Below are 576,716 nucleotides of genomic sequence, written 5' to 3'. Positions count from 1 at the left end.
TTTTGGCAATTTTTGTAGATTCTTCCACAGCTCAAATATTCTGTTTGCTTCTAATATTATATGCATTCTCAGATACACATTGGGATCTCAATGGGCCTAATTTCCTGTTGTGCCAATTCGAAAATATACTGTTTACCAACTAATAAATATGTTTCAATAATTTTCCTGCCTACTTTTGGCTGTGTAGGAGGGAAATGAAGCTAAAGAGTCTATGACCTGTGCTCTTATAGTAGACAACTGAATATTTATGTGTTTATAATGGATACATGTTCAAGGTTCAGCATTGCTATCTGTACCTATTATTACTGTTGTGTTATCATCATTATTATTTTGCACTGAAGTAGAGATCCCCTTAAAGATCAAAGTCCCTTTGTATTAGAGTCTGCGTGAAGAAAACGAGAGGCCCTGCTCCTGTGCTAATCACCTCTGCTCACACTTCAGCCTCACAAGAATTTTACATATGAAGTAGCCTCTGAACGCACAGTGTTGGACATCAGGGATGGAAAATACATATCACCTGAGCTAGCTCTGTCATACTGTTCACCCAGGTTTTTTTTGAGAATATGGCTATGGCTACATCTTTTTGTATGCATGGCTACATCTGTTTTTGTATAATTTGACTCGTTTACACACTCTTGATTGCTCTACTGATGGTTCTTTTATGACTTGGACATTTTGTCTAACATATTCTTGTACAACATTGAGATTTCATCTCTGTAAAGTCTCAGTATTATGTGAGTTGATTGACATCAGTGATTTTCTGGAGAGGGTTCTCTGCAGTTCAGGACAAGGGATGTGATTGTTTGATTGGTGCTGACGGTTTAGAGCTATATGGATATGGAGCGTTTTCATAACATATGGTGCACTGCAATGAACTGGTGCTTCACTATTCTTCTGAAGAACCTGGTCTCTTGTGATGCTAGCCAGTTTTGGTGCATAAATACAACAAATGTAATTTTTCTTGCAGAGAAGCAATATTTGGTTCTAATTAAACATGGACCCTCTAGATAATTCCTCTCTTACTGTTATTTGAAACCCAATATACTTCCTTCACAGGAAGGTGACATCCATTGTGCAATAAAAGACCGTTGCTTACTGGAAAGGCCACTTAGATAAAGCTGCGGCATACGTTGGAGAACTGTTAGCTCAGGATAGAAACGTGTTTATGACTGAGGTGTCAAGAATAAATGCTGAGTTGCACTGCCTGTTCATGAGTTTTACTGCCTCATATTTTTCTCGATCTTTAGTGTTATAAAGAATGGGAAAAATTACAATGCATTGGTTATAAAACCCCACATATGTATAATACAGGCAGGATCTTGCATTGTGGCTGGATAACGTACTCTGTCAGACTGGTGAAACTGATGTGAATAACACATAAGATTTTTGCTCACCTTCAATGACGCTGACAAAACTGTTGCAATATCTTAACTGAACCTTCGTTCTCGATGTGCTCTTGACTCCACAGCCTACAGTGGGAGAACTGTGCTCATGGCAGCCACAGTTAGAAGAGACAGCTGTTTTTCCAGCTGCGATGTTGCAATTGTCATTTAGATGCCAAAGCAGAAAAAGTTGTTTTTTTAAAACAACAATGGTAGCAAAAACTGTCCTTCTAACAAATGTATGGTATTATTCCTCAATTCGTTTTTAAGACATTATGTTTCTCTTCCTACTTAACAGTATACAGAAGGAAACAATAAAACTTGCATCACAGATCTGAAGAGTAGTTTTCGGGCTGTGCCCTCATGCTGGTCTAGAGGAAAATAAGGAGCAGGAGGCTAAGCCAAGAACATGTGTGGAGACTGGCACCATGAAAATACTCCAAATTCCTGGTCCCATCCCTGCTGCTTTTTGTATGCCCATTCTAGGCAATGTGACAATGTGTTTGCTTACTGGTTATATCACCACTGGAGACAGACTGTCCTCTGGGGCTCCTCCAATAGGAGGATGATTTGTTGGTTTAGCAATCATTAACTCATCCCTATTTTTTTTTTTAACACAAATTAAAGTCGGCAGTAGAGTAGGCTCATGCTGCTCAGTGGCAGCTCCTTGGCAGCTCCTTTATGCTCTCTGGTTAAGTCCCCTATGCCAACCAACACATGGACTTCAGCAATTGTTTGGAGAGCTTCAGCTGGTTTGTAATCAGACATATCTTCCCAGAGCTGTACTGGCAGGTAACCGAAAGACCTCTCAGAAAACCTCTAGGGTTTTGACTCAAACCACTAATGCATATATTAGCTAAGTTATTTACAACTGGAAGTAAGCTGCTGGACACCACGTATGCGTTTATCTAATCACCTAGTAAAACAAGAATTTGAGGTTACCGATCAGTTAGAACCAGAGCATTTAGGTACATGCAAATAGTTTCAGTTTAGGATGAGGTCAGTAGTTTCTGCTGATTTCTGGGGCATCGATGGGAAGGTATCTGTAACATTCAAAAGGCTGCTGACAACATCCATCAAAACCTATTATGTGACACTTTATTTGCTTGGAGATCTGCTGTATTAAGATGCCATGTGGTTGGAATCAGATAATTTTAATTGTTATCATATGTAATTGTCAGCCACATAATCGTATCTGACCAGTCTTTAGCAGTGTTTGTTTTTCAGACTTCTTTCCTGAGGCCTGAGCTCTTTGTGGATTACTTCAGTGGTCTTTTTAATATCAAAAGAAAACCTTAAGTTTTCAGAGACCGGACATTGCAGTGATCCTACATCTAAACAATAGAGCGTCTGATGTTAAACCAACATTGTAATCTGACTTTCCCAAAAATTTCAGAGCTTATTATAAAATGCTATTTAGCTGTAAAAGCAGCTCTGGAACCTTTTGTTCTGACCATGCAAAAGCAAGTAGAGAGATTCTGCTTTTAGTCACATTGTTTTGAATGGATTTACTCTCTGGTTTTGCTAATGTAACTGGCTCAGCCAGTTTCCGGGAGATATAATATGCTAGAAAAGGGAAGAGGGGGGAGGATGCTAACAGTTATTAATTATTGTTATTTGGTAGAAGCAGAAAGTACCTGAAGATATATTGTGGTTCTCATTATTTGAAAAATAACACAGAAGCACACTTTAGTGCCACCATGTAGTTCAAAGCGTATGTGGTGTCAGTGTTTTCATATTAGTCTATTAATATTTGCTAAACTAACATGAGCTCCATCTCGTCACTGTATTTTACCTCAGGTTTGTATCTCACAAATAAGGGCTGTTCTTTCCAGCAACTTGTAGGGTTGCAAGACAAGTTGTATTGTAGACTTCATTACGCTTTCTAAATGTTTGATAAACTTTTTCTTTCATAATATCCCTTAAGGTAAGATTAAACGATGATAATCCACCTCCTTAGAAGACGGTTAATAAGCAATTGTCTTAACAAGGCATACCACAGGCAGATGAGGAAATGTTTGCTCTGGTAAATTTGCATACATTCATACTCATAGAATATGATCAATTTGTTTGCTTGTATTTCTTTACACTATCTCCAGTTATTCTTCTGTTAAACAAAAACCTCTGGTTTTGGCTAAAGCATGTCTTCCTCTTGGCCTTGAGAGATCGTAAAATGTATCTCATATATCCCTGGAAAGTTTTTTTCCAACAGATAAGCATTGTTATTGCTAAAAAGGCACCTTACCTTACTTTCAGTCTGTCTAGCTTAAGTTTCTAGCCCATGGGTCTCCTGCTAGATGGAGGAGCTTGGTATTTCCCCCTCTGCGAATTATTTATGTGTACAGCTCACCTCTTCCCATCTTCTTTCTGATAAACTAATCAGATGGAAATCTTTAGGTTTTTGGTTTTTTTTATTTTTACTGCAAGGAATTCTCCTTTGAATAATTTTGTGGATTTTTCCTGTACCATTCTCAATTTCTGTTTGACTGCCTGGTCTTCATCATTGTATACCGTCCTGCCAAACCCATGTCATTTGCAGATTGCATTTAGGGATATGTTTACATGACCATTGGTGAAACTGCTAAAGAATATTCGGCCTCGTACAGAACCCAAGGGAACATTTGGAACATTCATTCAATCTGAAATCCCAGCTGATGCCTAGTTTTTGAGATCCGCCAGCCAGTTTTTAATCCATTTGATATGTGCTTTATTTCTATTGCACAATGCTAAAATCATAATAGCATGTCACTTGCTGTGGATATTAATTTAACCCTTCCTTTCTCCTTGTTCCTTCTGTACTACTGCAGTGGCTGAGTGCTTTCCGCGTAGAATAAACACCATTAAAGAAGTCCCCTTGAAGACATTTCACAGTATACCTGGCACATTCCCTACATCGGGATTTAACAGCAAATAGTTTATTTGACTATTGTGCACATTTTGTTACTGGTTGAATACCTGCTTGATTAAGCTGATATCAATAGAGGATCTGATGCTGTAAATGCTTAACTGCATACGTTAATTGTGAGCTACCTTCCAGTCTTCACTTTGATTTGAACAAAATATTATAGTATACATCCAGAAAGTATAAAAAGAAAAGCCGTTAATGACACACACAAACAAAGACAATATTACGTTTGAAATTGTGGCTCCGAATTTCAAAGCGTGATGAGTTTAGTGTCTCATGCTAAAAGCTGATCCATTGTAAGTGCTAAAACCAGCATAGGTACTATTGAAATCGGGAACCTGTGTTGTTGGTGTTCTTGAAGTTACATAATTGAAGTAACCAATTTAACTATAACGCAATGACAGGGAAATTAGCTTCTACAGGCTTTGACTATTCAGTATGTTTAATGTACCTAGAGCCCCAAAATACACGTATTTATTACCAAGCCCTGTGGATAAACAGAAGTAAATCGGGCCTGAGAAAACCTGCTGATAACAGTATTCTGTACTTGGCATTCAAATAAGTTGTTTCAGTGCAACTACCGTAGAGTATTGTACCTAGTCTGAAAGATATTAAATACAAGACTAAGTTAGCAATGCTGAAAAACTCGGTCCTGTAGCTATTATATATTAATACTAACAGTATGTATAACACAAATATGCCTAAATGCAGCCTAATTTATATGTAATTAATATAATAGTGTTAGGTAAGTGCAAAAGGAGTTGAGAGGAGTTAAATGTTCACACGGCAAAGGTCTGTGTATCTTCATGACCTTGCTGAAGCTATTACAGGTTTTCTGACTTCCCCATTCTGCAGAGACAGCGAGGAATCATTATCGTGTCTCTGAGTGCAAGACTTCTGCATTTGCATCAGATTTGACTTGCAGGGCACGGAGAGGGGGGTTGTTTTGGTTTTGGGTTTTTTTACATGTGTGTCTCCGGCAGCTCCTCTCTGGTTACTCACCTGAAGAAGACACTTAGGTACGGGACTTTGTCAAAAAATAACGTGGTAAATTAGGACAAAGTCTAGGAAAAATGGTGGTTTAACCTAGAAGGAATTTCAGTTGTGGACGAAAATATTCACTCCGTCCAATAACAGACCCTTTTTTGACTGCAGCCACCTTAAAAGTGGACACAAGGCAGATCAAACGACTCCTGAACTCTGGAGGGTATTGATGGTCTTCAGCTTTGAAAATAAGCAGGGATATTGTTGCAGTAACTTGGGATATTGACTACAAATCCGATGATGTCTCCATCATTTTCTTTTAGATCACTAGTATGGAAGGGTATTCATAAGAAATAAATGTTTCCACCTCCCTCAAATAGTAATAAAAAAAATCCAGCAAAATAAGCCAGCAGTTGGCTAAATTCAGCATTCACATACATGTGCCATTTCCCATTTGTAATCAATGGGAAACTTCTGTATACACCCCAGGGCAAAAGCTGGCTCATCATATGTAACACTTTAACATTAATTTAGGATGATTAATGATCAAGTCAGTAGCTGTGTAATATTTGTGAATTCTATTCTACCACTGCTTAACTTTATATTATTTTTAAATTTACAGCTGCCATGGAAAATGACCAGAAATCTACAATCTGAGAAAACCCATTCATCATCTTCAGGCAGTCTTCCAATCTGTTAACTTTAGCTGCTACTAATAAGTGTCTCAGTCCAGGAAAAGCAATTATTACGATGTTTCACAGAATAGCTTCCAGATAGCATATGATGTAAATGGCTCTTGGCAACATTTTTTCTAAGGAAGAAGCCTTTTTTTCTTCAGTAAGCAACTTTACCAGTGCCAATGTGATAAAAACAGAGGTAAAGAGGCAGAACTGTTGGAAAAGAGGATTGACCGTAGCTACTGTGCCCATTTACACCTTCCAAAGACTTGGATCACTATGGTTTGTAAAGCCGTTGTTAGGGATTTTATCAGTGTGCAGAGTCTTTGAGTAAGGATGAGAGTTACTACATGTGATTGGGATGTAGTCAGTAACTTGCTACATCACGTAGGGCCAAATCAGGCGTCCTGTTTTGACTGCAGGTCCACTTCCAGAAAACGATATTTCATCTACTGTCTAACGTACATAATCTGCAATACAAACCAAGCCCAAACTCAGTGCATTAGCATCCCTATTTCGTTTCTTGCTATTTTGAGGCCCTTAATAAAAATGCAGCATCATTGCAGGCTGCTGCCTCGATGTGCGTGTACCCGATCGGTACACTTGCACGTGACAGTCACTTGCATTATTTTTTTTTTCAGTGCTATGTCTCTGCCGCCTGCGCACACGCTGCAGTGGCAGAGGGAGCTGCCACTGGTGAGCATTGCTGTGAAGGTGTTCACTGGCCTGGAGAGACGGAGGCTTCCCCAAGGTAATAACGAAGCATTGTTAGGTAACGTAGGTGGATATCCTGCAGATGTAGACAGGCAAGCAGAGGAAATCAACTAAGCTCCAAATACAGAGAGCTTAATTTTAGAGAAGGGGAAACTAAACGTGGAGAGCATCACAGGAGCAGTATATGGTTTATCTAGGACCACCTTCACCTAGGTCTGCCTTCATTGCAATATGATTTCTATAATTGAGGGACTGTCGAGGGATTGAGAAGGAAAAATTGATAACTCCTTTATGACAGCAAGCGTACATTGGCAAAGCTCTACTTTAGGACCTTAGAGTCAATGTGTTTAGGATCAGCCGGATAATCATATGGTGGCATCTTGCCAAGCCTCTCAGATTAGTTTTTATTGAAAGTTCCTCGCTACTAGTTCCTGGCTGTTCTTCATCTAACGTCTATAAGCAGATGTTAGCTCATGAGTAACTGTGGAATCAATTCAGTCTGCCCCTGCTAGACTCCTTGATCTTTATGGCTGTTGTTAGCAGATGACATTCAGCATGCTTCCAGGCACCCATCTACCTCATCAGACTGGACGACTTGTCTTTTCAATTCCACTTTTGTAGCATATTATAGATCATCTTGGCGAGTTTGGATTTCTGATTGCAGACTTGCTTTCTGAACCTTGAAGAATTTGACACTAAGAGGAAAGCATGGTCTGGATTTCTTCTGAAAATTTCAGATTAATGAGCTAGATCTTTCTGCATAACATGTAATCCAAACCTAGATACCCATTTACTTTGCAAGCAAAATTTTCATCTTGGATACCATCGTTAAGTTGTTTGCTAGGAGAAATGAGCTGAATGGGACCGTGGTATACACTTATAATCTTTGTTTGGCAATTGGTTCTTGATTAAGGAGATACATATATTGGGAGGTTAGAAACTGTAATTTGCCTGGCTTAAAAGAAGATGTTCAGTATATGAAGATATTTGCTTTAAATCATCAAAGCTGTTTTGTCCAGCAGACGTGCACACACACACACACATATGTATTCTTAAAATATGTGTAGGCATTCGTCCTAATATACATGCATTCCCTATATATATTATTTGCATATGATTTGTACACCATTATTCTTTATAAATATGTAAAATTCCTTCTTATATATACTTCCATATACATATACACATGAGCCTCCTCGATATGTCCTCTTGCCTTTAGTTGTTGAAGACTGACGGATGCCAGCAAACAATCTGGTTTTGACATCTAATAAGAGGGTAAGATACATTGCTGAAAGGTCAGCAGTTGGGATTTGGGAGTTCTTGGCCCCCCGGACACCCTGAAAATAAGTGCTTGGAAAGGCTGATCTTGCCATAAGGCTTTTGAGCTGATCAGTTTGGCTATAGGAAGGTCAGTATTCTTCACACAAATCATAGGCAGCTTAAAATATTCATCAACTTAGTTATGTGTCCTTTGTTCTCCTGGGCAGTAGTTCTACTGTAGTGAGATGGAAGGTGTTAAAAGTAGTTATTTTCCCTGGGACCGGGGGAATGAGAGCTTCTGCCTTACCAATTTTTTTTTTTTTTTGCTTCATGTGAACTGTTTTTGAGCATTAGTAATGAAATGTATTAAAATGTGATGATGAAATTGTGAGCAGAAAAATATTTAATGGTACCTGCTTGATTCCTGACAGCGTTACTCTGTCTGTAGTGACGAGAAAGGTGAAAACAAAAATGACATTTCCTATTTGGCAGATGCTCTGTAGCACTAAAAGAAGTCCAATAGTCAGCCAATTTCAAGGCTAGAAATTATTATAGGTCTAGTGAACTGAAAAAGTGCTACTTCTTAATGCGTATTATAGCAGAACATTCTTTTAATTAAATATGTAAATTCAGATGTGTATGAGCAACAAATATCAATTTTAAAGTCATGCTTTGCCATTAGTTTGACACCAGAAATCATCACTGCTTTCCTAGAGACATCCATTCGCAGTGAGAGTGACTCTGGTCTTTCTGGTATCACTACGTTATGTTATTTTACGGCAATGTGCTCAGCCTGTAAAGCACATACCGTTAACAAATATTTTTTTTATCCAGATATTAATTTTCTGGTATAAGACAATCTTGTTCCCTAAATCTTTTCAGACCTATCACTCAGTTTATGTGCACAACAGATCTTTGACAGTTCTCTATCTCTTCCTCCAGCAAAAAGTCAGAGGGAAAAAAAAAAGAGTTCTTATGTCAAAGGATTTGAAAATTACTCTGGTCTAGATGGCACAAAAACACAAGTATAACAGTACATATTTAAAAAAATAAAAATCACTAGATATAGAATACAACATTCCGCACACACCAGATTGTATTCAAATTCATACGAGCCTTTTGTCTGAGTCATTTTCCCTCCTAAGAGGTGTGAGAAAATGGGTGACATTTTTTCAGTTTTGCACTTTGCAACTTATTGAGGTCCCCAAATTCATCTTTCCTTACACTGTTCCTTTGTACTCACGGGGTTTCTCAGAAGAGATGTGTGAATGAAAATAGATCTGAATTCTGCATTGCTGTTGGGGCTTGGATCAAAGCGGATTGGCAGCCATAGAAGGATCTCACCAAAGGCTTCCATGGCTTCTAGTCACATCATTAATGAAGACCTTTTGAACATTTTGGTCTTCTACCTTCCACATGAAGAGAAATAATGATCTTGCCTTTGAAAAAGGATTTGAAATTGCCAGGGATGTACATATTAATCACTGTTATACCTCCTTACAAGCAGTAAGAAATGAAATAGCATTTAACAGAAAGACTGCATTTTATTATATTTGCAACAATGGAACTGGAATATAACCTTTTTATTTAAAAATCAAGCCACAGATTAAGTTTTGATTGCAGTATTTTGTACTGAAAATAAGAATAATGGAAGCAATTAAGTATTCATAGTCCTGCTCTCACACAAACACCTTCCATGGTGAGCCTGTTTATGCAACTGAGTGTGCCATACAATTGTTTTTATTACATTCTTATAAAACAGCCTGTATAAGACACTTTTTTTTTGATTGTTTCTTTGTGTATTGTTGAGCGTGTTTGCATTCTAAAGGATTTTGCCTCATTAAAGCAATTACCATAAACTTGCTGTAGTTTGGTGCTTTTTTTTCTCCCTTCCTTCTCTGAGCACTAGAAATATCCATAAAGAACTCCTGCCCAGCCGGGATGTTCTGTGTCTCCCAAGGCTGGCAGTGGGAAGCTTTGTTCCGAGGACAAAAAAAAAAAACACAGAGATTTTCTTTATCTGGAGCATCAAAACAGCAGTGAGCCTGAGTGGCGAGGGGGGGGAATATGTGGTTGAATTCCGTCTGCTCTGACACCCCCTGCCCTCCCTCTTCTTGATGCAAGCGCGAGAAGAGCGGAGACCTCCAAGTACAAGCTTTGCCATGTGAAGGGAAGAAATAAAGGAAAGGCATATAGGTTTGTTATGGGGCAAGATTTTGATTGATTCTTATACGGGTTTTGTGGTCTTCAAGGGGATGGGGCCATTCTTCGCCTCTGCCCATGATAGTCCTTACCCTCTGCACACATCTAGGATTCACTTAATCAAAGAGAAGGGACTTCCAGTTTCTCCCCATAATACTCCAGGTACCCCTGCTCCGCTGGTGTTGCCCAAACCATGACACATATGCATAACACCTGCCAAGTATTTCAGCAATTTGTTTCCTACTGGTGGGGGGGGATGAAGTGAGAGAACTTCTCTCTAGGGTTGCAACTGGGTGAGCATAGCTACAGGTTGACTGAAAGCATGGTGAAAAAAGAAGGCGGAGCCTATACTGTGGAAAGGCTGGTGAACTAGTCTCTCCAATACTTTTCCATGAATCAACTTGAATGAAAACTTCTTAGAAAAATGAAGACTTGCAGGTGGAGGAACCCACTGAAGATCTACAGATAAAGGTGACAGGGAACACAGATGGCTGGGAGCTTTCTGAAATAATGTCCTCAAATGCTTATTTGTCAAACCTAGAACTTCCAATGGGAAGATGTTCACTTGTTCAATGAGTTTCTGGTCGAAATAAGAGACCTTCGTTTACCGCCTCAGGGCAGACAGAAGTTCCTGGGTAGGATATTCAGATCCAAACCAGCCAATCGCATGTGGGGTTATAGTCTCTGTAAGTTGACCCAGGCATATGAAATTCAGTGCCCTACAGCCTGGGTGCATTCTGGGCTGCTCTCTGCTTCCAAGTGGGAATTTCTCCTGTTGGAAATGCTCCAATTTGCATAGATGATGAGACAGTCATTAGGCAAGAGAGTGAAAGAACGTGAGCAAGTAGACCAGGAATTAGATCACTGTGCTGGGAGGAGCAGACAGAAGCCCAGGTCTCTTCCCAGATTGATGTGACGTTACTTGTACAAAGTGAAACAGCTTCAGCCAGGGAAATGAGCAAAAGCACCGCACCCTCCTCGAGCGTACTGAGCTGATCTTGGACTACGGCAGATTTTATTCGTATTTCTATATAGAAATGGTTTTTACCCAGTTCTCCAACAGCTCCAGTAAGAGTCTGAATCCCTGGCTGTTGACTGCTCTGAGCAGGCCCTATTTGAAAGTCCTTGGTAGCATCCTGATGTAGAACAGCAGCAGGGACCTTCTTGAAACTGTGAGATCTTTCACTCTGCAGGGAAACCATTTTCCCTACCCAGCTCTAATAAGGAACAAGTAGTTGAAAAAGAAAAAAAGATTTTAAGGCCAGGAAAGTATATAGCACTGTAGCACTCAATAAAAGGGCCCTTTATTTTCAGGAATACGCTGAAGTAACGAATATGAGTCTCCTGATATCTATAGAAATGCTAAACAGAGCCGTGGGGAGAAGAATTAGTCAGGGAGAAAGTTCTGCAGTGTGCTCGGGGGCAGCCCTGGGTGAGGAAAACCATGGTTATTACTGCTGTCAAACAACACGCTTGCCATAGCCACAGAGCTTCCTCCCATCGGATTGCAAACCCAGAGAGCTGGAGATGCTAGGGCTTATTCTTCACCTTCGCACAGCCTTTTCAGTCCTTCACTTCTGCATAAAGGACTTTTAAAACAGTTGCCTGACCCTGCTGGCTCTGCTGACCACCAGGGCACTGTGATGAAACACGAGGGACAGGGCCACATAGAAACCTGATGGGCTTTGTTAGGAAGCCAGTAGAGAACCTCCTGTGCTAGAATGTAGGAAAACAAACTTAATCCTGCTTTCCTGTTTCATGCAAGCTCCCATTTAACTGGAATTTTACCATATTACATTCTGTAGTATCACTATGAACAGTAGGCTAACTCTACTTGCAAAGCAGAGAGATGTTCCAGTGGTGACTGCAAAGGGTTACTCCAGAAATCTATAATCTCTCTCCTTTCCTGGTGAGTTGTTGCTCATGCTGTTGGCTCTAATCCCTGGGAGGTGCCGAACACCTACCTTTCAGCATCCGACTCCAAATCTCTATTCTTTAAATAAACCCAAACTGTAAAACTATGAATAATTCTTTTCTTTATGATCATATAACTTCTTAGAGCAAAGAATTCCCCCCAAATGCCCACACCAGTTCTGAATTTGCCTTAATGTTGTTTTTATTGCAGTTACCTTACTTCAGTGCAAGATTGTTCAAAACATCTGCATTGTTATCAGAGCTGCTATGATTTACATGTCAGTAACTGCAAATCTGTCCTACAGCTTTAAAAGTGCTCACATCAGCATTACGTCTCCTTATCTCGACACCATCACACTGCTCTGCTATATCTGACTGTAAAGAAGTGGTTTGTATTTATTTGTTGGTTGTCTCAAAGATTTTGGAAGCTGCCAGTGACTTTCCTAATTCAATAATGCTGCTACTACAGCATTAATCATTCATCATATCCTGAAAGCAAAAGTGGAGTGATTTAAGAACAAAAGGATTTAAAGAAAAATAAACACATGACCCAGTGCGGCTGCTTTGGGGAAAGTAGCAATATATGCATGGCAAAGGCAGTAATGAATAGCATCTGCTTTATCTGTGGAAGAGCAAACAGTTGTAGACATTGATCATTTCTCAAAAAGAGTGGTGTTGACCAAAAACATGGAGGAAAGCCATCCAGAAGCTATTTTGTGCAAATGAAGTGCAGATTTGTGTATATGAGTCGATACCCCATTTGCTGTTTCCTTTCATTAAAACCACAACATTAGCACTGGAAAATGATTATAATGGTTACAGTCAAAGCCACTGTAATGCTCAATTCACAGAGAACTCAGTGAGGGCAGGGGAGGAAAAAAAAATCCTTTAGACCTCAAAAAAGTGTGCTTTCATGTAATGAAGCTCTAGTGGAATAGGCTCAGGTATCTTATCTTTTCATACTCTCACAAGCCTATTGTGAAAGTCATTCATTGCGTCCTCAGGGCCACACAATGACACAATGCGATTTCTCAAAGCACCCTATTACCACCTTGGTTTCCTTGCTGTATTGAGGCCAAATCCCCCCGCTCCTCGCAAGAGAAGCTCCAGTGGGCCAAAGTAATTCATGTGTCTCTTGGCTGGCTTTATCCTGAGGGTTATTTTAACCCCTTGGCTCCTAGAGGCAGAGCTCTGCAAGCCCCCAGCAGCCACACATGCCTGGAGTCTGCCCAGTGCTGACCTTGTCCCATGCCCTTGTCCATGCACAAGCAGATGAGCGTTTGCGTTGTTCAAACTAATACTAGGGGAGATGGCTTTTCTTTACGTCCTGACATACCTCCATGTGTGAAGAAGGGTTTCTGTTCAGGCATAAGTATCTGAAAAATTGCTATTCATTATTCAGTCCTCGTGATGGGATTGATCTGGTGAGATGCTCACAGGAGGAAGGTTGCAGGGTTATGCTGTATCACAGCCTTGGAGAAGATGACTGAGGAGGTCTTCTTTTTTCCCTATTTAATGTTGTCTGGTTGCTCACTTAGGAGTCCTCCTAAGATTAGGCAATCTTTTTCTGTTGAGCCTGGGTTTTTGTCTCAAAACCAGGAGGAAATCCTCCACTGGCCTCAATGGCAAAGGATGAGAGGCCAGGCTCCACCGTGCCTACTGCTGTCCTGTGAAATCCTCCTCAAATTGCCGTTCCAAGTCATCCCTTTCCCTGGAGGTACTCAGGTCCAGATCCCACTTGTCTCTTAAAACCAAGCAAACCTCCTACCCAAGCCAACAGAGTCCTTGTTGTCCTGATCAGCAACCTTAGTACGGTATTCGCTCGCTAATGAGGGACCTTTCTGTCACGCAGACAGAATCACAGAATGGTAGGGGTTGGAAGGTGCCTCTGGAGATCGTCTAGTCCAACCCCCTGCCAGAGCAGGGTCACCTAGAGCAGGTTGCACAGGAACGTGTCCAGGTGGGTTTTGAATGTCTCCAGAGACGGAGACTCCACCACCTCTCTGGGCAGCCTGTGCCAGTGCTCTGCCACCCTCAAAGGAAAGAAGTTGCTTCTCATGTTTAGGTGGAACTCCCTATGTTCAAATTTGTGCCTGTTACCTCTTGTCCTGTCCCTGGGCACCACTGAAAAGAGCCTGGCCCCATCCTCCTGACACCGACCCTTTTTTATAAGCATTGATAAGATCCCCCCTCAGTCATCTTTTTTCCAGACTAAAAAGATCCAAATCCCTCAGCCTTTCTTCATAAGAGAGATGTTCCAATCCCCTAATCATCTTTGTAGCCCTTTGCTGCACCCTCTCCAGCAGTTCCCTGTCCTTCTTGAACCGGGGAGCCCAGAACTGGACACAGTACTCCAGGTGCAGCCTTGCCTTGCTGATACTTTCAAAGCAGTGATGTAAAAAGTCTATTAACTCATTTGTTACTCAGGTTGTCCACCTCTTCCCTCATAAGACGGCTAGAGAGGGAAAAGGGCAAGTGAGATTTCTTGGTGTCGCTTTTAGACCTGAGTTCAGCTGGGCGGATGGCTGGTCCCGAGAGCTGACTCCCCTCTTGCCTCCTGTAGAGCTGCAGCCCCGCGCTGGAGCATAGCTGGGGTTTGGCACACGAATGCTCTACCTCTGCGCTGCTGGGAGAGGCCACTGAAAATATACAATCCCCAGACGGGAGCGATTTAGTGAAATTAAAAACAGACAGGGGGCATTGAAACAAGGAGGTGTCAAATGTTCCCCCTGCCCCACCAAGATTTTGATGTGGCTGCTATGTATACCTGTCTGTCTCCTCTTCGCTGCTGTCTAAGTTTGAAAGTTAAAATGCACAGAAGGAGTGGAATTAGAGCAAAGACACACACACCCTCACAGACACACACATGCGCTTTTAATTGTGTGTTATTACCAGTTAATTTCGGCTTGTCCAAAGGCAGGAAGAAAACAGCCTACAGTGGGGCTTGGGCCTCCAGAGGTATTGTAAAACATAACATCCAAAGGCCGTCCTCGACTCCGTTGCTTCCTCTAGCCCACAAAGAATGTATTAATTCACATTGTTTGATTTTTCCAGATGCTGTTGCTTTCCCACTGTAGTCCTTCTATTTTTTTTGGTTAGAAAATAGACTCCAATGCACGAGTGAATGATAATGGTGCTGCCTCTTAGCAGAGAACAAGCAAGAGGAAAATTAGGAAGTCAAGATAGTTTTTGCGGGCCGAAGTAGCTGAATGTCTCAAACAGAATAAGATTGTTTTATTTGAATATATCAAAAGCTTGAAGGCTTCAAGGGAATCAGAGCGCTGCTTGGGGTCACAGGAATTTAAGGGGAGCTAAGGAAGATTTCTATAAGGTTTTGGAAAGTTATCTATTCTCCGCCTCCTCTTTGCTAGTGGTAGTAATGGTACAGAATGTGAAACAAAGGTGTCACTGAAGCAAGCTGGTAAATTAAAGCAAAAGAATTCCCATACAATATAAACCTACCACTGCCAAGTGATAGAGTAACATCTGCGTTTCCTCATTAATGATGGGAATAGGAAAAATGCTAGGAGATGGAAGACAAAATATTTAAAGCATTAGGACAGTGCTTAGACCACCAGTATTTAAAAATGCAGGGATAATTTGGGATTCAGGAACCAGCGGGAATCTTATCTGCACCCATTAAATTCCTCAAATGGCAAGTCAAAATAAAATAGTAACAGGAATATGTGAACAGATAAGGTTTGTCATAGATTTTTGCGAAATTGTACTTCCCTAATCTCTCTGAATCTTTGCCCATGCCCACAGTGGTGTGGACAGAGGCGAACCAGACATCCATCCTTCTACATTTCCAGTCAGCCTCTAACAAAATACGCACACGAAGCTAAGGAGAAAAAACAAATCATCATGCAAGTTAAGCTGAATATTTCCATCAATCAAAACTGGCTAGAACATAGGAAGCAAAGTACCCTTTATGCCTAGAGAATTAACAATTACTCACATAGGGATCAAATGGCCAGCTTTTGTCAAAGTAAAATGTTTATCATTGAGATGCTGCATTTCCTAGGATCAGTGTCATTACTTATTATACTACTATTACTATATTACTGTTAATGCTGAATTTACTATACAAGTGGGCAGTCTGATGAAAAATAAACGGAGGACCTAGCCTTTCTTTTTCAGTGTGTGAAAAGAGTGTATTGAGAAGCTTCGTGTGGTTACAAACAGACTAATGAGTAATAAAATGACAGCTGAAAGTCAGTGTTGATAAAATATTCCTATATACATATTGAAAGGAAAAAAAAACAAACCCTTTTTCCAAAAAGCCCGAGATTTAAACAGTGATTTAGAGGGGAATCCTAGTTGGCAGTTTATTGAGGATGCTCTCTTTATGCGAAGCTGTGGATTAAAACCCCGGATGGGATTTAATGGGATGGATGAGGAACACGACAGCAGAATGCTCTTACGTAAATCACTACTGCCATTTCCCCCGGCACTGCATAGGTGGGACTGGTTGTTCTGTCTGCAGGAGGAGAGGGGGTTTGGAAATGAGCTCAGAAATGACTCTGACTCATTGGTGCAGAAATTGGAAAGCTGGGATTTGTTTCTCTTTGAAAGGGAGAGAAAAAGAAAGGGACATGATAAAAGTAGAGAAAATCATCAGTGTACCCTCTCGTACACAGCAAAAAGTGGGCACTTGATGAAAATGAAAGGCAGCTGATTCCACAGCACCGGCAGGCAAGTTTCCTGCTCTCTGGGGGCTCACGCTGACTCTGCACCGCTTTGCCAGAGGATACCACGCAGGCCAGGAATTCAGCAAAATCCCAAGCAGCATTAAGCTTTCCTTTGGACAATAAGAATATCTGAAATTACAATGCTTAATGCCAAGAAAAATAACATTAGAGAAAAATATAGGAACTCATACTTCAAGCCGGTCACTCACTGTGTTAGGGGTTACTCCGCAATCGTCATTAGACCATGGCCAGGGCAGGTAATACATCAGGTTGTTGTGAACTCTATCAGATACAGGACAGTGAGCAGATGGGTCAGGAGGCTGTTCCAGAAAAGCAATTCCCATATTATTATCCCACCTGAGCTATAAATATACATTTTTGTAAGGCCATCTGAGAGTAATTGAGTGTCAGTTTTAGCAGCCATGGCTTTCCTCCTGTATTTTGTAATTAATTTTTATTAAGAAGTAAATAACTGGGATTTTCCAAACTGAAGTTTGAGCATGATTTCTATCTGGAGAGCTGCTGATAAATGTATATATTCTTTAATTACTCTCCTCATTTTAAAATCAAATTGGTTCATTAAATGATGGAAAATGGCTCAGGAAAGACAGGCACTGCTTTAAGCCCTCTGCTGCTGTTCTCTAACTTTTTACAACACACAGGATCCGGGATCCAGGCAGATAGGATGCTTGGTATCTTTTATTTTCTTCAAATACTCTGTATTTAAAATACTACTCCAGTGGTTTCTGACAACTGCTTAGGGCAATTTTGCTTAGCCTAGCGGAATGTCCTGGAAACTACTGGCAATGATTTAGCTCCCAAAATTGGAACACATTTAGCAGAGACAGAAAGCCTATGAACAAATAATGGACAAATGCCAGAGTAAATAAATGCGGTTCATGAGCTGTGGTCAGAAATGTCTCTCTTTCAGTATGCAGTGCAAATCTTTTGCCAACATTTACCATAAAGTTATTACACAAAGCAGTTTTTCCTCTCAGTAAGACAAACTCAATGAAAGACTGCTTCTAGTCTAGCAGCCTACCATTAAGGCTGCGATAGCCTGTCATGCCAGGAGGAAACCTGTGTGCAGTGGGCTCCTTTCAAGCTGCGCTTTTCATTTTGTTAGTCGGGCTGCTGTGCAAAAACAAGGGAACAAACAAGAGTTAGAGAGACTCCTCACGGGTCGACACTCCTCCAGGAGACCGTGACGAACCAGAGGGCGAATTGCGGTCCTCTATCTCCCAAACCCAACTCTTGGCCCAGCTGCACAAGTCTGTCTAAAGCACTTTATGGGGCTGTTATTATGGAGGGAGGCGTTGCAGGCACCGCCACCTGGCACCCAGCAGCATCACCTTCCTCTTCTAGCGCCTCGTCAGTGGCTCTAAGAGGCGAAAGGGGCAGATGTACATTGGTGGCACGCTGTTGTTGCTGTTTCTTTCTGAAACCAACTCCTCCACCACATTTTGCAGGATGATTTCAAGCATTTGCGCTGTGAAGTCCCCATATAGTTTTTTGGTGCTTCATTCTGCTCGCTGGTCGCGGGTCTGAGTGGATGGGACTTCTCTCCTGTAGTCTTTGCCATCTTTGGAGGAGGGCACTGATGTCATCTTCACAATTCTGCAGAAGAAACCAAAGAATTTGCAGAGCCTCTCCGTGCTGTCAGGAATCCTGACTCCAAAGCTAAACAGCCAGAGGTGGCTGGTTTTGGCTGTTCTCCCACCAAAAAGGCCTTTCCAGCTACCAACCTCCCATGCAAAAACAGAAGGAAAAGAAGTTTGGAGGAAGGGCTCTGTCATTCTCAGGCAGTTTGGGGTTGAACCAACACCAGGGTAAGATAGATGAGGGAACCAAGATTACATTGTTCCGCTCTGCGTAGTTTTCCGTGTACTAATAGCTGGAAATGCAGAAACAGAGACTAAATAGCACCCTCCGTGTGCTGCCTATTGGTGTCAAGCCTCAGAGTGTATCAGCCCAGGCACAGTGCCACAAGGAGCAATTATCAGTCCCATCCTTTGGCACGTGAATGAGAGAGCATCCAGTTGAAGAAGTGAAATCTGAATTATTGTTTCAAACCTTGCCCCACCTCTCCTCCCGCACATGCAGTTATATAGCCACACAATTTCCCCCTCCAGTCAGTGAAGCACCCGAGTTAAAGCAGAAGAGGAATCCTGATAGAAATAGTTAATAGGAATCTTGTCATTTACAACTCCCTGAAATCCTTAATTAATGTTGTTCTAGCAGTTTCCTGGATTTTCACCACTGACAGGATCCAGGCAAACAATGCTAAATGATATTGGTAATGCCATCCAGAAGCTGAACTGAAGCTGCAGGGTTAGAAACCATCCTACTTTTAAAATTTGCAATATCTCTGTATATGAAACCCTCTAAGCCCGCTCAAGCATTCTCTAACAGGGGCTGAACGGATTTGCTTTACTTTAACCCCATTCCTTTAATGAACACGCATCATTCTGTGCTGTGCCCGGCAGATGTAATAATAGCAATGTCTGGCGAGCTTCTGCAAGGAGCCCTGCAATAAAAGCACCTTCCCCTCCCGCCAAGTTAAAAGAGAACAGGCTGACATGTATTGGAAATGCACGGGCAATATAATGATAGCAAATTGCTTTGAAAAGAAAAAGGTTCCGTGGCGCACATGTCATTTCAATCCCCGGCTACAAGGCAGTGCTTCAGCTCCATCCTTTGTGTCTCCCTCCAGATCTACCCCCTCCCTCACCCCTGCCTTTGGGGAGAGCTCTCCCCGCGCTGTAGATCAAAAGCAGCATCTTCACTACAAAGGCGAAGAGAGACCACAAATCCATACCGCGTCCCCCCCAGACTCAAAAAGGGGCAGCCTTCTTCCCCCCTTCATCGCTCTTTTAAGAGCACATTGGAAAAATTCATTCCTTTTGGTCCCTCCTGATGAATTCCTCTGACTGGGATGTTCCTGCTAGTGCCTGTTTCCCTGCTCAGCCCCATCCGGGCTGTGCCATGAGGCTTTTGTCACAACAATGGTTCTTCTGAGATGGTGACAGAACATCTTCTAACACCCAGGAAAATGGGGCTTAGCCATTATTTCTAGAATATATTTAAGCCCTTTGGGAGGTCGCTATTGAAAAGGCCAGGGATGCTGATTATCATTTTTTATTCTGATGTCTAACAAATATAAAGATGGTCTGATGCATTGAGGAGGAGCTTAGTTTTGAATACGCCGAGTGGGCTGCCACTGTGGGTCCGGAGCTATCAGGCACAGAGGGGGAGATCACGTTATCCCCTCATTTATCCCTCTGGACTCTTTCCTCATCCACCCTCTACTTCCTTGACCCCTGGGCTGTGTTTGTGCAATTCCGAATGCATTTTACAAAGTGCTGTTTTTATTTTTGCTCAAAACTCTTCGGCTCTTTCAGCTGCGTGAAAAAAAAAACCCGATTGCGAAATGGTGTAAATCACACTCATCCACCTTTCTGATGTGTAATGCGGTCAGAGTATCTGGACATTGTCAGGGCATTGTAGCCCATATCCCAGAGTGACTTTGTTATAAGAAAGGAGTTTAATTTTTTCCTCTTTTGTAACCTTGTGAAATTTCCACATTAAAAAGCAATCACATCTTTCAAACCAGCAATGATTGTGTTTGGCATAATGGCTGCAAACCCCCAGTGTGCAGGGCTGAGCTTGTTTTCACTAAAACGAAATCAGCTTTCAAAATAAATGATCTGCAACAACATTATATTCCCCAAATCTTATAATCCTATTAACAGAGTTGATTTTTCTTTTTTTTTTTTTTTCCTTTAATTTTTTTTTCGTTGCCACCAGACTGACAAGATTGGCCCCGTTTCAAGGGGGAGAAACAGAAAGTCAGTTGAGGATGTAGCCAAGACATGCACTGCAAGCCGAGGACCAGCCCTGCCAGGGCCTGTGGTTAGAAGCTCTTAACGACTATTGTAAGCCCTTAAATATAATCATCTGTATTTCACCTCCACCTAATGTACTTCATGTGTAGCATGTTTATCGGCCCGCGCAGCCTTTCGAGAGACTCAACAAACAGCCCTGTTTGCAGGAGCGGGAGGCGAGCGGGTTGCCCCGACTCTCCCGATGAATGAGACTTCTATCAAAAATGACACGGCGGTGCCAATGTGGTGAAGGGAAATGTCTCCAAATTAGCCTGGGCAAAAATCTCTTTGCCAGAAGTGGAAATTACGTGGTAATATCAAAAGGCAACTTTACTTATATATAATTCCAGGTTGCTCTGCAAGTATTTTTTTTGGAAGAAAGTCAGGAGGACTCACTCTTGCGCTGCTTTGGCTGGTCCTGCCCCACGTGCCCTTTCCGCGGAGGGGGCCGGGGCCCCCTCCTCTCCCAGGCACCGTGCACCTTGGAGTCCCTTTGCTGTCTTAAACCTTGACTAAAAAGGTGCAATAATTGGCCCAGGAGGAAGAAATACTCGTGACCATGGTAGGCAGAAGTTTTCTTTTCCTTTCGGGAGCGGGAGGGAACACCCAGAAAGTGCTGAGACCATACAGAAGGAGCACGGCGGGGTCACGATCCCCCTGCAACACCTCTCCCCTGATGGGGAACTGTGTCCCCCCTGCAAACCCCACGGTTCTGATGGGGTGAAAGCTCCCACGGGCACGGCGTGTCAGCGATTTTCCCAGTGTTCGCAATGAAAAGGTGTCAGGCTCCTCCAGCTGCACTCGGGGTGCCCAGCAAAGCCTGGGGAGAAACCCAGGGTGCGCACAGGACCGCCGAGGCTCAGACAACCTCCCCCCCCACGCCAGCCCTCCCAGACACCTTTTACCGCAACGAAACGCTGACTGGGGAATGCAAACACGGCCTTTATTTTTTAACGCTTTCCTTTTATTAGTTCAGCAGGGCAATAGTGGTTTCCGGAGGCTGCACATCAGAAGCGGAGGGGTCCCCGCAGCCGCAGGAAAGTGGGGACCTGCACAGTAGCCTCCTGCCAGAAGCTGCCGGAGCGACAGCCGCTGCCGCCGGCCCGAGCGCCGCTGCTCCCTCCCTTATTTACTAAACGGCTCTGCGACAGCTTTCTATGAAATTTAACACTGTGAAGTAAAAACATTAGATTGTAAAGTAAACAGGCACAGTCCCCTCTGCGAAAACATACCACCTGCTTCTCTCCCCCATGCCTCTCGCTCGTGCTGGCAGCTGAAACGTGTTTTTGACGAACTCTGGGATGAAGAAAACGCTGACATCAGGCCAGACCTGCTACCACTGGAAGCCAGGAGAGATGTGCCGTCGATGGTGCTGGGAACCCCTCAATCGGTATCGCAGTCCCAGTTATTTAAAAAACAGCGCTGACATCCCTGGCGTAATGAGCTTGGCTTAAAAATCAGGAGGTTTTTACCTCTAGGAAACGGGGACTTGATTTTATCTGATTTCTGATTTTTAAGCCTCTAGAAGATTATATGGCTGAGTTTTGCTCTATAACCAAGAAGATTTGAGGCTTCAGAGAATAAACAAAGGAAAGCTGATATTCTGCCAGACCGTTTCTGCCGGGAGCTGGGATTTTGATGGGGCAAACTGTCCCAAGACTTGTGACAAAACCTTCAGGGCCGCAGCATAAGCAGGCCCACAGACTGGTCAAAATGTTCACATCCAGCTGCAATTTTGCAAATATATGAGCTCCTTAGGAATTGCGTGCAAGTTCCTGGCCCTGCAGAAGTAAATGGGATCTGGTATGTAAAATTGCTGTTTGGGCAGGCAATTTCAGGATCAGACTCAAAAATTATTACAGTCTCTTCCACTACTATGATTTTAATAACTGCAGCTAGAGGTGGGAATTTTCCATGCAAATTGCTGTTAGGATGTTATTAGTCTTCAGATAACAAATAAATCTACCTGTTGAGAAGAGGTCCAAACTCCATCTGTTCACTGTATTCATTAAATGCCCCTCAGGTGTAAGCCCAGATACTAAAATTAATGACATGTATTTGCCTACAGTTTCTCCACTGCACTCTGCTTAGGCATGGGTTCCTTTCTGACCAAATATTTTTATTATATATAAAGGCAGGTTCGGCAGACAGCCATGGGCATCTCAACAAATCTGCTCTGGACTTGTCTGCCTTCCACTTACAGACCTCTTGGTGAAATCACAGCGCAGATTTGTTTGGAAATTGCATCTAGATAGTGCCCATTGCATAGTTCTTTTTCTTTTTACAAAATAAATAGTTCAACAGGCTGTCCAGTTTTAAGTATTGAAAGAGTTATAAATTCCAGTAATACGCTTAGGTGTTTACCTAGCGCTGTGTATAAAATAGAGCAGATCCCATTTCTGGCTTCTGCCCTCACCTTCCAGAGCAAACCCCTCATCTTAATGCTGGAGGGGGCAGAGCGAGTGCAGACTGCTGCCTGCAGAATTAAGCATTTGGATAAATATCTTGCTGAACTGGAATCTTTCTGGGAAGGGCTGGATGTGAGCACTGAAGTGCGATGCCGACAGTGGGGTTGTATAATCTTTTTCTTTTCAGAGCTCTTCGCCATCCAAGAGAAATGTTGTAACAACAAACTAATGTAGGCAGGCAATAATTTGGGAAGAAATCTAGGTGAGATTTGCAGAGGAGCAAGGGAGATTGGGATGCAAAAGTCTCACTTTTCGTTTAGGATTGGGTAAACTCAGATTCTTAAGCAGGTATGTTAATGTCAGTTTATGTGCTAGTTCCTAACTATCAAGATTTTACCATAAACAATTGTAGAAAAAAGTACTGGAATAATTATGAAAAATACACTGACATTTTCCTTTTAAGAAATTTCAGCTTTTTTTTTTTTTTTCCTGAAGAAACAGTTTTCTAAGGCAATTTACTCAGACAATAATAGAAGTGTATTTATGTAGCTGAAAAGATTAGTAACTCTCTTGAGAGAAAACAACAGATTCCATCTACCCATCGGGGAACTACCGCAACTCGTGGCTGCAGAGCGAGAGAATGAGATCTGCGCAAGCTCGTGCCAAGAAGAGCCGCCTCGTGCCCCGGCTCACCGGACTGTCTTTTACTGGCAGCCCTTCTGCAAACCTTGACCGCTGTCGCCTATAAGCTAGAAGCCTAACGGCTGGTGTTTCCACTGCAGAAGTGTTCAGTCAGCATAGCATAAACTTATAAAGTGCTCTCCAAACAGGCGGAGGGCTCGATGAAGTTTCCTCTCCAGTTGTTCCAAAGCCCCGGCCAAAAATCTCAGTGGGATTTCCCGGAGGAATTGCAGATCAAGCGCAGTAGAGCTGCAGCCAAGTGCCAAGGCTGGAGGTTTGTGTATTTGCCGCTCCCTTCCCTGGGCTCCTGGGACAGACCCCGCTTGCCGTGGGTCAGCTGAGACTGTCACCAGCCCTGCTCAGCCACTCTCACCTTAGCCTTCACACGGATCTCCTTGCCACACTGTTCTCTGTTTGCTCTCTCACTCCAGCGTTACCATCTTTCATCATTTGAAAGTGATCCTCTAAAGGGTATTTTTTAAGGCTCAGTGCCTACAGCCACTTAATTACATGATAATCTCAGCTTTTGTTTGAAAAGAAATGTGCTAGGCCCTCATGATGGCAGGGAGAAGGTTGTACATTTGAACCTTTGGGGCTTGTAGAAGGCAAATAAAAATACCTAGTGCATATACATTTAATGTCATGGTTTGGGGGTGGAAGACTATCAAGATTGACTTGGTTGTAAACCAAGCTAAGGAGGCTTTTTTAGCGTAGTTCCAACAGGACTGACTGTTCTTCTCTTGGCCCTTGTTTATTTCTGGAGCATGATGTGCTTGTGGCTTGGCAAATAAGTTTCTCTGGACCATTGTAATACTTTATTGGTGCATATACAACTATTGGGACAACAGCTGTAAACCAGAAGCGGATTCTTATTTTCTTTTTGTTTCATACTCTGGCATGGTAGGCATTATAACCTTGGTATTTTCTGAACAGGCAACAAAAAGTCTTATATTTCCTGGTATGAAAAATATGGGTAGAGGAAACAAACACCTCCAATCAGCAGCCTTTTTGGCTTAATGGCCCTTTCTAGGGTGGGTGCCTTAATATCTTTCAGTGCTTTCAAGGCCACATATTTCTTTCTGAATCTTACTCTAAATGTAGGGGTCATATTAGGCCAAATATGATTGTCCTCAGCTAGATTTTATCTGCTTTCTGTGGTAGAACAGGCTTCCAAGAGCTCCGTCTGGAGGGCTCACTACCTTTCTGCAGCATTCTCAGCTTACGGGGTCATGGTTTTCTTTTCTCCCTCTGTTTCCAACATGTGATAGTGCTTTCAAATGATGACAAAAGTCAGTTTTTCATTACAAACACAGGAAAAACACCAAAGACCATGTGAAGGAGCTGAGGAGGGAGAGAGGGAGAGGCTGAGGATGTGTGCCTCACATGGGCTCCATGCTCTAGAATGACATCAGGAATGCTTCAGAGAGTTTTACATGTCATGTTTCCACCCCACATCCTTTATGAAAGGGTTATCCATTTGTCGTTGCTGTTTCTGTTTTTGTAGACTTCCAGGTATCAGTGCAGAGCAGACTGATGCCTGTGATGTGCAAGTCCTCTGTGGTAAAGCCGTACCTGCATGAGGTGGATCGGGCCTTAGAGCAGCAGTACAAGGTCTTTCTTACACTTTTGTCCCACCACATAAGTTGTTGCACTTCAGAGAAACCCTTAGGTACCCAGGCATGCTGGGATGGGATCACAAGGGGTTCAAATGATCCAAAGGTGCCCTGCATAAGCCAAGACAGGTGCATATTGTAATTTGCCATAGATACTTGAGGTGCGGCCAGCAGTGACCAAACTTCATCAGCTACATAAAAAACCCAGATCAACCAAAAGTAACAATGGTCAAGCATCAACACTTCCGAAAACAGTGGGTATCTTCTGATGAACAGGTGTACATGAACATGCCAGACCCAGCTGGAGAGAGGACAGCTTAGCTACAGGTGATGGGGATTCCTTAATAGTCCTTATGCTCTCATGATCTGCTGGCACCAGCTGTGGTCCTCTTCACGAGGGAGGTATGACTTCATGGTTTCAATCCTTTGCTGGATTGGCAGTGTCTTGCCCTGCCACATTTCTCTTGCTGGTGACGCTTTCCTGAGTGGAGTACTGCAGAGACACAGCTCTGGTGGTGGAGCAGCAGTCGTGGAGGGAGCAGAGGATATCCGTGTGGGTGACACCGGCCTTTGAGGGAGATGTGATTTATGGAGACACCCTCCTTTTCCACCAGAGTGGTGGGAGGAAGGCAGACCCCAGCATCGCTGGAAAACATTCGGAGAAATCTCTGTAAGTGGTTTCTTGGCCTCAATGTGGGCTTTTTCCACTTAAAGGTACAATTTAACACTTAAACTATGAATTGCTTCGTTCAGGAATTTCTGCCTTATGCCTTAAACATTGATGGCACTTAATAAATAAAGTGCTGCTTTTCTTCTCCTCCGCTCCCTACTTTTTTTTTTCTTTTCTTGTTGATCGCTTGCTCTCTCAATACAGCTGTAGAACTCATATACCTTCACTCCAGGTAACCTCTGATCACCTCTCAGTCTTCCCCCATGATAACTTCTCCCTTTGATTTTCATTTTTCATTTTTAGTGCAAAAATCTGCTGTGCGTGGAAAGTGACAGGATGAAAGAAGGACGACTGGAAGGGAGGTAAAACTGAAAAGGCATGGGATCAGCTGTGCTGCGCTGGTTTTTGTTCAATGCTTATTTATTAAAGGCCTCCGTATTTAAAATGTACGGGAAGCTGCTGCAGTGTGCCATGTCCTGCGCAGGATAACCTAAGGCTGCTGAAACTGTAGCTGATAAAGCTGGTTTAAGCTTCGTAATGCTCAGTTACTGAGTATGACCATGCTCAGTTTTGAGTATGTTCATTAATTTTGGATGGAACTTATTTTCATTTAACATTTAACTGGCGGGCATTTGTTTCTACTTCATTAAGACATCAACTGAGATCAGGCTCCCTTGTACCTGATACGGAGTATATAAGGAGTTCTCTGTCCCAAAGAGCTTCACCTCCAGATGCACAAGGCAGTATGAGGTGGGAAAGGAAATAGAGGAGCAAATAGATGCAGGAATTTGTCCTAGGACAAATGGCAGGACAGTAGCAGTGATGTGATGAGAAACTAAGTCTCTCAACACCTAAGTCAGTGCCCTTTCCACTGGGCTACAGTAATAACAGCAATGAGTCCTGCTAACAAGGAGGTAATTTTGGTATTCATAGCAAGATTAACCAATACACCATGTCCAGTAGAGACGACTCAGAATTCATATATACAAAGGGCACATTTGTTACAAATTCACTGAATCCTTTTAACCTTTTTCCATTTATGTCTGAATATTAACACTTGGAAACACGCAGAACTAGGGTTTAACAAGCTAGAAGAGTTAGATTATGGATGTTACTGTGCTCCTTCAATTTCATTAAATGGCATGCAAGGTAATTATCAGTCATTGAGTTTCCCCTCCTCAAAGACAAACCAAAGGGGCTCAATTAATGCTGAAAAAAATGAGGAAAAATAAAAGAGAGACATATTAAAAAAAAAAAGAGTAATGAAGCCGCAGTGCAAGCGGGCTGTTCCGAAAGGATCAAGGGCCGCGCAGCCCTGCAGAAGATAAGCAGTGACTCCACATGGACATGAACGAGCTGTAATGTCCAGAGATCAGAGTGAGCACAACTTAACTTTTGGATGTGACTATTTCTTTACTTTCCCCCCTCTTGCAGGTGAGGGAGAGGAGGATGGCAGATTGCTGGGTGGCCCGGCTTGCAGAAGAGCCAGGGTTCATTTTCAGCTTGGGCAAGTCCCTTTGTGTCTCAGTGTTTAGCTCTGTAAGAGAGACTAGTAGCTGCATCCTCTGTAGAGAATTTTGAAGGCTACACATAGAAAAGCTATGCCAGGTGTATGGACTCCTATTAGTATGATCTGATTTTGCCCAGGAAAAACTCAGAGCAGAACTTTGTTTTCAAAGAGCTATCTTCTAACTAAATTGTTTTTCTGCTAATGGAACTGGTTGCCTTCTTGATCAAAAGTTGCATTTTCAAATAAAGCCTGGGTTATTTTTTTGGATACAAGTAAGGCTTTAGACCGTTTCTAGATGACCATTGTATAAACAGTACCGTAAGGAAAATGGCAAATTTTGAATGTGAAGTTTCAAAGAGCTTCTTCACAAAGGACAGCCATTGCAGTTTGTCTGCGAGGAAATTGGTGGGGCAGGGCACGGCCACCTACCCCTGAATGCAGCTCCATTTTATATGTCTTTTTCCTTTTCTTCTGGCAGGTCATTAGTCACAATGACAAAAGTATTTACCAGATAACTTGAAACCGGCAGTATTCACAGCAATAGGGAGGAATTAGACAAGCTTTCCAAATCAGGCATCTTTTGTCTGATCTCCTTCACTTGCCCAGAGTGCCTGACCAGAGCTGCCTATGCTACAGGGACAACGCGTCAGGGAAAACTCCTGCATTGTCAGAAGGTCGCCTAGATGACCCAACAACTCTTCTTCCCTGACGTGTTTGGTCATTCTGAAGCACACACCTGAGCACGCTGTAGCAGTGCTAAAAGCTCACGCACAGACAGAGCGTGTGGGATGCTTCCACGGTTGGACGGAGCGGTGTGGAGATGTGGGGTGAAGATGATCTGAAATACCGCCCTTTCTCCAGAAGGAGCTGAGCCTCCTGTGAGCGCCTGCTGCCCCCATGGCAAACCAGAGCATTTTGGCAGAATGTCAGAGCATAAACATATCTCCTGACAAGGAGATGGAGAGAAGGTCGCTATGGCCATCCAAGCACTGAAATCAAACACAAGTAGGAGTAAACTAAAGAAACTTCTTTCATATCGTCTGTGTCCCTTGTCCATGTTTGCTCTGAGACCATTTATGCAGCTGCCTGAATTAGCATGTAGATATCTGACCTTGAAATTCTGGCTTGAGGACCTGACCCCACCATTTGTACAACTTGAAACATGGGCTTATACTGTCCTTGTAGCTAGAATTAAAGCCCGTTTCCAAAAATGTGTCCTGCCGAAGTTAGGCATTGGACTTCTCAGTATCTCAACATAAGGTATTTTCCATGTGGAATTGGCTGAACCCACTGCAACAGTGATCAATGTGTCTAACATATTTACCGTGGAAAGCTTACTAGACCACTAAGAAGAAGGAATACAGTTCAAAGGCTCAGTTGGTACGTTCAGATTTCATTGTGTAAGTATAAATAGCCCTGAAATAAATGCTTGAATCCAAACTGCGAAGCTTAGTGAGGGCAGCTTCAGGATCCAAACCTAGAACTGCGTTGGAATTTCATGGCTGGTCACTCTTGTGGGTTGCCCTACCCTTGTCCTACCCACAGACAAAAATCAAGAGAAAAGGGCAGATTTCCAGCTCCAATGCCTGCAACAGCCCCTGACAGGAAGAACGGGCTTGTGGCTGTCACAGCACGCAGGAGGTCCAAAGGCTTTTGTTCCCTCCCTAACATTTGGACGTTGGGAAGTTGCTCCCTCCTCAAGCCAAACTCTGTTTTCTCTCTGAAAATGGGAGACAATACTTTCCTAAGCAATAGGATTAAAGTCTGTATGATACTCAGTTACTTTGATAATGACTGCTATTTTAAAGCCAAATAGAGAAACAAAATCTCCAGTACAAACCTATATAGTCTTTTCAGTTTAGACATAACTTTCTGTATCCATACTACTCGCTTGAAGCTAGAACTCCACAGAGAAGCCAGCCAGGGTGGTCCTAATGTGATAATTTTGGGTTTCTGGTGGCAAAAGGTTCCTTTTCTTTTCCAAAAAAAAAAGTATTTTTCTTAATGCATTCAAAGCCAGCCACACAAAGACCAACATTCCCCAGTGTTTGCATTTAAAAAAGAGATGTACTCATAAAATGCAGACGACGGGCAGCTTTCCTGTAGTCTCAAGTCAGCGTATTCAAAGCACTAACATATGTTGTTTGCTAAAAGCAAATACCTAAATTCAGATCAGTTCTGGGTCAAGACTACTTTTATTAATCATTGAAAATATGACGCCTTGTTCATCAGCTCTCAAATATAATTTGAAATAGATTCAAGGTTAATCTGAATGCCTTAAGATCTCTCCATTTCTTTTGAGTTGATTTTTCTCCTACATTCAGATTGTCCTCTAATTAAGATTCCCTGTTATGATACCCTCTATTTACGCCCATGTTTTGCGACTGTCAGGGACCAAGATGATTATTCTTTTTTTGTCTACCAGGTCAGCAGTCCCAGCGTAATTTCTTGGCTTATGTCAACAGTATTCGTGATCCCTAAATGGGCTTCCATCCCAGCACTGTTCAGGCCCACAGCATTTAAACTTCCAACATCAGGCAAGGATGGAGCCGTTATAGGCACTAATGCTAGGGCACAAATAAGATTAAGGTAATAAATATCAAATATCAAAGCAGCTTCAACACAGCATATATCAGTCATGGAAAGAAAGAATTTTTCTGATTCGTCAGCAGCTCCAAAGAAGAAAAAGCCTTTCTGACCACTTAAATGAAATATTCTGTTTGATCCCCAAATGAACTGCTTTATTTTGAAACTGAGATTTTAAAAAATGTTTTCAATTTTATCTCAAAGAAAGTTGAAAGGCATCTCAAAGCAAAAAGTTGTTTTGTAAAGAAACACCGAATTCTTAATTTTGAAAATGTTACAACAAAAGATTTTAATTTTCAGGGAATTTCTTTTCAGTTTTGTGTGTGAAAATAATTTGGTGGCATGGGACATTCCTGGAAAGAATTCCATGGGACATTTCAATGTTGACAAATCTGCACTTTTCATCCAGCAGAGTCCTGATGAAAAAATATTGCCCACTTCAATTAGTCCACAATTTCTTAAATCAGATGCCATTCCTTCACTTTCCCAATAACATTTATATTTTGAGGGTGAATGCACAGCTTTCCTCGGGAGGAAGACAGCCCTCAGCAGGACAAACTTCTAAATATCACTACGCTCAAACCCAGGATGGGTCATCCTGCACCGTGAGCTATCGACATTACATTGACTCCATGGGAATGATGCAATTCGAACCAGAATTTAAAAAACCACAAGAGTTTTCTGTCACTGTTAGCTCGCTGAAAGTGTTTCATACGCTAAAATTAAACAGGTGAACCATCAGCTGGTGTCACTGAAGTTTAATAAAGTCGGTTTGGTTTCCTATTGCCCTTAGAGATCTGCTAATGTCATTGGACCTTGGTAGGACAGCAGTGCAGCCATAGACTTGTAACTCTCCGTCCTCTTCCTACCTCAGCTGTGGGGGGTTTACTGAAGGATACAAACCCCATTCTCCTCAAGAACTGTAGGATGCTGCAGCACACCCACCTTGTTGTAGATAGTTATGCCATTAATCTCTTAACTAGGTCTAATGTAAGTAATTTACAAAAAAAAATGAGGATTCCCTCTTTTTTGGCGTTAAGCTGATTACTTTCTTTGAAATTAAACTCATTTTGAGATAGGGTAATTTCTGCATTTTCCACGAGTTTGGCAGTTGGAGGAACATTATTCTCCTCCAGTGTCTTGAAGAACAGAAAGGCACTTCCTAAGCATGGAGTGTTTGATACTTGTTCACTTTGAAAGCCAAGCTGAGGGAATTACTGAAATTAAAAAAAAAAAAAGTAAAAATCACAGTTGTAGATCGGTATACAGTATTTTTCTTCTGAGACTCCCAAAGAGAGAATAATATCTACCCCTGCTCCTTTACAGAAGCAATACTTTCTCAGGGGTGTTTCATGCCACACGCGTGTGGAGGTGTGGATGTCCTGCTGGAAGGTTTAGAGAAGAAATTCTGTAGCAACCACACTCATCTTAGCAGCAGACAACAGCTGCTTTTCAGATTTGTTTCTTTCTCCGGTTCTGAGAGGAAATACCTTACCTGTAATTGTTGCAACTTTTTTTGTACCAGGAATGCCGATGTGAAGAAGATCTACAGGAAAATGTTTTTGTCAACTTCTTGAGTGAAAGCAACGCACCCTATGCAATTGTGTCCTTTGACCCATTACAACTCCATCTCTCATCATCCTTCCTGAAGAGATTTGGTTTGGTGCTGGGCAGTCTGAGGACCACAGCTTTGATCTGTAATTTCTGAATGGGGGCAGAAAGCATGCCTAGGTACTTCAGAGTTACGAACTGGAGGTTAGGGATAATATCCAAGTTAACACACTATGCAGCCTATTATGGAGCTTAATTAGCGTTCAGGTCATACTCCCCTGGAATGCTTTGGATGGCCCAGAGAGCTTACACCGTGTTGGAGCTATGAATCTGAATCTTCTCTGGTTGAACAAGCTCCGGTGTCTAGGTCATTCTCTTCCTGAACGAGCGCTAGGCTGGTGCTATCAGCATTTCCTCCTCCTTCCTTGTCATCCAAAAGAGACGTGTGTGCACCTGCCAAGTCACTCTGTCTCATTCCTGAATCAGGCACCGATACAGGAGGGTGAGCTGCCACCTGAGAGATGCACCTTCTGGCTGCCTGAGAAGAAGGACACTGCTTTACGTGTGCCTCTGTCTTTGGCAGCTCCGGCTGACTGCATGAAAGCCTTTCACAGCTGTGAATTTGATCATCAGAGTCTAACTCGGCACCGTGAATTTCACACTTGCAACCGGCTGCTTGATTTCTCAGTAGAGCAGGACAAGGTTTCATGATGCCTCGGTTGCTCTTTGGATTAAGCCTCAAGAGACTATTTCCAGGACTGAAGTTGCAATCTGTCAATCATGCCCAGCTTCTAGGTGCATAAAAAGTGAGCAAGAAGGACGCACTGAGCCTCCTCAAATCCCCATGTCAGCGTGAGCTTTTTCATTGCTGAATACCAAAGTATTTAAAGTTAATCCTGCATCTCTTCCTGCAGGACAAACAAGTCTCTGAGTCAATTGTGCACACAGAAAAGAACCTCTTCCCCTCCAAAACAGGGAGGTGTTTTATAGCAGAAACTTTGCTAGACGCATGCACACACATCCAGCAACCCACTGAAATCAGAGAACAACGTCAGGGGCTATTTATATACATGTATAATTTTTTTCCCCCCCCTCTTGCCTCTTTGGCAAAAGGAGAGTGGGTGGAGACAGACATTTTGGCTCCACGTTCACCTAAAAGCCCTTTCAAACGCCCGGCGTGTTGAGCAACACGGAGGCAGCAGTTTCTGTCTTCATTTCTGCGTGTTGACAGGGAGAGGGAAATTTTAACTGGATCAGCTCGTTTCCTGTGGCGAGGCGCAGTTCGCATGGGTGTAACAGGAGAGAGGTGGACGCACAGCCGTGAACGAGGGCTGCCGTGACACGGGGAAGCAGCAGTGAACTCGGCCATGTTTTCATGTGGATGAACTCCTAACTAATGCTCCAAATCCCCAAACTGAATCCAAACCTGAGGTCACCACATGAAAGCAGCATGAGGCTCCAGGTCTGGCTCACACCACCCTGCAATGCACGAGAGATCGCCTGCGCGAGTGGAAAGGCGTGGGAGCTCCAAGCCGCAAGGAAAAGGGCTGTTTGGTGAGATTCCAGCCAAAACCACTTCCATACAGGGCCTGTTAATGAGGTCTGTACCATGATGTCCTGCCCATCTCTGATTTTCATACCAGTTCTCTGCTGAAGGAAGATTTGTGTCATTTTCCTTGCTTGGGCTGCTCAAAGTTGACCTTGTAGTGTCCTGCCCATCTGAAATAAATGGCCAAGCCCGGGAAGCTGATGTGGTCTAGGGGAAATAGAAGAAAAACTGGCCCCCGAGTGGAAAACTGCAGCACACTGATTTCTTCTAAGGCCAGTTTGCCAAGATGGAAATGTTCTGGAGGCAAAGGGATTACACCAGACATGAACCTGTCTTGCTGTGTTTTGTAAAAAATTGGGTGTGTAGAGTACAGCTGCCTTCAGGCACGTTCAGCCTGCAAAACCTGTTCATCTCAGTAGAAAATAGGATTTACTGCCCTCAACTGCACCATGAGAGCTCTGCTCCCGTACAGGGTAGCATTTGTATTATTAAAAATAATTTCTAGCATTACTTTAAAACGTATACAAACGGAAAGAAATGCTTTTCCTGCCTCAGAAAGGGTCAAAGAAAATCCTGACCACAGAGACGTGAAGCCAGAGTACAGGGAGACTTACGGTGCATTTTCAGTGGTGTAAGATGGATCTAGCTTCTTACATAAACTTCACACAAAATTCACTGATGTGTGAGGCCCAGTGTGACTATTCCTTGCAAATGGAGCATCTGCTACTGCCAATTGAAATACATCTACATGCATCCATACGTGGACACTGAAGTATTGTTGGTATTTATGACAATTTAATTTTTCCTTAATGACTGAGTTTCTTCGTCCCTTTTAATGGTGCACAAACAGCACCAATAACAAAAGTCCATGCCCCTGCTCTGTGATCATATTACACTTCTCTATTCCAATCAATGCCAGATACATCTGTAGATTAAAAGCAACATTTAAACTATAAATAACCTCTCCACCTCTCTAATCACAATTCAGTTATTTGCTTTTTGTTAAAGCAGACACATCACGTGGCATCCCAAATGCAGATTTTTATGTACCACTTCAAAATTTAAATGTCTGTCAAACTCACAAAGCAAAGAACTACTATTGCTTGGAAAACACCGGGAAAATGGATGAAACTCCAGCTATGAATATCTGACCAGTTAGGCTTTAGCTAGCTCGGTTCCCAGTTTTCACGCGAGGTTGCTTTGTGTTCTTTCGTGTTTGGTGCCCTAGCTTTGAGATCATCAGTTGCACTTCCCATAGTGACTCACGGATGCATTTGGACGCGAGGGGAGGAGGTGAAAGGGGAGAAGGGATGTGCGTGTGTGCGTGGGTACGTGCAGAAGGCAACCTGAGGCATGCGGCGCAGGCGATGAAGCAAGGCAGGCAGGTTGTCCTGCACAGTCACCGGGCAGGGAAGGCTCCCTGGAGGACGGCTGGCCACGGTAGGCAACCACAGGTGCACTGGAGGAGCCCCTGCCTATATGGCCAAGATAGCTGGTACTCTGCTGTGGGCAATGTGTGAGATGCTTAAGGTTATATGCTACAAACATCCCCTCCCCTCCAAGCCCTCAAAAGAGAAAAGCAAGCAAGGCCAGTCACAGGCACAAGCAACTTCAGGTGGTTATTTTGGATTCTGTGCTTCTGGGGTTCTTGGGAGCTCGTGCCTCCTGTGCCTCGCATCCCTCCTGGCAAGCTGCTTCTCATTAGCTGCTTTGCAAAACCTGCTGTCTCTCTTGGCACGCGGAGGGGAACAGATGCCTTTGATGTGTAGGGGTGGAGGGTTACCACGGAGCAGCCAGCAGAAGGCAACTTGCTCCATCCTGGATGGGAGTAGCCCTTTCAGGGGAAGATCTGGGGCAGTGGGCTGGGAGGTGCAGGGCTAGGAGTTGAAATCCTCATTGGAAGAGGTGGGGTGCTCAACACAGCAGTGGTCAATGCCGAAGACAAGGGCCTGGAGATGGGAGTTTGACAAACTTTTAGAAGAATTTCAGATTCTGCTTCTAACTCCGGTAGTTCACCGAGAAAGAGAACAAGGGCCAGATTCTGATCTCAGCGATGTCATCACGGATATGGATAATTCTAGAAGTGATAATCTTCCACCACTGAACTAGTGGTAAAACTCCCTGTGACTCAGTAGAGCTGAGAAATCACCTCATTGAGACACCAGCAGTGCAGTTTCAAATGCCGGCATGTCAGACTCCAGAAACCCAGCTGTGTCCTTGCCTGCATCCTGATCAGTAATTTTAACCCAAATGAGATATCCTATAGCTGCCGCTCAATCTGGGCTTCTGTATGCTTTAAAGTGAGGTTGTGCTTTTGGAATTATTTGAATAGTCACGAAAAATAAATTAATTCAGCTCATTCTCATATGCCATTTGGCACACAGGACTGGAAAGGTACTTCCAGGGCCACGGTGTCTGACTCTGCTGGGTTGTAGGCACCATCTCAAACTCCTTCACAAAAGGGGAAACATAAAAGTGGTATACAGCATTTGAGATAAATTCTCACTGGGGACTCAAAATGTTATTAATACATCCTTATCTCCTTTAGCTATTAGTGCATATGGCTTCTGCAGGCACAGGTAGAAAAAGAATCAGATCACTGATTTGGAGTCAAGTTGCGGTTGACTGTGAAATTAAGTGTAAACTGTCCACAGATACTTTGGGTGAATTTGTGGCATTTGAGAATAGCTTTCTGTCAGTATTTCTATTTCAAAAGTATTTAGAAGATGGGTAGGTGAAATCTTGTTGTTACTTAAATTATAATGCAGTGAACAATAACATATCTCTAACATCATAATGATATTAAGACTTGATTATATCTAGCATTTAAAATGATCAAATAACAATTGTTCAGATGCCATCATCTATAAAGCTGCTTGAGTAATCTATAGTCAGCGAAGCTGGTAACACCAGTAATAACCTAGAGAACCTAAGATAAAACATGTGTATCCATAAATTAGCCATAATGAAATGTTGGCTTAGTAAACACTGCTAAGTTGCATGGTAGCAGGACAGTTGATAGTGGGACAAGACGGCAAGCTGCTTTTGTACTGGCAGTCAGTGATGAGTTGAGGAATGCGCCCGCGGGGACAGATTCAGGTACCCTCTCCTAAGAGATCCTCCCTGGCCACCAACTCCTGCATCCCACTGCCAGGCAGACCGGGGTGCACTCTCCATCCATCGGCCTGTGTGCCGATGACTCAACATCACGTGTGCAGCAGTGGAGTCAATGGCTCGTGTTGCCCTGCCCTGCCTGGGGTCCAGAACACGCAAGGCTCTGCAAACCGGTGCTCAGAAGTATTACCAGAGTGTAGCCTGGCAGTGCTGATCATACTGGGAGTCAAATTACCTGACTCCCTGCTCACCTGAATTAGTGAATTGGATGGTAAGTGGTAAGTACCCATGGAGACCTTCAACACGCTTATCTCAGGATACAAATCCACGTCCCTCATCATGCTTCATAAATGAAGGAGTACGTAGCCGAGTGGTGGGAAGGAGTTGCGGTGACAGGTAATATGGAATAGCATTGTGGCACAGACTGTAGGCTGGGGCTTGCATATATGTGATGCTATGAATGACTCTAGCACGTGACCAGATGCCCTTTTGAACCAGACAGAGTACACAGATCCTACGGCCGTACATGAAAACAAGGATCAGTAATCTTACAGGTGAAAAGACTTCTGCAAATGGAGATAAACTCTGTCTGCATCTCCAGTTAGTACCAAACAGTTGCAGAGGCTGCAAAACATTTTCTGTGCTCCGGTAGCATCGTCTCTACATCACTCACTTTCCCTTATATGCACACACATACGTTAGCATACAGGGACAGAGTGTCCTTGGTGCACCCCCTTTACCCTTTTGTGCTTCCCGCTGAAAACCTTTGCCTCAAGCACAGTGGCTGCTTCAAAATATGTCACCTTTCTGAAACAGGTGACTGTGGCAAAGTGCTGCAGGATGCTCTTGCACATTCTTTGGGGACCGTGAACGTTGGAGAGGGCAGAGGCAAAAGGAGGGAGGGGGACACTTGGCTCAGCTAATTTCTTTTTTCCAACCTGCTTTCCCCTTCAGTGCTGGAGCTTGGAGGTGTTCATTACAGGGAAAAACCAAGTAATTTTCTCCCTTTCAGGAATTATTAGGAGATGTCCATTTTGCTATGAGTCATGTTTCCAAGCAAAACTACAGCTCAATGTAAACCTCAAGAACCACGGCACTGACCCAATGTCATTGCAGCTGAGAACTATTGATTAAAATGATCTTGTTTCAAAGCTCAGAACTGATCATGTATCAAAATTCTGGCTTGTTTTAGACTGCTCCCATCAATTTATTCTTCTTCTACAGGAAAATGGTATGCAGGCAAAGGACGGAAAAGAATTTCAGCACTGTTTCCATTGCGCCGCGTAGGGCTGAAGCATCCCTTGAATAGCCCATGGGCATCACACAGCCCCGTCATCTCACAGGATCTGCTGGGCTCAATGTGTCCCCTGCTACCCAGTGTGACACGGGGCTGCGTCTGATGTCATGGAAGGAGATGATGGAGAGGTTTGACTCAGAAAGACTACGTCAGCTTCTCTGCACTTGGGACTTTCTCCAACCAGCAAGACAGGGTGGCCACATCATGACTTCTCTGGCATTCCTGATGACAGGAAACAATCTTCTGTGGAAACAAGGGATGTGTAGAAAACCAGTTTGGTCAGGGATCCACCACACTGGTCAGGGACTCACCTTCTCTTCCTGTGAGAGATGGGTGCATCTGTACTGTAAGCCGGGTGCTGCTGAAGTGCACGAGAACATGGAGCTGTGCCCCCACCACAGCTCGTCCCACTGTCAGGGGCTTCCTGTTGTCAGATGGGACATAGGGTTCTGTAACTCCCTGTCACCTTACCTGTGACTGTATTAGTAATTATCTGTCTTGAAAGCGTGTGTGCCTTTCCTGTCGGGATCCAAAAAGAAGAGGCACCTCCTGGTGCAAAACAAGGTGAAGGGGATGAAAATGGAGTGAGAAGCAGCTGGGGAAGCTACAGGTTGTCCTTTTCCTGGTGGGCTCCAGCCTACTCTTTAGAGAGGAGATAAGGCTAGGGACAGTAAAAAAAGGTGTTTGAAATTTCTGTCATGTTTGTCCTTCCTAGAGATAAAACTTAACAAGGGCTTACACCACTTGTCCTCAAAAAGATTTACAGTTTCTGCACATTTCTGTTCTATTTTGCATCTTGCAGTGGGTGTTGTCTGCTTCGCAAATTGTGCTAATAAATATTACAGCCATAGATCTCTCTGACAGTATCATATTTCCATGTGTTTCCATTCCCTTGCATCTGCTGGCAGCGTGTGACATTGCCCGGGTGTGCCAGCAGTGGCTGCCTACAACTCCTCTGACCTCAGGATCGGGGCAGATGAGAAACAGACCATTGGCTATTGTGAAACCACTGTCTCATTCTCGGAAAGCATCTGTAGAAAGCATCTCGGGAGACTGCCTTCCAGGCTTCCCCCTTGAATTTTTCCGTCATTACTAATGCTGGTACAACTCCAGTGGTAGTAACAGGGGCTACCACGGGCAGCAGGAGTCTGCACCACCACAGCATGTCCTGGTTCATGTTAGGTGACACAAGAGCAGGAAGGCTGAAGACCGGTTTACAAGATGTCCCCCTGCCACTGCAGGGGCACTTGCGGCCATGACCGTGCCACATTACAAGGAAGGAAAAAAAATGTTGGGTGGAGGTCCCTGGAGGCTGCTCTGCATGCACAGGGCTGGTAGGCTGCAGGAAGGTATGTCCATGTGTTGCGGGCACTACCTGAGGTGAGAGCCCTGAAGCCTGGCCCGTGAGGTGCAGTTGTCCTGAAAGTGTCTGGGAGGGGAGGTCAAACGCCCGACTGTGGCCCCAGACTCACCTGTGTGGTCCAGGATATAAAAATCTTCTCTAGCAGCAAGTGAGCTTGGCTTTTGCTGATCTTTTGGCTGGTGAGCCTGGGACAGGAGGTGCGAGGGCTGGAGCAGCCACTTGCCCTGTCGGGTCCCCTAGGGCAGCAAGCTTTTTCCAAGCCAGAAACCTCTGCAAATCGTGGCCTCCCTTCTCCACTGCTAGCTTCACTCTGCCGTTGGTTTTGCTGTCCAAGGCACTTTCTTGTGCATGGAAATTGATCCTGCTTTTCTGCTTCACTTCTTTTTTTAGACAGGTATCTATGTTCTCCCACAGCTCTTCCCAGTGGTTGAACTGAAAGTTGAAGTTTCTCTAACTTTTTACAGCGTCCGTGTCTTCTCAATGCACAGGAATCACATTTTGAGAGTGATGTGTATCGTGGCCCTGATTATTTACATTCATTGCCTAGCTAGTTTTATTTGCGTCTGAATTTGTGGGCTAATTAGACAGGCACATGCACACAGACAGAAACCACTTTGGCCCATTCCCAGAGATAAAGTAACCTAAAGCATGCATTACCAGCATGCTCAAAGGCTTGCTCTACCATTTATCTGATAGATCTTTAAAACAAAATGGTTTAATATGCCTTCAAATGAAAATACAGAACCACCATAACAAGGGTTTCCGTGCCGAAGGCAATCAAATCACAACACATCAGTCTTTCGTAGTGTAAGTCCCACCACGTTTGGGTGCCCATCTGAAGCTTCAGAAACCACAGCCCTCCTCTGCACGGACACTGATAGAACACGTGGCATTTCTCACCCCGCAGTAGGTGTCAGTCCTCCCACCTTGCCATGGTCCTGCCACTCTTGCCCACTGCCTGCATTTAAATGGTGATGCTTTTTTGACTGCAACACTCATAGAGCACCTGGGCAGTCCCAGGAGGAAGGTCCATCCATATAGGAGACTCTTCTCATTGGGAACATCTGCCAAGAGCTTCCCTGTCTCCAATGGTCCGAGGCAACTATCCTTTTAACCTTGTGGAAGCCTGACCAGAGAATCTAAAAGGCTTCTATAAAAACATTCTGGGCCATGCCCTTGTAGGAGATGTCGTGGTGTGGCTGTGGGTGAGTGGGGTGCACCTGGTTGGAGGGGGGCTGCTGGTTGGCAGAGACTGTGGGGGAACAAGGGTGCATGGTTAACCTTGCTTTTTAAAGCAATGCTTTTAGAGCATCCAGCTCTCTACCTAGCAGCGCCAGGGTAGAGACACTGTTGTTGCTCCGGCACAGCTGAGATGTTCCTGGCGGTCGCGGCTGCGAGGAGACCACAGCAGGAGGGAGAGTTTAGTGGGAGAACACAGCCCGGGCTGCAATGGGTCCGGCAGTCAGGTAACCACCTGGGAGAAGGTTACAGGATTTAGTGATAAAACGACGTCTGTGATGTTTATACTGTAACCCCACAACTGCAAAGCTGTACTCATGGTGAATACAAGTTTAGAGTCACCCTTGTAGGATTTGAATGTAGAAACGCTAAGAACAGAAAAGGAAAATATCCTCCTAACGTTTAATTTTGTAGGATACAATTTTTAACCCATAAAACCTGAGTAAATTCTGTACCTGACATCAAGGCGAAAGGAATTTGCCTTATCCCCAATATTAGGAAATGTCAGGACAGCTCAATCTCCAGACAGTGCTGTGACCCTTTGAAAGCATTTTTGCGGTCAGGGTTTGCTTCTACATCTAAAATTAACTTCAAAGCAATTTCCCCCCTTTTCTAAAGAACCCGGGCTTTGGGTTCATAAATAAATAAAAGAAGGCAAAGTAAAGGAGACCAGATCTTAGCACTTCCCAAAGCAAAGGAGATTAAGAAGTTTTTAAAACTGCTTTATGAGCCATGGACTCATGGCCTTCCCTTGATCTGCGTGTGCATAAGAATGAAAAATGGCATATCTAGCTGGAAAGATCCTTTTTAGATTGAGAGATTCTTTTAAAATTGTAAGCCCTATTGAGAGGGCAGACCCCACCTTTCCCCTCCTGGGTCAGACTTAATGTACTATTGGCACTTAATGCACAGTGCCAGGGACTATGGACCTATGTTTTCATCTTTTAGTGATGCCTCATTACCATTTATCTATGTAAATTCCATACCTACCAGCCATGAAAACTGAGATTTGTATAAATAATAATGGGGGCACTACAAATTATGCCTCCCGCTTTCCCTGGCATGCACTGGTGTGAACAAGCACAATTGCTACTACACAATTTTGAGTTGTTCTATAACAAACTTTTTAATCTGAAGGTGGCAGTGATATGTGCAACGCGATTTGAGCCTGTGGACTGTGGTACCAGGATGGATGAATTGTTCCAAAAAAAAGGGAATGCAAAGGGGTTTTTTTCTCATCTGTGATAGCAGAAAAGCCTTTTAGAAGCGGTGGGCTAAGCCTGAAGAATGAACCAAACCAGGAGCCGATCTGAACAGGAAGACTCCTGTTCCTCAGAGGTGCTTTTCAACCCTGTCAGACATATTTGGAATAATCCTGCTGCCTATTTGTTGGAGCTGCTTTCTCCGGGTAGCCTGAGAAACTGTCCTACAAAGACTCTTAATCAAGTAAGCTCCCATGGACAGGATGCACATCCAAGCTAATCAAAGGGAAAGGCTAGAAGGGACTTGGAAGGCCACCTCGCCTTATCCGTGCTGGTTTTGAGAGGTGTTTGTCCAATTGGTTCACAAGATTTATAATAATGGGTGCTTAACTGCTTTGACAGCCAGGGAACATCAGTGCTTCACTATCCGTAGTGCTAGGAAGGTTTTTCCTAAAGTGCTTAGCCTGAGTCTTTCTGGGTACAATTAAAGTATGTTGCTGCTTCTTGACACTGTAGAAACAAAGGTCAGATGTTTCTCTTCCGGGCAATGGCCTCTTACATGCTTGAAGATGGTTTTCCTTCGGAGTCCCTAACCTAACTCTTTTGATTTTTCCTCAGTCCCTCCACGAAGGACACCTTGGATCGTGTGCCTCTGCAATGTCTCTGAGAGGTCCTTGCTTTCCTCGATGCACAGTAGCCAAACTTAAGTGCATCCTTGCGGATGAGGCTGGACTAGCGCTTTGTGGAGCAGAAGGACGACTGCAGATGCCAAGCAAACTGTGCTCCTGTCTAGAAGCATGCTCCAACCACCCAACACAAAGTCTGACTTCTCTATAATAGCATGACAGGGTTGACTCACTCAGCCAGTGATCTATTATAGTGCTTGTCTCCTTTTCTGAAGAACTGCTCCTGAACCAGTTTTTCTCCATCTTGTGCTTTTGCTTGACTACTGTTACCTAAATTCAGCACTTTGCACATGTCTCTATTAAATTTCCCCCCCTTTTTAAGCCTGTTTCTTCTTTAGCTTGTCCAGGTCAGCTTGAATTCAAGCTTGTCCCCCAATCTGCTAGCAGTCTCTGCAGTATCATATTATCTATAGCTGTAGTGAGCATACTTTCTATTTCATCACCCAGCTCACTAAACGGGAAAAAGAAGCAGTGTGTTGAAGACACAATCTGGCAGGAGGGGGTTTTGTATTTGAGTTATCTTGCGATTTTAATGTTGAAACACTAAACTCTTCCCTCCATATAGTACCCAGTCACTTACGCACCTACCCTCTGGTATTTCTCCATAGGTTGCTTAAGAGAATGCCATGCAGGAAGGTGACAAAAGTCTTACTGAATCGAACTAGACAACCCTGCAAGACCATGTGAACATGCCAGCCTGCTGGCAGGAACACGTTGCCCAGGCTCTCCCAGAGCTCTGAGGTGTTCATGATTCAGAAAAGGTTTAGACAAACTCATGGAGGATGTCAGTGTGGCTGTTCATTGCACTGGCATGAAAGTCTTCTCCCACAGAGAGACCCTGATGATAGCTAGAGGCTGAGGGGTAGAGCAGAGGCCACCACCTAACATCTTTGTGGGTTATCTATTAATTAGGTTAATAGACTAACAGGATCCATGGTCGTGGATAACAAAAGTTACCTTTTTTTTAAAGATTTACCTAAAGCAGGTGCTAAAAGCCAAACACCCAGTGAATTCTGAAGGATCCTATATTCATGCTCTGACATTTTGCTGTCCCTATTTTAAAGGCTCCATACCACTTAGATAGTGCATAATGTTACATGAGTGTTGGTAGGTCTCAGTATGAAAAAGTGAAATCTTGATTTCTATTATTTTTAAGTGGATTTTTTTTTCTGCAAAACTGTAGGCCAGAAGCATGTGATTGAAAGGCCAGAGTAAGGTAACAAATGTTAATTTCATTGTATGCTGTGTTATATATTGGAAGTGAAAGCCAGAAATCACAAGCTTTTCAACATGACATGTAATATGATTGCTCTTAGATACTGGCCTGCTTTATTTCCAAGATTTTAAAAATTACATTGTGAATACTCATACTGATCATAATAAAACGATTGCCTGGGAAGTGTGAATTCCATTTAGCCATTTCAATGAAGCACTTAGTGGGCTTTGTACTGGGTGGGCACGACCTTAGAAAAGGCTTATCATTTGACTATGAAAACATGGCTTAGTTCCAGCGCTAACAACATAGCTCTGCTAAAATAACTTTGGTGGGTGCAACGGCCTGTAATTTTTTTAACATCATTGAAAAAAGTGTTTTCCTTACAGCAGAGTTACTTGTGTACTGGATAATTTTCTTTCATATGCATTAATAATATTGGTTTGATTAGATATTTTTAACAAAAAGGGTGAACAAGCATCTCTGGATGGTTGTTCCAGTGAAGGGTGAGAGCACTCAGGTCCCACGTTAGCAGTGCTCGGTACTCGATTCTATTATCTTTCCTTTTTGCTTTTTTTTTTTGGTGAATCTCAACACAGCAATTTGAGTCACATCAGCCATATACTATCAGATGCTATAAAAATATGATGTGGAGGAAAATGTGACACTGTGCACTCAGAATTATAACCTGAAACAGGCAGTGGCGGAATAGAAATTGTTCCTCTGAGCCTGTTCTCACTTGGCCTAGTTACAGAGCAGTGTAACTCTGAGTACTTCGGTACTAATTCCCGATTGCCACCAGAGCCAATCCGGCCCAGGGAATAATATATTCGCCATCAGTTCACACAGTTTGGTACCTTTTCTTCATTTCAGCTGGCGTGGATGGTGAGACTGACTATGCCTCTAGGCTGCATCCTCTAACTTACGTCATCACTGACATCAATGAAAAGAAAAATGTAAAATGTAGCCGTTTCAGCTGAATAGTGAGCCACTATGACTGCACAAAGTGGAAGGCTCATGACAAGTATGCATGCTCACTGCAGAGACAACAGGAGAGGTGTTTTTGTATCGACTCCAAAGGATTTGGATAAGGGCGAGTGCCTTTTTCACTTTTTGGTTCCGTTTGCCTCGATATAATCTTGCTATCCGAAACCCCAAGGGGAAATATTTCAACACAGAGACAGTCTTCAGTGATTAAACTGTCATGAAACACAGACGAAGTTGGTAGGGCTGATTGGCTCTCACTGTGCCTTGACGCAGCTGTGGCTTGGATGAAGCATAACTGGTTATGAGTCAATCAGAAGAGGATGGGATCATGCCAGAGGTCAGGGGAACCAGCTCTTTAGAGGAACACGGGAGGCTACTTTCTCCTTCAGTTTTTTTTTTGTTTGTTTTTTTTTTTTATGCTGGTGATTTGTGACACTTACTGAATGAGGAAAGTGTCCCCACCACAGTCCCTGTCATTGTGGACTGGCGTTACTCGGCGCGGCACTGCTGGGGCCCAGCACCTCCAACCCCCACCCTCAGCAGGGACAACGCAGGGCCCTGAAGGAGCTTTTTGCAAGAGATGGTCAGCTAGCCTGGGGAGCCACCCTGGTTTCTAGGTTAGTTCTGCACACAGGCTAGGAGCTCATTTTTAAGGGTTCCTGTGAGGCTTCATCACTGGAGCATCTGCAAATCAGGGAAAATGTTCTCAAAGGGGACGTCTGTCATTCCACCTCTCGGCCCACTTTCTTCTTAGCACTTTATTTTATCCATCCTGAAGGAACTGCATCTCAGTCAAACCAGATCGTGTCCTTCCTTGTGTAATAGCAAGGAGACTTCAACTGCTGACTCTGAGACATGATGTGCTGTTGAAAAGTGAGGGAACTGTACTGTGGAGCTAAGTTTCTCTCTGTTCACCAAACCCTTTGATTTGTTGACCAGCAAATTACGTCATGAGGCTTGTTTATTCTCCATATGGGGCACAATGTGCAAGGCGGTACTTACTGGTGACTTCTTCATTTACAAGGGTTTGAAAGGATCTGGGAAGACTGTTGGATCTGCTGTGAAAAGACTGCTTTAAACACAAACGTATGTATCGCGGCAAAGGTTAAAGGAACTTCAAAATTCTGAACTAATAAAGAGAAACTGGAATGATGTGCATATCAATAAAGGCAAAGAAGCTACGCCCATGCAGCTTGGCTTAGTTTTCCTTCTGTGCTGTGGCAGGATCCCTAAACAGGAATGAATTCACTCTCTGTAGGATCTTGTTAGAGTTTAGAAAGAAACTCAGCTAGCTGAGATACAGCTGATACAGACTGACGCAGCTCAAATGGAGTCTAAGCTGTAACTGCCGTAAATCGTGTTAGCAGATTAAAGAGTTGCAATTGAAAGGTCTTGATTTATAGGCACCAGGCTGTAAATTAGCTACTAAAGTAGAAGGCTGCGAGTTTAAGAACCTGACTGGGAACACCCCTCCTGTAGTACCTGTATTTGCCAACAAGCCTCTATCAAGGGACCAAAGGAAGACAACACAGCTGTGACTGATCAAGTGGAAGAGAAGTAATATAAGACACCCAGCAGTTTTGTTGCTTCTAGTATATCCTGGAGGGATTCAAGACGTAAAAAGTATGCAAGAGAATGAATCTTGGCCTTTCAGTAAATGGTCACCTTTCTGCTAGTGCATTTCTTACATTTTGCTATGTTCCTGCAAAAGTGTTCTCAAGTTCCTTGGGCTGATTCAGGCTCATACACATCTTTTCCAGCATTTCCTCCCCCATTTACTATAGGGGTCCTGTCTTTAAAGGTTAATTGTGGATTCTATGTTGTAATCATCTGCATCTATATCCATTAGCTTCTGCGGTTGCGTATGCTTAAGACATGGAGTTCAGCTTTGCATTTAACACACTCCTAAACTGTCTGTAATTACTCTTTAAGCTTCCTCTCTTCCCTCCAGTTAGCTGGTTTCCTTCGGCATTTCTTCACCATAATATTCATTCTCTGCTCACCATTTTTTATCACACTGTTCAATAGGCTTACTGGTACACTATCTGTTTTAGTCAAGCCTGTCTGTTTCTTGTGCTTGGAAAAGCTGCAAATAAATGGCATATTCCTCATGTTGGGAGGAATGCATGCAGAATATCACGTTAATCTCTAAATACAGAGCTTCTTAAGCTTTCTGATTCTCACTGGAAAGATATGTGGCATGACAACTTAAGAGACGTTGAGGATATAAACAGCATATAAATAGCTGGGAACAAATTATGTCATGACAACATCTCATGATGCACTTTGTGCAGAAGTGTCTGGCTGTTAAATGGTCACACTGCAATGCTGGCTAAAGTTGTGGGGGGACTTTCTTCTGGAAAATGAAGTTTCTAATAAAAACCCTCAAGCACTTTGAATAATTGCTAACAATAACCTGGACTATAGTGCTTCAATTGTACAGTTCAGGAACATTAAACCTCTTAACCTTTGAGTTGCCTACTTGATTTTAAATGAATATGATACTCAAGATGATAACAACTGTGCTGCTCCGTTCTTTATTAAGCACACACATGATCTCTCCTCTGCACATTAACGCTCTCATTATAATAATAAAGAATGGCAAAAATACAGGTATCAAAAGATTATTAGTACCTTCTAGACACAGTCTTTTCACAGTTCCTGTTTCTAGAACTACACCACTCTAATTAGCGTAACAAGTATTGCTACATTCAGAGTGTCAACAATAACATTTGATGACACAAAAACCTCGAAGAGACTCATTTCATCCATTGTTCTGTCTGGAGTTTGTTTGAAAAAATCTGTTTCATGTCTGCTCTTCCCCTGTGTTTCTTCTACAGTGTGCAGAGAAAAGCAACAACAATAACACCCGTTTTTGGGGTTAAGGTGAATTGATCTGTACATCATAGGGAAAATCTGCTTTCTTCCAGAACACCACTGCGCAAACATACTGCACCCAACACAAACCATTCTGTTGAGGTTAGATGCATTTGCATGCTAAAAGATCTTCTCCACATCAAAATGTAGATGCCGCACAAAAGAAAAGACAGGCCAAGAAGAAAAACATGTTTTGCTAACAACAACAAAGGCAGCTCAGCTTTTAGTAATGGATAAGATAAAGTATTTTGCTCAGATTCGGCTAACTCTGAGTATGAAGTGTAACATACCTACCACAGGACTTAAAATAGCTGTTCTGCTGCATGAACAAAAACTCAAAGGGCCTTTGAGAAGGGTGCCCAGCTTGACTGCCCTGAGCCTCAGCGAGCCACACAAGGTGCTCTCAGGGCAGCCAGGCTGCAGTAGCCCATAACGTACGCGCAGAGCAGCATCTACCATGCCATGAGAGATGAGACAAACAGGGCTGAGCTGCCGCGAAGTGCCATGGCTACACACGTCCATCTTCATGCCCAACACCAAATGAGCATGGGAGACACCACTTCTGGCCCTCAAATGGGCAGCGTGCTGCAGCAGGGTACCTTTTTCCTACCCAAAATCCTGTTGTATAGCCCCAAATCTGAAACACAAGGCAGTTTTCTCCGAAATAAAATAATTTTCACTTAAAAAGGCTAGAAATGCTCTTACCACAAGAAAGATTTGATGAGCAGGCACAGACCAGGTTAATTAGCCTGCTTGCAACTCAAAGCAATTCTATGGATCAAGGTTGGAGGGAGGCAAAGAAGCGCGTGTGTTTTTACACAAACACAGTGTAAGATTTCAGCCCAGCCTCAGGACATGACCAATTCTGCCAGTCACATTCTAGCCACCCTCCTCTGTAACTCAAGGTAAGCTACAAGTGCAGAGGGTCTGATTTTTAACAGAGGATTAAATATTGCTACACAGTCCTCACCGGATGAGCTCATTAAATGGAATTTTTCTGTTCCATTAAATCTCTCCTGGATTTATTAGCCTCCTCCTTTTCAAGTCCGCACCTCTTTCAGATCACCTTTCCAGCATTTCAGATGTTATCCTTGTTTACATGCAGTGGATTTGGACTAGATTCACAAAAAGGTTTTACTCACCTAGCACCACTTACCTGCCGCTGTACTTCTCAGCACCACCATTTGCATTCCCATTGAGCTGCTGCATACGCCCGGAGGTGTCTATTTCCCTGCCAGAAAAATTCCTAAATATCAGCCCAGAACTTGCCAAGGTCTTAACGGTGTGAGCCTCCGAGCACCTAAATCACATCTAAGCTCTTTTGGGATTTGCAAACAAAGCATTACCCACCGCTTGCCAGGCCTGACCTGACATGCATTTTCAGAGCACACCTTCCAAATCAGGCACCACGCAAAGCTCAGTGAGAAAAATGGTAGTGAATCTCCATGGTTCAGTGGTCAGAGCACCCGTGCAACATGTGTGAAATGAGGTTCATCCCCTCCAAGTGAGGACAGGCAGTGTTTTACAGGCCCTATTCTCAAGTAATTTCTGTGGTTGAAGGTACACCTGCTCTTGAAGATGCCCCTGCGGATGGGCCAGTCAGGAAATACTCATTGGGCCAAGAGGGGAGAAAAGTAGGAGACACCAAGTGCAATCAGCATGGATGAAAACACTAGTGGTGGATTTACTGAACCAAAGTGAGAGCTACCCTCTTTCGCTGGCTGTATCGTCTCTGAAAGGGTCAGCACAGACACTAACTGTACAAGAGAAGACTTGCTGATGGAGAGGACAGTGCATCAAGAGATACACTGTCTACCAACTTGGACAGGGCAGCAAACTCTTTTTGAAGGACAAGGCTTATGCTTTTCTGTCTCCTCATCATTTCCTTCTGCTCGCTTAGCATGCTATTTTTTGTTGGCCCTTTTTTACCCTTAATACACTGTATAAAGAGCTTCAGTTCCACCAGGCTATACCACCAGAGACCTTTTAACTCTTCTCTGGAAATAACTCCTTGGCCTTAGCTAGTGCCTTAACCGGGCTTGAAATGTCCAAGAATGGGGTTGTGTGTTCCCATGACACTTCCTTGACAGGACAGTGTGTGTAGGGCTTGTCAGGTCTCAACAACCTGGTTATTGAGCATCAGTGGACATTCTGTAATGTTATTCATAGGAATAGATGGGGCATCCACTGTTACCAAATTCTGCTCATTATTTTGCAGGTACTACCCTTCATCTTTCACTCAAACTCTGTCTTAAAAGCACTTGGGATTTTAACTGTTCCATCCCCCGTTCTTGTATTTGTACTAAAATACCCCCTGTCATTGTCCTTGTACTAAAAAAGAGAAGAGACATTTTAGGCCTGCCAGTGTCTACCAGCACTGGCTGTTCTGCTTGGAGGCTAGAGGCAAGAGAGACAATTCTTAACAACTGCAGAAGTCTGGCAGAGGGCAGAAGGAGATAGTTGGCCTCCAGTCTGCTGGGAACGGTGAAAGGGGGAAAAAATGTTGCCTCTGTTGCTTCAGGATGGCTATGTAGGTTGCTGGTTACTGTCTGAAGGCATCCTCAGTGTCTGAAGGCTAACCCAAATTGTATTCCAAGTGGAATGAAGCAAGTTTCCAGGAACTTAAAAGCATCACAGGGCAGATGAAAGGGCCCTGTATGCCCATTGTGACTTCCCCACTACTTTGACTGCCTAGCTGTCCCACAGCTTCTCTGCTTTATTGTTTAGGTTTATTGTGCTTTGAAAGATGCAAGGACCAAGGTCTACAAGAGTAGATCTCTGGAATTCAAGTAATAAGTATTTTAATATTTCTTAAAAATAATTCCAAGTCAGTTCAAATCAGTTATGGAGCAAGTCTTAGTGTAAAACAAATTTGCACAATCACTATGGGTTTCATAATGCCCTATGGACACAATCAACTGGGAATAGAAATGTTTGGAAAGTATTTCCGACCACATTAAAGATAGTGGCATTTGCAAAATGGTGATGGGTGTCTGATATGCTTGGGGAAGATGCCCATTGCTGTATCTCATTACAGGATGCGGGGCCCCACCCACTGTAAGCACTCCACAGCCCCAGACGGAGAAGAGCAAGGGAGAAAGGCAGCTTTCCCAAACCCATCCTCTATCACCATTGGCAGCACCTCTACTGTGGTAGAGACCTCCTCTACTTTGCTTTTGATTCTACTTACGCTAAAGTGAATGGAAAAACTGTTTATCTAGAATCCGTAGAATCCCTGAAAAAATATGTGCCTGGTAGGGATATCTGGAGTTACCCCAACCCAAGGAAGAATGGGCTATTACTGTCATCCAGTTTGACTGACCTCTTCTTAAACACCTCCATAGCTTTCTCAAGCAACCTACTATGCTGCTTTACTACCCTTACTCTTCATGAATTCTTCCCACTGAAGCTCTTGCCTTGCTTTATCCCCTACGAACATGCAGGACAAATCTTTCCCTTCCTCTTTGCGGCAGCCTTTGACATAAACTCATTTTGTCCTCTCTTAGCATTTTAGCATTTGTCATCCCTTAGTTTTTAAGGCTAAGAAACCCCAGCGCTTTTGTCCTTCCTTCAGAGGTCCTCTTTCTTCCAGCCCTTCTCATAGTTCCTCCATGAAACCTTTCTGGTTGTCCTTTGTCATTCTGGGAATGCAGCACACAGGACTGGAAATGGCACTTGCAGCACCATGAAGACCATCAGCCCAAAGGATGAGACCTTGACATGTGCCAAGACAGTCAATAGCGCCATTTCCTCAATTGTAGAATAAAGGCAACTGAAAAAAAGAAATTAAAAGAAGCTTCCTGTGCAGGCATCCCATTGTTCAAGAAACTGCTTTGGTCTTCTAAAAGCCACTTCTTTGACCACGCAAGGCATACTTTGCTGGATGTAAGATAGAGGGGTTCAAATACTGCTGGCATCCCATATCTCACCTGATGAAGCCTGATGTGGGTAAAGAGGGTGAGGAGAGGGTGGGCTGTGGGTCCCAACCAGTGCAACAAGCCAGGCGCATACAGTCATGTTTGGCTGCTATTTGCTTGTCTCTGAGACAGCAAGTGGTGTGTCAGCAACAGCAGGAGCCAGCTGGGAGGAGGAAGGGCATTTTGGGTTGCTCCTGGGATGTCAGGTCCACACACAGCCCCTTAGTGACTTTCTATATTAAAATTTGGAATAAAGGAGAATAAAAAAGGACACAAATTCATCACCCAGCAGCTGGGATGAATCCAGAGCAGACTGAGTCAATCCACAGCAAGGGCCTTGCATTTCAGAAGTACCCACACATGGCATGTTATTAAAAATAACTGCTCAGAAATAGCTATTCTGACTCCAGTCAAAGACAACCCAACAGGTCATGTGGTAAAATTCAAAAGTAGCCTAGAAAAGTAGGCAGGTGAAACCATGTTACTGGTGAAACTACCACCACCACCCAAATCTCACCAACTTCAACAAGGCTAAAATCTCCCTCTTTATTTCAGTGTGGATACATCCCCACAATGGGTGCTGTGAGAATTTATAATCATAGATGCTGCTACTGAAGGGACCTGTCGGGTCATTCAGTATCTTCTCCCAAATAATAAATAATTTGTTCCTTAGTGATACCAGAAAGGAATTACAGCTCATAGTGAATTCATTTATCTGCCTAAAAAGGCAATGAGAATCTAAGGACTTGCAAGCAACCTTTATCATCTTATTTATTTCCAAGTGATTTCCTGAAAGTAGTCACAGCTTGATGCTTTTGTGAGGTCCCATAACTCACTTCTCAGAGGAGATGTATTTAAAGTAAATCACCCATTTATGCCATTTATACCTGGCAGATAACTGAACGCTAAGCACCATTTTAGATTTGTCTGATGAAAAAATTTGAGAGAGATTTCTGTGAAAATAGGATTTCAATGATATTTTGGGGAAAACACTCTGCTTATGCTGTTTGTCTAATTTAGATGCTGAGTTTCTACGAACGCACCATGGAAGAGAGTCACCTGGGAGGCCTCGATGTGCCATGGGCTTCTTTACACATGGAGGGGGGTGTCAGTTAAAAAGAAGTCAATTAAAAATTTCTCTCATTTTGCACCGAGGTTCCCACAATGCCATGGAAATCAACGGGATTACAGCGGCACAACCGGGAGAGATGCAGTCATGAATCAGATCCTGAGCTAACAGCCTATTTTAAGTCATGTTCAAACTGTGTTAATTGGCAAAAGATAAAACATCTACACTGTTTGTTTTGCTGCTGTAAGGAGTTTGTGTTGAAAACCGTGACTAAATAATAATTAACAGGCTTCAAGTAATCAATCAATAGCATTTCATGAAAATAGTTGTAAACTAGAATCTTGGACTTAGCTTTAAAGTTTGATGGTGGTTTTTTTTTTTGTTTGGGTGGGTTTTTTTTGGTTTTTTTTTTTTTTTTTAGGACAGCAATGATGCAAAGCTGAAACTAAATCCAGGCTTGCACTTGATTAGCAATTCCTTATTGTGGTTTTACAATGTTAAATTTGTACAAACGGATTAAGTGTGTTTTTAAGTTGTTCCTAAATAGCCTGGGAACTAAGAATTAAGTGCAGATTCTGCCCAGCCCCTCAAAACCCAACACACCCTTCTCCAAGCCCAACACCTGCTGTTAAAAATACATCACACAATGGCTCTGATCTTATATACCAGCAGATGTGAAGATGCCCAGAGGTCTCTCAGATGTTTGTGTTCCTGGGTCACGTGAGGGCACCAGGAAGGGGAGGGAAAATTATTCTGGAATTCCAGAGGTCACCGCTGGACAAAAATAGTGAAAATTGCACACATCTTGAGAAAAACAAAAGGTTCAGAAATCTGGAAATTTTGCCAAGAAGCTTTACTGAGGGCAATGTTTCATCCCTGAATTAAAAACAAAAGAACGGAGAATACACAAAAGAAATGAAAAAAAAAAGTCACCGGGAGAAAGAAAGGTTGGTCTCTAGCCTCAAGCTGAAAGCAATTAAAAGGTTCTAGCCAAAAAAAGAGAAGGTGATCTTCTCTCACAAGGCTTCCCTGGGTGAGCTCTTAAATAATCCTACCTGCAGCTAGCTGATACATTTTCAGGTTATAATTTATAATTACCTTTAATGATTTGCTGCACTTTTTTTGTATTCAGAGGAATTTTATTTCCAGTGCACCTGACTGGTCTGCATTTGCTTTATCCGTATATTTTTAGCCAGGGAGTCTAGAATTTGGCCCCATGATTTTACTTGTGTACTCACCCACATGATAAATCTGATGTTAGGGAGATTATTCACACTGCCAAGTCATTATTTACAGCAGAAAAAGCTTTGCAGCTCATGCCACGTATTTGTCATTTCATTGGTATCGGAGATTTGTGGGTCTGCGTCTTTTTCCTTGTGCCGAGGAAGGTCTCGCACAGTCCCAGCTGGAGGAAACCGTGTTTGAAAGGCTCTTGTACACATGTGGAGCGGGATGAAAGCCCGGGCCATGCACGCACAACACATGGCAGCGTTAACAGTGCTCAGAGCTTCTCAAAATAATCAACCGAGCTGCAGTGACACAGCAAAATACATCATAATCACATCAATTATGCAATCACTATTTTGTGAAAACAAGCCTCTGGGATTTCTTTTTAAGTAATCAAAGAAATATCAGACAGGAAAACAATGAACCTTCCTATTATAAACGAGCAAGTCTCCACTGGGGAAGGAAAAAAAAAAAAGAAAGAGGGAAACTAGCCCCAGACAGGCCATAAAAGTGTCTGATTCTGCTGGCAAGAACGTGACCCCCCTGTCTTCAGCCCTGGGAGAGGGCAGTGCTGCTCAGTGCCAGCTTGTCTCTGCCCCCTCCCTACCCATGGGTGCTGCACAGCCCCTTTCCTGGGGATGCCACCAAGGTGACGCTTGCGCTGGGCTTGGCAGAGAGAAGGGAGCAGTACTGGGGATGTACCAGTGCCCATCACCATGGATTTCACACCCGGCATCCTCATGGTACCCATCAACTGGCCAGTAAGACCCATCCCGGGAAGAGAGGTGCCTGCAGCCTGCAGCCTGCACCCAGGGGAGACCGTGGTGCCCCTGAAACATGAAGCACAGCCCAGCTGCCCCCCAGCCCCCCAGCAGCCAGGCTGCAAGGGCGCAGTGGCAGGGTTTTGCAGCAACAATGTTGAGTTTTGGCAAAGCACTTTTGCGAAAATGGGCAAAACCCCTTACAAAATGGTCACAAGTCCTGCATGCACAGAGAGGCATTAGAGGACACCGAAGTCTTCTCCCCCTCCTGCTGAAGTGCTCCCAGACCAGGGGTGTGCAGGGCTGGGGGGATGGGTTACAGCTGCTGCAACCGCAGCCTGAATTTGGCAGCAGCGCTTTGGAAGGAACTATAAAAGAAACACTTTGCCCTGCAGCGAAAAAGCCTGATAAAAATCTGTAAGCATGTGAATGGTAAGGGGGGAAAAAAGGGTCAATTCAGTCCTCTCCCTTCCCTCTCGCCTTCCTCTTCAATTTGCAGATCATCCCTGTGCCCCAACTGCTCAGTGGGGCATCCAGGCATCCCTCCTTGTGTCCTTGTCCCAGGGCTGACTCCACCGGGAGCAGGAAGGCCCGTGTGACTGATGAACCTGTGGTGCCCATGTGCTACAGCAGCACCCAGGGCTCCTGCCCAGCTGATGGCCATCACCCCAGGGATCTCTCAGCCCATGGTAGGGTGAGGGAAAGCCACTTCTTGACAGCCACCACTGTCCCTCAGAGGCTGATGGAGCGATGTCTCTCTGGGACACGGGACAGACGAAGCAGGCACAGCGTGGGGCTGAGGGTGCTGGCCCTGAGCCCCCACCTTCCCCGGGCACCCCATGAACCCCACCCCGAATGGGCCGGTGCACGCTGGGGTAATGTGGCCCCTCGGGGAAGGGATCTGGGAGCAGCGGGTAGCAGGGCCCTACCTTGCTGACATCAAGCGTGAATAATCGGGCTTTAATGTGGCTGAAAGGTGGGAGGGGTGAAGGCGGCAAACGCACTACCTTTCTGCCCGGGGCCAGGGCATGGACTGCTGCCGGTTCCCACCCCTTCCCTCCAGCCCTCCTTTCAACCCGGGGCTGGGGAGGCAGCCCTTCTCCACCCCTCGCAAACTGCTTTGAGCTCAAAGGAGCCTCATAAACCCACTCCCCCGACACTCCCCGGGTCTCCCCACCTCGACACGGCCTCTGCTGCTTTGGCTCTGCAGGGCAGCCAGGGTCCCCACAGTCATGGCCACCCCATCCCATCCCAGGGGGATGCTTTCCTTGGGCTCCTCCAAGGCATGACCCCAGAGGGCTCTAAGGATTCAGATATCTCCTGCCCATTATATTTCCTTGGGGTTTGGTGCTTAAAGCCCTTGGATGCTTCTGGACAGCAAACCCTGAGAGTCATCCCTGCTCTCCACCTTCTCTGAGGAGAGGGAATCCCTATAAAGCTGCCGAGGGTACTTAGAGCACATGGTTTCTCTGGTGGCACAGGGGATGTTTCCCTCTGATGTCTCCTATCACTTCCACCCGCAGCACCCCCAGCTTGCTGTCCCTGCTGGGTTGCTTCAGTTCATGCTCACAAGGCCAAGTCCTTCACAGCAAAGTTAAACTCTGGGCAAGAGAGATGATCCAAGTTTTAAAAATATTAGGGCTTGAAAAAAGTATTTGTTCTTTTCCTTAGCTCGAATAGTTTAATTGAGCTGGTGGAAATCTGGTAATCAGCTTTGCCACCAGAGGAAACTATTCCATGCATCTACCCCTTTCAGTACCAGCTCATTCCTGTAAAACACATGGTTAGTAACACGAACGTCTAAGCTAGTACTTTGTCTGGCTTCATATTAAATGTCCCACCTGAAGAGTCTTCCAGGTCAAGAGTGAAGAAAAGATTTCATACTGCATCCCCATTACTGCTTCCTCTCCTTCCAGCCTGGCCGTTTCTATTCCTTACTTTCATTCTCATTTACTCCCCTCATTTTCTTCCACCTTGTGTGTTGCCAAAGTTGCTTGTCCCCCTTCTCCATAACCAAATTATACAGATCTGGCTCTACATATTCCAGTGCATTAGCAGGCTAGCCAAAGGCAGGCAAACCGATACACAGAAACCCATTTATGTCAGATTAGATCTTTTCTTTACACTTCCCTACAAATCTAATTATAGGATTGTTCTGCTGTGAAGTCTTTTCCATCTGCCTGCATTTCTGCCTGCTCTGAAGAACGATGTCACATGAAGAGACGGCTTACCATGTTGAGTTTTCTCGTGTTTGAATTTCAGGACTTTTCAGCCTTGCTGTGGAGTGAGGGTGCAAGAAATCATCCAGTAATTCTCTCTTTTGATTGTCTCCTGAGAACATATAGTTTGATTCTGCATGGGAAGGGCACTCCGGGTGGGTGCTGAGCATGGACCACTGCTACTGACTCCAGTGGAAAGCTTTGGACACACAGCCCTGGCAGGACTGAACCCTAGAAAGGACAACTAATATGGCAAATATAAACACATCCTAATCATATATAAAATAAAAGTTAATATATGTAAGGGAGTCACCCCTTCCTAAACATTTCCCGTAAGAAATGATCAAAACAGCAAATCAAACGCGCCTTTGACTAATACCCAATAGCAATTCAGATCTCTTGAGTTATGGTTTTGAAGCAGAAAAAAAGAAAGCTAATTTGACAGAGTGGAGGAGATACGAGACATTGTATTGTACACAGCACACAGTATGAAGGCCAGCTAATGAATGCAGATAGCTTGAAAGGAAAGGAAAATGAGTGCCTTATGTACAGATGCTTCTCGTTGTCATTTCATTTACTGCAATTCTGTGTATATTCAGTCATATTTCTTCAGTTTAAATTTATAGTAACTCTAAGGAAACCAACAATATGTTAAGATGCAGTTATTAAAAGAAGAACTGTATCTACAGTTTGCAGTCGGTATTTAGTGCTCTGAAACACCTAGATATCCAAAGAAGCAGGGGAAGAAACTATAAGGAGTTTGAGGAAGTAAGTCTTGAATTGATTTGGCAACTTTCAATTACTGGAAATTCTGCTTTTGGTTTCAATGATAGTAGAAAAGAAACAAATAGGGAAAAGTTTTGGAGCTTGGACACTCATAGAGGAAGCCCTGCCTCCAAACCTGATGCATACTTGCAGAAGCAGGTTGAAGTAGCAGGTAGGGCATTGGATCAGGACTCAGAAGACTTAGGGGGAGTTTCAACTCTGTACCAAACATCTCCGATGACAGTGAGTAAACCCTTTAACCTTTCTCTGTCTCACTTCTACATCAGCAACAGTCTGGACTGCAAAATTTCTGTGCCGACCTTCTTTTTTTGTAAGCAAACCTCTCCATATCAACAAAGCATCTGTCAATATCAACCAGAGCAGTTGAGCAGCCATGCAAGGATAGCCCAGATTATGCATGCACGCATATTTTGCATAAATAAAATGCAAGTGCAGATGTACAGCACAGGAGATGCAAACACTGGGCTTAGCTTCTATTGCACTCCTGGTATGGCATGTGTGCAGTCACATTACATGATACACCGCAGCCACCCCCTTCCCTCTGATTCAGCTGGAAAAAGCCCTGAAAAAGAAGGTTTTATGCTCACTGTTAAAACAGGGCTAATGTTTTCATTTAAAATGTGTAAAGGCACAGGGTAGAGTCTTAACTGACACCTTGAGAACACAAAAAAAATAGAGAGAGGAAGGAGTCCACCAGATTCAACTGTTTTTTTCTGTGGTCTTTTTAGAGAAGAAAAGGGCATGGAAGGGAGAAAGAAAGGTCCGAGTTGAATAAATGTAAATGTATGAATGAGACACTTCTAAGCATACCCAGGTGTCTTGCTAGCTCAATGCAGAGAGGTCACAGAGAAATAGAATGTCTAATCATTGGAATAAACACAGCTGTGCATACTTACATTTTCCATACCTATTTTGCTAGTGGGGAAAAAAATAATCACTCCTCAGAAGATCTTTTCCAGCCACTTCTAGCTTCTTTATTTTTTATCCAAATTTTTTGCTTAAGAAGTGTGTGAGAGTTATTTTTTTATTTTTTTGGGGAAAAAAATAATTAAGCTCCATACCCTGATTGGTTGTTCTCTTTCATATGATTTTTAGCATTTGGAATGTTGCTTTGCCTTCCAAACATTTTTGGTATCTATCAAGTTGTATGGAAGTGTGTGAAGAAAATCTTTTCAGTATGGAATTTAATACTTGTGAAATTTTAAGGCAGAGAAGAAGGACACTAAAAGGATTTTTGGACGGTAAATGCAAAACTGGAAGATTTTGTTTGGACGGAGCCAATGGGGAAAAAGAACAAAAGTAATTCTCAACGTGAGGCACACAAAATTCAGCAGGAGCCACTGAGGGTTATAATTTTTCAAAATTTCTACAAGCTTAAGAAGAATATTTGAAAACCTTTGAATTCATCATGGATATTTTCAATAGATATGTTGTTTCGAGATTTTATACAAACAAAATTCAAACCAAGAAATCTGTCTGTAAAAAAACAAACATTCTTTTGGATAAATCGGCTGGTCAAATAACAGATATTAACTCTCCCTAGAAACCTTACTCCACTTGTACTTGCTTTTAAGGAATTCTTTGTCACAGCATTTTGCAAAGAGAATTTATGACAGGGTAGGAAGGCTCCTTGCAAAATTAAGTTGAATAACTGAAACTGTTCTTGTCTTGTGGCCAGAAAGCTGCTTTTAGCATGTCATTTGAAAACAAGGGCCACAGCCACCAATTACTGCAGCAGTACATGCAAAGTATGTATGGATAAAACTTGTAGATACCAGTCTGCTATTGAGAATTATAGCAACTGCTATCTGCATTTCCATAAGAAATCCAGATTTTCTTTGTTTTCTTTTATAACTTGACCAAAACTATAGCTCCAAGATGAACATTTCTTTTAATTCACAGGACAGGGAAAGAGGGGTCTGTTGTTTTATTAAAAGAATCTTCCATTTGAAACACCTCAAAAATAAATTTTGTAAAATGAGATTTTTCCCTTGTTTTAAGAATGTGATACATTTGCTACTTTGGAGACTGAGCAATGAGTGAACATATTTACAGGGCTCGATGGTTGTCTGAAGTCCCATAATTTTGAGCCTCCCTGCACAGCTGTTTTGTCTGCAGTGGGCAAATGTCCTTTAGGAGACCGCTCCCACCCAGCTGAGAAATCGTCACGCCTTTCCTGATCCACGGGATCTCCACGCAGGATGCTTTGCTGTAACAGAGAAGCCATTGATGAACAGGGCAAACTGGCATGTTGAGCTCCCCTTGCAGCTGGACCTCGCTGACAGAGTTCACCTCTTTTGAGGTAGCAGACATTCATCAAGATGGAGGGATTAGATGGGAATGATTTTGTAGACGCAGCTTTCCATCTCTGAGAGTGCCCTTAGCGCTTCTTCCCAGGGCAGACATGGATGTAGCAGAGAGATGGGTTGGACACAGGAGATTTAGGCAGAAACCCCAACTGAACTTTGTTGATAAACCAAATTATCTTTTTTTTATTTTTTTTTTTTTTCCCTGGGAAAAGTAGAAACACAAGGAAAAGCAATAGAGTGAGATCATTATGGCTAATTCTCTTTTAAATATCCAGGCCAATTCAGATAATGTTATAGCAAGGGACATATTGAAGCAATTTTTAAATAACCTTTCCCGCCTGCTTCTGCACAACCTTATCACTGTTTTTCCTACACAGGGAAGCAAAACTCCCAGCAAGCCTTCAAGCAGCACACAGGGCTTGCAATGTGCTCCAACAGCAGCTCCCTTGAGCATTCTCAGCAAGTGAAGGGCTCTGCTTCACCTTTTAAGGTACAGCTTCATAGTTCTGTGCTACACAGGTTTTAAAAAACATTTTTAAAAAAAACACTGCTGGCAAAAAACCACATGAAGTGAAATCAGCTCTTTAAAATGTATTTTTAAACAGTTTCCTCACACAGTGGAGCCCATTGAGTATACAAATAGCTAGTTGTAAATAACTGGGAGACTCAAAGCTGTGGAGCAGATCAAATGCTCACAGGCAGAGGATATCCAAAGCCAAAGTTTCATTAGAGGCATTTAAAAACCTTGCAAGTTTGCAAGAACTAGAACCAACTTTGTAATTTCAATGGCCCAAAGCAGCTGTTGACTTCTGGAAGTCTTATTCCAGAAGTCCACGGCCAGCAGATTGAGGGAGGTGATTCTGCCCCTCTGCTCCGCTCTGGTGAGACCCCACCTGGAGTACTGTGTCCAGCTCTGGAGTCCTCAGCACAAGAAGGACATGGACCTATTGGAGAGGGTCCAGCGGAGGGCCACGAAGATGATCAGAGGGCTGGAACACCTATGCTATGAGGACAGGCTGAGAGAGTTGGGGCTGTTCAGCCTGGAGAAGAGAAGGCTCCGAGGAGACCTTATAGCAGCCTTTCAGTACCCAAAGGGGGCCTACAGGAGAGATGGGGAGGGACACTTTATCAGGGAGTGTTATGATAGGACACGGTATAAAGGCCTCAAGTTGAGAGAGGGTAGATTTAGATTGGATATCAGAAAAAAATTCTTTACTGTAAGGGTAGAGAGGCACTGGAACAGGTTGCCCAGGGAAGTTGTGGATGCCCCATCCCTGGAGGTGTTCAAGGCCAGGCTGGATGAGGCTTTGAGCAGCCTGGTCTAGTGGGAGGTGTCCCTGCCCATGGCAGGGGGTTGGAACTAGATGATTTTTCAGGTCCCTTCCAACCCGAACCATTCTGTGATTCTGTGATTCTGTAAGTCAAATCTGCTCTATAGTGAGAACACATCCAAACACTTCTCCATCATAGCAAAGTGCGGATGAGATGGGCACCAAACTTCCTGAAGGACTGAGAGCAGGGGAGAACTCAGGAGAGCAGCAAGAATGAGACGTCTGTGTAACCCACCACGTGGGAAAAGCCTAAGGGACTGGGGAAGTTCAGCCTGGTGAAGAACTGAGAGGAATAAGAAAATATCTCTAGACACAGAAAGGAAGGCAGGGACCAATTAATCTCATTAATCTACAAGGCCAACAGAACAAGTAACAGGGTTTGAATTACATAAGAGTTACAATAATAAAAATGCTGCGAAACATATTCTGTTACAAGGAGTAAGAAGAGAAAGTGTTATCAGGGCACGGGACCAAAATGCAAAGGTCTTGATTTATTTCCTAGCTTTGATGTAGATTTCCATCATGTCTTCATCTTTTCCATCGCTGAAGGAGGCTCCAGGAGGATCAATGAGTTAATATTGATGTATGCAAGTCATAGCAGAAAGACTGAACTTATGTCACATCAATTTTACACCCATATAACTACAACTGCATGAAAAGAAGATAATAAGCAAATAGAAGATATTAAACAAAAAAGCCTTGTAATTTCTTTACAGAAAAGGCCATAAAAGAAAAGCATGTCGTCAGATAAACCATTCCTTGTGTACAGCTTATTCACAAGTCATTCCTAGAAAGACAGCGTCATCCAGGGTTATTAGCTAATTCTTGATTCCCTGATTTAGCAGACAAAAGAGCAACTGTCTAAGGAACATTTTAAATGACACTTAAAAATATTTCAATTTTTCTATATGATAGAAAAAATATTTTGCTTTGCTCAGTATGAAACATTCCTTTTGGTCACTTCTAAGAGAAGCTTATGAGACTACAGTCATAGGGAGGGAGAAGGACCCAACCTTTTTCATCCAATGGCTTCTACTGCAGAGGAGAAGAGGGTGAAATAGTGAAATAGCCCCCTTTCCAGGAGCCATAGCTGGGAGCTCATTCTCTGCCAGGCTCCAGCATCCCGAGGCAAAGGAAGCTGTCAATTTGTCTTCTTGGCACAGTTCCATTTTTTATGCTTATATTTCAATTTTTCACTTGAGGTGAGATGTTCCACCTTTGGAATCAGTGTTCTCCCTGCCAGCCTCGGGACACATGTCCACTTGCCACCCCTTCTGGCTAAGTGATATGTCAGCATCCCACCCAAAAAGCAGCATCAGCAGAAAGGACTGCTGGAGACTCCACCTAGAAACAACCCAACTGTGTCAGAGCCATGCCAGGGACTGGCAGGTCGCAGCCCTCTCAGGTATCTATGGAAATTGAACTCAGGTTCATTTCAGCCTGAAAGAGTGTCCTGGCTGTTGACTAGAAGGCGAACAACATCATCAACCTCTATTCAGGCTGTCCGGCAAACCTAGCTTTCCTGCTCCCAAATGTCATTTTACTGAAATTATTCAATGAACTGGAATATCCAGCTGGAATTAGCTAGTAGTATCAATCCAGCCAAAGTCAGGGATGCTATTTTTTTTGCCCAACAACTGAAAATCAGCAAAAGTAAGGAATATCCCAGTTCATTATCATTACAGAAGGTTATACATGCAGCTTGGAGAAAAGGCTATAGAACAGAAATAGGACTTCTTTTAAGGAGGGTAATTAACCCGCAGATCACGTCAAATAGGAACGTGGTAGAGCCTCAGTGACTTGTAGCCTTTAAGTCACGATTGCCTGTCTTTCTGAAATGCAGGCTATAATTCAAGCAGAAGTTAAGGGACCGATGCCCAAATTATTAGATAATGCTTGATGAATTGTGCTGTGCAGGTCAGACCACGTACCCATGGTGTTCCATTAGGGCCTTAATGTCCCCAGCAGTAGATGACATGAAAGTCAAGAATATGACTGTGACCATGACCAGCTTTACTCTTTGCATGGCATTTGGTGTGTCACACTGTGGGCTACTTGTGAACAGGAACCCACTGGAAAAGCTAACTTTGGTTTCATTTATATATTGAATTAGTTGAAGGTAATTGTGTGATTATTCATTTTCCATTCATTCTCCGAGCTCTCACTTTTGATTTAACTTGAGTGACTTTGAACGAGTTTGAGCTCCATTGAAACGGAGCATGCAGAGATAAGAACATCCATGCACAGGCTCACGCTTAAATTACGATGTGAATTAAAAACCCGGCTTTTTGTTCCACGCCCAGGCTGGATGCAAACAAAATCACTTGAGGCACCACAGAGCCCTGAACGGTGTACGATTTAATTGCTAATCACCACTGACAGCCTGTTGGCTTGGTAGGCAGGCAACACGATGTGCAAACTGCCAACAAGAAGTGAGTCAGCAATAAATAAAGATACAGATTCTGGGATTTTGGCTGATTCTAGACAGCCCGTGGGGATGACAGAAAAGGGAATTTTGAAACCTCTGATCATTTAAGAAGCCGGTTACAGCCGGGCCCAGTGGAAAAGGAACATGGGCCAGTTGGTCTGTGTTGTGGCCCCAAACTGAGCTGGTTATTATGAAATGCCATTCTCTGTTGCTTAGCTGGTGTTTCAGAGCATTGCTGATCCTGTGTTTACTGGTATGTTCTGGCTAAATTTGATTGTCCTGTAGTCACTTGATCCTATTTCATGGCCAATTTGCACTACAGGTCTGGTGGATGGCAGGGGCTGTCTTGGCCACTTCTCGTGGCGGCATCCAGTAGAGATCTGGCCCCAAACTGGAGTGACTCAGTAGAGCGGTTGGTTTTGCACGTGTGAGCCTGACTCATCTTCTAATTACCAAGGAAATGGTTTTATCCAGGAAATAGCCTACACCATCAAGGCTTTTTCACAAAAGTTGCTTTCCTCAGCATCATTCCTAGAAAACCATTCAAACGCACCCTCAAAACCAAGATGGGTTAATCTCTTAGAAAGTGAGATTATGGCATTGTGTGGAGAGCTTGCGGGGCCAGGAACACACATTTCCCAGTGGAGACACCAGGGCTCAGTGGCAGATGAAGCAGTGAAATACCAAGCAGGGGCTGCACCAGAGAATGTCCCTTAGCGAGGGGTCTGAGACCCTGCTACCTGTCTAATAGCTCCCCCCCGGGAGGGGTTAGTCTAAGGCAGGCTAACCATCACCTCCAAATGTCCAAGCAGAGAAAGACCTTACCACCCTTCAATCTAACCTCTGCCTGTCCCATAACCAGAGGGGAGGGCACCTGGTCCTCCAGTATCTCGGCATTTCCCAGACTGTGCTTCTCCTCCCCACCTAGCAGGCACACAGCCCTGCTTGGTTCAGGGAATTGCATTTACTGCAAAGCAGAGGGAAAACACAAAATAAAGGAAATTTCTCTGGGGGAAAGGAGTGATCAATGAAGCTGTGGTGCAGCTGCTTGATCCTGCGGGATATCGATGAACAGCCCTTTGTGGATTAGTAGAAAGAACCAGCACTGTTGTGTTACCAAGATAAAACCATTCAGGTGTGAATTTCCCGTTCCTTTAAGACATAAAAAACCCCTGACTGCAACTTCTGAGCACATCCTATTCTTCTTTCCTCCTCAGAACTGTGGTAGAAAAACAGTTTATTGATCTCTGCTAAGAAATCAAATGTTGTTATAACTCTGAAGGGTGTCCAGTTACAGAGAAAATCGGTGGTAATCGGAAGCTTCGCGCAGACCTCGCGTGACCCTGCTCATTCCGGCACAGAAAACTGTTTTTGTCTAACTTCGAAAGAAACCAGACAAACCCTGTGAGGTTACTTATAATCCTGACACCGCTCTCAGAATTGCCATATGCTGGGAACATGCCTTCTTGCCTATCTACAGTATATATCTGAAGGACTTTGTTACAGCCCTGATATTTGGCATATCTTAAGCCTATTTAGAACATCAACACCATCAATCACTTGGTACAGGGCCGAGCAGCTGGATGAACCTTGGCTATCATGCGAAGGCTATTTGTCATCTGGGCAAGTCTGTTTGGCGTATAACGCTCCAGTCCCAGAACAATTTTCCCTCTCCAAAAATATTCTCTTTGATTCAGGAAACACGTGATTAATAACGAACAAGGGCTTAAAGATGGAGGTCAAGGCTGAAGTCTTAACCAAACAAGTGCATTGCCTACAAATGTTTGCCTCAGCCTCCAGATATTCCCTTGAAGAGCACCCTTGGTGGAGAACCGCAAGACTGCTCCTAAATAACGTGAGACCTGAGAGACCTGCGTGGCCATGGCCACACGACAGGTTTTCCTCAACTGTGATTATGCTGTTCTTAAAAATCGGTAGCCAGACAACAAATCTCTAACAGCAACCCACATTTAGAATGAACTGTGCCCACGTTACATTCCCATTCTCTCCAAGACAAGTGATACTCGGCACTTCTGACATTTAGGCAATTAGCCCTCTCTTTAAAATAAGAAATATTAGCTGAAGTACCTTAACCATCTGTGTGAGCCAAAAAAAGAGCAAGGGAGTTTACATAAACAGTCTTAGCATGCTTAACAAGCATGTAGCTAATGATTTATTTTTTTAAGCCTCAACAATAGAGACTACTGGATATAAGCAAGTACTTCATCATTTGTGTCTCTGTGCTGTTAATGAAAGACTAGTAATTAGTGGGTGACTAAACTTCAAAAGTACATGTTGCTTCAATACATGGTGTTGTAAAAGACAGATTCTTCCCAGCCATCTGCAGAGCCAGAAGGAAAAGGGAGGAGGAAAATATTTTGAAAGTTTGCCTTATCAATTAAAGTATTTTGTTCATATCTTCAGACCCACTTCTTAAGCTCTCTTCATCACTTATCTCTCCCCATCTTCTCCCTATTTGTTAGTTGCCTAATCTTGTTTAGAGTGTAAATAGGCAGTGAAGTTGTGTGTCATTGTATTTTTCTAAATAGATTCCAACATAACGCAGTGTAATCTAACATCTGACTCCTGTGCGGTTTGCTGGGTACAAGGCATAGGAACGCTTGTGGTTGCAGGGACGACCCTGTTAAGCAGTGACAATGCATGCAACCCCCAGATTTGTTAGCACTCATTGTCACTAAAGCAGGGTGAGTGCCCTTGTCATATTTAACAGCTCTGAGCAGACGCAGCAGTGGAGATCCTGAGGGCAAAAACAGAATTTCCACTAGTGATGTAATAATATACCAGGATAATTAACCCCTTTTCCACTTCCAATGGCTTGAATAACGGCACAGTCCAGCTGGCAAGCTCCCGATGCTTGGAAGCCGTGCAGCCGGGATTTGTACAAACAAAAACCAAAACAAAAGTCATAAGCGGTCTGTCTCGTCTCTGAACAAGTGCAGCATTGAGAGGGGAGCGTGGCTCTAGCCGGGCAGTGGTCACGCTAGCACAGACGCCACCACCTCCAGCTCCCAGCGCTGCTGGAGCAGCAGCAGCAGACACAAAAGGCACAGGCGATGGGAGGAAGCGACCCAAAGATATCGCAAAAGGTGCACATTTTAAACTGCTTTTCAAATGGAGCTGAAAACCCTAGGGACTGAGGAGTGAAACATCTTGTTTACAGTTAAATTCCTGATCCAGGTAACTAAGCAACACAGCACTATGGCTCCATGAAATGGAAGCAAAGTTAATTTTTTAACAATGCCACATTACCTTTGTACATCTTGTTCCTACTCTCCCTCAGGGTCTTACATGAATGAATCAGAAAATTGCTCCCTTATGTTAGGCTTGTGTCTGCACCTGCATTAAATTCATGTCAGAGAGGGGTGGAGGAGGCAAACGTTGGGAGCACAAATAGGATGGTACCTCCAGATTTCAACTCCCAGTCTGTCCAACATGACAATTGCCTTTAATAGCTTTTTGAGGCACTACAAGAAAGGAGCCTTGCAGCAGTGGTGGTCCCTTCAGATTGAAAAAAAAAAAAGAATAAAACCGATCTGGGGCCTTGTTTCATTTAATGCCTGTCTACCACACGGCTGGTCATCCCCCAGTCAGAGAAAGAGAGTCCACGCAAATGGGAATTAATTACTTAACGCTTACAACATTTTTTTTTTTGTAAATAAAAGTACTTTCCTTTGCGCCAGACTCATATTTCTGACGGTAGAAAACCGGAGTTTGAAGCCGTTGAATGTGGGGCCTGCGGGTGTCTCAGCGCTGGATTCCTGGGCCTCTGCCCGCAGCCCTGGTCTGGCTTTGGGCCAAATCCCGAACTGAAAGGGCCTTGCTCTCTGGTTCTGGTTTTGGATGTCACTTCCGTGATTTTGGCACAGGCGGATCGGAACGCAAGCTCAGCCTTGAACCCCGGCATTAGACTAAACCTAATCCGAAGCTTCAGCCTGCTTCACATTATTCCTGCTGGTTAATTCCAGCTGTTAAACTTCTCCCCCCACTACCGAGCCAGAGAGTGTTTTGTTGACAAATTTGCCATGCATTTCAAGGAAAGCAGGATCTGGCCAAGGCTTTTGGGGTTATATATTTTTTTTCCACTGCAGGAAATGGAAGTGTTGGCAAAAATATTCGCCGTTGTTTAGGATAAGAGAGTGTTTGGACATATCCAGTTTTAAGCGGTCTGCTTAGTCTGATACTCTTGATATATGAGACAGCAAAGAAATATGTCTAGGAGTCTTGGAATGAGGCATCTTTTTTATAAGATGAGTGAAATACACACGAGGATGAAATATTACTTGCATATTACCACCAAAGCTGGTTAAAATTCACTCAATTGACTCCAGATGTGGGTTTCTTCAGCAATTTTAAAGTTAGCACTACTGTAACTAGGTGTGAGGCCAAGGCAAACTACTCTAGTGCTTTATAGCACTTGGAAGCTACAGTAGTCAAATCAAAATATGTTACAAGAGAATCAGTTTCTTTAAGCTTAGCAGCAGGAAGGATTTAATATACTGAATACAGCCAACCCATCTTCATTTGAAAGAACATAAAATAAATCCTTACCACATTTGTGACTTATTATTTGCATAAAGGACCTGGTTCAAGAAGCAGATCCCTGGCATTACTCATGCAAGCAGGGCCATACAACTCCACAATACTTTTTATTTATTTTATTTTATTTCCATGAGATTACAACTATGCTTAGGGTGAGCACGCACCTCCACTCTCTGCTGATGCAGGTCGGTCATCTGAATATTCGACACTACTTTTTAGCATTTATTAAGCTCTTAATGGAAGATATTAATTCTACTTTTTTACTCTTTTCCTCTGCCTGCTCATTCTCTTTGCAATTAGGAACTCTGCGTAAAGAGCTTCACAGAGGTACTCGCCAGCAAGAAGTTTGGCTCATCCTACAGTGATGGCACTGTGTATTTTAACAATGTCTTTTAGTATCTTATCTGTTCACTAACCACTTATATTTACACTGGCACAGAACATTTCAGTTACTGCCTTCAATTATTATTTCATTATTAAGCTGTGAGAGTGATTCCATAATGAAAGGTAAGCAGGCTCCTCAGTGCTTTCCTAACTAACAGCTGATGTTGTCCTGGACTCCAGCCCAGCTCACCTTGTTGGAGCTTTGAACGGGCAATGCTTGTCCTCTGCCGTGCTCAAGGGAGAGAAAGTTTTCATAGTATATGTTCAGACTCATCCTTGACCCACTGAGACCTCTATGGTGATAAAACTACTACATTTCCCTGGCAGCTTCAACCAGTTCTGCTTTTTCTACTACAAGGCTGGTAAGATCTTACTTTTAAAGCCCCAGGTCCTGCAGCAATGAGGTTACCACCTTTCCTGAAGTTGATTTTGTCTGCTTTTTTATTAATGTTAAGATACAGAAGGGATCTTGGAAATAGGAAGCTAGGGTACCCTAAAAAATAAGAAACTGGAAGAGAAAATTATTTATTTTAGAGTAAGGACCTTGTTCTGTGTAAACCAGTCTCCTGACTTTTGAACATTTAATGCTGGCAATATTGCAGCCATTCTGTGCTGGAATGACAGACATGCTCCCCTTCCACCACGGAAAAAACTTTCCCTGGCTGCAAAGGAAGAAGTAAGTTTCACCACAAAATTGCACAGCAACCTAAGTGTTTAAGACTTTTTCTAAACTACTCAAAACCAGCTCCTTTCTGCCTGACGTTTCCAGTGTGGGCATATTGTAAGAGGATAATTTTAATATATAACTTAAGGTGGTCAGGTAAGTCTGTTTTAATATTTTTCATATAATAAAGGTTTAGAGAGAAAACCTGAGGTCATTTAGGGGTTTTGACTGACCTTCTGTTGAAATAGTTTTATCAGAAAACTGCCTTAGTATGTGTTGGTGATGTAAGGACATTTCCTCAGCTGGTAAAAATCAGTTTGTAGCTCCACACATGGCAGGGGGGCTTCGCCAAGTTACAATAATCTCATGCAAATTTCCCTTGATGATTTTAGAACTCTTTAGTTCTTTAGCAAAGCATTGCTTTGCTAAAAGTTTAGACGAGATATGAGTAGCAGAGAAAAAAGTGACAATAAAAAAGGAGAAAATATGTTACACTTAAGAACCCTTGGCATGCTACACAGCACTATTTGATTAAGTGAAGTTGTAATACAAAGACAAGGATTAATCACACAAAAGAGCAACATAATTAATTGCAAAAGCTAAGGGAGAATTTCAAGAAAGAATGCATCCTTTCATTTAGCTTACAAAAATACAATTAGTAATTATTACTGATTTCCTGGAGAAAGTCCAGAGCAGAATTAAAAATATCTCAAGTCACAGGGAAGTTCATTGGTCTGCGGGGACAGACATGCTGGGCTGCTGGAAGCTTATATTTGTTCAGCAAACTTCGTGTTTTTAAAATGATCTGTGCTGAGTTACACATCAGGACACCCATGACTTGGGTCTGTGCCAGGACTGGGGAACTTTTATTTTTAAATGCCCATTATCTATTTTAAATAAAAGGTAAATCGGATTTCTGCCCGAAAATTTTGTAACAGCTGCTGTTACAAGTAATATTTAAAGATCACTGTAAATCAGAAAAATCATTACAAACAATCAGAAAAACCATGAGCAGATGAATTTTATCGAAATTATTTTAGCTCACTTGGGGAAAATTGACACATTTCAGAGGAACAATATCTTTTAAAAATTTTTCTGCCAAGGATCATCTGATCAGCCTTCGCATTTGTTCCCGGCTGCATAGGCACGAACGCTGTTCAGTCACAGACATCTAAACAAAACTTGTAGCGGGTGTTACCCGCGCAGGGGGTTTGTGTCATTCCTTCCTTCCCGGGACAGCAGCAGCTCCCGCACAGGACCACTGTCTCCTCTGCAGGGACACGGGAGGATGCCACAAACACAGAATCACCACACATCCAAGACACCTCTGTTTTTTTGGAAAAACTCCCACAAAAGCATTTGGCTCTCTATCTCCACACTGGCTTGCAGCCTTTACTTCCACAGGGTCTGCTTGGCAGCCCCTGGGTTTGGTGGAAAGTTTCCAAGTGACTTTGGTAGGGATTGAATCATACCATAATGATGTGCATCCTGAGGGTGATCAGCAAAATGCCCAGCCTCGCATCTCAGATTCATGCAAAATGCTTGGGATGAGAAATTATTGTCTGTGCAAATTAGTGGGGAAAAATCAGTTGGTGGCAGCTGAGAATCGGATCAGGCAGTTGTCAACTGCATGGAATATGCCCACAGCATCACACTGGTGCAAACAGCTACAGAGGCAGATAAATAAGCAGTTAGCCTGAGTATGCCTAGACTGCAGTGAAACGAACCTGATTGCCCTGACTTCCAAGCCAAGCTGCCTGTGTGAGTTAACTTCCAGGCTTGCTTCATATGCTGTCTACCTTCAAAGGCATTCCCAATTAATTCTGTTTCTAGTGATACATCTGTATTATTTTGAAAGGGATTAATGCCAAACATGATCCTAAATTCCCACTGAAGCTCGGCCCACTGGTTACAAAGAGCCAGACAGTGGTCTTCGTCCCTGATGCTTTGTGTTGCTGACTGAGAGCTGCCCTCTGCTCGAGAGACCCTCAGTGGGAGCAGAGCTGGCACAGCCAGGTATGTGCCACCACCTCCCACACAGACCAGAAGAGGGACATGAGGGAAGGAAAGAGAGCAGAAACAAATTATTTTGGGGGCCATTCCAGCATGGGAAGGGTCTGAGCAACCCTAAGGTTGTTCTAGTCTACCTCTGGGGCAAAGACAACACAGAACAAGACCCAAAACCTGGCAGCCACAAACACCTCCATATCCACCTTTCCCACTAAGCTGAATCCAGCGTGGTGTTACCCAAAATGCTTCTGCTACATTATTATATTGCACTGTAACCAAACATTTGCCTTTGCTTGCTCTCTGGGCTGCTGTTGAATACATGAACAGCTTGTACATCTTCTGTGGTGCGTGAAAGCAAAGACAAACCATTGTATTTAAACTTGTAAAGCAACAATATATATTTTATGTTCCTGGTACTTGTAGGAGCAAAAGTTTCTCCAGAAGGACATTGATCTGGAAGAGCAGAACTGATGTAATTGTACCTTCGGGTAAAGAACACACGTGGTAGCCATTGTAAAGACTTCTTAGTGAATGCCCATGTGAGGTGGCACTGATGAAAACACAAACTCTCGAGCAGTGAACTGCTTTGTATAGAAATTGTCAGGGAGAGTCCTGTATTTACAGGGAGATAGACTAGATGTTCTAATAGGTCTTTTCCATCTCAGATTTTTATCACTGTGATTCATGATAATTGTTAGTGGGAAATCACTTAGTGTCAGTAATAGAGGTGACACACTCATTTCATTTTAGTCATCGCACATATATTGTATTTGAGGTGAAAGAAAGGGTTTATTTCTCCTCTCCTTTCCCCAGAAGCATGTTTGGATTTCATGCATAAATAGTCTTTCTTCCCTTAATCTGATTCACATGACAGTATGCATTTGCATAAAGCTTCTTCTTGGGAAAACCATTCAAACCTTTATCTAGAGACAGTAGACATGTCGCAGAATTATGTCCTGCTTTACAAGACAGCTTTTTTTTTTTATTTCTGATGCATTATTTGTATCATATGCTAATGTATTATAATGGTTATTAAGAGCACCAGGCCTTGCCTTTCAGCTTCACACATTTCCCCAGGCATACCCTAACATTCCTCTCTTTTCAGCTGTGCTCATCTTCTCCTGTCAGGAAGTAAAGAACAATTAATACATAGTGCAGATAAAAATGTTCACACAAACCCACTCATTATTTGTTGTGGCTACAGCTCCACTTTGGCTTGTGTTTTCTAGACATCCTAGCTGGATCTGCCCCAGCAAGAACGCGAATAGTAACATACCAAAAAGCTGCTCATTTTTACCACACCACCTGCGGTTGGCCAGGGGGACAGTACTATAATTTAGCCTAAAAATCAAGTTCTGGGTCAAATCAAGCTCAGATTAAGACCTGGGACTTCAAATTCTTCCAGTCTGTTCTTTCACAAGTTGAAAGGGGATGAGGAGTAAAGTCAGGATAGTGGTTGCCCTCGCTGGCTTTCTGCCACCTTGGGCTAAAATCTTAACCCCAGTAGCTCCGCTTGGGAGAATCGGAGCCCTCTAGGCCAGGACTGAAGAACAGCCCCCTTTTCACTTGAAACTCATCCCGTTCCCTAAGCAAGAAGGATGGTTTACAGCTCCCATCCTATCTCTTTCCTAAATTGTGGAAAAAGCTCCTTCATGTGGAAAAGCTCCCACCTGAGATTGAGTTCATACTCTAAAGCTTTGAGCTGCTATTCTTAAGTCAACAGAGTCAGACTGGGATAAAGCTAAGCCCCGACTCTATCCCTTGGCTTCCACTTTGGCCCATTTCTAGTTCTTGGATTCATGGCAATATCCTTATGAACTCTGACAAAATGTAGTGCACGGGATAACTCATTTTTGTGGCTATGTAACTGAAGAAAGAGAGATCCAGTCTATGCAATTTTAGTTTTGAAAAAGTCCCATGATTTATAATGTAGCAGCAAATCTAGATATATTTTATGGCTTTTAATAAACAATAAAATTCCTCTGGACACTTTTATGAAACCAAGTTTCTTTTGTCCCAATCCTGAAATAAAAGTTTGATCAGAGCCAGTATCAATATTTTTCCTCTTGATAAAGTATTATATGTTTTAGAAAGCCAAAATCTATATAAACTTCACTAAAATGTTACTTTTCCATGGAGTCATGATGTCTCAAGTTGATACAATATTTACCACCATAACTGAATTATAAAGTGTCTTCTCAGGAAAGAGAAGTATAGAGAGATGTTGTATCAACACTAAGTCAATAGTTAGAATAAGAATAGATTAGCATCCATTCAATACAGTGCTAGAATTGTGTCAAGGGCTTTGGTGACATCATAAACCACAAAAGCACAAGTCAATTAGCCTCTCCTATGGGAAGATTTTGAATTCGCAGCTCAGCTGAAGTGGCCCTCAGTGAACTAAAACAGTGATAAACATAGCAATACATCACTGTGTGCATGCTTAGATACCCACATAAAATAATTTCAAAGCAGTCAGAGCGATGCAGGTAAGTACCTTCCAATGGAATGAATGAAGGCAAAATTCTATATCCAATCGTCTATATATTGAAATCACACCTATTTTTACATTGATTATTCCACTGAGATAATTCGTAAGAGTCATGGTTTTCAGAATGGGGCGCCAAATTTTCAAAATGCAGCAACAGACCTTAATTATCAGGTTTATTTAAAGCGCATGCAAACTAAAGAAGGCGAAGATTAAATACTATGTTTAAAATATTCAGTAATCGGGAAAGTAATCCTTTAAAGAGACAAAACTGATTCAGTGAGAGGCAAGCATTCTCCTTCTGCTGCCCAGTGCAACCTTTGCATTCCTAATTATTCCATGTCAAGTAATACATTATGGAAAGGAGAAAGTATTATGTATGTGCAGAACCAATTCATTTCTTAAGGACGGAGAAGTAAGGTAAATCAGAGAATTCACACATTATGAACAAAAAGCCATTGGAAGTTTACGATTCAGAGTCACTTTGGTACCCAACACACTGAAGTCTGTCTCCTCGTCTGATGGAGACAAACATCCACATGAAGAGATCCGTATTGTTTCTTGGATCTGTACAGCTGTCGTTACCACAAAAAAAAAGGCAAGACTATGTTACTTGGACAGACCTAAACCCCTGTCTGTTTTTGAGTTATTCTGCTCAACAGAGAAAGTCTCAAAGGCACATGTGTTGAAAGAGCAAGTGCTCACAGCACTCGTGACACTGCCTTATACCCCATCGGTCTTCCACTCTCTGGTGAAACAAGGTTCATTTGAAGCCTGCAGGGTATTCTGTCATGTACTAGCATCCACAGTGTCTGTAGACTTGCGGGATTTTTCCTCAGTAAGGAGTTCTCTCTTTCCACATCCTCACAATCCTGTTTTCACCCATCCCAAAGAGAAATTAAATGAAGAGAAGAGGGGAGAAATTCACTGAAAAGGAGACAACTCCAGATAAGCACACCTCAGATATATTCCTTTGTATCCCCTGTAGTGAATCACACACACAGCCCTTGGGCATAAAGAACTCTCTTATAATGATCAAGCAGCTTTCCCAGGAGACCGGGGGCTGCTCTAAGGCTCAGGCTGGATTACACCCCACTCGCTCGGCTGTCTCTTTTGTTGTTGCCATTGGTACAGCCTGCACAGCTGAAGAAGAAGACATACAGGTGAGAGAGTGCCAATGAAAGAGCGAGCTGCTAGAGCTCATCCTTGTTTCTTCCAACAAGATGGATCTGCAAAAGGTCTGCACAACATCCATCTAGGGAGACTGTGTGTCTACATGTGGTTCCTAGTGTGTCTGCAATGCATATTCTCCAGGGAGATTCTGGGGAATATCCTCTGTGATAGCTAGGGCATGGTGACAACACCAAGTTATCCTTAAGCTTTTGTTTTACCACAGTATACTCCTCTCCATCCTTTGTTAATAATTTATTGCCAAATACTGAACACCCCATGCCCCCAACCCAAAGACGAGAGTCTCAGTTTAAGAGTTCAAACCAGTCCCTGACTGGGGCTGAAAATGTCCCGCATTGCACGAGTCAGAAAGTCTTAGAGAGCAGGGTGCGCAAGGGCAAACACTGGCAGAGGGATGGAGTGACCCGCTTTGCTCTCTGCACTGGTCTGAACTTCATTGCTCCAGTTCTTCACATAAAATCCCTGCTGTAGAAACACTCCCCTGCTTTTGGTGTGGTTTGGTTCTAACAGGAGAAAATTGCAGCAATGATAGAGACACGCATCTCACACTGCCCAAACCACTTCCCCACTCTGCCTTCAAATCAATAAAAAACACTCCAGATATTTTTTTTTCCTGTCCAGAACATGAAGTCAGCCTGAGACTCATTTGCAGGATGGTTTGAGTAACCACTGCTCTAAAGCATCTAGGGACCAAAGGAATAGTGCTACTTGCTGAGGCACTTGCCTGTTCCTTGCTAAAGAGATGCCGGGGAAAAGTATCTTGAATAGGACAGCTGAAATGAGCAATGTGACAGTGAGCCCCGAAACCCCCATTTGTGGATAAGGCCAGATAGTCATAGCTACAGAATAATAGCAATACCCACCAGCTGCAAGCCCTCACGACTGCTCTTCTCACAAATACACCTCTGCCAGACCAGGAGAGCCCTGTCTTTTGAGAGTGCTTTTGCTCCAGGAGGGCACACTCAACTTCGGTGTACCTGTCCCCGGAGGTCTCCCGTATTTGTAGCCAACAAAAAAATCACATAATGCTGTGTTAGCGGTCAAAGTTAGGACTCATGTTTCTGAGGTGAGGAATGGCTGCTTTTTCTTGCTAAGATCGGTAACAGCTGAAGAAATCCAACAACCTTTTTTTTTTTATGAGCCCCTTAGAGCTTGTAAAATGGTATTAGCTATTATCATAGTTAATATTGCTTGATGTGGAAATATAAACTTGGGAAAACAAGTACTAAAACATTTGTGTAAATGTAACTCCTGACATTTATATTTATTAATTTGCTTTTGAGCAGTTTTCCATATTAAAAAAAGAGATTGATTACTCTGAATGTGGAAAATACCACGTTGTCACTAATATATTTTATTTGATTACAAAAGCAATAGAAAAAGGATTTTAATATAATTCTTATGCACAGTTCAGTATGCAAGATTTTTTTCAAATCTAACACACACTTGACAAGAAACAGATATGTTGAAAGACATCAATAAATGTACTGATTAAGAGTTTGAGACACTTACTTTAAAAATCTGGAGCAAAGGATGACTATTCTAATTACCTGAGACATGTGAAGTCAATTGTCCTTAATACTTTAAGAATGACAGATTACAAATGAATAGATATTAGGGCTTTCTGCTCTGTTGCTTGCTGAAGAATCTGTTGAAGGACAAGTACTTGGATATGTCACCTTGTGTCTGGGGAGGGGGAAGTGAAGAAGAATGAAAGGATGATGATGGGAAAAGTGAGATTATCTCAGTGCTGCATTCTTTCCTAAATCCAAAGTGGGAACCGACTCTCCAAGAGAAAACAATACTTTGTGGTTTTCAATTAGAAATACTTAAAGGTATACGCTGCTAAGCTCCAAGTGTTAGGCTCTCGTCACAGCTCTGGGTAGTGCTAAGAAACTGCGGACTGTATTTTCCAGATATAAAAAAAGGAATTAATTCTCTTTAGTGCTGACATGGCCCTCTGACCAAGTTGTTTGCTGCTTTCAAGAGAAAAGGCTCAAAAATACAGCTAAACTTGTAATGATGTTAATATAAACCTTCAGCTAAATGAAGATTTTGTCTTTGTTCTAAGTAAGTCTGTGAGCAGCTTTGTCTTCAAAGAGAAAAGGCACACCTGGGATCCAGCCTCACTCCTCTACAGGTCAGGAGGAGCAGGGATTGAGGGTAGCGAGTGTGGCATTTCCTTTAAGTAGTGATTTTTACATGGAAACAGACTGTGAGAACTACAGTGTGAGGCCAGAGTTAGCGCAGTCATCTACTTTACATCTCCTGCATAAAATAAGCCATAATTTGCTGCTTCCAGCACATAAACCCGTTAGGGACCTTTTGCCATCGTATCCGTACATAGCCACGTGAGGCAAAGAACACTCATCAGAAGTCACACAGCAGACCCAGCAAGTGCTCTGGCCCATGAGGTCCTCCCAGGACAGCTACCACAAACAGCTGCAGCCTGTGCCAGGGCGTATGGTGACAGGCTCTGCTGGCAGAGGGTCCCTTGGCGATGGGGCTGGGGTAGACCCAAACATCACAGCCTGCTCTTCACCCCTCTGTGACGGACAGATGGGGTGTATGTCCTCCTGGTGACTGATGCTTGTGCATTAATGCCTTCCTGCCACTCTTTACACAAATCTCATTGAAACTGGTGACCTCGCCACGGAGGTATTTATGACACGTTCATTACCCAGCATCTGAACACCTGGAAGCGAAAAGGCTCTGGATTCTGTTACCAATCCTCTGAGTTGTGCCGTTCCTCTAACTACTTTTAATTCTCATTTATTGTAAATAACACGGCTATTTCTCTGCCCATCTTTCCCTTTCTGCACAAAGTACAGTGTAGAAAACTATTTACTCTTATAAGTCACCAAGTGAGAAAATGAGACTATATTTCTTTTCAAATCCACAAGAAAGAAAATTACTTTAACAAGAAATGCTTTATGCATAAAATAATAATGTTTATTTACGTAAATAAATATTGGCATCTATTGTCCCCAACACAATTAACATTCCATTTGCAGGGAATAATTCACAGGCAGTGACTGAACCCAAAATGCAGCTCTTGAAAAGGAAGATTTCAACAAACACGTATAGAAATGCACCTATGTATATTGTAACGGGTGAGGGTCAAAACAACACCAGTAAATCACTGATATCCATTATAAATTCATCAGCAGATCTGTTAATATCGCGGTCCTCTAAACCCAAGGGATATTTACCCTGCCTGGGTTTTCGCAACACAACCACCCTTGTAGATACAAAATGCCAGTTAAATAGAGGGCTTGTTCTCCTGTAGCGTTCCCAGAATTTAACCCAAGATGAACTCTTGCTAATATATCTGTGCTGCTATCTGGTACGAATAAGCCCACTGCACACAAGACTGACAATAAACATTTTTATGGGGTTCTTTCACAGAAAGACAATTCCCTTTAGTGTGGACAAAGTAAAAATGCAGCAAACAGAAGGCACACATTTACAAGTTTTAGAATATGGACTCCTTATTCTTTAACCTCTGATAAGCTTAGAAAAAATTGTGGGTAGCAGCAGAGCCCAAAATTCATATTACAAATTGTAAATAAGGGTATTTGCTCAGAAATACTTTTTAAAAGTACTCAAGAAAACAGGACCCAGCGTTATTTGGTGATGTGTGTGTAGTATTTCAAAGTGTATGAGATAAAGAGGGAAACGTGAAATTTAAAGGCAACAGAACAGCACCTATCTGCAAGGATCAGAGAATAAACTGAAAGCAGTCCTATAAACCACTTATTTATAACGCAAAATGAGTGAAGAGGTAGAAATTTAACTGGAGAATTGTCTTCTCATCCTCCCACTTTACTCCCTACTTGAGAACAATCATAAAAATTCAAAGTAATTTGGCACTACGGCCTGTTCTCCTGTTAGACTCCTTAATGCATTTCATTTCTTCTAGTTATTCTTAAGAGCTTCATTAGGCAAACAATTATATGATTCATGCACATCTAGGATAGAAAATATTTTAGTGAACTATTACAATTCTTGACTCCACATTCTTACGGTCAAAACCACAGGGAGACAAGACAAATTTACCTATATAACCACACAAATCTTTTCATTTTCCCCAAGGTATAACGAACAGGTTTAATTATAATTAAACCTTTACCGAAAAGAAAATATTTCCATGTTACTTCTGTCCAGGTGTAACAAACTCATCTGTATTTCAAGGACTTGGTGAAAAAAGAGCCCTGACAGAAGTCAAAGACTTTAAGAGACTGAGCATACTCAAAACAAAGTAATTTCCTCCAACAAAAAGTGTCAGAACATGGATTTTAGCAAAGAGAAATCGCAGCTTGAAGATGTTCCAAAGCACCTTTGCTCCCAAGAGTGCTTGCTAAAGGAAGGAAAACACAAAAGGAAGAATATTGCAAAAGAAAAGAAAATCCACCTAACTCAAACCATAGCCATTTTCTTGTCCGATAAGTCCAGAGCCAGGTGGCTAGAATAAAAGATTGGTGTTTATCTGTTGGAAGATCAGCGCTGATTCATTCTCATTACGTGGCAGCAAGCTCACCTGTGAGGCTTTATAGATGCCTTGGGGGAAAGAGCTCAGCAGGGGTTAACTTCTTGTTGAGGGGGAAGAAAGGGGAGGTGAGATTTGGGTTTTAATTGGTGCAAGGGGAAATCCCCTCTCTTTTATATAGGTGGTTCAGAGAAAAACACAGGTAATAACAATAATAATAAAAAGTCTTAGGACAAGAGTTTTGCTAAGCCAATTCTCTAAGCATTTCCAGGTCAGCTTGGAGGTGGGGGAAGGGAGTTATCATTATAAAAGTTTCCCCTGAGGTTTGGTAGGGAGCTTGGTTGTGAGATTCGTAGGAAGCTGTAGCTTGTGTGAAATCTGTGAGTTTATTGCTTGAATTAACTCTGAGCTGAGGAATAAAGTATACTTAATGCGCTTTTAAAGCACTGTGTTTTACTTCCTCATTTGTTTCTACAAAAGGATGCTTCCCAAGCTGCTCTGTGCAGTATATTTGTCCCTCTGGGTTTTACCTTAATTTGCTTGGTTGATCCAGAACTGAGAGACTTGAATATCTGGTCCCAGAAGTCATTCTTTCACTGTGAACCACTGTCATTTCTTTCTTGCTTTCCATTTAAAAGACTTCAGCTTGCAAGGTCGCAGTTTTTAGGTGCTGGAAACCTAAAATGCCAGTGCTTCTCTCTAGTGTAGTAACTGCAAAGATAAAAGAAATCAGTTCAAAAACTCATAATAGTTGCTTTAGCCCATTTTGCAGGTGATGTGGAATAAAACACCAGGCTGTTTAAAAGTAAAACCGAGAACAAAAAAACCCCCCAACTTTTGCATATGGCTGCAAGGCAGTTTATTTCGAACAAAAAACCCTCTAAAGTTATTCCAAAAGTACTTGCTTGTAGAGACAAGGCCTTCCCGTGGCAGCGAGCGTGTTTAGGTGTGTTGCCCTCTGTGGGGTTAGCAGATCTGCTCTGACCAGCCTCCTTGGCCCTCGGTTGCCAAAGGCCGCCACCTCAAATAGCCGAGCAGCGGGAGCCAGTGCCAGCCTTCACCCCTTTTATGTCAGCCTGAAAGACTTTTCCGTGTACCCCCCCATGGGTTTCTTCACTCTGATAAAATGCTAGAAGAATTATATTACTCTGCCCAGCCAATTTGAACAGGAAACACTTACTGCTGGCAAATAATAATGTTTTATATTTGCAAATTTGCCTTTTATTTTTTTCCCCTGCATCTAGCTCCTTGTTAGGGTAGGCAGCCGCCTACTTTGCCTACCCTTTAAGCTGGCCCTGGCAAATGCTGTGTTGTATTCCCACTGAGACTATGAAGTTTACAGAATAACAGGGCTGCTTTTATGTGGCAAATGGAAAGGCCGGAGATAGGCCAAAATTACTTTGACATTTAAAAAATTCAGCATCTTTTGCTTTACTCTTTCACTGAGTGCTGGAGTTGAGAAACATTGAAAAAAATAAAGCTTTACAGTTTCCTGTTAAATCTAACTATTTCATACTGTGTAATTAATTGTGCCCTTGCTCTTTCAATCCTCTCAAACTGAAATTAATAACATTGTGGGAAGCTATGACTTTTACAAGGATGTGTAGTTTAAAAACTGTGAACAATACTGATTCAAAGAACAAAGCAAGAGGAACATTCTGTCTGGAGGAGAAAGGAGCCCATTCCTTCACTTTTTGTCAGCTGGAGTCTCTGAATTTCCCACCTTGGTACATCTCGCAAGGTGAGTAATTTGAAGTAGATGACCGTGGATGTACAGTGTGGTAGCATGGAAATCTGCTGGCTCTACAGCACTCATGTCATTTCATCTACGTTATGGTCTGTCAGCTGCACACGACTGAAGAAAATACCTAGTTTACCTTTCCAGCTTGTTTAAAATCCAGGATCTACTGAAGATGAAAAATAGGGGATCGGCGTTATTTGTTCTTAGTCTGTCTATTTGTTTCACAGAGCGGGACAAGTAGCTCCATGCTGTTGATTTTATTATACCATAACTCAAAAAGGAAATGTTACTGTGTTTTTTCTTACTCTTTTCCTGCAGCCTGGCCTGGCCCCGAGCCACACAACTGCTGGCAAAAGCATAAGGGCAAGCAGTGGGATAAAATGTGGCTGGCAAATGTTTGTGCCACTGCTTCCCGCACAGGTGGCCTCCGCATCTCTTATCTGGGGGGCTTTTTGACTCTGGAGGCACATACCATCCTGCTGAAAAAGGAAACAAAGAACGTTCATCACTGCAATGCCAGATCAAAACCAGTGTGAATCCTGACGGTCAGAAAAGTGATGACTCCCCAGAGCTGGCCATGACAACTTTATCACACTGTAGAAAGATTGAACAGTATAATCCTAATTTAAATGCCTAGTCTCTGGCTGTCTTATTCCCTAGAGAAGCAAACAAGAAAATAAAAATAAAGGAGCCTAAAGTTTCTGGGGAACATTATTGACATGTCAATAAAATACTCAAAGAACCAAACATGAATCTTGCTTGAAGAAGTTAGGACTTTTAGCATGAACTCCAGTGGAAGCAGGTTGTGTCTGCACTAGGGCAGGATGAGATGTAGTTGTTTTTATCCCAGGACCAACTAAGCAAGGACGCAGAGTCCTACCAGCTTCCTCCAAGAAGTCTTGGAGAGCTGCACCCAATGCTTCCCACCAAGAGGACTGGGACATGGCCACTGTCCTCAAGGAGATGGGCGTGGGATCTTTCATCTCGGTGGCTCCTGTGCTGGTGCCAGTGGATTACTGTGCTGACTGGAGATGAGATCTCCTGTCACTACCTTGAGCTCTGCACACAACAGAAGTGATTTTTCCTGGTGCCTACCCGTATGTTGAGTCAAACCCTGCAGTTTAAAGTAGAAAAACGAAGGTAATAATCAAACATATCCTTTCAAATAAATTGGAGGGCAGGAAGAAGGAACAATTGCAACAGGAATAACAGAAAAGGGAAGAAAGGTTTGGCTGGGATCTCTAAAAGAGACTTGGGAGGTATTTGCCATTCCTGGTGGTTAAGCATCCTGCTGCCTGCACGAGTTTATTACCCAGCGTTAGGTGCTGAGGGTCCATACAGAGGGTAAGGGCTTAGCTTCTCAGAAAATTAAAGCAATTAAAATTAGCTGCTCAGCATCTAGGAACGAGAGTCCCAAAAGCCAGCACTTGGAGGAGGGAGGTGCCCAACCTAACCTAGTAAGAAAGGCTGGTATTTCTAACTTGCAGAGAGAATGTGTTATATCAGAGCAATTTTCTCTCCTTTCTTCATATCTATACAATATACAAATATACTCAACACCCTCGGACAGATTTGTACGTGCCTGTGAGGGAGGATAACCTGGATTTATCCAAAGCCGTTCCCAAACTGTAGGTAAAAAGAAATGCATAAAGAAATGTTGATCTGCCTCCTTGGTTTGTTGTTCTTTAAATGAAGCAGTGAGCCTGCTCCTAATGAGTAACTCCAGAGACAAAAGAACCGGGAGGCAGGAAAACAGAAGGCACTTAGCTTAGGTGTGAAATTCCCAGGATTTCAGGAGCAAAATCCTGCTTTTCAGTGAGGTGAAACTATTTTCTGAATTTTTACCCCAAGACAGTGCAACTCAGACGTTAAACATCTGTATTGCCTGGGAAATCAAATCACTTGCTACGGCTCCTGGAGTAATTTATTCCTGACACAAAATATATTTTAGCCTTTTCACTTCTATTAAAAAAAAAAAAAAAAAGGTAAGATAGTCAACACACATGCAATGCTAAGGGAATTCTTGTTTGTAAAACCAGTAAGAACATAGTGAGATCCAAAATACTCCATGTGGTAACATAGAGGAACACAAAACCTCTGTCCCTCAGATATTTCAATCTTTTGGACAAAAAAACATAGTTGACACAAATCACTATCCTTTAGCATTGATTATCTTCACAGACACCTTCAACTACTCCATGCACCAAGAGTCAATTTATAGCCTATACCAGCTTTTACTGTTTCTTTTTTCCCTGCTTTTCAGTGATCCCTATTTATCTTAATTCACACCCTTCTTTTAGAAAAGTCATTGTGTGGGAATATTCTGGGGCAGGATGTACTTGCTTCTTTGAATGAGGGATTGAACAGACAATGCCCTATTGCTGTTGTCTTGGCAATATTTCACTATAATTACAGAAAAAAATAGATTTATTGGATGTCTAATAATTATTGCTGGTGTTAATAATACCAACACATTTTTTTGTCAGCTATTGTTATCTATTTACATGATCCTGTTCAAATCTTAACATATGTAAATACAATAAAAATGCATACTGTGATATCGCATCCCCTTCCAGCTTCATTTCTCTTGGTCGCTCTTTACCTACTTGTGGGACCCATCCAAAGCATGTAGCAGGGGCAAAAAAATATTTTACAGGTGGGAACTTGATCCCATTGGGAGAAGAATTATTTGCCACAGTCGGTTGAAGGAGAAGCAGCTGGAGCCCAACAGCCAGGACATTCATGGCAGTCCTCTGTTTCCAGCTTTTTCAGTAGCATTACGACTGCATTTGTTTCTGACCTAGAGGACATTTACTGGCTCAAATGTGTACACACAGGTTGTTTCAATGGCAGGAACACCGTGCGAAGCATGGGCAGAAACTTTTCCATAGAGTAGTCATTTTATAGACTTTTGAACTACCCTAATTTTCTGAATATGAGTCAGTTAAGGGTAAGAAACTTCCCACCTTGGTTCTCATGGAAAAGAGATTCCACGGCAGTAACTCTCAACCTTTTTTTTTTTTTTTTAATATGAAAACCTGAAAACCCTTTCCAGCGGAGAAGTGGATCAGGCTGAAATCTGTTAACAATAACGTTGCTTCTTTTCACAGGGCTTTTTGTAGACTTCCCTCCAGTAGTTCCTCTCCCTTCTCCTTCCAGACTGTCTCAGAACATGGGTTGAAAAACACTGTTTTAAAGTTAGTTTCCAAACGACAATATAAGGCAATGAAATAGAAATCCCTGTGGCACTAGTATATTATATTATATTTTAGAACTGCAGGGAAAAATGATGTTTCACCAAAGAAGAAAACGGTAAAGTTGTTTCATAGGGACATAATCTAATATTGACTTCAGAAAAATGTAATTGAGTCGTAATCGATTAGACAATTTAAAAGCCTTTAATGAGTTAAAGATGTGATTTCTTTGTGGTTGCGTTATGGTTGGAAAATTGATTTCTCAGAGACAAAACAGCAAACACTTAACCTGGGTTACTGTCCTGTGTACCACCACAATCCTCAGATGAGATTGAGTTTTTGAAGCAATTTTACTTTTCGTGGCGGTGTTATTTAGGTGTGAGCACCAAAGCTGTGCAGTCCTAAAGTTATAGGTGTGAGGAGTAACTTATTGTATCCTTCCATATCCTCATAAACACATACCAGATTGAGATGGGTTGGTGACTATTTTTTTACTATACTTCTTTTATTGTGGTACTTTTGTCAACTGCCTTAGATGAAAAGTGTTGGGGTTTGAAAGTGTATTTTGAAGATTCATTCACTTTCTTCCTTCTGTGGCATTATACAAGTAATTTGGTGGCATCTCAGAGCATGAAACCAATCGTCTGTGGATTTGTAAGGAGCTGGTTATCTTATTTCCCTTTGCAAATCAAATTAAAGAAACAAACAGGGAAATGTCCTGTTCGAAGGATGGGTGGGTTTTTTCAGGGATGGCAAACAGACAAAGTAGATAAAAGCTGATATTATCATTCCTGCGTTTAGTTCCTGTGACTATAGACATTATAGATATTAACCTGTTTAATATGAATACCGTCTCACAAAATGCCCATAGTAGGCTTTATGCTGGTAATAAGAGCTAAACCGTGCTGTATTTCATTTCATTCCCGCTGATAGCATTTATCAGCAAAATCTGGATTTAAAACCCCCCAAAATATGCAATTTAAGCCTCATCATAACGGGACTGCTGAGGAGGAAAGTGAGGGGATTATCTGGAGCCTGGAAGCACAAATATAAGAGTGTATTGTCAGCGTGGGCTATAGGCCTTTTGGCAAACGGTAGTGTAAGCTTCAGCTGACAGGCCTTTTCGCAACTGACAGACGAAAATATGAAACTTAAATTCTTCATGACAGATAGCTGTGCTGAATGAAGAGGCCAATGGGACAGTGCTGGGTTGGGGGCGAGAGCGACATATACAGGCCCTGTGTCTGCAGCGCGGGGAGGCTCTTTGTGCCTTGCACACAATGAATTTCTCCTTAAGACTCTCCCACTTCACCCAGCAAACTGTTATACGAGGCTGGGTTGGTTTTTTTTTTTCCCCCCTTTTCTTTTCCTTTCAGATCAACATCTTTTTTTCAGCAGATGAATGCCGAGTCTTAAAAGACAGGGGTGGCAGATTAAATTTAATATGCAGGCATGAAAGATGTTTCCTGGATGCTTCTCCATCGGACCTTTCCACCCAATCTAACGCGCTGCTATTGTAGGAAGCTTATTCACTGGTTTATGAGCTGTGCTTAATCCTCAGTGATGGCAAGCTTTGTCAAAACTCAAAAAAAAAAATATGTATTTTGAAATGATTGCTCCTTTCTGTCAGCACCCAACCCCTCCAGCCCCACCTGCTCACAGGGTCGCACCAACCAGGATGCCCCTCGGTGCAGGATGGGGCTCCTGGTGCGAGGTGGAGATCCTGGGAGCAGAGCCCAGCCAGTGCCCCCCGATGCGGTTTTGGGATAGGAGGGAAAGCACAGCTTCCACACCTGCTGTTCTCTGTATTGAGAGGCCACCTTCGCTTGCTGAGCCACCTCCATCCCTGCTGCCTAGCTCTCTCATGGCTCCACCACTGGTGCTTGTAGCCCACAGGGAGGTCACTCTCCTGTGGTTCCCAGGAGCTTCCTGAGGGTGCAACCGCCCCTCGTGGCCATGCACCTTCTGTGCCCATGACCACCTCCCATCTGCCAGCATCATTTTCCAAGCCCGCCTCCCTCAAGCCATGCCCTGGCTGAGACACCACCAACCCAGGAAAGCTCCTGGCTTGGCGTCCTGCAGGGTATCACACCAGGCAATGGCAAAGGTCTCCTCTGGCCTTGGAGTCTACGAAAAAGAAGAAAACACCCAGGCAGGTTTCGTTTGTTTGTTTGTTTGTTTGCTCCCCCTTTGCAGAGGAAAAGGCCCTGCTACGGAGCCGTTATGGTCTCTCTGTGCTTTCAGCCTCGTTACTGTGCTATAAAAAGGGGAGACGGGAGCCAAGAATAACAAGGCACAGTACGGCCTCTGGCCAATCCCGGAGTCATTACCTCCGCAGAGTTCCCACTGAAGTCAACGGACTGTAGGATCCAACCCTTGATATTTGCCTTCTTTTCTACAGTTTGTAATTATCAATACAAAAAAATAGAAAAGCCTAAGGTAATATGTTAATTCTTACCAGATGTACTGTACGTATCCTTATATGCTAGAAGCCTGGCAGGACTGCAATGTCACAACAGACATTTACTGAAGTACCTGGGGAAATGTAACAAAAAGTGTTAGTAGAAAATGGTCTTTCAGCTAAATTACCTAATATATTTGCTAATGGTATCTGATTTAAAAGCCATAAAAATACTAAGTTAAAAGCACATTAGAAGATGTGGTATATTTATAAGTGTTTGTCACCTTGGCAACAAAAGCGAAATTCCAAATCTAACACTAGCTTTGATGGGCCAAGACCTTTGAAAATTGATAAATACCTGCTCTTTATAGCAATGATCTGCTTTCAGTGAAGAAATACCGCACCGCAAAAGGAAGTTCTTCATTGCATAACAGGATTTCTGTTAGCTTTCAGATATGGTTTTGCCCTGCCTGCCCACCGTAACATAATTTTTTAAAGTCTTGACAATGAAAGCAATACGTTTTCAAATATGGTAATATCTTTGTTCTTCCCTTTTTTTGTAACTTCAAGCCTTAATTTCCTGCATACAAATTAGGTTTGTTAGTATCGCACTGAGCTCTGAACTGGTGTTGGTCAGTTTGCAGATCCACAGCTGGGATCTGATGGCTGTGATGGGGTCTCTTCTTTCCCTGCTTTGGAATAGTTGTGTCACAAGCACTAAACTACCACGTGCCCCAATAAATTTAGTGTCAGTTTCAGCTCTGCTTTCCTATGTAGCATATAGTCCCATAAAACTTTGCTGCAAGACTAAAAGAAAAGCTATTTACTCATTTGTAATGCAAATTCTTTCAGTATATTCCCTCTGCATACAACTGGGTAGAGATCCTTACTGTGTTAATTCTGATAGCTCCACCGGTTTGACCACTGATCACCGGTGGAGAACACTGGGACGGATTTACACAAAGCAACAATAATGACCAAAAAGATATTCATACTGTCTTGTAGACCCCCTTCAACACTGCAAAGCTCTGTTCTTTTTGATGGCAACAAGCTTTGCCGAGGACCTAGGAGTCAAAGTAACCATGAGAAAGAATGTCCCCAAAACTGGGCAGAAGGGTGGGGGGTTGTGTGTTTTCAGAGGTATGTAGGCAATGCACTAATAACACCCTTTCTCTGTCGAGGGCTGTTTCCACAAATTCCCCTTCTTGAGAGAACAAATACTAGCGACCCACCTTTGCCAGATAATGACAAAGTTAATGGAAGATATTGATGCTGTCCTAGCATCTCATTTTGCCCCTTATGAGATGGAGAAGCATTACCCAGCATAATTACCCTTCACCTTGTATCCGCAAGATGGAATTGATTAAACAACTTGGCCACAAAAAGGAAAGCAGAATCTGTTGTATGTGGGTAATCCCTGAGCAGAGGTGAAACCCCATGGATTCAAGGTTCCAAAATGCCTTTAAGGATTAGAAAAGCCTTTGGAGAGTCTTAGGTAGTACTACATTAGACACTGCTGAGCATCTCATATCCCTCTTTCTCTTCCTTCTTCTTACTTTCATTTTCCTTCTACTGTTGATTTATGACGTTGACAATTGGCCAAGAAAGGCAAAGGCGGGCATGAAAATCAACAGGAAAGGAGAGAACCAGAAAGGGCATGTGAAGGGCAAGGAAGGAGTGGAAAGTAGAAGAACTGGAAAGTGGAAGAAGTTTCCATCAGCAAAATTAGGTTGGGACATGCTTAGAAACGTGTTTTGTATGTTGGACTTGTGAGATGGAAGTACCTAGTTTTTATTTAAGGCACAGTAAAGCACAGCTGTATTGTCCATGATCTCAGGAGACACTGAGCTGAGCTGCACAAAGAATCTGCATTTACTTTTCATTCATATCAAATATTTAGGGGAGAAAGGAAATGTGTCAATATCAATGAAAACTTTGGAGTTTTCTTTGGAATGAAGAACTTTTCATTTCAGAGTTGTATAGAACATGTCAGTATCGGTGCATAATTCTGCTGTCCTGAGTCTACACTAGATGTTTTTTTTTTTACATTTTACAGGAAATTAAAAAATACATATTTTTATTCTGATTTAGATTTCCCAGTGGACATGGTGGTGTCTAACTAATTTTCATCACGAGCATGCTTTGCTTTTGTTAAAATCGATGAGGACTGGGACTGTCAATCAGATTGGACCTCCAACCTTGCATAGTGTTTCGGTGGATTGAAGACCAGGCCCACAGCTCTATCCATCTTCAGCGATCCATCCAGTCATGCCCCAACACCTCCTGAGTGAACATCTCCAGTGAACCATAGAACTGACCCTTATATTAGTGAAATTGCTTTCTGGCGAAATACGTGCAATTTATATGGAGCTGATAAAGCCTCTATTAAGACACTGGTTAATAGATGTGGTTGGAGCTATTTTTCAAGTATTGATAATAGGGTAGAAAAAGGGTTTCAATTAACTGAGGTGGCAAGAATCATATGGATAGACATGTGCTCTTACACTCAAGTGCACAATTTTCACTGATTGATAAACCTAACACACCACTTGAGACTATATTCTAGTTACATCACTTCACCATTAAACTCTTCATTTACCCCCAAATGAATAGATTAACATTAAGTAAACTCTACTGAAAAATTGTCCAATTCACTGAAGCTTTAATATAAATTTGTAACAGCCATAAAAGAAAATTACAATTTATCAGTCGAAAATCATTATTTATAATGTACAATTCAAGATTTCTATGCAATAAGCGTTTCAAATGTGCTTGTTAAATAAGTTCACGCAAATCTGCAAAGGACCATCTGCAGCATTTATACAATATAGTATATATGTATATAACATACACAACTACCTGCATGAATATAAAAAATACTGATTAAATTTTATAATGAAGATTACCAGTCACATTGCTTTAGCAAATTTGTATTCATAGTTTCTGTTTGTTCTTACCTGTGCCTCAAATAGCTCGGGTTTTCCTTTTGTTTAAAATAAATAAACTAGGCTATATGGTTCTGTCAATCAAATAGCATTTGATATGCTGAAGAAAAATGACTGTATTATAGGGGCATATCTGAAAGTCACTGAAAATGCAGAGAAGGTGGCAGCACCTTAAGAATAGGTGTAAAAACAGTATTTTTAAAGGATTGTCAGTACAGTGGGCCAAATCTTGAGGAACCTGGCATTGTTCTGTGAACACTAGATAGCTGAAACCCACCTTGTAATATCTCAGAGAATTTGGACTTCAGTACGCAAGGTTTGGCTGCTAGCAGAACTAAAGGCCAATTGCTACTTGCTTTGTGCTTTTAAGAGAAGATGGATTTCCATTACACCCAAAAGGCAGCTGTCACCAGTCCTTGGTGAATATTCGAAGATCATTAATAGTATGAGAAAATATGACATTTGTAAACTCTTGTATGTCTTAGTAAGGGATTCTGAATATCTGATAGCACAGGTGAGATCTCCTGACTTCTTTCTTTCTTTCTTTCATCAGTAAAGTGCATATCCATATTTGCAATTCTCTTTTTAGCTTTGGGTTTAAACTCATACAAACCGAGAGCTAGGCACTTGGATATACCCAGTTACACTGTGCCAATAAACCATGCGTGTGATAACTGGTTGGGCAATCAAATTCTAAGTTTAGTCATATTTATGGGAACGGAGGAGCCATTGCTTCGGTTGCATCTCTCAGATCTGCATATGATTGTTTAAATTTATTTTTCCTTGTGGTTTACATACAGCCTGCATAAACACTGAACATACAATTTCAAACCTCATTGTTTTGGTTTGGTTATACTTTAGACTGCAGCCACCTCAAACCACTTCTGAGGGAAGACACAATGGCAAATATGGACTTTTCCCTACAGATGACAAGGCAATGAAAGACAAAGAACAGAAATATATTTTTTTTTAACTTACTGAGTTTTTATATGGCCTATAAATCATTTGCCATTAATATGCAAGAACTTTAGTGAAGACGGTGCCATAGCCAGGCAGAATGATGCAATGGAGAGTATCTAGAAGTCCCGGCATTGCAGAGACTTTGCTTTTTAAAATAATTAATGTTGTCTTAACTTTGAATATATTATCAGTTTCCTGAAAGGAGGGAAATTGTTCTAGTGACCAAAGTTATGTATCTTACCAGTCAGCACAAAACTGTTGCCTTAAAACATTGATATCTGTTCTGGACGGTTTTAATAAAATCTGTGCTACTACATGGGGAAAAAATGACTTTGTAGGTTTGCAAGAGCGTGAAAACAAGATTATAAAACAATCTTTCAGACCTCAAAGACCTGATCTGCAGAAGTACTTGGCATCAGCATCTCTGGGTATTTGGGATCTTTCAAAATCAGGCCCAGAGCCTGAATAAGAATGTCACCACAAGACATTTTCATGCTATTTGCAGATTTTCTTTACAATACTTCCAGTTTTTGATTGTGCTAAAGCCTTAAAAGCAAATCAGAGAAAAGACTCCCCTATTGTGTATTACAAAAGATACAGCTAGAAACAGTAAAACTGAGCGAGCTGTTTCCTAATGCACTCCTTCACATGACAATCAGTTTAGATCTTTCACTTTATTTCTCAGGCAACCTCAGGAACAATGTACTCAAATCTAACTTTTTTGCTGTCACATACTGCTGTAGGTAATCCTACCTACTTTTAATTTACTTTGTACGTTAGAATAACAATTAGCACCACTATACTATCATATGAGCCTGCTTAATAGTATAGTTTACCTGTTGTAGTTTAATAAGTACTGTACACATAAATATACGAATTTAGGTATACATATACAATGTAGACAAATGGATTTTATATATATATACTCTGTAAGACCATTGGTTTTGTAGATCAGTTTGACTTACACTCACCATTTACTCTGATGCTGTTTTTATAAGCATTCCAGCTGTCACTGGTGCTATCGTATTTGCTATGGGGCTAAGAATTAAAGTTACAAAAGACTTAACGCGCTTTGGAAAGCAAGTAATGAACAGAGAGAGTCTGTTTTCTAGGCTCTTCCTTAAAATACCATTCAGAATAAACTACTATCTAACAGAAACAAAAAGGACTATCAATTTTGCATAGCTGTATGCACAATGGGGCAGAGTCTGCCCTGGGCTGCTGCACTTGCGTGGAAGCATCGGATGAGCCGGATTAAGGTCAGGACTTGCACCAATAGCTCCTCGTGGTTCTGATTTGACACGCTGCATCAACTTCACTTGGTAATCTTAAAATAAAGAGCAGACTTTGATTAAGCTCTCAAGAGTGTCCTCATTGAAAAAGAAATTAATTGACGCCTCTGCTAGTGGCACATCACTGCTTCATTCATTTCTATGGAAAACCACTAGATGGTTCATCAGAACCTCTGCGCGTGCTGAAGGAGGCGTGACAGGTTAACAGGAGCTCTGGGGACGAAGGTATCCTCTGCTTTGCAGGACGGATGAGGAAGAGCTTTGGGGCTCTGTGGGTTTACGCATATAAAAATTAATGTTTTGGGTCACACCACAGCTGCCACAATCTGCTTTTCCAGCCGGGGTGGCCTTGCAGACCCTCTGCCTGCACGGCAGCTGGCAATGTGGGAGCTGGAGTGGCCAACATGGTGGTCCTGCTCATTTGCCGCGCTGGCCCCCAGCTGCCAGCACCTATGCGGTATCTCCCAGGAGCTACTCCCATGGCTTCAGCATCAAAACATGCCTTAGATACCTGGCCTTCATTTACTGCATAGGTCTATGTAATAAAATACATCCATCTCACTTTCCTGGTGTGTTTGCACCAAAGATGTCTATGCAAGCTTAGGAAGTAAACCACCAGCTGCAAACGCTTCTTCACAGGCCATGCGTGATCCACACTGGGGCAGAGGAGCAGTGAGAAACCAGGAACGGTGGAGGAGAAGAAGAAATACACAAGGGGCAGCAGACAGAAACCACCATGGCTTGACTCCAACCGCCTGTGTTGCCCATCACCTCACCGAAGGGACTGGGAGGGAGGGAAAGTGGGAACCAGCGGGGAAAACAAAGGGAGCTGAGATGAGGAAGGAGGGAGGAGAGGTGTTTGGCTGAGGTTGAGCCTCAGGAAAGGCGAGGAAAGGTGTTTCCCTGAGTGTTTGTACAGTAATATATGGTGGGTTTTTTTCCCTCAACACCGAAATCAATAACTAAAAGTTTGTGTTAACTGGTAATAAATTAAGTGAAATTCCCTGATCTGAGATGGTGTTGCCTCTGTGTGACACTGCAGAACAGCTAAAGGACAGCCAGGGCTGGCGAACAGCATGCCCCAGGGGATGGAAGGGCAGCAAGTATGCTCTGCCTACTGGCACGGAAAAGCCAACATGCAGCAGCAAGCTCCGAGTGACATGGAACTGCCACTGCCAGCTCCCACCAGACACACGGGTGAAGCCCCCCGGGGGGAGAGCTGAGCTGATAAGGGAGCTAACCAGATACATTTTGGGCTAAAAATGCCCTGCAGTAACTTTGCCAGAGGGAAAAATGTGGCCAACGAAGGTGCCTGCTGTTACCCAAACTTGTAAGAGATTATTTACGTCCTGTGTCTTTCAGCATATAATTACAGGGCAAGGCTTCCTAGGCTCCTAATATAGTCAGAGATGAGACGGGTCCCTTCAAATTACATTTCAGGGCTGCTGCTTAACGCAGGTTCTCTAAATCTCCACCTGGAAGAACCCATTTCTCTCTGTTTTCTGAACTGAGAGTACAGAGGGGCTGTCTGTCTGCGTAAGCTCCCTAAGGGGAGGGTGGCCTGAAGTTCAGTGGCCTGATTCTCACCCTTGAAATGGTCTAGATATCAATAAGTCCTTCATCTTGCCAGGACTGCTAATGAGGAGTAGCCCTGCTTACCGATTAAAACATCAGAAATAATGCTTGGTAATTCTTCCCAGGCTATGATATTTGGTTTTATTTGGGTTGAACTTCATCCTGGCCACACCTTAGCCACTATCTAGATATGTAAAGGCAGAAGGATGTTTTAAATGGAAAAAAAAAAGGCCTACTCTGTTCACCTGATTCCTAATGATTCATACTAACCTATCTAGTGAATATCTCATGTTGAGGTTACCGCAGTGTAGTATTCTCAGGATAGACTTGGCAGAAATAAACAAAGGCAGTTGTGCAAGCACACGAAAATGACACTCAAGCACCACCAGCAGTTATTCCAGCGTACGGTAGGAGTGTAATTTGGTTGCTTAAACACAGGCAGGTGGTACCATTTTAGAAACCCTGGGGTATTTTGCCTCATCTCCAACTGCCATTGGGAAGGGCCAAGGTCTCCCCGAGTACATCAGGCAGCCCCGTGTTTTAGGGCATCTCAACCAACGTTAGAAACGTTTGTTTAGGCAATTGAATTGTACCCTGACAGTCTTGATATTTGCATGGAAATGCAAGTCGTGGTGAACACTACCTAGTAATTAATCACATTGTGATTACCCCTTATATGTCCAAAACATCAATACAATTTGCATTGAGGCTCGGTAATAAACATTCTGCTGATACAGCCACATGGAATATGTGGCTATCCCAGGATTACCTGGCTTTTCTAAATCTGTTTCTGGATGCATCTGCTACTCTTTTGGGATGTAAAGCTGGGAGGCCAGAGATCAAGTGGCCAGAAAATGAAAGGGGAACAATATATAGAAAGCTTCCTGCACCCTGTATGGGGGCAAGATTCTGGGGAAAATAATGGTGAAAATTTGCTATGATGGACTGAGCGGAGAAGAAAGATGATACCGGGACTGGTAAACAAAGACAGGAAATAGCCTGCTGGTGGTGTTAGTTCTTGATTAGGAGCCCGTTAAGTTTTGGCTAGAGGGCTAAACGCAGAGAGACATTTTGCCAGCCCAAATGTGGAGAGAAAACAAAAAGACAATAGAACAATTAGACAGAGGAAGAGAGCAGAAGTGAACAAACATATTGCCCCTATTACAATGACACACAGCTAGAGCTTTGTAGCAATACTGCCCAGCTGCCTTTAGACTAACTGAAAATGAGAAAATAAATCAAACTTTCTTTTGACTGTCAAGGGTAAAGAGAGAACTGTTTCTTTTTCAGCCACTGGTAACCCGATAGCTTGCCACAGTGTATTTCACATAAGGAAGTCTGTAAAGCAACATCTAAGTGTTCCTTGTGATTAATATTCCTTATGATCTCCAGCCACCTAATCGCATCCTGACCTCAGCGAGGGTCAACTGTGAAAAGGGATGGGCTGTGGGAGCAGGGTGGGCTACAGAGGTGCTGGTGAATGATGGAGCAGCTGGAGAGAAAAAGAGGACCTCTGCAGACAAGAATAAATAAATAGTGGCAAACCAAAGGCACTGACCTCAGGAATAATGCCATGGGTCCAGAGCTGCACAGAGCTATTGAAAGAAGTGGGGCAATCCACTCCTAACGTCCGGATGCACTGAATGTAGGATATGTTTTTTTCTCCAATTTAATCCAAAAACCAACAGTATGAAATGCAGTGCTATCCTGAGACACAGAATGCCAGCTCTGAAGGGATTCCTAGCATGCACTAACCAGCGCTTGGACTGCCAGATATGCTATATAACGCAGGATAAGTGTGCTGCTCTGCATGGTTAACTCTTGCATTCTGAACGGTTACAAGGGTAATAAGCTTTCCTGTATTTTTTTTTTTCGGGAACTAGGTGCTTTCCTGGATATCCAACAGCCTGGACTGTAAGAGAGTCCCTCTCACATCCAGATAAACTGTGTGGGCACCACTGGTCTGAGCCAGATGTGTCCGAGCTGGTGGTCCATTAGATGTAGTGCCTGTGCACATGGATTTCACATTCTGTTGATGAGGCCAGCTGGATCAAATACACACAGTGCCAATTTTCTTGGCAGTATAGGGTTTCTCTGAATAGGCACTCTTTGGTAGCCTGGGACCACGCAGACCTCCAGACCAACAGTTTACCCAGGGTGCCTAAAATCCTTAACATGGCTCTGAGATTTTTTTCAACAGGACATCTTTAACTGCTTATAAGCAAATTCATTTCCGATCTGTTCTAATTCCTCTTCTTAATCATTTCCTCAGAATATGCTTTCAGGCATTAGAGCATCCAAGTGAAAGAAAATGGCCCTAGGCAAAGAAATGACTAATAGTCCCCCTAAAAAAGACCTGGAAATCTGAACTAGTGTACTACACACATTTTTGTTTCACCTTGAAGAAAAAAAAAGGCTTTAATTCAGAAAAATGCTCTATTTCCATTTTTCATTTATGCAAATTACACTCTGAATAAATAAATCTACATAATCTCACCTCCCTGCCAGACAACTTGCAGTAACATTTGCCAAGAGAAAGACAAGCTTTTCTGATACTAATGCATAAAACATGCTGAATAAAAAAATTAAAACAAATCATATTGAGTAAATAGCTGCTGTGCAGCTCTGGAAAGAATAATAGAGGGACTGATGAGTCGCGTAGGATTGTCTTGTTCAATTATTTCAAACATGCTACCAGTTAAGGGTATATTTAAGTTAAGGTTTTAATAGAGATGCTCATATCCCGAACCATTGAAATCTATAGGATTTTTTTCCTTTAATTTCCATGGAATAGGCATATAGACATCTCTGCTGAAGCACCTGGTAGTGTCAGGCTGTTGATCTTGGAAAACCAATCTATTCAGCATGTAGCTGCTGCAGAGGGGCTGCAGCTCCAAGAAAGCAGATCTCTTACGCTCTTTTGGGAATGTAGGAAGTGCCTTCCTAATTTGATCAAAACTATTTCTTGCTCTGTGCATCCTCCGTCCATGCCAGACACAGGCTTGGTGACTGTAAAGATTGCCACCAGTCTTGGGACTGCAACAGGGGAAGGATAAAAAGAAAATCAATGACAGTATGTTCTGATTAGATACAAGTGCCTTTTCCCACTCCGACTGCTGAGATGCTGAAAGGCAACTCTTATTCTTGATGGTCCACCTAAGAAACTATCAAGCTCCAGCCATACATGGGGCTTGGGCACTCTCCTGTAACTTTCAGATATCTTTTCACACTGGAAAATCTATTCCAGGCAGCTGAATCCTTATGCTCTTTTCTCTAAAGCATTAAGACTAGTCAATGGGGCTAGGGTCATCAAAAGGCCTGAGTATTATAAACTGCATCACCAAATTTTTAGGTGCTATGATGCTTTGTGGAATTCAAAGATGTCTTTTCTCAGTGGAGAAAAGCAAGTTCCTCACATGTTTCCTGGGGTCAGTAAGGTATGGGATATGCAAAGCCTACAGACTGAGTAGGAAGCTACCTGAGAATGTCAGTAAGAAACTTTAAGAAAATATGATTTAAGACCGTGCCTCTGCTAAGAAATCACAGAATCACAGAAGAGTAAGGGTTGGAAGGGACCTCTAGAGATCATCTAGTCCAGCCCCCTGACAAAGCAGGGTCACCTAGAGCAGGTTGCACAGGATCATGTCCAGGTGGGTTTTGAATATCTTCAGAGAAGGAGACTCCACAGACTCTCAGGGCAGCCTGTTCCAGTGCTCTGGCACCCTCAAAGTAACTAAGTTTTTCCTCATGTTCAGACGGAATTTCCTGTGTTCCAGTTTGTGTCCATTGCCCCTTGTCTTCGGACACCACTGAAAAGAGTCTAGAGCCATACTCTTGACACTTGCCCTTTAGAAATTTCTAAGCATTGATGAGATCCCCTCTCAGTCTTCTCTTCTCCGGGTTAAACAGACCCAGGTCTCTCAGCTTTCCTCATAAGAGAGATGCTCCAGTCCCTTGATCATCTTCGCACAATCACAGTCACAAGACTGGCACTAAAATCAGGATTTTCTAAAAACTACCTGCAGAATAAGTTCTTTCTACTTGTTTACTGTATAGTCTGGTGGTTAAGAGCATGCATCTGGGATATGGTATGTCACCCAGGTCAACCAGCTCCCAGGAGAATTTCTATTTGGTGTTGCAGACTGGGTTAGTTACTTGTCAAATCTGCTCCACCATGGGTGAAAATACCTGAATATACTTTGGAAGAGAGAAAAAGCCTGATCCCCAAATAACCAGCAAACAGCCTGGTGGTTGTGGCACTCAGCTTTGACATCAGGTCAAATCCAACTTGGACACAGTGGAGATTTGAAGGCAAGCCTCTCACCTTGCCCGCTGGGCACCACTACCTGCAAGGTCTGGTGGTCTGGCTTAGAGAATGCCTCACTGACCAGGTCCTTCAGGCAACGTAGGATGGGCCTACCTTGATGTGAGAAACATGGCATGAGAGATACCTTTGCCCGTGGAGACCTTACTAGCAGAGAGTTAAAGGGTTTGGGGAATTACAGTGAGCTCTGCATCCATGCATTCATCTGCTAGAAAGGCTAGATAAAGTAATGCAAATTCCAGGCTTCTAAAACCTGTGGTATTGGACTTAAAACAATGGATTTAGTTTTTATTTTAAAATCCATTATTTTAAAGCAATCTTACAAGTAAAACAGGTAAATCTGAAATACTTTTTGTTCATATTTTCAAGCTTATTTTGAATTGCTTGGGCTAGAAACATATTTTTCTCCTTTTTAAACAAGAGCTAAACTCCTTATTTAACCACAAAACTCCCAAACCCACGAATTTTAAAGAACCATCAAAAATTGTGAGATTTATAATAAAAGGAGGAGAATTTGACACTATGGATTTTTGTGACAACATGAGATTAAATTTGGTTTACTGGTGATATGGGAATACTCAGCTCCATAGATGGCAAATGCAAAGGAGGACTCAGATCTGAGACTGACTGTTGTCAGTCCCCACGTAAGTAAGACACCGCTTCAAGAGTCCTTTATTTTCCTTGTTTTCCTATGCAGTGGTCAGCTGTATTCCCTTGGGAAGTACAGATTCTTCTCTCTGCTGGCACTCCAGAGCTTCCTAGCCAGCAGCTCGGCAGAGGAGGAGGAGAAAAGGGGGTGGAAAGGACTGCTGTATCTTCTCTCCACAGCAGATATGTAGGTAAAGTCTTCAAAACAAGTTCAGGCTGCTTCCTGCTCCAGGGCTACTTGAAGCTACTTGTCCATAGGAGTTTCCAAGTTACATTTTTTTCTCAGATAATCTAGGTGCAGTTGAGCATCTCAGTATTCCCCAATGCGCCGCAAACTCCATAGTCTAGTTCTAGCTACGGCAAAAACTAGAGAGTTTGAATATGGGCCTTAGTAACTGAATGATCATGGATCTTTGCAAGCTTTTGATCCACTTTATGACTTTATCTTGTACTCTCTGGATAGAGCAGGATATCTACTATTACAAAATGCATGGCTCAATACAAATCCCAGCCAAGTTATAACTAGATTCCACATATTGATTTATTAAACTGGAGTTTTGATACTTTTCACAATCATCAGTGTCAGCCAGTCCTTCCTTCACACAAAAAGAAAATGTGACCGCTCGATTAGACCTTTCATCTGGCAGAAGGGCTCACTTCCCACCTTGCCTTAACTGTGGCCACATGCCAGAACATGCTTATAGAGGATTGAAACTGAACTATACATACATTCCCACACCAGTTTTTTGTTCATTGTTTCCCTGACTTTAAACCGAGGACACGGTATAACCCAGCTGTGCAAGTCATTGTATCGTGAACCTGCTTTTCACGGAGCGAGGGACAAAAAAACCCAGCCCCTCCACCAGACTGGCAGTACTGTTACAAGGTGATCGCCTACAGAGAAGCCATCGCAGCCGCCACATGCACAAACTTGTTCAGGCTAGTAGGCATTGAACTTTGCCTTTGTTTAAATCATCAACAGAATCTAGAATTAAGTGAAATGAATACACTTTGGAACATTTAAAAAACAAGGTATTTCTATCTTTCATGTTACATCCCAACTCTTACTGAATAGTTTAGTCATAATCTCCCTTTCAAGCTGCTTCCTTCCTTCTCTGATGTGATGGGCAAGGAATTTAAAAGACAGTAAATTAGATTAAGTTTTGAAACAATGTTAAAATGCCAGAAAGAAAAAAAAACACCAACAAACCACCACAGGTTATAGATTAGAAGGACAGAAGGCCAATACTTGGTAGGCTTTGCCCAAATATAAATCAATAGTGAAAGAGAATAAGTAAGGAAAACAGATGTGTTCAGTGGTGGTGGCTTGTGTCCTTTCATCTTGCGGCGGACAGATTTATTCCACCCACAGTATTGAAAATACACCCGGCGCCTTCCACACCGGGCATCTTTCCTCGGCTTCGGTCGGTGCCGCACGCCAGCCAGCTCCGGGGAGACCAATCCACCCTCGCCGCCAGCAGACCCGGCCCGGCGACCCTCCGGTGTGGCGGCAGCCGCCGGAGCCCTCACGGCGGCCAGGGGCAGGCACAGGCGGCGGCGGCCTTTCTCCTCTCCTCCAGCACCTGCTCCCTCACCGCGCCCCGGGGGTCAGGGCGGGCCGCGGCTGCAGCCGGAGCTGCCCAACGGCGCCGGAGGCGGCAGCCGGCGGCCGGTGCGGCCGGGCTCCGGGGCAGCGGCGAGGAGCCAGGCCCAGCCGGCGCCAGGGAGGCCGCCCTGAGGGGAGCAGGGAGGCAGCGCCGGGGCAGGGCGTGCCGGGCCGGCGGGGAGGGGTGCGGTGTGAGGCGGCCCCGTCCGGGGGAGGCGGGGCGGCGAGAGGGGGCGGAGCGGCCGGCAGCCGGTTGCCGGCGGGGCGCAGGCGCGGTAGTGGCAGGCCGGTCTCCCATCGGTCTCCGCGGGCGGCGGGTACGCGGCGCTGGGGCGGCAGGCCGAGCATGTCGGAGAAGAAGCAGCCGGTGGACCTGGGGCTCCTGGAGGAGGACGACGAGTTTGAGGAGTTCCCGGCCGAAGGTGCCGGTTAGGGGCGAGGCCAGGGACGGGGGGAGAGGAGGAGGCGGCGGCGGCGGCGGCGGTGGTGGTGGTGGTTCCGTATGTAGGCCGCGGCCTGCTCCGGGCCGGTGGGCTGAGGCGAGGAAGGACCGTGCGGCCTGCGGCGGGCGGCGGCGGGGCCGGGGCGCGGCGTGTCAGTGGGTCCCTGACCGCGGAGAGGCCCCGGGGGTCTCTAGGGCGGTGCGGTGCCTCCCCGCAGGCACCGCTTCGGCCGTGTTCTTACGGGGTAGCTTCCCGGTGCCCCGCGGCTTCCTGCCTCCCTCCCCGGTCCCGGCGAGGGGTGCGGGGCTACAGCCCTGCCAGAGCTGGGGCGGAGCAGGGGCCCGCGGGCTGTGCCCAGCTGTGGCGGTGTCCCGGTGCTGGGCAGGTCGCGGTCCGAGTGCTGTGTCATCGTGCGGGGGAGCGGGGAACCAGCGCGGGGGAAGCGGGCTGCGCCGCCGCGGTGGGGGCGAGAACCAGGCTGAGGGCTGGGAACGGGGGGCAAGGTGGAAAAAAAACCCGTGAAAAGGAAATAACGCACTCTGCAGCTATTCTGAATCTCTTTGCCTTTTGAAGCACAAATATTTATGTGTTGGTTTGCTTTTCGTAGGTACAAATATATTGAATGAGGAGCTTAAATCTGGACTTCAATAAAACAACTCGGGGTCCTTTTACAGATACAGTCTTGACAAGATCCCTGTTAGGGCGTGATTGTTTCATCTGTGCCTTTAATTCTGGGAATTGTCTCAAGCTGTGGTTAATGAGAAATGATACAAAACATGATGGATGAAGTGTCAGGGTTTTTTTTTCTGTAATGTCTTCATTATACATGATATTTTTTTCTTTTTTTTTTTGTGGCCTTACAAGCCTTAGCTGTTCTGAATCCTTCAGTACTGGTACAAATATTATTTTTGCACTTATTGATGGAAAAAGTTATTAACATAGTTGAAATGATAGCTAAACTAAACTGAGAAGACTAGCCCACCTTTTCCATGACAGGCCTGTTTCCTAAACAGGCAAAAAATGTTTATCTTATATAACGTAAATTAAGTTTAAGGAAGTCTTTGAACCATGCTTCTGAACCTTGGATTGGTCAGAGCACTGAATTGCTGCTATAGAAGGTGAAATTAATTCTACTTGAATCTAGCTGTACTACTGAAACCAAGTACTGTGCAAACTTCCTGGGTAGAACAGAGATTTATTAAGGAGTGACCACAATCAGGCTTCTTGCTAATCTGTCTTGCAAAAAATAAGAACCTCTAAAGAGGCCCGTTTAAATCCTCAAGTGAGATAATAACGTTGAGAGATTATAAAGAATGTTCGGACCGCTTTGAATGTTATCTTCAGTACTTAGGAAAGAATCATGACAAATATGTGCTCAAAGCCATGCCGAATTGTTGTTCTTTCAAATTAGAACACCACTTCCTATGCAGCAGAAAAAACTATGTGTTCTATTACCCAGTTTTGATCCAAAGGAAATTGGATAACGCAAACTTATGTTAAGGGATAAAAACATTGGCTTTTTGGGAATTTCTTTTATTCTGACATAAAACTTTTCTTCAAACAATTTATCAAATCAAGTTTATATATCAAAAGCAGATGTGTCTTGTTTTTATAGGACAGTTTATTTCAAGTACAGCATAATAGATTCAAGTGTATGTGAATTGGTCACTTAAAAACTTCTTGTACAGTGCTTTTCAAGATGTAAAATGTAATGTGTAAAATGATAGGATTTTAGGTTTTTTATCCTCTGCTCTAAAAACTGGTTTTTGTTTTCCTTGCCCAAGTGCAAAATATGGCAATCAGTGATCAGTATATTAAAATATATTTTGTTAAGGAGTCCAGCCATGACAAGTTTATCAAAATAGATTTTGTAATTTTGGTATATGTTAGTGATACTTAATGGTAGCAGGCTCTTAATATTTTCAATGCCAGATAATGCTCTATCATTTTTTACTAGTATTTAGTCACAAGCATCTAATGTAGCTGGGAATAATAACTTTAGTATGCAATTCTGGGGTATAGTGTCAACACTGTAGATACTGTAGACTCTTGTAGCTACAGCAAAGAGAATATAATTTAGGCTTTACTTTCACTCACCACCACCCCCAGTGTGGAAGATGACGTGGGGCCTTTGTGACTCTTCTTCGCTCAGTGTGATTTGGAGCATGTTTTCACAGTCTTCCCAACTGACCTTTTATGATTGAAGCCGCTGCTTGTGCTGGATACTAGTTAATAGGATTTTTCTTTTTTTCTTTTTTTTTTTTCAAATGTGTAGATCTGTCTGAGCTACTTGTATGTTAGTAGATAGAAAAGTTTGACTTTGTGTTCAGTTTAAACTGTTTTGAGCTTTGTTTTTTTGTATCTTTGAAATCCAGATAAATAAGTGGTAAAGCTTTTTTATTTTGATGAAAAAAAATCCATTGTGTGTCAATAGGCAAAGCTTATCGCAGGTAGTTCTAAAGTAAAAATACTTCCCTTTGAGCAACTAGCAGTACAACTTAATTGAAACACTGCATTTTTTCTTCACTTTTTCTTCCCAGTTCCTTCTTTTGCTGTTCTTGGGACCAGTAGGGTTTCTATGCTCCTTCATTTATTCCTATTAATAATTTATTTGAGTTGGGAAGTTTAATTGTGATGCCTTCTATGGTGTGTAATCAGTTACAAATGTATTTTCTTGTCCTGGTGAATCTCAAATATTAATTTTGTTGACTGTTAATGTACGAAAAAGGAGGAGAAAATCCAAGGACCAACCCTCATTCTTACAAACGATGATGTTATTGACAGTGAATTAGTTTTTAATCTTTTACCCTACTAGCTTCCCCCCCCCCGCATACATCTATCAATGCTTAATGTTACTTTGGGCCTTAGTCTGGATGGGCAGCAGATGATTTACTGAATTGTAAGGGGAAGAACAGTGTTACCTCTTTAAATATACTAAGAGACTTTGAGAAATACAAGGTCACAAGTGTAAAAAATTGAGGTGCTTGTTATTTTGGTAATGTTAGAAAAAACTTGGTGTCTGTCAGTAAAAGAAAGCTGAGAAACTGTTCCTCAGTCAAGTAAACTGACTTGTATTTACACAGAAATTTTGAGCCTTATTGGTTTTTCATTTTTGTTATTTTTCTAACTAACTAGTTTGAGCGGTTTTTTTTTTTATAATGAAGCATTAAGTGGATGGTCAGTAATTTGTCAAGGGTGATGTGCCAGATTATAAGAAAAAGAAAAATTAAGTTAGCAAATGGACATTTAGTGTCCTGCCTCTGTAAGGACACAGCTTCTGCTCTTTTGGGAGCCCAGAAGTAGGTGGTTATGGGTAGCAACTACTGTTTGCAGATGCCTCTTTCAATTTGCCTTTGCTTCTGCATCACAGATACATTTTTGGCCTTTATCCATAAACTGTCAGCATCTGATCTCAGTGAACTGAGCATCTATGTGCGTGTGTTTTGGCAAAAGCATTTGATATGTATTTACTTTTTTAATCAGGAAAAAAGGTATTTAAATACAAACCTGGAATCGTACGGTTTTTGTTGAGCTTTTAGGAATCAATATTGCTTTCTTTTCACAATGGTGCTACAGCTTGCCCATTTGTATGCAAAATGTCCCTTACGAATGTGTAATCCTGCAAGCCATGATGTGAAGCGTGTAATGATTTTTTTTACCAAGTTGCATTTCTATTATAATATGAGAAATTGTGCAGTGTTTTTTTTTTTTAGATCTTTCTGTGCTTTTTGATCTCATAAACACTTGTATATGATACAGACTTTTCTGTTAAAGTGAGAAATTTCTTACCAGCTGAAGTCTGCCTTACCCCAGAGGCTGAGCTAATCTGTCAATAAGACAGGGTACCAATAAGCAGAAGATATTTAGACCTCTTTTCCTGTCTTTAGATTGGACTGGTTTAGATGAAGATGAAGATGCACATGTCTGGGAAGACAATTGGGATGATGACAATGTTGAAGATGATTTCTCGAATCAGTTAAGGTAATCTTATTTTTAATTTACTGTTCTAGAAGATGGATAAAATATTTAAAATGGCATTGTTTAGTTAATATCTGAGAGTTTGAAATCTGCTTACTTTAAAAAAATAGAGATCTGAAACTGGAATAAATGAAAGCTCTGCTTTGTGCTTTTCTATCTAAAACTTTTCAAAACCAGATGGAGGGGATTACAGCACAGTTTGGAGTACTGATCAGCATTTCATCTTTTAATAATTGTACTGCCATCCCTGAAATATGCCTAATGTCATTGACATGTTCAGGCTTTTGTGGTGTTACACAAGTTAATACAAAGATCTCTGCAAATTGTGATGCAGTTGACACTTTTTCAATTTAATTCCTTTTCTATGGACTTTTCTACGTGTATGTGAAAATTCTGACCTGTACTGCAAAGATCAAAGGCAAAGGATCCAAGATTACTTCTTCTGCGCTTTGGTGTGCAAAATGTGTTGTTACAAATTTTTTTTCTATACCTTCAAATAGCATTGCTGTTCTTTATCCAAATGGACAAATTTTCCAGAGATCGGGTATCTATATTAATGTTAAGGTTTCCTTCTTGTGTGTGATGAGCATGCTGTTTATGAGCAACAATAGCAAAGTAATTGTTCATAACGTGCTTTAAAAAAAGTGATAGCAATTTGGATACCTGTAATCCAGTTGTGTAATCCTCTTTGTCACTTGTAGTTTCAGTTAATCCTTTACTTTCTAATTTAAACTGTTTCAAGCATCAATACAAACTCACATTTTATAATTAATCTCCCAGTATGTTGCATGAGGAGCAGACTGTCTGTAATACAGCCTGCTTAAACGTTCCTGGGTTGATCTCACTCATTGTCCTCTAGTCAAAGGGATCCTTTCTCTGGAAGATACAAAAATAGTCTTTGGTATAGTTGTTTCTAATAAGGTTGAAAGGCAGTTAAACTGTAATATTGGAAAACAAGCTGATACATAGTGAAACAGACTTTCAAGGGATAGTGTAATTCTCAATAAACACAGTTGGTCTCGACAAACCTTCAGTAACTGTGCCTTAATTGTAGCCTGTAGTATTGGTGACTGCATACTAGTGTTAAAATGATAGTTTGCGATGTTGCTTGGTTGCAGCATGTTTTTATTTCATCCTTAGAAAATGCTGCAGTCTTCGCTTCTAAAATTCCACTACTACATATGTAAACTAACCTGAAATATTTTTAGAGATTTGGACTACTGTATCTAGATACACATATGCTAAGACTAGGAGATAAAACAGGATTCAGTTCTCTTTGGTGTGTTTGGAGGCAGGTGAGAAGCAAAGCGGGGACAGGGCAGGGGCGATAACATTTGCGGTTGCTGACTTACTATCCTGGCAACAGCTAACAATCCTGACAAAGCAATCCTTTTCCTTCAGAATTGTTCACTGGAAGGTGCATTGCACCAAGATTTAAAAATAGTGTGCTCTGGTATTTTGATTTAAAACAAACAAAGAAAAAGCTCCAATTATTTTGGAAGTACATGCATTTAAATAGCTCATGTTAGTGAGCTCATTTGGTTTAAGGAAATCTTGAGAATAGCTGGTATAAGATAATTGTTTTTTCTGATGTGTCTGGAGTTGTTGCAGGCTCACAGGTGCTGCTTTGCACCATATAGTTGTCCTCCAGCTATGGTGGGTCTGAGTACAATATCTATGATTAAAACAAGTGTTTGAATTTTTCACTTAGAAGTCACTTCTAGTGATCTAAGATACTAAGCTGAAGTTGAAGAACTGTAGAGTAAGTGAGGTTAAGGTTATTAGTATGAACCAAAAAGCAGTATGACATGTTCGTATTCTAAAATTATTGCATAATGTGCAGTATATTTAATTTCTAAAAATTTAAATGTCTGACAGTATTTTTTGTGTGTTTTAATATACCTATCTTTTTTCTATACAGAGCTGAATTAGAAAAACATGGATACAAGATGGAAACCTCATAGTTTTTGCTGAATATGGAGTGGTTTAACATTGAACTGTGGATAGACTATATTGAGGAAAGAAGAGGAGGTCGAAAATGAGAAGACACACTTAGTTCATTATGTGCTTGGATTTATTATTGTTTTGTATAAAAAATAAAGTTTTTAATCTTAGCCTACTCATATGTTCAGCCTCTACTAATCTGGTAACTTGTATTTTGGTTCTGAAATGCCTTGTGCAACAGAATTCATGGATTTACCTAGAATGCTACTAGTGATCTTTTGTGACTGATGGCATTGCACCAGCTCCCATCATAGGGAACCAGATAAGCATTGACAGAATGAAAAATAGTGGACATTTATCTCATAGGGGATGTGGAGATGTCAAAAAGAAATAAAATACTCGTCTATTCCAATTAAAATGCAGCAGAAGTAGAAAGGAATTGTGGGGAGTGATGAAGCTTATTTTGCCTCAAGATTTTCTTTCATAATGACTTGTTTTACTTTTGTTAGTCTAAATTTCACATAGGTGCCAGTTTGATAGCCTCGAAAGGTAAAACCCACTTTCAAGTGCATCTTACAACAGCAGAAATCCAAACTCTCCATTCTTGCCCTGTCACTTCTCCAGCGTGTTAAAGAAGAGACCTCTCTGGAGGTGAGAGAAGTTCTGTTCTCATGCTTATTGAAGCCTAGGAATGTCTGCTGAAATTGCCTCCAATTTGCCAGTTACAGCAGCTCATCCGTATTGCACAAACTCGCCTGCTGAGAACGGAAATCAAACTTCCAACTCATTTCATGCAGGCCAACAAATAGTTACCAGATAGATACAGCAGTAGTGACTGGATTTGATTACTCTCTGAACTAGAAAACAGAAGGTGGAAATTACAGAACCTATTACCAATTCCATGAATCCTCCCCAAAGGAGCTGTTAAAGCTGGTGTACGCAAAGACATAGGGAGATACGGCAATCCTGGAAGTGTAGGCCATGATTGCAAATTTAAAAAAAAAATAAATAATTCTAGTAAAGGGGCAAGCATAGCCATGTACTCCTGGAATTTGTATTAGCTGCTTGCTTTTTCAGCAGTTGACTGTCAAGAAGCAGAGACGTAATTGTTATTTAAAGTGAGCTTCTGGAACGAAGGTGTTAGTTGGTGGACTATACGTAAGTAATTGAAACTTGTTAAGCAAATAGCTGAGTATCTTATGTTATAATTGCATTTATTAGTGCCAAATGCTAGGAAGCTTCCCCCTCCCCAAATTCTGTAGGTGATGCTATATTTGTGGTGGAGGCAAGATTCACTGTGACCTTTACTGCTTTCTGAAGATAGCTCTGTAAAGCCTGAGACCTATTGCCAACTGAATCGTTCTGCAGAACTAAATGTTTCGGGTAGCGTTGGATGGATTCAGTTTGTCCAGTTCTGTACTGTATGGGGACAAAAAAAAAGGGAGGCCCTTACACTTAGTGCCCTGTGCCCAAGGGAGTGACTTGTTCACACAAACGTGTGGCTCAGGCAGCCCAATTCAGCAGAATACAAAGTCCTGGAGTTCACATGTTGACAAGGAACGAATGAAAAGTCTATATGGAGCAGCAAACGGCAATGCAAGCGTCCCCAAGTTCATGTTGGGAGTGTAAGAAAAAAAAATACGTTCAGTACAGTTGTGGGGTTGCTGGTGTTACTAACGCATCAATATTGGGAAGCTGAGTAATGAGACTGACCAAAAGAAGATGACAGGAGAATTACGGAGATGTCTGGAGCAATCTTTGGCTAGGGACAGCTGCTTTCCATTACAGGATGCTGGAAACCTGGCTAAAGCAGCCCTGTCACATCAACTGCTAGCAGCGGGAGGAAGCCATGGAAGCAGAAAAGCATCTTTGCCTTGAGAAATCTTAGTTTTTGCTGAGCCACGGTTGTCTCACTTTAGTTATCTTTTTCTGCTTTCTTCACAAAAGCAGGATTGGAAGGGAAGTCTGGGTTGAGGTGGTCTGATGGCTCTGCACTCTTGCAATTACAACCGTCGGCTGCTAGCACGTGACCCAAAACCCCCAGCTGGAAAAAAAATATAAAAAAAAGGAAGCTGCTTTGAAGGTCAGTTTGATGATACAGTCTGTATAATGCTGTCTGCATAAGAGAATTTGGTGCAAAGAAGTAAACAAGAAGTCATGTGCAAAGTGGTGTGAGAGTGTAGCTTATTGCAAAATCAAGTACTTCAGGGAGGCTGAAGGCCTGTGTAATTACCACTCTATTCTTTTTTGCCCTCAAGTTTATTGTGTGGACACACAGTTCCTCTTATTTTAAGCTTTCTAGTATAAAAATGACTTAGGAACCTTTCTACTTTGGATTTCTTTCTAAAAATTTTCAAACCCGTCTGCTTTTGAGACTGAAGCTAGACTTTTTTTTTCCCCCTTTTTTTCACCTTTGACAGCTTTGGTGTTTTAAGGGGAAGCTGAGATGGCTGTCCAGGATATCACCGTAGCAATTCACCTTAATTTACCTGTTACACAACTTTAAAAGGAAATAACCTTCCCACGTGCTTGGACGCTTGAGTTTTTTAGGTTGGACGTGCTAGGACAAGTTTTCTTTGGAGGTCTTTCTTGGAGGTGTTCCAGCGGTCCCTGTTAGCTGAGGAATGCATGAAGTGTGGGAGATGGGAATGCTTTGGGGGTGTGAGGGAGAGAAGACAGGGATTTGGGAAGGAGGATCTGCAACCCATCAAGAGTCGGAATGTGGTGGAGGGAGGGAGGTTTGGCAAAGATCTGAGCGCAGGAGATGTTGGGCTTTTTGGTTAAGAAAGTAGGACGTGTGCATGGTGGGGACGGGGACTGGATAACCATCTGGGTCTGGGCTGCTGCGTAGTTTCCATTCCATGCTGTGGGAAGGAGATTCAGGTTGCAAAGATGTTGACGTTGCCCTGTGTTTGGGGACTGAACCTCCTCACCAGCCTGTCCCTCAGCCAAGCCGTGAGACTCTTGGACGCAGTGTCATCAGTGGAGCGTTGTCACTCTGAGCCATGCTGGGGTATGTGGCATTCGTCTAGAGCTCTCCACTACGTGAAGGTCGGGGTGGGGTTCTGCAGCGTGGGGAAGGTTGACGTGCTGTGGCCTAGGTGCCATCCCTGAGGATGTCCCAGGGCAAAGCAGCCAATTTGGGGGAAAGCTCTGAAGGGTGCATGGTTGCTAATGCGTTTGGCTCCCTCGCTTTACCGTGACCCCTAAGAAACTATACAGCTGTAAGAAGAGATGCAAAGTCACAGATAAGCCCACAAAATGGGGAGCAGGCAGAATTAAGGCTGTCCGGAAAGTCTTTAATTCAGCTCTTTTGCCTCAGAAAAAGCCCTCGTCGTTTTGCCATCGAGTCCCTGCCTCCCTCCCCTTGCCTGCACGACAGCAGGAACAGCTTCCCTAGATGCTTTCCGCTCCTGGGTCACAGCGTGTCCCGTTACCTGCTTATTGCGCTGGGTCCATGCCGTGCCGTACAGAACGAGTAGGTTTGGGTCTCTGTATCACAGCATCTGCGTGCTTTGCAAATGCTCTAATACATTTTCCACCGTCCCTGGGAGACAGAGAAGCGTTTTCCCCTCTTTGAAGTGTAGGCTAATTTTAAGTGCTTGGCATGAGACCCCAGGACCTCGTGTTTCACTGGGTTCAGTAATATGTAAAATGCTCTGCACGTTCAAATGTTTCTTTAGCTTAAGTTACTGCTGTGCGTATTCAGCATTTCTGCCGATCAGGATTTATGGGGTATCAAGTCAGCCACCCAGAAAAGGAGGAACGCGCATTATAACCTTTGCAGCTTTTGTAAGGAATGAGGCGAAGACTCCACAAGTCGCTGCCTTCCCCTGCTAGCTTTTTCTTGAACCTTGTTTTTTCTTACCCTGTTTTTTTTTCTTGAATGCTAGCAAGGACTAATAAGTCCCCTGGGGGAGGGGGCGAGAATAGGAAAATCTATGATCGTAAAATTAAAGGCTATGAGAATACGTGTGCGTGGAAAAAGGCATTTATATTGGACGGAGCTACAGTTCCAGCATTTCCTATCTTTTAAGTCTCTGACTTTACAGCCCTAGTAATAATCTTTTAATGCAGGTATGATTTTGTGTTTGCATAATAATACAGCTAAATTTGATTTCATTCCAAGGCGTGCAGGGAAGTAAGAAGATTGATGCCCAGAAAGTTTTTGTGACGGAATTTTACTAAAGAATGAATGTTATGTAACATTTCAAACACGCCGAGATCCTTCAAGATGAAGCTTGTGATATAAATGTAAAATATTTGCAAACTGTAATTTAGCAACCGTTTTAAAATCATAGTCAGTATTCCAACCTCTTACATGCGGCGGGTGAGATCCTTTGTCAACTGAGAGCTAAGGGCAGTGAATGTGAGATTCATTAAGTAATTATATAGGAACATTAATTTGAAATTAATTTCAACAGTTGTCTTAGACATTAGCAACCAAATTAGGAGACCGAAGGCAAACAGTAATGCAGCTTAATACTTTTAATAAATGAAGGCATTTGAAGTGATTTACATAAATCGGATGATAAGCCCTCATTTAATGGGCTTCCAAACGCTCCCTGCCTCCCCTTCCCGTTCACCTTCGCACGTCTCCAGGATGCGGCCGTGCTCCGCATCTCCCCGGCTCTCTCATTACATTGTGCTTTTCTCAAATCCTTCCCTGCATTGACTTCGTAGTAAGCGGTCAGACTTTCTGGAATTTGTTAGGGTGAGCTGGAACCTCTTAACGCTTCTGAATCCGCGGCGCTGCGAGGCATGGGGAAGGAACAAGGAACGGAGCCACCACTGACAAGGCCCCCAGGAAAATAAATGGTGGAGAATGAAAAAAAAGGCAGATTAGGGTATGGGGGGATGCTTGCCTACAGGCAGGGCAGGGAGATGAAAACCAGCCCATCAGCAAATGAATGGGTCAGATGCAATGGATAATGACCAGCCCTTTTCATCTTTTCCGCAGTGAGCTCAAGGCTGTTAATGAAAAGGAGCAGGCGCTGCTCTGGATTTACATTGCACCTGATGGAGGCATGGCCGCTCCGGGACGCATCGGGGATGCCAAACCGGCCCTGCCAACACTCCGGCCACCCGCCTTGGGTTCCTCCTGCCATGAGTGAAATAAAAGCACTTCCTTCCCGAGGGAGCTGGTGGTCCGTGAGATGTAAAAGGCGAGATAGATAGGGCAGCTGGGGGGTGGGGGGATGCTGGGCTGTGTTTCCCTTTCTTGTGGTATTGCTTTGCAGTGTCCCGGTAGGATGCGGTGGGACTATACAGCCCAAGCCTCTAACATCCGTACAGATTGAAAGGATGAATTGTCCCAGTCCCGGTTCAGTGGTACTGTCAAGCTGGCAATATAATGTTGGGACCTTGTTTGTCAAGACGTGGGTGACGAACCGACGCGATATGGCCACTTCTCCCTTGGGGAAAGCATTGGGGTGGCTGGGTGGTACCAGCAAATCCAGAAAACAAAGGTGTTAACGATTCTGTTTGTGCTCAGCTCAGTAACACTTTTTTACTCCAAAGAGAACCAGGTCAGGTCAGAAATGCAGAGAGAGAGGCATAAGCTCTAGCCGAAGAATTTGATCAATCTGACTCTGAAGTTTTTAAGGCATTATTTTTCTTCCTCCCTTCCCAAGCTGTCTGTTGTGCCCTCCATGCAGGTGAGTGTGTCCTGGGGCTTAAACTGGCAGACCTGAAACCGGCAGTTCACCGTGGAGGAGGATCCCAGCAGGACATGAGGGCAAACAGGAAACCATGGCAGCAAGAGGCCAGATTAAAAAAAAAATCCAAACACCACAACCTTTTCTACCTGATGGTTAAAATGGGAAAGGATGAAAAGCACCCCTAAGCAGAAGGCAGCGTCTGAGGAGGTACATGAGCACATCACGTGGCACCACTGTTGAATCGCTGTAAAAAGGGATTCACTCCAAATTACACATGTAACTAGTAGTGTAAATGGATCCATCACAAGACCATTGCTTCAGCATCTTTTTAGAGCGTATTAATTAATTATTTTTTTCTGGGGCATATTAAAAATGCAGAGGGTGCAGTACAAAGTGGATCTCATCCCACAGCTATGAGCTCGGTTCTCTGACTGTCCTGTTGCAGGGCCCGTCTCCTGAGCACTCAGCGCTGCAACCAGGGGTGGCTCTTCGGTCTCTTCAGAGCCAGGCTCTGGCTGCAGCTGGTCCCTGGTACCCCAGAAGGGAAACTGTCTGTGTAGATGTGGCAGCAAGACGGGTGCCACTGCATGTTGCCTACTGGGACCCTTGGCTTCAGCCTAGGAACGTGACTTTCTCCCAGCCTCTGACTTGACATTTCACAAATGAAGCATTAGCTGCTAAGAAATTTAAGGGATTTCATAAAAATGTGCATTGGATTCTGTTCCTTGCTCAGCTACTCTATGATCAACGTCCATTAGAAGAGAGAGCAAACTACTGTTTTGTTGCCTGTGAGCACAGGTGAGATTACATTGGTACTGTACATCTTTCCCAGGATGGCATTTCTAGACATTTCTAGGCATCAGAAGCTTGCCTCGTTAGAGACTGTCTGTTCCCCTTTGTAGGTACTTGGCTGTCTGGCATGGGCTAAGCCTTAGAGGTATTACAGCAGTTAAAAGAGTAATTATAAAACCAATGGGTAGAGGTTTGATTGCAACTTGATGGAGCTGCAGAAACTCTGTGACTCATCTTAAACAGAGTATATATATTACAGTTATAAATAGACTCCTTTTTTTTCGCGGTTGCAAGGACATATTTAGAAATTGCCGTTCTTTTTAAAAATAACTTTGATGTTGTACAGGTATCTAGGGCTTGCAGGTTACATTGTTTATTGAGAAAACACACACTTTAGTGGTAGCTTTCTGTCACCCCAGGCATCCACGGTGCTTTTACAAACACAGCATCAGACATGGCCCCTCTGCCCTGAGACTCTCAGTGAGACAGGAACAATGCACGGGATACCCTGCGAGAGAGAGGATGGGGCGGGTTGTGATGGCCACTGGTAAAACAGCACAAATAATGGATTTGGGGGGGCAGGCAGAAGAAATGAAAAAAAAGTCTCCTGAGTGAAGAGGTCAGGATGAAGCAAGGGACACCCTGATTCAGCTTCAGTGCATAAAATGGACCAGATCCAGTTTGCTTCTGGATTGAAAACGCTGATACGAAATGAGTTCTCTTCCTAGCTTGAAGAACAGCGTACCTGAAAGGCATAGGGAACTTGGTCAATTTGTTTCATCCAGGAGACTGTTGAGTGGTGATCTGATCGTAGTTCTCAAGTTCCTTTATGGAGAAGAAAACCGTCCCATAGGAAGATGGCTTTTTAACCTCACGTTAAAGGCAGAGTAAGATGGAGAGACTGGAAGCTCAAGTTAGACAAATTCAGGTGGTACATTTTTACAGCAGGTTCTGAATTGAACCACTGAAAGATTTTTCTCCCTCAGATGCAGTGGTTTGTCTACCATGGAGCTGGTACTCAAGATTGGGCTGCTTCTTGATGCTTTGTGATGGCTGAGCAAGAGGGTGTAGGTGTGATGCAGGAATGGCACATGGAAATAGAGACATGTTAAAGGGGATAAGTGCATACGAGCATTTCAGTCCTTTCTCACCATGGCTTTCCTGTTCTCCTGTTCAGCACCGCAGTGATTTTTGCTGTGCATCAATAATAAGCAATGTGAGTTCATATTGTACCATCTCTAACCTCTTCCATGACAGAAAGTACTAAATCAGACAGGCTGCCTGCCAGGTCCTTATCTCCTCCTGCTTTAACTTTATTGTTGTCAAAGGGTGTTTATCAATTTTACGTTGGTGTGAGATCAGAACCTGGAGCCTGAGGACACGGAGAAAAAACAGTCTGCAGCCATGGACTGGAGGAAGCGCCACAGGGTCGTTTGTGGTGTGTATGGAGCTGCTCCCTGGACACCCCTGGGCTGCTGGTGTCGTTCTGTGTGTACGGTCTCTTTCTCTCCTCCTTCATAAGACTGCAGAGACAGGGATTTAAATACAACATCTTAACTAAACCAGACTCCTTACAAACTTTCAAAATATTGAGCAAGGTGTAAAAAATCCCAAGTATTTGTTATTTTCAAGGGGCACTGTTTGGAGTCCAGTGGCTGGAGTCCTTTCTGTTGGAAACTGTGTCATGAGTTTCAGCATTACAAATTGGGAACATAGGAGTGATTTTTCCTCTAGACGGTCATATTAGCAAGAGCACTCAGTGAGCTTCCTCCTTGGTTTTGCCAAAGCTAGTTCCAGTAGGTGGAAGAGTCTCACACTCATCTTACCTTTGCCACTTCCAGAAAGGTTTTGAAAACAGGAGAAAGCAGAGAGAAGACTCACGGAACTGATTCAAAAGAGATTCTCCATAGCAAGAAATGTAAATATTCTCCTGTGTTGCATATTGACAAGGTAGCTCAGAGGTAAATGTCACAGTATAAAACCACCTTAATACAGTGAAGGTCCCGTGTGCCTGAAGAGTGGCTGTAACGGGTTAGAGCAGAGGCTCTGTGCCCAAAGGGGTCAGCTGCTGGGAGGGCCCAGCCGGGAGGAGCATCCCTACAGCCAGAGCTTCCCATCGGAGACGTGCCATTAGCACTGCTGGCAGGTAGACATGAGTGTCCCATTTTGAGTGGGGAAACGGTCATGGAAGAGCATTTTTACCTTCACGGGAGGATGTCTCCATGGTGCAAGCTGGTGACTTTTATAGCTACGATGAGCAACGGTGATCGTCTGAGGCACTTCAGCATCAGCTCTGTAGTGAGCGCCGTTAATCGTCATCACTGATTGCTCTTACTGAGACTTCAAGTGATTGGAGAAACTGCCCGATGTTCGTGAAAGGAGTGGAACCTCTTCAACCGACTGCTGGAAAATCTTGAAAACAAATATATGGTTAGTTTGGGAGGGGACGGGGTAAGTCAAATATTGCGTTAGTGGGTTTGGAAAAACATATGAGGAAAGAAAAAATGTAATTGTTGAGAAAGCAAGAGAGATGTGGAAATGCAAAAGAGGTAAAAGCCACAACAGCCACTGAGCTGAAGAGGGTAAGAAATGTTGAATTCATGCTGAGACCACCTCAGAGGCAAAGGATCCGGCATTCCTCAGGGAGGTATGTGTTGCATCAGGATGAATGCTTGTGCCTGATCCCCATGCCTGAGTGCTTCAGGGGTTTTGCCAGTGTCTGGTATGCAGAGCGGCACCAGGGCCTGGGCTGTGCCTCTGTGTCTATTTGTCAACATACCTGTTTTACAAAGTGGTGGCAAGCTCCCAGGCAGGGGAAGGCCAGAAACCTTCCCCTAGGTGGGGACTCCTCCTGCAGGAGGGCGTTCTGGTTTTGCTTACTTTGAAATGTTGGAAGTAGCAGCTGGTTTTAGGACACCTTGTTGTGCAAGCCATTGCACATCCCCACCTGGGCACACCCTGTGGCATTAGCCAGAATGTCTCTGGACAGAAAGTTTTATTTTTCAAAAAATATTTAGTTCCTGAAGCCAAGAGTCTCTGTGGGAATGTACCATGTTGAGCTACAGGTTTCAGATCTGGGATCAACATAAACACGGAACAGAGCGGGAGAGCGTACGAGGGTTGCTGGCAACTCCTTATCCCAGGGCAGGGAGCGGCTGGGTGGGTGGACCTCCTCTTCCACCTGCCACCCACCAGCCGAGGACCTGTGCCCCAGGTGTGGGGGTGGCAGCCAGACCCGCCGGTGATTTGCCAGGCAGGGTCACTTGTCACACAGATTTTCAGGAGCTCCTGAGTCTATGAAGAGAAAATGGTAATAAAGGAAAATTCCATTTTTTTGAGGGAGTCCCACACTGGCTATTCAGCAATATTTCTGCTATTTTAAGGAATTCAGTCGGAGACCCTGGTGGTCATTTTTATCTGGTAAAGTTTACTGAATTTGTAGCAGTGTAGTTCTCTGTATTTTCAATCATCCGACACTTATGTATCTGAAATTTATATCTTCTCATAAAAAATACTTCATTTTTTGCTTTCCACTGCCAGGGTGTTGGCAGACTTGTCTTTTAACAGGTTTACAGACTGCAGGAGAGCTTTGACCTCAGTACAACCCCTGCCCTCCCTGGGACTCGACCCGGATGGGTCTGTATTTTGTTACACCTCCCGTGGACCCTGCACCCTCCAATCTACCATCTGTCCTTCCACCTCGGTCAGGGCATCCAATAGATGTAGTCGCCCACAGATTTTTGACATCTAGTGTGCATGGTTAAAAACTATCCCCTGCTCAGAAATGGGGCAAATTATGTGGAGGGGCATTGGGCTGGAAGAAGGGGCACAGAGCTCCGGGACACCAAACAGTGGAGGGGAACCATGGGCTCCCCTCAGCTGCCACCTCTGAGGGGCAAAGGTGGTGGGGTGGGAAGAAGAGCAGATGTTGCCTTCTCAGCGGAGTCAGCACTGTCATAACACAGTACACCATTTTCAATGTTTCACTTAACTGCTACCACTCTTATAATTAGCAAATAAGCGAATGACATGCTATTAATGATCACTAGAAATTACCATAAGCCTTTCCTATTAAAGTGGTCTTTCATGTTATCAGAGGCCAATGCTCTCTTTGATAGTCACCCATTGTTTCGATAACTTTGAACTTTCATTTCTGTTTCATTTGAAATAAGACTGAGCAAAGGCAATATTACAGTCACAGGCCTGTGTTTGTTTTCATTGGGAATGCATTAGCATTTCATGGAAAAAAAGACTCTGCCTAAAAATCACGGAGCGATCACCAGAGCGATGCTCAAATAAGATTGTGAAGTGGTGAGGTGGAAATCCGCGCTCCCAGTAATGAGAAGGAAGTTGAGGCGCAGCAAAGGGAACGTACATAAAACAGGAGGTGTGCAGAGCTGCATTACTATAAGGGCCATCGAATCACACAGTGTCGGGGAGTTGGCACTGCTGATTTTGCTGGAGATTCAGCAATTTAAGTAACCTAATCAAGTGTCATAATTGATTGGAGGTTCATTTCCTCTCTTGGAAATCATTAAGGGTGGTCATTGCTTGCTAAAAGCATTTAATACATCCCCACAATGGAACGAGGGCGTTTCTCCCCCTTGCTGACAGAAAGCCGTTGCCAGCATGTGGCTGGGGAGCACGGTGGCCAGCGGCTCCGTGCCACCCGCCATTCAGCCCCTAAAAAGAGGTGCTGTGCCCCCACGTGCGGAGGGAGCCCTGCTGGGAGAATGACGGGGCTTTAACGCCAGCTGTTAACGAGCTGCACTCGATGCCAGGGAGGGATGTGCCGCGGGAAGCGGTGTGGTGTGGCATTACTTCCTTCTTTGTGGGAAGAGCTGAGACACCGGGGCTTTATTATTCAACTTGCTGAAATGCAGAATTGCTGATTAAATCGTCCCCTCTGAGGCTGATCCCATCCAGCTGTCCCATCCGCCCCCCCTCACCCACGCACAAGGGGTCATGAGGAAGAGCTGACTTCTGTCCTCAGCCACGTGCGCTGCTGGAGACCTGCTGCCCCACTGACGGGGGGACATGGCAGAGGCTGAGCCTGCCAGGCCAGTCCAGCCCCACGCTGGCGATGTTCAGCTGCTTACAGGTGTTTGCCTCTATGTGTAAATAAGATGTCTAAGGGCAGAGGTGCCCAGGGTGGCTCCTCACACGGGTGGTGGGCACCATTGGTGTGAGCTCACCTCTTGGTCCTTCCTCCCGGTGGCACTTGCCTGAGCGCACACCTAAAGCTGGGCAGCAAAACCTCTCCGTGGAGGAGCACAGCTCCAGCAAAGGGGATCTCCATTGCAATGACTTATCCAAATCACAGTCAAGTTCAGTCATGTTAGACGCTTCCCATTTTACATGTGGAGTGCAACACGTTACTTCTTTAATGTGTTTTGAAGTAACCTTTCTTGGATTTAGCCCATACAAGAGATAACACAGCTTCTTAACATTTGGCAAAAGGAGTATATCAATCCACAGGAAAGAGGGTTTATAATTTTATTGGAAGGAGCATTTGGAAAATAGTCAGCTTTATTTTTAAAGAAAATGTAAGCAATGTTAAAAAGCTGCCGTCTTTGTAAATCAGAATTTCTGACCTCCAAACACACAATATGGTCTCCAGTGAGCAGATTTCTGTGGGGTCTACAGAAGTACTTTCACCAGGTAGCTATACTATTGTGCCAACTTAGTGTAATCATTGTAATCAGCCAAACCAATTACAGAGTAACAACCTACTATACACATAATATTCTACGTATATATTAAGGATGTTCTGTTAAAATTGGTAAAAGTCCTCTATTTCAGCAGCAGGAAGAAAAGCCATCATCACTGGTTTTTTTTTCATGCTTCATTTCAGTGAAGACTTAAATATAGTTGCATTTATATTTTGCACCTTGGAAAATATTTGTATTTTAAAATAACACATTAAAGCTTTGAGCCTGAAAACACTAATGCACAAGAGTAACTTTATTTATACATTAGGAATATTTTAGTCAAATGGTCTAATGTTTGCAGAATCAGATTCTGAAAAATAATGTACTATTTTATGTTGTACCACTATTGGTGCAAAAATTAATGGATGCATTATTTAAATCAGGCATTTAGAGAGAAGCTTCAGAGCTTGGCTGTTTTTTGCTATCATATTGTTGGAAGAAACAAGTAAATAAAATCTGAGGGAATGGGAATTGAAAATAGAGGAAATGAAATGAAAACACGTGAAACATTCAAGATGTGAGGCACACCTGCTTCAGCCTGAAACGTCCCAGATTCAGAGCAAAGGCAATTTTCAACCTTCCCTCTGACCCAGGTTTTAGTAAAACTCTTGATCCGTCTTTTCACATCTCAAAAATCCTTTCATCATTTTGGTCTCCATCAACCCCAGAGGTTAAAGCTTCCCTTTCAGCTCTGATTGTCACAGATGTGGCTCTCTATGAGCGGAGACCCCAGGTTCATCCAGGACTGGCCTTTGCATTCAAACTCAAATGCTTTTTCTTCCAAAGCTCACACACACCAATTTGTTTAATGCTCTGGATATTAAGTATGGTCTTCAGAGAGAACACTTGGGACTTTGCTGGAACAAGATCACTTTTTAACCGGAAGAGTGGCTTCAGCCGGTCCGGCGAGCTGTGCTTGCTCGGCTGCTGGAAGGAAGGAGCCGAGGTCGACAAGCAACACCACTAGAGGAAACGCAGCAAACCTTTCCTGTGAGGACATGAAATATTACCCGGCACGGGCCAACAACAGAAGTGTTGGGTTAATTAGGCAGGTGAATCCTGCCTGCTGCCCGATGATGTCCTACACGCAGATAACCGTATTTGCTTCTGGAAGCGATCCTTACCGGACCTTTTATTAAACATCTAGCTAGCCGGTAATGGGAAAATACACCACCTGCCTCCATCAAAAGCACGTCTTGACTCCTTTCAGATTAGATTTTGACCCCAAAGTTGTGGTATTCTTTTCGTTGCCGTTTCTGTCACCCTCGAGTAGCTGCCGTGGTCTTGGTGCCATCGTAGTACCTACAGCAGGGGTCCCCACGCGGAGGCTGGGTCCGCAGCACACTTCACTGGGTGCCCCAGCTGGGTGAGCTGTAGCTCAGAGACAGCATGGAGATGCAGAGCTCTTGGGTGGTTAAGCAGTTCCTGCCATCAGCACTGTAATTTACTGGCAGCAAAATGAAACCTATACTTAATAAAATTCCCCCATTATAACACCTAACTAAATAACTTTTATCTCTTCCTGTGACTTTACAGTCACAATTCACTTTCTGTTTCGTGCCTGAGCCACCAAGCTGTGGAGACCAGCCCTCCTCACACACTCCTTTGGCAATACTTGGATATTTCACTCAGACCAGAACACCAGGGAGTTCCCAAAAGCAGCAGAGCTGGTTGTGTGGGGAAGCTAGGAGTAGAAATACCAGTGTGGATGAAATAATGACAGCCACAACCCTCTGCCTGAAATAGCATCTCAGTTGCACCGATTGTTGTATCGCGGTAACCCTAACTCCTTCCTGGGCCTGAGGTCTTCACAGAGATGGAAAAGGCACAGAAAGGGACCCCTGGGTGGGATGTTTTGTGCTTACCAAAATGGGTTATTTCTTTCCTGAGTAAATGCAGTGTGAACTTGTTGAGAAAGAGAGCTGAACTATTTCACTTTCTACATGACGGGTGGTTTTCTACTGCGTCATGACCCACAGGAGCTCGGCAGCCCCTGTGAAGACCTGACCATCTCTGTTTTTTTCTCTTTTGGCTCTCTGCACCTGGCCAGCCCTGCTTCCTGCTACAAAATTTCTGGGTAAAGCTTTATTATACGCTTCATGGTGCATATATACTCTTTGACTAACGGCTTTAAAAATGGTATCTGCCTTTTCTTCCTACATAGAGCCCTTTTACACAACAACTACCCTGCATTTCTGACTGTGAATATGTAAATAGGTGAAAACGAAGATGCATCCACTGTCACACAGAATAACATTGCAGCCTTAAACTTCAGATCCATTCAGGATGATTTGCTAACATTTGGTACTCCAAGCTGAAGTGCCAAAATTGCCTGTCTCGTGCGATTTTCAAACATTCCACCTGCACAGAACGAAGAAAAAATAGCTATCTCCGAGAGAGAGCAAACTTCATTTAACATGTTTTACAAAGTACTAAATAGCTTTCCTATTTCAGATGAAGAGCAGAGAATATGTCCTTCGTGCTGTTCTTACCAAGTACTTGCAATATTATATATTCCAGGTAGTTGCAAAGATACTGTAGCACGCTGCATTACTATGATTATTTATCAAAACCAGAATCACGTAACTTTGTACGATCCATGAGTGCAGCGGGGAAAAAATCAATTTCTATTGCTTTTAATTTCTTGAAGAATTGAAATAATTTCCATTAAAATTATTTTGAAAGACTAAAGCTTTCTCCAGTCTGCTTGCTAAATACAATGGGAAGTATAGGGTGTTTTGGGTATCGTTCAACCAAAAGCTGGATATCTAACTGTAGTCAGTTATCCTTAATCCTAGGACTGGTACTGCCTTCTGCACTCTGGGTCTTCTATCACAACAGAGTTTTTTATAGACACAGGCAATTATTTTTGCATGTGTAAAGGCATTTACAGTGTGTGCTTCATAAAAGAGAACTGCTGTTTAACCTGACAGGTGAAGGGTGGCTCCTAGAAAGTCTATTTGTCTGTACAACAGCCATGTTTTTACAATGAAAACCTGATTTCCACAAACGCAAACCTGAATTACGGGGAAGCCTTGTGTAATGGAGTCCAGGCTCAGTTGGGGGGGTGGGGGGTTGAAGCTCTACGACAATTATTTATTACTAATAAATATTTTATCTGAGCCAAGGACTGTCCTTACAGTTGGTAGAAACCTAGTCCATGAACATGGATAACTGCAGAGCATACACACCATTTTGGTTTATACTCTTTCTTCCAAGAATATTGCTGCTTTATCACTGTTTTTCTTAGTAATTGTACTTACAAACTTTTGTGAGAAGGAACCATGGTTTCTCAACACGTGTGAGAATTCAGAAACCGTTGAGACTACTATGTATTAGGTAATTTCTCCACATATTCATGCTTCCTAAAAACATATAAATTATTCCCATGCCCTTTGAATTGTTTAAATCAAGCACATTTTCCCTTAAAATAATTAAAGGTTCCATGCCGAATTGTTGCTAATTTGCAATTGAGTTGTATGTGATGCAGAGTACCTTGGAACTGGATATAAAGAATTGTGTGGGTTTTTCCGACTCGATGTGTTGGATCCAGGTCAAAACCTGTAGTCAGGACAACTGACCTTGGAAAATACAGACTTTTTCCTTCTGCAGAGGGAAATCAGTCTTTTGAATAGGGGATGCTTAATTTGTGAATATGACATAGTGCAGACTTCCTTGCCATATTTCCAGCATTTTGTCTAGCCCTGCGGGCTTGAACTACCAGGAGAACAATTTGTCTTGTGATGTTTGGCATTTCTGCTGCTAATGCCAGAGTAAACGAAGGAGACAAAAGGCAAGCGAATATTAGAAAGGTGCCAACGCGCAACTCAAAAACTAAGGTTAAACTTTAGATGCCTTTTATTTTAGCTCCTCGGTTCTGTAACATCAACTGAAAGATAAGACAGACACTTCTGAGGGTGTTGTGGTATTTATACATATGTATTTTTTATATATATATGTGTGTGTGTGTATGTATATGTATACCATCTCTCTGGTATTTGCCAAAACAACCAAAAATCACACAGACACGCTGGAGTGAAGTCCAATGAGAGGCAATGTGAACCACCTCGAGCTCTGAGCTGATGTGGTCGCAGACCTCGTTTGGCACCAAGCTGGCACATACTCCAACAAGCCATGCATATCCCCACCTGTAGGTCCCACCAACTCCCGTGAAGGTTCTGCTGTGGTGCTGAGCCAACCCTTCCTCTGAGGAGCTGCCACGATGGTCCCTGCCACCAGCACGAGTCCAGGGTGTGCACCACCAGCGTCCCCAGGCAGGAGAGGCATCGTTTCCCCGGGGATGCGGCCATGATACCGGCTGAGAGCCAGGCCCAACGGAAAGCTGCCTTCTGCAGTTTTCTCTGGTGGGAAGGGAAATCAAAGAGGAATTTTGAGTCACCCACTCAGCACTCGCCCGTGAGTCAGGAGCGAGTTGGCAGCTGTTTCAGCCCCAGCCGCTCCAGTTCTCCCGGCAGCAGCAGGTGTTGTTGCAGCAGAAGAAAAACCTTCCATCCAGAGGAGGTAGATTTGATGGAACAGAACTGAATAAGGAAGATTACAGAGATGTTAAAAGACAGCTGGAAGCCTGAAAAACATTACTGATCTACCAGTACTGAGTGAGGGCCAGCAAATGCAATAGCTCAGCGAGAAACCGTGACGATGTGCCCTTCGTGAACTTGAGGCTTTCTTGTGGTGGTGCAGGAATCTCCAGCACCATGGCTGGGAAGCCAACGGGACTTTTTCTCCCAATGTACTGGGCAAACACCTACACAGGGTCTACGCCGCGCAGAAAACATCTCCTTGATCAGTTCCCGGCAGATTAGGGAGAGTTCATGGCTAACCGCTCAGAAATAGCAAATGTTTGGCTGCACTTATGGTAATTTCTCACTTTCTGCTCCTTCTGCGTCAAAACAATTATGTATATTCTTCAGAGTCAATAAAGTTACTCAGCTCTGAAGCCAAAAACATGTGTTGAAAAGCCGAGGAACATTAAAGGCTCTTTTTTGATTCTAGCCATTTCACGCACATTTTCCCTAAGCTGTGGCAGGCTTCCAGCATAGATGAATCCAAATGTTGCTCGTCTCGCAGGCACACAGTTTGTTCGCATAGTAAACGTGCATGATACATCTCATCCAAGGCTCCGGTTATTTCTTCTTCTTGCGATGCAACGTTTGTTACTGACCACTGCTGTGTTGAATGAACCTGGTGGCACCAGCTTGGCTGCTGCATGTGACAAAAAAAACGCCGATCCCTCAATTTTGGGAGTTTTGACATTTTTTATTTGCATTTATTTGCACAGCTTGAAGCATTATTCAATTGTCAAACAATCATGTGTTGGTGGTGAGGAGGCAGGTAAGTTATAAAAATGAATTGGCAAGATTCTCATTTGCAGAGAATAATTTGTCTCCACTGTAATGCACGTATATATTGTCAGGTCGGCTGAGAGGAGCCTTCTCGAGAAATGAGAATCACATTTATCAGCTCAGTTTCAGAGTCATGTTCGCTTCCTTTATTTGCATAGCGTAGCAAAGAAAATCCAGCTCTCCTGCTGTTTTCCATTTCCCGAGAGCCCCTTTCTCCCCTCTCACCATCCCTCCCTTTGCGAGTCCCACATAAATAGAAAATGGTGCCGGCATATTTTTCTAGGTAGAAAAAGCAGAGAGCTTGTAACCTTCCTCTCCTGTCGGTCACCATGTAGTCCTGCCTGGGCTGAGAGCTAGGGAGCCCATACAGCTCCATCGTTGCCAGAAGAGCATTCCTTCCTGAGGGCACATGACCGCTGTCTCTGTTTCCTGTCTTAGCCATAAACCTGCACAAAAAAGAATGCTTCTCTTTCGCTTTGCCTTCTCAAGGCCCCAATTTTGGCAAGAGCCGCTGGGCAGAGTCCGCTGACATGGAGACAAGGTTGTGCTGGCTCCTTTCGGGGCACACCAGGCACGGGGCATTTGGCTCACATGAAGGTCAGCACGTGTCTGCGTTATTCAATGGTTATAACAAACTGAGATTCTCAGACCATCTGCTTTACTGCTGTCTCTTTTTTCCTGCTGCACCTGGAGATTTCTTCTTGGTTTTACTCGGATCATAACTGGTGTCAGGACTCTACAGCCATAGTATGGCTCTACTAACTCTACTACTCAGCCATTGTATGACTCTGCTAAGTATGGCTTGTAAAACCAGACTCAGTCGGAAAACTGCCCCTCACTTTGTGACAGCAGCAGGTTCATTGCAGTGTCTCCACTGCTGCAGCACCTTTTGCATTAAAAATAAGTTTGAAGCAATGAGGCTGGCCGCAGCCACGTTGTCAGTGGGGTACAATGCACTAGAATGGTAGCAGAAAGGCTGGAGATGCTGGGCCAGAGCTCTTCACAGATCTTCAGGCATTTTTAGAATAACTTTTCTGGCTTTTATTTTTGGCATCCTGAAAAAAAGCCATGGGACCCTGCCTTTTCCTTGTCTGGGGCTTCTGCTTCTCAGGCTCCGGCAGCTGCGCTGCTCCTCCTGTCCCACGGCATGTCAAGCAACGTGTGATGTACCGCAATTGCCCCAAGGGTGGCAGTCCCTGGGGAGAGCTGACAGCACAGTTCAGATCAGCAGAGACTTTGAGTTATTTTCAGGTAGTTTTAAAGATCATCCAGTAACTCCCTTATATATTCTCCAGATTCTGATCAAGATTTTTTGTCTTGCAGTTTTCTAAGACAAGAGCAAAAATCACTCCCTCTTTTCTTCTCATAAGCAAGAGTAAGAGGACTCTCCACTTTGGAGGTGCAATGGCAAGCTCTGAATTTAGAGCACCAGGCTTTAAAAGTCGGAGTCCAAAGGAAAGGTATCTTGTCTTTTTTTCAGATTCAAAGAGATTAGGGCCACTTCCAATGATTTTGAGCTAGTTTTAGGCATGGTCTCCTTGGTCTCTCCTTGGTATCCACCTTTCACATCTTCCCTTCCCTCACTGGCAGTCACATCTTTCTGCCTACGTCTTGATAGGAACCCAGAGCCAGTGAATCCCGTCAGGCATTTTCTCTCACTAGACATACTCCACCACAGATTGTGGGAGCCTCCAGAGTCCCTAAAATGTCAATGAATTGTCCCTTCTCAGTCCTTGACAAGGAGATTCATCAAGCATTGGAGCAGGTTGCCCAGGGAGTCTGTGCAGTCTCCATACCAGGGGGTTCAAGATCTGGCTGGATAAAGCTCTGAGCAACATCACCCGACCTCAGAGCTGACCCTGCTGTTAGCTGGAGGTTGGATCGAGACCTCCCGAGATCTCTTCCCAGCCTAAATTATCCTCTGATCCCATACAATGAGTCAGGTCAGTATGGTGTTATGCTTTACCTAAAGTTGCAAAAAATTAAAGGAGGTTCTTTACCAAGACCCAAAGAGGGAACCCTGAGGAGAAAACCAAAAAAAAATCCATCCCTCTTCCCCATGAGAATTAAGCGATGTGTTGGCACAGAGTCTTTTCCTCTCTGTGCTGGATTAGTCAGCTAATCCATTGCCTGGCCGCATGCTTTGAGCACACAGCACTGGCAAGTAGCTTAGGAAGACCCTCCTCTGGCTGTAAATGATATCTGACAGTGCCGGACTGCAGAAGAGCTGGAGCCCTTCTAGGGTTAATCACTACCGCTTTTGATATCTGCTGGCACCTTCCTCCTAGCACCTTCTGTCACAGCCACAATTTGGGCACCCCGGGTGCCTGCGTGAGCAGGTGTAGACTGATAGCAAGGAGTGAGAAACTCAGGTCTCTGCATCTGGTGAGTCAGGATAAGGTCCCGCATAGCTGGGTTTGTGTCCTAACAGAGGCTGGTGGGGCAGGGAAAAGGGAATCTGACCTTGACTGTTGGCTGTGGGGCTGCCCACAGTTATCAGCAACTACACAGAGGGAATGACTGTGTCAGTAATTTGCCAACATCAAATAGCTACTGTGAGCAGCATGTACCAAGGATGGTGGAGATCTAAACACTGAGAGGCTTCAGATCTGAATGTGGGACATGATGCTGAAATTGGTGGGTTTTGCAGCTTCCTGTGATTTCTCACTCCTATATTGCAACTGCCACATAGCTGGTACGATTGCCAGCAGAAATAGCAATTTCTGGACTCATGGGAAACTCAGTGATAACGATAGGATGATTCTCATTGATTCCATCAGGAGGTGATTAGATATGTAAACAAATTCAGTGTTGCCAATTTTTGTATGTTTGTTGTGGCCATGGAAATGTTCGTTTCACTTATAGCTCCTACTGCTCTTGCTACTTCATAACTTCAACTTTTCGTTTGAATGAAGAGGACGTTTCTAGCCCTTATGGCTAGAGAGAAAAGCTTGAGATCCAGTAACTTGTGCAAAGACCCTGGCAAAGGAGATGTGTGATAAGCTATGGGTTATCTCCTTCTTGCTTCTAATGAAGCAAGTACTGAACTCAGTACTTCCTAAGCTATGTTATCACCTATAGGACTTGCTCTGACCATTGAATATGTCTGTGAAGTCAGTTTTTCTGTTGATGGAGCCCCAACCCCAAGAGCTGTTTGTTACCATACCACATGGCTGAATGTTATCCTCCAACTGTGCTGCCAAAGAAAGGGCTTGGGCACTCCTTAAGTATCTTTCCAGCAAGGCCAGCTAGCTAAGGTAAAGGGCTGAGGATGCTGATCTGTGCTTACCCAGTTGGCTTTGTTGGTTGAACTCAGGATAACTCAGAGTCCCTTCCACTTGCACACAGTAGGATGGGCACAGCAGACCCGAAATGTGACCTCACTGTGCGGCCATTGCACCCACCATTTAGGCTGAATGGAAGTCCCAGGTGAAGCTCTCCACAAAGGCACAGCCTTGTCCTCCCTTTGCAGCAGGGAGGTGTTGTCTGTATTTTCCCCTCTTGGATGCTGTAGCAACTTATTCTGGAGAATTTCCTTTCTTGGTCCCAGGAGACCTTTTTAATTCCCTTGCTTAGCATTCCATAATTGCTGCGGAAGGAGGTGGCAACTTCTGCATCAGGGCGGTTGGGCACAGAGCAGGACCTGGATGATAAGTACAATAGAACGAAGATGGCAGATACACACCTTTGCAAAGCCTTAAAAATCAGTTGATATTCTCCTTCCACAAAATGAAGGTGTTTCCTTGGTCCATATGTATTGATCACTCGTGGCCACTGATACCTGGCTGGCCAACAAGATGCCCAGCGGCGCCGCTTCCCAGTGACAGCACTTAACACGTGTTTCCTGTGGGTAACCCAAGGCAGTTAAATCGCCTGGTTAGCATCCCTTTCACTCACCCCCTGCCACGAAAAACCACTGCAAAGAAAGGCGAGGTGGGGAGCGGGAAGGGGGAAGGGGAGCTCTTGCAGGAGTTTTCACCTGGATACAGTTGCTATAGGAACCACTTACGGAGCATCTCGGCGCCTCCACTGTACAAGGAAATTTGCTCGCCCTTAATAGCAGGCAAAGTTAAGTGGTTTACCCGCAAGTGTAGACATTCAGCCCCTGCTCACCCCTGGCAGGACGGGAGCTCCTCTGCCAGCGCCAGTGGGGACTATCGGTGCCTGCAGCTGGACAAGGGGCTCCCTTGTCCAAGGGGCAGGACATGGAAAGGGCGATGCGCTCTCTGCATCTGCAAAGAGCAGCAGCGGTGGTCAGAGGATAAATGGCCGGTGGTGGAGAGCCTCTGGAGAGGGAGGATGAGAAGAAGCCAAGAGATAGTCACAGAAATCACGACTTGCAAAGGGAGCAGCAATAGAGCAAGTGTATGTAAGCTCTGGAAGAAATGGAGCAGGGAAAGGTGAAAAAAGAAATCAAAGCTATAGGAGAGGTGGGTGGCATTAAAGGTGGAAACCTTGGAGAGTGAAGCAGCATTAGCGGAAAGTGCCCAGCTTGGTGTTTGCAATGCGCGCTGCGATCCTTGGATGAAAGGCTTAAGAAGAAAGAGCAATACTGTGGTTTTTAATATAATTTTGATAGCTTTTGCCATAGCTATTAGTTTCAGTCCTTGAAACCTCATCTTGATGGAAGCTGCAATGCTGGCTCCGTGTCATTATCCCGCTGCCAGGTGTACATTTATACTTGATGGTGTGGTACAAGTGCGGAGATTGCAGCTGCTAGAGCAGGGGTTTATCAGCCATACATTAGGGCAACTCTTGACCCTTGGTTTGTGGCGAACAGTTCATTGGCAACCAGGAATAGACCGCAGACAACAAGTTAATGACCTTTTCCTACCAGTTCAACAAGAAGAGTGACTGCAAAATTGACATTGCTGGAAGAGCCTATATCAGAGGAGAATGGTACTAATCACTGCAAGGCAGTGACGGGAGACCGCGAGGCAGGGAAAAGATTAAACCGAATTACACGAAGGACACCCAAGTTCAGCAAAACACTCAAGTAGCTGCCTAATTTAAAACCAGAACTAGTGCAAAGTATGAGCCAATTTGAAGCGATCAAAGAAAGAACAATCTAAGGATGGCTCAACAGAGCAGTGTCACTTAGCAGGAGCTCGAATGAGAAGAAGAAAAGCAGAGGAAAACTTCAAAATGGCTCAGAGTAGACAACAAGTAGGCGAGCAGAGGTCAGGTGAATTGTAACATGGCAGAGGAGGAAGGTGGCAGCAATAGGAGTGAATTATAAGCTATTATGATAAATGACAAACGGATTACAGTAAATCTTCTCGATGGCCTATTTGTAGGCTGCAAATCAACAAGGGTTAGAACCTATTTGCCATGTGATGCGCTTTAACTTCACGAATTAATGATATAACGTTAAACAACTTCTGCTAAATGCACCACTTCACAAAATTACGCAATTTATGTAAGGAAACTCGGATTTTACATGTCAACTGATATAAATACAATATTGATATAATTGTATTTTTTCAAAGATATGCATTTAAAAAAAAACCACATAAACTGAGCAAAAGAAAAGTATATAGACTGTCATGTGCTGTTTGTGCACTGCTAACAAAAGTTGGATTGGAAGTGTTTTTTCCTATAGTCAGCTGTGCAAAGTTCTGCCACCTCGGAGCTCCTGACCTCAATAATTACTTACATTTCTGGGTAGGTATTTATGCATAGTTTCTTTCAAAAGTATCCTGTCACTACTGCCAGTGTTTTTTGCCTAATCCCATAAATGAAATAAAGCAGAGCATTTGGTAAAAGCCAGGAGCCAGTCATACACTAGCAGCTGACATGCATGGGACAACTTCAAGCTGTGGTGTGCTTTAAAAATGCTGGCAGTGGTGGTCTGCTCCCAGCCATCCCCTATACAGGCAATGAGTTTCCAAAAAGTACTGCTTCTGGTCCGGGGATTCATTGGTTTGGGCTCAGAGTTCTCAGAAATCTGGGACAACCATTTCCCCCTTGACCTCGGTGGGCAATACGCACATTTAACCACCAGGCCTCACAACAGATCTCCCAAAAGTCAAGGAGAGAGCAACAGCTTTTAAATACCTGAAACACATGAAGGGCAGGAGTCAAAAAATAAACCATAATCAGATTATGGGCTTCTGTAGCAGCAGGATGTGATACAAGCAGTGGAAGAGAAAAAGTGGGGAAAGACAATTACGTTGCCCATATTCAAGCTAAAGAAATAGGCTGAGCTCTAGGTAAGGATGAGAAAGACTAATTGAAGAGTTTTACTACTACGTCTCAGGGCAAAGTATATACGGCAAAGAGAAAAGGTTGTCATATGAGAGAACTCCTACCAAAGGACCAAGCTTATCCTAAATCTCACCAGTAGGGAAGGTGCTCTTTCACTGGGACGGCAGAGGTGGAGGTAGGAAGAGGTGATGAAGACAGCACAAGTATCTCATCCTGGAAGTGTTCCTGATGGCCAGGAGGGAGAGGGTGGTATTCAGGAGCCAGAGGAGAGGTTGGTGGCATGGACCCTGGGCACCCTCCAGCCCAAGAGGACTTGTGGCTCTCCCCGAGCAGGAGAGCTGCTCCTCTGCCAGGCGGGGATTGCCTTCCACAGGCTCCTGGGAGAACTCCTTTGCATTAAGCCTCCTGTTCTGCTCTGCTAATTAACTGTTGACCTGGATTCTCCGCCAAGAGATCTGTTCTCTCTTTATTTTTATCATCCTCTCTTCTGCTTATTCTGGGTATGTTTTATATACATACAAATCAAAGTATCACAACATCCCTGGGACCTGGCGATGGCAGGGAGGTCTGCAGACTGACTGCACATCGTGTAGAACAAGCATTTCCACGTTTTCTAGTTCAATACTCCCCCTTATTAAAAAAATGGGAAGTTTTCTTTTTCTGGGCTATTATGAGATGGAGAAAGCAGACTTTCCCACTGCAGTTTCCCTCATGCATTCATTCTTCTATTATCTACTTTTCTTGTGGCTCCTCTTTTCGTCTCTTATTGAAAGGTGACCCCGTTTTATCATTCTCTCTTCAGAGGGGAGTTTTGCCAGCCCGGCTCAGCAGGCGTCTCCCGGCCGGCAGGATCTCCTTCTCCTCCGAGGTGGGAGGGAGCAGAGCTCTCCCCGTCTTTGCAGACGGGGCTCTCTCCTGCTTTTTACAAAGGCTCTGCAGCATCCCCCGTACGGCTGAGCGTGCCGGTCCTTACACAGCAAATGGTTATTTGCTTTTGGGCTGTAGCTACGCATTAGGCTGAAATCTTCCCTGAGCTGTCAGTAATGGTGCTCATCTCCCTTTCTCCAGTTGCTAGATTCGGTGCAAACACTGCAGGATATAAGAGTAACTATTCCTGCCTTCCTCTCACCCCAGTGTGTGTTATTTTGCTGCTCTGTTGTAAAGCAATATTATTTATTATTAGCATCACAATCTCACTGGCTTCCCCGTGCATAACAATTATTGCCAGCGTTGAGCGGCGTAGTAATATCCAACATGTTGCCCCACAGGATTTTTATCCTCAAATGTGAATTCCCGCCTCCATTGAAATCCTAAGAGATTTCAACAGATTTTCAGGATTTCGTCCCTGGTAATATTTGTAATGTCACTTCAAAGCTCGCAGCAGCCCAAAGGAATAGACTCAGTGAAGTTCCACTCATTCAAACGAACTTACAGTGGCAGGAAATCAGTGCAAAATAGTAAGAGACTGGGTCAGAAATATTCAGCGTTTCTAGGTTACCTTGCATTAGCTTCCATCGCAGCTAGAACATTTTCAGATGGTTTTTTGCAGTGTTAGTAGGATGGGTCATGATTTTCAGCTTGGGTGGGTTTTTTTTTTTTTTTTTGCCTGAGAATAAAGCCACATAAATAACAATAGATCCAAGCCATTTACTCCCGTAAAATAAAAACAAAACTGAAATCTTTTCTTCCCATGAAATCTAACAGAGAAAAATATCCTGATTGGCAAAATGATTTTTCAGTCCTTTCATCAAGCGAAACCCGGCTCTTGAGGCTAAGATTTGAGACACTGACTCTTTTTTTTTGAAGGAGCCTGTCCAACGAGAGATCTTTGACAGGCTTGAAACACTGCAGCAACCTTTAATTTAGAGAAATTATTTCCAGTAGGGAAAGCGGCTGGTCATGTGCAGGACTCAAATTAGGAACAACAACAACAAAAAACACGCCCCCTCCCCCAGAAATCAGGATGCATCATACTATCCAGGCTCGGCTCAGCTCGGAGGCTGATTTGTGCCTCACCAGCAGCTGTTCAAATAAGGAGCTGCCCCGAGGAAAGATCTGTACAAATGACCGGGCGGGTTTTTTGGGGGTGGGTTTTTTTTTTTTTTAGTTCTTCGCCTCTCACCTAAAACCCTGAAACAAGTAGTTGCCCTTGCGGTGGATGATTATAATAATTATTGGAAAACAACTGAAGTGTGATCAGGCGGGGAGGGCAGTAATTGAAATATTGACAGGTGGTTGCTTTGTGCCAAACAGGAGGTTTTCAGATCAGCTGCGCTTTGAAGGACTCCCAGCTAGGATGCTTCTGATAAACTCTTTAATTAACTGTGCTATAGATTTCACTGCAGGATCTACAGAAAGGCCGCAGCGAGGCTTTCTAGAAGAAACTGTGAATCTCATACAAGTAATTTTCTCTTAAGGAATGCTTTAATACATGTTTTTATATCAGTTTTTCCTGATCGTTCCGCCTTTTTCTTTACATAGATGATGTGTATAAAACCAGCAAGTTTGTCTGTCTTCTCTGATGATTAAATATCATTGGCACGTGATATTATCACAAAACATCGTTGACACATGATATTATCACAATTGGGTGACACTAAGGCGATCAAATCATGAAGCCCCAAGTAGGAAGGGCAGAATTTAATACCCAGACAACTATGCCGAAGGTTAGAGGATGACTAATTTTTAAGGATTCTGGGAGTTTATTTGGGGATGGAATGCAGTTTGTGGCCTGGACAGCAGATGTTGTGAATTACCGAGAAACTAATAGTATTAAAAAGTATATTTTTGTTCAAGCATTGCTCATAATAGAATAAAATAATAAGAGTGTTTCAAGGATAGTAACAAATATATATTCCTCAAAACCTCCCGGTAGGCAAAAATACTTCCTGAAAGGATACTAAATTTGAACTGCTTCCTGAGGCATTCCCTTCTCATTAAAGTTAATTTCATCAATTATTGTCCAAAAGTGGTACAGAAGCTTTAAACACCCAATCTTGAAAAACTTTCCACAAATTTAACTTTTCCCTGAAGCATGAGGTCTGACACAGATGCTGTCCGTCATTTTGGATCTTATAAATGATGTACGAACTTTTCCATCAGCTGGTGAAATGGTATCCGTTCCTCTGCCGGCAGAGAACACATCCCTGGAAAAAAAGGCAATGACCATGTGTCATAAAAAAGCAAAACATGAAGGCTGGAGCCGGGGACTGTTGTTCAATTCACATAGGTAAGTGTCTTTTACAAACACGCTCCGTGGATAAGGCTCCAGCATCACCTGAAACACCTTTGTTGCCACAACTGATATTTCTGAGCGAGCTGATTATTTGTAATTTAAGGCTACTGATTGTCAGTAAATGTTGCAAGTAATTGAACTATCTTTTTAACTGTCTGCATAACTTCTGCCAGCCCCACAATTAACTAGGCAATTTAGAAGCATCTCTGTGGTAGCATTTATTGGTTCATTTCTAACGTTTTCATAACAACTCTGTTAATAAATTGCAATATCCTTGCTAAAACCTTGGAAACAGCACGAGAAGGTGTTTTCTGCCACGGTTTCCCCAGAGAGCACACGCACACAGCCTCCCTGAATTTCTCTGGCGGGCCAAAGAGGTGTGGACAACAGTTCTTGCTCCATTTTCCTCCCATTTTTGCCTTGCTTGTGCCCGAGTGAGGCTGCTCTCTCCCTACATCCGTCAAGGACTGCGGTTACCAGGGCGTATTCTCTGCTGCTGCAACTTGGCACCTCGTGGCATGTTTCAAGGGGGAGGCGTTAGCTGTGGGTCTGAACCACGAATAGAATTTAAATGTACCCCGTACCTCCTCACGTCAAACCAAGTAGATGGCTTGTGCACTGTCAAGGTCCATGGAAAATGGATGGGAGAGGAAAGTCATCCCTGTGACTGCTCTCCTCTTGCTGCTTGGGGATTATTGTGCAAAGACAGAACACAAGTGCGGGTCGTCACCTCTGGGGGACGTGAGGACTCTGGCTGAGGGACAAAAAGGGAAAAGGGACTTATACCCCTGCTCCAGCTTCCCACAGCCCCTTTTGCAGAGGTGATAAATGAGATTTTTCAGGCGGTCAGTGTATTCCCTGAAGAACATAGCGTTAGGCAAAGGAAAGTCTGTAAATTCCAGACGAATTCAAGGGAAAATTTCAGCCCCCCACACAGCCATAATCCAGGGGAGGACCAATTCAGAAAAGCCAAACCTGATGAGACTTTCCCCCTATAATATCCTTTGACTTTCTGAAATAAAATGTAACTTTGACTGTTTAACTAATGTGACTCATTATTTTTCCTCATATGGATAAAAATACCTGCCCAGGGCCTCAGAAACACCTCACTTTGGGTGGACTGAAACTATCTGGATCTCAATTACGTCTTTCCTGTTGAAGAACAAAATTTTTTCAAGCTGACTGAAAAAAAAAAGGAATTTAAAAAATTCTGCAAATCCTGCCTCTAGCCAGCAGAGCAGGTTATTTGTGCTTCCCGGTGTGTGGGTGGGAGGATGGACGTGTTCCCCCCCTGTTTTGTACCGTGCCGCATGGAGCGCGTGTTGTGGGAGCTGACGCAGGAGAGGCTGTGCTGGCCCGCAGCCCTGTCCTCTGCAACGCATGGTCAACTGCACAGCCAAACCTCTTCATGAGCCTCTTGCCATGCCTGGCGACCTGGAGCAGATTTGCCTTGTCAGTACCTGAGGCTTTCTCCTGTTTAGAAATACAATTTGATCATCCAACATCTTGTTTTCTCACCCTTCTTTTGATCCTTCCCACAAGTACTTGACTGGTAGCACACATGGGAAAACAAAATCAGGTCTGCTGAAGTTCAACGAGTGCCTTGTCTTCGGTTTGTGCTTATCTGTTTTGATTGCTGGACCCTGCAAAGTACATCCTCAGGAAAATCAGTAATATAAAGCATTAAAACAGATAGGCCAAGGCTTCAAAGCTGGAAAATGTCTCGAGAGGCACTTTTGGTTACATTTATTCCAACTCACAACTAGTTTTCACAGGGGCTGCATTTTTGATTTAAGAAAAGTTGCAAAAAATAGGGTATTTATATGGGTTGCTAACTTCAGCCCACACATGGTTGAAAATGTTGGCCTCGGTGCTTCGATGGCCACCTTTTCTGTGGAGAGAATGTGGTTTATGCTACAAGGTAAATGCTGTTTCTCCTCCGAACAGCTGATCGGCCCTGGCTCTTCTTTGATGGCACTCGGTGATGCATGCTGCTATGGTGCCTTTCTCTCTAGTGTTTTTAAAGTGTATATTGCTTTATACTCTTTATATACACTTTATAGTGTATAGAGAGAGAGACTATAGACTACAGAAGACCAAACAAGAAGAAGGTTTTGGTGAATGTGGACTTTTTATGTGTAATAAATCATATCACTGTGTAATTGAACCATCAGACACAAAACTGCGTAGTAGCTGTGCTTAGATGCAGTGAGCCCTAGCTTCCCATTGAATGTGCACAGGTAAGAATCCAGAATTACGGAAAGAAAAGAAAGATTTCCAAATAATATCAAATGAAGAAGATAAGAACTCCACGATTCAGAAATATGATCTTTTTACTGATTACATTCTCTGAAGAAAGTAAAGTGTGTTAGAAAATGAATATAATAAAGAGATTCAGAAAAAAAAAATCAATAATAAACTGAGGTCCTTGTGTCCATTCTGGAGGGAGTTGCACCAAGCTGCAGGGATTTTTTAGAGCTCAGTCCAAGCTGAAGACTGGACTTGGGTGTAAAAGATAGTCCTACTTTGTACTGATATGAGTAGGAAACTCATAACTACTTTGTAAAAGTTGTCTCTTTTTGACCATGTGGATTTTCTTTTTAATCTACCTGTCTGTCTGTCTATCTATCCATTTATCTACCTACCTATATATTTAATGAAAAATCTGTACTTAAGAAAAAGATAGGACATTGATGGAAATAATTTTGATCACTGCCTATTTGAACAGCACTAACAATGATGCTCACAGACAGCGAGCAGCTCATCACAATGACGAGCAGCACTAACAAGCTGCTCACAGCCAGTCAATAGAGAAAGATGCTGAAAGCCCTGATCTAAACAGGAATGGGGAGGACAAAACCCCCAGACTACAGTATGTGACCTGGGATGCACCACACCAGCCTTGCTGGAGGAAGAAGGATGCATGGGGGTAAGGACAAGGGAAGGCAAGGCTCTCCTTCCCATCTCCTCCCTGCCCCTAAATTCAGGAGACCACCATCTGCCTATTTTTTTAAATTTTTACGTTCTTAATAACTGATCTAAATCACATTGCCTGCTGCCACCTAACATTGCTTTCTGCAGCACCTTATTACTATAGCAGGAATCAGAGCATCACTATGAGCACTTCTAAAAATGACCACAGAAAACTGCTAGGTTAATGACTTTGGTGGTGTTTTGAACCGTTTTATCTCTGCTGGCCCAGACCTGGTGGACAGTAGCCTGCCGGCTTTGTTTCTCCATTTGTGGAATTGCCTTTCTGGTCTTTGTGTAATCGCCTGATTCACCAGTGTCGTGGGAGCTGCTGAAAAATGCATTCTCTGTACCTAGGAAGAGCCTGTATAAATATTCTCAATAAATAAATAACAGTTGTCATTTTCAAAATATGACAATCTCCAGTTGCCTGTGCTTAAATTGAATGACATGTCATTTATCCTAATAGATGTGAATGCACGTATAGTACATATGAGTGAGTCACCTAATTCTTATTCACCTCAGCCTTGGTCTCAGTGGGGGGCAAGTGCCTCTAACAGGGTTTGGATGGATCAAATCACAAGCAGAAAAATCTTGGTCAATTATAGACGCCTAAGGCTAAAAGGGAGGTGTCTTTTTCTCTTCTTTTTTTTTTCTCCTTAATCTCGCCGAACACAGAATGCCCCTCCTATCCATAGGCTTACTGAAGGAGCAAGTCAATCTCCGATCTGTGGAATTTCTGGGAATATCTCTTCCCCCTGTAATTTAACGTGACTCAATTCTCCATCCTGATAATACAAGCGGTGAGAAAAGCTCCTAATCCTATTGGCATACCCTCTTGTCAGCACCTCTTTATTTCACTGCTTTAAAGGCTCAACATGTTTTGATTTACAATAAGCACTAAGATAACTGCAGGTGCCCTCTCTAAAAGCAAGGTTAACTCACCTGAGATGAATTCTTTTATTGCAAACAAAAGCAACACATGAGCAGGAAATACAATTAATACAGGTGCTTCCCTGAAACTTAGCGAATGCCATTTGTCTTGAAATGACATAAATCCCCATTATATAAACAGGCCCCAGAGGCTTGATTTGTATTATTTCTGGAGAGGAAGGATTTAAGCAGAAGATAAATGGAGTGGTGATGGTGGGGGGAAAGAAATCCTTGTACTTACAAAGTATTTATTTGACAGTAAAACTACTAGTGTGCTATCTTGTGATTGTATTTAAAAATATGCAAGTGCCTTAATAGAACCAAAAAAAGCCCAGCCTAGATGGGATTTCCAAGTTAACTGAGTTTTGCTGATGATGTGTAATATCCTGTGTATTTGCAATATACCACTCAAGCGTTCAACCTGACACACGAACCTCTTAATGATTTGCTGTTTGGTGATATTAAAGTCGGATCCTTCTGGGCATGAAGCATTGCTAGACCTCGGGTGCCTTGAGTCTCCATGGCGGCAGAAGGACGCTCCTTCCCAGCCCTCTCGAGGAGGACCCTGCAGGCTGCAGCCTGAGCTCCTGCTCCCGGTGGGACACTTTGCATCATCAGCAGTGTGGCTCCAGCCCTCCCAGAGGCAGGGAGCAGGGTCAGGTCCATAGAACTGCCTCTACATCCACCATCAGCAAGGCTGCTGCTGTCCCTTGGGATGCTGGAGCTCAGGGCTGGGATGTCTGGTGAGCCCATGCCTCTGCCACAGAGCTGGAGAACAGGGCACCTCCTGGACGAAATGTAATACGGATGTTTGGCTTGCGACTGGCACCAGGGTGCCATGTTCATAAGCACACTAAAAATACGTTGAGAAGGAAGCAGAGAGGGAGGGCAGCAGCCTGCTAGATGAGGCACTACTGTCAAAATACTCCGTTCTCTCTCCAGCTCTGCTACTGACTTATACTGAGCAACCTCAGAAAACCACCCCACCTCTCTGAGACTCTTCATGCCCCTTTACCTCGCCGATTTTGTCTAGCTAGTCTTTCGTTACAGGTAGACCACAGGGCCCCAAGTTTTTCAGATCCAACTGCTATTGTGCTATGTACAACAGTCTCTATTACATGGTTTTCTGAGAAATGGATGTCGTTTTCTTGAGACCATGTACCTCTCTTCCTTTTGCAGTTGACAGTATGAACCTTTGGTGTTTATGAACAGGTAGGAGGAAGGTGTAAGGCTATCATAGCTGCTTGCAGTCTAAAAAGCCAGTTCAAAATGATATTTAGATTATAATTTCTCGTGCCTATTTCCTTTATAATTCATATACAACTGCTTAAAAAACGTGCTCCAAAATTACCTCAAACAAAAAAAATGGGGAAAAAGAAATTGTGGCATTTAATAGGATCATCAGACAAACAACTGCAATTATGTTGACAAGTATATTACACTGTTTTAGATATTCAGCTGTATCATCACCAAATCCAGTATCCTCTCTTCTCCCAAAAGCTGCGTTTTGTCTAATATGTGTTCCTGATCCTCAGGTTTTAACAACTGAGGTTCTGGTTTTTGCAACCAGTCCTGCTGGGTTGGATTTCTGCAGCCCTGTGGAAACTATTGCCTTCAGGTTAACTATGACCCCAACGAGAGTCAACCTACAGGAAGCCAATTGCATCATCTGGGCCAAAGCTGCAATACTGAGCCAGGCTGGTCTCCTTTCTCTTTCCTATATTCTAATAAGCCTATAACTTCCAATATCGAGAAATCAAAGGGGTAAAGCTTTACTATTTCCCCTCCAAGCCTCCCCAGGCTTGAATCTGTTGCACATCCCAAATATCCTCCATTATCCATCGGATGTTTAGGTGTCAGAAAAATGCTGGATTGGTCCCTTTCCCCTGAAAATTCAGGATTTATTCAGACAGCTACAGCAACATTTATCAACGCCAGTCTGCAGACACTACCTGCTCCAGGAGTGACAAGTTGACATGGTTGTATGCTCAATTAAACCTGCTCTTCCTTTTTAAACAAGTGCATTAGACTACTAAATTATGTGCAAGTTTTCTCGTACACTTTGACTACATTAAACTTAAGACGCCAAACTTTGGCTGCAAACCTTAACTTGGTTATTTGGAGAAGAAAGACTTAACACAGCTTTTTTTGACAGATATTGAAGTAAAGTAAAAATTGCTTTAGAGTTTTTCTGTTTTATAGAAAACATGCAGCTTCCCCAGGAAACAATTCTTAAATGTGTGATGTGTAAAACAAAGTACGAAAGACCTACTTTCCAGAAGTCTCAAGAACAAGCAATTCCAGCTGATGCTGGAGGTGGAGAACCATTACCTGAAAATCTAGTCCTGATGTTCCACAAAACCTGCTTTGAAAACTTTACCAACTATTCAACTCTATGCTCAGATGGCAGGTGCGGTATTTTCACTTTAGGGCTCTTTTTTTACAACTAGTGTCCTGTGAATGGGCCCTTTCCTTTGTGTAGAACCCCACTGAGGTCAGCAAAGGATTTGCATCTAAAAATAAAAGTAAGTTTAACTATTTGCTAAAATTATATTCCGGGCTGGCTGACTGGCCTGTAGATGTAAATGTCCTTTTGGGAAAATGGGACATTTTTATAAGAAAAGCTATTTCTACTGAAATTCTTAGGGGTTTTTGTTGTCAGATAAATGAATGAAAACTTAACACAGCAGAAACAGCAAGCTTCTCCGGGTGCTACTATCTCTTTCTAGGATATTCATAACTCTCTCTTTAACAGAAGGAAAAGCTGAGCAAGCATCTCTGTCTCCAAAAATAATTTCTATTTTTCTCTTAAATGGGTGGGTGGAATGGTTGTTTCCAAGGAATAAAAGGTGCCTGAGGATCTTTCAGAAACTGAAGGTCATCACCAATTCCTTATTTGACAGATTCAGACTTCCAGAGAGACCACCTTCCACACACTGAACCTCCCAAGGAGAATTAGAGGTAGCCTACCTGCCCTTCTCATTGCCACGAGCAGCCACAGAGGGACATATCATGTCCACCACCTCCACCATGGGTTGAGGGTGTCACCTTGCCACAGTTCAGCCTCCAAAGTTGAAGGCTCCAAACTCTTCTCTGCTTCACGAAACTGTTTTATTTTCAAAAGGTCAGAGTTTGCTGTAATTAGGAGGTCACTGAGATGCATTCGTGCCCAAGATATCAAGTGCTGAAAAGACAAGCCAGATGTAGTAATAACACCACCCCTTCAGGTGTGTTTCCCTCCAGAAAGTGTAGAAGCAGAAGCGGTCTTTTGCAAGGCCATACTTTTCAGCGAGGCCAGAGGGTGTGACCTTTAAGCCCATGCAGCAGAAACACAAACCTTTCACTAACATTTACAAAAATCTGTGCTAAGCCAGAGGCAGAGCATCACTGTGCTCATGCCACAAGTGACAGAAAGGACTCAGTCCCCTAAATGGAGGAGCACAGGAGTGCTCAGGGTTGGCTCCAGAGGAATCTCTTGACCCAAGGAGTCATACCAGGTAAACCTGTGGGATCCACCACAAGGAATGTTTGTGTGCAGCGAATAATTTTTAGTTGCTGAAGACCAACTAAATCTTAAATATAACCTTACCCCTCCCCCAACTTCAAAATTCTGTGGGTAAAATGGACAATGTTCTCTGCCAAAATGTTCTTCTAATAGACCTAGGAATGTCTTTTATTTCCTCCAAAATGTAAAACACTCAAAGATATCTGGGCAAGGTATGGAAAAGACATATGTCTCTGAATCTCCCAGACTTGAATGCAATGTGACAAAACTGGTGATAATTTTTTGTATATCAATGTTTTGATTTGAAATGTTTGCAACTGAAATAGGCAATGCAATTCATACCCTTTTCCCAAAAATTCGTGTGGGCTTTCGCTAATTTTATGTTGGAGGATTTACACTCCAGATACAGAAACATTTAACAACACTGTGTTTAGGCAGCGCTGCGTTCATTGAAATGGATCTAGAGAGTGAGAGTAATACTTCCATTTGGATCTCAAAAGAGGACTGCAAGCTCTGCCATGGGGAGGGGAAAGGGCTGCATGGTCTGAGTGAAACCCTGAAAGAGCAACAATGACTGAAAAGATGGGGAACCAGAGGAAAACAGGGCTGTGGAGAAGGCTTTCAGTAGGTGGGTCTGGTGATATCGAAACAAGCTAAATAATCACTGAGGCAGTGGAAGCTACAGGTATTTGATGCAGGAGGGGTCATTGGCCATAAGATTGGAGCTGATCAGACAGAGTAAAGGTAAAGGAAAACAAGGAGCTGGAGAAGGAAAAATGCACTTGGTTTTCTCTGGATTACAATTCTGCAGCTTGAATGTGCTAAATATGTACATCTTAGGCATGATATGAAACCTATCTACCAACTGTTTGAAAAGAACTTGGAATGACAAGCACTATTATGTCAATAAAAATACACTTTGCATCTTCAAAAAGGTGCCGTTCCTTCTGGATATGATTTTCAGACGTGCCTGATCCCCAGCTCCTGTTGCTCTCAGTCAAGTCAAAAGGAGTTCTACTATAAAAGTTTGATGTTTTTTGAAAATCACACCTAAGAATCTCTCAGAAGTTATAAAGGAAGTTACTTTAAATCTAGGGGAATGCAGTATCTGCAATACAAATTGACAGGATTAGATAGAAATGCCGTACGTGCAGATAGAGAGACACAAACGCTCATTTGCAAGCAGACCGAGGCAGCCATTACCAGGCGCTGGTGCTATTGAGCTGCTGTGGTAGATTTGGCATTCTTATCTCATTCTTGCTTCAAAGTCCAATTGTGCTTGCAATTGTTCTGATGATTTAGCAGAGCACAAAAGTAATATTGTTCTCCATGTTGCTGTACTAAGAGATGTTTCTTATGCAGGAGATAAACACATTTCCTTCTTTTTAAACACTGTCTTCTCCTCTTCTCTTTGTCTCCGTCTATAAGCCAAAATGTATATTAAAAAGCTGTTTGTCCTCTAATTCTTCTAGTTTAAAAATCACGTATTGTGACAGACCTCCTACCCTGCTTTCATTCCTGTGCCAACATCACGTCGTACACTGCATGAGCAGAAAATACATGGCAGCCTCCTGCTGGGGATTTTTCCAGCATGGGAGATTTCCCGAGCGTGCAGAAAGAGCCTCCAGCACCGGAGCAGGATGCGGCAGAGGGGACGGGGTGTCCCAACCACCGCCCGGGTGAGCCGCAGCGTGCCCGAGCTGCGGGGAGGCAGGAGGCTAGGTTTCTTCCCAAACCCTCTGATCTCACTGGGTCTTCAAAACCCCAAAAAGGCCCCCTGCCTGCCCTTAAATACCTTGGGAATTTCAAAGCTGAATGAAATTGCCAGCCCCGTAAGGTCCATTTCACATGTCACAGCCGCTGCCAAATTTCCAGTGTCTTCTGTGAACGACACCAAGGCGACAGGTGTCATATGAAAGAACAGATAACCAGAATGTGTCCTGAATTCAGAGTGTGCAGAGAGTGGAGAGAGGTAGTAGCTAGCTGGCACTATTTTCATAATTATAAGTAAATAGGCTTTTAGCATCAGCAAAGCCCCCATAATCTAATACTAGTAATCTAATCAAAGAGCTTGTGAAAAACAGATTCTATATCCATATGATGATGTGATGACCTATAAAATGATGATAGATGTTCCTAGCTGGCATCGGTAACTAGGGGAGAAAAACAGGTTTATTGCGTGCATTATCTGAAAATGTAAATAACATAGTTATACGCTGATCTGTTCGCAGAACTCTGGGGTTCCAGTTAGATCTGCAGATAGGTTGGATGGAGATATATAAACTAGGAAATAAAAAGGCATTATAAAACATAGAATAGAATAGAACAGAACAGAATAGTATAGGAATAGAATAGAAAGAATAGACTATTTCAGTTGGAAGGGACCTGGAATGACCACCTACTCCAACTACCTGACCACTTCAGGGCTGACCAAAAGTTAAAGCATGTTATTAAGAACATTGTCCAAATGCCTCTTAAACACTGACAGGCTTGGGGCATCGGCCACCTCTCTAGGAAACCTGTTTCAGTGTTTGACCGTCGTCTTCTTAAACCTTTTAAAACTTCATTGCTGAAGGCCTTTGCTAACAGAAACAACCCCTCTACCAACTATTTTCTCAGCAACAGACAATAACAGCAAAAAAATTTACACCACAGCCAGCAGAAACCAACCCTGCCTAGCACATGAGAAGCAAGCCAGGACTGGCAGAAATAAAGGACCAGCACCTCAAGATAGACAGGACGCCTTTTGACCAGGTCTTCTGCTTTAATATGAAACATTAGATCTAGAATTGGTATTACCAAGGCAAGACACACTTGGTATGGACTTCTGTCTCATGCAGCGAGTGGTTGTTATACTACTACATGCATTATTCTAAGATGCAAGATACTGTGGTGATATGTAACTAGGAAACTATTAACGAATTACCTCCATAGAGATTTCCAAAAATGAAATAACATATTGAAACAATAATGAAAAATAAATTATAGGATTAACAGACTTACCTCAAAGTCAGCTGGGGTTCAGATTAAGGAAGGATGGATTTCATCCATGTGAAATGTATAAGAAGGAACTACGGCTCTTGCTTCTTTTAAGTACAGAGTACAGAGTACATACTTAGAAGTACCAAATATTTCAGTGTTTGTGTTAAATCCTCTTCACTTCTTTATTTGTTAGCCACATTCTTTCTATTTTCCATTTGCTCAAAAAAAAAAAAAGAAACTTTAAGTTTAGGAAGAAATCCCTGCTATCCAGCACCATGTAATTAGCATATATGAATAGGAAATGAGTTCCTGCTGCTCTGGACCATTGTTAATCCATATTGATGGGGTAGAAAACATGACATCAACGGTAAAAATCCAAGAACATTCCTTAAAATATTCAAATGATGTGCCTGGCCCTGTATTCACTCTGCATCTCAAATTCTCGTTGACTTTGTGGGTGCCTGGAATGCAGGAGGAATGCAGGATTAGGTACGCGGCTACGTGTGGTATGCCTACCTTGACAGCGAAAACGGTTTTCGGTTCTGTCTGAAATTCTCCGAGACAAATATTCAGGTCAAAGGAACCGTACAAAGGATACACACAAATTTTGTACAGCTGCTATTTGTTCTGGGCTGGATGCCACCATGAGCTGGATGGGGCTCTGTTTGGCGGCTGCTGAAGTGGTATGTGCACGCTGCACCATGCAGTGCTGGAGGAGCGTGGAGCTAACCACCCTTTGAGCTCCCTCACTACACCCACACCTGCTCGCTCCTTTAATGTCTCTTAGTTTTTGCAACTTTTATGCAAGCCGATAGCATTAAAAACTTGTCTTTATTTGATGGCTTGTAAGGGTGGGAGAAAAATGTCATCAACCTGATGACGGTTGAGACACTGAGCTATTCTGTATTTTCTGGGAAGTTCTCAAGAATTAGTGCTGAGTAAGTACCCTGGGAACTGCTGAGTAAAGAAGACTCAGGAGCCATCTCAAGGGGTGTATGTTAGAGCAGCCCTGAGGCTCATCTTTGCAGGCAAAGCCAAAATTAGCCACTATAGCACTAGAGACAGAAGCAGTGTAAGATGTTACAATCACATTCGCTTTCACCATCCCTCATCTTTTTTCGTCCTCTTCTGTGCAGAGAGAAGCATCCCCTTTCAAGCCAACAAATCATACCTGTGAATCTTTGCTTCCATTAAAAAATGCATATAGACCATAATCCATAAAAGTTGTACCTCTGAGTTCAAGGCTCCCTGTGAGAGAATATCTAAGTATCCCTGGAGTCTCCAAAGAAACTTATCTGTCTACCTAATGTCAGCCCGCCATGGCGTGTGCTGGCTCAAAGGCTTTCTCTCAAAGCCCATTTACTTAAATCGTGGTTGACAAAGTGTTGACCTTCTCGACTTTAATGACATCTTCTGAACCATCATTATTGATAGGGGAAGTATGTGAGCCATTTCTCACCCAACAAATAAAGGTTCAAAAGTTTTGAGCACAAGCTAGCCCTTTACTTTTCAGACCAATCTTTCTACCCCAAAAAGTCAAAGCCATTAGTCCATTTTAGGATTTGCAGGGTGTGAAATGTCATTCTAAAAAGAACATCCATTTTTGAGTTATTGGAGTACAAAAGCTGCCTTATAAAGGTATCACAGTACCACTGATAATAGCTTTAGCAAAGACCTTTCAGGTCACCTAGTCCAAACCCCAGTGAGGAGCAGTTTTGCTAACCTTTTGTATTAGCCTTGTTTTGAACACCTCAAAACTGATGCAACTCCATGACCAAAGGGTTTGTTCTAGCACCGATTTCCTTCTCCTGTAATCCCCTAAACCTGACTTTTCCTTTCTTTAAACTTAGTCCTCCAGTCTCTTTTTATTAACTTCAGCAGCACAAAATCTTTCTTTTCTGTATTCTTGTCAATTTTTACCTTAGATGGGTGGGAGGTCTAGTTTGGATGGGCAGCTGGTGATCTGATGGATGAGTTCCTCAACCTTTATAGGGCTTTCATTCTCTTAACATTTTGACGGGCTTAAACTATTTGAGCTGACACTTTTCTGCCTCTAGGTGATTTCTTTGAGGGTGCAGAACTTAAGCTGAAGGATCCAACGGTTTCCAAAATTAACAGTAGGAAGAAACATGATGTTAAGAAATTTAGGTGGCATTTTTTGGCAGAGGGATCTTAAAATACAGGAGGGACTGCTTTACCTGGAAAAATACGCTTTCAAAAATCAGCACAGAAACCTGTTCATCATAGTATTGGTTTCTGGAAAACCTGTAAAGAGAAAGGGGGAGTTTGGGACAGGAAATTGTCAAATCAATATGGACCACATAAAAACCTGGCAGCCGTTGGGCAGTAAGACCTGACTGGGAACTGCAGCAGGGTGTTAAATCACTTGGTTCCAGGAGAAACTGAGCTTGGTAGTTCTCACTGACTTTGTTGGGATACCAGACTAAGTCTCAAATAACTCTGCTGCGGAAGAGCAAAAAGAAAATGTCAAAGCATTTCAAGGGCAAAAGTGAAATCTTTAACTTGGAATCTTCATTTTTAATGGATTTTTTTTTTTGGTGTAACCTAGTGAATAAAGCATAGTGATTGCAAATCCTCATTAGATTATACTTTTAGAACAATTATTTAGCTTGCTACAATCATCACACTTACGAATCAACTAATTCATACTGAATTCGAGATGAAATCTCTGAAGAATCAGTTTTCTCACGATATTTCAGTGTTTCTCCTTCTTATGCATCAGCCACGAAGTGGAGAAACGCCAAGTTTAAGCCAAGTGAAGAAGAGGAAGGAGGGGTTGGAGGGGCCCTGAGCAACAGGCTTCAAAGCTGTCCATGAGCAGAGGACACGCAGGCCCCCAGAGGTGGGGGTCACCTTCCAGTCCTCACCTGCCAGACCTTCTGCCCTGCTTCCCCCCGTGTCCCCCCAGGTGCCCTCTCTTGCAGCCACCGCGGAGGCAGGCAGGCGAAAACATTTGATTTCCATCTGCCTCTTTCCTTGTTGCTACGACAACCCACCAGAAAGTACATCAATACCTGTATCATCAAACCTCGCAGTGACAGGAGGTGTCTGTCATGTGAGCCTTCGGCTTGGGCCGTAGGAGCCGGCGATGCCACCCCGCTCCCTCCTCAGCAGGGCAATAACGCAGAGGCAGGTCACCCTGCTCAAGGCCACCACGCATGAGCACATGGCAGATGCAGTAGCTGCCTCCTTGTGCTCCGAGTTGCTAACATTAACATGCCTTCATCAGGTTTTGTTTTTCCACCCTTCCTATCCAAACTTGGGGTGAAGTCTATGTAAAATGAGTAATTATTTAATTTAATTCCTCGCTCCTTCACTGAGCTAACATACCCTTTCATCCTCAGTGTTACCACTGTCTTTCTTTTTTTCGAAACACATATGAAATGGAATTATTTTTGCAAACTCTTACCATGTTTCTGTCTAAATGAGGTATCTTTACTAGATATTGCATTCCCTGCTTTGTGTGCTTGGCTGTGTTTAGGAAGTGAAAGCAGAGCTTACCTCCTGAGAGAGCTGGGACTATTCAGCCCAGAAAAGAGAAAGCTCCAGAGAGACCTTATAGCAGCCTTCCAGTAACTAAAGGGGAAGGAAAGATGGGGAGGGACTCTTTATCAGGGAGTGTAGCGATAGGACGAGGGGTAACGGTTTTAAACTGAAAGAAGGAAGATTTACATTCGATATCGGGGAGAACTTCTTTACTCTGTGGGTGGTGAGGCACTGGAACAGGTTGCCCAGAGAAGCTGTGGATGCCCCATCCCTGGAAGTGTTCAAGGCCAGGCTGGATGTGGCTTTGAGCAACCTGGTCTAGTGGGAGGTGTCCTTGCCCATGGCAGGGGGTTGGAACTATGTGATCTTTAAGGCCCTTCCAACTGTAACTGTTCTATGATTCTGTGATTCTATGACTCTATTTCTCAGTATAATAAAAGATCAAAGCACCACAGAAGCCATGTCACATAGTGTGTTTTCCGGTGATATACGTTCTTAATTTTGTTCTTCTCAGCAAAGCTGTGTCATTTTGACTCATGAGAGGAAGGGATAGCTTCTCCCTCCATGCAGGTAGGTGGGAATGCTGCCGCTGGTATATTAAGCAACTGGTGAGTTCATCCCACCCAACCTTTGAGAAAAACTGGGGAAATTAAAGCATCTTTAGTCATTGCCATGTATCAGCTCCTAATTTTAGCCACCCAGCAGTATTTCTGAGGGTAGATGATTGCTTTGAAAGGCCCTTGTAGTGTTTCCTCAGCCATTCAAAAACAATGTATTATTTTTAACTTGGGGTATTTTACCACCTTCTTGCCCACCAGCCTACCTGGATTTCTCCCTTATTACAACTCCTACACTAGAAAAATTTGCTTCTCTCATTGTTTGAAAAGTAGAAGTTACCAAAGGTATATAAATAATTCATGAGCAAGCATGCCTGCCATGTGTGGGAATAAATTGTATGTGTGTGAGAGGAAGAGTTCAGGGGGTACAAAAATTGGAACAAACGAGTGCAAAAGACACGAAAACCAGCCTGGATTTGTGGCTAATTTCTACCAGGCCAATAAAATGTGGGGGAGAAAAAGCAGGGGAAATGGGCTCGAAGCGCTGACCTAACCTGGAAGCAATTTGGGGCCAGGACAGCACGTTACATGTGTGTACACCATCTGAGTACATGCTCTGTGTAGAGGGGGGAGTGCAAACCGTTGTCTCTATGCATACCCTAATACAGCTAACCACACTCATATTCACTGCTAATGAAAACCAGTAAGTAGTACCTTTTACCTCCTCCACAGTAAAGGGGATTACGCAAGAGGGAGAGAAGGAAATTGATGGTGGGAGATGTCCTCATTTCAATCAATATTATGAAAACACCAAATTAGCTGCTTTGATTTGGACCCCAGTTTTAGGTGATCTATTGTGTGTTTGGGAAAGTTTGCAGAGATGTTGGCCTTCACAGTCAGCTTTGTCTCTTTCTTTGCCCATTGATGCGACTGGAAGAAAAAGAGTTGAGATAACGAGTGCCCGCCCACTTCAAAAAGTGAGGAGAGTGTTCAGTGCTTTGCCGATTTTAGTCCAGGATTTGAACTGGAGTTTGAGTGGTGCAGTTCTTCCCTGGAGAAATTCTTAATGCATTTATTTGAAGAAAAAAAATGTCAAAAGCCACATTCTGCAAAGTTGTAAGGATTCAGACAAATCCACCAGAGGATTTAATCTTCCATATGTTGGGTGCTGGGATTCTTGGCTCATGAATACCAGCCCCTTTTGCCTCCACCATGAGCACCTTTAGGCAAGGAGAGTGGGGTTTCTCCCAGCAGTGACTTGGGCATCCGTCTCAATAAATTGGGAGCTTGTAGGCAGGCGAGCGACCACTTGGGAGAAGGATGTGTGTGACACCCCACCCTTCTCCAGGACTAATTGCCTGATTCAGGACTCTACAGAGTCCTTGAGACAACAGCTTATGTCCCCCTCTGAGTTTCTGGACATGGTAAGTTTGGCTTCATTTTAGCTCCCACAGTGTGTAATTAGGAAGCTGAGAGACGGATCGTGCCTATTTCCCAGTGACTTTTTACTGTGAAGTACTGAAGTAAGTTTGGGAGCTGCCAGGCACTGCCTCCCAATGACCACTCAGCAGCCGGGCTATATCGATGGTCACCCTGAGGTGTGTTTGGGAGAGATGCAAGTACTTCTGCCTCCCTCGCCTCCACCCACCAACCTGACCCTGGGTTGAGCGAGACACTCCTTGAGCCCTTCAGACAGATCAGGCCCCAGCTGGGCTCCCTCACTTGAAGAGAAAACATGATATCTCTGAAAGGGATGGAGAGCCAGCTCTGCCTCCTCAGGACTGCCCTTGGCAAAGGGCTTGTCCCGTGAGTGTGTTATGGCCAGTCTCTGAGAGCATCAGCTGAATTAGACCCTCACGGGACTTAGGTGGAGGGAGAACTGAATTACAGCTCCATCAGGAGAGATGTGCCATAGGGTCCAAGCTGAGAAGGAAGGGTGATGATCATGTGTTTAGCTTCAGCCTGGCAAGGACAGGTGTTTTGGTCAATACCTGTCTGGGCTCCCACTATAGCCAGTGGAGATAAATGGGATAAAGCACCCCAGACATACACCCATTTCTTTCCACTGACTATTGGCGTTACTTAGACAACTTTCTTCAATTGTATGTGATTTCTAGTCGCTTCCAGATGGCTAAAATTAAACCAGCTGGGTCCAGTTCTGGGTACCTGAAAGCAAAAGTCAAGCAAGGAGGCATTGAGACATTCCTCACCTGTTTTAGGTGCTAAGCAGTCCCTGGAAACAGGCCTTTTGGCTCACAGGCTTTGCTTTAAGCGATTCTATCCTGGCTAACTCTTGTTTCAAGCAAGGCTGCTGGTGTGTTCAATGCCTGATGGGAGGTCAGGAAGAATACACAAGGCATAGCAAATCCTGAAGATTTGGCCCGCTGAGTTTTAAAATAGAGACAGGTCTTAAACAGCACGTGGAGTCCAGCGTGGAGGCATGTGCAATGCGGCACCAGGATAAGCTTAGCATTTTCCTGTTATCAGTATGTACATCACCTTTGACATTGCTTGACAAAAGCATGTTTTATAAAACAGGCACGTTCCTTCTCCACAGCTCATAGAGATACAGAAACTGAAATCATATTTTATGAATGGAAAATGAAATTAGCCTGAAATTACAGTGATAAATGTAGCTTTAGAAAATCTTAATTCACTTCAGTCAAGTGATTAACTTCTGCCACTCCACAGTGCTCAGTTATTGCAAAGTCATTTGGTGACATTAAACAATTAAACTTTAGACCTGGGAATAATTTTGCAAATCTTTATAGAACCATAAAGTTCATTATTGTTTTACATGCTTGCGATGAAATATGGCGCATAACTCCAGCTGTTTACTCTAGCATAAAGCCAGCCTCTGGGTAGAAAAACGATAAGCTCTGGGCAAACTACCAACTCTCCATCAGTCCAGCTCTCCCAAATGGCTATTCTCTGCAGGGCAGAGAGTTTCTTTGTTTCTCATAGCGAAAAGTTCCTGGAAAATAGTTTCTACTGTAATAGCCTGACCAGAATGATAACTGCGGGGCGACGGTGGTCAGAAACAACCCCAGGGGCGAACGGGCTCTGCTTGGGGCCGGCTCTGCCGCCGGCAAGCGCCAGGTAGCCGGGCGGTGTTTCAGAGCATGCAATTCACCTCACCCGGCATTCAAAGCACTGGAAACGCAGGCGTTTTAACTTTGCTTTGCAATGTTCAGCCTGGTGCCTTTCTTCATGTCATTATTCCACCACAACAGGAACGTTTTCATTGTAAATAGCCCTATTTCTGAGGAAGAAAACTGGGGCCCTTTAGGAGGAAAATTGTTGTTTTACTGAAAACACATGTGAAATGTCACGATTTCTCATTTTTTCACCACCAAATTACCATTTTGTGTGACACGCAACAAAACCAGAACATATGTATGGGTGTGAAAACGGGTAATAACACAGCAGAAAAAAATGCAGCGAGTGTTCTCAGCGATTTCTCAAGCCCCGCTCTTTTTAGCAGGGTAGCTCTAATACACATTAAACTAATAAGCAATATGTATTTGATTTCCGTAACGTCCTTGTTGACAGTAACGGCAGCTAATTAGCGTAATTGATATTTGTATTTACTTCTCGGCTGTTTTCTCCTGTATTTTTGGAGAGAGGCTGTTCATGCTTGCTATCCAAGAGCTGGGTATAGGGAACAACAACCATGTCAGTGGCACAAGGCTTTTTTTAGGGATGAGCACGGACCCTGGGAGGTTTCGGCGAGCCCGCGAAGCCCCGGTCTGTCGCAACAGCGACAGACCGGGGCTTCGCGGGCTCGCCGAAACCTCCCGGGGTCCGCACCTGGCCACCATCCCCACTTGGTCCTTCTTAATTCCCAGGACCACCATGCAAGGTCTACAGCTTGGAAACTAATTTTCGAAGCCCGGAAAAGTTAATTTCCAAGCAGAAGCTCATTTTCAAGCAGAAGCTTTTTGGGTTTTTGCCCTTCCCCCTCCCCCCTCCCCCCCACGTTCTGGCTACCAAATGTTATTTATAATAAGCTGCAAGGCTCCAGAGGTGATACCAGCGCGGCAACAAATCGCTGCATGACAATACTACTTACTGTAGCAAGAAACAGCTTTTCTCTGTGACCGCATTTCTAATTGGGCTGTAAGAAATAGCATTAGAGCAGTGGTGTATAAGCAAGAATCATATTTGTATGAGGCTCATGGCTCGCTGTGGCTCATCCAGATACCACTTTACAACTTCAGTCATCAAATCAGCAGAACCACAACAGGCTCTGGTACAAGCCAAAGGGGAAAGTGCCATTGTAAAACTGAATACAGCTGCTTCCATAATAGAACTAATTGCATATTGCATCGCAGAGCTAAATTAGTAGTGAAAACAGTTATAAAACCAACAGTGAAACATGACTCACCGAGGAATTGCTGCCAGTTCGGCGAATTCTCATTGGCCTCGGTTCAACAGCCCACACCTGCATTTTCTGAATAGTAAATATATAATAAGGCATAATTACTAGAAAAATACGCAGCACTCCAAATGTGACAACACGCTACTTGTTTATTGGGATAGTGAATAGTATATAATAAGTTTGACCCGAAGTACTTCTGAGCCACCTGGGGTCACAACGCAGAGGGGAGACGGACAGGACGATCCCGAACCGTGTAATCCACGAGAGGTTATCTGTAGCATAGCTGACGGCTGCTTCCAATTGACATGCTAAAGTGATACAAACCTCCCCACGCTACTAAATCAAAGGAGAGTAAATAGGAAGAAAGCATAAACAATAATCACCGTTAAAAAAAAAAAAATCAGATATTTATAGCTTGGCTTAAATATTCAGGCTGCAACGGCTTGGGATGTCTCAGCTGACTTTACTCACACTAATAGCTCCCTCAATAAAAAACAGATGTAGAAAGCGAACTTCATCTGTTCCTTCTGCTTACGGTCCCTTTCTCCCCTCTCTTTCCAGAGGAGTTCTGCGACTGTGCTGCCCACAACTCCTGAGGAGAGGTGGAAATTGCACCCAGGATTCAGGGGGTGCAGGCGTGGGGTTTGGTCTCTCCATTGCAGACCTCGGAGCCGGTGCTGACCACCGGGGCCAAACCTCTGCTCGGGCTGCGACAGTGGCAGCAACCAGGCACCGCTCTGGGCCCAGCAACAAATCCCTGTTTGAACAGTGATTTTTGAAGGACATCGATGTGCTTGGGTCTGGTCCTCCTTTTCTCCCATAAAATGCCTTCCTCCCTTATTTCTGCAGAGGGTAGGTGGGAAATCGTTGCTTCTCCCGCACCTTGATCAGCTCAAAGTCACTGCAAGACTCCAACTGCTGCTTTCAAAATCTGGTTTGATGCCTGTCTCTGGACATAATTGGGGAACAACTCTAGAAGAGGCACATTAACATTTCTCACCTCACCTCCAGAGCAGCAGCTTTCACTGACCAAGACATTCGGACATCTACATTCTTTTAGCATTTCCACTTCTGCACGTAGTTCACGGAAATAAATTTCTCTCCTATAGCTCAGCTCTCAGAGGTGCTGGGTCTCTGTCCTGAGCCACTTTAAACTCACGAGTAATCTGACTGAGTTCAGGTGGTTTGACGGCTCAGGTCACAGAGCTGAGCAGCTGGCAGGACTCGCCTCCCCAGAGGAGGAAAAAATTAACTTGGGTGCCTTCAAGAAACAGCTCTCCCTGCTTTCAGCAGTCTGATACGGCATCACTGCCTCAAACAAACCCGTACGCTTCTGCTTTTCACTCCCACGAGCACTAACTTTTGAAAGTGTTCTTTGAGCAGTGAAAAATTCTCATCATTTCAAGGTTATTCCCTTCATAAGAAAGGGAGCTTTACCTGTGCTTCTGGGGCAGCGTGTGCTACAGCTGAAGCAGCCGACTGTTACCAGGCTCCGTATAGCAATCCCGTGCCACGGCTCTCAATAAAAACTATTCTCTGGGCACCTCTTTTCTTCACTTGTTCCCTTCTAGACTTTGGATCCTTGTAATGCCTCTTACTGCATTGATTTGGGGAACAACAACACAAGGCGTAGAATACCCAGGGGGGGATGTCCCTTAAACTGGGCATGGTTGGGGCTGCTTCACTCCACGCTTCCATGGTCTTGAAGACCAGCCGGAATCGGGGGCGTTCGTTTACTTGACTGGGCACATCTGGACATTTTGCAGCACATCGCATTTCTGCCATGACTTTAAAAAAAAATGTAAGCTGTTTAAATTGTGTACAAATCAAAAGCAGGTACAAGGTGGAAGGCACTCCACCTTCCCTAAGACAATGCCAAGCTATATAAAGGAACATTATTATACATCAGGTCTTTCCAAGCATCTCCTCCTTTTGTGTCCAGAAATTTGGTCTGGGCTAGTTTTTAGAATTGCCCATGTTTATCTGGGATTTCCAGACATCTGGGAGTGCTATCAAACAGGCAGCTACACTGAATCAGATTTACGGTGCGTGCACTGAACTGTATGCAGTCTGGAAATGCCATAGAGGGATAAGGTGGATCAATTCCTGTATGGAGTAAAGCGACCAGTTGAAAAAATGGGAGCTTTATTACTGACATGACAGGGCCAGGATTTCACTCCGCGTTTTGATAAAACATTTTAAGAAATAAGATTTTGCCCATGATAGTACAATTTTAGGGATTATTGAGTACAGTAGCTTTTTACTTCTGGAGATCCAGGTTCAAATTCATGTTGTAGGACTAAAGATCTTGTTCTTGTCCCCCCCGCACAAATTTACTTTTCATTTCCATAGACACAGTTTTTGGGGGCATACTGTCTGCCCTGGAGAGCTCAGACTAGAGCAAGAAGAGACGCTATAGTTCAAGACTGAAAGTCATCAGGAGCGCTGTATAGAGGGTTGCTCGCCTTACATTTTATGCTGACAAGTAACAGAAGCCTCACACACAGTTAGAAACAAAAATTCTCTTAGCTCTGAATTAAAACTGTACCACCAGGAAGGAAGGAAGGACAGAAGGGCAAGAAAAGAGCAAGTATGGTGCTCCGAGTTCTCCCTTAGTTTAAGACACTGAGAAATAGCTAAAACATAAGTGTAGGGCAACCGGGAGCCTAATTCAACTGAGGTGTTAAGCCGTTTGTGTGCTACGGGGGAGAAATCAGACTGCAAAAGAGAAACATTTTTCCTATTGTTTACGCTTAATCTGCACATGTTAAACATTAATATTTTCTTGTGTTCAATGTCAGTTCTCCTCCTGCTACGCATGCATACGTATGTGTGTGGGGTGCTTGCACATATTTAAACCCACTTTTCTCCGGTAAACTTTTAAGAGCTTAAGTGTAAAATATTAAGCAAGCAAGTATTTCTGTGAAGCTTTGGAAGATATTCAGAAAGTCTTGTTATCAGCTTCTTGTTGGCAGGCTCGTGGTATTGCTTAAAACCCAGTGCCAGCCAGCGCTAACAAACAACCTTTTATTCGTCCACCACATCAGTTCCTCAGCGCTGAATATTTCTACTCATATGGCAATATTTTAGCAAGCTGTTGAGTTTTACTTCAGTGTAACTTCAGGGACCAAAGCACTGCTCTTTTTCAAAGTTTCAGAGGAATGGAATAAATTTAGGTTAAGTAACGATGATTATTCTAGGCAAAGATTTCCTTCGTTTAATCTCCCCATAACCAAAAAATGCAAGCAGCATTACCACTCATTTAAAAAAACTAATGAATTTCCAAGGGAAATTAGAGAATCAGTCCTAAAGTATTTGGATTAGGGAATCTAATTCTGCAGCCTCTTTGCATATGAAGCAAAAAGCAGAGTGGATGAGAGCCACATGCTATGCAGTTTCTCAGCCTGGCAGATTTATTTTTCATGCCCCATCCCTCTGGCCAGAATCTCTGTTTTACTCTCAGCACTCTTCTTGCTCCAATAATGTTTTTCTTTAATTTCCCAAGAGCGGCTGTAAATTCAGACCCATATTTAAACTTTTGCAGAGATCTGACCTTTATTCTTATGCTTGACCTCCGGTGCCGGGGCTTGGCCTCACCGTCAGAAACGACCTCGGCGTTTGGTCACCAGCAGGTGAGTCCTGGGTGCACCTTCAGTGAGGAAGCGGTGGCTGCTTTGCTGCCTAAAGAAACATTTACAGGCCTACAAAACACACCGAATAGCACGGTGAACTCCGTCTTTCAAAAATTTCCCCATCTCCTTTCAATTCTGAAGCATTCCCAAGGAAAGTCAACAAAACCAGGACCAGATGTATCTTCTCTGTCAGCGCCAGGGGGGCCTGCCCAAGTTCTGAAATTGCCGCGGTTTTTAATTGCCTTACAATGGGGCAGCACCCAGGAATGCGGTGCGTGCTGGTGGGCTCCAGCACCCTCCCGGCAGGAATGGCAGTGTGGTGTCTCCCTGGGAAGCTGTCTCAGGAGCTGTAGCACTAGGGGGTCCACATTTGTTGCATCTCCTATCACGTTTTCTTAGTTTAAAATGTCTTTTTTCTGCCTCTGACTTTCAGTTCTACAGACCTCAGCGTGCTGTAGGAAACCAGTGAATGATGTTTTGAGACAACTATGTGTCTGCAGAGTAGCACAACTAACCCCAGGTGCCCCTTTGTTTTCATACAACACCTCCGAAGCAAGTCCACCCTACTCTACTTGTGCAGCTTCCAAACTGAGCAGTTGTCATCAGTCTTTCCTCAGCTACAGGTCATTTTGGCTCTAGAAAGGTTTCAGGCAGCGAGGGGCAGAGGACATGGGAAGAGGGATTTCTCCTGTGTTGAGGAACCAACCGTCCCTCCCCTCCCATAAAAACAAGCTCAGGATCAGATAATAACACACCCTGGAGAGAGAGAGGGAAGGAGGAGTTTCTTGTGGCCACGTTGCTGGACTAGTCTCAGACATCTGGGTTTAGTCCATTGCTGGACCTTGGGTTGCCTGGGTGTTGTTTAGGGTTTTATCTAGATCATACCAAGCCTTTCCACTGATTTGGACGGGCTGTGGGTAGCTCTGCCTCAGCTGCCAGATTGCCAAGCAATGCTGCTCCCCCACTCCTGAGCCCCTGTGCCACCTTATCTGTTCAAATCATAGCAAGTTTGAGAGAAAATACATTTCTGGCACGAACAGTGTGCCATACTTTGTGAGGTGGGACCTGCAGGTCTTTCTTCAGCAGGTATTGCACGATTCCTGCTCATGGACCGATGTTGGAGTCCACGAGAGTGGCGATGGGAGCGAGGATGGGGAGGCAGGGACCTCAGGGAGATCTGTCCCTGATGCCGTGGAAGCCGTGGCCAGAAAATATTCATAATGTCATTGCAAAGTGACGGCCATATTTCCAGAAATTTGTGTCTTTTCACGGACATTTGCCAGACAGGGGAGCATGGCAGCATCCTTCTAATAAATTGCTCCTGCAAATGATTTGCCCAGCTCCTGTGTGCATGTGTGCGTTATTGGGCACTGCTATGAAGGGCTCTTTTAGGGATATCTCAGGCTGCTCTCAAAGCCCTAAAATATGATGGTGAAAGAAATTCTGGAAACCAGAGTAAAACCAGAAATGGATGGAAACACAATTAGAATGTATGGTGTGCCGTCTGCATCTTTAATAAATGTTTGTCTGCAATGAAATACAATTAACTTGTAAGATAATGCAGTTTACCTCATTTAGCTCTTCACTGGGTTTATAAACAAATTCTGCCAGTTAACTGTCCTTGTTAAGCAGATGCACTCACCATACATGAGCTAAAACACACCACAGACCGCAAACTGGAACAGGTGCAGGGATTATAATGGGATGATGAATTTGTCAATTTACCAGCTCTACATGTTGACAACAATGAATGCATTTTATTTAAAACACTCGACACTGAAAAGCACTTTTTTTCTCAATCTGGGGAGTCCAAGGTGAAGGGAAATAACACAGTAAATCTTCATAATGCATGCTAACTTCTAATTTTAAATGCTGGTACGAAAGATGTCCAAAAAATATTTCAGATAAATTCTATGTACTAGTTAAGAAGGCAAAATGTGCCATCCATTTTGAAATGGAGGGATTACTGGAGGAAAACTTAAGGAGAGCTTCTGATTCCTGTAATGAGGTCCTCCTGAGCAAGGAAGCTGTGTCAGAGAGGAAGCCGCGTAGGGAGGTCTGCTGAGGGAGAAGGCGGTGAACAACACAAGATTAACTCCACAGAGAACTGACTGCTTATGTTATTTTATTCATGCCATAGTTGATCCCAGTGCTGGTTTTGTGCTTGTCTGAATTACCGTGGAGTCTGATTTCCACAAGCATCCCGTGGCTGAACGATGCTCACAGGCACCTCTCCAATTCAGGGACACCAAGAAAGGTAACAGGTCTAAGCTAAGTATACCGATTTCCATCTTTAGGCACCTTGAAATCTGTGATCTAGTGCCCAGATCCCCAACAACGATCAATGCTTCATGCTGAGCCTTGCTCAGAGGCATGCTGAAGACAGTCATCTCTCTCCAAGGATGTCTTCTTGAATCCCACACCTTTGCTTTGCGATGTTAGCTTACACTGCAGCGTATTCATTACTATTAAGTGTTTCATCAGCCTCTATGATTTCACTCAGTTCTCCAAGAACAATTTGGTTTAGGTGAAGTTTCTTTGTCTTTGCTTTTCAGCTAGGGCTGGGTCCTCACCCAGCATAAATCAAGGTACTTCCATTGTAGTCAAAGGAGTTAAGCCAATGTACGTTACTAGGGAACATTGTGCCTATAGTGTGAATAACAGCTGAAATGTTACTATTCTCAGCCGCTTTTTCAAATAAATTATGCTAGGTTTAAGTGTAGATAATGAAAGCCTGGAATCAGCCTTGGTGTAAATGGGTATAACTCCTTTGACAGCAGGAACATTGCATTTGGTTACCCCACAGCTGAATTTAGCCCAGTCGGTTCAGCTTGGCATTATCAGTGGGAAGATGTGGCTGTGAGTTCACGAAATGTCACAGTCTTTTAGCTATAAAGGTGACACTTTAAATTGTCTTAAAGAGTAAGTGTGCATTTAATTTACATTTAACAGGATGGTTACTGTATATCATTTAAATACTAAATCAGTCTAAGATTTAGTATGTGCACTAAGGTTTAAGAGTTACAGCAATTGGGGAGGATGGGCCAAATTCACCTCTAATGAAAGGGTGTTGGCTCAGTGAAGCTCCAAAAAGGAATATTTTGGCCCGTTCTTGGGTTCATTTGGTTTTTTTTGTTTTCAGTATCTTTCAGCACAGAACATGGAAGAAGCTTGAGACAAACTAAACACTCCCTTGCTCGTGTTTTCATCTACATAGTAAACCTAAAGAAAGATTAGCGTTCCCAAAGGCTGACTTTTCTACTGCTGACACAGTTGGTTGCCCAAAAAAATTGCTGCTGTCTTCAGCTGCATTTCAAATGCTGATGCATCTTTTAAAACTGTATATCTCAGTCCTAAAGGCATAGGATAAGTAGCCAGAGTCACAGAGGGGGTTTTTTTTGCGGGGGGGGGGAAAGCCAGATTTTTCATTTTGAGGTGAAATTTCAAAATTTAAAAAATGTGATCATTCTAGAATAGAAAAAAACCCAAAGCATTTCTTAGAAATGGAAATTTCAGAGCGCAATTGATAGATGTGTTTGTTCCAGTATTTAGGGTTTTTTTTATATCATTAAACCTATTTTGTTATAATATGCGATGAAAACTTTGTAATAAAAAGTCATATTTCTGGGAAATTGAAGTGCTGTGTTCTAAGAGGACAGAAAGATTCCTTTTTCTCTCTTCTGTTTCAAAACAGATTCTCATCAAAGGTTGGAAATTTCTGCAAAATATGTTTGCCTTTGACAGTTTTAGGCAGGGAAACAGTCTGTGTATGAGATTGCTGCTAACTTTATCAAGCAGAGTGGCATCAGGAGTACACACGCTACTTACCTACACACAAACAGAGGACGGCTGCTTGAATGTGATTGTGCCCACAGGTACTTTAACCAGGTGCTGGAATTTCTATCCTATGCAGAAGTGCTCTTCAGCTTCCCTTTATCTTCCTCTCTGCAAGATTTCCAATATTGCTGGATATTAAGGAAAAAAAAATAATGGAGAGGGAGGGAAAACATTCTCCTCTCCTTTTAAAGGAGAGTGTAATGGCTCTGTAGCTATGTATTTTTTTCTTTCTGGAACTTAAGGCTGAGAATTAACATTCCTGGACAGAAGAGTGGTTGTTCTAGCCCAACTGCATGATAGTAGCAACAAACGAGAAATGGATCTTCACACTTTTGAAAAGCGTATACCAAAATCTCAAGACCAAGAATGCGACAGCAGGATTTTCCATCTACAGGAGGGAAACAGAAACTTCTCAGTGCCTAAACACTGGTGAAACAACCTAATTTGAGAGTAGGGGCTTCTTCTGTTTGTGGTTGGGGTTTTTTTAATATAGTCAGAGAGAGAATACCAGATGAGGTTCAATGTGAATCTGAATTTTGCTTTGGCACCGGCATTTATAGCTGTATGTGACAAAGAGTGTATATCAGAGAACAAGGACGAACTCTTGGCATTGATGTGAAAATTGTCATTAACTGAAAGTATGTTAGAGGCAGTTTTTATTCATGAAATAGTATGACTAGAACGTGTTTGATTTAGGCTTCCTTTTTATACCTTTGGATGTACAGGAGGTAGCAATATTCTAGTGGGCCACTGCTATGAAGCTTGCCCATGTTGCAAGGCTTAGGGTTGAGGAAGACGTTGGAAGGGCAGGCTCCTCTAAAGCCACTGAGGAAACACACACGTTCACGTCACTGGGACCAAAGTTTCATCTGAGGTTTAGTTCAGACTGATCTCTAATAGTACATCTTCTGTTGCAGCTTGACAAGTAAGTCTGGGATTTTCCTAGTTAAAGGATCAAGCCTAAACTAAAAGTACTTAATGCACATAGCATTGGGAGATCATATATTAAACTGAAGAATTTTTTTTTAAACTCCTTTGGCCTTGAATTATGACAGAGAGTTTTGGCAAACAGTGCATTTTCATTCAAGGCGACATTTTTTGTATCCTTTGGGAATTTAAGATCCAAGGGCCATATTTGATTTGCCAACTAGGGAAAAAAAAGCTGTTGTTATTGTAAGTTATTTTAAGTCAGTCCTGCTCTGCAGTGCGTGCCGTGCTCATGCTTTTACTTGACGGTATGTGTAAAGTATTTTAAAGTGGTTTACCTTGACTAGATTGATTGTCTTTATATATATATATATGAATATACATAAAAATATAATTATACATATATATATGAATACATAAATAAATAAGATTTAAGCTGTTTTCTCTTAACCAACCCTGAGAACCTGTGGGGTTGCCTGAGTCCGAGAAGCACCAAGGATTTGGCTGCGGACGGTAAATAGCTTTTCCTCAGCACGTTCGGGAGATCATCGACCCTTGATGAACCCATATGTTGTTTGTGCTCGGTGCCGGCTCTGTGAACCTCGCAGTGCTGCCCAAACAGTAATTGTTCATTAGGCAGCACCTCACCACTGCAAAGCAGATAACTGCTACAGAAAGGCCTTGGCAGAGGGTTTAAATGCCATGTTTGCAGTGGCAGACGGAGGCAACGTCTCCATTGGAGTCCAGGGCTCTCCCATCTCATCTCTACCTTCAGTCCTTAGACTTCACAGTGTCAGGAAAGAGGATGGATAATATTGTAAACTTCTTCCTTAGCAGCTTATTTTGAATTTTTGAGCTTGTGTATCTTGGTAAGTAGCTGTCAAATTAAACAAAATAGGAGTGGAGGAGGAAGCATTAGATGTCAGAGCCCAACTTAGTCTGCTTCCATTTAGTCTAGTTCATGCACTGACATTTTCAAACAATGGATTCAATTTTTTTATACTAGAAATGAAAAAGCATATTTTCCTCTTTCAGCCTGTGACCTCGTCTTTTGCTGATGACTTCAGTCATTGTTTGTAATAGTCAAACCCCTGGGGCAGAGAACAGAGTGATTCATTTGTACTTGGGGCACTTGGATTTATAGACCACTAAACAGACCAAAATTATTCTTACTTGAAGCTTGCATGAGACAGTCTTCAAAACTAGAAATGTTGCCAAACCGAAGCCCTAGATCCAGATTCAGATTTCAGTGGGCAGTGCAACCTGTTTCCATAGCAGGCCAAGATGTATACCAAACTTTTGGAAAGATCTCTGTTTTGATTATTCAAATTTACGAGCATTCACTTTATGAGGGAACCCACCAGTATGTAAATACTAGTCAGCTTTACTGACGACTAAGGTGAAGCATGGTGTAAATCTCTGCCAGCATATCTGTGCTAGACAGAGCATAAATTAGTACTCAGAAAATGGCACTGGCTTAAGGTGTCGCAGTGTCCCCTGCCAGCAGCTGCTCACCTCTGGAAGTTGCCACCCTCCCTGGTGGCAGTTTATCTGGGCACTTCCTCACGCGCTTCATGTGCCATCAGCACTTTTGCTTATTTGGCTCCTGTAGCCATATGTCGGGCACTAGCGAAGGCTTAAAAAGAGGGCAAAATTTGATAAGTGTGACCTCCCAGCAGTGGGGCGGGCTAAACTGGTCTACAGCACTGCGTGGGTGCCAAGAGCATCATCTCGTCATTGAAGTCCCGTCTTCTTGTTGTAGTAGATGCCAACTAACTTGCTAATGAGAGAAAGCTAAAGCCGGGATTATATACTCAGCTTCACCCAAATCTGAGCCAGCACTGGTTTTCATTTTGCAAAGCAGGACCTGACAGGTGAAGATTTGCAAATCCAAATCTCCTTTGATTTTTGTCTGTAATGGAGACCGGTCAAATGCAGAACTCACTGCTAACTCTGAGGAAAATTTTGAATTAAATCGGAATTGGCCTGACCTCCCTTCTGGATTCGGCTTTGCAAAACCAAGCTCTGACAGACAAGCTCTTGCGAAACCCAAACAATCTCCAGTTTGGTCATCTCTGCTTTGCATATTTCAATAGCTCCTTGCCAGCTACAATGCTTATGATAATAAGAATAACAGAAACCAAAGTGAAACCACAAGTTAAGCTGCTTATTATATAATTTAATTAGACTCCACTGCACTTTCTCTTCCAATTCCCAACTTACAAGGATTGAATTGTTAGGTACATTTTTCACATTGGGATTCTGAAGAGTTTATTTTGACCTGGCAAATGATTTTAAGTCTGAGGAAAAGCAGGTCGAGCGGTGGTGAAATAAAATAGGAAGTATGCAGTTTCTTCTCACCAAGCCTGGTATCTGCGTGACTCCAGCACACAAAGAGCTGGTGTGAATTTCAGGTCCTGCGCCTGCCTTAAATCAAGGCATTTGCAGAAATTAGTCGTGACATGGTTTACCCAGTGGTCTTTGCTAAAGGAGCATTTTTGGGGGGAACTTTCACATCAGATGCACATAACTTATTGGCTTCATGAGGTCACATGTGCCATTGAGTTAGGAAGGAAGGAAAAAACATGTTGTTATTAGTGAGCCCCTCACCTCCCTCTCCCCCCTCCCTCCCTTTATTCCTCTCGCCCGGGCTGTTTCCTCCGCAATATGTGCTAAACCTGCACAGGCAGACAGAACGGTCCCTCTTTCTTTTGCAATGCAAGGCCCAGTGTTTCCTTTCTGCGTGCACGTACGTTGATTTATACCCCTTTGAGACGATTGACTGATTGTCCCATAACACACCATTTAACTTCTGTGTCGCCAGGACATTCGTTGTCTCCCCTTCATTCTTCTTTCCCCCTACTTTGGCTTTAAAGACCACATTTTCCAAGAGGGAGACAATCATGAGAAATAATGTTTTTTTGAAAAGGGAGTGATTGTCACTGAAACCGATACGTCTGTGCGATAACAAAAACTGTCATTGCCTCACATGGAACATGTGCCCCGGGGACTGGGAAGAACAAAGAGATCCTTAGAGAGGAGCAGCGAGCCATGTGCGTCCTCTCATCTCTGTGGCACCAGGCAGAGCCCACAAGCCATTTTTCTCATACGCCAGTGGGACAGATAAATGAAGGAAGCATTTGAACGGTTTCCATTTAAGGAAGGAGTTAAATAGTTGAGTCATTCTTTTCAGCTGTATTATTCCTTCTGCAGTTTTAGAGGCACCCAGTTGCTAGAGGAAGGACCAGGGAGAAGCTGCCCCTTCCAACTGTTGGGGCTGATCCTGCAGGTACTCCACGTAGCGACAGAAATATCAGCTAGGGAATCTAGCCTTTTCTCCCGTCCTCCTCCTAAACATCAGCTCTTCAGTTCTCCTTCTCCTCATGTTTGCCTTTTCAGCAGACTGAAGCGATAAAAAGTACTCTTGTTTTCCTGAAGCATTTCCTAGAGAACAGATGAGAGCAATATACAGAGTTTCTGGATGGCGAATGCCAAGCTTTCTGCCGTCTGTTTAATCAACTAATCTGCTGCTATCTGCCAGCTATTAGTTGTTGTTAATTCGCTTTATTGCATCAACTGCACAGTGTCACCACTTACATCCTTTGTGTCGCTTTCCTCTACTATTACGAGATGCAAAATGAATAAGCTGCAAAACGGTAACTGCAATCACATCTGAAAATGAACCCTAGATAAAATTAAATAACGTTAGCTGTGCTGATCAATGGTCGCTATTAAGGCTGTACAATAAAAAGAAACGCAGCTCAGCTCTAGTTGGAGAGAATAGGACTCTGTGGGCCACTCGGAGGTCTGTAACTTTTCCCTCTGAGCGATCCTGTAGGCATTCACTCAAACAGCCATATTTTCCCCGTTTTACATGATGGTAACAAACGGGGCTTTTATTACTGACAGCAGTATGTGGCTGAGCTCACGGACCACGATGCGCAAGCTCTGTCTGCGGAGACTTTGCACGCCAAAGCGGGGATGCTGAGGGGACAGGGACACAGGGCTGGCTTGCCTGGCCTGAGCTGGAGATACAGAATTAAGGTGAAGCTCAGGCAGGTCTCAGGTTCCCATAGCTCAGTGTGCCTACCACGGTACTGAGGTACGGACACCATCAGTGGTTTGCCAGCAGCTTTAAACAGATGGTACTTGCTGCCACTGCTGCTGTTGGTTGCTGTAACTGATATTTTTGCCCCATCTGAGGGTGCACCTGGCCCAAAAAAGAGGGCAATGACAATGGGTCAGATCCTCACATTTTTTTAAGCATTTGAATATTGTTCATGGACCATGACTTCAATTGGCTTCTCCATTTCTGAAAAGGATCTGGAAGCCCAATACCTTTGAGAATCATAACTAAATAAGTGTAATCAGGTGCGAAGCAGTAATTCAGTATAGACACATAAGGGAAGAGAATTCTTCACGCAAACTTGTTGCTTGTCTTATTTTCTCATATGGCAAAATCTCCAGGAGGATATTATGGTCCATTATAAGATTGTATATAAAATGAAACATAATCCCGCGCTTCTTATTTCTACATTCCAAGCTCCAAACTTAAGTTATGAAAATATTCAGCAGCAGCAGTTGCTTACTGTTGTCAAAAGGCATAAAGCCGTAAGGAAATGTGTTTTGCTGAGAACGATATCAGAAACGATATCTAGGTAGGGGGTTAAACCGAGGGAGCTTAGACACGTGTGCTAGCCGAAAAGGACAGCATGAAAGGTCTTTGTGCCTTCACTTGTACAGAAAGCTGGAAGGTATTCTAGGACAGTCATTCAGGCTCATAGAAAATATTCCCAAAGGACAACACACAATAAAATCAAATTAATAAAACCAAATAGAGTGTGTCCATCTAGCCCTGGCCCCACTGCTTTGGGCTGCAGCTGCAGAGGTTGTGGGCACCCTGCAACTTCCAGTGGCTCCAGCAGTGCTCGCATGGCCATACTGGGGCTATACTGGGGCTGCCCAGACCCACTAGACGGGAGCTGTTGACTCCCTCTGCTGTGCTGCTGAACAAAAGACCATTATTCAGAGAATTTCCATGTTATAGAGAGAAAAACAACAACAACCACGCAAGCCCATCGGCCATCAAGAGCAATTACAACCACAGCGCACATGATACACTATTGATTTAATCTGTTTCTCTTTCAAAATTGCCTCAGACTGTGTTTGTTTACAAGCTGCTTTATCAGATTCAGGCAATGATAATTATAAAGCAGAGGCAGCCGAAGCATGGTCTCTACAAAAGCTCTCAGGGCTCGGGAAAAGCTCCCACCCTTTTCCCAAAAGCCCCAAGGCCTCGTCGGGAAGCGTACCCGGGAGCCAAGGTGCATGCTGGGATGGATAAAGCACTGAGGATGGTACACGAATGGGAATCAGACATGTGTTGTTCTCTAAATCCAAGTGGACGAATCATATATAGCATTCATGGTTGCTGGTGAAAAATTTTGTAACACCGTAACTATAACATTTATTGGAGGGTGTGGGTTTAAGAGCAAATTCAGCTTGCTGCAAGCAAGTAAATAAGATAAACCAGACTTTGATCTGTCTGGATACTTACAGAAAAGAGGGAATTAACTCTGCTGATAGGTATGGCTGTGGTACCCACAGAGAGAGAGCAGGTCGCAGGGCTGAGGCATTGCTGAAGTCCCATCACCAAACCACTGGGAGATGCCACCAGCGCCCCACCATAGCATGCTGGTTATGGGTGAGTGCTGGACAAAATGGCAGTCCTTGCCCCAAGGGGCATCAGATTTCTAAAGTAGACACAACTCACACCAAAAAAATCACACAAAGAAGAGCCCAAAGCCCTAGACTGCTGGAGGTGGTGTCCTCAGCGAGGGCATGGTCCTGTTCCCACCCACTCCACCAAGCTGGTTCCCTGAGAATCCAAGGTGAGCCGGAGGAAGGCCAGGTCTACCAAAACCAGATTCTAGCCTCCTACACACCCTTATTTATAAATTTAGACCTATTAAAAAAAAACAAAACAAAACACCCCAAAGCCTCTGCCTGTTAGTTACTAATCACAAGTCGACTGATTTTCCTCTTGGACACACTTCCGCTCATGTACTTCACCTTTAAAATCCAGCACTAGGTCTGGTGTTACAAATTATCCTGTGTGCTTTATCTTAGCGTGATCTGCAGATACGGGCTATCAGGGCCTGTCAAAATGCTTCATGCTGAATTACTGACAGGAGAAGACGCCTGCACCAGCCTCACCGCGTTACGGTTTCTGAATGACTCTGGGCACGTACAAGAAACATCCCTCTGAACCATGCAGCTTGTGTATCTTGTAGAAATTACTTCTAAATCTTACATTTCCCTTGCAGCTCATCTATTATTTGTAGGGAAAGCAGAAAGTTTCTTTTTATTCCTGTCTGTCTTCCATTAAACTAAAGAACTCTATAAATCAATAATAACCTTTTAGAGATGAACCTCTTTGTAATTATGTCTCCAAAGCCAGGTAATTGTTTGCATATTTTTATAGAGAAATAAAGAAGGGAAACATGTGTTCGGTGTGATTGAACCGAGAAAAAAAAAAAAAAAGAAAGAAAAAGAAAAAAGAATTGAAGCTGGTTATCAGCATTTATTACATTCACACATTTCATCAACATTTTATATTACTCGAAGCCAATTAATTTCTTTTGCACAAGACTCAAATCACTCAATCAGACAACAGGACACGCACCGGAGAGGGGAAAGTACAGTCTCTCAATTGGGATCTGATTTGGATTTTATTACAATATGGTCTTTATTAAGGATAATAATCTACAACCTCTGAGTTAAGGGAATGGTTGATTTCAGTCAAGTCAATCTTTGTGTATCTCTCTGATGCCTCGGTGACATTTCCCAACAGGAAGGGGCTAAGAGCCCAAACGGGAGTGATCTCGGATTAAGAAACAACACAGACATCTTGAAGGCACTTGGTTTGTAGAACAAGATGACAGCAACCAGAGCGCCCTGGGGCACTTTTCCAGGATGCCTACTCCCTCTGTGCCAGCCATCTGGGTTCATTTAAAGCCTCCGCATGTGAGACTGTGTGTGTGTGTGTGTGTGTGCGCGCGCGCACACGCGTGTGTGAGTGGAAGGTGGGGAGCGGCAGTCTCAGGTTGCAGGCTTCAGTGTGGGCTGCGCTGGGGGCTAAACCCTCCCGCCTGGACCTTCTCAAACCCGGCAACATCATCTGCTGGTCCCTCCAGAGGGGCAATTTCAGCAGGACCAGCTGCAGGGGGGATGTTTAGCGTATTCTTTATTCAAAGTGAAAGATGTTAAGCAGGAAATTTCAGGAGCCCTCTTGTTCAGAGAAAGAGAAAGGAGGATTGGAGGGGATAAAATAGAAACTGGAAAACATCCATGAAATTAGTCCCAAATCATTGCCTATCCCGAGCATTTCCTGACAAGCTGTCTGTCATATATTTGCAGCAGGTTATGCAAAAGCGTCCTTTGCCAGTAGCATATCCACATGACTAATACGAAAATTCAGCCACCAGCGCCTCAGAAACTGCATCCACTGATGTGTTTTATTTGGAATTAATTTTAAAAAGGAATGCAATATTTTTTGAAGGGAGAACTCACATAGGGTATGGCTGGCAGAGAGCTCCAAGCCATATATTCCCTCTCCTCATTACCACCGGAGTGAAGACATTTTAAAAGACACGTGTATCAGTCTGAACAGACGTGCTGCCCCGTTCCCCACGTTTCAGGCAGTTTGGCTGGGGCAAATAAGCTTCAACATGGCTGGGGGAGTCCCCCGAGAGCTGCAGAACTTGGAGGGAAGCACTTGACCTCTTCAGTCCAACAGGGGTGGAAAATAGGCAGAAAATCAGTCACCCGATGTAAATTCTGAAGACATGAAGCCAGAAAAATGGCTCGGGGAAAAAACCCAAGCGGATTCACATCCTGCCGGACTGAGTGGCGTGACACCAGGGCTGAAGAAGAACCACGCGGATCACATATACTGAACACACAGGACGGAATATATAACAGAAAAATTGATCATTTCATTTTCTGTTGTGCTTTTATGCATTAAATTGTAATGGAAATTGAATAAATTACACAATTTTTATAGCAAATTTTATCATTTTAAACCCCTCAAATTTCTTCTAGAGCTGGTTCATTAAATTTAGTGGATTTATTCAATTTATTCAGCAATCACAGTCTGAAGACCTCATTTGAGAAATAATGATGCCGTGCAGGCAGGACGTAGAGCTGTGACAGTGGCATTGGCCACAGAGCGTGGGGCACAAAGGAATGACCCACCCTCATGCATGAGCAGCTCAACTAGACCTTTTGTATTCCAATAGACGGCGGCAGGAGGAAGCGCCTACAGGGAAAGGGCGGTGCTGCAGCTCTTCCCAGAAAGGGAGGGTGTTTCTTGGTTGAAATTTTATTGTCTCTCTGATTACATCACTAGGCACCAGATTTTTCGGTTTCAGGTGAGATCCGCAGCAGATGGCGATGATTTCACTGGCCAGTCTATGCTTCTGGCTGGGTCACCGGCACACCTCCTTGACATGTTCTGCAAGACGGGTGAATAAGAGCAACCATTCAACTCCTACAACCCTTTACCAGTCCGGCTGACGGGGAGATCTATGGATATCACTACATCTGCAGAGGTGCAGAGAGACCTCTCCTGCAACGGCTCGGGTCTCAGTAGCCATCTTCTAATGGAGCCTCAGCTCACCAAATTGCTCCTTGCTCCTAAGCAGCTGTATTATACTGGCTCCCAGCAGAGTATGATCAAAGAAAGTGGTAGTGCATAAGTGAATGCCCTCCTGGGGCTTTACAGTAAGGTTATATTTGTGTATTCAGGTTTATATGTGTACATTTTCTGTCTGAGCCAAAAGGAAAAATGAATGAGGGAGGATTTAGCCAGATGGGACTTTGCCATGCCTGCCGAGATGTGTCCAACTTTTTAAAGCAAGAAAGCAAAACCAGAATAAAATTGTGGAATTACATACTGGTTTCATCTGTATCCTCTGACATCTGTATCCTAGATGCGGAGAAGGGCCAGCTACCTCAACCTCAACAAAACCCAACACAGGAGAGCAGATTGGACTAATTCTGCTGACCATTCCTCAGGTTATCTTGTTATCCTTTCAATGAACAGGAATTGTTAATGTCTTGCAATTTTTGATATGATTAGTCTTCAATTAAGCAAAAACTTGCTTTCTTGTGCAGTATGAAACACATGATGAGAAATAGCTCCTGCTCCCCAAAAAGTGTGGGGAGCAAATGGCTACACATTAGAAATAGTAATTGCAACAGAGGCACAAAGGAAGAACCAGAAACAATACACAGGTCTTTGCAGTCGCATTTCTGTGTCGTATCAGCTGGACCACATTGAATAGCCCACGAAAAAATAATTATGTTTGGAATGAAGTGGCATTAAGAGAAAAATTGCAAATTCGTTCCCCAAGTAGCTCCTCTGAAGCTGGTGGAGTTGCCCTAGGGATGAATTTGGTCCGGTATATGTCAACTGGCCGTAAGACATAATTTGAACTTCTACCTTTGCCAAATGAGCAAATATACACACACCATTTATTGCCGGTTCTGTTGGTTTAAGAGGTGCTCTGTATTTCAAAGCTAACATTTGTACCACTTGTTGCTGTGGTTGTCTCTTATTAACACAGCAAATAGCTAATGAAAATCTATGGCCTTGGAAAAACCCAGCTCATAAGTTAGGGCTTTAAATTAGTCTGCCTGTCATATATACGCAGCATGGTACCCCACTACTTTTTGTCTCATTCAGTCAGCCCATTTATAAGGACGCAAAATCACCGGGTACAAAGGTTGCAAGGAAAATTTTTTCCAGGAGGAAACAAGGCTGGCTCAACTGCAAACAGCTCACGCTCTATTTAAAGTCAGGCAGCATTCATTTCTCATGCCAGAGAACCCGATTCATCCAGGGCGTAACTCCACAAACACCAGTGACGTTCCACCAGAGACTAATTTAGCCCAAAGTGCTTTAAAATCTTGCTTAATTTATACACGTTTCAGCTTGGCTTTGAAGCCGTCAGTCCCCGCGCTTTGCCCACTGCCTTCTCCCACAGGACGGGGTGCTGCCGCTGAGTTCCCCCCTCAGCCCCGTCTAGCGGGGCTCATCCTTCCTGTCCCTTGGCAGAGCGCAGAGGGAGGTGCTTGAAGGCTATCTCCAACCCATTCTCCTTCCTCAAGTGTCCTGCAGAAAATGTGACACCAGCCTAGCTATGATAACAACCTGTCATGTCCAGAAAGAAAGTTTGTCTCCAGCTTTGGCCAGGAATTTTCTGATATTACACCTCCTTCAAGGCAGCCGAGTTTGTTTGGAATAACAAGGTGATGGCTCTTACATCCGTCCATTTAGCACAGTTTTTCATCGCCACACGTGCAAGGATGCATTTGTGTATAGCAAAATTAAACCATGTCAAGTTCATCTCAGCAGTAACTCCCTGTACCACATCAGAGACTAATTTAACCCATAACATTTAAAAAAATCAGAAACTTGGATTGTCTGAAGTGTCCTTTAGCATCATTAATCTTGACTATAACACGTCCATCTCTTAACAGGACGTTTGACTTGTGAATGTCCACTCTGAAGTTGCCATTAACATGTGGTGTGAGAGCGCGGCACGCTGATGAGGAGCTTGCATCCAAGCAGTAATCACCAGACTTTCCCTAATGGAAGCTATATGCAGGTCGCGGATTTGTAGAAGCTCCTCCCAGGACAATTAAAGCACTGAGCTGTTAGGATTTTTTAAACAAGATTTCTGGCCCTTTGCAAAACATGTGTGCTATATATCTTTAAACATGACATGTTTTCCTCAAGGAGTTCCTTGTCAAGAATCTTTGTATTTAATAGTGGGTGATGATGAGAATATGCCCTAAATGAAAAGTAATTGAAAATTAGATTATGTAACTTTACTTCCTCCGTAAGTAGACTTTCCCTTGACATATTGTAGTCAGGTTTTGCATTGAAGTCTTTAGTGTTAAGCAAACTGACAAATACAAGATTTGTTTGAGAAATGAAAAAAAAACCCACTGAGATCTGATTTACATTTGCTGGTCTTCTGCAGCAGGAGGAAGCAGAGCTGTGTTCCAGAGGAATATGCTTGAAAGAATAAAATCCGGTGGGCGACGAATTATAAAAAAAAGTTAGGTTAGAGTGAAAATCCTGATGTCATTCGAATAAATCAGACATCAAAACAAACAAGCTTTAATTTACTAATTACCCTATTGGTTGTCAAATAAAATCTTAGTCACTGTTAGTACAGCTGCGTATACTCCTTTGCAACAGCTCTTGAAGAAAATGGACTGAGTTTTTGTTTGATTATATACAGTTAAATGGAAAGATTTTTTTTTACATCGAGGTTTGAGAACATGAAGCGACATTTTGCTTGAAAGTTTTCATACCCTTTCAGCAGGCAAAACACGAGGTCTGAGTAACTGATTCTCAGTGAGACCCCAATCAGACGTCGGCTGGCAATTCCCATTCAAAACAAAAAATAAGAGTTAATTTACAATTTTGAATAATGCAACCGTGCCTACGTTTAAATGTCCATACGCTGTCAAAACAATAATAGAGTTTGTTGCTTACAAAATACCAATTCCAAAAACACTATAGAGAAAAAAATTGGCGCACTACTCTTTTGCAATGGGCCTGATTCTTTTTAAACTTAGTCTGTGATTCTGCACGTGATATTGTGTCGGGAAAAAACTGTATGCATGAAGGTTCCTTTTTAATTTTCCTTTTTTTTTAACCCTTAGAGACTTGCAATTTGCACCACTGAGTGGCTATGGCAGCAAAAATTATTCTTTTCTCTTTGCAAAGCCAGTAGGAGTTATTAACAGTGAACAGTTTTACTCACCGTGTTTATCATAAACATGCAGCAGGAAAATCTGGCCAAGTTCTGTCAGGGTTACTGGCTTGCTGGGTTTAGTTGAAACTAGGTTTTCCTCATACAGCTTCTTTCTGGAGATGATGCTAACACCTTCTCCACCTTTCCCGTCTTTGCCAGGGGAATAGTGCTTCCATCCTTGAGTGCAGACCACATGTGAATGAAAAGATCAGTAAAAGTAATTACAGTATCAATGGGAGCTAAGCTTCTACCAACTGTGCTGTTCCCATCTCAATTCTCAGTTAAACCGAAACGCTTCATAAAGTGTCTGGGGATGAGGTTTAGGCATCCAATATTCAGAGTAGAACTATCTTTTTCTAGGAGTGGTCCCCTCTGGCCATGTATTTAACACATATCCAGGTGGAAGGAGATGCAACTTTGGGGAGGATAATGGCTCCCGCTGTGCCGTGGAAGCTACGATAATGCACTTAATGGGAATCGCAGCCGTAGCAGCTCAACAGTGCTTGAATGGCCGAGGAGAGGAAAGAAATAAAACAGCTGTTGATCTTTGAGCCAAACAAATAAACAGCACTAAAATTACGCTGCTGGCAGCTTGCTGACTCGGGTCCTGCACCTGAGAAGCTGTGATACACTGGTCCGGCCTGTGCAAGAGGGAACAGGGTCCTGATCCGAACACAACTGCATGGTGCTACACGCAAGGAAGAGGCAGTGCCGATAGGGAGGGTCACTGACTTACTCCCCTGTCTACGGAGCCGTTAAACGTGGGGCAAAAATTCTTTCTGATAAGGTAGACTTGCACATCTGCATCTCTGAACACTGCTAAAGATGAGTAGAATGACCTTTACGTTCAGAGATAGCTTCTTATTGACATATTCGCATCTGCTTAGGTAGGTTGGTTGACCAGAGTTTCATTGTGATTTAGGACAGTCAACAAACCAGAATTTTCCTTGTGTGAGAACTGAAGAGGATCTCTACCAAATATTTCTTAGCAAACCACTAATTCCACCAGTCTATGACCTTTCTTACATTTTATGGGAGAAATTATCATTTTCTTTGTCTACAGCAGGTTCATTTCAGTTTCCTAACAAGTTGTGCCTGAGGCTTGGAGACAAAGCAGGGTGGAAAGAACAGCAGAAGGCAGTGGAGTACAGCCGGCCACGGGGCAGCCATGGTTCCTCCTTCCCGGGTGGGTGAATGCCAAGAACATCCTGCGGAGACTCTCCATGTGCAAAAGATGTTTCATGTTTGTGCAGTGGTAAATACATGTGTGAATGGGACTGCAAGTGCTCAGAAGCATTAACAGACTGGGAAGCTGGTACCTGTTGCTGAGAAGCTGGGGGCTCCCTGGGACCTCCTGACACCAGTTTTGACCCTTAAGGTCCCAATTAGGGTAAATAGGACACCACCCTGATGGTTAAAATAACTCCAAACTCAGCAGGAGGCACAGTTCAGTAGGAAGGGCTGGGACAACCTCTCTCTTCAGGTTCCATGCTGGGACTGCTTTGGTTTCAGCATGTCCGTGGGGGGCAAGGGGCAGTGGCTGGGGACCTCTAGTCAATGTGCCCAGGGCTGTTCTGTCTCTGAGGCTGGATGGCATAGGATGGCCTGTGTCCGTGCTATTAAACTGTCTGTCCCCCAAGACAATTTAAAAGGATGAATGATTGATTTCTCAGGCCTGGAAACGTTCTTCAGTACTATTTAATTTATTAGTACGGACAGAGTCGATGTGAACAACCAAGTCCAGGCAAGGAGCTGCAGCCCAGCTGTGGAGGGGGAGCATCATCAGCCACCCACAGCCAGGAGGCAAGGACAGGGAGATCAGAAGTGTTCCTCCAATTTACTACCATATCGCTGTTTTTCTGTGTTTGCTGTTCCCTATCCTAGGACAATTTTGCTGTCTTCTCCTTTTGGACTCACTTGTTGTGAGTGGAGAAATATTGCCATCTGTGAGTACTCAGCCATGTCATCAGGTTTCTGGGTTCCTTTCACGGGATAGAGATTGAGCCTATAATATTTAAGTAGATGCTTACAGCCACCCACCCACACCTCCAAGCACTAGGTCATTGCTGCATAGATTTGGGAATAAATCCATGTGACAACAGGGGGACAGATTTTCCATTTCAGTTACTAAGTCAGTTGAAAAATGTGTAAAAGCCACTTGTCGCCAGCTATATATTAATTTTACTGCATGCAGTTCTGACTGATACAGGTTTTAACCAACAGAAGGGACAATTCATGATGATGGAGAGCAGTTTACCAGCAAACATCTGATGACAATGCCATCAAACCCTGGCATACAGCTTTCCCCATTAGGAAATCATTTTCAGCGGTCCCAGTTGAGTCCTCCAGCCTTTCCCCACTTTCCCCACACCCCAATTTTTCTTTTATTTGGGCTGGTCTGTTTGGGCTGGACTCTTCTTATCATGCATATATGCCATTTTCTAGTCTGATTCTCCCTTGCAGTACTCAGCTGGAAGCTCTTGCAGCCAAGCCACCACCTACAGGCACGGTGAAAGTGGTCCACAAAGCGGCCAGGGTCAGAAAAAGCATAGGAAGCATTCAAAGAGAAACTGCAAAGAGGATGGAATAATTCTGGCTGAGACTGTGGGGAAAGTTTCGCTCTCTCTTTCCTTCCAGGATCTTCTTGTCTGGTGTTTGCTCTATTTTATATTTTATCCCCTGCACTGCTTTGTCCTTGCATCCCCAGGATCCCTTTTTTTCTGTCAGTGCCTGAATGTCCCGTCCCACTCTTCGCACAGCACATTCTTTGCTTTTCTATTTCCCCTGTGCTTACCAATCCTCATGTAGCCTTATAGCTTAGAGAAATGGATGTAAAATTCTTTTTCCATTACATGTGGCTCATTTTCTTTCTATGACTGCTGCATTTTCTACTTCTTATCTATATTTGTATGTAAATATCATTTCAAATTCCCTTTATATAAAAGAGGGGCAGCTAGCACAAATGGCCAGCAGAGCTATTGAAACGCCACCACAGGACATACATCTATATGAAAGAATACACTGCTTTTTGATACCGGTAGATGCAAGGTCATTAATGGCAGGAATAGGAGACAAACAGTGTTAATAATAGGCTAGTGGGGAACTGAAGGGGCTTCACGCTTCCCATGAAAGCTTTTAGGATTTTATTCAAATCCTTCCCTGACAGGAAAGGGATGAGAGGACTGGGAGATTTCTTCCACCCTAGTCATTTCTTTGGTACACCATGGCCGAAGCAGGACGCTGTAAGGATCAGTGTTTCCTAACCCAGACAATGAATATGTTATGCATTGACCATGGAGATGGTGGAGCCACCTTTGTCTGCCCTCTCCTACCTGCAGCCCTCTGATTTCATAGAGGATTTAGATTATATCTTTCAGGGTAATTGTAGTGATCCTCACTCGATGGGGAGAGCAGAGAGATTAAGAGAGATGGAAGAAGGCAACAGAGAAAGTTACAGTCTGTTTCCTTTGACGCTTTCCATATTAAGTCTTCATGCTCTCAAGATTCATCCACCTGGATGGAGATGGGTGAGGTGGCTCATTCCCACGTGAATGTGAACTAGAATTTGGCTCAATGACATAATTGCTTTTACAACTTGGGAACAGAGTTTTCTTCAACAAGAGTTCAATTAAGAATGTCAACTAGTTGGGATCTGGCTTTCATTTCTGCTGTTTACTAGTTTAATTTAGGTTGGGTTAGACCTCTACGAACTTCAAAATGAGCAATGGTGATCAGCTGGTCAGTGAACAGCTGATCAAGAAAGGCTCACTTAATTAGGGAAGAAGAGTAATTAGCTTGTCAACATTTAAGCCCCAGAAGTCTGTAGCAAAAGGCTACATAGAAGGATTCCTATCGCCGTATTTATTGACCTTTAAACTCTTCAGCTCTTCTGTCATTGATGTTTAATCGAGTCACTTAGGCTGTCAGGCTAATAACTAAGATAATGAAGTAGTCTAGGACCTTGGTTTACTACTTTGTTATTCTAACACTAATTTTAGAATGCTAAAAATAGGTTCACTAAAAATAAGACATTGTGGGTGGGTTTTTCTCCTAAAACAATTGAGCTTCTGTTACTTCCCTGGAAAGCTATTAAGACGTTATTAGATTTCAAAGAGGTTCTTTTGTAGTAAAAGTTAATCAGCGTTTTTGTTGTGAAGGGCTTCACAAACCAACTTCATGTAGTGGTTATATTTGAGGAATAAATAAGGATGGGATTGGTTACTTGTTTATAAACCTGTATTTCTAAATAGGAAGGGGAAATAACGCTTAAGGCAGAGTAAGGGCATCAGGAAGGTGAGTCATTTTTTTGAAGGATGGTATCTTTAAAAATCAAAGTCATTGAAGCAGGAGCGATCACTACTAAAATATTTTAATAGTATGCTGATTGCATGGGGTGTCTGTAAGGACAGTTCAGCTTCTTTAGACATTTCCCTGAGCACTCTTTTAACCTTGAGTTGCTCGAATTTATTTTTAAGGGTGATCTTATTTAGTAAATTTCTGTGTGCACAATACTTGGGGTTCAGATAATGTTGATACAGCTGCATTTTCTTTATTTACCCTTAGGTTACTGGTATATATTCTTAACCTTACAGCCATTTTAATATATTTGTATTCTGGTAGAGCTAGCAACATGCATAGATGAAACCAGTGTGTGTCTGTTAAGCCTTCTCAGGAAGAATGATGCTACTAGAATCAAATTCTGAGCAGAAATAAAAAGCATCTAGGTATGTTTTTAAAAAAACTTGCTTGACACATATTTTTAGCAAATCACTTCCTCAGAAAACCTTCCTTTGTTTTGGTTTTACTAGCGTATTTTTTTTCTCACAAAAGCCCCATCTCTGCTGATACTCTGTAAAGTCCAGAACATTAAATCCATTTATGAAATTTTGCTTCTCTTTTAAAATAAAATACATTTTCTTCTCCAAACCTAGACAATAACATACCCTTACACCTGTAAAGAACTCTTATAGATTTTATCTGTAAAGAAGTCATATAGATTTTAGGTGATAAAAAACATTAAGGGAAGTGTTTTTTAGGAAAATGTATTGGAGACTGTTTTATGTATCGGAAAATTGTTTCAATGGGATTTTACTTAATGGGAATTAAAGAAAAAAAAATCCTTACACTTTGGATCTTTTTTCCCAAAGTGTTAGCTCCTCTTCTTCATTTTAAAATTTTCCGTTCACTACACCGTTGCAGTTTGACCTGTCAGCTTTGTAGTTTATGGCTATTTTATGGGCCGGCAGGTCAGCAATTGCTAATTTTACTTTTTCCTCTGGTTGAGAAAAATAATTTCCGGAGTTCCCATCTCTTCAGAAGGCATTCTCTGAAATGGAAGTTATGAGGACAGATGTCCTGAAGCCTTACAAATTTCCCGGATTATTATTTTGGAGCGCTCAGCTGATTGTACTAGATAGGGGGAATAAAGCTACCGCTACTCAGAGAGTCTGGTGAAACCCTTATCTCTCCCAGCCCCCTACTGACTTGTGATTTAATGCCGTGAGCTATGTCTAATAAAAAAACTCCTTCAGGCTGAAACGGTATCAGTTTTATTTGTCTGGTAACCACTGTGCACGCATTAAGACACAATACAAACAACAGTAATGTCTTTGAGACTGGATCCGTTATTTACTGCACTTAAACCCGGTGGCAGCTTCAGCGTTAAATAATTCAGAACACTGCTATGATCTTGCACGGTGGTGGTTTATACCCTCTTCTGGGTCACATCTTTCTTCTTGTGGATCCCTGGCTTTGAATGAGATGAGGTTTTGCTTTTAGTGAAAAATGTTTTCTGGAATTTCTTCACTATTACTCCGGGCCAAGCAGGATGTCAAAGGCTTCATTCAGCAACAAGACTCTTATCTGATCAAGCTAATGCACGCTGACCTCTCCCCAAAGGACATCTTCCCAAAGGTACAGTTCCCTGCAACACTGGTACCTTCTCATACCTGGATTCCTATACTTCCCTCCAGCATCACCAGCTGTTGAAGCTGGTAGGCCGCACGGACCGTCAGCCCTGTGGGATATTTTTCTATTTTTAGTGCACAGCAATCCTTTTGTTAACCGTCTGTGAGTTTCTCGAGTAGCAGTTTTAGGGAATGAGGGGGTTCTGGGTTAGAGATCAGGTGGTATCGGAGATAACCACGTTTCACAGGCGTACTGGCTCACCCTGTGCCTGTCGGGAATGCTCGCTGAACGTCACGCTGTATAACGTGATGGCATTTCAGTGCCCCCTTTTCCAGGTCCTGATGGGACGCACATGGGAGCGCACATGCCTGGGGAAGCAGTTTCTGCATGTCAATATGCCTGCCGTCAATGGACATCTCAGGCACGGCTCTGGCAGAATATGTAACAGAGTAGTATTCCCAGCATTTCCCATAAAGAGAAAAGGTCTTTTGTGTCATCAAGTGCACCACACAGAGATCACAGTACTGTTGTAGACAGTGGACTGGGGGGTTGCTGTTTCAAAATAAGAAATATAAGAAATATAAAAAAATAGCTGCTATAGAAATACATATCCATTACTATGCCAAGAGAATAATTTTATTCCTGTAATTTGTTAAGAGTGTTCTGGTATTCTATGAATGACAAATTTTGTATTTTTTTTTAATTTTTGCTTCTGCAGAAATATTACATTAAGTCCATATTTCATCCGCATCTCCAAGTTATTTTTCAGATGAGCACTCTCTCTACTGCCTAATTCTAATTCTGAATTTGCCCATGACAGATACCTGCTAGCATCTCTATTCTCATTGCTCTGGGAACAGCTGCTGCACTTCACTTTGTTTTTTCTTCTCTTGGAGGTTATTCGGGGAATTCACCACTTCCATCCAAACTTGCAGGCTTTCCCAGCTAACACGGGCTAATCAGCACCTCGTTAGACTAAGATTACACAGAAGCCTCGTCTCTGACCTCCGTGCAGCTGAGAGCTGGTTGCACCACTGATTATGAGGGAAGGAGGCTTGTGTCTGCAGCCCTGCTGTTCTGAACCCCCAGAGCACAGTTAAGGACATATTCCCTGCCTACATATTGCCTCAGCCTTAGAAGAGATCATAAAAGCAGCCCCACACAGGCAGAGGTACAGGAGGTGGAGATTATCCACAATGAGCAACGCTCCTTTGCGTCCTTGCATGCGCACCGAGCCCACGGTGCCTCCAGGTGCTCCCTGATCCCTGGAGCCACCTCCACTCGCCAGCACGCACCCCCTGTGATAGCACATCTGAGCCTATGCCTCCACGCCCTTACACTAAGCCTTTGCTCCCAGACACAGCATATTTCTTTGGTTTCTGTGGTACAGGCAGGGAACGCAGCCCTCTCGTCTGCTGGATTGACCACGCATATGTCCCACCATCCCTGCTTCTACCAGGAAGGTGGCTTTCTCCACCACAGGGCATCAATCCCACACTGGATTCCCAGTGCGCCAACAGTTTTTATGTCTGAAAAAAAACTTTATTTTTGGCTCTCAGTGATAACTACCTGCTGCAGGATGACATATGCCTCATCTGAAGAAGGGTTCACCTCACTCCATAAATCCCAGAAGTGTCCTCCCTCCTCTTCCCAAATAGCTGATGCTGCTTTGGGCAAGACTAGACTCTGCTCATCTCTGGCCAGGCTCCTTGACTCCACCAGAAAGAAGAAATCATGGCCTTGGACTGCGGGCCACAGAGGGGACAGGGGACGCTGAGGGACACACCAGCATGTACTGCCTGCAGAGTCCTGTAGAGCAGAAGGGAGTCAGATAGTGGTACTACAAGGTGCAGGAGCAAACTACCGTAAGGTCTCTCCAAAATTAGGCTTCTGACCCAAGTTCCCCCTTCTCCCTGTTGCAAAGAGCCATCCTGGCCCTGTAGAAACAAAGCATTACTAGTAGGAACCTGCTGCAGGTTCGCGATATGATTTTCCTGGTCCTAGGCAGATGTCTTGTCTACCTTAAAACATCTCCCTGGCACTGGGCTTAGGCACCTGAATCCTGCCCTAGATGGCAGTAGTAGGACAGAGAGACACAGAGCATTTGTCTTCAGTGGGTGCCCTACCTTGGAAATGACACTGCAGCATTGCTTAAGCCTGTATTTAGCGATGCACATGAAAATGAAAACACATATAGGCTGTGCTGCCAGCTGTAGCTCGTAGGCACACCAAGACGAAAACCCTCAGTATTTCTACTCAAAGGCAGCCAGAGTCCATTTCTCAATGCATATTAAGATTTCTCTCACTTGTTATCTTCTACAGAATATAATTATCTGAGCCCCTCATTAATGGATAGACCTCAACATCTGATGCTGCCCCACTCTGGGCTCACTTCAGAAGGCTTAAGCTGCCAAATAGCACACGCTGCTGCGCTGGCGACTTGGGTTAGTGCTGGTTCAGCAGTGACCCCAGTAACACTGCAGCCACTCATCCACCCGCCTCTAAATTTGCATTCCTGGACGTTTCAGGAACGCATTTGAGCTAACATTCTTCACCGCAGCCGTATTGACTCTGAAGGAGAAATGGTGGCCTTAAAAAAACCCCACCTCTTTAACTCAGTGAAGGGGTTTCCAAATTGTGAACTGAACTTCTTTAATGTCAGAGATATTACAATCCTCTTTGGCTATTCAAAATACTTGCATGAGTTGCCTGTTTGCTGTGGCCCTACAGGCTTTGCAAAGCTATTCCTTTTGTTTAGAAAACACCTTTATTAGACTCTAGCTACCTGAAAAATACTTTGCCATGGAAAAAAATTCAGGTGACTAAGAAATTTGAAGGCAGATAGTCTTTGTCACAGACGCCTTTAATCTGAGAAATAGCCATGCTTATATTTATTGATTTATATTATAGGTATCAGGGTATGTCTGTACATACATACATGAAGATATTTATTTTAGAAGAGTTCTAAATGTATTCATCAGATTTCTATCAATATGGATTCCTTTCTTGCAGTTGAACTCATTGTACTTAAAAAGTTTATAAATAAAATGGTACCAAAAATTTACAATGCAGAGTTTTTAATCTCACACGTTTTAAAAATAGCTGCTTTTCCCTTTGTGGGAACGCGGTGGCATTCTGCCATCGCCCATGCGCACAAGTCTCTGACTGAGGGATTCATTAAACAGGCATAGCTGACACACAGTCTAAATGACTATACAATTTAACGAATTTGACTCAAATATACAATAATACGAAGACAGTGTATATGCTGCTGATGTGTGTCATAGGGGATAAAGGTTTTGCTAGCTACTATACCACAGTAGCAGCGCCGCATTTTCCTGACAACAGCATGATGACTGCATTTTTGGACGTTTGAGTAAAGAAAGAGTTTGTATATGCAGGGAGAGATTGGTTTTCCCTGAAATAGCTGGAAGTCCTGTAGGTGCTGAGCTCAGCTTACACAAGATTTTTCTCAGAAGGCAAGCTGGGAGTTGGCTTTATGTCCACAAGTCAGTATTTGTTCTCTTCTCTGTGCCAAATCCTTCCTGCCCCTGTGTACCAAGTTGATCTCGGGTTTATTATTTTGAAAACAATAATTTGAGTCCATATTTCAGCCAGCAGTTTCTTTTTTTCTTCGTCTTTTTTCCTCCTGCTCGTAGTTTGCCACAGTTTGCCTCTGCGCAGTGACTTGCTGCATACACATAGTCCTGGACATATCCCAAACTGGTTAATGATACCCTTCCTACCTCAAATGATTCACCCTTTGCTTCCAAAATGGGAAGTCATTTTTCTTTTCCTCTCTTCTTTTCCTCTCCTAAGGACTCTCATAGAGTGCTGCTGGAGAAAAACTCTGCTATATTTAAATGGTATGCGTGGCTATATTTCACTGATGTTTGAACAAGCCCTTCCAGGATTGTTCAAGACGAAAGCATGCAGTGTTAATTACTTCTTATTAGCCAGAAATGCAACAGAAAAACTTTATTTCAAAGTGGATGCATACATTACTCCCTAAGCAAGTTGCTGAGGGTGACATCCAAAGGATCTTGGTGCCACTTGTCTTCTTCAGCCTGCTACTGGAATATGAAGCCCAGCCGCAGCATCCTAGAATGCATTAACTTACAGATTCTCCGGCAGACACCTCTCAGCCCAGAGCCACAACACTGCCCTGTAAGACCTTAGAAAGTATCTTTGAGAAAGGACTTGTTCAAAGTCCCATTGCCACTTCCTAGTTCCCACCAACTGGACATACAAATAGAAGATAACGAGATTTTTCTGAAGTAAGCAGGGTCCTTTCAAGCTGATGTCTGAGGGTTACGAGATTTTTCTGGTAAATTTCTGGTCAGTAGACATTGCGGCTGCAAAGTTTTTTTAAAATCTGCTAATCTCAACAATAGGCTCTCATGAATAAGAATAGGCACTTCATTAAGAAGAACTATGGTGCCATGACTCCCAGCTGTGATCTAGCTAGAAATGTTTCGAAAGTGTCTGTCACAGTAATATCTAAACACTGTGCAGGGATTATAAAAATGCATAGAGAACCACTCAGAAGGACAGTAGATCAATTCAGTGATGAGAAGTCATATCATATTTCATCAAATATAATTCTATTCATTTATTCAGTTGTACCCCACTGCCAGCCATTGTAGAAAGCAACAAATGTGGTATTCAAAAGTCTCCAGGCTTCTCCTAGAATAAGTGAATAGCGCTGGCTCAAACCCCACTCAAAAATTCTGGGCTCACCAAGCAGCCTCCAAGGGGCCCTCAGAAGTTGATGGCTCCACGCATGCAAGTGCAGAGGTTATGCACCAAAGGGGGGACCTTCACAGGGGAAATGGTCCTTGGCTTGGGAATGCACATTGTGTCATGCCTGGGGCCACATATCTGCACCTGTTAGAAGGAATGTTTCTGCAGAAAAGTGCCCCATCATCGCACCTAAGGGCTGAAGAGTTTTACAAGCTTAGCGTGATTTCACTTGACCTGCCTTCAAGTCCTTGAAAAGCACAGCCTCCTCCTGTCCCGCCAATTCCCTGCCTGAACCAGCCTTGGCAACTTTTTGGTGCATACAAAGAGGTCTCTCACCTCTGTCACTGTCCTTGTACCTCTTCCCTTCACAAGCGCTTGGAGCTTCTCACTTGAGGACTACCACAGCTCCCTGTGCCCCTGAGCAGGGTCCTTGCTGGAGGCCTGTGTTACCCACCACCACACGGGACCTTTTCTGCTCTCTTTCTTTCATCTGTTCTTCTCATCCCCTCTGCCAGTTCTGTGTTGTGCAATATTATTGTTTTGTCTCTTTCCCGGGGCTTCTCATTCTGGCTTTCCCCAAGCAGCAGGCCACCGCGGTGCTAGCAGGCTTCTACTGCTGAGTACTTCCAGCACATGAAATCAGGATTTCTGTCCGGCCTAGCTCATCTAATGATTGCCTGCAGGTTTTGAAAGGAAGCCAAGAGAAATCAGTCTCTGTACAAGATCTCTTTGCGCTGTTAGCACTGATAGAAAATTTTATTCATCAATGACTACAAACTCAAACAAGTGTTGAACAAAACCCACGTGCTTGTAGAGTGCTCTGAAGCTCAGGAGCACTCAGGGAAGGCGGAAGAAAAACAGGAGAACCACAGGGCTGGGACCTCTCCCTGGAAAAGGTACCATCTCATCTTCTAAATGGGTATATCATAGGACTGTCAACACAAGCACTCAGAAAGACCTCACCCCCTGCATTGCAGCGTTGTATTGGAGGAAGCTTCTCATTAGATCTCATTGCAAGTCCTGAGAAGACATGGCAGGTGATGCAAGTACATGGGTCTGCTGGGTCACACCAGTGCAATACATTTGCTAAAAGTCCATTTTCTCAAATATCTGCAAGGTATCCCAGCATAAATCCAAAATGCATATAAAGACCAAAAGCAATTTAACTCAAGCTTGATGTAATCTATTACAAAAAGAAGAGCTGTAAAAAGCAGTAAATTTAAGCTCAAACATAAAAATGTTCAGAAATGCAAAACTGCACAGTGGGAGAACTAAAAGCACACCTTCTATGTAGTTTACATTTTCAATATGTTAGCACAGAAATCTTCACATTAAAAGAGGGCTAATAATGTTCCTAATTCTTTCAATTTTATCATGGATTTTTAACTACTTTAAAAAGCATCAACCTCGGGAGTCAAATGATAGCAAGCACAGGTCTTTGAGTTTCATTTTTTAAAGATTATCCTAAACCTCAAAGCAAATAAAAATCCCATTTTGTTTGAGGATGTAACTCAGTGAATCAGGCACCCTTGGCCATAGCGGGTTAAAACAGCATATAGCAGGCTTATACCTCTCTGGGACCTGTGCAGAATCAGCTGCTTTTATTATGAAAGACGTTGGGTGTGACCCTGGAGGTCAAACATCACCCTTCATCATGGAGATGAATCAAGATGTAAGGAGTTTTAGATGCTGTTTATTACACCGTTTTTTCTTATTTAATGCAGCAATTCATGTGCTCTAAGCCTTGCCTCTTGGCTTGAATGCAAAGAGCACAGAAGCCTCCCTCGCCCACCAACACAAATCTGGGTAGTCTTCCCACAAAAATCAGCCAGATGAGCAGGGAAAAATGATGAGGCAGTTCCAGCAGAGGTATTTATGTTTCTTCACTGATGAATAAAGAACTGACGGGCATGGAGAACCAGCAGCTGGGATTTGCCAATGTATTCACTCCTGCTTTAACAGTTCTCCCACAGAAGTAAAGGGGAGTCCTTCCCGTTGCAATGACAAATCTCATTGGCATCAGAGGGAACAGCATTAGCGAAAACTGCTTGCTTTTGAAACTCCCATCAACAGTATTTTCAAACCAGACCCAGCCTCATTGGCGAGTTGTGCACTATCATATAACATAACAGGCACAAATACCTTTTTTGTTCAGACTAGAGAACAACAAACTGGAAAGGGGAGAGAATTTGCTTTTTGGGATGCCGAAGGACATTTGCCACACAAGGTGGAGTGCTCTGTGCTCTATTTCTTCCCTCTGCTAAAGCAACGCTTACTATTTTGTCCTGCTTTTTCCTGTTTCCTCTTCACATCATTACCAAAGCAAAGTTTGTTATTTGTCACGGTAACGTCTTTACCCCGGACAGAAATGCACCTAAATAACCTCCCGTGAGCCCACTGCCAAGGCTGCCCTGCGGATGTGCTGGCAGGGATGCTGTCAGGGACGTGCAGCCATGACCCCCTCCCGGGGACGCTCCACTTTGTCCTCGCACTCTGCCTGGGTGCCCTTGCTCACCTCGGGCCATGGCCTCCCACCTGGACGGTGGCTTTTGGCTTCCAGCAAAACAGGGCAGTGGTAAAGAAGCCCTTTGGTTGCTTGACCCCATCCACAGGCAGTTGCTGGATCCATCCAGCCATCATCGCCCACCAGAGGCTGTTTATTTCTTTCCTGCCTTTTACTGGCTCCATGGCAAAAGTTGTAAATACTGCCTTTTATCCCTCTTAAAACTCAGAAGAAATGTGAATGTTGTCTTAGTACATTCGAGACTGAACTCCTCTGAGAGAAAAACAAAACACTTTTTGCATCCAGTTATTAAGAGTTTTCGCCAGCGTGTGTGAAGGGGCTCTTTATTTTGCAGAAATATGAAGTGGAAAAGGTCCGCGGCCCATAGTCCTACTGATGTGGGGTGCTCATACCCTCTGGTTGGCTCAGAGCAGCAGGAGGGATGTTTGATAACCTCGCCAAGAACAGAAATCCCTGCATCTACAGTACAGTTAGACCACTTTTAATGGGATGAGTGACAATCCAGGTAAAGGGCTTGGGTTCAGCTATTGACAGCACAAGAGACCAGTAGAAAATAGAGCAGAGGATTATATCCACTGGGGACAAAGGGGATGGGTGGGAGACATTGGTGCTGATCAGGTGTGGGATCTGTGAGACCAAGGCTGCAAAGTGCAGAGCTCAGCCTGATGCTCATTTCAAGCAAAGGGTCTTAAAAATACAATATAAAAATGCAGCAGAAAATGAGCGGGAGCTTAGGTAACTCAGCATCTGTCCTTTTCAAAAGTTCTGCACCCTTTGGGACAGCCAGGGCACAGTTTGCATGAAAAGGCTACTCCTGTGCTCTTGCAGAGTTTTTTTGTTTCTCACACTGAATTTGTGCAGCAATGGCTTAGTGATGTGCACGTTGGAATTAATTTACTCAAACACAGGCCAATAACACCGCTTCAAAATATTATGTCCTTCTAGTCTTGTGGCAGAAGAGTGACAGGAAATAATAAGAGCACAGAAATATGCATCATCAATCTACTGTTTTGCTTTTTTATTCCACTTAAATGTTTTTCACAGTTTCTCTTGCATGGATTTTCTGCAGAGATTTCCTCTCCTCCTTGTTTCCAAAAAGTGGCCTTTCAGCAGAACCTCCTTTGCTTTACAGTGACCATCAGCCCACATCACGGCGAAAAGGTGGACTGGGGCAGGGACGCTGCTGAGAGCCTGGACCGGTGCCACAGCCCCATGCACGGCGTGTGCACCTCCGCTGTCCCTTCCTCTTCCACACCTCCCCTGACCCAGCCACAGTTGCTCCTCTTCATTTTGGAGATGTCCCTTTCCTCCAAGCACTGATGTCCTACCATTTAACACCAGGTGAATAGAAACACTGGTTTTGTGTTGACTGAGCCCCAGCTGCTCACCTCTGGGAGCCGGACCGTGGCTGAAAATCTCCGTGAGTAAGCACCGGGCTAAGGAAAACCTGTTTGGATATTGCAATTGTAAAAACTTACATGTAAATGCGAGTTATTGTACATGCTTACAATTACTAATTTGTGCTAGTAGGAAAACAGAAACGTCAGCGCTCAGGGAATAAGCAGGTTTACACATCCTGTGTGGAAAGCCGGGGCTGTGCACTTCCTCCATTGTTTGCTATTTACATTATGAAAATCAAATTGACAGTTCAGATGCCAGAGGTTAAAAATACTCTGCAAACTTAGCTGAAAAAAACCAACTGTCAAGAGTTCAGGTGGTTTCTATTTGATTTTATGTGCTGTCAGTAATACATTCACACTTCAAGCAGCTCTCGTATAAATATTTGCTTGCAAATGCCAGCAGAACGGAAAACTACGTAGTGAATCCTGATGCTTCGAATCAGGATCCAAGGCTAAATTGACCAACTGTTTTAAATGGACCGCCTTGGTAAATCTGATGCCTCATTTCCAAACAATCTCATTTACTCTTTATCATCCAAATATTTGTGGGAGAAGTGTTTACTTCCAATTTTGAATAAGGCCCTATGTTTTCAAGGATCATCTGCAATGTTGTGTAATGATCTGTTAGAGAGCTGCATCCTCAAATGTTGCAAATCAGAACAACTACAGTGAACTTAGAAGAGAGATCTTGGTACAAATACGCTGAAGATCTGGCCAGCCTAACCTGTGTGAAGAACTAACTGTTTTATTTTTAAGCTGTTGGTAGATTAAGTTAAACTGCAGTGTAATTGTAGTAACTCAATTGGTAATTGGCTTCTAAGCTTTACCAGATTCTTATCATAATAGCTATTAGGAGGCAAATCAATGGCCTTCACTGATGACTTACAAATACGCTCTGTAATATCCTCTTCCTTTTGCTGTGGACGTTCTGAGGTTCAGGGTCTGAAAAATTAACTTTGTCTTCCCTATGGACTCCTGTCTGAAACCTCAACTGTCTCAAGATCAAAGAAGATCCCTTGTCTGTGTTGTCATTTTGAGTGACAGATCAGCAATGTGTAATTCAGTAGATCAACCCCTACTATGAAAATAATAATACCTCTTCCTTAGTTAGACCGGTAAAATCAAAGTGATGGTCTAACACAACTTAATTTCATCCTTCAGAAAGAAGTCATTCTTGAGCTCGTTATAACTTCAGAGATCTTTTTTTTGTAACTGCTTCCTAATTAACCATTTCACCGCTCAAGCCTGTGTTTCATTTGCTTTTATCACTATACTGCATTTTCTTTTTTCTTTGCTTCTTTTTCTCCTTTCTTTTGATAGCTGGGAATTTTTGAATGAAACAATTCAGAGGGAAATCTGCATATGGAGGCCATCAAGAAGCAGCGAATATTTGTGGCAGCAGGGCCAGGAACCCCAAATTTCAGTAAAATCTGCCAGCAGCGTCAGTCAAATTCTCCCTCAGCATCTGTGTGTGTCACAGAGTTCTTCCTGGGGTCACAAAAATACATTTCTTCATGCTGCAAGGAAAATCTGCTTTATTAAAGCTCAACATTGGTGAAGCACAACTGAGTTTTTGGGCTGGAAATGGAAGGTGAGTTGACAAGCATTTGTGGGGGGACCACATTTCCCTTTACAGGGAGAAAAAGGAGGTGCACAGCCTTCCTTTTGACAGTATGATCACCACTTTTCTTGCCAGATTTGCAGTTAAATTTCTCTGAGATGCTCACTTGTAGACATACTTAATTCTGAGTGCACCAGAGATGTTAACGTTTGAATACACACTTGGAAAATTTCTAGCATGTGGGCACATGGCATATAACATTTGCCATCCCCACACCTATGGCAGCTGGGCTTCGTAGCTGGAAATTGCAGAATGGCTGTATGGGATCAAGTGGTTTGCTCTTACAGTAGTGACCAGTACCAGCTGTTTCAAAAGAAGATGTACAAACCCTTGCAATAAATGTTTACAGGATAGTTTTTCCATAAGGTAGTTTACTTCTCAATTTTGCTTGTTAAGGACGGCTCATGTGATGGCATGTAAAGGGTCAGCAATTATGAAGTTCTTGCTACTTAATTAAAAAGTGTTTTCATGCCATTAAAGTTTTACAGAAATATATTGTTCATGTAAATGTAAAATCCTCATTTCTTTGCATTGTTGATCTTACTAAATTTTTGGCATCAGGGTAACTTTAGTAACAGGCTCCTAGTTTCCCTAGAACTTTCAGGCAAAAGGAGAAGTTCTGCCTTTTTGTCTGCCTGGAGATGCAAATCCTCTTTCCAGCTCCTGCCTTTGCAGGAAGGTCTGGGAATTACTTAGGTTAAACCCAACTCTTCAGAAGGGATGTCTACCTTGAACCACACCAGCCACCACCAAGTTCATTGTTTCACAAGAGCTCTTGTAAATTCGTGGGGGACAAGAAAGAAACAGCCAGGGTGAGGAGAAAGAGGGACTTAATTTTAAACAGTCTCCTTCATATCACCTTGCAGGAAGAAGAGAGAGACAGAGAGAAATATTTATGGAACATCAGTCAGTGGATGACTCATTCCTTCCCTGCTTTTTTTTTTTATTTATTTTAATTTTTTATTTACCTCCTTACTTTGACCAATTTTTCAATTATTCTTGCCAACAGCTTGTACAGTCCTTGACCCAAAATGTGAAAGGATTATTACCACTTAGGTTGAATGGTAGGTTTCCTCTCTCTGATTGCTGCTAGAGTTACTCTCATCCAGAAGGACCCAACACGTTGAGTTACCTGACGTCTATTTTGTTACTACTATGTATTTGTGTTACTGCGGTCTTAAGACACCTGGCTTGGTCCTACAGTTGGGGCTGTTGGGTGCTAAGTCCAGTACTGAGATGGTTCTTTTTCGCACTAATGCACTGTATAGGAAGTAGATAACTGTAAGGCCCGCTGGCATTGCCAGAGTAGCACGGGTAAGTCAGAAACAGAGTATCTGTGAACTTTGGTGTGAAGCACCTGTTAACTTTTCCCCCTCAAACTAAACGGCTAGCCAAGGCTGAAGCAGAGGCACTTCTGCTGTCTTGTATCACTAGTTCGAATAGTTTCACATTGTCCTTTTTTCACCGCAAGCCGTCCACATGAACGCCATCTTTCAGCAGCCTTCAAGCTTTCAACTACCCAGGCCCATAGTCGCTGGGAGGAGGAGTGGGGGAGTGGCGGATGCGGAGCTGTGGCACTTCCTCAGTCTCTCGGGGAAGTCTCTTCACATTCGCTCAGTCAAGCCATGTACACGTCGTGTCATGATGACATGTCGTGTCAGCTGGATAATAAAGTGCCACCACCGAACCTGAGGCAGTGCAATAAGATACTCTCCACCATTCCTAACTGCCCGGTCTGACTTTGCAGGTAGAAGCGTGCACTGTTCGGGATGCCAGCGTGCACAACGTAGGAACTGCAGTGTATCTGAAAGCAAGGCGAAACAATAAAACCAAGTGTATTAAGGAATCAATCCACAGATTTTCTTCATTGACGGTATTTCCTCCCCATACCTTTCCATGTACATAAACTGCTCTGACATTTTCAGACCCCTGCACCTAAAATACCAAGATATTCATTTCCATCTGATGAGAACAAGAGATTGTTTCATGTCACAACATTGGATTTGCTCAATTTGCCCAGCTGAATTAATGTCAGGATTTTGTTTATGTTAAAAGTTCAGGATGCTTATTAACTTTTGGGAGAAAACACAAAAGCTCTATTATATACCTTTACTGTATTAAAAAAAAAATATCTTTGATGTGTTCAGCATGTGACTTTTTGAAGTTTCAAATAGTCTATCAGGCGAAGCGTGGAGCGGGGAGCCTTTACTTTGGTCCCTGAGTCTATTGACCTGTGATCTCATCCAATAAGCAACTAATAAAGACAAAATTTAGATACTGGAACAGATTTCCTTATAAAATTAGATTTTTTTTCCCCCTGTAGTATCACAAGTCAGGGTATGTTTGTAATTGTTTTAGCAGTCTCTGAGTCTCAGCAGCTTCTGTATGCTTATAGAAATTAAACTGCTTTCAAAGGGAATAGCAAGCTGTAGAGTCAGAGAGAGAGAGAGTTTAAAACCTTTCACATTCATTAAAATGTATTTGAAGAAAGATAAATCTTCCCTGCATGTCAGACAGCCATCTTTTCTGCTTTATTTTAAAAGCTACTTTTCAGAGATCTGAGAGCAAACAAGCATGCAAAGGCTTCTTTAACTGCACCTTTTTTTACTTTTTCCCCCTCTCTAATAAAAGAGTGTTTATGGCTTCATACACAGGACTGGAAAGAAAAGGATGTGAGTAAGAAAGATTAAAGGTATAAAATCCCCAGGCTACATTTAAAAGTAATTTTAAGAAGCTTTATTCAATAAAGAATATGAAAATCAATTCATTCCCCTTTTTGTTTAAACCAAACTATTGTGACTTCCTCCCCCCCCGCCCCCCCTTATATAATGTTATTACTTGGCATCAGCTTTTATCTGAATCTAATGAAGGTTTGGCAAAACCTAAATACACTAATGGCATTTTCCACATTAATTGAGCTTACAACATCAAATTGTAAGTTTTAGAAACAATTTCCCATTTAACTAGAGGACTAACCAAATTTATCCAGATACAGCATTGAAATGAATTGATTCTAATTTCTTAGTGTTAGGTGGGATAGGTAATGGGATAACTACTGTCAGATTTATGGCACTGTCTGTTTTCATAAACACGGGTTATTTAGAAAGAGAAGGAAAATCTTCAAGCACAGTAATTGTCACCATTCGTTGACCTCACTAAGGCAGGAGCAATTTTCATCAGCAAAGTCCCAGGGTTTTCTTTTCAGCTTGTTTACCCATAAAACTACAAAGTGCCATCTCTATATTGTCCTCGGTGAAGGACTATATAATTTATGTATTCTGACCATACAGTATTAAGAATGCTACACTAATTTAGTTGAAAGGAGACATAAACCACATCTAATATATTTTGTAATTATGGCAAGTGACTTTGCTCATTCTCTGTGCTCAGCCATGCCTCCTATTCAGGGCAAGGGGAACAATGTTGCTCTATACTCCCTTTGCTGTTTGCACCATGGAAGTCATCACCCTTTTTAATATTGCTGTCCAGCTCCAGGTAGTCCTCTCACCTTCCCTTTCATTCACAGTTGCCACCGTGCTCCGTGACAGCCACAGTGGATATCTCATGCTGAGACATCCTAAATCCACCACTCCTGATGCCATCCGACCTTCTAACCATGATTTTCACGCAAAGCAAATGTGCCCTAAATGACCTGGAATGGTGCATTTTCCTCTCTACAGGAAAAAAAAAACAACCAAACAAAACAACAAAAAAAAGCTTTTGGATGAAAATATTTACCCCTTTTGAAAGGCATCTTTCATCTGCTCTGAAAATAGGCAGCTTGCTAATGATTTTCTGATATATTTTAGAGCACCAAAAATCACCATGAGCATATTACAAGACAAAGCAACTTTTTTTGAGAGGCTATTCAGAGAAGCAAAGCATTATCTAAGGACATTACCTAATTTCAGTTCCTTCTCTCATAGTCTTTCTGCATGACCTCAGGACATTCTCTTAGGATAAAATTTCCAAGAGGGATTTGGACATTAAGCCTAGATCTAGAAAAGGGCTTATGTGATTAAAATGGAACTTAGGGAGGTTTTAAGTACCTGTGACCGAGACTGCAATCCTGCCAATTCCTGCTCAACTACAGCTTAACCTCGGAGGCACCTAAGGAACATATTGGCCTGAATTTTTATCTTTTCTTACAATGCTTTAGAGGCATAAGGTACTGCAAAAGGCATGAAGACACCCATTACGAAGCACACCAACGTCCTTTAGCAGCGTATATGGAAAATAAATGCCTAATGAAAGGTCTAATGGTCTGACTATAGGAGCTGGGAGCCCGTTTTCTTCTCATTCTGGGCTTGTAAGTGATAATATTAGTGACTTTCAATTAACAAGGTTATGATATTCAGATATTCCCAGGCCTAACGTTACTTGTGATATTTCTGGACCTCAGTTATTCATCTGAGAAAGGGGCTTGAAGGAGCTTCCCTGCTAATGAAGATGTTATGCTAGGTAAGTACATTAAAAAACCTGTAGCTCCTAGGCACTAATGGAAACCTATTCCAGATTAGTTTTGGCTGAATTCTACCCAGTTAAAATTCATGTTACATTGAAAATAATTTAAAGTGCATAACAGCCCCAGGAAGTGTTAGGAATTAAAGTTACACAACGAGAAGTGCTGGAATTCCCATGAAACAGCTACCTTAATATTCCAGTCCTTCTCTGAAATTCTAAAGGAATCTGGACATGAGCATTGCCTTTTTTCTTAAGCTGCTAAATCAAATTTGTAAAAAAAGTAGAGCAAAGAAGTACCACATCTCAAAAGAGATTGGCTCCTTGAGAGTCATTCAACTTCTGACAATAGTATGTTTGTTGTGATAATGTGACAGTTATTTGTGCAAAGTTACGTGCTGGTCACAAGAAATGATAGACACTGTAGTTTTTAGGAACTTACTGCATTTTGCAAAACGTCTCACAAGTGACTTGCTGGTCTGCAGAATCTGCATGAAGAATGGGAATCTAAATGTTACCGATGTAAAGAGATATTGACCTCTGACACAAACATGTTCCTAAAACTGGAATATTTCTTTTGAACCTGACATAGGTTTTGTTTTGTTTTGTTTTCTAGGCAGTTGTTTTACTAGGTAAGGAAATCCGTTCGTTATTTTATAGATTATTTCTTCCCTGTTTACATGCATCTTGTCCAAACAAGTTTAAAAATACTCTTAACAAGGGATCTTTGGGTACCATTTTACTTTGGAAATTGTTTCACAGTCTCATAGACATTTCTGCTTGGAACTTACTCCTGTTATTCTTCCCAAAAATGTCATTTGTTAAAATAATCACATTCATTTTTAATCCTTGCAACTATTCGCTTCTGAGGCTTTTCAAGGTAACAGGCAGCACTTAATCCAGCTCTCTTTCCTCCTCCTTTGGCCTCCTCTGCAGTCACTCATGCACAGTAGCCAACTTATTCTTCATTTGCTCCCCAGGTTCTCTAGACCAAGGTGACCACCAGAACCGGAAAATAATGTGAGATGATCCTGGAGCTCAGCCTCAGGCCGGCACTTGAGGAAGCTGGTAAACTTTACTGTTGCTGTGAGAAGCTGGTGCTACAGCCAAGGGAAGCAGGGCTCTTCCTGACCGCGCTAGCGTATGCCTGGGGTTCACCTCCACCTGAGACTTCTTGCTGTCCTCACAACAACCTCTCTGCACACGCTCTGCAGAGCTCCTGCTCCACAAGCACAGAGGCCAAAAGAAGCAGCATCTTGACAACGTGCAATATTCTACAGAACAAGTCATTCAGACTACGTCATGGCCATGCTAAGCCCCATTTTGTCGTAAATAATTTTGCCTACTTTTCGCTAGCTTGAGCAGCTCCTGCCTGCACACTCTCCTGTTTAGAAATAGCTGCTCTCAGCTGGCTGTCCTGGCTCTGGGTCTGGGAGACTTTTCGTCTTGCTGTGTATACTGAGTTGGTTGTTTGGTTTGCAGGGTTTTTCATATCTGAGCTCAGCTGTGTGGTTTGTTTAGTTCTTGGAGACTGGGGTTGGCCATTTGAATTCCTAGGTCTTGTGTGTCTGCAGCGAACCAGCTTGGTTTGACAAAAATATTCTATGGTATGACAGGCTCTTGAATAGTAATCAGTGTTCAGCAGCAGTGACAGACAGCAGTATCCACAGGAACTGGGTAATCAATGGAGACTTAAGTAATTGACATGTTAATGGTGAAAAAAATTAACTTATTCTAGGAAAATGAATGGCTTGGACTCATGAATGGTACTTTTTTCAAAAAGGTTGTAATGTCAGTATCAATAATTGGCCCTTAGAATATTAGCGTAATGGAAATATTAGTGATGGCTGTGTCCCTCAGGGAAGAAAGCAGTCAGTCACAAGGAAATATAATGGTAAATTAGTTACAGTAAAATAAAAACAACATATATTTAGAGCCTAAAGGCTTATTTGTATGTCACGATTACTACAAAACCTCTTAATGTATAATTGCTAATGACTTAATCAAGTGTTTGAATTTCAAGCCCTCTCCATGACAGCAAATTAAGACCTCTTGAAACTGGAGGCTCTTTGGGGCAGGCATCTATTTTTGAGAATGGGCATGGGTATGGCATTGCACTGTCCCACCTAAATCTCTGTGCTCAGGGTATCTCAGTAATGGGAACAGCCATTAAGACAAGATCTCTTAGGCATTCAAGATGATGAAGAAGGTCTCATCTCATAAGGGGTCACACAGTATGTAACAGCTTACTGTAATGTGTACTGCAAGGTATAACATTTATACCATCTAATTTTTCACTGACTGATCATAGCATTATTTTTCCTTTCTTTTGTGAAGTTATTCATCATAACATATGTACATTTTTTAAGTGCCTGAAATGACCTATTTCTGAAATGGCGTGATTTTCCACACCTTACCAGCAGGAAGATATCAATAAAAACAAGCAGTTAGATTTAGTTTTATGTTGTTTTCTATAAGCTACCACTGACAAAAAAGGCCGCTGCTAAGTCCTATTTCCAGCTTTCCGTAGGAGAGGAGATGCTGGTTTAGTCAGGAGCTCTACTTCCTTTGCTGTAAGAGTCCTCTGTTACACATAAATTAGTCTGTATAAATATGAACCGCGCTTGAGAAAGTGACTCCAAAAACGCTGGTATGCTGCTGTCTGACAGTCATCCAGCCAGTGGGAGCAAAGATGTATAGCGCTGCCGTTTTTCACAGGGGGAACAAAGGGACACACTAAGTTACTACGGCTCTTCTTTGTTGATATTGGACACTTACTCCGGACAAAGTGATCCAGAGGAAGATAAATAAAAAGACTTTGATTTTTCAAAATAGTGACTTTGAATTGGCCGGAAAAGAAAAATAAAGAAAGCCAGTACCATGTTACCACATGCCAGGAGACAGTGGTAAGTTTTTATTTTTATAGCACATTCTGGAAAACATCAGGGAAGGAAAAAAAAATCATAGAATCACATAATTATAATCCTCTATATTAGGAATTAAAACACTTTTTTATATCACTTCTCTTATGTCATATTTTAGAAGCTTTTGTACATTTTAGATAATTAACAATACTAAAAATTAAAGAGATGAATGGAAAAAAGAAATATAAAATATGCCCGCGTTTTGACGGAAGGAAAATATCAAAGTAAATCTGTCTCAGTTTCCGAGCTTACACCTTCAAAAGTCATCTTTGATGTTTCTGTTGGCTGTAATGGGCCTCTGGACACATGGGCAGCTCTCCCCGCATGTCGGATTGCAGGACTGGGACTTCATGTGGTAGGTCTTTGAATGTTCACCACTTTACACAGAAAAGGTGCTGGTCTACTGGTTACCACACTGTAACCAATGCAAGGCTAGAAAAAGGGAAAATGGAAGAACTGCATCATTTTCATCCTCGTGTCCGAAATAGTAAGCCCATTAAAATGTCGGCTATATAATATACTTTTTGTTAGTTTACAGTGAAAGTGGCTTCTGGGCTTTTGTGGAAACCTTAATTCTTTCTTCTGAAGTTTATAAAAAGCTCTGTCACTCCTATATAGAGATCTGATCCTGAATGACCTCCGCAGACCTCAGTGGACTACGTATGTGGGTTCTTCTGGCCCTGCTGGAGACGATTTGTCATTGCCTTCAAGACGTTATGTGTGAAAGGCTAGCTGGACTCTGCTGAGAAACCAGCCTGACATTTCATGAAGCTGAGCACCTTTGAAAACTGAGTGCACCTTGTAAACAGAGAAAAAACAGAAGCTGAGGCTTCTTGAGGCCAGGGAGGCAACGAGCCAAACCATGTGTGCTAAAATGGGCATATCACAACAGTTCCTCATTACTGAACATGGCTAATAAATACCTACTGATAATTCCATAGAATGAAATCCCTTTTATACCAGTATAAAGGTTGTTCTTACACAGTGTAATCTACTACCAGGCAGAGAGATCCCTGCTTGTTCCGAACAAGCCAACTCAGGCGCCAGACGCAATACAATCATATTTTCCAAAGCTGATGCTAGCGGTACAACACCTCTGTCTCATCAGCGTGGCTCAAACCCAACCTGAATAAAACAAAAACTGTGACCAAAGGGCCCAAATACTCCACAGAAGTTATTTCAGAGTGATTTTCAAAGACAAAGAAAACAACAAGCAGATGGCTAATATCTTTTAGAGTAGGCAAAAATGATAATTTGTAAATTGAATTTATAATTTTCCCTTCTATATAAATAAAAAAAATTACATTTAAAAATCCTGCTGTTTGGTTATATCACACATAACACAATGAAGGTCCGATCCCTGCTGGAGTCACTGCTACTAGTATAAAATGAATGAACGATAACACCAATAACAAAGAACAACTGAAGACCTAGACTGGAGCATTCAAAGGCTAGAAACCCATGGGCTTTAGGAAAAAGCAGAACCAAAGAGATCATAAAGTTAAAAGCTGTCTTGAAGTAATAAAAATATTTGTAATCAACCCCAAATCTAAAGAGGTAACTATCTGATGAACCAAGCACCCAAAAGTGGGGAAAAAATGATGAAGCAATATAAAAAGAGAACTTATTTCAGGATGTATGCACAGCAATAGAGTCTTTCCATCTCTGGCAATTCAGCATTCTTATTACTCAAAAGTAGTCATTCTTTCAAATCATAATAAAAATTACCCACAGAACACAGTTTTAAGTTTAAAAAAAAAAAAAAAACAGAAAGAAAAAAGAAAAAATCACTGGAGAGAAGTTATCCTCTCTTGGATCCAGCAGCATTTTCTAAAATTCAAACACAAATTGTGGGCTCAACGCAGTTTATTCTAGTAAATGTAGCAGGATGGGATCCTCAGTATTCATAACAAAAAATAATAATCCTTTTGGACTTTTACTGAGTACCTTAATGCAGTAGCATTTTGTAGTGATGTGTTCTAAAATGTAATTATGTGCAGTGGAAAAGGGCATCTCTTTTTGCAGTTTTAGATTTATTGCTTTTCAATTTCTTTGAAAGTCAGTCTGCTCTTGCATTTTTGAGAGAACAGAGACTACCAAGCTCATTCTTTTTTCCTGGAACAGTCCTTTGCTTAAAACGTAACTACTATCTCCTTAGTGAAGCAAACGCCTTTGGTTGTTTTCAGCGTCCCCTCAAATTTTTCTTTTTCTGTCCTCTAACACCTTAACTTTTCCTTACTTTTGCTTGATCAGTGTTTTGATATTAATGTGATGGAAATAAAATATGATATCCACAGTTAGAGATCCACAAATGCAACTGTATCAGAACTGTCACCATTTCTATTTCTGATACTATTCCAGTTATATTATAAGGAGTATTACCTGTTTTCAGTCTTAGTAACCTACCATATTGTTTGCTCCTGCTTTCTGTTTTCTCCCTGGTGGACTTTGATGTTTATAGAAGGATGCCGAAAGCAGTCTAAAGAATGTAGGTGAGATGGAATGGGCTAAAAGGAACAGGTACCCTTTGGCAACAATTTCTTTTAATCGTCTCACAAAGTGTTATCCACCAGCCTGTATGGAGAGAGGAAGAAGACAGACCAAGCATCTAAAATCCATCCCACCTGCTCACCATCACTCCTTTTTCCCATAGACCCGAAAGAGTCAAGTTCATAAACTTTGGAAGGGATTTGCTCACCCTTCCCTCCGTGCACATATCCTCTCCCCCTTTATTGTTCTACCTCAAAACGGAATCCCTACAGATGCCAAGTTTCAGCTAGCCGTAGCCGGAAACCAGCAGAAGAAATGCAGACATAACCGAAACAAAATTTAGGTGTAATATTATGAAAGTTCTCCTCATAGCAGAATTTCTTAGCAGTTTCTGAGGAAAATGTTGAAATCTGCATTGCCTGAATCCATTCCAGCTGGACTAGAAAAACCACTAAGAAACAGAATAGGATGGCCCTATCCTTGGGGCGCAAATGGTTTAAATACTACTCTTATCTCCATTCTCTAGGATTTACAACAGAGAGTTTTTAGACAAGCAGATGTGATCTTATACACGAATGTGGATCTGTCTCTCCAAAGCTCAGAGCAAGTCATTGGAGAGCTGCTGGAGGTCATGGTTATTCAACTGAAGAGACACACTTCTGTAAGTTGGTCCCTGAATCAGTTGACTGTGTCATGACATGAGTGAAGAAGGAGAGGATCCTCCTGTGACTGCATTCTCATAGCCAGCGGTCAACTACGATAAATGCCAGAACATGCAGTGCAGGCAAACAATCAGCTTTAACTAAAGCTGTAAAGTGTATACAGGGTTTGGATCAATGGCCCATTTTTCTTTAGAGTCTACTCCACTCCAACAAATAATCCTGTTGACTTCAGAAGGATTTTAACTCACATGAATCAAGGCCACTAGACCTGCTCTGGAGAACGTGATCAGTTTCCTTAACAAAATCTTACTGTGACTATCCTTAATTGTAATCAGAATTCTAAGGCATTGCTTATCCTGTCATACACCCCTTGGCAGAAATTGCCTGCCTGGGGCCTTAAGGAAAATACACATCACAAAACTGTCCCAGCAAGTAAACATGTTTGTGACCTGAATCTACTTTTGCTTTCTACCGGCTAGTTTGAGAGAGTCGCAAAACCTCAGACTCCCCCGGTTCATTCATTGCAATTGTTGTTCATAGTTGTGGTTGTTTTCCTTCGGACGCTCATTCTCCTTTTCCTGCTCTGTGGCCTGTTGTGCACAGTTCGCTCACTTAGGCCATGGAAATAGCTTCCCTTGGAAAACAACACTGGAGATCTGCAGCTTAAAAATGTCACAGCGGTGCAGGAAGGATTGCAGAAAAACATTCAGAGGAAAAGACAGGTTTTCAGGAACATCCTTCAGCTTAAAATGGTCGTTTGCAAAATGGGATACACTGAAGATAAACTGAATTTCTCAGAACAACCAATACATCTCTGTAATGGAAGAATACTGTTTGTATTTGCTTTGCGTTAATGAGAACTAGGATTTATAGTTAATGACAAAGACTTCAGGTTAAAATAAGAGCACTGTTTTGTTTTGTTTCTTAAGGAGAAGTGAACATTATACATTTTATAATTAATTAATCTATAATTAACCAATTAAATCTCTCAGTTCAGCCTTTGATTTAGTCTTGGCTAAATATGTTCTTCAACAACAGTATAGCCTCCAGCCATTGTTTTCTGTGGGTCTATTAAAAATCTTTTTCCCTCAATTTCCAGCTAATCCAGCATGACTGCTGCAGCCCAAACTCAGAATTTCCCCCAGGCATCAGATGAAAACAGCCACGTATATGTGACTTCCACTCTGGAGAGCTGTAAGAATGCACTGCAGTACGTCGAAAGTTCAGTTCCCACTGAAAATGAGTGGTGCATATTGCCAATGCAATCTATTTCCCTCAAATGAGTCAGCAGGACTGTGCAAACCTAAAGGTGGGGTCTGTGATCCTTATTGACCCTAACTTCTCAGTTCAGGAGTGGCATCACTCTCCCCCATGAAACTAATTATGCTTTAAGGTATTCTTTGAATTCTCTGAGAAAACCATGAAGAAACAGTGTATCTCTACAGAACACTGTTAAACCATGAGTGTTGAAACAATATCTGTAATTTACACAATTTTGCTTTAAAATCTAGGATCAGAACTTTTACATCAAAAGTTCTACTCAAGGAAACATATTTACTTTTCCCAGTGGTGTAGAATTGATAGTTCTTTTCCATTTGGAAATACCAATTTGTAATCCGTTTGCCCCCTACATCTACAATTAGATCCAAATTAAAAAACAGTACAGAACAGTAATAAAATTGGATACCAACTGAAACAAAAGGCAACAAAGAAATCAGTGATTTGTACAAATACCATTTCCGGTTGGAACGCTTTATACTGTTACATGATTACTTCTACAACTGTGTCAAAGAACATTTTGCTTCAGAAACTTTGTTTCTGTCTTGCCAAAGTAAATATTATTAATCTGTTCTATTTTTCTGTCATTCTCTAAGGACCAACGTACCTCTGAGGCTTTACGGTGTCTGATCAATGATTATTTCAAGGGATGTCAAGACTGTCTATACAACCCATTCTGGGCAGTCATTTACCTTTCTAGAAGACTGAACATACAAAGCATTTTAATTCTGCACAAAATTATTGTTTTTTTTCCTCTGAGCTATTTTTTGTAACCTGTCCTTTTCCTCAAAGCAAGTGGAATCTCTCATCTAGCATTTTGATACAACAAGGAATTTATTTTCCTGCTGTTGTACTGTTTCTAATTGTACCTACTTACATTCTATATCTCAAAAAATAAAAGAATGCAATAAAGAAAAAAAAAGGGATTATACAAGTAATTTATCCATCATACAACTTTTCAGCATTTTCCATTATAAGATCTTATTTTCAATTGCTTACATTTTAATGCATCACTCCTGGCCAGAATATTCCATGGTAGCTGGCTGGCTCACAGTGACATGTTTTTGAAAGTTTTAGCAAAACCAATGCAGTCATTTTGAAGAACAAGATGAAAAGAATGTTTTTTCAATGCTAGAAAAGTTTTCAGAAAGTTAGCTGTGGCATCCACTATACTTTGGCACAGACAGATGAAAACTAATAGACAGCTAATGCTTGTATTGGGGATGTGCTTTTTTATTACCTCATGCCAGTAAAATGATTTAATTTGGACAAGATGAAAACTTGGGAAAATTTGAAATCTGCAGATTCTCAGTAATGGTTTGCTCAGGGTTGGTACCTAAATTCTTCAAATATTTGTTCTACATTAAGCCAGCAGCTGAAGGATGTAGGCTCTCCACATTTCCATGGAATGACTGAGTACTCTTTGCTATTGTTGGCTAATGCAATACTTTAGGTCCAAACTAAAATTAAGACATTTCTTTTCTGCTTCCAGTGCACAAAAGAGGACAAAATGGCTCACTTGGGGCACAAAAGAAACAAGTCAGAACAAATTCATTGGGAAACAGCAGCAGAGTTTGAGGTAAGAAAACTGACACTGACGAAGAGGAGCCCTTGAAAAAATGTAAAGGGAGTGGCAAGGGGCTTCAAGCACTGGGCTAAGAAGGAAACCAGATCAACTGAAGAGGGAAGAGGTTGCCAATGCCAGGATTAGAGATGAGTCAGAGTGGGGAAAGCTGCTCAGTGGCAGAAAGAAAGAAATAAGGACCGAGGAGAGAAAGGTGATTGCTCAGGTTAAGAGTTTCATGAGGAGTAGCTGTTAGGGAAAGACCAAGATATTTTCTGCACCAGAGCAAAATATGATAGGAATAATTAAAAACAGCAGCCACCAAGCAACTGGCGGGGCACCACCATTTCCTTCCACCAGTATTTCTGAAGCTTCCACTGGCTGTCATGTACCCACTGTGAACCACACTGTGTGAAAACCGGTTCAGTATCTGAAAGTCCCTGCTGGATCAAGCCCTCTAAGCCAATGCCAGCTCCTGGCCCTTAAAACCTTGGCTGAGCTGTGAACTAAGTTGCTCAGCTCTAACAGGAATGGGCAGGGTGAGGGCCTGAGTGGAGACATCATCTGGGCACCTGCAAAGCTGTACCGGGAGGCTTCTGTTGGGCTCTGGTGCTGCCAGACTCTATTCAAGAAAAACCCCAGCTTTGGGATCACATTCCCAACCATTTCACTGTCTTTTCATGGATCTGACGCAGAGAATTTAGGCTATCTCTTTAGGTTGCACTAGCCAGATTACGAAAAAGACCTGACTAGGCATTTCAGACCCTCTTAACGGAAGCTGGATGCAGATCAGTTATGCAAAAAGAGCCAGAGGTACTGACCTCTGAAAAGCTGGCAGGAGTGTTTGGAATTACCTTCTGATATGCAGCAAGTAGCTGATGAGTAATGATTAACAGATCCCAAATATCAACTTTAGACCATGTATCTGTGGTCAGAGTAAATGGTTCATGTTAACGATTTACATAAGCATTTCAAATTTGTGGCATCAAAGTGAGTATCCTTCATTTTAGCAGCAAGAATATAGAAGATCTGTCTGAAGGGAAACTGAAAGCTCAGCTATTGTCATACTTGACATACGTATCTAAAGTTCCTACCTGAAATATAGCATGAGTGATACCTTAAATGCTCAGGCTCAGCTTGTTTTTACATAATCACCCGTGGAATATTTTCTTTCCTCCAGATATGATGCTCTGACTTAGACTAACAAGACTCTCAAAAGATCTGATTTGTTCAGCTTCACTTAAAATGTGCCAATGCAAAGTGAGACAGACAATCCCACAAAAACTAATTAGACCTCACCTCCTCAGTTATTGTCCAACAAGCACTGCAGGTCAGCAAACTCAACCCTTTCAGAATAAAAAGGAGAGCATGTTCTGGAGGGTCATTTCTGCTCATGGCCAACCTTCGTAGGATATTCATCTACTTGACAACTAGTACAACAAGTGAACAGAGAGAAGGCTGTTAGTTTGCTTAGTTTTTAAGGGCACATAAACCAAGACCAGAATCTCCACTAAACACCTGGGAACTCTTTGGGAGCCAATACAAGCCTGACAGAGTGGGAGACAAGCATTGCATTTTGCAGCTGCCCAGAGTCAAGAAGTCTGACAGATGTGTCTCATTCGCTGTAAGAGTTCCAGCTGCTAAGTGCTATTCTATATGAATTTCTGAACAATAGAACAATAGTAGCACGATACTTCAGGAGTCCCTTAAAGGTACAATTTCCCCAACAAGCCATACTAGTAAGTAGACAGCAATACTCTTTTGAAGTTCCAAATGTTCTTCAGGTTCAACTTCTTTGTGGACCTCATCAAACCCAGTCTCAAAGAGGCAAAATGGAAGTGAGTGGATCCATACTCACAGAAAATCCCAGTCCTTTATGGAAGAACAACCGACCTGCAGCTTTTCAGTGCTAGTTATCATCTTAGCATCTGAGTTGTGGCTGAGGATTCAAGAAAGCTATTGGTTTCAAGTCTCAGTAGCAAAAGTTGCACGTATTCTCTCAATCAATATAGCCTACCTATTTGCGTTATCTGGCTGAATCTAGTAATGAGCCTCACGGTGATTGCACATGCTCTGCGCTGACAGGGAAATACCAGAATAAGAGGGAAGTACAGAGGACTGGAGTGCATTTTATGACTTCTCTGATGCTCCTACAGAAGGCTAAGTTAATGTATTCCCTCACCAGGCGTGAGGGATCAACGTATCAACGATGTGCACTTTTAGTCACTCTATGTTAATAGAAACAAGCAAAGCAGTACATGACGTAGTGGTTCTCTCCACCACAGCAGAGATGAACATATTTTTCCCTTTTGCAAATTTTCCTCTCTCTCCCTGGAAAAGGGCACTTTGCTGACTCACATCTGATTAGCCTTATTACTGTAGTAGAAGCAGTGGAAAAGGAGAAAAGAGCTGGATTCTTTTCTGCCTCATACATCACTATCCACCCACAAAATCTAATACAGCATAAATCATATTCTCAGATGGGAATTTTCCTATTGATTCCAGTGAGCATAGCGGGGGATTTTCTGTATCTATTGTTTAAATATTGTTTGTTACCCACAGAAATACTGGACTAAACAATCAAAACATCTGTTGCAGTTCAACTTTCAGGAACTTAGCTGAAAGCCCCTAAAATCTCTTTTTGATATGTAAACTGTGGACTTCTGGCTGGAAAAGCTCTGAGACACAAGAACTGCACAAAACATTTTTACTGAGTCACTGCCGATCATACAACTCATCCTGAAATATCATGCCTGCTTCTGAAGCTTGAAATCGTAGATCCAGATGGCTCCTTCCCACCTCTCCAAGGCTGGTTCCAACCAAACTGAAAATAGCAACAAAGAAAACAAAAAGATAAGAGAGAAACAATCTACCAAACACATGGCTATGTGAGCAGAACAACCCAGAAAGTCTGATTTCCTATGGATTGTTCTGGAGTTCAAAGAGATCAGCAGCTGGGCTGATGTCTTCCCCTGTGGTTAGGCTTTCCTAATCTCTTTTTGGATATGGATTCTTTGGAGTCTATTAAGAGATGAATTTACAGTGTAGTCTGTTCTTCAGTGGAAGCAATAAAAAGTCTTTATTCTTTATCAGGCTGCTGTTTTTCACAAAATCTGGAGGAATGTAGTACCTCTGAGACTGCTACTTTCCTCTCAGGCTTGGTTGAAACTGGCTAACAGATGACTTTTGACCAAGCAAGCAGTGTGACCTGCTTTTCTTGGTAATGAAATTAAAAACAAGTGCTCCAAATAATAAGAAGTTATCATCTTCCCTAGGTAAACACACTTGCTATCAATGCTTCCAGTCTTGTAAGTCATTCAAAACCTTTTGAACTTTTATCTTTATTCAGCTCGTTTTAACCAAACAAATACCAAAAGCTGGCAGAGAGCTGTAAATACCTAGGTGGGTGATACTCTTAGAGTCAAAGCACTGAAACTAATGGAAAAGCTCCAGCTGGCTTTAATGGACTTTGAGCTAGGCCATCTTTCTTCAGCTACGGAAAAAGACTAGCTCACAGTGGGTCTTCTGGAAATGTGTACTAATAATTAATACATATTTTATCTCCATGGAAAATAAAAAATGATGGGTTTTGGCTGGAGAATGAAAGAAAATACTGAGTTTCAAGATGACCAAATGTTTATATTTTCAAACATGTAAGTTTGTTGAAGCTAAGAGAAACTCAGTGCTTTGTACAAAACTTTGCAGAGGTCCTACTATGTTCTGCAAAGTCTTGGCTAACCAAAATCCATCTGTCCTCTTACACACAATGTATGTTCAGTGTGTGCAGACACGCATACACACACTTTATAGACACACACGTGTTCTATTAAATGCTGCCTAATCTCTTCTGTGAGTAAAGTCTGGTTAAAGTAGTGTGTCTATTCAAATATGACCAACGTTTTGGCAAATGGATTTGTTAACAGATTTCAGTCTGTCTCGTTATGGATAATGCTTTACATTTTATGTATTTTGGTGACTAGGTTAACTTTATAAACAGCAAATTAATATACTGTGTTGAAAATCCGATCTACTTTTGCTCTTTATTTTGCAGTGATTGACAGATTTTTTATAATTTTTTCCCCTTCATCAATGTTTCATAATTGAGAAGATCTAATCCCTCTTTTGGCATTTTTAACTTGCTGTTGCAATTTTGTTTACTTAACAAATAAAATTGCAAGAAAAAGAAGGTAATTTACCTCTTGATAAACCTCCATCTTGTTAACTTCCATCTGTGAATAATGGCCAGTGAGCATGCAATGTGGCTGGTACAGATTGGGTTTGGTGTAAGCAGAAACAATTCTGATGGTATTGTTAGGAGCTGGCATTTGCACATATGCAAATTTTTTACTGGTTCAGAATAACAATGATTTAATCCAGCAGCACAGTTCAGCACTTGACATGCAAACACGACTGTTATTGTGTTTTAATATTTTTTTATATCCCCCTTATTAAAAAAAAAAAGAAAAATATACATAACTCCTATATCTGTAATATAATTTACATTCAGTACTTAGCTTTAAAAATGTGATACTATTAGTACACAGTATGATAAATATTCTAAGCATACACAACTTGTGCTAGGTGATAAAATATTCTAAGCATGTCCTAAAATGATTCTCTCATCAGAGATGGCTTGTTACCTCCACCATCAGCAGATACTGATAATTAATCAACTGAAATGAATCTTTACAGAATAAACAAATCTGTTATACATGAAGGATGATTATGTTCTTTTGGCTGTGAAGATTTTTCATAACTTATTCATGCCATTGGTGTGCCTGAGTTATGAAGTATTTCTCGCTTATGAAATAAATATAGCATCTTTTGTTTGTCATATATCCCCTCTATTTTCTGGGCTTTACCAACGTAAATCAGCACAAATCTACCAGCTATGCTGATTTACACCAACAGAAGAATTAGCCCTCTATTCATAATCAGCATCAATGTTTTCTGAATTACTTCAGACACATTTCTAAAACATATCCCTGGTAAAGCATTTTCAGCTGTTCCATTTTAACAGTAACGTCTATGTAAATGCCATCATCAGCCATAAGAAAGAATCATAGCTGCCTCGTTCCAACTTTGTGAATTCCACTCTCTCCTGGTAGGTGCAATACACACAGTGGGGGACAGTGTCGTACTTTGAGATGGGAAAGCCATGAAAATATACTACCATTTGCATGGATTTTTAAACTAATTCATACTTCCACGTGCTGCTTTTATGCTCACTTTTCCTTGAACTATTTAAACAACTGGTTTGGTTTTTCACTGGCAGAAACACTGATAGATAATGAATTTTAGACATGCATGTGAAAGTATTTGAAAATCGTATGTTCTAAGGAACAGGAAACAAGATCATGTTTAGCTGACCTCAGCAATCACAGATAAACAACAGGGTTTACATTACAAATATGTGTGATATGTTAAAAAACAACAGCAAAAAAAGAAACATTGACAATTGTCAGACAGCGTTATAAAATAACGAGAAAAACAGCAAATATGTTGGAGGAAATCATGATCTGCTGTGAATATTCTTCAAACAGAGAAAGAAGAATTGTGAATGATTCATTCAGACTGAGTCATACTTTATTTTATTAGAGAAATTCTCAGGGCTAGGCCTACTGTGCGAGCAGAAATTCTTGGCTAAGATTCACTAAAACTGAAGTGCTAACTCACAACAGCCAGACATCCTTTATTTAGAAAAAAACCCAAAACACAAACCCACAGAAACAATGAAAAACCCCAACCAAACCCTTGACCTAAGGAAGAGGATACTACTTCATGCCTTTCCTTGAGCCTTCATTGTGGGAGAGGAGTCAATAAAGAGTCTTAAGAACTATTTAAACAAAATCTGCTCAGGAAAACCTTGTGCTCTTTTCTTTTGAACATTCAGCTCTTTCCACTAAGAATGAGGCCACTTGCTTATTTCTACTGTAAGCTATACTTATATAAAGACATACTTGGTGCAAGTTTTGCGGTAAGTTAACATACAGCATGCTCTGCATGCTACTGTATGTATAATAGAACACAAAAGAATCCTCCTGGAAGATAATTACTATGTTGTGGGGCAGACAGAAGGTATACTGAGGAAAACAGCTTAATAATACAAATAGTATCATGGGTCTTGAGGGCCTTGGGCCAGTCTTTGCTTTACCTCAGCCTTTCACCAAGGTACTCAGTGCGCCCAAATCTTTCCAGATAGGATCTTTCCAGATACAGTCTTTTCCAGATCTCTCCAGATGCACTCAGATCTTTCCAGATCCAAGAAGATATTTTCTTGCCTTTAAGCTACATACTACGATGCCTATGTTTTAGGCATCTGGCTGCCAGTGCAAAAACCTGAGCATTGTAAGAGACATCCTAGAAAGAGGAATGAATGTCAGAATAAGATCCAAAATAGCCAACACAGTGAGCTCTGCCTTACACTAGTCAATAGGAAAATGTTGATCCTTTATCAGTCCTTTATCAAGACTAAAAAATCCTACAAGCTCCAGGCTGTCAGTCTCCTCAGGGTAATCTTTAATAAGCTCAGCAAAGACATACGGGCCTACTGAGATTTGGTTGCCCTGCCATACAATACCCTAATAGTTAAAACACCAAGCAGCAAATCATCTCCCATTCTCTATTCTACATGAAAATAAAGCCTGATTTTTCACCTCAAGGACAGTGTCCAGACACTACGTTGTGGCTTATTTTGGAAACAAGGTACAGCTCTTCCTGCAAAACCAGTCCCCATATGTACAAACAAACTAAAGACACCCTGTATCAGAAGAGGGCACAAGTAGGAGCATAACTCTAGGTCGCTTCTCATTGCAGAGGGGAGCCCTGGAATGATTGTGTGCTCTGTCTTGTGGGTGCTATATGTAAGACACATAAAAAGCCATTGGTTGAGAAGACACAATCTCCTAACTTCTCCAAGAAGTGCTTATATGTTTTGTAAGGAAAATTGACTCACCGTTTTACCCTCATCCCATTACATTTTATCATACATGAGAGTCATGGTTCTCTCCAGTCCAGCTAATCTTGGATTCTCCTCCACGCAGTGACACAGCTTCACTAGAAAGAATGAAAAATATTCCTCCTCTATCCCCCAGAGCAGTCTATGGCTCTGTGGTTAAAACATACTGAAAGGAGTATGACACGTGGGCCTGAATCTGACCTCAGTCAACAGCAGACTTTGAAACCAAGTTGCTTATCTAGCCAAAGAAAGCACTGTAATCCACTACAGTCATATTGCATGCTATTTTAAAAGTGAACATTAGCCTTCACTGCCTTTTCTATGAAGATAAGGAGCTTGGGCCTGTATGTATGCATTGGACATGGTCAGAGACCTGCCAGCCCAAACACTTTATGCTGATTGCACTCAGGCTTTCATGTAAGCTGGGCAATGACCTTCCAGCCTTGACCAGACCAAAGCACTTCTGAAGGCACACTCAGAACTTGAGGCACCTGGAGGTCTTGATGGCTGTGAAATTAAGTGCTAGAAGAGCTGAGGTGCTGTTGCACTTAGGGAGCAGTTGAGTGAGGCTTCCTAGGGTCATCCTTTTTCATTTACCTCTCTGAATTTCACCACCAGTCTACTTGAAACATAGGCAGGCTTTTTGCTTATGTTTTTCCTTGGCAATTGGCTCAAGACCATGTCGCAGTATAACGTGAGAACTGTGGTAGTGTTCCTAGCAGTCTTAATATGGAGGAAAAGAAAAAGACATTCTAGCCTGTTTTCACAAAAATAAAGCTCAATAGGACAGACTTTCAGCCTCACTTCTAAATATCCTGGCTTCTCTATATTCACAGAATGCTGTATTTGTATTCTAAGGCAATTGTTATGCTATTTTACCTCTGTGATTTTTTTCTTCTTAGTGGTATTATTAAAATAATCTGGGATTGTTTTTTGTTGTTTATAAATGGACTGCTATTATCTATTCATTTATGACAAGGTGACAGTGTTTACTTATCTAGTTTGCAGATAGGCACTACATAATCTGTTTTTGTGTTCATTTGAAAAGCTGTGGCTGGATGAAGGCACCAAGTCTGCTTTGCTGTAACTGCTGTTTTCTAGGTCAGGGAGGAGCAGCAAGAGGAGAAAGGCTGTTCTGTCTCTCAGATGAGCCAAGCACATGCAGCAGGCACGCGGATGAGGGGCAGGCAGAAAAGGAAGAGAATCCAGCAAGCGGAAAGGCTTTACAAGAGGCAGAGACTGGAAGACTGCTGAGAAGCGAAGGAGGTAGATTCACTGCTGCCAGGCCTCACAGGTGATAGAAGAAAGTTCAGAGGGACACAGAGGAGACTGTGTATAACTTGCTGAAAACCAGAAAGTCATTAATTCAGTGGACTGAAAACAAACATAAAAAAGAGCCATCCTGCAAAGATGTATAGTGGGAAAGCACAGATGCATTTATGAATCCTTTTATCTACTGTCTCCCTCTAAGACAATTAAAGACAATTAATTAGTTCATTGTTTTGGTTTATATAGTAATAAATCTGGCTTTCAAATCCTCTGCCTTTTTACTATCTTTACGAAACTCACTTTAGGCAAAGTGCTGGAAGATCCACCTCAAAGCTATGCTGAAATTGATACCCAATTGTAAACGCAAAACCTCACCCCTGAGCTACTCTTACAAGCAACCTTTAGCTAGATGCATGTCACAAGTTCCCTGTCTGCACCACCAACCTCAGGCCAGCCTAAAATCTGCCCCCCAGGAGCCAGAAGCCCCGAGGCCAGCCAAAGCGGGCATCAGCAGGGCTGGTGATGGCCGTGGTGGCAGCCGCAGGCCTGCGTGCCAAATGGTACGCTGCCAAACATGCCCAGACAGGCTGTCTGTAGACAGTCTGCAAACTGTCTGTGAGGCCGAGTGTGCCATATTTGTGGTCATCCTGGGTACAACTGTGGGCTCGAGCAGCACTGCTTACGTGTCAGGTTCACGCCGTCTTAGGAACTAAAACGGCATCAACAAAATGTGGTTGAAAGCACGGCTCGTTCTCGGGACATGCCAGAACGATGCCTTGGGGTACAGCTGCTGGATGAAACATCCCTCAAACACTTGCGGGGATGAAAACAGCTCTGGGCAGGAGCGCAGGGTGTGCTGCAAGGCACCACACCAGCATGGTTGCTGTGAAGGTGTTGGGCATCCTTCTGCCGCTTGCCCCAGCGTCCTCTGACCGCGCTGGAGGCATCTCCCCAGGTTAACAGCACGAGTCAGCAACGGCTGGCACGGTCGGAGGGGCTGCAGGGCCCCTGAGGGCTCGGGGTCCCTCTGAGGCGGCTCGGAGGCCGCTAGGCCACCTGAGGTAACCGGGCCCCTTGTTGGGGTGAGGCGGTGCCGGCCCCGAAACGCCCGCGCCCCGCCGCTGCCCGAGGCCGCATCTCCCGCCGCCTCGCCCGCCTCAGCGCGGAGCCCGTGGGGCCGGGTCGGGTCGGGCCGGGCCGGGCGATCAGGCGGGCCGCAGCCGGGCCGGGCGGGGTACAGCCAATGGGCTGTCGGCGCTGAGCGCCCCGTCCGCGCCTGGGAGAGCGGTGACGGCCGGCGCTGGCGGGCTGGTGCGCAGGCGGGGAAGCTGCCTGCCGCGGTCGGAAGGGAGGGGAGGGGAGGGGAGGAAGGGAAGGGACGGGAAGGGGGTGGCCGCGCCGGGCACAGCATGGCTGCCAAGGTAAGTCACCGCCGGCGGCGCGGCGGGCGGGGAGGCGGCGCGGGCGGCGGGGCGCTCGGTGCGCGCCAGCCCGGCCGTTGGGCGGCGGGGAAGGGGCTGCGGCGGGAGGCGGGCGGGCGGGCGGGCGGCTGCCGGGTTTGACCTCGGGCCTGTCCTTGGCGAAACTCGGCTGGTGGCGCCTCCTCCTCCTCATCGCGGCTCCGCGCCCGCCGGCCCCGGGGGAGGAGGAGGAGGAGGAGGAGGAGGAGGAGGAGGGGAGTGGGTTGGTGGGCTGTGGGGGCGGCCTCCCCCGAGACGGCGCAGCGGGGATCCCCACCTGCCAACCGCGGGGAGCGGGGCCTGCTCTCCGCTGGTACCGCACCATCTGCGTGACACGGCGCGGCCGCCTGCCGCGGCAGGGGAGGTGGCGGGAGGCCGCGGTGGGTCCCGCCGTGCCGGCGCCGGTGCGGCCCGCAGCGGTGCGGCCCGGCCCCGCCGGGCACCCGCGGCCCGGCCGAGGCTCCGCCGAACGCTGTTAGGCCCAGCTGTGCCTCAGTCAGCACCCCACCACACACACACACAACATCTAGATGCGTAAAAACATAGGTCCATGTTATATGTACACTTATTTTTGGATGAGAGAACGCTGTGGGCCCGTGGACAGTGGCTGGCAGGTCAGGACCTTGGGCTCGCCATGCCCAGAGAGGACACTGGTGTTGGCCCTGACCCGCTTGCAGGCCTGAGCGTGACAGTCCCTTTTTTGCTTTTCCTTCCATTTTCTCTATGTACCTGTTTTTTACCTTCTGTTTTTGCTTTTGATTGTAATTTCCAACCAGTTTCACATCTCTCTGCTCTCCTGTCAGATTGATACCTGTTAGTTAGGCTTTTCAGAAGGATAAATGGATTGAAATGCTTTTATCAATTGTTTAATAACACACTTCCATCCCAGAAAAAAAAATATAAATTAGCCGTTAGTTGGATCAAGGCCATATAAAAATAGGTATTCCACTTCTAACGGCAGATGAATTTATGCGTAGTAATGGTGTTTCAAAACTTACTTGTAGGTTTTCATTAAGTTTCTTTTTTGAATACTGAGACAAAAAATAAATGGGCCACATCCTGCTTTTTTTGAAGTCAGTGATGAAACTGACTATCAAGAAAACAAAACTTCCCCAAACAACACAAAGCAGCACATGTGCTCAGTCTGGCCGGAGTTGTGAGTTCCTTTATTACAATTAGTCCATGACAGAGCTGCTCCTGCCAACACCTTTGTCACTAAGAACTTAGTTATCTGAAATGCATATTGTTTTAGTGGATTGGGCAACGTATGATTCCTCTGCTGGAGTTTATGAAACAGTCATCCCCAAATCTTATGTTTATTGTTTATAAACCTTATCTGTCCTGCCTAGCTTTTTTTTCTTTGATTGCCCACTGGTCTGTACGCACAGCACATCAGTTGTATCTTACCAAACTCTTGGTGTTAAAAGACTTAAAAGTCTTCCGTTCACTGAATTTATGATCCATCTACTTGCCTTTCCTTTCCAAGCAGCAGTTCTTAATCTGCAATGCCCCTGAATCTGTGCTGCTTAAATACACTTAAAAATGTTGCATATGTTGTTAGTGTTTCTCTAATCTGGTATAGGTGTGCTCCATGCTACAAGTTTGCATGGGGTCCTTTTTCTTTTGGCTTGGGTTATTACACAGTTCAAATCACCAAAATCTTTACAAGCATATGTTGAAAAGGCTCAACACTTAAGGAGAAACTGAACTGAATGTAGTCTGTTTCCAATTATGTCAAGCTTGGCAGAGAGATACCTGATAAAAAGAATAATGGCTTGTCACTAGTGTCATAAGCATCCTTGGTGCATTGCAAGACAGAGATACAGCACTTTGTACTGCAGGGTTTACAGCCCTCACATAGCTTCTGCAGGCTTGAATGTGTTTTGAGACTTATGTTTAAAAAAAAATAAATAGAGCTGGTAGCAGCTAGAATGGATTAATTATTAAGTTACCTTGTGAGACTTGAAGGGTTTTTATCTTCCTGAGGTGAAATAGTTCGTGTTAAACACAGATGAATTTCTATTTTTATTGAAGTCAGTGGCAAAATGTAAGTAGCGTTTTGTACTTTAACGGTAACGTCTGAGCTCAGGTTCTGCAAGCACACGTATGAATGACTTTGCCACATAAAGAGCTTCTGGGCCTGAAGTTATTCACATGTGCTTGCAGGCATGGGCCTTGATTTGTGTTCTAACTTCCTTACTGATGCATCTCAGTAATGTTTGCCTTTTTCACCTCAGCCCAACAATGGACTGGTGAGTCGAATGATTTTTCTAAAATCCCTTCAGTACCTTTTCCTTGCCAGTATCCTGCATGACCGCTTCATTTAATTTTTTAATTACACCCTTTTAGGCATATGAGTCTTTGAGATTGAATGTAATTGTTCTTCGCTTGCAAGATTTCAAATGTTGACATTTTAAGCAGACTGTAGGAATTCAGTCTGTCAAAAGGAAAACTCAAATAGGATACTGTTAAGGCTGCATAGTTAAGCACTCAGGTATCAAGAAATGGGCAAAGCTTTTATGCATGGAATCTTTAATGTCCATTACAGTGCCATTTAATTTTCTTCACTGTATGTTACTCCATGTCTTTCAATTTATACAACGTTTTAAACAATGTATGTTGCACATCAGTGTCTCTTCTGAATCTCTGAAAATGTTTTCTGAAAGTGCTTTGTGAAAATTGCACTGTAAATCTTATTTGCACAAATTGCCAATTAAAACTGCAGGTGAGATGTTCCAGTAGATTTTTACCCCATTGGTAACTACATTACCATCATGGGTACTGGCTTCTTTTTCTGAATTGTACAGAAAATAGGCTATTTGGAAGTCTTTATGGTAACGCATGTGCAGAGCAATAACGCCATTTTATCTAGTGTGTCATGCTTTATTTCTTTATTTTGAGTGTTTAACAATGCAATGGTTTTTCTGCCCTTTAGTCAGATACTTCTAAAGAGAAGTTATGTAGTCTAGCTCATGCCATTAGCTTGCCATTGACCCAGTGTGTATTTTACAGCAAAGTTAACTGTGCCTGTTGAGTTTATGTAAGCTACCCTTGGTCCAGATACTGCTACACCATTCTGGGCATAGCTATTGTATCATATTGTATTGTATTGCATGTGCAACGTGTGACTTGCTACCTTTTTAAAGTCCTACTGCTTGGTAAAATGTAAACTTATTTTCAGTGGGAAGTTCTAAGGTACTTCCGAATGAGGCCTTTTCCCATAGCTGATTTTGCCTTTACCGCTGTGCTACTTTGTCTGTTCAACATAAGGTCAGAAACTGATATTTATGACGGGAGATAGTAGATATAATATTTTTAAACTTTGTCTTTCATAACCACTAAGCTACACTCAAAACAGTTAAAAATTGCATTAAGCAAATTCCAAAATTGAATAATTCTAGTACATAAATTGAAGCTTAGAAACTGTGTAAAAGCTGTGGGCTTAGCATGGAAGCACTTGCACCCTATTGAACTTCATCTCTGCTATGGATAGCATGTGAATAAATTTTGATATTTGTATTGAACTGCACAGCAGTGATATAGGATATAATTTTTAAATACTGTGGTATATCTCTCTTTTTCTAACGTAATTGTTTCTTGAGGCATGTGTGAACTTTTATTCACTGGGCACATACCTAGAATGTATGTTATTTAAAATTATTGTTTTATGACCAAAGTGAACACAAATATCACATGCTAAAAAAGCTGTTCACGTAAAGGCATGAACCTTACATCAGTACCTGGTGGGACTACTTGCATGGTTAATTTTAAGTGCATGCATTAAGTCTTGAAAAACAAGTGCCTTACTGTCAGAAATATATTAATAAGGTAACACAAAGAGGTTTGTTGCTGACTTTACTTACCATGAGAATATTTGGAATGTTTCTAATACAAGGTAAAGAAAATTTGTTATGCAGTTTTTGGTATATTTAACAAATTTTTATTCTCTTTCTACTTGTGTTTTTCTGGAACTGTTTACTATGGAAGCTGTGTCAGTGGAGTTAGACGTTCTTTCCAGTTACTGCCATATTTACCTTGAAAATCCCCAATCTTGTCATATAAAAAATAATTAGTCCTTATCACAGGCTCCTTGTATGTCTTGGTGTTAATATAGTCAGACATTTCCCACTGAACACCCCAGTCCTGCAAGATGCATCACCTTGACTGAATTAATTGGAGTTCTGTGAAGGATTGATGCTGCTGGGCCTGGCTCTATGAGCCTTTTTGTGTGCAGAAATGATCCAATGCCTGCGCTGGGTGATGTGAATTAATGAGGTCTGGATAAGCAATGGTTGAAATAGAAACACCATGGCAATGCAATTCTAAATTAAAGTGATTCCAAACAATGCCAAAACTATTAGATGTCAGTGCAACCATGCCATGTCGATTAATTTGCTTTCATGTATACCCAGTGTGTCCTATTGTGCATCATACAGCTCCATCGTGCCTCTTCGTTCAGTCCTTCTCCTGTGCTCCTCTCCCCTGTGCTAGCAGTAGGGTGGGATGTGCCTGGGAACAGGCTGAATTCACTGTTCTTGCCCTCGATGATGCCATTCTTCCCTTCCTCCAGCAAAATGGAAGAGAAGAATTGCGTTGCATTGCATGTGGATTCGATGGGCCCTCAGAAAGGAACAGGTGAGGGGTCCTAGCATCATGATGGGCTACTGTGTCCATGAAAGGAGTGGAGTCCCTTATGGACAGGCTCCAGTCCCTCAGTCAGATCAAAACTGTGTGGGGAAAGTGGTTGGTGAGTAATGAGAGAGGAATCTCTTTTCCCTGAAGTATCACTGAGTTTGTGTACTATAGACTCAACAGTGTCACGACACTTATCATGACGCTTAATGACACCGTGGTAATTTTTTTGGATGTGATAGCACCATGTAAGATCTATGTGCAAAGTCCTATTGCTGGTCGGCACAGGTCCAGCAGTGCTTGCTGGTGTGGAGTTGGATTTTGGAACTGCTCCTAAGTGTGTAAATTCTTAAACATATCATGTATAATGAGACTCTTCCTTCCACTTTCCCCTTCAGAAAAAACGTGTATTTATGCTGCTTATGATTTATTACTGCATTGTGACTTCTTAAGAGAACAGAATTTACCTGATAAAGGGACACTGAATTTGTGTGAGTGCTCATAACTTCAAACCTTTTCTAAGTACAAAGTAGAATGCATGATGACTGCAGCTGAAACAGAAGAGAAAGCAAATCATTTACTCCCCTTCCCTGCCATTGTTTGTGTGTTTAGTTTCATTTGGCTTCTTTTAGTGCACAAGTCTTTGCTTATGACATTTACCCTTAGGAGGACTGCTTGAGTCCTAATCCCACAAGGTGCACCGTGAGTTCTGGGGCCCACTGGCAAGAATAATTCCAGGGAAGGCACTCGTGGAGCCATTCTCATATGGAAAAAGTCCATACAGCTCTCTTCTGCAGTGAACGCCGAGTTACCCTGAAAAGGAGCTTTATTACACTGGGGATTTTGTCTCAATTGAGTTTATCTGTTCCTTTGTGCTACTATTCCCCCTGACCCCCACCCCCGGCTTTCTTTATTGGAGCAAGGTGAGGGCAAGAGGAGGCGGTGAAAGAGGTTGATATGTCTTTAATATGTTAAAGGGGTACTGATGGGATCACATGTTGCAACTGCCAGTGGTCTTAACAGGTTTCTGAAACTTGCTCTTTTCCATTTTAGTGTCCCTGTAGGAGGGATTGCAGGGTGACCTCCCTTCGTATATAGTTCTGGGAGAGTGTTACTGAACCCAACAGTTACATGTGCATCTTTATGTGCGTTTCATCTGTTGTGGTATCCACTGAAAAGTATTTAAAGTTATCTGGATCTTACCACATCGGGAAGTGAATTCCTCTTTCTATGCAGCTTTGTGTCCCAGGAGGTTAGAGAAGCTCTTCCAAGTGTGCTTCAAATGATACGTTAAAGACATTCCTCCTGATCCTGTAATGTAGAGAAGCTTACAGCCCTGAATGATAACAATGTGTCTTCTGACCAGCTTGTTTAGGCCAATATCTATTTTATTTATCTATGTTGTCCAAGGAGTTTGACAAGGAGGTATGTGATACTGTATTTCCTGGAAGATGGCATGAATTTGCTGCCTAATTTTAGCTTCATTTTTGCTTTTGATCTGTGGAATTGCTGCTGCTTTGGCTATAGAATGGCTTGACGGTACTGAATAGAGGCTGTATGTTTGTATGGCGCCAAACCTAGACTTGGATAAGGCCTCTGGGCACTACTGTGACTCTGCTAATCGTGCTGTTTTGCTTCAGCTACAACCCAATCTTCAGAAACAGAGCAGCTGATGTTTTATGGTGCTAGATAACTATGGCTAGTAAAACGTAAGGTTGCATATTTTCTGGTGCATTCTCTTTCTGGAAAGTATCTGTATCTCAGTCATTTGCAGGGAGATAAAGAGGTCCTTATAAAAATATTCTATCTTCGATTGCTTTGGAATAAAGCAATTTTGACTGAAGCTTTGTTAAAACACTTAAAGGAACACTGCAAATGCATTTTTCATAACATTTTAAAATAATTTCATGCTATTTACAATACCTCAGAAACGTGCAATTGCAATTATATTCTTTACCAAAAATGTTACTTGGCCTGCACAAAACCCAGTGCGTTAAAGGATGAAATTGCTCATAAGGAGTGTGTTGTTGGCATTTTTCTTTTTCTCTAAAGACGGAAAAAAGGAAACATTTGAGAGAGAGTGGAGAAGTGCATGCATGTACACCAAACTGTATACATTTAGAGAAGAAACAGAAGACAGAGCTTGTAGGAAGCCTGATCAAATTCCTCGTGTTGGATACTTGTGAAGGTTTTAACCTCAGCTGCTGGATTCCTGTGCTTCTGATATCTTGCATGCCTGGGCAGCCTGCAAGAACTGTTCCTATGCCCACCAGTAAGCTCACTCCTGGGGTCTCCTTGAAGAAAGATCTGCCTTACTCACTGGCTTACTCTTGGCCATGTGAAAACTGGAGCCTGGAATTTAGGCTAAGATGACTTTTTTGTGTTCTCTAGATCAACATCTCCATGCCAAAATTGTATCCACTTGGCTTTGGAAGTAGATTTAGGAAGCCTATCTATCTGAGGTGTCCAGGAACAGGCATTGCGACAGCCAGCATGCTGACTAGGGAGCATCTAAGTCAGCCATTTGGAAATAAAAAGATAGGGATCTCCCAGGAGGATCTTCAAGCAGCATCTCTATTTCAGGCAGGGACGCTTGGGGGGTCAGGGGAGTGGGCCAGAACCCAATGCAGTTGCTAGCAATTAGGGTAGCCTGCTAAGTGAGGGAAAGATTTGGATTCTCTGTTGCCAGCAGAGTGGATTTTGCATGAATGATACCTCCACCTGCCGTGGTTTCAGAGGGTTGCTGTGCTTGATGCTTAGTCCAGCTCTGCCAACGCACATTAGGTGGGTTGCACGCATGGTTGCTGGGCTGGAGCCAGGAGGGCTGGTCAGTGTGTCTGAAATGTCTGTATGTGATCATCCGGGGCTGCGGCAGTTCTGGATGTGCACCTTGGTGGAACTTCTGGAATCCTAAAAATCTTAAACCGCATGTGCCTTTCTGCTTGTAGACGGATTGGGTTTTGCATCATGCTGTGACTGAGGTAGTGGAGCGTGCTAATGGATCTGACCCTCAGAAGCTGAGCAAAGTGGAGTTTGCAAATACACAAACACACAATTTATTTGGAAAGAGCGCACTGAGATTGGCAGACTTGTGCCTAGACAGACAAAATTTTTAAACATAATTTTTAAATCTTCGTAGTATTATCACTACTTCCATAGTTCTAAGAGGTTACTGGTTCATCTTTGGAGTCCAAGGCTAGGCTGGATCAGGCTTCTGGGACTGGTTCTTTGTCTGTTTTGCCTTCCTAATACTGGACTGATTGTCTCTTTGCTTTGATGCCAGGACTGAACACACGTAGCTGTTCTGTTGGTTGGGTTGGCGTGGGGAGGTACCTGCTTGTATCCGGAACCGCCAGCTCACTGCATTTTTAAAAGCCGGTGGTAGCTATGAAGCTGTGATTCAACTTGGCTAATACTAAACATTCAGTAGCAATACTAGGGTAATATAATGGTGCTGGGGTGAATTAGAGTGGGTAACTGACTTGGCAAAAAGTAACAGAGCTTTTATATATAATTATATATCTATATGAATTGGTTTTGTTTGCTTTAAATCAGATCAGTTCCCTAATATGGTTCACAGGAAAGCAGCATGAAGAGTTATGTGGATGGCACGCCGTAACGTGGCACTGAGCACAGAAATACCTTAAGCTGGAAACCCATGAAGGGTTGTCTTGTATGACAACCATAGGACTATTTACTGCCTTGCATTTATAGGTACTTTTTGCATTTTCCACTGCTCAGCAGAGAAATGAGAAGGAATTGGTTTTTTACCAAAATTAGGTCTGTGCTGGTTTTTGTGGATCAGGTGGTTTGTTCATTGACAGCCCTTCCTGCTTGGCTTGTGATGGGATAACCGTAGAGGTGCTAGGGCTTTTTCCCCTAAATGTAAGAGGCATGGTGCAAGCATGTAGCCTCAGGGATGTAACTGTAGGTTTTGCATAGGCAAAATTGTGAGACTGTCATAGACCTAATTAGTCAATGTACTAATTGACTAATGAATTAATGTACCCACTAGTTATTTAAATGACAGTGGGCAATAGTCAGTTTAAATGTTGAGAAGAAGAAAAGTAAAAAATGGAACTGAAACACCAAGAAAACTTTGACACCATTTTCCTCTTAAACATTTATACTAACCACTTTGAAAGTCTTTTGTCCCATTTTCTCTAGGTAGCCCAGACCAATAGGAACATTTTTAAAAGGAAATCTTTGATGTGAATTTTCCATAGAAGCAGAAATAAAAAATCAGGCTGCCCTTGCAAATGGTTTAGTGTTGCGCTGTTTTTGTTTTTTAAAATATATGACTTGATTGGCTTATTTATGTATTCAAATGTGGACTGACTTTGCTGTAGAAGGAATACCTGCCTCTTGTTTTACAAGTTTATAGTTGTATTTGCCTTAATTAGCCTAGATGGTCTCTACACGTTTTTCTAATAGGGCTGATCAATTGTGGCACACACAGAAGCTGACTGCAGTCTTAGCCTATAGGAGTCAGACAGCTGGTGAAACCGTAGCGCTTTCAGGCTTTTTTTCTCCCTTTAGAAATCTGTGAGAATAAAGGGGAGTGACCTTCGTGGTGAAGATGATGGAACCTTGCATGCAATGCAATAATCCTCATGATTTTTTTCTTAGATTGGTAGTTTCTGAATTATTGATAGCCCTGTGAATTGTTAAGCACTATGGCATTTTATTAATTATCCATATTAAAATGTATAAAGGTCAAAATGAAAAACCTAGCTACGGAGAAGTTTCATGCATTTGTGTTTTAGGTTACTGTTACCTTTATGACTATGACGTCCACGTCACCTGTCTTGCTCCCTACCAGCCAGTCCATGGCAGCATAAATAATGTTGGTGCTTTGTTCATCCCTTCAGCAGGAGACCCAATCTCAAAGGCTTTGGACCAGAGCTGGAGGGAGGTTTATATCCCTCTGGGAAGAGGCACCTTGGACCTTTTGTGGGAGTCATCATTGTGTTTTGTTTTTTAACGCAGATATCATATTTGGAAAACTTACCCAGTTTGAGTTTGTTCTATTAAACAGTACTACTGCAACTTGTGATTGCTTTAGTTATTCTAAAATGTTTCCATTCTTAAGTGACACATCTTTCTTTACTCTCCACGTCTCCTGTCTGTGGGATAGAGTCTTTTTGTCCCCACAGCAGCCTTTCTTATGCCTGACAGTTTGTGTTCCTTCTCAAGCACTATTGCTTGAGTTTACTGAATTTAAATGTAGGCTTTTTGGAGGATCTGGGACTTGCCATCAATTAGAGCTTCATTTAGTTTTATATAGGGCATAGTTACACCACGGTGTTTGCTGTGGAAGCTGAGAAGGTGAGAATTTTGGTTGTCACCGAAGCTCTCAGTCAACTAGTGTCCGAATAACCTCTTGTTTTCAGTAGATGGGTGGATTTTCCTATGAGCCTGTCTTGCCTCCTTAGTGTTTCCACATTTTTGGCATTCTTACTGTTAATATTTTAGGTTGCTGTGATTGCAGTGAATAGGACGGATAACCATTCTTGAAACTGTTAATTCTTGCTCCACAAGCTCTCCTTATGACAGGTGCAGACTTCCCAGCCATATTAGTGCTGTATGAATTATTACTACTTCTCTTTTATTAAAAACAGATTCAAATAGTGAAAAAAATGTTAATACTTCATCTTATTGCATACTGCTAGATTAATTAAATTTGATGTAATGTGGAAAGAAACGCACAGACATATTCAGATATGTAGGATCACCTTTTTTGTGAAGCGCAGTGCTTCACAGAAAGCAGATAAAGCGTGTACTGCTCTAGCATCTCTTTCAAGTATGAGAGTCAGGAACATCTGACAGCAAAACAGGCTGATCAGGGAGCCAAATGGTTAATAATGTGTTGTAAATGGAAGAAAAGTCTTTCAGAAACTGACCTTTTTAAAGCACATTAAATGCTTTTTGACCCAGAATATCTTATTTTCTAAAAGTTGCCAGAATACAGAATTAAATTGACCTGCTAAGGTCTAAGTTTTGGTAAGCCAGCAATAATAATCCTAGAGTTGTAGTTACCTGTAGAGCTATCATTAGGTAATATTGAGATCTACCCACAAATTATACATCTGGAACTTGCTTGTGTCTTCTGTTCTAAACAAAAATATTAAGAAAATTGTTTTACTTGAAGTGTATTAACATGTAGTCTTTAATATTTTCCAATCTTCAGGTTCCACTGTAAATCAATAGCATGTGAAGATAATAGACCTTCAAACTCTTGAAGTCTAGTTTTTAACAATATTTTCATAAGTATAAAAATTTCACAGCTTTTAAAGGCTATTTTTGAAATTATGGGGACCTATCAGAAGAATTATAAATGTGCTTTTTACAACCATGATTTTTATGTCCTTGATGATTAGGGCAATTGAAGAATTGCAAAGAGCAACCCTAATTCCAGAACTAGAATATGGAAGAAGGTGTTATGTAGCTAGATGACCATAGTTATTAGCCAGCCTTATAAACAGGTAGAAGGCGGCTTTTTCTTCCTTTCTCCTTCAGATGCTGTTACGTGATTAGTGTTATGGAGTATTAAAACCTTGGCTGTTGAGCTGAACAGCTGTTGAGCAAATTTAAAACATAACATTTCTGAGCAGTTATGGAACCTCACAGGAAGGGAAGCATAGGGGATCAAAGTTGGAATATCTGTGATATAGATGAACAATTTTTTCTTAAACTGAAAACTTTCGAAAAAGGTCAAGAACAGCGATTTGATGTATTTGAATTCCATTCATTACTTCCTCAATAGAGTTTATTCTTTCTCTCTCTCCATTGGTGTCACTGGGATCTTGTTGGTACTTCCTTCATAATTGAAATTGATTTACTGGAGTTCAAATTGTTGTGTAAAATGCCATTGACCACAGATTTTTCCAGCTTCATGCACAATTTTCTATTTATATTTTCGCATATTTCAGTTTCTGTAGGTGAATACTACCTCATCTTTATTCACTGAAGATTTAAAAATGTTATTTCCTGGAGCCAACCTTCATTTCTATCTGAGAAGATAAGTTTAAACTTATCAGAAAATGGAAGGTTCAAAGAAGGTTCCTTGGCAGGTTGGAGTCTTTTTTTAGTGCTGACTTTGCAAGGACATGAGGAGAGAACAACAACTCGCACTCTCTGTTCTTTGTTTTTCTTTCTGGTGTTGTGTGCCTTGAAAGATGTCTGTAGATTTCAGAATATGGAGTCATAGAAGGGCACAGGTTTCTCTGCCTTCTTCCTGATAGCGTTTGCATACTGCCTAAAAGTGCACTTAGTCAACAGGGGAGGATGCTTTCACAGGGGTGATCCTGAGCCAAATGCCAATCATCCAGCCAGTAGGACAAAGAAATTTTAATTTTCTTCATATTTAAGTTGCTGTTTCTTATCCCAACTTCCCTGAACTCTCTCAGCCAATAGAACCATCACTTATTCGGGGTTTTGGGGTTTTGCCTCAGTCAATGGATATTTAATTCTGGGAAGTCAGCAAATGTGCCCACTTCATCTAAGCAAAGCAGTAAATTACAGTAGTTTTTAAGGAATAAATTAGAGCAAATTATTCAGTGTTGGAGTAGCTTGAGCGGCATCTGACTACATCTTTCATCAAAGACTGATAGGTGTAAATCAAAATGCAGGTAACATCTCCAAAACATAAAAGGCCGTCAGCAGGATCATGACACAAAGATTCCATGTCTGTGCATGTGACTCTGGTTTGGAGGTCTGTGTTCAAACGTGTGCACACATGGTTTCCTACAGAGAAAGAAGATCTGCCTTAATGCTTCTTCCTACTTTTGCATGTTTGTGGTGTTGCTTTGCAGTGTTTCTGCAGTTCTTTTAAGCCAGGTGTCCAATACAGGTTCTTAGTCGAGTCTCTGGTCTGGTGTGTGATGTTATGGTGTGGGAGAGAGACTGGGATGTTGTCCTGTATCAGTAGCAGGGCGGGAGGCTCCCTACTTAAAGGACTTAATTGAAAGGTACGTTCTGCAGTAGCAGTTGAACATTATCATCTATCCTTTGTTACGTGACTTCCCTGTCACATCCATCCATCGCATGACCTGATGCCTAGGTCTGATTTTAGGATAGAAGAAAAGAGGTCTGAAAATTAATATTACTGAACAAACAGCAGGCTATTAGCTATTATTGTCATCTTTCTGTGCCTTGGAAATACGACCTATTTCCACTCTTCCCTGGATTCTTGGCTACTAAAACCTCTTGGTCACGTATTTTATTATTGTAGGTCTTTATCATGTTTGACAACTACTGTTTGATGGAACATCAGTGATTTAACAGATCTTTGGCAGAAGAAACCTTTAAGTGAGGCACTGAGTATGAAAAGCCGTTAGAAAAAACGCAGTATGTAAAAATACCGTGTCTGGCTGATTCCTGCTCTCAGCCCATTGTGCAGTCTGAATCTGACTAGAGAAATCTTCACGTGTTTAGGGGAAGAAATTTTTGAATAATTTCACATTTCCATTAAAATAGTTTTTGTCACTGACATCAAGTCAGCCTTCCTCCTTCCTGTCACTTCACCTGTCTAACGCTGCTTGCCATTGTGTGTCAGTCTAACTGGAAACTACTTTGTAAAGATCATGAATTAGTCCCATGTTGATGCTGTTCAAAAGGAAGAAAAACATGGCAACAACAAACTTTCTACAATTGCTTTTACTCTGTTCACACGCCCAAATCAGTTACTTGGTCTGCATCTTTTCTTTCAAGACTGACTGGTGTGAAGCGGTGTGTTCAGTCTTTTCTGCATTGTGAATGTTGTACTACAAAAGTTTTAGGCTTCTCTTCTCACAGTAAGGAATAGTGACTGTAAACCTCTTGCACTTTGCTTTTGGTGTAACCTGTAGATTCAGAGTCTCAGTTATGAGACTAGCCCAAACCAGAATACTTAATTCTCAAGTGTGTAATCATTCAACCCAAATACTGTATAATTAAAATAGCACTTAATAGTTCCTTATTCTGTGTGCCATTGACAAGTTAAGGATGGTAAACTGTCTTTTTCCCTTTTTCCTGTGGATGCGTGGGGAGGGAAAGAGGACACTGAACTTTTGAAAATGATCGGAGCAGCTTAGCAAAGTGCGCACAAAAGACTGTCAAATACACTGTTTTCCTTCAGTGTTTTTAGAAAGTTTTATACAGAATATGTGTCTACAATTCTTTTGGCTTTGAAAACCTGGGGGTACTTTGTGTTATGTGTGACCCACAGTTTGATTAAGCAAAGGGATATATAATGAAAACTAGTATGAGGTCTCCTGGCTTTTCTGTTCAGTTTGAAGGCTTCCTGGGCTGGCACTGGTTGTGAAAGCTGTGAGGAGTAACCACTCGTTGATCACCCAGCGTTTTCACGAGGCAAAGCATTAATTTTTTCCATTTCCAAGGGGTGGATCAACTGGTCAGAAAGAAGGTTTTGGAATTTTATGACGTTTTTGACAGTTGATGACAAAAAGGGAATTACGTTGTCAGCTGATACCAGTAGCATACCATGGGATGTTAGATGTAGTGCTCTGAATTCATGGGGTGATGTCAGAGTGCTGACATCTACCCAAGTGTCCAGGGAACAAAATGAAAGGACTCCTGGTTAATAAGCCATTTAAAGAATAGTGCTAGAATTTCTCTAGTATCTTAAACTCAGCTCTGTGTTTGGTTAATCTGACATTTTTAGATTTTAGTTTAACTGCAGTGCCCTCAGAGAAATTGGAAATCCTGTTCTTGGCAAATAAAAATGATTTAATTCTGTTTTCCTCTCTGCTGAACATGCCTGCCTGAAAGTAGTTTTAGGGTTTTTTTTTTAATATCTATCTTTAAGTCAGAACGCTTAGTTGGTGTCCTGGTTTGAGGACATCATCATCGTTTCCACTGCAACCAAACGATCTCATAAAAATATTCCAAGAGCTATGCAGCAGAAGTAAATTTGGTGTTTTAATGGAACACTTATTGCTTTATGCAAATATATGTAATAAAATAGGCTCACAGATAAGAAGCCAAAATTATTCAAGCTAAAATCAGAATAGTTTCTAATTAAAATGTATTAAAATGCTGGAAATGTTTCTGCAGTTTCTTGAGGAGACGAGAAGTTTTTAATTATTGTTGTCAGGTATCTTACAACTTCTGCAAATTATAGAGAGTTATTGTGAACTCTTTAACAATTTTGACTGAGGTGCAGCAAGTCACTGGCAGATAAACCTTTAGTATAACAGTCACTGCCTGACAAATAATTTAGGTCTTCATTGGATTATTTGATATTCTCACATGAAACTGCAAATTATTTCCAAGTACCCTCTTTGATAGCATCAGCTTTCTGGTCCTTAGCAAGAATGAAGGTCACATGCCCACAGTGGCCTGTGGCAACTGTAATCTGCTGATATTTAAGCACTGAGCATTTGTTCATCATTAATACTGAAGATAAGAATTGTACAATAAAATGTTAAACTGCCTCTACTTTGTAATTGCCCTGTCTTCAGGGGGATGATCTAATAACTTAAAACTGAAACCCATATGATGGAAGTTGGACAAACGGTGACACCATTCCTTGCAGGCAGAAGAGAGTGTGTTGGCAAACTCATGTTTTGGCATATGTATTTTGAGATGACAGGTAAAGATCTTTAAGGGAGAGACATATCATTTGTTATTTGAAAGTCCAGGTTTTCCAGAGTCAGAGGTTGACTAGTATGTTTATCTGGGAAAGGTGGGTGGTTACTGTGCCTCTTTCAGCTGTCACAGAACATGGGCGTACTCCCCATGACCCAATACATTACTGTGCTGAGTGCTGTACAGACAAAAAAGAAAGGAAAAAAAGAACCTATGTGGGTTTTTTTTTTCTTATTGTTTCAAGTAGCACAGTGTTATTATTTGCCCAAGTATGTGTTGGAATGCTGCTCTTATTTTTGTTGGCTATGAGGAAGGGTTCCTGACTGCAGGACTTTAAGATTTTCTTTGAGTCTCATCATTTAAAGTCTTTAATAAGTTTGCTTTGTGTGTATGATGCTGTTTCCATTGTGCAGTTGTCTTTTGTTCTTTTTAAGGTTGTAGAATTGGATCCATGCACACATAGGGATTCATACCCACTCCCACACCCTTCCCAGTTCTCTGAGCTGCTGAGGTGTAGCATTTTGAATAGAGTTGAATAGATGGATTTGATTATAAATAGGATCTTGAAAAGTGAACTTCTGTGTTCAAAGAAGAAAACACAACACCGAAACAAAATACATTTACCTGTCAGTTATTCCTACATAATCCCTGTCACACAATTATTAGTCAAGACGTGTAATGTATAGGAACTTTTCTCTAGCACATTTCTTTTACTTGCTCATTCACAAGCATGAAGTCGCAAGTAACAACAGTTACTCTAGCAACAGCTTGAGACAGACCTTTCCACAAGTTTATAGGCACTGATTGCACATCCATATTATATTTTTTTTTCCTTATCACAGAATTAGTAGTTATCTAAGCAAATAATTCTGTTAAAATGCCCCTGTATGGCGCTGTTCCAGGTTTGCTTTCTGCTCACTCACTAGAACCTTGTGTCACAGTACAATTTCAATTGTGTTGACATCTGGGAGCAAAAATTATGGAGAAACCTTTTGTAACAGTGTTCAGGGTGTCTATTCCTGCCATTGTATGCTGACTTTGGTTCTGTAATTTATGAAGGTGTCAGATAAAGCACGGGACACTTCTTTTTAGGTCACTGTGTGCACTGTATGGCATCAGGCACAGTGCAGGACTCTCAAGAAGTTCCCTGATGGTGCAGCATCATATCTGTTATTTTGAATCTTTTGTTTGTGACTCATCTTGGTAGAAGCACCTGATCATTTGGGCTGTAGAAGCTGCTTTGTGCCAAGCCAGGGACAGAGTGAGCCTTTGGGTGTTGGTGCTAGGAGCCGGGTGAAACCAGGAGTGATTTTCTCTGTTGAGCTGTGAGCTGTTGGGAACCTTGAGCACAATGAGCGTGGGGACCTTGGAGAAGCTCATTAGTAGCTTGTATGTTGCATTCAGCGATGGCTTTTCCAGAGCTCACTGGTGCTCTGCATAGTTATGAGATGATGCTTCCAGAAGGTGCCACCTTGTGAGAACCATGGTGTTAAATGGCCTTCTGTCTGAATTGTGGCTTACCCTTTGCTTAATCCTGCTCCAAATACATATTTTTATGCTAACAATGTTGGGTGACAGGTAAAATTCATGCTAATAGTCTGCCACTTCTCCCTGACAATTTTGGAGCGATAACAGGTATCTAATCTTCTGCTTCCTCCAGGAACTACTTTTGATCTTGCTGTTACACTGGAGAATTTTTCTATCCTTTGCTCCTTTGTGTGAGATGACTATTATCCTGCCAGATGTAAGCCTGAAGTTTAGCTCTAGAAGATGAATTGCTAGCACTGGGATGACTGCTTTTGGAAGATGAACATGAGGCAGTTGATGTCTTGAGCTTATGGCCAGTGCACTGGTTGTAGGGTAGCGCTGTTGTAAAAGAACAAGCCCTGGGAGCATCAAAAGGGAAAATCTATAAACTGGGCTGGGGTAGCCACCATGTTTTGGCAGATTGACATTCCTAATGCTTAGATATGCCTCCATTTCTGAATGGTGTAAGGAAGCAAAAGGGAGAGCAAAGTAACAGTGTTAGCAGCTATCACCCCGTCCATTTCTGGTGTGCATGAAGTAATGGAAATGTCATTTGACCATTATGATTAGTAGCTCATTTGAATCGTAGAATACCGGGTTGGAAGGGACCTCAAGGATCAACTGGTCCAACCTTTCTTGGCAAAAGCACGGTCTAGACAAGATGGCCCAGCACCATGTCCAGTTGAATCTTGAAAGTGTCCAATGATGGGGAATCCACCACTTCACCGGGGAGATTTCTACAATGGCTGATTGTTCTCATTGTGAAAAATTTGGAAATTAACTTTTTTATTGAAGAACCCCTAATATATCTTATGTATAATTATTGCATTTCTTCATGTAAGTGGTGAGCTCTAGTTTGCTGAGATACATTGGGATATGTTAATATTCCATAATGGCCATAGTAAAGTAGCTTGTTTGTGTATCTTTGGATCACAGACCTGAAGATCATCTGAGTAAAAATGTGTTGTAGAGGAGCTATGAAACAATAGGGAATACTACGTTGAGGAAGAAGGTGGAATGATGCAGTCAGAGTACTGTAGCACTTTGACAGATAGGTAGAGAAAGTCGTTGGAGAGCTGATCTTTTTCTGATAGCAACATGAAAAGTGAAAGAGAAATTTCTGTTTCACAAAGAATTGGTTTCAGATTCAGTTTCTTGCAGTAGTGTAGTGCATCATGTTTTGTTGTAGGAATGACAGCAATTGCATCCTCATCCCAGTCCAGAGGCTGACTACAAACTAATAGTTCAGTTTGCTCCTAACTGCATCTTCTGCTACATGCTTAAAGTTTGGATTGGACAGTATTGGTCACAGTATGATGCTTTTTCCTTTTGTTAAAACTTTTTTCTGACCAATGACAATACCTAACTATTTTTACCTAAGTATCCGGCTAGTTTTATGGTCCTTCTGTTTTCCAGACCTTTAAGTAGGAAAATTGTACGTTGTCTACTTTTTACATAGCATTTATTAGCTACTCATGGAAATTCTCGAAGCAGTTTTCCTTAAGACATATACTGCTGCCACCTTGGTTTCTGTGCCTACTTGGAAGCATTAGACAAACTGGACAAGCATTTTCCCATGTGTATGTAATTGATAACTGTGTGTTGGTCCCCAATCAGTTTGTGTGCAAAACTACTATGGTTTATTGAGAATCTCCTTGCATGAGAACCATCTTATGAATAAACCAGCTGCATTTACTTTGGGACTTTGAAAGTAGGATCAAAGCTAGCAGGTAATTGCCCAATAAAGTAGGTCTGTTAGCTTTGATGCACTTGGGGGAGGTGAGGCTTCCACCTACCATGGTGCAGAAGCTGGACTGGCAATTGCCCGGAGATTTATAATTGTGACAGAGTGAAGATGGATGTGAATAGTTTTGCTTGAGATTTGCTGTCCCTGTTAGCTAGCAAATTTTGTTCTGCTTCACCATTGTGTGGAGTAGACTTGGCACAACTGTCTTGTTTCAGTAGTGTTTATTCTGCAGCTCTGCATACTGAATTAGCCTGTAGGGTCTGAGAAGACTTTGTTGATTAGCGTTAATAACATTTATTTTTCTCAGCTTCACTAGGTGTTATTAGACATGAGAATGCAGTAACTGATACTTAGTCTAGGGTTACACTTCTGCAAAATGTAATGTTGGAGTCTGAGGATGAGAACTGTTTTTAGAAAATAAATGTTTTTGTCTCAAGGCTGACTGCGCGCAGACTGATCAGACTGAATGTACCTGCTTAGTAGTTACCAGCTTCTCTTACAGTGCTTCTTACCCTAAGCCTTTGGGTAGATATGCCAAATGCCATCTGATTATATCTTCCTAGGAGAAGTACTCTGCTTACCGTGAGGGAGGTCTGGTGAGAAGGTCTTTCTGATCTGCATTCTGTGCCAGCTCCCCTTGCAGTTGTCTGGTTCCCAGCTTGGTGAGTTGGTCCATATCTTGCTTGCAAACTTCCCCACGGTGGTTGGACTACGTGATCTGAAAGGTCCCTTCCAACCTAGTAAATTCTATGATTCAATGATGCTGAGTTCTGTGTAGTTCACTTTCCATCGCAGATCACAGGCAAATTCTTTTACATGGGTACTGTCGCGCAGAAGGAGTGGCAGTGCTTTTGCTGAGGTGAATGCTGGGCTAATGAAAAATGGTTTTTGGGCCAACTGAAACAGGAGACAGAGCCCTGGGCAGATGTTGATGCAGAACACTGTTTTAACTTATGATGCTGCGTGTGATGGTAGCAAGTGACCAAGGACAGTTGCTAGGTCAGAAGAATGATTGTGGATGTTTTTGGTAGTATTTGTGTAAAGATGGAAGAAGGGTGATTCTCATCTAAGTAAGCAAGTCAGTTGTATTAAAATACAAACTGGAGTGTTGCTTTAGCATAATACTTACACAGTATTAATAGATTTCTGGTCCGAATTCAAACCTGGCCAGTGCTTTAACAGGTTTCCCTTATTCCAGCCACTCATTTAAACAAGAATGTAAGGTCAAACCCTGGTTTGATCTCCTTTGGAGTTGCACATTTTGAGTGTATATGTATACTTTTAGCCAGAGGGAAGCATTACGATGATCTAATCTGACCTCTTACATAAACCGGGCCACATGTGTTTGAATCTTACAGGTGGACTCAATAACTTGTGATGAAACTAAAGAATACCTCTAGAAGACATGAGGTTTCAATCTTGATTTGAGGTCTTTTAGTGGTGCCAAATACATTGCGTTTTTTAGTCATGTTTAAGAATGGAAGAACTCTTAAAAAATAATCTTAATTTCAACATGAAGCTAATAGAGCTTGAGATCACTTGTTAGGCCTTTCATCAAAGATCTTGTATGTGCCTGTAGATGGTGTTCTCTAGAATCAAACAGACTGACCTCAGCAGTGCCAGGCAGTGAGGCAGCCTTGCCGCAGCTCCGGTTCTCTACTTGGAGAAGGGCTGCTCTCCAGCATCTTACCTGCTCGGTGTCAGGAGTTCTTAAAGGTGATGTGGTAGAGGGGGACATCTTTACCTCCATCAACTTTCTCCTTCGCACTCGAGCTCTTAACTTGAATAAGTTAAACCATGAGGAAGAAGCAATATGAGAGATGTTTGTGGTTTTTCTCTTTGGTTAGCACTTGCTGTTGTCCCCATAAACTTTCTGGAATATTGTAGCAATTCCCAAATATTCGTGGATCCCCATCACCTTTCCACTGTATCCAAATGGTGGCCACTAAAGTGATCTTTATCATAAAGGTGAGAAGTTTGGACATTTCATATTTGCCACTAGGTTAATACTATATTGGCATTAATTCTGATTTTCCTACTGCCCTTTTTCTCTCTTGCCCACCCAGGTTGTTGTTCTTCTTTACTAGGTGTAGCACGCTCACTACTTTATTAGTTCTTTTGTATCTTTTGATACGATATACCATCTGACAACCTGTTCCTTCTGCCTTGTGTATGACAAATACATTAATGGAGTTGATTTGAAATGTAATATAATTTTCTTTGATTCACAGTGGATTCTGTTTTCTTGCATTGTTATGCAGTTATATTTTTCTGGGAAGAGTCTGTTTGCATTTGTTGTTGAGGGCAGAAGTGAGACAAAACGCAGGTCAGTGTAAATTGAGCGTAAGTCAACAAGGAGAAAAGAGCTTCGCTGGAGAAAATGGGCTGAAATTAAGATCAAGGCGCAAGGGAGTCTAAGGATATGAACAGCTCCAGGGTGCAAATCAACCGTGCGTTACTGTCCCTCCCTTACAGAGCTTTCCCTTTCTCTGGGCACCCTCTGTCTCCCCTTTTCTGAACGTCATTGCAAATGGGAGGGATTTGGCATTTTTAAACACATTTCTTATATTGCCTGTGCTGGCTTGTTCTTCGTATACATTATAATGCACATGTGCACATAGTACATTGGCTAAACCTTTCGAGTATCTACCTTAGGAATGAAAATCCCTGCTGACATTTTCTGTACATTATCCCAGTCTTTTCTGTAGCATGTCTTGACTTTGTTATAATCCTGCACTTTAGTTTCTGTACTCCCTGTTGTCAACTGTTTTTTTAAAAATAAATGTTTGTTGGAGGGCTTTCTTCACTGAACCTTACTTAATAAAAGTTACTGGGTTTGGGTTTTTTTTGAAGTGTTAGTGTCTATTACAAAGCATCTCTTTGTAAAGAGCAGTAACAAACGTTATTTCCCTCAGATCTGTTTTATCAAATGCCTCCTCAGGCAACTATAGAGATGTCATGCCTACCAGGTCATAGCTGGTTGTATCTCAGGCTGGTTTTTGTCTTTTTGGAGAGAAGGTACAGTAAAATGGAGAAGTCTTTCCAATAACAGAACACATCACCAAAGCCCAGTTATATATGAGTCAGTAAATATCACCTGCGTTGACTGAAGGAGAAGCAGCTTGTCTCTGTGGGTCGCTTTTCATCAGGCATGCTACCTGTTGGCTTGCAGTCTTGTTGGCATTGGGTTACTTAACCCACCTTCAACCGCTAACATAACTGGGAACAATTTTCAGCAATAAATTTTGACCTTTTCCAAGAGGGGAATCTGCTAGTAACACCTGTCATCAGGATTCTTGTGTATGTGTGTGCAGCTTCAGCGTTCGCCACAGCTGAGGATGGATGAAAGGCTGAATTAAATACTTCTCTTAGCACTGGTATGGCTGCATTAGCATTGGTCCTCCTGAAGCTGTAACATAATGTAATAGGGGCTCTTTTCCCTAATTGGGATCAAATAGACCTTTCAAAATGGAGATTGGTAGATGACACATGGACAAACCAATTAATGCGGTTTTAACTATCCCTTTCCTCTCCTGTTTCCTGGGAAATGGAAGAATGTGGAAATAGGCTGGGAAATGAGGGAAGCTGTGGTCCCCAGCCACTGCTTGGGCTGCCGGTCTGCAGCACCTCTGTGCATTCATTGACCTGACCAGCTTCAGCCTGTCTTTCAGTGCATGGTTTGAAAGAAACTTGCTGTAAAAAAAAAAAAAAAAAAAAAAAAACCAAACAAAAAACCCACCAAAATCCCCTCATAATCAAAAGGGGGCTGAAAAAATGGCAGCTGGGCTGTGAGGGCATTTTATCTCCCGAGTTTCTCAAGATTGTTAATGTCAGTGAAAGCAAAGGAAAATGAGTGTTTAAGTTCAGCTTACCAGCATGTACCCTTTTCGTTTGTTCTTTTCATCCCTGTTTTCTTTAGGCTTAGATTTCTGGGACAGTATAAAATTTAAACTGTAAAGTAGATGAAGTGTGACACCGTTTTATTTTTAATAGCTATAGGTGTTTGAAGTGTCTTTTATTTGCATATATGGTGGCAAGGTTCTGGACTGCAGCAGTATAGAAATGTTGGGTTTTTTTCTTTCCACAAAGTTCCCAATTGCTCTAGAGTACCAGATTTTTACAACTGGGGTTAAATTAAATCTCCGCTTACTACACAGTGATTACATTTAGGACAGTTTGTACTTCACAAAATATACATTTTTAGATTCGCAGCTTCGCAATTACACTTTGATATTTTTTTTGTTTGCAACTGCCTCCACATGTATTTCTGTGCAGACACAGAATTGGGACTCCAGCTGTGGACTCTTGTCAGTTGAGCCCTAGCATAACTTCAGGTGTGGTTTTCCCCTTTTAAAAAAAAAAAACTTGTAAAATTTTATAAGAAATCTTATTCATACACTTTTCTTAAAATACTCTGGGGTTTTTTTGTTTTTTTTTTTAATTTTTTTTTTTAGATTTTTATACGATCCATTTAAGGTGAGGAAAACTAAAGGTTCTTCATTAAATGTAGGTGTGAGGATATAATGCTGTTGTACAGGCTTACACAGACTCCTACAATTTTCTGCAGTAGTCAAGTGTGTTACTAGAAGTGCACTTGCGCTCACATTCACCTTTACAGTCTATTACTACTCTGGAGAGTCAAGGAAGTAGGTAGTGGTGTTTTATTGATAATGTTTCTGATGTTTAATCAAAAATCATGTTAATGATTTTACATCTTGCCTTTTGGCTGTTTATTCCCCATTGCAGAGATGTTTTCACAAGTTTTTTTGAAAATCCAGGTTTGCTTGCAAAGTAATTTTTTTTTTATTAGAAATAGATTGATGTAATGAATTGACTTACCAGTTGATGGTTATTGTTTGGGCAAGGAAGATTTTATCAAAGTGTCCTGAAGAAAGAAAGGGAAACTTTCTGGCAGGTACAGACTGAGGGGATGAATCCACTTACTTTTAAAAGCAGCAAATGGATGTCATGGTATGTCATCAAGGAAAATACTGATAAGCTTACTCCATAGTGATTACAGAATATTTTTTAATTCAGTATTTTGCGAAAAAAAAAAATCTAATTACTTTCGGTTTGTGGTCATAAATGTAACTCAGATTTTAGTTAGAAAAGCCTAGTTGTCTGATCTGCAGAAAAATCTAGATACTGTGCTTTCTGAATTTACCTCATCAAAAAGGTCTACGCTGTAAGTTTAAATAGTTTAAAATGTTAGAAGTAGGAGGTAGAAGTACCAATGAACCAAATAATTACATTGGAATTCAGTCTTTTAGGGAGTTGCTTTCTGGGACAAGTTTGTAAGTCTGAGTATTTTATTCTTGCCATCTATCAGTTGGGGGCTGCATATGGTACTCTGAAATCCTTAGATGAAAGATAGTGGAAGTACGAAAATCTATATGGTAAAGATGGTAGGATGCCGAATCCCAGCAGAGAGGTATGTTGAAAAGATTTGATACTTGAATGTCTTGTTAATGTCTGCTTGTTTAAGAATTGCAGGGTTGCAGAGGGGAAGCAGTTACAACAAAAATGTTGAATAACTTAGTGTAAATGTGAAATGAGTAAAATAAGCATGGCCAGCTAAAGCAGTACCTGACTTCTCTAAGGTGAACATCTATTTTCATCACTCGTTCTGTTGTTTAATTCTTCCTTTTAAATGACACTTTGACATCTTTTGTATAAATTATGCATATTAATGTAATTGTATTTACTTGTAGGTGGCTTTAACCAAGAGAGCTGATCCAGCTGAGTTGAAAACAATATTTTTGAAGGTATGTATAAAGTAAATATTTTACTCTTTTTGCTTAAATTTTTCATATCTTTTGCTCCTTTATTGCAGCGTATAACTCTTGATAGTTTTTCTAACCATTAATCATTCACTGTATTATTACCATGTTAGACTTAAATACCATTATCAGAATTGAACAATGCTCACCAAGAAGTCAGATACATTCCTGAGTGATTATTGTATTGACTCAGGAGAAGTATTACTATCTTAGAAAAAAACCGCATTGTTCGTAGAATGTGGTGGGAGTTTCAATATTGTTCCTACACATGGTAAAATGTTCGCGTAGACACCTTGCTGTTAGACCATTTGGTAAATTTTCTTCTCCCATCCTTGCTTCCTTCCTTCCTTCCCCCAAGGTTACCTCTGCTTCTGTAATTTGTAGAAGTGTTGGGAAGATAACCTGGTGAAGTGGTCGCTGTATTTGTAATTTAACTAAAATTCCTTTTGTGTTGGCTTGCTACAGAAGTATGCAAGTAAAGAAATGACTCGTGTACTTGCTTGTATATTTGAGAGAAGTGTGCTTTAGTGTTTTGCTGTAAATTGGCTTTCTTTGACCCATTTCCTAAATTTAAATAACTATTCCTAACTTTCCTAAGATTTATTAGTACAGTGCCTGTATTAGTTTGGTAGTCTGGTATGAAAAATGAGTACAGAAATTGGTGGGTCTATAGAATATATATGAGGTAGGTGCCACAGTGCTACAGGGAGCTGTTATATCTGAATTATTTTTATGAAGGTGTTGAGTGCCTAACAGAGCTCATTGGTTTCCAAGTTCCTCCCTCCACCTTCCCTCTCTCCAGCATCATGCCCCACTCTCCGTGCACTTCTTTGCATGTTTTCCATTGTCCCTTGTGAGCTATTATTAACAATGTGTGTAGGTGTCACTATGTATATTGCCAGTATTTATAGTTTTATCATATACTGTCAGTATTTATAGCTCTGAAATCAGATTTTCAGTTGAGAAAGCCAGGATTTAACTTATTAAGTCCTGGAACTTGTATTTGTCAGGAGAGCAAAAAAAAACCTCTTGAAAAAGAATTGGATAATGTGATTTTCAGAGGTAAATGCTTGAAGAGCAAGGCAGTGGAAAAGGCAGACAGGGAGTAGACTGCTGACCCAAGAAGATGGTAGCATGGAGGAAGGGAATAAGTAGAGAGAAGCCTGGTCCCTTCTGCAATATGAGGTGGCACCCAGTTGTGTGTGGCGGGGGGGTTGGTTGGTTGATTTGCTGAGAATAGTGTGACAATTGTTTCCTACCTGCCTGTGGGTATTCACCTGTCTTGCATTTCTGAAGATTGTAGCTCCCTCAGCTTTCAGTTGTAGTGGATTGAAAAGGTTGTGGTTGAGCACACTAAATACCATCTCCAACTCCTTTTTCTTCCTTCCCTGCTTCCCCTTCCACTGAAGAGAGGGATCTCAGTGGAGTGGCGAAACATGAGCTAAACATTTTGTACAGTGTAATACAGAAATTGTCGTGCTGCTTACTACTGAGAAGGAAAAAGGATGAGTGAGTACGGTACATCGTTTTGTGCTCTACAGATAAGTGATGTCCAGAGAGTTAATTAAGCTGCTTCAGACGATTGTAAGTGATAAGGCCAGCACAGTTGCTTCTGCACATTGTAGTATCTTTATTTATAAAATAACTTGTCAGCCATTCTTTCTACTTCAATTAAGAATTAAAAAATATGATTGCCAGGTAGGAATAGTACCCATTGTGTAGAAATAAATACAAAGCTATCAGTTTAAATACAAATGATTACAGTCAACTTTTGGCATATTTAATACATCAAACCTCCAATAAAATGTTTGCAAATCTTATTTAAAATGGGGTTGAACTGGTTAATACTTGACTATCTAAAATGTATGTAAATAAGTTACCAAAAAGCCATTAAGTACTATTGTATAATATCAAATTCTCTGTGGGTATAATTGCCAAGGTGGGGAAAAATACAATTGTAAAGAACCATTTTTTAAACGTCTCTCCTCCAAAACCAATAGATGTTTTTCTCTTTTTGTTATGATAATTTCCAAGAGTAACTCTACTTTTTCTAAGTCTTCTACCATAACCCCTAAGAGATTAGATTTTAGTCAAAGTGATCAAGCTGACATTTTCCAAGGTCATTTTCTATATGTAGTATAGAGTACGTGATTGGATTTCAAATACACTTGAGTAAATCACAATGACAAGAAACAGGGGGACACTGAAACCTTGTGCTGTTTTCTGTTATTGAGTGCCCTGGCAGGGGGTTAGCCTGGATGAAAAAAATGAAATGTAGAAGCATAGGCTGTCTGACTTATTTGATTTGTTTCTCAATAGCAGCTGTGTTAAAAGTTTCTGAGTCTGGGATTCTGAAAGATTCTGTCTCCCTGCAAATGATTACATTGAAATCAATTGATCTGCTAGTTCTTATAAAAGTATACAGTTCAAAATTCCATGCAGTGTATCAGCTAGAAAGCTTGCGTTACAAACAGTGCCTATTGAAACAGGAATCCTTAAATGCTAACCAATATATAGATGCCAAAGCAAGTTATGTTTTGTTTGGGCTCGCTTCTGTGAAGCCTTGTTTCTTAAAGATATTGCTGTACCTGAAGACTGTATTTATATAGCACTAGAAGAAAATAATCTACTTACTGTTACACTTTGGCATCCCTCTGAGAGTTATATGCCTACAGCAGGTATAACGGTACTCTGCAGGCATCAGTGTGGCTCTATGAAATGAAGCTTGGGAGTTTCCTTCCCGTAGCAGAGCCGTAGCAATGTAAAACAAAACATGTTTCTTGGAAGTATGCGACAAAATAGGCATCTAATTTATTTATTACTTTAATGTGGATAATGCTCTGTGGGGAGCTGCAACAATGGTTTATCCATCCTACCTTGCCTTCAAACAAAAAAAGAAATTAATAGTTGCTTTACTGTTCTCAGCGCACATTTGTTATCCCAAGGCAGACCTGTTTCCCTTAAAGCTAACACATGGTTCTGCAAATGATGCCTGAGATTTTTCCTCTTGATTATTGTCCTTAGCCTTTTTCTTTCCTTAAAAAACATTTTTAGGGTTGATTTCAAATTTACCCTTGTACAGAAAATGAGGGTTTTAAACTTTGAGGGATTACTGAGGAATCAGGGTAAGGGTGGTAACAAAGGCAATTTTGTTTATTTATGTATTATCTTCAAAATATACATGCTATGTAACATGTTACTGGAGGCTTCCCGTGAGAGCAAATACACTTGTCAATAGCTGTTTTCTGGAGCAGTACACCAGTAACTATGGTACAAAGTGGGAGTAATGTAAGCCAGCAGTGTTTGGTAAGGTGTAGGACTTCTTTTCTTGTTTCTACAGTGTGCTGAACTGTCGAAAGTTCTTGTTTTCTGTTACATTTTTCTGCAAATGCTATTCTCTGGCCTCCTTTCAGCAGTTCAACCAAGGAGGAGTATCTGTAGGTCCTCCTTTACTTGGGGACCAGCCGTGGCTGAAGGTTATGCGGTGGAGTTCCATCAAAACAGCACCGCCAGGTGGACACTTTTGAGGGATCGTTTCCTCCACTAGCACTGCAGTGTCATTTCGTGGGTATAAACCTGCCTTCTCATCCCAAAGCAGAATGGTTACACAAAGGAATCATTCCACATAAATAAGATATGCTGGAGTATTGCGTTGCTGTCAGGTTTTCAGTGGGCCTGGGATGCCACATACACGTTTGCAAATGCGCGTGTGCTTCTTGTTCTACTTAAATAAACATTCAGTACATTTCTAGGCTACTATGGAGAAATTGTTGATATGATAAACAAAAAAAATGATATATCTGCCACTTTTCTGGCTGGAAAGCCAAGCCTTCATCTGCTTGAGTACTCCTCGATTCCCGTTTCTTGTTTGGGTGTAAACTGTAGGTTCTTAAGAGCAGAACTCTCATCTGCTGTAACATAAACCTGCTCCTGATTAGAACCTATGGGTGGTGGTAATAAATGCCTGGAGAAGGATGTATTTGAGGCACTAAATATTGTATTCATTTAACAGTATGCAAGTGTGGAGAAGAATGGTGAATTCTTCATGTCTCCTAATGACTTTGTCACACGGTACCTGAAGATAATTGGAGATGGTTTGCCTAATGCAAGCACTGTACAGCTTCTTGCAGGTGTGGTGGATCAGACAAAAGATGGGTAAGTGGTTTTTTGTGTTTTCTTTTTTTTTTTTTTCTTTTTCTGTTCATTTAAAAAATACAGAACCGTTCTTCCAAAACAGTCTGATCCCTGAAGGGTGGTGGGGTTTTGTTTTGGTTTGTTTTTTACTTTTTTTTTTTTTGCCTTCTGATACAGAAAGGAATAGAGTATCTTTTAAGTGGAAAGAGTAGAAACAATGTTTTGGGCTGCATGTTCCATTTAGCTGAGCAAACCATTTTCTGTCTACTATGTATTTTTAATTCATTGAACCTTTCATGTTTGTTGGCTGGCTCCCCTAACTCCTGCTTTTCTTTCCTTCCATGAGTCGTCCTGTCTCTGTTTACTTTATGGATCTGTCATAAACACATTCAAATAGAAATCCGAAATAAGTTTAGATGGTGTAGGAAGAGGTCGTAGAAAGAAGTGCCCTGGCCTTGTTTTGACATAGCACTGTTAAAGGTTTTTGCCACTGTTTTTTTCCCTTAAGAGGGAGGAGGAGCAACTAAGGTATTTAGGGAGCCACTTTGCAGTCTTGGGAAGACAGCAGTGAAGTTGGTCCACATGGTTTGCATTTGAAAGGCTGACTTTGCCAATAGCCAAGATTAGCTACCCCTCCATCTTCCTCCCCCCTTCTTTAATGAAATCCTAGCTTTTGCTTTTGGTACTTGCCCAGGCAAGCTGTCTCTTCACCCATATGAATGCATTTTTTGAACCCTGCCTTTAAAGTATCTTTAGAGAAACTTTAGAATAATTAGCTATGGACTTAAAGTCTGTAGTTGTGGCATTTTTAGAAACCAGAAAACTTCAGGCATGACTCATATCAGTGGTTGCAGAGAGTAAAATGTGAGATAAATAAAGCATGACTAGAGAATGCAGGCTTCCTAGGGAACAGATGCATGCCTAACTGAGAACTTTTGCTATCCTTTCTGTGCTCTCTTTTCTGCTCAGCCAGCCTCATGTATCTGGCAGCTGGGTACCTTAAACCTTGCAGATGAGTTAATGAGATGATTGTTACTCTGGTAAAAGAATTGTGTAAAAGGCTATATTGGTAACACTGGCATGATGGCAGCAAGAAAGTCGTGGCTTCAGATAGCTTTTGACTGAGAACGTTAAATATTTCTCAGATTTCATCCCTCGGTTTGATGCCGGCAAAATGGCATTTTCCAAATTGCATGGCTTCAAATCCATTTTGTAATAAGAAGATTGAGAATGTAATCCATACCTTGTGATTTGAATCTCCCTTACAAGCAGAAGCTGGTTTCAGGAAGAGCAAAATGTAAAACAGTAGCCTATGTGACCTTGTTGACAAGTTGGGATTTCATAACTTGGCGTGATCTTGTAGGAGTTCTGTGGTGTAGTATTGAGGCTTCTAATTGCTGCTTTCTGCCATGGGTAGGGACTGTTTCTGCAGTCCAGACTGTGCAGTGACAGGGGATTGCGTGTTCCTAAAATATCTTTGGAGAGTCTTCTCTGGTATTCAGGCTATCTTCTTGATTAGCTGCTATATTAATATGTGAAAGAATGGAGGAAGTTCAGAAAGTGATTAGCATTCACCTCTCTCTGACCTGGCATTGTAGCATTTTTTTCGCCACATGGCCAGGTGCTTGTACCTTGTTCTAGCGGTCTATAAAGTAATTTTCAGAGTGATTGTCTGAAGCAAGGGTCAATTGCTTTTTGGTTCCTGGAATGAAATCTCCGAGGGATAGCAATAGGACCTACTGGTCTTCTCCTATTGAATTCTTGCCAACTTGGCAGTCCAGAACTCCTAGTTTTAAAGTGAAGTACAAAACTGCTTTTGTTAGTGTTTATTTTTAATAGGTTGGTCAGTGTTTAGAGACTGACGTGTTTAAGATCATGAGAGTCTGTTCAATAGTTTAGCTTTGTTTCTAGTATAAAATAAAAGGTAGCTTGCAAGAGCAATGACAAGTTGATTTTCTTATACTGTTAGTGGCTTAAAGTAATGTGTTTCTGAAAATACCGCTAGAAATATTTCTAGAAGCGTTTATCCACTCTATTGGATCCCTGTTTTGCTCTGATAAGCCTCTGTTCTTCATGGCTGTCTTCATTAAAAGGGTCTGAACCCAGAATCACCAGGGTTGTTCCTAGCACTTTTAAAAATGCTTTTTAATTCCTTCTGATTTTGGTGAGAAGTTAGGTGTAGGTACCAAGCATAATCAGTGAGAAATACTAAAATGGGTAAATCACATGGGTGAAAGGCAGACAGCACAAGAGCCTCTGACTCATAAACAGAGCACATAAATGGGCAAAGAGCTGCTTACCCCAGAGCTGAAGAAGTTCTGAGTGTGAAGTGTAAAGAACAGTAGCTCTTATGTACGATCTCACTGTGGTTGCTGTGGACAAAATCTCTCGTGTAGCTCTAGCGTAATTCCTGCATTACCAGAGGTTAAGGATTTGAGGGTGCCTAGAGGAGCTGCTGTTGGTGTGACAAAGGTACAAGACCTCTTAAGGCAGACTCTGTCGTTCAATGAATATCTGTTGCCATGGGAGCAAGTTTTGCCTCCATCTTAAGTCAGGCCATAGGGTTATTTGGAGGTAGGCTTTTCTTCTGTCCTCTTATGGAGGCATCTTTTTAAGGTTTACTTCAAGAAAAGGAAATGCTTTTTTTGCCAATGGCTGGAGAAGCCTTTCAAAGTAGTCAATTGGTAATAGTACAGATTTTTAAAAAGTGTTATATCGCGTGGCTGTAGTTTGTATGAAACAGGCTTAAAACCCTTGACTCATGCCTAATATTAAGCTCCTCATTCCTAATTTTAGTTCCAAAAAATTGCTTCGTTTGGCTTCAGGTGGATCAGGAACTCCCTGAAAATTCAGTGGCTTTCTCAAAGCCTGTCAGCAACAGGCCGGGCATTTTCCATCCTGCCTACTGCAACATATTGTTTTTCAGTCTTTTGTTGTACTTTTAAACATCCATCTAACAAAACAAGTATTTACTGCACATCTCTGTTTGGACTGTAGTAACTAACACTTTGCTGAGAAATACTGTATGCTTTATTTTTAGAAAGGACAAACTATTCAAAAATAACACTTGGAAATGCCAGCATTTCCATTATTATTGGATAAAAATTTATCCTCTAATGCACCAATTTACACTATACTTAGTTTACCTAGGTTGCAGCATAAAATAATAGATGTAGCTTCAATTTGTGTCCCATTATGTTATCATGTTTAAATTGCTGATACAGTAAAAACATATGCATTGATTTCTGAAGAAACCTCTTCATCATTGCATTTGTATGTATTATTACAGTGGGTAATGGCTTTTTTTCTTTGCATGGCTACATGCGGACTTTCTATGGTGGGAATGCATCATGTCTGTGTGGTGCCCAGATACTATGGATGTGAGCACCAAAAGAAGCAGCATGGAAGAAAGGAGAGAGTAGTAAATAGTGGATTTGCTGCACCGTACCCAGTTGTTGTATTTGGACCGTAGCTCTTGTGTGTATATGTTTTTCAAATACTAAGATTTCAGCCTTCCTGAATAAATCATACAATGTTGGCACTGATAACGAGGATGTGAAGGTGAAAGAAGACTTTGACCAGTTGGTAGGATATCTTCAAGATTAAAGTAAAATTTTGTAAACATTTCAGCTTCCTCTCTTTGTGCTGTTAAAATCCGTAGGCTTTTCTCTGCTTTTGTTACATAAATGAGCACTTGTTTAGGTAGATAAATTAACTCTTAAGTAGTATATTGAAGTCCATGTTAATATGTGCTGTTTAATGACACCTAATGATATTCAGTGAAGGGTTATGCTAAACCCAAAAGGGTGATGCTAAACCGGAGAGAAAATGTGTTACCCAGGCAACTACCCTTGTGCAGTACAGAGAAGTGAGCATATGGCTATGTAGTACACATTATTTCAGCATCTTTAAGCATTAAGAATCACACGTGTAATTGACTGTGAAAAATTACTGCTCAGTTACTGTATTGTATGGTCATAATAGAAGTAAATGAATACGTCATTGTTGTTAGAATAGATCTGTTGGGAATCACTAGCAGGCTAGTCTACTTAGGGAGCAAAAATACAATAAGAAGAAAATAGCTGGTTTAATTAACATGTAAAAATTGGGTTAATTTGAATTCAGCTGGCACAGCAGATATTAATGTCTCTTCTTTAACATTCTGGCTGGAACCACACAATTTGTACACTTTTAATCTTACTAGTAATATGAATAATTGTTTTTTAAAATGGATATGGGGTTATTTTAAGCGCCTATCTCTGACTTATTAAAGGGGTTTATTACTTGCAAGTACTGACAAAGAATGCTTCTACTAGTATAAAATCTTGTAGCAGCGTTAATACATGGACTTTTAATCAAATCCAGGCCTAATAACATAGAATGTTCTTAGCGTGGTGCTGGGATTCTGCTGGCATAGGTGCTGCATTTCTTTTATTAGCTCTTATCACTGTGTTGGGATCTGTTGGTAAGGACATATGCTGGTTGTTGTTTCACAGAAAAAGCGGCTTTGTCAAAATGGTGTTGGCAGATATTTTACGTTTTTAATTCTAAACAATCCTATTGTGGAGTCTTGTCACCTGCTGCCTGTTTTGTTCTTTCTGTGTGGGGGCTTTATAATCTTTGGGACAGAAGAATTCAGTGCGTCGTATCTGTTTGCTGTTGTGGAAGTTGTCAGGTATGTAACCAATAGTAATGGATAATAATGAGCTTCTATAACCTGTAAGTCACATAGTAACAATAAATATGCATAAATGCAAAACTAAGTATGTTGTGATATATTGGTTTAAAATTTGAAGGAAATGTTGCATTTTTGAAAATTCCTTTTGGCTTAGGAGAGATGGAAGTTTTCTTACATTTATAGACTGAGTATGTGTGTATTCTGTGTGTAACAGTGGGGAGCACTGAGAGCTCCCAAGGAGTTTAAAATAAATGACTTGATGGCCTGCCCATGTGCTAACGTGTGCGTATGTAGCAAGTCATTGGCTTCTTTGCCAGTAAAGCTTAAGGCATGCTTATATGTTTATTGGCATTATCAGTTGTGAGTGTAATATTAAATATACCTGAGGAGGTTTCTTTTTATTTATTTCTCACACTATATAATAACCTATGGTGGCAATTTCCCAAAGGTAATTATTTGTTAGGCTATTTCTGACTCTACATATGCTTTCTTTTACTTTTATTTAGTGCATATACATTGAGGGAGGTAAAGTAGAACAGCTTTTTGACCTTCTCTGTGCCATGCTTTTTTAAAAACATCCTTTTTTTGTTCATCTCATGTTTTCATGTTCTTCACAGAAATCAGCTTCTGTTACTCTGCGGATGTTTTGCTGCTGATGTGCAGCAGGCACGCTTCAGTGTGACTTGAAATTAATTCCCTTAAGACAGGGTGACTGGAAATTGCTGTATAGTCATGGGTCGTCATAACTTGATGGAATGAATGTCTTTTCCAACCTATTCAAACACTTTGTGCTTCACTGTTATTGCATACTGAGTGGAAGTTTTCACTGAATGAGCTGCAGTGTCATTTTGAGTCAAAGTCCTAAGCGTACAGTTAGTTTCTAATTAAAAAAAAAACACAAAACCAAAACCCAAAAGTTATTTTTTGTGTGTGTTTCTTGACATTTGTTACACTGAATTTTGTGCTTTTCAGAAATAAATCTTTGTTCCCCAGCTGCTGCCATGTGAACCCATTAAAGCTATGCGCTTGCTACCCTGACATAAAGCAGCCTTGAGCGAGGGCAATCTTAAACCTCCCAGACTGCCAGCAGGCCCTGCAGCCACACATTTGAAGATGATTTTAAACTGTGCAACCTAGACATTAAAGAAATAGCAAAACAGAAGAATGGTTGGCCTTTGCCTCTTTAAGAATAGAAGTTTGATCTCAAGTTGAACTCTTGGGCATGACTCAGAGAAATTAGAACTGCTCGGGGTCTTTGTTGTATCAAATCTGCTGCTGGAAACAGTGCCAAGTTGTCTAATTATGTATTTCGGCTTATTAATTACCTTAAGGAAGGGCACCTCTGCTTTTATCTGTGCTCTGCTGCTGCGCCTGCATATTGGTAACCTGGCTGTAATGATGAATTTGAATAATGCTCTTGGGCTGAGGAAGAACGTGCAGACTACTGCTTGAAATTTGTGACTCAACATGCAGGACTGGAGGGCTGCGATGGATGACTAAGAAGTTGCTAGCAAACAGATAACGCATTCTGATCGGTTCCTTCTGAAGTGAGTGGCAGCATGTAGGTCTCGAATGGATTTCCTTTCCAAAAGCCTTAAATACTGAGTCTTGAGGGAAGTTACTCATATCTTTATTGGCTCTCTGTCTTGCCAGCGGAGGGAGGTAGGCTCCCCCAGAGGGCAGTTCAGTTAGACATTAAAGCTGAGGTGAGTAGCCACGCTGAGCGCTTTGCTTATTTTATGTTCTGTTGTGACTTGCTGAGAGGAATAGTTCCTTGTTCAACAAAATCATTTCCATCTAGCGATATAAAGGCCTCCTGACAGCGTTGGTGATAGGGCATTTTAGGATAAATTTTAATCCCTGTTGATAAGATCTTGTACACGTTATGTTTGTGATCTTCTTTCTTTTGTATAATCTATGTTATATTGTATTTCAGTTTTCTGCAAGCAAGCAGTTTCATAGCTCTTGCATTTTCCTTCATCCCATAGGTTGATATCCTTTCAAGAGTTTGTGGCATTTGAATCAGTCCTGTGTGCTCCAGATGCGTTGTTCATAGTAGCCTTTCAGCTGTTTGACAAGACTGGCAAAGGAGAAGTTACTTTTGGTAAGACTGTTTTTAAATGTACACTTTTAATTTAAAAATCCCCGCCTATGCCAAGCTCTATTTCACCTTCTCTTACTGTAGGAAACACAGTGACTGGTAGTGGAACTACCAGTTCCACTACGCTAGTGCCAAGCAACTTTCTGGCTGAGTTTTTTAGTCATTTACACGTGCACAATATGAAGTCAAGGTCATGGTCATCTTCATGGTTTTGTCTGGAAAACTGGTCGCTTTTCTTTTTCTCTTCCCCAACATGCTTGTGCAGGTCTTCAGAACAGCAGTGAAAGGTGACTGTAGGAAATTATTGTAAAACCGCGAGAAAGTTTCCAGAAGACTTGGGTGAACGTGGAGCCTGAAATTACCCTGAATTATTTTTTGTTTAAATTGGCTATATTTCAAGCTGGCTTCCTTTTAAGGCTTAAAACTTTCTTCTGTGAGATTTTACAGTAATAAATCCATTATTACCTGACCCCCACCTCCCTCCCCCCTGAAAATTCAGTTGTGCATTGGAAGTGTGACATTTGCACTGACAACATGGGAAATACTCAGGCCAGTTTAAAACTTGATTAGGGGGACTGTTTATTTCTAGATAGCGTAGAGACTAGATAGCGTAGAGACAGCTTTTGATATCTGCAGGACTGTCTGCCACCTGCCTAATGATAAGGGACATTCTGTCTGGAAGGATTCAGAAATTAGCAGTTTTGAATAACTTCAGACATTGAGTTTGCACTTCAAAAAGTGTGGGGCATTTTTTCGGCTTAACTGCGTATGCTGGATAAAATTGCTATTTCTAATCTGCTGCTTTTGGTCATGGTTATTCATATGTCTCAAGTTTTATTAATTGGTTGTTAAACAGTTTTAAGTAAAAGGAAAGTTGGATGACGTTGACTGTCTTTCTAAAATGTATGGTTCACATGTCCTTTGTCTTTTGCTAGTAATCCTCACACATGTTTTATGCTTGGTTAAAAAAGCCCTTCCCTTTCCATTTGAACTGACAAGATCCTGTTACCATTGCTCGAAGCATCATTGTATTCCTTCTACCATCTCCAAAAATCTGTATTTGAAGTTGTGGCTGGTGAAAAGACTTGCTGTCTCTTCTTGTGTCTATTTTGGTTTTTTATTATTTTGGTTGTCTGTTGAGGTTGTGAAAGATGTGCCTTTTGTGTGCAATATTACTTGTTAGAACAGCTTTTTAAAAATTACTACGGATGCTAAAAGATTTGAAAGAATTTCAGGAAAAAGTTCTGCTGATCATAACCTTGATGAAGGAAATATTTTGTGCCTAGCAGTCTTGTGCATGTGTATGGACAGAGAGGCAACGAGAGACAGCTTGCTTTTGAATCAGGAGGGCACGCATATTTTGCAGAGGTTTTGTTCCAGCGCAGACAAACCAGGGTTCCTGGAATGCCTGTGATGTGCAGGTTCTTGTCTGCGTCAGAGCCCCCGGTTGCTTGGAGCGCTCGTTAATAATCTAGGAAGAACTGTAGTCGTTTGATCTGAATGCTGAATCAGTCCGACTTAACTTTTTAACTCTTGGCATTCTCGTTCGTACTTTTCCTGCTGGCAAATGCTTCCCTTGGGGTTTGACACAGTGAGTCAAGGGATTTGTTTGGCATTTGAAGTCCATTGAAGTCCTAGTGATGAGTGAAACTCCTATGCCAGGCTGTATTTAAGGTATTTGAAAGACGAGACATGCCAACATTGGCAGAACCTCAGATAGCTTTCTTTAATTCCTTCCTCTCCCCCTTTGAAAGCATAAATGCATTTGTAACTTCTGTATAGTACCTTGTGGCTACCACCCCAGCAAACGCCTGGAGTGAGGAGGATGTGAGAAGCTGTCTCAGTGTTGTGCATTCTCAGCAGAAATAGTTGACCTTTAAAGAAAGCTACTTTCTATTTTCTATCATAATAAAAAACCCCCCTTTTTTCCCCCATTATGAAAAAAAAACTTAATATTTTCACAAATAATTACAATACTATCCCGTAACTTTGTCACTCAGTGCCTCAGTCATGCGTCTTTGAGGTTAATTATGAGATCTTTTTCCATTGACTTGAATGAGAGTGGGATCAAGTCCTTATCAAGGTTAGGAGACTTAAATAGGGGTTTTGTATACTGTGGAATTACAGTGTGAAAGGAACAGAAGGAAAGGGAAAGGATCATTTTTCACTATACTGCTGTTAAGTGTAGTAGCTCAAGGATCCCATTATAAGCCTGTATCTTATTTTATTGTTGGAAAGAAACAGCATGGCTTTTCTGTGCAGTCATTGTTTTTCTGTATAGTGAAATAATCTTATAAATATTTTATCTTATACCAAACGGAATATAGGGCTTCACAGCTGTGAACTTTGCATTTTCTACTAAGCAAATCATCCAAATCTTATTCTTCCACAGGTGCACTGAACTTGGCACCTTTGTAAAACAAATTAATAATGGGCTTTGTATCGATGAGCTTTTACACTGAATGCCACATCCAGGCTGCGGATATTTAGAGAAACGTTCTGGGTGAAGAAGTACCAGTATTTAATACGTTGCACTTGCTTTTCTTGAAAAATGCTCCACTGTTACTGGGTTGGAAATGCCTTTGCATTTTAGCCATATGTTGACATCTCTACAATTTTAAATGTTTCATTCCTTTCAAGTTGCAAGTTAACTGTACCTGGTTCTGTGACAGAGCTAGCATCTATTTAAAAGGGCTGATCCACAAGCAGTGTGGGCACGTGGCGGGGGGGTGCGGATTGGGGGGTGGAAAGTATTTCTAGTTTATTGCTTTTCGAGCTGAGTGAAATGACCACTAGTAAATTAGTGGCCAGTGGCTGATTGAGACTACACCTGGCTGTTGCATCATGTCGTAGATTTATCTGCTGCTGAAGTGTCAAAGCTTTGACAGTTTGCAAGGAGTTAAAGCTCTCAGCAGGAAAGTGGGAGGAAGTTTAGCTGGCTTTTAAATTCGAGGCAAAGAGCAAACCATTGCTTCTTACTGTTGAGTGTTGACAGGCACATAAAAGCTGATAATGTAAGTCCAGGGGTTTAAGAGACTTAGTAGAGTTGCTTTTTTTGTCGTATGACTGTATTTTAATGCCTCATTAAAGAAGCAGAGCCCTTTGAAATTCTTTACTAGATGGTGTTTAAAAAAAGGCAAGATGGTTGGGTAAAAATGTCAGTGTTTAAAAACTAAGTCATCTTAACCTCCATCTCTAATTTTGGATGGATAAATGAAATGATGGGAGGTAACAGTTTGGAGCTGTGAATAACGCAGGGGTGATATCCAGGGACTGGAACTTTCCTTGTCTTAGACCAGTTCTCACAGCCCTGCTGAAGGGCAAAATAAGTGTTGTCCATGTTGGTTTTGCTCACAGAGAAAGGAAAGGCACAGGAAGAGGTGTGATTGCCCGAGTCTCTGCTGCCAACCAGTGTTGAACCTGGCTTTGAAGATTTTCATTCTGATTTGTTTTAGAGTAGAATTTCCCACCAGACAGAAATTCTTGCACTCGGACTTAATGAAATGTAGCTATGGTATAGTGTTTGGTGTTATTTTGGGTTTGGTTTTGTTTTGTTTTATTTTTAAAGGTCCTCTAATTCAGCCTGAAGTTGTTTCAAAATGGATGCTGTGCTGTGCTGCTTTGAGAAATATGAGTATGCTGTAAAACAAGTCAGCCCTTTAATTTAAAAAAAAATATGAAAAAGCAAAGCAAAACACAACCCCTGAACCCAGCAAAAATGCAAAGGGAATGGGGAACCCAAGCCCAAAATTGTTGCTTGTTTAGCGGAACAGCTGCAGAATCGAGCAATGTATTCTGCTTTTGTCTCAAAACAAAACTTTATTTACATGTAGACAGCAGCTATTGTGGATCTCTGCTTCTGTTATTAATTATATCAATACAGTTCTTGGATAAGCACATTAATTAAGGATACATCTTACTAAGCACTCCTGTTTGCTTATCTGATACTTGAATTGCCTGACTACTTGTTTGTAAACTTTCTAAAAGCACTTAGCTCTTTACAGAGGTTTGAATCGCTATACAGCTATTGTGATGAGCTTCAGAGTTTTTCCTCTGTGATAACGCTCTGATACTTTTCCAATATGCAAAGAATTATTACGGAAGCCTCAGAATTGCTTTCCTGACCAAAGGATTAGGTTCAGACTGTGTGAGCTAGCTCTTGCTTTTGTTACAGAGGATTATTTATTTTATGCTTTGCCCTGTAATTGCTTGGTATGACTTGGCTCTTCTCATGGGTTCTGTAATTTATTTTTTTTTTCCTTGCACAACACCTAGCTTAGTGATGCCCAGCCTGGTACCATGTAAAGCAAGAAAAAGCTAAACTTGAACTACCAAAATAAATTGCTGAGGCTGTAAGCCTTGATCACTTGATAAATTGCAATATTCAGTATTTCTCGGTGAAATTTCTATTGCTGGTTCAAATTGGTTAGGAACCATTTGTAGATAGTGATGTGTTAGCTTACACCTACACAGTGAAACATTTGTTGGTTTATAAATGACAGTTGCCTAGATATGATGATCCCAACGGCAACATTACAAATGCAAAATTTGTTTAGTCTCTGATATATTCTGTTATTTGTACTGGATTTTGCACAAATAATGGCCAGTTTTAATTGAGGATGTAAAGTAGATTTGTTAGTATATTTATTTTCTTCAATACAATTTTTGAAATCTTCTTGATACTATTTTTGGAGAATTTAATTTCTAGACATATGTCTACTTGGCAAGTTTTTCTTGTTTTGTTTTTGCTTTTAACTAAAATGTTATGTAACCAGGCAGACTTTCATGAAGGCATCTTAAGTAAAACAAAGCCTGTTGAGTCACAAAGTGAATCTGTCATTTTAAGTACTAGGAGAAGCTCCATCCTTTTACACAGTTGTGTTTCATTTGGTCTAGAAAATACAATTGAGTTTTCTAAATCATCCAGAACTGATATTTGGTGTTTTGTTTTGTTCTTTATTGTTGGTTTTGTGTTGTTTCTTTTTGTTTGTGTTTTTTTTTTTTCTTAGATCAAAGTTGCTTACTGACAAACATCAGGCTGAAGGCTGAGTTTATCTTTTGTTCGTTACCAAAACCCAAGGAATGATCAAATAGTTTAGAAAATAGTTTAAGTTGTTTAAGTTGGAAGGGACTGTGACACCATCTGGTTCAAACCCTTGCAGGGCCATCAAGACCAGATTACTCTGGGGGCAACATCCGATCAAGGTTTTAAATATCCCTGAGGATGGAGGCTGCAGCCTGTATGAGCAAGCATCTTCCAGTGTTTGACCACTGTTACAGTGAAAAATAATTTTCTAATGCCTAGTCGGGATTGCCCATGTTCCAGCTTGCATCCATTGCAAGTCCTTCCACAGTGCATCTCCGTCTTCCCTTCACCACTCGCCCTTTGGGTAGTTGTAGACAGCAATGAGGTCCTCCTTTAGCCCACCCTTCTGCAGGCTGAGAAAACCCCATACCATCAGTCTCTCCACATATGTCATATGCATCAACCCCCAACTATGTTATATGGAGAAAATAGAAGTGGTATTTTATTTTAGCCAGGTTATGCTGTTTACCTTGGTGGAAGTGATCTGGTTTTTTTATTATTCTTCAGGGCAAAAGGGGTAAATTTAGTTTTTATGCCCACATGGGGCCCAGTGCTTTCCAAACCTGTGGTCTTTGGGCTCTGGCAGTTTGTTGCTCGCTTCTAAGGAGGCCAGGAAAGGTAATAAAGGAATGTAAAGCTGTTGCCAGTAAACTGAAATTATAGATATGCGCAGCTCAAGTAGAAATATTCTTAAGGGATTGCATCTTGGAAAAACGTTGAAAACCTTAACTGTAAGCCAATTATGTAGTACTCTGTGTATAAATTAATGTTATTTTCCCTTACATCCAAGGAGGACAGAAGAAGCAGACAAGCTTGGATCCAGAGTCATAAGTGCTGAGAGTGATGGCTCTCACTCAGAAAAGAGCCTGCTTTTTTGGGGAGTATTTGCAATGTTTAGCAGAAGTAACAGAAGTGCTCAGGTGTATCAGTCAAAAATCAGGGACATGTTGAACTGGACAGTGTATGGGTATGTCATGAGGAACTGAATTCATAGTTTTTGGAAGTTACAAGAGCCCAGCCAACCAGAGCAGGGGCAAGGTAAGAGGATAAAAATGCAAGAATATTTTCAGCAGAGAGGTGAAACTTGGAGCTTATCGTGGAACTTTTGATTGGGAAAAATCACAAAGGCACAAGCATGTTCTCTGTGATATTTTCATTAACTTAAAATTAACCTGTAAGACTGCTCTGTCCTTGTTGAAAAGTTTGGATGGGGCAGAGATGTTATAACCAAATGAATTTTGTTCAGTAGCTAGTGCCTCTCTCCTAAAAGGGAATGCATTGCTGAACTTTTTGTTAGGATTCGTACTGGACTTTATGGTTTGCTGCGGGCTTTGGGGGCATTTTTTAGTTGTTGTCATCTTTAAAGACAACTTACGACATCTGAAAGACACTTGGTTAGCAATACAGGTCTTGATCTCGCCTCTGTGTACAACAGGTGCTATACAGCCTTTGTCTCTTTTTCCAACCACAAAATGGATGTGGGGATCTGAACGGGAGCAGCCAGTTTTAGTGAGAGAGTCCAGCCTCCTGCTTCTCCTCTCTGCCATGACTGTCTCTAAGCGTGCTGGCACTCTGATGGGGCTGTCGCAGTACAGTCTCTTTTCTGCCTGGAGGTGTGCTGAGTCAAGCAATTCATTTTATGAGGGCAGCCCAACAAATATCATAAGCTTTTGCTTTCCATTGATGTGCTCCAGATGTTAGTATGTTACCTGGAGGTGAAAAAACATTATGAAGGCATCCATTTTTTTGATGTACGTGGAGCTTTATTGCACTTATTTAAACAATCTCTTTGTACTACAGCAAGAACCACCCTGATTTTTGGAACTTTTTTAATGACTTGTGAGCAGTGTTTTCTGAACAACTGAATGTAGTTGCAGACCAATATCAGTTTGGCATGCATGGTATGGTATATGGTATGGTATCTTTTCAGAGATCAGAAGACCTGCTCAGAAGCTGTTCCAGGTCAGTGGGTCAAAAATCCTCTTTTTATGAAAGCCTAACTGTAGATTCGTGTGATTTACAATAATGGCTCCAATTTTAAAAGACAGAGGTAACTGAGAACACTTCCAGTTAGTGGGATAGTTCAAGAATACTACATGCTCAGATGATGAAAACATTGTGCTTTCTGCTGCTACTTCATGCTACTTACAAAGAAAAAAATAGGTGTGGAAAAGGTGGGAAAGAGCCAATTTGAGAGTGAATTTCAACTATATGAGGTCACTCTTTGGTTAACAGTAAGCTGAGGGTTAGCCATCTTTCATACAGCTGTATGTATCCTGTTGGGGAAAAAAAACCCAATGTGATTACTAGGCAGGATTTGGGAAGGAACCATAATCTTCCACACCAGAATATATTTAAACCGTGGCAGCAGCAGTATACCACGTTAAGTTTGATTTCTATTTTAATTTTTTCCCCATCCCCTTTTCAAATTGTCTTGGAATTACAGATTAGGAGGTAAAAACTTCAGTGGGCCCGAAGAGCTAGGAAAGTGTTTTGTTATTACAAATTTTAATGTGAAATTTCAGATAGCAAAATACACATACTTTTGCAGTGTGTGTAATTTAGTTTTCTAAATTGGAAAATCTGCTGTTACCTAGCAGTTAATGACTATTTTTTCCAACATTTGGAATGCAGGACTTGATTTGATAAACTGATAAAAGAAAACAAAACTGAGAATATGTTGGAAATGCTCAAAGTGAAAATTACAGTTTAGGTAGGTTTGGAGGTAGATAGTTAGACATTTTAATTGAACTAAAATAGTTTTATACTAATACAGTACTGTTGTGGGAGTACATTTTGTGGTGCATTTGAAATTGAAGTATTTAAGTGGGGGAAAATGTATGTTAATGCTTTGCAAGTGATTTTTTTTTTTTTTTTTTTAATACCATCTATCTAAGCAAAATAGCTGTTAAAGAAATAGAGCTCTCAAGTCTGTACTGGAGAGTAAAGTGTAAAGTTTAGGATAATTTCATCAAGCCAGGAATTTGCTTTTATCACTTTGGTTGGTGTATTAAACTGCTGTAGGAAACAATCATGTGAATTGTGAAGTAAATTTGTATTCCTGGGCAACTACAGCGAACTCAGCCCCTACCAGTGTGAAAAAAAGGTGTTGAGTCAGTCTGAAAGTCCTGTGTTTTTAACATCTCCATGATAGGGATAACAGAAATGAGTCCAGATGATGATTTCACTTACCCGCGTGGAAATGGGGGCATTGAATTTGATATGACAGCTTTGGTTACACAACAGTAACGCTGGCGTATGTTAAGCAGCAGAAATCCCAGCTTGTCCATTACAATTCAGCACTGGTCCACAGCTGGACTAGCTCAACATAGTTAAATGGGTTAAAATTACCACTTTTATTATTTGATTTTAATTTTACCTTTGGGGATTTTCTCTGAATTTGGAGTAACTAGTCCCATAAAAAAATAAGCTGCCACTTGTACATGCATGCATACACACAAAATTATCAAAAGAAATGAATTCCGGTGTTTTTTAGGTGTTCAGACGCAAATGTATATGTGCAGCTGCATTTTTCACGTGCAGCTGAAACTGATCTTAGTCGAAATGAATCGGGTGCACTAATGGAGGCTTTTGCACTCTTTTGAATGAATCTGTTTTAAAACAGTAGCAGTACCACATGATAGAGCACAGATAAATTGCACTGACCTGAGCTGCTGTGGTTTTTCAAATCAACCCCCCCTTCTTGAGATGTGTAATACTATCCCATTATCTTCAAATTATGTGCTCCGTTTCTACTGTGCCAGCTTCAGTTTGAGTGTTCTACCAGATACTTTACTTGTAATATTTTAAGAAGGAAAGAACCTAATTATTTTATTTTTTTTTAAATCAGAATTGCAGAACAGGTTGTGGTCCATGTTTTGCGAGGAATTAAGAGGCAATGAAAATACAGCATTAGTGTATTATTTCAGGGCTTCTAACCTGTAGAAAAAGGTGCCTGGTACAGCCCTCCCTGCTCTTATTGCTTTGTTGAAGGAAGTTGGAAGGTTGAGTACCTTTCCTTTGCAATACTTAGTAATCAAGCTATTCCAATGTGTTTTTTTTTTTTTAATTTACAGCATGGCCACTATAAAACTATTTCACCTCATTTCCTTGACAAAGCAGCAGGGAGATGAAGAAAGTGATTGTAGCACTTGTACTTCCAGAGTGTTGTACCTCTTCTGGCTGAATGGAGATAAATGAACAACCCAGCCAAGTACTTGGACTACCCAGCATTCCACATCTTAGCTGAGCAGATGTGATGTCGACATGTCTTCCAAAATAAAAAGTCATCATTATAGAAAACTTAGTGCCAGATGGTAGAATGATGGAAATAAACTCTAACTGTTTGAAGTTCACAACAGTAAATTAAAAGACAACCTAAACAAAACAAAACAAAAAAAAACCAAAAAAGCCATCCCAAACCTTGGTTAAACCCCAGCAATTCCAGTAGAACAAGATAATACAAAATATTATTACTTGAGTGGTTTTGACATGTATATATGCACGTCTGTACGCATGTGCTTTTGCACAAGTTTATTGTACTTTTTCTGTAACCAGGAGCAGCAAGGACCAGCTGCTCCACCAGGCAGGTGAGCCTGCAGCTGAGCAAGGGTGCCAAGAGGCTGGGGCATGGGCATAGGTCTCAATGACAAGGGGTGCAGTCCCACAGCACCTGAGCAAGGACAGAAGAGCAGGTGTGTTGACAGTGACCAGACAAGTCTGCAGGGACAAGGCAGGTCCAAGGTAAGGCTGGGAATTCAAGTCAGGGGGTTGGGGTCACTGAGGTGCAGGCATCCCTGCAGAGTGGCTCAGGCAAGGAGGATCAAGGACCTGAGATGAGGCTTCTCCCAGTTCTTTCTCCTGTGGTTCTTTGCTCCCTGATGCCTCATGCTCATGGGTGGGCCATGGGAAAGCAGTTGCACAATCTGGTGGCGCACTCAGGGTCATGAAGCTTATGGAAAATGTGGAGTTGTTTCAAATGGTGAATGAGGACCAAAGCCTGTGGAAATCATTCTGCTCTCATCTCCACTGAGCTTTAGGTCAGGTCTTGCATGGCAGTTGGTTTCGTGATGGTGAAACTGCTACTCTCATCAGCAGTTTAATCTGACCAGCTGGACTTCCTTCTTTGCCTTCTCTTCTGTCTAGGATTTATTTTAAATGACTTTGAAATAAAAATGCACTTTTTGTTGCAGCCATTTGAAGGAAAATGTTTCCAAATGCATGAACAGAAGTGCTTAACCATTAACAAAACATGATTTTATAAAGGTATCACCTTTTGTCTGAGCAGAATGATGGTGATTTGCATATTCAGGTTTAAAAAACCTTCTCTCTTTATACTAAAATATCTATTCTACGCTCTTTGCATTAATTTTGCTTCGCTTAATCCACGTTGTAGCTGTAATGCTTGTGTGTTCCTCTTCAGGGCCTTAAGTATGATGAATATCGAATCAGTTACTGCCAGAAGGGTTTGAGAAGGTTATTGGTGCATGTGGAACTCTTGTTAACTTCTGATAATTCATGTCTTTTCAAATTTGTCTTTTGTTTTCCTCTTTGCAGAAGGTAGCCTGTGTTCTTTACAGAAGTTGCTATTACCAATACCATCAGGGTAATCTTATTTTTTCTCAAGGCCCAGGGTTTTGGTACAGGTTTTCTATACCATGCGCAAATCGCTTAGTTGTGGAAAAGTGTAACACATATAAAATGTATAAAATATATAACTTATATAAAAGACAGATGATGATGACAGCTTTTCCGCAAAAATGTTGCAGCTATTTTGTAAGGGCAGTGGGATTTTTGTAGATGATTGTGAATTTTTTTCTAGCTATACATTAAGATAGTATTAGCTTTATTTGACTTAGTGATGACAGACATTGCATGAAAAAATTAGGTACTTGCACAAATAAATAGTTTAAAAGAATTTTAGATTTAATATATCAGATATTTATCAACTGTACCCTGTAAACATTTTACTAGCTTTTTCTGTCAAGTGACTTTTCTTAAATGTAAAATATAGTGGGAGAATTACTTTCAGTTTTTTCCTTTTAAAATCTCAAATTTCCGAATAGATTATTTTCACTTGGGGAATATTGTTGGTCTTTGTTGTGTCGAGTGCCTGTAGTATGCTTTATTTCTACGATAATTCTTAATGACGGGATGGAAACGTGAATGCAGTATACTTGTTTGAACAGTGAGCATTTAAGCATAGACACCATAGAGAAGAAAGGTCCCCGGACTCAAAGAACCGAAAACCCCCACTGTAAAACAGCAGGCGGTTCACCTGGTGGGAAAATAGAACAACATTTTTGCACGGTGATCAGAAACCAATGACAAGGTACCTATTTTTTAATTAGAGGCAGTGCAGGGACAAAACAATTATTTGTTTTAGAACTTTGCAATTTGTTTTAAAATTACATTTCAAAGTTTAATGTTTTTAAAGATTGACACAAATGACAGCATATATTTCTAAAAATGAGTATTTAAAATCTTCTTCAACCTGTTGTTCATTTAGCTTTACAACAGCTCTGCTTCAAACAGTGCAAATGCAGAAATGCTTGTGTCTTTTGCTAGCTTTAGATCTTGTACTCTTATGGCTCCAGGCACTGGAGCATTAACATTTTGCATTTTTAAAACTAGAACAATTAAACAGTGTTTTAATATGGACTTAAAAGCTTCCATTTATCAGATATTTTGATTAAATACCGGTTTAGGATCAAACCACAGTTGCCCAGAGAGGTTGTGGAATCTCCGTTGTTGGAGATACTCAAACCTCAGCTGGCCATGGCCTGAGCAACCTGACCTGGTTGGACCTTCTTTGGCAGGAGGCTGGTCCAGATGACATCCATATGTCCTTTCCATCACAACTGATTCTGTAACTGTGAAACAAGTTCCTTTAAAATTGCACAAACAAACAAAATAATTTCTGGCTACTGAAGGACATTGCTGGTTCTTTATGTTTTACTGTGTTTAGTTCAGCAACTTGTGGGTAGACATGGAACTTCAGCTGAAGGTTTAAGGCAAAACTACATTTCAAAATTGTCCATTTTTTTTTTAATTTTAATACTGGACGTAGGTGATTAGGAGATGATACTGTTAGAATTGAAGGATAAATTTGAGTGAGTTCTAGTATGTAATTTGAATACCTTTTGGTGGTTAAATCACAGATTAAAACAATATTTGTTCATGGAGTGTGAACAGTCTTTAATATCTGAATCAGGCAGTCTGAATACAGATGAGATTTGAGTCAGTGGCAGTGCTGCAAATGAACAGGTGATGAGACCTAGCGAGGAAAGAGGAAAAACACTGTCCACTGAGCATATATAGGCGTTTGTGAACCGAAAATAGTTGCGAAAAGGAAGTACAGGGTATGTGTAAAAAGGCAGTGGCGAACAGGGTACCATGTCTCATGCCATCAAAGAATCAGTAGAAGCACAGTAGGCAATCTTTCAGTCAACTGCCTGCACTGTATAATCCAACAGGCGCTCTGTCAGAAAAGCATCTGATATTAGTTGCCAAGTCATATTGACATCAATATACAGTATGATTTTGAAAAGATCAAGTAGTGTAGGGAGTTCTCTTACTATTGTACTAAATACCTACACTAATGCAGTAGTCTTTGTTTCCCAAGTCATAGCAAAAATTAAGTGTACATCTACTTCGACTGTTTGGAGGAATGTTCGTACTTAGGTGAATTTCTGAGGCTTGCGTGCAGGCTTTAATCTCTAAAATAGACAAGGAAATGCAAATGCCCTGGATATAGACCTTACTATATTCCTAGCTGGCTTGATGAGATTTTAAGTTCCATTACTGTGGGTTCCTTTGCCATTTATAATGCCAATAACTAAACATTGTATTTAGTCTGAAATTACTGTTCTTTTCACTTCTTGATGTCTGGTTTTCTGGAGTTGGAATTTTTCTTTTGGGCCCCAATTAAGGAGTGTTTACAAGGCACAGAGTTGGGGGAGCAAGATGCATTGTCCCTTCAAGATGTATGATAACAAATTAAAATTAAATTACAGTGGCATAATCAGAGGACACTGTGTGACTTTCATATGTTAACAAGTTGAAGCAGAGATTGCGAGGAGCCTGGGCGCATCAAAAGGAATTTGAGAGTGCTTTTGCATTAGCTAAGATTTTCCTATCCCTTACCTTGCATCAAGTAAGAAAGCACTTTTTTTTTCTGACAAAGAGAAACCTGGAGTCCAACCAAACATAACTTTTGGTAAATGGTGACTTGTTCCTAATCTCATCCAAACAATATCGGTGTCCTGCTCTGGGGAAATTCAGGAGGTGGGATGAGAGGGAAAGAAGAAGCAGACAAGCATCATCTCTGTGCAAGAGGCAGGTACCTGTTCTGGGAATATCTTCATTCCTGTGGAAAAACAGAGATGCTTGCTACCAGGAAGAGATAGCCTTCATTTCCTTTTTATTTGTGGGCAAGACAGGCTGTCTTCTGGATACTCCTTCCCTTCTTTGAAGGAAATCTGGCAGAAAGCAGGAACTTTATAAAGGTGATATCCAATGACATGTGGCAAGGTACCTCGAGCTGTGTCAGTAGGAAGCATTCTAAATAAAAGACTTTTTCAATAGAGGGACAGGACCTTACTCTGAACCAATTGGCTTTCCCTCCTGTTGCCTCAGAGCAGAATTTTGCTCCTGGAGAATGCTGGCAGACAAGATCCAAGCCGCCTGTGATGGAGCTGGAAGACATGAATGAACAATGCTGTCCTGGGGGCACTGACGTTGCTTGGAGAAAATTCTCATAGGAATTAGGACTTGAAGTTCTGAATTTTAAGAATTTGAGGTTAACTGTGGTTGGTCTTTCTGTTTGTAAGTTAAATCCAACTTGCTCTTTCACCACTGATTCCCTGGGATCAGTGGGTGGTGTGTTTTTAAAGATGAAACTACTGACTTGGTGTTGAGGGATGGGAAGAGGTCTGCAGTATCATCTCTGCTCTCTCTGTGAAGCCCCCTTGCTTTAGAACAAGCTGTCCTTGTGGGTAACACCAACCGCAGCGCTTTTGGGTCTGTGCAGCAGGACACCTGCCCCTTTCACCTCCTTGGGACCGTTTTTTCCTATGTCTTTATCCTTCATTCACTTGGGCGCTTCCTGACATCTTCCTGGCTCTCAGCCGTGCCACCGCGTTCTCACTTTTTCCTGCTTCCTTACCTAAAAGTGGGAATTCCACCCTGGCTGGGTTTCCTCAGGTCAGCAGAGCTGCTGTACCTGGCTGGCATGAGCTGAACCAAAAGCCAGAACTCAACTTGCACAGGAGACAGGACGTCATGGCCCCAAGGAGTTGGCTCCCACCTCTGCTCGTGATGCTGGGGTGAGCTGGAAGTTGGCTCCCAGGCTTGCCTGGTAGGCAGAGGCTGGCTCCAGCAAGGTGGCTCCCAGCTTGTTCTGCACACAGGCAGGCACAAAGCTGAGCTGATTTCCTCAACCCCAGGCACCAGCCATGCTTGGGAACTGGCTCCCAGCTCCGCTGCTCGCAGAGACAGACAGGAGCTTGGGTTTGGGCTCCTGGTCTTTCTTCCACAAAGCGTGAAGACAGCAGGAGACCTGTGGGTAGGGAGCGTCTCCTGGGAACCAGCTCTCCATGCCCGCAGGAACTAGGCAGGAGACAAGAACTGGCTCTTGGCTGCCGTTGCTGGAGGAGTCGTACGGCAATTAGGAAGCTATATAGCAGTTGGGAACCTCTGAGCTTGTCTTCAGAAGGTATCTTTGGCCTATATTTTTGGCTGAGACAGACTATCACATTGAAGTGGGTGCTGTCGTGTGAGACAAGTGCTTCTTCAGATCTTGTTGCCATTTCCATTAGTTAAAATATATGCAGCCTGGTTCCAGCAGTGTGTGGTCCTTATTACTGATTGTACAACTTGGTCTGTTTCAGATAGTTGTTTCTTCAGCAAAAATGCCATGTAATACCAAAAAGTCTGCCAAGCCCATAATAAACCGTTGCCCAGTTACTAAACTGAACTAAACTATGAAGCTTGCATTTAGGTGTGATCGAACAAACTTGTCTTGCTGCCCTGCTCCTTGTAGCAGAGGTCTGGGGTTAAAGCCTGCTTTAGTGCTGGAGGTGGTGCCAAGTTTGTGTTCCTGCCTCCCATGTCCCCCCATACCCTGCCCTGCATGTCACTGCCCCTGTAAGGGAACTACAGAAAAGTGGAGCTTGAAATACTGGTATTTTTGTAGTTGATTTGTTTGAATGTGGAGAACTCTGGGAATAATACAAAAGCCTGAATTATAGTGACACAAAACTTTCATTGTTAGCAGCTTGAAAAGATTGTGCTGAAAATTGGTTAGCTTTAGTCATCTTTTTATAAATTGTCTTTTAATTTTAATCTTTTCTTGCTTGACTTTGAAACTTGAAATATCTAGTTGAGTCTCTTCTAATCAAATGCTGTGAGTATAAAACTTCACAAATAAAGAGATTATTCAGAGACTGTATTTGTGAGGGTGTTCAAAACTTCATTTGTTATGATTTTGGTAAATATATTGCTTTACAATATATTACTGATTTGTATGAACAGTATTGCTTTCCTGTTAGAAAATATCATATTTGTTTTACTTGTATAAATATATGCTTGCATCTATTGTTATTTTATTTTATTATTAAGTGAACATTTTTCTTTTCTTCCCAGAGGATGCGAAGCAAGTTTTTGGACAGACCACAATTCATCAGCACATTCCGTTTAACTGGAATTCAGAGTTCGTACAGCTGCATTTTGGAAAGGATAGAAAAAGACACCTAACATATGCGGAGTTCACCCAGTTTTTACTGGTGGGTCTAATACAATATAGTTTGACAAGGGTAATAAGAAGGATGCAAGAATCAAAGTATTTGCAAACTTGCCAAAATTGCACGCTGTAGAAGTTACAAGATAGACCGAGTATAGGCTTTTACAGTCGGAGTGCTGGACTTTAATAGTGTGTTGATAAATAAGATATATTTGTGGTAAAACTGCTGATTCAGGCTAGCTGGGTTTTTTCTGTTGTGTTTGTTTTTGACACCTATGTGCAGAAGGTGATCTTTCCACACTGTTGTGTAGACATGAAATCAAAAACCTAGACCTCAAAATCTGAAAATCTCCTGTATATTTATACTGCATGAGTCAAAGAATGTTAAATAACAGTACTGAACATTTTGGACTCAGTTGCCAGACTGGTATTAAGAAGTACTGTCTGAACGTAACATGTTTACCAAATTTGTATTTAATTCAGTGCTGATGCCCAATAAAGACAATGTTTTGCTGCAAGCCCTTTCCACTTACTTCTTTGCTTTTGACCTAACAGTATCTCAGGGAAATGTGGTATATAGAGAATAAAATACAGTCTTTCTTTTGCAAGGAATTCTTGGCTATTCACATTTTAGGGTACTTTATTACAGAAAACAAAATATTGTGCTAATAAAAAAATAAACAGATTATCTGTATTTCAGCAGTACTGTTAAAAATAGGCTTCAGTAGGAAAAGTGATCCTTGAAGTGGTAAAACACGTGAGTTTCTTATTTGTATTCCTTCTGAATACTTAATGCCTGTATTTACACTAGAGAGTTTTAAAATGGGAACCTGCTTCAAGACTGCAAGGTTTCTTTTTTTCTTGTTTACACAAGTATGTTAGTTCACAGTAGGAGGTGGTATCATTTTGATGAGGAATAATTAAGATAATGCTATTGAGACAAATGTTTCAAATTGACTTTGTAGAACAGAGCCTAATTAACTTTGTATGAAGAGGACGTCAGGTATCACATGATTAAATTGTATTCCCTTAGGTTTTGTATTGACTATTGTAACTCCTAAGTAGCTAAGACGTAGACCAGTTTTGTGACAGAATAATGAACTAGAACCTCTTTTGGATAAAAAAGCAAATGTGTCACTTGATTAGTGTCAGTGGCCAGTCCGGCCCAAACCACAACAATTAGGAAAAAATGTCTCTGGCCACATGTTCTGGTGTTCATGTATCCTGATTTTGGTGGATTAAATTGCAGTCTTAACAGAGTACCAGTCCTGTTTGCCTCATGCTTGTTTAGAGAGCTGAGGAAAACCTGAAGAAAAACCCAGAATGAAAAAAGGACAATTTTTTGCCAAAAAAAAAAAAAGGGGGGGGGGGGAGTGGTGAGAGAGGTTAGAGCCACAGGCCTAAAAGAGCCCATAACCTCATGGCTGGGTATTTGGAAGATTTGAGTTCTTTCTTTGTGTCTTTGGATACTTCCATGTTTTTTCTTTGAATTAGGAAAAGCGAGAGCTGAGGCAGGAGTTTTCTAACTTTGGAGCTGAATTCTAACTACCAGGCTTTCTCATCTTGTGGAGGGGTGTTCCTCTTTCCTTGTCTAAAGGACTTTTCTTGGATGTGATCAGATTCTGGCGAGAATTGTATTTGGTTTTGGTGTGTCTTGCCCCTGCCTCATTTGTTTTTTTTTTTAAACTGGCACTACTGCAAAAGTGAATCTTAGCTAGTTGCAGTGCAGAGTAAAAAGTTATGTTGGAACACATCAGTGGTCCTCATGAGCCAGACAGCCCTTTTGGTGATGATCCATATAGGACAGAAAGAGGGAGGAGGAGTATAATCATGCAGAACAAGGATGACGATTCTGGGTGTCCTCTGGAGAGGTGAGATGCATTCAGGAAAAGTTCTAAGGCTGCTAATAGAGATGCCGTTGGCATTGGTGCAGGCAGCAAGGCCTTTCAAATAAATTAATTGTCCCAAGGCTCTGCTGAAGTTGCCCACTATCAGTAGTTCTGTTAGGATGCTCAGTCAGTCACAGTGATTGGGTACATCAGTTTACCTGCTCCCTAGAACTGTAAATCTTTGAAACATGTAAGTTCCCTTGCTGATTCTTGCCTTGCAGCATTCTATTATAGATACTGAAGCTTGGGCACAGAAATTACTCTCAGCACAAATTGGAGAGTCGATGTTCACAGACATAGAGATCTTCCTTTAAAGTCTGTAACCTTTGGTACTCAGCCTTCGCTCCTGACAGTCTGCCTGTGCGTGAGTCAGTCTCCTTGGTCTGATGTCTAGACCTTGGACCTTAGACAGCAGGAGACCACAGTGGATACCAAATTACCTTTCTGCATTCCTGATGCGTGCATGCTCTTTACATTGTATTTAACGTGGACCAGATGGTTCTGTAAGGCGCTTCAGGTACTGCTTTGTAAGTACAGTGCAATTTGCAACTTTTAATGAAATAAACCAGCTAGATTCAAATTCATTCACATTGTGTCCTATTATGCCACATAAAGTTGTTACATATTCATTATCTGTCACAGCATTTGGGCTAATCATGACTTCTGGCAAAGCTGAAGATACGTGGAAAATAACATTAGTATATTTTATCCAGGCATAAGATGGATCTCTTCTGGCTTTAAATGAGAAGAGTTTATATGGGATTATGAATATTTATATCCTGCCAGCACTTTTTTTTATCTACAGTAACAGAGATGCCCAAAAGTGTAGCCTCCAAACTGCGTGGCTCTAATACAGTTAACAATATTTGCATCAACCCAGAGCTGGGGTTTGTTGTTTTACCCTGCTTCTTATTTTGCTAGCTTAAAATTAGCTCGTATATCTCCACTATATATCCGTCACATCTATATCTGTTTGGATATGGTCATGTTCCATCATCACTGAAGTGGCAAGTCTGCTTCACAAAGAGCAACACTGGCCCCTTTCTCAGCATGTAAAATCTATTCTGCAGGATGAATGTTAACATATGCTTATATCTGGGCTTGGTAAATCCATTTCCACATTGTCTGGGAATTTATCTGTGCTCAACATAGTAGTTGATGAAGTAGTACTCTTTATAATTGAACCCCAGGATCTACTCCAGTGGAAAGGATTGCGCTGTATCTGATGACTTGTAGATCCATTGGGATGGAACCCAAACATAAATTTCTATCTAAGTGGAAAGTAAAAAAGCTTCTAATAAGCTGTAAGTGAAAGCTAAGGTAAAATCTCTAAATAGGAAATAAGTTAATGAAAATTCTGCTGCCAGCATGCCTGCCATGATGTGCAAATTAATTTTTCACAAAGTCTCATGCTACCTGGGGGAATTCTGGACTTCCAGCATCAAGGGAGAATCTTGCTTTCTAAGGGTATCTAAGTTTACAGAAAGTCTAGTTAGAGGAGGTTCTTTAGGATGTGTAATTTGTATTGCAAAGCAATGAGGATTGTATTTCTTTAAACCTTAATCTGTCTAGGTAAACAATAATGGACTGAAATAGGTGGAACAATAAAAATTACTGCAAGTCAGATAGCATCTCTAAACACTACAACTTTGCTTTATTGTGGTATTTTTTATATTAGCTGCATATACACAGCATAGGCGATGTTACAAACATCTCGTAAAGATTTTCCTAATAAATTGCTAGTAGCTACTGAGCCTCATTTGGAAACGTAGTTAGTCGTGCTGTGATATGTCTCAACTTTCAGCCTCGGAGACTGAGGGAATAGATAGCCTTTTTCAGTTAAACACTTTAAGGAGTTTATTACGTTGTTATGCAATGTATAGTGATTAGAGAAGTGACATCTGTCTGGTTTTTTTTGTGACCGACTTTATAGGTGAAATTTAGTTTTGAGACTGAGTATGTTACCATGTAATGATGTGCATGTTCTTGTATGCCATGTCACTGCCTTGGTCATGGCTTGGGAATGTCATGTGCCTGGAGGTCCCTGGGCTTTTTTCTGCTTGGTGCAACTGGAGAATGCATAGCACAGCTCAAAATAACTGTAGCCTAAAAAGACCCTGCCTTCCTGAGAAGGTGGGATGAGTCTTTTCTATCTGTTTGCAGTATGCTTAAACCATTTCATTTCTGAACTAAGGAGGCAGTGCGAATAGGGAACTCCAGAAAACTGACATCATCCTGTTAAGACTTTGTCTTGCTGTCTGTCTACAGCTAAGCAGCTCTTTCCTAGCTGATGAGTGTGGGCAAATGGCAGCACCGAGTCCATAACCATGTGTTTAACCAAGTGGGATAATTCTCCTCTCTAGTGGGTTCCACATGTACCAAGAAGATTGAAAGGAATCACGTTAGCAAGGAGAGGATGGGGTGTTTTGGCTTGTACTCAATTGTAGTACTAACAGTCTTTTTGCAATTAGCTGGGTGATGACAAGAAACACTCACTCAACCTACCTCTCTGGAACATGAGCCCTGCTCTGCTTCCGTGTCTGAGACATCACTGGCAGCTGAGGTCCCACTGATGGTATACGTGCCTCCAGATTCACTGACGGGTGTATGCAGATGGTAACAGATTGGACTTCTGCAAGTGGTGGTTTTTTACTGCATTTTAGTGCTGGATTCTGCTAGCACAACACTGCCAGCAGTTTCAGTGGTTAAAACAAACAGAATGAGAGAGGGAGAAGAAAGCAACATTCATAGTTTCCCATGTAATCCTTCTGCTAAATTCAATTTATTTTTTCTTTGGTGATGCTGCCACTTAATGACAAACATTTTTGTTCATTTATTCATATGTTTCCACCTGCCCGGTCGTGAGTATTTAGGAAGACAGGAGTTATTATACCTAACTCCTCCTCAGAGCTCTCTGCCTCCCAAGTAGCTGCCCTGCCTCAACTGATGAAGTTTTTTTGTGTTCTTGTGCTCCTCCCACTGTAAACCTCCCAAAACTGCTTGCTTCCAAATTTCTGTTGAAATTATAGTCACAATTGAAGTGAAGCAAGAGCTTATATGTCTGCATCCAGCCAGAGTGAATGTTATTGCTGAATTGTAACACCTCCACATAGGGGGCTGTAATGTAAAGGAAACGTGACAGAACTGAAATTGTAACACTTTAAATCACAACCCCAATGAGCGTTTCTCATTAAAAGCAAAAATTTCTGAATAATTCTATAAATGAAACACAGTATTGAAACACTGATCAGTCCTTCCTGCTCCTTGTCTTTTTCCTTCTGCCTAATATATTAGGAGGTTTTCATCATACCTGTCAGGCTAGGTGTTTTAATTAGAAATCAGGACTAAAATTTGAGAGGTCAGGAGGCGGAAATGAAAACACAAGAACAGTTTGAATGGCAGCATGAATTGGTGGCCATGGCATGAGATGAACGAGCGGAAGGAGTGATGGCCACTGCCGGCCCCCGGCATGTCTGATCCTACGCCAGCTGAATTTGCCTTTTGCCCTTCACTCTCTGTTCCTTTGAATGCTGCTGTGAGATTAACATCAATTTACAGGAGATCGTATTCACCGTGAATACGTCGTGCTGGTGATTCTCAACTAGCCTGAATCTTGGCTTAATATGACTTTTAAGGCATATATTTGCAAATATGTAGAAATAATAGGATAGTGTCATGGTCCACTGCAAGACTTGCTTGGTATTGCTGTGACATACTTTTGCTCTGATTCAATTTTCTGAGTAACTCATTATGAATATGTATTCAGGCTAAGCACTGTATTTCCAGCGAAGAAGCTTTTATAAGCTTTGAAATTTAAAGGGAGGACATGGCAATGATTTGTTTTCCTCCATTCAGCAAAGAAATACCGATTGAGAAGTCTATCTATATCACCAAAATGTATTTCTGGTTTTGGCAAACCTGTTGAACTGAAGAAAAAGTTCATATGTATTACCAAGTTACTGTCTGTGCAACGTTGTTCCTTTTAAATGAAAAATTAAAAAATAAGAAAGCAGTCTAACAGTAATTTGTGAAGAAAGGGTGAAGGTCACAGTAGAAAAAGATACAGTTTTGAGAGATTAAATGCTTTTTTTCTCCCCTCTTCTCTCAGGGGTACATTTGAATCACAAAATGAGATGATCAGGTGGCTGCATCAGATAATGCTTGTGATTGATCCCTCTTGTTACTACTGCTGAAATATTGAGAACTGATCTTTAATCAGTCGTGATACAAGGAGTTCTAAATTAAACTGCTGGTGTCTTTTGTAGACAAATACCTTTATGTTTTAAATGAGGATGCTTTTTGAGGGAATGCTTTCAAGATTAGGGGGTGTCTACGTGGAAATCTCTGATGATTACATTGTCCTTGCTCAGGGAGTAGCAAATGCTTTTACAGAAAGTATTTTGACCTGCTGTGACACATGCAATAACCTGGATAATGCACATCATGGAACACTTTCATGTTCATGAGTAGGAGATGACCTGCATTGGTGTGTTGATACATATCCTTAATTTCTCAGTTAAATGAATTGTGTGACGTAATGTCCAGACAGCAGAGAAATCGTGATGGTTGTCCTAGATATTGAGCTCAGTGATGGAGACTGTATATGCCACCAGTAGAAAAGGCTGAAAGTTACACATACCATATCCAATTAAAATTAGATTACCTGTAATCATGTTTTGTTAAGTATGAGATATCTTGCAGGATTGCATTATATAAAATCTAACTATTAAGGCGATGATTTTGAACCTAACTTTTTTTTTTCTTCCACATATTTTTTCAGGAGATACAGTTAGAACATGCAAAACAGGCTTTTGTGCAGAGGGACAATGCTCAGGCCGGAAGAGTCACAGCTATGGACTTCAGGGACATTATGGTCACTATCCGTCCACACATGCTGACACCATTTGTAGAAGAATGTCTCGTAGCTGTGAGTAGTTCTGGTACCCCAACTGGGAAAGACCTGGGATACAGACATGGGTTTCTTTTTTTATGTACCTTGACCACTATATGTGGCATGTAGTCCAGCTTATAGATGCATTTATGATCTATACATATGAAAGTTAACCCTTATTGCAGAATACGTATTCTCAATGTTCCTGGTCTTCTAAGACAAAAGACAAAGCAGGTAGATGGACCTTAGTAATGGCCTACAAAGGTAGAGTTTGCCTGACTGTTTCCAGTCATCCCATCATAGTGTAGACTTGGTCAAATATGTTAAAATGCCCTTGCATCTCACTTAGGAAGTCATCCCCAAAGGACTCGTTTTGTAAGGATGGACTTGGCCTTGCACAAAGCTAAGTGCAAGGTCCTGCACATAGGTCGGGGCAATCCCAAGCACAACTACAGTGTAGGTGGAGAATGGATTGAGACCAGCCCTGAGGAGGACTTGAGGATGTTGGTTGATGGAAGCGCAACGTTAGCCAGCAATGCGTGCTTGCAGCCCAGAAGACCAACCATATCCTGGGCTGCATCAAAAGAAGCATGGACAGCAGGTCAAGGGAGATGATTCTGCCCCTCTGCCCTGCTCTTGTGAGATCCCACGTGGAGTACTGCGTCCAGCTCTTGGGCCCTCAACATAAGAAGGACATGGACCTGTTGGAGGAGTCCAGAGGAGGGCCGTGAAAGATGATCAGAGGCCTGGAGCACCTCTCCTATGAAGACAGGCTGAGAGAGCTGGGGTTGTTCAGCCTGGAGAAGAGGAGGGAGACCTTATTGTGGCCTTCCAGTACCTAAAGGGAGCCTACAGGAAAGATGGGGAGGCACTCCTTAGCAGGGAGTGTAGTCATAGGCCAAGGGGTAACAATTTTAAACTGAAAGAGGGGAGATTTAGATTAGATATTCAGAAGAAATTCTTTACTCTGAGGGTGGTGAGACACTGGCACAGGTTGCCTGGAGAAGTTGGGGATGCCCCATCCTGGAAGTGTTCAAGGCCAGGTTGGATTGGACTTTGAGCAACCTAGTCCAGTGGAAAGTGTCCCCTCCCATGGCAGGGGTGTTGGAACTAGATGATGTTTAAGGTCCCTTCCAACTATTCTATGATTCCAATGTCAATTCTAAGGTCCTGACTGCAATTTCCAAGCACCTGGGACAGTGTATGAACTGTCAGTGTATGAACGTAATCCAAGGACAGTCACTGTATATTAAGTGACAGTTATTACACTTGAGTGTACACTTTTTTCAGCTAGAAGTGCATAAACCAAATTAAATATTACAAGTCTGCAATTTCACTGAATTAAAAAAAAAAAAAAAGATACATTTGGTTTTGACCACAGTTTCTAATCTTGGGAACTTGTAGCAGCGCTTTCCAAGTAATCCGAAGTCTGGCCGTATCCAGGTTTAAAGAAATCTGTTCTGCTTTGACTTGCAAGGGAGAACTCCAGGGAAATGTGTGAAGTGGTGAGAACTGCAAAGTCTGGACAGAACATTAGAAGAAGCATACAGCAAAAAGCGTAGCCAGAAGACTTAGGGACTGACAATGAGATTTCATACTTTCTTCCTCAGTTCTCTCCCCAGTCTTGTTATCAGCTTTCCTGGGTGATATACTCTCTCATAAAACCTAAGATTTTTGATTCTTCCTCAAGGTCAATTAAATTTTGGCAAGCTTATGCATTGTTTTCAGAAATTTGCTTGATCACTGATCTTTAAATAGGGAATTGATCCAATAATTCTTCTGTGTGCAGACCCAACACCACTTTCAAATAAAGGTTTAGGCTCTGTTCTTAGTCGAGAACGCATAACTGTTTGAAACTTGTTGTTCCCATTTTGTTTGACTGCCTGATATAAGCCTGAGAGCTTACTGCTGGTTTTCCATGACTTGAAATGCCTGTGAATTTAAATGTTTCAGCTGACCTTTTTCAGAAAATGTTTTGATTTTGTTGAAGTTTTCTGTACAGTAATATACTTTACTTGTAGAAGTAGATTTCCTCATTACTAGAAATAAGCCAACTTATGAAACATTTCCAACTGAAGCAGTACTGAAACTTGAACTTTGTAAATTACTACTGGTTATGTTGTTATAATCCTGCATATGTATTTGTTTAGGTTTGTAGGGCGGGGAGAGTTTTACATTCTGGTCATGATTAGTTTCAGTAACATAAGAATCTTTCACAGTTTTCTTTATTTTGCAGTTTTTTTGAAAAAGCAACCCTGTGCTACTGTCGCTCTTGTAAAATAACATTGTTTGAAAACCTTTATTTCAAGATTTTTCTTAGTCTTGTAACAGTCTCTCTTTTCTTCTTTTACTGTCTCTACTCTAGGCTGCTGGAGGTACCACTTCCCATCAGGTCAGCTTTTCCTATTTTAATGGATTTAATTCTCTCCTTAACAACATGGAGCTCATTAGAAAGATCTACAGTACGCTGGCTGGAAATAGAAAAGATGTGGAAGTCACTAAGGGTTGGTAGAAATGTTTGCAGTCTGGAAGTTTCCTTGGGCATTTGGTTGGGGAAGGGGGGTGGTGGAGGGGAAGACCTCATCTGTATGCTTTTAAATCAATGGGAGGGGGAGAAAGCCTGCCTCGTTAGCATTCCTTGGGACGCCACTCAGTTTTGTACACTCCTGTTGGGGTCCACCCTCCAGGTTTTTCATTTTGTTTCTGAATCAGAACAAGGTCCTAGTAAACTGGCAGTGGGGGCAGGGTAAGGAAAGTATGTAAAGATATTTAAAAGTTTAAAAAACTTCCTAGGACTCCTGCCAAATTGGCAGCCTATTAAAGTGACCTTCAAGGGTAGTTGAAGAATTCCATAAACTTGTATTGGCGGCACAGTAAGCTGATCTACAAGCTTGGAACAAGATGTTATCTGCTATATCTAACCACTTTTATGGAGAATTCCCTGTGCAATGCCAAAGTTTCATTAGTGTGGCCTACTGGGACTATGCATGAAAAGTTCTACATCTCTTAACTCCTGGGTGTTTTTTCTGTTTGCCTTTTGTTTTGTTTTTTTTTTTCCCTCTGACCCACAACTGATTGATACCGTATGTCAAATATCCTAAATCCTGCTGATAGCACTAAGCTTTAAGACCAGAGAGTTGTACTTATTTTCATGAAGGATATACCATTTAAAACATACGTTTATGTAGTGACAGGAACGCTTTTGTGGTGGGTCACTTTTATTCCCCTTCTCCTGCCCCCCACCAGCGTCTTCTACTTAATACTAAAATATAAAGCAACTCTGGAGTGCTCTGGATTACTTGTTCTGGTTTGATTAATTTTTTCTCTTCTGTATTTTTATTCTGTTGCAGAGGAGTTTGTTCTGGCAGCTCAGAAATTTGGTCAGGTTACACCCATGGAAGTTGACATCTTGTTTCAGTTAGCAGATCTGTATGAGCCACGGGGGTAAGTGGAGAATTATCATCTATCCTCCTCTCTTTCCTTTCCTCTTTCCTTCTCTGAAGGCATGGGAGGTGGTGTTGGGGAACATGAGTGTGTAGTAATGGTCACGTGCAGGTAACTTCTTGTGATCTGAAAACCCATCTCTAAGTAAATACTAAGCTGAATTAATTTCCTCAGGCGCATGACGTTAGCTGATATTGAAAGAATTGCTCCTCTGGAGGAGGGGACGTTGCCCTACAACCTGGCTGAGGCTCAGAGGCAGGTAAGAACAGAAGCCAGGTGGCGCTATTATCTGTTTCCAGTGCCAGGTAAATAGATAGCCAACCTACTTCTGTGTTGTCAGCTAAGTTGCTTTTCTCTTGTGTTCTGTAATACCTGTGAGGATTGCCTTCTTGTTAGAATTTATTTTTAACCTGTGTCAAGTCTTCTCTGTGCCCCTTTCTCTTAGGCTGCATTTTGGCACGTTAAATGTAATTTACTTTGGAAAGATAAAATGTATGAGTGTCATCCAACCATTCAGTGAATATTAGGTGTATACCTAATTAAGATGTTTATGTTTTGTGATGCTGTCGCTCTCTGTTCTTTTTAATGAGGAAAGAAGACTTCCTGCTTCCACTATCGGTGGTAAATTCAACATCTAGCCTATTAAATGGCAGCCCTTGTTCTGAACACACATGCATGTTCCTGGTTTCAGAGTATTCTCTGCCTTGCCTTATGCTCTGATGAATATCAAAATAGGAGAGATTATGTTTAGTCTACCATCACGGTTTCAGTAAAAGCATTAATATCCTCTGCATTTCCAAAAACTAAAGGATATTGACTTTCGATGGTATAACAGCAAATGAACTTCTGTTGCGTTTGAGGCAAAAATAAATAGGAGTGTTCTTTAAATGTCAAACCTGTTGATGTTTTAGTTTTAATATTATTTTAGCATATCTTATATTTTCATTGACACAAGTTTTTGTACAGATAGATTTAAAACTAACCCTCTGTTTCTCTTTCTCCCTTTCTCTGTCTCTATTTTAAGGCAGTCTTAACTTTGTGTCTTGTGAGACTAAGGGTTTTTTTGTTGGTTTTTTTTTTTTCCTGCTCTGAGTCTGTGCGGAGACGCCAGTTTGACCACAATGAGTTGATGCAGGCTACATTTTTAGGACTACCAGGCCATAAGCCAGGCCTCTGTGTGTGTGTGTACACATGCGTCTCTTTTGCTTCTCTTTCTTCTTCTCCTCCCTCCCCTACATGTGAACACCCCCACCACTTCTCCAAGACAGTATCTGGGGTGGTGGTTTTCTGTTTGTTTGAGCAGTGACTAAATGTTGACTATGCTGGGATGAATTCAAATGAGTTGGCTTCCAAAAGCTCACCATCTATTCCTAGAAGACTCCTAAAGGAGTTAAAAGCATTTGGATTGGACTGAATATCAAGTAATGTAAGTTACAATAGGTGGCAGTAAAATGTAGCCAAAAATGTGGTGGTGAAAGTAGCAGCTTCTTCAGTTTTTGCTTTGGGGCCACTGTCTTTGCTTGTATGATTTATGCCATTTCAAGAGGCTAGGACATATGAGCCTACTTACCATTTCTTCTGCGTATGTGTCCTACCTTTTCATTTTTCTGTCCAATTCCTTTTTAATGTCAGCCGCTTGATGCTGAGACTGAAAAGATTCTCAGCTACAAGGACACATTCAATTTATTTCCTGGCCAACTCCAGCTGCATTGGAATATTGACTAAAACCTAAACACATTTTCAGGAAAAAATATATCCATATTTTTATTTTGTCCTTTTATTTGTAGTGTCTTTAAAAAAGAAATTACAAAAAGTGTTAGTGAGTATAGAAGACTTAATGCCCCTGGTGAACTTCTGTTTTCCTAATTCTTTTCTTTCATTAAATAGCAATTTTAAATCTGGAGCACTTCTGAAATTTATTTTTCACTGTGTTGAATCTAGCACTTTTAGACTGTGAGCAAAATGAAATTGTGGGGGTGCTTTATGAAACCGTATTTTCCTTTAGTTAATATGTATGAACAATGCTTGCATCCTTGTTTTGATAGCTTGAGAAGCAGTAGGTACACCTGGTCTTGGCGACAGTAGAAAGAAATTCCAAACTGGAGTTGCTTTTAGCTGTAGAAAATTAATGACTTAAGATGCAATATGTGTGCCTTCATATGCACATTTGGACCATTGATTTTGGAGTTGTATAATTTTGTTGTAGTATCGGTATTTCTTTTCTTTGCTATTCCAATCTGAAGAGGCTACATTTTATGGCACTTAGAAATCAGTGGAAAAGAAATAATAATTGACAACAAAATCGTCAGTGTATTGTGGGATTTTCTCCAGGTATCTTTGTACTGATATCACGAGACGTTCTCTCGTGAAATACAATGTTCTGATTATTTTTCTTGTCTTTCCTTTTGTTTTAAATCCTGCCTTGACAGAAAGCTTCAGGCGATGTGTCTCGACCTGTTCTCATCCAGATTGCAGAATCAGCGTACAGGTTTGCCCTTGGTTCAGTTGCTGGAGGTTAGTCATGTCTGAGCAAAATAATATTCATCTTCACTGTTTGGGTTTTTTCTTCTTTTATTCTGCCCTTCTTCCCCTTCTACATTTCATTGAAGTGTGGAAGGCTTCTCAGTCTTTCCCTTGGCGCCCTGTCTAAGGGATGGGATGACTATAAGATTGAAGAGGAAGGGGTCATCTGGCCTCCAAGAGTTTTGGAATTTACGAGCCACTGGAGTCTGCAGGTGGTGTTGCTATCTGATTTGTCACCAAACCAGTTTCAGAAGAATCAGATTAATAATGAGGTAGGGCCAGGAAGTGCTTTTGGTTAAAACTGTGGGAGGTAGTTTAATGTATCCAGAATATATCATGGAGAAAAAAGATACAACAGATATTTGAGATGTAAATGTGGAAGATGACAGTTGCAGTCAAACACTGCAAATGCAAAATCATGTTTTCTTACAGTTTGATTTTTATTTGCAGCTGTTGGAGCCACTGCAGTCTACCCAATTGATTTGGTAAAAACTCGAATGCAAAACCAGCGCTCTACAGGCTCTTTTGTGGGAGAACTTATGTATAAAAACAGCTTTGATTGCTTTAAGAAAGTGCTACGTTATGAAGGTTTCTTTGGGCTGTATAGAGGTAAGTTTGAAAGGTAGTCTATACTAATGATAAGATATTAATAAGAGTTCAGTGGAACTCTGGATTTTTTAAGCCTATTTCGTTAAGACTTAAATTTTGCCTGGTTTTGTGCTTTTGCTTCTATTCTGTTATAGATGAAGGATTTGCAAACTTCTTGATAATTAAAACCTCATTGTGATGTGTCCATTTCTGTAGGACTTCCCTGTCCTTTCCTTCCTCATCTGCAACAGGGCAACAATAGCAATTTCCTACAGCAAAAATGTACTGTTGGTCAAGTTTTCATTTCCTTAGCAGTCCTTAGGACCAAGAATATTTGGTTCTCTTTAGTAGGAAGTTAGATCTTCCTTTTTTTTTTTGTTTTTTTTTGTTTGTTTCAGTGTTCTTTCTTATCTGTTTTCTTTCTATTTAAAAACAGAGGAAAGTGTGGTACCTTGTTATTAACCAGATCTCTTTTTGTGATATCTTTTGTGACTAAAAGGTCTCTCTGAAGCAGTTGCATGTGCTTCGCTAGTCATTGGGAATATTCATCTTTATCAAGTTTTATGTATACCTCTTCTTAGCTTGTCACTGTTGAGTCAGCCAGAGAGATGAGCTGGGTTTCAACCCACTTAGCTTTATATACATAACCAAAACAGCCACGTTACAAAGTTAGCTATTCCAAGCTCCCTTTGTAGGCAATGGAGAAAGCTCCAAAAGCTCATTTACTCTGTTCAGAATGTAAATCATCCTCACTTTGGGGATCTTAGGTAAGTGCCTGCAGTTAGATGGGGGCTTTTTTTTAATTATGTCCTTCTCCCAGTTATGGCACCAGTGGTGTAAGTTCAGGTAACACAGAAGCATTTATAAAGAATCGTGAACTACTGCATGAGACTGCAGTTCTGTGTCACAGAGATAAAGCAAATTATATTTCTGGTATCCCAGTTATTGAGATATCGTATCCCCCCTCTGCCACATTCATTGGGGAGGATTTGAAACTTGTGTTACTTCTGTTTTAGCCAGCCTGCTTACATACTTTTTAACTTTTGAAAATATTGATAAAGAATATTGTAATGATAGAAATTAATTGCTAGAAGCAGTTGAGTCAGGAATGAAGAACGGAGGATTTCAGTAAAATATTGTTGACCTGGCAAAGCTATATGCACCTGAAAAAAAACTTAACAGTTTATTAGACAACATGTGAAACAACATTAAAAGTAAGTGGTGTGATACTTGTGCACTCTTTAACATACAACCTGGGTTACTGGAGGTTGGCTAAGTAGCTCCTCCGCAAAATACTGACTTTTTAGTTATTTCAGCCCAATTGGAGATGGGGAGGCTCTGTTATTATCGACTGAGTTTGAGGCATTTTTTTTTGAGTAGGCCTAATAATTTAATAAAGAGTATTGACATGGTTTCTATTTTGTCATGATTTATAGCAATCAGAATCTTAAAAAGTCCCAGTTATTGGCTAAAGAACAAAATGTATTCCCTGCAAATGTATGTCTGCTTCTTCCAGGATCCTGAAAGCATAAATATGCAGAATTCCACTGTTATCTGCTTCTGTCTCATTGAAACTCTAAAGTATGATTTTTTCACCGGGAAAAACAAGCCTCAGAAATGTCATAAATGTGTATTCTTAACTCCATTTGCTTGTCATGTTTTTGGAGTGATTTTTTTCATTGCCAAATTTGGGGAACGTTAGGAACCTTCGTCAGTATAGCTTGTCTTTCTGTTCCCCATCCTCTTTACTACTTTTCAGTCTTCCAAGGTGTACTGAATAGTGAAATCTCAGACAGTTTGGTGGAGTTGAACTTCTAAACCCAGGGCAATAAACTTGTTTCTGGATTATATAGTAGAAATTGTGTGATGGCAAAGAACACCATAATTTCAGAGGTAAATTGAGACCTACGTTTCTACAGATTCTCTACTTAAAGGGCGCCCTGATTTAACTTCTCCTTTTAAAGAATCAAATAGAGAAAACTCCTTAAAATTGTGGAGCTTCCTCGGTGCGGTTCTGTAAATTCGGACTATTGCTTGATTTCTAAGGAGATCATGGTGGAGAAAGTTAAGCAACTGGGTGCAGAATTAAGGTTTCTGGTTAAGCTTGAGCGGGCAAAAAAAATTGAAAGGAACATTTTATAGATTAGTATATTCACCCAATTTAATTCAGTAAAGTTATAGCAAGAATCATCTCGTTCTAGTCTTAAATACTACACTAGGTAAGACAGACTACAGAGTACGTTACTTTTTGCTGCTCATTGGACACTGGTATTCTTTCTTACACTGTGGTGGGGGTTAAGTAAGCACGGGGATTTTTTTTCCCCACTGGAGGAGGGAGTAGTGGTAGAGTTCTCCTGCTCAGCTGAATAACGATGCAAAACCTTTTAAAAAAATTATAGTAGAAACGTTTGGAGCAGTGGTCTCTTTGTCATGCCGCGTCGCAAGAAAGCAAGCAGGAATTATAAACCCTACTCTGAACTCAGCCATTTCAGATGATATTTTTAATGCAAAGCACATATTTCAATCTGGTGAAGTGAACCGATTTTTCTTTCTTGTATCATTATTTTATTCCAAACTTGAAAAGGGCAAAACCACCATGTTCTAAACCACCATCTCAGATAAGGATAAATTACACCATCTTGTGGATATAAAGAGAGCACTAAATTTTGTTTAATGTGAATTTGATTCTAAGAATAATCAGTGTTTCCACTGAGAAGATACTTTGATTTTAAAAAAAAAACAAACAAAAAACCATGATACAAACCTCTGTAGAATGTTTGTAATACGCATTATTTGAATGCTGTGTTGTTAGATCCATTTTTTTTAAAGGCTGTACATCTGAGATAAATTTTTCATCTGTCTCTTTCTCGGCACGGCTGAAAAGAATACTCATGTTGTATACCTATAATTTACTGTTGTGTCTACATTTATACCTGAAATATGTATTTAGAAACTTACAGGTATTTATACATATGTAAATACAAGAAAATTTTGGAAGCTGTGATTTGTCAACATCTCTTCCAGCTGATGAGGTCACCTACATTTCTTAATATCATTTTAATCAGAAGTCCACCTAGCGAGTCACAGAATGCTTCACCGTCTGAAGCAGTGCATGTATTAGAGATTATTTCACCTATACTTGATAGAAATTCTATGGGAAATTTAAGTACCAGAGATAAAATGTAGCTCATGAAAAATGTTCAGTAGCGATGCTGTTAATGCCACTTCTCCTAGAGGATGAGAAAGACAGGAAATGCTGCAGAAGACTCTGTTATCTGGGATCATTAGCTGTTAAGGAACTTGTTAGTTTCGTTTCTTCCAGTGGTGCTTCTAGCACTGCAGTGACTCCAGATGCCTTCTAATCTGATTTTAATCATCCAAATTCATTATTAGTGGTGGATTCCCATGCTAATGATACAAGACCATGACAGCAGCTTTCCTCCAGAAGTATGCAATGAAGAACCATTTTTGTAGAATGGAAGTACAAGCCTATTCCTACCCCAAAGTTCTGTCAAACCACAAAATCTTCAAGAAAAACCCCACTTCCTGTCTGAGGGTGCTGTGCCTAAATAGCAACTGGTGATTAATTGTCCCATTTATTGTGTGACTCGTGTAGTAGAAAAATGTGGCTGTATTCTGTTACTGCCTTCCTATCAGATGTACGAATGGTTTCAAATATTTTACTTAGACTGAGCAACAACTCCTTCAGTCAGTGGGTTTTTCTAATATGAAGGGAAAAGCCTGTCCGTTACTTGGTGGGAAACTGAAGTTTCACTGTTGGACGTCTGAAAAAATACTTTGGCCAAATAAGATTTATTTTTTCTTTACTTGATGCCATCACCGCAGCTGGGCTGGGTGAGCTATTGCGTATATATTCACAATGTATTTAGACTGCTTTCAGAAAGTAACTTATATGATCTTGCAAAACTCTGAATGCAGCTCTCGATGCTCTCGAATATACCTCCACCTTCCCATGGAGTCCTACTACAATAGCGTGTCAAATATGAAGTAATTGCTACTAAAGACCCTTGCATATATAAAAATGGGTTGAATTACATGTTTGCTGTATACTATACTAGCAGGCTGCCTATGTGCAAAATGTTATTCTCCAATGTTATAAGAGGCATACATTTTTAAGACAGACATTTCTAAGCCTGACCTACGTCTGTGTGTGTGTCATGTTGCTGATCTGGTAATGCACAGTAACACTGAAAAATTCCCAGTGTGTCAGGATAGCCCCAACAGAAAAATGACATTTTCATATGTGTCCCTTGTCCCTTGATGTGCTTTCTTTCTTACAAAACTTATCAACTTTATCATGTTTGGAAATCTTTCAACAATGTTTCAGGGCTTCCACTAAAAGGATAAAAAAAAAAGCTAATTTAGTTTTGATAGTCATAATGTATAGAATGCACAGGTACCACTTACAGATAGCTTTATTACATAGGTGTGAAAGCAAACGAAGAGTCCCTCTACCTTCCTAAGCTGCTCGAGACAGTAGACCTAGGTGGTATCTGGCAAGGCTATAGAATGTTGCGTTAAAATTAATGCTACTTTTTTTAGAATACTGTATGCTGTCTTGCAGTCGACATAGACAGCATTATCTATAATTAAACTTCCAAAGCACTTTCATACTATACAATCATGTGTGAAGTAAACAGAGAAAGAGAAAAATGCTCTGGGTTTTCAGTTGTTCAATGGGATTTTGGGGGGGGGTTTAGTGCTGAGGTGGGGTTTTTTTGGTAATTTCTGTCTATTCTGATTAATCTTTCTCTTCTACATTGAAGTTTTATGGAAAGTTTTGAGTCATAAGAGTTCCATTCAGATTTGAGTGCAAAAGGAACGGACTAGATGAGGAAAAAATGTAGCTTGTGCCAAGATAAACATGTTTTTCCTGAGATTTTACAAGTTCCTTTTACAAATGCGAAGCCTTAGGAGCTGAAAAAGTAAAAAATGGTAAAAAGGCCATCTTCAGATCAGTCTAGTGAAATTTAATTTGATTTGTCCTGCTTAAATAGCTTCCAAAACTGGAGGTTCATACTTCCAGTTTTTTCAAGTTATATAACTTGAAAGTCATGCTACATATAGCTTAGTTGTAATAATATATGTATATATGATTTTAAAATCAAAGATCTCCAGATTCTATTGGAATTACGTATCTGTTTACAAACTTGCTCTGGTTCTACTGGGTTAGACTTGGGATCAGGTACAGTGTTTGTTAAGTAAATGGAACATCTTTTTAATCTCTGAAGAGACAAATTCATTAGCCATAATGTCTATACAAAGCCACACATATCCTGTAGAAAGATGTTCACTGAGATTAATATCATAGCACTTACAAAGAGAATTTGGTCTGTATAAGGCTAAAACTGTAAAAATCCTATCCATTTTATATCCTTGTATTTTCTTCATAGTGCTGCAGAAAATGTATTATTTAATTACATAATATTGACTGTCTTAATGGTTTTTCATTGAAGGCTGGATTCAGGTCACCTGTGCGACTAAAACCCATTCAGAAGTTCAAATTTTGAGATTTAACTTATTCTGCAGAATGTCTTTTTTTGAGCATCTGTATATGAACTTAGTGTTACTGTATTCTTTGTTTTGAGTATTCAGCCTTATGATCATAATTCAACAGGGTTGTCTTGGGTAGATGTTTGGTGAGTATATGCAATTAATTACTATTTTTGACACTTGAAAAACAAAAATGCTAATACAAGTGCAAAATTTTTAAGGCATTAGTGTATAAATATGGCTGGCCCTTCTGCTACCACAAGCCAAATGGTGCTATTCCCCGATGTCTTTTAAGGAAAAGACATCAGTAGTAACCAGTAAACTGATGGATGGTAGCAGAACGGAAGAATACACTAATCCTGCACATGTACCTTTTTCTCTTTGTTATTCTGATATTTAGCTGTTGGGAAATGCTTTTTTGCAAGTTAGCTCTTAGAGGTGGAACCTTAATTGTTGTCTCTTTCCCCAAAAATAAAACCATGGAGAGGTGCAAATGTCAGACTTTGTAGAAAGTACCCAAAGGCGCTGCCTTAGCTACTAAAGCAGAGGGGGTCTGCACCAGGAACTCTAGCCAGGGTGATTTTCTCACATTCTGAAAGGCGTCCTAATTTCATTACACTGATGAATGCTTGCAACACCACTCTGGCCCCAGGCTTAGTTGGTAAGCTCTGCATATTTTTAGGTTGCGTCATCCAAAAGTTTACAAAATACCGACCGTTCACTTCAAGCAAGTGAAGCCAACAGTCAGAGATTCCCACTTCCAGTTCTGTAGCGCATCACTTCTACCAAAATAAAATAGGAAATTCCATACCGGGGATAAAAGCAGCATAACTTCCTTTGATTTAACAACGGGTGAGCTAGCTGGCCAAAGTGCTCCAGAATGCAGTCATACATGTTTGAATGTTTTGCTTTATTTTGATTCCTGTCCCCTTGGGTCCTGCGATCTAATGACATTGTTTTTTGCCAGAAAAAGGTGCTGTGCTCGGCATTTTTTAAATGCACACATCCTGCATCTCACAAAATTAATTAGAAAGTCTTAATTTGACGATGCAGAAAATAAATGTTAGTGTAGGACGTAGTGCTGAAACATAGTTGGCAAATCTGTATTAGTGTTTAAGTGTAAAGTGAGCTAATATCACGGGTTTAAAAAAGCTAAAGTAACAAATACTTATAGGCAGTTATTCTGACTTGAAGTGGTAGCACAAAGTTTGTTCTCAAAATGGAATGTTTAAGTACTCTCATTAAATGTAATAACAGAAAATTGCTGTAAAAATTGCCGATTCTAGGTGGTGATCTTTACATATATTTGTTGATTTGTTTAGTTAATACCAAGTTACTCGATGCATTGAATTCTCTATTTCCATGTTACAGGTCTGTTACCGCAGCTATTAGGAGTAGCACCAGAGAAGGCCATAAAGCTTACTGTAAGTTTGCAAATGAATTGTTTTCACGTTTCCCCACGTTGTAAAGTCCATCTAATTACAATTAGCGCATTATGGATTTTTATCCTTCACGTGTCAGCAACATGGTAGAATGTATCCCATCATTTTTGCTTGATACAAACTAAATTACAGAAGCACAAAGCAACTGCTTCTGTCTCACTTGTGAATATTACAACTGGCATACAAGTCACATGCATATGTATATATATATATTTTCATATATATATATATATATGTACCTTTTAAGAATCTTAGGGAAAACTTATTTTTGGACTCACTCCAAAACATAACAAGCTTATTCATCTTGTTCAGCTCATCTGCTTGTTTGTAAGTAGCACAGACCTTCGGTTTCATTTCTTAACAAAAATGAATAATTATTTATTGGACTTGGAGGGCTTTTGTTTTTGTATCTCCACATGGTTCCTGCATGTTTAATTCTAGCACAACAGGAGATAATATAAGCATGTAGTGAAGTGTTGGTAAGAAAGGAATTTGTTTGCATGCATTTTTTTTCCTAAATGTTTTGCTTTTGTAATTTTGTTATTTCTTGAATGGTTTTAAGGCACTGAAGTATTTCTTATTATAACCCAATCGTAATGTATTGGTATTCCCTGATAAGTTGGTATTCACCAAAGCGAGTAGTATGCATTTTAGGAAGAGAGAGGTACTGAATGGTATTAATTGAATTACTATTGTATTAAAACTTATTATTGAACATTCTGATACTAATTTGAAATTATATCTAAATTTGTAAATGTAGCTAGCATTTCTAAAATTTTCAATAATTTTATCATTAATTTTCAGATAATGATTTTATTATTTAATTAGTGATTGTTATCTAGTTTCAATAATAAATATTTTAATTATACTGCAAATCTTTGTTGGAAAGGAAAACGTAGCTTTACAATATTTCATATAAAATCTAAGATTTGTTTGCTATCTGTTAGTGTGGTAGCTTCATGGATGTATCTGCATTTTCAGTTGCACAGAATTTGCAGCTGAGTGTTTTCTCCAACCTTTGAATTTATCAGCTTTCATAAATGTTTGTTTTTCAAGGTTAATGATTTTGTGAGAGATAAGTTTATGACTAAAGATGGCTCCGTCCCACTGGCTGCTGAAATTCTTGCTGGTGGCTGTGTAAGTATCTTTAATTTCCTTCATAGGAGATACAATAAAGTGCAGTTTGTAAGATTAACTATGTGGACTAAGGCTTCTGTTTAACCACAGATCCAGTTCAAGAGCAGACTCTACTAGAGCATCTCAGCTCTTTCCTAGATAGGCCAGCCGTTCTTGATGAAAGGGTAAACGTTTCTGTGCATCGTGCCTTTTAACTGCACTGTATAATTCTCACAGCTTAGAGTTTGTTTCCTTAATAAAGAGTGTGTCTTTATTCATGTTGGCTGGAGCTTATGGCCTGAAGAGGATTCATGCTAACCTTTCCAGAAGTTAATAATTAGTTACTACTTTGTGGCACCCACTCTGCCACGTCACTTCTTTCCTGATGTGTTATTGCGCCCACTAATTTTCACTTTTTGCAGCGATACTGGCTTTTTGAAATGGCAAAAACTACTCATGCTTCTTTGAGTTCATAGCAGACGTAGGCTGTGTAATGTTAACTCAGTGCATAATGCATTCCTGAATGTAGGCTGTATTTAAAGCCCACTAAATTTTTAAGAGTGTTTTGCTTGCACAAAGTAGTATCTTAATGAACAACTGGCATGTTACTGGGTAAATGATAATACTTCGCGGTTTGGTCTAGTTCTGTCTGTTCGTATTACAGCTTACTTTATCTGGTGTATTGATTTTGTTCAAGCAAATGTAAATACTTTAGGTAAAATGAATAGTTGTTCAAAGACCAGTGCACTTTACAGATAAAGAACACTGTTTATTTAAACCGGCTTTGATCGCTGGGGCAGAGCAATGTTGGTATATTTTCAATCCATCTTTGTTTCTGCTGTCATAAGACAGATGAGGTCACATTTTCAAGCAGCTTCTACCTGTGTCGAAAACTACAGCGAGCAGCAACTTAAAAACAAATGCTTGTGTCTTACCCTCAGTAAGGTGCGGAGATTTGTGCTGCGTGCGCTTGTAGAGAGCGCACTGCGATTACCCGAGCCTCGGGGTGCGGTGGCTCGGTGGCGTTGCAGGCTGAGAAGCCCTGGCTTTCTGTAATTCTCAGGAGATGGGGCAGGATTTGGCTGCTGTCTCACTGCTCCTTCTGTTTGATCACTGACCTGTTGTAGACTGCCAGGTAGGATCCCCTTGTTCTGTAACTTTAGGAGCATTCAGGGGAGGAAAAAAAGAAGGAGGGGGGAAGAGAAGAATGTGGGTCTCTAAAGCCCTAAATAAAAAGCATGCTGTAAATGAAGGAAAAATGCAATAAAGTGCTTGCAGAGTAAAAAGTATTTGCCCCTTACACTAATAAAATGTCTTATGAACATAGCAGCCATAGAGAATTCAGCAAAAATTTCATTTAAAATGTCATTTGATCTAGAGTTTTTATTTTTACAGACTGATGTGAATTTTTTAATGCAGTACAAAAAGCACTCTTTACAGAGACCTGTCATTCATGAGAATGCTGCAGCGAGCTTTTTGCCAGTAGCTCATTGTAAACTAAGGATCTGCTTTAAGAGATAGGTGGCTTGAGACGTGTTTTAAACGTGCTGTAAATGTTGGCTTGTCCTGTTTGGTATTTGACATAAATATGAACAATGAGATGCTGCATAAAGTTGTAGCAGTAGACGTGCGGTGGCAGAATGCCCTGAGTTTTCTTTTAACTGGAGTGCTCCACTTAAGGGCATAGTCTAGTGCCAGGTAGATAGGTTGCAACTTGTCTTTTCTGCAGGTGGTCTTTGGGTTTTTTTGTAATTTTAAACCCAATTCAGACTAGCAACAGACTTGTTACAAGCAGTGCCTAGGTTTTTGGGGTGAATTTTTCTCTCATAGTGTAAATACAGGCATAAAATATGAGATGCCAAAGACAGGATTTTTCTTATAGCTTTCAGCATTGTACATGCCTAACTTTTTGTCCCCGTTTAAGCCAACGTGAAACCTGCGATTTCACTGTGGAAGCAGTAAGGACACTGTTGGATGCTTTTGAAAATATTCGCTCTTGGGTTTGTACCTCATTTCACAATGTAGTAATGGCTTATGTGGGAGGTGAGAAGACAGGAGTGCATGTTGTGTTAGCGTCTAAAAAGGGGCAGCCAACTAAGATGAATTTTATAAAAGACACCTGCCCTATCACCTTTCCGCTCTCCACATCTAATTCTCAGCTGTGATTGTGTTACAAACACAGGTGTTAAATTTTTCTTCTTATGTGCGTCTGTTCCTCGGAGTGTATTCATTGCTTATTCAAGGGCTGTGTGCTGGGATTCGTGCTCCATTTTAGTGTTTTAAATACCAGCCCTGTGAGTACAGTATGGCATTAATACCTAAGAAAGGGAGGATGGAGCAGATCCTTGGATGGTTTGGGTTGTTCAGTAACACAAAGGGCTTTGAAGGGGTCAGTATCACCTGAGTAGCTCCACTCCGCTGTTTGCCCAACCATTGCCAGGCCTTGACTTTTAAGTCCCCAAGGAGTTCGCTTTGCATCATAATTACTGAGAATTAGTACACATGGCTGACTTTTTGCACTTGTAACTAAAGCTGATTGTTTCATTGAACAAGTCTTTTTCTGTTTTGTAAACTGTTTTCTCTCCTGGAAGAAAAAAAAAAAAGAAAAGAAAAGAAGAAAATAGAAAGATCTTTTACTTCATGACCTCGTGGCACTTAGTTCAGTTAACAGCCTGTTTCGTAGCTTTTTATTATGTGAAGATGAAAGTGGTAGGTTTGGTTGAGATTTATTTTTTTGAGACCCCTAAGAATATAATTAAAAGTATAACCTTTATATTTTTATAGAGAATCTTAAGGAGGGTTGTTATGTAAATTACTAAGTCACAATTTCCATCTCCTTTGTTTGTAAGAAATTTTCCTAGCGACTGTGGTATTTGTTACCCATAAAAATATATGTAACTTCCAGATTTGCACCGTGCCTGACAGCCACCGTGAACTCTGGTCTCTGCTGTGCGTTTAGGACTCTCATCACTCATACGAGTATAGCCCTTATCATTATTAGACCAGTAAAAAGCTTCGGTTCCAAGACATAGTGTAATGATACTATAGAGCTCGGAGCTGCCGAGCATCTCAACCACAAATCGGACTTAACCTCCTTGAATGAAAAAGCGCACAAATATGTTAGGTTTGATTTCTGCTAATGCTACAACTTACCTTCAGGGATTCTTTAATAAAAGGATGATCTTAGGTAAGCTGTAAGTACAACTTGGAATTTTTTTTTTATTTTTTTTTTTTCAGTGGCCATAACCTCGAAGTTTCTGCAAGCTTTTTTCCATGGTCTTTCAATTTATTTTATATTTTAAATAAAAAGTAATCACTAGTCACACCAAGTTTAGCTGCTTGCTTCTTTTAAGCTTAATTCCAGTAAAAGCTTCTGTTGAAAGTAACCTGATTTTTTTTGGATACAGCACTCATCATTATTCTTATTTTTTGAGTTATATTGACCAATTGAAAACTCTGTTGGTAAAAGTGGCATAAATACTATTTTGAGGGTTTTGAGGTATTGCCTTTGACACTAAGCTTTTAGGTGAGACAATCATTTTGATTAGTTCCTTAAATAAAGCAGTTCCACATTTAATTGAAAAATTTACATTATGTGTCTGTAAGTAACCGAGAAAGAGATACAAAGATGCGAAATAAAGAGTAATCATGAAACAGGTACAAAATACTAAGAAAAACAGAAGTATTATAGCATGACTAAAAAGAAACAGCTATATAATATACGTTGCCTTGCCTGCATATAGTAATACAATTATACAGGTAAATCAGAAGCTTAATTTTCAGTGAGAAAAGAGAAAAACATTTTGCTTTATTAACCTTTCCTTCTGCTCTCCCTCCTCTTTCCAAGCACATGCGGTCTTTTGCTTCCCAGCTGCTCAGTGTGTGCTCACTATTAGCCAGTTTAAATCATGTAGCACAGTACAATTACAGACCCCGTACAGATCTGCTTTTATTTAAGTTGTCAAGACAATTTTAGGCATATTTCTAGAGACTTTATAGTAATCGTAATAAAGTTAAAACATATTGGCCCTGCTTAGACAACCTCAACTCTGCTATGGAACATAAAAATTAGATACGGTTAAGACGGAGTTCATCTAGAAAGTGCAAAATCCTGTGCAGAGTTAACTTTTATAAAGGAATATGATGTGAAATTCCAGATGAATTGTGCCAAATAACCAATCCAGTGCAAATAGTTTTATTAAGCTACTTATAACATTTATTTTTTGTTTCAGAGAGTAATAAAGATAAGTCCACATCTGAGCTACATTTTCTCTGTGGCATTACAGTGGAGGTAGAGGGTGTATGGACTGCAATTCCCACACTTGGATCTCTTACTTGCAAAAATTCAGGCATTTCTAAGTTGTAGGCTAAAGGAGACTGAAGGTGTCATTCTTGCTTTCATTATTCAGAAATCTAAATCTGATAAAATTCTGTTCTATTTGGCAAGGAAGGCTGAGGTAGAATGAAACTGATCGTTATGTATGCCAGGGGAAAAAAAAAAGTGCATGTATATCTGGGGAAAAAAAACCAAAAACAAAAAAACCCAAAACCAAACACAACAACAAGAAAAAAAAAAAAAAAAAACAAAAACCAAAAAACCCCAAAAAAACAATGGCTATCACACAGAAAAGTTTTGGTGTAGTTTATTGAGACAGTTAAGTAATGATGGTCGTCTCGATGTTTGCTCGTATAAGCTTTGAAAGCAAACGGCGTATGTCTCTAGAACTCTTAACAGATTTATTCTCAGAGGTCTATTCTCCTGGTAGTCAGGGAATCTAACTCCCATTACTTTCAAGGGGAATTCTACCTGCATGCGTAAAAGCCCAACACTCACATTTCTTGTTTAAGAAAAAGTTCAGAAGCCCCTAATACATTTTTTTTCTTGATTAAATTTAAAACTATTTTCTTTTTACAGAAAATTTATGTTGTTAAATAAATTAATTAGATTTAAAGTCTATTTAATATAATTAATATAATGTAACAGAATATACTATAATTAATTAGGTATTTTTAAAGTGTAGCTTTCTCCTCTGAACCACGATAATTGTAGTTATTTTCAGCATGCTGAAAATAATTTAAACTAATTGTAAACTTCTGGTACAAAAAAAACCCCAGCTAGATCTGGCCTTAAATTTAACTTCACAATTGCAAACCTGTGGTATTTCAACCCTGCTCTGTTTTAATTCTCTCTGATGAATTTTCAGCTAATCTTAGATTTAAGCCTTATAATGAAGTTTGGGAAAGCAACATACAGTAACATGATAGCCCTTCCAAGAGGCTGTACCCAAGGGTGGGGAAGTTCCTGGTGCAGAGTTCCTGCTTCTCTTTGACCTCACTCCACATTTCCTTGCAGGTTTGGATGTTTTAAAAAACAGGTTGCTGAAATTTTCACCCAGTCATACCTGTTTAAACTGGCCTTTCCTGAAAGCACTAAGGAGTTACGTAGAATGTGATTTCACTCTGTTTTGAATTTTCCTTTGGGTTTAGGTAATTTAATGTTAATTTTTTTTGAAGGGTGTTTTCCCATAACAAATTAGAGGTGCTTTCCCCTGTTGCTTCCCCTCTCCTCTTCCTTTTCATTTCCCTTCTCCCCTAAAAAAATTCTTAATATTTAATAAAAAATAGAAATAATGATGGCAGAATTTTATATGAACATACATTACAATTTAAAACATGTATTTGTTTTGACAATTGTATTTTATTACACATCCCTTTCTCCTATTACTCCTTCTTTTACTGGCAGTAAAACATTTTAGTGTTTACCAGTGCAGGTTCAAAAAAAAAAACCCAAAAAGCAAAGCCTCAAACTCAAATCAGGAATTAAAATCTTGCTTTCTGTGAGAAAAAGGAAGATATTTATGATGTCATAGTAATTTATGATGTGACCAAGAAATAATGAGTCACAGTTTTAATACAGCTACCATGCCTTAAGACTTGAAAGGTCTGTAAATCATTAAATGATTCTACTACTAGTCAAAATAGACAAGTAGAGCAGACAGAGCCAAATGTTAACATATTTGACAGGTCTGTAACTTAATTGCTTTTATAATGCCAATCAAGTAGGCTCCACTTTGATTTTTTGGCTAGGCTTCTGAGAACTGAATTACCTATAACGTGGAAAATATCAAATCCACAATTTTAATTTTTTTTCCCACTGCAGACTTGGTCAGTGCTTATAAACAAACCGTATTCCTGTTTGTTTCGCTTTAGCCAGGTCATTAACGTACTAGTGTGGGGCAATCGTCGCAACTTGTATCCCAGTGTTGGAAATCTGTCTGAAGCAGTAGCAGGAATGTACTTCTGTTCAGACTAATTGCAGTTCTATTTATGAGCATTTTTACGTGAGCGTTTGAAGGAGCTTGCTTTACGTTTTATGTACACTTGGACGTTAACAAGACTCTGCAATTCTAGCAGCGTTCGCTGTTTGAGCTGCCCAAAGTAAAAACCTTAGCCAGACCAAGAGAGGGCTGTCCGTGGAAGACAAGAAAGATTAACGGGAGAAAAACACAGCTCTGCCTGAGCAGCATGAAAGCTGTTTCTGTGTAAGCCTGGTCAGGGTAGTGAAAAGCAGATGATTGAGGGCTCAGGAAATCTCCTCGTGATCTGCAGAAAAGGTATTTACTATATGAACTCCCATTGCTAAAGAGCATTATCAGGATCCTGTATAGACAGGACCACAGATGAGAGGACACAAAATAGCATGAGATGGCTTGTCTGGGTTTTTGAAGTCTGGCTTTATCGGAAAAAAGGGTAACATAGAACCAAGCTTTTGAGAACCCAGTATGGTTTGCCCTTGACATACAGTGCCGCGTAATTAAGGTTGTCACCTTTGAAATCTATAAGAAAAACAGTCCCTTTGGACAGATGTCTGTTACTGAGTAGCTCTTCTGGTAACAGGCGAGTCCATAGTGAAATCACCTCCGCAGCAGCTCAGCATAATTCATCTGATGCTCTTGGGATCTTTTGCCATACAAACACGAAGACTTCTAGAGGTAGTTTGAAGCACTGCCGTGGCACTCCGTAAATCTGGCTTCTAAGCCTTGTTCTGTCATAGAGTTAGTATGTGATTTTGTGGTAAATCATTGAATAGTTCTATGCCTTGGTTGCCCTTTATTATACAATGAGGATGGTAATTCTTCCATTCTTGCATCCCTTGAGTGCGTTTTTAATTTAGGTATTTTTTTATGACAGGGAACAATCTTTATTTTGTGACTGAACAATGCTCAGCACTTTAGGAACCTTGACTTTAATTAGGATTAATGGATGCTAGCAAATGCACAGGAAAACAAGCTGCATCTGGCAACTGGAAAGGAGTAGGGGCCTGGGACAGTGTACGATATTCAGTATGACTGAATGTGATAAACAGTTGACTAAAAATTTTGTAACTTCCACCTGTTTGTCTTTTTGTAAATTGAATGAGTAACCAAGACATTGTAGATGATTTCTTTTGCAGAGGTTGATTTTGGATAATTTATATAATATGTTGCTTATGTATTTTAATGGTTGCCATTAGTTGCTGTAATTGCTATCCCTGGGTGATATTGTTGGGAAATATTAACACTCTAATAGCAGTAGTAATCCTTTCTTCATCCATGAAACTTTAAAAGGTGATACGTGACAAGTTGGATGGGATGCAGGAGAAAGATCTAGGCTGACCCTAAATACTCTTAGCTGAGAACAGGAAAAAGGCTATGATTTGAAGTAGGTAATAAAGTTAATTAAAGGCACAAGAATTAGCTGGTGGTCAGTAGCAATGAAAGGAAAAGAATCTAATACTTTCTTCTGGGATGGAAAGCACAGTATTTTTCTTCCTGAGTTGCAAGCTGCATTCTCTTCAGAACCTACACCAAAGCTTTCAAATGGAGATGTGAAAGCCCTAGGAGAGCTGGGTCTGGTGTGCTCATTTCTTATCTAATCTCAGAAGGGCACAAAATACAGTTACATTAAAAAGAACAGGAATTTCTTGTCTTGGTGTAATGGGGGGGGGGGGGGAAATCTGTTTATTTTCCAGTAAAGTTTATTACAAGGTGATTTGAACAAGTGAAGAAATAGAAAACATTCTAACTTCTTAAACTGGAATGTTGTTAAGCAGTTGCTGTTAAACTGATTTTTTTTTTCACTACAGAGTGGATTTTATTTCCCCATGGACAAAAAAAAAAATACCTCAACTGTTTCCACTTCTCCCTTCTGTTCAGTAAAGTAGGAAAGTAAGAGGCAGCATGTGATAGTATTGTATTACTGTACAAGACTATACTGCCATCGAGAGGTGTTGGGTGATATCATACCAAGCGCAGAGTTAGAGAACTGTAAAAATTTAAATAAACAGCTTGTTTTTAAAAATTCACATGTGTGTGGATGCATAGCTAGCTGTCCGTGTGTTAAAGCACATCGAATGTTTTATAGGCATGCAGATTTCTAGCTATATGTGTATGAGGAGTTCTTGGATGATGGCGGTGTTTCCCTTTCATTTTCTTGCTTTACATCAAACAAGACCATAAGTGCTTGTGATTAGGTCAAATGTTAAATTCTTTCAGAATAATATAGGCCCTTTGTGAGCCCTTACAGATAATTATCTATGCAGTACCTCTAGGTATCTACACCTATAAATAAGTTGAAATTGCAGTTTTTATTTTAATCACATGATAATAACTGAAAAGTAATAGGTTTGCTTTTACAGTCAGATCATTTGTTTCTTTAAAAAATGATTGGAAGAGGTGATAAGGAATTAGGAGCTGAGAGTATTCAAGTTTGTAACTTCAGTATAGAAAAACTGGTGTTACTGGGAACTACAGTTGATAAAGTTTATCCCAGAATGATTTTTGTGGCACTTAGTGGAGAAATCATTAGGCTTGAGCAACCTGAGCTTAAACTGTGTTTATTCTGGCCAAAAAAATGGTTTCCAACTTCTGACCTTTGGGAGCATATTTTAAAATTTTTAAATGAAATACACTTTCAACTGCAAACGTTAGCAAACAAGAAGGTAATGTTCTTCGACTTCTGGCCAAACAGAATGAATGAGCAGGGTGATACAATGCACTGATGGTGTTTTGTCTGGCTTTTCCACAACAGTTTATACCAGCATCTTGAAGAGACTGGAAAAAAAAATAGATTAATGAGATTTCTTTCATTGCATTCACTATGCAAAAACTCAGAAGACAGAAGCCATGCTATTGTGATTCAAGCTACTGATTTGGAGATCAGGGTATCTGGAGACTCTTGGAAGTTGTATGTGTTTGAGCTAGGGGGACGCACACACTGGGCATACGATTAACCTCTTTACCTCAAATCCCCTTCATGTAAAACTAGAGTCATTGTACTTTCCTCAGGGGAGCACTGGGAGGAAATAGCCATTAATATTTATGAGATGCTTGCATACTATGATGATGAATAACACAATAGGAGTTACCAGTACTAGACAAGCAAGAAATCATTTCATTAGAGAGTATAGTAGCCATCTCCAGTTTGCTTCCCCCTCATTTTTAGAGTAAGGAGCTGCAGTTACCAGCAGAGATGGTTAAATAACAGGGGGATAAAAGCTCCCCACCAGGCGACTGTACTTGTTACCACTAGAACTGCCTCCATGCGGGCTGATAAACCAGCCTTCCTCTCCATCGCAAAGCAGGCAGGTGGTAGAAACCCTCCTACTGAGACCCTCTGTCAGGTATTGTATGGCTCATCGCTTTCAGTTATTCACCATTTGATTTTTGGAGTATTATCTTTGATCAAGTTCAGCGGATGACAAAGGTTGTTCAGGGAGCTCAGGGCTAGTACCTAGGCAGTCTTATGGAAAGACTTCATTGGATATTTCCAATGTCTTTCTTCAGACCTCGTTTCTGGGCAGCAAAAATGATAGTCATTTTAGTAATGCCTCGCGCATGCAGGTCTCAGTGTTTTAAAAATCTGAATGCAGTGAGCTTGATTGTGTGAGGTGGGTAAATAATAGCATCCCCGTTTTTCAAATAGCAGAGGTAGTCTTATGTGATTTACCCAGAGCCACAAACATGCAACGCTGCAAGTGTCAACGCAGCCAGGTTGCACGCGCAAACGTAAACATTTATATGTACTAACACCTGAAGTACTTCCCGTTTGTTTGAATTCAGAAATTATTTGCCTTTATTCTCCTTTAAAATCAGTTCTAAGATTCTATTTTCTTTATCTAAATATGGCACTCACTTATAAACATTTTTCTAGATTTTTAAATTACTCAGTGTTTTGGTGCATTAGTAATCCTAAATTAAACTTAATTTTGTTGTCAGCTTTTAAAATTTGATATGGTTTTCCTGTAGTGAAAATTAAAAGAACACTTCCCATGGAGTCACGGCACAATGAACTGCAAGGATATCATACTGAGAGAGAGTAGTTTATTTGTGCCAACAGACATCAGTTGGTGTGAGTTTTTAAGTAGTGTGTTTTAGAGGAGGGCTGTGGTATAGCAAACTTGCAAACGAACATTATCACCTGCAATTGGGATTTTATCCTTTTAAGAAGAAAATATGTGTGATGGCATGTGGGAACACTTAATATTTGTAATACATAAACCAAAATGTTTATTATATAGGAATTTGTAATTCGCCATAAGGACCTTTCCAGGATTTTTTTTTATTTTCAGACTTCACAAGACGAGTAGACAAGTACAAGAAACCGTCTCAATTTCTTGTTTTGAATGCTTACTTATGGAATGTGTTTCAGTTTAAGTGCAAAACTGAAGTCAGCATATGTGCCAAATAATTTATCAGTCTAATTTCTGATGGCAACAAGAATAGCAGTTTTATATGTACCAGGATTCTGGTTTGGTAAAAGCAGTTAAATTAAATTATGCCAATTTGAAAGTCAAAACCAGTTGAGTTACACAAGAGCATGCTTTTTCTGGTCAAAATAGGAAACATTTGGGATATTTTGGGGGTTATGTAAAGACTTTAATTTGTAACCACACTATGTATGCTCAGTCTAAGTGGTAGACAAGAATAGTTGTTCGTGCGATTTGCCATTTCTTCAGCACATTATTTAAACCATATTACTGTGCATATTTTTTATTTTGAATGATAGTTAATCTGAGCTATGATTAATTCTTTTAACATTTGGATAATTTAAAAAAGATGTGCACATCGTGTTTACATACTAGACGTGGCTAGATGCAAGTGCTTTTAAATGAAGCTTATTTAATTTTAGTCATTACGTTTAGAAAAAACTGGTTCTTGTTTTGTTGTGGGGAGGGTGAGGGTTGCCCTTTGTATGGTTTGTGTGATTTCAAAACCTAGAGAAGGGCATAGCTGTTGGGCCACATAATTAAGAAATTAACAGAAATTAGAATGACACTCTGTTGAATTCGGGCCAGGTGGAGTTTGAGTGAGTATTTTTTCAATACGCCTAGGTAACATTCATGTTACCTATTTTTTCGTGTTTCAAAGTTTTAACTCGGGATCTGTCAGTGTAGCGGAAAGATTCTGCCCTACAGTAGGTATTGTGAATGAGATGAACTTTACTAAACTAGCAGGGAGTCTAAAGTGCTTGCCAGTGTTGTGTTTTAAATCTAACTTTCAAAATGAGTTGAGTGATATCTTCCCAACAAACGGACACTGACATGTTAAAAACATTTAGCAGTTCTTGATTAATGGAATCCTTTGGTCTGTAGACCTGCTTTATTACCTGGTGCACAAATAATGATGTGGAGCTCAGACTCTTGAATCGAACGGCATTTAATGACACTGAAACTGGTAGTTCACTGGGGTTTTAAAAACGCAAAAGGTATCTGCAGTTCTGGTCTTTGGAATCCATGTGTTCTTTGCTTTATGAACCCATGCCAAAACTGAAAGAGCTTCTGCCAGACTTTTACTCTTCAGTAGTATGTTTTCGCTTTCTAAGTACTGGCGTGCACATCTCGGTTACTTAGTTACTAATTCTTCCTTTCACTTCATTACTTGCTTTACAATGTTCTTGGCTTGTCAGTATTGCATAAATTGGTGTTGGTGAATGTGTTCTCGCAGCGAGAACTGAGCTGGTGTCTGTCTGATGTCCTGCAGTGTCCTGCAGTGCCTGACCTGCCTCCTCGCTGTTTTTCCTGACCACTCATCTCGGGGGGGGGTTTCTTACCTTGGGAGCTGCAGCTTATTAACTAATACTAAAACTCTTATCTGCTAATAGCTTAACCGACTGCAGCAGGATTAAAAATGTCTTCTCTTGACTGTAATAGGACATATGCTGCAAATAATGTAACAGGTTAATGTACCGCCTTCCATTTTTAATTTCAGGCTGGAGGTTCTCAAGTGATCTTTACCAATCCACTGGAAATTGTCAAGATTCGATTACAGGTGGCTGGAGAAATTACTACTGGTCCACGAGTTAGTGCCCTCACTGTATTACGGGACTTAGGCTTCTTTGGTCTCTACAAGGTACGTTTTTCTATATATACATGAATTAAAAGCCAATTATGAATATTTTAAAAAAAAAGATAATTTCATTATTCTCACAAACTTTCATATGTGGACATAGTTGTACTTTTTAAAAAATATATTCCTTGTTTTCTGATATTATATCTTCATTTTTCATTTCTAATTAAGGGAAGAAACTGTCTTGTGTTTTTAAGCATATGGTTCTTCTGGATCTTACTAAAATTTCTTTTCTCACTTCAGCGGGTGTAAGTATTGTTCATTGAGGATTAGTTTGTGATTCTTGATGTTCTACCTGGTGTAAAAATAGACTTATCTGCTTCATGATATGGAGCTTAAAGTTTTGGAGATATGTTTTTGCTCTTCTGTGTTTGATTCAGCAACTTTCCCAGATGTCGTTGTTAATCTGGTGATGGGAATCGATTGCAGTGCAATAATAGTGAAGAAATACAGACAGTGGGGGAGCCCAGCATAAAAAAAAACTACTAAAGCAAGCTTCCCCTTCCTAGTTTAGAAGAACATTGCCACAAATAACTTAAGGAAAAGATGCTTTTATGGATCTGTACTACAAACTCTACAATTCTGTTTTCTACATTGCTGTCCTGAGATAGAAATATATAGAAATAAGTTTAGGTTTAATGTTAGATTGCAGCAGGATTAGAAACTTCTTTTGTTGAATCTAATATTATGTATGCCGCAAATAATTTAAAGGATTAACATATACTGCCTTCTGCTTTTAGTTGAAGGTGACTAGATGTGGAGGAATTGAAAGGTCTTGGGGTACTTTGAGATAGCCATTACACACAGTATTGAAACAAAAACGGCAAGGAATGCCATATACTGCAGAGCACCGTGTGGGTTTTCTTCAGATTCTGCAGCCTACATCCCCGGGAGAAAGCTTTCACACTACCCATTTGTCCCAGGATTTCTGGTGCAGCAGCCGGTATTCCTCTGTTTCTTATTTACAGCAGGGCAGCTGTAAACTGAAGGTGCTTCAAAAACCACCAAATGAGCCCCATCCCCCTCCTCCACAATATTTAAATTCCATCTCCATTTTTAAGCATCCAATCCTTTTAAATTGTTCTTTTAACATTACAAAGAGGAAGCCTGCCCCCAAGTACATGTATGTGTGTTTTGGCCTGGAGAGAAGTTGCAGGTCTGAATAGGATTTAATGGGGAGTTGTTTTTCCCTTTAAATTGACTTGCTAATTTTTTGGTGTTTTACTGAAGCTGATGCTATTGTGTAAACTCCTAGTAAATGGCATTATGGTGTTGATCAGGTCAACATTTACACCTGAAAAGGTAAACAGGCTGCATCCCTGAGGCTGTGGAGGAATGGAGGGCTGCTACTGACTTTTACTTGGACTAGTAAAAATAAAACATGAAATGAGAAAGAGCGATGAACTAGTTTACTAAAGTTAGCATTTTTTAGATATTTTTTTTTCCCCGAATACCTGCTCTTGGTGGCTGAGCAGAGTTTGCTACATTTTTCCATTTTTAAATGGCATTAATGTCTTGGGTCATATTAGGAATTATTTCTGTTTTCTAGAGTAGACACTTGGTGAATATTTGAACAGGGACTGGTTACAGCACTATGTTGCATTGAAACAGGCAGTTATTTAATCACAAGCTACACGGTTTCATTGGATCATTCATTTAAGTCCATTTACCTCCACACAAAAAAAGCTACAGAAAGGTTTGGTTTTGTTCTTACTCTTCTGTTGCCTCTGTTTCTGTCTCCTTGTGTTCATGCCCTTTTGTATGTCTAATTTGGATTCATTGTCTGCAGAAACTCGACGCATTTGACAAAATGGGAGAATTTAACTTGGCAATCACAGTCATCCACCCAACAGAGCACAGGCCATGTCAGATGGGTTATGTCCAAGTGCACCCCTAGTCATGGCTAGCTCTGTCATTGGGCAGGTTTGTGTGGTAGTCCACCAAACACTTTGGCACTGTAGCCAAAAAAAAATGGCAATCCAATCTGTCCCTGTCCCTTTTGTAAACAAGAGTGTTGGTGCAGCCACATAATGATCTGGAACAGGAAACTCATTAAAACTAAAGCCTCCTCCTCCTTATGGCTTAGTTTATTTTGAATCCAGACCTGCTCACTCTGTAGCTCCTCAGGATGGTTGTACCCAGGCGAAGGGAGGAATGGCTTCATGGCATGGGGAACCCATCAGCCTGTATCAGAGGAGTTTTATGCTGCCTTGAGGTGCTTGTGGAACAGCAGTGTTAGAGGCAAAAGTAGTCCTCATGAATGCTTGTGCTGAAGCTGGCAGTGCTGACGAGGCCAGGCAGGGATTAATAATTCATTGCATCAAGGTCACCAGCCCCAAAAACGCTGCCCAGAGACATCAGTGGTCTAAAATGAATTTCAGACGTGACTAGATTTGGTAGGTGCTACCTTCTCTGGTGATGCTTCTAGTAAATTAATTTAGTGAGTATAATGTCCAAGTAAACATCAAATAATAATAAATGTTTTACTAATGAGAACTGAAATATCCTGGTACGTTTGGAATGCTTGTACTCTTATTGAGTCAAATTAGCTTTGAAACTATAAAACAGGAATGAGGATTTTGTATCTATCAGTATTTTTCATGCTATTCACTCTAATATGGACAGCTCTTTCATTTGCATCTTAAGTCTTTGTTTTAGCTTTGTCTTTTGTGTCTCGAGACACAAAGCTTGTATCTCAAGCCCTGAATGTACTTATTTTAGTAGATTACTACTATTTTAGTAGATCTAAGTAAGACTCCATACATATCGCTGCAGAAGAACAAGAATAGACACTTGTTTTAGAAAACAGTTTTATTTGTAAATCTTGGAGTTTGTTTATAGGCTTAATGGGCGTTCCATGTAAGTGTTCCACTGTTTAAATGCTGGCCTATCTCAGCCATGATTTAGGACCAAATGATTAACTTTCTTTTGCAAATGTCGAAAGCAAAATTTGAGACTTTTCATTTCATGAATTTTCATTTGAAATAAGTGGATGTCCTTTTTTTTTACCTTGGTTTTCTGTAAAAAGTTTTTTTAACAATCCAAAACTTAAATGTAATATTTCATTTCATAGTTGATAACAGATTTTTTTTTTTGTTTTCATTTTTTTTCTGTTTGGTATGGCCTGAATTTATTTTTTTTTCTTTTGTGACCAAAAGAAAGCAAAACTAACAAAAACTAACTACTCCATCAGTTGTATTTCAAGATCATAAAGTTCCTCCTTTTCCACTTGTTAAACATTCTTGTAAAACTGCCCTAAGAAGGATTGACTGCAGTTTTCTACGGCAGTTTCCACCACTGACCACCCAAATAATTGATTTCTGATGTCTGGATTAATGGCTATGTGGTGCCTGTGGTGCGGTGTCCCTGGAAAAGGTGAAGATGGCCACTGCCTAGAAGAGGCCAAGTAGGGTAGGATAGTTTGAGAAGCTGTACAGAGGGACAGGATCCTCTGTTGCTTGCAGAATTTCCTTAAAGGTCTTGCTTTGAGATGGGAAGAAAAGGGATTCCCTCAACCTAACGGTTGCCTGATGAAATCCACGGAGAGCAAAGATCAATGATTTGTCTGTACTGCCAGCAGTGGAGAAAATAGGCTTGTTATAGAGATAGAATAAATGGAGGGATATCACATATTTAACAGGAAGATGAAGCCCAGAAGACATGATGTTCACTTGAAACTAATATCACCGTAATTGTAATTTTTCAAAATAGGAGCACAGATATTTTTAAGTAGGGGTTTTTTGTGTGTGATGAATGAGAACGTTACCAGTCAGTCCGCAAGCTCATAGTAGAGCTGAAGTGTTTCCATTGCCCATCAATGGCAACATGAGTTTACTTCTGTGTTGATAAGTTACAAACCTCTTAAATCAGGACTGGTCATCCAGTCTGCTGCACACTGCTTTTCTGTTTCTCTCCCTCCGATTTCTTGCTGTTTCACTTACCTCATTGCAAGGACTGCAGTGAAAATTCTCTTTTCCCAGTTCAGAAATAAATCATCTTGAAAGCTGTTCGTACCACCATAGATCAATCAGGCGTGCTCTGCTTAGTTCCTATGAATCTTTTATGCTGAAATTCGGGCGAAAATCTGTAAGAGTCCCATATAGTAGTCAGCAAGGAAGAATGTACTTTCATTAATTTTAACTGCAGCCAGAAGATGCAAAGAATTATGTATGTCGGTCTTAGCTTCATGAGGCAAATTCTTGCATGTCTTAACAAGATCTACTGCTTGTTGTTTGGATTCTTACATTTTGTATTAATTTCTACCTATGAAGCACTTTCTGTGGATTTTAAAATGAAATGCCCACACCCCCCTGATATAGGTAATTTCAGTGTTCCTGTCTTGCATTAACAGAGAAAACCAAGGCACAGACAAATAAATCTTATGTCTCGTGTCAACAAATTAACAAAGGAAATGCTATGTAAACCCTTTTTGCATCCAGCTGAGTGAATCTTGTATTGATTATGATCATAATTATCCCAGCATTCTAGTCCAAATGAATAGCCATACGAGGATCACAGAGAAGCTGGGTTGTGTAGTTTTGATGCCCTTCTATATTAGTGAGATTAATGTTCTTTTGGGTCATTCATTGGCATGTTAATGTGGTGCTCTGCTCTATTTGCAGACCTCATGTTTGAATCGGAATAATTTGTGTTGAAAGCCAATCTGGAGGTCATCTTGGCAACCCAACCCAGTATTTGACCACCTTTATGTTTTATAACAAACAAAAAAATCCAAAAAAAAATCACCCTTTTCCTAATGCCTAATTGGAATTGGACATGTTCCAGCTTCTGTCCGTTGCCTCTAATCATTCCATTGTGCATCTCCGAGAAGAGTTGTCTACTCTGCACCCTCCAAGTAGCTGAAGAGAGCAGTAAGGTCTCCCCGTAGCCTGCTCTTCTCAGAGTTAAGCACACTGCATTCACTTGGCCTCTCCTTGTAGACTATGGGCAACCCAGCTGGCTCAATGGCCTTTCACTGGACTCACTCCAGTGTAGCGGCATCTCTCTTGTACTGGAGAGCTCAAAACTGGACACAGGACTCCAGATGTGGTCTCACGAGTGCTGAATGGAGGGGAATTCCAGAGGTGCACTTGCCTTGCGCCCTTGCTACTAAAGCCCATGGTGTGGCTGTCTGTCTTCACTGCAAAGAGGCATTGCTGATCCATGCTCAACTTGACCGCCAGTACCCTCCAGACTTTTTCTCCAAAGATGCTTTCTGGCCACTCAGCTTCAGTATGTACTGCTGCATAGAGCTGTTCCAACCCAGATGCAGGACTTTGCATTTGCTGATTTGAACTTCATTATGTTCTTGTCAGCCTATTTCTCCATCCTGTGAAGATGTCTCTGAATAGCAGCCTGGCTCTATAGCACACTAGCTACTCCCCTGATTCGGTATCATCCACTAATCTGCAGAGAGTGCAGCTCATGTTCCATCAATTTAGCTATGAAGATACCACAGCAGACTATCTCAAAAGCCTTGCTCATAGTCAAGGTGTACGACATCCATTGCTGTCCCCTTATCCACAGATCTGGCAAACAGGTTGGTCAGCCACGATTTGGTAAATCCATATTGGTCGTTCCCAGTTTCTCTCTTACCCTTCATATGCTTGGAAATGGCTTTCAGGAGCATTTGTTCCATAAACCTCTTAGAGACAGAGGTGTGCCCAAACAGTTTGTAGTTTCCCAGATCTTCCTTCTTGCTCTTCTTCAAGATGGGTGTGATGTTTGTCTTTTTCCAGTAGTCAGGACCCCTCTGACTGACTTGACCTTTTGAAAGTAATAACAGCTTCACCACGACATCAGCCATCTATCCCGGCACCATTGGAGGTATCTTTTCTGGTCTCACGGATTGTGTATGTGCAGATGGTTTAAGTGCTCTGTCTGTAGGTAATACTGTGCTCCTGCAGACTTTTCTGATAAGCTCATGGAGCTGAGAGGCCTGAGGGCAGATTTTACTAGTAAAAAAGCAAGGCAAATGTAATTTCTCTGCCTTTTTCATGTACTTTGTCACTAGGTTTCCTGCCCCTATTGAACAACAGCCTTACAATTCATTTAGTTGTCCTTTCTCTGCTGATGTGCTTATAGAAGCCTTTTTTGCTCCCTCTTCACATCCCTTACAAGATACAACCCCAGCTGACCCTTGGCTTTTATGACTCCATTTCTGCAGGCCCAAACAGTGGTTCTGTTTTTCTCCCGGGTAGCACATCTTTTTACTTTCTGCATGTAAGCTCAATCATGAGTTCCTCTGGCCTTCTGACATTGTTGCTCAACCTTGTGCACCATGAAATGGCCCATCATAGTGCTTTGAGGAGACTGTCCTTGAAGATCAGTATTATCTTGGCGTACCTGTGTAACTCTTAAGGTTTTTATTTGGGGGAAAATTGCTATCACGGTGCATAGAGGTCCAGGTCAGATAATTTAGATCTCCTCTCCTTCGCTTCCTTCCCCACCAAAGAACTAAAGATCAGTAAGTCTGGAAAAACAGAGGGTTTTTTTCACTTCAACTAATTGTCCATCATAATAAGTTCAACAAGTCAAAGCTTCCTCCCAGACTCACTGTGCCTTCACTGGGTGTTCAGATACTAGCAATTCTGTAATGATATGCAGCTTTGAAAGAAAATGCACGTTAATTCCAGCAATAAAGTGATTTGACACACACAGCTCGTTAGGCTAACTGCTGGGTTGAACCCCTGTAGTTCTTTAAAGCTGGAAAGCAAATATTTTTTTCTGCCTTTGTCTAAAATTCTGAACGACTTGTGTAAATAAGTATTTTTAAACTTTGTACTTCTCAAAACCCAGCTGCTCCTTTGGGGAGGCACATAGCAGCACTTTTGCAGAAGGAATTTGCTTCCTCTGTTTGTCTTCCTTCTGCCAGTAATTGTTGCTGTGAAAGCACCAGGCCATGGAAGCTTATGACTAGTAAATTCTTCTTTAGCTACAGATGTTCTGTAGATGACAGCTATTCTTAAGAAAATAGAGACGACATATCCCAGTCAGGGAAAATATCATTTAAGCTAACATGAAACGTCATTTCTGTTGGCAGAAATGGGAAAGGATACATTTCCCGTTTTCAGTATTTTTAATAGATTTTATTTAATTTCTGGTCGCGGTAGAATGTTGAAGTGATCACACAAGATTAGTTAATACATTTTGTGTCTTTTGCCTGTCTTACACAGTAATATGCATAAAGTCCCGTTAAAGTCAGTTGAATTTACATTCTATTGGTTTCAAAAGACGTCTTTAAAGTGCTCATGTAAATACACATTGTAAGTACACCTGCTTATTTTCTACATCATAGAAACTCATATCTGTATAATATCTGCCATGAAATGTTTAATAAAATATTACTCTTTTTATAAATAATCATTCTGAATAGTGCTTTACAGCATAATAGACAGTGCCACTCCATAATTTTGCACAGCAAGGTTATTCTGTGATCCCAAGAAGACAGTAAATAATACGGTAGTAAATGATTCTTCGAGAATAGGATACGTTGGTTGTGGTAATGTTTATGATTACAATTACTAGAAGGTATTTAGCTCAGATTTGTACTTTGGCTAATATCACCAACAGAGTTTGTATTTCCAAAACTAGTCAGAAAAGCTTCCAAAAGTCTCCTCTTCAGTTTTTTTTTGACAACTTCATAAATGGCCTTCTGGTGTGTTGACCTGGAAAGTGTAATCTCAGTTGACAGGATGTGTATTAAGCTCCTGCCTGGTAGCTTTGATAACAACCGAGGTATTTCACCTCTTGGAAGTTGTGGGTTTACAGCAGGATGATAAACATACAAAACAGAGTAGTAAAAGTTTTGAGTTACATTAATTTGCATCCACCATGCCTATTTGTGACTGTGTTCTCCTATGTGAGAACCTACTCTTCAGAAATTTTCTTTGAAAATGAGCAAAAAAAAAAAAGTCCTTCCTCCTAATAAGTGCTATAATTTTTTACCTGTAAATTGCTGGCACCGCATTTGAAATGAGTGTTTCATCCTCTGACTTGATGTGCTAGATCAGTTTCATTTATCGGTTGCTATCAATATATGTGAATAAAAATCTATAGCAGCTTTTAAGGCAATGTTATTTTACAGTAGAAAAAATTACAGCCCTTGAAAGCAAATGCCAGTAATATTTGACTGACTGTTACAAAACCTGTTAGGTGCTGTTAGGGCTCCGATTCCAAAGGGTTAAGCCTGTAGTAAAACCCAAGAAGAATGCAAAATGATCAAGAAATGACATGCTGCCTATTGTTTGTAGCTATAGGATCAAAATAACAATTATACATGCCAAATAAATTCTAAACCTGTAAAGGAGAAAAAGAGGGGGTGGCTGTAAGTACAGGTGCCAGAAGCATTAAATAACCCTCTCAGACAAGGTGCACCACTGTTGTCTTGAATGCTGCGAGGTCCCCCCAGTCTGGCATTTTTCCCCTGCACTAGACAATGTGCATTCACTGCAGGAGACTAGGTTAAGCCTGCGTCTCCCAGACCTGCCGGCTCCTTCTGCCCAACCCGACACAGAGGTGCCTTTGTCAGTATAATTACCCTCCCCTTGTAGTAGAAATAGTTTGTTTAGAGCCTTATTTGCAGGTAGAGCTGGTATAAGCAGGAATTAGCATGCTAAAGAACCTGCCCCAGCACTGACTTGCGCTTATTTATCCGAATCTTTGACAATCAGGGTTGGTGGTTTGTTGGTTTTTTGTGTTTTTTGGTTTTTTTCTTCCCTCCGTTGGTTTATTCAGTGAGATACTATCCGAGATTAAGAGCTTTAAGGTTATTAAAGAGACTGAAGATGGGAGCCAACTGGCTGTTGTGCGAGGGAGGCGCATGTCACGGTGTGTAGGATCTCCCAACAATTTCATGCCTGGCAGGTCTGCGCCTTGGCTGCCAGAATAAACTCGGGCGGATGATCCTTACAGCTTGCTGGGGATTGATTAAAACTCCTTTTGGCTTTCAGCACGTTGTCCACATCAAAAAGGTGCGAGAAGTAAAATAAATGTTTCTTTGGCTTTTCAAGATACTGTGGCCAATCTCCCCTAAGCCTTCCTAATTGGCCTAGGCTGGTTGCGGATGATTAACTTGAAGTTAAATGAGGCCTGCTTTTAAACATGCTTTCCCAGACTTTAAATGGAACGATGGGGGGAAACTTTAGACTGTTGCGATACTGGACCGGAGCCAAGCTGGGTTATTATTAAAGTGGATCCAAGTTTTAATCCAGGTTTTGTTTACACTGAGCCAACTAAGTTGATGGACATCCCTCCCTCTCTGCATACCTGAACGTATATTATTAGTGATATTAACAATATGCCATTTCTGCCCTGTGAAAAAGGGCCTTTTAATGAAGGGGGAGGAATATTAGCGGCTCGGCCTGAGTTAAGAGTTCCTCACATTTGGAGTTTATTGATTTCCGTAAGTTATTTTAACAATGTTGAGATATTTCAGAGTATGAAAAAAATGCGGAGGAAAAAATGTGCGCGGCGTTTAATGACAACATGGCAAAGAAAATAAAAGTAGTGTGCCCTGAGGGCAAAGGCAGCGAGGAGATTTGCTCTGAGGAAAAGCATGCTCTAAAAATAAACCTTTGAAGAAACCATGTTGGTCTGTGAATGTTTCGTTAGTGACTTTTGTAATTTTTCTGTGAGGTAAATACAGTGCAGACATTGGATCATTAAAAAGTTGAGTTTTCATACAAAACTTGGTAAAGCCCTAGTCTTTTCTTTTTATGTGAAGATCATAAGTAAATGGTAAAACGGGCTTCTGTTGCCCAGGAGAGGCCAGAATTCTTGTCTCTGGTGAATACAAAAGATTCACCTTCTCTGTGCCCTCAAGGTGAAGCTTACGGGCTTTCCAGGGAATTTTGACAGGAGAATCCATCACTTTGTTTGCCAGCTGATAACCCCGTTCAGCATGGGCGAACAGCGGAGTGGCTGCAAATTTGAGGTCCTTTATGGCGTTTTCCTTAGTGTACCCAGAAAGGCATAACGAGGACCAGCGACTGGCAACATAAATCAGCCAAATCCAGCTGAGCAACAAGGAAAACGGTCTTAACAGCAGGAGTCGTTAACCTCCGAACGGAATGTCAGGGGCAGTGGTCAGTTCTCAGTCTGAAAGCGTCAAGAAATAAGCTGAGAGTGCGTGGTGGAAGCAGCTGGGGTTGGAGCAGAGCCTGCTGCCCTCATCGCCTTCGGTACCTGAGTGCATGACACACAGAAGGCCTGACTAGAAGATCTAATGGCTGTTTTTAGATAAATCTTTATTTTCTCAGAGTCATTCTCTGACTACAAACTGCGCTTCTTAGCATCTCCCGTGAACTGGCTCGCAGGACCTGGTTTTCCCATCACACGTCCTGCTCGCCCACCCCTGCCTTCCTCACTGAAAGGCAACTCTTCAGTTCTTCTGACACCTTGCAGCCCTTGCGTCTTCACCTGATCAAACTGGATAAGCACTGTATTTTAACTGCTGTTATACTGCAAGTTTACAGATATGTCCAGCCATATCATTAGGTTTAATTAAATTTCTGTGGATATTAGCATCTCCCCTGTGAAACGTCTGGCACTGAGACGTGCCCTGGTAGGCCTGTGCACAAGAGAAGTGCACTAACAAGGGCACCCCAGGAGGGATCGTGGATGAACCTCAAGCAGTTTCACTACGACTCCACCCTCGCCTCAGAGAGAAGAGGCTTAGGCTCATCCTTGAACCATTTCTTTCTCAAGCGTGAAAGATTTTACCTATTTTCCAAAGCCACCTCCTTCCTCTCTGTGCCTTCCTGCTGGTCTCAGTCCTGGTGTGTTCAGGCTCTGGTGACCTCTGGATCTCCGTATTGAGGAAAGGCAGACTGCAAGTCCCTTTTGCTGTTGGAACATGGATATTATTTGGTATTTTATTTTGGTTGACCTCCTTTAGTGGCTTGTCTGCTTTTCCCCCTGCTTGAATAGCAGTTGATTGCTTGCTGCTACCCCAAAACTTTCCTTGCCTGTTTGCCACTCGCTTAGTTCTGAAGCCAGCGATACTGCTGGTAACTTTGTTGGCTGGCCGTACCACTTACAAAATTGATAGCAAGGAAAATTTAACAGTAAGAGCTGAAACTTATTTGAAACAAAATGTATCCCAGATCACGCGTACTTCAAAAATCACAGCTAAATCATCCTGTTACTGGTCTGCAAAAGAGTTAGTGCTATGGTCCTACTCTCTTTCTTTCCCTCTTTCCCTCGATTTACGTTACATTATCAATTGCGATGTCTGCATAGGTGTATGGACTGGGCAGTGTTTTCCCTGAAGTATTTATTATAAGTGGGAATGAGAGGCGACAGACCTGTCCTGGGGCTCCATCTTCTTCAGACACATCCTAAACTCCCACTACAGGTGCATGGCTACAATGTCAGCTCTTTAAAATTCTGCAAAGGTGTTATCAGAGTTTACTCCAACACATAACATTTTCTCTATTACCAGCAAATAACTGCAGTACTAGGGAGTGAGGGAGAAAAAGCAGACAAGATAAATACAACGACAGAAATTACTGAACCAAGAAACAATACACAGACACTCTTCAGCAGGGTGAAATACATGGATCTCTCAAAAATTTGAGGGGAGAAATTGCTTTGCAACAAAACAAAACACCACCGTGTTGCTCTGTTCTCTGATATTCATAGTTCATCATGTTAAATTTGCTCATTCTCAAAACTTGTTCTCTTTTTCAACACAGGGTGCTAAGGCATGTTTTTTGCGTGACATCCCCTTCTCTGCCATTTATTTCCCCTGTTATGCTCATTTGAAAGCTTCATTTGCAAATGAAGATGGGAGGGTTAGCCCTGGAAATCTGCTCTTGGCTGGATCAATAGCTGGTAAGTCCCCAAATTTCTTTTTGCGTGACACTATATTGCACCTGCAGCGCAATAGTTATGGCAGTGAGACCTCTGAAAAGCTCAGAACTATACACAACTATACTGTATTTTGCAACCTTATGTCCAAATAACAGAAAGCTACGGTGCTGTAGAGTGACTTGATGTTAAAAATAAATATACTGTAAGTTCCTGGTATAATCATAATGTTCAGAAGGCAAAAGAAAGGGAAAGATTTAAGTGCTGATGTTTTGTTATCATGTATCATCATTCCTTGTGAAGGTACTGGTGCTGGTTTTGGCTGTGTCTGGCTGACGGGTAAAGTTTTGTTGAAATGGTTTATAAATAAAATTGTGGCATTCATGAAATTCTTCACGATCAAAGGAATCTTGAATTCTGGTATATGGAGTCTATGGTGGTTGAACCCCAGTCAGCAACTAGGACCATGCAGCTTTCGCTCCCTCTCTCTCCACAGTAGGGTAGGGAGAAGAGGGAGAAAAGGAGGGGGAACGGCCAAAAAAAACCAACAAAAAAACCCGCTCATGGGTTGAGATGAAGACAGTTTTATAGAACAGTAATGGAAGAGGTTGCCCAGAGAGGTGGTGGAAGCCCCATCCCTGGAAGTTTTTAAGGCCAGGCTGGATGGGGCTCTGAGCAACCTGATCTAGTGGGAGGTGTCCCTGCCCACGGCAGGGGGTTGGAATTAGATTATCTTCAAGGTCCCTTCCAACCCAAACCATTCTATGATTCTGTGATTCTAAGAGGAAAATAATAATGGCAAAAGAAGATGCAAAATAAAGTGGTAGAACGTAAGTCGCTCTCACCACACAATGATCAGTTGCGATCATGGATCCCTGCCTCCCGGCCAAGCCCCGTTTATATACTGAGCACGATGTCTGTGGTATGGAATATTCCTTTGGCCAGCTCGTCCTGTCTGTGCTCCCTCTCAGCTTCTATGGGAAGCTGAAAAAGTCCTTGACTAATTAACATTACTTAGCAACAACTAAACCAGTATGTGTTATCAACATTAGTCTCATACTAAATCCAAAACACAGCAGCTACTAGAAAGAAAATTAACTCTATCCCAGCTGAAAGCAGGACAGTCCAAAAGCTGTGCTGGCAGTACCGCTCTCCAAACAAAATGACATAACGTGACAAAATGATGACAATTACTTGCTACCCACAGTATCCCATGCAGTTACTTGGTTTCATGAGGATTTTACCCTTATTTTTTGGTTTTTTTTTATATTAAACTAAAGAGAAAAGCTTGAAAACACTTCTGCCGTGCCACAGGTTGCTGATTCCTAGCGTACCCAGATAGGAGAGAGGTGCTGAGTGTGATCCTGAGCACTTGCTTGTTTTCAGTCTGCTACGTAGTGGGTAGGAGAGCCAAATCATGCCTAACTTGTCCCAGATGCGTTTAACTTGAGTGTGCCAGAGCCTAAGGGAAAAGACAGAGACACGCTTTGTAGACTCAGCTTGCCTTTGCGTCTGCTGCCTAGCTGGTCCCTGGCGCAGCACTCAGCTTCTACACCGAAGGGGGCCACCATTTGGTAGCTGCCTCCTGGAGAGGGCAGCTTGGGAGTCTTGTTCCTGCTGTGTCCACGGTTTTCCCTTCAGGAAACAAACAAGCTTGAAAATTTGTGCAACGGGACCTTTGAGGGAGTGTGTAGCAAGCAGGAGGGCTCACATCAGCAGGTATTTCCATCGTGGTCATCGGGGACCGCTTGGTCTCTCCGAACTGCAGCCGAGTTCTTCCTCCAGCATGGCCCCTGACAGGGTGGTGGCATGAAGCCAGTACAGATAGGTGGTTTAGCTATGTTTTGTGGTTTGATTTTAAGCTTTCTTCTCCCTGGGGAAACTGTTCTCAGTCAAGATTATACATGGGGCTGTGTCTCTTGAGGAGCAGGGACCTTTTATAGCCAGTATCTGGGCTTAGAATATAGCTAAGATCAGTCAGTTTGTCTTGTTGAAGCATATAGCTCTATATTCAGAAGCTCGTAGTCCAAAGAAATCAACCTGGCACTAAGAAAACCAGCTGTGTTCAGATGACTGGTGCTTAAAACCCCCTTGCCCTCTCCCCTCCTCCACCCCAAATCAGCCTCCAAGCCCCCCAACAGGAGCTTACAGCCAGCTTATTTCTCACCCATTTTAATGGAACAAAACAATTTTTGAACTTTAGATCATATTTACAGGCTTGAAACATAAGCTGGCATTTTTAAGCCAAGTCATTTCTTAGATTTTCCTATTTTTCTCTTTCTAGCCATTGTCAGGTGATTGCAGACTGAGATAACCGTCCCTTTGAAGTTCAGGCACAGAAGCAGTCTTTATTGTTGCTGATATGGCTTACCAAACTAGCTATAATGTGAATTTTATCCAGTGCTTCCTGTGAATCCCATCCTAGGTTAACTCTCATGAGCAAATTACAGTGTTAAAGGTACAACACTCATCGTGCTGTTTACCAAAACAAGGAATTTCTTTTATTGGGTAAAAGTAAAATGTGGTAGGGGCGTATGTGTCTGCTCTGGTTTGCCACGAGAAAGTCAAGGGGAATATAAAACAAAACCCCCGCCACCTCTGAAACGCTGGCTCAGTGTCTGGGCTGATGTCTCTGCTCTGGCCAGGGATCTCACCCGATCATCAGACTTTGGACGTGTTTGTGAGCTCCCTCTGGGTGCGGGGAACTCCACCTTCCCACAGCCCGTGGTGCTGGGATGTTCAGCTGGGATGCTCAGATGCGCACCTGTGTCCTTCGCTTGTGCTGGGTATATTTTCTTCCTTTTCATCGTTGTTAGGGACACATGCAACATACACGGCATCTAGCTTGATCTGCATCTGGCTTTCACTGTTCACCAGATGCCTCAACCTGTTGTGCCGTGGCATTTTCTGAGGAGATGATCTAATATCAGCTACAGGATTTCTCCTTAATTTGCTCCATCTGCCTATTGCCTCCATGAACTTCCTTCTTCTCCCCTTGCTCCTCTTTTTTATTGCCAGCTCCTGCTGTGCCATTTGTCTCATTTCCATTGTAATCTCCTCACAGCAGTGACCTGTAAATTTTTAGTAGTCTGTCAAGTCTTTTGTCCTGTACACGTAGCTCCTAAAAACAGGATTGGAAGCATCTTGAACTGCAAAATATCCTCAGTAATAAAGAATAAGGAATAAGGAGATGGAAGTCAATGGGTAGTAAGCAGAATTGTTTCTAAGTATGTCCTTTGGTTTTCCTTGAAAACACTTGGTTGGCTTTTGAAGGACAAAAGTCCGGCTTTAAATTGAAGGCTCAACCAATATCCTGGTGTGGGTAAGGCTAAGCAAAGAGGAATTACAGCATTTCTGGAGTTCAGAAACCTTTACCGGGTTTTAGTCCTTGCCCGCCAGACTGACCACTGTGCAAGTTCAGCCTGTGCGTTATTTTGGGGGGTCCAGGAGAGGAGGGGGAGAGTTCTTAGTTCGGTGATACGCACATGCTTACATCTCTCAGAGCAGTCTGCAGGCAGGGTGCTCCGGTGCTTGAAGCCAGACCACGCTGGTTTGGACAGAAGTTGTTACAGAATTATTAAGCCTAAAAAAAAAAAAAGGCAAAGGAGATTTATGCATCTACATCTGACCAAGCTGGTTTGGAACAGATGCAGAATGGAAAAGTAATAAAACCATAAGAGACAGTGTCTTCTGGGTGCAGTCTCGGTGAGCTTTTTTTGGCTTTTTTTTTTCCTGAATTCTAAACATGGGCAGCCCCGGTTTGGATAGGAATGATTTTAGAAATGCCACCCATTGGTAACTTGGTATTTTTTGCTTTCAATTGATTATCTGCCAGGGTAAATTTAAATCTTCCTCCAAGTGTTCTGTGGAGGATGTCAGCTGTGGCTTTGCAGCTGAGCAATCTGCCGTTCCTAATGAGAAGAACGACCCTTTTTTTTTTTTTTTTTTTAAACCTCAGCTCTCGTGCCTTGCTGAGCGTGCACGGCCTTAGCTGGTTCTTGGTGCCATCCCTGCGTGAGGGATGGGGGGGTGTGTGTGTACAGGCTACTCTAGCACAGTGTGCAACCAGAATGCCAGGAACCACGGAGAGGCGTGAAAAGGAAAGGGAAAGACCGACCTCACCTCCAAAAACTTTGTGCTTATTAACTATGCAAGTTTCTGGTTAGCGCTGAAAAAATCTAGCCCGTGCCTCCCAGCTGGGCAGGAAGCATGTGATATGGTTGTTCCTCTAGGAGAAGCTCTCTCTGGGTGAAGCCACGTCCACAACAGCTTCCTCTTGTTGCTTGTTCTTCTCAGCTTCTGCTTAAATCAAACGTGGCCGGATTCTCCTGATGTAAGGATGGAAGGCATGGTTACCCTGGGGTAAACAAGGTGTGTAGCTTATGTGACGGGTCGGTGGTACCCCCCTGATGGTTTTTGTGCTGTGTGTAGGTATGCCTGCGGCCTCTCTGGTGACCCCTGCAGATGTGATCAAAACAAGGCTACAGGTGGCAGCCCGGGCAGGACAGACCACCTACAGTGGCGTTGTAGACTGCTTTGCCAAGATCCTTCGAGAGGAAGGTCCGAAGGCTCTGTGGAAAGGAGCAGGGGGTATGTAAAAAAGCTTTGATTACTAAGTGATTTCTGATTGTGGTTTTTGTCACTTAGGAACTCTTCTCTTTTCTTTCAAGCTCGTGTGTTTCGATCTTCCCCTCAGTTTGGTGTAACTCTGGTGACTTACGAGCTACTGCAGAGATGGTTTTACGTGGACTTTGGGGGAGTGTAAGTATGTGGTGTCTGAATCCGCCTGGGACCCTGAAACTGCACCGTGTGGGTCTTTGTGTACTCAGTATGTCAGGGTTTTGCTACTGCACTGGGCATGCTGCAAAGGCTTTGTGAATACTCGTTAAACCACACTACACTGGTGGAGGTTAGGATGATATTCCAGTACCTGTTTCACAGCAAGACGTTACCCCATTTTATAGCATTGTTTCAAGCTGGGGACCTGTGTTAGTGTAAACAGAGACAGCGAGAGGCTAAACAACGGAGCGGGGATGTAACTGCAGGGGAAATGTGCCGCCTGCCAGGTCAGGATACGCTCTGCGTTAGTCCTCGTTAGTTTGGTGGAGGAGCTGTGCCCCTGATTAGGCAGGGCATTTGTCGTCCTAAAAAAGTCTATAGGTGTCACCAAGTCCAAGATGTATTTGTTGGAGCTTCAGCTCTGCCTCTTGACGATACAGATGGATGTGCATATAATGATCGTTTAACGTGATCCCAGGAGCAGCTGCAGACCACTTTATGAGGCTTTGGGGACAGTAGTTTGAAAGCCACCACAAAAATGACTTAAACTCTTGGTTCCTGGATTGGTTGTGCACTGTAGCAGAGACTTACGAACCTCTGCTCCCCCACACTGCAGTTTTGATGAATGCATTACAAATTTTATCTGGATTTGACCGTCCTCAATCAACATGCAGGCTCCTAATTGTTCTGGAAGGTTTTAAAACAGGGTATTTCTCATTACATTGCAGCATTTAATTTAGTTAGTTACTGGGAGGTACACTCGGATGTCTCATTCAGCTTACTTTATGGAGGAGATTTTTGTGAATACTGGTTATACTCTATGGAAATTAATGTATTATTTTTCTTATTTTGCAGAAAACCGGCTGGATCAGAGCCAGTTCCTAAATCTAGGATCACGCTCCCTGCTCCTAACCCTGACCATGTTGGTGGTTACAAATTGGCAGTTGCCACTTTTGCAGGGATTGAAAACAAGTTTGGACTTTACCTACCTCGGTTTAAGCCATCGCCACCTACCTCAAAGGCTGCTGCAGCAGTAGGACCCTAAGTTTATTGCTGTAGGTTTTTTGTTATTAGTTGGGAAAGAGCCACTTTTCTAATTGGTTAATACTTTGTTCCTTTAGCTTCTCATCATATAACAGTTTAGCTTCATTTGAGTTTTAAGGCAGTTTTCATCTTCAATGTAATCATTTGTCTTTGTGCTTCCTTAACCAGATCACTGTGAAATTCTTACCAGTTGTTTTAAGTTTGGGACCATGAATGTATTTGTCCACATCTGACATGTGCTTGTGTTGAGAAGACACTAATTTTAGGTTCCGTTTACTGGGGGGGGGGAAAGGGCTGGGTGAGAGCTGTGGACCAGATCATCTTACAGGCAATGCTCGGTTGCAGATTACCAGGGTGGATGTCGCACATCGTCACTCAAATGGAAAAACTCAGTGGATATCACGGTGCTCAAAGCGGAATGATCTTGACTGTACGTGTAAATTGGATATAATAAACTTAGTGCGTGTCTGTAGAGGTCAGCAAATACATACCCGGTACCTAACTATGCCAGTACAGCTTCAACTTTTTAAATATGTACACGCACAAGTTCTGTTTCTGGATTGTATTATGAAGCTTTTATGTGGAACATGTTTTTGTAATGGAAACCACATTTATAAATGTTTAGCCGTTGTATTATGTTACTGGTATCAAAATGCTCAAAAGAAAGTGTTATTGTCCATAGTCTTTGCACTTTATGGCAGTACTTTTGGCATTCTACTACACATACAAGGAAATTTCATAACTAGGTGCCTATCTTGGGTTGCTGGTGTTTGGAATTCAGTTTGTATATGCACTTCTATAGTAAAACGCTGCTTGTTTAAATAACTGCAATAGAAAATTCATGCACTGTATCAATGGTACCTGCCTTAACTGCTGGCTTGTAATTGGCAAATAGGTGGTTTCAGATTCTTATTTACTTCATTGAGTCAAAAGAGATTAAAATACTCTAAAAGAAAAGATTTTACTTAATTTTTTGGTGCCTTGCACAGTCTTTAGAAAATTATGTATTTATTAAGATAGAAATAAACCTTTCAAACAGATGCACACATGGTATTCTGTTGTGGAAACAGAACAACGTCTTGTTCAACTTCAGTTATAAAGCCAGGTTAAGATAAAGTTGATATTTGGACATGTGGGCTACAAAAACACCTGCAGCTTGAGAACAAATGACCTGAATTGCTCCGTGTAGAAAAGACATCTGTTGGTGTAGGTGTCACTGAAAAAGCTACATTTTTCCTCAGTCGAAAACCAGGATTGGAGTAAGCTTTGCTATTTTGACCTTTACTTTTGGGGGAAGGTTAATGTGTTATGAAGAGTCTGACTACCTGCTCAGTTGAAGGTACCGTTGAGTGTCTTCTGTGATGCCTCTTAAGACCAGGAAGCATTTGGTCTTCCTTCTCTTCTTCCTTCTCTTCTCGGGGTGGGAGGCGGGTGCCTTCAGCCTTGGCTGTAGGCTGAGAGAAGGCGTAGGTGCAGCATCATGGCAGGCGAACGCGTTAGGGATGCGATGTCCCGTGGTTGTACTGTAACTTGTGGAAATACTGAAATGCAGATCACTCTGTGATTGTATTTGTGTTTGGGTCACCGTGAAAATCATGCTCTCAGACTCATTTGTATTTTGAAGTTACCACTGGCAGGAGCAGCACCTTGCAGTATCGTGCGCGTGAGAGCGAGGGCAGGAGATGACACCTACCTGCCGCTGCATCTTGGAGCCTGGCTAACCCAGTCTGCAGAGGCTGCCGGCCGCTGCCTCTCGGCCCTGTGTATCTGAGTCTCCCCCGGTGATGGACGGATCCTTCCTTTCAGAAATGGTGGCGGGGGGTGGAATCTGCCCCTTGTATTACTCCAAAATTAACTGTCAGGATTTTTAGTTAAGGCTTGTCATAAAGTTAAACTTTCTCACTGGAAGCTGCCTGTGCTTGACACTTGAGATTTTAGGCTGTTTAGGAGCTGCTTTTATGCTTCTTCCCTCACTTTTGCCTGGCCTACCTTGTCACGGGTTTCTGTGGAAAATGAGCAGCTCGGGAGGATGTCCGAGTACGGAGCTGCACGTTTTCCCCAGTCCGGGAGAGGAAGCGCCTGGCCACAAGCACGGGTCCAGCCAGGAGCTGCTCCCCCCTGGCAGAGCCTGGGGAGGGACACCCGGCCTCACCGGCCAGAGCACGTCCCTCTGCCGCCGAACCCCGACACGGCCAGGGCCTCCCAGCCGGGAACGGAAGAGGAATTAGAGCGGGGTTATTGTGAGACTTGCGCAACTTCTTGGCTCCTGTGATAAAGACCGTTGCTTGTGTTTTACAAAACAAATCGTAACTCAGACCCATTCCCCTGCCTACTGCTGCCCCCTCTTTCCCAGGCCTCCCAGTATAAATGTGACTTGTCCCGTATCCCAGGGATGAAGGGACAAAACGCCCAGCCCAGGGACAAAGCTCAGGTGCAGCTCTCCTATGGCACGTCCATCTCAGAAGGCCACAGCCTTCATCTTCTCCCTGGCAGGCAGGCAAACAAGGCCGGACTGACTCTTCCCTCCCCATCCATGGTGGCCCTTCCCCATTAGCTGTCTTTTGGCATCTGCTCTGTCCTTCTGCCCTTCTTCTCAGGGCCAGCAGAGGATGGGGGCAGGGGCAGAAGGGTTGAAGAGCCAGCGACTGCTTCATCGACACCCAACCCAGTTCAAAACGTTTCAAAGCATGCTACAGCCCTGCCCGCAGATCTTGGGGAAGATCTGTGCCCACGGTCGGCTTCCTCCAGACACAAAAGGATGCATTCCTGCTCTGGCAAGCTTACAGGCCAAGAAATTGTCAGATTGCCTCGCAAACAAACAAAGGGCCCCGAGGACAATGTTTAGATGTTTGTCCTCTTTGGGTTTCTGGGTGAGTTATGCAAAGTGTGGGAGGAACGGGATAAGATGTAACCTCGCTTGCTTCCTGCAGTCCAGCTAACTCCCCTGGCAGGACTTGCAGGAAAAAGAAAGGATCAAACGTTGGCGATGTCACCTATCAGCGTGACAGTGGGCTGGGGGTGTCCCTGAAGCAGTCACCCCGTATTTGTGTTTCTCGGGCCGGCAGAAGCCGAGGGACGCTGTGCTGCCTGGTCCCCGGGGAATGGGCTGGGTTTAAGCTGACTTAATATTGACAGTTTGCAGGGACACTTTTGTGAGCAAACATACCACAGGCTTCAAAAATAACTTGGGCAGGTTTTTGTAAACCTGCTAAAAATACGAAACCCGACAAACCGCTCCGCGTCCTCCTTAGGAGAGGACAGCCTGCTCGGGAACGTCCCCGCTGTCTGCTCCACGACGTAGACACATGCCATTGCTGCTTCCTACAGAGCTCCTCAGCTCTCCAACGCACACGTGGAAGAGGGACAAACGGGAATCGTCCGACCCGGCTGTTTAAACACGGCTGTGAAAGTCAGACTCTTGTTTTTTGGTTGAAATATTTGCCATTTTTGCTTAAGCCGGAAGACTGTTTCCAGAGATGGTGATCATTTGTAAGTTATTTGATGGTTGAGAATATAGAAATCTCAAGACGTTTGTATTTTAAGTGTCTCCAGAGAGCTTCAAACACAGCAAATAACACAGAAACAGCCTGGGATGAGGGGGTTTCGTTAGCGCCACGTGCCCTAGGGCAGTCCTGTGTCCTGCGTGGTGGCAGTGGAGAGCTCGGGCTGAGCACGGGCAGCCTCTCCGGGCGCTGAGCGCGGGGATGGGTGTCCTCAAGGTGTCTGCTGCCCTTCAGGCAGAGATGGCATTCTAAGATGGGTATCCATCATTTGAACTGCTCCTTGCGCTATTCCTGATCGTCCTGGGAAGCAGTGCCATTGTTGGCAAGATTTGTTCCATTTTTCCAGTTGCATTGCAAAGGGCTGCCTGGCCTCCCCCGTGCTCACTCACCCCCCAGGCCGTGCAGCCAGCGGCTCGGTGGTGCTGCTGCAGAAGTGAATTTCAAGGAGAACCAGTCCTGTAAGCTTCCTGAGGACAGGCTGCTGCTCCGGGAAGAGGCACCATCAGGTGCCAAGCCCTTCCTGAGGACTGATGCTGCCCTGGTGATAGCAGTCTCCTTTGCCAGTGGGGACAATCCCACTCTGCGTGGGATGCCATCTTGCTGTCTTCTGCTGCGTTTGATTGGTATATAAGGTTGCTAAAACTCTTGAGAGCTTTTCCCATATGTCTTTTGTGGAAGAACCTACTCCCAGTTGTTCCCATAGCACTAGAGATGCAGGCTGTCATTTGCAGTAAGAGCTCATGATCCAAGGACATGGTGGGGGCTCCTATGTTTTCAGAAGCAGCAAATGCTGGGGGCATTGGTTTTGAGAGCCAGAAGTACCTTTCATCTTGGAAGAATCGCTGTGGAAAACGCTGCAGCTCCTGAATCACCGCGACCCAGCACCGTTTGTCCCACGCGCCTTCTCTCCCTGAAGTAACGAGCTTGAGGCAACTCTGCTGAGCCTAACCTCAAGCAGCGAACCCTTGCACTGACAGCCTTTCCAGGGAGATGTCTGTGGTGCCCTCAGACGCGGGAGGCAGCCCGCTTCCTTTCCACCTTTCAAACATCCACTTGGTCCAAGTGCTATTATTTACATGGTGGGCCTGGCGTTCCAGCTCCACCTTCGGGTTTTATGTGTCCTGGCCAGGCTCCAGGTTGGCCAGTCCTGTGCACACACTCTTTCTGTGCGCCCTGGCCATCATCTTCTTCCTCTGTTACCTTGGGCTCTCTTGAGCAGGGCACATGTCATGAAGGTGAAGTAACCCTGCTTCCCCTTTCAGCTAATGCCTTCAGCTCCCACCCCCCGTGCCACCTGCCACGTCTCCCCGTGTCCTTTCGCAGCTCCTTTCAGAACAAACCCCAAGTCCCTGGCCACGCCGTTCTTCCGCCTCTCACTTGCGTTGGGGTGGCTTTGACCCTTGGCACTGAAACCAAGGGAGGCTCTGGGCTTGCCTTCATCGAGCCCAGGACAGTTGTCTCTTCCACATCCACCTCCCAGTCCTCTCCTCCATCCTGGCCCTCTATTCAGCCTTTCCCTTCTTAGCCCACGTTGCTCATCTTCACGTGCCACTTGCCGGCTTCTGCCCTGCTTGGGTTTGCTCTCCCTGACCCGCCTGGTTATGACGCGCTCTCCAGCTCAGTCTCAGCAGATGGGTTTTGTCCTTCGCAGAAAGCTCACTTGCAATGACCCCAAAGTAGAGCCAGGTTCTAACTCATTCCATGCCTGGAGCAGGCATGGCAGCATCCCGCCGGTGCTAGAGCATGGGGCGTGCTCTTCATGCTCTTCCTTCTCTTCTCTGGATGTTTGTAGGCAAAAGAGCCTGGAGAAGATGCTTCCTCCTCGCTGAAAATAAAGGGTAATTTTGTATTTATTTCCCTGCTGGGCAGATTCTGAGGAACATCTTGACCTACGGGCTCTTTTGGAAAAGGCAGTAAGGTGGAGCTATTTGTTTAGCTGCAAGAAAATCAATCAATCAATCAAACAAAAACTGTTGGAGATTCCTGGAAGGGCAGCAACAAGGGCTGGTGAGAAGCTCCAGCGCCTGGCAGTCGCGACCAGCCCAAGGGGAATAAACGCCTCTGTTCTTGGGTGCTCTTCCATCTGCTTCCGCTGCGTGTAACAGCCCTTTCATGCTCTTGCTCTGTATATACAAGGCTGGTCATTTCTGTGGAAAACCGGATCTTTTCCACGTTCCCTCTGTGTACGGCTGAGCCCCACTCAAAAAAAGGAGGAGAGAAAAATATAGAAAAGAGGGACTTTGGTCATATCCATTCCATTCGCACACAGCGGCAAACACTGAAGGTCTTCTGAGGCTGCTCTTAAAACCATTTTACAAGCTATTAATGCCATAAAGTAGGGAGAGCTTGGAAAGTGAACATGCAGCGTGTCCCCCCCCCCCCTTAGGTTCCCAAAAAGGAATGGTAATATGGGAAAAGTGGAAGCAAATTTGCCAACCATTTCTACTGCACTGGTTACGACGAATGGGAGACAACACCCTTCCCTTCCCACCGCAGCGTCCTCTCACACGGTGTCCCCACACTTAGACATGTGGCTCTACTGCAGGGGGCTGAAGGGTAGGGAGCGTCCCACCTCTTCTCCTCAGGGACAGCCCTGGTTTGGTGTATATCTGCGTGTGTTCCTAATCGTGGGACCCACTAATGGCCAAAGCGGGCCTCCTCCCCTTCCGCTTTGCGCCGCACCTGCTTTGCCCACATACATGGAGAACCCTTACTTATGCTTTTCGAAAGGAAAACAGGGAGAAACTGGGGGAAAAAAAAACAGCTCAAAAAGGATGTCTAAACAGCTGCTTTACAGATATCTCACCTGGTTGTTTATTATTCTTCACCTTTCAGCTACAGAAGTGCTGCGAGTGCTACACTGGCTCTGCAGGCCACCTCCCAGAGTACCCAGGGGAGCAGCAGGGACACAGGGCTCTGTGATGCGTCTCCAGTCTCATGGAGTCACCAATGTATCTGTGCTCTGTGAATGAGTCCATGTGGGGGAAGACCCCGCGTGCCACAGACCAATGGGCCAGACGCCTCCATGGGCACCGGGCAACAGCTTCAGGTCCCATGTGCACAGGCACTGGGACATATCATGGACTCATAGAATAGTTTAGGCTGGAAGGGACCTTAAAGATCATCTAGTTCCAACCCCCTGCCGTGGGCAGGGACACCTCCCACTAGACCAGGTTGCTCAGAGCCCCATCCAGCCTGGCCTTGAACACTTCCAGGGATGGGGCATCCACAGCTTCTCTGGGCAACCTGTTCCACTGTCTCACCACCTTCATAGTGAAAAGTTTCTTCCTGATATCTAATCTACATCTGCCCTCTTCCAGTTTGAAGACATTAACCCTCATCCTGTTGCTACATGCTCTTGTAAAAAGTCCCTCTCCAGCTTTCCTGTTGGCCCCCTTCAGACACTGGAAGGGGCTATAAGGTCTCCCTGGAGCCTTCTCTTCTCCAGGCTGAACAACCCCAACTCTCTCAGCCTGTCCCCACAGGAGAGGTGCTCCAGCCCTCTGATCATCTTTGTGGCCCTCCTCTGGACCTGCTCCAACAGGTCCATGTCTGTCCTGTGCTGAGGGCTCCAAAGCTGGACACAATACTCCAGGTGGGGTCTCACCAGAGCAGAGGGGTGGAATCACCTCTCTCAACCTGCTGGCCGTGCTTCTTCCGATGCAGCCCAGGATGTGGTTGGCTTTCTGGGCTGTGAGAGCACATTGATGGCTCATGTTGAGCTTCTCATCCACCAACACCCCCAAGTCCTTCCCCTCAGGGCTGCTCTCAATCCATCCATATCCATATCTTCAGGTCCCACCGTGAAGAAGAAACTAACCCATGCATTCTCACTGGGAGTTATTTCTATCAACCAAGAGGATAAGGGAAATCCAGGTTCTCCAAAGGATTCATTTTCTTAGTCTGCTCTGGCTTTTATCAGTGCAGAGACTTCCCACTGGTTCTGGGTTTGCCCATAGCTCTGAAGAGCACTAGATGACATATTCCTCAATGACTGCCCAAGGATGAGATGCAGTTCCCTGCAAACTGCATACAAAATCTTCCTTGCTGTCTGGCTTGAACGTTTCTTGCTGCCATGGCTCACCCGCCTGCCCCAGTGAGTGTGAACCACTGTTAAACCCAGGTGTCAGAGCCGTGCTCTGGCTCAGCATAATGTGATGAGAACGTAACCAGCAGCCTCACCACCGAGGTTAGCATTCACCAACGTGCTGGGCCACGGCACTCAGTGACATCAGTCTGCACCCTATTTCTTTACTCAAGCCACAGGAGTTTGCCATAAAGGAGAATATTCACTTGCCCCCTGTCCCAACCTGTCTCTCAAGACAGTTTGAGGAGGCCTTGTCTTTTCTATTTGTTCTCTTTTAGTGCATATGGCAGCACGGTACTGTTCTGCGTCTGCAAGCAAGCACGCGCAGCTAGGGACGAAGGGAAGAAATTAAAAATAAAAATCAAGCCTAGAAGCTGACATGGATTAGTGTCTGCTCATGTAAAATTTGCAGCAGGATTTGATGCACGCAAGTCCATTACTGGCCGGTCCCCGTAGCCGAAGGTATCTATTTACATAGCAGCTGCATGAGCATTCTGCGAGTCGGGGCGGTCACATTTTCCCAGCGCCTCGCCAGTGACCGGTAATGAACACGCTGAGCGCTGCTGGCACGGAAAGATTAACCACACTGCGACAGAACGGGCTCGATGCATTTTATTGGCAATACCAGTGTCATACTCGGGAACCACAACCCTTTGTCAGACTGTTAGTGTTAACTTGCATGACAAGTATCAGTGACCAACTGTATTTGAAATATAGTTAAAGTGCCTAGAAATAATAGGCATCTTGAAAAAAAAAAAAGGAAAGGAAACTCATTCCATCCACTCAAGCCAACCTTTATAGATCTTACATCTTAAGCACAACTGATGTACTGTAATTGTTATGTGGACTTTAATGTAACCTCTACAGCAGCACACAGACAATGCAGTTCTCTCATTATGCACATGCTTTAGGATCGTTTATTTTAATGCTTTCAAATAAATATGTTCCATGCAGCACACCGCAATAAATAAGGAGCAGCAACTTTCGTATAGTACATCCATTCATAATGTAAGTCACCATGTGAAACACCACATCTAAAGTCTTTGGCCCAGTCCCATACAGTGAAGCACACCACATCTGCACATAATCATATCTGGCTTCATATGGATTTAATAGGACTATGCCAGAAGGGCAATGTGAGCACAAGTTTAACCAGGGGTTCCTAGCTATTAAATACAGCTACTAAGTAGTTAAAAGGCAACAACTAAACCCATAAAGGGTTGATTTGTCTTTTCTTTCTTACTTTTCAGACAGAAATATAAAGTATGAAAATGCTCTGGATATTTTCAGCCTTGTGTAAAGCAGCGGGATTAATATGGAATGCTTCGAGCAATACTGGCATGTACACTGGCATCAAAAGCCACAGCAAGACTGACTCTGACACTGAACACCGGCGTACTCAGCGGGGGAAAGCTGCTGTTCTGGTGACGGCGGGCGCTGCTTCTTCTCCTCCTCCTCCTCTTCCTCCTCCTCCTCTAGGCCGACAGCTCCACCGCCCCTTCCTCTTCACTGTCCGCTCGGTTGGCGCGGATTTCCACCAGGGTCCGAGCGAAGCGGGTCCATTCATCGTTGTGCGGAACAGCCAGCTGGGGGAGAAACCGACAGGGGATTAAGAGACGGCGTGGGGAGGCTGGATATCTCTCTGGCCCAAAATTGAGGCACCTCCTTTGAGCAGAGCCCCTATGGCAATCAGTGCGGTTGTGCGCGGAGAAGGACGGCGGCATGGACCTCACCAGCCCACCACGGGCTGGATACACTGTAAAGTGACGCCAAGTTCCCTGGACAAATCCAGCAGCTTCTATTCAGTAACAGCCAGAAGGAGCTTTTACAGCCAGTGGCAGAGAAAAAAAGAAAGCTTTATCTGCTTGATTTTAAGGAAAAGTTTCTTGCTGGGGTGTTGTTGCAAAATCTACCCCTTGCTTAAGATATTTCAGGTTTTCCAAAACCTTTATCTCTACAAGCACATACACACCTATGTTGACCTTCACACCCGTGAGCTGCCCGTTTGAAGCCAGCGGGGCTGTGCCCAAGCGTAACTGTTTGCAGGACCGAGGCCAACGCGCGCAAGGTAGAAGAGTTTTTACAACGCTGGATTGAAACTATTTTCCTGAACTTCATTAAAGCTCCGAATAGTAAAATAAATATATTGTGTTATTTTAGTTACCCTCCTCTATGTTAAGGAATTCACAATTACAAGAAATGCATTCTAATGCAAAGGTTATACCAACTGGATACTGCATTACTGGTCTGATTTTTTATATCATCATGCAAGATCCATTCCCATTTAATACCCCTGATGTTTCTAATGAAGAGCTCTTGAACCTTAGGCTTCCAGAGGGATGTGTAATCTAAATAGATAAACTTCCAGACAAAATGCTTTAGTGCTATGGGAAAATAATACTGCAGTCATGTCCAGCTGGATCCAACACGGCAATTTCTGGAAGATAATGCAAGCTGGAATTGGGATAATTTAAAAAACAAAACAAAACAAACACCAAAAAACAAAAGCAAACCAAAGCAAACCAAAAAAACCCCACAACAAGCAGTTTTCTCAAACTTTGTTTTCATTAATGCAAATTCCAGAAAACAGCAACAAGCATCCAGATGAACCATGCACGTTTTTACTGCCTTCTTGAAGCCCTGTGATCATGTCCTGAGTATAATATGAAAAAATATCTGTTCCAAGACATTATGCAGCGCTTGGTACTGAAGAAGGCAACTGTCTGGAAACTATGGGGCACACAATAAACTGCTGTCCACCTTAGCAAATGGGTGCCTTTGGACTAAAGAATGAGCGTGACCTTAGCTAATCCAGTTTCTGGTCACAATATTCAATCTGTACTGACTTACTTCTTTCAAAACACCACCAAAAATGCCATGGAGATGGCTGGTAATTATGTCCATTTGGCACTAGCAGATTATAGGTGCACGCTGTATTGGAATACAGTCAAATTATTCTCCTCTCCCTACATCCCAACCGCGAGACATGTAACTGGAGACTACGAAAAGGATCTATCCCATGAACTATCAAGCCCAGCTGGGGAAAGAGCTGGTGTATGTGCCCAACATTAACCACGTCTGAAAGCTCCACATACACAGCTGCATATTCAGTGTTAATCCTATGGACAGGAATTTGCAATAGCAGATCTAAATGTCTCCGTATCTCACTGGCACTGATGAGTTTTTCAACTATTTTGTATCTCGCTTCGCCTCTGCATCCAATATTTTGGGGAAAAACACAGCATGTGTTTTAAAGCTCCCCATGTAGAGTGCATATATATCAGTGACTCAGTTGTATTACGAAGGGCTGGTGTACAACAAGTTGGGTTTTCTGCCTGTTGAAACGCTGAGTATAGTACAGCTCAGCATTTGCTGAGGCTACAGACTGAGAAATGCAACCTGCGTGAAAGCCATCTTGGCCCTCAGTAATAGGTGTTGCTGCACTCTCTGGGTTTTCCCTTCTTTGTCTTCCATGTTTTGCATTTTTCTCCTTTACTTTTCCCAGGAACAGAGACCAGCGCGACAGGGCTAAATCACATGAGACAGCTGTCTCTCACGCCCACGTGCACAGATGTAGAGCTCTTACGGTCTTTGTTTGAAAGACAGCTCTGTTCTTTCAAAAACCTTCAGCAGAAGGAAACGTAACACCAGAACGGAGGCGAGTGCGCCAACGCGCAGGTACTCGTAGCACAGGTTCGGTCCCAGCCACGCACCTGTGCAAGGTGCTGTACAGCAAGGTAAGGGACGGCACGGAGATCCTTCTGTCACAGATGCAACCCAAACCAGCTGTGGAGCAATTTCCCTGTTACTTCGGCTTGCGTCCTAAAAGATTTGATTTCTTGCGATGTGTACAGCACTATCATTTATCAAACTCTTGAATGAAAACATGAAGTGAGTCTCACTAATTTCAAGTAGTAAAATCATTAAAGGGGAACAATATCCTAGGCAAAGGGCTTATTGAATTTATTAGAGCCTCATTCCTCCTTGTCTTTTAAAGTCCTAAACAGCATTACATTGTATTAAATGGATGAAGAGGACAATATGTCATCCTAAAGAAAAAAAATGAAATATATTTATGACATTGAGATAATTTAATGTCCTTTACTCCACAGCATGGCCACAGACAAATAAAATCAAAGTCCAGCCTATTAAAACAACTTGGTATCTTAAACTCGAAGGTCTCCCCGCAAATGTATGCATTACATGCATTACTGTTAGCTGACCACGTTAGCAAGATCTGGGCCGTTTTTAATGACTCAGTCACAAAACAATTAATGATTGAAGTGAATAACCTTTAGCGCAGAGATGAAAACATTCCGTGACCACACACAATCTAATTACTTAGAACTTCATCTTATTTTACCTTATTTAATCTCACGCACTGCATCATGCTTTCAAGGAGGGGCTAATCCTGCTAACAGACTGTTAGTAGAATAAACCTCTGTAATATAAATTCCTCAGGGATGCGGAGGGAAACCTTGGCAATACTGAAGTCAAAGGAAAAACTGACTTTTATTCCCACCCCACTTCTTTCTGTGAAGGCCCTAATACCGAACCACAACAGTTATACAGCAAAAGACCACAAATAAAACCAAAAGCATCCACAAACTCAAATTCAAATTCTTATCTGAATTAATGCTCCCCTTCCAGTCATTTTCCATTCAAGTTCCTTCAGCTGGGCACACAGACACCCACAAGTGCTGGAGGCCTGGGTCTATCTGTGGAATCTCCCTTTCAGCTTCTCTGCGCAAGTTTTTTCTGGAAATACCAGGGCAGGGGTGGAAGAAATGAGGAGACACTTCATAGAGGAAGAGCAGAGGTTTAGAGCTATCTGGGTGTTCCTCACTTGGTTGGCGTTTTTGCCATTTTTCCGACCACTTCCAGTTACTACAAAGCAGCACGTGTGGAGTCCCAGCAGTCATGACGTCGACGCAGGGTAGAAATGTTCACCAAAGCTTAATAACTTAATATAATATCTTATATTAACATTTGGGTCAGAAAGTTATTTGAATGAACTGACACTAAGGTACAGAGCAGAACAAGAAAATAAATGCTATTAAGTGCTCCCCTTTGATCCCTTCACAAAAGAAGGTAAGCACTACCCACACCTAATTAATTGACTGAATTACTCACACTGCTTTAACTTAAATCCCATGGTACATTTAGGTTGCATCAGATAATAATTCTAATGAGGAAAACAATTTTTTTCAAAGCAAGCTGGTGACTTTAACCAAACTTTGTCTATTAAGCTGTTGGAAGATGGATACTTTGGTCTTCTGTCTGGCTTTTAAAATATCAGAAGAGTTCAGGCTGCAAGCCTAGTGACCTGCAAGTGTGACTACAAGTTTAAGCATCCAAATAAATCCACTTCTGCTTGTTAAGTTACATGTGCTCAGCTGGTTAGAAGAGTAAGAATTTAGCACAGGAAAACATCTTCTCAAGATGTTAGGATGGTGACCCATTTTTAATTGGGTGAAGGCATTTAACTCAGGACAATTAGGGTCTCTCATTTATCAAAAAAAAAATAATTAAAAAATCGAAGTTTTCTTTATATCACTATCAACTTTTTAGATCGCCTCCCCCAATTCACACTCAATAAAATATTCTTCCAAAAGCATTCAATATCTGTGAGTATCCAAGTGCTTCCTACATGATCAATAACGCACAACAAATAACAAAGACATGTAACACGCTAAATACTGGTCACATCTAAGATTTTATCATTTAAACTACTTTACAAACTGTTTTTCTTGCTGATATTAAAAAAACTGATTTACGTGATGCAAATGTCCCGAATTAATTTTCCCACCACCTCCATTACTATGATTTTAGACAAGCAGATTTTGGCTAAGAAAAACTCTCCAACACGCTCCTCCTGGCTGAACGGGGCAGCACAAACAATGTGGCTGGAAAAGGAAAGCCTCCTCGGGCCGGCAGCACCTCCCAGCCAGTCCTCAGCCCCCCCAGGCAAAGTGAGCTCCGGGGAGCCCCCAGAGCGGGACTGGCTGCACACAAGGGCTGATGTGCAGCACCCACGATTGATATTAAGCACCGAAGAGGTGGACTGGTAATTTCAGGAAGCCCAGGGGCAGCCTCCAGATAATAACACTAAATGGATTTCTGCCTATTCCTGCAAGGCGCTACAGTTAGCAGTTTATCTTATTATAGATAAACAACACTATACCTGTGTGAATCTTCCCCCTCCACCATACATACGTATACTAAGGGAAGGCAACTCTTGACTGGACAGAACAGAATACAAAGAGCCTAGAAAGTGAGATAACGGGATGCAACGGCAAAAGGCTTGTAAATTAGGAGCCGAGATCCCCCTGTCCTCTTGTTTTTCTCCTTCCCATCTGCTAGAGGTGGCTGGTTCCTGGCCAGCTAGAAGCCCCTTGTCTCTAGTATCATTCTCACCCTCTTCTCTTTTGGATGATAATGCGTTGAGCTGTGCTTTCAATGACTGGAGAGGATCTAAACATCATCTAGATTTGGAAAGAAGGGATTTGTCTAGCTGGGCTACATAGGTCAACCGCAGCAGGTCCCCTCAGCTCATTTTTCAGAGTCATGGGGTTACAGCAGACTTTGAAGCAACAAGGCTTGTAAAGGTTAAAGGTAGGATTGTTCCAACTTGTGCCTATTTTCCACTGTGGATAAAGGATACAATAACCAGACACAAGGCAAATGACCACCAGGATCTTCCTGAGAAGCACCGGGCTTTGCCTTGCTGACATGTCACAGTTCTACATGATTTATGCAGTGCACAACAAAACTATATCTCACGGTGCCACCACAGAGTCCTTGGATTTTTAAACCTTCTGAAGCTTCTCTGTGTTTCTTGAGCGATCGCTCTAGCCAAGCTGATGCTCATACTGACCAAGGAGATGGTTTATGTGCATCTGGTAAGAGAGTAACCGAGTCCTTTTCCCCTGGGGCTCACCAGGCCAGCTAGTCACAGGTAGCAGCATGAACGTGAGTTTCACCAGGAACATCCTCCTCCATCTTCTCATCAAGACAGAGATTTCCTCTGTGTGCAGAGCTTCCAGTCCATACGCCAGAGATTTTACAAACACAAACTGTACTTCCCATGTTTCCCCAGAAACTGTGCTATTAGCAACTTCACTGAACACTACTACTCTTAAAACTGTCAAGACAGAACTCAGGCAAAGGAGATGCTCTGACCAGACACCTCTCGATGTCCAGACCAGACAACCATTTGTGTCAGCTACTGCTGGGCTCCTCAAGCAAGCAGAAAGGTAACAAAAAAAACAGTGCCTGAAGACACAAATCAACATAAATTCCTTTTCTTTTTCAGATCATTTAACACCTTCTAGTAATATTTGCTCTTTTAAGTTAGGTCTATTAAAAAAAGAAAAGAAAAAGGAGTGATTTTGAGACCAAAAAAAAAAGAAGTTTTAAATGTTGCTTTTAAAGGAATCTATGCAGAAAGTTGAAATAAGATATTACAACATATTTCAAGATTTTCTTATATTCCCCTCCTATCCATCTTTTTTATGGCTGAGAGTGTTTCAGCTCAATTTGTCCAAATCTCTGTATAGCTTCAGTTTCCCTGAAAAACCACTTTCCAGCAAATGAATTATTCATTGAGGATATTTCACTTTATTCCTGGCTCCTCGCCTTCCCTGGAGCCTGTAAATCTTTGGGATGGGAGCAGACAAACTCTTCCTGCCTTCATCCCTCCCTGCTCTTGTCCAGCACAGCTCTCCTCTGAGGGCTGGGGACCCTCCTGAGAAGGAGATAAAATGCAATTTCAGCAGCAGCAGCCTCCGCTTTGGAGGAACCAGTGTCCCAGAGGCTCAAAGGGAGCACAGTCATCCATGTTCAACCTACTGCATTTCCTTCTAATGACTGTACTTCGTGGGTCAATCTACCTGTCACAGAGACACTGGTTCATAACCCGCAGCACTGGTAGAAGTATCGTGCAATCCCAATCACCAGGTTAATAATCACATTATTTTTCATCTTCACCTACAGTTCAGACGCCTCGAAGTAAAAATAGCCGTGGGAAGAACTTCCTCAGCCTTGTCTCTGACTGAGGGGTTGTGCTGAAGGGGTGAATTTTTCCAACCAGAAAGGTCTATAATCGCTTCTAACACACACGTCCCGTGGACACAGGTGTAAAAGGAGAATCTGAAAATGAACCGTTACACCACGACTTGGAACGATCTGCCAAAGTATGTGGTCTGCAGCCGGCCTGCGCAACCGTATTGCCACACACTGTTTTCAATTAGACGTTTGCAGACAAGCCTGCATGGTGGTCCAAGATACACTCTAAGGGTGACAGCGGTTCCCAAGTCAAAAATCTGTGACCCATTCAAACACATTTTGTAGAAGCACAATGCTTTCATATTTTTGTATATAGAAAACCTTGTTCTGATCTAAGTTGATGGGTTTCTATAGCTAGTCACCATGGTCCTAGAGACCAGAAACTTTCCAATTAACACGCATCTTTTATTAGTTGCATTTGGGTTTGTTGCTGTTTGGAGGCAAAGGCTGGTCTTATTTTAGACAATCCTGTTTACTTGTCTCCACTTCAACACAGCCATATTCGCAGAAAAAAATCTCATATCCAGCAGGGAAAATAAAAACTACATGAAAATTAATGTTCCTCTAATCTCTAAAATACTCTGTTGCTATTATAACTTTTGAGAAGGGCAAGTTAAGCACTCTTTGAAGAGATAGCTAATTAAAGCTTAGAAAATATTCAGATTACTTTGAGTTTGCGGAAAACAGCAAGTCTGGTAAACTAACTTTAATGTCTAAAATCTCAGACTTCACACTAAGTTATTTGTGTATGTGGTTTATCACCATTTTTATATTCTTTCAATTTAATGGCATCATCAAATAAATGTAGCTTCAGGCGAATATCATTTTAGCTATTTTCTCTAAGCAGAATTTTTGTCAACCTATGTTGTCCATATCACCCTCTAAAATTAAGTGCTGTATTGAAAAGAAAAGCTGCAAATACTTTGTGCAATGGATTAACATCTGAATGCAGTTATGACATTGTAGGTAAAAATAGTTTTAACAATTATAAAATATAACTACTTCAGCTTGATGTTTTCCAAAAAGTAGAACAGACAATCGATCTAATTTTCCAGGTAAAAGAGAGCACTTGTAGAATGAGGATCGTAATATTTACAAATGAAAAACAAGAATTATAGTTCCACTTTAAGTAACGGATCCTATCTTCCAGAGTTCAACCGATGTTTTATCACTATCATTGGAGTGAAAACAGATATGTAAAGGTAAATATTAAGTATCTTGATACGCACACACAGGGCAGTCAGGCATGCACCTATTCTGGCCCTGGTCTTGCCCCCCAGAATCAATTACAGACCGCCTTTGATATTTTTCTCAACCTATATGGATTTTTTTATTTTTTTTTCCTGAAAAAGCCTATATTTTTCCAGGCAACACCCTATGCCACACACATGGATGGAAACAAAGTGGGAGGTAATATGCAACGAAATGGCCACCAAAGTAACCAAGAGCACCCTTTTCACATAACTATAGCACCACTGTATTTAACTCTTGGGAGAGCCGAGCATCACTGTTAACAATGGATGAAACCACTGGCAGGAACTCAAACCCCACATACTGCATGCAGATGATTTTAATAAGATACAGTGTTTAGACCACAAAGGATACACTCCAGAGTAGCTCTATATATATTTGTTTACTTAATTGAAGGGGTGGAATACCATAGGCAGCCTAAATACTGCATTTATTCTATGCACAGCAGTCAGTCTAGTGTCACAGACACAGTATACACCACCCTTCTATGAAGTTAATTACTTAGCCCTCATCTAGATTAATGTCTGTTGTGATTTATTTCTTTGCAATTCACCAGCAGGGTCTGATTTAACTAGTGCTGCCATAGTAAAAAGAAGACAAAATATTAGCTTATATGACAAAAAAAAGAGCTTAATCTCAAACAGAAACTGAATCCATTTCCAGCAAACTTCCGCTTTTTCTCCTAAGGAGAACAGTAGCTGCTGAATTGTTACATAGTTAATGGTAAATTATGTTTTGAATACCAAGCAAACAATGGTGTTATTTTAATAATTTATGTGTAATGTGCAAAGATACACTGTATAAAGGGCCTACATAGGAACTCAAGCATTTGAATGCCCATTAATTCTTTTCTAAACTTAGTCCTCTTTGTCTGCAGCAGTCATCTCGATGCCAGTCTAACAGGAGAACAGACTAAAGTGTAGTCCATAAATTATGCATACATGACACACAAATGCATGTTAACAGAACATTAAGGCTGCAGACTGTAACACTTCAAAGATAGGAAATGTCAGAGTTAAAGCTAACTCCCTCAATTTGAGCATGTTATTCATTTTGTGTTACGATACTGTCTTTAATCTTTAAAAAAAAAAAAAAAGGAAGAAACAACAAAACCTGTGCTGGAAGCAAACACCAATTATGGAAAACTTCAGCCTGAAGGATTAAAACTTGACAGGGCATATGGAAAAGAAAACAAGGCAGTGGAAAGTATCTTTAATTGTAGACAATGCTACAGTTCCACCTATATCGGAGTTGGCTCAGGCTCTCCTGAATTAACCAGAAAGAATGATATCCAAGCTATCAAACAAATTACGGGTCCCTCAATAATGTATCAAAATCCTGCACTTGATATTGACTACAGAGAATAAAATATTGAGTAACTACCAGTCATCTTGAAAGATGACTGAAAGTTTAAATCTAGATTACTTTTCTTCTTAGATCACCCCTTATTTTTAAAATACAAACGTTAAGATATAAGCTTATAGCCTGTTCTTAAGCACACCAGAGTGCTTTCACCAGTCACATTGTGGGGATCCTCTGCTACGGATCTCTTCAAGTGATGCTTTCAATGGCAGAGACTATTGGCCTGTTTCAGTCCTTGGAAATAAAAGAGATTTAATATAATTAATCAGCTACAGGAGCAGAAAGAGCATCTGCCATGCTTCAGAAAAGCTAACAATTTTGCTTCAAAAGAGCAGTTTGCTTCAAAGTTCTTACAGTTCCTACCTTTCTACCACTTCTGTAATGCCATCAATTTACAGGTTGATTAAGAACAACAGTGAGGGACGTTGCCTGCCAGTCATCTCCCATGGGGATCTCACTCCTGCTTTGATTGCCATTTCTCAAAGTCATTGAAAACCTCTTGTAATTTTTTTTTTTTGCATAAGTTTCAGGACATTTAATGCTTGGATCTAAGGGATCAGGTGAATTCCTCCTCTACCAAATTATGTTATCAGTTCTCAACATTGCACTAGAAAGCCTAAAAGTACCAACTGGATCAAAACAACAAGGTAAGGAACCTTCAACCTATTGCTCTTCCCAATATCTACATTTTTTTTTACTGACAACTACATTGATTGGAAGAACTGTCCCATCATTTTCACTCGAAATACTAGAGCTTCAGCCTGTTAGGTAGCTGCACTGGCAAAGGTGCTCCCCTGGAAGTTCAGCTGAGTGAAGGACTATTGCCTCAGGGAAGAAATAAATCATGGTGTCTTCAGCTCAGCTTGCTTCCTTTCCAAACCAAGTCGGCCATGTCCACGCCATGATTCATGCCAGGAAATCTGGCAGAACAGGAACTGTAAAGGACTTTTGCCACAGCTTTCTGGCTCCCAGTTGGCAAACAGACTCTCACCAAAAGTAGCTTATGAACCGCTCAAAGATTTTGGTTTGCAGGAAAGTTGCTGCCTTCCCTGAGATTTTGCACACATTCCATTATGTGCAAAAGCTCATCCATGAAACAGCAGGGGTTTTTGTTTTGTTGTGTTTTTTTTTTTTTTTTTATTTCATTTCAGACGGACTTTTCCATCACTCTAGGCACTGGAGGATACATTTCACATTTAAATTGAACACTGAATATGGAATTTTAGCAACCGAATAGGATGTATCAATGCCCAGAGTTATCCTCAGTTTATATTTTAGGCTTAACCGTTACTTTCCAAGTCATGAATTAAATATTTTTTCATGTTCAAAATACAGAACATTTTGCCAACCATAAAAAAAGACTGAAAATGTAGTTAAGGATTGTCAAAATGAAAACTGCTACTGGATGTGACAGGTTGAAACCACAGAAGCATCATGAAGAAAATTAATTATACAAAGCAGCTCTTGTTTCAGAAGTGTTTTAACACCACAATGATAACACATGAATTTCAATGAAATTTGCAAATTGCTGCACAGAAACTGAGATTAAACTAAATTTTGCATTTGATACTTTCCCCCTTCCACACTTTCTGTTACTTAAAGCTATGAACATTTTTTAGTAACATTTCTTTTTACATCAGAAAGGGGGTAAAAACTTTCAGAGGAAATACCACCCAACAGACTAACTAGATATTTAAAACACATATTCTGTGACACTATTAACATGCATTGACTTCAGCTCTGTCTCCCACTGGAGTTCCAGGATGCAGGGTCAGGACAGGGCAGACCAGCTAAAGCACTCACTCAGCTTCCACTGCCTCACCTACAACTACCATGGAAAGCTTGGACCCAGATGATCTTTTCCTCTTGAAAGGTTTTTAGGAGAAGCAGTAACTGAGGAGCTAGTAGTGAAGCCACCAGTAGTGCCAATGTGCTAAACATACAGTGGATGGACTGGTAGGTCCAATCTGGAGCCTGCCTTTGTCCTTTCTCTCTTGCCCTTTACAGTGTTTCCCAGCCCAGCAGGAAAATACCGGCAGGAAGATTGTCATACACAGCTCTCCCTTCTCCCCCTCCTGCAGGCTTTCCTGTGCAGAAAGGGAATGATCTCTTACAGCTTCTCTTCTGCTGCTCTCATCACTTCGTTATCTGAGTGCCTTCTAATAGTGCATTAAGCTACATGATTAACTCCTGTCACATGTGGCTTGTTCTCTCTGATCCTCTCTGCAGGGGGAGGATCTGGGCCTTTGCAAGGGAAAAGGAAACATACGTCAGCTTTAAAAGTAGTGTGCAAATGAATAAAAAGGACTGGAGCCAGATTTTTGTTGGTTGGTTGACTGGTTTTCTTAAGCTTTTTTATTTCATATCATGAGGAGTGGAGGAATTCTTATAGAAGATACTTGTATCACATTGGAAACTCATGTCCTTTTACCCTATGAAATTCTGCAGGGAGCTAGTAAGCTATCACTGGAGAACTACTGAAATATTCCATCAGAAGCAAGTGGAAGGTAAGGATAAATAATCAATTTCATTTTTAGGATGACTGTTTAACCCCCCCACCCTTACTTTCTGTCAGTTTTCACTAATGCTCATTTAATTCCACTGTCTAATCAACAAATGAGAGAAAGGGTATCTTCATTAAAAATCTGGTACTTCCTCCTTTAGTTTTAACAAGTAATATTCTAGTAGTAAAACAAAAGTGGAATTTCATATTCATTTATATATATAGCGAAACAGAATAAACTCTGTTGTTACCAAGAACAAACATACATCATGGCATAGGCAGGAGAGTGACCCTGTACGCCAGGTGTGACCCACTGCTGTATCACACACAAGCACATCACAAAATCCTGTTGAGGGGCTCTACTTCCAGAGGCTGTTTGTCCCACTGTCCCTACCCGCTCTGGAATTTCAGCATTCTGAGAGTTAAAAATATTTTTCTAATTTTTGACTTAAATGAATACATGGCCATCTTGCAGCCACATGCACTGGTGGCAGCATGTCCTCAGTTTCACTAGTTCTCTCCCTCTGGCCCCAAGTACTCCTATCTCTGTAAGTACATGAACCATCTATATTGCCACCAGGCTCACGCTTCTTGGCTAAGTCACACCAAGTTCTTCAGACTCTTCCTACAGGCTACTCTCCTCTCCCGGTAGCCCAGATCCAAATCTCTCCCTGATACATTTCAAGCGTTCTTTTAAAAAACACAGATTTTTTAAAAAGAGGGGAAATTATTTTGAGGTCATCTTTTAAACAACACCGGGTTTATTTAAGCTGCTTTGTAAGTCAGAAAGCCATGAGGAAGGTGACCGAGAAGGGCATGATGCGCAAGAGGTGGCAGGGAAAGGGAAATGCAAGGCCCTGAACTGGCACTGGAGATAAAACAGCTCCAACCCCCAGAAACCAGCCCTGGGTAAGTCAGAATAGTTAGATCACGGCTCAGTTTCCCCTCTTGAGAAGTAATCCTTACTAAAGATTGCTATTAGGAACACAAGCCTCCATTCCAGCTTATTTAAGTACCAAAACAGACTGAAAGAACAAGGTAACTCATATCCTTCTCCATTTCTTATCAGACTAGTACGACTGTACTGACAAGCACACAGTCATGAATAGGGAGTGTATAGTGGTACTCACAAGCATAATCATATGCATTTCTATGTCTGGATGTAGCCAAGCCTCATTTTAAACTGTAAAAGTATATAAATGCTTGGTTTTAACTTATCAACATAACAACATTGTTTTTCTACAGGAGAATAAACCAGTGCTTACATAAAGACCTCAAAGCATTCACAGTAAGCTAAAGTAATGAATATTGTAATGAGAAACACAAGTATTTAGGGTGATAATGACTGGACTTTGCTCTACTTAGATCGGCTCACCCCCTATGGAGGCTACCAAAGCTTAAAGATTTTATCACCCTAGTAATCAGCAATGGGTAATGGCCTTCATAAAACACAGTAATTAAATTGACTGATTTCAAACTAGTGCATTTTTTTCATTAGGGAGTTCTTATTTAACCTACTTCAAAAATCCCTTTGTGAATACTGGCTATATCAGTCAAAATTCAAATGATGAGGGACGAAGAGCTCGTTCTGTTCAATATTTCAGATAGATAGTATTCAAGTAAAACGCTGGAGTTCTAGTATGCTGTCATTCTCTTTTTTTTGTTGTTTTTGGTTTGGGTTTTTTTTGGTCATCTCTAAGAGCTTCCAGTTTTAAAAGTCTCTCAAGACAGAATATTATAAAACTGGGGGCAGAGGGGAAGCAAATCAAAACCTTAGCTCTTTACATTTTCCAACAACTCTTAAGAGATTCTGCTTTGTTAAAACATGCTTCTAAAATTTTCCGAGGCCAGCATTCCAACCTCCCTAGCAAAAATATCAATGGTGAAATTCAGGCACTGCCTCACAATCCACTTAATTATCCTTTATGCCTGGATTGTGTGTGTGTTGTTGTAACTACTGTATCTTACTTGATCTTTGAATGCCTTTAAATAAAACTTGGTTGTAAGCACAACCCCTTATTATTGCTCAAATCTGCCTTCACGATGTGTGTGTGAGCCATTTATCTGTGTTCCAAGAATACTTGTAACTCAACACAGATTTTGAAATAAAATATTTCATGGCGAGTCTCAACTCCACTTTTGTGGCAAGAACACTTCCTAACTCAATATATGCTCTACAGGAGCTTTACGATAGCAAAAGTAAACCTACTGGAAAATCTACCTGGATAACTACATGATACAAAACCTAGTTTCATATTTCTCTCTCTAGGCTACAGCAGTTTTTAACTGCATGAAAGAGATGCTGGATTTGTTTTCCGTATGAAATCTATAGTGAAACACAGGGACCTCAAGACAGGAGTACAAAGTACCAACCCTTCCCCGCTCTACCCAGAAAAAATAAGTGACTCAATAGCCCTGCTGAAATGTGAGAGTTGGTCACAAAGATGCATTTCTCACCATCTAGAACACTGAGAATCTCTGAGCAGCTGTTAAAGGCTGGTGAAATCAAAGGAAATTATTTTATAGGCACCAGTGGGATATTCCTTACTGTACCACTTCATCCACATACTTCAGGCTGTTGCCAGCTCCTCCCTCCCTGGTCATGTGCTTGAAAATGAGATATGGGAGCAAATGGGGAAGTACCCAACCAACCTGATGCAGCAGGCCTAAAAGGGCTTAAGGAGATATTAACTCTGAAACCTAACAAAGTCACAAAAACATCAATATGATTCCGATTTCACTGCAAGGAAACGAGGACAGAGGTAGTAACTGTAAAGAATCCCAGGTAACTGCTTTCTTTGGGAGACTGGATGGTCCAGGGAAAGACATTTTCTTACTTTTCTCCAGTTCCACCTGTTTAAAGCCGCCCTTTAAAAACATGACTAGAATCAACTGTCTGAAAGACCACCAAACAGATGCAATAGTTTGTCCTGTAACTAGTTTAATAAAATAATGTACATAATAAGCTCCTTGTGATTACAGTTTCAAACTCTCCAATCCTGTTCTGCAAACTTACTTTATATTTTATTACAATCAAATAATAAATCATTGATTTACAGTTTCTATCTATTTATTCACCGTGTAAGCAGAATATGACCTGGAAGAGATTAATGGGGGGAAAAAAAAAAAGGAAATAATGGAAAGTGGATGAGAAGCTGCTTCTTTTGCAACCAAATGCGCAAAGAGCATTCTCAATAAGCCAGGTAAGCAACAAATGTGGTTGTTAGAGAATATTTATGACAGCGGCAACTGTGTAACATCACTGAAGCATGCACAATGGGAGCAAGCTTTCTAGAAAATATATCTACAAAAGAGACATGCAGTTAGGTCTGACTATCAATCATCTGGACATGTGAATAAATCTATAGTCAGCGGTCCATGTTCTGTTAAAATCAACTTCTACCATACAGAAAACTTGCTGCCCAGTAAATAAGCTGTAAGAGCACAGAAGCTAAAGTACGTTATACATACTATCACAATAATAATATCTCAACTACTAGATCAGCAAAAGTGTTAATATTTTGATCTTACAGAGAGTAAAGTGTATTTACAATGACTGGTTATATTCTCCGGTTAAGTTATATAGGTTTAACATCTATCACACTGAAACAATCAGATTTTTGTGTATTTGTTTGGGTTTTTATTTAATTTTATAATTCACGTTCTTTAAATCAGTGGCTACTGATCCACAAGAGCACATCTATATGGACTATTTAAGTCTCCTCTCCCCTGGAAGTGTGTGTATAACTCCCATTAATGCTAATGGGCATAAAGCACACGCATTGAGGAGAAAATAGACCCCTCACTGTGAAAATAAATGTGTTCAGTTATTTTCAGACACGATGCTGAAATCAAACAACTAAAAGTACATACTCTAAGGAGATAACATTATATAGCCTAACTGAAAATGTCACCATTATTTTTAACTCCCTGGTCATGGACCCTGCCGCGTTCTTCATGTTTCTGCCATTTCTTGTGTCATAAAGAAATATGACTGGACAGCATATCAAAAAGGGCCAAATCCTAAATTCTTACACAAGTGAAACAGCCCTGATCTCACCCTCCTTGCCTTCACAAAGGATAAAAGGTTGGGCCTCGTGCCTTACATTTTCACTTAGGTCATATAATGTTTTCTCTTTATACCACATGGGTTAATAGCAGCAGTAAACTTTACTGTTCTCTAGAATAGTTCCTTAAATCTGTGATGAATCTACCAAAGTAAAATTTCTATCGCTTAATTTTTTTCCTTAATGATTTGATATCCTGATGTTTTATGCTCAGATCAAAATTCATGGAGTCAATTCTGTCCGTTCAAACAGGTAAGAAAATTGCTTATATAGTAATGTGACATTTAAAGACACTGTGTTTTATTATAATACAATCACAGTTTTTTTCTGATGGAACCAATGTTTTATGAATTTATAGCTGATCTAATGTGATATTTGGAACAGTCATAAAAAAAGAAAGGTTTTAAAAAGGGTGTAGTATAAGTGGAGCATTAATGTTTTTGGTGAGTGTATTTAGGGTCTTTGTAAAGTCGCCTGCTGACTTTCTAATGCGCGTAATCACACCCATCTTCCCAAATCAGAGAGATGCACCTTCAAATAAGTGGATGCTACTGAGTTATCAGTCAGGCAGGCATGAGTTCTTCCAGCGATGAGGCCTTCTCAGAAGCTGATGCTGCAGGAGAAGGGTAGAGTGCTATTGCTGAGAAGTCAGCTGTCACAGCTTAGCATCAGGCCTTGCAATACTGCTAGGTCAAATATGAAAGCTAGGTGCTGCCAGGTGCTGTAGGGCCCAGCTCCCAGCCCCTCCCCTCAGCCACGTGCTCCCTCATCTACTCTCACACTGAGTCAGTTCATGGAGAAAAATACCACAAGGAAAACAAAACAAAAAAATAAAGAAATCAATACTTCTCTGCTGATCTATCTCCCTCCCCACAATGGAGGTGACAAGCACTACTACTGGCCCAAAAATTGGACAATGAGGGATATGCCTAGAGTTAGCTGGCTGGCAGGGGGAGAAGGACTGCCCCTTTTAAACTGTCAGACCAGCCCCATCGTATCCCAGAATCAAACCCATGCAAACAGGACAGTCAAAGGAGGACTCCAGCTGAGCCAAGGATCTGGCCGGTGTCTGCACACTGAAGTAAAGAGAGCAGCTTGCTTCTACCAGACGCTTCCAAAAGTGCATGTGCACACTGTGAATCCCCTGTGCGTCATGCCTGAGGACAGCTTAGCACGGAATAACTCATCAGAGAGCTCTTTATGGACTGGCACAGTGGCTTAGTGGCCGAAGAAGCCGTTATCCACTGTACAAAGCTGTGGGTTCCAGGCAAAGCTGTGGGTTCCAGGCTCTTGAGCTGCAAAGTATTTCTGTATCTCACTTAAGGCTTTATAGTGAGAAGAGTTGTGCTGGAGAATATATGAGCAACCTTCTTTTTTAAACCAGAAAAAGCCATGAAAAACACAGCAGCCCTGGTATTGTCTGAAGCTGTTGCAGCCCAGACCACCTCTCCTAAATTTGGTACAAGAATTACTGCAGAGACTGATACTGCCAAAATGAACCAGGCAACAAATTAATGAGCTCCTTCATTCATTAAGGAAGAGGAGGAGGGGTGGCAGTGGCCCATGACCTGTCAGCAGCCATGTGGATGGACATCCATCTGTTTGCCCAAGTGTGCATGGAGCTGAGCTGGAGACGCCAGGGCTCTGCACGAGCAGTGCATGCAATAGCCGTGAAGCAGAGCACTTCATGTAACACTGATCTGGACTCACACAAATAAATACTGTTGAATGACTCCCTTTCCTTTTGTCCTTTTCAGGTAATAGAAGCCTGTCTTTCTTTTTGATCCGAGTGTATCACTGTGACTCATTTTGCAAGTTGAAGTCTGATTATACAGAGGAAAGGCCAAAAACTTAAATATTACTTCTTCTGCATAGAACACTAAATCTATTTTCTCCTGGGTGAGCTTGCAGGGATAAACAATCCTATGAATGATTTGGTGTACAATATGCAAAAAGAGACATTTCTACAGCCTGTCTAGACTCCCAGACAAGATCAGTCTGCGCTGTCATCAAAGACATTTCCATAGCCTGTCGTATCACTTGGAAGACAGAAAAAACACCTTTTCGGAACAGTCATGCAAAAATGAAAAATAAATAAAAACAGCCTGAGCTGCCAGTGTCATAGTGGAAACCTGAATGCAGTAACCTTAGGCAATTTAGAAATTACGCTAACAATACGGCAAGAAGTTTCAGCGAACATTTGTGAGGAAAGGCAACTCCTGCACAAGTGAATGCAATCCAAAAATATGAGTCATGCACAGGCAATTTTGCTATGGGCTATAAAATCACTTTATGAGAGTTACAGATAATTCTGTATGTATTCTGTAATGTTTCCCTACTGTGTAGAGATGGATATCTCAGTATCCTATCACAGATAACGATGGAAAACAAATTCTCTACATAAAAGCTGATTGCTCAGGGATTCACCCTTAACTGTTCCAAAGGAGTATAATGCTGACAGAACACTTTATACCGTATTCATCAACAAAGAGGTAGATTCCATCAGTGCCAAACACACTGCAGTTTAGATGTTTTTTATAAGATGTAGCAGGGTGAATAGAGAGCAGCCTTAGACACAGAATACGCATCCTGCTATTTCTCAGCACCTACATACTGTTTATTACACATGCACCCACCATCCTCCACAATGACACCTCTCATTTCCTCCTGTTAGTACTTTTGCATATATTCAAACATATTCAGCATTATTCAGTATTAAAAGAACAGATGTGTTCTGTACATGTCATGCTGAGAAAAGTCTACAGAATTAAGCCAGTAATGAAATAAGAGATCCTGGAGTATAAAGGGTGAACCCTTTAGGACCAACTTCAGAACAACACAGCTTCTTTTTGTACATCTATTTTCCTCTTTATGTTCCTTTGTAACTTTTTCCAACTGTACCCACAGAACCATTAAAAAAAAAGTTTTAAAAACACTGAAAACTTTCAAGAAGGACTTCTCACACGAGACTTTAACTAGTTAACTATTTTGCAAGGTAGCTTTATGACTAACACACTGTTGGCAACCCAAAATCAACACTGAAAGAAATCTGGCTTAGTCTTTGGAGGTGTCCTACTCATGTGTTACGATACGTGATCTTTTCTCAAACTTGGATGTGGCATTCTCCAGGAGTCAAGCTTTAAAAAAACACCCAAAACAACAATAATACCTCTCCAACATCATAGATCCATATGCGACCTTCTGAATCACCAACTGCCACCTCCTTCCCAGCCTGGGCCCAGCGGACACGGTTGAGGGCAGAAGCTCCTTCTATGGTGACGCTGGCTGTGGGAACCTGTCGGAAGAATAGGAACAGGAAGGACAATAAAATCACGCTGCCTGCGAACCCGGGGGGTCAGTTTTGAATGTCCTGCTTAGCTGGGTGAGTCACAAGTCCCTTGGCATTGCTGGAAGTAACATACAACCCTCGTCAGGGGGAGAAAAAAAAGGGTTCATTGTTTCTTCGATCACATGTATTAAAAAGAGGAAAGAGTAAGAGATTGCTTGGAATGAGTAGGGAAGACTTTTCCACAGTAAAGGGCAGTACATGAGACAGTTTTTTCCCCTTAACCTTGGAGACATGCAAAACCACATCTGCTTCTTTCGCAAAAGTCACTGACTTATGACCAAAAACCAACTGAGAGTACGACTTGGCTTCAGACCTGCCCTGGCTTCTGGCCTCTGACTTGGACCCAGATAACCTGACGGTTGGCAGACACATCCCTGAATTCATGCTGACACATCCTTTAAATCCAAACTCACCTCTGCGGCTAGATGCAGAGGTTGAAACTTAGGTATTACATCAGAAAAGTCCTGAGCTAATCACTTCAGAGCGAGGACATGGCAGAAATGAGAACAGCTGAGCTGACATTTAGGAACTCCTACAATATATTCCCACAATTCTCTTTTACATCCCCAGGAGATGACTTCTGCTTTAAATACACCTGGATGCTGTCTAATTTCCAACCCCCCCTCCCCACCCCAAGTCAACCAACTTAACAGGTGATCCACAAGAATACATAAAGATTCTGGTTAATGCGTGGGTTGAATAAAGCAATGAATACGATTTTAGGAGAAGTATTTGTAATCTACGCTGGAATGAGGGCATCAGAAGATGCTGCAGGAGGACGGAACTGTGTGGGTGTTTGTCCCAGATAGGTAGATCACTCAGTTGATTTAGGTCACCTCATAAGACAAATGACGGTAACCTGCAAGTCTGCTAATGCTCCACCCAGCCACCTTTAATAGGAGAACCTGCCTGAGCAAGGAGCCTGTAGCTTGGCATGACAGTCTTCCAAATAAGGCTTTTTAGCTTTAATGCTTTTTAGGTCAGGACAAATGGGATAGGATTGCTGCAAAAGCAGCTCCTCCACCAGATCCATCTGTTGGAACAGGCCTCGGTCACACAGTGAGATAGGGACAAGGGGGTGTCCTGGGATCTATAAATGGACATGGAATTGCAGAGCAGTCCAGGCAAGAAGAGGTAGTTGGACAGGAACCAGAGTCCGGGCTACCTCCGGAGGAGTGACATACAGGTACTCCTTCTGTCCTCATTGTCAGCACAATGCAACAGAAGCAGGAAGAAAGCAGCCTGAAGGTGGTATGAAAGCCTGGTCTGAACATTGACAAACTGACAAGATTAACAAAACCAATATTTTGCTGCCTTCATCTCGGTTCTCTGACTGTAGCTGTATATTGTACTTGTGAGATGGGTCCAAAGATCCAGGAGAAAAATAATTTAAAAACAAACGTTGTATAATTCCCATGCCAGTCTCCTCCTCCTCAGCTCTAACGCCTTCACTGTGTCACATAAGATGAGTGACGGTAGGAAGCTGAACCTTTGCAGACTTCCCGACTCTGGTTACGGCCGCAGTGTTTGCGCAGCCATGACAGCAGCAGCAGGAGGACTGGGAAGCAGGGCTGCTTGCCTTGCCCCTCTCCCCCTGGAGACTCCCTGCTCCTCCTCCTCCTCACCGACCCTGACACAAGGCGCCACCTCGACCACAAGAACTGGCAAAGCTAAAGCATCACCTCCGCAAAGGGCTTCATGGTAGCGCCCTGAGCCCCCCACATCTGAAATGCAAGAGGATTTTGTTTGCAGAATGATGTAGAAATAATGCTGGATAGCAATCAGAAAGCAGATACCATCCTACCCCCACTCCTTTAAGAAATCATTCAAATGCAAATAAGCTACTGGGCTCATCTCCCCATTGTGCAAGGACTAGGTCCCGTCCTAGGCAGCATTACCCAAAAACACTGGCACGCTCTAACCCCTCATCCCAAATCTGCTCCTGCTTAGTGGGTAACAGTCAAACAGTCAATGGCCTAAATCTGACAGGGGGTCATTGATCCATGATAAGATCACAATAGAAAACAAGCAAGTTTTACTTCTGTGATCACTGATTTCTTAAAAAAAAGAAAAAAAAAAAAAGAAAAAAAAAGGCACTATTTTAATTCCTGCCAAAATTAATTTCATAACATTTGGAAATGGGTTTCTTCAAACAACAGTTAAATGCCACATTTTAGAGGACTAATCCACTAACCAGCTATGTTTCTCAGAAAACTGTAGATCAAAGATATTTGTTTCATACACAAATATATACTGCGTATATTTAAGGCACTGAATTTTCCCGAAGTCTTTCAGAAGGCTGAAATACATAACTCTAGAGCTGGGGTTTTTTGTTAATACAGCATTCTTTCAGTGTTCCACATAAAAATAAGCAGCATGCATGCCGCAGACACAAGACACAACCCATGCTTTTTTCCAAAACCCGATGGTTTTGTAAAATCCTGTTACTATTCCACAAAGCTATCTAACAAAATAAAAAGCAATAATGAAACAGTCTTTAAAAATCTAAATAGAAAGCCTTTTCTCCAGTGATACGGAGAGAAATACAGTCAAACCGTAGTATCTTAAAATAGATTCGTCTGCTTTCAATAGTGATAGGTTAAATTACACATGCCTATTTTAGATTTCAAAGATAAGAGTTTATCTTATAATGGTAGCATTATGTTTTTAAAATCACATTTGAAATACTTCATAAATTCTCTGAAGTTGGCGCTTGTTAGATTTTTAACAGTTTTGAAATGAGATTTGAACAGGTAACAGATTAAGAAGGATGCAGTCAGGAAAACCCGCATGATAAGAATATACCTTTTATTGTTCTTAATTTTATTGCTTACGTAGTGTCAAAACCTGCTTGCAAATACATCTATTATCTGTTTCTAGAAATAGACACCATCTTCACGCTTTCAAAGCTAAGATACGGCATGCAAAAAAAACCCAACAAACATTTGAATGGAATGTAACACAGCAGAAATAAGCGATTTTGCAAGTCAATTTACTATCAGTTCATAGATAAGTAAGACTCATCAACAACCTAGAGACCTTCTCCGATCTTGATCAAAAAAGAAACGTTACAGGCACATAGGTAAGAAATCGGCATTTGGTATCCTGAAACTATCTGCAAACCTCACTATACTGATCCATAAAAATAATATTCAGTTTGCAAAAGAATGAGGCAGTGGGTAAGGATATTTTGCTTTTTAAGGTTTTTTTATATTCATTTATCAAATATAAAATAAAACATGATGACTTTCATTGCTATTACAAAAACAGTTTCTGGTATCCACAGATCAACATGAAGCACACAAACACCCTTGTTACTTTACACTGAGATTTTGAGAATAATTAGATTGATTAAATCCATGGTACAGTCAAATGATTTTAGTTATTTTGATCAGAATGCATCTAGCTCTCAGGGGAAATGTTTTTAATAGATACGGGGAGTAACACTAGTGGAAACTGTGTTACAGTTCAAAAATTTGAAAGCAGCGTATTGTAACTAAAACCAGGTATTTTCTTAATTGATTTACAAAATAATACCTAAATAAAAATGCGTCTTATTTCCCAAATTAAACAAAACCAGGTCTCCTTAATAACAATCATATCTAGTTCTTACACAGAGATTTTTAGCTATAGCTGGCAGTTAAACACATTAAAATACCTGTCATTTTTCTGCTGTCTTCACAAATACTTTGACATCACGTATCTCACATCTAAAAGTAATAATGATCTAAAAAATAGGTGTTTCAAGATTTCTTCTTACAAAGGCGAAAGTGCTGACAAGGACTTTTTCTTAGCAAATAGCAGTGCAGACTTAAACAGCACAATCAATTGCAGAAATCTTGAAAATTATAAACTAATTATGACCTACCAGATAGAGGGTAAAAGCAAACAATGATCACTTTCAGTTACGATGTTTGAAATAACTGCTTACAGTTTTTTCACTGGTACTTTTGCTGCTTCTCTCGCATAACAAAACCTCGCATCTATTCAGAATCTGCCAGTTTATCATTTCTACAAATTTTTTAATTTGTTTTGTCAGTGCTTAGTAAGGAAACCAAATGGTATTTCTGCCTCCGGAGACCCTAATTTGATTCTGATAAAAATACCAAGCTCGGAAATAATTCCAGTCTGATCCTTACATGAGAGCTGATTTTGACCTCTCAGAATGGAAATCATTTGTGAAATCAGGGGTGGCCTTGCATGCAGAAGAAAAGCAGGATCAAGCTTGAAATTAATTTTTTTTTCTGATGTTCTTCTGTATTTATGTGTAAACACACGGAAAATATATCAGCAGTTTTCTACGTACAGACTTATTATTGATGGGAATGGGATCAAGCGGTCCATACTAATTTTTTGGAAAGAAATTACAGTCTCATTGAGTTAAATGGCAAAACATCAGTTGATTTCAAGCAGAGCAGGATTTCAGCCCTGGTATTTGGGGGGAAAGGGTTATTTTTTTTTTTTTTTCCTTTTTAAAGTGCTGGGGTTTATGCTCTGTGTTTAAGCCTGCATTAATGAGAACACCTGAAGGATATGTCCCTCCCTTCCCAAAATAAATTCTGAGGAGACTCCTCCTGTATATCCTCCAGCTGTATGTGCTCTAATTAAAAAGGCTGTGCTGCTTCCTGCTCAGTGCACTTCAAAAGGCCTCACTGCTCCCCTTGACAATGCAGCGCCCGGTGCTGGTTCCTCTTACCTGTCCATGCTTATTTATGGCAAGTACCACTCACTGGAAGCCATAAACTGCGCCCGTATTTTACTTTGGCTGAAACGTACAGCATGTTTATGTGAAAGGAGTATTAATGATCAAACTGATCTTAAAAAAAAACCCCAAAATCAAAAAAAGTAGGGTGTATGGGGGCGAAATACTGCTACTTGTTCTTCGGTCCTCTCTTTTTTGGAAATAAAAAGAAACTGCCAGTTAATATGTGACCCTTTTTTCATAGTCTGTTTATTCTTAATTTTACATGGCATTAAGTAAAAATACGCAAGGCTTCAGTTGTGGAAAAATATTTCAATTCTTGTGCTGAATACTGATTGCTGCCCATTCTAAGACTGGCCTCAAGCAACAGGACAGGTTCTCTCAAAATCATTTCTGGGGGAAATTCGAATCCAGAAAAAAATAGTATTAACATAAGTCTGCAGCATTTCTTACAATCTGAAATAACAGGAGGGAAAAGGGCTGTTTGGCACGTTTAAAAAATGACTTTTAAAAAAATACAGTATTGACCATTACAAATATTTGCAAAAAGCTCTCTGATTAATCCCGTCTCATCAGTGAAATTCCAAGGTGTGATGTCTCCTCCCCAATGGCCCCTGCTACTTAAATAGCGATGAAAACAAAACTAGTTATTTTTCATTTGCGTTTGTGCCTTTAAGTTTCAGAGCAAATTTTGAAGAGGGAAAAAAAGTGATGGTGTAAAATCACAAATAGCACGTGAGAGAGATGCCCTGTGCTTAAAAAAACAACCTCAAGTGGAGTCGCTGGGGGCTCAGAAAGGCGGGAAGGAAGGCACTGGGTTTGTGACAGGCTGGGGGCACTGGCAGGGGTTTTGCGCGTTAAAATCTCCAGAGGATTTGGAGAAGGGACAGGAGGGATGGGACACGAAGTCTCCCACCCCAACGCCAAGCAACTCCCGGCCGCGGGAGGCTGGCGAGGGGCTGCCCGGCGCTATGGGTCCAGGCCGCAGGCCTGTGGCCGGGCTGCCGAGGTGTGACCGCCTCAGCGAGGGCAGGCGCCCACAGCGTGCCAGAAACGGGGAGATAAATAAATAATAATAAAAAAAAAAAACAAAAAACTACCAAACGGGCGCGGTTTATAAGCGCACAGAGAGAGGGGAAGGAGGCTCCTTCCCGAGCCGGCACCGCGGCTACTTATTAGTGCTGGCTTTCTGCCGGGGGTGCCGGAGCCGGCCCTCCCTACCCTCGACAGGTAGCCGGGAGCCGCGGCCCCGCCGCCGGGAGAGGCGGGCGGGAAGGAGGGCGGGGCAGGGAGACCTGCCCTCCCCGCCACCGCCGCCGGGCTCCCCGCGCCCTGAGGGAGCCGGGCGCCCCCGCAGACCCCCAGCAGGGTGGGTGAGGGGGTGGCCGCGCCGCCGGCCCTCACAGGGTTAAGGTCTGTCCCGGCGCCCCGCCGCCCGCCCTCGGCTCGCCGCCGCCGCCTCACCTCGGTGTCGTTATTCAGGTTCCACAGATCCAGGCGCCCCATCCCGTCCACGCAGGCGAAGAGCGCGGGATGCACTGGCGACCACATGACATCGTAGACATAGTCGGCATTGTCTTCAAAGGAGTAGAGCGGCTTGTTGTGCTGTAAAGCAGAGAGAAGCATGAAGACTTCGTGGCGCTAGTGCTGCCTGGGGCTGTCTGGCGAGTCTAATTAAAAACTTTGCACATTTACAAAGTGTCATAAAACTTCCCCAGATGAAAGGTCCTCGCGAAGGGTGGGGACTGCACTTTAATGGGACAACAACTGTCCGGTGGGATAAATGAGATGCCCGGCGTGAGGGCTGTGGGACGCGCGGGGGGAGCGCCCGCGGTCTCTCCCGCTCCGGGGCGGCGGAGGAGCGGGGGGGATGCGGGAGGCAGGCGGGCACCGCCGCGCCCGCCCGGGCCAACCGCGCTTGCGGTCGCCCCCGATAAGGATCGTGAGAGCGGCGGGGAGCCGCGGGGCCCTCCGCGCCCCTCCGCGCACCGCGGGCGGCGCCTGCCACCTAGCGGCGGGACCGGAGACCGCCCGCGGCGACCCCCGCGGGGCGGCGGGTCCACGGCCCGGCCCGGCGCGGGCCGCCGGCGGAGGCTGTCATCTCCCCGCAGGAAGTCGGAGGGAAGTTCGGAAGTACACCGGGAATAAAGCGTTAATTGTCCTCCATGAATTATTCATCGCGTCGGGCTCGTCTAAATTTTTTTTTCTTTTTTTTCTTTTCGTAATGGCTTCGCTAATCCCCGATCAATTAATGGAAAATGAAATTTGAATGATAATGAAAACTCCAGAGATGAAAGGAATTAAGTATTCTCACGGCTTGTGACAGAAATCTAAACAATGGGGCTTCTCGGAGGGTCTCCCTCCTTGTCTCCCTCCCTCTTTCCCTCCCTCCGCCGCCAGCTGCCTCCCGCCGCCCTCCCCCCCGCAAGCGGGACACGGCGGGACGAGGGCCCGCAGCCCCCGCCGGCCTCCCACGGAGGCTTCTGCCAGCAGTAAACCATCGCCGAAGGTGCTACTGTCATTCCGAAGGCACGTCTGTAGAATACCTGGGTCAGGTCCCTCCAGAATGCACCCCCCTTCATCCCTCGAAAGGCACAATATCGGGAACCCCTCAACGCATTGCATAACCCATGCATTATTTTTTCCCAAAGCAGAACGACTGATCACGATTATTATATCACTTTTCCCTTGTATATTATTAGTTTAGAGCAATAAAGCAGTCGGTTTAATCTCTGCTTACACCTGGGTCCTGGCCAGTTCTAGCTTTGCTCCTCCTGCACTACGTGGTGCTTCGTCGGATGTCACGGCTCAGCAAGTGGACGCGTGTGCACCCGCATGCCTATCCCCATACATCCCTATACAAGCCTTTGTCTTTTGAAAAAAACCTAGAAATACAAAGCGATTGATTCTATAGGCTAGTTTTCCCTCTACTTGAATTAATGAAAGACTCTTTGAATGATTTACAGGATCAGGTCCCCAGTTTTCATAACTGGCCTAGTGGCTTTTTGTGCATTTCCTAAGAATAGCAAAGATTTTGTTTTGCGTGACAATAAAATGAAATTAGAGTTGAGCTTATTACCTCAAATTTATACATTTTTATTTCTTTTCCAAAGCTGGAGTTTTGCAAACGAAAAGGAAAAATATCACAAGAATATTTTCTTACCTAAACAAGGTCTTGTTCTCCAAACACATATGTATCTGCTTAGTATATTATCAGTACCAGTGGAGTTACTTACACGTGTTAATGGAATTACTTACATGCCTGTGCTAAAGCATTTGCAGGGGTGAGGGCCAAATGAAGACCAAGCTTTTGAAGTAGCAAAGGTATTTCATAGGAAATTTCAAAGTGAATCCTTACAGCGGTGAGCTGGAAAACAGTATTTAGAGTGGGCCATACACACCCACAACGTCTATCTGCTATATTCTGTATTTTCACTGAGAACACCTAATTTAGGTTTAAATACATCAACTGTTTAAATGCTGGAAAAATGAACGCAACAGTATACTGAAGCGAAAGGGAATCTGGTCATCTGCTGGGTGGCTGGTATTTTTCTTATTCATGGGAAATGTGCCACGCATATAGCACTTTAACATTCAATGTCATGGGAGAACTAACAAAATTCCACAGAAGTAAGAGGACTATTAAGATATCAGTCAATCCAGGGCAGATTTCAATCAGCATTTCCTTCTTGTCAACATATCAAAACCTGTTTTCATCTTATTTTGAGTGTGACACTTTTTTAATGCACTTTTTAGTTCTGCCAGATTATTTTCCAATTCATGCCTAAAGACCAAGGCATTAGAAGGAAGGGTCAGGAGATTTGGTTCTAATCTGTCTCCTGCTGTTTACGTGCTGTGTAGTCTCTGGCAAATAGCGTTAGCTGATGTGCCTCAGTTTCCCTGTTAGCAAAATAAAAACACTGTTGGAGTGCTGGTATTTGAGGTGAAAAGCATAGCAGATATGCAGTGTGCATTTCTTTTACCATAACAGTGGAAATAGTTAGATAGGAAGTCAGTGGGAAAATCTGGACAACAGGAATAATACGGCTTTTGAGAAAGATCTCAGACATGCAAGGAATGACACACAAATGGACAGAGATGAATAGGGAGTGGAGCACTGTAAGGGAATAAGAAATTGCAGCCATGTGAGTAGCCCAAGCAAAAGGCAAGATCAACTGCAGTGTGGTTGGAGAAACAGGGAGAAAGGCCCACAGTCTGGCACCACCAGGCAGTGGTGGTGGAGCTGAGCTACAGCCTTCGCAGTGCTCCCAAGTATATCTGCCCTCCCAGCTTGAATCGCCTTCAATGGGGAAGAATAAAGTATTTCCTATGCTATATCTTATCATCCCACACCCTCTAACTAGAGAAGAACCTAACAACTGCACCAGGCTCTTGCTTAGCATCCTGTCTTCAGTAGTAAGAGCGAGTGACCTTCCTTAAAAGCTGACATTTTATCCTGGTCTGATTTTGCCCACTGAGAGCAGTTATGTTGATTTCATTGTGCAGGCTCGATTTGAAGGCTAAGTGTGTATGTAAATGTTTGCAGGGCTTCCTTACTGTAAGCCTGCTAACTAAGGGCCCAGGCCTGCAGATTCTTTTAATGTAAGGATTTATGAGTAAGGACCGATACCGACCGCTTTTAGAGAATGTTGAAATGTGGAACCATGTAAAGGTCACTTTAAAGCAGTTTTAAATTACCCAAACTTCAGACTTACACAATCTGTAACTAACATATGGCTATTATTATAAAACAACTGAAATTTAAACTTGATGAGCTTTCATTCTTAAATATCAACCCACTCTGTTATTCAATAGAGCAGAAGAAATAGTTTAAAGCAGTATCTTCAGACAAACTTGGGCCAAATCTACTTATTACTGAAAAAGGGAGTTTGGGGTGAAAATGTGTCCCTACTGAATCAATGGAGTTTTGCCATTGATTTCAATGGGACAGGATTTGAGTATTTAGTGGGAAAAGTGAAAAAGCCAATTCCAAGACACGTGGTTTTGTCTCATTTATTTAAGCATGTCGTCATAACCTATTGTTCATCCTCAGTGTTTGCATATGGGCATTGTTTAAAAGAACAATGCAGAGGGAACATTTTAAATACATGGGAGCTGTCTAGGAATTAGCACTTGTCCATGAAATAAGAAACTCACCTAAATAAATACTACATATTTCTATAAAAGAGGTCTTTTTTTTCCACATATAAATTTGACCAGTCTATTCCACTTCTTATTTGCATAGAAGAATTTTCTTTAATCCAGGAGGCGCCACACATAAAGTAGCTAATTATCCATATAAAGGAATGTATACATATCCACAGGTTTTAACTAGCATCTGACTTCTGAAAAGCCATGGAAAAAGCTATTGGCTTTGCCTCTTTCATGAAAGGAGCATTTTACAGAGTTGGCACCGTTTGTGTGGGTGTCAGCTCCACCTAAAGGTTCTTCCCTAGACCGTACCTTCAGCAGTAGAGATGTATGGTGACACCACATACTCTGTTGGTTGTCTCCCTTTCTTTCTTTCTTTCCACTCCATTGTCTTCCATTCTAAAGACAATAAGCCAAATCTGCACTTCTGGCTCAGGCTGTATTAACAGCAGCCATGAGTGTTGTGCAGTATTGTAAGTTTTTCTAGGTGTTAATTTTTCTAGGTGTGCAGCAAATATGACAGATTCATTAGTCCTTGGCATAGAAACTTTCCAAACAAGCTGATGTGTTTGTTTAGGCTCAACCTCTGGCTCTCGGGCACTTGGAAAGAGACGAGGCAGAGCGGTCCTGAGCAGAGGTGCTGCTCTCATTTCTGGCCCTTGAACAAACCCAGAAATAGAGGGTTGGAACTAGATGATCTTTAAGGTCCCTTCCAACCCAAACCATTCTATGATTCTATGAATTTGGCCCCATAGGACCAAATATTGTATAAATACCCTTTATTCTTTAAAAAAACCCAGAAAACCTACAAAATGGTGTCAAAGGAAGACATCTCCTCCAGCATATATAACACACAGGGAAGTGAAACCCTGCTGTCTTTATTTAACGCAAGTGTTACGGCATCACACTGATCAGAGGGATGCAAAAGAAACTGGGACAGGACATAAGGCATGGGACTTCCACACAGGTTAGGATCGGGGCTCTTTTCACTGTTTTGTAGACCCTAGCTGCTAGGCCCAGTCTTCTCCACCTTGAGAGAGACATCTTACTGCTTTGCTGAATCCAGGCTCATCTTTTCCTTTCTTACCCTGACAGTTAGCCAGGCCAACCCAAGAGGTGCAGACAATATAGGCAGAAACTAAAAGCTGCTGGGAATTTTGAGGCGAATACTCCTCAAATCAGCTTTACCCTGGTCTTGACCTTTCGTCCTTCAATGGTCTCCTTCCTGGGACACCAGCTGTTAGCTGTCTGGGATTACTTGTGCATACCTCTTGTGGTGGGGAGTAAATCCTCCGCTGTGTCTAAGGCTCTACTACTCTTGTAAGCCTTCATGTTCTCTAATTTGTATGGAGTCAACGAGGCCCTGGTTTTTATTCAGACTGATTGATCTCCATGGGAATTTTGCCAGTTCTGGACTGCCATGTTTCTCCCAAATCCGTTTTCTAATAGTTATGATAATTTAGAATAATCCAATAGTTTCTACTTTAATGCTATACTTATGGCACTTAGTTCAGATTATGCTACCTTTTAAAAGCTACAGCAATCCCAGGAACTGTTACGAGGTGCCATAAATCAGAGGCGCCTGTTACAGGTACATCACTGATGGCTCAGCAAAGCCTGTCTGCATTCTCCCTGAAGGGTATCATTATCTCACAGACCTTGATACTATACAACTCACAACTTGCAGTCTGCTCCACCTTTTCCAGGACTAGCCAGACCTTCAAGGATGGCAATGGGAAAACAAAAGGGGGATGTTTATGCTCTTCAGCTTTTGCCACCCAATGTCACTGGCTAACTGAGGTGCCCTAAATTGAGTTGCATGAGTAACTTTATGTGTCTTTAAATTCCTTCTGGCAGTGAGATTCAGTGCTGATTCACAGATGAGCCTTTGGGGCTCAACGGACATTTCACTGGGCTATGACCTGCATACATGTTGTGTTATCTCACTGTCAGATGATTATTAGGTCACTGAATCTGCATTTTTGGGCAAGGGATCAGGCTTCATTTTTAGATTCAGTAACAACAGGGGGAAAGAACTGAGTGTGGAAGTGATCCCTAAACTCTTCACAGCCCTGTTTTATTTAAGTACTATAGTATTACTATGCTGATTGATTTTTGGCATCCTGAAAGTTGCAGAAAGTCAAGGCAGAAAACTGTTCACTTTTAGACATTATTGTTCTTGCAGAGATGCTGAAACTGTTGCCTCTCTTAATTGCCAATAATAAAAGAAAGTCCAATATTTTTGCATAAACATGTGGGAATTATTATAGATGGAGGAGGGGACGAAGGGTGAAACTGAAAGGAAAGGGGCTCTGAGAACAGACCAAGTCTGGAGATAACATGATGATTACATTTTTGTGGTTTCCTTCAAAGTCAAAGCGTCACGGGTGAGCATACAAGAAGGAAGCAAAGGAAAAACGGTCTGATGATTGGCACAGGCGGTTTTAATGAGAACCGATCTTAACGTCTCATACTGTGGCATGGAGGAAAAAAATAAAAGAACCTGGGAAGTCAGACATCACCTGACTTTCAGGAGCATCAGAAAGTCAGACAGCAGAGCTCTCGGGGTCTGTGGAGATAGCCTGGAAGCTACACTCACAGGTAAACTGCTTATTTGGTTAATCCTCCTTAACCGTTTTAAGTCCTCTGCAGAGATGCGACACCTTCAGGCTGTGCTGCTAGACTTCAGTTGTTCGCTTTGGTCTTCCAGCTCTCTTCTACCCTGCTTTTCCACTTACTCAATGGAAAAAGACCTTTTTATTTTTTGAGGACACAAAGCAGAAAGCATGGCATTCCTTTTCACCGGTGCATATTAGCTGAGGAACTATTTTCAGTGAGTTTGATAGAAATGTGTATTACTTGATGTTGAATGTAAATTTAAATGAATTAATAATAAGATATCTGCTTGCCACAGATGAACTTTACAAACATCAGAAGGTATGTAAGGCCTTGAAATTCTACAGAACAGGCTTAAGAAGGATTTAATGAAGAAGCTGATGTGCAGACTGGGTTATAGTGAGGCACCACGGAGGACAGTGCTCCCCAGCTCACTTTTCCCCCCAGCTCATACTGGCCAGACTGGTGTATACTTGTTTTAGATCATCCAGCTTCATTCCCAGTCTGGGGCCCCTCTTACTCCACACTTGCAAGAGTTGTGCCTACAGGTTTCCACTGCTGGAGGTTTAATACCTTCTGTTTCACTCGCCCACACCAAGCTGGATGTAGGAATGGCAACAGTGGAGAAGCCTGTACAGGTATTTGCCATTTGTTCTGTATTTCCTTGGATTGCTGACTTCATCGCTAAATGTTAATCAAGTTTTCCACCTCTTATTTAAAACATGCTTTAAACAAGCCAGCACTTCTTTCTATCCTACTATGCATTTCAGTCACGAGATTTCTTTAGAAATACTATCATTTTCTTTTGGATTTTCTACCTCCTTCTAAAGATGGCTCAAATTCTTCTTTTAAAAAATCTCAAAACACTATAGAAAGTCGTATTGCCCCTGCCTAGCAAACTGATTCACAGTTTCTGTAGCTCATAACCTTTATATTACTATATTCCTGGATTTTTTGCAGAGAAGCATTCAGGGGACTTGCTGAGAAATATAAGCCGGGTATGGTTTTCCTAGACTGCCAGAAGAATCACCAGATCCTGGTCAGATGGAAACGCTGAACAGAGTGAAACACTGAAGAAGGTCGGATTTAGTCTTCTACCTCCAGTTGTCACTCCCTGTTTATATCCCACATAGGCGGGATCTGGAAGCAGAGCTGGAGAGTGAGTGGGATGCTTTGGGAGAAGCTAGATCACTGTGCTGGTGCTCTCCCGTCATGCAGCTCCCGTCATGCAGGAGACGCACCAGCAGGCGTGCACTTACGTCCTGAGCCTGCTCCTGTTGGAGTCAATGAGACCGGTCTCCCTGCTTCAGGCCTCAAGGTGTTAAAGAGAGGTAGTTTAGCTCAAATTGCGAGGCGAGGAGGGGAGCGAGATAATGTAGCTGTGGTTTCAGGGGGTTGTTTCCCACCCCTGTGACTCTGACAGGAACATTCAGTATGAGGCCCCTGAAAATTCAGTTTTTCTTTTTAATCGAAAATGCCGCTTCATGACAGGGTACCTGGCCCAGAATTGCATGTGGAGTTGGCGAATTACTAGGCTTTCAAGTGACTCTGCTGCTGCGATTCCAGCTGCCAGGAAGTACAGGCAGGAGCATGGGGAATGTTGCAGGACAGCTGACGCGGGCTGATGTTACAGCACCGTCTGCCAAACAGTCAAGATTAGTATTTGTAGCTGCTGCCACCAGGATGCCCACAGAGCTTTCATGGGTCAGCAAGCAATGATTTTGAGGCTAATTATTATTGAAGAGAACTCCATCTTGTAGGATTTTGAATACGCTTCCTTTTTTCTTACTGATGACAAAAGTCTCTCACATAGCAGAGAAAGGATGGCTTGCAAGGAGCAGGTGGGAGAAAATTTCCTGGACTTTATATATCGATAATTTTCCTGAAATGTTTCACTATTACATGCAAGCCTGATCCTCCAGTGTAATTCTGCAACAGAACAGTCAGTGGGAGGTTTGCATTTTGATTTCAGGGGGAAAAAAGGAATCACGACTTTGTTTTGTACAAGATTATATGAGCTCCAGAAATCCAATTCTGCTTTCCATGTGCAAATAAAGCTTTCACTGGATCCACTTTACAGCTGGATTTGTATTCAGGTTTTCTGAAATAGAGTTTAGCCCAGTGAGTTTTTCAGAACAGCCTCGGTATTTTAGATGACTGTTTTATTTTTATGTGTGTGTGCATGCCATTCTTTACGAAATGTTTCACAAACCAGCAGCATGGTTCGCGTGAGTAAATGAAGTATGTCGGCCAGCTGAAGAATATTTTCCTATCGCTTTTCAAATATGGCTACACTGAAAACCAAAATCATGAGAAATATTTCATGTGAAGAACTTGGGGCTGATTTCAAGCCACCTGACTTCACTTTGGTTTTGCTCTTTAAAATTACCTAGAAAATACCATAATCTTCTTTTTTGTGCAGCTGGATGAGAGCCAGACCTCTGTCTCCAGAGGTAAAGGGCAAAAACTAAAAAAATCCTGTCTGAACAGGCAACTCCACCCTCTTCTCCAAGTCAGCTTGGCCTTTTGACAGAAAGTGAGCGCTGAAGCAAATTCATTCATTGCCTTGTTTTTGGACAAAACTCAAAATTCTGAACTCACACCACAAAGAGACCATTTCCATGAAATCCAGCACGCTATTTTATCACCCTTTGTCTTTCCCTATAATCAGACAAAATTAGCATTTGGACACTGATTAATCAGATTAATCATTTTAATTGCTTTTATCAAAGAGAAAAGCCTGCACTGGAAATGAAGTGTTGTCAAAGGAAGGTGATTGCCTTATGAACAGAGTCAAGAAGGAGTTCCGTGTTGTGATGCAGCAGTGAGGGGGACAGTTCTAGCCAGGTATCCAAAATAAGAGGGGTTAAATCATCCCCTGAGCTAGATGGTTGAGCCCCACCAAAATCAATGGGAGGGAGGAATTAGTAAAAGATTTAATGGAGACAAGAAACTAGGCAGAACTGTCTTTATTCAGTCCACCTACTCCCAAAATAGACTGAAGTTTTGGTCTCCCACATAGCACATATTGTTTCTTTTCCTCTTTTTCTTCTTGATGTTATTCCTTATGCCTCCCTAAACTCTCTGGGCCCTTTTGAGATCACCCACCACGGCACCAGAGACAGATGCAGGTTGCATCCAGATTCAGTGGGCTCGTAGGTGCAGAAAGCCAGAGGTCCTGACACCCCTATAGTTTGGTTTAGCATCTGGTTAGAGCACACTCTGGCTTTCTTCTGCTTGTATCAGCTTTTCTGGCTGCAGAATCAAGGTACACACTCTGTGTGTGTGCCGTGGGATAAAGAGGCTGATTCCTTCCTGGTAGTGGTTTGGGAGAAGCCAGAATAAAAAGACAGATCCAGGAGCTCAGATGAGCCGCCACATCTGCTAGTTTAGATACAACCTGAGGCTGTCCAGATGCAAGAAAGCCATCAAAAGCTACAACAACTGATTATTTGCCAGACTTGGGCTCCTGTATAGTCAGTGGTGGGAAGTAATGGTGGTAGCTCCAAGAGATGTCTGATGTATGCGTTGCAATTTCTTTTTTCCAATGTCTGCATAAGAAACCGAAGTATGGAAGCCCAAAATGATAAAGGATCCAGGAGCATCAAACTTCATATGTAGTAAGAGTCATCTAAAATGCTTCATGTGCTAATGTGAGAAGACTGAAGGATTTAGGAAAGCTTAGAGAATAACATTAAGAATGAACAGGTTCAAGACTGAAAGTAGTGATACTCCCTAAATTTTGCTAAGTCCAGCTCTCATCTACGCTTAAGTGTATGCAAGATAAGGCACATGAGTAACCTCTGCATTTCACCAGTCCATTTTACTGCTGGAGACCAGTCTGATCCTGCCACAAACTGGAGAAGTAGGGCTGGCCCCAAGTGGACAAAACTGGTTTTCTTCAGGAAGCGTCAGCACATTAAAATCAAAGCTTTACTCTGAGAAGATCCTGCTTTCTGTGAAACCAGAGATGTTCATAGGCACAAGATACAGCTCGGAGCAAAATGGCAAGATCATCACAGCATTTCCTCCCCTTAGGGAAGACACATGTTCCAGTCCTACTCAGGCAGACCTTTGCAGTGTGGCTTGGTGCCCAAACCACGGGCCTACAGGATACTCTCGTGGAGCTCCTACACTCTTCATAAATAACTGCGTGTTCACTGGAATAGGAACATCTTCCATAAGGCAGGGAAGTGCTATATATCATTACCTACTAACATCGGTGTCTCTAATCTGCGATCCACTCTAATCACCTGCCATGGGGCCTCACTAAATCAAGTCACTGACTCTGGCATTTCCAATTACAGTTAAACAGTTTTCATGAGGGAGAATTCACCAAGTTGTAATAGTTCAATACGTTTACTGTCCTTTTATCATGACTCTATGTCTGACTACACTTCTATTTGGATTTTTAACTTCAGGCAATGCTATCTATAACACAAGAGGCTCTCACTCACCCACTTAAGGTGATTGAAATTATACTAGAAAAAAATCTGAGCCAGTAACCAGGTATCTTGATACGTGGTGTTTGTAAAAAATGGTAAGTCAGTCCTTAATTTAAAAAAATAAAAGTGATGACCTGACCCTGTTATTTTAGTAAACATTCAAAATTGCCCATTTGTGAGTGCATTGTTTTCTTAGTGACTGATCCACACAATCATGTAGTGCTCTGATTCATTCTGCTACACCATTTTCCATCACAGTAAGTTTGGTTTATCAAGTTCATCCTATCAGATGCTACCAGCCAGGCTTTTGGGGAAAGGGACTGAGGGGGTAGAGGTATCTTTAGCAACACCACCACCACCACCACATGCTTCTTTGTATTGTTCTAGTGATAGACTTCAGCTTGACCTCTGAGGAGACATCATTCAACCTCTAGACCAAATTAAAACCAGTGGAGTTTGAAGTTATGAGCTAATACGAAGGTATGAAAGTGCAAGGTAAAAAAATTAACTCCAAGAGTCAGGAGGACTGGGTCTTACCAAGATAATCAGCAAACAGATGGGCATAAAATATTGAAGGTACAGAAAGGCATGTAGCATAAAAATGTGAATTTTTGCTTTTTGAAATGTGATTTCTCAAAAAGCACAACAGACTGCAGTCTGAAACAACACAGGACACCAAAAAAAGATGAGCATCATGTGAAGAGCATAAGAAAGAGAAGACAAAGGAGAGGGAGTAGGAAGGAGCTACCATTGATGCACATGTTAGTAAGGCAAAACTGAACAGGGACACAAAAGTAGGTAGTCTATCACTCAAGGCGCACATATCCTCTGGCTCAATTAGTCCTTGCTAATGGTTATGTGGTGGTCCTACTACCAGTTTACTCACCTCTGTTCCTTCTTCTGAGTATGGCACTCACCGCCATTACTTAAACATTAGGCAAAGAGGGAGATAAGCATGGATGGGCATACAGCAATGCTGTTACTATTTTTCCAGTCTCTCTTCTAGTCAACTGCCCATCTGAGCACGACTTAGCCATGGATGCAAGAGGAGAAAAACACAGTCATTAGCACCTCCCCTCAATGGAAGGATAAGAGATAAAGGAGACATATGAAGGATGAAAGAGCTACCAAAATTCAACTCTCTATGCAGATCTTTAGTAGCTCCCTCAGCAGCAAACAAGCCATCTTCTAGGCTTTAGCTGAAACTAGCCTATGCTTTGCTATGCTTTAACAATTCCAGAGTCGCTCCTGTCCCTTGACACAATATCTAAAAGTTCGCACTCCAAATGGCAATTGCTGTAGTAATAACAATACTTACATTTCATTATTTAACCTCATGCTATTTGTTCATGAGGATTAGTGCTTAATTAATTAACAACACTTAGCATTTTCACTTAGCACTTTACCTCTTCAAAACATTACAGACAATACCTAATTAAGGGCAGAGTTCCGCAGACACTTCACATCAGAACTTCCCTTTGACAGCGCTGCATCCAAGACTTGCTCACATGGTGTAACATGAATTCAAGTTGAAAGCCCTATTGACTTCACTGGGAACCAAGTAATGCCCTGGCTATTAGGCAGACTATCTTTGCAACTTCTTTTTTTTTTTTCCTGTTGCTTCTGGTTGCTTACTATTCACTCAAGGATCTAATTATTGGCTAATGTGACGGGTGATGATATGAACCTTGTATTAGTGCTATCTACAAAACCTTCATTCTTCAGTTAGTGAAAACTTTATTCCCAGTTACCTGGCTGTACTGCCTTTGGATAGAAAATGTGTTAACCACAAAAACAGATTATAAAATGTCAGGCCAGAGTTTTTAAGAGATATGGTGCTTTCAATCCATCAGTCAAATGCCTGCTATGAAAGTGCCTTTCTTGTAAGCACCCCAGGGTGCTAGACAACATCAATAGACAATATAAACACAGAGCTTTTATGGTTCACTTTACAATTGGTCATTGACTCTGAACCTGTGAAACAGAAAGGAATTGAATTTCATGACCAAAGAGGATAATGTGCACAGGATTAAGTAGACAACACTGGTAGAAGCAGGAAAGCAGTACAGCATTGCTATCATAGAGAGATTAAATTTACAAATAAGAAACCAAAGGAATAAACCAATTCTGAGTAAACTCTCATAAACCAGCAGTAGCACTCAATGCTTTGTATCAATCCACTACCTTTTTCAGAGAATCAAACATGCTGATGAGTTTATTCAAAGCTGGCCGATTGATCGGGCCCTGACTATGGGAACTGAACAAAGAAAGCCCTAAATATGTAATAGCTCCAGCCAAGAGCTGTATGGAAAGAAACTTCCATCCAGACAGTATGGAAAGAAACTTCTGCTGGAGTCAAATTGGAAGAAAAAGAAAACATTCATCACCGTTCAAGAACTTGTCCAGTGTCTCAGAGGATGTGTTCACAGGGCAGTGGCTGGCAGTGCAGCAGCTTGGGGCTGCTGATGCTCAAACCTGCTCCAGAAGGAAAGAAGTGATCCAATACAGCAACGCGGCTTCCAGCTCCAAGTGGTGCTGTGGTGTGTCACATGCACGTCACAGCTCACATCAGCTAGGTCAAACAGCTTTCTCAGGAAGCCCCTCTTGATAATCAAGCCACAGCTTGATAGATATTAGAAATGTAAATGGTTTGGTTCTTTGAAAACTGACTGTATTGAACAGAATCTGACCTAACCATTTTGGCACTGAATTCTTCCACAAGGATAACTGTGTACTGCTAACTGCAGTGTCTTTGTGCCCAAAATATGCTGCGTTAGTGTTACTGCTAACTTGTAAAATCCCAGGAGTTTAAAATAAAAAGCAGGCCTTATTATCCCTTAATATAATTTAATTTAATCTGCAGATGGATAAGACCCTTATTGCCATATTCATCCTCAAGCTGAGGGTCAGATACTTATCCTATACTTTTCTGGACACGTATGTGTGGAATTCAGTACCTGCCTTTCATCTTCCCCACAGTCCCCACAAATTCTTTTCCCCTTCCTCAGCTTCAACTTAAACCCTCCAATATTCCCTTGCCGCCAGTTACCACCGTCCAGGACTCCCTCATCTCAGACACCAAACACCCTAGCCAGCCCCAACCAGCTAAACACCTAAGCTCTCCATCACTTGGTTATCCTGCAGCCCTTTCTAACGTTTACCGCCTAGGACCCATCCCAGACCCATTCCAGGCTGCCCACGACCACTCTCCAGGACCAATTCTGCATCGGTTAAGGCTGGGTCCACAGCTGTATATGGTTACATGTGAATTAGGTAAATCATGCACCTTTCTTATAATGAGTTTCCTAAAATGTAATGCTCAAGACAAAACCATCAGCTGTGGTCACTGTTGATTAGGAAAAGATCCCTGTGAATTAGCACGCATATTGGATCACGCCATCAACAAATGCATTGTGAAGCTACTATGGAGGCTGTTTCAAATTACTATCTAGGTAACTGTGCTTCTGTTTCCAGCACAAGGCTGTCACATGAACCCTTCTGATCACTTTTGTATCTACATTTGCTGTGCATCTGTCCCAGCATCTCTAAAGCCTGATGTCTTGGAGGAACACACACTGAGAAACTTCCTGACTGGGGTCAACTTCCAGTACTGGAACTATGATGGGTGCAGCTCAAGATGTGAACCAAATGCAGGCATAAAACCATGGTTAAGACAAAAGCCTGGCCTTTGGAAGGCAGTTCTCTACTCTGGTGCATGACAAAAATAACTGTTCAGATGACTTACATAATTAGGATTTTCCCTCTCATTCTCCTGTTTTACTCAGCCTGTACAATGAAACAGGTTGGTCTGTTTAGTCTGTCTCACAGTTTTTACTCATGCTATCATTCCCCTCTATTCATACCGTTCTAAAGGGTGTTGGGGTTTTAAAGCTTCACAGGATTGTGTAATCAGTGCTCTCCCTGTAAGAAGTCACGTCACGGTGACATGTCCATAAAGTAGTCAGCAGCGTATCCACAGTGGTCATGAACGTGAGTTCCAGCATGTATTTCCTCCCCGCTTACAGCCAGCAGTGTCTAATGTTATTGGGACAATTTATACTTTTTGGCTATTACGGACTCCTACAGCAATGAATTTCAGGACTGATATTGCTTGCATTAAGTCTTACATGTGCTTCCCCTATTGCTTCATCAGACGAAAGTGTTTCTGCTGCTCTAGCACCATGGTGCATAGTATTAGCCTGCACAGGGAGTGCTGGATGGATCGTTTGATGACTTGCAGTGCAAGATACCTCCTTGCTAGTGAAATTGCTCATCACTAGGGTTAATACTGAAGTGCCAGCCAGCTGAAGCTACCTTTAAAGGGCAGGGTATGCTCCAGGGCAAATATGGTTGACACAGTTACACTAGGTATATATTTTACTTATAATTTTATCACTACGCTTATTCTAAGCACAGCCTTTCAATTAATTAACTCTTAGGACTTGATACAGACTATATTGAAAAAGTTATGACAAAGGCATTTTCATAAGTAGCATTACCCATCTCATCCCAGCTCAGATTTCTCACCTTTGTGGTCCACAACTTGACTGTCCAGTCAAATGATGATGTGACAAAGAGATGGGAAAAGTCAATTGGACCCACTGCCATGTGACAATTGATTCCTGTGACGGGTCCTTGGTGGCCTTCAAAAATTTCACCAATGCCAGCTTTACTGCAGGAAGAAGAGACATTTGCATTCAGAGAGTGATTTAACATAATTTTTCTTTACTCTTAGGTTCCTGTTTCCTTTTAAAGTTCCATTCAATCTGTAAATCTCTCTCCCTTCAGGAAGACCTTTGCCTGCAGAGCTTTACTGCTGGGGCACAATTAATGCTCAGGATCCAGCACAGGGAGACTTTCTCTTACTTCTGAGAACTTGCCTTACTCACTTTTACATACACTGTCTACTACTGTAGCTTGAAATAACATTTATGTATAATTATAAAATAATTCAAAATTATAATTATACTATAGCATATGCCTCCGAGTAAGCTATTATCACAAGGAATAACCATTAAAATAAAAATGCAAATATGTTAATGACTTATCACGAGCAATTCTTTTTCTCTTAAATACCTAAAATAACTTTCCACAGCAATCAATCAAGTCACTAGGAAGCAAATCCTTTTTCACAAAAAGCGAAGGAACTCTTCCTGTGATCAGGTATCACACAGTCATTACTTTGAACAAGGGGAGATGTGCATTTCATCGGCCTGAGGCTAGAATAGCTATTAGGAAGGAAAAATACAAGGCTGTGTAAGAGAGAATGTGCGCAGTTTTCTTCTTCCTGGAAGCAAATGACACCAGATCAGTTGTCAGTCCCGTCTCACAGTGTATACAGAAAGGGGAGTCATGAAATTACCCTTTTAGTTACATTATAGAAAAATAGCTGATGGAAGAAAATACATTAAAAATTGGCACAGCTGACAAGGCTGCCGGCCCTGTGCCAGTGTGAATACAGCATACCCAAAGAGATGAGGAGCTGCACTGGAGGAAATTGGTCCCTTGTATTGCTAGCATGGTGTCCTCTCACCTCTCCTGTTGACCATGACAGTGTAGCCTTCCTTAGGCTCCCCTGCCAGCCCTCGCAGCACGTGCTGGAGCCGGGGCTGAGTTCTGCGGTGCCTCTGCAGTGCTGGGTACAAATTACACCTCTGATTTTATGCCCATCTGTCTGCCATGTAGTTGGCGGGATAAGGGGAGTTCTGAAATGTTGAGAACACCTTGTGTATCTGCTGTGCTTTGACACACCTTTTTCCAGAATAACATTTGGCTCTCCACTGTGCCGGGCTGAAGGACACAGGACCCTCTGGAAATAAAATGGGGATGACAGCAAAGAGCTCTAGGAAAAAGACAGGCATGAGAGGAAAAGAAGGGCATTTTTCGATGGTCAGCAGAAGGTTTGCTAAAAAGGTGGGCTAACAAGAGGGTCTGGCACCTTCCCGCTGTTGTGAGGGACAAACCAGACATATCTGAAAGATCAGAACTGAGAAATGCCCTTGGGCATGCTTCATTTATCCTAGCAGCCCAAGACTAATTCAAACCATCAGCTGCCACGCAGCCTACCAGTATAATGCCTAAATAGATATAATTTTGCAATACTGTCAGCCATCAGGCTAAAATAAAAATATTTAAAAATAAAAAATATATTGAACAAAATATATGTAAAACAGTATTTACACCAAATTAGGAATGTGTAAGAGAAGCCCTACAATCTTAAACCAGTGTATCAATGTCTATTTCATCAACAGAAACACAGAATACAATAAAATATGAATTCAGAGAATATTGCAAACTACTGAAGTGTGGGTTGAGCTTTAAATCTATGAATGAAAAAAGTTTGTTCTCTACAAAAGCCTTTCAAGCATCCCAGAGGATGAAAATACTACCAGAAGCTAACAGAGCACGCTAGCAACCTGCAGATTTATAGGGTGCAAAATAAGGAACTTGCAGTATTAAACTCCAGCCCGGGTTATGCGAGGAAGGGATACGCCCACCGTGTGGGAGAGAGCAGAGGGTACCCGTCCTGGGAGCGGGTCAGCCAAGCACACAGCGGCTACGTCCGTGTTGGCAAATAAACCAGGCAGCAGCCCAGACTGAGGGCAAACGGTGTGCTCTGTCTTCTGGCTGTACAACAAAACCCTCCCGCCCTCCTGAAGAGGGTGGGCACGTCCAAACTGCCCACCAAAGAGCGGAGGCCAGCAGGGTTCTAGCCTGGCTGTGCAGATGCAGCCTGCAGAGCTGCGCGGGAATACCCGGCGCTGGATGGCCACGCATCGGGACACGCGTGCTCTGTCTCTTACATGCACATGTGCCTGTGGTGGCTTTTCTCTGATATACGCCCAAGGAGACTGAAGACGGAGCTGAGGATGGTAAAAAATAAAGTGGATTACCATCTCTTATGAGTGGTTTAGGCCTGATTACCCTGCAACAACACTGTCTCCTAGGGCCTGATTCAACCTGCCCAGACGTAGATACCTACATCTCAGCTAGCTGTCTAGACCTCTGTCTCACCTCATGGGTGAGAAAGAGGCATTTCTTAGGTCCCAGTCATCTCCTTCAGGGAGATGTCTGAAAAAGGTAAAGAAGGTAATCAAACCCTAATAGCAGTCATTGCTCCCCACCCAGTACATAGGGAGCCTGGGGCAGCTACCCCAGGACTACAGGCTGTAGCACAGATGCTGAAAGTCAGACGACTCCTATCCTAGTCGTGCAAAGTAGTACAGACACCATGGATCCAAGAGAAAAAACATGAAACACTCTTCACACACACTTGGCTACCTCACACCAATACAGGTACACAATGTCATTTAAGTACAAAATGTTGAACATCACCTTCCATGACGACAGGCTGTGTAGACTGTTCCCTCTTCACTGCCAACGACAAAGTTATTGACATCTCCGGTTGGGAAAGCCATTCCTGTAACTGCCACTGGTTTGGACTTATTGTACACCAGCTCCATGCTCTCCTACAAAAACGGGTCTTTGTTATTACTATTCTGCAGTTGTCCTTTTGTTTGAGCGGGTATTTTTGGTTTTGGTTTGTTTTTTGTTTTTTTCCTAATTCATTTCTAAGTGTTACACAGGGTAGCAGGAGAGGAAGAAGAAATCATTTGACCCAGCCACAAGACTTTAGTTTCTATATAGGATGTTGCGAGAAGGTGCAATGTCACAAATACGCAATGTCACAAACTAGGATGCACTGCTCCTGCCATCCCCGCCTGTGTCTGTCACACGTTTGAGAGTGGCTGCAAAGCACTGGTCTTTGCTACATCATCCTACATCAGGCAGAGATGACAGGTGAGAATTTAAAATCTAATGGTGCAGAAACTAAAGATAATACATTAATGGTTACACTTGCCAGCCCCAGGCTCTAATAAAACATGCAATACCCTTCTATTTACAAACATTTTTGAAATCCGTTGTTTGTCATGACGTGTAATATTGTGTGCACCTGAGGCATTTATCAGACTGTGCCATTTGACCCTTTGCAGAACAAAATTAAAAAGTTGGGGTCCTGCCACTACCACTATTCTAAGCATTGTTTTTCAGGGATTTTTCTGAGGTAACCATAAACATTCCCTCTAGACTCCACCATCAAGCTAAAACTAGCAAGCATATTTTCTTTTTTTATTTGCTAGCTATATTTCAAAGTAAATCAGCATGCCCATTTTTGCTATTGCAAGTACAACCAGCATGAACAGTTTGTGGCCGTTGCAAGATGCATATGCTTTGAACAGATTTTGCTCAACTCTAAACTTTTTGGTTGTTCAGCCTAAATGATGTAACCCAAGATCCACAAAGGGGCTGAATGATTTAGCAATTTTCATTTTTAGCTATTTAAGTGGGTATGTTTTCTATGTTTAAAATGCCTAAGCTGCTAAGCTTCTAGGGCCAAAGCCTGTAGTGTTTTTCTCAGAAAGGCGTTTTGCTGTAGCTAAAGAAAGTGGACGTCCCTGTGAGAGGAGAGGGCTGCAAATCCATAGGGAAATACTTTTGCTTGATTTATACTTTTCTTTGAAATACAGTTGGTTCTATTAAAAAGGCAAAACAAGACCTGGAAAACACATTGGCAGAGCACCTGTGGACCATATATTTCTGTGAAAATCTTCTGGGTTGAGATCATCATTTAGTCTTTCTGTGGAGACACGGCCAGATACCGTGGTGGACTCTCTCCTCCCAGCACCTACACCATGGCTGTACACGAGTGCTCTGGTTCTGTGTCTTCAGAAAGTTTCAGACTGACACACATCAGCAACACTCTGCTCCTCCCAATTTAAAGCTATGGCATGTAGCTTGACGTCAAGTCCTGTGCCTTTCTTTCCTAGATCACCATGAACCATGCGCCAAACTTCAGTGTAATGTGGGGTGTGTTCCCATCCTTGATGAAAGCCAGTTTTGGAGCTGGGAAATTCCATCTGAGTGATGAAGTACTGAAACGGAGATGTTCACAAATCTCTGCTTCAGAATGTAGTATTCCAGTAAGTGAACACATAAGGGTGGGATTCATCTTCTTGATGTTTAAGTGAGAAACTAGAGAAGGGATTTGGGTGCCTAAACATAGATGTTGGCCATTTTAGATGCCTCCATTTCTATTCCAGAAGAGCACTGGTTTTTCATAGTCCCAGGACACAACTACCAGACCCATATTGTTGCCTCAGATGAGCATGAGCAACATGATCTAACTTTGAAGTTGGCCTCACTCTGAGTAGGGCATTAGAGGGGATGACTTCCAGAAGCCCCCTGCATACTAAGATTTGACAGTTCTATACCCCAGGGTATCTGCAATGGCATTTCACGCTGGGATGGGATGAGTTGTCCTCCAGAACTGCCCAGTCTTTCTCTACATTAACTGTAAAGGGAACTCAAATCATTAACTTAGACTTGACATGGATGTAACTTTCAGATGGCTAAGGTTAGGATGGAGGTGTCCCACTTCTTGTGTCAACACTGAAAAGCAAATAATTCAATAGTAATTGCACATTAATGCATAATTAATGGATGATTAATGGAATCATTCAGAAGAGTTTCTATGCAGTATTTTGAAACAAGATCAGATCCCATGATGCTTAGCAAAAATAATATTTTTTTTTCCCTAAGAAATTATGTATAAAAAATGAGTGATGGATTGGAATAGACGGTGTGCTACTCCAGAAGATAACACTTAAAAGATGCTTTCCATAGACCTTTTTCAGCATCAGATTCTTTGTTTAGTTTCCATTATTATAATCACTAGTGGTTTGGACAATTTGCCTGGATTTCCTTTCATTTACTGATAGAAAGAAGAGGATGAGGGGGGTTAGAGAGACAATAGTAGCAAACAGTCCAGAGTGGGGGGAATTAGTCCTAAAACTTTTGATCTGCATTGTTTTTTTTCTTTGGCTACTGAAGGCAGGCAGCAAAGTAAGCTTTCTGACTGTGTGCCTTGGAAACCCGTAGTGCCTAGGGTGTGTTCAGCAGCAGTGCAATCTAGTCCATATTTGTTAAACAATGCTGTAGAGTAAGTACAATTTATACCACAGGCGACTTCTGTAATTACCGTGCTTTAAAATGTATTATTTCATTTTCACTTGAAACTGACCTATGTATTAACGTATTACAATAATTACATGATTTGTGGTAAAGGAAATGGGTTTTGGCTCTTAGCAGAGACTGCTGGAAGCGAGCTGTACTCTTTCAAGTGCATCCATGGGTTTTAGTTTGTATAGGACGTGAGGGTTTGGCTTTTAGGAGCTACGTTCCATTAAGCAGGTATCTTGCTTTACCGAAGGTGCTTTTTCTCCTGTATAGGTGAAAACAAACCCACCTGTGGAGTTGAGAGCATGTCCAGGCTCCAGGAGCACATTTTGCCATCCGTAGAGACGGTAATGAGATTGTGCGCGTTCTGGGTTCCAACTACATTCACACAATAGACAGGATGCTGAAAACACATTAACACTGGAAATCAGAGAGCCATTCTGACATCTTCACAAATTCCTAATACCTTTTCCTAATGTTATTTTAAAGAATGATTAAGTAGTCACATAATGCCTGGAAAATACAGGACTCGGCTTTTGCCAGATAGGAATTGTTTTGTGATATTTTTTTTAATTTAAATTTTAAGAGGTACATTATGGATGTGGAAATGTTTTCAAAGTTTCATTTTCCTCATAATAAAACAACCCAGCTGAGTAATGCTGTGAAAATACTGAATTATGTGGATGAGATTTCACCCACGGGGACATGTATCATTCTACTGATGGCTTTTGACACTGAAAATAACCAGCAGAAAGAGGCAAATAGTCCAAATGGAATCAAAATGAAAACTTTATTCAAGAAAACAGCTGCATAAAACTCGAACTTTTCCAGAATTTGGCTTGCATGCTAAATATTTGCAAATGTACTCCAGTAGAAAAACGTGAACAAGTCCGTCAGTGTTCTCCAGCACTGGCCAATATACCCTTTTAGATCTGTCATTCTAAGTGTGGAGTGACTAAATTTGGGGTGTTACACCTGGTTCACCATAGTATAGTCATTCCATGGAGGCTGAGTTCCACTTAGTATGCAATAATGAAACTTGGCCTTTTCCTTTTCCAAGGAACCTGGTAACATTTTGAGCCTGAAGTGTCATCTGATATCTGATGGTGACATATGAGGGATGGTTCACATTCAGCAATCTCCAGAGTGAAAAATCAGTCAGACTGAACAATAAGATTTAATTTCCTTTGACCAGTACAAATGATACTGCTGAATTAAGGGTAAGCCATATACACAAGTCAAGCAAAGAAAAATTGTATTTGTACGCCTCTTTTGCTGATGAATAGAAGACCCGTGTCTCCAGGAAAAAAAAGGTGCTTTTCACTAATACTTTCCTTACTTTAAGAAAAATAGGACCAAACTTACAAGAGACCCCTATAGAGCTTCTAAGCCAACTCCATGTATGGTTAGAAACCTAGCATTTGCTCCTGCTGAAAGGAATGGCAGAACTACCACTTATTTTAGACTGCTTTAAGATCCAGTCACCTACCCAGTCGGCAGGGAAAGGCAGAAATCTTCAGAGCACTGGCTAGCTCTCAGGTTCGGTACCTGGGCGGGCTCAGTAAATGCCCCCCCTCAAGGGCAAAAGGGCAGCATCTGAATGCACAGTGTGCGTGTGCACACACCGAAAATGGACTCAGCAATTGCTGCTGAAATGGTACCTTGTGCTCGGAGGCCATCTGTACACACCAGTAAGTCGCAAAGTCCATTCTGATGCTGACTTTTCTCTTTTTTTTCAAGGTTGTCAGGCACATGGTTTCCCTCAGATCATCAAATGAACCCCAATTTGTCCCTCAGATGTTTCTTATGCTATTACTCTCATAGAATGGACCTTCTTCCTGCTCGGAGGTGAGCTAACGACCACAGTGCTAAACATGATTAGTACATACGAATGTGTGAAATAAGTACAGTCCTATTTTTTAACGGGTGTTTGACCTCCAGTAGTCCAAATGGACAGGTACAGAGGGGGTGGGAGGAAGCTAAAGCAAGCCGTGGCGTATCTAGGATACGTAGGGGGAAGGGAAAGAGTGAGCCGCGTCGTTCCAGCAGCACCTCAGTGTGCCAGGTCTGGCTTTAATCAGGGTTACCAGCCATCAATTTCATGCACAATAAAACTCACGGCCGAAATGAAAAAACGTAAGGAAAAATGGATGAAAAAGACAACCAAATGTATGTAACAGAAAGTCTAACCAGGCTCCTTCCTTTCAAAGGGTCGCTGCCAGCTTGCTTTTATTTATTTTGGAAATGAAATCATCATGCAAAAGGGTTTTGTCTTAATTAAAATTTCCTGTTGTCCCAAGTGCAGATGTGTGGTGGGTGTGAAAGGAAATTAGTGAGTAAGCTGTGGGTAGAATTCTCTTTCCTGGTAAATCCAGGCGGCAATCAGTGATACTAAACTTCAGGAAGGTTTAAGTCAGTGATAACAACACACTCTATCTGTTTCAAATAAACAAAGCAAGAGAAAGAAAAGAGAAAAATCCTTTTTTCACATATGGCATAAGTTCAAATTAAAAAATGACTGTTCAACTCACTTATCTAGCAGTACATAAAGTAACATTGCTACAGTAGAGTTGTCTTAATTTAATCTTTTTTTTTTTTCCCTTGGCAGCTAGGATTCAAGCCAGCCTTTTGCAACCAAGACTTCGTTTACAGTTTATGTAAGTGATTCCTGTATATGAACATAAAGTAAGCACTCTTTTATTGTAAAATCTGATCACTTCTTAAAAACATCATACTTCCTCATGTTAGACTGTGTAAACACTTATTTATACCAATCTGTGACAGCACATAAAGTGGCCATCCACAACCGAAAGTCATTTATTTATATTTGTCAAAAGCAAAACATCACTTATTGTTCTATTGCAATAATAAAACTAGTTTAATATATAATTCCAGGAAGTACAATTTTGTCTTAAACGTTTTTTTGAGTGTAAACAAATTACTTCCCATTAATCTTTTTTTTTTCCACTAGATTTTGAGTCCCAGTTGTTCAATTTTCAATGATAGTCAGCTTCTTGCCACTAGTTTTCTGGTCTGCTACATCTCTAAATTGCACTTCCAGGAGAGACTGGCTTTTTTTCATGCAGATTGAACAACATTGCTGGTGACAAAATGAGCAAAACCACTAGGGAAATGAAAAGCAATGTTGAAGTTGCAACCTATGGCACAGATCATTAGATTATTACATCAACGTTCATGATAGCGGAAATTTAGGGAACAATATTTGTACTGCCTGGCCCACTAAGCATGTCTGTGCACACCTGTCATTTTTTAATATAAGAGATTTGCCATCATAATACTGGCCCCATGCTGATTCTTTTGTATTAATTCATACGGCATGGCTTCTAGAGTTGTCTTTTAACTCCAGGGATTATGTTGTCACAGTCAACTAAAAGCTGAACCTTGATCTGCAAATTCCAAAGATAAGAATCACAGAGTTGTAAAAGCTGGAGGTGCAAAAGACCTATCACTTTGTCTGATCCTTGCTCTGCTAGAACAAGATGTTTATCTTACCTCTCAGAGTGCTCTGTGTAGTTCAGTTTCTTTCCTTTCAGGAAATCAGCATTTTTCTGCATTCTCATATCATACTATTACATTTTTCTCCTTTCAGCCTGCATTTTCTTTTCCGCTTCCCACTCAGGAATGGTCCCAAGCCCACTCCCAAGATGAGATATGTTTACCATCCACAGAGTACATCTTCCATCTCTTATGGAGAGTCCGCCTGAGCCCAAACTCTGGAAGAGGAGAGCTCAAGAATGCACAACATCTTAGTGCAGGATGGACTGGAAGTCAGCGCCATAGCACAGTCCTCAAGGACACTTTAGCAGGCAATCCAGGCTTGTCTCTTCCTCCAGCACAACATGAGTACTTTGCAACGTAAGAGAGTCTTCTACCACAGACATCATCTCTGTATCACAGAGAAACTCTTCACTCTCAGGCGTTTTGTGCTACTGCTCTGCCCGGACATTGCCAGAGCCCTGTGGCACTGCCACTGTATCTGCAGGTGTCTGTGTGTGTCAGCAAAATGCTCTTCCACATCATTCTATTGAAACAAACTTCCTCTCACTGTGGAAGCTCTGCCCTGTGGCCCTGTCAGAAGTAGGAGACCACGACAGGCATTTACTTATTGCTCTGTTGGAAAACAGAAGCACACTGCCCCATGCTCTTCAAGGGCACCAGTGTCTACTTACAGGACTCCGCCGAGACCACCGTAGGTGCCTAATCTGTTTCAAAAGAGAAACTTGTGTACAACAAGCCAACAATAAATGATTCAAATTGCCTGCTATGCTGGACTGACAGACACACAGTCACCATAGTGACCTGGCTTTCTTTACACGCAATGGAGAGCAAGTGTCACAGTGCCACTGTGCTGGCACAAAGGTGCCTCACTCAAGAGTTGTAATTAATCCTGCCCTCTTCCTTGGAAAGGAGGATAATCTCCTGACTTGACTGGACAAAGTGTGATGGTAAAGCACTTACAGGAGGTGGTTGTAACTCTCTCTCACCTATTTCTTTCCCTTCAAGGGCCACACTTATGTTTTCATCTGAGTAGCAATCAGCACCGTAGACACAACCAGACAGGTCATCTTCCCTGCTGAACCTTTCCTCTGAGGGAATAAGGAGATGATTTTTATCCTTACCGTATGAGCAGCAGCAGATAAGGGGGTTCTCTGAACTGGAGTGCGCCTGTGACTGCGATTATCCCACAAGACAATTTGGCCAGAGTATGTTCCACCAACGACCAGGTTTGGGTGAAAGCGAGCAAAACAGACAGACATCACAGAGGACTGGAGTAAAACAGGTAGAGAAGAAGAGAGGGGTTACATGGTTAGTCATCTTCAATTATCTCCTTAAGGAAACATATTGTAATTAACATTTTGTATTTTAGAAATCACTGTATGAGCTGTATTCATATTCCTTGCATACCAGTAATTCTGCTGAAGCCAATAGGACACATGCAAAGAGCTAATTTTGACCCTAAAATGTATAGTTCCATTGGTCCTAGGGAAAATATGCACCACAGGATGAGTCTTAGCATGGTGCTAAAAACCTGAGATAACCTTTCAGGTTCTCAGATGGGAAAATGCTTAATTCCATTTCCAAAAGTGAGAACTTCAAGTAACCAGATGCCAACCCAACAGAGGTTGGCATCCTGGCCCATGATTTCCCATCAGGGAGAAGAGCTCTTCCTTTATTGCTCCTCTAGCTTTTAACTCTCAAACAATTTCAGGTGAGTTTGCGAGAGACCTTCCAAGGTTCACCTCAAGGTGCGTTGCCTTGAGAGCATCAGCTGACAAGCCATGTCTCATTGTTGGATCAATGACTGGTTTCTCTGCTACAGAGAGGTCCTCTTTCTTCTAACAGCAGAGGGAATCACACTTTCCCTTACACTGAGCAGAAATGGGTTTTTCCTCTTTTTAATGACAGCTGGGTTGCCTTTGTACATTTTCTCTAGCTGGGGATGCTGAGGAGTCAGACTGGTGTAACGGTTACTCTGGCTATCTGGTAGCGTGCCCCACAAGCCAGGATGGAGGTGGGTATCTATCCCAACTACTATTTTTCTCTTTAAAATAACATACAACATCTGAAGTCCTCAAGGGAACAGTCCCCAGAACCTTCATGTGCCAACAAGCTACAGCCAAGAGCAACAAGCTCTAACTCCTTCAAGTCCTCCATCCTCTTCCTAAAGAATTATTTCCCATTTTTCTGTAATTGGTCCTGGGTGTTATGTCTTTGTTTTATGCAAATTGGAAAGCAAAAGTTACAGCATTCACATAATTTCCTGAGAATTCACATACTAATAAAGAAAGTTTGCAAACAGAAGCAAATGTCATTTTTTCATGGACAGTTTTTGTGATGCTTACACGCCACAGAGCAAGACTTGAACTGCTGCAGCAATTACAGGCAGAAAGTTGAATTGAGTGTTAGTGGCTGCATTCTTAAAAATTCATTTTCTGGCTGTTTCCAATGAGTTTTGGTAACAAATCTTTATTATAGTTTAATGACTGGATATTTTGAAGTGGCGATGTTCCTATGTGTGAACCCCTTTTACAAAGGGTTCACTAAATTACCTTATTTCAGTTGCATAAAAAGCATTGCAGACATTTAAGTAAACTTTGTTGAATTGGGAACACAGGAGGTGCCAAGCTGAACTAGACCTAATGTCTACCTAGCAGACGACCCTGTCTCTGGCAGGAGTGGATGGAGTTGTAAAAACTCTCATGTGGGCAGATGTGTTGTTTTCTGTCCTTACTGCTCCTCATCCGGATTTCTAGTAGCTACAGACTGGTTTGAACTCCTACACCAAAGAGTTAAACCCCCTCCTGATAGGGCTAGAAATAATTATGCTAGCTCTTCATGTCTATAACTAGGTTAATAAGAATAAATAAAAATGTGAATTTTAAATAGATTTTACTGAATTCATGTGGGTGCCTGATATCTATTGTTTAGAGACAGATTATATGCTAAATTAACTTAGTAGACATAGCATACATCAGTAAATTCAATACTGGTTTTTTCCACCTAAGAAGATCACCAAAACAATGAAATATGCTGCCACTACCTTCTTTCTTCCCCATTCTCTCTGGATTCTCATGGCTTTGAACTCTTACCTTCTCGACTAAAGCTTTTGGATACGTTTCTCTGATGTTATATAGTCTAGCATCTAATGACTAGATGATTAGTATACGTAATTGCCTACTTTAGCCCATATCTTTTTAAGCGCTTGAACATAGTAATTACACTACGGTCAGTCGTAGCAACAAAAGATATCTTCGAAACACCATTTCCAAAGGACCTATTAGCTTTACAGATAAGAAAACCCACCTCTGAGTAACAGGGCTTCGGTACTGCTAAGAGGGGCTTAAAACTCAGCTACAAAGCAGCTGCCATCCGGTTTCCACAGATCCCCCATACATTATAATTAAACCGACCCTACAGCACATGTTCTACATTTTATCTCTTTGTTTAATGGCTTCATGAGTTGTTTTAATCAACCCCTCTCATTCCTTAAAACTAAGCTGACAGATATTCTTACATGAAGTGAAATAGCCAGATGATTTTAAAATAGTACGGCTCCACCACTGTATACACCCCACAGCAGCTACAAGGCTCCACATGTATTTTAAGAAACCCCAATTCAAACAGTCATTCCACAACAAAGTTCTCAGTTTGTCCGAAACAAACTTGGGAGGCTCTGAAGCAGGGCAAAGAAGCCAAGTGGACAGTGTATTTTTAAATGTTGTGTTTTCATGGTTAGCGTGTTTTTGAATTCAGAATCCCAGAATACAGTTGAATGGTCCAGATATAAACTGCTAAAGTGTGTTTTTCATAAAGTTCAAAAATAACCTACAGACATGACACGGACTTAAGCCCTCTGTGCTGCTTCTAGTTTTACGTATCGCTCTGAAGTAACTTGCGTTCTTCAACCAATGAAATGTTCACATCCTTTTAATCATGTCAATAGTATTTTTCTACCAAGGAAAAACTTCCGTCAAAAATTAGAATTTAACAATTTAAGGACTCCACTCCATGGCACTTAATATAGTGATTATTTTCTTAAAGTTAATGGCAGTACTCAGATGAGTAAGGGCTGTAAGATCCAGCCCATTCATTTAACAACTTTAAAAGCATTCATTTCTTAGCCTTAATGGGAGAGAGCAGCAGACAGGTCTCCAGTCTGTCTGAACGGCTCTGTGCTCAAGGAGAGCAGCAGAAACCATTCCCTGTGAGCCTCTTCTGCCTCCAGGCTGCCTCTCGTTTGCCGATTCAAGCAGTCTTGCTCCTCTAAAACAGTTTTGCCACTGACTTCAAAGGGGGAGGAACCAGCGCATGGTCACGTCTTAAAATAACAGCGTATCCCTCTTCGCACGTCTACCCCACCTTTCTAGGGAAATCTCACAGCACTTTCCAATAACGACAGTAAAGCTTCCCAGTTTTTCAGTTAGGCATATTTTATATGCTGTAGGTGCTTAGTTACCCATTGCAGAGGACAGAAGCAGGTAGTTTCGTAGGGTATGGCAACAGTGCATAAAGAAATGTAAGAGGGATCACGGCAGAAGGCAATTCCACAGGGAGTTTAGTGTCTACAGTACAAAAGCGGCATTTAGAATAGGAGGTTCCCAGCGTTATCTTTTTATGGGTGCTGGCAGAGCATCTGTGTCTGCAAGTTGTCGGGACCTGCAAGAGACAGGCAAACCCCAGTCTTTGGTCACCTTCGTTTCTCTGAATTGCTCTGTGCATTGAATCATTTCATTAGTCACTTCAGCTTAATGCTCTGGTGCTTTCTCCCTCCATGCAAATACAGTCTACTGGATTTAGCTTTCTCCGTCTCTCCTTAGCTTTCTCAGCAACCCCACTGAAGTATTGCAGGTACTTCTGGCTTTGTGATCTTCCCCCCTGATTTTCTGCTCCTGTGTCTTGGTGATGGCTTTCTGATGGTGTTCCTGCCTCACAACCCGGCGTGCTCTGCCTGTCCGTGGGGGTGAGCACCTCCCTAAGGGCTCTCAGATGAGCCACCGAGCCTCTATTTGCTCCAGGTGGGGAGCACAGCCCAGGCCAAAGGGAGGGCTGGGCCCAAGGCTGCTAAACCAGGGACTTGTGTCCAGCGAATGGGCAATCCCGCTCCTGGATGTTGCAAGAACCGCTCTGAAAATGTAACTAAGGAACAAAGCATGCAATGTCTGTGCTCTTGGCACGGCAATGAAGAGGCCTGGCCCCTCGGAGAGGCCTGCAGTGGCAGGGCGGAGGGCAGCACCCCCAGCCCCTGTACTGGGAGCTGCTGGCCCATCTCAGGCGATACGGGGGGGCGAGTGCTCAGCCGCCGCCTCCTCCTCCTCCCTCCCCGCTGATGCACGCCACTCCAACAGGCCCCGAGCCCTCTTCAAGTGGCTGGCAGAGCTGGTTTTCATTTTAGCAGCTTAATCCGGCCCAGATTTGGATTAATGGTGGCGTATCCCTTCAACCACAGATGCACATGCTCGGGACAGACAGTCATTTAGATTCTCCTTACTGAGAAGCCTGACCTCAGTACCCACATCTGATGTGTGTGAGGCCCCAGAGACTCAGCTGTCTGTGCTCATGTCCGTAGATGCGGATGGCACTCTGCCCAGCCACCAGTTGAACAAGTTCACAAAGACCTGGGTGCTAAACAATAATGACTTTCAATAGGCAACGACTACTGCGTTCAGCGAGACCTCTTCTGCAGGAAACCACCCCCGTAGGCAGTGCTGCCATACTGGTGCCATATGCCTACACTTTACACCAGATGGATCTCAAAACAATACTTTGTCAGTGGGAAGAAGCGATCTGAGGAGTTCACAGGCATTTCTAGGCTCTAAAATACCAGGTTAGATTGCAGCAGGCACTCAGGAAACTCCTGGGTAGATTTTCTCGCTGAGCAAACACATGTGAAGAAGCACTATGGTCTGGGGCACGCTACTATAGGTCAGTCTAACACAGACAACAACGGGCAATAAAATTAACTGCAGCTGAGATGAAGAGGCAGATCCTTTTCCATGCTTGAGGGAATTGGTTCAGAGGGACTGAGAGCAGAGAGACAAAGCTATGGTACTGCCGCTTAGCTAGAACCACGAAAAGGTGCCAAACTCATAGTCCTTTATCCATAGGAACTGAAGAATAGGGACTGGTTCTCTGATCACTTGTGCCTGCCCTCCTGAGGCATAAATAAATAAAGACAAAGGCCAAAAGTACACGTACAATTTACTCATAACCTTTTGCTCTCATTCCTGCTCATTAAGAGCAGTGTTTAAAGAATCTAAGCAACCCAGTCCCTCTGAGAGCTTCCTTACTTTCTTCTGGCCAGGCAATCAGGAGACCATCTCCTCATGCTTGCATTGCTACACACACTAATATGTGGCCCAGAACAGATATGGATGATGTACCTCAACTGCAAACGTGGATGAAAATCATTGTCTAGAAACAAAACAGCAACTGAGTTACTAAATTAAGCCCTTTTTTCCTGCCAGAACAAGGACTGAACATCAGCATGGAAAGCAGCGGTATCAGATTTGAACACTGGTTTGTCTGGTTTAGTGCCTGATTACATCTTTTTTGCACCACAAAAGAAGGTGTGAGATACTTTGAATGAGGAAATTCTAGGGTGACTTTGCCCTGGCTACTGAGATATCTGGATTTATATGCTGAAATAGAGACTATGTTCCTTCCAAGAGTCCTGCTTATTTTTAGTATCATCTGTTATAAATCTGGATATTTCTGTTTCATGTAAATGTCTTCATATAATTAATAGTAATAAGCAAACGGCACAGAGGATAGCAACAGAATTACAACTGTTTTTCCCAATTAAATTTCAAAAGGTACCTAAAACATGATTTACATGTATGGAAACCTTTACCAAAGAGGTTAACCCTTAGTTCTAATAGCTTTAAATGCTAAGACTTCTGTATTGCTCCCCCCAACTCTCTTCCAATTCAACTACGAAATAGCATTTAAAATATTTTGTGCTAGAGATTATTTGTGGTACCATTCGTCTTCTACTAAAAATAAAATAAAAGCAGTTGACATCCTTCACGTATTAAAAAAAAAAAAATAAAACCAAACAAACACTTCTTCAAACCAAATGGCAGAATCCTGTTTAATTAAAAAAAGGAAGTTTATACTTGGTTATGGTGTGTGTCGACATCTATCCTTTTGATTTACAAGAGTATGGACTGGAAAGAACAGATTGCTTTATTCAAGAGAAAGAAAGGAGGGAGGGGGGCCCAGTGTGACAGGAAAGAGTGTAGGCTGTATTAACTTCAGTGCTTGTTAAAACATGAAAGATTAATGGTAGAAAGGGAGGGAAGAATTGTGAATGTCTCCAGTTTAGGATCTTCAAAAATGTTTGGGGATTCTAAGAATGTCTCACCCGACCACATGAAAGCTGCACAGAGAGACTCAGCCACACGACTGCTCTAAATCCAAAGCTGGTATTGCTCCACTTATACCATCAAACCAATGGAGCTGAAATGTAGCCACAAATTAAATTTATTTTTATTGAAAAAGTACTAAGTCCTTAAAAAGAAGGAAAAAGAGTATGTCAGGAAACACAGCTCGCTCTTAGCTGAATTTACAGGGTAGGTAACTCTGACATCTAACCTCAATGCTGACATCTGAGTGTTGCAGCAGAATCAGAGTGCTCTGCCCAAGTCTGCAGAAAGGCAATATCCAGCCTCATGCCTTCATTTCAAGCAGGGCAAAAATCTGAAGCTTTCTACTTTCCTCTCGGTAAGTGCAGGTTCAGCCTGTTTAACTACAAGAATAAAATAATCAGAAGAAAGTCCACAAGCTGCCTTGCCAAAAGGGAATCTGCACTTCAGCCCTTCTGGAAAGTGCATTTGCCAATATTATTAGTTTGGTGGTGGTGTGATGAGTCAGAAAAGCAGCAAAACTGCTTGCTCTATTGCAAAAGCAGATAAACACGATACTTCTCAAATGTGATATGGGGAGATCCTGACTGCCTTTATCCACAACTGCAACAACAAATCAATTTGGTAATCCTGAATTACTACACATAAGTGCAAGCCTAGGAATACAATCTTTGCTGAATATCCTACTTTTTTTGTTAGACTGAGGATGAGAAAATTAAAACCTGGAGAAATAAGGAACAATTTCATAACAAGAGCACATCAAATCAAGTTTTCTTTCCATCCAGCAGCTTACATGCCAAGTTCCCAAACTCATCCGTTTTCTCTGATTAGGACCTGGCTGTTTATCAAATTGCAGGGTCAGAGCCTTAATGTCCGTGTGCCTGCGTGTTGGAGAAGCTAGCACTTCCTTGGTTTGTCTGTTTTATTTAGGTCATGATACTCTAACAGTTACACAAGAGCACTCTTAATTGTTTTGACAAAATTATTCACAAGCCTGAGGTGAGGGGTCTGCACCACCCTTGCAGACCTGGAGCTTTAGGGCTTGTGTCTGCAGGTGAAGCGCGGAGACCTTCTGCCATCCCTGCTCATACCTCAGGCTGGCCAGAATTTGGAGCAGATAGTAGGTGTTAGATCGGGCAATGGTGCTCTAGCACTCTGCTTGCACACAGCAGGGCACAGTTATTAGCCAAAGGCTTCCATTAGCCAAAGAGCTGCTATACACATAGCCATCTCAGGGCATGGGTAATGGTGTCACTGCCTGCCACCACCCATAACTGCAGCTGCAAGTTCTTTGGGACAAAGACTGCTTTGTTACAATGGGTTTGTACCAAATTTCTTTCAAAGGCATCTGTCTGGTTGAGGCCTCTAGGATCGACCAAATAATAACATTACATAAAAAATTTACCTGGCACACAGGTCAGAAATGCCATTAAATAAGAAGTGGTCCTTACACTGGAGTGTTCGCTTGCTTTCTGCAAATACGGGGCTGGTGGCAGAACATTCCTACCCACTATCGGAAATCCTTTAGGAATAAGTAATTACCTACATGGGACATGACAAAACAGAAGTTGCCCAGCATGTTTCTACTGACACTTTTGACTCTGTTAACTAGTGGTTGCCATTTTCACACAGAGGGAAATTCCAAGAGATTTTAAAAGTTAAAATATTGGGTGAATTGCAGCCTGAATAATTTTCTAGTGATGAAACCTCTTTAACTTTCTGCACACATTTACATTTAGTCACTTTGACTTCTATTTTAAAAAGCATCTCAAACACAAAAGGTGTCCATCCACAGACTGGCTCGTTGGTGAGACAAAGGTATTTAGGTGCTGCAAAATGCATTGGCAAATCCCATTGCCTGCCTTTCTCTTCATTTTGAGGCAGCTAAACACATTTATAAATCTAGCTCAACATCATCAGAACATAAATTAATGTCTTAACAGTTTCGGTCTGCCAGAAGTCAAAATTCAGATTCAGCAATAATCAGTTCCCAACTGTATTTCATTGCTAATTCAGGGCAAATGCAAGTCCTCTATTTTCAGTTTGTGCACTGTTTCCTATGGAGAATGTATACAGTTTTCCTTTCGACAGTAAGTAATGTCAGGTTGCAATTGTCACCTCTCTTTTTTTTTTCTTTCTTTTTTTTTTTTTTTTTTTTGGCAGAAAGGGCTTATTGGACTGGACTTCTAATATTAAATGGCTGTCTAACACAGATAGTTATCCCAAATAACTCAAACCTCAACCAAACCATGACTTCCATCTTGCTGTAGTGTGACCACCCTCCTGTGGAAGCGGTCATGCAATCTGCATGTTAGCTTAGTTGTGTTTGGGCTTCATCTGGGCTCAGAAAATCAGTAAGATAAGTTACAACGAACTGTCTGCAGTAATTCATGAAGGGACAATAACTGAAGAGATTTTACATTTAACTTTTCAGCTCTATTGAAATGCCTAATTCTCCATTCCCTACAGACTCTAAAGAAATATGCTTAAGGACACAGTCTTTGCAGAATTTTAGGGATGGTTTAACTAAGACACCAAGAATTGCTGTGGCAAATAGCCCTGTGCATAGTCTGCTGCGTATATATTAAATCTACTGTAAGTACATGCTGATAATATAATAAAGAATGAAAACTGTTGCTTGCCTACTCCTTTTTCATTCTCTTTAGCACTCATTTTGGCAAGCAGGGCAGAGATTGCAGCATTCAGTGCCAGAAGGTCCTGAAAAAGGCAGAGTATTTCATATAAGACAGGTTTTCAAAAGGCATCTCCATCGGCATGGCCTTAAAGCACTGTTTACATCTGCATGCATTATTATCCATGCGTGAGGATGGCAGAATAGAGATAACAAGATTAGAGTCCATAGTAAAAAAAAAGAGGAAGAATTCAGTATAGCTTGTTTTGGTCAATCTAGTCATCATCATATCTCTGCATTCCTACAGGTTTGGGGGGGCGGGGGGGAATATTTTAAGCACTGCAAAATGGAAGATAGGACTTGAGAAGCACATACGCAAAACATCACGCAAACCAAAGTCCTCTCTAAGTCAGGCAACTCCAGGCAAATGCATCTGTGAAGGTGAAGCCACTTCTATCTAGCAAATGCCTGGGGACCCTGGCTGGGACGGACAAGTCCAGGAGTTCTGGTCTCATTTTCTGAATTACTTCTGTATATTCTTTGGTATTATCTAATATAAAATACAGATATAGTCTTGTCAGCTCAGCCCCATGCTCACAAAGCACCCCAGCCAGTGGGATAAGGACATAAGCTTCTTGTTGCTGCACATCTCTTCTCCTGGCAGAGTCTGCTTTCTGCTGGAACCACAACATGCCCTCAGGAGCGAGGCTGAGAGTTCCTATCCAGGGTGGTCCCCAGTTAGCACTATGCAAAAGCAGAAGAGATCCCCCGGAGAGTGAGGTATGGGCTAGGCTTGCCTGGCATCCTGGTCCTGGACTCTTTTCCTCACAGAGAAATCAAACCAGATGATGTCACATTCTGGAAATATCAGAGTTGGACTTTACAGAGTACACAGAGATAGCAAATTCCAGACTTGGAGAACAGGAATAGAAACACGAGTTCTTGAGCTGTGGTGGTAGCTTGGTGGTTTCTATGGCAGCAGTTCCCCAAACCATGCGTTTAATCAGTCAAACGATATGAAGCCAGAGATGAATTAGAAGCCAGTACAGATGCTGCAAGAACAATTATCTACAACTCAGCCTGTGAAGTTGGGCATAGTGGTCACAGCTGCTTATAGAGGAGTTGCAGATAAATCTCAAGTGTGGTGCTCAATCCAAACCCCACTAATAAACGCACAGGCCATGAGAACCCAAGCAGAGTCAGAAGACTGAACATATCAGACCAAGAACACCTAAGACCCCAGCTGAGGAAAGAACTTATCTTTTCTCAGAAGGATGTTTGTCCATGAACTTAATTGTAGGTAATTCTTCCAAGTCCCTCATGACTTCAGTGACTCAAGAGCCATTCTCACAGCCAAGCAAATTGCCTTAACAGGCTTTCTTGATGTAGGACTTCTGCGAAATAGTGATCTCCTTTCAGAGAGGAAGGAAGGAGGCCCTCGTGTTCAGCTGATACTGGGAAGACTGTAGAATCAGAGACAGTCATGGCCCAGCTGCCTTCTGCATAACCTCAGAATTGCAGGGAAAGGAAACGGAGCATGAAGTGTCAGAGACAGACCCACTGAATTGCCAAGATTGGAAAGCACCTCTGGAGATTATCTAGTCTAACCCATTGCTCAGAGCTGGGTCAGCTGGAGCAGATTGCTCAGGACTGTGTCCAGTTGGGTTTTGAGTATCTCCATGGATGGAGATACTCATGACCTCTCTGAGGAACCTGTGGCAGTGCTCAATCACCCTCACATTAAAAGAGTTTTTTCTTATGTTTGAATGCAATTTCCTGTATTTCTAATTTTGCCCATTGCCTCTTGTCCTGTCACTGGGTGCCGCTTAGAACAGCCTGGCTCCATCCTCTTTCCTCCCCCATCAGATAGTGGTACACATTGAGAAGATCCCCGTGAGACTTCTCTAGGCTGAGCAGTCCCAGCCCTCTCAGCCTCTCCTCATATGAGAGATGATCCAGTCCTTAAATCATCTTAGAGGCCCTTTGCTGGACTTGCTCCAGTATGTCCAAGTCTCTCTTGCACTGGGGAGCCCAGAACTGAACGAATCTCTGCTTGCGGGACCCCTCTTTACTTATCAAGGATTTCGACTGAATGGAGCTTTGCCTGATCTTGGAGATAAGTCACTTGATTTTTCAGATTAAGGCTATGAGGTGACTTCTGCAGGAAGTCCTATGGGAGCAAAGGGACAATGGTATATCTTATTTTACTTGTTTCTAAGCTATTGGCATTTTGTACTGTGTAGTCTGTGTCATTTGGGCAAACTTCTATCAGTTCACTGTCAAAATAATTACAGTAATCTTTTCTTATCTTTTTGATTTAATTGTAGCTTCTAGTGAAGACTGACAGGCTATTATATTTGCCCAAATCCATCACTTTCACTGATGTATCATTTATAAATAGTGTCACTACATCATTGGAAATAATTGAAAATTAATTAAACATTGCACATAGATACGAGGATTGAGAGAGTGAAAGGCACAGATAAACAGCTATCATCTAGTGGAAATGCAGACGATAACACAGGCAAGTCTGTATTAAGAATGAGGGCAAGAACACGAGTTGCCTTTGCACTGTTCATGTCTCCTACAGTAAATGACTGTACAAATTCTGATACAAGTAGCCTGGCTCTGCACCCATAGAGCGTTATGGAGTAGCTAAGGCCATGCAGGAATACTTCCCATTACAGGGGGATTTTTAATCCCCCTTTCTCCAGACAAACCTTAGTTTCCTGAAATTTCACATCCCGCTTTCCTCACCTGCAAGGTTCTGCAGTTTGGTTTCTGCTATTTTTCCCATGAGTAGTCTTGGAAGGGAGGAAGGAATGAGATAAGTGTTTTTCCAGTCTCTGGGTCAAAGTCTTAGTTACAATAAATCAGCATAGTTATGCCAGCTTCCATTTTCTGACCCCTGGAGTAACAGAGGACCACATCTTGCTCAAAAACAGCCCACCTGGGTCATCCACTCTCACCAGTGATGGGGCATTTTATAAAGCATCACTATCCTGCCAGGAAGAATGGATTTACCCCAGACAGCTCATGGCAAACAGCAATTCTGCACGACTCCTGTACATTATTAACTCAGTTAAAATTGATCTTAGTCTATTTATTTACAGATGTAAACATGAGATAGCAAATGTTAAGCATGTTCTTCTCCACATGAAAAGACTGATGATTCAGTGTATGTTCATGATCAATATGGAACTGAAGTGGAATTGATATTTATCTTAGCTACAAAAATACTAAATGTTTTTATAAGAGCAATCAAAATGAATTAATCATAGATCCTAATGTACCCTGGCGCATTTTGTTGTAGAGATAATGAAAACACTCTGATCTCTTCAATATGACAAGTTTTTAAAAGTGTATCGCTTTTTGTATGTAGGACATTTGCTTGTCATCTTACACTAAAATAAATGTACTTTAACTTTTCTTCTCTGTACTTTTCATGATATAGACAATCCTGTTTTAATAAAATTTCATGAGAAAGATCTGCTTCGAGAAAGTTAAATCTATGGTATTTGTGATCATTTGTATTCTGTTATTATGATTATATAATGGATCATGAAATTTTTGCAAAACACTACGAATGACTTCATATGGGCACTTATTACTAACAAAGGCTCACTTTTTATAATCATCATTACAGTGACAGCGAATATGATATCATTATGCAGAGTAGTGCTCGTACAGTAAGAATTCCTGGGCAGTCTCTAAGTGAGCTGACAGAGACTCCCCTTTTTGCCACTTCCCAGAAGACCCTCTGCCCCACATGGGAAACGTCTTCCAAGGATAATATCAGTATCTCAGCCAGTCAGCACGTGCTTCTGCTTTCCCTTTGTGGGAAGCAGGGAGTGTTAATCATCATTAAATCAATGTTGCCCGTATACAAAAGTTCTTTTCAGGGAAGTGCTTGTCAGTCATCCAGCCGTGGGGACAGGGGGCGGAAAACTGTTGATTTTAGACCTAAGGCAGAGGACAGTTGTATCCTGGGCTGTAATGATGGATTCTTTGCTTTCTGGGGCCTTTTACAGCACTTTAGAAGAGTAACTGGTTTATATTTTGTGCCAGGTGACACAGAAAGAGGCTTCACTCCTCACATAGAGCTCCCACAGAGAGAAAACTCATGAGGTGAAAATAATTTTCTCGAATTTGGACCAAATGTACTCTCCATTGCAAGTCGTTTGCACTGAGAACGGTTCCATAACCCAAACAGAAAAGTCATGCCTATGGCTGTTTATCCATCATTTGCAGTGTGGCTAGGGAATTGCGTGGTATTTTATATCCTTTATGGAAAACAATTCTGTGGAAGGATCCCAATGACTTATTGATTTCACATCTGATCCTGCATTTCATATTCACCCGAAACCCTTTTAGCACTGGGAGTTTCAGATATACAAAAAAAAAAAAATTGAAAACGTAATGTTCACATCAACAAAGGAAAGTTATGGTCTTTTTTCCCTTCCTTCTTCCCTTTTTCTTAAACTATTTTATACTAGGTCATGTTGAAACGTAACCAAATCAACAACTACTAACCTATAAAACACCCTCAAGAACAATTGCGGGATTTGGCAATTTTTTTCTCTGCGATTTTGGGATAGTTTGACAAATCTGCATTTTTTATCAACAAGAGTTTTTCAAAATTCTGAGTCGGACGAATAATGTCATGTGTTTATAAGTATCAATAATCTAAGCCATCTGCAAAGGAATGGTTTTGCAAAGGCATCTCTTTCAGGACACTCTGTGGATTTTGTCACTGCTTGAGGTTTTGGCAAACCATCAATATCACTATAATTTTCTCTTATGAAATATAGTTTTTGACTGAGATCTTTTTTTTTCCTTAGCTAGCTAAAGTTTAAAAATACTGCATGTCTAACTCCAGAAATTCAAAGGTTAGGTTTTCTCCAAATTGCATTATTTGCATATTGCATATTAGATGCCAGTAATTCATAAAGGTACAATGTAAGTTATCGGTGAAACAAAGAAATTTAAAAAAACCCAAAAAGAATGCCTGCCGTATTGAGTGGCCAACATATTCTTTATATTTGTTCTGAAAAGAAGAATATGTGAACTTTAAGAAGAGAAACAGCACCTTTAAGTACAGATTCATTACAAATCACTATTTTAACACCTACAAAAAGCAAAATGCTACTGCTAGTAGTGACAGCATATCATTTAAGCGTATGATAATCTACCCCCTCCAAAAAAGGCTTAGAAGCAGGAACCGCCTAAAATTTTCTACCCAACACAAGGAAATCTGTCACTTCCTAATTCTTTGATTCATAATTGAAATCTCAGTTTCAAATGAGGAAGATGATCTGTGTTAAGCATTGCTCTGAGCAAAGGAGCATTCTGTTGCTAGCAGACTTTGCATGTATAAACACAGTCCTGGAGTAATTCAGGATGGTAATTACTAACAGGGAAACTGCACCCACCTTTTGTATTAGCAGTCATTTCACAGACTGCTGGGTATGGCATACAATTTTGCTATTACGGTGTGCACATTGGCTTTGATGGGTGCATTGCTCTTCAGGGTTCTGCACAAGAGAGCAATAGATACGAGTCATCATGGCAAAGTCAGCTTTTCTAAGGGTTAGGAAAGATACAGGTAAGCCCAAGGGAAAGCATACAATGTGTGGATCCAATTGACATCCCTTCAGTCTAAATAATGATGCGTAGTTTCTCTCCAACCTTGCCTGGAAGAAGGTTTCCTTCTTCCACTCCTGTTAGGAAAAAATATTTTGACTCGATTTTGTGTGGAAATAAAGTAAGTTTTAAGAGATTTTAGGACTGAAAGGCTATGTGAAAAGCACGGCATACTTTTTCTTGATCTGCAGATGCTAGCAGATGACACATAAATAGCTGTGGCATTTCAGCAATAAAGGATCACTTGGGGCAATTCATACTGGTGATTTCAGGACTGTGTAAGACACTGTAGCACCCAAGACAGAATACACATTTCCACATTTTCAGTGCCTTTTCTGTCCTCCCCCATTGACGCCTCTGAGTTCAGTAGTAGCCAGGAGACAGGAGATTTTGCCTCCTGAATATTTGGTCCTCTTTGGTCTCCCCTTCTACAACTCTGCTGCAGGCAACTCTCTCCTCTCACCTAAGGCACCAAAAATCATTTTCCAAATACTATATTCAGCCTTCGGATGTGTGGGTGTAACTTCTACTGAGTCACACACAATCTCTCCACAAGTATTGGAGCACTAATCTTAGGCCAAATGATAGTTATATTTAATCACCAAAGGCAGAAGTGGTGTAAAGTCCAATAAGAGGAGAAAAAAAAAAGACAGCAGTTATCAGCTGAGAATAGAGGAAGAATCTAAACCCAAAACCTACGAGGCAAAACATGGTCTTTTGTTTACTGAAATCTTCACAGCACAAACTGTGCTCTGTGTTTCTATGTTCCAGCCTGGACAAACACAACAGGACAGAGGAAAACAATTTTAAAATAAGAACAGAACAAGTATGTCCTTCTATCACAAGCCACAGCTGAAACTGTTCTCCACCCCCAGTAGCACAGTTGGAAATTATCCCAATTTTTAATTTAAAACGGTGCACCTATACATCTGCATGAATTATTGCAGTGTGACAAATGACCACGTAGTCACAAAAGTAACAGCAACAAAGTGACCTGAAGAATAGGCACAGAAGAGCTTTACACAGTTCCACAATGATCAACCAACCAACGAGGCACAGCAGGAAATGAAACAGAAATGAAAACAAAACAACCTCTGTATCTATGAAGAAGTCCTACCTGATTCATTTTACAACATTTTGGTATGTGTTACAGAAATTCTGAAAAGATTTGGGTCCCTGGGTACCAGAGCATTCCCTGTATGGGAGCTGCCCCAGCACCTTCAAAGGCAGATGTTCAGAGGTCCACTTACCACAGAACTGCTACAAAACCAGGCAGAATCTGATTCATGTCCAGGATCATAGGATCTCAGGACAATTCAGGTTGGAATAGACCTCAGATCTCTAGTCCAACCTCCTGTTCAAAGCAGGGCCATCTGTAAGCTTATCACTCTCTACAACTACCTGAAACGAGCTTGTAGCGAGGTGGGGGTCAGCCTTTTTTCTGAAGTAACAGGCGACAGAACAAGAGGAAATGGCCTCAAGTTGTGCCAGGGAAAGTTTAGACTGGATATTAGGAAAAGTTTTTACACTGAAAGGGTTATTAAGCATTGGAACAGGCTGCCCATTGGAACAGGAAGTGGTTGAGACACCATCGCTGGAGGTATTTAAAAGACGGGTAGACACAGTGCTTAGAGATATGGTTTAGTGATGGTTTTTGTCAGAGTTAGGTTGATGGTTGGAACAGATGATCTGAAAGGTCCCTTCCATCCTAGGCAATTCTATGATTCTATGGTTCTATGATTAGACGAGGTTGCTTAGGGCTTCATCGAGCCTGTCTTGAAAAGACGATGATGGAGGCTGTGCAATCTGCCTGCACAACCTGCTTCAATGCTTGACTCTTCTCATGGGGAAAAGCCTTTTCCTTCCATGTAGTCTGAATTTCTCTTCCTCCAGTGTCTTTTGTTCTCCCACTGTCCACCAAGCTTCAGTGGTTACCCATACTTACCTTCTGTTGACCAGTTCTATTTTAACAACTGGACACTTTTTGATGAAAAAGTCTTTTACAAAGTTGAGGTTTTTTTAGAAAATTTGCAGTGAGCTCAGAGCCACATGTCTTCTCTGAGATGTGCAGCACTTTAAAGACCAACCACAGGAGCGCCCTCTCGCTAGAAAATGAGGAACTAGACAAGTCAGCTCTGGGACTGGATATGCTGCTGGTTCTTCAATTGGTTTTACTTATGAAATTCTGGGAATCTTGGGGGGAGCTTAGGGGTCACTTCTTTTATGCCTCTGAAGAGCTGAATCCTTACTTGAAACTTAGATAGCAGCAACAAAGTGAGGAAGCCTTTGTGGAAACACACCCATATGATTACCAAAGAAAATTTTCTTTATTTTTTAAGTATTCCAAGCGTACTTTCTTGACAATTAAACTTGTTGTAGTCCTTCTTTTCTTTTAAAGTTCTGGGACTGAGCTCTGGTTTGGCTTCCACAGTGAAGGAAACTCAAGGACAAGAGGAAAAGGAGGATATTAGTCATTCATGCTGTTACCTCAGCCTGCTCCGCACTCAAGTCTCATGGATTTGGGTGCTCAGCACCTTTAGAAGGCAGACTTCTGGAGCCAAAAGCACATCTGAAGGAATTTATGTTGATTTTGAAAGAGCAGACAACAACAAAGGAACCAAATCAGGAAAAAAAAGGCAACTCCGGCCAATATCAGCCACTAAATATAGCCCTTCCCTTACCTCAGTGCATCTAATTCTAAGATATGCATTTCTGACTCCATCCATTCAGTTGAAAAGGGAAAGACCACACCAGGATAAGCAATGAAGAGTGGTCAAACACATAACTTAATGACAGTGTATAGAAGCCACTACAAAAAAGCTAGGGGAGAATGAAACATTTTGTGGTGCGGCTGAGTGGTTGATTTCTCTACCCAATCCACCAATATTTTCCAAGCATGGACAGCTTTTCTTGAAATTAAAATAGAAAACACAAGTCCCATATCCCACAGAAAACTGACAGTTTAGTAAAGAGATGGAACCAACCAAGTAAATCCGACTGCATGGCATTTTAGGAAAAGGACAGAAATAGCTGCAGCTATTAAAAGTGATATACTGCTGAAATCTTTTTGTGATTATATTAAAAGTCGATCTGACTTCTTGAAAGAACTCTTAAATGGTTACTGCTTCCTCAAATAAAAGCTACTTCACATGTGCTCTCCTTCCTTAAAAATACGCTGAATGGAGTTACTTCTAAGTGTCAGATTTGTACTTCTCACTGCCCTTTTGAGACATTTGGAAAAGACATAGCTGAGAAAGAGGAAATTAATAGATCAAGAAATGAACTATAATAAATCAAAACACAGTCGATATAGTATTTTTTTTTGCTGCTGCTATGATTAGACTGGGTGAAGGAAAGCAGAATTCATCAAACTTTCCAAACACAATGTGGAGTCCTCCAAATCAGAATGTAACATTCAATTTGGTTTATTTGCATGAAACTAATATCTTTAGCTGTCTTCCCCCCACCCCTCCTCCTTTAAAGTGATGGATGTTTGAAGCTGAAGTCCAGATACCTCAACCGACTTTAATAATCCCTGTTTAGTTCCAGAAGAAAGGAAATAGCTTGCAATATCATAAAGTCCACTAGACCCATTGATTATTTCTTTCCCTTGTATCTTCCATCTCTGTAGATCAGCTCTAACCCAAAAGCTATGAGATCTGGTACGGAGCAGTGCTGCACCCATGCTAACAGGCCCTGCTGGAAGGAAGGGTATAATAGCTCAGACTTTGACTAGCCACTTTAGGGCAAAAACAGTCTGAGTTCTCATTTGCCTCACTCAACCAGTGCAAAGTTTCAGATACTTCTTCAGGTCACTTTAGGTTAAAAAGCTTAGATCAGTCCACCAGGAAACGGAAACAACATCACAGGCAGAGATGACCAATAGTACATAAACAATGGGCATTGCATTACAAATAATCCTCATAATTAATGGGTAATGTAGATTTTTATTTACTTGTTCAGTGAAAAAAAAACACATTACAGACATCTAAGCGCTTTCTAAGAAAGAGACTAAGACTGAGAAATATCATTGACACTACTCTATCAATCAATGGCACAGGAATGTTCACATGCAAGGCCAGCCCTATGCATAAATCAATACAGGATTGAGCTCATGTTGAGTCATATCATCAATAACCGTGCCATACTATTTTCATTTTTGTCACCCCCACCTAAACACAGACCAACAGTAGCTGAGAGAAGCAGTGTGAACCACTGCTTAAAATTCTTTCACCAAAATGAGGGAGAGTCAATGTGATTTCCATGTCTTTGCTGGAATTCATTCCCTCTCTGGATACTGCCAAACCAACCCGACCAGGGATGACTCATCCACAGGGCCTTGTAAAGTACTTCTGAAAATCTTGGGTTTTGCCTTTGGAATGCAGTGGATTACACTAGAGTTTGTGATGCTCCAGTGTGGGGGAAAAGGACATCCCCGACTCGTCCCTACAAGGACATTCCCAGTCTGCACTCTGTATGTCATGCAGTATCAACTGCATGGTCAATTTATTCTTTACTACCCAAGGAAAGCATTGAGGATTCCTTTGGCAAATGATATCACCCTTCCACTTCCACTTTGATTTTGCTTCTGAGACATTTTTTTGCTTGCATAGGAAAACAAATGAACAAATTGTCTGATCCCTCATTATTCCTTGCTTTGCCATTTCTAACCTTGTGGTAAAGAGATGTATGATGAGCTATAGAGGAAAAAATTTGTGGGACTCCCTGGCAGCACATCACTGGGTGAAGCAGAATCATAGAATAGTTTGGGTTGGAAGGGACCTTTAAAGGTCATCTAGTCTAACCTCTTCTGCAATAAGCAGGGACATCTTCAACTAGATGAGGTTGCTCAGAGACCCATCCAACCTGACCTTGAAGATTTCCAGGGATGGGGCACCTACCACCTCTCTGGGCAACCTGTTACAGTGTTTCACCACCCTCAGCATAAAAAAATTCTTCCTCATATCTAGTCTAACTCTACCCTCTTTCAGTTTAAAACCATTACCCCTTGTCCTATTGCAAAAGGCCCTGCTAAAAAGTTTGTCCCCGTCTTTCTTATAAGCCCCCTTTAAGTACTGAAAGGCCAAAATAAGATCTTCCCAGAGCCTTCTCTTCTCCAGGCTGAACAGCCCCAACACTCTCAGCCTGTCCTCATAGGAGAGGTGTTCCATCCCTCTGATCATTTCTGTGGGCTTCCTCTGGACCCACTCCAACAAGTCCATGTCTTTCGTGTGCTGAAGGCTCCAGACTTCGATGCAGTACTCCAGGTGGGATCTCACCAGAGCGGAGCAGACATCCAGAATCATCTCCCTCGACCTGCTGGCCACGCTGCTTTTGATGCAGCCCAGAATATGGTTGGCTTTCTGGGCTGCAAGTGCACATTGTCGACTCATGTCCAGCTTTTCATCCACCAGTACCCCCCAGTCCTTCTCGTCAGGGCTGCTCTTAATCCCTTCATCCCCCAGCCTGTATTGGTACTGGGGGCTTGCCCCGACCCAGGTGCAGGAACCTGCATGTGGTCTTGTTGAACCTTATGAGGCTCACATGGGCCCACTTCTTGAGCATGTCCAGGTCCTTCTGGATGGCATCCCATCCCTCAAACTCGTCAACCGCACCACTCAGCTTGGTGTCATCTGCAAACTTGCTGAGGGTGCACTCGATCCCACTGTCTATGTCATTGATGAAGATATTAAACAGTACTGCTCCCAATATGGACCAGTAGAAATATAAAAACCTAAAGACGGGCAAAAATAACAGAAGTAGAAGAAAAGAAATATTCCACAGGAGGAGAGAGTAGAAGCCAGTAGGACTGTTTTGTTTAGAAAGGATTTGATAGATGCCGTGGCAGTTTACATGAATTAATCAGTAAACAAGTCCACTTGGCTGATAGTAATTTTTCCCTTAATACATATTAACTAAAATTGGACCCAATATTTGTAGCACAACATATTGTAGAACTATGAAATTTACTACCACCTACACTGTATTAATGAGCCAACAACCTAATATGACTTTAAATTGGGCAAGAATTTCATAACAGTAAGATCATTAGTGACAACAGCTAAGATAAACATTTACAGAATACATCATCCCTCACATTTGAGGACTGAAATCAAATGTTTTGCTGGTTGGAGTTAGGAAAAAACACCATTGCTGGTGGATTTTTCCATTTTTGTCTGCCATGGCTGATAGACAACTTTAGTTGAAGCCCCTAGGTTCTGACAGCTTTCAGGAAATGCACTGTGAAAGCTGGATCATTTCAATGATCCTATGTAAGATTACAAAAAGTCATAGAAAATGGTAAAGAAAATTCATAAATTCCTTTGTAATCTTCTCACTTAAATCTGTATAATATACCAGGAAAGACAGAAAAACATTACGGTTCCTGGCTTCCAGAATTTACCAAATTTGCACAAGAGGTATCTGAAGTTCTACCTGCTGAAGTTCAGCCAGCTCTTTAGCTGTCCAGAGGTGTTCCACATACCTATTTCTATTGATGTTATCAGAAGTCCTGAGGTGGAATTTCTTAGAAGTTCCTCAGAAATGGCTTCATAAACCTATTTATTGATCTGGCTTCTCTACTCTGCTCTGGTGAGACCCCACCTGGAGTACCGCATCCAGCTTTGGAGTCCTCAGCACAAGAAGGACATGGACCTGCTGGAGCAGGTCCAGAAGAGGGCCACAAAGATGATCAGAGGACTGGAGCACCTCTCCTATGAGGACAGACTAAGAGAGTTGGGGTTGTTCAGCCTGGAGAAGAGAAGGCTCCGGGAAGACCTTATTGCGGCCTTTCAGTATTTGGAGGGGGTCTAAAAGAAAGCTGGAGAGGGGCTTTTTACAAAGGCATATAGCGACAGGATGAGGGGTAATGACTTCAGACTGGAAGAGGATAGATTTAGATTAGATATTAGGGAGAAATTTTTCACAATGAGGGTGGTGAGGCACTGGAACAAGTTGCCCAGGGAAGTTGTGGATGCCCCATCCCTGGAAGTGTTCAAGGCCAGGCTGCATGGGCCTTTGAGCAACCTGGTCTAGTGGGAGGTGTCCCTGCCCATGGCAGGGAGGTTGGAACTAGATGATCTTTAAGGTCCCTTCCAACCTAAACCATTCTATGAATTACTCAACAGTCACATCTGAAATGAGTTTCCACTTGCTTGTATCTCGCTCTGTGAGCCCAAAAATTGAAAGGCAAAAGGTATATTAGTCAGCACCACATAGTATTTATTAAGACCATGTTTTTATAGAAAGTCTTTGGAAAGGAAAATAGAGTTTTATTGGGAAAACACACTCAAACTACTGCGTTTGTCGTATATGGGCAACCTAGCTGTAATGATAAAGTGTGTGTTCATCTCTAGCTGCTGGGCTGGACTGTTATAAGTTCATCTATTGTGGAAGAAAAATTGGGCCTGTCTCCCAGAAGACCTAGAGAAATGACTGAATCAGGATTGAATAAGGGAACGTTTCTCTTGCAAAATGGTAATATAAATGATATGGGGCTGACTAATAATACAGTTGGTTTCCACTAACTAACAGAATAACATGATGATCTACAGAACTGAATTCCAGACTCTGAGCTAAGATAATTTTTTTTCTTATTTTCCATCTGAGTCAGTTAGAACAAAACCTGTGTTCAAGAGACCAAGTCTTGTGCTTTTTGCTTCCCCATTTAATCTCATGTGGGTATCCCCATCTGATCTGAGATGCAGAAGATATTCCACATGTCAGAGGCCCCCCAGTGGTGGTTCAAACATGGTTCCAACTCATAAGGGACTTATAATGCAAATTATCTGTGGACAGTTTGACCAAGAAAATAAGTATTTCCCATGGACAGAAGAACTGATTTAATATAATTGAAAGATGATGAATCCAGGCTGCACGTGGAAGCATGGTGCCATATGTGTCTCTCAATTCACAGGTTTTAAGGTTCCAGTTCTAAAAAAGGGGACACCCAACTTAATGGGAGAATTAGACAGAAGCTCAGCCAGACCAAATCTCTGGCCACCACTTTGTCCTATGTGTGTTTTTCTAATGGAGAGTATAGCCTGTCTCAGTGCCTTCAATTTAGTGAAGCATACCTTATTTAAGTGTACCTACTTTTAAAACTAGATAGAATTTTTAATTAATGGAGCACATTGTTATGTCTGTAGTCAATGTCCCCTTTGTGTACTTAGAAGGGCTATCCTGAATCTGGTTATTATCTCACAAAATCAATCTAGTTTGAGGATTATTCTTCCTGAAAATGCAATGGGCAATCTCTTCTTTTGAATATTTTGTTTAAAACATTAAGCCGCATGTACATCCTAGAAGAATTTGAACATGGGTTCTGAGCTAAGATCTTAAGCACACTGAAAGAACACATCAGTCTGCCGAATATGATATCCAGAAAAATACAAGTTTTCATTTCAAAGGTAATACACACACACACACACACATATATATATGTATATAAATCTGTATGGCATATTTGCTGTGCAGGCCTAGACTCCTTGTGAAGTTGTTTTTCAGTATAGCAAATTAGAAAAACATGCCCAGAATTAAAGGTTACTTAATCGGGTTGAAGCAGTAACTTCAATTCCAGCAACTCCCTCCCACTACGTTACATCTGATAATGTACCCAAGTCCAAACATAAACTTAGTTCAAAAAGATGTTTGGTCCTTGAATGTAAAATGACACTTAGCTTACACAATTAGCCAGGTAATACATATCCTTCCAAGAGAAGCAATTTTTACCACAGAATAATCTGCATTTTACTAATCTCGGATTGTTAAATTTTACTTGCTGAAACTTTTCCATATGGCTTTTTGAATACCACTGTCCTGTATTTAATTACCACAGAAGGATATTAATGAAGAGGTTGGAAATTTGGCCCAATCCCTCTTCCACAGTTTGGACAGTTTGGTGGCGACAGAGCCAATGAGCAGAGCATTTCTGTCAATATGAGGCTGTGCCATTTCACACACAAAAGCAGTGGCAAAAGAGGAGTAAACAGACCTATAGAAATAAAACAACCAACTATTTTTGAATTGTTCATAAACTTAAAAAATAGTATGTTCATAAAGTAGCACTGAGTGAAGTGAAACCCTGGTTTGCTAACCTAAAGGACAGTCAAACAGGAATTGGTGGAGTAGCCCTTGTAATCGAGACCGTTTTTATCAAGCTGTTAAGATGCACGCCCAGAAATGCAAAGTGTAATTCCCAATTTTAAAGGCAAAACATGATATGGAGCAGAACCAAGGCAAGGGTAGGCAGCTTGGAGTGCAGAGGATGCGAGGAAGCTAACGTGGGTGGGAAAGCATATGTTGCTGCCTGGATGAGGAAGTGGTACACCACAGTTACTTCATAAGTGCAAGGGCTTTACAAAGTAAATCTCCTAGGGACTGTTTTAAATAGACAAAGAATGACACACAGCCCTGACAGGCTTTCAGTATTGTTTGAGAAGGCTGGTTGCCTTCTAAAAACACTGGACTCATGCTTGTACTTTTTCCAAAAATGCCTGTTTTTAACCTCAACCTCTTCATATAAACAGTGGGCAGATGCACCATGTAGTAAACTCTGTTTTGTCTAGCATGAAATTAATAGCTTCCTCAGTCTTACCTGACAATGGAAAACATATTCCGGTGTGGTTTTCTTGAACTTCATGTTCCATACCAAGGCTACCCCATCAGGCTCATGTGGAGCATCTTCATTATTGTTATAAGATGCAACCATCAACTCGGGGTACTAGAAAGAAAAAGAAAAAGAAAATGAAATAGGACGGGTGATGAAGAACCTATGCAAAATCAGATGAGAGAAATAATCTACACTAGATGTGCAATATCTGGTTTTAATTATAATACACAGTAGTCCAATCACAGTATTCAGCTTCATTTTGGTTTTATATTTTACTTGTCCCTGATATCCTTACAGCCCTTGCTCCTTGTTCTTTCTGTTATTCTCAGATACCACAAAGCCAATGCTTTTTCTGTAGGTAATTCTCAGAAAAGACAACTAGCAGGATATTCATAGGGGCAATGTAAAGCAAGGAAGAGGAAAATCTGAAAGCTTGAGTAATTCTAATGCATTTGCTTAACCATTTTTTCAGGGACAAACCAGTGTCTTTATTGATTTTGATAATAAAAACACTATGAGCATAGCGTTGACTTGCTTTTATTCTGAAATTCAGTTTTTTCAGCATCCCCAAAAACTATTCCTTCTTATTTCATTATGCACTCTTCCTATTTACTTATGCGTAGAATCAACTTGAAAGCTCTTCTTGGTGATTCAAATAGCAACCAAAACATTTTCTTCACAGAAGCTCAATTTTGCAAGATGCTGAGGTCATCTTGTAAAGCATAGGGTGACCTCGAATTCCACTGACTCAGTAAGATTGATGCAATGAGCACTCTAAAATCAGATCCATATTTCCTCGCGCATCCATTATCCACTGATGTATAGCAGTACGTAGGCAACACACGCATATGTATTTGCTCTGTTTATATAGATACACATGTATACACAGACGCATAGTATCATATATGAAAAATCAGATTTTCGCATTCTGTTGATGACCTTGTATCGTTCCAAAACACCATAAGTGTGAACAATTTGCCCACAAACCATCAATTACTTTCTGCCTATACAATAGCACCCAGTTCTCCACTCACATGTTTGACACTAGACACCTCTGGTGGCCTCTGTCCTTCCCTCTAATTAGTCAAAGTAATGCAGTGGACCTTATGGCACGTCCAGAGAAAAGCACCTGGCTTCTGCAGACCAACGAGGCAGCAGCCCAAGCTCCGCAGACCTACACTCCCTCTTGTAAACTAGGAATGCTTTCCCTCAAAATTTCTCAATGATCTCCACAAATCATTGTCACTCTTTGTCTTTCCCAGGTAAATTCCTGCCAAACCATTCACAGCTTTATAGGGAACAGCACAGCTGGTAAGTGTGAAGGAAGTGGGACAAAGAAACTGCCAATAGTGCTATTGGGAGCTGTGAATTTGGTCCACACCAGGCATTTTAAAAATAAAAAACCCCCACACCACCCTTTATATCATTATCATTGGGGTTTGAACCTCTCTGCTTTCAGAATCCATTTGGAAGAAATAATGTGCACAGCTATAACTTTTGCCATCAGCAGCTGTTCTTTCCCACTTTGTGTACACATCCATGGATAATACATCATGGAGCTGATGATTTTTCTATTCAAGCTCATCATTCCAAATGAGCCTGGACCCACGTGTGGGAGAACCAGCAACGACACGTGGCCACCATAGCTGCCTCTTTCCCATTTTGGGGCGCCTCTGACTGGGTTGTACCTACATGCTGGCAGACCCTGGCTGCTGGAACAGCTTCTCAGGGCAATTTAGCACCCAAAACACTTGCATGGGATTTACTGCATGCAGCAGACCAACCTTCTCTCTCCTCAAGAACTGAGGGACACCTAAGTTTAATTCCACACCTGAGACACCACCTCTCTGGACACAGTTGTGCCAGTCTGCCCTCCACTGCTCTCATCCATCTCACCCCCCTTCTCCTGCGACAGAGATTACAACCACTTCTGAACAGCGAGCTCAGCTTCTTGTTTGAACTTTTTCATCCCACGTTGGCCCAGGTCCACGTAAACAGCGTGCGCAGCAGGCTCTTGCCAGGGCATCTTGTTTTGGCTGAACAGGTTAGGTACCATTCGCGCGAGCAGACGAGCCCGCAGTCGTGAAGGGGCAGATACCTTGGCAGGCAGAAGCGACAAGCCCTTCCACCGGCATGACTGCAGCCAGCTAGGGCATGTGAGCAGGTCTGAAGCACCAGTTTAGAGGCACTTTGGGGTTGGTTCACGCTCCTGGAAAGTTTAGGGAGCGTGTTCTGGTTGGCAGCACGTCTGGCCATAAACAAACACTGACTCAACTCTTGCGGGTCTATACGTAGGTTTTGCAATCACAGTTCATGCATCTGACTGGAAATACAGTTTCAAGTTTACACAGATGCTGGGGTCATACCTTGCTGGGCAACACCATTATGAGGCTTTTTGACTCTTAAAAAAACAGAGCGAAGTGCAGGACCCTAAATCCATGCTGGCATTGCCTACTCGCCTCCTCATTCAATCTGCTTGCATTTACAGAATTTCGGTCCTCACCAGGTGCCCGGCTGTCCTGTGACTGCAACTGAAAACAACGTGGAAGTGGCGCTGTGGGAAACAGCATTCAAGGCTGCTGTCTGAGAGTCAAGAGAGACACAGTGGTATCCCTGAGACTGTGGTTTTCTTGGCTTTAGATGAGCTAAGCTACCTCCTCATGGACAGAGCAAGGTGATCCCACTCTCTGTGTTTACGCTTAGTCTTGATGAAGCATGTAAGCCGTTTTCCCTTTGCTCTGCAAAAGATTCAAGGGGCTAGTGGGTTAGCTTTAATGGTATGAATGATCCCACATGTTTGGGACCGTATTTTACATGTGACTGGGAACAGAATAACTTGTTTAATCAATGCATCAAGGTCCTTTGTTTGATTAAGCTTCTATTTGCCTTCAGGCTGTTTTGCAGCAACAGTTTTATCGCAGAAAATTGAGCAATGTGCTCTGCAGTTCCCATGCTTATTCAAGTTATCCTTTGGCACACTGGACACTGCCATGTCCCGGAGCGTGACTGAGAAGTGGAGCTAGCAGTTAGGTGGAATACCTCCGTCTGGCTCCAGCTCCGATACACCTCAAAGCAGGCAAGAGAGGAGGCAAGTCCCTCCTCCCAGGCTAGTGTGGGGCAGCACGCAGAAGTGCCCCAGCATGGCGAAGCCGCTGGGGTGGAGAAGCCCCCGCTGGGGTGCCAGGGAGCTGAGCGTGAAGAGTTAATGGAGGGGAAGGCAGGAGGGGCCACCCTGGAACAAAGAGGTGGGAAGCAGAACATGCCTGGGAGCCCCAGGGGCTGAGCAATTACATTTGGCAGTGCTCTTCTGAGGCGGCTTTTTTTCTTGCTGCCCTGGGAATACAGTAAGAACTGCCTGTTAGGAAAATATCAGATAAGAATTCCATGTAATTTCCAGCCCCTGAACAAGTGAACAACCTAAGATAAGTGTTTCCTCAGGCTTATATTTGATTTCTGTGGAAATCCATATGTGCTTAAAGGCCACCCACGTCACACCAGTGCATACCTGTTGTTAAGCTGATATTTTGTATGAAAGCAAAAGGATAAATCCTTCGTTTCACACACGGGGCGCAAGCTGGATATTACAAGCTGGCTTGTATCTCTGCAGCTGCCTGTTGTGCACCAGACGCGGTGGGACAGCCAGACCAACACAGCCTACTGGCGATGCTCGGTGAGACCCTCCAACTCCTCTCCTCCCTGACACGTCCTCTGTGCAGCCAGGTGCCACCTTCCCTGAGAAGTACCCAGAGGGATGGACGCAGCCCTGCTGCCTTTTCAAGGGGAAGGAGAGAAGGATGGATGGGAGAGTCACTGTGTTCCTTATCCACTGCCTCTCCCCAGCCCGCACACCCCATTTACATGCTTGGTCTTAAACACACGCCATCTCCACACACAACACCTAGCATGGTGCAGAAAGAGCATCTACTTCTAGGCTTTTCTTAGCACTGGGCTGAGCTGCATCTAGAGCATCTTTGCTACCCACACCAGGCTGCGTCAGGGCTCTGGACACACCAGGGCACTCCTGAGGCTGGGTTTGGGGCCAACTAGGTGTTCGCATTTTTCAAGCCTATGTCCTCCTGGAGCAGTTCCATTATATCTGTATTGTGGACCTTGGAGCAGAGTCTCCCTGCTTTCCTCCCCAGGGAAACCATCTGCTTTGCTCCAGGCTGGAACCTAGGAACCTACTAACAGGGATGAAGAAGAGAGGATGAGGGTGGCTGGAGTGAAACTGGGACAGAATGAATTTGACAGGACCTGTGGTGATGTGTGTGTCTGCTAATCCCAGCTCTCCAATAGAGTAACTACTTAACCTGGTTTCTGTGCTTTGCTGATGCTGCTGTATTGGTTTTGGGAAGCTTAAGCAGCTCTGTCATCGGTTTTATTTTGCAATATGACAATGCTTTGCGGTGCACAGAAACTGGATACATTCCAGGCTTGCTGCTTTAGCGTGCCCCCTGGCCAGCTACAGCCGCCTCTTCCATCTCTTGAAGAGAGGACCCAGCACTTTTCGGAAGACCTCTTTTCAATCTTTTCAAATTATTCACATACTTCCACATTTTGAGTTTTAGTATATTGGAAAAATAAATTTTATTCCTCACTATTCTTATTTTTTATTTTCTTTAGTATTATATATAACTATTTATTAACTCAATTGCTACATACTTAATAAATTATTTTTTATTGGTTTAATTTTAAATCTTTTGTCCTACAAAATTTTCCATGTGCTGAAGGTGTGGAGCGGGGATGGCAAGTAAAGACTCCTTCATCTTAGTAGGTTTGTTAACCTATAGTTTTAATACAACATCCTGGTTTTGAAGACCAAGTAACATATTAAAAAGAAATGACAGCTTCATTATTGCCCACTACTCTTCTTTATGGAGAAACAGGCGTTCACGCATTCCTGGCCTTGCTGTTAGCTAAGAAATAACAACATACTCTGCAGAACAAAGGGCGAAATGACACTGGCTGCATTTTTTAGGGAGAAGTTGCAAGATATATAAAAACATATCTCCTGGCTTCACATCTTACCTGCAGAGACCAATCCATGCAGGTGACGACACGGTGCTTTGACCAGTGCTCATCATAAAATTGGCGGTTAAAGGAAAGGTTGGCTCCTGCTTGAACGTCTCTGTGGGAATTCAAACAAAGTGACACTTTGACACCAGGGTTTAAATGCTGTGAAAAGCAATGCAAAAGTTTCTGACTACTTCTCAAATTTCTGCTTAACCTGAGGAAGTCTGCCACCTTGATTTAATTGGTCTCATTGTCTCACTGAGAGTAACAAATCTGCACCAAGGAAGAAATTTTACATGTGTTTCACAAAACCACACTTCTTAATTTCCCACTGCCTTCCTGACTCTTTTCTGTCTCACTCTTCTGGGTCGCCTCAGGCCACCTCTGCCACCTTTGTCTCTCAGGACCGAACCTGGCCCTGGAATTCAGCTCCCCCTTTTCTGAATTTTCACCTCCAAACTATAACCAAATCTCTCTTAACTTTGACTCTTGAAATCTTAAAGGTAACAGCACCTCCTCCCAGCATTGGAGGCGGCAGATGCCTTCTGGCAACATTAGGACGTGCTGAAGCTCAGTGTTGGTCCAAAGCTGCCACACTGATGCATTTAGCCGGTCCACAGGGGCGATGCTCGAGAATAACCTCCAGTAAATAGCTTCAGCGTGACATAGCCACTCATTTGCCAAGAGGCTTCAACAGGTACACAGTCGTTGAAACCAAAATACTTTCTCTCCTACTAACAAGTTTTGCTGCTTCCGCTCCCCTATCAATTGCTGAATACACAACCTGTCACCTCTTGTCTTACGCATTTAGATTGCAAACACTTTGGGAGATCATAATTTTCATCCACCCAATGCATAGCACAGTGGGACCCATTACAGACCTGAGGCAGTAGTAGAATATAAAAAACAGTAATTTGAATTTGTAAAAATATCATGATATAAGCACCCAGATGTACACTACTGGAATGTAGGCATGCACACCTATATATATACGTGTATACACACTTTTATCTATTTCAATTATTTCTTCAGAATTTGAAAATTCACCCCAAAAATGAAACAAAAAATTAAACCACTTAATACGTCAAAGAAAAAACCTTAGATCGATAAAGCATGAAGCTATTTTACAAAATAATTTTGGCTAACAAAGTGATCCAGGCCTTCATGGAGAGGTAATAACCTTTTCTTAGCTATAAAAATGTTTAATTTAGTTTTAAAATTAAAGCTTCCTGGCATTGGAATTCTTTTTATAAAGCTTACTTTACAAAAGCAAAAAAAAAAACCAAAACCACAACAAACTGACCCATCTTTCTCTTCTACATCTCTGCCACTGTAGTCAAAGAAGATGTCTGAGTCTTCAGCCAAAGCTCGCTCAATTACACGTATTGTCCGGTCAAAAAATATCAGGAATTCTTCTGAATGGAGAACTTGCTGTTTTTCTTCTTCTGTCAGTTCTCTAGGAGGAGCTTGGAAAATGAAAAGATGTAGTTAAGAGTATGACATTTCACCCCTTTCCCAATGAATCAACATCTTCAGTGGGTTTCTTTTGACATGAAAGCTTGCCGTAGCAATGTCAGGACAAAAATCAAAGCTTTACTCTTAAAATCATGACTCAGAATTTCTTAGTATATCTAAACATACTCCTGTATATTGCCAGAATGTAGCATTTACACAGAAGAGATCCTATATCTTATATATTTATTATTCTGAAATGGAAAATACTTAAACCCCCCAAATTAAATAAACTCAGTGTTCCTATTTCAGGAAATGGCTGTGACTGGCGTTTCGGCAATACCTAACTCGAAAAAGCAGAACACTTATGTAACAGGGGACCTGTCAGAGGAGCCAAAGATAAAATAATCTTCTTAACTTATACTAAAGTTCTTTGTGTTAAAAGGGCTCACATAATCTCTCCCTTCACTTCTTCCCATTTCTCCTTGGTGTCACTGATAAATCCTGTCTCTGCTTTAGAGCTTTGGTGAAGCAATGAAGTAAATAACCAAAGATATTCTCTGAGGCAGCAAAATGAACAGCAACCAGCCAAACACCGGTTTCTTTAAGGCAGTTTTATTCCTTTCAGAGGAATCTGAAGAGTCAGAGCAACAAATGCCACTGAGCTGTGACCAAACCTGCCCTGGGAGGGGGTAGGAGCCGTCTCTCGGGCACCAGTCAGGACAGCCTGGCCCCCACGAGATGAAGTTGCTTCTTTACACACACGCGGAGATGCTAAACCTTTACTTCCAAACCAGTATTTCCAGTATGGCCCTTCATTTGAAAAATACTGTCTTTGCAGGATGCATCAATGCTATGTCTCCATCAGTTTAATGACTTGTTGGTAAATTCCAACTCAAACGTGAGCATCCGAGGGAAAGGAAACTGGGATGCTGCTACTGCTACGATGCACAATTCCATTATCAATTACACTAGCAGGGTCATATTGATATGTTGTATATCAATTATGCCTTTGCCCACACATGCTTTTAGTTATATTTCAGAATTACTCGTCTTTCAAAAATGCCATTAGTGTCTTTGCAGTGACACCAAACAGACCTTGCAACTAGCTTAAATTCCCAGCGTGAAAAGCTCTATTGACATCACAGGAATTATGCTAACAGAGAATTTTGTTCCAAATTTATGCTTAGGTACACAAACAACATACTGCAAACGGATCTATTGCAAAATTACGGAGACACTTGTACTTAAAGAGTTTAACCATCGATCGAAGGTTTCCTGCGTTTGGCTTTACACTACGGATTTGAGGTGTTTACTTGTGAAAATGACCTTGCAGCCTCCCTAGGCCATATTGGGTTAAAACAGCAGCAGCCAAAAAAGATAACTCAACACGGTGCCTCAGAGAACGTGCAGTACACATCAAAGTTTAATTCCCAGCCCTGTCATACATATCTTAATGTTTAATAAAACAACGAGTGACACAGTTTAAAGTTGCAATTAGAAATTATTTTCCAGCTGCTGTGCCATGCCACACAGCTACTTTCAGCTATCAGGGAGACGTAGCCTTTTCTCGTTGTCTGATTCTCCCATGGTTCACACTAGATTCGTGAGCTCCGCTGCTCAAATATGATGCCACCACCAGCCCCAGGGGCAAGGACGGATTGAAAGGCACCACAGCAGGCAGGAGCAGTGACATGGTCAGCGTTACTGCAGTACTCAGCTCCCCCAATTTTCAGTGCACTTGCTTTCAGAGCACTCCCTGTGGTCGGGAGAAGCTGTTATCACCACACTCAGGTTTGCCTCAACTGGTCAAAGCGTTAGCTCTGAAAGACAAAATCTCTGCACTACACGCGGGCTAAATATAGAAGGTTGGAAAAATGCAAAAGGTAGAGGAGCAATTTGGCCCTCAGGAGACAAAGCAGCAAAGAAGTTAGAAACTTTAGCTTTTGATGATCTCCTACGGCCTTGGCCCTATGCCTCCTGCCACCAGGTTTGTGGTCCCTGTGGAGCTCCACACATCCAGAGAATATCTAGGTCCCCCTGCACGGTCCCCCTGAGTAGCAGAGTGACAATTACCAAGGCAGGAGCACAATTTGCCTCTAAGTGCTTTAGACAGAAGCAATGCATGTGAAAAAAAAAGAATGACTAGCAAAAAGTACAGGTTGACCTATTGCAGCATCCACTGCTGAATAGTAATTGGCACTAAGGGAACTCATCTGGCAAGGAAGCCTGTAATGAGCAATATCCCACTGTCACCACTAAGGCATTGCTTTCCGAGAATCAAAGACAACAACCATGACGATGCAGCAAAACGGCATAAAAGGGGAGAAAATAACTGCAAAGGCAACTGGAAAACTCATTTTAAACTGCTCCAAATGGTAAAAATTATTTGCTAAATCAAATCCTCTCTACAGCTTGGAAATATAAATTTATTACTCAGCCATTTGCTGACTATAACTGGCAAAGAAAATACAACCAAAAATCAATAGAAAGGGAAAAGGCAAAAAATAAACAGCTTGGGAGCTGTGGAGTGTTCACAAGCAATGGAGACACACATGATTGCAGTTCTACCTCAGCAAAATCTCCCTTGCAGTTAGCAATGATCTGTGGGAGGCCAGCAGTCTATTAAACCCTCTTCGGCATCAGAAACACCTTGGCTAAAGTTTGTAGGGCATAAATCAGCTTACCTCATTCATCTGACTGACACACCAGATGCCCCCTGGCGATATTAAGCTTCATATTTTAACCTTATTTTCTTCTTTCATTCGGCTGCCTCTGAAGTTTTATTTGAGGCAATCTCTTCTTACAAGAATGTTAACATCATTACTTTTTCCAGTGTACAACATTACTGTAAGTACTGCAAATACATGAAGTATAAGCAAAAAAACCCCAAAACAGACAGGCTTGTTCTTTCAAATATGAAGATTTTCTAACCATTTATCTTTCAGAGCCACTTCCATTTTCCCCTTGTTCCTTCTCCCTGTCTGTCCATTACCTTGAATAAAATAAAAAGAATCTATGTAATTTTCTGCAATTTTTCTTCCTATCTGGGGGCTTACAGTTACTTTGATCTCAGCTTTCAAGAGACACAAGCTCTCTTCAAGGAAAACTCTGAGAAACATAAGTAGCTGATCAAAGTGTTTTTTGTTTTGTTTTGTCACAGAGACCTATGTGATGCGACAATATCTTCAGAAATTCCCTGTAAGAATACAGCATTTGCCTTCAAGTATCTGCTCTCCCTGCCGTAAAAACCAAACAAACCACATCTAACCTTCCACGTCTAACAAAGCCTAGTGCGATGCTTAGCTTACCAGCACTCAAAGTTACGTGCTTATTGCCTGGAGTGCAATGAAAGCTCCTGCAAAGACAGACCCATACTTTGCTCTTGTTTCTATACCACAGCTTTGTAATGAACTCTTGTGCCTGTGCTCTGCTTCCCAGCCGGAGGAGCTGAACCCATCCGTGGCCCCGCACGGCTCACGGCAGGAGGACCCACGGCGCAGCCACCAAGTTCTGCTGAACTGGGCATCCCATCTGTCCGCAGACCCACTCGGTGGGATGGCGTACCCACAAACAGAGTGCTGCCTGGGTGGCTCTGGGGTTATAAGATGAACAACACGTATCAAAGAAGCCCTGTACTCACGTTAATGTATAATAGTGTACAAAATAAAATGGAATTTACATTTAAAATTAAAACACTGTGTGTGCAGTTATATATGCACGGAGGGGAAGAAAATGCAAGGTATATCCATAAGGAAAGACTTTGTACACCGTGCATGAACAAAAAGGTCTAGGATATGTAACAAAAATCGAATGTGACATGAAAACAACTGATTTATTCAACACTTATTTATGAAATATAAGGGCATCTTATTATTTCACATGATTTAACCATGATCCTCAGAAATACCTTATTTCACATCAAGGTCCTTTGTCCACAAATTTCTTTGGACAAAATAGAAAACATTTTTTTTTAATATTAAAACATTTCCTTGGATCTTTAGGAACTAAGATTAAAAAATGCTGCAGACTTGTTTTTATCTGGAAGAAGAAAGCTTGTGGTAAATATAATAGAAGTAGTTGTGATAACAGTGCAGGATCAAATTCACAAATATTTAAAAACAAAGGGACCCAAGAAGATATTTAAAAAAAAAAAGAAAAGAAAAAAGACGCACATTTGAATAAGTATAATAGAATATAAAAAATATTCTCCTTGAACCTCAGAAATTGTAAAAACCTGACAAGAGAAATGAAGTCTATTAAAGGCAAAAAAAGAAAAAAAGAACAAAAGGAGTAAGTGAATGAAAGAAAGGGTGAACTAATAAAAACAGTAAAGCAGGAAGCAGCCTTGTTAGGAGCCCAGAGATATAACGAAAGACAGAAGGAGATTAGTAAAACCCTTTTAAGAGGTGTATTATTTCTTTCAGTGTATATTTAAACCCATGTAAACGTTAGATGTGCTGACGACTGAGGACGGTTGAAATGTACAGCGTGAGAACCGCAAGGTGCTAAGCGGCTCTCAGCAGCTTTTAGCCCAGCCTGCCGATAGCCTGCGATCCTCTGGCTTTTCTCGTGCTTCTCGCTTTCATGCCAGGCTTGATATATTCCATATCCTCATTTCATATATGCCATATCCTTGTTTGATATATGCCATATCTTGGTTGTGTTGTGTTTAAAACACAAGCTCCTGCACGGTGTAATTGCTGAACGTATAAACGGAGATTTTGAGGTGCATTTAGGGATTTTTTTGGTTCTGGAGGAGCAGAATCCAGAGCCTTAAATTCAAATCTGTGCCAGGCAGGGCTGTTCCCACTGAGCGTGCTTCTCCAGAGGCCGTGCTGAGCACCATCCCTGAGCACGCCTGAGTCGGGCTGTCAGGAAGGGTTGGCACACCTGAGCTCGCTGTGGTGTTGGTGGCAGTAAAACCATGGCGTCACAGGCTATTAGAAACCCTACCACAATCTGTCCTGCTTCTCCGATACTCAATGCCTGAGCCGCCAAGAGCTAAACCATCTCCCTCACCGCAGCCTGCTGCGTGGACACCTGAGCTCCATGCACGGGGCCAGGGCAAGTGGGGCACAGCAGGTCTTTGAAGCTGCAGATCCCAGCCTCCCCCATCCCAGCCTTTCATGCAAGTTCCTGTGGATGTATCCACGGCTTCAGATAAACACAGGTTGAGGCCCGCTTTCCAGACCCAGCCCGTCCCGCTGCTCATATGGTTTCTACTGCCACAAAGAGGCGCCTAAGGTGGAGCTCCAGAGCGCTCTGGTGGTGGAAAGCCCCAACCCACTTGATGCCACAGTTTGGTACCAGTCTCTTGTTTACGTGGTCAGGAGAGGCTGGGAACGGGCAGAGCACAGCCCAGTTCTCCAGCAGGTATCCCACACTTGGCTCGTCCAAGAACGGTGGGGAGACCATGCACCTGAGACGGGTGTGACAACAGGCAGCTCCATGGAAGAAACACAAGGGCGTCCCAAGGCTTCATATGCTTCGAACAGTCAATGAGCCAGGTGTTCACCTCCCACTCCAGAAACACTCTGGGGGGCTCAAGCTGCTCCTCTGCCCTTAGCACCTCCATGGCATTGAAGTGCCGCAAGAGGTGTTGTGCCAGGCAGGCTGCCCTATTGCAGGTGCACTGTGTGCCTTACGGTGATGCTGAGACAGGTCCAGAACCAGGGTCAGACCCTGCACACAGTTGTGACTGCTGAATAATCCCACCAAACCCCGCAGAGCGACTCTGGGGTGTGCGGGGGGAAGACGAGGAAATTAAGCATGCAGTAAATGTCTGTAGAATTAAATTGGACTACCTATAAACCACAGAGAAAAAAAAAATCACATTTCCTCTTAAAATACCATTATAAAAATAGAGCACTCCTGTGCTGTTGGCTTGGGGAGGGGGAGTCTGAACAGGCTGGATCAAAGCTTTATTTTTCATCCTGACCTATTTTGGAGTGATATTCATGAAAAAATTGTCTGCTTTTCTCTCCCCGCACTTCTCTCTCCCGTGGTTTTTTTTCTTACACTCCTATAACTCAAAAAAGGCCACGCTGATTTTTTTTTAATCTGTTAAAAAATGTGCTCCCTGAGCTGAAACCAAATTTCAGCCCAGAGCAAATTTTTACGGCTGGGTTATAAATCCCTGAAAAACAGGATTCATAATGGAAGTGCTGACACAGCCTTAACTACTATATAGCAGTGTGAATGGCGCCACTATAATATCTATTAGAGATTCTTTAAAAAGTTTGCAAAATATTGTCTTGCCTTGCAGAAAAAAAGAAGCCAGAGTACTTAATGCCAACATAAACATGCTTTTAACCCATTATGTGCTAATTTGCAGAAAAGCTATTAATTCTGAGTAGGCACACGGAGTGCAGCACAGACAGGAAATGTTCTTCTAAACTCCTGTTTGACTTGTAACATGGTTTTAATCACTTCCATGAAACACAAACGATGGCTTCAAACTCTGAATGCTGCTCAGAACATGAGAAGGGTGATTACAACAGAGAGGAAAACGGGATTTTGTTGGTGAAAGGGCTAAAGCCAACAGGGAGAGAACGACACCAAACGCTAAAAAATGGGACTCCGTTCCCTGCCAATCTGGGGACGACTGCTTCCTTTGATTCACAGCATTTAATGCCAATCATCGGCACGCCACTATTTGATCTGTCACAACACGTACTGCAGGTCAAGTTCACTTTCTATCAGGCAACGAGCATGTTTTCCTCTTCCTTGAACCCAGTCAAGTGCTAGCACCTCACAAAGCCGGTTCTGCTAAAACAAGCTGTGCCTTGCTTTTACAGCCTGCAGTTTGTGTGTCTGAGACTAGCGCTAAACTAGCCCAGTTGATCTACCATTCCTGGGGGGTCTGCTAGGCAGGGAAGGGGAGCACTGCTCCGAGACTCAAACACAACAAAGAAAGAAAAGATGTTGGCAGTGGCGCTTGGTCAGCAAAGTACATAAAAGGCTAACTTGAAAGCTCACGAAAAAGTGAAATAAATCAGTTCAGGAATGTATTTAGATTTTTTCCTTCTTCTCTTCATGCAGGAGTTTGTGCTTTCTCCCCAGGTATAAGTGCTAGCATTACTTTTATGTGGAAATAAATGGGGGTGGGATCAACTGCAATCTGAATACTAGAGGGACATTCAGCACTCCAGGACAGTGCTTATGCACTGGGGGCAGTGAAATCGGTTTTTATGGCTTCTTGTTGTCATCAGTAAAAGAGATACTGTGTTCGGCCCAGTGACTGCTAGAGCCTGTATGTGAGTTGACCCCACAGTTTTGGGAGGAAGGGTAATTTTCAGGAAAATGTAAGTTTTTCTATGCTGCCATGTTTCTTGCTGATGTCTTCAGTTCTGCCTTTGCAGGCTCTTGTGTGACTCCTGTTCCTGCTGTCACGGCTGCTCCTACTGCTCCCCTCCACCCATGACAGCGGTGGCTGGGCGCAGTGGGAGAAGCAGAAGGATGAGGAGCTGGAGGAGTAAGTTCCTCCCTCTGTGTTTCTACCTAATGAGCAACGGACACTGCAGGATTTATGGCATGGGTGATTTCTGTGATGCTCTTAAGAGGGAAGAAAGATCAATTTATAATCAAACCAGCATGGCTGGTACTGCAACTCACTTCAGTGCGTGAGGACAGCAAATGTGGGCACTATACACCAGACTCAGGTTTATTGGACACTGATGTAAATCATGCCAGGCTCCCCTGGATGAGAAAGGAGCATCCACCGCTGTATTCACAGTTAATGACTTCATGAGCTTCTCTGTAAAACAACTCTATATTTTTCCCATAGTGAGATTATCTTGTGAAGAACAAAGCCAAGGTCACAGAATCATCCTGACAATGATCACCATAGCACAAAGTGATTTAGGCCCTACCTGAGGAAGTAAGTTACCTTTCAAGAGTGCAAACAGTTTTGTGAACAGTCCTGGCAATACAGAGCTAAGAAATGGCAGAGAAGAAACTCATTTCCTCGCACACTGGAGATGCTGATATTTCAGCTCTTTTCACTGACTCCACGTAGGGGTGAGTGTTGACTGTTCAAGGTGACACACCAGAATAGCCAATACTCTAGTAAATTCCCAGGTCAGGAAGAACAAATTTTACATCCCTCTTCTAATTATGAAACCTAGAACAAGTACAAGAGAAGCACACGAGAGACACCCAGTATATTTACCATGTCCAGTGCACCAGTTTGACGTGTGTATTATCTTGTTTTCACAAGATAATGCACCACTTCGACACATGTCTCTTGTCTGCACCAGAAAGAAGCCAGAAGTAACCGGAATTTTCATCTCTTGTACCCCTTGAGAGTGTCTCAATCCAGAGAAATGGATAAAAGGGATGGACCTGCCTGGCTTCAGCTTTGACCTTAAGTTCCCTGGGGGCAGCTCCTACAATTTTTTTTTATTCTGATAGTCAACATTTTCCACTCAAATGGTTTTCTGCTGGAGGATTCCTGACCACCACTTAAGTTTGCCCCTCTCAAGCAAGCAGACAGTTGTGGGCTCCAAGTACCTCTGAAGACCAACCAACTTTATGGAGCCGCTGGAATGCCTGGCATTCGTGTTTTAAATCTTTCATGTAAGCAGGCTATTTGAACCAGAGGACAAGTAAGCACCAGTCCTGGAATCCAAGAATCTCTACTTCATTCACAAGTTATGAGGACGTGTTTCTTCTTCTAAACAGCTGAAGTCTTGTGCTTTTCACAAGCTTCTCAGACCTACCAGCTGGGTCACTGGGATACAATTTACTGCTTTTATGCCACTCATGTGGTTCTGAATCAATAAAACTGGTGACTCTTTCGATTTCGCAGTGTTCTCAATAATAGAAACTACCTATGAGAATAACTACTTGCAGGATTCAGTCCTTTAAAGCTGTAACAAAATCCTTTTCATTTTGTAAAGTACCTTCTTTCACTTCCTGCTTCTGGTCTTGATTTTCTGTCTCCAAGTCATCCTGTGCTTTTGGTTCCACCATCTCATCATCATCTTCATCCTCTAAAAAAAAGGAAGAAAAAGATTTGTGAGATTCTCCTCTTTGAGAAGGATGAAAATTGTGTATCTTCTTTACAATTATAAACTGGTAGTAAACACAGGTAAAACAAAGTACACAACAAATGGAAACATCTACATTTATAGTCAGAGTGACACTCAGACATTTCCCCCCAGACTGCAAGATAATCTGCTAACATAGGGCACCTGCCACTTGTGCTCCCTGTGGCAACTTCCCATCTCAGATGTCGGCTGAATATCTCCCTGACCTCGGAGATGACTTCTTGGATGGCACAAGAACAGATGCAAACATGTTTAAGCCTGGCAGCTATTCCATGGTTGGGACACCTGCTATCCAGACACCTCATTTCCAATTCAATTCTCACCAGATTAATTTGCCTTTTGACCTACGGGAAGGGGTTAAATAGAAATCTGACCTCAGGTCAGAAGCCACTAGCAAGCAAACAAGCATGGTACAGTTCTGAAAAGTCATCACCATCAACTGGAGGAACACAGCAACCAAAAGTGGCATTTGGAGCTTAAGAACCATTCTTGCATTAATACGAATTTAATGAACACTAAAATTTGACACATGTCAGTTACTACTGCCAGATGTTTTAATGACCTTTCCTGACCTATGCAAATGCCTGTCTTCCTTCCCCTCTCTCCCCACACTCACATGTTCTCATTTTATTCAGGAGGGCAAACCATTCATTCCTTTCCTTGATGTCTGTTTGAAGTTACAAGGGTTCTGATTGTCCAGCCCAAAACATAACACAGCAGATCTGGAAAGACAGTGATGCACCAAAATGGCTCAAAGCCTACCTAAACCTCGTTACTTGTTCTCAGCTACAGCAATGTGATTTATTCTCCAGTGCCCAGGGCTGGCACCCAACCTGCTCACACTCATGAGAGGGTAGGGACGCACAGCCTTCTAGATTCAGTAAACTACAAAGACTGAAAATAGAGCTGGTCCGAAAAGAGTGAGTTAAATCTGTGGGCTACAGAGGAACTATTCTGGAGTGATTCTGAAGCTTGACATACCATCAAGGCACAGCAAGCATCACTGGTGCCCTGGGTCGGTCCATCGCATGAAAGAATGCATGTTGTCCCGGCCCCGGGACATTCAGCCATCAGCAAAACGGCTGCAGTTCCTTTGGGGCTTTCTGAGCAATCTGCCTGTCACCACAGGGTTCCTCACGACATGGCGCTTCTCCAGGCACGCTCCCCGCTCTAACGCAGCCACGTTAACACGGCCTGGGGCAGGGGGCAACATGTCACACTTCTCCAACTGCTCGGCTACTGGCACCTTCTCCTGCGAAGGCTGGCTGCAATCAGTCCTGCCTTCTTGGGGAGATGTTGGTGCTGACAAGTTGCATTCAGCCAACAGTAACACGCAGCTGTATTTTGTTTTCAACAACGTAATAGGCACCACGCTATTCCCACCACGTTGCCTACCCTAGGACTTCTCCCCCCAGAAGGCCACAGAGCACATGTTGCTAGCTGACATCTTGGCTGGAGAGCACGGCTTAGCCACACACCGTAAGGAAGTGTCTCAGCATGGACAGATATGCTTCTCCTTCTTGGGAAAAAGGGGAAATCTTGGCATAAGATCTGCCATTGCTCCCCCTACCGCTAGTGAGTGCAGCGAGGAGAAGAGGGAAAGCTTGGCTCCCCAGTCATCAGGGTAGAGGGATAACTGTGTGCTCCCCAGGCTGGGGAGGGAGGAGGAATCCAGCAGAGACGGGGAGGCATTTCCAGAACTAAAAGCATTCACGACTAATGAATGCCACCCCTTTATGAGGGATTTTTCAGACCACGAGAGGAAATAGCCCTTCAGAGTGGAGTAAAGGTAGGGTGTTCACGATGCCTCCCTTGGCAATTGTTTCCCTCGTATATAGAGGGGCTCTGGAGATGAGCTTTTAGAGAGCAAGCCAGGGCGTTTCAGTTCGGCAGGGTAAACACGTTGTTCTGTCCACTGGCTGAAAGTTAGATAACATCCAACACAGTCAGCAGAGAGTCAGTGAGAAAAGCTCACCTGGTGTGCACACATAGGAAGGGTAAAAAAAAGGTCCTTCTGCATCAGTCTGTGGCACTAGCAGAGATGGGGATGTATGACAGAGAGCGGCACTCCCAGTTTCAAAGAACAGAGGAGAAGTGTGAGAAGAGAGAGGAGTGACCGGCACAGCAGGGAGCGAATGCTCTGCTAACCTCAGGTACGTGCACACACAGATAGGATCGCAACGGTGTACAGATATATGCACACAGACACACTTATGGTGGATACCTAATGAACCCAACTCCCACAAGAGTTTTGTGAGTCTTGCATTACAAGTTTTTGTTCCCTAGAGCACTAGCTCTTGGAGCCAGCTGTTTACATATGGATTTCAGCTTCCATTTTTAACCTGTTTCCAACCTGTCTGCTTGTGTGGGGAAGTTTCAGAAGGGGAAGCGTTTGAGAAAACTTGCAGGAAGCAAACCAAAAAAACCCCAACACCTTATTAAAAATCCTGGGATTTTTAAGGCAGTATGCTATAGTTTTTAATGCTTCACTTGTAATTTGGTAATGGACAGGGATGGGATGATGCAGCAAATGTAGAACTTGAGATTTAGTAGGGGGTTTTCAGACTGAAGTGAAGCAAATTTGTCTCTGTCCTCTAGAAGTCCTTGATTCCCCTGATATTGGGGATTGTCAAATTGTTTGCCTGCCTATAGCCCATTCCTGCTTCTAAAGCAGTGAATAAATGAATGGCTGAGGCACAGCCGGAGCCAGGGAGTGTATCGATACTTCAGCACCTATTAAGGTAGATCTTCTTTACTTCCCTTCCTTCCTCTTCTGGGAACAATCAAAACCAAGTTTCTCTAGATTTCCCTAGATTTAATTGCAGCAGGGAAAATAAGTAAAGGTTATTACAACACATGCCATACCTTTTACCAAGAGTAGACACGTCAATAAATTAGTTTTACAGGAAAGGCAGCGCAAGAGTTTTTAGCAGGTTAGACACAGTTCAGATGTCCTTATTTATTTACAGAGAAATGTATACACATATACAGAGAAACTCAGCTAAAAGAACGATATGGTTGTGAGCCAAATGCTAAAATGTTAGCAAATGCCAGAATTTGGATTGCCTGGGCACGATTAGCTCCTTCCCCCTCCCCACGTGTAGGCATGATGACATCATTCTGGAATTTCCTCCCTCTTGAGTGCTTGGCCTCATTTTCTGGGTGCTCAACAAGAGACACCTGGGCCCTGAAATGCAGAAGTGCTGAGAGCTGAAGTCAACTGGGCCTGTGCTTTGAGTGGAGAAAGTGCTAGGGAAATGCTATGCCTGCAAAAGCTCCCACGTCTCTCACTCAGCTTTCGCTGAAAGTTGTCATTCCAACATTTTTGCCCTTTCCCTCCCTGTCCTTCAGTGCCTTTGCATGATGACAAGAATATTGTGAAAATAATAGTGTTCTCCCCCTGCACAGATGTGTTGCAGAGATACATTCATCAGGATTTGGGGCACGTTAAGATGCTGTCATGGGAGCACCAGAGAAACAAAAGCTTGGAAGGGGATTAATGTTTTCTGTGTTCAGTGTAACACTTGGACCATGTGCATTGACATGAGATCTGAGGCCAGAGCACCAAATGGAAAAAGATAAAAACCAGAAGGGTTAAAAAACTGCCTCCCCATTGACTGGTTGAAACATAGATCTGTTAAGGAAACAAAAAACCTTACACATTATCATGTAATTAAAACTGTATCATCATAAATATTCAAAAGGGCTAATTAAAGATGCCCAGGAAACCTGCATTCTGGAATATCCAATGTTGCTTGGCTTTGCAACCTGAAGGTTTACTTGCAATAGCTTTTTTGGATATTATGTACTATTTATTGCCAATGTATGCATACTCACATATGTTCATAGTACATTCATTTGCCATTGTGCCTAATTACGGTTATGCATTTGTACATTTGACTGTGCACGTACACATGCATTACAGAATAATGCGAAATGCATTGGCATTCATTTTCCTGTGTTCTACTTAAGGGTGAAAAAGATAACTTTTATTGTACATTTATTGGGAGAATCTGTGAGCGTCTATGTGCTTATTTGTTTCCACATGTGCCTCCTCAGATTGGATGTCCCATTGCAGTTAATTGCGCAGGGAGATGAAGATAGTTCTGTAGATCCTGAACACAAATAGCCTTTCCCTACTTAAAAGCATATCTGACATTGGGAAGTTTAGAGATATAACTTTTTAACTGCTTACATAGCAGTAGTAGGAGTCTCATAGTCACATTTGGCAAACTCAGAGTTGCTACCAGCAGCAGTAGTGTTACACCCTGTTCAGAAGATCTAAATCAGAACTCAAATGTCTATTAAAGGAACCACATGAAAAAGGGCTAGTAATGAAGTGTATAGCTGCTGTGTAACACTTCTCCTTTGTAGATCTCAAAGGACTTTGTGAGGAGGCCAGTGTTATTATGCCCATTACCACGCAGAAGCCGACTGAGAGAGCCACTCACTGTAGATCACTCAGTAGACCAGCAGCTGAGTGCAGAATAGAGGGTTGACTTCAGAGTTTCAGCCTAGAGTCCTGCCCACTTAAGGCCGTCCTGCCTTTTATTGTAAATAAACAATTCCACAATGGAAATGATCATAAAATGTTTAGGTTAAATATGTTTGTCTGCTGAAGCTGGTGGAGCCATATGTGGGATTAATATAGACTGACATAGCTGGGCCAAATACCGTTTCTTCTTAACTCAGAGCTTGATGACTCTCCAGGCTCTAGGAGGTGGCCAGTCAGTCCCAACAGTGCTTTGTTTAATATGATGAAGTAAAAGCAAAGCAATTGTTCTCAGCTTGTACTTAGCTTTGAACACTCCTGCTTCTGTTCCAGACCAGAAGTGGTCTTGTCTGTCTAAAAGCTTGGCCGTTTTTTCCAACTATAGAAGTTGCTCTAATACAAAAGTATGACCTGGTTTTGTTTAATCTGCGTACTAATTTTTGAATGTTGCCAACTACTAGGTCCGATGAGCCTGCTCTATGCCTGGCCTTTGCCTTGGCCTCCGCAAGGATGGGTCACCACTTTGCCATTGCAGTAAACGGAGGGGGAAGCCCTGTGGCTTCCCCTGGCACCTGCAGAAGAAATGCCCAGATGTGCTGAATTGGATGAAATGTTCACAGAGAGCACAGATGATCTCAGAAAGTCAGGCCCCACATTCCTACCGAGCTGGACTATTTATTACCTAGTTGGACTTTCCAGGGTTTTAAATCACTGTATTTATTTTTACAGCATGGAAAAACATACTGGGCACCTTCAGGATAAACTAGAATACAGTATGTAATTACATCTGAGAGGACTGCACATGACACTGGCTTAGGGTTTTAATTCTTGAGATTAATACTGTTTTGCTTGGGTCAACGTTTTCTTTGTTGTTTGAGTTTTGGATTGCCAGTTTTAGGCAGTTAGCACTGGTACTGCTCAACTAGTTTACTAAAAACCTAATTTTTTTGAGGATTTATGTAATTATGGGCCTCTGCTCTGCTAATATATGTACCACCAGTTAAACAGCAGGCAGTACGTTGTACGTTCGTCTTGGGTGGAGGATTTACACCTCCTCAGACCTGCACCTCTGAGACTAGCTAAGAAGTTGCAGCTTCTGTGTATTAAGTACTGACAGTTATACTGAATTAGTCTGACAGCTCTGTTTTTAATTCTGGGTAGGTACAAACAATCCTTTTCTTAAAGACATATCTTAAAAATAGCAATTTAATTAGCATCACAATTATATATTTTATTGCCTGAGTCACTGATATATGAGAAGCCAATGGGTTATTATATGGGGTTTTATATCAGCATCGACATTCCTTCAGTGCATGAGAAGGATCAGCCGTGCATATGACACATGCAATAAAATCAAGTGTCTTCACAAGAAGCAGACTTGGTATTTGCAACTGTGTAATACCAGAAACTGTTGCATCACTTTTATATTTACAACTGTTCAAATTAATTTTGCTGTTTCTGTTATGAAAGAATTACAAACCGAGCAAGGACAAACGCATCGTGTTTACATCGCCATAAGCCTGAATCAAACCAGTTGAATATTGTTGGCGTTATCCTGAGAAGGATTTAAAACACTATCTTTCCTTTTTGCATACTTTCTTTCCATCACTACCAAAATATGCAAAAAGCAAGGAAACACATACTTTTTCAAATAGGACTGCGTGACATTTCATATTTTTGAAAATCTATGATTTGCAATCTGGCTGAATGACCTATTTTTCATATAATGTAATTTTTTGAAATATGTCCAGTTTTTCACTTTCATCTTTTGACTGCCCTTTGAAGCAAGAAGAGAATTAATTCATCAGTGGATTTTGTTTGCAGAGTGGGATGTGAGACTGGACGTACATTGGGCACATGTTAGTCATCCCAGATGGAAATATTCTTGCATGCGGGCTCTTCTTGGCAATAGGCAGCTGCCTCCTAAAATGTATTTCAGTTAGCCAAAGCAAGGAAGACTACTCCCTGCTGAACACTGAAAAAACAGAGGTGAATAGATCTTGGCCTAAACTCTGTGCAACATGCAACAAATTTCAGATGAGAATTTCGTATGAGTCTGAGCTTGCAAGCATATTTGCATGCAAGAATCATATGCGTGGAAGGTATCTCTGCCCCTTTCCCCAATACTTAAATGTGCACTGCAAACATTAAAAAGTTCCAGGTCATTCTTCTAGAGTTCCCCATCCCTGATACGACACATTCCCAGCACATCATCTTGTCCTTACAAATTAGTGCAGAGAAGTTGTGCTTTCTAATGGCCGTCAGATGAAAAGAGAACATGAGGAAAAGAAAGGGTAAAATTGGATGAATGAATCTGGAACTACCATATGGCCACAGCACCTAAGAGACTTGAACAGAAGCATGTGACATTCTTCCTTCACTTTCCATCTTTACACTTTTTAATTGTCTGAAAAAAATGGTCTGTCTGCATATCCTTTGACTGCAGTTCTCCAAGAGCATGAATAAATCACAGCACTACAAGAACAGACTGCCTAGCATCATCAAACTCCCTTCATTTTTTGTTATCTTCAAGTGCTGTGGTGCTCTTTTGTAAAAGAGAGGCTTCAAGTACTGATAAAATACAGGCTGTATGAATCATATTACTTTTACCAGACTCAAGTATATTGACTGAATCTTTTTGAAGAAAATATTGTATTAAAGCTTAATCATAAAATAATATAATGTTTGATACATATATCACTTTAATCCAGAAGATTGCAGGGCACTTTTCCTGGAATTAATATATTTAGCCTAACATCTTCCACAGCAAGGAGACTGGTAATAATACACCAGTTTTAAAAGTGCAGGTCTAAGAGAAAAGTACCTAAGTTTTCTTGTTTCTTGCAAAATGAAATACTACTCACATATCTCTGCCACATCCAAGAAGGTTTTTCTGATTTCATCCCTTGTTCTGCAACGCAAATCTCTGTAAATTCACCCCTCATCCCATAAGGAGCAGGTGGTATTGCCAGGCATTACGACCGGATCCCTAGAGACCTCCTCTCAGGCTTCAGCCATCCTTGTACCAGCGCAATGAAGGAAATACATATTTCACCCCGAAGACAAACACTGTAGCCTGACTGACTGAAAGGAGTCATTTAGTTCAGAAAATTTATTTTGCCTACAGCATAGGCCGTGCCTGTACTATTGCCACTTAAAAATTTGTCCTGAAATTTACTACACTTCCCTCTTAAAACAAGCACCCCGTAAGTAATTTTTACTCAACATTTCTTTTTAAAGCTCTCCTTAACAATTACCGCATTCAATTACTCCTGGTTGGGGGATTCTCAGGTCTCCTGGTATATGATTTCTCACAACCTTCTCCTGATCTAGGGTTTCACCGCTCAGCTCCAGTCCCTATGCCTCTTCCTGACAGTCAGACTTCTTTTTGGTACATTATGAAGACAGATTTTGTTTTTCCATTTTGTGACAAATGATAGTCTATCACAGCCAAATGGCAAGAAAATGTCACAGAAAAAATTGTTTTACTGTAGCGTTTCACTGAGCTCCATGTGAAACTAACCAAATCTCTTCACAGCCCTGATTGCAAACCTTTGCGCCGGTTCAAGTGTTAGAATCAATGCTTCAGAATATCACCATTTCTTTACCAATTAAAATGGAGAGCTGCTTCTGATTCTTCAGGGAAGCATTTCTCTAACCCGAGAAACTGATTTTCCAGTTACTTGGCCTGAGCACAGTTTTCAGTTGTGGTGAGAGTCTCAGAATTCAAAGTGTCCCTTGTTTTTAGTTTCTGGTCGGTCTAGACCAGACATGGATTTTTCTCTCCTCTTTTGGACTGTTGCAACACCACACTGGTTGAAAGCATTTTTCAGTCCCCAGAGAACTAAACTGCAGAGTACCCCACTGTAGTCATCATCTCTTCTAGCTGATTCCCTTTTCTCCTCTTCCTCCCTCCCCAAAGCTCATGTTCAATTCTATTGTGCTTGAAAATATTCCAGTTGGAAGATGTAACACAAAAAGAGAAGTACAGAAGTTTCCTTTTCTTGGCTATGGTTGGGCCTTCAAATAAAAATGCCAGCATGAAATAATGGTCAAACAGCAGAAGCCTTACAGCAGCATTTACAGACCTCTAGCTCTGAAACCGAATAGCATGAATTTAAAATATCCTGCTACAGTATAACTGCGGTGGTATTATCCTTGAGGAAGAAAGCAGTGGAGACCCTTCGTTTCTGTGGATGAAGAAGGGGTTGCTAAACCATGCGGGTTTTCACAGCCTCTGAAACCTGTATGGATTTCTTCCTGCTGTGCTGTTGGAAGAAATCACGTCGTGCCAGCAGTGTGAAACGACTCCTGCCCTGGGAAAGGGCACTGAGACACGTGGCGGACTTTGCGGATTGGACCTGCTCAAGTCATTTTCAAACACTCAGATCATGTAATAGTGTTAAATCACAAAAGCCTAAGTATGTTAATGAAAACCAGTCCCCACGACCTATGGCACTAGCAGCAATTGTAAAACAAAAGCTGCTTTCATATTAAATACACACACACACACACACAAATGATGCGGGCAACCCCCAGTATCAGTACAGGCTGGGGGACGAAGGGGTTGAGAGCAGCCCTGACGAGAAGGACTTGGGGATACTGGTGGATGAAAAGCTGGACGTGAGCCGACAATATGCACTCATAGCCCAGAAAGTCAACAGCATCCTGGGCTGCATCGAGCCAGCAGGGTGAGGGAGGTGATTCTGGACCTCTACTCCACTTTGGTGAGACCCCACCTGGAGTACTGCGTCCAAGTCTGGAGCCCTCAGCACAGAAAAGACATGGACTTGTTGGAGCGGGTCCAGAGGAGGCCACAGAAATGATCAGAGGGCTGGAACACCTCTCCTGTGAGGCCAGGCTGAGAGTGTTGGGGCTGTTCAGCCTGGAGAAGAGAAGGCTCCGGGAAGATCTTATTTTGGCCTTTCAGTACTTAAAGGGGGCCTGCAGGAAAGACGGGGACAAACATTTTACCAGGGCCTGTTGCAATAGGGCAAGGGGTAATGGCTTTAACTAAAAGAGAGTAGATTTAGACAAGATACAAGGAAGAATTTTTTTATGCTGAGGGTGGTGAAACACTGGAACATGTTGCCCAGAGAGGTGGTAGGTGCCCCATCCCTGGAAATCTTCAAGGTCAGGTTGGATGGGTCTCTGAGCAACCTCATCTAGTTGAAGATGTGCCTGCTTATTGCAGGGGGGTTAGACTAGCTAACGTTTAAATGTCCCTTCCAACCCAAAGTATTCTATGATTCTAAGATGTATCCAGCATTTACACAGTGCCTGATTTGGAGATCAGTCATAGCAGACCATTGCCCCAGCTATTTATATATTTATATTTATAGGACCCAGGTATTTAAAACCTTAAGTACAATGTAAACCAAGTAAAGTCTGTGGGATTTTTACTGCTGACATGTAGGGCTAGGACTTCGCTTGTAGATTCATTTATTCCAAGTGCAAATGACTTTATACTCCACAGGCCATCTCTCCTATTTTCCACCGTGCTTGTGCTTGAGCAATATTACAAAATCTTGCTATTGTGGAAGAAATTAATTCTCCACTTCCATACCATGTCTCCGTCTGTGAAGCCCCACTAATATGCTTTAGGTTAAATTCTCCGGCCTTGACTCTGCACTTAGCTTCTCCTGCAGGCATTAGCATGAGTTATGGCTTTTCAGACTTTCTCCTTTATTTTTTGGATATGAAATAGTATTTCAGTCCAAGGCCCTGAAATTAGCTGTATGGCCACATAGTTGTTTGCATGACCATGGTTTAACTTTTAACTCCATCTTTTTCCACAAATTTCTCTCTATCTGTTCTATGGCACTTTATGAATAAAAATCAATGCTTAAGATGGAGCATATACTTCTGTAGCTGAAATATCTGAAAGCATAAATCTCTACACTTGCACGCAAACCTCAACAGAGAAAAATGGAGACAAGACTGCTGATGTATTGTAATTGGAAAGGATAACTGGAAAAAACAACTATATTCATAAACAATTACCACAGCAAATACACAAAGACTCCCTCTCTTTGTCTCAGACACACACATGCATACGCTTTGCTCAGCACTTTAAAAATAACCATTAGTCATATGGCAAATGCATTTTACATGAACAAAGGTTCATTTCAACAGTTGTCTTAAAAAAGGCAGGCAAAAAATTGTTTTATTAAAAAATTAAACTACAGAAGAATAGCTGGGTCAGGGCTCGATGAGTGTGTGCTTATTACTTATATAGGCACTCAACAGACCCCACTTAGTTATGTTTCCCACTGACGCCAGTTCACCTTAGTCACTGGTGTTAGCCCTGATTTGCATCAGCATATGTGAAAAAGGAATTCCCTCTGACAGTTTTGAACTTGCCGTATTTTAATTTCAGTGGTTTTGTCCTACCGCACTGGGAGAGGCTTCCGCTTCTAGCATCTCAGTTTCGGGGGATATCAACATGAGCAACACCTTTTGGTGGGGGGGAAACCAAGGCGCAAGCACATCAGCTACGCGCCCAAAGTCACTCCTGATGATGGAACGTCCTGCAGATGATGGAATAAAACCCTGGTCTCCTGATTCCTAGGCTGATACTTCAGCCGCTGCTTGCCTCTGGGGCATGCGATCAGGGCTGCTTTGGAGGCTGCTCAGCCTTCATTATGTCAAACCAGCTGTTAAAAAACACTGGCCGGTTTCCCCAAAATGCTTGTTGCAACCTGTCCGGCGAGCCCCCAGCTCTGGGCGCTGCTGTCCCGGCTGCTGGCAGCCCCCCTGCCCACAAACCCTCTTCACTGCCCTTCGCCTTCCCCTCCTGCCTCCGCACTGTGGCACCCCGCTGCCCACCCCAACTGCCTCTCGCCTCCGCTCCCACCCCGGCTCTGCTCAGGGTCACGCTTCAAAGTCTCCCCTCAACCCACCAGGAAGGCCTCTTCCTTCCTCCTGGCCCCTCTCCAGCCTCCCTGGCATCCGTCTTCCTGAAGCAGATATCAAAAAATCCCCTACTTGCAATCGGGGGTTTGTGCGTGCCAAGAGCCATACCCACCTGCTGATACCTGTTTGACACAGAAATGCCCTCTGATTTGGATTCTCAGATGAACACTTCAAGGTTTTTCTGAGAACTTAGGTTGTAAGACACTAATTAAAAAAAAAAAACAAACAAAAAAACAAAAAACCAACAAAAAACCCAGGCCCTGCCCCCCAGATTCCCAATTGCTATGGTTAAAACCCAGCTTATCCGCTGCAGCTGGGTGGATCAGGTATGTTTTTCTGTGCTTAAGCTCAACAGACTTCAGTAGCTTCGGATGATTTAAACATCGAAACAGGCAGACTGCATCTGCAGTTGGGGTACACGGGAAAATTAAACTGCACCGCAACCACTCACTGGAATATGCTTCCCTTTTCCCACTTCACAGTTCAGACTCATCAGGAAAATAATTTCTGTGGCTACTTTATATCTGTTGCACTTTGGAAAATGCATGCTTTGAAGTACCGTACAGCAGGCTGCCTGTAAATCAAAATCCTCCCTTTTCTCCCAAAACACTGTAAAGACCCCCTCTTCAGTCAGCTTTTGGGAGCTCTCAGCTATAGACAGGGGCGTGAAGTCAGAAGAACCACATGAAAATGGAGTTGAAATAAAGTGGGCTATGCTACCTCATGGTCCTTCACTTGAAACGGCCTCTCTGCATAGGCTTTTTTTTTGGAGGAAAACAAAAGAAAGAAGTCGCTGGCTTCAGCCCCTGCGTCCTCTGGGTTGTAACACAGCTCGCAGCTGCGAAGTTTACATGTGTTAACTTGGGATGCCACAAGCCAGCCAGCAATGAGGTTGTCATCCTGATCTGAGGAAACACAATGTGCATACATGCCAATGAATTTACCGCAAGCGAAGCGTTTTGCTGAGATAATTCAAAGCACATTAGATTTCATCAGTTGACTACTCCATCAGGAGCCGATCACAAAAGCCAGCAACACTGGAGCCATATTCCGTCAAAAAGGTGCAGCTCCGTAAAATCTTAGTCCTTTGCAAAATGGTGCCACTTTCTTTGTGGAAGTGGGGGGAGAAGAAAAAAAGCAAGAGGAAGAGTCAGTTCTGGCAATATCAAAATGGCTTGTTTTCACATTTTCTGAATGGATTTTTTTGGGGCTTTCCGTTAAAAAGTACTTCTCATATTTTTTTACTTTTAGACTGCTTTAAAATAGGAGATGAAGCAAATAAAAATGAAAAGATTTTGGTTTTGTTAAAACATACATGCGTTGAGGGACCAGACTGGAAAATAAGGCAAAATTTTCCCTAAGGTTCAGTACTTCAGTACACTGGAGTCTTGTTTCAACCTGGAACAAAATTATATTTTGAAATTTCAAATTTCACAGCACTAACTGGAAAGGGGATTCCTTCTGAGCCTGACTCTAACGCTGCCACTGCTGAAGTGATGCAGTGTTAGTTGAGTGAGGATTTTAAAATCTGATATTAAAGCAACACAGAAGCACACACTGGGTTGGGGGGGAAGGACGTCTTTCATCACTGTAATGGCAAGATCTCTTTTCCTGTGATCTGAGATTCCCTCTCCTATGACTTCAGGTTAATCATTTCTTTCAGATGGGACCGATTGAAGGTCATACTTCCAGTACTGAGGGCCTGAATGCAAATTTCACATCCATGTCCTGAGAACAAGAAAACAGACACCAATGACAAACCTACTCAGTGCACATTTGAAACACAGCCCAGTATACCAGACAGTGCCAAAATTAGGAGGAAATATGCAAACAGGCATTTATCACTTTTGAGTGACCCTGATCCTGACTTTTTATTTTTGCATGCAGAACTCCAAATTAATGGGACAAATGCATTATGAAGCCAGCAAAGCGCTACCAATCTGTCTTGGTGGCCCTTGCATGGAGAAAGAACTGCCCAAGCAAGTCTGACGAGCTTCCCAGAAACCATTGTCTTAGTCGCCTGTACTGTTATAGAGTTGGATAAAAAAGGAAAAACCACCACAACAGAGGTGTTTGCTTTGGGGGTGAGCATTGGGGGTAGCGCTAAATTCAGCAGCCACAGCAGAACAAATAGAAACTGTGAGCTTTCCACCACATTAATGAAACTGCATTCAAAAGGTGGAGTGTAATGTTCTTCAAGATGGATAATTCACATAAGCTGTGTGATTCAAACACCTATGTCTCCACACTGGCTCCACACCACCTCGGGATTTATGTTTTATTTCAGTTTTCATCGGACTGCTCATGAATGACCAACGACAAAAGAGCATGTGTGCATTTTTCTTTTTCACAGGCCCCTGTTAATGAGGACTCTGTTGCGTTAAGACAGTCAAGACTGTCTCTGGCAAAATGTGTTGAACCAAGGTGTTTGTGCCTGCATAAAATTAAGCCACAAGTAAAGCACTTATTTCTGACAGCAGATTTATAATAGGAAAATCCCAGCAGGAATGAAGAGTTAGAAACCCCTGTTGTAGCCTTTTTCATAAACTTCACCTTGATTTAGTATCTCAAACAAGTAGCAGGAAAGGCTAACAGCAGAGGTAATCCTATCATCTTTTCTCCGACAGCACCATTCCATCTTTTTGACTTCCTCATGCTGCTAACACGAATTCAAATCATCTGTGTTTAAAGTTAAATGCAGTGATTGACAGATCTTTGTAGTCTCAGTCCATACTGAAGATTATTCTAGATACCTATCAGTTATTACTACAAGCCCTGTCTGATATTCAATACCTACAGGGAAAATTGTTTTTAACGGTGTAATGCCTGATCTATTTTGAAAGCTATTTTAAAATAAGAAACTAACTATAACCAGGTGGCTAAAATCCAGACAGGTTTTTTATGGGTTGATTTTTGGAGGGAGAAGGTGGAAGATAACAGCAGAACTCTGTTATACTGCAGTAACAACCGTGATTCAGAGCAAAACACAGTGAAAAAGAGGCATTTTGTTTTGATTCCATGACATCAATTTCTGTAAAAACACCTATTTCAATACCATAGGATACAGGAAAGTTTAGGGGTTTGCTCTTGGGTCTTAGTATAGACACATGACAATATATGCTGCTATGAAGTAATTGCTTGCTTTCATGAACACAAGGCACTTCAAAGCTCAGTTGCTATGCTAGAAACCTGGGGTGCTGGAAGAGGCCTCTGGGTGTAGTACATCTCTTACTGTGAACACAAATGCAAAATGAAATAGTGAAAGCAGTGGTCTGACCATCAACTGGGCTCGAGGGCCAGTTGTACAGAAAGGCAGAAGGATGTCCTCTTTAATTAATACCCCCTGAGCTCAGCTCTGCCAGCCCCACTGCTGGGAGGCAGCTATAGCCTTGCTGCTCCTGATTGCAGCATTACAGAATAGGCTGGCTTTAGGCACAAGAAGATCAGCCAGTTGGGTTGGAAAGCACTCCAGTCAATGGCCCTGCACTCATGGGGAGGAAAGTGGAAGCACTGCCCTCTCACATGGGCAGCCCAGCAAAGGTGGCAGATGGAGGAGTGACGGTCGGGCAATGCCAGCTGGTGCCCATCTTCGGTTCCCTGAGTGGATCACTCCACTCTGAGGCAGGCTCTTCCCTGAGCCTGTCCCATCCTTCTCTACCACTCAGTTTCGGGGCTGAAAGATTTTGAATCAGTTCTGGCTGATGGCCTCATGCTGTCAGTGCTTTCCCCTACAGCACTGAAATTTAATAGCAGGGAAAGAAGCACAAAAGAACCAGCTTGGCACAAACAGCGGGCAGGACATTGCCCTCAAACTCCACCACTTCTCAGAGCTCTTGCTAACACGACTGAGATCACACCCACGTCTTTGTGAAACTTGATTAACTTTGAGCTCACAGTTAAATGAACCTGAAACTGTTAGACAAGGGCTTAACAGTGCAGCTCAGTTTAAGAAAGTCTTTCCTGGTTTTGTGATTGGGATGTGAGGAGCGAGCACAGCTAGTGTGTTTTGGCCGTAAATCATGGTAGGAGAAGAATAAACAAAACTGGGGAATGGAGCTTGTGTGTCTTGGGTTAGATGGGATGGTTCAGGCTGCTGAATTCCTAGTGGCTTTTTCAAGATTTCAGTTATCCCTGGTTGTTACTCTGTGTACTTAGCAATAAAAAAAAGAAGGACGAAAGCAACGAAAATACAGACTTTATAAAGCTAAACTCAGCCCACTAAAATCAAAGGCAGTAAAGGCATCAGCAAATGCATCAGTAGTTTGGTCAAATCGGAAAGTCATGAAGATGAGCAAATTCCATCAGCGGAATGACAGCTAAAAATATCCTCCCATGGAAATGTGCACGGAAGTTCATTTTTCACGCACTGGGCAAATAAAATCCCATCGGTTTTTGCATTCTCAGTTTCACCCCATTAGATTACATGGGAGCCTGAAAGAAGACGATGATTTAAATAAAAAGATCCTCCCCTGTTTGTCAAGTTGTCATTTTTCCATCTGCAAATAATGAAACATAAACTACTCTGAAAGGGAGAGAGATGGAAGGGAATGTGTTCCATGGATCTGTGGAGAACCACATAGAAACATATACAGAAAAAGAAGCTGCAGCATGGAGCACTTCCTGACCTCCTCTTGGCTACAAGTCTAAAAGAAGTCTCCAAGGCAAGAAGCATGAAAGAGCTTAAACAAGAAACCCTTCAGAAGTACAGCTCTTTGCTGCATGAATACCACAACACAGGGAAAATCTGCTGTGTAGGAGTACAGTCCTCCCACTTGAAAAGAGCTGGTAATGCCATCATGTCACGGAAAGATTTTCTTCATGGCTTTTGTGCATTGAAGGCATTAGCAAAGTGGGAAAAGTGCGAGCTGACAATTGTGCGAAAAGAAGGGCTTCTTAATTACATTGTAAAGCGTGTCTGATTTAAACATGCAGCAGAATTAATGTTAAAAATACATGTCTTCCCATAAAAATGGATGCAGAATCAGTGCAGGTTAATCTGCACTCCAGAGCTCTTTATAAATATTAAGGAGGTAAGCTTCATCAACGGCACACAAATATTACTGCCACCCCAGCTTCCTCCTGTAGTGTTTGCTGCAGCAGTACTCAGAGGTCCCCTGCATTACCTTCTGGCTGGACCTTGATACAAGCGCCCCAGCATGTGGCCCAATGCTTTGTCTGTTCTGTCTGATCATCATTTCCCACTTCACAAATGTGAAGGATGAGTTGACCCTTTCCTATTTAGCCATGTCTGGATGTCTGCTCATGTTCCTGGCTTCATGGGGCTTCACCCAGTTACATCCATCCTGTTTGTGGAGGTGAGATTGGAGCTCAGATCCACGTCTTGCTGTGTTCCCACCCAATTGAGCTTCTCACACTTGTGCCAGGCTGCAAGTCAACAATCAGGCAATACGGAGCGCCACGGCATTCAGCCTTGAGAAGAAGCTCAAACTGTGAACCCTCACGAACATAAAAAGACATTTAGTGTCAGAGATGAGAATTGAAACCAGGGCTCTGTATTTTGATCTGATGTCTTACAAAAAAGGCTGTGTCAGTGACCGAATCGAGGTCTTTAGCACCAGGAATGTGAGTAAGATACGCTGGGTTTTGAACGAGTACCACTGCCTGAAGACTACACCAGGATGTTGGCAGCTTTGCTGTTAATGCCAGACTTCCTGGGTGTGCTGAATATGAACATGCTTATTCATACTGTTTCCTTTTGTTACATGTTGGTGAATAGCAGCTTTCATCTCTATGCATGTCATTTTTCTCATTTCAACTGGGGTATCAGTCACCCTGCTGAGCCTGTAAGGACCAAAGAATATTGTGCACAAATTAGTGACACAGACCACTTGTAGACTACAAAATCCTCACATGAAATAAATACCAGAGATACACTTCCCTCCCTGTCCTCCTCATGGAATTCAGAATTAAAGGCCAGACTTGCTTTCTTTCCCTGCCCTTGGAAAACTCTTAAATAGCATTATTCTCCTTCTGCCCACTGATCATTCAAACAGCATTTTCTTCCACTAGCACGCTTTTTTAATTCAGGAAACATTTTTTTCTTTTCCTTCATTTGCCGGGGAAGTCCACTGTAACGTATATAAAGCATGGGCTCTGGCTCTTGTGGTGTGTTTGTACAATGTTTAATGTGCGTAAGAAAGCACACACACGCACGTTCGAACAGACGGCGCTCACATGCACTGGTGCAGCTCAGCCCATCACCTTCCTTTGGGCTGCGCTTCAACACAACAGGCATCAGGGCCTTGAAGCACAGCAGTAACAAGCTGTTCCAAACATGCTTTGTGTTTGTTTTCAGAGGAGGTGTGGTGGGGGCACAAGGGATACTTAATCATAAAAATGCTGAATATTTAAGCCCTTTCCCTCTTCCACCACCCCATTTAAATCAGCAATGCAGTCGGAATGAAACACAACTCGGCTTTCAAACATTTTCGTATTTAATTCAATTTACTTCTAGATTGATAGCTAAACTCAAAACAGATTTTTACTCCTTTTCTCCTGCATGGGAAAATAGAGATGACCAAGTTCCCTTTGAACTTGGTTTAGAATGTTTCTGTTTTTTCTTATTAACTAAAAACAAACAAACAAAAGAAAGCAATTATTGAAGTGGTCCATAATCTATTTCCGGTAGAGAATTGCAATGAAATAGGGTGAAAAGCTGAGTCTCTCTCTCGCTCTCTCTCCAACCCTAAGGGACAGGTGTTTCCAGTAGCCGACACATGGGTTGGTTGTCTCAGAAAAGGACAAGATCTCAAATTAGCCTTTTATTTTTAGAAGCAAGCTTTCTCTACAAAAGTTGAGGTGCATCTATGAAGTGGTTTGGGTGGTAGGAACTCTGATTTTTGGGGTAGGTGGCTCCGAGAGCCACCCAAATATGTGAGGAGAAGAAGCCATGGGTGTAGATCACAAGAGGCTGGACTGAGAGGTGAAACTACCCAGCCATCATGTGTATTGTACCAGTTGACTTCTGGGAGCAATGACACCAAAGTAACACTTGATGACCTATTTTAGGAAAGACCGGGAAAGGTAAGGGGGAATGGAAATTGATATCAAAATCACAATTTCCATTGATGTAAATGATAATATTCAGCAGCTAGACATTTCTAACACTCTAAACAGTGAATACTGAGACTTTTTTTGAGTGATCCTTCAGCAGAATGGAAAAATTAAAAGGTTATGGACACAAGGCACACAGTTCACCTGAGGAAAAGCACTACCTCAGACCAGCCCTCAACCCATTCTGCCAACAGATCCATTCTTTAGCAGTGATGTTTGATCTCCACAGATGTCAATCTTGCCTCTTCCATAAACATTCACTGCATTTTAATATTCTTTTTTTTAAGTCTGGTTTTGGTGACTGTCCCAGAATTCAGATGTTTCTCCAAAGTTTAGAGGACTTCATTACAACATCTATTTCTTTCTGAAAGTACACTGGAAATTTCACAAGAAAATCTTTTCGCTCTCAAATCTCCACATCATTCAGTTTTTATCCAGGTCAGAGACAGTATTTTGCAGCTTGCTCACATTTTTGTTTCATAAGTCTGCTCAAGCCCAAAAGGTAGCAGAGGAAAATGATGAGGAGATGACTTCCAAAGCTCCCTTCCAGCCTCGACCATTCTGTGATTCTGTGAAAACTAACTAAAAATGAAGTTAACTGGGTCTTCAAAAATATGAGTTGTTTGAATTTTGGACAGAAGATGAATACGGGATTTTTTTTTTTTTTTGAACGTTCCTATTGCCAGCACTTACTAATTGCTAAATGCATTTCTGAAGAAACAACTACCCGCACAGTGTTTGTAGCTGAGATCTCTGCCTTGTCCTTTTTGATAGTCTGAGAACAACGTCCTCTCACTGGAGTTGCAGTTATCTGTATGTCGTAGGAGGAGAGTGGAAAGGGCTGTTGTTTTACTTCTGTAATTCTTCCAGGGACTACAATAATGAAAGACATCTAGAACCTCCTTCTACATTTCATTTCCATTCAGAGGCCTGTTTTACACGCCACAAGCACGGCTCTTTTTCACACCTCTCTCATAATTTCAGTGAGTGCGTTCAGGCACAAAGCCAGCCCTGCTTCTGAAGGACTCAGCCCTGCAAAGTCTGTTCACGCTCACTTCTCCTCTGATGTTTAAAAGGGCCCAGCCTCCCTTTGGAAGTGCTTTACAATTCAAAAGTGAGAGTGAACAGCTTTCTGCTTGGAAAACTTTGCTCTGGCCTCGCTAGCGGGCCCAGACTTTCCATGGGCACAGGAATGCAATAAGCACACAGGGAGAAAAAGATCTGTGAGGAAAATCATTTAGAAATCAAAGGGTCATAATATACCGCTTAAAGTATTTTGCGGATTAAATTACTGAATAATAATGAAAGATGAGAGATTAATGGCAACCAAAGCCCTCTATTTATACCCAGGCCAAATAAAATGGTAGGCAGGTGCACTGTATCCCTGACTCTATAGAGGACTTCTGTCTGCCCCTCACTGTTCAATCCCATTAAAGTTATTATACAAGCTTTTGTAAAAAGACAAAAAATATTTCCCAGAGTTAACGACAAATGTATTTTATCTTTTGTATTCACCTCCATCAATTACATGTTTTTGGCAGTACTATAAAACAATGCAGAGCAAAAAAATCTTGATCCATTCTAAGCAGTTCCCTCCGAAATCGCTTTCATCTTTGTTTAGAGGAAATCCAGACAGACTATTAAAATATCTTCCTTCTTTTTTTCTTCCTGGCACTAACAATCATCTGAGATTTTTTTTCTCTTTTAAGAATTTCAGGAATTTTTATTTTGTTCTCTGTTTTGTCACTGCAGTGCCATCACAAAACTGCCAGAACAGAAAATTCTAATACAAAGCAAATAATTTCTGAAGAAAATAAAGCATTTATTTCCTGCCTCCAAATTTTTTTAAAAGTTCATCCATAAATAAGGCCATGTTAATGCCTTCTATAGCTCCTATTCCAAAAGCTCTTCCTCTCTTCCACAACTGTTTGTTGCACATTTGTACTTTGTTATGCTACTTGTTCTGTAACAAATAGAAAAGCCTGAGTAAACCAATTTTCTGGCAACACGTTTGCTCATTTATGAATTCTTTTAAAAATAGGGGTGAAAAAGATGCTTGGTTAGAAATCTATGGCATCAGATACTTGTTAAGGTTCTTTGTGATAAAGAGCCACACCAAACAGCATCAACAAAGATCAGAAGACTGAACAGAATGGACTTTCTAAGCTAAGTCTTAAACAACAGAGCATTTATTGCTGTGTTCAAATTATAAGAAAGAGTAACGACCAGGGAAACGAATGATTAAAATAAATGGTCTTGGGAACTTCACCTCCATGGATCAAATTCTGTCTGATGGCAAGAAGAAATTGGTAACTGAAAGCTGTTCACCAGAGTATACAAAATAAGAAGGTGACCCTAGGCTAACTCCTAATAGACAAATACCAAAAGCATACAGCAACTGCAAGCTATACATTGAAGCATGCCGAGACCAGGATAGGCACAAAGAGTAGCAGAGGTTTAGCGAAAAATGGGATTGTCAAGCATTTTGCTGAAATGAAGCTTTTGTACAAAAAGGACATCGTGTTCTGGCAATTGCGTGTTCCTGCAATTTCAAACCCTGCATGCAACATATTTTAGCAATTCACTTTGCAAGTGATATACAGGAAATGCAGCAGACATGACTGCAAAGTAAAGCCCTATAGAGAGGAACACAGTTTAAACCACTAAAAAGTGAGGGAGGCAAGGAAAGAATGGGAGCTCAGCTCTATAGGCCTTTTTTAGGCCAAACCCTAGAAAACCAACTGGAAAGGCTGAGTGCTCAGCACTTTGGGTAACCAGGCTATTTGTTTAAGTGCCTGTATACAGATGTATGAGCCAAAGTTCCAGTTCTTTATAAATCCTTAAGCACAAAGGCAGAGGGTTAATATTTCAGAAGTGCTCCCTTCTTAATTACATTTAAAAAGATTAGGTGCAAAACTACATTGTAGAGATGATTTTCAGAAGACCTCAATACCAAACAACTGCCAGCATGAGGCTTGTAGAGAATCAATTCCATTGTCCGCTTATCTTAGACCTAAATAATGCCTAAATGCATTTACAGGCATGACCTTAGGAGTCTATCCACAAATACACTAGTGTCTACTACCATTAGATGCGCTCTGTAAGACTTGGCCCATTTCTGAGGCCTCAGCTCTGCCCCTTCATCTCCAGTGAATCTCACTAACACACGGTGTATTTACAGTTCTTATTTCATTGCCAAACTGCCATGGCTGCGTGAGGGCAGGAAGGCAGGCAGGAAGGCAGAAGACATGAGTGTATCAGATAGGTCGTTGCTCCCCAGATCTGCCACTTGTCCACCAGACCACGTTTTCTGTGTGAACCTTTGGTTTTCAGCACATCCCCAAACCAGGGCCAAGTTCAAAATGTGCGGTGCTGCTCGCACGGCACGTCTGAGAGGAGGCCGTATCACCATTTTCCTAAGGACCACTGCTTTTTGAACAAATACGTCGCTGAAAGAAATCTTGAGGAGAGGGGTGGAGAAAGGAACTGAGGGGAAAAAAAAAAAGATGAGGGGAATTGACTAAAACCAACCTAAGGAATATTTTTCTTATTCCAGCATGAAATGTTGACAGAATTAAATGTGGGATTAAAAAAAACAACCTTCTAACGCACAGTTTCATGTTACCTCCGCAAGAGTTTTGATTCCACTTATGAGACTTCCCGAATGAAAACGCTGGCTGTGTGCCTGCCTCAAAAATACATTTTTTCCTCAGCAGAGTGGATTTGCCAGTTGTCAATGCCATTTCTTTGCTAGCCAGCAAAATATGTTCGTACTCACAGCAGGCAATTACCATTCTTTTCTCTACTGGTAAGGGGCATGACTTCACTCCTAGGCCTAAGATCCCTGGATCCTTTCCTTATTGCATAGTCTAGTTAGCCAGCATAATTAACCCTTAAAGCAAATGGAACAATTATTCCCTTTCTTTTTAAAGTGAGCTTGAACGGTTTCATCTGAGAAGGGTTTTGTAAACAGGCGAATCTGTTTTACACATTTGCAGCCCGTTCCAAGGGGCATCAGTTGCTGGGAACGCCATCGGAGCTACGCCACCCCGCACCACCGCTTGGAAACCGCGGTCACAGTCAGCTCTCCAAAAACAAAAACACGGGAGATCAGATCCAAAGCTTCTTGAAGTTAATGGGAGCCTTTTAATTAGTTTCAGTGTCTTTGGGGAAGAACCTAAGGGCAAATATTCCTTTCTGAAACTTGTTCTCCAACTCGTGGGGCCGGGAGGTGGTATTTTTCATGCATACCCAACAGTGCTGCAAATGCTCCCAAGCACTCTTATTACAAGCCCCAAACCATACTGGGAAAAAAAAAGAAAAAAAACCAAACAGGTCTCTGGAATACGAATCTGATCTGCTTTGTCTGATAAGAGCAAAAATACTCCATTGAACACCGAACGTGATAGTGCTAACAGATCTGGGCACCTCACTCACCGCGAGCAGACAGGGCAAATTACTTTTAGGATCCCAATCTGTGTGAGTAAAGATCATGCTAACCACTGAAAGGTGCCACAGTTAAAAAAAAAAAAAAAAAAAGAGAGAGAGAGAAAGAGAGAGAGAGAAAGAGAAAGAGAGAGAAAAAGTCAGGGTCCTTATATAAAAGCAGTTGGGAATTCAGCCGTATAAACCAGCTGCTTAAAAATGCCAGGCACAGAGATTTGCTATGATCAGCTAGATCGTTGATAGCATAGATGGGTTGTCTGGGGAGCAAACCACTAGACATCCCTGTCCATTTCTAGAGTACGAGGATTACAGCTTTCCTTGTTGGACAGAAGCACGATCTCTTATTTCTGCCACCACGCAGCACTCGCACCAATGCCAGCATTGTGCTAGAGACAGAAAGACAGCCCTTGGTCACACTCCGATATCGATGCAACGCAGCTCCTTGCTCAAAGGAGCAAAGTTCCAGCTTTACTCCATGTTTACACCCCACCAAATAGGATCAGAATTTGCACCACAGTACGTGGGGTGCAACTTTCCATCCCAAATATGGTCTTGAACTGGATTTATGTAGAACAACCTGTCTGTACCAGAAAATGCAGACAGCTTCTTAAGGGTTACATTTCCTTTTTACATACTTCTACATCAAAACCATATTGCAGCATAGCCTGGGATTCAAACACATCCTACAAAAACAGGCAGCATAACTCTGATATTGAACTCCAGCCCAGTTTTAATTGACTGCCAGCTCTCAGCCACTTCCTAAAGCTCCAGATAGCCAATACCAATGTTGTAATTTCTAAATGTGTGCTTCTCTCAGCTGGAGACCAAATCTAAGGGCTTCGGCTTGCCTTTTGAAATATAAACATGATCTCTTAATTCCCACAATGGACCCCCACCTTAGGCACCTTTCTGAAGGAGGCAAAAAAAATTAAGTGGGGTGGCAGGCAGGCAGTCGCTTATTAATAGGGTATCCCTGAAGTATAAACAACCCAATGTTTTCATCATTCATTGACAAATAATTTACAGTGCTGCTGGTGAAATCCCTCAGAAACCTCTTCAGGCACTGGCAACAGGGTAGACTGATAAGGATTTTTAATTAATGCCACTGTAATCAAGTCTTCCATGTACTTAGGGTGGTATTTTTACGCCAGAAGTTAATAGTAAAATGGCTTTCAGTGCATGCTACAGTTCCCCAAAGCATGCGTCTACAAAACTCAGAGGCAGCAGTCTTGGGCAAGAGAAGTGTTTAATCACAGGAATTTAGGTGTGCACCCTGTATGTCGCTGTGGCCAGGACTGGCTGACACTGTGCAGATGCTTTGTCCCAGCTAGGTGTGTAAGAGCAGCCTCGCTAATGTTCCTAGGGAGAGTGTGGTGGGGCAAGTCAGTTCATGAAGTAAACTGGGGGCTCACGAGTCCCTCCCTTCTTCAAATGGTTACTTCCTGTTTTGAATGTCCACATTTTCCCAGTTCTGCTGTATTCACTATTGCCTCCAAACACCTTCTGAGAACACACTTCCTCTGCAGAACCTTCTCAGGGTAACTGTCAATGACATCTCGTCCTTTCCTGTCAAGTCAGAGCAAATTTTTAGGCAGAGGCCAGGGATTAAGACAGCTATGCCAAGGTCTGGAGGACTCTCAGCTTGCTAGCAGTAGCCCACAACAAGAAGCAACACTAGTTTTGTTTATTTATAGCATTGCTTGAAAGGTTTCAAAAGTGCAGTGAAAAACATAATGTCACTTCCTGAAGCAGGCGTAAAACATGTTCTCCAGCCAGCCAGAGTATGTGGTTTTGGTAGCAGTGAGGAAGTCGCCTCTGTCACTCTGGGAAATGCACTGAAATGAAAGCTGAGTTCCAGTTCAGGCTCCCAGTCTAAGGGGAGGGGTAATTTAGTAATTATTTCTCTTGTTCATTATAGCATCTCATGCCTGCAAAGCTTGCAGAATATTGGCACTGTCCCAAAATATCCCCAGTGCTGATACAACATCACAAAGCACCAGAGTGCAATGATGCATCACCACCTCCCCGCACAGCAACATGACATGAACATCACTAAAGAACAAGACAGTGACTTTATCACTGAGTAATTTAATTGATGACTTGAGCTCTAAATAGCCGCTTCCCTTCACCTCCTCAGCTGCATCCCTCCTTCTAAAGATGCCATCCACCCTAAACTAGCACTTACTGTTGTGATACTGATTGATGCTTCATGGCAGCAAGTAACAGGAAAGAGCTCTAGTGAAAGTTCATTAACTTTAAGCTAATGCATTTCAGGAGAAACAACAAACTGAATCACTAGGAGAGCGAGAACAGCTTTGATTAACAGGAGATGACCTGTAAAACACCAGCAATGCCCAAAAGCCAGATGGAGCAAAGGGTGAAACAGAGGAAGATGAAGGAAACAAGAAGACGAATGGAAGAGAATACAGTCTCTCAGCACAGGACTGGCAACACGAAAAACCCAAGATGTAGGTTCCCTAGGTGTCTATTAGACAAAGTAGGATCTCTGTCCTAATGGATGCCTATGGTGTTCATTTATTTTATTCTTTTTCATAAAAAAAAATAGATGGAGAAGCTGAGGGGAGAACTGGATATGAAACTGTGTCAATTTATGACTATTTCACATACCATGACTCAAATGGTATGTGTTTGTCAACAGCAGTTTCAAGATAACTTGAGCGATGAGGTTTCTGCTTAGATTGCAGAGAAGCTGTGAACCCTCCTCACAGTTACACCAAACTCCATGGCTGTATTGGAGGCAGGCCAGAGGTCTCTCCATGAGCCCGTGCACTGATGGAGTTGCTTGTGCATCTCTGCCTTTCCTACCCAGCCCCTCTCTCCAAAATTTCTTTCTTGCTCATGCCTTGGACTCACCTTGTCCCTTTGCGAGTATATGCTCTACATCATGCACTCAAACACTTGGTGAAAAGATTCCAGGGGGGTCAGGACAGAAACCAAACTTGTGACCCTCTCTCTATTTCTTGGTATCATCGCATTAGAAGACTAAGGTCTCTTAAATCTCCTGGAGTAGGGAGATGCAGGCAAATTCCCACAGTGCAACTCAGAATTGCACAGGCTTCTAAAATTCCTCCAAGTTTCTTCATTCAGTCTCAAAACAGTGTAGGGATGTGGAACATGTCGGTACTTGAAGCTTAGAACTACCACTTGGTTAATTATATAGCTGATTATGTAGGACTCTGTTGGCTGACTTACACACAAAAGCTTGGGCATTTCAGTAAAAAAAAAAGTAAAATAAATAGAAAGACCTACTGCCACAACGTGGCAGGAGCTAGAAATGATGAGAAACAAGGTCCTCTGGCTTCATGTGTGGCATTTACAATATGGAAAACTCAATGCCACACATGAAGTACAGTAAAAGTAACAGAAACAACAAAGTAGCTCTTGGTTTCCTTATTTAAACACTTCAACTACAGCTGGAAGCTCCCCTTCTGCAAAAGCAACTCAGTCAGCACAAGCCCTCTGAACTTTTTTCACCCAAGTTGCCTTGTAGAAAAAAAATATAGTTTCTCGCTTATCAGTAACTGAATTTTTAGAAGTATATGCGTATATTTAGTGAGGTTGTTGAATTACGGAAACCAGAGCTACACCCGGCAGATACGCCATAAAAAAATAAAAGCCTTTTGTGCATTTTGATTGGGATGACTGCTAAAAATACTCCAATGCAGCTGTTTAATTTGCTGTAGCTCGAATGCTAGTTTTACACTTTTAATTGCTACTATAGAAAATTCTTTGATTGCATTTGATGAAATTAAGATTTTCAGTGTTTAATGATTAAACCTGGGGAAAAAAATGTAACCACATGCTAGTTAAAATGTAAATTGTCTGTGCTGGGAAACCTAGGTAAATCTTTTCAGATAGTTGTCACATATCCACTTATACCTAGCTTGATAAAATTCTCAAAAACTGTTCATTCTACAGTCTCCTAAGGATCAAAAATGGTGTTCTCTTATTAGAAATCCTAGATCCCACTGCAGTCACATAACTTTTGCACTCATTTCTGAGGATAAAATACGTCTCTGCAACAGCAAATGCCACATTTTCAAAGACCCAAGATAGCCTGGTTTAGATACACATAATTTTGTGGGTGCAGTTTTTACACACTGTCCCTCAGGCATGAAAACACTGGGATTCACATGGACAAAACCTATACACTGGGAGTGTGCAAATACACATGTGTATAAATAACAGAGATGTTTACAAGAGCACATAGAGCTTAGTGGTTGCGGTGCTTTGCTATGCACACAGAGGCACAGGTTTTGAGTTCTTCTGGACTGGTGCCGAAAGCCGCCCGCAATTAACCACACATTCTTTTGTGTGTTGTACCTTGACCATGTTAACGCGACGGCCTGCTGGGGAGAGAGCTGAGTTTCCACCGCAGAAAATCAGAGCCCTCAATGTGCGATCACTGTTCGACCATTTTTTCCGTCTCTCTCTAAATTTTGAAGTGCTCCAGATTGCTCAGCCTTACCATAAAGCTGCCGTTAAGGGCTGTGCACTTCACATCTGACATATTTCCTCTATCTGGGACAGGTGACTGTTGTGTCAACATCTGGGATAATGAGGCTGAGGTTCAGATTATCCTCTGGAAACTCAAGTCTGTCACCCCAGACAGCGTTACTCAAGCGTAGGTCTGGCAGCAAACTAAATACATATTGTTCTTTTAAACAAGAGCAAGTCCTATGAAAGGGAAAGTTGAAGTGCCAAGGAAAAAAGACAGTGGGTGTTATTAGAAGCACGTACTGCAGGAGCGTTTGTTCTCACAAACTGTAAAAGAAATACAGCAACAACTAACGCATGCTGATATCTATTGCAGAATCTGGGTCGTCCTAAAACTGCACCAGAAGTACTGGACTTTGCTGCTAAATAAAAATTGTGCACCTACTTCACCAGCTGCACAGGGACACCAGGAATTTAACAGAAGCCTCTGCTCCTATGCGTGTATGCAGTAGGCTCTACTGAATTCAGACACGCCATGTTTTTTCTTACGCTGTTATATTTTTACCTAGTAATTATATTACAAAGGCACGCAGGCAAAGGACAAGCACACAAAGCACACTCTCTTTTCCATTTTCTTCCTCCCTGCAGAAAATGCCAGGATTTGAGACGATCTCTCTGACTCATGCTTAGAGTACTAAACTCTACCTTCATTTAGCAATCTAGTTTATTTTGCTCCTTCAAATTTTGAATTAACTTAAATATTTTAAGTTAGGCACGGTTGATTATGGCTCCTGAACACTATACACTTTGTTCTAGTGTAATGAACTCTTGTCATACGAATATACAGTAATACTGCAAAAGCTCTATATAGTCAATCCTTATAGTACCCCAAATGAAAGCCGTATGAAATCCCACCTTCCTGTCAGTTGTGCACCACCCACAGATTACAGTAAAAGTGGCATGTACTTGTATGCATCTGGGGGGGTTGGGGTTGATTTTTTGTGTAGTGTTTTTTGTTGTTGGTTTTTTGGGGTTTTTTTTTAGGATGGGCAACAACATGTTTTGTTAATGGGGCGAAGAAAGAATCAGACTAGTTTTCCAGCCCAGAAATCTGCATGAGGTGCTGTCACGAAGACTCAGGGCAAGACCGCGGTCAAAACAGAGACATGTAAACTCTGTCTCTGGCAAGGAGTTGATCATGGCCTGCCTATATGGCATATTACTATTTTCATATTACTATGCCATATAGGGGATAAGTGTGGGACAAGAGTTCCTGCGTCTGCCCAAATTCCCTGTGCAGCCATATGATCGCGCATGACCCATGCTGCAACGTGTGCTTCTGCATGAGTCAGAACATGGAAGAGGTGGAGCCTGAGCTCCTGCAACCTTCTAACATAGCTGCCCTAGATATGTCCCATGGTGCACAACACACAGTGGGAGCAGAGGTCAGGGAGAGCGCTGTGCTTCATAGCTCAGCCCCTGCTCCACATGCCCACAAATGGCACGGAGGTAACCAGCGTAGTTTCAGAGAAGTCTCATACTCTCTTTGCATCGCTTTCCCTCCTGTAGAGCACATAGGAGAATCTCGACTTGCCTCATTTCTGAGTGTGTAGCCATGGCTAGAGTATTTTTAGGAAATTACTCCAGAAATATTTCCCCTCTATGTTAATATGGCAGCCACATTAGGGAATACGGACCCTCATGTTGATTTTGCTACCTCTTCTGGCACTGATGCATTTAGGTCCTTAAAGGCTCGTCATGTCTTTAGTCAGTCCGCTCCTATCCTGCTAAATATATGGTTGCAAAAGTTAAACAAACGTCATTAAGAAAGCTGTGATCTTCCCTCAGTCATCTTAGGCATTTGCTAAATCTGCCCTTTTCCATGGTGTTTTCTGTGATCATTATGATGCCTGCAGCTCCAACAGAGGTAGTAACAACAGGAGCACTTGTTTATACAAGCCACAAAGAGCTGTCTACATTTGAGTACTGTTCTCTTTTGATCTCACACACACTTACAGTTTTACCTCTTGAGTCCATCTTTTTAACTATGGCCACTTTTCCCATCATTTCCAGAAATCTCAACTCATTAACATTAAAATCAAATTTCTTCTGATAGACTGATTATTTTCTGGTGCCAATGAATACAGAAAAATTTCATGTTTCTAGCTTCATGCTTGTATTAATGGCACGGGCTTGTTTCAATGACAATATTTTTTATACAAAGCCAAAATAATCTGGAGAGATCCTCTCTTGTTATACAAAACTCTGAAAACAAGCTGAATTGCAAAGTGCATGCTGTGGAACCCAGGAAGAGAAGATATAGGCCCTTTTCTTGTTTATTGATTTTTACCAGGAATAAAGGTTAAGAACGAATTCAATCATTTCTCCTAGTCTTTGCATTAAAGATAGAGGCTTATTCAAATTATAGTGAACAGCAAAACCCATCCACTCTGAGGCATGACTCATGTATTTTTCTTTTGAACTCCTAGCCCAAAAGCAGCGTGCGTGGTAGAAGGCACGGGTTCATTTGCCAACGCACGACATTTTTCATGCTGTCACAATACATCTTGTGCCAGCTAATCAGCCAGCCAAGAGTGGCACCCACCAGCTGCAAAGGACGCTCATCACCTCCATTCCCAGTTGGTGGGAAAGTGCCATGTAGGGAAAAGTTTGGACACATGGAGAAATGCTGTTTCTAATAAGTTATTTGTAAAAAAGCAAACAAAAACCCAAACCCTTATGACAACATCATAAAAGAGAATATAACAGTGTCACAGAGTCTTTCAGAAACAATTCATTAAACTACTTTAAATAATCTTATGCAAGCTCTGGCACGAAAATATTGCAATGTCTGTATAACCAAGGCAAAAGGCGATGAAAGATCCTGTACAACCTCAATTCCCCCTCCATACCCCTCCCCCAAATACTGAAGTTGCCAGGGTTTCACAGATGTTTTGAGATCATAACACAGGGTCAGAGGATAACTGGTAAGGTCAGCTGGAAAAGGGGGAGTGTAAACACTTTTTTTGGATCCTCATGAATGGGACTCTCAGAATAGGAACTTCGGGCTGAAAGAAAAATTGAGATAATCTGACTCCATTGCTCTCCTGCACTGTACTTCTGGCTCGGGGCTCACAGTATCTTCTACATGACTCAAAGTTGTTTCACCTGCTGATTTTGTGAGTGCCACTCCAGCAAAGGCAATGGTAAAGGGATATAAATTCTAACCCGGCAAGAATAATTTTACATTAAGAAATAATAAAAAGAAAAGATATTCAGGAGGTTTTAAGCAAGCCAACAACTAATGATTTCTTTTTCATTTCATCCTAAGAGAGCAGCACACTCTACTGGCTGTTTCCTTGCAGTTTTCTAGATAAACCTCTGCGCATTACTGTAAATCAGTATCTTTAACTGTTCCACTGATACAATCAAAGACAATATAGTGTAGCTGGAAAAAAAGAAAACTGAAGGACATGGATGGCAAGCCCTGCTTATGCCGCTGGCTCATAGTACTCAAGGCAAACGACTTGACTTGCAGCACTGCAGTTTCCGTGTTAAAAGAATAAGGAGAATGACACCATCGCAAAGCACACTGACAATCACAGTTTAAAGGCACAGACAGAGAGTATTAGTACTGTTGCTATATTAACAACGAAAATACAATGGTAGTGGTTTAAATTTCATCTTTCGTACCAGCTCAGTCGTTCAAGATTCTTTCACATTTTAGCACAGCAGAGTCACAGGAGAATGCATGTCTGTATACTTATCAAGATGTTTGTGGTTAAAGTTTTTCTGTTCTTTAACTTTATGTCTCTGTGCAAATACACGACATTGCCTGGAAAGTATATAACTGATGAAACTGAAGACTGCTATTTTGCTGATTTTGCATGGAGCACATTACAAAGAGATGTCATTCACCCTGATGAAAAGTCCATCTCAAAGGCATATGCCCTACATGCCAAGTTGTGTGTTAGACCACAAGAAACAGTTAAACTGGTGCTCCAATGTTGTGTGAGTTTCTGCTGTTAGCACCCGGTACACAGAATCCAGTTTCATGTAACTGATTGGTTTAACGTGTTTTCCCTTTCAAAATATACCGATTCAGTACATTCCAAAAATGTTACTGTTAAAAAAGCAACTTGCATACTTAAACATCCCTGAATGTCATATACAGGGGACTCTTCTTCAGGTTAAAATAAATTAACCTTTTTTTTTTTAAAAAAAAAAAAAAAAGAAGAATCCCAGCTCCTAAAGCAAAAACATTGGTTTCACAAACAACTACCAGTAGTCATTAATGTATGGCAATACTTTGAAACAAATCTGGATTTCTTTCATTTTATGCAAATATTTGCAGTATCTCACCACTATAGACATCTTTGTTTCCTTACCCCAGCGCCACACTAACCTCTATAATTCAAAAGAACATATCTTCATTCCCCAACTACAGCTTTACATATGTAGACTACTTATAACACTATTGAAAGAAACTTCCTAACTAGAGACATAGAATTGAGAAGAAAAAAAAAAATTAACAAAACTCCAGATCCTACAAATACTTTTGTCCTTATTTACACAGAAACATTTTTATGAATAACCTATTTCTTTAGTATAAATTGACTTAACATGAATTTGCCTTTTTTGCTTGCAGGGTAAAGAAATATAACCAAACTCTTACAGACTCTACAAAAGAGACAACATGATTGCAAGAGACTTCCAGGCTTTTATTCTACAGAGAAAGAGACAATTCCCTGGGGTCACTGAAAGTCAAACTGGCTCTTATGTGCAGCTGTAATTTTTAGTTTATATGAAAACAAATCAATACCGTCTCCACAAAACTCTCTCTCTTTATAATGGCACTAAACTGAATTCCTCTTTATCAAGTTCTCAGCAGAATTTCAAGTTTATTTTTCTACGTTTACAAGAGATTACATTCAACCAATAGCACCTATGAACAGAGTACCCAGCTCTTTTATCCGGAAAACTGGGCAAGAGCTTGCTTCATGAAACTACTTCACTGCGTACAAAAGAATATGTGATCATATAGAGTATCACAGGAAAACAGGTAAGATATATTTTGGAGAATGGCATCTTCAGGGCAGCTGGCACATTTCACACACTTCTTTCTGTCTCACAGCTAAGGAGGGATGAAATTTACCCCTGTCAGAGAAGCTAAATCCTTTTGATATTATAATTCAACCAGTCAGACTTCAGTTCCTTCGTCCTTAGGGCTTGATTCAAAACCTTTTGAAGTCAATAGAAAGACTTCCCCTGACTGCAGTAACTTTGGCTCAGATCCTAAACTATGCTCCTATACCTTTCACTCACTCTCATGCCTTCCCTCCTTCCCAAACCGTGGAACCGGTGTGCATGTTTTATGGCTTAGAAGAGCCTCAGGGCTGCTCTAAATTACTTTAGCTAATATTATCTCCCAAAGAACTAACTGTGGGGGATAGAGCATCAATCTATTGTACCTTCTCCTCTGGTGTATCTCCATAATGGGCTCAGAAGAATGGTTGGCTTGAGACAGCTAAGATTTTTAGTGTGCCAAAGGAATTCATATCCAGAAACTAATTCAGCTGTTTTTATTTTACAGGCAGAAAATAAGGCCAGGTTCTGGCTGGAAACAACTACAATTCATCTCAGAAAACAACTTTCTCCCAGCCCTGCATTCCTTCCCAGCAAAGGGGACCTACTCAGAGCTGGGCTCTCAGAGCCCTTCACTGCGGGGGAGTGTGCATGGCGTAAGGCTCTCCGCATCCCAATGGCACCAATTAACAGAACAGACATTTATAAATATAATAGTAAGGGTCAGATGCACAAGGACTCTCCTCTTTTTATGGCGATTACAATCAGTCTAAATTTACAAAGGTAGAATTCACAGTGCCCATTATATGTGTTTTAAGTGTCTTTAAATCTGGCCGAGTCCTAGCAGGATGCCATCCAGAACCCCGGGTTCCTCTCAGAGAGGTGCTGCCTCTCTCTTTTCTCTTCTATAATCTGCATCTCCATGGTACTCTAGCAGCCATGCATTATTCAGTAGAGCATTGAGTAGTTTGAGTGACATCTGTGGGTCCTTTCTCCCTTCATATTCTCACCAGAAAGAATTATATTTCATTGTTATCAGGCCCAATATAACGGTCAGATGGTACGGACCATTGGCAGAGACACTTGCCAGAAACAGCTCTCCCATGTCAAGTACGTGTGTCAAAGCCACTTGACCATATAAGCATTTCCTGAAATCCCATTGCATTTCACTGTTACTGAAATTAAGGTACATCCCATAGGTCTAAATGAGTAACACAAAGGAGCTGACTACTCAACTCCACAAAAATGCAGCCAATGCTCTTATGATTGAGGGTCTAACAACAGGAAAACCAGGGTAAAATAGTACAGAAGGTTTATAAAGAATAGGGCTAATGTGATAAGGATCAAATGTGTTCAGTTTGCACATCTAGAGAAAAATCAGCTTCATTAATTTCTTGATATCTTTTTCACACCCAGAAGAAGTGTGTAACTTTCTGGTAAAATAAGATGTGCAGAGCAGTTGAAAGGAAGATTTTGCATTTAGTTCAGTACTGCAGAGAATACAATGTGCAAAAATACCACTCTCCAAAGCAGAACCAAAAGAGTATAACACAGACAACCAATCTATACAGCTACGCAACCACCAAAGCTGCTGTCTTTTTTTTTTGCTAGTTCCTGCTCACTAATTTCCTTCTTTTCTTCTTTCTCTAAGTGAAATAATAATATTGCATGAGTTCATTTTAATCACCTACCTCCTTTAGGATAATGTGACAGTCTACCAACCTGTTTGCATGCTTATACCTTTTCCATTCTAATTGATAGATTGCCTGAACCACACAAAAATGAGAAGCTATGTGCACTCTGCATTGTTTGTTCCTTCTACTATTTCTTTACCAAATTCGTTCAAATAACTTTTTGCGTAATCACTGAGTGAAATTCTGGAATACAGACAAAATTCCCATTTAGGACTTTAAAAAACATGCCAATGTAGAGAAGAAATCTAATTATCACATCAGCTCATCATCAAACACACACAAACATATTCTTCTAAAATAGATTCAGAATTACGTGTTAATAACTGTCTAAAACGTGTGGAGTTATTTCTGTCGTATGACCTAGTATTTTTTGAAAGCTTGATGAAAGATAAGCACAGCAAATGAGAAATGTTGCTACAACCTGCAATTGTATGAAATAGGAAGTAATCAGGGGGCTGTCTGGCATTACTTGCATCGTCTAAATGTAGAAGAAAACTTGACCACTGGAAACTGATTACTAAGCAAAGAGCCATCTGCATGGATATACTCCTTCTCTTTCCCAAAGCATCTTTCAAACACTTTGCCTGCTGCGGAGCCTGCCAGGCAGTGCGTGATACGTGACTGTGTTGGTGGGCCAACAACCACTGCCGTGTTCTCCACAGTTGCTGCCTGCCTATATAGGGTGGCTCTGCTCCTACCTAAACTTAGTCTAGTTTAAGCCAGCTATCTGGGCTTTGCATGTGGTCAGCAGGCTGAAACAGGCATCTCCTGAAGACAGTTCATCCCACCTTCGATTCTTAAGTTGCTGCTGTCTAGAGATGTCCCTGACTTTACAGGCAACCCCAGCAACCAACATAAACAAGGCGCTTCATAACGAGTTGGGTAAGACAGATGCTGTGTTCGGTGATCAGGCTGCAGCCGGGGTCTTCAGAGGGGCTGGGTCAAAGAGCGGTAAGCACGGCATCCCATGAAGTCTTCACCAGGAGCACCCAGCAAAAGGTTAGGAGAGTATCTTCTCCTAACTAACCACTGACCTGGTGAACGCTCCCTGACGGGCATCATCATTCTTCTTGTCTCCTCACGAGTGTCGGTTTTCGTCTCTCGCTACTTTTATCTAGGTGGATTTGATCTACTGGTGAATATGAGAAAAGCTTCTAATATTTGGAGGGCCAGATGATAACTGAGGGCACGTTTCAGGTACTGGTGTGTCTGCAAGACAGAGCTGCTACGCTGCAGTTTGAAATCTCTATGGCACAGTGCAAGAACAAGAGAATAGTCTGTGCAACTGAACAGCAGCAAACTCAAACTTGAAAGGAGGAAATACTTTTTTCAAATAAGGCGTAATTGGACCTTGGAGCTCATTATGACAGGATGTTGCTGGGGTTATGGTCTTACGAGAGCGTAGGCATGTACTGAAACAGTAGTAATATCCAGGGTTGTAATAGTTAATGCTAAAAGGAAGAGTATGGGAACAAAAACGAAACCTTATGCTTCAGGATTTAAAGCAATCTCAATTTACTAAGAGAGATCTTTCTGAGTGTGATGAAAAGAGGGGGGAATTATCCACCTCTGCCTGCTCTGAGTTGCTGAAACCTTCCTCTGAAAGACCTCATTCTGGATGTTGTTGAAAATAAAAGTATACACTGGATGGATCTCAGACCTGATACAGACTGACATTTATGTTACCGAATATCTCCTGTGTATTGTATTGTTGATTGTATACTACAATAAGATAGTACTGTAAGCGAGGTGTGTTTCTTTAAGGGCAGGATGTTCAGATGGATTAATTAACTATTTGCTTGTTTATTTACTTTAGTGTCAGAGATGTCTTTTCAAGCCACGTATGTATTCATTTCACATAAAGTGTAATTAGAATTTGGAGCTCATTATCACATGATCTCCCTGGGGTGTAAGTATGTAAGAAAAGATTTTGCATTTTTAGCTGTCTCTGAGGACCACGGAGATCACAGTTCAGTCAGTTTAGGCAAGGTTATTCCTCTGGGAAAAGGGCAGGATGTGAACAACGCCCACTGACACTGGCAGAGACAGCACATACAAAATGAGGGTACACAGAGCCCCGAAGAAACTGCTAAGGGCAACAAGGGAGGGTTGTACGTACCCACAGAGAAGGTTTCAGCCATGTTAAAATAAGATGGGTTATTGTTAGCAGGAGGTGAGAAATTTTCCCCTCGTCAATTAATAGAAGGCCTGGAATACAGAACATGCCGACTTACGTATTTTGCTGGGGAAATAATTGGAAATATTTTCTTATTGAAAAGGAGACAAGTGGATTTAAAACACAGCATGTTTTTAGATGACTAAGTTTCCTCTGCATGGAAGAAGAGGTATAAATATTGCATTTGAAAAATGTCATGTTGATAAAAAAGCTACAGTTTCACCAATATAAAATATGAATGTAAACAACATGTCTGTCAGACATGGCTATAACATACTGCTTAACACTGCTAACTTATAATATGCGCCTATTATTGTTAGTTCTCTTAATGAAAGAAAGTAAAGACACTGCATAAATTCTTGAACACATGTTTCACTTTTCCAGCTGCCTTGTGCTGTAGAACATCATGCTAACAAGAAGTGATGCTAACAAGAAGCTAAAACCAGTGTAGCAAATGGGGCATTTAAATATATATAAACATACAGACATTCATATATAAATAGAAACTGGCTATTTTGGGGAAATGAATGGATCCCTAGACAGACATATTTCAGTTTAATATTACCTATATTTTCCTACATGGTAACCATTACAGTCCTGCTTAATCAGGAAAAAAAAAAAAGGGTATGCTCACTGCTAAAATGGAAAGTCAATATTCAGCTATCATCTCTTTTAGGTTCAATACGAAACTTTGTCTGTCAAGCACAGGGAGCAAAAGGAATATGAATTTTGACATTCTTCCTCGGTCACTTCAAATTGAGACTTGACATCTGTACCTGCTAGCAAAAAGTGTGCGCTTGTGTTCAGACCATTTCCATACAGACTGCCACCAGGCAATGGCACTGACAGTGTCAGAAACCCCAAATCTCTGTCTGAATATTATAAAAAAGCATATTTTAATACCATCTCCAAATACACTGTACTTGCACTGTCTCAAAGAGATTATTTTTCTTCTTTCCTGCACCAAAATACATGTTTTCTGCTATGATTTTCAATCTCCATTCAAGTACAAAGCATCTACATCATTATTTACTGAAAACTGCGCCTCAATGTTGCAGCAGGGTGACATACCTCTATCTGACCACCACATCACAAAAATAGTATTCCATTTGCACTTCGCACTAAATACTGACTACAAAGTCATAGCAAGCATTAAGCTCTACTCTTTCTTTCGAAACAGAAACAAAACCCTAAAATCAATCCGAAGCAAGTTGAGATGTTAAATACCCGATGATGATTACTAAGACGTCTGTAGGCTTGAGTATCTGATTAAACGGAGCGGGAAAAATGACCCTTTGAACTTATAACCTACTGGGGGTGGTTTCTGCTGCAATAACACCCTGCTTAAACCCTATGGCTACAGTACATCTGCGGTTCACTGACTGTAATTACAGCTTTAATACTGTAACTGTAGCAAACAAGTCCCATGGTGTATTAGACTAAACACACGAGGCATTTTGTCCTCTTGACTACAGCCTGTTTAATGGCATTTCAGGCTCCAGCACATAAGTCTGCTCTTGGCCACGCACTCCCAAGCAGTTAAAGTTGGCCTGAGCTGGTTCCAGGGAAACACCGTTCCAGCCCAACTGGGCATTGGACAATTACTTGAGAATATCATTTAGGGTTGAAACTGATATTTATCTAGTGATTGAAATCAGTTGTGAACTCAGTTACTGTTGTGTCAGCATTATGTCTTTCCTGGAGCCTTCGGCACTGTTGGTTTGGCTTGTTTCTACGCTGGGCATTTACAGCTGGGCTGACGTGGCAGCTGAAGAAGCAGCATACCGAGTGTATTTGTTTGTGTTTTTTATTATACCTCATTCTTTATCCTGCCCCCCACTCCTGAAAAAAAACCCCACAACACAACCCACATCAGGAGAACCAAACTCACTTTGACTGTCCTTTCCCCCCCTTTTCAGAAGCCTGCCCACGCTCCCCCCTCCACGCAGGAGTTCAGCCCCGAGACGGAGACTTGCTTTGAACCTCTCTTGATGAATATGTTGCAATGTGCAGCCTCATCTCTATGGCTTCTCGAATAGAAATTGGTGTCTACTTAGGATAAGTGTGTGAGTGACCTATTGAAACTCTTTAAATGTGATGTTTCCCTCTGCCTTGATCAGATGTCCTGGCTTTATCTCCTCCATTAAGGACTGGCCAGTGGAGTGCCAGCATGCACGTGGACCTCTGTAATCCTCCCTTTAGTGAGAGGTTTCATCTATCCAGCCCTGCCTAAAAGACCAACCTTTGAATAGCTTGAGTCTTCCTTAAATCCTGCACTAAAATGAGTCATTAGTAATCACTAGGCTTGTCCTGACCCTCAGAGTAGGAGCCAATTTTTTTTTTTCCAAGTAGGATTTTACTTTTGCTTTCCTTCAGTAAAATACAAATTTTCCATTTTTCTGACTATATCACTTGATCAGTGAAATCTTATGGTCCTGTTAATGCTCCTGCCTCCCACAGTTGGACATTTCTTTTACTGACTTTGTACCTTCCTTTTTGGCATCTTTATTCAAACAAATTATTCAGTATTTTCTCCGACATACCAAGTTTATCTAAATGCAGAGTGACCCTGAATACAAACGAGACCTGACACTTTGTCTGTGGGGTGGAGATAGGGGCCGGTATTTAAAGCAAAGCCATTCCTTTGCTTCCCCACTGTACATCCCTGAACCTTCGTTCCTCTGTAACCCACTCCCTTCCACAGCTCCTGCTTTGTAACCGTAGTCTCCCAGCTCCGTGAAACACCTGCATCCCCATTCCCACTTCTCCAAATGCAAAGTCCAGGGACACTGCTCTATTCCTGCAGGCACTGCAGAGACTTGAAGGGGGCAACCTGTTTACTTGCCTCTGTGTTGGGTAAAAAGTCCAAGTTCCTAACCAGAAAATAAAATGAATATAAGGCAAGTACATTCTTAGGGCAACTATTTTGAAAAAAAAAATAAATCTCGGTTGTTTTTTTTTTTAAATGTACGAAAATGTTCAATTTTATAAATGCCCAGCAGTAGCTTACAACACCAACTAGAGTCTAGTGGGAGCTGTTTCCATTAGCTGCAGGTAGAGTGCAAATCACACACAGAGATTTACGATCTCGTATCACCACTACCAGCCAAAATAGTCAAGGTCATTTCCTTAAAATATTAGAAGAGTATTTGGCACCCAGTTTGGCCAAGGAAAGGAGACTGCACATGAATATTTCGACTCCCACTACATCCTCAAAATAATGTAGGCTAAAAATTTAAAAATAATATATTGCCCCTAATAATAATAGTAATACTTTTCAGGGTTGTAAGTACCTTTCAACCTAGGTTATCAAAACACTTTACAAAGGCAGTTAAGTAAGTATCATTATATCTATTCTACTCTGAGGTGACAATGACTTTGTGTCAGTTATAACTGCAGAACAATCCAATACCTATCCATTATTCAGCTTCCCAAAATAACCTGTAATTCTCTAAGCAACTCTAACAGGAAAACGAAGTTACAAATGGGGCAACTGAATGATTCATCCATCAGTGAATTTAACGGCTTATTCTCCTAACGGGCAGAATTACCACCACATTGCACTCACGCTGCAAATAATAATATCTCTACAGCATCTCTACAGCATCTTTTCACCCTGAATGATCCCAAAGCACTGGACAAACCCTCTGCAGTAACAGCTGAGGACTGCCACATGGCAGCATTGCACAGCCACCTCTGGGAAGGAATGCAGATAGCATACTGAAGCAGAAAATTAAAGAAAAAAAACCCCATAAAAACATTAGCTTTTTTAAAGGAAAGCTAAAAAAGGGCATAAATTCTCCTTAGTGTAGAAATATAGCAGAGCCCTTTTTGGTAGGCAACACGAAAGTTACGGTGAGACAAGCTGAAAAACTCTGTGGGGTTTCCTAAATAAACACAAAAGCCAGGGCCCCAGCAGGTGGCCAAGTTTGATATTCAAATCATTAACATTTTACATGTGGAGTTTTCATTAGGACAAGGTTACCGCATGATGGACAATCTGTATATATTTGCAGATGTGGCATGCAGGGAAGTCAAACCTGGGCAAGGAGCATAATTCACAGCAATCTCTCTGCCCGAGAATAGCTGAAGGCAATGTCCAATCAAAGTACTGTCAGTGCAGCGCTCAGCGAATAAATGAGTTGCTTTGACAGGAAATTCCAACAGCAATTTTAATTCTGATCAGGCTTCAGGAAGTGGAAAGAATAAAAACACATCAATTATAGTGACAGGAAGTTTTAAATCACATGGCAAGCAGCTGCTGCCAAAGGACATGTCTGCCAGCTTTGTTAAGAAGTATGGTATTTTGGTGCGACCAAAATTTTACACCAAAATTTTACAGGCTGACATCAGTCCCTAATTGTACGTTTACCCATTACAAGGGTAAAGAAAATGACACAGTGCAGACAGCACACCGTCATTACAACAAATCAGAGAGACCGCTTTTTTTTTTCCTCAAATCCTGACCCAAAACGAGCATATTTATAACAACTCCAGAACACACCACCGAGTAATGATATGAAGCCCCTGCACGTCTACCTCAATAAAGCAGGAGATCCCAGCAGCAAGGCAAAGAGACCATCATTTCCTGAGTCAGCCTTAGGCTGCAGAACGATCAGCACTTTAATCATTTTACATCCATTGCCTTTTCTCATTAATCCAGGTTGTAAATGGTGACCACTGAGACGAATCAGTGGCGTACTGGGAGGAAGCCTGAAGAGCTGTTTGATACCAAGTTCTTACTGTATGGTGCAGACTCAGAGTCTACCAAACAGCTTCCTTCAGTTATAGGGTTAGGTGCTTTTCCATGTTTCCAGCACCATGTCTAACATGAATGAATTCTGGGCTAGATTTCCTATGGCAGAACCTAATTAAGCTGGCATGGGAATGGGACGGTGGGGCTGGGGTGGGTCGGGGGAGGAGGTCTCAGGCAAAGTTGCTGATTTTCCTCCTATGGCATTGTGGTTCAAACGGCTGTCACTTCAGGGCAAACCATCCAAACCGACGCGACTTGTTCTGGCCTCACTTTCAGGTACACTGAAGCTGTTTTATACAACACCGGGACTGGAGAAGAGCATTAAATCTAACGTAAATGTGACTTATAGTCTGACACATCGCTGTAAAGCAGCCCAGCTATACAGGGGATTTAGATCCCTAGAGTAAAACCTTCATCTCACTTTTGTTAACGGAGATTTTTTAAATTGGCTGCAACGAGTATTTCTGCCCTGGAGTCCAAGAAGGGAATGGGTATCACCGGCTACGTGACGCATGCGTACAGAAGGTTAGTTGGATGTGGCGAGTGCCGTTCAATGCAAAGTGACCGAAGAAGTGTGTTGAACTGCCAAACAGTGATTGACTCATCCTACATGGAAAATTGGGTTGCATCCTCCACAATGGAATTACATCCTCTGCTACACAGCTTCCTGGCCTGAGCAACTCCTGCTGTCCCTTCACCAAAACGACCAAGAGTGTCAAAGGGCTCAGAGCTGAAGACTGCGTTTTTCAGATGGGTGGGTAAGTATAGGAGAGAAAAAATTGCCCTCAGAGAAGAAGGTGCTCATGAGTTTTGCTAATCATATGGACACAGATAGGATACTATTTTCTAAACTACAGCAAAAAATAGTCAGCCGAACGCGACAGAAATATTTACGCAGATTTAGCAAAGGTCACCAAGAAGTGCGTCATTTTGACAATACTGGCAAGTTTTGTATAAAGTTTTGCTTTTCAAAGAGAATATTTTTCAACAAAAAAGAATACTAAAGGAAAGATTTAAACTAATTCTACATAAAATTTTTCATTATGTCTTTGGAGACAGTGCGAATATTGGATTCCAAAACAAAGAAAAAAAACCTGTCAAGATAAGACATGATACATCTTTTTATTTCATTTTAACTTCTACTTAAATAGTAAATGAAGCTAAAACATAAAAGTGCTCATAGTTTCCTGCATAATTATCCACATCCAAATCTCTCCTCGGGAGAGATTCTGTGGGCTTTGATCCAGGGATTTTCAAGCATTTAAGGAAGATACAGGAGCCAAATCTCACATTTCTTCTGAAGAAAATATGGTATAATTTCCTTATGCTTTTAAGGACATTCCACACGTGGACAATCTGGCTTGAAGCCAGAGACAAAGAAAAATACAGGCAGACTTCTTAAATGTCTATTATTTTCTAAAGTCTGTTATTTCTATAATTTTTTATCTTTATAAGATTCTCTTTATATTCCGATAGAATCAGCGATTCAAATCCAAGAATACTTAAAGGATATCTATAGCATATCTTACTAATTATCCATATTTTTCATCAAAATTACCCTATTTCACCCTAAAATGACATGTCAGTGTATGTACATGCAGATATGTATCTTTTCCAATGATCGTGCAACATTTCAACAGCAAAGCTATGAAATAACGCATCAAAAATCACTTAACTCTCATCACGTGCTGCTGCCCTGCAACAACATATATGGCAGTGACAGTAAGCTTACAAGAGTGTGAGAAACTCATCCTTAAAGAGTAGGGCTGAGTCCTAAGACACTTCTGAAGTACTCAAAGAAAAAGAAACGGACATTTGTATATACAGACAAGTATGTAAAATACCTCCTAATGACCGCCCTAGCACTACATAACTTGGTGCTCCAATGTCTCTAAAATGGGCAAAAAAGTGAGTGGCGCAGATTTTCTGTTTCTGTTTCACAGTGTGGTCCTGCCAACAGTCACTATGATCATGTGAGCACAGATTTGCTTCCAAAATCCAGCATTGGCGCAAATCATCTAGTTTGCCGCTCAGGTCACCTAGAAGTGTACCTTGAAGGACAAGTGTCTCCTATGGCACATCCTTGGATGTGTACCTTGGCTGCATCTTAACTACCTACCACAATGTTCTTAGCAGCACCATTTTACACAATGCCCTTGCTCTGCAGAAGAACTGTGGCAGGCTGGGTTGCATCTTATCCTTCAGCCAAACTGAGAAAGCTCCCCTTTATCAAGCTAAGCTCATTCATCAATCCTCAGTGTTGCCGTGGCAGTTTCATATGCCAATAAAACCCGCTATAAATCTGACTTTCATGCATCTTCCTCCTTTGTTAATTAGCCACTTTATGCAATGTATCTACAAACCATGGAAATAAATCTTTGGTTTCGGTGGTTTTACTTCTTTCCTGCTTGATTTCTTCTCTCTCTGCTTTTAACAGCAAGACTACGACCAACACCTGGACTCCAACTCTTTCTTATGGCCCTGCCTTTCTGCTTGTGCCTGCAAAGGACCCACCGATCCACTGTCAAGACTGTCATTGTTCACAGGCTGATGAAATATTGGCAGTGCGTCATGGACATATGCAGCTGAAATTCAACCCTTTTAGTCCTAAGTCTTAGCCCTTCTCAGGTTTCTTTTACTTTGTTCCCAGCACTGCTTGCCAAAAGTAGCTCCAGGAACAAAGGGTACTAGTTAAACATAATGTTTTAGAGCTGGAGACCAGAGGAATATAGACAGGAGCCTCAAAGCCTGACCACCTGACCACATTAACGAAAGGCAAAGAGCAGCACTGATTTACCAAGGTGTGAGTTATAGACCCTTTGATGCCCTCACTGATACGGCTTAGTGAAGTGCACACCCCCATGTTGCATGATGAAATTATGACCTCATAGCTGTGTGATCTTCCCTCCCTCTGGCTCTGCCCAACTCCGGAGACAAACTTCCCATGCGGGGCTGCACCGGGAGGCAGTTCTGAGACTGCTCCCTTCACTCACAGGGTTGTTCTCATTTACACTGCGCAATATCTAGTCTACCAGTTGCCAACAGAACCCCAAAGACAGAACGCTGCCAGACACTCAGCTGCTAGTACATTTAGTCCAAGACCTCTTTGTGTTGACTGACAGAAGCCTTACCTTCTCTGAAGGGTACACTGCAGCTGAGCAGACCAAGTTTATTTCTCATTTACTCTAAAGAGCAAAACTTCAGTGCAGACTGCAATCAGAGCATCTGGAATTAGGAGCAATGCAACAAGATGACTCACTAGTCCAAGGTCAGACTTCTTGCAGTGCAGGATGTTAGCTCCTCACATCCTTTCCCTCTGCCACCTCCAGGAGCGTCCTCTTAATTTCTTAGGAAAATACAAATATGTCTGTGGTTTTCAGGACTTCCTCCACTTCCTCTTCATTATTTCTTCATTCCTCACAATCTATTATTCATCCGCCTGCTTGTTCTACTCATCTTGATTTCTTGTCCATCCCTCTCACCAGGAGTTACTTTTTAGCTTATGATGCTCCTGAATCTTGAACTTCAGCTCTTTGTCATTCCACCAAGTGCCAAATGTCATCTTTTCCAGTATCTTCTCCAAAGACTTTTCCTGACCTAACTTATGACTGGTCTTCTCCTGTATTGTTTTGTTTCTTCATCAGTTGGGGAACATCATACATGGTGATTTACTGTTGCTATTACTACTGGCTAATGCTTCGAAAACTGTGTTAAAGATCACAGCTGGATTCAAAAACTGAAGTCTCTCCCTCCAAGAAAAAGGTCTTATCTCCAGATAACCACCAATTATTAGTTTTCCAGCTGATACACTGAAGGTTCTCCTCTTGGTCAACTTCCAATGAGGCCATATAAAGGGCTCTCCCCACCTCAATGAGTTCGTCAATGATATAAAAGGGTGATGCCAGCACAAGGTAATTTTGTAACCAGCTTCCTATCCAATTCCTCACAACCATTAGAACAAGAGGAATCATCTCTGAAGATGCCTTTCAACATTCATCTAAGTTTTTCCGGTCTCTGCAAAACTGCTGAAAGTTTGTAGACTCCATTACTGAGACTTCTCCAGGGATCACGCTACTCCCTGTAGAGATGTGAGTTCTTCCTAAGTCGTGTTCCTTTGGTCCAAGACATCTTGCTTCATTCATTCCTTCCCTGGGGAACTTGTTCAAGATTCTTGCACAACTGAGATCTCAGCATCCAAAGAACCACAAAAAAAGCATCTCTGTATTTCAGTTTGGCCACACCCAGACTCAAGATTTTGAAAAGTAAGTGTTTAAAACAAATCAGCGTCTTACCTCTTTTAGCAAGACTTTATTTCTCGACAGAAGAAACAGAATCGGGACACTGAACACAGCTTTCAGGGAAGGAAGGGAGGCCCTTGCCCTTTTTAGATACCCTGCGTGAAAGCCCCGCCAGCACAAATGATACGGAGGACTAGAATTCCACCAGTATCTCTAACCATGCCATAGGAATGACCCAGCTTGTTGCAGTGTCTCAGCATGTCTCATAAAATGCACTGAAACATTTGCTAACAGGACTATCTGCATGTTACTGTTCATTTTTATTACAGCAGAGCTAGGGAATGCCCATCAATATCAGGACCTTGTGCCTGGTATAGATGTCAGTTTTCAGTATGTTAACCAAAGGAGATCAGATTATTCGACTTCCTATTCTCAGAATAAACCGTTAAATAACAAGACCCTTTCATGTCAATGTGCCATTTGTACAGACAAATGCTCAGCAGCATGGGTCATAAAAGCTAGCCCACAAGGAGTGTTTTCCAGGGGGAAAAAAAAAAGATTCTTAAACTTATTTTAAGATTCATATCTATGCATTCATGCATGTGCATTTAACCATATACATAATTCACTTAAACTTAAGAGACCTGCTTTTAAATACTTCACCACTGTGTCATACCATGGAAACTACCTCAGGGCTACTAGGAAGGGGGTTCAAACATCCCTCATATAAAACACATCATTATGCATTAGAGGAAACTTCATTCACCAGAGAAGAATGGCACACCAGCTGGAGGTGAACACCATAAAGCACATAAAGTTTTAATTAAATTCATTAAAAGTTCTTTGTCTCTCACTGTGTTTGGAGGCAGATAGAACCCTTTAACAATGGCCAGCACACAATCAGGTTTGTCAAAACTAATAATAATACAAAAGCATTTGCTCACCCTGGGACATTTTGAAAAAGCTGGAGTAAGTGTATTATTTTTAATATGGGCATTTATAAATTATTGCAAGATGTGGCCAGTCTTGGAGCAGAGTTGCTGTTTCTATTGTTCATTGGATTGATAAAAGGTGTTAATAATAAAAGGCACATTTTTAGCAGTTGACTAAGTGGATTGACCTGGAATAAAGGAAAGAAGCATATTTTCCCCTTAAAAGATATATCTATATCTATATCTATCTATCTATCTATCTATATATATAGATAAACATTTTTACTCATCAGTATTTCCTTACAGCATGTCTTCTACGTCCCATACCGATAAGTATGCTTTACAATTACATTTCCTGCCCTTCAGAGCTTGCGGGCTATCAGCAAAGCAGGATATAACAAATGAATGTTCCAGCACCAGACCTCCCCCTGCAAACACATACATGACTAATGTCAGACAATCAGATATGCCAAGGGACTAATCATGAGCACAGAGCATGCATAAATATTTGCAGGATTAAGCCTACTAACCAGGGTAAAAGAGGATAGCTATGTGGTTGCTTAGCTCTTATGTAAATGACTTTGTTTTTCAAAGCTGGAAAGCCTTGCAAAATACTTTTATGTTTAATCAAATCCAAATAAAATGATTCTACAATGTACTGAAGGGCTTCACATGATGAGTCAGTGACAATGTCAGCTATTTAGACTCATGGCAAGCACTTAACTTTGGTCTCAGTCCAGGTCCCATTGAAGTCAGTGGGAGTCCCTTCCCTGATTGCAACATGAGCCTTTGTTACTAAATTATCTCAAGCTGATGAACTGTGAAACAGAAAAGTTACTTTTACTAACCATTCCTAATCCAGACTTATTAAGGACAATTGTAAACTAGTACTAACTAATTCAGTAATTAGGTCTGAAAACATATTCACTGCATAGCTAATACATAAGGGCTGGGTATTCATTTTTCATACTTCATCAAGATGCTCTGATACAAGAAATATCACACGTCAAATGAACAGTCCCACAAGCTATGTGATAAAGTTGAAAGTAGGGAAAGAGCAGACAAAAGTGCTCATCCTACACCTCAGCGAACAAACTGGTGGCTTTGTCATTTCATAGTCGTGGTGCTACAAATTTTAGATTTAGATCTGTATCCACTCGCTGCTTGGTGCTCTTTGGGGCAAGGAATTTGATGGGCTGTAGTTCTACCTTTACTGTAAAGCATATGCCTTGAGCAAAAAGTGACTGAAACATGCATTTCAGCAACCATACAATACAAAAATTTGCTTGGTGGATCAAAATCAATGTTAGCACATAAAGCGTAGTCCTGAGTCTACACAACAAAGTATTCTGAATGGTATGAAAACACTATTCAATTGAAGAAACAAAATAGCAAAATTATCTTTTCTATTTTCTCTCTGTCCTATTGCCTTTAAATATCAGCTGTAGAAGTGCTGTCCTCAATTCCATAGGCCTCAGAGGAAAATAAGATACTTGCTTCTTCGCTTTGCGCACAGGCACAACCAGCGACTTCAAAGGAGAATAGCTAAGAGATGAAGGAGCTGAAGAAAAGAAATAGCAATAATAACAGCACCAGAACCGTTTCAGGGGTTGACAGAAAACCACTGCATAATGCATTTGCCCATATTCCCATCACAAAATGGGGGGAATTATCTCATCTAACCTCAACCATCCAAAAATGAAGCTTATAATTGAAATGTATTGGCTAAGTCCTGTAGGCAATGAAGAAAGGCACAAAGAGAAGGTAATTCTTTCAGTGTTATGGCAAATACAATAGGTAAGGGAAATTGCCTTCTGGAAGGGTCTGCCTCATGCTTTTGACCATAGAAAGACTACACAAATAGGTTAGGCCCCTCAAGGTAGAGCTATTGCATGTGATTACACTAAAATACTGAAGTATCTCAACAAAGATGTAACTAGTTAGCTTGGGTACCAGCATCAGTCATGCTGCCAGATCAGGTAGCTCTGTGACAGCTAAAAATCCTAGTAAATTTGGCTGCTGTGAGCTCACTTAGTTCATGTTTAAGCTGTTAGTGGTCTCCATTATGGGTAAATGAAGAGATATATCTATGTCTCTGCGGTGACTGTAACTCGTTTGTGATTTGATTTGAATTACAGGTATAGATTGTAACACAGATAAGATTCCTGACATTCACTCCATTGCTCTGTCCCCAAGGCTATCCCTTGCCAGGTGGTGAGATCTTGTAGTAATCAGCTTTATACGTGCATCTACAAGTATCTGTACATTTATAGGTATAATATAGATAGATAATATGTTATCTAAACATTGTATCTATAGATATACCTATAGCTAAATACTTAAATAACTATATAAATATTTCCATAACTTTTAAACACAGTTCAGTCCATAGACTAGAGCGACAAAAACAGAAGAGAGAGACTAGATTCACCTCCTGTCCACCCTCTGCCTCCATAATGTTATAACCTAGGAATGACAGGACAGATGTCTCCCAAGCACGCAGTATCAGCAGTGCACTGATATGGTAGACTGTGTTTCTCCTCACTACTATATGGAAGAGAGAGGAGTGAGGTGAAAAAGTGTGACAAACAGCCCTATGAGCACCAAGGTCAAAGAAGAACTGGGGGACGGAGGTGCTCCAGGGGCTAGAGCAGGGATTCCCCTGCAGCCTGGGGAGAAACCACGGTAGAGCAGGTATTTTCTTGCAGCCCACAGAGAGGACCATGCCAAAGCGATAGCCCCACTGTAGCCCATGGAAGACTCCACACTGGTGCATGCAGGTATTTCCTGAAGGAACTGTGGCCTGTGGAGAGCCCATGCTGGAGTAGTTTTATCCTGAAGGACTGCAGCCCAGGGGTGCAATCCATGCTGGAGCAGGGGAAAAGTATGAAGAGGAAGGAGCGGCAGAGAGGAGCTGTTATTGACTGACCGTAATCCCCTGTCCCCATCCCCCTGCACTGCTCGGGGTGGAGGGGAAATGGGTGAGCTAGAAATGAAGGAGTGAAGTTGAGCCCAAGAAAATGGAGCAGGGAAAAGGTGTTATTTCAATTTTACCGTTGTTTCTCACCATCCAAATCTATTTTAATTGGCAATGAATTAAATTCATTTTCCCTAAGATGAGTCTGTTTTGGCCATGATAGTAACTGTAAGTAATCTCCCTGTCCTTAATTCAACCCATAAACTTTATCATCTTATTTTCTCTCCTATCCTATTCAGGAAGGGGGAGTGAGACAAGGGTTGGGTGGGCAACCAAAGTCATCCTACCACAATGTATCTGTCCTCCAGCTCTCATTTGTGAAAACAACGGGTCAAGGCGATTTTGAGATTCTGGGAGGTTGGTTTGAGCTGTGTTTTCAACCTGCACATTATCTGTGACGCATAGAGAGTTACCAGGTATCAGTGCATAGAGAATTCTTCATGCAGCCACAGGCGAAAACTTCAGTGCTTTCTGTTTCGTAGCAAATGAGTGGTTGTTTTGAGCATGTTGTTGCTGAGTAACTGGTGCCTAGGAGAAGGAGAGTAAGACCTGAACATCTGGGTGGAGATGACAAGAAATGAATTATGAAACAACCGTGATTAAGAGCTAAAATTTCAAGAATTCTCCAGTTCCACAGTTGGGGCCAGATCTTCAGAAAGGTTCAGCTTCAAACCAAGTAGTGAGACCTGAGAGAGTCCTCAAAACCCAGCAGCTGCTACAGAGACCAGCGGGCCTATTCCTAAGTGCAAACTTAGAGGAGCTGGACCCATTTTGAGCTCTGATGTGGGGTTTACAAGGCAAACTTTATAAGGCAAGTGGGGTGAGGAAAAAAAAAAAAGAGTATCCACAGTAACAACATGCAATTACAGACTTAAAATAAGTGTGAAGCTTCATGGCTCGAGTGCAACACATTTTGGAAAATAATCGTTATATTCTCACTTCCTGTGGGCCTTAAGTAGGGCATTAACTTGCAGGAAGAGCAAGTGTTGTTTCGGAGGTTCATGGCTAGGACATATATCTAAATTAATTGTGGCTCAGAGTGAATTTATGCTAAGTTTATTTAAAATAAGATAGATGGGCAAGTGGCAGCCAGGGTTTGGTTGAAAAGTGACATTATTTGTGGAGACAGTCTATTCTATTGCAGCAAAAGAGAATTCCATCTTCTATTAATAGTGGCCAGTGGGAATTCATGCTGAGACTTTTACTTCACTGACATATCCATTTCATTAAAAGTTTCTTCATCCAGATCCTTTCTTCAGTTTTCACAGTAACTCTTGAGGGTGTGTGTGAGGGAGCAAAAGGATTCTCTGGAATGGATCCAGCTACTACTGATTTTGAAGGAGGGATTCTCGAGTACTTTGGATGAGATCTGCAATTCGTCATTATAATAAATATAGCATGGCTTCACACAACCTTGGGAGCGGCTCTTGGGAGGGAGAAGGGGGGGCCCAGGGTTGCCATTGGAGGGCTCTGCCCAGGTGCTCGGGTCAGGCTGTGAAGATACACTTGGTGAACAAAGACCCAGCTTGGGGTGCTGGGTCCCCATTCATCATTATGGCGGGTAATAACCTGGCGCGTGGCAAACCCTCTTCATCCTACTCAAGCCAGCCACTTGGCTCCCTCTCCAGTTAGTCTGAGGGCAAGCAGCTGACACTCCTCTATCCAAGGCAGGTGGCCTCTCTCCTATGGAAATGAGCCAATTAAAGGAGACTATAGAGGGACACAATTGGCCAGCTTCTTAAGCTGTGGCTCAGCTATAGAATTGAAGATAGAGAGGTGATGAACAGGAGAATTTTCAGCTGCATACTTTTTGACCCACTACATTAGTAGCACGGGTTAAAACAGAGGAGGGGATTTTGGCATGTGAATCTTTTTCCTTTCTTTGAGTCGCAAGTGCCAAGAAACAAATTGAGAAGTGTGAAGTAACAGAGCAGTGGTTTTTTTCTGTGCGTCTTTTTAACACTACTAATGAAGGGCTTTCCACATTATGGCCTGTGTCTATTTCAGCCCCGATTTTGTATCTACTTACAGGATTAGAAAGATTAAGTGCTAATTAGAGCACTGGGGGTTAATAACTGCTACTTCTGCAATGCACATTTTTCTTAATCTTGTCTTTAATTCCAGTGGAGATTGGTCCATGTTACAAAGCCAGAGTTTGCCAAAGGTTACTAAACATGCAGTACAAGGTGCTGGGTATTAGTTTTCTTGTATATACTGAATAGGCATCATCCAGTAGGCTAAAGAAGGAATTACAGGGATGGTTGGAAAAAGCATGCTTTGTTTCTGAAGAAAACAAAAAGCAGTGTCATCTTTGTTCTGTTGGAAGCACTGTTAACCCCGCTTTCCCCCTTTTTACATTTTTATATCTATAACTTTAAATTTGAGCATTGTAACATGTACAACACATTGTTAATTCAAAGTATATTCAAATACTACTGGAATGATACATATGGTAAAGTGAGAACTAGGAACGTGTGAAAACGGCAAACACAATAAAACAGTCTTTTCACTGCCTGTTGACTGGGGAAATCGTGGTGCTGTTCATTAGTGGGATAGTTTCCTTCTGTTCTCATGTTAAAGATCAGTTGTAACACACTGATAACACACTCATATATTTGCAAAGAAGTGTAGAACTATTTGGTTGCTTGAGGGGAACACATAACAAATCAGCAAATGGCAGTTGCTCCTGTGTAAAACATGGCCAGGGTCTTTTCCAGAGAGGAAAGACTTACTTAGAGGAAGGTTTTCATTTCCAGACAACAAAGGATTCAATTTGCATACAGGTGTTACGGGGCTTCTCTCTGAATTCACGGATCGCTGCTAGTTTCAGATGTCAGGACACAAAGATGGGTCAAAGGCACTGCGAGATGACTTGCAGCTAGTTAAAGGAGTTTGAGGTCAAGGCTGCTAATATCAGAGCTCTTATTTTCCACCAAGTGACGCCAGATGTACCAGAGTCTCATCCAATTACGTGTTTCCCACTGCAACTAAAAGAGCAGGTTGGTTTCTGCACAAGGAGGCTGATTACAACATTTTTTTATTTTATTCTAGGGTAGAGTAGCCTCCCATCTCTTGGGTGGAGGATGGGATCCACCTGCTCAAAAGCACAGAGCAAGGACCATCCACCAGGATCAAGCAGGATCTGCAAGGAGGTGAGGTAGAGCATGTGTTTCTCCATGCTGTCTGCAGAGGCTTTGAAGCAGTATTCCTTCCATGCACAGAATGACAGTTGCACAACAGCCCCCTCTGAGGCAGCCACAGCCTAAAAACGAGTTCCTCGTTTCATTGAGAAAGGCAGTTAACCTTTCTGGTTTGTTCCTCATCTTCTGGAGCCTGAACGGTTTAGAGAAGGTGTAGGTGCAGCTGTGACTATTCTGTTGTTCTCCTTCCAGCCTTGTAAAGAATTATCAGATATGTCTCCTGGGCTTGCATTTAATGCAGAGGTACCTCATGCAAGAGAAACCAGGGTCACTTTAGAGCAGGAAACTCCCAGGCCTGGTTTTCAGGAGACCAGAATTTCCAGGATTTTGTTAAGATAGTGGAGGAGCTGCAGAGTCAAGTTGCGCTGTCCTTGTGTAATGAAATGATCAGGGACAACATGCAAGATCCCTAAAGAGTCTTCCTCCCTTGGACCTCCTACTGTGTGTGACCAGAGCCAATCTTCTCTTTGTTAAATCAGTTCTTAGTAGATAATTACCAGAGAATTACTGATGCTTAATAAATTCTCAGATCTGCCTATTCAAAACAGTTTAGCATTAAGAGGGCTCTCTGCTGAACACTATCTGAAAACCATCTTGAATATAAGAAAAATCCTTCTCCAGAAGTATTTAGAGATGACTTGGGAGGAGAGACAAGGAATAGGAGCAAATACTGCAACAATAATCACTGATAAATTTACTGGGTAGACTGTGGATGTATCAGGCAACCTTTTACAAATGGAGGAGGACTGTCCTACAGAAATCCTATTTTAGCCCATACGTGCTACATGCTTCAGGAGATTAGACATTTGATGTCTCCTCCTGCCCCCAAACACCAAACCGTGCATGACCACAGACTATGGCCTCTTCATTCTTCCTCCCAGAAGAAACACTTGTCAGTGTCAGATACATTATTCTGTACAACAAAAACTACAGAAACGTATTCTCCAAAGCCAAGCCCTTATTCTAATTCTGTACTACATAAAATGACCATGGGACGGCTGGTAGAAGAAAGCCTTTAGCAGTATAGACCTAATGTCTGGAGCTTGCTAGGAGTGGAACACAGACCCACCACACCTGGTACCTGCCTGATGTGGCCATCCTGGAGAATATGTTTTTTAACAAACTGTACTTTACTAATTGTACTTCAAGAAGGGATTGGCAAGAACAAGGGACTGCATCTGATTTCACTAGTGTATTATCCGCCTGGATTTTTGTCATAATACCTATAATTGAATTTTTGAGCATTTTTCCAAACTTTTCTAGATAATGTCTTTTTCTTTTTTCCAACTAATTCTATAATAGCTTGGTCTCTTCTCACACTTGTTTCATCAGCACTTACCTTCATACAGCTTTTCAGTCATATGACTCAAGCATCTTCTATTAAGGCTAATTCTTGCCTCAGACAAACGATCAGGCGAGTGTTTTTCTGCAGGTCACACCAGCATCCCTCCCTCACCTCCAGCATCCCTTCATCACGATGCGTTGGTTCATGGCTTTACCACAAGAGGGAGCCGCCAGAATGTCTTTGAAAGATTTTTATGCCCAATTTAAATTAAAAACAAAAAAAAATCCACCTTTGAAATCTTGCTATTTAGAAAAGAGGATGCAGTTGTGACAGGCATAAAGGGGAATTATTGAAAGACTGTGACACTGTGCAATGCCCGAAATCTTTGCTCCGCTTCGTTCTAGTCCCGTCCAATCTTGCACAGTCTGGTACAACAGTACAAAATAAGCTTTGTTGATTTAATCAAACAAAGCAGTCTTGAATTAGGGTGTTTATGCCAGCTATTGAGATCCACAGTATGACTCTGATGGACTGAGGTTTGTGAAGAAAAGGCAAACTAGATTTTTATAGCTGACTAAAAATAGTCAGTGATACATAATACTGCCTAGGACAGATCATAATATTTCTTACAAAATCAGTGTCTGTTAATACTAATACTAATGTACCTTTAAAAACAGAACTTCTGCTTTATCATTGATTCATCTTTAGGTTGTCTCCTCTTTTCAGTAATGATTTCTACCCCAGTTCTGCTCTGCTTTCCAACACCATCTTTTGTTTACAACAGAGTCTCCGCTTTCCCTCCAATTACATCCAATGCCTTTCCATCACATATATTTTCATGTTTCCTGACACGCATGTTGCACACAGGGCAATACACAAATGTGCATCTGCATTTTCCATTAAATGAGGGGTTCTAAGCTATCCTTGGGTCCAGACTTGTCTCGTCCTCTTCAGGCTGGAGCTGAACTCTAAGATTCTCTGGAAGGGAAAAGCCAAAGCAAGCTCTTTAACTTAACCCCCAGCTTCTGATCCATGAGCTCTAGAAAGATTTGGCATGGGAAAGCCCAAGTATGATCTTGTTTAGTTCTGGGACTGGCTTTTCTTAAATACCACATACATTCCCAAAGGTAGAGCTGAGTTACATTCAGACACAGGAAGGCACAGCAGGCCTGGCGCAGAATTTGCTGCGCTAGAGGTCTGCTGCACATTGTCTTACAGGATAGACAGAGACAGAACTCCACACTGATTCCACCTGGAAATCTCAGTCACTAGCAATCAAAGTAAAACTAACTTTATCTATGGATTTTATCACGGAACTTCCAGAGGCCTGACTTGTTCTCACATCATTGAGGCTTGGCAGTCCTAGTCACAGGTATCTCCTCATCTGATTACTCAAAGTAGGACATAGCCCTCACATGGTGTCAGTGTATGACACATTTAGTCATACACAGTTTACTCAACATGAGAAACCTACATTGATATGCCTACATGAAATGCTCTGCTACCAAGCTAGTCAGTGAAGAACTAGTCAATGCAGTCAACAGTACTTAGAGAGAGCTTTGGTTCACCCTACAGCAGTCACTTACATTTGGTATCGCACACAGATATCTCAACTCACGTGTCTTGGTCTCACGATTCTTAGACTGTGAGCATAATTCCCCTCTCCTCCATCAGTGCTTTAAAAAGGATGACTTTCAGGAACATTAGTTCAAAGAATTACAGTGTCAGAGAGATGCAGAACCCTACCCAACCCCTGGAGTTTCACCTCTGTTTAGCCACTTTGTTCCAGTCTGCTTCCAAATGGAGTAGAGAGCTTGTTTTTCCTCTTTCCCTAATAGCCAAAATATCCTCAGTGTTTGAATACAGCACATAAGCAGATGGAGGACAGGCCTGAATCGCGTTCTTTGCCAGAACTTGTCAAACGTTTGTGACATAGGATGAGGTTATCCTGCTCAGGAGGTGAGTATGGTAACACATTTGTTTTCCCCATATGAACAGCCATCTGTTGAAGACGATAAACAGGTGAAGTACATAGGACCTCCGTTGTTCAAGAAAGTCAGATCTTCTTTCTCTGTATATAGGATCTACTTTTTCAGAAATGCGTTTCAGACTGACCTATTTGCAGTGACACTCTGTCAAGCCAGAAAAGTGGGAACATGTCATTTTATTGATGAAGAAGCAGTTTCTACTCCATGAAAGAGAGCATGACACTGGCCAGCAAAGGCAGAGAGCTCAGAGGCCTTCACCTTCTTGCCGCTCCCCGCCAGATCAGAGGAGCATCTCCCCTCTCAGTGCAGGGATAGTGTGATGCTTTCCTCACTGAAATTTTATCTCCTGGCCCATTAGAAAGCGGGAGAGCAGTAGGTTAGAGCCAAGGAGGGCACGCAGCAGGGCTTGAATGTGCAGGCTGTTTTCCTATCTGAAAAGGTAGCTTACAGGCACACATACAGACCTCCTTCCACTGCTGTATGGCAGCAAGGGATTCATCCTGGGCAGAGGTGAGGCCATGGCTTTTCTTGCTGCTTTCTCCTAGGTGTGCCTTCAGCAAAGGGCAGTTCTGCAGTGTTTTGGAGGGTCCAACCATCGAAGGCTACATGGGACTGCCATTCTGGCATTTCTGACCTCTTAGAAAACATTTGGCATAGCCTAGGTCTTAATCAACTCCAAAATGGAAAAAGCAGCACAAGTGAAATGTCTCTCAATGTCTACAAATACCTAAAAATCAAGTCCAATTATAGAAGGAGGAGGGCAAAAGTAAAGAGCACTTTTTTTCTCAGGCTCCAGAGCCAAGATCTGGGTGTTTTTGAAGTCATCCTACAAGGAAGAAAAGAAAAGGCTGAAGCTTACTGTGACCTAAATAAAGCAAAAGAATTAGGTACTTGTGATCAAAGGGTTGAATGATGCATATACACATCTCCCTAAATAATAGAGTGGGTGGGGGAAATGACATGTCATTACTCCTCTGAAATAAAGTGAATTACCTGCTCTGAAAAGAGGAGTTAATCTGTTTTTATACAGTGAAGAATAATGCCACATTATTTCTTCTAAAATTAGCAGCTGACAAGCTGAGACTTCAGTGCCCATAGCATCTGGTTCTCTGGCACCACACTGTACTTATCACAATGAAGCCTCCCTTTACCAGTTTTACAAGGATTGGTGGGGAATGGCCATTACCACAAAGCCCTACATCCACTGAGCTCCAGAACAGCAGCAGGTCTAAGGTACGTCAGAGTTTCTTTCTCTCTGCAACATGCAAAACACATGATACTGACATTTCAGAAAAGCTGCAGGACTTTGAATGGACTAAAGTCCTCTTTCGGTGGCTTAATCATACAGTCAAGATCTTTCTATCCAGCTGTACCCTTCATTAGTTGTCTTCCAAACCAGAAGCAAACATGTGACAATCTCATCCTAAAATTCCGCATTTTGACATTTCTAGTATCCAAGGCAGGCAGCGAAATAGTGACTTCTGAAAGCTGGTCAGACTCGTCTAATAACTAAGGGGGTTCTTTTTTTCTTTTCACAAAGTCTAAGGCTTCAGATACTAGACTACCAAGCACATAACCATAGTAATGGCTGAACAATTTATCTTGAAAAGATAATGGCTATATTTTATCACATGAATGCATAGAAACAGAATAGCGACTTCTCAAAACTGCTCTCCCAAGGAATTCCCCTCTGTTTGCTGTTCATGTTTTGGGTGACAGTATGAAGGGCTCAGCATTCATAAAAAGGCTTGGGAGACTGAAAACCAGAGAAGTTATTTCCATCAGACCTGGGAGACCAAAATCACAGAGCTTATTTACCCCCTAGAGAGTTTCCAATTACATACGATTTCAACAGAATAACCAAACTTTCCTCAATCTCCTTTACTGATGCAGGGCCATAGTAATGTCCAAGTTATTTGCAGAGAATTCCCTAGCAGCAGATTGAGAAGGAAATACAAGTTAAATTTTCTCTCCCCCGTGCATCTGAGGGAAGTGATCGGCTGTTAATTTATCTGTGCTTAAATACTAAAACTTCACTTTTGTTGTTGCTTTTTCCTTGACTATGATGACCCTGAGAATACGAAAGATAATAAATCCAGTCACCAACACCATTTATCACCATTTAACCTTTCTCATCACAGGTTTGGCCTTGGCAGCTTAAGGCAGTTTAGAGTCCATCACTTTTAACATTTGCATTTATCTTCTTTCATACAAGTGAGGAACAAGAGCTTCCTCTGTGTTGAGAGAACAAAGACAAGCCACATCGCCGTCTGTGCTTGCTGTCCTGACTGCCAGGCTCCACAGCAGCACACTGTTGAGTTTTTTTCCTTGAAGGGTAGAAGGTTGTCCTCTTGCCTATCCAAGAAAAGGATTTCATAATAGCAGAAGAGGTCCTTGGAAAAAAGCAAGAGCTTATTGGAAGAAGTTGCTTCGTCAAGAGAGGTTGGCCTGCTCAGAAAGGCATGTCAGCTAATGAGTGCTGGAGTTGCAGGCCTGAGAGAGGTAAACACATCAAAGCCATGTCTTCAACCCACCATATCCATAGGCTCTTGCACTGGATAAAGGCCCTGTGTCAGGGAGGAAGGGCATCCTCTCCATCTGATTGAACAATGACGCCATGATAATGCCCCAGGGCTGAACACCTACTGGTCTCCAGCCAGGAAGGCAAGGCCAGGCCTCAGGGGCAAACCCCATCTTCTCAAGGCTTCAGCAGCCCTCAGAGAGATGAGCAGAGATGAGCTGGATTGAACTAGGGAGGCCTCTGAGGAAGCCTCTCGCTCTGCGAAGGCAAAGCTGTCAGGACATGTTGCTCAAGAAGCAGCATCCAAGCAATAGAATTGTCTATGCTAGAAGGCACTATTTCAGACAAAAGATGACTAGGGTAAACTTGTGGTCCGGGAAAGTAGAATCTGAGTATCTAGCTCAGCAGTCTTCATTTCTGGTTCCTTACAGGCAGACCTGGTAACCCAGTTGCAGAAAAAAAGCTGTCTATGTTTATCACTGTATCTTCCCTGGCAGTAACTTATATTTAGACAGATGTACTCGCGCGCCTTTTGCAACCTACTTGAATCTTCTTTTTCTCTGTGGACCCTGATGAAGTTCTATACTATCTGCTGCGGGAAAGCACCCAGTTGTTGAACTTTTCTCGATCCTTGATTGTTAACAGCAAAAATTACAGTCAAGACTGTCTTCAGTTTTTCTTCTACCTGCTTTGTAGTAGTGTGTAAGTTACATCAGGCTAATGTACAGTTTTACGTTCAGTTTAAATGTCTTCAGCTGACCTGCAATCAGTGTGCTGCAGTACAACACTGGCAAGTGTGTAGTCTAAGGAACAGATAGATCAGCACTCCCCTACTAACTACTCCATGTTTTACTTATCAACAGGAAAACCAAACAGCTAAAAACCAGCTCCATGCGTGCAGAGAACATATCTGTCAGCCCCGAGAAAGCAGGACTGTCCACATCAAAGCATGTAAGCCTTTTTCAGCACATGGAGCTAAACTGTAACTTCCCCTAAGATTCGCCTACTGGAGGGGGACAAAATTACACTGACCAAGTGTCTGAGGGCACCTTTCCATCACTGCCTCTTTACAAAGCACAGAATGAATAACTTCCTTGAGAGAAAGCCATAAAAATGGCTATAAATGGAATAAAGCACTATTTTAATTATATTCATAATGATTTATTTGAAAATATGTTCTTATTATACTGTTATCTAAGCAGAATCCATTGTAAGGCAGAAGTAGTTTGGTTCCACCTGAATTTAAAGTCATTATTATAATTATTCTCACCAGAACAGCCATCAATCACATAAACAATACCTGGCTTGCAGAAAATATGCGATAAGTAGCTATATTATGACTTACTATTATTTTTCTTACGTTCTTTAACTCTTACTCAAATACTTATTTTCTATGAAAATGTTTTTGAAAAAAAATAAAATAATCTTACCTTCAGATTGATGCGTGGCAAGAGGTGTCTGTGTCTCCTTGGAGTATGAAACCACCTCCCGAGGTAAGAAATCAACCTGGGTAATCTTTGATACCCCTAGTTTGTGCAGTCTGCGTCTAAGACGGAATACATGACATCAAAAGGTTAGTCATGCTAAATGTAAATCAGCAGCAAGAACAAGAGTGTTTGCTGTTATGAACAGGATAAAAAAAAATACTTCATTGTTTGCTAAGATGAAACACAATACACTATGCATAAGAAGTACCTAATTGCAGTGAGGAAAATTAACCTGGGAACCATTTGCCATAATAAAGTACAGTTACTGAACCTCTAGATCATGCTGCTGAGAGGGACTGTAAATGGGAAAGAGAAATGACCTGCCTGTGCCCCTCCTAAGGTGCAACAAAATTCTCTCATACTGTCATTACTACAATGTTCTGCCTGCTCAAAAAAATCCTCAGCCTGACACACACAATAGTGGAAAGGGAACAGTGGGTATAAACCAGACTGGATTAGATGTTCACCTCAGACCCATAATAGAGCCTTTAACTGGCAAGATGGGTAATTTCCATAAAGAAGGAGATTCTGCCTTTCACAGGAGTCATTAGTAGTGGAATTGATGTAGGTTTATGATCAGTAGAGTCCTAATGCAAGGATTGGAGGGGAGCTCTGAGACACAGCTGGAACAGGGCAAGTACAGCCTTCTTTTTCTACTACTTCCCTTATACGAAATAAATCAGTAAAGCCAACTAACTGTAAGTGAGTAAGGCAAAAAAAAGAGAGACAGCTGAACATGGTCATGAACGCTTTTAGTCATGCACAGATCACTCAACACTGAGGGGGGGAAATCAATTTATTTCCTGAATATTATTTGACTGTATAGGAAGGGAACAAATAAATGGTTACTTGCAAGTGTTTTACTGGTAAAATGCCAACTTTCAGCAGAGAAAAGAATATGCACATAATAAACAAATCAACTAAATAAGTCCAGTTGCCTAGATCAACATCTAATGCAAGCACGCTTATAGGTTTATGGGAAATAAATTAATGGACACAATGTTTCTTAACTGACATGTCATTAGAGACAGCAATTTGGAAAAGCAGAAGATTCATACATTATCCATATCCTCTCCATTTTCCAGATTGTTAGAAGAACAGAGGTCAAAGGGCTTTTGATCTAATTCATTTACACTGGTTTGGGTATTCAATTAAGATTGATGTCTGAAAGGAAATGGGAGTCTCAAAAGGAAATTGTCATCACTGGATGACACCTACTGAACTCTTCAGCTGGTTAATGCTACGTCAGCTATATATTTTTCCGATCTGTCTTACTGGCTGAGTTGTTATTAAGCTGAATGCAACTATATTCAGCAGGTAATCGGTACGAATCGGCTGTATCACGTAACAAACCACTAGAGCAGAAATAGTTGTTACAGCTCGCTCTTCTTTTCAGAGGAAAAATTAAGAAGTCTCCCTCCTTACAACCATCTGTGACTTTGCCAATACGAGCAAAAGCTACAACTGTCTGAAAATCCTACAGAAAAACTTCTACAGCTTGTGATATACTTCAGCTAACAAAAGCTTTAGAAACGTTCCAATTTTGTAGCTGCTTTAACTGAGGGTTTGTGTGAATTCAAGCTTTAATAAATATCTTACCCCAACAAAATCTCACGTGCTTTTTCCTCCTTCAGCACCAGATGTGCAACCTGTGTTGCCTACTTGGTCAGTTAGACTTTCCTATGTAACCAGCCCCCTACTGCCCCAGGCTACTGATTCCATTTACCAAGATTCTTAAGTCTTCTGCATTGAAAGAGCTTCTTGACAGTGGCCTTGGTTAAGTATAATCTCTAATTAATTATCTAATCTGGGCCTAATTAGAACCTCACCTAATTCTAATTTCACATGAGGTCACTCCATATCTTCTCAACTGCCCGAGGATGGGGAACATTGATCCTAATGGATTTAACCACTAGTTGGGTTAACCTCTTTGAGGACTGCTAACCAAGAAATGAGCTTCATCTCAGAGCACTGTGCTGAGAGAGTCTGCGGAATTTTTCACTTAAAACATTTCTAATTCAGGAATTACTGGTGCTTGTACAATTATCTAGCGTCATCCATATCCTGCAAGTACTGGTGAAGACAGGGAAGTCTTTCTTCACCTGAAGGAACGTGGGCTCTCAGTTCTTTTTTGCCCCTGTTAAGCAACCTGTAATGATTCTTGTGTAACTAAAATTTGGCCTAGCCTTTGGTCCCAAGCACTTTGAGACAACTGAAGCATCCTTTCAGTATCTGGACTCTACCAAATATGGACTGTAATGTTCTAGACTCTAGTTCTTTTTAGGGCAGCACTAAAGTGCCTATTGCTTTCCCATCCCCATTTTTCATCCGAGGTGCTCGTAATTCTTATCGTTTACAGTTTGCTGAATATTCATCTTAGATAGCACATAAGCTTTGAAGGATTCCTTTCAAAACTGCCTATGTCCTCCTCAGTAGGAGGACAGTAACTAAAGTCCATATATTAAAATTGATTCCTCTGTCTGTAGGTATCAGAAGAAAGATGTATCTGCTAGAAGTGTTTTGTACACGCATCATTTAATTGCTGAGTGTGGGATTTCTTTTGCTTTGGTACTTATTTTAATCTAGTCTCATGACACCCGAAGAAAGTCTGTTCCCGTCTCTAACTCTGCCTTGGTTTTGAAGACAGTTTTCTTTCAAAAGGGGCAGGACTGCCATTACAGAGTATACCTGTGGATTTACTCTTTGGTATGCTTCTTTTCTGTCTTTGCACGGACCACTCACAAAAGATTGAAGTCTTGTGGCTATGCACAGGGTTATCTTTTTGTGAGTCAAATAAAGGAACTTGCCTTGCACAGCCATTTGAGGAACCTTGCTCCTGGGAGTGCTCATCTTCTAATCCAAACTTCTGGCAAAGAACAGTTGAGATTTCTAAAAGGTTTCTGTATATTAAAATATCTCAAAAAACTCTACCTTTTTGCTATAGACAGGTAAAGTCATAGAAGTTGGATCCACCTGTAGTCACACTCAGGTAGAAATTACAAACGTTCTTAGCCGTTCTGGATGTGGAGAAACCCTGTTTAGAAAGCTATCTGGATACTTTCCACTCCTGATCTTTCCTGGTGAATAGCCCTAACATCCCTAACTGCAGCTGGGAGCAATGTCAATCAGTAGTTAAAGGGAAATTGTTGTTTTTCTTATAGAATGGTGAATGAATTTTACATTAACTAGTAAATGCATAAGACACTTGCCTGGAGACTCAGACAGACAAGTCCCTAAATTCATAGGTAAAAAAATTTCTTCAACACAGAGATTTGGTTTTGCCTATGACTCAGATTCTGAAGAGGGACTGCTACCTATCCTTTTTAGAGAAACAGTTTATCCTGAATATCTCTGCAGGTACTGCAGGTAGGCGTTTCTAAATTATTTAAATTAGCTAATTTTTTCAGATGCTCAGAGTAGAGAAGTTCCATCCCAAACTAGAAGATATTAAGTTTAGATCTAGTACAATTTAAAAAATGCTTGACTGGCCTGAACTCAACTAAGATGGCAATTACTCTTGGACTGTGATCATATTTAAGTGCAGAGTTATAAGGACATATGCAGGACCTAAGGAAAAAGGGGAAATTGTTACTGCATGTGGAAACAGCATAACTATGGCAGACAGGAAAGAGGGGAAAAAGTACCTTGCAAATGATTCAGAGAGAAAAGTCTGAATCAACAGGTACAAACAAGACCAATGTAACTGTACATGCACATTAAAGTGCCACAATAATAACATTTCATCTGTAATGAAATAGTTATTTGTATTGTGTTTCAGGCAACAGAAATAGCAGCTTATCTTTTCACGAGTTTCTTTAAATAGTTGGGTTTTTTCCACAAAGATGGCTTTGCTGAAGCTTCTTATTTATGAAACTGAAAAAAGGAAACTTAAATTACAGTCTTTTTAAGTCAACAAAGCAAATGAAAATCACATAAAACCAGCTCAACTGGGAAGCATTTTCAACAGAATACTTGCAAATAAATGATAAACGAATAACAAAAAGAGCTGACATATACCCAAGTTCAGAGTCAGACTGGAGCTGCAGCACTGAGGGGTCTGTGTCCCATTGCAAGGTCCTAGGGTGGTAATCAGCCGTGCAGCACAAACGGGGGGGGAAAAAAGAACACACAGAATTAACTGAAAGGATGAACAAAGCCCCATCTCATTAGTTACATGCTCTATGTAGTACACTCAACCTCCAAGTGCAAGGGACAGCCACAGCATGTCAAACAAGGTTTGTATGTCAAACTGTGACAGGCAGGCAACTTACTAAATTACGTATTATTGGTAAACAAAGGGAAGAAGCTGGGTTTCCTTTCAGATATTGGTTAATGAAATTTTTTTTTTCCTTTTCTGAATGATTTCTAGCTCTTTAACTGTGGTTGATGCACTCACAATAATCTGTAAAATCTGTAGGCACAATTTACTGTAATCGTGTTTTCATTATAAGGCGGACTGAGCACTTGCCATGAACTCCACTGAAGAGTCTGGCCCTTCTCATGCTCCTGAGACTGAGGGAAAGCCATCCTGTAAAACAGTGTTCCGGGCGCAAACATCACATAGTGTGTATGCCGACAAATGGCACACTGACACCAGCTCTGAGGCATTTTAGGAGCATCTGGGACAAATACACAAATTCTTCTTTTCGTCCAGATAAAATTTCTGGGGAAGAGGGGAACGACACATCTAGGTAAATCAGATCTGTGACAGTGTCTTAATAGACTACTGTCATATGGGACTGTCACCAAATGTACGAACGCTCCACCGGTGTGGTCTGAAGACGTTGTTCTTTGCATTGCAGTGCAGCTTGCCATACTACCATCTCTGAAACACTTTGCAAACACTCGCAGAGCCTTTCTAGAGTCCTGAGAAATACTTACAGTCCCCTAATTTAGAAATACAAAACTTGACATATTGAGGACAACATTTTCAAAAGTGCCCACTCATTCTCTGGCTCTTGATTTTACTTGATTTTTCTTCCCTTGGGAAGGCACATCTCACATGCAGCAGAACTGCCAGAAACCATGACAGAATCAGGAATACAAGTTTGGCTCCTGAGCAGCTTTTCCTGTAGTATGAACACCACGTTATGCATTGCTCTCATTAGCAGAGGCTAAAGCAAAGGAGAACACTCCTTCACTAGAGCAAGCAAGTCATGCAGACACACCGGATAATGACAGTCCTCAAAATTAAAAACTCCCCTCATTTCTTCTGAATACAAATTTTGAGGATACAGAGAACATAATATTACCAGGTTCAGCCAAAACCAGCCATATAACCAGCCATGCTCAGTTTACACAAGTCTTTCTGCAACAATGGCAACCTCTGCCAATGAATCACTCGTATAAACTAACAAGTTACCGAATTAGGTTAGAAATAGATCTCTACAAGCCATATAATTATGCTACCTCCTGTACTTAGCAAACTCACCCATTCTATTACCAATGATAACTCACTCTCTGGAGAGACAAGGGCATGTGCTGCACTCTGTCGTGTCAGAGTGAACGAGAATCAATCTCAACACCCTGTATGTACAAAAAGAATGAAGAACTGTAACGCGAAGGTGCTTTCCCATGCAACGTAAGGGCACTTGTTACCCTCAACTTCTTATGATCCATAGTGATGTGTATTGGCATGAAAGACTTTACAGCGATACAGAAAGACCTCTCCAAAACGAAACTGTATTAGAAAAGGCTCAGAGACAAAACGATACAGTAATAACAGATTTTTTTCCTTGTAACTTGACTGTAGCTCAAGTACAGTGGAAAGGAAAGTGGACACAAGGATCTGAATGCCTGATGCAAAGCAAAGGCATCAGTGACTAATGCATTATAGATACTCCATGAAAAATGCTATCTGTAAAAATGACTCATCATGTCACCAAGGTGAGTAGCATATATTAGGACTTACTACAAAAATGCAAGTTTCTAATCTTATAGCTGCCTAAGGGCTACTTATACATACATATCCAGGTTTACCAAACACTTACAAGAAAAAAATAGATAAGTCATTTCAGTTTTTTGGCCCCTCCCATCCACTCTCAAACCTACAAAATTTCCCAAGGGATAAAAACTGTTCCATCAGCAAGAGCTCCACTATCATCTGATTAAAACAAGAGCTTGCAACAGGTCTCTAAAGAGGTAAAGACCCTACATTCTACCTCTAAGAATCCAGACCAAGTTACAAGAGAGGGCACATTTACCTCATACTCTGCTGAATGCCTAAACAAAATAAATTCAGAGATCTCACACACTCAATAGAGTACTCAAATCCCCAAAATATGAGAATAGCAACCTATAGTTTGGGCCATCATTTATCACATGCAGGCCATACATATAGGGGAGACATGTCCTTCCCTTAAGTATTTCATTATTTGGATTCTGACACAGAGACTTCACCATTCTTGACATTGCATTTTTAATAGCAATTCTTGACTCCTGATTACACCTGTTTTCAACAGTTTTAGTGCATCTTCAAAACACTTCCTAGATTTGTGCTCCAAATGGTAATTGTTCTCTCTGCATCATTGTGTTACCACTTGCAAGGGTTTCAAAAAGAGATAAGGAAGCAATCTGCTGTGTAGTCCTCTCAAGCTTGGCTGAGCAATGTTATTGCAGAAAACAAGGCTGCAGGTAGAGATCTTCAGGTTACAAGTCTCTCACCCTAGGAGAGACAGAATGCAAGTGGCTACACTCACATAGTGGAGGCTGGAGAGCACAGGGAGTGACTAGATGTTTCAAGGAGCAATAATGATTTGTCCTTTGCCTCTTCCTGGCACCTGAAGAATGTCCACAGAACAACATGAAAGTGAGTGAACAGTAAAGATGTAATCTGGACCTGCAATTTAACTAGTTTCCATGGCAATAACATCAAAAAATAAATAAATAGATTCTTTTAGGATTAGCAACCCAAAAATTATGTTGACTAGCCTGTGCTGTCATCCAGACTAGGAAATGAAAGCTAATCTGTTTGTGATGAGCAGACATGGCATATGACATTCCTTGATTATTTGGATAAGCATCACAATTATGCTTGTTCTCCTGTGGACAGGTCTCAGCGGTGACTGTGAAATGCCACCGGATCTCAGTGAAAAAGCGGTGCCAATCTTCTTCAAATCTAGTGCACGAGTTCTTTCTCCAGAGATTTCTTCATGAAGAAAAGCATTAGGTGCTGTTCGTTCTTCTTTTTTCTTTCTTCTTCATAAATGAAAACTGAAATTATCTTTGGGACTTCCAGGCACACAAAGACGGGGGCAGAGGGAGTAACAGTTGAGAGCCCAAAGACAAGTGCGTGGCCCAGGAGAACTGCTTGACGGGTAGATCAGTGCTCAGGCTCCCACGCCGGACCATTTCAGAGTGCACAAATTGGTGAAAGCCCCCCTTAAACGGATTCAGTGGATTTTGTCAGAGGTCTGTGTAGATGAGATATAAAATATTTTACCTTGGGAAAAGAGACTGGGACATTAGACCTAGTAGGGAAAAGTAGTGCTCCCTTGCACATTCCAGTCCTTCCACAAGTCTCCTGCAAACTATCTGAGCTGAGCCTCCCTCTGCGAGTGCGGATGGCATGGCAAGGCTCCCTGGAAACTCACCAAGCACGAGCAGCACCATCAGGACTAAGCCAGATCAGGCCATTCCCACCGCCCAGACAGCACAGACACTATTTTAATCAGAACTACCCAACATGGTTTCAAAGCTGGTTGCTATATCCGTCTCCTACATAGTGACAAACAATATCCCTGCTATCAATCTTCCTTTTACGCGGTTGGTGCACCCTTGGCTGATTGTAGGATAAAAAGCTGTGACTATTATCAAATAACAGATTGTTCTAAAGCAGCATGAAGGGGCTGAGGGCTTTTAGATCTTGCACTGAGAAGACAAGGTACAAGTGTCATTACCTCGCTCCGAACTCCGAAAGCACTGCTGTGCTTTCACTCTTTTTCTGTAGATAGGCATATTTTAGTACTCTCTATTTGCTCTGTATTACAATCTCAATAATCTATTTTTTTCTCGAATTCAGGACAGTATTAATGCTGGTGCTGTTTCAGCTCTTGGTACTGAAAAAGTACCAGATAATTTTGATAGAATGGATCTTCTTTTTCCCCAGTCACTAGAGGAATAACCTGCAGAAAGAAACCAACTGGAGGAAAGACCCAGATGTCACACATTTATTAAAGGATTGGATGGTAAAGCAATTTGTTACATTTTTCTATTCTGAATTCATATCCAAAGCATTAGGGAGATATTCAGAGCACAGTTTTAAAAGGACAGAGACCATTGCAAAATTTAAGGTGGGAGGTGAAAGGAATTTGAACAGAAGCATTCCCTTTTCTGCACTATTATTACCATGGAAAACCAGGCACTCTGCCATCTGTTACAATGCCCTGTGGGACCTTACCTCTAGAAGATTTTATTCTGATTGCATAATGTCAATTATGTAGATTAAAAATGTGGAAAAGACTAAAATAAATAAACTAAAAATAAAATATTTAAACTCTTTTGGAAAGTTCCCAACCTCAGAATGCATTAATGAAGCATGGAGTCTGTCATCTAAAACCGTCTGGAATCCATGAGAACTTCTCAGCTGATGTAAGCAACTTTGGTTCTGGCCTCAGTGAAACGTATAAAGCATCAGTGCCAATACATATACTTATTAAATCACCATCATAAAATGATATTTAATATCTGGAATCATGGTCAGATTGCAGTATGACTTGGCTCTGGTAAGTGCCCCAATCCAGCACTTTTCACTGAACCAGTGTGCAACATGCTGGCAGCTTAGTTCTGACTCTGCTTCCCTGAAGCTAAAATCAAATCCTCCCTCATCTGTTGCTGATGCTGCAGAACATGTGTTCTGCATGACTTCTTTTCTCCCCCCACCCTCCCTTCCCAGGTCAAAAGCAACTAGGTCTGAAAATCCATGCTTTTGAAAAAGGCTACTCAGAGAAATAACAGCAAATCCTGATTTCCCACGGGGCCTCTTGCAGGGTAGAAATCTCTTTGGAGCATTGCAAATCACACCTTCAAGCAGAACTGGAGGAAAGGAAACACCATATTCTGGCATCTCCTGTCACCAAGAGCTCTTGTGCTTTCCAGACCAGGAGAAACCCGCACTGACAGCATACTGAGTCCCGAGGTATCTGCTGAACTGAGATATCCATATGTGTCCCTAATGAAACAGCATTAGACCTGACGGGTCCCAAACCCAGCATCTTCCCTTGCAGCAACAGCAATGTCCTAAAATGACCCTTTGGGTGGGAAATAGCTATGTCCTCCTAACCCTAAAATACAGTGGAGGAGCGTGCCGTGACGCCACAGATTAAGCTGCGCTGAGGTTTCCGGAGATCAAAGGCCAATCCCATTAAGCAGAGCATAGATTGTTACTAAACTGAAACAGAGAGACTAAGAGAGACTAGAAATGAAGGAGGGACTCACCCACAGCATAGGGAGTCACCCAAAGCATACGAAGTCTCAAAGTACCGCTGCTTACCACAGTAATGCTTCTACAACGACATGAATGTGACTAGTCTCATTTTCCCCATCTGGGGTAGTAGGGTGTCTTGACATTACAGTGAGTATTTATACTATCTTCAGGCACCTAAATGAAGGGCTCCAGCAATCAAACGTGTCACCATGGGCTCTCTGCATTCGTACAGAAAGACAGGAGATTGCTCCATGCAGCAATTCCAAGCCCTCAACTTAGACTCCAACTGTGAGGAGGTTTTAGAGGTGGCTGTCCACAATGAATCTAGGGAGGACAGCCCAGCTAACTTGAGTGGGTGACATGGGAGGGTGAGTAAAGAAGATAGAGCCAGGCTTTTCTTGGTGGCGCCCAGTGACAGGATAAGAGGCAACAGACACAAACTGAGAAAAGGAAATTCCACTTGAATATAAGGAAAAAATTCTTTACTGTGAGGGTAGTCACACACTGGAGCAGGTTGCCCATGGAGTCTGTGGAGTCTCCATCCTTCCAGAGACTCAAAACCCAACTGGGCACAGGCTGAGCAACCAGCTCTAGGTGACTCTGCTCTGAGCGACCAGATGATCTCCAGAGGTGCCTTCCCACCTCAGCCACTCTTGGTTGTGTGATTCTGTGCTCCCCCTCTCATCTCCCAGCTAGCACCCGATGAGGAGCCAAGGGGCTATCTGCATTGACAGGAGAGCTACTTGAGAGCCTGCAAGGTTCACTCCGCCTCTTGATTTCTTTTATTCTAACTTCAATGCAACTAGCAAAAGGAGTGAATTAGGGGGAAAAAGGGTGAACCAAAAAGCCCCAAATTGCAAAGAATAATAGGATTCTTGTTTTTCACTTTGATGCAAAGAGGAGCCCCAGGCTTAAAATGCAGGCCTGGATTACAATTTCCAAAAGATTCAGAATTGCTTATATTAAGAATTGAGCACCTGCACGTGGATGATATACCGAAAAAACAGGTTCCACCCAACTCGTATATTCTTAAATATTCTGGATGTAACAATCGTGAGATAAGAGACCTATTTTAAAATCACCAGTAGAATACAACGCTTAAGATGTGTTTAAATGCCTTTTTTCAATACGACACCAAATACTGCCATCAAATGACAATCCAGTATTATTTGCAAGTTCAATATGTAATATATCATGTATCTAGACTTTTTTTTTTTTTTGAAGGCCTGGATATTGCCAGAATGGATTTAAGGTTGCATAATTACTTAGCTATAAAAGTTTAAAGAATTCTACCTACTTTGTTGTAGTTTCTCCAAAGGTCCTACTTTACTGTTGATTGGTTAGAAAATCTGAATTACGACACTGTTGGTGAGAAATAACTGCGGATGTTTAAAAATATTTATGTGTATAGATAAGCTGTTTCGGTTTATTCTTCTCATTCTAGATTTTTATAATCCTCATTTTCTCCACTATAATTTTCACTTTCTAATATTTGTTGTACGTTTAAAGTGTGTCTCCAAAACAAAATACATCAAGAAAAAGAAGATTCAAAGCTCCTACTCAGAGTTGGGAAAGTACCACTTGCCTCAATTGATGCTTTGCATTTAAGCCACTATTCTGCTGCCATCTGTGCTCTGTTTTGCAGATCTGTTCCGCTCTGACAGGATTGGCAAAAAGAAAAATACCTTCCTTGTGCTACTTGTTTTCCAAAGCACATTATTAGCAAGATGGCCATCAGTAGTTTGGGAGGATTTGTGCCTCTCAACCAGACGCTCACTTATAGTTGTAGAGCAGGATGCTCCAACTTCACCGCGCGTTCTTGTGTTCGGAGCTGGGCTGCTAATCACAAAAATAAAATGCCGGCATACATTCAGCAAGCAAGGAGTTTGGCACCACTGCTGGAGCACAGCCAGATTCTTGCGTTTGCATTTGCACTTCCAAGCAGGCTGACTTCCAGTCTTCCCCTATAAAAAGAACAACTATGACCTCCCTGAGCACAGAGCACTGTCTTTCAGCTGCCTGGCAACCAGAACAGCCCTTCTCAGAAGGGCATGAGTTTAAAATACTTCTTCCTTTTTTTTTTTTTTTTAAGGTATATTTTTGAAAAATCACGGACAAATAATATTTAAAACACATGTCTATTTCAAAGGTTTTTTTAAATCAAGGCTATGCTGCTGAATGTATTTAATAATTTTCAAAATCCACTTGACATTTAAATCAGAATGACTAATTCTGGCATGCCTTTAATTGTAAGGACATATCACAGGACCAACACCTTGTTGATTCCTATTTCACAGAATTCCACTAATTAAATCAGCAGTTAAATTCATCCAATCTGCTGAACTTATTTGATGATATATTTCAAGTTGGTCCTTTGATTCAGGTCTACATTACAGAACATAGTCCCCTGGCAACGTAATGAACCTTGTAATTCTTAAAATTTATATGCTGTAGCTACAGAAATCTTAGTCTGCAAATTTATGCTGGTTTACCGGGAGGGTCACTGTGGGCTGCCGACTGGATCTGCGAGGACAGAAGGTCAAATAGATAGAAGCTTCTGCTGAGCCTATGAACCGACACAGATTTACCGTAAGTGCTGGATAGTACGAATGGTCATTTTGAAAGTGCATTAGTAAAAAACACATTGAGGAAAGGGAAGACACAAGTTGTTTTGTTCTTGCAGCAAACCCCCCAAAATTCTTTTTAAAAAGAATATTTTCATGTTGTTTTTTATACCAAGAGTAAGTCTACGTGACAAAGCAGAACTCAAATAATCACAAATGTAAAGAAAGAACCTGGTAGGAAAAGTTTTACATGTTATCAGCTCCTGCAGATGCTTTAAAGGAATCCCAGTGCTCACGTTAGGACACTTTGATCCAGAGTCCATGGATATGTATATAAGGGAAGTTTTCTCATAAACTTCAAGGGGCTTTGGAGACAATCACATAAAAGACAAAGTTACATTTATTAGTCAAATCTAGGAAAGATAATCCATAGCCTTTCACAGGAGTCAAAGAGGTAACATGAAGGCTGGAACATACAATTTTTAGGTCTGGTATTCTTCAGCTGAAGAAGGTGGTGAAAGATTTCAGCAAATTTTCATTTTTGTTTCGGTCCTAAAATCCAGTAACTACTAGTTGGAAGAAGAGTTGGTGTTTCCCTTCCTTTATACAGTTATTTTGTGCTAGAAACAGCAAAATCATTCCAGAAGGGGATGAGATTTTTGCTACAACTAGGTTGAAACAGGAGCTCACTGTATGAGAGTTATCAAAAATTTATCACATCAATAGTCAAAATGTCAGAAGTTTTCATGACCCAATTATGTGACCTTTAATAGTCCAGTTCAGAAATTATATTCTGATTTCTGAATTATTCAAGTAAATAAGCATAATTAAAACTTCTGAATCAAAATCAGTTTTAAATTGAAAACCAAAGTGATCTGCTTATCAAAAATTGAATACAGGATGCTTAGATTGTTTCAAAACTCCTTTAAAAAAGAGAAAAAGAATTATCTGGAGACTTACCAATATCTTTCCAGTGGCAGCAATTCCTATTTTACAGATTTGAAGAAAATTCCTAAAAAATGAATTACTGAAATATCTACTCAGAGCCTCCTTTTATTTTTCCAGATGAAGCATAAAATTGTGAATGGCTATTTTCTGAGGGTTTTTGTTTATAGGCTACTGAATGAGAAAACATCTACATGCGCAAACTGTACCAGTTTAACTATGTTAGACAGTTTAACATAGGACGTGATCTCACACAGTTTAATTAAATCAAGATTAAATTCTGTGCAAGAGAACTGTTTAAGCTGAGCTGGCCTTAGCAAGTAAGTTGTTTTGTTTTAAGAGGATTAGTGTTTTAGTCCCTAAAATCATCTGATTGTCTGACTAAATATATGCATGATATGCCTGGAAATAACTACAGAGAAGTAACTACAGCTGGGCTGATAACCTAAATGGTTAAGTGGGGCTTTATACATTAATATTATTTTCTCCTGGATGCAGCTGGGGCTCAGGTTTCCAAGGCATTTTGTGAACCACCCTGGGAATGGCAATCTTTCCTTCTCCTTTAATTTATAGCATGGAGATGCTTGCTAATGAGAAAAATAATCAAAGATCTGGAGGACTGAACTCTATCCATCCTTTAGGAATGAAAGCATGAAAATCCTTAATGATGCCACAGGCTCACATGCTAAAAGGATTGCAGATGATTCTAATTAATACGGACCATTCTGACTTTGTAACTGGCACGCACTGAAAAACACTCCCCACTTTCTAGGTCAGACATAAAGACACTTGAAAGCAACTGCCAAATATCAGTCCCTAAGGTGTCTGCTTATGTTTATAGGCTAAAAGGGAGAGGCTTCAGAGATCTAGGGCTAAATATACATTGAATATAAAGGAGAAGGATTGTAGTTCTTCTTGTGCAGGCACAAAAGGAAGGAAAAGACTGCAGGAAACCTGCCTTCCTCCGGCCTCATATCCTAACCTCCTATCCTAGCCTCATATCCCAACCTATGCAGGGCAAGCCGTGATGTGTGCAAGCAGCTCAACGCAATCCTCATGCTGAGCGGCCCGTGCTCCGTGGAAGGAGAAATGGCCTGTAAAGATTTACAGAACTCTCCCATAAAAGGGCTGGGGAAGCATGAGAGATTTGCAGCATCGCTTTAAAAAGCGGGAGAGTTCCTAGAGCAAGGATAGCTGAGGCGGCCAGGGTCCCCCCCCGCCAGCAAGGGGAGGAGGCCAACACTGTCACTCCTTCACAGATGCCAGCACGATTCAGGTCAAGAAGGCTTAAGGCACAGTTTGGCCTCTAACACTGTTGGAAACTGTAAGATAAAACACATGTGCCAAGGGATCCTGACGATGGTGTCACGGTAAATTATACGGGAGAAAATTTAACAGCTGGGGTGTGTATTTCTGCCTTACCGTGTAATGGCAAACATCTCAAACCAAGCCCAAACCCACTCAAACAAAGTGGCAATGCCAGCATCCCATGGGTTACCCCATTTGCCTCTACCCACCAAGCAAACGCTTCACTTGACTCTCCACTGTGAAAGATTCGTGTCTGCGCTCGACAACAGTCCCTAGGGTTACAATCCTTTTTCTGAATAAAACACCATTCAAGCAAAGTTCGCCATAAAGTAATTATTTTCCCTTGGTCTTTCCTGTAGCTCCTTTATAGTCTTTACATTGTTCCGTGCTTCCCTTTGGCTCAGCCCATTTATGGAATACATATGCCACTAAAACAGCCATTTAAAAGCCATTTTGTACATATAAACTGATCTTAAAAAAATAAAATAAAAAAAAAAAATCTGCTACTAATAACAGTTACGGCTGCTGCTCCTGAGGCAATACAACACAGGCCCACTTGTACTGGTCGCATTTGAGAAGGATCCCTATCATTCATGAACACAGTAACACAATGAAATGCTGGTAATGCAAAGCTGAGGGGCAGTGATGAAAGAGCATCATTGCACAGAACCTGCCAAATGCATTTATTTAATGATAAAGTAGCAAAGCCCTAGGCCATACACTTATGTTAGCAGTGGTTTTAGCAGATCTTACAGAAACATGGTTTTGTTAATGTCTACGTGAGATGTTTTCTGTAGCTAAAGAGAAGATAGGAAATATGCTGCATGGACTGTAAAAGACGATCTACTATAACAATCCAACCTTCCCGTACAAATGAAATAGAGACCAGCATCCACCGTCTTCCTTTGCCTGCTTTATCTGTCTAATTAAATAGCAAAGCAGACATTTAAAAGGGAGAATGGCATTCTGATACCCTTTCTTCAGCTTGTCAATGTGTTATATTACTGCACTAGGTAAGGAGCTGCTTACAAATAAAACAGTGAAAATAAAACCTGAGTTGCCAAGTCTGATTTTTGAGGCAAAAAACTTAAAAAGCACAGCACCTAAAGACTTTGGTGATATTTAGGTACACTCATGAGAGATCAGCAAACAATCTTTCTGATTTTAAATACTATGTAGTAAGAATGCACTCCTTACCTAGAGGTGCCTTTTTTTTTTTGGACTTGACTGAGAGTGAGCAAGATCAAATACAAAACTGTAAAAGGGTAAATAGAGTAATGATATGCTTTGATTCACTCGGTGCCCAGATGCTCCAGAGCTAACTCTTTCCTTTTGATTGTGTATCTGAGAAAGAAGAAATGTTTGTGTTTGAAAGTCAGACATGAAGCAATGCAGGATTAACACAAGTTCCATGTGTGTGTTTAGGTATTGCATTATAAAGCAGAACACCTAATAACCTATAAAAATTAGTAAATAATATGCTGCAGAGAAAAAGGACTGGAATTACATCTGTTTCTCCCTGTACCCGGCCAATACAAACAGAAGGTGGACATCAACACAGTGAAAGAAAACATATCCTAATGTATTTCTTTTTATATTTTAGGTATTCTTTTATATAAACGGCTCAAACTGGCCATGGTAGATGGAAGCAACTCAGAAACACATCTGATGAAAACATACATGAATGCAGACTAACATTGTCAGCAAACTTCAAAGGAGACTGGGAGAGAAGAAGACATGCTCTTGACTCTCTACCACTGAGGACACCCAACCTAATGTGACAGATGCTACTATGTTCTTCGGAATACAACTGGGAACACATTCAGAGGTCACAGTAACTGCAAGATGGGCTGACATAGTGGACAAAAAATTACGTCAACAGCCATAGACAAAGGTGATATTGCTCCTCAGAGAAAAGTCCTCCCGCATTACAGCTGTTTTATTTCTGGGATTGCTCATGTACTGTATTTTATCTAGAACTAAAGAACTGTAGTGATGATGAGGCAAACAGGATTCCAGAGTGGTCTAACTTCTATGGCATATTACTGCTATAAACATGGCATATTACTGCTATAAAACCTCTTTGAGAAATCTGATTTCCCTTTATTTTTTCTTTTCTTTGCTATCTAATGCCACGCTCAAACTTATTCCCACTGGAACTTTCATTAAATATTTACAGCTTCATCTAAATAAGGACTAACCCTGCTTTACTGCAAGTAAACTTCATACACTGAAAGAAGATAACCAATTTCAGTGCATTGAACACATCTCAAAAACTGCGATATCAATGGAACGACAACATAATTCAGGTAAGAACCATTTAAGTATTATGTATTTCCCTAATCCAAGTAAGAATAATTATAGAATGAGGAACTGTAGCCAGGCAAACCCACCAAAACCAATGGACTGTGAGAGAAACAATATGAAATAATCCACCTTGCATTATTTTACAGCAGATAAAGCACCACATTGAAGTAACCATTCTCCAAAAGAAGCTACCAGAAGATGAAGAATGCTTCCTATCATCTTTGTCTTTATGGGACCCCATAAAATAATCAGGTATCTAAATGTATGGGCAGCAAAATATGCAAGTTAGAAAGTAAAAGAGCACAGATGAAGCTGTTGCAGAAAGAATGGCAACCATTAACCTTTACACGTTCAAGACAGCTGAGCCTGGTGCAGTTTACTGAGCAGATGGAAGGTGGGAAACCTTATATGCAGCCTAATGGGATTCTCATGTTCCAGTACAAAATGGAACATTTTGGGGGGGCCGCATGCACGGTACTTCACTGCGCGCACTCACACACCACCCAGCTCAACAATAAATGGGATTCTGCTGTGCAAACCTAGTGTTGTATGGTAATAAATCTAGGTGGGAACATACAGCAGCAGTGAAGGATATAGGGAAAAAATGGGCCGCACAGATGAATCACACCTTGGTCCACAAATGCAACTCCTCCAAGCGTGCAACATGCCAGGGTGAACACACAGACACCCTGCGGATAATGCAAGAGTACATACCAATGCAGGCTAGTACTAGCACATGGAAGCTACCCAGCCACGGGAGCACATCCTTCCAGCATGGATACATTGCTGTTATCTTACGTTGAGCCGACATACAAAGCTTAGACCAACCCTAGTGTCACAGGCTCTACCTGGGGCAGGACACTGGGGCTTTTCCAGAGGGCTGGCTCAGCCCACAGGACGTGGTATTGCAGTGCCTGGCTCTGAAGCACTGCTCAAGGCTTGTCCTTGTGTGCTCTCCCAGATGACACAAACATGCTGTTCATGGCTGTCAGTGCTGAGAAGATGAGGTTTATGAATGTGTAAGCTATGTTGAGCAGTAAAAGATGCCTCTCCATGGGCACTGTTTCATGACAGTTGCACTGTAACAGCTAGCATCCTCTCTGGCACACTAAGGTAGCAAAAGTTCAGCATATCTGCTAGGGAGGGATGAGATGCATACAGTTGTCACGAAGAATCTCCACAGTAGTAGCCCCGAAGAGGCAAATTTGTGTTTCCCACCATGTGACAGCACAGGCGCTCTCAGCAAATGCCTTTACCTCAGCCCCTTTTTTCACAACATTTACTCAACTCTTGTTACTGGAACCTGCATTTCAGTTGCACGTATCTGTATAAGCTGACCATCAGCAATAGGACACTGGGCATTCATGTCCCTACACAAAAATACTTATCCTGTATTCCAAGGAGAAATTTCATGGGAGCCTATACCACCGTCTTGTGGAAAATGAGTCACATCTGAACACATCATAACAGGAAGCCCTGTGAAACCTATAACCCATCTAATCAGACTCAGGTATCTGTTCCGGCTGTGATGTTATTTTTCTGTCTTATCTGTGAATCCTAGCTGCTATTCTATCAGCAGAAACAACACAGCCGTCAGAAAAGTGAAGTGGGGTGTGCAAAGTGATGTGGAGATAGGCAAGTTGCTCTCTGTGCAACAACAGGGCTCTGATGAATTGTTCAGAGCAGCCTGATAACTAAGAGCCGCGCCTACCCAACCTATTTCTTAAGCCCACAACTATGGTAAAAAATCTTCCAGAATCAAAGGATAACATGCCTCTGCCTGCCCAGAATTGATCTCCAAGACCACAAAAAAAGAAAGAGAAAGAGAAGGCAAAGGTGAAAAAGAAAAAGGTGAAAAAGGCGGCGAAAAAGAAGGAGAAAAAGAAAAAGGTGAAAAAGAAGAAAAAAAGGAGAAGAAGAAAAAGAAGGAGAAAAAGAAAGAGAAAAAGAAGGAGAAGAAGAAAAGAAGGAGAAAAAGAAAGAGAAAAAGAAGGTGAAAAAGAAGGAGAAGGAGAAGGAGAAGGAGAAGGAGAAAGAGAAAGAGAAAGAGAAAGAGAAAGAGAAAGAGAAAGAGAAAGAGAAAGAGAAAGAGAAAGAGAAAGAGAAAGAGAAAGAGAAAGAGAAAGAGAAAGAGAAAGAGAAAGAGAAAGAGAAAGAGAAAGAGAAAGAGAAAGAGAAAGAGAAGGCAAAGGAGAAGGCAAAGGAGAAGGCAAAGGAGAAGGCAAAGGAGAAAGAGAGAAAGAGAAAGAGAAGGAGAAGAAAGAGAAGGAGAAGGAGAAGGAGAAGGAGAAGGAGAAGGAGAAGGAGAAGGAGAAGGAGAAAGAAGTTGGCTCTCCTGTCCAACTGAAAGCACTCAAAGAAAACTGTCTGTAGTTTCTAGCTCCGTTATTCATCTAACATCTGCTCATTCTTACTGTCGCTGTCATGGCTCAGGGGGATGCCAGAACGCTCCTGAAGCCTAGTGTTATCCCCAGTGAAAAGACCATGACAAATAGCAACATGGTACTAAAGATCAAGCAGGAAAATACCCCATAAAAAACCTGGTCTGCGCAGGACGGAAATGGTTCCATAATTCAGTGCTGTTACACAGTCCGCCCTACACCTTCTAATAAGCTTAATGGCATCAGACAAAAGACAATGTGCTCCAGCTATTGTGCTGGAGATAATGGACAATGGTCCTGCAGGACAGCAGCACTACTAGTCCATAGATCGTATGGCAGAAGGGACCATTGTGACCACATAGCTTTTCTTCCTGTGCAACAAAAAAGCTGTATGACTTTCCTGACCGAATTCTTGCTTGAGCTACTATCTGCCTGTCGGACAGGCACATTATCCTCAATGAGAAATGTCCAGTGATAGTAGATCCAATAGAGTCTTTAGGTAAATTGCTTTAGCAATTCATTTTTCTCACCATTAATATTTTACAAAGGTTTTCTGGTTTTGTATTTGTCCAGCCTCAATGCCAAACAATTTGCTGCTCTTACACATTGCCTGCTGGAGCCCTTTTGCTCCCCATATAACTATTACACTTGGTGAGCAAGTTACCCCTTAGTTTTCATCTCACAAAGTAAGGTAGAGTGAGGTCTGTGGTTCCAGCGTAACTACTTAACACTGTCCAAACCCTCACCACATGATCAGTTGTCCTTCCTGAAAAGTGGATGTCATAAACCTGGATTTTTGGCTAAACTACGTTCACCGTTGTGTAAGAAATCACAGCTGCCTGCCAATCAAAACACGCATCAGACATACTTGGCGATATTAGGACCAATATATTAAATCTGACAACTACCAGAAGTGCCAACAGCTCCCAGAAGTATGAGCCCAACCTAATTCTGCACCAGAAACCGCTGCCCCAAATGGGAACATACAAAGATCTCTTGCTTTCTTCAAAGCTTTCAATGGGGCCTCTCTGCTGTAGTGAACCAAAAATCTATGACTTCACAGCCCTTTTTTTTAAATATCCGTATCTTTCCCTGGAGAACACTTCAGCAATAAGCAATCAGACTGCATGCAGGGTTTCTGCCAGCCTATGTGAGCTCATTATTTCTGCAGCAGCGTTAGCAGCAGCAGCAGCAACAGACGAGCCGTGATCTCCGAGATTGGGGCTTTAGCAGCTTTGGAACTAATCTGCTCTACTCTAATGCCTGTGCTCAGTCTACCGTTGTACAGCAAATTCGCAGCAGAATGGGGAAAAGAGGAAGATCTTATAAGCACAATGGCGTGAGAGGGGATCCAGGGAAAGTGCCCTCTATCATAGAAAGCAAAATGGAAGGATACATTCAAATGAAGGAGAGCAGCCTTGCTTATAGAGCTAAACAGGCATTCATATATGCAGTAGTCAAAATAAGTCAGAAATATGGTCTAGGCATCTCTCAGAGAGGAAACAGCTGAGGTGGTCTCATCCTGTTTACCCACTGTGATGACAGGTCTACCAACACCTTCTTCTCCATGTTTGACCGCTCTATCACACGTGCACGCTTGAGTGCACTTGTTCACACAAACACACGCTGAGCGCGTCTCCCTGCACCCAGTGACAAATGAATTTAACTACTTGCCACCCCAAGACTATCTACAGGTTACACAGATTCCCCAGGGCCTGGACCAGACGTCATCATATTTCCATCACCACAAACCAATTGCTCCAGGCAGACATCTGCCAGCGGCCTTCCTGGCATGCAACAGAACCCTGTCAATCCCAGAGAGGCTGGCAGGCAAACTGGAGGACTATAACAAGGTCTTGGGATTCCCACTGAATTCCTAGTATGGCCACAACAAGACAGAAAATGGATCCAAAACGAAAGCCCACAATGCAGTACGTCATGAGCTTTGAAGAAGAGGACAAATGCCGTTCTCCTCTGTGGAGACATGCGGTCATGTGCTTTCATTGCTTGTTGCTGACAGAGAGTCAAAGTGCTAGCGCAGGTCATGGTAAAAGAAATCCTTCCAAGGTCATCTCACTACCTTAACAGTAAAAAAGTTACACCATTAAGGTTCAGAAGAAAAGCAGGAATGCAGAAGTCTCCAGCCAGCGTTGTCATAGCTTCATGTAGGAGTGTGGGAAATAACTTTATCTGAAAGAGCAGTCTATACTTCGCTTAAAAACATTTTTAGTTCTGCTCAAAGTACTTTGACTTGATGAAGTCTACTGCGTTTATTTATGAATGTAGCATTACCCTATTTACTGTGTTTTGAACTGCCGTATCTAACAGACTAGGGCTTTCCTACTTAGCAACCTCCGTTCCTTCTACAGGGCAGACCTGGGAGAAGGGCTGTGCAAATTTTGGCGGCAGCTGTGCAACCTCCACATCACAATGGACGGTGTCTGCATCTGTCTGAAGGGGGACACAATATACTTTCAGCTTGCAGAAGTGTGATTTTTCTAAGCAGCAGGCTGGTGTGGTATAAAAGCTGGTGATGAGCAGCTCTGTGACATTACTGTTTATGTCTGTAGAGGTACGGTGTCTACTCCTAAGCACTGTGAACTGCAGAGAGCAATCACTGTGTTTTCAAGCCATTAGCAGGGTCTTGGCTCACAGATTTGGATGAGCTGGCAGCTCAGCTTTACGTTGAATTAGTTTGACACAGAAAGAGCTATTAGGACCTGTGTTTTACATTTCTCAAAATACACAGTATAGTTGCTTGCACCTCTTCTTACTTGAACATATGCTCCTTTACCAGCAGCATCCTCCTTCCTTTTCAACTTCAATTATTTTGGGATTGCCACTTCATGTCTTATTTCAGCCGTACAAAGAAAGATCAGAAGGTTGCTCTGGTGCCCATCCCTTACACACACCCCACCACCCCTTTCCAACAAGAGAGAGCTGCTTCCCTCCCATTCGGCATGAAACTCTCTGATATCTGCAGTTTCCAAGGCAGAATTGCCAGCGGGTCCCGGGGAGATTCAGCCTGTTTCTGTACAAGCTCGTCCCGGTCGTTGTCACTGTCAGCGGCACACACTGCCATGAGCAGCCACACAAGAACCGAGGCAGCCTGGCGTTACACCTGGGAGGACTTCAAAGGGGGCTGGTTATGTGAACCAAGAGAACTCACATGAGTAACAGGTTCTACCAGCAGGCACTTGCCCCTGTTTTTAGTGTATTTCCACACAGAACGGCAGCTTTCTGTGGGCCATTTCAGAAGCATAAATTCAGCTGTTGCTTCCAATATGAGGTGTGTGGCTCAGAGCTCAAGAGCCACTTGCTGCATGCATTTGTTTACCTCCCATCTGAGACCAGTCCTACCAGATAGTAACACAGGGTGGAAAATGCAGAAACAAAAGTACGCGTGAGATACAACACATTCTCATTTACAGAAGCAAAGGTAAAAATGGGGAAGAAAGAGCGAAGTGGAAAAAACCCCACATTTATCCAATGCTATTGACTCTGCGTCTTACCTGCCTATGGGTCCCAGATCTCCCGAGTCCTGGCTGCCTGCGTCACTGGGTGTGCTCACTGATTTCGAAGAGGGAGACATAGGGGTTGGGACTAAATAATGAAAATAACAGGTATCCCATGTTAACACATGCAGCGACTGCACTGATGAAGAGCAGTGTCAGACAAATCAAAACCAATGGACCAAAATGATAGTGGATGAATGAGTAGGAGAGTTTGAAATGGTGAAAGCAAATAAGGAAGGAAAGAAAAAGAAAAGGAAGAGAGTCAAGTGAATTTTAAGTCTTCTAGAAGTGTTAAAACTGACATGAATTTAGACAGGACTGAAAGCCCATTGGGAATCTACAGCTAATCAATGGAGGAGATATCTGTGGAAATAAAACAGCACTCATTTTCTCGGGTATAGTTTAAAGTTGACTTGCAAAAGATTTGAAAGGTATGAAGAAATATCTGGGGCTAGTCTTGTCAAAAAACTAAGTGAACTCTTCTGGTAAAGTCAAGTAGGCAATAGAACAAGCATACTTTTCAGATTTTCAATTTAAATCAAAAGCCAGTGTCCTTTATATATGGGCTAAGGCTGCAGTGTGGAAATGACATCAAAAATAAAAGCTAAATAAGGAAATCCAGCTAAGTTAAAAATCATTTCCCAAAGATTATGAGAATACATATTATTTGCTTAGCAATCTTGTTTTCTTAAGTAATTTAGGTCATATAAAGTTTCCATTTTGGGTGGGACGTGATTTCAACGCTCAGGGAAAAGTTTCCCTTGGTTTAGATACTATTTGCCCAAGTTCTAGAAATGATTTTCTCTTTGGCTTGCCAGGGCTTTGAAGCACATTTCATGCAAAGGCAGTTTGGTTTCCTGAAACAGGAAAGGAAGTTCATAGCTCAAGGTCAGCCTGAGTTAAAGCTCTTCAGCAAGGAAATAATAAATAAAAAAGTAAAAATATCCTGATTTCTTTTAAAATGGTTTCTCCAAAATATTTAAAATGCAGAGATGGCTCCAGTCAAGATTTAATGCAAGTATTCTTCAAAGCAGCCACATTGAATAAAACACAAAAAGAGGTTTTAATGTGAGAGCAAAGTTTTCCATTTGGTTTAAATCATGTGCATTTCCTTTTCTAGATTTAATGGAATAAAACTTTAAACTATTTTGTTATGCTCTATAATGTATAATGACAGACCTGTCAAGAGATTTGGATTTTCCATGTGGTCAAACATTTCATGCAGATTCTCACTAGAGACTGTCACAGAAATGACTGCAGCGTGAAAAGTGAATTCATCTTCGTGACAGCCCTTTGGCAGGTTACAGGTATGTCGTGGCTGTTTATGTATTCCATATTCACAGCGGGATCGGGGTGTCATATGCATATGTGGAGGCAGAGTTAAAGCCTCCTTTGTGTATTAATTGTGAGCCTGTATACAGGGAATGGAAGAGGACAAAATACTATTGTTCAACTAAAATGATTCATCTTCTATGTGAGTCTTCGTGTTCTTTTGATAGTATCAAACACAAAATAATTATGGAGTCATGGAATGGTTTGGGTTGGAAGGGACCTTAAAGATCACCTAGTTCCACCCCCCCTGCCATGGGCAGGGACACCTCCCACTAGACCAGGCTGCTCAAAGCCCCATCCAGCCTGGCCTTGGACACTTCCAGGGATGGGGCATCCACAGCTTCTCTGGGCAACCTGTTCCAGTGCCTCACTGCCCTCATAGTGAAAAAGACTAACTAAGACTAACTAAGATAAGAATTGATAATTTCCAACATGAATATATGTGTTTAGTTAATCACATGATAAGGACATATATCCTCAATTTTAGATAAATATGAGTATTTTAAATGCTAGAACATTACAAATGTATCTGATTTCATAATATCACTATTTAATTTACAAAACATATTTTATGATACATAAAAATAACCTGTTACTTGTCAGACAGTTTTTCTGAGAAGTGCTATTTAAAAGCTTCAGTCACTATATGATAAGTTATAAAAATAGTAACTTGTCTCAAATGTTGCTTGATGCAAGTTATGAATTGAAATCTCAATTCAGAATGTCACAATCTACTTGCATATGAACCCTAAGCGTCTCTTAGGGTACTTTCCTAAATCAAGGCCTCAGTATTTTGTCGAATTTGGAGTTCTTCCTAAAAATTATAGGCAAGAATATCTAGGGGTAAAATCCTAGATTCAGCCCCAGTGAATTTAATGACAAGGCTTAGTATCTCCAGAGGGGCCAATATTTCAGTTAAAATAGTGGCAGTGATTCTGGATTCAAGGGAGAAGAAAGCAAAGGAAGGAAGGAAGGAAAGGAAGGAAGGAAAGGAAGGAAAGGAAGGAAAGGAAGGAAAGGAAGGAAAGGAAGGAAAGGAAGGAAAGGAAGGAAAGGAAGGAAAGGAAGGAAATTTCTCAATTTTCTCACTCAATAAGTGAGACAGAACTTAACAAGATAACCAATATTCCAGTACTGTAAACTTTGCCACATGTATTTATAAACTGAGGACTTCAGATTCTAGAACTGAAACATCAAAACCAAAAAAGAGGTTGAGCACATGAAACCAGATCTCAAATCTACAATAATAATCTGATGGTAAGCTTTTTGCTATTTGTGATTTTTATTTCCAGTCTTGCTTGATTTTTAAAGAAAATCAATGGGAGTTCCCACACAACTATGCTCCTCCTTCCTTAGCAAATACTTAATCTGAATTTTTGAAACAAAACTTGCAGCTAATAAAGTCCAATGTTTATAATATTATTTTGTGGGTCATCAGATAGATATGAGAGAAGATAAAACACTCCATCAGAAAAGAAATCACTGCTGGTATGCAAAACCAACCTGCATTACGTTCGCAAAAGTTTCTTGAAGAAATGAAACAGATGTTTTTGGCAGTGACAAGTACTCGAAATGCCATGAGCTGGTATATGTGAATGGTATGGCAGGCATTCAAACAGAAGAGTTCACTTCACTAAAACAGCCAAAAATCAAAAAAAGCCAAGCATGCTTTAATAGAAAGAATGCATTCATTGTGGCAGAACTGAATGCTTTACAGTGTGCTGCTCTTAAATACCTAGAGGTGGTTCTGGGGATATACCAATGCTCTGTAACAAAGCTTCTGTCTCTCTCCTTTTGCGGTCTAGGTCAGAATCTTCCTGAGCTGGCTCCTTCTTTTGCTGTAGATCAGCCTGAGTCAAAACAAAACATAACAGAAAAGTTTCATCCACATATAATCAGCTCTGGCAACTAGGTGTGTGGAAAATATTTATATGCACCGCTGCTTCGGTACACTTTGAAATTCACTTAGATTTGGTTAGATAACTTAGATAATTTATCCTCTATATATCAGTAACAATATTTTTCCCTGAATGCATGGGAAAACCGATCTTTGCACGTATATTTGCAAGGATTTTTACAGTACTCTGATGGACATCTCCTGCCTCAGACGTAACTCATTCAGCTAATATAAAAGCTGACCATAGAATAACAGATATCATTACCCTGAATAAAAATGGCCCCTTCCTACTTACTCATGGATCAAGAAATAAAATTCCAGTGGACTTCAGTGATGTAGCTTAAGGGCCTACATTTGGTCTCAAGCACTGGCTGGCAATTAAAAATACTTTCTTATAAACGTCAACATCTAACAGGAGCAAAGGAAAGGGCTAATGTCTAAAATAGGATTTTGGCAGCCCTGGGCACTAACAGCCAAAACCAGTGGTCCACAAGACCCATCTCTTTTTGCATAGATATTTATATCTACTTGGAGCTTCCATACATTAACCACCTCCCGCTCTGGTCTACTGGGACCTAGAAACAGGAGGAACAACACCTGCATTAGCCAGAATCCCTTACATTTGGCTCATCACTCCCCAATTTAGTAAGATGGAAGGACAATACTGATACCCTAGCCTAGTGGTTAGAGTACTCCCTTGAAAGGAACAGGCTTGCAGCCCTTCTCCCAAGCAGATAAGGGAACTGAACCCATGTCCCACTTTGTGGTCTAGTGCAGTAACCAATAATGCAAGTAAAACAAAACGCAAGTGGTAGTGCCTACCATTTTGTCACGTTGTAAATACAGCAATCCCAGTATACTTCTCGCAGAGGATGTCTGGCAGCATCTGCCTCTAGACTTTGGATCCTAACATCACTTCCAAATCGGCTGGCCCTACCTAGCCTCCACACAGAGAGGTTTTCCTTTCCGCCAAAACCAGTGTGGGGCACAGGGGACTCGCACAGTGCCTCAGCCTGGGGTTGACATTGGTGCAGGCACAACAGAAAACCTGGGAGTTCAGAAGCATCCCCATGTTCTCCAGTTTAGGTATGGCCAGGATGCAGAAGAACACTGCTTTTACAGACAAAGACAAAGTCCAGGCATATTCCTGTGCTCAGCTCTTCGCATGAGCTAACCTGAAGTATCTCACGGTACGTAGGGTTGTAGACAACTCTTCTGCACCAGTGTACATGGCTAAGCACCTAAGTGAATGTGAGATGTCACTCCTGGAGCACATCAGCATCACGTTTACGGTGCCGCAGTTAGGCACCGCAGTGGAATCTGTAGAGCTGAGTGTTCCGAGCTGGATCTGGCTATCGGGGCCAATGGAAAGTTCCAACCACCACAAGATCTCCATGAGGCATAAAATCAGAGGCAGGGGACAAAGGAAAGGACTTAATAGCTTTCTCGAGCCATTAGCTTGGCTCCCTTCCCTCTAATTCATTAACAGGCTAGTAATGAACACGGAAAATGTTAACGTTTAAAGTTCTGCGTACAGAGGACTGCCCTAGTGACTCCAGGAGCCTCACTGGAGGGGGGGGTGTGCTGGTAATTGCACAAAAATGGCTCAAATGAAAAAAGATTAAAAAGACAGCCAAAACTAGAATGCCGATTTCTTGGATCACATCACATTTCCACAGTAATTCCATGAAATTCATGTGCAATATTAAAGTGTCAGTTTAAAAGGAAACCAGTTATTAGTAAAGGATAACAGGTGCTTTAAACTATGGTAAGTGTTGACATTTGAAGGAAAGGAAACATAATCACTTAATGCTTCTCTGACTTTGCATGAAAATGAATATCCACTCCCTGTCAATTCTCACCTCTATTCCACTAAGTGACTGAATAAAAAGAAGTACAAATCCCTTAATGAAAAACCTAATGCATATTGTCAAGGACAAATAAACTAATATGTCAATCAAACTTTAACAGAACTGAAAGATGCACCCATGCCAGAAGATGAAAATGCAATTGCAATTATGTTTTACTTTACTGGAGAATAATAATTGTAAATCTGTTACCTTAGCTAGTAATCAAACTAGTCTTCAGAGTACAAAAATACATATTTAGATTGTAATGGCTTGAAAAAAATGTAAGCCCTCTTTCTGTCTTGCTCCACTCTCCACTCCCTTTCTATTGAAGGAGAGCCCAGGAAAAAAGCATTGTGGCAAATCAATTTTTTTTTCTACACACACATACACATCATGTTGTCTAAACTGTTGTCATCTGACAGTGAGGTGGTTTTAAAAGCAATTCCCTCACACCAACTTTCTTGACTAAAAATAAGCATTTTGATTTTAAGGTTAGACTGATGTGGGTTTGAGGATCTCATTCCACATGACAGATACCTTGGGGTATACAATGCTGGTATGTCAAAACCTCAGCAGGCCCCTTCTGCAAGCATGAGCTATCTAAAAGGCGCTTTTGCATATTTACCTCTTTCTTCTTCCTTTCTTCCTCCTTCCGTTTCTTTTCTTCTCTTATCTGAGCCAAACGCTGCTTTTTGCGCTCAAGTTCTGCTTTTAAATCACTTTTGTCTGACATTTTGACTCTGCTGGAAACAAAATTATGGAAACCAAGGTGAAAACAGAATTAAATGTTTTCCCTATTTACTGAAAAAGATACTTAATTATATCAAAAATAGTGCTTCTAAAATTGCTACAAATATATTTCTATAATAAACACCAGCCCTTGGACTACAGTGACATTGTAGAAAATAGGACACTTGTTTCACAATTTTTATTTCAAGAAATCAGACCTGAATATCGCCAAACATGGAATATATTTTCAAATCATCTTAATTAGAAAACTACCTTTGTGAAACAAACCCGTTTGTGTCTGCTGTTCAAAATAATGCTTTCATGTTTTTTACACACTGAAGCTAAAGTCTTTTGATTTTCATCAGCTTCAGCAGCTCTGCCAGGCTGCAGGAACCCAGATCCACAAATGGATTTCAATTTTAAATAGCAAAATGAGATCTGCCCAAAACCAGCCCCATACATCTTAGATAAGTAATAATTTTACACGCAAAAATGGGAAACGTGATAGCTTTTCCTTCTGCAGGTGCCTTGAACAGCTGCCATCCCAGGTCCCCCCGTTCCACCGGTACAGCCCCATGCAGACCACCAGCTCCGTCTCAGTATCCTTCACACACTCAGCCCTCCAGGAAGCAAGCTTACCAAGCTACGGGCTATCCTACATGGGCATCTCCTCCACCCTTTCCAGGGAAACCTTGGCCATTCCCCCAAAAAGCTGCAGACAAGGCACAAAACCAGGCAACCCAGAAAACCTGAGCTTCTCTTTAACGAAGCAGCACATTGCTCCGCCAACAGTCTCGTGCTCAGATCATCTTCCCAAGAGGTAGGAGATGTGCCTAATATTCCTGATTTGACTCCAATCACACAAACTTAGCAAAAGCATATCTTCTGAGCTATTGAAACACCTCTCCTGTCACTTGGTCTTAAACACAATTCTCTGTAGGACAGCGTTGTGAAGCCATGTACACTCTTCATGTTTTAAATCTCTGTCAACCTATGCTGTTGTTACGTGACCCTTGAAAATGAAGGGTAGAGAGATATAAAGTCACACCATACAGAAACAGAGCGAGATCTCTAAAGAACATAAGGTATCAATCTTTTTCTACAGTTTTAAAACCCCACCAGTGTTGCACTAATCCATAACAAGTCACAGATAATTTATTTTCTAACATCATCACCATTATGGGCTGTCATCTAACTGTATCAATACTGATTTTCGTATTAGCACCTTACTTCAAAGACAGTCCTAAGACTAATATAGACATTCTCAAAAAGAGCCAGCTATGCCTTTCCTATTAATTCACACATCACTGACCACATCCACCACTGCAACCCAGAATCGATCAGATCAATGGCAATGCCACGTATACGCAACGGAAGTCTATTGTTTGCTTGGTGCACAGGAAATTTCAATGGCAACTCTCCATTAATACTAATGAGAACTCCACCCACAGCAGGTGGGTGGATGACTGGAGGCTCAACCTATATCCTAAAAATTATATGGCACTTTCACCCCTCAGAAATTCCTCTGGAGTCATCAGCTGCTTTCTCAAAACGATAAAAGCGTAGTTAGCCCAGGATATGGAGGCTATTGCCAACAAAATGTCACCTGCGCATTAAATGCAATCTTGGCCCCAAATCCTTTGTTGTCTTTGCAGGCATTTTCCTTCAATGAAATAAAAGAATAAAATGTGGAATCATAAGAGGAAACCATTCAATGAAAACAGCAGGCATAAGAACAGCATTAGGGATGCCAGAGGGCCCAGTGCAGCCGTATCTGTGTGTGGACCACACAGATACACTTGCCAGTCAAACGCCCTGCTCAATTCACAACAACTCACCGTGAATGGTATAGCTAGGAAGGACACTGAACTGATAACGAACCAGACCACTGGGTGCACTGGCTGTGGGGAGAGGACCATCATTTCTTTATTCCTCCATCACTCTGACCCTATTCATGATGACATTGTTTTCAATTTGAGAAAGAGAAATCAAAACCGTCATAAAAACTGCATTTGATATTAATAAAACGAAGAAGTTGCACCTTAAACAACATTAATCTGTGTGATTAGTTGACACAAGCAAGCTATTTTTTAACATGGGAAATGCCCGGATGAGAAAACAAGCTTTTTCATGGCAGTGTAGGTAGTATTTTGCTTACCAATCTGCTCAGGATTTATGGGTCTCTCTCAGATATGGCTGAAATCCCATTTGAAGCAATTTTCCTAATCTGTTGGACACATTTGAATTCTGATTAAGAAGTTCCCCCTCAGAGCCCTCCGGACTAGATAGAGTTTTTGCATCCTTTTAGTTCTGCAGTTTGGCAACAGAGAGCAAGCTCCTGTTTCTATGCAGAAAATATGCAAATGCATTTTAAGGCTTATGACAGAAACCCTGAGGTTTTGGCATCCCTTTCAAGCTGTTTGTCAGATATCAATGAACGGCTTTCTAAAAATTCGTTCCCTTAATGTCAGGGAAACTAACTAGCTTTTTTCCTCATTTTAGCATCAATGGTTTAGTGCCTGGCCCATTCTTTACAATGCTCCGGTCAGGGTGATCAAATCCTATTATAACTTTGCCCTATTTTTAACAAAACAGATCTTACATGCAACAAAGAAGATGTATTAAATTTCCTTCAAAGAATGTTACTAGAGCTGGGTTATAGAAAGAAATTAATCTCAAGCTACTTTCATCCTGCATATATTATAGCCATTCCTTAGCCCCCTCAAACAGCTTACCAACCTTCAACCTGGCTATTTACAATTTTAGCACAAATTGAACACCAAGGGCATGTAACCACCTTTCTCAGATGTCAGCAAGTCAGCAGTGAGGAAGGAGGCAAGCACATTCATCGCTCCACTTGGCATTAACCACAGAGTTAACACTCTGTATTCATTACTGGGAACAAATTCCTAATAATTGCCACTCTGAGTGCCAAAAGGCATGCCGCACCAAGAGAGATAAAGGCAAACAGTAAAAAAGATTTACTTCTAGCATTCTCTGTGGTGCAGAATGACAGCCCAAGGCTTATGTCCGACCTAGTCTTCTCTGGCCTAGGAGAAGTCATTGGCCAGAGAGAAACAGTAAGGAGCACGTTTTGTAGTGAAGCAATTAAATCACCTATCTGGGAGAAGGAACACACAGGATCAAACACATTGAACGCTGCATTAAACATAGAAATACTTCTCATAGCAGGGCAGCAGCCTAGGGCTCCCCTCTTCGAGGGAGGTGCATAATCTTACATCGTTTTATCTTTTTTTGGCCCAGTTTACTGTCAAGTGACACAGTTTTAAGAGGAGGGAGTCCTCCCACTCCCGAATAGCTTACACCCAACTGCTAAGACAGGTTCTTGAGATGTAGCAGGACACGTGGACGTGAACCACCTTGCACAGAGAGCACTTGCCTGCACTCCCCATGCACTGAGGGAATTCTCTTTTCTTTGAGCTACTGGAGAAAGGAGCCTGCTCCCTGCTCCTCCTGGCATGACTTTTAATGAAACTGACTGCTGTATTTCAAGATGTCAGTTTTCCCCATATACATTAAATATGCCTCACTGTTCCCTCTTAGGCTTGGAAATACAGTTAATTCCACTTACACATCAAAGGGTCACCAGACCCGCCACGATGGCAGCCACCTGGGCACGTGCAAATGCAGCGCTAAGGCTGCTGAGGACTGTGCTCTTGGACTTCACCATCTACTGGACTTATCTCACTAAATCTGCACGGACACAATGTAGATGCGGAGGTATCCTTACCACCAATGCAGGTAAAGTCAAAAGAGTCTGGGTATCCTAGGATGTGATTCCACTTTTCCTAATGCAGATGTCTAAAAGCAGTTAAGATTAAGCATGTCCCAAAGCCACCAGTTCCTCTCCAACGATGATAACGGGCCCTGGGTGATCCGTGAAGTTCTAGAAATCTCCATTGTAAATGACTCAGACTGAGTGAGAAGAATCCTGTCCGTAATATGCTCCCAGTAGTTCCTTTCACCTCTTGAAAGACTATTTACTTTCATTTTAAAATAGTAACGGTGTTTGCGCTAACTTCTCTGTACAGAACATACACAGAACTACTCCACAAAGCTTATCACACAGGTAGTAACATCTCACGACCGTTTCATTAGTGGCAGCCCTAAGCATGGAAGATGCAAACAACAGTATTTTACTCTCGACTGGACTAAAAGCCATGGAAGTCCTTCTATAGGTACAAACCTATAGACTTATTACAGTTTTAGAATAAGCTACAAGGTCTTTATCAATTATCAGTATCACAATATTTGAGCAGACATTTTTTCTAACCATTTATATGAGCACTTAACAGCAGAAACAGCCACAGGCATCTAAAAAGGTTTAGTACAATTGCAGAACTAATAAATTGTTACTTGCCAGAGACATAAAACCACAGAGTTGCAGAGGTACAAAGAGTGACAATGCACTTACACAGCTTGGACTAAATATACGAAAAAATAAGCACGAAGTGCCCAACGTATAATGAATAAAATAAAAACAAAGACAAAGAAAATTATAACAGTGCACATTTTTTATAAGCAGAAAAAGAAAATAAGACATAACATCTCCCTCCTCTTAAAGCCTGTTCTTTATACCTCCTCGAACAGCATCTTGTCTGTATGCTATCACCAAGCTCATCTAAAAAGAAACCTAAGTTTCCAAAGCTGGTAGGAGATAAAAAACCCTACAGATTTTATTGCTTTTTGGCGTTTAGGGGATTTTTACATGCTGTTCATTCAAGAGGCTGCACTAGAGTAAAACTATATTCAGCACTTCATGAGCCTCCAAGTCTTTCCCGCTTTGTGACTTCCTATGTTGTCTTTTTCATTATTACCTCCATTGCAATTACCAAAGGGGTTCATCAAATACTGTTACACATGGCATTAGTCATCCTGTGTAACTAATCATAAATAATTGATGTGTTAATATACTTTTCTAAAATAAATAGGCAGCATCTAGCACTTGTAGATGCTGTACATGTATTATTCATATGCGTTCATAAAGAGCCAGCTACTCTTGAATCCAAAACTGCAAAATGTCTTTAATTTGAAAGGGAAAGGAAGTTGCACAATAAAATACATTACTCGGTGATTTTGGGTTTTAAAGAATAGGTTTATAGTGTGAGTACTATTACAATTGAAACTATTACACATGGAGTTTTCTACTGGAAAAAACGATTCATTTCTATTACATACCACATTTGTCTCTATTTTATACAAACACATTTCCTACAGTTAGCAATATTCTACATTTTTACAACACAAAAATATCCCATGGGATCTACCTATGACTTTTACAAGTGTAAAGCGTGCATGCAAAGTACGGAATTGTACAAAGCAGATAAACATCTTCGGCCTGCAAGAAACCAGAGGGAACTGTTACCCTAGCATAAATACATTCAAATCCATATTATTCACTTGAAAATAGTGTTTGAAACACGCTTCAAATGGGCAAGAGGGGCTAGAATCATCTTCTTGACAGCAATTTTTAAGTAAACATATGAGTACCTTTTTTCATCATGCATCAGAATTTGTACTTGACTTCAGTCAAATAACATAAATACTTTTGTTGAATAGGCATATCAATGTTTACAAGATGACAACAATGGGCAAATATTTGCTGCATAGCATTTGCAGTATTTTAAGGAATCTCCTGTGTGATGAATTCAGGGAAACACTAAAATTGGAGAGACTAAGTATTTTTTTCTACATAACCTTGAGGCAAAACAGACAGGCTTTTTACACTGCATCTGTGTATTTATCTATAAATAAAAATGGTTGTTAAGTGTTAGATTTCAGGGAATGTAGCATCTTTATCCTTCAGCTTCTGAAAATTTCTAGCAGATGGGCAAAGGTCTTGTACTTTGTTCTGTAAAGGTGTACAAATTGCAGCATCCAGAGATATGGTTCTGTGCTTCCTCCTGGTTGCCATGCAACAGGTCAGTGCATCTCTTGCCTATTTATTTTGAGGCTGACGAGGTGTAAGATATGTACCCACAACTACTCAGTTATACTTCCCTTACAATCTATTACCATTTAATCTCTTCACTCTTGTTCTTCCATAATGGCCCTTCTACAACATGAACTCAGTCACAGCAGAATTATAGGGTCCCTATAAAGCAGCATATAAGCAAAGCTCTACTATTGCCCATTCTTCCAGCACCAGGTTGTAGTGGCAATGAAGCTCATCATCTCTCTTGCCCCCTTAGCCTCTTAAATTTACCATGACCTTTCCAATTCCAACAAGCACAGTTCCATGGAAGAGCCATCGAGCTTGAAGAGAACAAGCTGCTGGCAACAAGTCCCTGGGAATAAGTGAGAATCTTATACAAGACATTCCAGATAGGATTAGAATGAATTTAAATACTACATACTATCAGGTCACTCTAGCAAAGATACTGCACATTTCCCACCAAATATCCTCCCTTTATATTGAGTTCCATAGAACTCTGTAGGTATGACTGTATGTATCGCCTTAAAGAAAACTAGATTTTAAGTAGGTCTTTTCAAGTGTCTTGGATTTTCCCTCGATAAGCATTGATGAGCACAGCTATAACTGCACAATGGTCTCACATGTGGTGCTGGGAGATGACCCTCAGTGGTGCGGACAATACTGACTTGTATCTCCTCAGGATCTGACTCAGCAATCGTGCACAGTTATGAAGAGCAGATGTTTTTAACAAAACAACCAATTGCACCTCTGAGAACATTTTGATCTTGTAGACTACAAGATATCTAGGTATTCTTGGTCAGTTCCCTCTCTATCAGCTTCCGTTTCTGTTATCCTTGACTGTTTGGCTGCAGTAACACGCAGGGCTCCACAAGTAGCTCTGCATATGGCTGGGAATGGACTTACCACAGCTCTGAATCTTTGTGAGACTACGTTCCCCACACATTATCTGGTCTCACTAGTTGCACTATGTTGTCTTCTGTGAATTTCCCAGCTTGCTTCAGAAAGGAACTGCAGGATCTAGCAGGAGTGTTCTTAAAAGAGTTTTCCGACATTCAAAGAGAACCAAATGCAAGCTATAAATTGATAAGATTTTAGAGATGGATAACATAAGAGAGAGAACAGAAGCTAATCCTCAAGCTGGAATTCACTTATCTAGAAAAAAAAAAAAAAAGGAGCCCCGTATGTCATGTCTCTGATTTTAATTTCTTTTGTGTGTACATCTATAATGCTCAGGTTTCAATGATATCTGCTGCTATCATTGATATCACCATTTCTTCAAACCTATATAAAGTATTGGTTCATCATAACAGTACCAAAGTGCTGCCTAGGAGTATATTTAATGACTTACTAAGACCTAACATAGAATTTCACTTCAAGATGTCTGCTAGTCTTTCCTGAGGTGGAACAAAGACTCATTTTCTCCATCCTGCAAACACTCCAGACATTAAAACATATACTTCCGCTCTTTATGGGGGGTAAAACTGACCCCCCCAACTTTTCTACCCTCCTCCTGAGATAACCCTAGTGGTATATGGCCAGCAAACTGATACTGAAAGCCATTTACCCAAACATGAAAAATGCATGCTCTAGTGTCTGCTTCTTAACCCAGTTATGACAACTGCCAGACAGACATCGAAGAACAAGCTATGCTGCTGACATGCAGGCTTTGCTGGAAGACTTAGCCAGATATAATTTCTTTCTTAACACAAAAATACACTTTGCTTTGTGGCTGATGTTTGTGAGGATGTAATTAGGCTAAAAATATTACGCATTGATATCACCTCTGAAGTCAATACACCCAAAGATTTAGAAAGCAGGGAAGAGCTCTGGCTGTAAGAAATATGCAGAATATCTCATACGAGTTCTCATAATTTTTAAGGAAGCAAAGTGGAAGAAACAACACTACCATGCACTTTATACTTCCCAGGGCTTCTTGGGCTGTACTAATAAAGCAACATGAAGGATCAGAGCCAGCCTTAGCCAATCATCCCTCTTGATCCACATAAGCAGAAAAAGGTATGCTAAGACAAAAAGGCAAGATGACAAATGCAGATGTCTAACAGCATACTTTAAAGGACACATAAAGAACTGCAAAGAATTTGTATATAAGAGAAGACTGAGAGCCAAGAAGTCCTCTTCTTCTATTTACCTTGTCTGTGGTTAAAGTATTCCACTCAGATGGGAGAAACACGGGGTTTGGTTGGTTCGTTTGTTTCTGTTTTGGTTTGGTTTTGGGGTGTTCTGGAGGCTTTTTTGCCTTGAGAGGACCGAAACCCACCTTCCTGGGGTGACTGTTGGCTAATGGGTGAGAAAGACTAGAGGAATGGAGGTGGCATTCTTAACCATTCAAGCTATTTTCTATTAATTTCTTTTCAGCAAAGATTCATTGGACCAGAAGAAGCGGATGTAAGAGAGCGAACATTAGTCCCCAACTGAGGCCCCTGGGTTCTAGTTTTTTGTTTCAGCGTTAGTTTATATTATACGTAATGATTGTTTAGTTTAAAATACAATGCCGTATTTAGCATCTGGAGCACAAGACTCCTCTTTCTTGCTGAGTGTTTGAAGCAAGATGCTGAAGAGTCCTTTCTCTTTCCTACTTGCTCTGTCACGCCCCAAAAATCTTTAATACTTTAGACTTGCGTGGAGAAGCTTCAGTGGGAAAGAATGGGAGGGTGCCTACTGCAGAATAGCTTGCTGATTAGAGCATAGACGAAAGCAAAATTCTCTATAAGCAAAGGCAAACATTATCTGAGACTCCTTTACCTTAGGTAGGTCCCCTTAAAACCAGGGTGTACGAAAAGAGGGAGCACACGGCACCAGGTGCAGCTCTACATGGAGCACAGTCTGGCAGATGGGCTCATGAAACGCAAACTAGATGAAGCAGCCTACGAGAGACAGACAGTGGACACCCAGGCTGTCAAGTCTGGGGGTTCAAGGGTAAGAATACATCCAGAAGCAGAACTCTGATGAAAAAGGAAGTTTTTAGAGACTTCATGTGCTTCAGGAGCTAGGTGACAGCGAAGTAGAGATTTTTTAGGACTGCAATCTGGGGTTCTGTTTGTACACCATTTTGTCAGTCTAGATTTATCCGAGCTTCCCAGGCATCATAAGAACTTCAAGTCCGGGGAATTCAGGTACACGTCCCATATTGAAGATGTGGGCACGCTCTGCATGTTAAGAACAGCTTCCTACCAAGGCAAAGCTGGCTGACCATGAGCTCTTCTCTCCTACGCACACACGTACCTCTCAAGTGCCCTGGGTTCCACAGACAAGAAACTTGGCAAATGGGCTGACTGAGAGCAGAAGCAAACAAGTCCCCAGCCTGAATGATGGGGCAATCGCATCTCTGGAGTGCACTGCAGGACTCCTCCAGGAGTAAGCCTCAGCGCATGACTCACTGAGCCAGGACCTCAGCTCCGGAATCTGAGACCAGGACACCAGTTAGATGTCACCAGTTCTCTTCTTCAAATGAGGAACCCAAATCTATGATATTTTTGGAAAATAAATCAACTTTTACTAGTGGTTCTCACAACACAGAACCACTGGTGGTCCACAAGGCAATCAGAAATGGTCCATGTATGGTTTCCAGCCACATTAAACTGTAAAATGTATGGGCTTATTGGTTCCAACAGAAAGTCTTGAGGATTAAGAGGGGAAAGTAGTTTAAAAAGTCTACAAATCACTGCAATATCACGAGAGAGAATACCACACAAGGAGAACCCAGGAATAAGTGGGTAATACAGTTAGCCTTTAAGCAAAAATGGACATTATGCGATATGAAAAATCACGGCAGTCTTTCTGCTTTATAGGTATATATAGTATTTTAAGAAAAATAAGACAAAAAGTGGGAGGCCACTGACTTTAATTATACTTACACCTAATTCATCACTTGGTCTAGTGAGATCAGAAACTTTCTTGCAAGGAACTTGTAATTAAACTTTAAGCACTTAAAAAGTTTCTCGTATCAACACTGATGAGGCATGGTCTTCATTTAGAGACAGACTTTATTACTGACTAATATTAATATTGCATTATATCATCATTTTGTTTTAAAAGACTCATATGTTTGATTGTCAATGTGGCTGTCTATAGTTTTTTACTTCCCTGTCCTATTCACTGATAAGTAAACAATAAAACCTAGTAAGTGTTATGTACATAACGGAAGGGCTGCTGTAAAAGGTGTGGAGAACATGAGTAGTAAGGTTGCAACATCCTTTTTTTTTCCATCTTAGCCTTACCAGAGAATATAATTTACTATCATCTTTTGAGTTCTATGCCTTAAACAGAAAAAAACCCAAACCTAAAGCTCTGTAATTTATAATTATTGGATAAAAATAGTACTGAATTTGCACAGGGTGTTTTAAATATATTTGAAGAGGCCCATAAAGGCTGAGAAACTAGGCTTTCCTCTCTTTTCTTGCTATTAATCAACTTTCTGCGAAAAAGAAAATATGGTGGGAAATAATGGGACAGTTTTCCCACGGGCTCTTTCAGTACAAACAGAGAATGGCATCACTGTTTTTTTTGTCTCCAGTACAATACCCTCCTATCTCATCAGCACAATTTTTTTTGTATTATTATTACTAGTATGGAGATAGTGAAAGGCAGGAATACAACATTCACAGGCTTTGACAAGTGCAGCAGATTACGTCCATGAATAGCTAACAGCACGCTAGGGGGTATGATTTAGGTCAAATTTCTTGTTTCATTCCAAAAGGTTATAGATTTGTAAGCCATTCATTGTTTAACGCGCCACACAGCTTATAGCCATACATATATGTAACATGAACTATCTTTTCTGTTTTTTTCCAGAAGTAATTTGTGTTCCCAGGCAATGAAGACTGGCAGAAGTTGATAGTCTGTAACAAACTGCTATGAGTCTGTAACAAAGCAGTCAGAGCTAAAAAAGGACAAAGAAAATAAGAATTCATTTAGGGGCAAATTGAGATCTGAAATCCTTCAGGATTATGATACAAACCACCTTCTGGTTCAGCAGCTGCTCAAAATGTAACTAGAAACAAACAAATGAAAAAAACCCGATGTCATACGACTTTGAACAGTGTGATTAATGAAAACGGTGATTCTTTTATATTTCTTAAAAAGAAGACAAACATGTATTATGAAGCAAGTCACATGAGTTTAGACAGTCCCCCAACTTTGTTTGCGCTGTGAGAATCAGAGAAGAAAATCTTTTAAATGCTCAGTCAGTGGAACAGTCCTTAAACCAGGACAGACAGGTTCAAATACAAGGAACCATATTAGATAGTAGTCTGGTTTGGGTTTTGTTTGGGTTTGGGGTTTTTTTTCTTTTTTTTTTTTTCTGTGACCCTGTTTTGTTAAATATTTTAATTTCTGGAAATATACAATAGCAATCATTTGAAATGTCTTTGCCCCAATTACCAAGTGACCTGGTAACCACTCTGATCCTAACAGTGGTGGCCTAATGTGCAAAACACGAAACAAGGGCATGCCTTGAGTAGTATGGATTTAATACCGCTGTCTATGCACTTTAAAAGCTAAGATCTGTGTTAATGGATACAGAACGGAAGGGCTGAACAGTTTAAAGCAAGAGAGATCCATATTTTCCCTGCATGTGGTCTAGGACCTACAGTGATTAACTTTCAACAGCATAGTTTGGGGGATAGCTTTTTCTGTCCAATTCAGACTGAAAATATTAGAATCAAACATTAGAAAAGGCTTGGAGATATGGATATAAATAGATAAACAATATACCCTCCATTATACTTATTTATATTTAATCATACTAGGCAGTTTTGTATCTTCACCTTATTATAACTCCCTATTTTTTGAACACAAAAGACACTGAGTCTTTCTGCTGGACTGAAGTGAAAAATTAATAACTGAGGAGCAGGATTTGGAATTCCTTGTACCACATCGCAGATGGAGGGAGAAAAGAACAAGGAACTAATACCACTTCTGTCCAAGGGAGAGAAGACAAAAGGGAATGGAAGACCTGTGGGGAGGAAGCAATGCGCCAAGACTAGTACTGAGGCAGAGAGAAAAGAATAAGCCTTAGAGAAGGATAGCAAGAAGGAAAAGAAATGTGAACAGGAGAAGATATCACTGGAAACAAAAAAACGTGTCCTGAGAAGTTTCCCTCTGTAATTGTTTTCTGCCCAGTGGCAGTAAATGAGACCTCTTCCTCTGCTGAATTGCACATTAATTATTCTCAGGCCAAGCAGGGAGAGTCAGCCAGCACCTGGGGAATACACAGGGTAGAGCTGCACTGGTCCAGGAGGGCTCCAGGGAGGTTTGTTCCTCAGGATGACATAGGCTGTCTCTGCAGGTCAGGCAAGCTGATCTGCACGCCTGGGAGCAGTGTTAAACATGAAAATAGGATAACATGTACTTTTACTCTAAGATTAACAGCCAAGAATCACAAGAGTAATCTGAGCAGTGATTATTCATCAGGTAACCCAGGTATCTGTGCATAGGTCAAAGCAGCAGTTGCACAGGATCTCATCCAAAGTTTGTTAAGTCATAGAATAGAATCATAGAATGTGTTGGGTTGGAAGGGACCTTTAAAGGTCATCTAGTCCAACCCCCCTGCAGTAAGCAGGGACATCTTTAACTAGATCAGATTGCTCAGAGCCCCATCCAGCCTGGCCTTGAATGTTTCCAGGGATGGGGCCTCCACCACCTCTCTGGGCAACCTCTTCCAGTGTCTCACCACCCTCATTGTAAAGAGTTTCTTCCTAATGTCTAATTTAAACCTACCCTGCTGTAGTTTAAAACCATTGCCCCTCGTCCTATCGCTACATGCCCTTGCAAACAGTCCCTCCCCATCTCTCCTGTAGGCCCCCTTCAGGTACTGGAAGGCTGCTATAAGGTCCCCCCGGAGCCTTCTCTTCTCCAGGCTGAACAACCCCAACTCTCTCAGCCTGTCCTCATAGGAGAGGTGCTCCAGCCCTCTGATCAGCTTCGTGGCCCTCCTCTGGACCCGCTCCAACACGTACATGTCCTTCTTGTGCTGAGGCCTCCAAAGCTGGACACAGTACGCCAGGTGGGGTCTCACCAGAGCAGAGTAGAGGGGGAGAATCACCTCCCTCAATCTGCTGGCCAAGTCAATGCAAAGAATCTCGTTTGCTTCAATAGGCTTTGGAAATGTCTGATGGCTTTCAAACAATGTACATAGCTGAGTCCTGCCATCACTCTAGAGGCTAGATTCACCACCAGAGAAGTCACAGAGAAACCCCTATTACTGTCAGCAGTGACAGGGCTGAGTCCTCTGCCCTTGGAATTTCAGCATGGAGTTACGGAGTGCTGCCCACAAAACACTTCCAGAACTGCCATTCCTGCTCTGTGCCTTCTGCTGCTGCAGTGCACTCCTGGAAACGCACCAGAGCGCTTTTGCCTCAAAAGGGAAAACAAAAAGTGCTGAAGAAGCACAGTAAAAAAAAAAAAAGGGGGGGGGATGGGTATAGTTTTAAGCTCAGGAGGAGAAGGGACGTCATAGCTCTCACAGAGGTGTCTTGCCTCTATGAGATCTAGCGGCTCCCACATCAGTCTGCTTCACAGCTTCCTGCAGCTCCTGCCATCTGCCTGGAAGTAGCCATTTCCCAGAAAAGTTGGCAAGATGATGCCACCTAAAATGAACAGTATTGGGGGAGCAAGCTCATGTATACTGTATACTGCCTTATTTTGAGTGCGTGCAGATGGCCAAGTGAACAACAGCTCCCAATGTCATGTCTGACTAAAAAGAGCTAGCAGGGTTTTAGATGGATGATTACCAAGTAGCAAAAGGGACATATTGTGTCTATCTGAGATTCAGACTGAGACAGGGTCTCAGGCTGCCACTGCAGCTTCTCAGACACTTTTTTACAGACTGTTCAAATTTTCTCTTTTTTAAGCAGTACCATTCCTGCATTACCATTTCTGCCTGCTGATATAGGTCAGCTGAATGGAAGACTGTACCATCCCTCATCTGGAAAGCAAGCCCCCTTATGGACACAGAAATGGGTATTCACCTGTGTAACTTGTGTTGCTCAGATGAACCATACAAGCTGCACTGCCAAAAGCACAGTTTTACTAATACAAGATGCATCTGTACTAAGGGCACTTTGCCAGCATACTCCGTCAGTATTCCTGCCGGAAAATGTCCCTTTTATACACTGACTATGTCTACAGTCCTTATGGTTTATTTCATTTAAGGTTTTTAAATTAAAAATATGAAAATATCAGATGAGTATTGCGCTGAGGTCATGAAGTCTGGCTACAGCTGCAGAAAGCCTGAGACCATACCTCTGCCGATATGAATTTCCCTATGCATCTCAGTGGGGATTTCAGTATTTGCTCCCTCTAACTTCCCTGAAAATTAAAGCCCATGGGTAGGACAGGGAGGATCTTTCTGACATCTTCCAACCACCACCTCCAAGTAGCACCTCGTCTTGGCCCTGGCATCAGTGACTCTGAAAGATTCCTAATTGCTATTTCTGATGTTACTCAAACTGAGCCAAAGGAGCTCAACAGGGCACTCGAGGCATAGCACTAGTTAACAAGCCTTGAGTAGTCCTACAGAGGGACCATGAACATATTCTAAACCTCTGTGAGAAGAAGTCAAGTTTGAGAAGCTGAAAGATACCACACGATTACCTGAATCGTTAGCAGGAGTTGGTGAAGCTTTGAAAAACAGCAATGCCTTTCTATAGCCTTATGTTTTCCTACTTCACTGCCTTATCTTTTCCCCTCCCAGCCCATTTCACGTCATTGACCAGCACCCTGCAATGGTGAGACCTCTACCACAACCCACTGCGTCCAGCTCTACCTTGTATTCCCTCTCTCTTCTTGCAGATTGGAAATGATGGCAGCAAGGAATGATCCTTGAAACCTGCCATACAAAAGAAAAGGAGGCCAAGAGACTCGATCTGTTAATTTACTTGAAAATAAAGCAGGTAAGTTCTTGCCGCATCATTTAGAGTACATACACTGAAGACAGCTGCTAAAGCAAGGCTTTTATCTGAGAGACAACATAACAGGAATCAGGAACCTGAAGCTGGAAAAACACAAACAAATGCATTTCAATAATGAAAAAAATAGCCACTGAAAGGCATCACAAAGGAGGGCAGCTCACTCCCCTTCCTCCTATAAAAAGAGCTGGAAGGTCAGCTTCTTAAATTAAGATCTGCGGGGTACAAAAGAGTATTTGCCTGACTACTTGAGTAGCCAGATTTCCAAATTCTCAACAATTACTGCATGCGTAGGGTGTGGTTTACTGCTGCTCCTTAAAAGATTCCTCTATTAAACTGTGGATAACGTGGCACTGCAGTTAGTGCATTTTTAGGATAGACTAATTTGAGGCAGAGGTGTTTGGAGCTAGGAGAAATCTAGCTAATCCAACTCTAAAAAACCTCTTGGACCACCACATACTTGGCCCTCAGAAGCCTTTCCCATATCAAGGAAGATATGGGAAGCCTTTCCCATATCAAGCAAGTCCCAATCCTCAAAATAGTCCATGCACAGAGAAGAAGGTGCAGAAGGGATGTCACATTTTGTGTTTCCATGGGCTATAAATGGACGGGTTTGGGAAAACAAAATGAAGCAGAGGACGGTTATCAGAGTGAGCACTCCCAGGGGCAAAGACCTGAGCGCAGCACCAAGGTTTGTGTTGAAGAAACCCATTCTTGATGAGAAATGCTACAGAAATTACAGAAGGAATTTTATCCACTTTCACTAAGTGTGGAGATACCCTCTCTAATTGAAAGACAGTAAAAAGAGGAACTTAAAAGAATCAGAAAAGAAAACATGTAACTTCTTCCCATTAACTCAGCAAGAACAAATGAGGCACTTCAACAAAGCACAGTGGTAGTAACAGTAACAAAATTCCTCCGTGGCTCTGATAATACCCTCTATCAGGAGATAGATGGTCCTGGGATTTGCATTTCCACTCTGAAACAGGTTTTGCAGCACTGTGCTTCACGATATTTAGAGACATTTCAGAGGTAATTTAATGTCCTCATGCAGAAGCGAAGAGCTGACAAAACCCTGTATGTCAGGATAAATTACCAGGTGCAAGCGCCAAAGCCACGTGCCAACTTCATGTCAGGTCTTTCCATTTCATCCCCTCTATAATAGCAGGCTAGATTCCTCGGTCTAGTTGAGCATCCTTATTTTGTATATATTTATATTTGAAATTTGTACTTTCTGTCAATGCTAATATTGACAGAAAAACATACTTTGTTCCAGTTAGTGAGACAGGGGCTTTGTCTGGGAAATATCTAGGGGCATTATGCTCTCTGCTGACCCAGGGGGATTCTCGGGAAGATGTAACCATAATAACATCCTTTTGAAAATGTATTTCAATGGACTACTACTGAAAAAGGCCTCTCATTGATTCCTTCCTCCTCTCACCCTTTTAGGGAGTCACCTTCGGAACGGGAAAAGATCTAATTCCCCGCCTGCTGGCGCCGTGGACGGGAGTGAACCCGCAGTTGCTCGCGCTATGCAAAGAATTAAAGATGGGAAACTTTTTTTGCCCCCCCCCCCCCCGCCCCCATCCCCTTTTGTTTTAACCCGCTCGGCGCCGGGGGAGGCTGCGGCAGCCCCTCGCGGCGGAGCGGGACGGCGAAGGGGCCGGTGTCGGGAGGATCCCCCGGGAGCGGAGCAGGTGCCGGTGCGGCCGGCGGGGCTCCCCGCAGCCCTCCCCGCCCGCTCCCTCCCCGGAGACGAGCCGCCGGGGTGGAAAAGCCCACCTCCCGGAGGGGGCCGGCGGGGCAGCCGCGGGGGCTGCCCGCTAAGCCAGCCCGGCCCGGGTGCCGAGGCTCCGCGGCCGCGCCGAGGCTCCGCGGCCGCTGCGCATCTCCAACGCCACGGGAGCCCCCGCTGGCCCCCTCCGCCGCGGCACGGCCCCGTCCCGGCCCCCCCGCGGCTGCCTTACCTCCGCCGGCGACCGGGAGATGCGGGGAGGCTCCCGGAGCTGCGCTGCCCTCACCGAGCCCCCGCCGCCGGAGGAGCGGAGGGTCGCCCCGCTGCCCGAACGGCTGCTGCCCGCGGCGCTGCGCCGCTCCGTGCGCTGCCGTGCCGTGCCGTGCCGTGCCGTGCCGTGCCGTGCCGTGCCGCCCGCCGCTGCTGCAGGACCGCCGGCGGCGGCTGAATGTGCTGTCTCACGCTGGACAGGCTCCTCCCGAGAGCTGCTGCTGCCGCCTTCCTCCTCCTCCTCCTCCTCCTTCTCCTCCTCCTCCTCCGCCTCCTCCTCCGCCTGCGCGCCCCCGGCAGCGACACCCCCCGCCGCCGCCGCCGCCTGGCAGCCCAGCAGCGGCCGGCGGGGCAGGGGCGGGCGGGGGGGGGGGGGGCAGGTGGGGGCGGCGGGGCCTCCTGAAAAGCGGGGGGGCCGTCCCTGGTGTCTGCCGGGCCTGGACCCCCGCACCTGGCCCCCCCGCAACTCCGGCCTGAAGTGGGCTCCTCCAGCTGCTCCGAGGTCCCCTCGCTGTCACCCCCACTTTGGCACAGGCTCCCCCCCTCCCGCAGCAGCCTGGCCGGCAGCTGCACAGCAGCCTGGCTGTCATCCCCACAACAGCCTCACCATCAGCGCCACAACAGCCTAGCCATCCCCCGCCACCGCCTCCACAGCATCCTTGCCACCATCCCCATGGCAGCAGCTGTCAACCCCACAATGTCTTCGCCATCACCGTCAAAGGTGCCTAGATATGCCCCCTCACGCCAGCCTCACATCATCCGTGCAGCAGCCTGGCCGTCAACCTCACTGCCGCCTGGCCATTAGCCCCACAGCAGCCTGGCCATCAGCCACCCTGCAGTCTGGCCACGAACCTCACTGCAGCCTGGCCATCAGCCCCTTAGCGGCCTGGCCAACTGTTTTGAGGGCAGCAGTCTCCTGCTGAGGTCCCATTCCCTTGGGGAAGAACAGGGAGATCTCCAGAGCAGGTGAATGATACCCAGCTTTCATGGTTAGATGAGGGCAAGGCTGCCCAAAGGCAGAGGTTTTGTTTTGTCCCTGTTCCCTCCCATCACTCCCATGGGGACAGGTACCAGACAGGAGGGCCAGACTCCTTCTAGCAGCACACCCTCTTCCCTCCCCACACCAACATGTTCATCTCCTGGGGGAGAGCAGCCCAGCAGAGCTGTTGGAGGAAGTCCATGTTCCTGCAGATAACATCCACCTCTGGTGTAGATAACCCAGCCTCCCACTCCCCCTTACTGCACACAGGTATGCTGCCCCACACAGGAGGAAAAGACATGCCGTTTGCTACCATGGTTTGTTCTTTAAAAGTGTGATGTCCTGGACATATGACTCACTGTTCTCCAGCCCTATGGTCTGAGGAATCAGGAAAGGTACCCCTCTGAAACTTGCCCCTGGAACCATGTTTGGTTTGTTTTGGTCGGAACTGCTAACTCCAGCCTCTGTCATTGCAGGTCCAGGGCCTGTCCTAGGAAGAGTGCAGTACATGCAGACCACTGAAAACCCATCAAGGTTTCACATCACCTCCAGTTCCTGCCAGATCCAGCTGGACTGCACCTGGCCAGGAGACAAAGAGCCCTGAAGAGGAACAACGGCACCCATTGCAGGTGAGGACACAATAACGGTTTCTCAATTTATTTGGAGTTGAAGCAGGAAAGATTCATATCTTGCTCTCTTGTAAGAGTCCTTAAAGAGCAACATCTTCTGCTTGTGCAGGCTGGAGCATGTGGAAGAGAGACCGTGGTTTTAAGTGTACGATTCGGAAAGTTTCAAGTTTGGGGCACTCAGTTTGCAACTCCTTATTAAAATGAGGCCCTTTCAAAATCAGACACTCAAAACTGAGTTTCAGAAACTGCTGTTTGCTTTTGGAAGTGTTGGCCTTAGTCTCAGCTTTAGCATAAATCCCGCAGGGTTTGTTTAGGTTTCTTTGGATTGTGCGTCCTTTGCACATTCCCTGCAAACTCAGCGGATTCATTTAAATTGTTCCTGGCTGGTTTCTAAGAGGGCTTTGGGGTCATTTAGTTTCCCTGAGTCAACAGATCAGACTGGTTCTCCATGATGCCTGATGAGGTTCTATTATTGTTAACATGCTACCTTATACATATAACCATGATACCGTGGTTATCATACACATGCAACATGATATCACATACCATACCATGCCACCACATCATATGATGATACCAGTCATATTTTGAACACAATCGAGTGTGGTGTCTTGGTCCTCTGGCCTGTTGACTATATAGGTCAAAACCCTGCAGTTTTGTAACACTTTCTCAACTATTTCATATTAGGTAGCCGTAAATTAAAAATAACATTACCTAAGTGCTATTTATATGGCATAAATAAGTCTTCAAACTTGTTAAATCCTGTATTTTTTTGTTACAAAGTAATGGTATTTTATGTTTCATTAATAATTCACATAGGACTTTATTCAAAAAACGCTGTAAACCCCCAGTCCAATGGGACACCATTTTGATCTTTGTTGTATTCACAACACCTGCCAGAGGCGATCCACTCTTTTTAAAGGATAAAAATGAAGCACCAAAATGGAAATGTCAAGGAAAAAGTATAAAAAACCCTCACAAAATGTCATGACAGAATTGGTCAAACGTTTGTTGAATAATGGGGAATCCTATACAGAAGAGTTTGGAAAGAACGTCAGTGGCCAGGGTGGTATAAGAAATACACAAGTTGTCCTCAAAACTGCCTATTTTAAGGAGATTCAGAGGGAAGTGAGCCTATCTCTATATTTTTAATAGGTGATCCTAGGACCAAAAAACTTTAGAAACGTGAGAAAAATACACAACCAGCCCAGTTAAGGAGTTCTCCGAAGGAGTAACTGATTTCCCTACGAGTGATGCCCCGTTCTCTTTGACCTCATTCTCACCATTCTCTCCTCTAATCTTCCACAGCAAAAGCTTTCACCATTTTTGTGGATTTCTTGTTCTAGGGACGCAAATTTTATTATCACTAATTTTACAAGACAGGGATAAAATCTTTATATTTCAAGAAGATATGGTTATATCCATTTTAACAAAAGAATCATTACAATCGATAATGTCTTCTTAACAGCATTTCATAAAAAACATCCAGTCATTTCAGTACACCCCAGGACGCGTGCTGATTTTACGTTTTCCCCATTAAACACAAATCCATAATATTATCCAACTCGTTATATTCTGCCAGCAGGCATTATGTGATTATGTACCTGTCTTAATTACCAGGGGAATGTGCAATAGGGCAGAGTTAAGATTATTTTCGAAATTTTACATTCAAAGGTCTCACTCCGTGAATTCAGAAGGTAGTTATTGTGGCCTCAAATAGCCTTATTAGATCAACTGAGGGCAAACCAGCCAGCAATTACGCACATCTGCCAAGCTGCTTTCTCTCCAGCAGAGGTCAGTTGTTCGTGGACACACAGCAGCCCACGCTGACATCTACAGAGAAATCAGAGGTTAAGCGGAAGTTTGGGGACCACCACAACCCGTGGATTGTGTGGAAAAAAAGGCCATTGATAAAATTCCAAAAATTTAAGGTCTGCCTGGCTCCCCTCTTCTATCTTACAGACAGGCATGTAGAATTTAGAGGTTTCTGTGGACATTAATAAGTGCAATGTGTGGTCGATTACTAGATTCGAAAAATTCAAGGGAAAATAATTTGACATAATTTCTTTTTGAAGTTCCTTTACAGAGAGTTGTTCCCGTGTAAGTTATTAATGAAGACTGGCATAAGTTGCTGTGACAAACCAATAATCGTTTATGATGCAACACGAGACAAATAATTAGTAGTGCATTGCATTTCCCTGCCTTAGGCACCAGCAGCTCCTCCTTCACAAAGGGCAGTAAAAAATAAGCAAAACCTCTGGGAAGTTTGTGCCACTGTAAGATTAAAAATGAATTTCAAAGCAGACATTTCTAAGGCTTAATGGAAATGGCAGCACTTTTTAGACACTTTGCATGATAGGCTTCACCTGGGCTCTGCAAATAACAGAGGATGTTACAAAATACCTTCCAGCTTTTCAAAGGCAATGATTTAAACAAAGGATCAAAAGGCAGAAAGAAAAATGAAAGCAAGCTTTAGAAAAAGTGTGGAATATAAATTCTGAAGTCAGGTTTATTGTTATGGCAGTAAAGTCACCATAGGGCACTATTCCACGTGGCTTTAGGAATCTTCACAAATGAACTAGTTTGTCTTGGAAGAAATAAATGGGTGGTTACTTGGTTATGAAAATGTTAAGCAGAAAGTATTGGAGAGCTTTTCTTAACTGTTTGCTAAAAATGGTTAGTTCTCCAGGCAGATCACTGAGTTGAAATTTCTGCAAGCCTGAATATCCACAACAGGTGCAAGAATACAAATGAAGAGCTTAAATGTATCTGGTACACAGTCACCAATAATTCCTCTGACAATTGATTTGCTATTGACTGATCTGCGGTTCCAAGATCTTTGCAGAAACACATGGGCAAAGCTAAAAAAAAGCACGTGTCTTAAAAAGGACAAATTATTTCTCAGAAAGAAATGGCAGAAATAAGAGACGTGATACATAAGTAGAAGGTAAAGGAAGATCTGTGGCAGATGGGCGAGTTCCATGTTGTTCCAGATTTGGGTTACTCTTCAAACATATTGCAACTCTGTGCTCTTAGAAACAATTACTTTAGTGACAGACATTTTTCTTAAGCCTCTTTTCATGCTTTGTTCCTCACTTTCCTACAACATTGTCACCAAAGGGATTAGTTAGAAGGCCAGGAAATAATGGTTTCAAGAAAGTTCTATGGGACCATGGGTAGGTAACTTAGAAGACAGGAGGTACTGGTTTCAGGATTTGCAAATCAGCCCTGTTGCACTTTCCCACATGGTACCTGGAGTGCCCAGGGAAGGCGTAGCAAGGTTGCAGTAGTATAGTTTAATTTTACTGTTACGCAGGAAACAGAAAAGGAAATGAAGGAGGGCCAAGAACACAGTGGTACTTGCAAGTGTTGCGTGAAAAGGGGCAAAGCGGTTTTGGCAGAAGATAAACCCCCTTGCGTTCTAACACTCCTCACCGAGGTGGGAGGCTAGGTGCGGCTAGGTTTAAATTCTGAGTGATGCCCAATTCAGCACTATCAGTCCAATCGCGTTTAATATGTATTAAACTATTACGATTTGGATACACTAATAGTGGACTGCACCTTCAGTCTAGTCGTGCTCATGAACTAGCACGGCCACTCTCGAGTCTTTGGTCGCGTTCAGTGAGAAACCAAAACGACTAGCTACTTAAAAAAGTGCAGTTTATTTAAACAACAGATATATAGGTTCTTAGGATTGCCGGTGATAAATACACTGTCTGCAAAGCACGTGCAAATGAAAGTATTGTTACATATACAAAACGCGCGACAAAGTTATAAACGATACAGCCTGGCTTTAAATGTAGGAAAAGAGAGTCTCTAGAGAAATTTCTAAGTTTCCCGAGGAAGCACTCGGTATAATCTAAGTCTTACCCAAAGGCGTCCCTATGGGGGGGAAGAGAGGCTCAGCCCGTCGACTGATCCCAGAAGTCAGTGATGTAATTCTTTGTGATGGTGTCTTCCCCGGGTATCCCCCCTCTCTTGGGCTATTTTTATACTATTTGTTATCTTCAAGGTGGAGTTTGAGTGACTTTAGTCATACATACTTTTATCATGATTGGTGTAAATTTCTCTCGCTTCACAATTAAAGGTATAGTTTACGAGAAATTCAGGGCGCAGACTCAAGAAGGAGTGGTCGCACCTTGGAGGCGGGTAGCCTTCGGGATGGAGGTGTGTTTTGGTATTATAATGACATTATAATGAGCAAAGTTCGCACAAAGGACAGCATTTCATCAAAATTTGACAAAATGTTGGCTCTGAGCATCTAGCGGGCAGCTAATTGGCAGCTTATCTGTTTCATGGTATCATCCCATTCCTGTATCCGCTATACATCATAAGGTAAAGCCACGGAATAATTGCATCCCGTCCCGTACCTCATGTAGCTTATCAGGGAACCACAGATGTTGTGTCCTTCATGCCAGCTGCGGCTATTTTCTACCTCAGAAGCCTCTTGATTTTATACTTTTCCTTAATGTGTGAACAATGCTGTACTTTTGTATTTTTTAGCCAATTTAGTATTTATTCCACATAATCCACCCCGTGACTACAGTCACTCAAGCTCCACGATACTCAATACTGATAGGAAAGATCACATGTGTTCTTGTGGTGAGGGATATCAAGTGCAAATACATCTCGTGGAGTGATCAAATGAGTTAAACTTTTCATCATAATCCAAAGTCTAACATACAAAACAATTGTCAAAGCGAAGCACAAAATAATGAGTATTAGTAAAACAACAACAGGATGGTGCATCTTGTTATAAAGTCCTGTAACTGTCGGTGACCATCCAAAAAGAGTATCTCCCCATCCATGTCCTCCGTCTCTCTTGACTCTTTCCAGCACTCGGTGTATTTCTTCAACATCATGATGGACGGTAATCAAAGTTCTCTGTCCATTTTCTTGGGCCTCTTTCAACAGTCGCTTCAATTCATCGTGTTGTAGTAACTTCTTCACCAGTGAGAGATTCATTCCGATGGGGGTAGGCAACAAATCTCGAATCAATGTATAATTAGATTGTAGCAATTGAAAAGATGTAACAGGAGCTGAATAATTGAAGTCACATCCGATAATGTTAGTAAAGTTACAAACACAGAGGTTTGAGTGATTACTTATATCAACTACTATGTCATCTATGAATACAAGACTACAGGGAGACCTCATGCAAACACACCCTTTCCCAATATATACAAGCACAGTTTCTGGGGTTTCATCGGGATGTATCTCAAAGTGACAAACATTCTGGTTGGTGTCAAGACAAATGTCTTGTGCTTTCAGGGTATTACTCTCACAAATGAATCCTTGTTGGTCTCGTGAAACGCATGCGTCAACATCAACAGTTTGCCACTTATTCTCATTTTGTTGTGCCCACACTCTGTGCTCTATTGGATAGAGTATGGCTCCTTTGTGATTCAACCCCAGCGCAATGATTGGGTATATGGTGTATACCAAAGCATTGCGTATTGTTAAGACAAAAGCTGTGGCCTTGCTCTCAATGGGATCATAGGTGAAGTTAACCAGATACCACCAGGACTGAAATTTTTTCTCAAATTCAATTGCATTATCCCATATTACTTTTCGAATTTCAGTGGGCAAGGTGCCTTCTTCACCTTCCCTTATGATTGCGGCTGTCATAGATTGCATCCACAATTGGGCTTGGATACAACTAAGAGCCAAGGAAACATTGTTTTGGGTTGTACCAAGTGCATCTGTGATCAGCTGATGGTCTTTTTCACCCGTTTCTTCCCACTGAGGCAATATATTCGATAAAAGCCATTGGTGGTTTCCCAATGCTAATAGAGAGGACTGTAGGGGACGTCTTAATTTGTCCAGATCAGTAGTGGTTGTGACTAGTTTGTTGGCAAGTATCTCAGCATCTATACTATTTAAGACTCCCAGGCCTGTTCCTAAGATACCAGTCACATCCCTCTTCAGTCGTTGTGAAGTGGCAAAAGTTCGTCTGCGTAACCATGCTGACCATCCTGCATAAGATGTACTTAGGAATGGTAAACAAGTGGGTTTGATCGCAGAGATTTTAATCTGCATTGACAATTCCACTCGTTTGAGGGAATATGTGGGATTAAACAGTATCTGTTGTTGACCTGTGTGTTTAATAACATAAGGGCCAATGTTGAAAATGTAAGGAGTTAGACTAATGGAGGGCTTAGAAGGTACGCCTTTGAGAGTTTGTGGGGGTGTAGGTTCTGGATTTATTTCGGCAAGTTCAGGTGTATTTGAGTCAATCATAAATTCAAATAACAATTCTGTGCCCCTGTAGCCCCAAATACAATACACTATTGTAGGTTTGATAAAAGTGAAATTGTGCCAGCAATCTGAATTTGGCTCCATAATTTTGTAACAGTCAGTGTTGTATTTGTCTGGTTTGGTAGAGTCTACATAGATGGTTTTAATTAAAGTTGGCCTGTGGTGAGTAGACCCATTGATAAATCGGCAACCAATGTGTATTCTCTTTCCAAGGGTGGCCTCGATTTTAGCCATTTGAAGTGAATCATTCCATCTCCATTTATCTCTGGAATATACTTCACTTCCTTGTATAACCAGAGTGGAGAGATTTAAACCCCTTTTGTTTCCTGGTGTTCCGGTGCTTGCAGTGTACCGTGACAATGCATTATCCCAAAGGTCAGGTGCTACGTCTATCTTGAATTCAAATAGCAGCGCTATTTCATCCTGTTGCCAACGACAAGTTACAAGAGTGGGTTCAACAAGAGTAAAATTATACCAGCAATCCCACTTGTCGGTGACACAGTGCTTTGTTGTCATTGAGCGTGGGTTCTGAGGGCGAAATATCTCTATTCTCATGGCCTTCTCATGGTTTGAGCCGTTGATCATTCTACACCCTACTCGGGCTTCCACCCCTGCCTTACCTTTCAGGACTGGGTACCAACTATTCCAGGTCCATTCATGTAACACCTCATTTTCCTGTAGAACTACAGTGGCCAAACTCAAGTCTCCCTTTCTAGTACCTGCCATCGCATTGTGTTTAACAAAGGCTTGAGACCATGGCCACTCTGGGTCTCTCTGACTACAAACAACAGGGAATAAAAAGGTAAAACTGAATAGCATCAATTCCATCTGCCAATTCGTCATTTTAGAATTTGGGCCTCCAGGTAGCCATACATAATAAAAATAGTATTATTGCCAGGATCAATGTCAGGATTCCCTGGAGACACTCAAAGGTAGTGTAGGCCAATCCGTCTGTACAGCTCATCCAAGGTTCCTGAAAGACACAAAGGAAAAGAAAATCTGCTCGGTCTTATTCGACCGACGGGGTTAAAAAGAAGGCGAGATCCACCGGGTGCTGATCCGGTGTATCTTCCCTGAACAGTCCTTGGCTTCCCATGCATAGGGATTTTTGGGAGTAGCTAGCACCATTGGTACCGTCCCAATTTGAGGCATTTTCACTAGCACAGGTTGCCCAGGGTGAAATCTTCCAGGGTATTTTCCCGGTTCATTGGGAGCCTTTGGAGAGATAATATTGGCAGATACACAGAAAGCTTTCATTTTAGGACAGCCGTCTCCACTCCATCTGTTATTTAATTGATAGATGGCATCGTCCAATCGCAAATGCCAACCAGGTTCATGAGTTTTTGCAAAACGCTTAACCAATCCATTGGTGCGTTCAACAATGCCATTAGCCTGGGGATAATAGGGAGTATGAAATACCCATCGAATCCCTTCTTCTTTGGCCCAATCTTGTACCACCGAAGCGGTAAAGTGTGAACCGTTATCACTTTGGATTTCCTCGGGAAGGGGAAGTGTGCTGAACCACCCTTTTAGGCCTTTCACTGTGTTGTCCCCGGTAGCTGATTTGAAACTGCTGGCCATACTGAGGCTGGAGATAATCTCCACTCCTACCAGGACATATCTTTTCCCACCTGATAATCTCAAGGGCCCAATATAGTCAATCTGCCATGAATGCCACAACGTTTTCTTGTCCCGAATGTGTAAGGGAGGCGCCTTACTCGGATGATCTTTGCTGAGTCGTAGGCGACATTGTGAACAGGCAGTTACTATTTGTTCGCACAGCTTAACCGACACGGGCCACCCCCGGGCTAGACCTTCCTGATACAGGTCAGCACGGCCTGTGTGGCCACGTTTAACATGTAACCATTCAAGTAAGCGTTCCCATTCCCGACCATCATCTACAATGTCAATTTGCTGTAGCCGCGTGAGGCTATCTACCTGTTGGTTGAATTGAGCAGTGATCGAGTTTGAACGATCATGGCCTTTTACCCAACCAATGTGCAATGTTCTCTGTTCTCCTATTTCTAACAGTTGCTTCCAACTGTCCGTCTCCCAAATCGGGACTCTGTTCACCTGCCAATCATTGGCTGCCCAGTGTCCTATCCATTCAGTGGCTCCTTTAAAAACAGCATATGAGTCAGTGTAAATGGAGGTGGCTCCATGTTGTGCAGCTAGTAGGACAGCTCTGAGTTCCCCTACTTGTGCACTACCCTCCCCTGTTTCAATCGCTCTTTCTCCTGTTGCTACTTCCAGTGCTACGGCCTTATATTTCCACTTATTGTTTTCACGGTGAGATGACGCATCAGTAAACCACACTCCTGTAAGATCACTGCCTTCCTTCAAAGGAGGAGCTTCTTGGATCGGAGATGGTCTATTTGGTGGGGATTGGAACAATAGGGCACCATCTATATCCTTTTGCAGCTTGGATACTTTAACACTGCCTTCAGAGACTGGCATGATTTCATTAATGCCTTCTAAATAAGCATACCACTTTCGAACTGTAGGTTTCTGGGCAATGCCAGCTGGTGGTGTTGTCCCTTTACGGACCACATCTAGGAGGCGAAAAGGTCCCCGAATGATCACACTCTGTTCTCTTCTTATCTGCTCTGTTCGTTGCAACGCTCGCACTAGGGACAGTAAACCCTTCTCAAGGTCTGAATATCTGCTCTCAGTATCATTGAAGGAGTGAGAGCTAAATTCTAATGGTCTCTCCGGTCCTGCTGGTCCTTTCTGCCGTAAATTACAATGGGAACCATGTTCACTGAACCCCCATTCTACGTGGACAGGGTCAGTTGGATGTATAGGACCAAGCTGTTGGAATAACCTTAGCTCCTTTATTAGTAATTGCAGAGCATTAGTGTGTTGTTTAGTCCACTCCCAGGATCTACCCTTTTTGAGCAAACTATAAAGGGGGCGAGCAATGATGGAAAAGCCAGGGATGTGTTTACGCCAATAACTTAAAGTTCCCAGAACTTGCTGTAACTCCTTCACGCTGGATGGATTCTGTCCATGCTCTATTTTTTCCAGGGTATCCTGAGGGACAGAAGCAGCTCCCTTAATCCACCAGACCCCCAGGAATTTAACTTCCTGTGCAGGTCCCTGACACTTTGAGTCTGGAATTTCCAATCCTAAATCAAGTAATGTTTTTCGGATGTTTTTCATCATGTCTTTTACACTTTCTTGGTTCTCTCCCCCTATTAGGATGTCATCAATATATTGGTATACCGTACATCCCTGTGAAACAGGAATCTCTGATAGCACTTTAGCTAAAGCATTATGAGCAATAGTGGGGGAATGTTTGTATCCTTGTGGAAGTCGGTTAAAAGTATATTGGACTCCTTTCCACGTGAATGCAAACCGCGCTTTGTCCTGCTCAAGGAGGGGGATCATAAAAAACATGTCTTTAACATCTAAGGCAGCCATCCAAGGATGGGCAGCTCCTTGTATCATTGTCACAATTTCCGCGATATTTGGAACTGCGGCAGTGAGGGGTGCAGTGTTGGCATTCAACTTTCGGTAATCTACTGTGAAACGCCATTGCCCGTTTGGTTTCTTTACCGGCCACACTGGTGAATTATAAGGCGAGTGAGTCCTCTTGATGATGTCTCTTTTTTCTAAATCTGATACCACCCCGTCTGCTCCTGCAAGTGCAGCTGCAGGCAGTGGATACTGCCGGACATTAGTGATTTTAGAGGGAGGTAAAGGCATGGAAGTTTCCAAGAGACTCAATTTCACTGTGTCTATTACTTTTTCGCATCCTGCAAAACTCCACACAGTTCCATCTGGGAATTTCCACATTCGCCCACGCAGCACGTCAAATCCTAGGAGGTTAGTACGCGAGGCACCCACTAACACTTCCGCCCTGGTCATCCGCTGCTCTCCTGGCAACCAGAGGTTAATTTTTGCAACGGGGCATGTTTTTACCACACCATCAATTCCTGCGAAGTTGACTCTGCGTCTGGTGGGATTTATACCTAGAAGTTGTGCCGTTTTGTTAGTGATTGCAGACATTTGGGCTCCGGTATCAATAATAAAGTTTACTGACATCCTCCGGGGTCCGACAGGAATGGCGATAATAGGTTCAGAATCTTTATGAGAGAGCCATTGAATAGCCAGTACCCACCGGACAGGGTGGCTCACTGCCCTCCCCGGGGATAGGAGTTTTTTGACTGGGACTCTGACAAATCAATCAAATTACGCTCCGGTGCAGAAGGCACAATTTTCTCACAGCTTGGGGATTCTCTGGTTAGACTTTTCTCCCCAGCCGAATTATTCTTTCTAGTTAGAGATTGGACCAGTGTACGGAGATCTCCCGTAGGGACACCGTGCAAGAATTGTCGGGGCACCCCTAATTGTAGGGCTTTACGCCACAACTCATTCCGGTCCTTATCAGGCTTAAACCTTTCCACCGGTTTGGGGTTTTGAGTGTGAGTTCGGACTTGGCGAACCTTTCGGGGCTGTTCGGAGGATTTTTCGCTAGTTAGGCTGGCCCAGCCCATTCGGCGCCCATATTGGTCTATTTCCTGTACATATTCATTCCAGGTGGGCATGTAGCGACGCCGGCCCCGCCCATGAGCATCCCGAGCCTCTCGTATACGATCTTGAGTACGAACAACAAATGGCTTCAGGCAATCGGGAAGACCACGGATGAGAGGGGCTAATCGATCGGGGTCGATAGCAGCTGACATTGGGGATTTCCGAAATTCCTCTCTGTCATACATGGCTTGCAGACAAGCTGCTTTCCGTATCGCCGCAAACAGTTCAGAGTAGCCTGTAGCTCTAATCTCTAATGGCTCTCCCCTCTCTCGCGGATCCATACCACCTGCCCAAAAGGCTGCTCGAGCGGTTAGGGAATAATTATGATCCCCGTCCATTGTAGTTAAAAACACTCCTGGTCCCCAAGAGTCTCCTGCTTCTTCCTCACTCAACATAATTCTATCTCCTCCTTCAGAAGAAACTCGCCACACATACTCAACAGCTGATTCTTCTGGCCGCCTCGAATATTTTTCCCTTATTTTCGCTAACTCTGTTGGTGTCCACGGAATAGTACGCACAGTGTTGCGGACTTCCTCATCATCCTCATCAACTGTGGTTTCAGTTTTAATCAGAGGTCGTAAAGGAAAGACTCGAGATTTCACAGTAAAAGTCCTTCCCTCCTCATCTTCTTCCTCATCTTCACTATTAGACCAAAAATCTCCGGTCTGGGTTCCAGAATTTGGATAACACATTAATTTACGAATCTGTTGGACCTGGGTCGAGGGCTGCATTTTATCTAAGAGCCCAGTCACCCTTTCCAATAACATTTTAAGTTGGTGATTTTCACTCCCAAGTTGAGCATTCCGGTTTCCTAAACATTCATTCTCACTCACAAGCTTATCAACTTGAGTTCTTAATTTTTCTCCTGTCTCCTTTTGAAAGGCTAGTGATGACTTCAACACCTCATTCTCCGATTTCAGGGTTGCATATTCTACAGCTGAAATCAGATTAGGAGCAGGGGTTTCCCTAGCTTCTTGTTGTGCACAAGATAAACAGGCGCCTAACACCGCACAAATCACACCTTTGCCTTTCCCCGCTCTGAGCTTCTGTGAAACCCGACACTCTTCAATACGTTCCACCACTTTCTCTTCATCCTTCCAAAATTTACGGGCCCACTCCTTCCCAGCCTGGGAAGGGGCACAATCATATTTTTGCAGCAGTTTATCCATGGCAATCCTGCCGACTACGCCAAAATTCTGTTGCGTGAAAAGGGGCAAAGCGGTTTTGGCAGAAGATAAACCCCCTTGCGTTCTAACACTCCTCACCGAGGTGGGAGGCTAGGTGCGGCTAGGTTTAAATTCTGAGTGATGCCCAATTCAGCACTATCAGTCCAATCGCGTTTAATATGTATTAAACTATTACGATTTGGATACACTAATAGTGGACTGCACCTTCAGTCTAGTCGTGCTCATGAACTAGCACGGCCACTCTCGAGTCTTTGGTCGCGTTCAGTGAGAAACCAAAACGACTAGCTACTTAAAAAAGTGCAGTTTATTTAAACAACAGATATATAGGTTCTTAGGATTGCCGGTGATAAATACACTGTCTGCAAAGCACGTGCAAATGAAAGTATTGTTACATATACAAAACGCGCGACAAAGTTATAAACGATACAGCCTGGCTTTAAATGTAGGAAAAGAGAGTCTCTAGAGAAATTTCTAAGTTTCCCGAGGAAGCACTCGGTATAATCTAAGTCTTACCCAAAGGCGTCCCTATGGGGGGGAAGAGAGGCTCAGCCCGTCGACTGATCCCAGAAGTCAGTGATGTAATTCTTTGTGATGGTGTCTTCCCCGGGTATCCCCCCTCTCTTGGGCTATTTTTATACTATTTGTTATCTTCAAGGTGGAGTTTGAGTGACTTTAGTCATACATACTTTTATCATGATTGGTGTAAATTTCTCTCGCTTCACAATTAAAGGTATAGTTTACGAGAAATTCAGGGCGCAGACTCAAGAAGGAGTGGTCGCACCTTGGAGGCGGGTAGCCTTCGGGATGGAGGTGTGTTTTGGTATTATAATGACATTATAATGAGCAAAGTTCGCACAAAGGACAGCATTTCATCAAAATTTGACAAAATGTTGGCTCTGAGCATCTAGCGGGCAGCTAATTGGCAGCTTATCTGTTTCATGGTATCATCCCATTCCTGTATCCGCTATACATCATAAGGTAAAGCCACGGAATAATTGCATCCCGTCCCGTACCTCATGTAGCTTATCAGGGAACCACAGATGTTGTGTCCTTCATGCCAGCTGCGGCTATTTTCTACCTCAGAAGCCTCTTGATTTTATACTTTTCCTTAATGTGTGAACAATGCTGTACTTTTGTATTTTTTAGCCAATTTAGTATTTATTCCACAGCAAGAGAGGAAATCGAGTCCATGCTCAAACAGAGCAGCATTTGACACATTCGTTTGGATGTAGTGGTTTGGGTTTGGGTTTTTTTTCCCCAAAAGCCTCAGCTCCATCCCTGCTGTTCATACAACTAGCACTCTGTAGCCCTGACTTGTCTCCTCTGACAGCTTCACTTCACCTTGAAAGCTCTCCCACTTTTTTTGGCCTTTGTGGAGATACAAAGCTGAAGGGAGGATAATGTATGGCTTGTCACGCCATAGAGGAATGCTGGTCCGGGTCAAGAGAAAGAGGGATGACAGCACGCCCTTCTTTCCATTCTACTTCCAAAACCCAAAAAAGCTAGCTGTATTCCCAATGTTACTATACATTGTGATTTCTATTGTGATTTCTATTTCATTTCTATTTCATTGATGTACACTTTGTATTTGCTATTTATATGAGACTATAAATTCTTCAGTCAATCTACCTATACAGTAGTTAGTAGATTAATGTGTCAACTGTGATTGAAAAAACTTGGTGAACGGTACTATAAATGTTAAGTGATAATAGTAAGCACCAAGTAAAATAGGAATTAGCTGGAAGTTTGAGCTACATTTCTACAAACTGTTCAGTCAAACCTTAGCAGAGCAACACTAATCACTGTGACTGTGGATTCAACAGTTATATTAAGGTAGAATTCATCCTAAGGTACCCTAGTCTTTCCATAAAAGATAACCACCATTCTCCAAGAAACTGTCTTTTTTGTGTTGTCCTAAAACTCAACAGTACTGTACATCTGAAATAGGAATCATGAACATAACTTCATGTTTGAGACTCTGCCCATTAAAACACGTCATTACCCAGGCTTCTGGTTCTGTGCTTGTTACTGAGCTATGGAAATGGCCTGCAAGAAAGAAAGCTTCTGGAAATTTTGTTACTGCCTTTATAAACAGCAAGTACTTGCCGCGTAATGCAACTGGTTCATTTTACGTGAAAAGGTTCAGTGTACTGGGAAGGGCTTGGAAACAGCAGCAAAGCAGGTTCCTTGGGAAGGAACAGAAAGGTTCTGGGAGACACTTCCCCAAGCTTCCTGGCAATGGTTGTGCAGAGAACTGCAGGCTTGAAGGGTTTTACTGTGCTTTGCTACTGTGTTCATGTCCTGAATTAGTGAGGAAGCTGCAAAAGGAGAGCTCCAGAGCTTGTATGGTAGGGCCTGGAAAAGAAATGGGCTTGGGACCGGACGAGTGGCTCAGGGGACGTACACTGAAATACTCTCTTAAAACCCAAACTAAATAGGTGTCTCCATTCAGATCTGTTTTGAGTTCCTGATGACTCAAGAACTTCATTGAAGGGAGTAAAAGAAATGTCTAAGCTTACAGAATTACTGGCAAAAGTCAGAGATCTTTATAATTATTTTGTCCTTTTTACAAAATGCTGTCTCATTTCGCCACGCCACTTTTGGTTTGAAATCCAATCCTTCATGTTTCATTAAAAACAACAACAGTTTACATTTTTACAAACATCAAAGGATGTTTCTTTTACATTTCTTTACATTTCTCTATAGGATTCTCGAGACCTCCCAAATATTAACTTGAAGCTTAGCTTTGCCAGTCAGAGTTGAAATCGGCAGTACATACAAGGTGTTCCATGAATTTAATACACCCTGAAGATGTATTAAAATGTATGAAACCAGCTAAGTGCTATTTTTGACAACAAATTGAAACTGATGGCAAATTATTCATATGACTGAAAGAAGTAGAAATGCATTCTGGAGAGATCCTAAAAGAAAGTGTTTCTCTAAAACGTCTCTTTGAAATGTCCCTTATTTTTCATATTTAGTTCTGCCCAAGACATTCATCTTTGCTGACCTCTCCAGTATACCTTAAGCATGAACTGGATGAACTAATTGGTGTAAAATTATAGGAAATTGTGACCTTAATGTCTCATTTACAGAGACAATGATAGATGCTAATTATAGTAGTGATCTGGGTCTCTTTAGAAGTGTCTATCACAGAATGATAGGGGTTGGAAGGCGCCTCTGGAGATCATCTAGTCCAACTCCCCTGCCAGAGCAGGGTCACCTAGAGCAGGTCACACAGGAACGCGTCCAGGTGGGTTTTGAATGTCTCCAGAGTTGGAGACTCCACCACCTCTCTGGGCAGCCTCTTCCAGTGCTCTGCCACCCTCAAAGGAAAGAAGTTCCTTCTCATATTTAGGTGGAACTTCCTACGCTCAACTTTGTGCCCGTTACCTCTTGTTGCCGGGCACCACTGAAAAGAGCCTGGCCCCATCCTACCAACACATCTATCAATGCGTTGGTGCACGACAGAAGTTTCCAAGCAGTGCCCCAGCTCTGAGTTTACGCTGTAGTCTTAGAAAACCACTTACCTGGGGCCTGAGACATCCAGCCCTGGCTTCTTAAACCACGCTCTTCTCATGCATACCCACTGCTTGTTGACAAATAGGCCTGTATTGTTTGGCTCTTTTTCTCTCATTTTTCCTGACTCTAAGTCTCCAGATGAGGATAAGCAGCTATGCTTGCCTGGAGGCCTGGATGACACTCACGGAGGGAAGATGAAAGCAGCAGCTGAGAAATATAACAGTTTAATCGCCTTAAAAGGGGATAGCTGATAAAACAGTTCTGGGGTGGGGCTTGTTCCACTGCTTTGAATTGCTGCTTGTTTAAGGGAATTTAATGTTGCAGTGTGCGAGCATGATTTTTTCGGCATTGCTTCTGATCCCAAATATCTGTCAGTGTTTGGAGTTGTAAATGGAGATGTTTTTTCTCATTGAAATCTAAAAATAAATAGTGGAGGAGTTGGGGAAAATTACTACTGAATGCGATGAGCTTTCAGACACGGCAGCCATCTTAGTAAGGAAGCCTAAGGGAAAAGATGGCAGCACAGACTGTTCCACCAAGACAAGGCAAATGAAAATGCAGCAGACAAGTGGCCTTCATACCCAGGCTTTTGGAAAATCAAATCACTTATGCATTTGAGTCCAGAGTTAGGAGGCTCTCTCCATGTAGCTGAAATGAATAGACAGTGGGGCTCTGTCCTCCCTTCATGCCTGAACAGAGAGCTGCATGTCTGTGGCGCAAAGAAAGTAAGATGATTTGGGATCCCTCAACTCCCAGGACACCAAGATTATGACTTGGGACTGAAAGTAGGCAGGCATCTACTGCCATTTTAGACATCGTTGTGCATGGCAATGATTCATCTTGACTGCTTCCCCACAATTCTATAACACACCCATCATCTCCTGCATTGAGATGTCTATGCTTGGGAGACAGCTCAAATCAGACATTTTTGCTTTGAGGGATGCCGGTGTCACTCTCATGTATATACAACTGACACATCTCCTCTAATCCATCCCCCCCGATGAAGGCATTTCATGCCCAGTGCCATTCTCAAGGTCGGCCTGCCTGCTGTCTTCGGGCACGACAGAACTATGTCTGCGCCAAAAAGACATCTCTAGAATGAGATGCCTGGGGCAAGAATGAATCCTGTCCATTGGTAATAAAAATTCCCGCCCCACTCTGCTTAGCCTAGAGGTTAGTGGAGACTGCAGAAGGGTTGGAGACAGAAGGCTTATTTAGGAAAATGTACACTAGATGGGTATAAAGCCAGTATCTATTAGAGTAAATAGGGACTAGAGAGAGTTAGGCGATGAACTTAGGTCTGGATGGGGTCAGAACAAGCAGCTCTGCAAGACACAGGCGAGGGTCCAAGGACGATAGTGCTAAGGATTGGGGACGGTCTGAAAGGGATCGCTGCACCTCCCTGGGATAGTGGTGGAGAAACTCACTCCTAAGTGTTTTGGGGAAGGAGGGTCCAGCAGGAGCTGCAGAGGCTGAGGTGGTGGTCAGTCACTCCAGAGGTAGTTCTTTGTGAATAAATGACAACAGCCATGGTACAATCATTCCCTGAGCAGTGAAGGAGAGGTGGTGTTTGACAAAGGCGATTCTGCTGTGATGTCAAGTTTAGGTGTTCCTCTAGCACAGCCCAGATGATGTTGAGCCAGTGATGGAAGGAGGAAAGAAGCCATTTCTCCGCCCAAGAAAAAGGAGAGAACTGTCTGAAATTCATGGCCCCAAGCAGTGGCTACTTGTCTTACCTGTGGAACTGTGATCATCAATTACAGCAGGGGCTCACTTGAGTGGTGGCTTTCCTTCTGCACACCGGCTTGAGAGTTCATTATTAAGAAGGTGCTGGGATATTAACTGACAGTGGGAAATATATCCATGGGGGATCATACTGTTGCAATAGTGCTCTGCAGTGCCAAAGTGCCTCAGCACATTTTAATATGCAATAGTTGCTGGCCTCTGTTTTCTGGAGCACATTGGACATCTTCAGAAGACAGCCCAAAATCTGAGATGCTGATTGAGAAGACCAAGGTGATCTTTGAAGATGAGTTCTCTCTGCTTGAAAGCTGCTTGCTGGGAGGGATGGGCTACAGTGTAGAAGAGGGAGAGGAGTATTAGAGACGTGGAGTTCTGTGTATGTAAGTCTGTGCTACTTCCTGGACTGTTGAAAGTTGCCAATTCATGTAAAAGCCTGTCCCCAGATCATATTCCCATGTAGCTTGTGAGACATCTGGCAATGGTGTGTACAGAGAAAGGAAAAATGCACAGCCTGGTCAGTGGAGAAGTGCTGTGCTTTTTACGCATAGGCTTGGTGATGTCTGAGTGATGACAGATCAGTAGTAAGGCGTCATTAGTAGACACCTTGTGTCTGCATTGCTACCTTACTGCTGGCCATGCTGGAGGTGACCAGTTGTATTAAATTACTTGTTTCTTGCCCTATGGACCCAGTTCTTAACTGCTGCAATGCATTCACATCCCAGACTCCTGTCTGTAACACAGGCAGCTGCAGAGTAGAGCATCAGTTAGGTGCCATAGCAGAAAACCCATGGACCCACATTCCCTGTGGAACCATGTGAGCACAGCGTAGGGAATGTGACAATCCCCAAACTGTCTGTTCATGATACCCAATGTGGAGGAGGAAAAGGAGTTCATGCCGGAGCTATGTCATCTCAGAGGCCCCACGCCACACTGTTGTCCTCCTGGAAAGGGTTGTTTCCTTGTGGAGGAGGCAGAAGCCATGCTTCAGAGCAGCTAAGACAAGCACTGATTTCATGTGTGTACACTGACCTGCTTACAGCAGGGCTATTTGGCATCATCCACTAGGGCTGATGTAGAGCTCCCACGGGTTTAATTGGCTGTACAGTGCCAGGAGTCTGGGGAAAGCAGGGAAGAGGGGACCGCTTAACCCAAACCAAGGATCAAATTTTTTGCCCATGAAACCTTGTCTGTCAGCAGAGAAATCTGTCAGTGTTGTCTTGACGTGGCTACAGTATTTGCCCAAGGTGCTGCTGTGCCTCACTGTGAGCCCACCCTACTCCAGCCGTTCCCAAGATGACAGAATCACAGAATGGTAGGGGTTGGAAGGGACCTTTGGAGATCATCTAGTCCAATCTCTGTGACAAAGCAAGTTCATCTAGAGCGGGTTTGTGCCCGTTGCCCCTTGTCCTGTCGCTGGACACCACTGAAAAGAGTCTGGCCCCATCCTCTTGACACCCGCCCTTTAGGTATTTATAAGCAATGATGAGATCCCCTCGCAGCCTTCTCTTCTCCGGGCTAAACAGACCCAGCTCTCTCAGCAGAAAGCATTTCCTGTACCTTGTGTTGCATGGGAGGCTCATCTGTCAGGGAAGAGCACAGGCTTCCAAGGCCTTTTTGCAGGGGAAGAGCTATGGTTCGTGGGGCAGAGGGCGAGGGGTCTCACCAACTGGCTGCCTTGGCAAACAGCTCAGGGATGCGGGAGCCCTGCACAGCTCAGGGATGCGAGAGCACTGCATGGCTCAGGGATGCGGGAGCCCTGCACAGCTCAGGGATGTGGGAGCACTGCACGGCTCAGGGATGCGGGAGCCCTGCACAGCTCAGGGATGTGGGAGCACTGCACGGCTCAGGGATGCGGGAGCCCTGCACAGCTCAGGGATGTGGGAGCACTGCACGGCTCAGGCATGCGGGAGCACTGCACGGCTCAGGGATGCGGGAGCACTGCACGGCTCAGGGATGTGGGAGCAGCTCAGGGATGCGGGAGCCTTGCACGGCTCAGGGATGCGGGAGCATTGCACAGCTCAGGGATGCGGGAGCAGCTCAGGGATGCGGGAGCCTTGCACGGCTCAGGGATGTGGGAGCAGCTCAAGGATGCGGGAGCAGCTCAAGGATGCGGGAGCCTTGCACGGCTCAGGGATGCAGGAGCAGCTCAGGGATGCGGGAGCCTTGCACGGCTCAGGGATGCGGGAGCCTTGCACAGCTCAGGGATGCGGGAGCCTTGCACGGCTCAGGGATGTGGGAGCCCTGCACAGCTCAGGGATGCGGGAGCCCTGCATGGCTCAGGGATGCGGGAGCCCTGCACAGCTCCACCTGCAGCCTTCGCTGCCTCTCAGCTTCCCTCTGAATGAACAGGGGAGCATGATACCTGCTGCGTGACTGAACACAGGCCTCGGCTTTGGGAGATGCCTGTAGCCTAAATGGGGATGACATCTTTTAGTCAGATGATCTGCATGTCAACTATACCCACCCATTGTAAAATATCATGTAAATGCACGTTGTGAGAGATTCACTTGTAGCCACTTCAGTTCTCATGGCCTGCTCCTGCGTGGTTGTAGCTAACAGCAAAGCAGAGGTTTTACTGCAGCCTTGGGATGGTGTATTTTATAGGATAACCGTAATGTGCCATCAGTTTGTAAGTCAACAACCTTTCCTATTTCTATGTCAGTGGCTAGAGTTGCTTCTTCTTCCTTGGGCTTCTTTTACATAATTATATGTAAATATAATTATAATAATATAATAATTATCTATTATAATGATATAAATCTTTTATTCTTATACATTCTTTTGTACCTTGTTTTACATAATTGCCTGTCCGTGTGCCTGCAGTCTGTATGTGCTTCCTGCATCTCGCCCGTTGTCTCACGGCCTCCCAGCACTGCAGCTGGCAGGTCTGGCACGTATTGTTAATGCCTCTCCAGAAGCATCCAGGAGAAGTAGCTCATTAACAGGAATTAGTTTTTGAAAATTAACTGTCAGGCTTTGCAGTACAGTACAGATGTAAAGCCCTACTCACCAGCAGCACCTTTTATTAATGTCCTATTAATACAACCATACCAAGGAAAAATGGTGATAACATGGGATTATGTTAAGAGCATTGTAAGCAGCTCAGGAGTGAAAAGTTTACGAGGGTGCTGTAATTGTCCCCCAAACAACCATTATACATGCATGAAATCTTGCGCCAGGCTTACACAGGGGAAAAATAGCCAGATTATACAAAGATCTGGAAGGGCACTGCTGATGTTACGCTCTTGTAAGCCTAATTAGAGTAGATTGATTTGTAAAGGTATACTGCTTTGCCCTCCACCCCCTAAATAAAACAGTTCTGGCATTACCATAAGGCAGATACAGAGTTAATAGAAAAGTATCTGTGAAAAATGTCAAATTGTGCAAGAAGAACCACTACCATGTTTCACACTCCACACCAGGCAGATGAATCTATCCCCACCTCAGCATGGGTCTCTCACGACTGTCATGAAAATAAAAATAGTTTTGTGTGTGTGTGTGTAGAAAATATACAACATCTCTCTCCAGTAAATATAAATATCTTTTAGGGGCATGACCAGATACTCTGCTTTCTACTGGTTCATCCTATATATGTAATTTTTTTTATGACTATTCTAAAGAAAGACAGCTAATGTTCTACTTTTTTTCAAGTAAAGGCTTTATTATAATATCTTCCCTGTATACCTAAAGAGTCCTTCTCTATTTATAAACAGAACATTTCATTTCAATGATTTTCAATGCATGCTGAGATAGTTCTATTCTTTTATAGCATATATTTTGATTTTTATGGGTTTCCTTGATGTTTGGGATGCATTCTATTCTTTTCCCGAAACTTCTGACATAAAGGTAGCCTGCAAAACAGACTGTGAGAAAAGTTTCAGTGAGTTTCATGGGGCATGTAAGCATGCAACACTGCAGTGACAAGCCCAGGGACATGTAAGCGTGCAACACTGCAGTGACAAGCCAGGGCCTATGTCTGTGTACAGGAGCCGATGCTGATTGCACAAGTCAGTGCCAAAATGCCCCTTGCTCAGAGTGCATATAACGTGCATTGTGAAAATCTTCAAACCAAACATATATAGCATCACCATCTAGGTGCCACGTTGAGGGAGAAGCTTTTGGATTACCTACCACTCCCATGCCTCAGCATTTATTTCAGATGCCCACACTCCTTCAAGACAAGCTGAGTTACGTACAAAGTGACACTCAAGCTGTGAGATCAGTCTGGCATGGCCATTCACATAGGAAAACAGAGGCCTGCATTTGGGAACCTCACAAATGCATCATTAGGCTCATGTCACTGATATCAGTCCTGTGTTCTGGTACCCAAAGCTCCTGCCTCTCTCACTATTGTGGTCTCTCCCCAATGTAAGTCTTTTACTGTAAATGCTTTTGCTGCCTCTGTCTGAATAGCACATTTCATAATCACCACCGTCGTCAGGTAAGTCAGGATCAATCAAGTCAGCTGATGGGAAGCGCTTGGATGTTCAATTTCCAGGGGAAGTGGCTGGGATCTTTCAGAACTGTGAGCTGCTCCACAACACCAGTCCCTGAAAAGCCAGCATCTCATCCAGTCGATGACCCTGCTCTCCATCATCCAAACCACGGATTCTGTCCCTGTGTCCTTACATTATGAATATTTCTTTAGTCCATGAACACATACCTTCTCTTGCATTAATTCTTACAGGAGGAATCATTTAACTGCCATCACATTTTTCAGAAAGATACTGTGGGTGGATGAGAGGGTATGGGTATATTCCAGGGTAGAGCATACACATGATATAACAGAGTGGTTGGAACAGCCACCATTCACTTTTCCCTTTTTTTTTTTTCACATTTAGATTCTTGTTTAAGCATTATATTTTGTGTTTAATTTAGGAGACAAGAAAAACAGCCCTTTAAATAACTTCTTACAAAAACACTACTTTTGTTTCCTTACTTACATCTGTATTTTGAGTTTGTTCAAATATTGGTGTTTTGATGTGTTTGATACACTGCTAGTAAAACAGTCATTTAATATTCTTGATCGTCCTATTTATTCAGGCTTCTCATTACATATAAGAACTTTCATTAAGATTCTTGACATTGATTGATGCTTGATCTTCCATTAGTACAAAGGGGTTTTAATAGATAGAAAAGAAAAATAGAACCATAATAAAGCTGTGAGAATCATAATAAAGCTAATCCCATAAATAGACTTAATTACTGCTACACACTGACCTGTTGCCACTAGGTGGCAGGGCAACGATGCACTCCATCAGGGCAACAGGTTTGCCGACTTAATTCCTACTCACGTCCTCCAAGGATTTAGTGATAATATTGTCTACTCTCTTGCACCTCTCAATTAAAAGCTTTAAAATTGTAGTGGAATTGATCCTCTCTTTCATGAGGTCACTTTTTGGAAAGCTCTGTATAGTGGTGCACTTAGCTCTGCCACTCCAGTAACCATAGTGAGGGAGTCACAAAGAGAAATTAGAGGCAATGTAAGAAGAAAATACACAGACAAAGGGAGACCAGTGGATATTGTCTACCTGGACTTCAGTAAGGCCTTCGACACTGTCTCCCATAAGATCCCTATAGAGAACCTGATGAAGTATGGCCTGGATGAGCAGACAGTATACTGAAAACTGGCTGCATGGCTCGGCCCAGAGCATGGTGATATGTGGCACGAAGTCTATCTGGAGACCAGGAACTAGCGGTGTACCCCAGGGGTCAATGCTGGGTGTAATCCTGTTCAACATCTTCATTAATGATCTGGATGAGGGGCAGAGTGTAACCTCAGCAAGTCTGCAGATGACACAAATCCGGGATGAGTGGCTGACACACCAGAAGGTCTTGCTGCCATACAGAGGGACCCAGACAGGCTGGAGAAATGGGCAGACACGAACCTCACGAAGCTCAACAAGAAATGCAAAGTGCTGTACCTGGGGAGGAACAAGCCCATGCACCAGTATATGCTGGCAGATAACTGGCTGGAAAGCAGCTTGGCAGAAGAAGATCTGGGGTCCTGATGGGCACCAAGTTGAACATGAGCCAGCAATGTGCCTTGCAGCAAGGAAGGCTAATGGTATGCTGGGCTGCATTTAGAGGACAGGTTGAGGGAGGTGTTCGTTCCCCTCCTGGTGAGGCCACACCTGGAACTGTGTCCAGTTCTGGGCTCCTCAATACAAGACAGACATGCAAATACTGGAGAAAGTCCAGCAAAGATTTCATGCCACTGATCAGCACCCTCTGGGCACAGTCATTCAGCCAGTTTTCAACCCACCTCACTGTCTGCTCATCCAGCCCCTACAGCAACATCTTGTCTATAAGGATCTTATGGGACACAGTGCCAAAGGCCTTACTGAGGTCCAGGTAGACAATATCCAACTGCTCGCGCCTCATCTACCAGGCCAGTCATTTCATTGCAGAAGTTTATCAAGTTGGTCAAGCATGACTTCCCCTTGGTGAAGCCATGCTGACTACTCCTGATGATTTCCTTGTTGTTCATGTGCCTGGAAATGGTTTCCAGGATCATCTGTTCTATCACTTTCCCAGGGATCAATGTGAGGCAATGTGTGTCAATTCCTCCCAGGTTACCCATCCTTACTTCTACCCTCTGTCGGCTTCCTTTTTGTGTTTGAGTTTGGCCAGGGGCTCCTTGCTCACCCACATGGCCCTCCTGGCATTTTTGCCTGACTTCTTATTCATTGGGATGGAACACTCTTGAGTTGGCAGGAAGTAATCCTTGAACATTAAGCAGCTTTCCTGCCCCTCCCCCCCTTTCCTCCAGGGCCTTATCCCACAGCACTCTTCTAAGCAGATTTTTGAAGAGGCCAAAGTCTGCTCTCCTGAAGTCCAGGGTTGTGAGCTTGTTTTTCACCTTCCTCCCTGCCCTTGGGATCTTGAACTCCACCATCTGGTGGTCACTGCAGCCAAGGCTGCCTTTGATCTTCACTTTCCCACTGAGCCCCTCCTTGTTGGTGAGTATGAGGTCCAGCAGAGCACCTCTCCTAGTTGGCTCCTCTATCACTTGGAGTAGGGAGTTATCATCAACGCACTCCAGGAACCTCCTGACCTGCTTATGTCCTACTGTGTTATTATCATTATTATTTTGCAGATACTACTATCTAAATTTGTGCTGTATATTGAACCTGTTATGCAATGTGTTTTATTCTGTTGACATCGGCTGACTTCTGTGCATGGGGACAGGGCTTGGGACTTAGGACTGGACCCTTTCTACTATATTTTTATTATGCGGGCTGTAGCTAAGATTCCTGTTTCATTTTAAGCCATCACTGCCACTATCGGAGACATCAGATGGCCTACAACTGGTAAGGAAAACAGTGGACAAAATGTTCAGGAAAAAGAAAGATTCTTTTTCTAGAATTCACAATAAAGTCACCTCTAACATATTTAAAGACCCTCCACATCCCTTTCCACACTGCCTGTTGGTTATATATAATAATGCTATTATAGGTTGGGTTTTGTATATCTGGTGACACAGTGCAGGAATGTAAAACGCAGAAATAAGGGACTGTTGAAGCAGCTTGAAGACTTTTCTTGAAAATTTGTTCTTTCTACTCAGAAATCTGCAATTAAGCTTCAAAGAAGCTTTAAAAAATTATTCTTTAGTGAAGGCAAGAGACACTCAAATGACCAAATGCAAGCACTGAAAACAATTAAAAATAAAAACTGGAAATCGGAGTCTGAAGTATGACTGAAAGCATACAGACAAAATAAAGAATCAGCGTTATATGAAGAGAACAGTTTGGTTTCTCAGCAAGCAACAGCCTTGAGCTTAGACAGCTCCACGCAGGCATATATAACCCAGCCTGGGGTAACATCATGACGTCCTGCTGGTGTGGGATGTCTTGAAAAACATGAGCCAGAATCCACACACTGTAATAATGTTTACTGTCCATTTCAAAACCTCTTGCTCTCTAGACAAAATAAGACTGTTTTTATGAACTTTTGCTGCTCCTTCATTTATTAGAATACACTTAACTTAGGGAGCTTGCTAAATTCCAAGTTTTCTCTCTGATTATTTACCAAGAATGGCTACAACATACATTTCTTCTAACAGACACACAAATCACGTTTGCAGAGTGCACACTAAGACTTTCCACATGTCATCAGTAAACTCTAGTTAGCAGAAACTTAGATTTTCTGGGCCAGTAAGAATGAGCATTTATGTTTTGCAGCAGCTTCCCTATTAGATATTTTCTGGGGTGCTCAGTGTAAGTCTGGAAGTCAACTTTCTGAAAGACAGATTAGTTGGTAATTTAAGATGCTTTAAATTGCACTCCTAGAAATTAGGGCATCTAAAAGGTGTTTTTCAGTTCCAAAAACATTTTCTTCCATTTTTGCACAAGGAGTGTACAGACATTTAGTGCCAATACTATCCCCTATTAATTTCTTAGCTGGTATTGATTTAAGCAAGGGCCCAGACTTTCAGTTAGTGTGAACTGGCACACTTTGGAAATTTTAGACAGAAAACTTGAATGCATAGAATAATTTCAGAAGAATAATCTTGAATTCCTAAGGAAGTTTTCAAGTCTATAACATTTTCCCCCAAAATATTACAGAATTTGTCTGTATTAAAAGATAAAACAAATACAGCTTGACCAGAGGCCTAGATTAGGTCTGACAACGACTTGTTTTGAATCCTAAGTACCCAGTCTATTTCTGTACACACATATCATGTTTTCCCTTACCATCTCTTCTCAGAGCCAAAACAGAAATCATGCTGCATGTGGATACTTGGTCACATGTAGGCATGCCAAACTCTCAGACAAATACAGATGAATCAGGAATCAGGAACTCCTTCTTTCCAAGGTGGGAAAAGGCTTATGTGTTATGGAAATGTTGACACTTTGTGAATGAGGAAAACAATCCGTCTTCAGTGAGTTCAGACATAATGAGGGGAAGAGGTCCATGGAACAGCAAATAATATTTCTCATTGTATTGTGTTCAGTCGCAAGGTGATCTTTAAATACTGTGTCCCCGAGTAAAATAGGAATGCCGTGCCATTGTATTGCTGCCCAGTTTTCATAAATAGGCTACTTCTAAAAAGTCAACACCTACAACTGCCATACTTCTGACAGAAAGTAATTTGTCTGAGCTATGTTTATACCTCTTTCACACCTTTCTTAAACGAAATAATTTCCATTTATGTTTGCTAGTAGCTTTGTGTTTATGTCATGCAGCATATGTAACCCAGGCTCTTACTATGTCTAGACTTAGTTCAAATGCTCACAGCCTGTTTGCTTGGAAACTAAATGATAATGATACGCTACCTTGCTCGTTGTCCTACCCACATTGTATCTTTAGTGCAGAACTGCACTGAAGTTCCTTCCAGAACTAGGGTCAGTTCTCACCAGTATTCTGTCAAGGAAAAGAAATTATATGAGTTTAATACTTAACAGAAAACTGATATTCTCAAAAATCTTGCTGTTCACAGAATGGGCAGTGGTACATCTTTATCTATTAGCAGAACAGAACCTGAACTGGAGAAACCACACTGTCACATCAAAGGTGGCTCATAACCCATGGTAGCTCAAACTTTATAGATTTGGTTTTGACATTATTCTTCTAGGTGCTGCCTGTTATGTTACACGAAATGATACTCATATAACAAAGCCTATCTTTTTTTTTGGTAAAAATTATCAGAAATCTAATCTGTACCCAGGTAATACAAACCTGACTTACGACGATAAGTCACTTCTAGCTAGTCATCTTCCTTTCCCACCACAAAAACTTTCAGTCATAAAGCTTTCCAGATCAGGACAGAGATTGTTTCCCTGTCCATCAGAAGAATATGACATACCAGAAAAACCAACCACAAGCACTACATTAAAAATGCAGAGTTTTTTGAGTTTATTTGCTGGGTTTGCTTGTTTGGGGTTGACTGGTTTGGGGTTTTTTGCCCCTCTATTTCTGTTGCTAGCCGGACAAACAGGTTGCATACGGAGATTCTTCTTTGCTCCCAAAGCAGAACTTCTTTTTTCCATTTCACGGACTGTAACACTACTCTACTAGGCGATGGGAAATTTTCTCTCTGAGTCAAGGTTCAGAAAAGGTCTGGAACTGTTGGAGAGTGAATGAACATAGGTGGCAGCACTGCCTCGCCCTGGAGGTTACATTATCGCTCACCCCCAGCGGTATCCATGCAGGCAACCTTTCACCTAGATAATTTTTGTTCCAAAATTATAGACAGGAGAGACCATAAAATATAATTTGCCATGAGACAACCAAGTATTCTTTGCGGAACGGAGTGAAACAAATATTATTAAAAAGTATTTTAACATAAGGTTCTGTGATATTCTAGGAATATTTTTGCAAGTAAACAGGAAAATAAACAAAAGTAAAAATCACTCTTTTACCCTTTTTTTTTTTTTAAGCCATATCTTTTCTAGCAATAGTATCAAAAATAAAACAAATTAAATATGTCTTAAGCTCTGGAAGGTCTTGAATTTAGGATTGTAGTATTCAGGGACCATTCCTAAACCAGCACAAAGAGGGGGATCAGCTATGTGTGTGTCCTCTCCTCTAATCTTCTTAAAAAGGCAGTCAGGCCATCTTCCAGAGTCATTCTTTGTGACAATCTGTTCAGATTCCTTTTTCTTCTGATCATTTTGGATACCATTCTACAATGAGAGGTGCCTTCATTGACTCGGATCTTCAGACCGGATGTCTGCAGGCAGTAGCAAATGGTGGCATTGGGTTGTTCTCTCCAGATGTCGACTAACTGGGCAGAAAGCTCACAGTCTTGATTTAGGAACTAACACAAAAGGCCAGAGTGGGGCGTGAAAAACTTCCAAAGAATTTTGTGTAGCGTAGAGATAGAGGCTGTTGCTATAGGACACATAATTTATGCAATTCTTTGAAGGGCCATAAGGACTTTTTCCCATGTTTCACCAAGTCTTACTGTTTGGATTGAGGTGGCCTACATCTGATTCTCTGCTCAGTACCCAGTTTCAGAATGTATGGTAATACAGGCCACAGAGTTAAACCTGTAAAACATCTAGGGAGTTTTCTAAACATCTATACATCACTGAGTCATGGAAAACAACATTGTTCAAACTGATCACAAGAGCATCTACCCAAAGGCTGAGGGAGTAAGGAAAGTAAAGACGTTTTGACCTGAACAACGCAGGAGGCTTGTGTGCCTTGCTAGGAATAAAGTGTGCAGCACTTACAATCCACGTCTCATCTTCTGACTAGTCTTGTTTTGAGTATGGGCCTTAAATTGACTTTCTCTTCCAGTTCCTCTCCCTTCCCCATACAAAAAAAACCAGTAAGGCCATCTCTCCTCAGTCATTAGTCATCCATAGTCATTAGCTATGAGGTGCCGAAGCATAATAGCAACAACTAATCAGAGACCTTTATATCACAGTAGTATGAATCCTAAAAAGGCCTTGATAGGACTACTGCATGGGATATCTGTCCTAGAAGGAGTCTATACTGTATAAACACAACTGGAATGGTTTAGTGAAGCTATCTAACATGTCATGCGTGTCTAGTGTGGGAAGCTCACATGAGCTATCTAACGGAACACTGTGGCCATGGCCCCCACAGCTGACTGAAAATAAGAAGGAGGCTCTCTTCACTGAGATCCTGCATAAAGCAATATTCAGTGTGTTGCAGATTTCCACGCAGAGCTCCATCCTGCTTTTCTAATATTTTCTTACTGCTTAGTACAGGACATCTGGAGAAGAGACAGGCAACACTGCTGTGTCATTCAGCAGGTCCAGAGTTAGGTGTCGCCTGCTTCCCTCCTGATCTCAGAGTGCGCTTGGATGTTGGTGCACACAGGGGGTATTCATCAGTTCATCCTGCTCTCCTGCCCCCTGGTTCCTGGCACCAGATCTCCCTGATGGTCTCTTTCAATTCAGGTATCCTGTGCTTCCTTCCTCTGACAGTCCATGACCAGTGATGGACATGATGCACAGAAAAGGATTTCAAAACAAGAATATGAATGTCTGTTTTATTTTTCCTTGCTGTAAAGGCAGCCTAGGTCATTGTCTTCCTCAAGTTAGACAGTCATAAGAAAAAAATTTTCAACTACTAAGTTAATCTATGTATAATATAGGAAGCTGATGAAGGGCCAAATCAGACTCCAAAATACTTTTCTGAAAGTTTTTTAAAATGATTGAAAAATGTAAAATATGAAGCCTAAAACTGACTTTTTCCATTCAGGGAGTCTTTTGCCCTCTCCTGTCTTACAGAGGTTTGATCCTGTTCCCACTGAAGACTACAGCTGAAATGGCTGGAAACATTTAACTGAATGCAGTGGACATTGGATTAGGACTTCATTCAGAGTCATTCACACGCTATCCAGTAACTGGAAATAACACATTCCCAAGAGGGAAGTCTCAGCAAGACTTCCCTCTTGCTGAGAAGTTAACCCATCATTTCAAGCATGTCCCAGTGATCCTCTCTAATATGTCACATTGCAATACCTATGCATAATGCTTAATACTAATTAGCTGGCAAGAAAATTCCATACCATCCTGCTGAAAATTGTCCACTTTACTTGTACGTGAACTCGTCAGTTGTTATCTGAACTCTGATGAGTACAGAACATTACAGCAAGCTCTTCAGCAATGCAGTAGATAGTGAACACACCAAGCCTGTCCTTTCCTGTAAACAACTTCTCCTTAACCTATTTTCAGACACACAGCTGTCAGATCCCCAAATACTTTAAAAAGCATTTGAAAGTCTGGGTTGAACACTGCTAGCAACAGCTCAGCTTCCCAGTCGTAACATGGAATAAATCTGTTCTGCAAGCATAAAAACTTTCTTTTAGGCCAAATCAAGGCTACGTAGCAAATACACACAGCAGTTGGGATCAGACAGTCCATACACTTCTACTAGAACTGGGAAACACATCCTTTTGACCATGCTGTAAACAGTGTATCAGACATAAAAATAATTAAAAAAAAAAACATTCAAAAATTAATAACTTTCCTAATGGAAAAAAATGGAAGAACAAGGCAATCATGTATTTCAAACACTAGTCAAGATGCTCAGTGTACTTCTGGAAAACATGTTTATTAAAATTAAAAGGGTGGGATAGGATGGACAGAGAGGGTCCTTTCCAAAGGGAGCTGTGGAAAAAATGATTCAACTAATAAGAGTACCAGGGAATTGGTTAGAGGTTATTTACATCAAGGAAAGTAATGCGTTTCTGGCTCTGGTCTGGCTCCCCCTTCAGCATTTCCCAGCATCTAGCACACCCAGGCAATGTTTGTGTCATGGGACATACCCAATGGCATGCTACTGCCTTTTTGGTCCCTTATCAAGATGATGAGCAACACTTAAAATGCCACCCTCAGCATGCTGTGGCAATCGGCACGCCTGTACAACTGTGAGAGATGCTGCTAAGGGGAGTTAAAAGGTCACCTGCATAGCTAATGCATTTGAAATGTTGCCCGCCATATGCTGATGTAATGCCAGGAACGATGATGCTAAAGCGTTAACCGTATCGTGCAAGCTCATCAATACCAGTATGAATTTGATAATGCTGACAGGAGTTTAGATGACGTTAACACAAGCAACAAAGAGCATCCAGAAAGATACTCAGAAGTAGGGAAGAAAACAAGGCACACAGTCCTTATCACAGCACTGAAAAAAGAATCAGGAGAAAAAGCTGTGCATGATCTGTATCTGTGCCTTTATCTGCTCCTTTGAAATGTTGCAATGCATTTCTTTACCATAGAGGGGAAAGTTAATGAAAGAGGTAGTGAATGGATGGAAATAACCTGAAGTGATTTATGTTCAGATGAGTGTGGTGAGTCACGACTCCCTCGAGCAGGAGCATTTAGTCTCTGAGGTATATAAATAACATACTTGGAAAACTGCAAGTTGCAGGTTGTAGCCTTGTTTTATTTGGCTGTCCTAACTTTAACTGGGGTTCAATAGATCCAATTTTTCAATTTCAGACCATTAGAGAGAAGAAGAAAAGGAGGTTGTAATTTTTTTGTCTTGACTACCTCATGATCTTTTCAGCACATAAAGGTCACCTACAGCAGATATCAATAATCACACTCTTTACAGTTTCCTTAAAGTTCATCATTTTAGAGAACCACTTCACAGGTTACTAAACCAAGCCAAATTACTGCTCAGCAAGAGTGAATTGGTGCCTTTCCTATATAATTTTATGTGTTCCCTCTGGGTCTTCTCTACTCCAAGGCATTCAAGCATTTGGCACAAGATTTGAAACATGAACTGACTGTAAAGGGCTAGAATTATCTGGATGTTTCAAAAGTACAATTTTAGATAGATTTCTCCAGGGATGGTTAAATGGGGCACATGTACCCTTTGTATTTGAAAGAGAAAATTCTGGGAGTCAAAATGCTGTAATTTGTCTCTTTGAATGACTTGGAGTGGAAATTTATCCCACATTTTCACCTGTACAGTTAAATTCAGGATATTGGTCAGACCTAACACCTAATTTTTCAAGGTGATATGGGTTCACAACTCTGTCTGAAGTCTCTCAGAGCTGCAGGGTCTCACAGCCTTTATTAAGCAGCCAACACTGAGTCACACAAAATTAGAGTGCTTTTCCAAATGCAGTCCACCACTCCTTCAAGTCTTTCTCATGGGAAGTGCAGATACCGTTATCTATTTACTGTATTTCACAAGAAGAGCCAAAAGTGTAATGACTAAGATTCTTCAATGGTAAACGTGATATAAGTGTCTTTATTAGTTTGCTTTTACAAAATCTCTGATTTCTCCCAAGGCCTTAAAGAAGGTGACTTTCAGTAAAAATCACATCCCAACTAGGATTCTCAGCACTGATTTAAATCCACCAAGGATTTTACTTTTAACTCAAATGCTTACAATTTAAAGACTCTGTGTTTCCATATATGAGAGGAGATTAGCATATACATCTCTTGATGTGCACACTGTAAGACAGCCCAAAATACCCATAGAAATAAATACAGGTATCCTTGTTCACTTCAGCGTGGCAACACCCATGCAATATAGGTTTAAGTATCTTACTCAAATTATTATCCTGGTCTTGCTAGAACTACATATGCATTTCCGAATTCCAGGCTGCTTTTTTGATAACTTCCTTATCACTGTTTCTTAAGCTTCAGCATACAGGGAGCTGCAAATAAGGAATGAGTTTTCAGGCTTCCACACAGCGTATCTGGAATGGAAAGCAGAGGGAAAACCGGTGCTCCAGCAGCTATGCTGGAGGAAAACACTCTCAGCACTCGCTGAAAGCTAGCAAGGTCTCTTGTGGTGGTTACCGAGTTTTCTCTTGGCTAGAGTATCTTCTGATGGTTTATAGTAGATTTGTTGCTTGATCTGAATATTAAAATTTCATAACATTTCTCCAGTACTGAATGAACCAGAGAGTAAGCTTGTATTTCTTTCTGGGAATAGGAAGTCCCTAAATATCTAACCCTAGTTAAATATGTATTAATAATGACTAGCCATGAAATGGAAGACTTGACAATTCACACTTCAACAGTAGTTGTGTGAGTGTGTAAGAGGAAATTACAATGTTTCCCGTCAGGTGTAAATGGAGATCTTACACATTTCAATGAATCTAATTTTGTGCAGTGAAAAGCTGTCTTGTTAATAACAGAACTTTTTCCATCTAAATTTATAATTCAATTGGAGTCACAGGAGACATTTTTAATTTCCATTTCACAGACTGTATCCTACTATTAGTACGTTAAAACATTTTCTTTCAAAAAAGAAAGCTTTGTGAAACCAATGCCTGGAAACATATTGTTGATTATTTATACCCAGGTATTGTGTGTCAGATAGTAGGGAATCAAGATTTGTATTTGCTCATATTTTGAACTTTTTAAAAATAGGTAAATATGTCAGTTAAAACTCTACTTTCTTCATTCAGTATTTTTGAATGTCTAGGGTCTTGTCCCATGTAGAAACTAAATAATATGTATGTTCGTGAATGCTTGCACATAAACATAACCACCACAGTTCACTTAGAATATTGCTGTAATTTCAATGAGTGAAATGAAGAAATATTAGACTACCATGGGTTTGTATGTCACTTCAGGTAGACTGAAATCTTGGAAACCAAATACCAGCATAGCTCTGATGATTTTATTTTTCAGTTCAGTGACTACTAAATGAGCACTGTGTTGAAAAATTAATTTGGAAATGTCAATGTGGATAGAGTAATAAAGTAAATATTAAAAGAATTACAGTAAAAAGAAAATATACTAATACTGCATAGTGAAACTCCACTAGACCGCTAGAGTCTATTATACCGCAAGATTAAAACAATTCCACAAATAATGGAGAGCTTACCTTGTTTATGCTGTTCTTAATGTTCCAGCAACGTTGCATTGATGATTTACCCATAATTAGATACGTGTTAGTCATATGACACAAAAATATTGTTGTACTTATTCGGACGCAATGGCAAACAATCTTAATTGTGCAGTGGAACATGTTCTATTGTACTGTTTTTTTAACAGGACTATTTTAATACAAATTTTCATATTTAACTACAGCTATTATGGCTTAGCCTGTGGTTATACATTTCATCAAATAAGAAAACTCCCGTAGGCTTACTGTGTGGTTACCTTCTGTAGAGTACCTTATGGAAACTCAATCTTTATGAGATCAGCTTATTAATATATGTGAATTCACACTTCAGTAATAATAGTCACACCATTACAACCAGGAAACAAACTTCCCTTGGGTAATTCGAAACACCAGGGGGAAGCGGCATTCCAGTAATACCATAAATTCGGCATCTCTTTTGAAAGGGTGGCTGGATAACACCATGGCGAGTCCTCTCTAGATGATGTCTCTTCTCTTATCTCACTATTTCCTAGGCTAAATTTCTCATTCAACTTCCTACATCAGACACTAAAAGAAAATAAATTCTTCCTGACCTGATGAAAGAGATGCTGAGAGGGAAAACTGGAGAAACAGAGTGCTTTCTAAGATCAACCTCAGACAAAATAACCTGGAGTAACAGTTCAAGGCTATTGTTCTGAGCAGAAACTCAAGCCACAACATCCACTTTACCAAGCGTCCTGCTACTGTCAACAGTATCAAGCACAGCTAATTTAAAACAACGAGCAAAACCACCTCATCTTTACCCAGAGTGGTCCACGCTTAAAAAGAAAAGCAGTCTGTGTATGAGTTCAAAGACCATGACTAGTGTAAGGGTTACAGGTGAAGCAAGAGCTCCTTCTTCTCAGGGTACTGTGTTTCTTAAGATGTCTAATCCCAAACATTTAAATTGATCCATCTTGTTCCACTAACTCCTTTCCCATATTCCTACAGAAAAATGCAGCTATTTTCTGATTCTGCTGAAACATATTTAGGCCTTAAAAGTGGCGTTCTTTTGGTAACATTCACTTTTTTCTGACTTCCCACAAGTTATCCACCTTTCCCCAGGTGCTCTTCTCCAGAGCAGGGCTGTTCACAGTAAAGGCAGCCGTGGCCCAGGGTGGCAGCTGTCCTGATGATACCTTTCCGCTTTTTTTCCCTCTGCGTCAGCAGCTCTCATAAAGGATGGCACATGCTCTTCCACAAGAATTGCTACGGTAGCCAGCCCAGGCTGCAGAAGGACATTTCTTCATTCTAGCTGTATGCTTTAGATCTGTGCCAGCCCACACTGAGAGCTCACCTCTATTTCATCTGCAACGGTGTACTGGGCCGAAGATTGCTATTCTCCTACATGCTAAACAGCCTCCTTAATTCAACTTGTTCTAGTGGCAAGCATTTCAAGATAAACACTTTTGAGTGATATTTCATCACAGTTTGAGTCCTAGCTTTTTCCCTGAAGGGTACAGCTATATCCCACCCTGCTGTCTCTACGCTCCCAGTGTCGAGACAGCTAATCTCGTGCAAGCCTCTCGTTATGTTTTTGGAAAAGCAATTCTTAAACCAGCGATCTGTTCTCCTTTTCCCTCATCATTTTAAAGCAGTTAACGCACAGTTTCAGATGTGGATAACAAAGGCAGCGAAAGGAGGAAAAAGGCTGTCTCCTGTTGGGGTGTGCTGGGTTGCCATGCACATCCCGGTGTTTACATCTCCAAGCCGGCTGCCAGCCAGCCGCAGCTCCGGCAGTAAAACGATCCAACTACTGTACTCTTGACTTTTGCAAACTATGAGCGGCCGGGAGGGAGACTGCGCAAGCGCTGGGGCAGCTGCAGGACCTTTCCCTCACTGAACCGGCAGCGGGGCTGGGCACGCCAGCCTGTTTGTGTGCTGCTCCACGACCTTTCACCTACTTCGGCTATTTTGGCCGCGCCGGGAGCCCTCGGCGGCTCGACAGCTCCTGCGGCTGCAGCGTCGGGTGATAGAAAGATGAGAACGGGAAGATATGATCCTTGTTTGTAATGTTATTTCTGTCTTTTTTTTCCGTGCAAAGGGCCACATAAATATTTAGAAAACAGGCGTGTTAGTAGATTAAAGTATCAACCCAGTTGCATAAAGGCAGACCCATCTGAGCGCTTTGCCCACGGCACTGCTGGAAATGTCACAAAGTGCTGCGAATACAGATCAAGCCCTTTGGTCATCAGACCATTCCTTCTGCTTACATTCAAAACTTTCTAGTGCTATCATTAATTTCCACCCTGACTTACTGCTCCTCCTGGGTCATCATTTACTGTTCCTTACAAAAGCTGAATTAAAAGTTGCCTTTGTCCCGAGTAGAAAATGTTAGTCTGGTTTCCCAAGAGAAAAAAACTTCAATAATGTCGCCTGTTCACGTGTTTGCCAAACCATCCCTCCTAACCACTTCAACCAAATTTGAATAGATTATCAACTTCCTACAAACTTTGTAGAAACCGGCAGGTGGTTTAGGGAGGAGATATTCAAATTTTAGTCCACATTGAGGAAAAGGCAGGGGAAACTCAGACAAGATTCATTCTATTAGACAGCAGCAATCCCACCAGTTGTAATCACACGTATCCTGGTGGGTCAGGAGAGGGCACACACCCCAGCACTGCATATTGTGTCGCCAGTGCTTGCTGGCAGGTGGGTTAGGAAGAAAAGCCTCGCATTTGTGTCACCATGGAGAAAAAGGGAGGACAAAGTCAGCCAAGACACTTTCTATTAGACATCAGCAATATGGCCAGTTATCACATTATTCTGGCCAGCCAGGAACATGGCTCTGACCTAAGTACAGCATGTTGTGTCTCCAGCAGTGGGGAGCTCATAAGGAACATCGAGGAGGGAGACAGCTAACTGCAATGGATAGCATTTAGGGGAGAAATGTACAGGAATCCAGGCTTCATTCGCTCCACTCTTCTGTTGTGCAAAAAAGCAGAATGTTAACACAGCTCCATTTTCTTAAGGATAGTCAGCAAACCATTACTGTGACTGAGCAACTGAAAGCGTTGTTACTGCCTTTTCAAAACTTGCCCCAGGGCAGTTCAGAAGAGGAAAGTCAAAATATTAAAGCAGCAGCAATGAGACCCATCTGATGAATGCTGCAGTTCAGAATCTGGCAGTGTCCTTCACCATCAACATGCTGTTCTCCGAAACCTGCACTTATAACTGTCACGTGCACTGGGACTTCAGGAGGAGGGGGGAAATGGTGGTTTGGAGAGGAAGTAAAGTGAGAACACACAGTACTGCAGTCAGGATGGAGCGTGGAGTGATTTGAAGTGGTTACAATTTTCACCGCCTAGTTTTCACATGCAGCTTGGCTGACAACAAATCCTCATGTATCGTTACCTTTGTGCCTAAAACTTAGCCGAGTTGCCCAATATTCAGGACATCCTTAACAATTATTTCCCAGATATACCATTTATTTTTACAGGAATGGAAAGTTATAGATATTGTTCAGAACCTACCGAAATACATAACCCATCATACAAAGAGTGAGAAGCAAACCTGCATGATGAAGACAACACACTTCTTCCAGAGGCTCAGTGGAGTAATAAAACTGTTAGTTGTCAAGCTGCAGATGTGTAAAATTCTTGTAGAAGTTTGTTTTGATGTGAAAAGCATCCAGGTTTTGAGTTACTGGAGCCTTACCCTTTTAATAATTGGGGAAGGCAACACGCTTCCTATATTTCCTGCAACTACGATTGTACTGTTTGTTCAGAGCTAAACTGAACATGTAAGATTTTTGTTCATCCCTTACTGCATATAACTACCATGAAATCTATGAGAAAACAAGTTGCTGTAAAGAAAAGGAATGTAAACAACCGGAATTATTCCTAGTAGACTTTTTCCCTATTCAGAACAGAATATGTGAAACGACTACTCACAAAGGTTGTTCAAGTTACTTATATTAATCAGGGTCAGCACACCAGCAGATTAAAATAAAGTATCTCAATAAGAACAGAAATAGTGACCTTATAAATGAGAATAACTGCCTAGTGTGGAGGACTTTCTTGACTCAGATTTTATTGCAAAGTGTCAGTCTTGAGATTCTTGCTTGCCATTGATTAGTGGCTTCAGGAAGAACACGGAAAAACCCCAAATCTATCCTATTCATGTTCCACAATTTAAACAAATTTGTGTGATATTTTTACTTTTGTGAGGCATCTGCAACTTGCAGGTAAACAAAGCTAAAACAGTCAAAAGCAAACCCTAACACCTATTCTCGAATTTTCAACTTCTGGCAAGTGCAGGAAAAACCAAAACGGTTACATTTGTTATTATTAGTTGTCTTCATTTTGCTTCATTTCACATTTCATATGCCAACATTCAATCACTGTGGTAAAACGTAATATATCCGATGGAACAATAACAGAGTAACTCTCCCAATAAAATAATAAAACAGGGAGCAATAAAATAATAAAACAGAATGTACAGTGGGAATAGATAAGTAAGCAGGGATAAGAGATATGACTAGGAAGACAATAAGATAAAGTTCAAGAAAATAACTAATGATAAGCTGAAGTGTTCTCAGCTTATTAAACATTAAAATGTGAATTTTTCAGGAATGTATCTTCCTTCCCATTAAAAAGAGCTTATATATGTTTCTGTGTGTAGGAACATATAAAAACTGGGTTAAGGAATTATATGTAAGTATTAAGGCTATATTCTTTTGTATCATTTTATTGCTGTGTGGCCCTGCTGTTACCGAGCAGGATTTAGGATGGCAGAAAGACCTTTGCTGACGTTAACCCCATTCTTCAACACCTTACTCAAAGCCTGACTTTAGCGAAGTGGACTCGGAAGCTTGGGAAAAAGCCAGGCCGTGCTGGAGAGCAAAGTTTCCTCTCCGGCAAAGAGGAAAGGTGTGCAGGCTTTTCCCAGCTCAGCCGGCCACCTCTGAGGTCAGCTGTAGACAAGAGTAAATAAGGGCCGCATGGCGATTTGGGACCGGTGCGTCACCAAACCAGCTGTCCGCGGGTATTTGGTCACTACTAATCCAGGTCACAGCCATGACCTACATGTCGAGCACCCAGAACCCTCTGGCGAGGATCCAGTTTTGCTCCCTTCGCACCTCCACGTAGCCTCTGCGCCGACCCCGGCCTTTCAGCCATTCCACCGCTTTGCGCAAAGAGGCCGTTTCCCCTTCGGTTAAGGCACCGAACACCCGCGCACCCCTCAGGGTTGGCAACACAGCTGGTGCTACGGCGGCCACCGCCTGGGGTGGGCCGGGCCAGGCCCGCTCCCCACAGCCCCGGGGACCACGCCGGCTGCCCCTAGAAGGCCGGTTCCTCCCCCTCCCCCGGCTCGGAGCAGCGGGAGGAGCGCGGTGCCCTTGGGTCCTGGCAAGGCCGCCCACGCCGCTGACATTGCCCGGACCCTGCCCGGTAAACAAGGTCACGGGAGGCGGTGTAGGGCCAACACACCTCCCCCCCCTTCCCGGCGACCTGCCCGCTGCCGGCGGGGGGACAACGGCTTGGGGGGGGTGGTGGGGGTTGACGAAAGAGGGAACCCCGCCAACGGCAGTCACGAGCCGCCCGGCACCGGGAACGTTCCGTTATGGGCGGGGCCGGCCGAAGCCCTGCCTCCCCCCCCCCCCCCCCCCCCCGCTTTCCCGGGGGTTGTAAATAGAGGCGGCATGTGAAGCCGCTCGCCACTGGCGAGGGGAACAGCGAGAGGCTTTCGGGCACCTACTGGACACCGAGCGAGCCACACACCGAGCCACCCACCCGCTTACCTGCCCCTGACTGACTGACCTGCCACCCACCCGACTGACCGCCGCCCCGGGAGCGATGAAGGCCGCCCGCATCGCCCTGCGCGCCGCCACCCCCCTGGCAGGAGCCAGCGGGGCCAGCAGCCGCCGCGGCCAGTTGCCGCTGGAAGTGGAGCAGTTCTCCCGTTTCTCCCCCTCCCCGCTCTCCATCAAGCAGCTGCTGGACTTCGGTGAGAGGCGGGACGGGCGAGGGGAGGCGAGGGTGGTGGTGGCTAGTGTGTGTGTGTGTGGCTAGTAGCCTGTCGCTGGGGGCTTGTGAATCCCGGGCTGGGGGGGGTGGGGGCGGCGAGCCCCCTGGCTGGGGGGGTCCGGAGAGAGGGGAGTGGTCCCCGCTTGTGGACCAGCCAGCCCTGGAGGTGGTCGCCCCAGGCGATGTCCCCCCGCCGGTGCCAGCCCCGGGGCCGGCCGGCCCCGGGGCTGGCACCGGCGGGGGGACATCGCCTGGGACGACCACCTCAGGCACCCACCGGGCGATGGTGCCTTGTGACTGCCTGGACCAAAGCCGAAGATAGGCTTCAGCTCTAATTCGGCGATGTTAATGGCATGGGGAGGGCTAAGAGATTAGTTAATGGGTGTTTTCGTGCTCGGAGGTACGCGGTATCGGGGAGGAGTCAATTAGTCTTGTCCTGTTGGGGAGCGAACGAGCTGTACCCAGATCCGATTGCTGCTTTGGCAGCCGGCAGACCTGTGCTCACACGACCTTTTTCAGTCGTCACCACGAAGAAGCCCGTGTTTACAAAGTGATTCTTCTAGAGGATTACAAATAAAGCCCCGTGTCTAAGTGGGAAACGTACCAATATTCCTCCCAGGAACATGCTGTCACGTAAACAACATCCAGCACAAACGCGTACATACACTTAGGACAACTGGCCGGTAACAGCATGATGATCGCAAAAGAGCGTAGCCATGAAGCCTATGGAAACACAGCAAATTGTACCCGTATCTTGAAACTCTTTTCTTTTTTACCAAACTTCTCTTCTGGATTTGTTCACAGGCTCAACTAATGGATGTGAGAGAACTTCCTTTGCGTTTTTGCGCCAGGAACTTCCTGTGAGGTTTGCAAACATACTGAAAGAAATTGATCTTCTTCCTGATAAATTGCTAGGAACCCCATCAGTGCAATTAGTAAAAAGCTGGTAAGTTAAGAGCTACTTGAATTCAGCCTGTAAAATCACATAGCTTTGACAACTTGGTTGTCACAGACTTTTTTTGAATGGTAGAAGACGATAACAAAATACACTAGAAATGCAGTTTCTTTATCAAAGCTGAATTGCAAGCTGTTACACACTGTCCTTTTCTAACATACTAAAATCACATTGAAAAACAGCATGGTTATATTGTTATTTTTAAATAGTTTTAAAAAAAACAAACCAACAAACCATGACAGTTTGGAATAGCTGGTAGAGCAAATCTCGCTTCTTACCCTTTAAGAAGGAAGACAAAAAAATGTATTCTGTTCTCACATAGCATTACAGACCCTCAGAGCTACACAGAAATGGGAAAGCAGGCTATATACTTGTTTGAGTCTCTGATGGAATTGCTGACAGAGGTTCTATTCCATAGCACATTGCCTTAGCTTGTGCACCAAGCGTTTGGAATTCAGTTGATATAATCTCTGTGGTTGACACAGTGGTTGAGTCTGATTTAACCTTGCTTTACTGGCATGGTTGCAGCATTTGCAAGAATGGCTGGCATAAAGGGTAAAAGTATTAGAGTGAGACCCAGAAACTGTTCTTAATCTAGCCAACGCTTGTGCCTTTGCAGTGTGCGTCAAGGCTGTCAGATGTTAACACAAGAGGCTCAAGTACTTAGCTTGTGCCAAAGCTGATCAGATTTGGAAAAATTTTGCTTAGGTGACTTTCTGATCAGTGTTGTCGTTTGGATCTTCTTTTGAAATACCTCTCTTCTTAAGAATAGTAAGGGGTTCCTACATACCTAAAGTGAGGGTTTAGATTCCTTTCTGGGGGGCAGGCACAAGAAAAGACTTAAAACTTCTGGGGTTCAGGCAGTCAAGAAGTATCCATCTGTGATTCTATGCTTGGATGGAACTTTGATACTTTAAAGATACTTCAGACTTCTAGCTGATTTGTTAAGAGTAATGATTTGGACAAGACAAAGTATTTTTTCTGTTCCTAGACTAATAAAAATCAAACGAATGTGTCCTTTTTCAATAGGTACATACAAAGCCTAATGGAGCTTGTTGAATTCCACCAGAAAAGCCCAGATGACCAAAAAGTCTTATCTGAGTAAGCTTTTTCATTTGTTTCTTTGAACTTTTCATCTCACATTCTGCTTTTCATAATGTAGTCAGTTTAGAATGACAGCTGTCATGAGCTTAATTTGATAACCTAGCACAAAGTGCTGTGCACAGAACAAGCTGGTTTAAATCTATGATGATGTTTAGCAATGTTACTAATAAATATGGCCCATTACAGCTCAGTTTCAAGGGCATGCTGCCCCTTGAACTGTCTTGACAGAAATAACAACAGAAACTATTTGTGATGTCACATCCCTGCCTCTTTCCAAGATGTCTTTTTCCCTTCCTCACATTCTCTTCTGCTCAAACTATTATGAATGAGTGAACAGGCAGTGAATTTGACGTGACTAATGATTACACCTTTTGTATTAAAAACATCAGACTCTTCTGGTTTAGGTCAGTGAGGAATTAATTTTAAAAGAATGAAAAAAATATACCGTGTTTTAATGTTAAGGTTGTTATGCACTTACGTGTGCTGCATCTGTATTAGATAATGACATTGTACAAAGCTTGCCTTCATGTAATCTTAGAAAAATGTTCTAAAAAGATCTTTTTTTTTGACCTAGCTTTATAGATACATTAATCAGAGTCCGAAACAGACATCATGATGTGGTTCCTACAATGGCACAAGGAGTAATTGAATACAAAGACACGTTTAAAGTAGATCCTGTCACCAATCAAAACATTCAGTATTTTTTGGATCGTTTTTACATGAGCCGCATTTCTACCCGGATGCTAATGAACCAACACAGTAAGTAGGAATTTTTACCTGAGGAAAAATGTCAGCCTGTTGAGAAACATGTTACTATAAACATTCCTTAAAAGTGTTGGAGATCTGCCTTGGATGATTTTGTGTGACACTGAAAAGTTAGAAACTGAATGTATGACTTAGAAAACAAGTTTTCCCATTACTTTCCTAAACCACAGACTGATTATAATGAGTCTTGTGTGGAATATGTAGCGATCTCGTTCCTTACATCTGAAAAGCCTTTAGATGTTGAACTACAGAAAAGCCAACATTAGTTTGCTAGCAGTAGATTGTATTTTTAACTCACAAAAGGCATAAACAACACACATTATTTTGTGACTGTACGTTGTCATCACACTGTATTAGTCTAAGTTTAAGGCTGGGGTTTCTTTTAAATAATACAGTATTTGGGATTAAATATAGTATTATTTTCATCTTAAACAGCCCTTCTTTTTGATGATAAATCTGGCTCAGGGCACCCGAGGCACATTGGAAGTATTGATCCTTGCTGTGATGTTGTTGAAGTAGTGAATGGTATGTATTCTCAGATTCTTACCATTTCTCTTCATGATCAGTATTTATATCTGATTGCAAGCAATTTGGGTAACCAACATATGTTGTATAGGATGCTGACTGTTTTTTTTTTTTATTGAAATAGCTGAAAGCAGTCTATCCAAACAAAGCTTTTATAGGACACAACTTAAAATACAAAGTAGCAGTAAAAAATGTGTTGAAATAAGGTGAAGTGACAGATGAGGTAGGAGTTAAAGTTGTCTGTGGTATTGAGATTGGCCTTACCTACTGATAGGTAACAGATGCATGTGTTCTACAGAGTTACAGATTGTACTGAAGATTTGCCCATGCTGCTGTAATTGCCTATTTGTTCAGTTTTTAATGCACACAGTGGATGCAATGTTATCATTCCTTTGAGACACAAGCTTAGTTTTTCTGTAACACCTTAGCAGTTAACAAATCTTATTTTGCTATGCATTAGAATGAATTTCTAGTGTTTGATATTATACTTCACATATTTTATTTAAATAAATATTTCAGATGCTTTTGACAGTTCCAAGATGTTGTGTGACCAGTATTACTTAACATCTCCAGAACTGAAACTTACTCAAGTGAATGGTAAGATGAGACCTTTTATGTCTACCTTCCTATCAGTAGCCAAACTGCTGCTTTTACTGAATCAAAAGACTCCTAATTCTATAGCCATAATGGTACAACCAGTTGATGTGTCGTGGGCTAGTTCCTCTTAATTTTCTGTTACAAGCACCTCATTTAATCCCCCATGTCCCTCAAATGTCATTGTATCTTTAACACTAGATTTCGTGAGGTAATACCTCTGAATTTGAGAGAAGTAAGGCTGGCCTGTACTTAAGGTAACATGAGAAGTTGCTAGAGAGGAGCTCTGTTTCTGGGGTGAGGAAGTGGGGCTGACTGAGAAACGCTGGTTCTGCTCCAAGCTGCCTGCTTGTGTCTGATCTTGGGCAGTCTCTGTAACGTCTAAAATCCTTTAATTATAAAATGGAATCAATACTTGCCTCTTTGAGTTTATTTGACGATAAACTGGATTTAAGCAAGTGGCAATTAGAATCTAAACACTGTTATGAGTGCATAAAGTTGTTTGCTCATTTTGGGGGGGGGGGGGGGCGGAACCAAAACTAAGGCTTGATTTATTTTCTTGTTTGTTTTGGCGTACAACTTATTGTAAAATTTGGATACAATACAGAAATTCCATCACCACCTTAAATCTTGCTTGTCTCTTTTCCCCTTCCTCTAGGAAAGTTTCCAGGAGAGCCAATTAACATCGTGTATGTTCCGTCTCATCTCTTTCACATGCTTTTTGAGCTCTTTAAGGTAAGTCCACATAAGCTGTTTATTTCCTTAGTAGTCTGAGCTGGAGTGTCAATATTTAAAATATCTAGCTAGATCTGAATGAAGTAAAGCTTTGCATAGGACAGTGAGACTTGCAAAGTTTTCTTACTTGGGGAAATAGCTTTGGCAGTTGGGAAAGGAATGAGTAGTTTGTAGGAGAGTATTTGGACATATTTGTGTGGTGGAAATGGGACAGGGTAGGGGAGAGAGAATAAAAGCGGGATGTGGGATTGTGACCACCGCTAGCCATCCCTTTTTAGGGATTACTGCCCTGGTGCCTCTTTTGTGGAGTGCGTGATGCATCTCGAAGTAGCCGAACTAATGTGCTGCCAACATGAGGTGCAGAATTCTGGCAGCCTTTATCAACTGCTGAACTCTTCTCCAGGTAGCTGGTGACTTTAAGGGAGTTATGTTATTTAATTTACTTTGGCTGAGTTATGTTGGGCAAGACCAGTGTAATCTTTCAAGCATAGAAGAGTCTTAGCTATGCTTAGTCACTTTTAGGTGTGAGACCTCCTCTCCTCCTCTTGCACTGAATTGCTAAGTGTGTTCTTGGAAGCTAGGCACCAATAGGAATGCCTCTGCATAATAGGCATATTATTTTTAAGGGCGTAGATCCAACACTTTCTGATTATGGTAACCTTCATTTCCATAGAATTCAATGAGGGCAACCGTTGAATTCCAAGAAAACAGTCCTTCCCTTTCCCCAATTGAAGTGACAGTCGTTCTGGGACAAGAAGACCTGGCAATTAAGGTATTTTGTTGGTCTACTACAATATGTGCTTAATGCGATCTTTATGATTACGTATGCTGCTGCAAATTCGATTAGAACTTGCAGCCTCTGACAATAGATCAAAGATACTATCCATGAGCTTTCTGTTAATTGCACTAAATAGAGGGTATCATCTAAATGAAAAATAATATGCTGCAAAACAAATGTTTGCATTTCCTACTGTTGGGTTTGTTCAAATAACAGCATTTTAAATACCATTCCTAGTATATGACTGTAGCTAACTACTCTCTCTTAACTCAGATCTCAGACAGAGGAGGTGGCGTTCCAGTAAGGAGGATTGAGCAGCTGTTTAGCTACATGTATTCCACAGCACCAAGGCCGAGGATGGATGATGGTCGAAATACCCCTCTTGTAAGACACTTTCAGTACTCGTGTTACTAATAAGGCTGCTATAAGTGTTTGGACAGATTGGTAGGTTAATAAATTACAAAACGCTATGTCCACCCTAATGCTCTATGGGTGTTACTGAGCCTCATAAATATGAATTAACACTTTCTGAAACAGACTCTTAATATCTAGCTTAGTGGACAAAAGTATGCTTTTAAAGATATAAACAAGGAACACTCTATCCTGAATCTAACCCTGTTGGGTTTTTTCTTATACTCCAATGACAGTAATTTACTTGGTCTTCACTCCCACTCAGTCTTCAAACTTACTGTAAATTGTGCTATCTTCATGGAGCACACAACTGGAGTAGGCTTAGACTATTGTTTATCCATCAGTAGCAAACTCCTTTTACTAATCACTAACCGTACTGATTACTACAGTTGTACTAGCTGTACTAGTAAAAACAAGGCAGGGAAAATACATAAATGTAAGATCTATGTGTAAAATCTTCCTCTTTCATGGGGATTTGTTTTTTCTTTTTAGTGGTTTTGATTTTTTTCAGTGGTCAGTTTCAATATTCCATATGAAACTGATCAGAGATTTCTGTTTTCTTCTAAGAGACCAGTAAGTGCAAAGGACTTTCTAATAGTTTAAAATCTCTGAACACGTTCCAGCTACTTAATTATAAGTCATAAGACCTAGTAAAAAACAAACTAATCTTGTTTTTTGCTTTATTTTTAGGCTGGCTTTGGGTATGGCTTGCCAATTTCTCGTCTGTATGCTAAATACTTTCAAGGAGATCTAAATCTCTACTCCATTTGTGGTTATGGAACAGATGCTATTATCTACCTGAAGGTATGTGTTTTGATTTGGTTAAATAAGATAGTGTTGATAACTACCATTAATGCAGTGAGGTAACCACTCATACCTTTTTAAGGTAAACAAATTCTCTGCTCACGAGTAGAAAAGCTCTCACTGTCATTAAGAAATGTCAGTGAGATTTGTAACTGGTATCTAGAATTATAAAGGTCACTCAGCTTTAACTAGTCTACTTCGATAACTACTGGTGAAAGCCCCATTAGTCTTTTAGATTGTATTAAGATTTCTTACCTACTGGTTCATGGAATACAAAGTACTGGGAGAAAGTGAAGTAACAGAAAGGCGTGAGCAACAGATCTGGTTTCTTTACTGTTGTTTCTTTACACTGACAACCAGAAAGTCTGTATAAACTAATCCTTAAAGAATCTAGTACCTGGTCCTATTCAAGCTCTGCCATATAGCCCCCATATGGCATTCAGATATCAGTAATCTTGAATGCCTGGCATGCAACATGCACTGCTGTTTTGAAGTAACTTGGAAAAAAAGGCCTACGTATTCTTTTCTACTCTTTGCAATTGCTCATGGGGAAAAAACTTCCTGTGAATTTCTTCTACTAAACCAAAACCATGGTTCTAAGTACACTGAAACACAACCAGAGAAGCAAAATTAAGAGTCACAAAAGGAAGAGACGGTCCAGCTATATACATGTTGCATTTCTATTTAATAATTTCCCAATAGAATATTAATTATTTTTTTAGCTGTAAAATATGGGGGTAGGAAAGGAACATATTTTAAAATTTCTCTGGAATTTTGTAAATGTAAGTTCATTTCTTTTCCATGGCTTCCAGAACTATCTTGAAAACAGGTTACAGAGTAATTCTAAGGCCTATAAAAAGGTGTTAATATGACTTGATGTTATGGCATCCTGCCAAATTGTCCAAAGCAAACATAGCTACTGAAGCGCATAAACTACTGCATCTACTGCCAAAACATTTGTGTAAATAACTTTATTTTGTAGTGTCACTTGCTTAACACTTGAAACATAACTGCATGATTTTTTTTTTGCAAAGTGGCATTAGTGAGGGGTAGAAACCAAGTAACTTTTTTTCTTTCTTTCTTTCTCGATTTTTAGGCCCTATCAACAGATTCAGTAGAAAAACTCCCAGTTTTTAACAAATCAGCTTCTAAACATTACCAGGCTACCTCAGAGGCGGATGACTGGTGTGTCCCAAGTAAAGGCCCAAAGAATCTCTCAAAGCAGAGTGCAGCTATGTGAAGAGAAGTTGGTATCCAGGCACCCAAGGGGATCAAGCTGGCTTCTCAAAAAAGACTAGTGTTTGGAAGTATTCCTCTACCTCCAAACAAGCAAATTCTTCAGTTTCAGGACTGGCAGAAGAGAAAGAAGATAAGGATGCTATAGCTTAGGCTGTATGCACTGAATGTGAAATCTTGCTGTGGACTTCAGGATGAGGAAAATAAGAGCGTGTAGGTCTTTAAAGAAGAGATGCGTATAGAGGAAAATCAGGCTATTTTTTTTGTCATGATCAAAGACTTGATGTGGTAGAGGTGTGCAATTTTTGAGTCCTGTTTAATGCTTGAATTCTGAATACTGATAAATGTCAGTTATGTCAGTGTATATTTTTCTCCTAGAATAGTTATCAGCTCTTCGTCTTATTAGAGAACTCCTCAGGTAGATAATATCTGTACTTTAAAGCTGTATTTATAATATTTGGAAAAGATCCACTTAACATGGCAGTCTTGTAGCAAGATCCAAACAGCATTCAAATACAGCCTGACTAGAAGGGAGGGAGCCCTGGGAGGTAGGGAGAAAGTTGTTGTGGTGGTTTTTTTTCCTTATATAAGGAAGCCCCATTTAAAAAAAAAAAAGTATTCTAGTAATAATTCTTATGTGATGCCTTGCTCTCAGTTACATTGCTAGGGTTTTTTAAGCTGTTCATGGAAAAAACTAGCTAAGTAAGGCTCCTATGCATAAGGTAACTAAGAAGGAAATCGGGATATTTTAGGAAAGTACTGGAAAGAAATGGAAAGCTACTTGGTTATAGCAGCTGTAAGGTTAGGCTACATCTAGCCTACATCCCTGCACTCCAGAAAACACATGCCAAGTCAGTCAGTTAGGACTTTCCAAGAACTGAAGTCAGACATGCAAGTTGAATGGAAAGGTTTTGGTGATATGTATTGTGTAAGCGACGTGGGGAACAACAGCATGTTTAAAACATGGTCTTGTGCTTCCTTTTTGTCGTGCTGTTAGAAGATGAGTGGCTCAATACACTAAACCAAAATCTGCCTGTCATCTTTGTCAAATTTGTATTGGACCACACTAGCTCAAAGAGATACCTGGGGATTTGGCTCCTCGAAAGCTGTGATGAGCACTGAAGGTCTGTTTGAAAGGTTTTCAGGAAGTGGTGCTGGAATTAGAATTTTATTCGAAGAACTGTTTATTGCAACAGAAAGGGCTTAGGAAATGAGAAGTTTCAAAATATGAACAGCACAGAATAACTTTTATGAACAGCAAAATAATGGGGAATTGTCACAGGAACAGTGCCAGTGGGAGAGAGCTGTTGGGAAAACATTCCATTCCCAATAAGCTTCTTACTTTCCCATCTTCTTTGTGCGTTTTCCCCCTTGTAAGCAAGGTAAACTTAATGTCAAAATAGAAGCTAAACTATTGGACATTGCCAAACTGACCAGTCAAAGTTCATCAGGGCTGTATAATATTACTTGAATTTCTTAGTAATTAGCATATTATCTTAAGCGTATATGATCCATTGCAAGTACAGTATTTAAAGCATCCTGCTCAGTCGTATGAGGTTTTTTAAAATAGACTTGTATTTGTTGGATGGAAAGCCACTCCATACTCTACTGTGAATATCAAATATTTCTTAAAAAGAAAGAGAAAGCTGGAACCACCTTTGTTTTCTAGAAGTCATGTTGGGATAGATTTCTCAATAAATAGTATTCTGACACTTCGTTTCTTTTGAAAACTAAACTTGGAAGTGTTGGTCATAACTACTGGGCATAATGGCTTCAGTACTGCATCAAGGCTGTTTTTATCCCAGTGAATAAGCTGCAGTCACCAAAGGTCACCAGATGATGCATCTGAGCTCAGCTCAGTGAATTAAATGGATAAAAAAAGTGAAATATCTCTGTTTAGAAAATGCAGATGTGAAAAAGCTGCATTCACTGCCATAACATACTTGAATATTTGTTAGTTTTTGTTTTGGTATTGAATAGAAGGTCAGAAAAACATACCTAGGTAGTCATTGTTGTCAAGAAAACACAAATTATACCTGTCTGTCTGCAGCCGGTAATGCTTGAACATGAGTTGTGTTCTCATGGCGTACTGTACGTCTCTAACAGCTGCAGCTACTCCAGGTAGGAGCTGTAACTTCTGACTCAAAGCAGCTGAAGCAAATGGGTGCTGTAAAACACATCTGCGATGTTGCTTGTGGAGAGAAGCTGTAGAGCATGCTCACGCTGCAGACAGAGGTGTGTATAGCACTTAGGGAATCCACGTGGAATCTCTGTAGTATTAAAAAAATTACTTAAGGGCTGTCTACCTAGATAATACCTTTTTCAGCATTTACTGAATTTTTACTCCTAAAAGTTGAACTGTAGTTTTAAGCCTTTTACTTGGATGTAGATGTTGATATAATTTTATAATAAAATCTTTTAAATGGTCATCTAGTATCTTTGTTTTCTTCTAAGAAGTCTAGTGCAAGCGAGGCCCTGTGTTATTTTAAGTCTTTAAATGGAGTTGAGCAAAGTAACTTTCACACTGTGTCAAATAGACATAGCAGAGGAGAGAAACACTGAAACAACGGTCTGCTTATGCGTAATGTTTCATCTGCTGAGAGTTTACACAGGGCCTAAAATCAGTGCATCACCTTATTCTTTCATCTTAGGAGAGTTTAGAATTCTTCGTCAGTGCACATTCTACCTTCTAAAATACCTAATTTTTGTTCAGGTGGAAAGAATATGAAAACTCACCACTAGTTTTATATTAAAAAAAAAAAAAAAAAAAAACAAATCTCCATCATCAAGTCTATAATTAACAATAACTTTTTTCACAGACTAAATGAAAGCCTCTCTTCCAGGTCTGTGACAATGGGACAGTTGGCTTTTAATGGCTGGTTTGTAAGAGAATAGCAGTTGTCAGACAGAACAGACTGTTCCATGATAAAACAGTTGTCTGCAATTGGTGCTTTAGTGGACTTGTGTTTGCCTGGGAATGTCCTGCATCCCCCTTAATTTTAAGAAGATAGAGTAACTGTAAAAATGTGTGCAGGTTACTTGAAAGGAGAGGTGAAAACCAGCCACACTCTGGGTATCTGGCAGAAAATCTACAAGTGACAGCCCTGTGTGCTGTTTCCGCTTCTTAACACCTCTAACTTCCCCTTCCCCCCCTTCTTTTCACCTGTAATACTGGAGAAGCAGATCAGATGGCGTAAACTTCAAGTGTTTTGCAATTACAGAAATGTACCACTCAGACAGGTATCAGTTTGTCAGGTATGTTGGAAGAAACAACCCAGAACTAAAGTACACCAGGGACTTTTAATAAACTACTACAGAAAAGAAAACCAACAAAACCCCCACTCGTTGTGTTTTCTTTTCCCATCCACCTTTACTGTCTTGCAGTCCCTGGAGACAGGACAAACCCATTTTTCCAAGCAGAAATACATATACGTGCACTCTCTACCTCAGCCACAGCAGTCTCGGGAGATGTCCACGCTGCACGTGGGATGCTGTGGATGCATCAGGAATATACCCGACTTTCTGTGCCGCCATGTGTGGAGCACGCAGCCCCATCAGGCAACGTGGTCTCCCTGCAGCACGCTTCTCCCACACCATCGATTCCAGCCAACGTCCCACGGTCCAGAAGGTGCCAGAAGTTCAAATGTTGATTTTTTGTTTTCCTTCCCCCGCACAAACCGAGTGACAGAGGCCACACATCCAGCTCCTGATTCAGCAAAGCACTGGAGGTACCAGGACTGTCTTGCTTTGAGTGCGTCAAAGGTTCACTGACATCAGCGAGTTTACTCACAGCTAAAAGGCGTTCTAGTCTCACAAGAGATAAGCAGATGTTGCAGTTCCCCCCTTTGCCCTTTGATCAGGACCTTACAAAGCCAGGTTCCTATGTCAACAGAAACCATGCCAAAGCACCCAATGTTTTCTCTTCCAGATCGTTAGCTAAAACGTGTACGCTGATTTTGTTACTGGTGCCTTGGGCACACGTCCAGATTAATCTCCCTGGAGCCTTGATAAGCAGTTGTTCGTTATCATCTTTTTCCTATCGCTTAACCAAGATTTCAAACCCACCAGACTTTGCCCTTAGGGTGCAATAATGTCCTTCCCATAGCATTATTACAAAACAAGCTTTGGTACCTTTGATAAGAAACACTACTGGACTGGAAAAATAGATATATTTTTTTTTTCCCCTTACAGTAGTGATGATGACTTGAGAGGATCAGGTTATAACCCCTGAGAATCACAGAATCACAGAGTCGTAGGAGTTGGAAGGGGCCAGTAGACATCATCTAGACCAACCCCCCCTGCTAAAGCAGGTTCACCTAGAGCAGGTTGTACAGGAAGGCATCCAGCTGGGTTTTGATTATCTCCAGAGAAGACTCCACAGCCCCTCTGGGCAGCCTACTCTTCAAAGTAAAGAAGTTTTTCCTCATGTTGAGGTGGAATTTCCTGTGTTCCAGTTTGTGCCCGTTGCCCCTTGTCCTGTCACTGGGCACCACTGAAAAGAGTCTGGCCCCATCCTCTTGACACCCACCCTTTAGATATTTATAAGGATTGATGAGATCTGCTCTCAGTCTTTTCTTCAGGCTAAACAGACTCAGGCCTCTTGGCCGTTCCTCATAAGAGAAGTGCTCCAGTCCTGCACTCCTAGGTGCAGGACCCTACACTTGCTCTTGTTGAATTCCATTAGGTTTCTCTCCACCCAACTCTCTGCTGTTCCAGGTCTCACTGAATGGCAGCACAGCCTTCTGGCATGTCAGCCACTCCTTCCAGCTTTGTGTCATCGGCAAACTTGCTGAGGGCACACTGTGTCCCCTCATCCAGGTCATTGATGAGTGTATTGAATAAGACTGGACCCAGTACTGAGCCCTGGGGGGCACAGGCCTCCAAATGGACTCTGCACTGCTGATCACAACCCTTTGAGCTCTGCAATTCAGCCACTTGTCAATCCACCATTTCTGTCCACTCATCTAACGCACACTTCCTAAGCTTACCTATGAGGAGGTTATGGGAGACAGTGTCAAAAGTGCTAAAGCCAAGGTAGACAACATCCACTGCGCTCGCCTCATCTACCCAGCCAGTCATACCATCATAGAAGGCTATCAGATTGGTCAAGCATGATTTCCCCTTGGTGAATCCATGTTGACCGTTCCTGATAACCTTCTCTTCCTCCACATGTTTAGAGATGACATCCAGAATGAGCTGTTCCATCACCTTTCCAGGGACGGAGGTGAGACTGACGGGCCTGTAGTTTCCTTGCCCTTTTTGAAGACTGGAGTGACATTAGCTTTCCTGCAGTCCTCAGGCACCTCTCCTGTTCTCCATGATCTTTCAAAGATGATGGAGAGCGTCTTCACAATAACATCTGCCAGCTCCCTCAGCACTTGTGGGTGCATCCCATCAGGGCCCATGGATTTGTGGGTGTCACTTTTGCCTAAGTGATCTCTAACCCAATCCTCCTCAACCAAGGGAAAGTCTTCCTTTCTCCAGATTTTTTCTCTCACCTCCAGGGGTTTCTGAGGGCTGGCCTTAGCAGCAAAGACTGAAGCAAAGGCGGCATTCAGTAACTCTGCCTTCTCTGTATCCTCTGTCACCAGGGCACCCACCTCATTCAGCCGTGGGCCCACATTTTCCCTAGTCTTCCTTTTGCTACTGAGGTACATGAAGAAGCCCTTCTTATTGTCCTTTACATCCCTTGCCAGATTTAATTCCAAGTGGGCCTTAGCCTTCCTTGTTGCACATCTTATACTCTGATAACGTTCCTATATTCCTCCCAAGTGGCCAGTCCCTTTTTCCACATTCTCTAAACTTTCTCCTTCCCTTTGAATTTTTTCAGAAGCTCCTTGCTTATCCATGCAGGTCTCCTGCCTCCTTTCCTTGATTTCTTACTCCCAGGGATGCACCAATCTTGAGCTTGTAGGAAGTAATGCTTGAATATTAACCATCTCTCTTGGACCCCCCTAACTTCTAGAGCCCTCACCCATGGGATTCCTCCAAGTAGGTCTTTGAAGAGGCCAAAGTCAACTCTCCTGAAGTCCAGGGTTGTAATCCTATTTTTTGCCCTGCTTCTTTCACGCAGGGTCCTGAACTCCACCATCTCACAGTCACTGCAGCCAAGGCTGCCCCCAGCCTTCACATCTCCAACCAGTCCCTCTTTTTTTGTTAGTACAAGGTCCAGCAGCACACCTCTTCTCATTGGCTTCTCCACCACCTGTGTCAAAAAGTTATCATCAGTGCTCTGCAGAAACCTCCTGGACTGTGTGTGCCTGGCTGTGTTGCCTTTCCAGCAAATATCAGGGTGGTTCAAGTCCCCCATGAGAATCAGGGCCTGTGATTGTGAGGCCACTTTCAGCTGTCTGCCTTTAAATTCTCAAGCGGTTTTGGCAAATGGAAGGTAGAACCTGGCGGTGTATGATCCCTCAGCTCAGCCTAATTTTGGGGGGGTGGGGATGGTGAAGAGGAAGGGGTACAGTTCTCAGTTAACATCTTTGGGTTTGCATTCCCCAAAAGCTGACAACATTATTTTAGACGCCTATATCCTGATCTTGTATTACAGGCCCTAAGGTCACTTAGCACGTCTGTGCTGGTATGCATGTTCAACGCAGAATGACTGACTCAGTACCTGGCCAGGTGCTGCTCCTCCCTGCAGCCAGCAAAGAGAAAGCAGTACACCCCGGGAAGCAGTCTCAGTCAGTCCTGCTTCTCTCCCATCACCTCATAGGGACAAAAGGGCAGAAAATCCCCACTGGCAGTCTATATTCTTCCCTACCATCTCAAATGATGGATGGCACAGCAAGAGGCTAGAACACAATGATAGAATCATAGAATCACCTAGGTTGGAAGGGACTTTTCAGATCATCTAGTCCAACCGTCAACCTAACTCTGACAAAACCCATCACTAAACCATATCTCTAAGCACTGTGTCTACCTGTCTTTTAAATACCTCCAGGAATGGTGCCTCAACCACTTCCCTGGGCAACCTGTTCCAATGCTTAATAACCCTTTCAGTGTAAAAATTTTTCCTAATATCCAGTCTAAACCTCCCCTGGCACAATTTGAGGCCATTTCCTCTTGTCCTATTGCCTGTTACTTGGGAGAAAAGACCGACCCCCACCTCGCTACAACCTCCTTTCAGGTAGTTGTAGAGAGCGATAAGGTCTCCCCTCAGCCTCCTTTTCTCCAGGCTAAACCACCCCAGCTCCCTCAGCTGCTCCTCATAACACTTGTTCTCCAGACCCCTCACCAGCTTCGTTGCCCTTCTCTGGACCTGCTCCAGCAGCTCAACGTCTTTCTTGTGGTGTGGGGTCCTGTGTCTTCAGAATATTATGAGGCCTCTTAACAACATAATTTTTTATATAAGTGGAAAAATATGTATGGGTTATTAGGAGCTGTTCCTCATCAACTGTCCTCAATATTCCTTCTGCAGCTAGGAAAGAAAAACAAAACAGAGTGCAACAAATTTGCCCACGTAGAATTTGCACAGATTTTCCCGTGTCAGTCCCTTGTTTTGCAGTTTCTATCAGGGAGAGGCAGGAAAAGAAAGGATCTGCCTGATTTTCTGCTGTGTGAGAGGGACGTCCTCGAGGAACGAGCGTCACGCTGCCTTGCTGGAGTCACTTCCAGTTGAAAACCCAGACAGACCTGCAATGCAGGAAGCAAGAGGAGTGAGCGCCATGCCCACCATTTGGGGCTGCAGAGCATCCTCCTGAAAGGTGACAGGGAGTTTCTAGTTTAGGACAACCATACTTTAAGTTACGTTAATGTGATACATCCAGATATGCCCTGTCTGAAAGGCTCGAATAACAAAATCAAGTGAAAAAAGATAATTGTTATCTTTGTTGTTTATAGGTTGGGCTTTCTGTACTACGTTGCATTAGGGGACTGAGCCTGAAAACTGAGAACCTTGGCAAGGGATTCGGCACACCAAGTACGACACCTTATCATGACACTATGTACGTGTCTGTCTGTATGTGCCGAGGTGGGAGTTGGGTGTCTAAGATCCCTCTCTAGTGACCAGAGTTGACGTATCCAGAGGACCCCAGAAAGCTATCAGCTCCTCCTGAAGCAGACACCTACTTCTGGCCAGCTGAATAGCTCTCTTGTCTTCAATGTCAGAGTTCAACTGACTGTAACGGGACCCTAGAAACCTGGGGCACATGTAGGCACCTGCATTTAGATGGCTTCAGCTGTGAGCTGGCTCCCAGCTAATTCAGTTACCTAAATATAGACACCCGATGCTGTATGAGGAACCCTGGAGTACTCTGCCTGTCTCTCATCTGTCACTCCAGAAGCACAGAGATCTTCCACAGGTCCTTTGTCACGTCTGCCAATCCCATGCAAATACCTTGTACGGACGGTCTTGGCTTTCTCAAGTATCAGTGGACATTTACATTTAGATAAATGACTCAAGTCCCCTTACTAATTCTGGGTGGTTGTGGGAGGCTGGAAATACAGAGCTCGAAACAACGTCACCGCTGTGTCATTGCTGGCCAGGGTGGATAGATAATGGAAAATCCCAGACAGTATTTATCTTGCAGCAACTGCCAATGGGATCAGAGCAGAGGAACCCCGCTGGCTGCTGGCACAAGCTGTGTCAGCCTGGAGCTACCCCCTTGCCGCTCGTCACCGCTGGCTGCATTTCCCAGCATCGCAGGTCTGACTGGGTTTGGGACCAGCCATGGTGTCCTACGACCACAGGGGACAGCAGGAGGCTCATCATTCAGGGCTCTGCACCCCACAGGCCAGCAGCACAACACCTGAGAGCTCCTTACCCAAACACCAGTTAACTCGCTAACTGGGCAAGCCTTTTACAGAAAATTGGGAGCTAACTGGAACTGATGCCAATTGTTTAATACCACAAGGCATACTGAGAGATCAGATGTATTGAAAGCCCTTTTCTGACTGTTTACGCTTATGGCTTTCTCTTTTCTAGCGGCTTTACCATCCACGACACTCCTGGTTAATTTTTAACTAATTAACTGGGAAACAGGTTGGAATACCTGGCAGGGATACTTGTCCTTTCCTCCAATCGCTGTAGCATGGAGCCCAATAAGTAACATGCATGGCAAAGGGTATTGGTGACCCAGAGGCACTCCCCTGCTTACAAAGGGTATTACTGGAGGAATTCAACCTTCGTGCAGGGGTGGATCAGATGTTTTATACCACTCAGGGTATTAACAGGTATGGGCCATTGCTTCACAGACTGTAGGAAGCTGTTTGCTCAGGCATAAAATTTCGTTTGTGTTGACACAGAAGCACTTGTTTGTGCTTAGTTAGGGCCTGTTATAAAACCCTCTGGACCCACGCGACAACTCTCCCTGTTTCTAATCAACTTTGCCTCAGGTTTTACATAAATAAATGATGAAGAAAGCTTCATTTTCAAACTCTGACAGGGGACGCTCCTAAGTTTTCATTATTCGTGTTATTTGTGGAGATGCCCAGAAGCCATCTGCTGGTCCCAGTCCCTTCAGGAGCTTTACCTCTGTGGCCTTGCCCTCCTGTTCCTCTAGTTTTCCTGCTCCTGCTGCTGGTGCCAGGCTGTGCATGCTCTGAGTGTGTCTTCTGCAGCTGAAGGATGGGAACAGTCCTTCAGAGGCATGTCATATTTCCAAAAGCTTTTAAT

The 576,716-nt window shown here is 42.1% G+C and overlaps 4 protein-coding genes across 15 annotated transcripts; 3 read left to right on the top strand and 1 right to left on the bottom strand.

Annotated features, from left to right (window-relative positions):
* Positions 1–99,900: 99,900 nt before the first annotated feature.
* SEM1 (SEM1 26S proteasome subunit) lies at positions 99,901–106,218 on the top strand. Its single transcript, XM_074574728.1, has 3 exons — positions 99,901–100,100; positions 104,009–104,102; positions 106,021–106,218. The coding sequence occupies exons 1-3, from the start codon at positions 100,025–100,027 to the stop codon at positions 106,061–106,063; spliced, it is 213 nt and encodes a 70-aa protein (XP_074430829.1). The 5' UTR covers positions 99,901–100,024; the 3' UTR covers positions 106,064–106,218.
* Positions 106,219–211,231: 105,013 nt separating this feature from the next.
* Positions 211,232–314,820, top strand: SLC25A13 (solute carrier family 25 member 13). 4 transcript variants are annotated; one of them, XM_074574727.1, is made up of 19 exons: positions 211,232–211,298; positions 213,575–213,589; positions 235,545–235,598; positions 239,626–239,768; positions 246,414–246,529; positions 262,257–262,396; positions 269,023–269,169; positions 271,499–271,637; positions 272,484–272,577; positions 272,752–272,836; positions 275,007–275,091; positions 275,551–275,709; positions 282,574–282,626; positions 283,701–283,781; positions 296,009–296,149; positions 307,843–307,981; positions 312,389–312,547; positions 312,628–312,718; positions 313,592–314,820. In XM_074574727.1, exons 1-19 carry the CDS (start codon positions 211,287–211,289, stop codon positions 313,779–313,781), a joined length of 2,043 nt encoding a protein of 680 aa, XP_074430828.1. In that variant the 5' UTR covers positions 211,232–211,286; the 3' UTR covers positions 313,782–314,820. The 4 variants fall into 4 exon arrangements, with proteins under 4 accessions (XP_074430828.1, XP_074430827.1, XP_074430826.1 ...); XM_074574726.1 differs by lacking the exon at positions 213,575–213,589 and having other exon boundaries at positions 211,233–211,298; positions 313,592–313,791; positions 314,126–314,820; XM_074574725.1 differs by lacking the exons at positions 211,232–211,298; positions 213,575–213,589 and adding an exon at positions 215,913–215,972 and having other exon boundaries at positions 313,592–313,791; positions 314,126–314,820.
* Positions 314,821–321,967: 7,147 nt separating this feature from the next.
* Positions 321,968–518,322, bottom strand: DYNC1I1 (dynein cytoplasmic 1 intermediate chain 1). Of its 9 annotated transcripts, none has more exons than XM_074574716.1 (17): positions 518,016–518,322; positions 501,062–501,179; positions 498,425–498,539; positions 495,355–495,445; positions 476,931–476,990; positions 472,857–472,972; positions 413,043–413,132; positions 403,988–404,150; positions 402,700–402,799; positions 397,657–397,782; positions 373,541–373,687; positions 369,190–369,303; positions 366,219–366,352; positions 363,411–363,555; positions 348,136–348,276; positions 341,790–341,915; positions 321,968–322,956 (listed from the first exon to the last, which is right to left on the bottom strand). In XM_074574716.1, exons 2-17 carry the CDS (start codon positions 501,167–501,169, stop codon positions 322,846–322,848), a joined length of 1,887 nt encoding a protein of 628 aa, XP_074430817.1. In that variant the 5' UTR covers positions 501,170–501,179; positions 518,016–518,322; the 3' UTR covers positions 321,968–322,845. The 9 variants fall into 9 exon arrangements, with proteins under 9 accessions (XP_074430817.1, XP_074430822.1, XP_074430820.1 ...); XM_074574721.1 differs by having other exon boundaries at positions 495,355–495,412; positions 501,062–501,176; XM_074574719.1 differs by having other exon boundaries at positions 495,355–495,412; positions 518,016–518,310.
* A 40,273-nt stretch (positions 518,323–558,595) lies between these two features.
* On the top strand, positions 558,596–569,529 carry PDK4 (pyruvate dehydrogenase kinase 4). Its single transcript, XM_074574713.1, has 11 exons — positions 558,596–559,173; positions 559,998–560,139; positions 561,178–561,249; positions 561,827–562,011; positions 562,453–562,542; positions 563,062–563,139; positions 563,795–563,871; positions 564,545–564,643; positions 564,923–565,033; positions 565,751–565,864; positions 566,961–569,529. Exons 1-11 carry the CDS (start codon positions 559,023–559,025, stop codon positions 567,102–567,104), a joined length of 1,263 nt encoding a protein of 420 aa, XP_074430814.1. The 5' UTR covers positions 558,596–559,022; the 3' UTR covers positions 567,105–569,529.
* Positions 569,530–576,716: the final 7,187 nt, after the last annotated feature.

Source organism: Larus michahellis, chromosome 2, assembly GCF_964199755.1.
Source record: "Larus michahellis chromosome 2, bLarMic1.1, whole genome shotgun sequence".
In the NCBI taxonomy this organism is placed as follows: Eukaryota; Metazoa; Chordata; class Aves; order Charadriiformes; family Laridae; genus Larus; species Larus michahellis.
The sequence above is the reverse complement of the archived record's forward strand: the minus strand, read 5'-3'. Positions and strand labels throughout refer to the sequence as shown.

Bases quoted from the DNA above. Each gene is read 5' to 3' on its own strand.
- SEM1 (XM_074574728.1), top strand. From the start codon at position 100,025: ATGTCGGAGAAGAAGCAGCCGGTGGACCTGGGGCTCCTGGAGGAGGAC. The intron at 100,101-104,008 runs GTGCCGGTTAGG...TCCTGTCTTTAG, and splicing joins TGAGGAGTTCCCGGCCGAAG to ATTGGACTGGTTTAGATGAA. The intron at 104,103-106,020 runs GTAATCTTATTT...TTTTCTATACAG, and splicing joins GATTTCTCGAATCAGTTAAG to AGCTGAATTAGAAAAACATG.
- SLC25A13 (XM_074574725.1), top strand. From the start codon at position 215,940: ATGTGGATTCGATGGGCCCTCAGAAAGGAACAG. The intron at 269,170-271,498 runs GTGAGTAGTTCT...TCTCTACTCTAG, and splicing joins TAGAAGAATGTCTCGTAGCT to GCTGCTGGAGGTACCACTTC. The intron at 271,638-272,483 runs GTTGGTAGAAAT...ATTCTGTTGCAG, and splicing joins AGATGTGGAAGTCACTAAGG to AGGAGTTTGTTCTGGCAGCT.
- DYNC1I1 (XM_074574714.1), bottom strand. From the start codon at position 501,169: ATGTCAGACAAAAGTGATTTAAAAGCAGAACTTGAGCGCAAAAAGCAG. The intron at 476,991-495,354 runs GTAAGACGCAGA...TTACCACCCTAG, and splicing joins GATCTGGGACCCATAGGCAG to GACCTTGCAATGGGACACAG. The intron at 341,916-348,135 runs GTGAGGCGGCGG...TTCTTCCGACAG, and splicing joins ACCTGAATAACGACACCGAG to GTTCCCACAGCCAGCGTCAC.
- PDK4 (XM_074574713.1), top strand. From the start codon at position 559,023: ATGAAGGCCGCCCGCATCGCCCTGCGCGCCGCCACCCCCCTGGCAGGA. The intron at 560,140-561,177 runs GTAAGTTAAGAG...CTTTTTCAATAG, and splicing joins GTGCAATTAGTAAAAAGCTG to GTACATACAAAGCCTAATGG. The intron at 562,012-562,452 runs GTAAGTAGGAAT...CATCTTAAACAG, and splicing joins GATGCTAATGAACCAACACA to CCCTTCTTTTTGATGATAAA.